Source organism: Eschrichtius robustus, chromosome 9, assembly GCF_028021215.1.
Source record: "Eschrichtius robustus isolate mEscRob2 chromosome 9, mEscRob2.pri, whole genome shotgun sequence".
Lineage (NCBI taxonomy): Eukaryota > Metazoa > Chordata > Mammalia > Artiodactyla > Eschrichtiidae > Eschrichtius > Eschrichtius robustus.
Window position 1 is genome coordinate 120,703,443 of NC_090832.1, and position 576,716 is coordinate 121,280,158.

Genomic DNA, 576,716 nt, shown 5'->3' on the forward strand with positions numbered 1-576,716 from the left:
TAGAACATGTAAAAAATTCTTAATATTTGATAGTAAACCCCCCAAGTCCAAATATTAAATGGGCAAAGACATGAACAGACATGTCTTCAGAAATAACATACACATGGCAAATAATTACATGCTAACATCACTAGCCATAAAGAAAATTCAAATTAAAACCACAATGAGATATTACTACACATCTATCAGAGTAGCTAAAAGACACAGTGGTAACACCAAACGCTGACACTCGTACGTTGTGGTGGGGACGTGAAATGGTATATCCATTCTGGAAAATAGTTTGGCAGTTTCTCATAAACCTAAACATGCATATGTCACTTCACCTAGCACTTTTACTCTTGGGTATTATCCCAGAGAAATGAAAACTTACGTTAACATAAATGTTCATAATGTTCATAAATGTTCATAGCAGCTTTACGTTTGTAATAGCCAAAAGTTAGAAACAACCCAATGTCCTTCAACAGAAGAATGGTTAAACAAACCAAGGGACATCTTTATTGTGAAAACTAGAGCAGTCAGAAGGAACTAACTGTTGATACATGCAGCCACTTGGATGAATCTGAAGGTGATAATGCTGAGTGAAAAAGCCTATCTCAAAAGGTATATATGTAAGTTTCTACGTATATAACATTTTCAAAATGAAATTTTAAAGATGGAGAACAGATTAATGATTGCCAGATTTCACTAATTTTACACAAATACATGTAAAACTGGTGAAATCTAAATATGCCCTGTAGATTGTACCAATGTCAATTTCCTGGCTTTAATATTGTGTTAAAGCTATGCAACATGTTACCACTGCGTAAACTGGATGAATGGTACAAGGGACCGTCCTATACATTTTTTTGCTACTTTCAGCGCATCGATAATCATTTATATATTTTTATATGAATACAAATATATTTCATATATTATTTTATATATATTTATCAAAATCGTTTCAAAATGGCAATGTGAAGAATTATGTGTATAATATGCTATTGTTTTGTGGAAAAGGAGAGAGGGGAAATAACATATATTTGTTTTTGCTTACGTATCCATAAAGGAAATCGAAAAGTATACTAATTACAGTCATTACCTGAATGTTTGTAGGTTGGGGGAACCGCAGCAAATAGGAGACAGATGTAGAAAGACATATTTTGTATTTTTTTACATTTTGAACCATGTTAATCTATTTCTTATTTTAAAAAGTAAATAATTATTATTCTAGGCATAAAAATAATTATAATGACCATCATTCATAAAAGAACACAACACCAAAAAATTTGAATGACATAACCTTGGATTTAGGTCAGGTATTCAAATTTAATTACTGTTACTTTATTAAAATTTTACTTCATTGTTATTTCTCTTATTTCTGTGGATTTAAGAAAACCTGACCATTGGTCAGGGCTGATCTTGAAAATAACACTCAGAAAACACTGCATTCATTCACACCAATGTTACCCAGGTGCCAAAATGAATCTCTTTTTGATTTGCAGTACTGTGGCTTCAGCATATGCAAAGCATTGTTCTTTTGGACTTTAGAAACGGGAAAAACAAAGAGATCCTTTAAATAACCTCCACAAATTGAAATAGAATATGCCTCTCTGTGCTTTAGTGTTCCTTGGGAAATAGACTTATGTGGTACTAGTTGTACATTTCCCAGAAAAGAAAACAAAGAACAAGAGAAAAGCAAATTTCAAAACTCAAAAGAATTTTTGGGAACAGTCAAGAGCAAATGAGGGGCCTCAATAAAAATTGCACAGGCAGCCTCTAAGCACAATTTATTAATGCAGCATATAAAAGTAAAATGCCAGCCACCTCAGATACTAATGGAAATCAATAAATGTCAATGTGCATTGTGCTGCTATGATGGAAATCTCTGCTTTTTTATTTATCTGCTACAACAGAGAAAAGTGAAAGTTGGTAACTTAGGCCAATAAAATATTAAAGATACTCTGAGGTTATTCACATTCAAAACTGCAATTACCTGCTAAGTTAAAGGGCCATTTTTCTAGGTATCTAAGCTTTATGTATCAAAGCTAATTTTATTTATTTATTTATTTAGCCACACCACAGGGCTTGTGGGGTCTTAGCTCCCTGACGAGGGATTGAACCCACGCCCTCCGCAGTGAAAGCACAGAGTCTTAACCACTGGACCGCCAGGGAGTTCCCAAAGCTAATTTTAATATTAGCTGTCTATGCATTTACTTTTCTCATTGCTTCTTTCAATATATGTACAAAGCAGTGATCAGTTTAGCCGATATTTATAGGAGAAAGGAACAGACTTTAAGAAACTATGAAAGCAAATTTAAGAGCTCTAAATTCATGTGTTTTTTTTTTAAGTACACATGGGAACACACAAATGTGTTAGCAATTGGACAGTCTGTCATTATTGGGGAAAGGCAAATGTCTTGAATTTCAATGGCAGCAACCCAGTGAGGCCAGAGGGTCTACAGGAAGGGTTCTCTGAAGAGGGAACATGTCTGGGAACAGAGTCTCTCTCTGTACATCCTTTCTTCCATTGAGACCACTGTCATCACTAACATGTCTTCCAAGTTTGGGGACATTCAAAGCAAGTATTCAAAGAATGATAATAGCTGACCTCTCTGGCCTGGTCAATTTTCACCCATACCAGTTTGGCCCACGCCCTCACTCCTCTACCCTTTCTGCTCAAATGTCCCCTTATTAAAGAGGGCTTCCTTGGTACTCCTCACTAAAAGAGCACACCACTATATATCACTCACAGTTTTCTTCCCAGAACTATCACCACTGCCTATTTTATATTTACTTGGATATTGTCTCAATCCCCCTCAGGAAGGTCAGCTCCATAAGGGCAGGGATTGGACAGTTTGCTTCAATTCTATGTACCCAGTATCTGGAAAAGCAATAACTCAGTAAGTCCTGCTACTTAAACCTGACAATGATTCTGTAAGTAAACGGATGCTAAAAATATCTGGGCTCCCCAAAGTTACCCATTTGATCAGGAGGAAATTTTGTGACTCAAAGCCATATTTCTGAGTTCTAAATTCTATGTTTTTTCCAGCATATCACACAGCTTCTCATTTTGATATTGGGAGTTACTTTAAATCTGGAAATTCTCATCAAGTCTTTGTGGAAATGGGGCATTGTGAAGAGTAAGTGTCCACCTAAAAAGAGCATGTACTTTTTTTATTAGTTTGTTATATAATTCCTCCTTCATGGGCACAAGCAAAAACCTTTCTTTTTCCAAAAACACAGAAAAATATTTAAGTATACTTATAATTAAGAATAATACGGAAACAAAAAAAAAGCGTCACTTTTCAGGATAAATTTAGATGCTAATGCAAGGACATTAATAAATCAATGAAATTAACTGCAACCATTTAACAATTTACTAAACATTTATAGAGTATCTTTTATAGGTCAGAACCTCTGCTAAGGCCATGGAGTTATAAAGATAAATAAATAATAATCCACGTCCTTAAAAGTGTCAAATCCACTTCAAGATATAGACATACAAGCACAAATACAATATAATGGAATCAGAGGCTTTTGTAAGTTGTTAGGAGAGCAAAGGGAATCAGTAACCAGTTCTGCCTAGGAGCATCAAACGGAAGAATTGCAGTTTGAGCTGCATCTTGGACGATAAGTAGACATTCCCAGGTCCAATAGCAAGAGGGAGTAGCAAATATATGGAGCTGGGGAATGGTATGTGTACTTCAAGGACTAGGACGTTTAATATGTCTGGGTATCAGGTACATTGAGGAGGTACAGCTGGAGATGGGACTGTCAAAGAGCATAGCAATACCATCTAAATGTTCTTAAGAAGATTCAGTGAGATGATGCATGTAAAACCATCAGCATAGTGCCTCACTATGTACTGAATAAATGCTGGCACTTGGAATGGAATGGAAGAATCGAGATTTTTATATATCCACGATTCCGAAAGAAAAAAATGTCTCTTGGTACAAAAATAAGTCCATTGTTTATCAAATAAAATTCCTTATCGGGGTCCCCATGTGTTTAGAAATGGCATGCATATTATTTACACAGAGCAGTATTCGAAACCAGGGAATCCAGATAGCAATCTCACCTGATGTTTTCAGCAAGAACCGATATACGTGACAGGGAGTTGAAGAAGTAATGAAGCAATCCTGTATTTAGAACCAGCCGTGATACGGACTTCACTTGCTTGAATAGCAGGCTGATTTTACAGAGAAGAGGGTGTGAGTTTGATTTCTTTTTTCATTACTCATGACTTCAATCCTTAGGGAAATGACAAGATAATTTAATTCTCAAACACTCATTTGGGAGTGTCAATGATAAATGATTGGAAATATTGCTGCTCCCATCACACTGCTTTTCTTATTGGTTCTTGCCTCTGTACTTCCTTCTTCTTCTCTTCGCTCAGCCCCAAGGAGCGAACTTGATATTGGAGTGATAAAGCTTGTCACAATAAACGTAATCTTCTGTCACAATCTTTCTCTTTTTCCCCTTTTCTATTGTTTCCCCCTAAAAAAATCTTCAGTTTGATCCTTGCAATGGCAACTTCATACTTCTGTATGACTGAGGGACAACAGGAATTAATTCCACTGTTTGTGCCAGTCAGCACAAGAAAATTGTAATTTTCCTTGTCACTGCATCTTACAATCTCCTAATGAGCAGCTCTAATGCTGGGCTATTGAATTACACAATAAACAAAAATTTCCCATCATTTAACATTTGTTCAAAGACTCTGCTGTGCGTCCACCAGAGGAGAAAGAAGAGAAATGTGCACTTATCCAGTGAATTCAATCAATGCAAACCGCAAATTTAATTATTCAGGCTATCAAAATCTGTTGCTGTTATTGTTACTGTATTAATGCCTAAATTATTTGAAAAAAATTATCCTAACCTTACATGAAAGCTTGGCCTTTGTTGACATAAATGTGCCTAACAAAAAAAATGATTTTGTATTCTAATTGAAGAAATGTTTATTTTGCAAATGAGTAAAGGCAGATACTTGGGCTAGTTATGTTTGTCTGAAAGGATGTAAGGGCTTTATTACATAGAACAGGGATCAGAAACCTCTATATTTTGGGCCAGAGTGAGGTATTATGCCCATAAAAGTCTACTGTCTCTACCTCTGGACCTATGAACTGCCAACCCACATGGCTGCAGCCAGGATTCCCACCAGGCTCTTCCTCATCACAATTCCCACTGACTATCAGGGACTCAGGGGGAAGGACAGAACAGCCAAGAGCCAGAACAATGCCTCCCTTCTGGGGGGCATGGCCTTCCCACCCTAGCTCCTGCCAAGCCTCCCTCCTGCTTTAGGCTTCCCTCCGTAAGACTCATTTAGTTCATCATAACCTCATCCCTTCAGAAAAATCTTCCTTCACCATCCTGTGCAAAAGTACAGTAGGCATTTCTAGAAGGAAAATGTGATCCCACGAAGGACCAGTGTATGGAAATTTGTATTTAAAACATTAATGACGATGGAAGTACAATTGTGCGGAAAGCATAGAAAATGAGGTTGTCCATTTAACTTTGCTTTCTGGTGCTGAGAGGTATTTGGCTCTTAAAGTACCATGACCTTTAATTGTGAACTTTCCTGTTGAAAATCTTCTTAGAATGTATTAGTGCACTTTTCATCCTGAGGAAGTAATATCACTTAGCCTTTTTTGATGATTCAGCATCTTGCAGTAATTTGTTAAGAACAGATAGGCAGTTTCTCTTTTAAGGTAACACATTTTTCTTTCACTTGTATGCTTTTAACTAAAAGACTTTTAGGAAACTATGAGGTTGCAAAATATTTTACTAAGCGTTATCCTGCAAGGTGAAACATTCATTCATTCATTCTTCATGCATTCATTTACTGAGCACTTAAGTAGTTCCCACAAAGTGCAAAGCACTGTGCCAGGCTCTGGAATGCAGTGGTGAAGAACACTAAAACCTCTAAGAAAGGAAGAACGTGCACGCCAAGTTCACCTTATATTCTCTTAAGATACTGTTGAACACTCCCGAAAACCCATTTGTAGACCTGCAGCATTACCATCCACACGGCATGTGGTAGAAAGACTGCAAACACAGCATAAATGCAAGACAAATACCCCCATCTGGAAGAATCCAAAAAGATTCTCGAAGGTGACCAGGACTTAAAGGATGAGGAAGAGGAGGGGTTTGGCATTTAAACCACATTTTTCAATAACCCTACATTTTCTTGCTCTCTGTTAACAATTATTCTTAACTTTCTGGGGAGCCCCGTAAAGAATCTAATAAAAAATGTTAATATATTTGTATATCCATATACCTATACACGCACACACACACGCACACACACAACCTCTTCTTTATCAATGGACACAGGTTGCTTCCATATCTTGACTGTTGTAAATAATGCTGCAATGAACATAACGGTGAATATATCTTCTCAAATTAGTGTTTTTGTTTCCTTCAGAAAGATACCCAAAAGTGGAATTGCTGGATTGTATGGTAGTTTTACTTTTACTTTTTTCAGTAACCTCCATACTGTTTTCCACTGTGGCTGTACCAATTTATATTTCGATTAACGGTGCACAAGGGTACCCTTTTCTCCACACCTCTACCAATACTTGTTATTTCTTATCCTTTTGTTGTTAACCATCTGATGTCTTTTTGTGAGGTTGTAGTTCATTGTGACTTTGATTTGCATTTCCTTGATGATAAGTACTGTTGAGCATCTTTTCATGTGCCTGTTGGCCATCTGTATGTCTTCTTAGTAAGAATGTCTCTTCGGGTCCTCAGCCCGTTTCTTAATGGGGTTGTTTGATTTTTTGATATTGAGTTGTAAGTGTTCTTTGTATATTTTGGATATTAATCCCTTATCAGATATATCACGTGTTAATATCTTCTTCCATTCAGTCAGTGGCCTTGTTTTGTTGATAATTTCCTTTGCTGTGCAAATGTTTTTTAGTTTGGTGAAAACTATTTATGTATTTTTGTTTTTGTTTCCCTTACCAGAAGAGACATATCCAAAAAACTATTGCTAAGATAAATATCAAAGAGCATACTGCCAATGTTTTCTTCTAGGAGTTTTATGGATTTAGGTCTTACATTTTAGTTGTTAGTCCATTTATAGTTTATTTTTGTGTATAGTGTGAGAAAGTAGTCCAGTTTGATTCATTGGCATGTAGCTGCCTAGTTTTCCCAACACCATTTACATAAGAGCCTGTATTTTCCCCATTGTGTATTCTTGCATTCTTTGCCATAGATTAATTGCCCATGTATGTGTGGGTTCATTTCTGGTCTCTTTAATATGTTCCATTGATTTATGTGTTTGTTTTGTGCCAGCACCATACTGTTTTAATTACTGTAGCTTTGGAGTATTGTTTGAAATCAGGGAGCAGAGTACCTCTAGCTTTGTTCTTCTTTCTCAAGATTGTTTTGGCCATTCAGGATCTTCTGTGTTCCCATACAAATTTTAGAATTATTTGCTCTAGTTCTTTGAGAAAAGTCATTGGTATTATGATAGGGATTGTACTGAATCTGTAGATTGCCTATGCTCCTTTTAATAATATTAATTCTTCCAATTCATGAGCATGGTATATGTTTCCATATGTTTGTGTCAATTTCAATTTGTTTTGACAACATCTTATGGTTTTCAAAGCACAGGTCTCTCACCTCCTTGGTTAAATTTACCCTTAGGTATTTTATTCTTTTGATGCAATTATAAATGGGATTGTTTTCTTAATTTCTCTTTCTGCTAATTCACTGTTAGTGTAAAGAAATACAACCAATTTCTGTATAGTAATTTTGTATCCTGCAACTTTACTGAAATATTTATTGTTTCTAATAGTTTTTTGTTGGTGTCTTTAAGATTTTCTATATATAGTATCATGTCATCTGCAAACAGTGACATTTTATGTATTCCTTTCCAATTTGGATTTCTTACGTTTTTTTTTCTTGTTTGATTACTGTGGCTAGAATAGCCAGTACTATGTTGAAAACAAGTGGTGAGAATGGGCAGCCTTTTCTTATTCCTGATCTTAGAGAAAGTGCTTTCAGCTTTTCGCTATTGAGCATGATGTTGGCTGTGGGTTAGTCATATGTGGCCTTTACTATATTGAGGTATGTTCCCTTATTACCCACTTTTTTGAGATTTTTATTATAAATGGATGTTGAATTCTGCCAAAAGCTTTTTCTGCATCTATTGAGATGATCATGCGATTTTTATCCTTCCTTTTGTTAATGTGGTGTACTGAATTGATTGATTTGTGGATATTGAATTATCCTTGGCTTTCTGAGATAAATCTCACTTGACCATGGCGTATGAGTTTTACCATAGAGTAGAGTAGAGTTAAACAAGACTTACTCTTTTAACTAATTATCTATAATATGCCAATATTTTCTTATAACTGTCTATACCATTTATACTGCATTTGTAAAAGAATGTGAATATGAAACATACCACTTCATAAGGTAAAAATAAAAAGGCTTCAGCGATTTGAGTAACCTAGTCAAGTTTTTGTTTTTCTCAGATGGAATTGACTGGGTCTATTAAGCACTAAGGAAAAGAGGGAGATATCAGTAAAAATTGTTAGTGACCCAATATTCTAAAAGAAGTACAATAAATAAATATTTTTCAAGCCTCCAGCTATTTAAAGAAGCAAAAATATTTCTTAAATGTGTATTATTTGTGAGAATTTCTAATTAATAACCTTAACAATGGACTTCTTTCTAAGCTTCATGTTAACTTGATATAGCATTGAGGAAAGTATTTTTTCTTGGCCATAGCCTGTTGCAGTAGCAAGGCCTCCTTAAGTAGTAAAATTTTAAGATAAAATTTTCTCATTTAAAGTGGTTTATAGGGTTGGAGTGTGGGAAAATGCTATACTAATAAATCTGTACTGTTTTGTGTGTGTGTGTGTGTGTGTGTGTGTGTGTGTGTGTGTATGTGTGTATTTAGTACCAGAATAGATGAGATTGAAAGATGGACTGGTCATGACTGATGGATAGGATTAGGCTGTTCAGTAAAGCATCAGGGGTTGGTTCCTATAACAAAAGTAACATTGAAAAAGGCTAAAGAGAAGAAATGGCTTGAATTTTTTATCTTAGTTTTGACTGGGCTCTAATCATATAGACACAGCTTCTAATAGATTGCAACTATAAGCAAAAACTTAATCTAGTTAAAAACCTGGTTTTCCTTGACAAAGAGATTTTTAAAATCTGATGCAAAACGTACAACAGGAGAATTCAGGGATGTGAGATTTATCTGAATGGCAAATATATGATACACCATATGGATTTTTTTTACCATTTGTACTTACATAATGAAAACAATTCATTTTATATATCAAATTATTATTTTATAAGTTGTAAGAATGAGCAATTGTAGTTTTCAATATGAACTTCTCCCAATAAAACAAGTGTTCTAATCTTGAAAATAAATAAATAAAGTCTATTTTGTCTGATATAAGTATCACTACCTCAGATTTCTTTTCATTTCTGTTTGCATGGAATACCTTTTCCATCCTCTCACTTTCAGTCTGTGTGTGTCTCTAGATCTGCAGTGAGCCTCTTGTAGGCAGCATATATATATTAGTCTTGATTTTTTATCCACTCAGCCACTCCATGTCTTTTGATTGGAGCATTAGTTCATTTACATTTAAGGTAATTATTGATAGGTACGTACTTATTGCCATTTTGTTCATTGTTTTCTGCTTGATTTTGTAGTTATTTTTTGTTCCTTTCTTCTTCTTTTGCTCTCTTCCCTGCTCGCTCCCCTTGTGATTTGATGACTATAGTTAGTCTTACGTTTGGATTCCTTTCTTTTTGTTGTGTTGTTGTTATATAGATTCGTTATATAGCTTTGGTTGGTGGTTACCATGAGGTTCATATATAATAACCTGTGTATATATGTGATTATTTTAAGTTAATGGTCCCTTAAGTTCAAAAACATTCTAACTACCCTTCATACTACTCTCCCCATGTTCAATGTTTTCAACATCATATTTTACATTTTTTGTTTGGTGTATCCCTTTACTTATTGTGGATATAGATGATTTTACTATTTTTGTCTTATAACCTCCCTATTAGCTTTATGAGTTGTTGATCTACTACATTTACTGTATGTTTGCCTTTACCTATGAGATTTTTTTTTTGTAATTTTTGTATTTCTAGTTGTGTTTTTTTCTTTTCAGCTTAGAGAAATTCTTTGAACATGCTTATCTCCACTTTGCTTAGTTCTTCTGAAGTTTTGTCGTGTTCTTTTGTTTGGAACATATTCTTCTCCCACCTCATTTTGTGTAATTCTCTGTGTTTATTTCTATGTATTTGGTAGATAGGTTACATTTCCTAATCTTGGAGAAGTGACCTTATGTAGGAGATGTCCTATGCACCCAGCAGCTCACTTCCCTCTGGCCACTAGAGTTACATGCTCTAGGGGTGCCCTCTATGTGGGCTGTATGCACTTTTCTATAGTGGCAGAGCCAACTACTATGCATGTGCTGGTAGGTGGGGCTGGCCCTTGGCTAGTTGGCTGCCAGGCCCCGCCTCATTCAGTGGCTGCTGACCCACTAGTAGGTGGGCCTGTGTCCTGGCATGGCTGGTAAAGGGCCTGGGGTTGGAGGGCGAGGGCTGGGGCTGCTGTCAGCCCACTGGTAGGCAGGACTGCGTCTTGGGGCAGCTTCCTGAGGGACTGCTGGGTCCTGGGGCTGGTGCCAGCCTGCCGGAGGATGGGTCCAGGTTCTGGCATGACTGGCTGCTTGGCCCAGGGGTCCCAGGACTGTTGCTGGCTTGCTGGTAGGAAGGTAACCCCCTGGTACTAACCAGCTAGAGAAAGGACACTGAAATGGAGTGTCCTTGTGGTAGAATGAGCACCCTAAAAATTGCTGCTGTCAGCATCTATGTCTCCAGGGGGTATCCCAGTGGCTTCCTTCCTCTCCAAGATCAACAGAGGTATCTGACCCAGGCTTCTTTCAAATTGCTGCCTCTGCACTGGAACTCAGAACATGTGAGATTTTGTGTTTGCCCTTTAAAAGTGGAGTCTCTGTGTCCTACAGACTTCTGGATCTCCCATATGCAAGCCCTGCTGGCTTTCAAAGCCAGACATTCTGGGGTTTTGTCTTCCTGGTGCAGGACCCCTGGGCTGGGGACCCTGATGTGGGGCTCATACCCCTGACTCTTTGGGGAGAATCTCTGCAATTGTGATTATCCTCTTGTTTGTGGAAGTGGGAATCTTGGTTATACCTTGTCTTTGCCCCTCCTACCTGTCTTGTTTCGGTTCCTTCTTTTGATCTAAAATAGGTCATAGATATTATTTCTTAAAGGTAGGGGAGGGAACTCCTTCGTGAATGAAAATAATCTGGGCAGTCCATCCGCCCTGCTGTGTTAGCCTGCGGCAGTTGCTATAGCAAATATCTATGTTTTATGAATATCACCAAGTAACACAAGGAGTCAAAGATGAAAACAGACTTGATTAAATGCAGACTAAGTGACCTTTAAAATTATTTCATTGCTTCTGGACAGTGGTTTGGGTTATTGTGGACAAATAGCTACTCAGTAGATACTCGTGGTACTTGGGGCTGCATCTACATGAGGCCAGGAAAGCCCCCTCCATGTGTCTGCCAGAGTCTTTCCTCTTAGAAATACACACCAGCCAGCCACCTTTAATATGGAGAAACCCACAGTGAGCATTAAGAAGCACAGCAAGACAGCTTATATGTGCTCAGTTCTATTTTTCTAGCTGAATACAGTGATATATTTACCATCCCAAATTATTTTTTCTTCTGGCAAACTTGAACGCTCATGGTATCTAAAATAATCAAAAATCTTACAGAAATATACAGTGCAAAATGCAACCATACTGTTAACTAAAACTATAAAGAAGGTAAGTTTTGTTTTCAATAATCTCTTAAATTTCACTCTTCCCCTGGGGCCCTCACATGACTGCTTGTGACATGCTGCTACTCTTTTTTGTCTATCTAGAAGTATTTGAGTTATAGCTCAAAACTAGTCCTTTCTTATCCCCTAATATTCAAAAATCAGATTATTTTAATGTTCTGGGCTCCAACAATCTACAGCACTCAGAAACTCATTTACGTTAAGGTGTAAAGGACTGATGGCTAATGGAATGTGATAAAACTTCATGAAGTATTTATATTTTAAAACAAAGGAAATGAATCCTTAATTAATAAACATCAGGCAGGAAACAGGGTAAGTTTTCTAGAATCTCTTAAATCCCAGCATATAATTGATTTGCGATAGTGTCAATAAAACTGGTTCCAAATTATAAGTCTGTACAGTTCTCACTTTCAACAATAAAAGGGATCACAATGATGAATGGTCCAAAGCATTCACGGTTTCCAGCAGAACTACAGATGTTGGCAACTTCCTTCCTTGGATGTCTGAGTGACCCGAGATCTTACACGTAACTTATACGTGCTGTTGTATGTCTAGTGTCTATTAGATTGATTGCATCAGGCTTAAAGAGTCTTCCATTTGAAGAACGTGTAATAAAATATTTTTTCCTCCTCAGGAAAAAGAAAAACAATAAAAGGGATTTTACCAACACGGAAGCATAGCATATAATATCAGACCCTCGCTCCTAAAGACAGGAAAGGAAGCTGACAGAATAGAATACTAAGTTCTACTGAGCAATCACATTGCTCCAAGAACTGTCTCAGATGTCTGCACTTATTATATAATGCAATCTTAAAATCTTTTCAAGAGGGACATATTAGCCCTATTTTAGGTATAAGAAAACTGACATTTACAGAGATTAAATAGCATGTTCCAAATTGCAATACTAATAAGGAGAAAAAACAGAAGTTTAAACAGTTTTTCTGACTCAAAATTCCATGGTCTCTGGATAGACACCTGGCTCATTCTGTCTGAACAGAGGGAATCCAGTCAACAACTACCATGTTTTAAGCACTGCCACATGGCAGCTTGTTTAATCCTCATCACAAATCTGTGGACAAGACACTATTTGGCCCACATTAACACCTGAAGAAATGAATGCTCAGTGAGGTTAAGGTCACAGAACCGGCAAGTGGTAAATCTGGGATTTGAGCCAAGGTTAGCCTGGGTCTAGATTCTAATTCCAAATTTACCAAAGTTTCTATGTTGTGTATTTTTTGTTTCAACTAAAAATGGGTGGTGATACTCAAAGACATAGGGCAAAAAGTATTTGGGGCAGAATTTTCTCCAATTTATATATCTTTTTTATCCAAAACAGAGGAGATTCCACAGCCCATACTCACTACTGTAATGTTTGCTCCTTGATGAAAGCAAATTTTTTCTTTTATGTCTAGTCTAAGTGTTTTGGTTTTATGTCAGTTTTGTGAATACTGATAAGTTTTTGTCTCCAGGGTTTACTGCTTTTGTTGTTAGTGGTAGTGTTTTAGAATTCTGGGGAGAGATACAGAGGGGAGAGGAAAATAACGAAAGGGAAAGCTCTTGGCGAAGAGGGGCTGTGATAATAATACACACAATTTAAAAACAGAGAAAAAATACCATTAATTTAAAAGTTTTATCTATATAATGAGAAAACAACCCTAATACCTGAAAATATCCTGTTACTTGCCTGAATTTACTTTTCACTCAGAAATTTGACTCCATGTAAAAATAGGCATATGTCTCAAGTACCCAAGTTTTTGACATATGTATATAGCTCAGTAACTTTCCATAAAAGGGAAATACCTCCTGCCATGCATTACTCATCACAGCAAAAGCATTTATATTTAATACTGCCAAATCCAGCAGTTTAAATGTACCTTTTTATCCATACCAACTCCCTTGGAAGAGGTCAGGGGCCATGATGTGTTCCCTGGCTGGTCAAGGTTGTAGTCAGACAGGGAGGGACAGGAGTTTGGGAGGAGACCAAGAAGGAAACCTGTGTTCCCTAGACACAACACTGAACTTACAAATAAACCCTTAAAGTTCTATTCTACTTTACTGTTTCAGATTAGCATTTAGAAAATGCTCTTCTCAAAGACTAACTGAAACAGACCTGATAATACATCTCCTTTCCAAGTATAATGATACAAATTATTCAACTGGGGCTGCTGCCATAATTCTCTAAATCACAGAACTGGATGAAATTGTTGTAATACCTTGTTCAGGATAATGACTGTGATGATGATAACATAAAAAAATAATACCCAATTCATGATAGTGTTATAAGGGCTAACAGGGGAGGGCGGTTATTTAAAGTATGTGGCACAGATTAAGTCCTCAATAATGCTACTTCCCTCCCCAATCTCTTTTAAAGTGAAGCAGTTAAATTCCCAGCAACATGTCTGGAATCCAGCGCTAAGCATCAGGGTTACACATGGAAGAGATGAAAGACTTTGAACTATGTTTTGTAATGTAGAATGAAAACCTAGTTGGATACTGACACTATTCGTTTCATTTTAAACACTCAAGCAATAAATAAATAAATAAATAAATAGATAGATAGATAGATAGATAGATAGAAGATAGGATCCTCTGTGGAGTATCCTTTGATTCTTGTTCCCAACCTAGGCTTAGGAAACTCAACAGTGTCTCCTGTTGAATGGGTGGGTGCCAAAAAATTGACAAACATTTCTCACAAATAGTTTAAATTACTGTCACTGAAAAAAAAAAATCACAAAATATTTTGGGAATAAAAAATGGGGAAGGGTTTTCCCTGGAATCAAAAGGCTGCTAGATCACTGCTCTAGGATATTAAGTCCCTAAACTATAATAAGAATAAAATATAATAGATGGAAAGCACAGAGTTTTCACCTTTGATTATATAGTTACTTGTGTTTACAAAAGATGAACTCTATATAATATGTAAGTGTGTACGTGTCTGTGTGTGTTAACAGACGGAATCCAACTGGGCTTACTAAGTGAAATAGATTACAAGGAAATCGTGCCATTTGCCATATGCTCACAATTGTTATTTCTTTAGTTTATTTGTTGTTTTATCCTTTGTTTTGTATTTTTAATTAACTCTTTTTTTTTTTTTTTTTAACAGAAGACAAAGCCCTTATTTGGAAGTAATGTAAAAACAAAGGACTGAATCTGAGAGTCACGCTTTGCTGATCAAGATCCAGAAGTAAGCTGTTTGTTTTAGGGTAGACAGGATTTGAAGCATCTGGGAGAAAGCATGTAAGGGGAAGCATTCAACATCTTCTGAAGCTGAGACATGAATACCATGTAAACAAGTCAGAAAACAATGTATTGTACAATAAAAAGCACATTTTCTCATCTGCAAGTTTTATGTTGCTTTTGTTTTGGAGATATGTATATATATCTCCTTAGGAAATGACAGATACTCTATAACTAAGCTGTTATACTCAAAGTGTGGTCCATGGATGAGCGTCATTGGTGTGTCCTGAGAGCCTGTCAGAAATGCATAATCTCAGGCCCCACCATAGACCTACTGAATCAGAATCTGCATTTTAACCCAGGTGACTCATGCTCATTAAATTTCAAGAAGCACAACTGTGAAAAACCAATTCCGCTTGACTTTCTATATCATGCAGGGACCCCTTTCACACCCAAGGATCCTGCATGTGCCAAGCATTGTTCGAAGAGTTTTATATAATTATTCTCAGCGTATCTCACCCTGGTCACACATTAGAATTACCCAGAGAGAATTTTTTAAACAAGATTATCAGGCCCTACTCCAGATAACATAATTTAATTAGTCTGAGACAGGGTCTGAGCAAAGGTCTTTTTAAAGCTCTCCGGATAAATCAAATATGCAGTCAAGGTTGAAACCAATTGCATTATCCCATTTAATTTTTACCTGCAAACATAAAGGTGCGTATGATTACATTTGCAGAGGAGCTTGCTCGTGGTTGCAAAACATGCATTTAAACTCATCTTTCTGGGCTTCCCTGGTGGCGCAGTGGTTGAGAATCTGCCTGCCAATGCCGGGGACACGGGTTCGAGCCCTGGTCTGGGAAGATCCCACATGCCGCGGAGCAGCTGGGCCCGTGAGCCACAATTACTGAGCCTACGCGTCTGGAGCCCGAGCTCCGCAACAAGAGAGGCCGCGATAGTGAGAGGCCCGCGCACCGCGATGAAGAGTGGCCCCCGCTTGCCACAACTAGAGAAAGCCCTCGCACAGAAACGAAGACCCAACACAGCCAAAAATAAATAAAAATAAATAATAAATTGCCATATCTTCAAAAAAAAAAAACCAAAACTCGTCTTTCTGATTTCGAACACTCGCTCTTGCATTTTAAATCTACCATAGTGTTGGGGACCTTCATGCCATCCGATAACAAGCTCCCCATGTGTGATTATCCCAACATGCTGTACTCTGTTGGAAAGCCTCTGAGAGAAAGGGGAAAAGAGAGTGGACTCTGGGACCTTAAGGTTGGGCAAGACTAGGATGGAAAGATGAAGAACTATACAACTGCTTCTCCACAAAAACAGACCAGCCCAGTGCTGAACCCATTGAGAGTATTCAACAAACCAAGAATGGGCTGGTGAATCACAGGGGGGAGGTGTGGATCTACACGCACTATCCCAAATTCGATTAGCACATGAGTTTACAAGAGACAACCAGGTGTGTTTACAAAAGTACCCTGGCAAACACATGAAAGAATGCTCAACATCATTAATCATTAGAGAAATGTAAATCTAAACTACAATGAGATATCATCTCACACCCGTCAGAATGGCCATCATCAAAAAATCTACAAACAATAAATGCTGGAGAGGGTGTGGAGAAAAGGGAACCCTCTTGCACTGTTGGTGGGGGTGTAAATTGATACAGTCACTATGGAAAAAGGTATGGAGGTTCCTTAAAAAACCAAAAATAGAACTACCATACGACCCAGGAATCCCAGTACTGGGCATATATCCTGAGAAAACCATAATTCAAAAATAGTCATGTACCACAATGTTCACTGCAGCACTATTTACAATAGCCAGGACATGGAAGCAACCTAAGTGTCCATTGACAAGATGAATGGATAAAGAAGATGTGGCACATATATACAATGGAATATTACTCAGCCATAAAGAGAAACGAAATTGAGTCATTTGTAGTGAGGTGGATGGACCTAGAGTCTGTTATACAGAGTGAAGTAAGTCAGAAAGAGAAAAACAAATACCGTATGCTAACACATATATATGGAATCTAAAAAGAAAAAAAATGGTCATGAAGAACCTTTTTGTATAAAGGAATAAAGATGCAGACCTACTAGAGAATGGACTTGAGTACATGGGGAGGGGGAAGGGTAAGCTGGGACGAAGTGAGAGAGTAGCATGGACATATATACACTACCAAACGTAAAATAGCTAGCTAGTGGGAAGCAGCCGCATAGCACAGGGAGATCAGCTTGGTGCTTTGTGACCACCTAGAGGGGTGGGATAAGGAGGGTGGGAGGGAGGCTCAAGAGGGAGGGGATATGGGGATATATGTATATGTATAGCTGATTCACTTTGTTATAAAGCAGAAACTAACACAACATTGTAAAGCAATTATACTCCAATAAAGATGTTAAGAAAAAAAAAAAGTACCCTGGGCACAGCCTCTGGACCAAGTAACCTACCCTTTGTGGGCTGCTCTATCACCACACTTGTGAGTAAAAGATAGCCTGAAATTTCAACTGGTTATACCAACATGGATGACCAGTCAGAGGCTAATGTGTGGAATGTTCCTACAGAGTCAGGGAGGATGTGAGTCATGACTTCATGCATCATTTAAACAAGCCATGTGTAGATTCTTTTAAGCATTTGCCATAAATGGCTCCTTATATCACCATCTGTTCGCTTTAGGTACAAGAAATATTATAAGATCATTCTTGTTATATGGATTTCCAGTTTGCAGTTTTGAAAAGCGTTTCTCCTATCTTTTGAAAAATGTGCAAATAAGTAAGAAGAAATGGGCATTTTCTTTTACAAACTATACTTGCAGTGGTGTTAAGACAATCTCTCTGTCAGCTGGCCCAACTCCAGGCACTGGGTCTCTCTCAGGGGGCACTGGAAATCCTAGTATAATCCTAAGATATGGACGTTGACTTTGAAAGTCTAATTTAACTGACAGATGTGTGAAATGGCACATAGAAAACTCCCCATTGAGGACAGTAAAAATGCTAGGGAGTGACAGTTAAGGAGAATGGCAATGATATAACCTCACTCATTTTCTCATTATATATGATCCTTTCCTAACACAGAAATTTATTTTTGTGATACATAAGATTGTACTCACATTTATAAACACCTGTTTTTAAAGTAAATGCCAAAATTACACAGATTGGAAAGTCTGCCTTCTGGGAAAAACTGACATATAACACACATTACTTCTGTGGGAAAAAAAAAAACAAAAAACAAACAACCCTCTCTTTAAATGGTAGACGGCAGTGTTCTACCTTTGAACTATGGATATATTAACTTCAAGCAAATGAAATTTTGAAAAGAAAACACAGTGATGAGAAAAATCATAATGATGAAAAAGTTTAAGTAAATAATTTGTTCTCTCGATTTTGCATATAAATTCTGTGTATTCTAATCTCTGACTTCACCCAATGTCACATTAATCAAAGGTCACAATGTTGTAAAGCACTAAGATTTTAGCATTACTTCAGAATAAGAGAAGAATAAGAAAATAACTAAGTTTGCAAATATGAAGAAAAACTTTAGTTTTATTTTAGGGATCCTCTGCCTGACTCTGCAGTTCTGAAAAAGCTGCTATTTTAAATAAATGATAAACCCCCTATCCCTTGGCTCATGGATCTTCATGTTCACTGAGTCTAGAGAAGTTAATACCACTTGCAGGGTCCGGGAAGAGGGAGTCAGGTTGTGAGCCGTGAGCACCTGCGTCCTCTGCGCAATTCAGAGGCGCTCTGCCCCCTGGTGGACTGTTCAAGCATAGGCTTTGAGAAAGGGTTTGGAAGCTTCACTTCCCGCCCCCTTCTCCTACTGGCCTCTTCTCATCTGAAAACTCCAGTAAAAGCCCCAAGTTGAAAGCTTTTGCCCATTCGTTTAGGTCAAAAATTTCCTTTGATATAATATAAAAACCCTCGGCTACCTAATCAGCCCTGCACAGCTAAAATAAGAACCATATGAGATCAACACGTTATCGCTGGTTATCATGGCTTTCCATAGGTAAGAAAAAAGCAGAGAAGGGGAAAATGAGACACTGAGGAGAGACGTGGAAGTGGTGAGGGCCTTTGGAGTCTGGGAAACAACTGGAAATCTCTAGACAGTAATGAGAAAAGAGAGTTTAAAAATGACAGAGGATGCTACAGGAAATGAAATATTCGGCAGTTTCCTCTGGGCCACCAGAGCCACAGTAAACCATCTCCCCTGCTCCCTTTTGGCCTCTTGGCTGTGTGTCGCCAGCCCAGGGGGTAAGTCTGAAAGGCTCCAAGCCTCAGTTGCTTCTAGCTTAGCCATGTTTCTCCCATTTGGGCTAGTTTGGTCTTCCCCAGTGCAACCTTTCTCAAATAGCCCTCGAGGTTTTCTCTGCTACAGGTGCCCTGCATCCACAAAGAAGGCAGTGACAAAATCATGGCTAAAGAGGAAGTATCATCTGCTGAGAGATCAAAAAGTGTTAGGAATCTTGATAAGTGCTTTACGTGTATAGGCTCTAAGCCTTTGCAACAAATCGCGAACCACACAGCGATAACAAGTTCTATGTGCAATTCAAACCTAGAACTTTCCGATTCCAAAAGCTATTTTTTCTGTCTACTTCTCCAGTGTTCAGATAGGTTGGTCTCCTCCTCTTAGGTCTCCCCCAGGCCTGCTTCTAACTCAGCTCCTCCTTTTCCTTTTTCTGTATTTCAAGCACCATGTGGTGCCTTGGAATCTTATTCCCCAGCCTGGAGACTAAATATTCCTTCTAAGAATGCTGATCTGGAAAACCCCTGGGATAGTGGAACTGACTTGCCCTCTTTGCAGACTGTGTGTAATTCCTTTTAAATTCTTCCTCTGGATATTAACTAAATCCCCCAAATTGTGGCAGTACTTGCACCACAGTATCATTTATCATCAACTTTTCTCTCTTGAAGGCTCAAGCTCCTAATTGCAACCCAGAATCCAGTGAACCAGTCTTTCCATAATAATAGAATTACCACCCAATGCTTTTTAGAACACAAGAAAGGACTTTTATTTCATTATTTTCCTAAACTTCATTTTCAATTACACATTTTTTGAAAGGTGGAAAAGGCAATTTGCAGTCACATTAACTCCATCAAATACACATAATCTGAGCTTTTGCTGCTTGAGTGAATTACGGTCCACTCAGGGTTTCCTGACGCAAGAAGATAATACTAAGATAATAGAGAGGAAGAATGAAGAAGATTGGTCTGTAGAAAATTTGTTGAAGTCAATAACTGTTGATTCATAGGTGCAGTGTCCATTCTTAAAAAGGAAACTCTAAAATTCCTAGAAACACAAGACAATATTCGTATTTGGGGATGAATATACATTCATATATTTATGTGAAAATTTGTGCAGTTCAACAGTATGGAAAATGTTATTTGTTACCACAGCCAATGAAAATATATTTTCATTTCTATGCCGGTTAAATATTTCCGTCTCCCATATAATGTTCTGCAAAAAAGCCATACTATGCTATAGGCAGCAGTAACTGAAAAGGCGCTTAACAGTCTTAACTACATACCCCTAGGATGAAAAATACACTTTGCATAATCATGTGCAATGGTGGATGAGAAGTCTGGATCTCTTATAACTACAAGGGTTTACAAGCTTCTGCTTCATACAGTATGCCCCCAATCCAGTCAATTCAGCCAAATAGTCAAGCAAAAATTTAGGTAGGTCATCTATAAGTGGCAAACAACCCGTTTGACTAAATTGACCATGTTTTGTTAATATGAGGACACAATCATTGCAGGTGCCCTATAAAGAAATCACTTGTAAATGGCTATTGGTTTCAATCAATTTTGCCCTCTTAGGCTCCTAGAAGTTGGCTTAATTGCTTCTCAGGCCCAAGAAAAAGCCTTAACAAAAAGACAAACATATTAATAACATAAAAATAAATATCATGCTCTGTGCACAGTCTTCTCGGTAGTAAGCTAGATTTCTCCATAGGAGAAATGTCACAAAAAAATGAACAGAGAGACACGGGGATACAGCAGAAATATAGGATTATCTAATGCCTACAATTTTCTCTTACTCCAGTGACAGGTGTCAATGTTGATCAAAATTTTCTTTTGTACTTAGTTTACGTGTGAATCTTTGAATAGGATATTTTCAAGAGTCATTATGCCAGAGTAAAGGGCTGCACAGCAGGGAAGCAGTGTACTTCAGCTCAATACATCTATTGTCTGACAGTCTGGACTGGGGAGCTTCAAGCAGGGAGTGAATCCATTTTACAAAGACAACTTCTTACTGCAGACAAAAGGTATCAACTGCAGAAAGCTCTCTAAAGAACGGAGTGTGAATCTTCTTTGGCATAATAAATGTTCCACAGATACATTCATTTTCCATGCAGGTAATCCTTAGGGGCTACTCCATTTTATTTAGATCATGCATATTTCATCTATTAGTGTGTGATCTTGCCCTGTGTCGGGCGGGGAGTCCTCAGAGTGAATTTGAGATAACAACTAAGTATTTTTGGAATTTGAAAAAAAAAAAGAGATAAATTTAAAGTACTACTGATAGTATATTCATTGAAGTGTCAGGTCAATGACAAATTTCTGAGGTTCAAAAGCTTGTTAGTTCCCTGGTTGCCCAGTAAGTCTGAGGTGTGGTTCCATGAGTTACAGGAAAACAGGCTCCATTTTAGCTTCTCTAAGCTTTTTGAAAGTCCTTGAATGTCATTTTCTAATAATCTCTGTTCCTACTCAAACTTCAATAGCAAGGGAAAAGAAACAGGTTTTTATCTTTAACATGGTTTTTAGGGGTTTTACTATTTTGAAGATTTTTGGAAAAAGGAGCTAGTTCTCTTGGTTACTTTATGTTAGCACGCAAAGGAATTACAGATGGGAAGGAGAGTGCAAATGACTGTCAGAAAAAAGTCTCATGCATTTAAGATTTTTTACAAGTCAAAATATATATCCGCCTATTGCCACCCATTCCTGAATTGTATAAGAACCATTCCTATCTCATCTGTCTCCTTCACAGCTCACTCAAATGGGATTAAAAATACTTTTCTTGCAAAGGAACTTATATATCTTATACCCATCAGTTTCATCAGTGGCGTTAATAAGAAATATAGCAGCAGCTTGGGTTGAGTCACCCATCATATCCCCCATTTCTGGGGATCTAATCGTGTAAAATGACAGGTACATGAAATTAGGAGGAAAAAGCAATCTGCAGACTTTGGCACTAGCACACGTAACATTTTGTTTGAGTTGTTAAGGAATGAGGTTTGACAATCACTACACAGGAATTAAAAAATTACAGATCTGCAGAAAACAATCACAGGTGTTGGTTTTCAGTTTAATGCTCCCCATCCACCCCCCACCCCATATAGTTTCAATTATAATAAAAATAGAGATCTTAACATCAGGACTTTGCTGTTAACTCTTCAAGCCACACATAGGGTTTGAAGCACCAAATCCACAAGTTTCTCCAACCAAGTTTAAATGAACAAAAACTGAATGAAGACTGAAGGATGCCAAAGTAACTGTCCTTAAACGGAGCTGTAACACAAAGTACTCCCCCAAACACAGGGTATTAGTGTCTAGTTCAAGTACTACCAGGCTGTATGTAGATCATGTCTCAGACAGGCTCCAGACAAGAACCACAAGTACTTCTGGTTCTAGAGGGCACCATCCATGATACCAAAGCAGGGCAGGGATCCCTTTTCCACCATCGATTTTCTAAAAGTTGCAACCCCCCTTGTGATGGGCTGCGGCAGGGTCGGTGCTGAAACTGGGCTTTGAGGGGAGAAAGTGAGCCCCCTCCTCAGCTGTTTGAACAGTCCTCCTTTAGAGCTCTCGCAGGGCTGTCCTGGCTTCTCAGGATCCGTTGCCCTTGCTCAGAAGAGAGCGCCTCACTCCGACCCGGTAACAGTCAAAGAGTCGACCTACCTGTGGAACCAGACACAGCATGGTCCCCCAAAGGCCGCTTAGGCGACCCCACTGCAATTGACAAGTCAACTTGTGCACTTAAGGCGTATCAGTTTATGGAACGCCTGTTTGAAGTCCTCGTTGGACATGGTATAGATGATGGGGTTGATGAGGGAGTTGAGATAGCCCAGCCACGTGAAGAAGTCAAAGATGGCCAGGTGGAACCAGCAGGCATCCTTGCAGATAGGCATCACCAGGGAGATGATGAAGAAGGGCAGCCAACACACAATGAACGCTCCCAAAATGATCCCCAGGGTCTTGGTGGCTTTGCGCTCCCTAGCGGCCATGAGTTTCTTCTTCTCCAGCAGGGCGTCGGAGACTCGCACTTTGACTTGGTTCACGTACACAGGAGACCCCGATTCGCTGGGTAAGTCTGGAGCCCTCGAATTAATGGAGGTGACCGAAGACGTGGACCCGGGGGAGTCAGTAACCAGCTGGGCTCGGGTCAGACGCTTGCCGGTTCTGTTGGGCGTCTGTTTCAAAATCCGGGAGCGGGCTTCCACATAGATGCGGCCATAGAGGGCGATGAGGAGCAGGGTGGGGAAGTAGAAGGCGCCCACCGTGGAGTAGACAGTGTAGAGGATGTGATCCGTGTTCACCACGCAGTCCGACACCTCCTCCTCGGCTTTGGCCTGACGCCAGAAGAAGGGCGGCAGCGAGATGGAGATGGAGAAGACCCACACGAGCGCGATCATGACCGCCGCCCTCCTGGGAGTCCTTTTAGCCGAGTACTCCACGGCGTCCGTGATCGCCCAGTAGCGGTCCAGGGCGATGACACAGAGGTGCAAGATGGAAGCGGTGCAACAGGTGATGTCCGATGACAGCCAGAAGTCGCACACCGCCTGGCCCAGCGTCCAGCGGCCCGTGACCGTGTACATGGTGCTGATGGGCATCACCAGGATGGATACCAGCAGGTCGGTGACCGCCAGGGAGGCGATCAGGTAGTTGGCGGGGGTACGCAGCTTCCGCGTCCGGTACACAGTGGCGATCACAAACGCGTTGGAGAGCGTGGTGGCCAAGGTGAAGAGCGCCAGCAGCATGACCAGTACTACCTTCCAGGGCAGGGCTACGGAGTCCTGGTAAATGTAGCCCTCGGCGCTGCAGTTGTGGGAGGGAGCGGCAGAGAGGTTGGATGGAGGGAGCCCGGTCTGGGAGCTCACGGACAGCGGCGGGGCGCACTGAGCGCCCGCTTCCTCCATGTCTCTCCAAGCGCAGCTCTCCGGCATGGAGCGGACGAGGAAGGGACCAGAGTCTTGTCCCCTGGTGGCTAGTCGGTTCCGTGGGTTCCTCAGTTACTGCTCCACTCAGGTTCCCTGGTGAAACTAGAGGTCAAGGGCGAGGCGGACGAGGCCGGCGGGCGCGTGCCCTGCACTTCGGTGCGCCCGTCGCTGCCGCCGCGCCTCTGGCTGCTCCCCTCTACGCCCCGTCTTAGCCCCGGGTGGCTAAGGGCTGGTCCACAGAGCCCCGCCGCGCTCCGGCTCCCACCGGGGCGTCTGCAGCAGGAGGCTGCTGTTCTGTTTGAGGAGGGACCTTCGGCCAGGTGGGAGGTCTTACCCCAGTTGCTCGGGGCTAAGCGTCTCCTAACCCGGGCGCTCCGGGATCTGCAGACTCGGCCCGCACGAGTTGCCTAGCTGTCGAGACCAAATCTTGCAGGCCAGCGAGGGGTCCTGATCTTGCATTCCCGCCCTCTTCCCCTGGCTGGGGCAGATTTCCTGCGGCGGCCGCGGTCGCCAGAGCTGGGCGGGGTGAAATCTGGGAGCCGCGCTGCGCCGCGCCGCGCGCCGGAGCTCTGCACGCCCTTCTTTTCACGCGCTGGCCACTCCGGCGAGCTGCCCCGCGGAGAAGGGGCCGCCAGAGGTGGGACTCGGGGGCTGGGGCTGCGGCTGCTCGCGCCGCGCCGCCGCCGCCACCTCGGTCCCACGGGCGCCGCTCGGAGCCATGCCGCTGGGCGCACGAGTCTGCGGGACCTGGCGCGGCGGTCGGGGAAGGGGCAGGTGTCTGGGGGAGCTGGAGGGACGCGGCATACGCCGGTCCGGGAGGAGCGTGTGAGTGGCGGAGCGGTCGGGCTCCTTTTATAGAGTCCCGGTCCGGTCCGCCGGAGCCGTGCAACTCCTGCCGCGCGGCGAGTGCCGACGCCCGCTCCCCATCACCTTCCCTTTTTCTCTCTCCCTCCCTCCGATCCTCCCGCCCGGTTCCCTTCCCCGCCAAGGAAGCTCCCGCCGGGTCCTATCGCCGTCTGCTCCAGGTCCCATCCCCTGGCCCCTCTCCCAATCCGAACACCCGGGAGCCGCGGTTCTGGCCGGAATGGGGATGAGGGCGTCCTATGCATGCTTCTGTCTTCTTCCGAGCTTGCTGCACGCCCCTCCAGTTAGACTCGCCCTCAGCCGCGGGCACGCGCACAGCCTTACTAGGCTCCTTACTAGCTCCCTTACTAGGCTCCTAAGTACCGTCCCCCCGCCCCCCACCCCGACCCCAGCAGGCCCGGCCAGCGCTAGGTGGAGCCAGCCGCAGTCTCTGACCTCTCCACTCTGGAATTTTATCCAGCCCTGCGGGCCACACCCAAGTTAGAAGGAGGCGCCAGTAATATCGCCTTAGAAGGAAATGGCCAATACTGCATTTTATACTTCATAAACTCTCGGTACAATACAAACTAGTTTTTCATATCTGATTTTAGGAATCTGTGCTTTCCATTTAATCCCTCCCCTTTAACTGTGAGTCAACAGGAAAGATGAGAAAGAAAGAAAAAAACTGCAAAAATGTACAAGTATCAGAAACACAAGCACACTGTGAAATTAAACTGTCCGCTCCACCCTCCCACTCCAGCCGCTCAGCAGTTCAGTGTCTCAGGAAAACAGTTTGCAGTGAGCACGCTCGCTCCCACAGCCCGTCTGGAAAGGAGGTCATCAGAATTCAAGAAACAAACGGGCTCTGGGACCACGACCACCAGCATCATCCGTGTGTCTCCTTCGGCTTCAACAAATACATCGGGGTATCAGCCATACGCGGCTCCAAGCAATACCACTACCTAGGACCCATGACCCCGGAGCAGGTGCTCTGTACGCCGTTCCTCCTCCATCCCTAACAGAAACACATGTAGAGTAGAAGTACAAGTCAGAGAACATTTAAAGAAAAGTACCAGGAAAGGACACCGTATTTTCAGCCGTGAGAGCTAAGTGATCCCAACTGCGAGTTCCAAGCGTCTAGCTCCGTGTTTGGCAGCTAGAGTGCATTCAATAAAAACGACCTTATAATTGCACTTATCAGGATAAGTGCAAGCACATTTTAAAGAGAATTATTCAGTTTGGAGCCGGAGATTATCTGGCCCGTGCAGTTTAGAAGAGTCATTGAGATCCTTTGAAAGAAGAGCTTTTTACCCAAGGTGACACAACCCTAACCCCAGTTCCCTTGATTCCCGAGTCTCTAAGCCAACCAGACGGGCAACAAATCTAGTGCCTGCTCTATGCTGGGAATTCTTCTAGGCGTCTGGGTTGTAAAGGCCAATGGGGTAGACCCAGACCCAGTTTTCAAGCAGTTTACATTCTAGAAGAGGCAGGCATGCAATAATAACATGAACAAGTAAATAATTAGCATACTTTCATATAGTGTTAAGTGTTATGAAGAAAATAAAACACATTCATGTCTTGAGAGTGAGGGTACTTCTTTAGGTGGAAACTCTCCAAAGACGTCCTCTGGCTGCAGTCTGGGCTGCAGCAGCCAAGCTGGGTATAAAGGCACCACCTTCTCTTGCCTCTCCTGCCTTCCCTAGCGCCCAGCATCGCTCCGGTAAATTTAAGCGTCATTTGCACCGCATTTTAAGGGGTCCTGCCCATCCTTCCACCCCACCCACCTACATCAGGCCCCTAGCCTGATGTTACTTATTTTGCGAACTGCAGAGCTCTCTTAGAAACCGCAGCAAAGGAAAGCGAAGGAGGCGAGCCTAAACCACTAGGTGGAGGCGTTGGTCAGGACGGAGCAAAAGTGTGTGTGGTTGCTGGGGGCCGGCGGGGTGAGGGGTGGGGCAGGAAACTGTTTTCCTGCTACTTTAGGGGAGCGGGGCAAGGTTAGAGAGAACTGCTTGAAGGGATGCGGAGAGGAAGAAGGCAAAGAGGAATGTTAGAGGCTGCGAGCAGCCTTTCCTTTTGCAATTTAATTGCTCCTCCTCGGGCTTGGCTTTAGCGAGGTGGGGGACCTGTGGCTTTCTCCAGCCACGCCTTCGCTGCTTCGCGGGTCCCGGACCCTGAGTGCAATCTGTCACCACTGGGAGGAGTTTGATTTCTCCTCCTTTGGTTAAGAATCTGCGTGAACACACCCAGCCATCACACGGATGGGATTTTGGCAGAATTTAGTGGAGAACCGTCCTTCATTAACTTGGCTCCCTTGTTTCACTCACTTTTTTTTTTTTTTGCACTTAAAAACATATAAAATATAGATATTTGCACATGAGTGCATGTTTGTGAAACACTCAAGAGACCAGGAAATCTTTACAGTCGCTTCTGCCAGGGTCGCCCCTGCGGAGGAGGGTCCCTTGGCCGCTCTGCAGTCCGCAGCCGCGCTGGGCAACGTCCCTTCAAGTCTGCAGGAAATTCAGCCGACACAGGCTCAGCTGGAGGGGGCAAGAGGGAACCGAGCTGGGGTACTGAGCTTCTGCTTGACTACCGGGCACTGAAACTGCGAATGCACGTGCTCCCCTCCTCAACTCCAAGCAAGCGGGGTGGCCTTTCAGCAGAAGCTGGGGCGGTGGAGGGTAACGCCGCAACCGCAGAGGCGCCTGTGATTAGACACGCAGCCTGAGAAGGTGGTGAGCTGCGGAGCGACCACAGAAGAGTCGCCCCTCCAAGAGACCGAGTCTATGCTAGAAGGAAACGCTGCCGCTGCTGCCGCCGGGAAACACGAGGCGCGGTCCTCCGGGGCTGCAGCGCAGCGCTAAGGAGACCCGACGCACTGAAGACAAGCCCCCTCCACCTCCACGCAGCCCCCACAGACGCCCGGTAGAACTTGCTGCAGCTCAGCTCTGGCTTGGCTGGAAGCCAGCCAGCCCTCTGGTCTGTGCGCTGGCAGCATCCCTAGACTCTTTCCTGCGTTTCCCAGAAAGAGACTTTAACTCCAGGGCACAGGAGAAAAGAACTTCCTTGTGAATTTTATCTTTGCTTTGCAGAAAAACAAAACAAAACAAAACAAAAACCTGGAGCACTCACGCTCTCGTCGCTTTGCTCCTATGATAAAGCAAAGTGCAACTTCACACGCTCCATCCCCACCAGTTGAAAAATCCACAAGCAGTCCCTAACCACGAAGTGTGAGGACCTGGCAAGCTACTTCTTGCAAATCCTGCTTCCTCTATCTATGGTCATGTTCTTTATTGTTTGCTTGCCTTTTTTTTTTTTTTTTTTTAAACTTCCACCCAGGAAATGGGCAGCAGGAGACGACCATGAGCTCTGTACATCCTCATGCATGGTGGTAGCCCGTTTCTAGGTTTACTCTTAAATTTCTTCCAGTAACTATTCCTTAAGAAGAATACTGGTAGTAATGGAAGCTACCTCTTACTTATGTCTTGCTTGAAACTATGGAGATGTTCCGATAAATGGACATTTACATACATACAGATGTATACATACAATTATTGCAGACAACCAGACCTTCTGAGGCTCACATCCCTCTCCATATTATTGACCCAACATTGGGCTTTTGACTTGGTGCCCGTGTCATTGCACTTATGTGTTGTATGCTCCTTAAGGGGTCTTTAAGCCAAATAATAAAACTGGGTGCTTTATTCTCTAAGTGCCAGGCTGGCATAAATTAATGCCTGAGAATTAGTAACTCTGCTATGTGTTTGTGTATGAATACAAATATTGTATAAGCTATATCTGCATTTAAAGAAGAATGCAGACAGAAATTAGAGCACGTATATAGAACTTAGACATGTTCTAATGCCTGTGTCTGTAGTAACAGCCACTTTGCTACTTCCAACAGATACCCACAACAGGTAGGTTACTGCTGGTTCAAAGCTAGCCCAGTTCCAACTAGTAAAAGAGTCAGCTCCCAACTTAGATTTCAGTCACGTATTACCAGACTGAAGACCTAGGTCTTAGAAGATAATTTCTAACCTAAAGCTTATAGTAACATAAGCAAGGTTGCATGGGGGAGAAGAGCGTTTTTTTTTTTGTTTTTTTTTTTTTTGGACAAAGCAATAATAAGAAATCATTGAATGGAAAACAATGCCAGTGAATCCACCAAATTTGAGAACTTGGTGCCACCAGTAGGCAGTTCTGTGCAGGATGAAGTCTCTCCTAAAAAATGAAATCCAAGAATTTAATAGTGAAACTGTCCACTGGCTTAAGGAAAGAAGCAATAGAAGTGGGGTTTTGCCTTATTTTCAGACCAGGAAAAACTGCATCACTGTGTGATTCTTTCCAGTTTTGCAAAAAACCAAGCCAAGCTATTTTATTGCTTCTTCATCTGTAAATAACGAATAATAAGCATTGTCTTTTCTTGAGGGCTGTATGCTAACTAAACCTTATACTGCATGCTCCACATACATTCTCTCACTTAATTCCTATAACAGCACTAGCAGTTGTCATTGTCATCTTCATTTTCTGGATGAGGAAGCTGAAGCTTAGAGAATTTAAGTAAGTCTGCCAATGCCAGCCAGCTGGAGAATGATAGAACTGGCCTCTCTGATTTCAAGGTCCTCCTCTTTACCAATAGTCTACACCCAGTCAGCCAGGCAACTCAGCACTGGCAGCCCTTTTAACCGTCCTGCCTGTGGCTTTATTTCATCTCACTTGTGAAGTGGCATCCATGTTGATAGCTATTTAAATCCCCAGAATAGTCTTTGGTTAGGTGCCTATACACTTTTTCTGGGGGTGGTGGTGGTGGTAACAGTAAGAATCAGGTAGACAATTGTGCACCGTGATTATGTTTAGCCAGTTAACCATCACCTCCTAAGTAGTACTGTTAGGTGATCACATACCACATACCACATATTCTGAAGTCCACAGCCCAAACAGTTTGACTGCCTTTCCTGGTCCCATTCAGTTACCTTCAGGGTTCGCTTTTTTTTCTTTTCTATCTCATCTACCTTTTTTTTTTTTCTCCTCTTCATTATCCTTCCCTGTCTTCTCATCCTTAATCACTTCCCCCTAAGCCTGACACACATATGCATTAAATAAAAAACAAAACAATAAATTAAAGCTTTTAAAATTTGTTTGGAAGAAATACGTTAAATACAGTGACATTCCCTGTTCTCCATTTTTAACCATGTTAATGTAAATATCAGTTAAAAAAAAAACCTAAAAAAATTGAATTGCTAAGTCTATTGAATGTAATTGACTTTTTTCCCACCGGTGGGTCAGTCAGTGACTTAACCAAAAAAAAAAAAAAAAAAAAAAAAGAAGGCTTTTCCTTGAAAGAAAATTATTCAGATAAAAGTTCTTTAAAGGACATCTTATCAACCAGATATCAGCAGTCTGGCAAGTTCATCTACTAAGAACTTGCCAAAACCAGGAATATAAACAAAATGAATCTAGATTCCTATGTACTAAAATTTTTGCCCTTTATGCATGAAAGAGCTCCTCCCAGCCCCACTCAGATCTTATTTCTTTTTAAAAAATTTTTTTTATTTTTAAAATTTTTATTGGAATATAGTTGATTTACAATGTTGTGTTAGTAATGTACAATGTGTACAGCAAAATGAATCAGTTATACATATATCCATTCTTTTCCAGATTCTCTTCCCATATAGGTTATTACAGAGTATTGAGTAGAGTTCCCTGTGCTCTACAGTAGGTCCTCATTAGTTATCTATTTTATATATAGTAGTGTGTGTATATGTCAATCCCAATCTCCCAAATTATCCCTCCCTGCCTTCACCCCCCCGGTAACCATAAGTTTGTTTTCTACATCAGATCTTACTTCTTCTTGCTTTACATACACTTCTAACATGTTTGGCTATGTGATTTCCAAGGTCCCTGAAAATTAGAAGCATCACGTTAGAAACGGATGAGAAATTATGTCAGGTAAACATATTGAATGCATTACAATGCCACAGCTGTTATCATTATTGCAAAATAGTTGGGGGAATCCAGGGTAAACTTTAAAAAATAAAAACCTAAAATAATGACAATAATATTATTATTTGTATTAACACATTTGTTGTTTTAAAGTCTTTATTGAATTTGTTACAATATTGCTTCTGTTTTATGTTTGGTTTTTTGTCCCCAAGGCATGTGGGATCTTAGCTTCCCAACCAGCGGATCAAAACCCACTCCCCCTGCATTGGAAGGCAAAGTCTTATCCACTGGACCACCAGGGAAGTCCTTAATGCATTTAATAGTATGAAGTATAGTATTAACTCAGACATTTATTACAAGTGATGGAAAACCAATTTAATCATACCTAAAAACAAAAGAGAATTTGTTTCAAGGAGAGCTGGACCCCTCAAAATCAAGAGAGGAATTGAGCCACCAGCCACCTTGGACCAGGAAGGAATGCAGCCAAGCCTTAGGAACAATCCTCACTCCGGACACCATCACGACTCTCCTTTTTCTGTTGGTTCTTGTCTGTGTGTTGACTTTTTTCATCTATTTCACTGCAGACAGGCTTTCTCCACATTGTTGAAAACACAATCACGAATACCTTTTGAGGATTCCATTTTAAAGCTTCAATCATCTTGTAGAAACTAATTTGAATCCGCTCCAAGTTCGGAAATTCTGAGAAATGGGTTCCGCTTCTTAATAAAATGTAGACCGTGACAGGTCAACATTCTGAAAGTAACAACTAGAAAGGCTGAAATACTGTGGAAGCAAGAAATACTGTGGAAGCAAGACAAACTAAAATCCCAGAGAAGGAAATGTATTTCCTTGAGGAGCTGATGATTGCTGCCTGTTTCATTTCCTTGAGGCATTTGCTGTTGACAGAGATACTAACGTGATTGTGCTCCTGGTATCTCTTCTGTGATAAGAGGCAGCTGCTCTATGGCCATGCCATCCAGCGGGCAATGGTTTCTTTATATTTTTTGTTATTATTCTTCATATCTCAATTTACATGAATTTAAAATCAATTTGGCTGCCAAAAACTGAACTTGGACACATATTCCTTTTTTATGCAATTACTCCATGTGCTTAGGGAAAACACAGTAGTCATAAGAAAAGCTAAGTCATATTTTCTTTAATGCCAGGTACCTTACAGCCGTGATTTGCTTCATGGATTTGCCAATGCCCAAATTAACTGCTCTCTTCATCAAGTCTGAGGATAAAGCTGGGTTTTATCAGCTTTTCATACAACTTTTCCAGATTCCTTCTGTGGATTTATAAAGGCTGATTTCTGACACCAGGGTTATGGAAACAGCTAAACAATTTTTTTTATCAGTACTTCCTACATAGTAAAGATTATTTGATTGGATCAGTCCCTCTGAAATGTTCTTTTTCTCAATTTTGAATGGGAAATTCTAGATTAAAGTGTTGATTTCTCTTACTGGAAAATTTTACTTTCTTACCAAATTTGTGTTCTATACTCAATTTCCTATTCTTATTAGACTATACTTTCATCACATCTCGGTCTCTTTGTGTCCCAATGGAAGGACATTTTTTTCCTGGATGTTTTTGCAGGGTGTTTTTGTTATTGTTGTTGTAGTATTTGCCTTTGTGTGCAAATGTGTGTATTAAATTTTTTGTTTCACTGAATAAGGACTTACAGATTAAGAATTCCTTAGTACCTCAAATCCCTTATGCAAACTTCTTTTTGAAGGGATGTTTCATTGAGCTTATGTTAAGTTTAAGCTATTGAGTTTAAAACAGAATACCTAAATGAATTTTCATTTCATTTGAAATATTTGGGGGAGAACAATGTGTTATTATTTTTGTAACTAGTTTCAGTGCTTAATAAGTTTCAGGGTCTCTGCTGCCACATAGCCACCTGAAGGCTGAAGAATCACTCCTTCATACAGCTAAAACCCTTTCACAGCACGCTTTTTGGAAAGCTCTGATTTTGTATCCCCAACTAGCAGTTACTTTTCAAACATCACGGATGTTAGACATTTCAATGTTCCTTGTCAAAAGTCTCAGGTTCATACACAGGAGCAAATGGCTTCAACTAGTCAGAAAAGGCAATCATGCTAGAGCAGGGTTTTGGGGGCCCACTGCTGCGCTGTGGAAAGATCTGAGCTGAGAGGTCTGAGTAGCTGTGGTAGGAAAGAAGACCTCGCTAAGTGGGCTTAGATGAGAACTACCAACCAATGTGGAAGTATACTACACTTCATCCAATCTAAGAAGTCATCAATGGTAAAAAGAACCATTATTTTATGTATCATTAAAAAAATAAATAAATAAATGCCACCAATTAAATTCACAGAGCTTCCTTATTATTTAGAATTTTATGTTACCTCATTGAAAGAGATCTCTAGACATGTGGAAATTTAGATTTTTAACTTATATGTCACTTCTTTGCATACATAAAAAAATGAAATTAATTGGTTGAGGCATACTCATGAATTTATATTAAGAATGTCAGTCTTCTGATTCACTTCCAACATGCCATCAATTTTCATATTTTCTCACACTTCATCATCTGTGTCACCCAGAGCATGAGTAATACAACATTTTCATGAGAGTACCGCACTGTTATCTCTGCTATTTTTCTCCAAGGCAATATTCTGCTAGCTTTTTTTCAAGATGTGTAAAAACAAGTAGTGAGTGACAACCACATCACGACTCTCCCCAGTAATTATACAATACAACCTATTTCAGAGATGCTCAAATACGGAAAAAAATGTTCTTCTTAGACTTGATAAAATACAGTAAATTCAATATGTTCAACAGCTTGCATGACTATACTGGTCTGATGATTATCAGCCTTTCCTGTATATTCATTATAATTGGTATTTACATAGTCTGTTTTGTGTGAGAAAATCAAAATATTTCTCAAGTATTAATAGCACATATTCTAATTATAAATATTTAAAACCTATAAGTGATATTATGTCCAACTCAGAAGTTAAACTGCCAAGAGCTAGAATGAATATTACAAATCAAGAGAAGTGAATTTTAATTTGTTAATTTGTGAATTAACTTTGTGAGTCTAACTTTGGTAATCTGAATTTTCATGAGTAAACTGGGGAAAATCCAAATTGAATACAATTTTTAAAACTATGATGAGAAAAAAATACTGTCCATCTAAAAACTAACAAAATAGCACAGAGAAGGATTTTTTAAAAGAAAAAGGAAATTTGAGAATTGCTAGATACATCCAAAAAGATGTGTAAGAGCATGAAACTAAGGGAGATCGATGGGAGTGATCGTTTAATGTGAAGCCAGAGTTCCAAGAGACTTTTAAATGAGACAAGAATGCAAGAAAGCCTTAAAATATCAATACACAAGTCCATTCTAGAATTAATTAAGAAAAAGCAGTAATGCCACAGAATACTGAATCAGTAATAGAAAGCACAGAATTAAGAATATCTTAGAATATAGAGAAAGAGAAGCAAGAGATGAAAAGGAAAGAAAGATGAGAGAGATCTATGGGGATTCTGGAGAGAGAAACCAGAAGACATGCAATAATCAATGATACAAATGAAGAAAACTTTACTGCACTGAAGAAAATGTTTACTCATTGAAAAGTCTACTTATTGAAAGCACTTAGAAATTGTAGGCCAAATAATGAGAAAAGACATACATATAAATATAGCCCATCATGTTTGTTTGTTTGTTTTATTTCCAGGATATACTTTTTTTAAATCCTGAAAGAACTGATGCAGAGAAAAATAAAACAGATTACCTTCAACAAGGGGATCAGTAGGGGATGTTTCTTTCATCAGTACTTCATCACCTTCCAGTGATGATGAAATGTCTGCAGAGTTCTGAGAGAATAAATTTTGCAAAAACAGATTTCTATATCCAGCCAAATTGCTTTTCAATATTGCTATATTGACAGATGAATGGATAAAGAAGATGTGGTACACATATACAATGAAATATTACTCAGCCATAAAAAGGAACGAAATTGGGTCATTTGTAGAGATGTGGATGGACCTAGAGCCTCACACAGAGTGAAGTAAGTCAGAAAGAGAAAAACAAATATCGTATATTAACACATATATGTGGGATCTAGAAAAATGGTACAGATGGACCTATTTGCAGGGCAGGAATAGAGATGCAGACATAGAGAATGGATGTGTGGACACAGAGGGGGAGGGGAGGGTGGGATGAATTGGGAGATTAGGCTTGACATAAATACACTACCATGTGTAAAATAGATAGCTAGTGGGAACTGTGGTATAGCACAGGGAGTTCAGCTCAGTGCTCTGTGATGACCTAGATGGGTGGGATGGGAAGGACAGAAGGAGGTCCAAGAGGGAAGGGGATATATGTATACATATAGCTGATTCACTTTGTTGTACAGCAGAAACTAACACAACATTGTAAAGCAATTATACTCCAATAAAAAAAAAAAAAAAAGGAACATGAAGACTGTCTTAGATATGCAAGAAATTATATACTTAAAAAAAATCAAAGCTATATTTAACTGAAAAGTTTGGAATGTTATGTACCAGAATGTTAACCATTGATATTCTTTGGGTAGAAGGATTACAAATGATTTTCACTTCCTTATTCTCTTTTGAATTGTTATTTGCATTTGAAATTAAGTATGAATTGCTATTATTTCCAAAAATAAAACTAATTTTATTTTTAGAAGATATTCATTAAGCACCTTATAGCAATGTAGAAATTATATTGCTACACTATCCTAACCCTTAGAAGTTATTTAATATTATGTAATATGCATATTATGCACAAGTGAAACAAATTAGTTCAATTTTAACAGGTATTGAAATTACACGCTATCTCTTAAAAATAAAACTTACCCAAGGTAAAATCTGCATGTGAAACATAACTAAAACCCTTTTTAAGTAAAGAGAGCTTATGTATAGATTATGTGCAAGTACCTGATTTGTAAACATATGTGCATCTATTGTTTTGTGATACCTTTAAAAATTATATTTAGTAATTGTAACTTATCATCGATATATTACAACCTAGAAAATCTGCAGCCTAGAATATGTTTCCAGAAAGAATGGACTGATTTAAACACTACAAAATTTCACTGTAATTTCATGTTCATATTGACTACAAATTTGAGAAAAATGTTTTACATCTCACATTAAAGGTGAATGTCTCAGGAATAAGATGTCAGCTTACCATGAATTTCTAATTTTCTAAATACTGTATTCAAAATCATAACAACATTTTATCTGTATTTGAATGTCATATCTCAATAAAAGTATTTTATATCTGTTCAGTCTCAGATCATTTTTATATAAAGCCTTTTCCTCCAGGGAGCACTTAATAGGTTCTTGACAATTTATTGTTTTTATAAAGTAGTTTAAACATCAGCAAAACTTCATTAATAGTCAAATGTTAATATTTACTAACAAAATAGAGCAGAAATTCTAATGCTCTATGGCTGTGTAAGGATAGGGGTCATGATTGTCCACATGGATTCAGAACCAAGTAGGATGCTGGGATCGCAGAAGGAAATTCAGTAAATATTTGTATCATGAAACAAAAATAGCTATTCCAAAATGGAGCCAGGGGCATAAAGTTTATAATTGCTAGTATGGAGATCTTTATGAAGGTGTTTTAAAATTTAATATTTCTCATCTATCATTACAAAAATAACTAGATTATCTTTTCTTTATCAGACTGATTAGGAGCTTTGAATCAGAAATTAAACTGATTAGTAAGAAGAAAGATAGAGTTTTGCTCATGTTGAGCACTTCCTATAAAATGGATACTTATGTTAGTTTCCTGTTACTGCTCTGCTAAATTCCTGCCACTTAGTGGCTTTGAACATTACAAATTTATACTTTTATGATGTTGGAGGTCAGAAGTCCAAAACGGCTCTCATGGACTAAAATCCAGGTGTGGGCAGGATTGTATTCCTTCTGGAGGCTTTAGAGCAGCGGTCCCCAACCTTTTTGGCCCCAGGGACCGGTTTCGTGGAAGACAATTTTTCCATGGACCAGAGAGTTGGGGATGGTTTTGGGATGATTCAGGCACATTACATTTCCTTGATAAAGTAAGTAAATTTTAATGATAATTTTACAAGTTATCTAGTAAGTAAAATGTTTTTCTGAGCTTTATGAGCTGCTCTAGCAAATTAAATCCAAGGAGGGAGTCATGGGAACCTCCAGAGCTTTTCAGTCAGAAGCACAGGTAACAACCCGAACCTGTGATTGGCATCTGAGTGGAGGGAGGTAGTCTTGTAGCACTGAGCCCTATCCCTGGGGGATCGACGCTCTCTCCAGGTGGATAGTGTCCAAACTGAGATAAACTTGTGGGACACTGAGCTGGTGTCACAGAAATGCTTGGTGTAGGAAAAAACCCACACATTCAGTGACCAGAAGTGAAATAATGCTGTTAGCATAGTGTGAGAGGAAAGGAGAAACACAGAAATGTTTTTCCCTTTAAACAGACATAAAAGAATGCCATTCTAACCTGTGTCTATGAGTTTATGCCTAAGCCTGTCACTAGAAAGTGTGGCCTAGAGTGGAGAACTGTTTACACGGTATGGGGTATGGCCTTCAAATGTGACCCTACAGCAAACATTCAACAAGTTTGAAAGGACTTGATAATCTCAAAAACATTCACATCTCAGATTCTCAGCTGAAATGTTTTTTCATAGTTCTCTCTGCATCCCAAGGACAGATTCCAATTACACTTTAATTTTAATGTTATAAGTTGTCATCCTAGCGTGTATTCTGATATACTCCCAAAGTTTATACCTCTAAATTGTTTTCCAATAACCTATAAGAATAACTCTTCTCACTCTGTGGACCTCTTTAGGCCTTATCCTTCTCACCCATCCCATCCAAACCCAACACACACAACTACGAAAATTACTATTGTGAAGAAATTATTCTTCTATTAAAATGAATTTTATAGTCTCTTTATTTTCAAATATTTTATTAAGCAAAAGGTTATCTCGATTGGTAATGAGGCTGATTCTCTTAGATGGCATATATAACCACAAATTTAGTAAGTCAATTCCATATTTGGTATAGTAATACAAAAAAAAATTATCTTAAAGAAAATAAGGGGCTTCAACAACAGCAAATAAATCATTATAAGATTAGACCTAGGCCAGACAAAAATATATATATGTATGTGTGTGTGTGTGTATGTATATATATATATATATATATATATATATATATATGTAACAAAGCAAAAATAAAAAAATCACTAATGTTTGGAAAAAGATCCAGCACATTAACTGCTTTGTGAGCTTGAAATACATTATAATAAATACACCTAAATTTATTGGCGATGACCTTTTCAACATAGACTAGAGTGGGGGAAAATCAACCAGACTTAGTCATGCCTTCTTTGACAGGAAGAGTTGTGAAAACACATTTTGTATTATCAGTTCATATATGTTCTTTCTTTTTTCCTTGGCACAGAGGAGAAAAACACTAATTAGTACTACCATACTTTCCTGGGAGACTTATGCTGAGGTCAATGATTAATTACATTTGAGAACAAATGGCCAAACACTTCAATGCTTTCATTTGTATCAAAGAGTGAATATTGAAAAGACTGTGAATCAATGTCCATTTTCAAACTACTAAATATCCAGGAAAGAATGCTATGTGAAAGAGGTGAGTAAAGCTATTGATTCCTCTCAAAACCACAATGAATTAGGCTAAAATAGAGAAGACAATAGAATGTATATAATGCTACAGCTAATTTTATTCAGATGAGAAATTGATAATGCCCAGTGAAACTCCATATCTCAGATAATTGCTCTGAGATTCCCTCGTATCAACCACAGCTCTGCTTTCTGGGCAAGTCAATTACACTCTTGGATATAAATGCATTGACTTGCACATTATTTACCTGAAAACTTTAAAGGAATATTTAGGATCTTAGTGGCCCCCAAGAATTTGCTTCTCTCACTCTCAAAGCTGCTCTGTTTGGGAGTACACAAAGAACCTCTACCGTGCTTGATGTAAAGAGTGATCATTTATTTCTTAAAGTCCCTTATGTCTCTTTCGTCCTGTTTATTGAAACCGAGACCTGACAGCTGCCTACCCAACACCCACCCACATTTAAATGCTCAAACTCCCAACACGTCACATCCAGCTTACAGATTGTGACTGGATTTGAAAAGTAGCATCGGCAATCGGAAGCACAGGAAGGAGAAGGGGGTGGGTAGGATCAACCTGCTCTGTAGGGAAGAGCATTTTACCATCGACGTTACTGAGAATTGCTGGTGCGTAGTAGTCTTGAAAAACGCTTTGACTTTTTGTCTGACTTATTACTGTTTCTGTAGTCTCTGCAGACCCTGCAGCCCACGATCGCCTGTGTCCTTGGTAGACTCCTCTCATTGTTCCACTCCTACCCTCTGCTTCATCTGATGCATTTCTTTTTCTTTTTTTCTTCTTTTTTTAAAATGTATTATTTGTAGTAGCAGTAGTAGTAGTAGTAATAGTTACAGAGCGGCCATCGTTGTCCATGCAGCTAAAACCAGACTTGGGCTAAGGAGATGTGCTATAAAGCACCACTTATCAAAAAGGACTCTGCTTTGGCAATATTCACCATGCCTTATGGTTTTATAGTGCTTTCTTACATATATTGGGTTGGCCAAAAAGTTCATTCAGGTTTTTCCGTAACGTCTTATGGCAAACTGGAATGAACTTTTTGGCCAGCCCAACACATACATTTAATTCTCACGATAATACTATGGCATTGGTATTTTTATTATTATCATTATCATCATTCCTGTTTTAGACATTAGGACTGCTTGCCCTAAATCAACACAACTAACAGTCTGCAGAGCAAAGACTTAAACCCACGTGCAGTGCTCTCTCTTACATTATTTGTTATTTCTTCTTTAAAAGGAAGACATATAATCATAATACATCCACCCTTGCTTGATACTTCCAACATCTATATGCATACTGTCTGCATACTCAAAAACACTGATGGTTGTAAGGCTATGTCAATTTCTGGGCATTAACTGTAATAATAAAAATAGAGGCAGATAAAATATTCATGCGCATAGAAACTTCAACCATGACTAAACTTCAACTGATTTGAATCGCCATGGTCCTTACAGCCCTCTGAGGAGCAACTTGGTAGCCAGCCTCCAAGACCGGCCTCCAAGATTTTTTGTGTCCTGGTTATTTAATGCTCCCCTCCCTAACTGAGCAGGCTGATCTGTTTAGCAGACAGAAATGGCAGAGTGTGACTTCTGAGGCTGTGTCATTGCTCGTTCTCTTAGATTACTTACTCTATAGCCTGTCACATGCCATGTGGTGCGGCTGTGCATGCAACCCTATAGAGAAATTCTCATGGCAAGGAACTGAGGCCTCTGGCCAATAGCTAGCACTCACTTGACAGGAATATGAGTGAGCCAGCTTGGAAACAAAGCCCTCCAGGCCCAGTCAAGCCTTCAGACCACTGCAACTTCATGAGGGATCAAGACCAGAACCACCGAGCAAAGCCACTCCTGGATTCTGACCCACAGAAACTGTGTGGGAGAATCAATACTTGTTATTCTTTTACGCTGCTAAGTTTTGAGGAAATTTGTAATGCAACAATGAATAACTAAATCAGGGAAGAATCTGGAAATACTAGTTCTTCACTGGTTTTTATTACTTTGAGAATACCCAACTGTGCTGCATTCTTAGATCTGACAAACAGAATTAGATTCATAATACATTCCATTTTCTAAGGTACATACTGTGAAATTCTTTCAGATGAAGCTTCCTAATAAGAAAGTACATTGGATACTATAATAATTAACACACCTTTCCGGTAGTACAAAATGAATCTGCTTTATACAAGCCCCAATCTAGAAAGTTCTACCCTATAACAAATAGTGTTAGCACAGTGTTCCAATGATCTACATTTCCTTGGCTCCCCATATCACCCCAGCTCATACAGAGCATTTCAATCAGAATCTGTGGGTCCCAGGCTTGCAGCTGACATAGTTTCAAGGTGACCATCAGCTAATCAAAATGATGAGATTTAACAATCTGAAATAATTCACCTGCAGATGTATAGCTATAGTATATACCATGAAATGACTGGGGTGGGGACTGGGGTTTATTATATTTTGTGGAAGGGATGGATCCATATGAAAAAATGCCAAGTAAGTTAAGCAATAGATAAAGCATTTTTAATAAGCAATTTTAAGAACATTGAATAAAAAAATAAATGGTCTCTAATAAATAAGAAGCTAAGGAATCCATAAAGATAGTTTCAACACAACACCATAAACAACTATGCTATAACAGTTTAGGGAAGAAAATAATAGAGAATAATACTAATACCTAGTATCTATGGAGTATTTTATGTGTTGCGCTAAGTGATTTACATACATTAACAGAGTGAACTCTCAGAACTAAATCTTAAATTTTCCCCGCACTTCTTTTTTTTATATATAAATTTATTTATTTTATTTATTTATTTTTGGCTGCTTTGGGTCTTCATTCCTGCGCGCGGGCTTTCTCTAGTTGCGGTGTGCAGGCTCTAGGTGTGCGGGCTTCAGTAGTTGTAGCACATGGGCTCAGCAGTTGTGGCTCACAGGCTCTAGAGGGCAGGCTCAGTAGTTGTGGCCCACGGGCTTAGTTGCTCCGCGGCATGTGGGATCTTCCCAGACCAGGGCTCGAACCTTTGTCCCCTACATTGACAGGCGGATTCTTAACCACTGTGCCACCAGGGAAGCCCATTTCCCCCCACTTCTAAATTATTCTCAGCAGCATACTAATATTCTTTAATTTCTCTCATTTAAAAGCAAACAAAAGAACCTCTTTTGACCATAGATCCCTCTAGCTACTGCTTTATGTCTCAGCTTAACCTGATATCAAATTTCTAGAAAATTATTTATAGCTACTTGTTGATTCCAACACTTTGGTTCTCTCTCTTTTTCTCTGAGGGGTAGGGGTAGGGGTAAAACATTTGACAAAGTCTTTCACCTCTACCACTCCACCCAAACCGCTCCTGTCAAGTCACCAGTGCCTCCTTGTCACCAAAACCCTTTAGTCGATTCTCAATGATCATCTCACTTGTCCTATCAACACTTCATACGATGATCTCTCCCTCCTTGAGACACTCAGCTCACTTGGTTCCACAGCATTCTCTCTTTCCTGTCTACACTCACTCTCTTGGTGATTTCAGCTAGTCTCCTATATGTAAACACCATCCATACACTGAGGACTCCCAATTTTTCATACCTGCAGCACAGACCTCAACTGTGACCTCCAGATCCCTATATCCAACCCTCACTTAATGTTTTCTCCTAAATGCCTAATGAGCATCTCAATCTCAGCTTGTCCAAAACCGAGCCCACGATGCCCCCAAATGTTAGCCTCCCCCAACTCAGTTGATAGCAACTCATCCTTTTAAACGCTTAAGCCCAGGAACCTTGGAGCCATCACTGACTCCTTTCTTTCTCTCATACCCCTCATCCAATACATCAGTGTATCCTGTTGATGCTACCTTGGAAATACATGCAGAATTTATCACTTTCCACCTCTGGTGCCACCACGCTCGGCCATGCCGCTACCTTCTCTCAAGTAGATGATTACAACAACCTCTTAGCCTTGTACCTTTTTCTATCTTTGCTAACCCTACAGTTTATCCCAACAGAGTAGCTTGTTTTTCTCTCAGATAGGAAAGATCACCTAGCTCCTCTGCTCAGAACACTCCAGTGTCCTCACTCACGGTCCAACTAAATTTGGGAAGTGGTCTACAAGACTGACAAGATCTCTCATGCCCTCTCTGCCTCATCCCCTACTTCTCTCTCTCTTGCCTACAGCACTGCAGCCATATCACCCTACTTGTTCTTGGGACACGCCTGCCTTAAGGCTTTGCCCTTTCTAAGGTCTCTGCCTGGACACCCCTTCCTTCAAATATCTGCCAGGCTCACTCTCCCATCCCTATCTGGTCTTTGCTCAAATGTCTCTTTCTTGGAGAGGAATTTCCTGACGACGATACTTTAAAGCGGAGATCACACCTGCACTGCTTAGCACTCTCCTACCTTACCCAGCTCTAATGCTCTCCATGATGCTTCTCATTATCTGATATACTGTTTCCTCATCACTTTCCGGTGAATATATGTTCTATGAAGTTCTATGAAAGCCACACACACACACACACACACACACACACACACAATGGAATATTACTCAGCCATTAAAAATAATGAAATAATGCCATTTGCAGCAACATGGATAGACCTAGAGATTATCATACTAAGTGAAGTAAGTCAGACAGAGAAAGACAAATATCATATGATATCACTTATATGTGGAATCTAAAAAAAATGATATAAATGAACTCATTTACAAAACAGAAACGGACTCACGGACATAGAAAACAAACTTATGGTTTCCAAAGGGGAAAGGGTGGGCGGAAGGACAAATTAGGAGTTTGGAATTAACAGATGCACACTACTATATAAAAAATAGATAAACAAAAAGGTCCTATTGTATTGCACAGTACCTTGTAATAACCTATAATGGAGGAGAATTCTAATAACTGAGTCACTTTGCTGTACACCAGAAACTAACACAACATTGTAAATCAATGATACTTCAAAAAAAAAAAAAACACTTCTTAAGTGCTTTCAATATGCAACACATAATGTTGGTTTCTAAAAAAAAAAAGAAAATTTTGAGTTTTAATTTTGTCATTCACTGTACTATCTCTGCTACTAAGGCTGATGTCACCAATGAGTGGGTTAAGTGTCCAACTTCTTCATTTGAATTCCGGATAGAAATCATCGAGCAGGATAGCTGAAAATAGAGCTCTGTGGCAGGCTACTAAGAACCACTCTTTGACATCAGTCTTTTCAGTGCAGTCATTCTATTACGAATCAATGAAGTTGTAATATTATAATTTGTATTTTTTTTTTTTTTTTGGTCGTCAGGAGAGATCTTGTCAACAACATTGCTAAGATTCTGACGCAGAATTTTCCTGCCAAACTCTTGACACTGAACTTAATGTCCCTCCCCCTCCTCAATATTTTCCTTGCTGGTTTCCTCAAGCCCTTTCATCTATGCTTTGAACCAGGAAATGAGCTTACAGCTACTACAGATAGAATTAATTATTGCTTTAACCAGGAAAACAGCTCAAACCCCACACGTCACTGGAAAATTCTCCTTACTTCCACACCTGTTTGATTGCCGTGGTAACTGTAGACTCTGAAAACCTTTTTTAGAGCCAGGTGTGTGGTCTCCCTGCAAGCTCCTGAAAAGAGGCAGCGGTCCACATCCTTCCCCGCCCCGGAGTGGCTTTACACACTTCCGTGTGGCTCTCAGACGATGGTCCCTGTGTCAGTGACACGGACCACGGACCTTTCAAGCTCTAGGCTCACATCACAAACTGCCTACTAAATCTTTCCACAAGGATGTCCTATACGAGCATTAGAATGATCATGTCCCAATCCACTACACCACACACTCTCTCCCTCACCACCAGCGCGATCTGCTTTCCCCTGTCGATACCACCACCAATCCTCCAGCTTAGTCCGATTCAGTCCGGAAGTGTACAAATAGTTCTTGGGTACTGATTGTCCAGGAACTATTCTAAGCATTAAATATACAAACCCACAACAAGGCACGTGGTCTGGGGGGGATTAACAAATAGAAAATGACTATTCCAACAAAAATGATGTAAATCATGGCTTAAAGAAAGAAAAATAAGTAATCCTGTGTGCAGAAGAGGAATAGCAAAAGTATTGTCCTTTCAAATGTACCTGGTCTGCCCAGTTCTATAAAGCAGGCCAAGAAAACTCAGTGCACGGAGATATTTTTCAGCATTTTCCATAGAGGAAACATCTCCAGGAGGCTTTAATCACCACACCACACCTGTGCTTGAACAACTTCATAAAACAAAAGAGATATACAACGTGTCTTGGGGATGAGAAGAACAAGAGCATGTCATCAATCAAGGTGGATGCGAGGAGGAGCTAAGACGAAGAGTCAAAGCCTTTGACCATCTCAGTGAGCAGATTCAACCCATTGCTGGGTGCCTAGAGGCTGAAAATGTTGAAAAGTGTATAGCTTTCTCACAGACGGCTTTTCAGACTCATCAACATCACCATGAAATGTCTCAAAATATCTTCTGCAGTTTGCACTCAGTGGAGAATTTGGTTTCCATTATGTCATAACTAGTGTTAGTTAACGCACATATCCCTAGCTTTGTGCTCTGGTGAAGGTCATCATATATGTATGGATAGTACCTTAGTGCCCAGCTCTGGACCACAGCCTCTGGGGAGACAATCGTGAGATTATAATCTTCTTTTAAAAACGACCCATTCATTCACAAAATTTTTAAACTACGATGCAATTTGCTATATTATGATGTGTTTGCATATATGCAAGGAATAAAGTAGTAAGACCACTAAGAGAGAAAGTGCAAAGTGTAAGTAAAATACAATTCTTAGTGGGCTATAGGCTTTTAGAGCTGATCTGGAAGTTTAACGTGATGAGATCTATTAAGTGCTTTTTAAAAGCAAAGAAACCCTGCAAACGCAAGGTCACGGCAGTGGTGACAATAGCATATTTCTCTTAATCCCATGTCCTTGATATCGCCTTCAACATTTCTCTTATAATTCGCATTTTTTATTTCTAACTTTTCTCTGCTACCACAGATCTGGTATAAGTTAAATGGAGAAATGAGGGTGTAAGAAACAGGGAAGCTAAGAAAGGGAAACCAACGATAACAGTGAGATGCAGAAATGTGGGCATGAGGCCGTTTAGCAGAAAGCAGTAGTGGTATGAAAAGCTCCATGTAGGGCTGTGGCTTCCCCACACACATTCTTTAGCTGCCCGTCCACAAAGCTCCTCTCCTCTGACCAAGAGGAGAAAGTCAATGACTCTGAAGACCCCAAATAGATAAGAAAGTCTTTGAAATTTTCTTAGATAACACTCTGGTAGAGGCTGCCTTTCTCTCCATCAGGCCCAGGTTCAACGAGATGTCCACTGACAGTGTGCTGAGCTACCGGCCTCTACACAGAGAATGAAATTTTGGGCAGTAAAAGAAAATGGAGGCAGGAAGAGCCCTAGGTGGTTTCCAGGCCAAGAAACTGGCCTAAAACAAGCTAAACTATATTATTTGCAATACTGAGCACGTGTTAAAAGGCATAGGGCTTTTAATTCAAGTACTTAGAACTATCAGGAGAGTACTTTTTAAAAATTTTTATTGGAGTATAGTTGGTTTACAATGTTGTGTTAGTTTCAGGTGTACAGCAAAGTGAATCAGTTATACCTATACATATATCCACTCTTTTTTAGATTCTTTTCCCATATAGGCCATTACAGAGTACTGAGTAGAGTTCCCTGTGCTATACAGTAGGTCCTTATTAGTTATCTATTTTATATATAGGAGAGTACTTTAACAACATCAGTAACTGCAAGATTGGTTTTGTCGATCCCCAAGACCTCACTTACTTCCTAAACAATAGGACTTCTGAAATGAGGGACTGGCTGAAGAGAGTGAAAATAAAATTTTGACAGAGGGTTTGTACTGGTCCAGTTGCCGGACTCTTGTGACAGCCACTCTTGCAAAGAAGCGCAATGAACCCTCAGAAAAGATGTGGCAGCAGGTGGTTTCACTTTCCTCTGGAACCTCATCAGTGAGTGATAAACGAGATCCCATTGAGCCTCTGCTGGTCTCATCTGCTTCCCTGTTTGGGGCTGTATTTCCCATATCTATTGTTTCTGACCGAAGATGATCTTGATCTCTTCATCTGCCTTTTAAATAAACCTGAAACTGCAGGTTGTATTGGGGGGAGGGGGGCTGGGGAATTCCGTGCCACTGCAGCTGTCATTCACAGCATCCTTATCCGAAGAAATTAGATAACAGAAGTGTCGTACTTCCTGCTCCACGTGGTTTTTCTTCAGAGGTCTCTCTCCAAATTACCAGAGTATTTTTAGAAATTTGAGCTTAAATCAAATTTAGAAAGTCTTTTAATTGTCACAATATCCTGCTAATCAGAGGCCATGTACTAATTAGTCATGTGTTCACGTCATCGCCCTTGTCCATTTTTCCCATAATCGTTTCCCTTCTTCTCTCCAATGACATCCGTCATCGACTTATTACTTACGCTTTATTTCCAGTTTATGCTTAATATTTCAAAATATTTCATAACAAAGGCATCAGAAACATCATTAACCACTGAATACTACAGTAATAAGCCATTTTTTCTATCTGATATGGACAGTTCCTTTAGTGTGGTTATTTCTGTTGAGGATTTTGGACAAACTTCAAGGCCTTCTGCACTTGTCAGTCTGACTTGAAATTTGCATGAGCCTCACCTGGAAAGTCTCCACGTGAAAACACAGTGCTGACCGCCATCACTGCTTTGTCGCACAAGTGTTACAATGGAACTCAAACCCATTCTTACTTTCTCCCTAGAAAAACTGCCGTAAGACTTCACAGACATCTGTGGTCCTAACTTATCTCAGGAAAGAAGTGCCAGCAGCACTGGGATGGAAGTGGGAAGATGAAACCAGAGCCAGGGAGAGCCAGAGTACAGGGGGCCCTCAAAGTTTAACCTGGGAAGCCCACAGAGCCAGAGCCCAGGTGCAATGTCTGTCACCCAGATCTGAGCAGGATAAGAGTCTCAGAGCAGTTTGGAAGCAAAATCCAAGAGCCAAGGTATCATGAAGGTGAGGATAGAGTTGGAACCTTCTGGAAAACCGGTATAAATGACTGGGCTACCTTTGAAGAGCAAAGGTATCTCACATACTCACATACCAGGGTTGCGTTCATCCTCCCTTTACATGCTTGATCCACTGCAGTCCAGCATCTGACCCTCCCCACTAGTGGAAGAGCTTTCATTATGCCCTTAAGACTATGGTTTTCTTTTCATAAGTTCCTATGACCCCTTTCACTAATCCAGTCAACAGACATTTGGTGAGGATCCCCTATGTGCCAGGCCAATGCTTGAGCTGAAGGCAAAAGTGGAAGGGAAGCAGACATGATCCATGCAGGCATGGAGCTTTGAATCTTTGTGGGAGACAGATATTCTTTAAAAATTCAAGTGAACAAAAATGTAAAATGCAACCACTGGAACCACTGCTGCCAATGAGAGGTACATCATAACATAAGAGCCATTCTCTGTTATAATGTAATATCATAAGGGGATTTGATCTTGTTAAAGAAGACAGAGGAGGCACCCCTGGGGAATGGTTGCTTTAGCAAAGATGTGCCAAAAGGATAGGGATTAATTTAGGGCAGAGAAGACAAATGCATGTGTCCTTCGGTGGTGAAAGCTGGACCAGGGTTATTAACTAAAAGAAGTACCAATGTGTTTGGAGCAGAGAAGTAATGCGGATGTTGGGGGAAGATGAAGCTGGAGGGAAGCCAGATCCAGAAAGGGCTCTTCACTGGCCCTGCTTAGGAATTTCCTCTTTTTCCCCTAACAATGGGGAACCACCAAAAGGTAGAGCAAACATGAATTCAGGTGCAAAACCGAGTTGTAAAGAAACATGTTATTACCATAGTTTTCAACATTTCACCTTAATTTCTATTTCAAGCCCATTCCACCAGATAGTAAATACATACTCGTCTTCCCTTCCTACTTGATTCCGTGTGGATCTTTGTTGGTTGTACTAGAGTCTTTCCGCCAGTTTCCGGTTAGCGAGGATTGTTCCACATGTAGATGCATTTTTATGTGTTTGTGGGGGGGATGGTGAGTTCTGCATCCACCTACTCCACCATCTTGATCTCGATCCCCCAGATGGAAAACACTTAATCACTATCAATTCACGGTAAATTTTATCAATTTAAGGTTCCTCAGTCAATATAACACTTTCTTACAACCCATCCTGAGAGTTGCATCTATTTCTTAGGGGTCCTCTCTCGTCAACTGCATCCAGGGAAATGAATCCTGCTCTATCTTTCTTCGTCATTAACCCACACATGCCACCATCACCTGTGTACCCCGCCTAGAGACATCAAGTTATGAATGTCCCAAATGATCCAAAAAGGTCAAGGACCAAGCGGTAGAATGCAGAATATGAAAATATTATCCTGTAACAAATGATTTTTAAATGTGGATGGTGATATGATCAGATTTTTCCTAACAAAATAAACCACTCTGTGTGCTCTGTAGTGGAAGGGTTGGAGAGATACAAAGTGGAGGTCAAAAGACCACATAGAATATTACAAATAATTTTAGGTTTGTGGATGATAGTAGTTTGCGATAGGGTGGTGAGGATGAGACAGAGATAAGGATATGGCTTCACAGGATATTTATAAGATAAAAATCACTGAATTTGATGAAAAAGTTGGATATTGGGTTGAAGGAGAGGTAGCCCTTGGGTTTCTTATGCAACTTATGCAACTGGATAGTGGCATTTACTGAGTGAGAGAATGCTAGAGGAAGATCTTATTGTAATATCCTAAGTTGATTTTGACATGTTGAGTTTGAAATGCCTTTGAGATATTCAAGAAGATATGTATTAAGTAGCTGGGCCAGTGTAATGGATGGATGCTAAGGGAAGAAATCTGAGCTAGAAATATAAATGAATGAGACCTCTGCTTGTGGATTCTATATGAAACTATGGGTATAAGTGAAGAGTTTTGGGAGGAAGAGTCTACAATGGGGAAATAGTGCAGAACTGAGCCCCAACTCATTTACATTACACAAGTTTCCTTTGGGCTGATTCAAATAAAAATAAGACCAAATGTCTTCCTCTGTATTAAACATCAGCCAGTGGCCCAACACAGAACATATCAATAGAAATATCAACATTTCTAACTTCAGGGTAAGCTGTCTACCCACCCAGACTCCTCACCTCTGTGCTAATGAGAGTGTTTGTTTTCTTTTGTCTCATGGTTTGAGATTTTTAATCCCGGGGTTTTTGACAGTGAGCATCATAGCCTACTTTATGTCTTTGTCCTTGTGCAGTGACAATGTCTGTAGCCTATTCTGGGTCACCAGGATTCCCAAGTTAAAGGTTCAGAATTAATATCCCCATTATAGAAAGAAAGCGTGATTCTAATCGGCTCTATTAAATAAAACAGGGGAAACAAAACCCAAAAGAGTCAAAAAATGTACTAAGGATTTAAAAAAAAAGGAAGTTTGTTCAACTATAAATAGTAGGTAATAGGTTTTAAATCTCTGCTCCCCAAGTCCAAAGTTCAATTCATCTATCATATTCTATCCTAAAAAAATATATGCACACACATTCCCAAAATAAACACAACTTTTTTCTCTGCAAATAAATTTGTGTCAAAAGTCTCAGAATTTCTGATGGAGTAGGAAGTATGGACTCTTAGGAAGGAGGTAATAGTTATCTAATAATTAATCAAACAACAAGACCTAAAAAAAAGTGTTACATAAATAGTGAAATTTTTATAATTTTCCGATGTTTTCTTTTGACTATTCATTGAACAAAAGGGAAAAAGCAATAACTTCAGGTTTAATAAAAACAACATGCTAAACACAGTTTTGGGTTTTTAAAATAAATTTATTTATATTTTTTTGGCTGCGTTGGGTCTGCATGGCTGTGTGCGGGCTGTAGCAAGCGGGGTCTACTCTTTGTTGTGATGCACGGGCTTCTCATTGCAGTGGCTTTTCTTGTTGCAGAGCATGGGCTTTAGGTGAACAGGCTTCAGTAGTTGAGGCACACGGGCTCAGCAGTTGTGGTGCATAGGCTTAGTTGCTCGGCGGCATGTGGGATTTTCCCGGACCAGGGCTCGAACCTGTGTCCCATGCATTGGCAGGTGGATTCTTAACCACTGCGCCACCAGGGAAGTCCTAAACATAATTTTAAAATGGGAGCTAAAGCCATGAAAAGAAGAAACAATGACTTTAGCACTGGATGTCATTTAAAAATATATTTATGGGGCTTCCCTGGTGGCGCAGTGGTTGAGAATCTGCCTGCCAATGCAGGGAACACGGGTTCGAGCCCTGGTCTGGGAAGAACCCACATGCCGCAGAGCAACTAGGCCCGTGAGCCACAACTACTGAGCCTGCACGTCTGGAGCCTGTGCTCCGCAACAAGAGAGGCCGCGATAGTGAGAGGCCCGCGCACCGCGATGAAGAGTGGCCCCCGCTTGCCGCAACTGGAGAAAGCCCTCGCACAGAAACGAAGACCAAACACAGCCAAAAATAATAATAATAATAAAATAAATAAATTAATTAAAAAAGTATATATATATTTATGTTGATTTATTTCAAAGGTTTAAATATTTACATTAATTATACCTAAAATTAATTAAACCTGTGGAATACTGTGCTTCTACTTTCTAGAGATATAAGGGTAGGATCTTTGTATAGTGAATCTGAGGGTGTTCTCCTCTTAGTTCTTTGATCTTCATGGAACATTGAGGTGATAATGATTCCCGGTGTTATTGTGCTCATAAATGAGGGGAAGCCATGTGTCCTTGCACTTCTATCACTTAACCAGCTGTATTTATAGAGCACTTTTGAGGGGTTGCCAAGAATCATAGGGGAGAAAGCATGGTCAGTGACACCTAGAACCTAAAAGAAGATATGTAAATGTGACCCAAAGCCAAAAGTCATGGTGTGCACCATAAAACCTGGGCGGGAAGAGAAGTCAATGGTGGCTAAAGTTTTCAGCGGGGGCCTCACAGAAGAAGTGAGTGCTCTGAAAACTTCAGTGCAAAAAGAATGGAGAGTGTTTCAACTGAGAGGAACTGCTTGAGGCAAGAATGACAACAATGGTATTTGTGACTCAATTACAAATCAAAAACAACAAAAACCCAGCCCTATTGAAATAGAAATTAACTTGAATCAATTATTAGGGGTTCAATTAGGAGTAGGCTGGAGCAAATTTAACTTCTTTTAATACCAACAGACTGTTAAAGGCAAAGATAAATTTCATGACTATAAATATATATTTTTTTATTTTGATGCCAACCAAATTTAATCTTCTCTCTTACAGGCAACAGATATATCTTTGGACACATCGCCGTATTTAATTATTCAAAATGTTGACATCCAAACAGAGCAGAGACACCTATCAGGTACCTGAGGAAAGAGGTGGACTGCACCCAGACCTGCAATACCAAACCCTTGCGCTTGGCAGTCCCCGAATGAGCTACTCAGAATGTAAAGCCAGTGTCACTTTCACAAGTGTACTCAAGCAGCTAGGATTTTGTATCTACCACGTAAGTACATTACAGCTCCTCTCCATCTGTGGAAGAGAGGAGGGCCTTTGTATCTAAAGTAAAAGGACTAAGAGTATTGTAGGTAATGGGAATTTTAGATATTCAGAAGTAAGCTTTAATCAATTCTTTGGATGAACTAAGATTTGGTATAAAGGATGATACACAAAATAATTCCATCTAAAGAAGATAACAAGTCTTCTAATCAGAAAGAAGAGTCAGTAACTGTGACGCAAGTCACTCTCATGATTTGTTTTTTATTTCCTTTTTTATGTACAGATTGAACATTTGAGACGTGGGTAGGAAAGGCTCTGCTACATCTAATATTTAATCTTTCTTTGAATTTAGTTTAAAAATGGAAAGCTCCCAGTTGTTATGGCTCCCAGGAATTTGCGATTTAAGTGAAAAACACTGAAAACAAGGACCTCTTAAATCGAGACTGTAGTTACACCTATTTAATTGCACTTTTTCTCATGCTCCTCTACTCTAAACTATTACATTTAGCAAAAAGCTTACTAGCATAATTATAGTCCTATAAAAGATTTTTTTCCCTTTTCTTAAGCTAACGTCTTCATCTGGTACATTTCAAGACACATCAATAAAGTACGCAAACTGACAACTATTAGGGTTTTTGATATACTTCACAAAATCAAGAAAAAATATGCATCATTTTCAGAGTATACTATTTTAAGTTTCCTAGTACCTGAAGGCAATATCTCCAAAATCTCTGAAGATGTCAAAATTATTTTGTAAAATCAGTTTTTTATAGACAATCATGAATTATAGATATAACATTATATACAGTATATAATATTATATATTATATTATGTACTACATATCTAACACAGAATTACTAAAATTATAAATGTTGTTTTCTGATAAAAATCAGAAATATCAACCTAACTCCAAATATATATCTGGTTTCTTTGTATATAAAACTACAACCCAGTATATCCTCCCCTACTCCTGAAAAATCACTAGATAATGACTTTTTAATATTATTACTATTTGTATTCTTCTATAGCATGTGCTCTCTCCTTCTTGGGGGCTTTTCCCTACTGCTGCTAACAAATGAGTTTATCCCAAGCTACATTTTATTGTTGTTAAATCTTTAAAAAATTGTTTTATCCCAAAATCTAGCCAACTAAGTCTGCCTTCTTTGTACCACGTATTATATCATTTTTCTCTACCAAACACAACATAGAATCCTTCTATAGGGGACTTCCCTGGGGGCGCAATGGTTAAGAATCTGCCTGCCAATACAGAGGACACAGGTTCGAGCCCTGGTCCGGGAAGATCGCACAGAGCAACTAACCCCGTGTACCACAACTACTGAGCCTGCACTCTAGACCCCGCGAGCCACAACTGCTAAGCCCGAGCGCCACAACTACTGAAGCCTGCCCGCCTAGAGCCTATGCTCCACAACAAGAGAAACCATCGCAATGAGACGCCTGAGCACTGCAACGAAGAGTAGTCCCCGCTCTCCGCAACTAGAGAAAGCTTGCGTGCAGCAATGAAGACCCAACACAGCCAAAAATAAATTAATTAATTAATTAATTTTAAAAATAAAGAATCCTTCCATAGTCTCCAGTCATCTTTTTACTCTTCTACCCAAATGTTTCAGATTGAACTATGTCTTTTTCCTCAAACATAAAAGCTTCAAAAGTAATTCTACAAGATAATTTGTCTTCAATGGGATTTTGAGTTACATCTAACTTAGTATCTCCTTAGTCCACCAGCAAATTTTAACATTCAGGGATCCAAAGAAACTATTATTTTAAAAATACTGTGAAATACCTCATTGTCAAAATGAGAAAAATATATGGCCATAAACAAAATTAAGTAAAGAATTATGCAACGGTCCCAATAAAATGACCTTGTAAATGTCTAAATAGTTGTGTGTGTTTGTTGTTTGTTTTCCTCTTTAATATTTATTAAACCAACAATAGTGTTTTGGGTAAATCCTATTAATGTAATACACAAAGTTCTGGGCAAATGAAATTTTAATTTATTTACATCAGATGTGCTTTCAATCCACTTTTTTATTAAAAGTTCAGGAAGTACGCAGTTAAGAGGCTTGGAAACAGCATTTTATTTTGAATATTGTGTATTATTTTTTCTATCATTTAAGACAAAGCTTTTTTATTGTTTGATTCCATTTTTTTTCATTGTGGCATAATTGACATATAACATTATATTAGTTTCAGTTGTACAAAATAATAAATAATTGTAAAGTAAATAAGAATTAATCCTAGAATTCTTTGAACTTAAATTGATACATTCAACAGTTGATGTGTTTCATACAACCAGAGTAAGCAAAATTTAATAGTTTTGGATTTATTATTTACAGAGGTTAGCTCTAAAGCAGCTGTGCTACTATATATATTAAATATTCGGTACAGAACAAGCTTATCAAGATACTAATATGTCTGGGCAAATAAAAAGCTGTTGTTAAAATGAAAATGCACTTTCTTCATGGCAATGATTTACTGAATCAAACAAATGGCTCAAAACATATCTCACTTTAGATAAGATTCCCAGTCTATCTATGAACTTGGTCAACAAGTTAAACATTTAAACAGGGCTCTGGTGTCACAGAGACCAATTATTTTTTATCATGAAATATGTCTTTGCTCCTACAGGGATTAGTTTTAAAAATTAATTGAGTTTTATCAGCTAAGTACAGTAGTTAACACAGCAGAGAATTGTTTTTGCAACATTGTTTGAAAGAAACAATGATTTTTTTTCTTACCCTTAGCTGATAATCTTGGATCCATCAGAAAGGTTCCTGACATCCAATAGAAAGTTCTTTGTGGACATGAAAATGGTTCATGTCCAGTCTTCTTTGTTCCTTTCTTCTCAGACATAGCATTCTAAACCGACAGAATCATTTCCTCTAGCTAATGTCATTTTAGCTGGGCATTGTTCTCATTTCCGCAATTCCTATCCTCCTTGTTGCTGTCCTCAGCTTAAATATATACTTCGGAACGCCGTCCTCAAACTCATCCACTGGCTGGCCCAGGATAAAACACATGTATGCATCTTTTCTTGCCTCTGAATTTCAGGTCAAAATTCACACTTTGCAGAAGCATTTTACTGATGAATTTTCGTTATTTTCAAACTACAGGTATAATCCGTGCTACTCCATTTAACTCAATTTATATAATTTTGTGACTCATATATCTGTTTCTTTTCTTCCTTGTTAATAAATTCCTTAAGAAATGGTGTCAAGGGCTTCTCTGATGGCGCAGTGGTTGAGAATCTGCCTGCCAATGCAGGGGACACGGGTTCGAGCCCTGGTCTGGGAAGATCCCACGTGCCGCGGAGCAACTAGGCCCGTGAGCCACAACTACTGAGCCTGCGCGTCTGGAGCCTGTGCTCTGCAACAAGAGAGGCCGCGATAGTGAGAGGCCCGCGCACCGCGATGAAGAGTGGCCCCCGCTCGCCGCAACTAGAGAAAGCCCTCTCACAGAAACGAAGACTCAACACAGACAAAAAAAATAAAAATAAAAATAATAAATAAATAATAAATAAAAATTAAAAAAAAAAAATAAAAAGGCAAGGCTCATGCCAGCTACGCCTGCTCTTAAAAAAAAAAAAAAAAGAAATGGTGTCAAGTATTCCTTAAATATATATTCCAAAACGTGTAACTCTTAAATGAGCATCATGTTACTTGTTGGACATCACTGAGGAAGAAGCTTATAATAACCAAAATGAAACATGGATTTCATGCTGTTAAGCCTGGAAATTTACTAGAAACCAGGAGCAAATGGTTGAAATTGGTTTCCTAGAACACCAGTACTTAAGAGCAGTGAAGATTATGGTAACATTTAATGGCCTATGTTAATACATGATAAAGTCCCTAAATTGTAATTTACAATCAAAACAGCTGGTGGCACCTTTGTTTTTTGTTTTTGACCGTACATATGTTGCCTGCAAATTCTTAGGCAATTAAATTAAAATACAAAGTCTTCATAATTACACTAGTTTAGACATATTTTCTGATGTTCAGATAATCCTATTTTAATATAACTTCTGTTGATTATACACTATGAAAGAAAAAAAATAACAGCAACTGTGCCCCGAAATAATAGTACTTATTAGCCAAATATTTTGGCAAAAGTTTTAGCCTGATAAAAATTTTACTTCTCTTAAAAGCAAATCAGGAGTCCCTTGGAAATAGCATTTCTTACCCAGATAAAAAATCAGTCAATAAAGTAGATACACCAGTGGGAAGGGTTGAGGAGACTTATTAACAACTTCTTAAATGCCCCTAACCCTCTTCGATCCTCTTTTCCTTTAGACTGTTAAACATGGCTTAAATTTCCTACCAGCGAAGGTCATTCTTTGAGTTAAAAATATTAAGAACTCAGCGTAATCTCTTTAAAAGTTAAACATCCTTGAGACATTTGTAATGCATTGAGGCATACACATCGTTAGCACCAAAAAAGATTAGGTAGAATAAGTCAGTGATGACATAAATAGACATTTGTGTAAGGTTTTTATAGTTTTTGTTGGGGCTGGTGAGGGATAATTAAATCGCACTTCTTTCCTGAATTTGGAACCACATAAGAAATAGATTCACACTGATGAAGAACCAATTCTACAAAATTGGGTTGAGGATGCAGCTTTGACCAGCAGCCAAATGTACTTCTGAGTACTTTACCCCAGGATTCTACCTACCCACTCCCGAACTGCTCTGGAGTTCCAACAAGGAAGAGTGGAGGGGATGTCCTGTTCTCTTGGACAGTATGGTACCCAAGAGAAACAAAGCCAGACACTGAAATGTTAAGGACAGATAGCAATCAGTAACATACTGTTGCAATCGGGAAGAGGGTCCAGCGTGAACTAAACTCAACTTGGATTTGTTTAGAGGTGACTGGCATTTTAAAGAAGAGTGAAGGAGTAAGGAGGGGGACTGGCACAAGCTTGAGCAGAGTCAGGGAAATGAAAAATTACTGAGGGTCGGTCAGCGTAAATGCCAATTGAGCCAGCTGTGTCTTTCAGCTGATGACTAATGGAAGTTAGACTATCCTCCCCAGGACCCTGGGAGACAGAGGCTCTGTGCTTCTGGATGATTCCATCTCAAAGAAATGGCTTTTGGGTTCTTGAAAAAGACACTCCTGAGTTGTAGGAGCTGCATATACAGAAAAACGATTCACAGTTGTAAGCCCTTTTCATAAATGCTCTAAGGAAAGGAGAACAGGGGTCTAGCTCAGGTGTTAGCTAGAACAGTCAATTCTTCTATCAGCCCTACACTTGTCCAGACAAAAACTCAAAAGGGGGCTGGCTGGGTTGCCCTAGGGATGCAACCGTAAGCTATCAGAAGCCCTGTTAAAGTTTGGTCAAGTCTCTTGGAGCAGGGGGCTTGAATGGAATATTCTGCTGAGAGTTTTCAGTAACCCAAGAAGAAAATGCTCAGAAGGGCCTGGGTTTGAGCATGCTCTGTTCCCCTGCTCAATCTCTGAGGAGGGCTGAAGGAAGGTAAGAGTTAGCTCGTCAAAAAACCAGGAGGGCAAACGTTCTATACTTTAAAGCCAGGCAGGGGTACTAGGAGGGTGGTAAGAATGGATCCTCTTAGAGCAATGGTTCTCAACAGGGATAATTTTGCCCCAAGGGAACATCTGGCAATGTCTAGAGACATTTTTGTTTTTCACACGTGAAGGAGGTGGGTACTGCTAATGACATCCAGCGGGTAGAGGCTGGGAATGCTGCTGTAGAGGAGGAGGAATAATGGGCCCCACACCCTCTGAGCTCCTGGATGAGACCCCTGTAATAAAAGATGGACTAACAAGAGAAAAGCCACCAGAAGCTGATTAACACATATACATGGGAGATACCTAGAGAAACGACTAATGCAAAAAGTAGTTTTTGAATCCAGGAATAAACACAATCTTAACCGGGAAAGGGGAGGTGGGTTTTGGCCTCTTAGGGGAGAGTAAGTGATTCTTAGGACGGATAAATGAGCCCTTTCAAGAAAAGATGGGAGTTATGTTAGTTTATGGCAAACTGCGTCTGGGTGTGGTATCAACTTCTAGTCTCCCCTACTGTGATGAGTCAATCTTCCCTGGTCCATGAAACTCCCCGGAAGCGAATTTATGATAATTGAGGTCCTTTTGGAGAATCTGTCTTTAGGCAGATAAAGGGAGTTCCAAGAAAGCCTCTCCCTGCATTTGCTGTTTTGCAAGAGCCTACAGCTCAAAATGATCATGGTACCCAAGTGGCATGTTTTGGGGTGGCATGTCCCAAACTCCGACAGTCATTTTGGGGTGGCATGTTCTGCTCCCTTTCACTGCTAAACATCCTATAATGCACAAGAATTATCCAGCCAATAGTGACAAGATTGAGAAACCCTGCCTAAGAGTTTCCAAAGCACTTTAAGATCCATTACTGGTATTATTCTCCCAATTGCCACATGAGAAAGGGGTGAGAGACACCATCACTGAACACTAGAGAGAGCTGAGTCTCAAAAAGCTGAGAGATTTTTCCAGCATTACCCTCTTGAACCCAGACTTCTGATTATAAAGAGCATGACACTCCCTTTTGAAGAGGGGTAGAAAATCAAGTGAAGTCCCACGACTCCCTGAAATAACAGGTTTAAAAGAAGGACCAAGGTGGAGAGGCTTTCCTCATCACGGAAGCAATGGGAGGACTCATACTAAAGCAGGAAAAGTGTCTATGAGAAGAAAACGAGTAAGAATGTTAGTAAGAATCTTCACTAACCTCTCAGTTAACGGGAGTTTGACCTGCCAGAAAAATACAGTAGAAAACAGACACTTTCCTACACTAACCATATTTGAGACATGCTATTTGATGGAGAACATTGACATTTATGAATTGATACGGAAAATTGAAATAGATATTGAAAATTGATAATTATAAATTGGTGGGATTTCCTCTTCTTCCTATAAATTGTTGGTGTCTTTTTTTTATTGGAGTATAACTTCTTTACAATGTTGTGTTAGTTTCTGCTGTACAATGAAGTGAATCAGCTATATGTATACATATACGAGTCCCTCCTTCTTGGACCTCCTTCTGCCCCCTCATCCCACCCATCTAGGTCATCACAGAGCACCGAGCTGAACTCCCTGTGCTACACCACAGGTTCCCACTACCTATCTATTTTACACATGGTGGTATATTTATGTCAAACCTAATCTTCCAATTCATCCCACCCTCCCCTTCCCCTCCTGTGTCCACACGTCCGTTCTCTATGCTTGTTTTTCTATTCCTGCCCTGCAAATAGGTTCATCTGTACCATTTTTCTAGATTCCACATATATGCATTAATATACGATAATTGTTTTTCTCTTTCTGACATATTTCACTCTGTATGACAGACTCTAGGTCCATCCACGTCTCTACAAATGACCCAATTTCATTTCTTTTTATGGCTGAGTAATATTATATATATGTGCCACATCTTCTTCATCCATTCATCTGTTGATGGACATTTACGCTGTTTCCAAGTCCTGGCTATTGTAAATAGTGCTGCAATGAATATTGGGGTACATGCGACGTTTTGAATTTTGGTTGTCTCAGGGTATATATGCCCAGTAGCGGGATTGCTGGGTCATATGGTAGTTCTATTTTGGTGGGTTTTAATCTTAGATGAGTTCACGTTAATTTTGAATAACAATTTCCTCCCAGTGAAGGTCAGATTCTCTCTGCTGGTTCCGGTGCTGCTGCATAGCTTCAGGGATGCCTCACAGATAAGGTATTGGTGACCTTATGCAAAATCTGTGAGATGTAGTTAAAGGCAGACAATGGCAGGGACTGTTAGAGAAGAGGATTTCTTGAACTGGGAAAATGGTACAATTTTGTGAACACTGATCAGAAACTGAAAAGAAAACATGACTAACTTGTTGCTGTATATGAATTATATCATACACCTTCATCATCACAGCAGAGGCCTGAGCTAGAATTTAGAAGACAAGCAAGTGATACAGTAAAAAGTGTCCCCTGCATAGCCAGTCAGTGTTCCAGGTAATTTTGCTAAAATTAGCAAAATTAAGTTCCAGTGGACTCCACAGGGGACAGAGTAATGCAGGGAGAGAGACATATAAACAATTGACTACAATACAACATGACAAGAGCTATAATATAAATATAATAAAGTAATATGAAAGATGGAAGGAAGAAAGGAATAAGAGGTGGAATATAAAGGTGTATTAGTCAGGGTTCTCCACAGAAACAGAATATATATATGTATATATACATAAAGATAAAGAGAGGACTTCCCTGGCGGTCCAGTGGTTAAGACTCTGCGCTTCCAATGTGGAGGGCACGTGGGTTCGATCTGCATCCTTTGTTCTACATATAGTTCTTTAATTCTTTTTGAATTTATTTCAATATGTGATGTAAGGAATAGTGTTAACCTAATATTTTACTAATGAATAATAGTCAGTTATCACAACAACATGTGTTGAATGCATTATACATGGATTTGAAAGAACACTATTATTATACATTTCCTTGTATCTCTTTCTCTTTAAGAAATTATTCCCTTTTGTTAATTTGACTATTGGTGTGCAAATATTGTATTTATTACTTTAAACGTATTTTATATTTTGATGAGAGCAGATCGGTACCCATTCTCTTCCTGCCAAAAAAAAAAAAAAAATGCTGTTTATGAGCATTTTCTTTTACTCATGAACTTAAGAATATGACAGTTCCATGAAAATAATATTTGGGGGGTCTTATTTATATGAGTGTATTAATTAGCTAACAATTCTGTTTTGTTCTTCTAAGAAAATTGTGGATTCATTCAGTGTTTATTTATTCCTGTTTTACTTTACATGCTTCAATATAATTTTATTGTTTTCTCTAGATATGCCTTGCACATGTAACATTAGCTTTCTTCATACATGTTTTGTGGCTATTGTGAATGGATTCCTTTTACCACAATATTTTTTGATTGGTTATTTTTGATGCATAGAAAATATTAGTTTAAGTAGCTTTTTAAGTATGATATATTACAGAAGGTACACAAATTATAAATGTTCCACTTAATGAGTTTTCTAAGTGAACATACCTATATACCACCTGATCAAGAAATAGAATTGTAGTATCCCAACCTGAAGTCTCCTTCATAACCCTTCCCAATCATTATTCTTGCCATGCTCCTCTGTGTGAACTACCACCCAGACTTTTACCTCCATTGATTAGTTTTGCTGATTTTTGAAATTTATATAAATGGAATCATAAAATCTGTCTAAAAGAAAAATCTGGCTATTTCTGTGCAACATTATGCTTGCAGGATTCATCCATGCTGCGACATAGAGCAACGTTTTGTTCCTTTACTGCTAATAGGCATTTAAGTTTTTATCAGTTTTTAGCTATAATGAATAAATAATACATGCTTTTGGTGCACATACATGCATTTATGTTGCCTTTATATCTAGAAGTGGAGTTTATGTCATTATCAAAGTGTATATAACCAAAGTTTTCCAAACTTCACCCATTTTCTCAGCCATCAGTAATGTATAAGAGTTCTGATTGTTTCACATTCTCAGCAACCCTTAGTAGTCTTTTTTTTTAAGCCATCCTGGCAAGAAAGTAGCTGTACCCCACCATGGAATTAATTTACATTCCCCTGATGGTTAATAGATCCAAGTGTATTTTCACATGTTTATTGGCCATTTAGAAATCTTCACTGTGAAATTCCTATTCAAGTGTTTTATTTTTCATCTTATTGACTTATAGAATTTACTTCTATATTGTAGATATATGCCCTTCATCAGATAAATGTACTGTCAATATCTTTTATTCAAAGGCTTGCATTATTGCATATTATAGGGCCTCTCATACAATATTCATTCAAATTATGATAAAAGTCATCATTCTCTTGTTCCTGATCTCAGGAAGAAATATTTCAATATATCATCTTTTAATACGGTGTATTCTGAAGATTTCTGTTGATACCTTTTATAAGAATGAGGAAGGTCTCTTCTATTCTTAATCTACAATGAGTTTCTATCATAAATAGGTGTTTAAATTTAGTAAATGATTTTATTTAAACATCTAAGCAATTATTTTCTTTTCCTTTTTTTTATTTGTTAATATCATGAATGGCATTGATTAACTTTTGAAAGTTAAATTGTAATTCTGGAGAAAACTCCACTTGATACTGACTTGTTATTCTTTTTTGTATGTCAGTAAATGTGTTTGGAATTAATCTATGTTTATGAGAGATATTGGCCTGTAATTTCCTTTTCTTGTAATGTACATGTCAGGTTACAATAACGAGAATATCTTAGCCTGATTTTTAAAAATGAAAGCAGTTTTTAATCTTACGGAAAATTTTGTGTAATATTAATATTATTTCTTCAAATATATATTTATTTTTATTTATATTTATTTATTTTTAAACATTTTTTATTATCAGTGAAGCCACTAGTGAAGTCTGAATTTTGCCCTATAATAGTTTTTAATTATAGATTTAATTTTTTATTGGTTAACAAGTCATGATATTTGCTGTTTCTTATTATATCAGGTTTAATAAGACATTTTATATCTTTCAAAGCTATTTTTTATCTAAATTTTCAAGTTTATTTCATAAAATTTTTCATTATGTTCTCTTTTTATTCTTTGAATACCTGTATCCCTTTGCACTTTTGATCTTGATAACACGTGTCTTCTTCTGGTCAGTAACATGTGGTAACACGTGTTTTCTTGATCAGTCTTTGAGAGAAATTTATTTTCTTCTTTTTTTTTTGGTATGATTCCATTTATATGAAATATCCAGAACAGGTAAATCCATAGAGACATAAAGCAGATTGGGGCTTGCCAGAGTGTAGAGGGAGGTGAGAATAGGGAACAACAGCTTAATGGGTACAGGGTTGCCTTTTGGGGGCATGAAAACGTTTTGGAACTAGATAAAGGAGGTGGTTGCCCAACATCGTGAATATCCTACAGCTGAATTGTTCACTTTAAAATGGTAGAAGTTCACTTTCTATTTTAGTCATATTGATTCTTATCGTAATTATTCTCTTCCTTTTACATTCTTTGGATTTAATTAGCTGTTATAGTTCTAGCCTATAGAAATGGATTGTTAATCTTTGACTAATACATTTTTTCTCTAACATATGAGTTGAAGGCTATAAATTTCTTTCTAACCAATAATTTGACTTCATCCCACAAGTTTTGCTATACTACATTGCATTTTCATTTAGTTCAAAATATTGTTTCAAATTTTCATTCTGATTTCTTCTTTGACTCATAGATTACAAAATAAATGTATTGTGATTAGAGAATTTCTTTTTGAGAAAATTGAGATTTTTCTTTGTGACCTAATGTATGATCAAATTTGGTGACTATTTCAAGGGCTTTAAAAAATAATGTATATGCTCCATGTACTAGAAACAGAAGTCTACAGATATTTACCATTTAGATCAACTTTAATTGTGCCAATTGTTTTTAAGAAAAGTATTCTGAAATTTTTGAGGACTTATCAACATTTTCTGTATTTCTTAAAGCTTCTAGTGTATATTTCCAACTTATGTCTTAGCTGCATCAAGCTTCAAAATTGTTTTAATCTCATATAATTTTGACATTTTTGATATGAAATATCTCCTTTTGTTTTATCTAACACTTTTGTCCTTAAATCCCATTTTGACTTAGATGATATAATAGTACTATTTTCTCCACTGTTTGGATGATTCATCATTATTTTTAAATGTCTGCTAAATGAGCATCTATACTTTTTAAAAAAATTCTCTGTTAACAGTTTATAGGTGGATTCTTTTAGTTCACAATCTAAGATTTGAGACATTTAATAATAGAATAAATATGTTAATTTAGTTTGAGTTGGTTTTTTGTCCTTATTTCTTCTACCTTATTTTTTATTTTCTGTTTTCCATTTCTTCTTGTTTTCTTCATTGAATTGTCTTAGATTGATCATATCTTATTTGCTAGGTTATTTTTCCTTTAGTAGTATATAAAGTATAAAACAAATTTAAAATATTTTTATATGTATTTCCTCATTCAACTGATGAGTCCTATGTTTAATAAGCATATTTAAACTATTATTTTCTATGCATGGCTAGAACCAGTTGATGTCTATGTACTTGTTCTTTGACTCTTTTTCTTTTTTTTCATTTTGCTAGAGCATATCTTTTCATCAGTTCTTCAAAAAAGGTAATAAATGTTCTCAGTTCTTACTTAAAGATAAATATCATTGTGATTTGGTTCTACATTCAAATTTATTTTTTCTCAGAATATTGAAGATATTACTCAAATTGTCTTGCACCACATAATGTTGCTAAAATAGTAATGTGATCCTAATTCCTTTTTAGTTAACTTTTTCCTTCTGATTTTTGTCTTCTTTATAATCATAGTGCTCTAAAATGTGAAACATACACCATGATGCATCTATATACATTATCTTAAAAATTTATCTTATTCATCCCTTGGAATCTTTTTAATCCAAGGTTGTAGGATCACTTTACCCCAGGATGTTGTCTTCTCTTTTTCCTTTACTTCCAATTGTAAGTTTGTTCCTTTCAGCACTTTGAAAATATCATGCCACTAACGTCAGGCTTGCAAAATTTCTGCTGAAAGGTCAGCTGATTTTCTTATGGAGTGTTCCCTTGTACCTAATGAGTAGCTTTCCTATTGCTGCTTTTGCAATTCTCTGTTTACCTTTAATGTTTGCTATTTTAATTGCAATATATCTTGCTGTGGACCTCTTTGGTTTCATCTTGCTTGGGACTCTGTGCTTCCTGGACCTATATGTCTGTTCTCTTTCCTAGTTTAGGGAAGTTTTCAGCTATTATTATTTCAACTAAGTTTTTTGCACTACTCTGTCTCCCAGTCACTGATCCATTCCTCTACATCATCTAATCTGCTGTTGATTCCTTGTAGTGTTTTTTCACTTTAGTGATTGTATTCTTCAGTTGTTTTGTTCTTCTATATTTTCTAACTCTTTGTTAAAATTCTCACTGTGTTCATCCATTCTCCTCCCAAGTTTATTGAGTATTTTTGGATCATTACCTTGAACTCTTTATCAGGTAGATTTCTTATCTCCACTCCCCTTAGTTCTTCTTCTGGGGTTCTAACTTGTTCCTTCAATGGAACATATTGCTCTGTCACCTCATTTTGCCTAATACTGTGTTTTTATTTCCACATATTAGGTAAGTCAGTTACATTTTCTGATCTTGGAGAAGTAGCTTTATGTTGGAGATGTCTTATGTGGCCCAGCAGCACACTCCTCTCTGGTCATCAGAACTATATACAGTAGGGATACCCCCTATGTGGGCTGCATGGGTCCTTTTGTAGTAATGGGCTGACTACTCTGAGTGTCTTGCTACGTGGGCCTGGCCCCTGTCAGGCCCCACCTTGTATGGAGGCTGGTGGCCCACTGGTGGGCAGGACTGGATTCTGTCAGAGTTGGCTGCTAAGCATGGGAGTCCCAGGACTACTGCTGACCTGCTGGGGAGAAAAGCTTGGTCCTAGGGTGGCTGCTCGGGGGCCCCAGATGTCCCAGGCCTGGTGCAGCCTGTTGGTGAGCAGAGATTGGTCCTGACGTGACTGGCTGTGGGGCATTTGTGTGCTAGAGCTGTTGCTGGTCTGTTGGTGAGTGGGTTTGGGTCTTGCACCCACTAGTAGGCAGAGCTAGGTCCCCGTGCAGCTGGCTGCTAGTCTTAAAGCGTTCTGGCACTATTGCAGATAGGCAGGTGGGCGAATAAAACCCTAGGCACAAATAGGCTGGAGAGAAGAGTCCAAAATGGCTCTTGCTAACACCAGAGTCCTCGTGATAGAATGTGCTCCCCAAAATGACTGACACCAGAGTATATGTCCCCACAGAGAATCCTAGATTCCTCCTGCCTCTCTGGGAGGTTTTCCAAGATCAGCAAATGGGTCTGATCCAGGCTCCTTTCAAATTACTGCCTCTGCCTGTGTCTTGGAGCATATGAGATTTTGTGCACACCGTTTAAGAGTGGAGTCTGTTTCCTACAGCCTTCTGACTCTCCAGTATGCAAGTCCTGCTGGCCTTGAACTCCAGACATTCTGGTTTCTTATCTTCCTGGTGCAGCACCCCCAGGCTGGGGAGCCCAATGTGGGGCTCAACCCCTCACTCCTTGGGGAGAACCTCTGCAACTGTAATTATTCTCCCATTTGTGGGTCACTCACCCAGGGGTATGGGTCATGGCTATACCATGTCTTTGCTCCGCCCGTGCACCTCATTATGGTTCCTTCTTTATTTCTTCAGTTGTGCCAATCTTTAGGTTGTTCTCATCAACTGTTCTCTGTAAATAGATGTTATTTTTGTGTACCCATGGGAGGAGGTGAGCTCAAGGTCTTCCTACTCTCCATCTTGGCCACATCTCCCCTCTTCTCATCTTTGTATTTCATTAGTCCTATTTGTCTGTCTGTGGATGTAAATTAAGAGTGCCAGATCTGTTTTCTTTGAAAGCAGCAGTGGTATAGTACGTGTAAAGAAAAATACGCAATTAACTTGTTTTCTTGTTTTGCAGGTTCTATTTGCCTCCTGAAGGTTGTTCATTTCCTTTGGCCACAGCTCTGCATTTCTAGTTCTAGCTCCCCCTTCTCTGGTTTTCATGGAGCCAAATTTCTACTGCCTGCCGCTTGGCAAAAGAGAGTGAAGATGCAGCATGGAAGAATCAAATCCTGCTTGTTGTTTCATATTTAATCTGTCAAAATTTGCCCCGACTTCTTCCCACTCATCACTTCTATTATCTCTGACTTTGAAGTAAACTCAGAGATTGTCTGCTCCCTACATCATATGTATCTTTGGGGAATTTAATCTTTAACTTGTTTTTCCATCTAACCAATCCCATTTATTTTCTTTTTGTCAAGAAGTGCTCTCATATTTTGTCTTTCAGTGTGTTTATAGTTGTTCATAATACTGTTTCTGTAATTTCAAGTGATTGAGGTGAGTAGAGGTATAGAATATGTGTTTGGTGGGTGATCCTCATTAAAGCCATAGTCAAAAAGGGATAAAGTTGAGACTCAAACCCAGTTCTCTGACACAAAAACAATTCTCATCCTGCTATACTGTGTAGTCACATTTAAAAGGCATGATCAACATATAAAATTGGTAACCATAAAGTAATTTAGTCCTCCTGTTCTCACAGGATTAATCAACTTTTATAAATCTATTCCTTGGTATATGATAGGAGAATTTTTTCTTTTAATCCCAAAGGCAAGAGCTCCTTATGTAAAATCAGATCAATTATGAATTCATTTGATGCTTATAAAATTCCCTGGAGGCAAGAAAGCTTACTTGCTAGCTTCGCTTTTTAATGTAAATAATAGGACCAATCAGCAATTTTCTTGTTGAACATAGACAAAAATTTATAGACTCTTTGTTCACTATACAGAAGGTGTGCTGGATGTAAAATGGGGTGCCTTTTATTTATTTGGTGATTGAATTATTACTTCCATTAGCAAAGCAGAATTTCTATGCTATCAAAGCTATTTTTTAAAAGAATACAGCATATCTGGTTTCAACCTGAAATAGTTTATACTGTTAAGTTTTATTATTAGAATTATTGATTATGTGAAAATTAAAACTCAAAATTTTCTGTTCTCATTTTCTTCCCTCTCCTTGCTTCTCTTTACCATCTTCTAAGATTTACTAACAGCCAAGTAAAACCAGTGTTCAAAAACACAACAGTTCAGGTACCAGGCTTTGTGACATTTGATTTTTAGCTAATGAGAGAAAGGTGTTTATGTATATTTCTCCTTGTGTAGACTCACACAGTCAACACTTAACAAGCCTCTTTCAGAGAACAGTCTGAGTCATTAGTATTCATATGGACCAGGATGTCGTGTTATCTCCAGCAGTTTTTCTTTCCCTTTGGAATATGACTATGAAAATATTTTCCCCTCAAATTAGTACTAGGCCACCCCTAGAGATGCCACCTCTTCCCCAAAATTGCTTATAGCATTTATGCTTTCTTCTCTGATTTTTGGGCTACTTTTGGAAGTCAGTCTGATAACAATGGTCCAAGAGTGATTTTTTTCTGGGGAAAAACTGAAGTCAAATTTGCCTTGTAACATTTATACTCAACAAAATAAAACATCAAATCTAGATTCTTTGTGGGCTCTACTATGGTGCTCTGGCCAAATACTGAAGTCATTAAAAGTATTTTCCCCAGAAGCTTTTCAAAACAGGATTAATAAGTTCATTTACATCATTTTTAAGTTAGATTCCACATATGAGTGATATCATATGATACTGTCTTTCTCTGTGTGACTTACTTTGCTGTACACCTGAAACTAACACAACACTGTAATTCAACTATACTCCAATAGAATAAAATAAAAAAAAAACAGGATTAAGATATCCTCAAGAATTGGATAGTCGTGCCACTTTCAGCTTTCCAAGGGAAGCAGGTTATCTTTCAAAAACTTTGTCAAGATTTGGCATCAAGGAAATGTGCTCTATAATTATTACTCAGGGTATATATAGTCCTGCTTTAAGCAGAATAAGTTGGAGGAAAGCCCATCAAAATAAATCTAGCTTTGCCTAGGTGTGTGCCATGATCTTGGTAAGAACTCTCTGATACTCTTGTTCTTGAAAAGATTACATAGGTGATGTCACATTAATCCCCTAACCCTTGAGGTGTCCAAGGTTGGTTCCTGGGATTGGAGATGCTATGAATTTGACCTCTGGCCATGACATTATCATACCCCATCATACCACACAAGTTGTGGGAAAAGACTGGGAAGCACTGGTCTAGATAACTACTAAATGGCTGAAATCAACTCAGCCTATATAATGTTAATGGTGGGAATTTTGTCCATTTCTAAAGTAAATCAGGAAAAGGGGGTTGATGTCGATTGTCCAATTTCCCACTGCTTAATCAGAAAGAGAGAGCTTAAGTATACAAAAATGTCAGTGACTCTATACTTTATTATTTCAGCTTTCAGAAAATAATCTCTTCACTTCTCAGTGGCAAAAATCATCACTGATCTGGACTCAGAGGCACATTATGCTCAGGTGGTGATATTGTCTTACAGTAAAACAATACACGTATTACTAAGAAAACTAGATATATTTTATCTGCCACTTGTCAAATTAAAACCATAAACACACTAACAGTGACTCAAGTGAAAATACCTTTGAAAGCAAACATTACTTTTTAAATGGTTTAATACAATCTGCCCCTTTCTTACTAATACCTAACTTTTTAATTATCAGTTTTTTAAAAATATAGTCTTACACACATATCCCCATTAGCATATTCCTTTATTACTTAATCTACATGTTGTAAATTGAATTGAAAATTTATTCCCATTAGTTTGCCTTTTATCTTCTGTTTTGCTCAACATTAAAAGCCTCCATTACATTTTGCTTGTCTGCCAAGGCTGGGTAAGGGAGCAAACGACACTGCTCGCCAGAACACAATAGGAACTCAATGAATGGGTTAACTCACTTAGTGACTTTAGTTTCTTTATTCTTGCACTCCTTAACAGCCCTGAAGACTCATTTTTCTTCTCTTCAGCACAGAAAGGTAATAAGCAAAGAAGTAAAAAAGCAAAAAAAAAAACAAAACAAAAACAGAGAATTGGCACTAAATAGATAATTCCCTTCTAGTTCACCATCCTCCTTAGGATACATTTTTTTCCCAACAAGAAAAAGATTTCTTTTTCAGTTAGTTCTTTGTTGCCCCATCCTTCTTATCAAGCAACAACCGCTGGTTTAATTTTATACAACAAGAAGATTGCTTGTCTATCAACTTGCCATTGCTAACAATGGATTCAAATGAAAACTGCCCGAATGCGTCTCTAACAACATAGTCGAATATTTTTGAACTGTAAATTGGTGTAGGGTTTTCAATGATTTCACCACAAACTTCAGCACTGAGGCATCTTCTCAGTCAAGCCAGGCCATGTCTGGGCTCTGAGAAGTTGGAACATGGAATTATGGAAGAGTGAAAGGACTAGGATGTAATTCAGTGGATGTCCATTCTAAGGTAAATTACAAAACATTAAGTGGGTCTCGAGCAATCTCAAGTGTTAAGAATTTTAAGCATAATTCAAAAATTAAAGCAAATACTTTGGACAAGAGTACCAAGGACAACACAACCTGTAATTAACAGGTTCAAATATGAAATGATAATTAACCACGATGAATCACTTAGCATTTTAAGATAATAACAAATTATTATTATGTGCCTAAGCTGACCTCTTGTTTTCCTCAATATCCTACCAAATGGAAGCATGTAGATCTTATTGGACCACTAGTTCCTATTACAACATTCCAGGGAAAGAACAGTGCAGTCATTCGTTAATCTAATTAAGTGTCCTTAGAGCCTAAAAGAAAAGAAATGGCGTCACCTAAGTTAAGAACCAACATCTGCAGTGATATTAAGGTGAGAGAAAGGATGAAGAGACCGTCTTCTAAACGTATGAGGGAGAACACCCAGGTATAGCTACCTCTGCACATGCTGGTAAAGCTGATGGAGGGAGGGATGATATAAATTCCCTCTTCCTTTGTACTTTGGCTAAACTACCAAAAAAAAAAAAAAAAGGAAAGGAGAGTACCCAGCAAACCACAGAGCCAGGACATCACATGGTGAAGGAAGTCTGATCACACAAGCACCACAGGGTCATTAATCCCCAATGTGAGAACTAGACTGAGCCCTCTCACTGCCCTTGGGTGCCCTACTGCTTTATTACTTAATCTACATGCTTGGTCAGTGCTTGGTGTCAGGGAGAGGAAGGGCTACATTGGCTGCAGCTCTCCAGGTGCACATGCATCTGAGAAGCGTGGCTCTCCTAACAGGACAGGAGTCAGACAGGATGTGAGTTTTTTTTAATCCCCATAGTGTAGAAGCAGCGCAGCCTGTAAATCAAAAGCCTGAACTAGAGGAACTCTTAAGGACTGTTTTCAGTCCTTCTGCTTTTTTCTGCTAAGTAAACACGGAAAAAGACAAAATTTGTCATTTAAAAAAAGAAAAGAAAGTGTTTGAAATGTAGAAGAAAAGAGGAAAACATCCTAAGCAAACTGGGATACTGTGCCTGTAAAAAACTGTGAGGTCAATTGTGATATGAGATGTGTGGATGGAATGGTGTCAGGATCTTTTAAAAGAAGTGCCTTAAAGGGAAGTAGGCCAGTTAAAATAAAATGAGGAAGGTGAGATTAATGATGACTCAAGTAAGGAGAGAAAAAATATAAAATTTTAATAAGAAAAACAACTGTAATGATTTTAAGGCAATGGAGAACATGGAGAGATAAAAATAAAGCAACAATTTAAAAACACAGATTGAAAGCATGCAGGCTTTATCATTAAAAACGTCCAGATAGCACACATCTCACTAACAGTGTTGAGTGAATTCGTTGCAAAGTGACCTTAATCATGTGTTGCTGAAAAGAGAATGAGTGGTTTTTGAAGTTAAAAATGTGACAAATTATGCAAATATAAATAAAGCCAGGTAGCAAATATAGAGAAAAATACTTATGTAAATATTTTTTTAAATATTAAGAAACATATTTTTCAAGGTAACATAAAGGGCTCAAATGCAGCCATATTTATAGAAGAAGGTGTTAGAAATGGCTCTCAACAGAAGTAGCCCTTATGGAGCATTTTAATCTGGGGGTAAATTTTCTCAGGCCTCCCATTTTCCCCTCTTCTTTTCTAGTCTACTGTTTCTCCTTCAAAGAACTCTTGGAAAGTACTTGAGAACATCAGAATCAGGTAAACAGAGGGGAGCCACAGATACTGATAACATCTTTGGGAAAACACTCAGAAAAGTGTGTTTTGTATAATCAAACAAACAAGTATTGGGGGCTTAGATTCCTGGGATTCTGGTCCTAAAGTCATCATTACTGGATGTGTAATTTTGGACAAACCTATTCACTTCTCTGAGTTTCAAGTTTTGTGTTGTATTGTTTTCCTATCTATAAAATGGGGGAAACTAGGCAGGATACAAATGATGTCATTTGTTCTATGTTATGCATAGTAATATAATGTTTTATCAGACTTGTCACACAAACCTGTGATGAAATATTGAGTGAGGCGTTGTAAAGCATTTGCTAAATCTTTGTATGTAAAACAAAAAAAAGCTGGAAAATTAAGCTGAAGGATCACATTTACTCAACGCCGTACTTCTAAAATGGTGAAGTAAGCGCTAAAATGAATTCACTGTAGGAATGGCCACAGAATTTGTGAAGTCTTGATGAATATTTTTCATCTGTAGCTTTTAGGACAGCATGTTCGACTGAAAGAGGATTGTAAGTATTAAAATCTTATCTATCCAGAGGAGTAAGTAATTTGAAAAGAAGAAGAGAAAGATTCTAAAATAGCTATGGACCAAGCAGTTAAAATGGAGATTTATTTTTTTTATTGGTCACTATATAACTCTTAATAGGCCCCATTTCTTCAGACTGTACCCTACATAATAAGAACTGGAAAATTAGAAATGTGAACAAGTATTTCTGCGTAAAAGAGCATGTTCAAGGCTTAAACAAAAGCTTTTAGATATCTGCATAGGAGTAATTATTGAAGTCATGAGGTTGGTGAGATTTCAAAAAAAAGAGACAGAGAAACAAAGAGAATACAAGACCAATCCTGATACCTTTCTTTAGGGTATAAGAAGGTACTGTTAGGAGAAAGGAAAATCAGGGGGTTTATATCCATGGAAGCAGAAGGACTTTCAATCAGGGAAAATGCCCAAGATACTGAAGAGTGGCAAAGAGAGAAAAGGAGAAGTCATTCCTTGGTCTTTTCATGGAAATAGAGGTTTCTCCTAACACCAAACCATGCTGACAAAGTATGACCTCTTGTCTAGTGAGGGAGCGGGCAGGAAGCAGCAGTGGACACTCCATCTTCTATCACATGCACACTAAACTGTACCCACTACTCTCTCTACTTTCTCTTCACACACCCAGGGAACTGACTTCAAAGACTCAGACACATAAAGGTCACTTCTAGACAAAGTGGCGGTGGCAGAAATGGCAGTGCTGAGGAATCCAGGGAAGAGAATTCATGTAGAAACCCCAGGACACATCAGGCAGAAAGCAGTGCAGCAGGTCAAGGGTCATTTTTCAGAACCTAGACGACGGCTGAGCTGTGAAACACAGCTCACTTCTCAGACAGTCAGCAGGAGTCCTTGCTCCACTTTTGCCAGGTATTCTCCTTTTCCTTTTTTTTTTTTTTTTTGTAGGTTAGCCAAAGGATCTCTCTGTCTTGGACTCTGTTTCTCAGTCTCTCCCGCTCTCCTTCTTCCTTGTTTGTGTCTGTCTGTCTGTCTCTCTATATATCTGTCTCTCTCATTCCCATCAAGAAGAGCTTTCCCTTTTCCAGTGGAGAGTCATGGATGTCCCCTGAGCTCTTGTCCTCCTGGTATGGGTCACCAGCTCAATTAAAACGCCTACATTAAAAAAATGAATTTCACATAAAGAAAAATCCCAAACATTTTTACCTACCTCAAAGAACTACCAAAATGCTGAACATTTCAAGGGTCAAGCAAAGACTTCAATATAGCAAAAATTCACATTTAAACTTTAATTATTTTTAAATAACCACAAGGTTCATCTTCAAAGTGATGAGTGTACCAGATGGTTGTTTGCTGGTTCCAATTGTTCCCTAGGCTTTTAATGGGCTTCTGTTAGTGACTTTGACTGACAGCAACCAGTTGTGTTACAAAACATTGTGACATCAGGTCAATCACAATGAAAGTTGATAATGCCACATCAATAATGTGACATTTTATGCTTTAGTTTGGAACAAACTGCTGGAAGGAAAGGAACTGATACTTAGTAATGGATGAATATTCTAAACAAATGTTAGCGCATCACATTGTGGCCTTTGTTGATAATGCTCAAGACCAACGGCATGATATCAATGACCCTCAGAATCCATAATGATTCTTATATTGAGAAATAAATACTTCCTCCAATGCAAGAGATCACATGTCCTGCGATTTTCATGAAAACCATTGCACTATAGTGCAATATAATTCATCTAATTTCACAGCAAATCTTTAGACACATTTGGATACTTACACGTTTCACAAGAATACACAACCCCTGAAGGCTACTGCATGCCCTACAGCCAGTTATAGGATGAACAGAGTAGGAAGAAAATGGCCAGTCTTCTGTAGGGCAGATTATTCAAATAAGCGAAGCAACACATGAAGTAAAGCTGACCCATCCCCGGATCCATTAAATAAAGTCGCTGTGCTCTACTCTTCCTGCAGTGGTCATGCCAGCCTGAGCATAATGGGGGCCAAGGGTTTTAGCATAGCTGCAGAAAATTCAAGCAGAAAAACAAGTCAACAAGGTCCTAGAATGATGAAGAAACTGTCTGGTTTGCAGGAAACTTGATCCACAAGGGGTAAGATGGGGTGATGCAGCGTGTGGGTGAGAAGAGGTGGTAGCAACAGGTGGAGGTGAACTGTAGTGGGAAAGCCAGAATTGTCTATTGGGGAATTTGACTAATTCTCTGATTTGTGTGATGGGAACCCCCTTCCTCACCTCCCCTTGTAAATCTTCACTTAATTTCGTGTTTCAGTTGATGTCATGAGGCGTTGGATCTGTTTGGGGGATGGGACATCATGCTAAGAGCAGTTTTGAGGTGAACGACAGGAAGAACTAAAGCCCCTAGTGGAAATCTCATGTAACTTATGCTCCTGCTTCTTTGCAGGACCAGTTCACTTGCTGTTTTCCGAATACGCCCGTCATCCTCCTACTTTTATAACTTGATCTTTCTCTTCTCTTCCCATGAACCAAACCTAATATCCTGTCATGTTTTATCCCAAGTGCTGCATCCTTGATGAATTTTTTTCTAGTTTCCTAACTGGATTTCAGCTCTCCCTCCACAACATATACATAGAATCTTGTATATAGAATGGCATTTAAAATAATATGGCTTGCCTTCTACCCAGCATGGCATTTAGCTTGAGGTCAGGAATTGTGCTTTATTTATCTTTACAGCCACTGAGGTGGCTAACTCGCTACTCAACAAATGTTAGTTAAAATACATCGAACAAAAATGCTAGCTTGTTCATAAAAATTTTTTTAAAAATAGGTTCCTTTGCTCTATAAAAACTATCTTTAAAAGGGAGAGAGGAAATGTTTAAATGCAAAATTTAACTAAACTGAGTTCTCATACCTCTTTAGGAGATAAACTTATTTTAATAAGTCCTTCCTACTGTAGTAAGAGAGCAGATATTCCTTCAAAAGGAGAGCGTGACCTTTTGTTCTTATCTGTTGTCCTTCAGAGGGGACAGAAGGTTTTCTCTGAAAACCCTGCATAGGAAGGTACAATTGTTCATACAGTAGGCAGTATTTGTGGCTTGTATTCTGTATTAATCTTTGTTGGCACACAGGTTGTTCCTTTTCAGTAAATGATTAAAGGAATATATTCAGAGGTATATTTTCTTTGACAGGTGTTTTCTAGAAGGAGCTTTTCTTGCTCTTTTGATTTCTTTGTCTATTTTTTTTCTTTTATCTTTCCCTTTGGAAACAGTTGACTGAGGATCGCATTGAACTCACCCCAACGTCATTTATTTTGTAGTTCACTATCCTGACAGAGACACAGAAACTGTCTCATATGGTGTCCTATATAATACTCACCTATATATTACTCACATGGTGCCCTATATATTATCTAGTTTCTTTTTCAGGCTCAGACATCAGCAGGAGACAATAGTGATTGTTGGGGCCACAAAAGCCCTTGAATTTCTCTTTCACAAAATTAATCTTTTCCTTTGCATGTGTAAACCCTGTCTTATACTATATCTCTGCTACTATGTGGGGAAAAAAAAGAAAAGAAAAAAAACAAGACTAAGTAAAACACCATATGCTATGGACAAGGACATAAAAGGCTTTTGAGTTTGGGTTATTTTGAGTTTGCATTTGAGTTTGGGCTATTTGCTGTGAAAGCAGCAGAATGTAGCAGCCATTCACAGAGAAAGCACTAGCTAAAAAAGATCTTTTAAATTAAACATGCTTGGAATCTACTGCTTTTGCTTACAGATAGGATAAGGAGTATTCCTTAAATGAAAATACAATTATTTTTGTGTCTTTATTGCCATGTTACTGGTAGATATTGGGGAAATTCTGACTTCCTGTAAGTAGAATTCAGAGTACTCTGAGAGACAGAAAAAAACAGAAGGAGTGCATTGCTAAAGATATAGATTTCTTTCCTTAAAAACACTGAATTCATAGTCAGCACTGATAAATATCCAGATGTTTCACCTCAAACACAGTGTAACAAATACTGAAGTAAAACTTTATCTTTCAATCTATTGGAAATTCCTTCCTTTCATAAGGTTCATAGATTATTAGGTGATTTTGGCCTTCAGAGTTCACCATTTCAATGTACCTGGTCAAAAATGTCATCATCGTTCAATGAACACATATTTATTGAGTATCCATGAGATGTCACACAAGTGTTCTAAGCACAAAAATATAGAAAGACGCTGCCCTTCAAAGTGTTAAGAGTTTAGAGGGTGGGGAAAAAAAAGAAATAAAAGATATTATTGAGTGCAGTCATGGATTGGTAACATATATGGGATGAACCCTCCTGCCTATAACAAATACTAACTCTTGATGAGACAGAAAAGGAACTTTTGATGGCAGTGGAGGTAATCAAATTGAGGGGAGTCCACATGTGAAAGAAGAAAATCATGCTGTGTTTAAGCGAGATCTGTATTCTTTATCCTATGAGACAGATAAACTTCAGCAGACAGCAGCAGTATGATTAGCCCGAAGAAACATACGTTGAAGTGTTTGAGCTGCCAGCGGGGCTGGAAATTGAAGGGAAAAAACACAGAGAGGAGAGCCCAAAATCTGCAGATAAATTTTCTTAAATCCTTGCCTGATTCTTGAAATGTACATGAGAGAAGGAAACTAAATTGAGGCCAAGAAGAAAATACCTGGAAAGCTGAAAGAGCTTAGCAGAAATATCAATCCTGTTGACCCAACTAAGGAGATAACATTTGGAGTTCAAATTTCACATATTAGAGGGGCATGGTAAATACCTCACACTTTTTATTGTAATATAGTTAATGTACAATATTTTCATGTGTACAACATAGTGATTAGACATTTAAACACATTATGAAATGATTACCATGATAAGTTATTGGTCCCCATATGAAGGTTATTACAATAGTATTGAACATATTCCTTATGCTGTATATTACATCTCTGTGACTTATTTATTTTATGCCTGGAAGTTTGTATCTGTTAATCCCCTTTACCTATTTTATTCACCACTCCCCACCCCAGTCCCATCTGGCAACCATTCTTTTCTTCTCTGTATCTATGAGTCTGTTTTCATTTTGTTTCCTTGTTCCTTTTTTTTTTTCCAGCTTCCACATATAGTGAGATAATATGCTATTTGTCTTCTCTGTCTGATTTATTTTGCTTAGCATGATACATTCTGGATCTATCCATGTTGTAGCAAATGGCAAGGTGCCATTCTTTTTTATGACTGAGTAATATTCCATTATATATACAGTATAAATACATATATACCACTTATTTATCCATTCATCTGTCCATGAACCCTTAAGTAGCTTCCATATCTTGACTATTGTAAATAATGCTGCAACAAACATAGGAGTGCATATAGCTTTTCAAATTAGTTTTTGTTTGTTTGTTTGTTTTCTCTGGGTAAATACTCAGAAGAAAAATTGCTGGATTGTATGGTAGTTCTATTTTTAATTTATCGAGGAATCTCCACAATGTTTTCCAGTGGCTGCAATAATCTGTAATTCCACCAACAGTGCACAAAGATTCCTTTATCTCCTCATCTTTACCAACACTTGTTATTTCTTTTCTTTTTGATGATAGCCATTCAGACAGGTGTGAGATGATATCTCATTGTTTTGATTTGTATTTCCCTGATGATTAGTAATATTGAGCATCCTTTCATGTGTCTGCTGGTCATCTATTTCTTCTTTGGAAAAATGTCTATTCAAGTCTTCTGCCCATTTTTCAATCAGATTGTTTATTTTTTTGATATTGAGTTTTATGAGCTGTTTATATATTTTGGATATTAACCCTTTATCAGTCATATCATTTACAAATATTTCTCCCATTCAGTAGTATATCTTTTCTTTTGTTGATGGTTTCCTTTGCTGTGCAACAGCTTTTAGGCTTAATTAGGTCCCATTTGTCTATTTTTACTTTTGTTTCCTTTGCCTGAGGAGACAGGTCAAAAATATATTGCTAAGACTGTTGTCAAAGTGTGCACTAGCCTATGTTTTCTTTTAGGAGTTCTATGGTTTCAGATTTTATATTTGTCTTTAATCCATTTTGAGTTTATTTTTGTACATAGTGTGAGAAAGTAGTCCAGTTTGTTTTGCATGTAACTGTCCAGTTTTCTCAACACCATTTATTGAAGAAGCTGTCTTTCGCCCATTGAATATTTTTGCCTCCTTTTTCATAGATTAATTGACCATATAGATGTGGGTTTATTTCTGGGCTCTCTATTCTGTTCATTGATCTATGTGTTTGATTTTGTGCCAATAACATACTATACTGATTACTGTAGCTTTGTAGTATATTTTAAATCAGGGAGCATGACACCTCCAACTTTGTTCTTCTTTCTCAAGACTGCTTTGGCTAATTGGGGTCTTTTGTCATTCCATACAAATTTTAGTATTATTTGTTCTAGTTCTGTGAAAAATGTCATTGGTATTTTGATAGTGATTGCATTGAATCTGTAGATTGCCTTGGTAGTATAGTCATTTTATGAATGTTAATTCTTCCAGTCAATGAGCACAATATATCTTTACATTTGTTTGTGTTGTCTTCAATTTCTCTCATCAATATCTTATAGTTTTCAGAATACAAGTCTTTCACCTCCTTGGTTAGATTTATTCCTAGGTATTTTATCTTTTTGATGAAATTATAAATGCTATTGTTTTCTTAATTTCTCTTTTCTATAGTTTGTTATTACTGTATAGAAACACAACAGATTTCTGTATGTTAACTTTGTATCCTGAAACTTTACTGAAATCATTTATTGTAATAGTTTTTTGGTGGAGGCTTTAGGTTTTCTAAGTATAATATCATGTCATTTGCAAATGGTGATAGTTACGCTCCTTCCTTCCCAGTTTTGATTCCTTTTATTTTTTCTTGTCTGATTGCTCTGGACAGGATTTCAATACTATGTTGAATGAAAGACACAATAATGAACATTCTTTACTTGTTCCTGATCTTAGAGGAAATGCTTGCAGCTTATCACCATTGAATATGATATTGGCTATGCATGGTCATGTATGGCCTTTATTATGTTGAGGTATATTCCTTCTGTTTCCACTTTGTTGAGAACTTTGATCATAAATGGATTTTGAATTCTGTCAAAAGATTTTTCTGCCTCTATTGAGGTGATCACAAGGTTTTTAATTCTTCATTTCATTAAGTTGGTGATTCTTGTTGATTTAATTGCAGATATTGAACCATTCTTGCATTCCGAGTATAAATCCCACTTGGTCATGGTGTATGAATCTTTTAATGTATTGTTGAATTCAGTGTGCTAGTATTTCATTGAAGATTTTTGCATATGTTCATCAGTGATATTGGCCTGGAATTTTCTTTTTTTGTGGTGTCTTTGTCTGGTTTGGGGATCAGGGTAATGCTGGCCTCACAGAATGAGTTATGAGGCATTCTTTCCTCTTCAATTTTTTGGTTAGTTTGAGAAGAACAGTTGTTAACTCTTCTTTAAATATTTGGTAGAATTCACCAGTGAAGCCATCCGGTCATGGACTTTTGCTTGTTGGGAGTTTTTTTTGATTACTGACTCAATTTCTCTAATCAATTCATGATCAGTTTATATTTTCTGTTTCTTCCTGATTCAGTCTTGGCATATTGTTAATTTGTAGGCGTTTACTTGTTGGCATACAGTTGTTCACAGTAATCACTTTGATACTTTGTATTTCTGTGATTTTGCTTGTAACTCCTCCTCTTTCATTTCTGATTTTTTTTTGGGGGGGTGGGGCGGGCCGTGTTGTGCAGCTTGTGGGATCATAGTCCCCTGACCAGGGATTGAACCTGGGCCCCTGGCAGTGAGAGCACCAAGTCCTAACCACTGGACTACCAGGGAATTCCTCATTTCTGATTTTATTGATTTGGGCCCTCTCTTCTTTTCTTAATGAGTCTGGTTAAAGGTTTATCAATTTTGTTTATTTCTTTTCAGAGAAACAGCTCTTAGTTTCCTTAACCTCTTCTTTTCTTTTTTTTAGTTTATATTTCATTTATTTCTGTTCTGATCTTTATTATTTGTTTCCTTGTACTAACTTTGGTTTTGTTTGTTCTTTTTTTAGTTCCTTTAGGTATAAGGTTAGATCGTTTATTCGACATTTTTCTTGTTTTCTGAGGTACGCTGTATTGCTACAAACTTCCCTCTTAGAGCTGCTTTTGCTGAATCATATAAATATTGGCATGTTGTGTTTCCATTTTCATTTGTATTCAGGTTTTTAAAAAATTTTCCTTTTATTTCTTCAATGATCCATTGATTATTTAGTTGCATATTGTTTAGACTCCATGTGTTTGTATTTTTTGCAGTTTCTTGTTGTAGTCTTACACCTTTTTGATCAGAAAATATGTTGGTATAATTTCAATCTTCTTAAAATGATTGAGACTTCTTTTGTGGCCTAGCATGTGCTCTATCCTGGAGATTGTTGCACATGCACTTAGAAGGTAGCTATGCTCACCATTATACTACCAACACTGCACTATATGCACTTGAAAAGAAGGTGTATTCTGCTCTTTGAATGTTAGGTCAATCTACTCTAGTGTGTCATTTAAGCCAGTTTTTCCTTATTGATTTTCTGTCTGGGTAATCTGTCCATCGAAATAAGTGAGGTGTTAAATTCCTTTTATTATTGTTTTACTGTCAATTTCTCCATTTATGTTGGTTAATATTTGCCTTGTGTATATAGGTATTTCTATGTTGCGTGCATATATATTTATAAGTGTTATATCTTGCTGTTGGATTGATTCCTTTATCATTATGTATTGCCCTTTTTTGTACAGTCTTTGATTTTAAACAAAGTTATGTCTGATATAAGTATTTCTTCCCCAGGTTTCTTTCTATTTTCATTTGCATGGAATACCTTTTTATATACCCTCACTTTCAGGCTGTTTGTCTTTAGATCTGAAGTGAGTCTCTTGTAGGCAGCATATATATGGGTCATTTTTTACCCATTCAGCCACTTTGTCTTTTGGTTGGAAAATTTATTCCGTTTACATTTAAAGTAATTATTGATAGGTATGTACTTATTGTCATTTTTAAACTGTTTTCTGCTTGTTTTTGTACTTCTTCTCTGTTCCTTTCTTCTCTTGTTGTCTTCCCTTATGATTTGATGACTATCTTTTGTGTTATGTTTGGATCCCTTTCACTTTATTTTTTCTGTGTTCACTATAGGTTATTGTAGGTTATTGGTTTGTAGTTACCATGAGCTTCACAGATAAAAGCATATATATATATATACATACATACATATATATATATATATATATATATATATATACACATATATATATATGTTGTTTATTTTAATTTGATGATTTCTAAAGTTCAAACACATTTTAATGGCCTTACATTTTTAGTCCCTACACTAGGTTTTATGTTTTCAATGTTGTATTTTACATCTTTTTGTGTGTGTGTGTATCTCTTAACTACTTATTGTGGATAGAGATGGTTTTACTATTTTTGTCTTTTAACTATCCTGATAGATTTATAGGTGGCTTATCTACTACTTTTATTGTATGTTTGCCTTTACCTATGAGACTTTTCTTCCATAATTTTCATATTTCTAGTTATATTTTCTTTTCTGCTTAGAGAAGTCCTTTTAACATTTCTTGTATAGCTGGACTAGCCGTGCTGAACTCTTTTAGTTTTTGCTTCTGTACAAAACTCTTCCTGAACTTAGATAAGTAGCCTTATGAAGGAGATGTCCTATTGGGCCGAGCAAAACTCTCCCCTTTGGCCAGTAGAGCCTGATACCCCAGGGGTGTCCCCTATGTGGGCTGCATGCACCCTTCTGCTGTGGCAGAGCCAACCAGTGTGGGTGTGCTGGTAGGCAAGCCTGCCCTCTGGCATGGCTGCTGTGAGGCCCTGCATTTGATGTGGGCCTGTCAGTAAGTGGGGAATGCCTCCAGCACTAACAGGCTAAAAGGAGGATATCAAAATGGCTCATGCCTGCTCTGGGATTAGTATGGTAGAATGAGACCCCAAAATGACTGCTACCAGTGCCTCTACCCTTAGAAGGAGTCCCCGATGCCTCCTGCCTCTCGGGGAGGCTGTCCAAATCAGCAAAAGACACTTTTTAAACTTATTCATCTGTGCTGGGACTTGTAGCATGTGAGATTTTTCATTCACCCTTTAAATGCATAGTCTGTGTTTCCTATTTCCCTCCTGCTCTCCCAAAGTTAAGCCCCATGGTTTTCAAAGCCAAACATTCTGGGAGCTCATCTTTTCAGTGCAGGACCCACAGGCTAGGGGACTTGAACTACAAGAAATATTAAAACATGTTCTTCAGGCAGAAGGAAAATAATACCAGATATATATTTGGACATACACAAAGAAATGAAGAGGCTTGAAAATAGTAAATATGTTTTTATACATAAAAGATTTTTTTCTTATTATTTGTAGCTCTTTTAAGCAAATATAATAGCAATGTAGTGTGGAATTTACAGCATATGCAGAAGTTAAATGCATGACAAGAACAGAACAAAGACCAGAAGGTTAGTAAAAGAAGTATATTGTCTTAAGTTTTTTACATATTAAGTATAATGGTATAATATTACTTGGAGATATATGGTGATAAATTAAACGTGTTTGCTATAAACCTGAAAGTAACATTTAAATGGTAATAAATCAACAAGAGTTAAAATGGAATCACAAAAACATTCAATTAATCCAAAAGAAGGCTAAAATAGAGAAAACACATATCAAAGGAGAGATTAAAAAAAAAAGAAACTAAATACTAAAATGGCAGATTTCTGTCCTTACCTATTAATAATCAAATTAATGGTAAACTATCTAAATTTTTCAATTAAAATGCAGAACTTATCAGACTGTAGAGGGGAAAAGTCAATTATAGGTTTCCCAGAATACATGCACTCTACATATCAAGGCACACATAAGTTAAAAGTAAAAGAACAGAAAAAGATTGACAATGTTAACACTGATAAAATGATAGAGACATTTCATCATGGAAAAAGACGTGCAAATCAAATACAAAGTCAGCAAAATAATGGAAATGATAAAGATTAGAGGGGAAATTTTTTTTTAAAAATAGAGGAAATTGGTGAAACTAAAAGCTGTTTTTTTGAGGAGTTCAGTGCAGTTGACTGACCTTTAACCAGATTGATCAGGAGAGAAAGAGAGGGAGAGAGAGAGGAGAGACACAAATGTAACTAATCAGAAAAATGACAGTGTTATTTAAAAAATGATACAAATGAATTTATTTACAAAACAGAAACAGACTTACAGATATAGAAAACAAATTTATGGTTACCAAAGGGGAAACATGGTGAGGAGGGATAAATCAGGAGCTTGGGACTGACATAAACACACTACTATACATAAAATAGGTAACCAACAAGGACTTACAGTATAGCACAGGGAACACTATCCAATATTCTGTGATAACCTATATGAGAAAAGAATCTAAAAAAAAATGACTATATGTATATGTATAACTGAATCACTTTGCTGTATACCTGAAACTAACACAACACTGTAAATCAACTATACCCCGTAAATTTTTTTTAAAAAAGGTAAAAGAAACATGACAATGCAGAATCTGTTTTTGTTAAAAATATAACAATGGAATTTTATGAAATGCTTTATGTCAATAAATTAGAAAACTTAAATGAAATGTACTAATTCCTTGAAGGATACAGAGCTAACTCATAAAGAAACAGATAAGTCAAAAGTCCTGTATCTTTAAAGAAATTAAATTAGCAGTAGGAACCTTACTTGGAAGAAAATTCCAGACCCATTTGGTTTCACTAGTGAATTCTACCAATCATTTAAGGGAAAATTACTAATTCTCCAAAAACTCTTCAAAAAATTGAACAAGAACTGTTCTATTTAACTCATTCTATGATGCCAACATAACACTAACATCAAATTAAACAAAGACATTTCAAGAAAACTATAGACCATATTCACTGATCAAAAACCCAACTACACAAATTCTTAACAAAATGTTCATAAATCAATTACAGAAACATATTAAAAGGACAATATTACAAGTGGGGTTTGACTCAAAAATGCAAGTTTAGTTTATCACTCAAAACCCAATCAATGTAATTCACCACATTAGCAGAAAAATATTAGCATCTAAGTTTATGAGGGAAAAGCATTTGATAATATCCAACACTCATCCATAAAATCTCTCAGCAAACTAGAAATAAAAAGGAACTCCCTTAGTCTGGTAAAGGGTATCTACCAGAAACCCACAGATAATATCATAACGTAGAAACTCACTATTTTCCACCTAAGATTAGGAACAAGGCAAGAATGTCTGCTCTCATTTGTATTCAAAATTGTATGGCACTGTTAGCCAGTGAAGGAAGGTAGGAAGGAAGGAAGGAAGGGAGGGAGGCACAGAAAGACAGAATGGAAGGAATGAAGGAAGATAGGAAGGAAGGAGGGAAGAAGGAGGGAGGGAAGGGGAGAGAACAAAAGGAAGGATGGAAGGGAGGAAGAGAGGAAAGAAAGAAAAAGTATGCATTATATCTAACTCTGTTTATAGATGACATGATGGAAAATACTAGAGAATCTCCAAAAACCTCAAATTTCAAGATTTAAGGATATAAGATCAATTGCCTCTCAAAATTAAAAGATACAAAGTTCAAAAATCAGTTGTATCAAGAGAATCAGAAAACAAATTACAGACTGACTAGGAGAAAATGTTTGCAAAAGACACATCCTATAAAAGACCTAAAATATAAGATTTCTTAAAACTCAACTGTAAGAAAACAATCTGATTTTCAAATGAGCAAAAGAACTGAACTTACACCTCACCGAAGAAGGTATAAAGATGGCAAACAATCTTGTGAAAGATGCTCTATATCATGCTATTAGGAAAATGCAAATTAAAACAACAGTGAGTTACTGCTACACACTATGTCCAAAATCCAGAACATTGACAACACCAAATGCTGGTGAGTATCTGGGGTAACAGGAACTCTCATTCATTATTGGGTGGGAATGCAAAATAGTACAGCCACTTGGAAGACAATTTGGCAGTTTCTTACAAAACTAAACAAATTCTTACCATATGATGCAGCAATCACAATTCTTAATATTTACCCAAATGAACTGAAAACATCTACACAAAAACCTACACATGAATGTTTATAAATAGCTTTATTCATAATTGCCAAAACTCAGAAGCAACCAAGATGTCCTTCAGTAGGTGAACTGGTAAATAAACTGTGGTACATGCAGACAATGGAATATTTTTCAGCACTAATAAGAAATGAGATATCAAGCCATGAAAAGACCTGGAGGAAACTTAAATGCATACCACTAATGAAAGAAGCCAATCTTAAAAGTTTATATATTATATGACTCCAACTGTATGACATTCTGGAAAAGGCAAAACAATGGAAACAGTAAAAAGGCTGGTGATTACCTGGGCTTGGTGGGGGGTGGGAGGGATGAATATGCAGAGCACAGAGGATTTTTAATGCAGTGAAAATATTCTGTAAGATACTATTATATAATGGTAGATACCTTTTACTATGCATTTTCTAAAACCCAAAGAATGTGCAACACCAAGATTGAACAGTAATGTAAACTATGGACTTTATGTAATAATAATGTGTCAGTAGAGGTTCACTGATTATAACAAGTGTAGTCCTCTGGTGTGAGATGTTGATGGTGGGAGGACTGTCATGTTTGAGACAGGGAGTGTATGGGAACTCTTGTATTTTCTGCCCAATTTTCCTATGAATTTAAAACTGCTCTAAAAAATAAAATCTACTTAAAATGAGAAAAAAAATCATTGCATATTTATAGCCTAATAACAACTAACTGGTAAATGAACCTAAAGAAAGATACCATTTACAGTAGCATCAAAAAACATGAAAAACTTAGGGGAAGGTATGACAAAAAACGGCAGGAAATTTATACTTAAAATTAAAAGTTTTGCTGAGAGAAATGTAAAGACCTACATAAATGGATAAACACACACAAGCACACACATGCACACGTACACTATGTTCACAGTGGAAAGACTCAATTTGGTTCAGATGTCAATTGCTCCCAAATTGATGAATACATTCAACAAAATCTCAGTTAAAATATAAGCAGGCTTCTTGTAGACATTGCCAAGCCAGTTGTAAATTCACATAGAAATGCAGACAATCTTCAGTAGCCAAAGCAATTGTGCAGAAGAACAAAGTTGAAGGATTTAAACTACGTGAATTTAAGATTTATATTAAAACTACAGTAATTAAGAAAATGTGGTACTAACCTAAAGATGGGCGAATAGATCAGTGGACTATAACAGAGTATCCAGAAATAGACGCAAATCTTATGTGGTCAATGGATTTTTGAAAAAGATGCTTACGGGAATGCAAAATGGGGCAACTGCTTTGGAAGGTAGGGAAATGTTATTAAAAATTTAGATATAAAGCACCATATGGAAGAATCTCTCCTCTTGAGGGTGTGCCTTCAAGGTGGCGGAGGAGAAAGATGTGGAGATCACCTTCCTCCCCACAAATACATCAAAAATACAACTACATGTGGAACAACTCTTACAGAACACCTACTGAACGCTGGCAGAAGACCTCGGACTTCCCAAAAGGCAAGAAACTCCCCACGTACCTGGGTAGAGCAAAAGAAAAAAGAAAAAAACAGAGACAAAAGATAGGGGACGGGACCTGCACCTCTGGGAGGGAGCTGTGAACGAAGAAAAGTTTCCACACACTAGGAAGCCCCTTCACTGGTGGAGATGGGGGGTGGGGGGGGGGAGTTTTGGAGCCACGGAGGAGAGCGCAGCAACAGGGGTGCGGAGGGCAAAGCGGAGAGATTCCCGCACAGAGGATCAGTGCCGACCAGCACTCACCAGCCTGAGAGGCTTGTCTGCTCACCCACCGGGGCGGGCGGGGGCTGGGAGCTGAGGCTCAGGCTTCAGAGGTCGGAGGTCGGATCCCAGGGAGAGGACTGAGGTTGGCTGCGTGAACACAGCCTAAAGGGTGCTAGTGCGCCACAGCTACCCAGGAGGGAGTAGGGGAAAAAGTCTGGAAATACCTAAGAGGCAAGAGACAATTGTTTCAGGGTGTGCAAGGAGAGGGGATTCAGAGCACTGCCTAAACGAGCCCCAGAGACGGGCGCGAGCCGCGGCTATCAGCGTGGACACCAGAGACGGGCATGAGACGCTAAGGCTACTGCTGCAGCCACCAAGAAGCCTGTGTGCAAGCACAGGTCACTATCCACACCTCCCCTCCAGGGAGCCTGTGCAGCCCGCCACTGTCAGTATCCTGTGATCCAGGGACAACTTCCCCGGGAGAACACACGGCATGCCTCAGGCTGGTGCAACGTCAAGCCGGCCTCTGCTGCTGCAGGCTCGCCCCGCGTTCTGTACCCCTCCCTTCCCCCAGCCTGAGTGAGCCAGAGCCCCCGAATCAGCTGCTACTTTAATCCCGTCCTGTCTGAGCGGGGAACAGATGCCCTCAGGCAAACTACAGGCAGAGGCAGGGCCAAAACCAAAGCTGAATCCCAGGAGCTGTGCAAACAAAAAAGAGAAAGGGAAATCTCTCCCAGCAGCCTCAGGAGCAGCGGATTAAATCTCCACAATCAACTTGATGTACCCTGCATCTCTGGAATACCTGAATAGACAACAAATCATCCCAAAACTGAGGCGGTGGACTGTGGGAGCAACTGTAGACTTCGGGTTTGCTTTCTGCATCTAATTTTTTCTGGTTATATGTTTAGCTTAGTTTAGTATTTAGAGCTTATTACCATTGGTAGATTTGTTTATTGATTTGGTTGCTTTCTTCCTTTTTCTTTTAATGTATATATATATTTTTTTCCTTTTTCTCTTTTTGTGAATCTGTATGTGTATGCTTCTTTGTGTGATTTTGTCTGTATAGCTTTGCTCTTACCATTTGTCCTAGGGTTCTATCTCTCCGGGTTTTTTTGGGTTTTTTTCTTTGTTTCTTTTTGGTTTGTTTGTTTTTTTAGTAGAGTTTTTAGCACTTCTTATCACTGGTGGAATTGTTTTTTGGTTTGGTTGCTCTCTTCTTTCTTTTTTTATTACTCTTTTGAATTTTTAATAATTCTTTTATTTTAATAACTTTATTTTATTTTTTCTTTCCTTACTCCCTTTTCTTCTGAGCCGTGTGGCTGACAGGGTCTTGGTGCTCCGGCTGGGTGTCAGGCCTGAGCTTCTGAGGTGGGAGAGCCGAGTTCAGGATACTGGTCCACCAGAGACCTCCCAGACCCACGTAACATTAAATGACGAAAGCTGTCCAAGAGATCTCTATCTCAACGCTAAGACCCAGCTCCACTCAACGACCAGCAAGCTACAGTGCTGGACACCCTATGCCAAACAACTAGCAAGACAGAAACACAACCCCACCCATTAGCAGAGAGGTTGCAAAAAATCATAATAAGTTCACAGACATCCCAAAACACACCACCAGATGTGGTCCTCCCTACCAGAAAGACAAGATCCAGCCTCATCCACCAGAACACAGGCACCAGCCCCCTCCACCAGGAGGCCTACACAACCCACTAAACCAACCTTACCCAATGGGGGCAGAAACCAACAACAACGGGAACTATGAACCTGCAGCCTGTGAAAAGGAGAACCCAAACACAGTAAGTTAAGTAAAATGAGAAGACAGAGAATAACACAGCAGATTAAGGAGCAAGGTAAAAACCCACCAGACCAAACAAATAAAGAGGAAATAGGCGGTCTACCTGAAAAAGAATTCAGAGTAATGATAGTAAAGATGAGCCAAAATCTTGGAAATAGACTGGAGAAAATCCAAGAAATGTTTAACAAGGACCTAGAAGAACTAAAGAGCAAACAAACAATGATGAACAATACAATAAATGAAATTTAAAATTCTCTGCAAGGAATCAATAGCAGAATAACTGAGGCAGAAGAAGGGAAAAGTGACCTGGAAGATAAAAGAGTGGAAATAACTACAGCAGAGCAGAATAAAGAAAAAAGAATGACAAGAATTGAGGACAACCTCAGAGACCTCTGGGACAACAATAAACACACCAACATTAGAATTATAGGGGTCCCAGAAGAAGAAGAGAAAAAAAAGGGACTGAGAAAATATTTGAAGAGATTATAGTTGAAAACTTCCCTAATATGGGTAAGGAAATATTCAGTCAAATCCAGGAAGCATAGCGAGTCCCATACAGGATAAATCCAAGGAGAAACACACCAAGAAACATATTAATCAAACTATCAAAAATTAAATACAAAGAAAAAAATATTAAAAGCGGCAAGGGAAAAGCAACAAGTAACATACAAGGGAATCCCCATAAGGTTAACAGCTGATCTTTCAGCAGAAACTCTGCAAGCCAGAAGGGAGTGACAGGACAAATTTAAAGTGATGTAAGGAAAAAGCTAAAACCAAGATTACTCTACCCAGCAAGGATCTCATTCAGATTCAATGGAGAAATTAAAACCTTTACAGACAAGCAAAAGCTAAGAGAATTCAGCACCACCAAAACAGCTTTACAACAAATGCTAATGGAACTTCTTTAGGCAGAAAACACAAGAGAAGGAAAAGACCTACAATAACAAACCCAAAACAACTAAGAAAATGGTAATAGGAACACACATATCGATAACTACCTTAAATGTAAATGGATTAAATGCTCCAACCAAAAGACAAAGACTGGCTGAATTGATACAAAAACAAGACACGTATTTATGAGGACTACAAGAGACCACTTCAGACCTAGGGACACATGCAGACTGAAAGTGAGGGGATGGAAAAAGATATTCCATGAAAATGGAAATCAAAAGAAACCTGAACTAACAATTCTCATGTCAGACAAAATAGACTTTAAAATAAAGACTATTACAAGAGACAAAGAAGGACACTACAGAATGATCAAGGGATCAATCCAAGAGGAAGGTATAACAATTGTAAATATTTATGCACACAACATAGGAGAACCTCAATACATAAGGCAAATGTTAACAGCCATAAAAGGGGAAATTGTCAGTAACACAATAATAGTAGGGGATTTTAACACCCCACTTTCACCAATGGACAGATCATCCAAAATGAAAATAAACAAGGAAACACAAGCTTTAAATGACACATTAGACAAGATGGACTTAGTTGATATTTACAGGACATTCCATCCAAAACCAACAGAATACACTTACTTCTCAAGTGCTCATGGAACACTCTCCAGGATAGATAGTATCTTGGGTCACAAATCAAGCCTTGGTAAATTTAAGAAAATTGAAATCATATAAAGTATCTTTCCCAAACACAACGCTATAAGACTAGATATCAATTACAGGAAAAATCTTTAAAAATTCAAACACATGGACCTTAAACAATACACTACTAAATAACCTAGAGATCACTGAAGAAATCAAAGAGGAAATCAAAAAATACCTAGAAACAAATGACAATGAAAACACCATGACCCAAAACCTATGGGATGCAGCAAAAGCAGTTCTAAAAGGAAAATTATAGCAATACAATCCTACCTCAAGAAACACCAAACATCTCAAATAAACAACCTAACCTTATACCTAAAGCAATGAGAGAAAGAAGAACAGAAAAAAAAAAACCCCCAAAAGTTAGAAGAAGGAAAGAAATCATAAAGATCAGATCAGAAATAAATGAAAAAGAAATGAAGGAAATGATAGCAAAGATCAAGAAAACCAAAGGCTGGTTCTTTTAGAAGGTAAACAAAATTGATAAACCATTAGCCAGACTCATGAAGAAAAAAAGGGAGAAGACGCAAGTCAATAGAATCAGAAATGAAAAAGGAGAAGTAACAACTGACACTGCAGAAATACAAAGGATCATGAGAGATTACTACAAGCAACTATATGCCCAAAAAATGGACAACCTGGAAGAAATGGACAAATTCTTAGAAAAGCACAACCTTCTGAGACTGAACCAGGAAGAAATAGAAAATATAAACAGACCGTTTACAAGCACTGAATTTGAAACTGTGATTAAAAATCTTTCAACAAACAAAAGCCCAGGACCAAACGGCCTCACAGGCGAATTCTATCAAACACTTAGAGAAGAGCTAACACCTATCCTTCTCAAACTCTTCCAAAGTACAGCACAGGGAGGAACACTCCCAAACTCATTCTATGAGGCCACCATCACCCTGATACCAAAACCAGACAAAGATGTCACAAACAAAGAAAACTACAGGCCAATATGACTGATGAACATAGATGCAAAAATCCTCAACAACATACTAGCAAACAGAATCCAACAGCACATTAAAGGATCATACACCATGATCGAGTGTGGTTTATGCCACGAATGCAAGGATTCTTCAATATACGTAAATCAATCAATGTGATAAACCATATTAACAAATTGAAGGAGAAAAACCATATGAGCATCTCAATAGATGCAGAAAGAGCTTTCAACAAAATTCAACACTCATTTATGATAAAAACCCTCCAGAAAGTAGGCATAGAGGGAAATTACCTCAATGTAATAAAAGCCATTTATGACAAACTCACAGCCAACATCTTTCTCAATGGTGAAAACCTGAAACCATTTCCTCTAAGATCAGGAACAAGACAAGGTTGCCCACTCTCACCAGTATTATTCAACATAGTTTTGGAAGTTTTAACCTCAGCAATCAGAGAAGAAAAAGAAATAAAAGAATCCAAACTGGAAAAGAAGATGTAAAACTGTCACTGTTTGCAGATGACATGATACTATACATAGAGAATCCTAAAGATGCTACCAGAAAACTACTACAGCTAATCAATGAATTTGGTAAAGCAGCAGGATACAAAATTAATGTACAGAAATCTCTTTCATTCCTATACACTAATGATGAAAAATCTGAAAGACAAATTAAGGAAACAATCTCATTCACCACTGCAACAAAAAGAATAAAATACCTAGGAATAAACCTACCTAAGGAGACAAAAGACCTGTATGCAGAAAACTATAAGACATTGATGAAAGAAATTAAAGATGTTACAAACAGATGGAGAGATATACCATGTTCCTGGATTGGAAGAATCAACATTGTGAAAATGACTCTACTACCCAAAGCAATCTACAGATTCAGTGCAATCCCTATCAAACTACCAATGGCATTTTTCACAGAACTAGAACAAAAGATTTCACAATTTGTATGGAAACACAAAAGACCCCGAATAGCCAAAGCAATCTTGAGAAAGAAAAATGGAGCTAGAGGAATCAGGCTCCTGGACTTCAGACTATACTACAAAGCTACAGTAATCAAGACAGTATGGTACTGGCACAGAAACAGAAATATAGATCAATAGAACCGGATAGAAAGCCCAGAGATAAATCCACGTACATATGGTCACTTTATCTTTGATAAAGGAGGCAAGAATATACAATGGTGAAAAGACAGCCTCTTCTATAAGTGGTGCTGGGAAAACTGGACAGCCACATTAAAAGAATGAAATTAGAACACTCCCTAACACCATACACAAAAATAAACTCAAAATGGATTAAAGACCTAAATGTAAGGCCAGACACCATCAAACTCTTAGAGGAAAACATAGGCAGAACACTCTATGACATAAATCACAGCAAGATCCTTTTTGACCCACCTCCTAGAGAAATGGAAATTAAAACAAAAATAAACAAATGGGACCTAATGAAACTTAAAAGCTTTTGCACAGCAAAGGAAACCATAAACAAGATGAAAAGACAACCCTCAGAATGGGAGAAAATATTTGCAAATGAAGCAACTGACAAAGGACTAATCTCCAAAATTTACAAGCAGCTCAGGCTGCTCAATATCAAAAAAACAATCAACCCAATCCAAAAATGGGCAGAAGATCTAAACAGACATTTCTCCAAAGAAGATATACAGATTGCCAACAAACAGATGAAAGGATGCTCAACATCACTAATCATTAGAGAAATGCAAATTAAAACTACAGTGAGGTATCACCTCGTACCGGTCAAAATGGCCACTATCAAAAAATCTACAAACAATAAATACTGGAGAGGGTGTTTAGAAAAGTGAACACTCTTGCACTGTTGGTAGGAATGTAAATTGATACAGCCACTATGGAGAACCGTATGGAGGTTCCTTAAAAAACTAAAAATAGAACTACCATGTGACCCAGCAATCCCACTACTGGGCATATATGCTGAGAAAACCATAATTCAAAAACAGTCATGTACCACAATGTTCACTGCAGCTCTATTTACAATAGCCCAGGACATGGAAGCAACCTAAGTGTCCATCGACAGATGAATTGATAAAGAAGATGTGGCATATATATACAATAGAATATTACTCAGCCATAAAAAGAAAAGAAATTGAGTTATTTGTAGTGAGGTGGATTGACCTAGAGACTGTCATACAGAGTGAAGTAAGTCAGAAAGAGAAAAACAAATACTGTATGGTAACACATATATATGGAATCTGAAAAAAAAAATGGTTCTGAAGAACCTAGGGGCAGGACTGGAATAAAGACGCAGACGTAGAGAATGGACTTGCGGACACGGTGAGGGGGACGAAGTGAGAGAGTGGCATGAACATATATAGAGTACCAAATGTAAAATAGCTAGCGGGAAGCAGCTGCGTAGCACAGGGAGATCAGCTCGGTGCTTTGTGTCCACCTAGGGGGTGGGATAGGGAAGGTGGGAGGGAGACACATGAGGGAGGACATATGGGGATATATGTATATGTATAGCTGAGTCACTTTGTTATACAGCAGAAACTAACACAACATTGTAAAGCAATTATACTCCAATAAAGATGTTAAAAAAAAAAAAGCACTATATGACTCGGCCATTCCACTTCCACATATTTACACAGAAGAAAATAAAATATGCAACCATAGGAAGAATTATACATGAATGCTCATTCTAGCTTCATTTATAAGGGCCAATTCCTGGAAATAATCAAAGTGTATAACAACAGGTGAATGGATATACAAAGGTATTTTATATGTAGTATATACAATGGAATACTTCTCATCAAGAAAAAGGAAGAAAATATTGATACAAGTAATCACTTAGACAAATCTCAGCATAATTATGTTGAGTGAACAATCCAGACCAAAAAAAATACTTACTGTACGATTCTATTATACAAAATCCTACAAAATGCAAACCAAAGCTTAGTGACAGAATGCAGATCAATAATTTCAAGGGCAGTGGAGGGGAAGGAGAGGGGCAGGATGGGATTACAAAAGGGCACAAGGAAACTCTGAGGGATGAAGAATATGCTCATTATCTTGATTGTGGTGATAATTTCATAGTTCACATATGTCAAAACATCAATTTTACACTTTATATGCAATTTTAAAATATGTATAAAATGACAGTTCTAAGTGTTGACAAGGATATGGCATAAGCAGGCCTCTCATAGATTTTTGGGTAGGAGTGTAAAACGGTTTGGAAAACAATTGGACCTTATTTATAAAATTCAACATACACCTGCCCTTTGACTCAGCATGTCCACTACTAGTTATTTACTCAATACCAGTGAAAACATGCGTCTACAAAAAGTCCTGTACAAGAATGTTCATAGCAGCATTACACACAGTATCCAAACACTATAAAAGCAACTCAAATACTCAAGAGAAGTGAATGGACAAATAGATTATGGTATACGTATTCAATGGAATAATTCTGATAATAAAAAAGAAATGAACTACTGGTAAACACAACCATGGGTAAGAATCTTTAATATACCGAAGAAGCCAGGCATGAAGCAGTACATGTTCTAATGGTTCCATGTCTATGAAGTTTTAAAAAAGGCAAAACCATAGTATGGTGATAGAAATCAGAAAAGCCCTTCAGTTGTAGGGGAGGAAGGGCTGTCTGGAAAAGGGGAACTTTGAGGAATAATAGACATGTTTTAAATCATGATACAAGTGGTGGTTAAGCAAGTATATACATTTGTCATCAAGATTCATTAAACTCTGCGTATAAGATCTGTGGATTTTATTGTATTTACATATCTCAATATCTCAATAATAAAGTAGTTATAACAATAATTTATCATGATATAATGAATATATTATATCCAAAGATGAAAAGAGGGTCTCACTGGGCCTGAGGAAGAGTGGGGCAGAAAATGCTTCATAGAAAAAACAACACCTGAGCTGAAGGTTGAATTTGCTAATAATGTAATTTAAGGAAGAAAATTACCAAACTATGCAAAAGCATGCAGCCATGGTAGGTTGTGGTCTGTTTGGGAAGCATATCTGTGCTGCAAAGAAAACAGCATGGTCAGAGAGGCGATGAGGCTAGAGTGTGGACAGGGCTTAAGCTGTGATAGGTCCTAGGCACCAAAGAAATTTTAACTTTGTATCATCAGTCTCGGAAGGTGAGTAAATGATTAAGTCGCAAATGAACTTTAGAAATCTTTTAGCTTAAAAGCATCATTTTATAGTCTCTGATTCTCATTTGCCCCTGAAAATCATGACATACTCTATTCAGAGGGTTCTTTTTAGACTGTTTGCTCTGTCAATTTGGCCGTTTGTAGCTATGATCTTGCAGGAGGATGGAAGTTGTACAGACATAAGAACAGCTCATAAGATAAAGTCTAATCTGAAGACCATCATAGAAGCAAAGATTTGACAAGTCTGCAATTGGGGCGTACTTTCAGGAAGTGATTTGGAGAGTAAGTTTTTGTTTGTTTGTTTGTTTGTTGTTATTGTTTGCCATGAGGCTAGCATAGTAGGTCAAGTTCAGTAATACTAGCTGAAATTGGAAACTGTCTCTTGGAGAGGAAGAGGTAGTCGAAGGAGAAGTTCTAAGAATCGAAAGGAAGATATTCAAGAGAGGAATAACATTTACACTCTGAAAAGTAGCCAGAAAACCTGGGTAGGATTCTAACAGCTCAGAAGCCTATGGTAAGAGAAGCACACAGTTGAGTACTAGGTGATAATGGAGAAATCTAATAGAAAAGCACTTGAGTTTTTCCCTAAATCTGAGGATTGTTCATAAACCTTCAGAATATTTTTTCTTCTTTTGATTTTATCACCTCTGCTGGGTTTTTTTCCCCCTTACAGTTCAGGAGTCCTGTTATCGTTTACAAGGTGCTGTTTAACAACCTCTTAGGGAGAGGGGGTGTAGCTCAGTGGTAGAGCATGTGCTTAGCATGCACAAGGCCCTGGGTTCAATTCCCAGCACCTCCATCTGGGGTTTTCTCTCACCTCCCTCACAGCTAAAATCTTTCAACCTGACAATGCCCTTGAAAGCTAAGCCGCCGGGCAAGTATTATCCTCATTTTATAATGAAGAAACAAACCTAGACCCTTTCCCTTCAGTCCAGACCCTGTTATCTACAACAGACTTCCAAATTGTTTCTCTTGACAGTACTGTAAAAAGCAAAGAAGAGCAAACAGCTACCACAGCAGATCTTTATGATATGCTGCCAGATTCCACTGTACTTAAACCGGAATGTTACCATAAATATCATTCTCGATAGCACAACCATATTTGTTATAATATTAACCTTTTAAACTTTTTACACCTAACACTTCACCCCACCAGATTTTGAGTAAATCGATGCCCCAGCAAGATGCAATACACTTATTCTTTTACTTCCAGGTCAAATGGCACATTGATGCCAATGCCAAAGAGGGAACTGTGGACCCACGGAATCAAGTGCTCACATGCCCTTGTGCACTGACTCTTGATTATCTGCCCAGCCTCATCGACGGCCACACTCCCACTGCAATTCACACTCCCACGATACAGGATTCAGTACTACTCGTATGATCTTAACGTCTAGAAACTGATAAACTCCAAATTAATCTCAGAGATAAATGTTGAATATTTCTAAAACTGATTTTCTTACAGCACTACTGTGAAATTATCATCTATGCTTTCAGGCAGAATCAAGAGATAAGAAAAGAAATAGAAATAGTTCAATTCCTCATTAAAAAAAGTTTCTGATTGAAAGTCAACATCATAAATTGAATATGTGATTAAAACAATACTACAGGGGTTTCTATTATAAAAAACTCTCTTAGAACACTATTTCATGATTTTATTTTGATTTCATCTTCTTCCTCCTACCCCTTCCCCCTCTTTTTTTAAAAAAGATTTTTAAATGGTTATTGATTTCCTAACATAAACATCTGTTTGGATGAAAAACTTGGCATCATTTTTATGTTGGTTGTCAGGATTCAAATAGATTTGAAATTCCATTTTCCAGATTTCTTATCTGTTCTTTTCTGAGAGTGTATATTTCTATCAAATTTATATTTATTTGAATAATCTTCCATAATTCTTGCCATTGAGGTCACCGTAAGGGCACCTAGAAAATGTTCTTCACAAACATCTTTCCACAAGATCTCTCATGGGAGAGAAAACTGAAAACTACTTTACATTAGTGAAGTAGTCTCAATTTTCCAAATTTGCCCAGGAAAGGAGTTTAAAAGTGCTATAAGGGCATGCTTCAAGGTTGAAATAGAAAGCTCAAGCCTTTGACCAGGGCTGCAATCCTACTCTGTCAGGGGAAAACTTTTGGCAAGCCCTAACGCCCCTTAGTATAAAGACAATCTGCCACCAGAATTTATGGCTGAGTCTCCACTGACACCCGTAAGTTAAGAGTTATCTACTTTTTACCATCCATACGTTCTCCAGTTTCTCAGGGCTACCCACTTAAAAGCAAAGGGTCCTTAATGACTGCTTTCTCTAGCACAAAACTCCCCCCATTGTATTTATTTTTGTTTAAACAATTATCTTTTAAAGAGGTTTGAACAATAATTTTAACGCCTTAAAATATTTACACTTGGAAACACCATTTTCAGAGCTACTTATTCCTTTGTGCAGATCTGTATTTCCATGGGTCACCATTTTCCTTTTGCCTGAAGGACGATATTTAAACATTTCTTGCAGTGCACTGTTATCTGTAATCATTCCAGGTGGTTCTTTCTCTAGCCTTAGATAGTTCCCTCATGCATATGAGCTGATCAGTATTCAGCTGAATACTCCAGGGGGCCATCTGCAGATTTCTGGGTTCTTCTCTCTGTCCAGCTCTTTTCTCTTAGATACTCTGTCCCTAACCACCCTTGCTTCCCCAGACTCTCAGGTCCATCCCGTGTTGCACAGATATCCATCCTCATGTGAATTTCCCCTCCCATGTCTGCCTACAGGCCTTCTCCTCACAGAGCTCAGAAGCAAATCCAAGAGCTAAGCTACAGGGCCAATATCTAAGACTGAAAACAGGTATCTTCCCATCCCTAACAAAACATACCCTTTCCTTTTTGCCTGTTACGGGTTGAATTGTGTCCCCCAAAAGATACGTCAAAATACCTCAGAGTATGACCTTATTTAGAGATAGGGTTGTTGCAGATAAAATTCATTAAGATGAGATCATACCGGAATAGGATGAGCCTTTAATCCAAAATGATTGGTGTCCTTCTAAGAGACAATGTGAAGACCCAGGAGAAGACTGCTTTGTGAAGAGACAGATGCATGCAGGGAGCAGGCCACGTAATGACAGAGGCAGAGACAGGAGGGATGAGGCTACAAGCCAAGGAATGCTAAGGATTGTCGACTACCCCCAGAGCTGGGAAGGAAGAATTTTATCCGGAGTCCCAGAGGGAGTGTGGCTCTGAGGACACCCTGATTTTGAACTTCTAGCCCTCAAACTGTGACAGAATACATTTCTGTTGTTCCGACCCACCCAGTCTGCAGTACTTTAATGCAGCCCTAGGAAACTAATACACAGCATGAAATGCTTAATCAAACCTGCTCTTCTATCTGCTCCCAAAACTTTACCAAATACTTTCTGATATGTCTAAACTCCATTTGAGCCCAATATGAATTCATGAACAGGAAGGAAAAGTATCTAACTCTATGTAGATGAAAACTATTGCCTGCCATATCAGTACCCTATGTACCCTAAGAGGATTCGGGATGGAGAAAAGCAGGGTAATGGCCCTAGATAGTTAAGGTGCATATCAAAGGAATTATTTCAGTGAGCCCAGACCCTTGCATCTTCTCATACATAAAAAAGCACTCAATTCATTAACCTGAAATGTCTGGTTTTCTTTAATTAGCAGTAATCTTTTGATGCTCTGACTACCTGATTTTTATTGCAGAACTCCTATATATCCTGGCTCCTCCCTTACCTCTTGGAAGAAGTCCCTCAGAGCCATCTGATAGACTATCTTCTGGGCTTAAGTCCTCAGTTTTGTCCATCAAATAAAACATAATTCTCAACTTTTAGGTCGTGCATTGTTTTTCAGTCAACAACTAGCAGATGTTAAGAAAACTTCATGGAGGAATTTATTTTTAATCTGCACCTTACGTTTTGGTCAGATTTTGCCATCTATGGGTTCCTAGAAAGGGATTCCAGGAAGAGGGAATACCGTGTATATTCTTTTCTCATCTTTAATTCTGACGGTGATTCAGTTTAAAGGACCAAACCTATCAGCACTTTATTTATTATTATTAATTTTTTTTCTCTTTTGCTTTCATAGAGTAAATTTAACTTCTCTGTCTTTCATTTGGAATTGGAAGCTGACTTTTTTCTCGCCTAAATACAACTGATCGGTTGGGTAATCACAGTTTAGATAATGGAACATCAGAAACTGTAATTATCCATGTAAAAACACAGATTGCTCATGCCTCTATCAAACAAACAGAAGCCTGCAGTGAAAGCCAAGTGGTGGTCAATTCCATGCATTTGAATTATATACATAACTCTAGACTAATAAAAATTCAAAATACTGTCCTCATTTACAAACAGAGATTATTTTTTGTTTTATTTTCTCGGTTTTCAGGGCAAGTACATTACTAGTATATTTCAATGTCATTTTTTAAGCATTCAATACTAATGTCACACATCGAATCATACAAAAAATCTGCTAACAATTTAATTTGTCTATTGTAATCAATAGGCCCCTCCTGCCCTTGGGATAAGATTATTGTTTTTATCTCAATTGTTTCTGTTATACTGTGAAAATAAACTGAGTAGAGTTTTCCTTCCATGCAGAGATCTTATAATACAGCTACAGGACCGGAGGTTTATTGTAGGTGAATTGATAAAGGTTTCCTGTGGAAGTTCTAAGGCCACACTAACTTTGGGGATCTTAGAAAGGTCACTGTTAGTGTCCAAATTTCTGTAGTATCTAACTTTGCCAGTTACTCCCATTATCTTTCTTAAAATAAGTATATTCTACCTGCTAATGGACTGACTTCCTATATTTTAATAGTTCAGGGATTGTTACCACCTTTAAATTACATACTGAATAGGAGCACATCGGTGTAGATGTAGACATTTACACGGCTTAGCATTTTTAAATGAAAATGCTTTGAGGTTTCACCTAGACCTGTTTGTAAACCATATTCCATGCTGCTCTGGATTCCTCAGAGGATCTGAAATGGCTAAAAGAGCTCTAAAAGAGCTCCTGGACCCAATTTCAATGTGTGTGTGTGTGTGTGTGTGTGTGTGTGTGTGTGTGTGTACACCAGCAGGGAGTCCCAGAATCCACTCAATTCTGACACTACCTACCCTGAGATAGAGTCAGATTCCACAGGTAAAAGGCTTGCTCCCACAAGACCTTCCTCCGCTTCAGGTGCTGGTCCCAAGCCCAGGTTGTTACCTGTGCTTCTGATAGACTGGCTATACATCAGAGGTTCCCATGATCCCTTCCTTGGGTTTGATTAATTTTCTAGAACAGCTCAGAGAAGTCAGGAAAACTCATTTACTCACTAGATTATCAATTTATTATAAAAAGATATAACTCAGGAGCAGCCAAATAGAAGAGATGCATGGGGCAGGGTATGGGGGAAGGGGTAGAGCTTCCATGCTTTCTCCAGACGTCACTCTTCCAGCACCTCCCCATGTTCACCAACCTGGGAGCTCTCAGAACCCTGTCCTTTCAGGTTTTTGTGGAGGTTTCACTACACAGGCATGTTTAGAATTTGCTTTTTAATAACATTCATTGGCTATACTGAAGCAAGAGGCTGCTAAGGCTATTTGAAATAAAACAGAACAACAAAAATTTCTCTTTTTTTGTGATACAGAAATGTCAGTAACTAGGTATCTTCGAACAATTACATGGTCATAGTAGCTGGCATATTGCTGATATTTTAGCACAATAACTAAACTGAATCTGGTAATGGAGGGCTTGAAATGTTTTTGTGTTACAACTGGAGGTACAATGTCAGCAATGAAATTGAAAGTTAAATATGAGACTCAATAGGCAAAACTAAATAAATGTTTAATACTTGGGCAGATTATCTGCCAGAGTCAGGCACTGAGGGAGCTGAGGTTTTTAATGGTCACATTAAACATCCTTATAACAGCAGAAGATCTTTTATTAGTTTCTGCCAAACAGTAAATATTTAAACTTGCAGAGGAATAAGTCATTATCACCTTCCAGATTAAAGTCTGACCCACTGAGGGATTCACCAGATAGATCAATTAGTGATTCAAGTTTGAAACAATACTTTCCTTATATCCCTTAAACTCTCTGGCCCCCCCTCCAAGTTTCCTCACCAGTGTAATTAGGGACTTTGTTGTAGTTGTTAGTTTTTGTAGCCACTAGCTAGATGAAACAGGATTTTCTTGGTATGATGCTTTCAAAACAAATATACATATATTAACTCACACCCTCATACAAGTAGCATCTAAATATTCAGGCTAGTATAAATCTTCAAATATATAATTTGAAGAATTAGATTTTGCAAGGGTGTTCTTACTGATCCGTAGGTAAGTTTTACACATTCAGACTTATAACGTACACTTATAATTATTAAAAACTGTAAATGATAGATGATGATAATGATAAAGATAGAGAGTTAGAGAGAGGGAGAGATGATAAATAGATAATATATAGGGAGATGCAGGACATAGTCAACTTCAGAAGAATAGCATTATTTATTATTTAGCCACTGCTTACTCTGGTCCAGCAAAGATTGCACTCCAGCCTTCCCAGGAAGATGATTATTCCATGCCCTTTCCTTAAAGGGCTTCAGAAGAGCAAACGTCTGGCAAATAAATCCTAATTATTCCCAAATCAAAATCCAAAAGTTTCTAACATCTACCCTACATTTATCTTACTTGTTCTTTTGGTCTATACCATTTGGCCCAACCTTTCATCGAGCTAAAAACCACTGTCATTGAATAGACTTCAGAATGAAATTATATCACTTCTCTAAGCTTTATCTTCTTAAGGCTAGACAAAGTAAAGCTCTTTAAATTTCAATTATAAGGGTTATTTTACAGTAAATAGTTCTACAGTGAATAAGGGAAATAAAAACCTTTTGTCATCAATGAACTTTCCCAGCTCAGACCTGAGAATTAGACAAAAGCCTACCATCCCCACACCTGGCCTGATTAGGAGAGGGAAGCATGATGGCCTGTTACCTTTATAAATACAATAAAAGGGAAGGGATTACAGATTATTCTTGGTCTGCCCTATACAGGAAAGAACAGAAAGTAAGGACTGAACATTGTGTTAGACTTAATGTTTCCAGACCCATTATCTTACCAAGTCTGGATTTACCAGGTATGTTCTTCAATTGAATCCCAAGAACATATAACTTCATCTCTTGGGGTTACCTCTAAATCCTCTTTAGAGCTTCTTCAAAGAATTTTCTCTTAATCACCTTTAAGAAACTCAAGAGCTCTAAGTCTCTAAGGTAATACAGCACCATAAAGATTTCTAGTCTCTTTTGTATGCAAATATTGGAGAAAAAAATTCATTTTAAAACCTTTTTATGAATATAGCTGCTTTCACAGAAATCAGGTGCAGTCATCTTGTCTCAGGTTCAAGTTCAGTTTTTTGCTCAGCTGTTAACTCAAGACTATTATAGTTTCAAGGTGCTTATTGCACACAAACTTCTTCTTTCTTACTGTTTGAACTCTTAAGTGATTCTTTGGTCCTTTATACTTTATTTTGTATTCCCTTAAATGGCTTTGATCAAGTCAATTAAAAGCCAGAGGTTTTAGCTGTGTACTAATGCTTTCACTAACATTGCAGCAGACTTTCAAATTTCTGAGTAAAGATGATTCCTCATTTTGTATAATTATAATTTGTATACCGATGCAGTGAGTTGCACTAAATCACTCCTAAGCCATTTACATTTCTTGGTTGAAAACTCTCATCTATAATCTAAGAACACATTGGTATTTCTTATAACTCAACAACGAAAGAAAAAAACAAAACAACTTAAAAATGGGCGAAAGTTTCAAACAGATATTTCACCAAAAAAGTATATAAGTAGCAAATAATCATATGAAAAAACGCTCGACATCATCAGTCACTATGAAAATTAGGGAATGCAAATTAAAACTACGATGAAATAAACTACCATACGATCTAACAATTCTGTTCCTGAAGAAAATTAAAACACTAATTAGAAAAGATATATGCACCCCTATGTTCATTGCAGCATCATTTACAATAGCTAAGATATAACAGCAACCTGCATGTCCACCAATGGATAAATGCATAAAGAAGATGCAGCATAAATAGTTAAGCACACACCTAGCATAGATTCAGCCATTTCATTCGAGGATAAAAGGAAATACATGTACTTACAAAGACTTTACAGGAATGTTCAGAGCAGCTTCATTTGCAAGGACCAAAACCTGGAAACAATCAAAATGTCAGCCAACAGGTAAATGGATAAAATAAATTGTGGTGTATCCTTATAATGGAATACTAGTCAGCAAAAAATGGAATAAACAACATGGATGATCTCAAAATAATTATTCCAAGTGAAAGTAGACCAAAAAAAAAAAAAAAGAGTCATACTGCATGATTTCATTTATATCAAAAGGCAAATTAATATATAGCAATAAAAAGCAGATCTGTGGTGACTTAGGAATGTGGGGACATGGCGCAGAAGGAGATGAACCGGAGGAATTACAAACGGACAGAAGGAAAATTTGGGAGTGATGAATATGTTCTCTGTCTCCATTATGGTGATGGTTTCATAGGTGTATGCATATGGCAAAACTTATCAGATTTTACACTTAAAATATATGCAGTCTATTGTATGTAAATTTTGCCTCCGTAGCACAGAATAAAATTTTGTTTTCCCTGTTTTTTTGAACTTTATATAGATAAAATTATATTGTAAGAATTCTTCCATTTCATACCATTTTTTTGACATTCATTCTGTTGCCTGATTAGTTATAGTTTATTTTCACTGTAGTATGGTGTTATTGTGTATAAATGTATCACAATATATCAATTTTGCTGTTACAAAAAATTCAGGCTCCTTCTACTTTTTGGCCATTGTGGGCAATGCTGTTTTATACATTTATGTCCTTGTCTCCTGGTGCACATTTGGAAGCATTTCCTTGGAGTAGATTTCTAGGAGTAAAACGTAGGATATTTGCATGTTTAAATTTTCTAGGGAATAGCACACTATTTCCCCCCACTAGCAGTGGATGAGAGTTCTTTCAATCCACAAATTGGTTAATACACACGATACGATCTGATTTTTTAATAGCTGCCAATCTGCCGTACGATATAATTTCATCCATACTTTTGCCTCTGCTGCCATAACAAAATACCATATACTGGGTGGCTCTATGGTCAGGCTGCTCAAGATGGCTGTTCTCTTGCTCTCTGTACGTCCCCTGCTGGACAAGTGCCTGCTTCACCTACACCCTACTCACATGACTGACCTTTCTACATACTTGCCCCTGCCCCAGCTAGTGACTGTTCTAACACTAGATCAGAACTCTCCACTCTGCTTATCAAAGGGGCCATGAGAGGCGTGCCCCTCTGCTGGTTTCCCTCATAACCAATGAACCAACAGTTGCCATGTCCTGCCTGTCTCCTGTCTGCCAAGTCTTCAGTCTTGAAGCTGGGCAGGTACAGGCCTTGTAGGCCTGCAGGGTGCAGCCCAAGAGCAGCTTAAAACAGAAATTTATTTTTCACAGTCATGAAGTCTGGGGATCAGTGTGCTGGCATGGTCAGATTCTGGTGAGAGTTCTACCTGGTGGCCACCTTCTCACTATGTACTCACATTGCAAGCTAGGGGATCTCTCTCTCTCTTCCTTTTCTTATAAGGCCACTAATGCCATCATAAGGGCCCCACCCTCATAAGCTAATGTAACCTTAATTACCTCCCAAAGCTTTCTTCTCCAAATACTGTCACATTGAAGGTTAGGGCTTCAACATATGAATTTGAGGGGGAACAAAATACTAAGATCATAGCAGCTATAGTTTTAATTACTAAATTACCTAATTACTAAATAAGCTGAACATCTTTTTTGTATGATTAAGCACCATTTTTTGCCTCTGCTATAAAATGTCTGACCATATCTTTTGCTCATTTTCTATTGTAATGTTTGTATTTTTCTTGTTAACTCATAGGCGTTATACTGAATATATATATATCTAAATTTATTCCTTTGTTAGCTATCTGTATTATAAATATCTTTTAGTTTGTGGCTTATAGCTTTACAGTAATTTTATTAATAGAGTATTTTAATTCTTTTTAATGATGTATAGTTGATTTACAATATTGTGTTCACTTCAGGTGTACAGCAAAATGATTCAGTTATACATATACATTTTTCAGATTATTTTCCATTATAGGTTATTACAAGATATTGAACATAGACTATTTTAATTTTAATGTAGTTACATTAATATTTTTATGATTTTTAAAAATTTGTGTGACATCTTAAAGAGTTCCTTCCTTCCCTAGGATAAGATCATAAAAGTATTAGCATCATTATTTTTCACAAAGTTGTAAATTGGCATTTAATCCACTGGGAATCGGGGATTTGTGTTTGTTTGTTTAAATTAATTACTGATCAACACGGTCTTTGACCAACAGTAATGGCCACTGGCATAGTATTAGAAAAATAAGAAGATCCTTAAGCCTTGATGATGTCATTGAGCCCCTAAATAAACCCCAGAACCACCTATTTCCAGACTTCTTACTATATAAGATAATAATGTCCTTACTGCCTGAGCCACTCTATCTGAATACTCTGTTACTTGCAGCTAAACTCTTGCTATTTGTTAAAAGATGCTACAATTACCCGGGCACCTTTTCCTAAGTGTGATTGGGAAACAGCAGAAAAGTCAAAACAAACTAGCACAACCCTGATCCAACTGGTTCTTATCTAGTTGCTGGAGTTTACATCATGCATTGATTGTTACTTAATTGGACCAGTTACCTTCTTTTCGTTGAAGATCCTTCTCTGATTATAAGACATTAGGGTCCAAAACAGAAAAGGAAGCTGTAGGCTTTTGTTGCAAAACAAGACACAGTTTTAGTACTGAACGCAGCCCTCACCTTTGACTCCTTGTTATCGATACTGAGAATCAGCAACCTCTTCAAACAGCTCCCCTGAAATAGCCTTGATCATGGAGGCTGGCGGGACCTAAGAGAGATTTAATGCACCATTAGTGGTACACATGGTGCCGTTCTGAGAACAATGCACTTGGTAGAACATTATTGCAACCAGCGGGCTGTATTAATGTCTTATGAGGCTGTAAACTTGTTGAAAATGCACCTGAATTCTCAGAGGTGAGGAAATGAAGATGTAAGTAATCCTGGGCTGAGTGTTTAGCTTTGCAGTTTATTTTCTGCTTGACAATAATGGGAGAAGGAGCGGCAAACTCCTGTTACTTGTGATTCATGCAGCAATCCTCTTACACCTCAGGTGGACAACTTTGAGAAGATGCAGCTGTTTGCATCTTTATACCCAAGAGAATGATCCTCCCCATCTGGACTGTGAAGATTGGACAGTGTGAGGCACCAGACCAAACTCATTATGTGCAATTTGTTCCAATTAATATGAAAGCCTACCATTTCTCCAAAAGCACCTCCTAAGGTAAACAGTGAATATTTTACAGATTCTGTTGATTAGGTTAACCAGAGCATAAGGCATTATGACCATCAGTCCCCAATTACGATGCTTAATGGGTATAACAAAGCCTCTCATTTTCCAGGAAAACAGCCTCTTTGGCCTGACCTTTCAAATCCCAAATCCTTTTATTACTTTTCAGTTCCTTTTGTAGGATATGACCTCCAAAGAGAATGTATTAGTTAGCAAAGTTTGACGATAAAACCCTATACAAAACAGGTACCCCTTTTAGAAGTGGAGAAGCTGAGCAGAGCACAGGCTACATTGAGAAGTCAGGAGACCTGGGACCTGAGTCCGATCATGCCTCCATGCACTGGGTGAATTGAAGTAGATTATCCCCTCTGCCTTGTTTTTCTCATCTGTTTCCTAATAGGAGAAGCTGAACTAGATTTCATCTATAAAATTCTTTGTGTTCACCTCCTCAACTCTGAATTCTAGGAATCCATCATTTTATGCTGCTTTTGTTGGTATTCAAGACACTCCCTGTCTCATCCCCTTTAGCGAATTCCATTAAACAACTAACAAAATCTCATCTCTTTTAGAAAATGTTTCTTAGTTTTCAGAGAAACGTAGGAACTCATAATTTTGTTACTTCTAAAAGTCTTCATTTGTGTATGTGTGGTTTTGCTTAGATCACGAAGAAAAAGCTATACTCTATGGACTGACATTTAAGGGGAGAGAATCACTCAGAAGCACGTGTACATGTTACTCCACACCCGTGTATGTAACGTTGCGTCGGAGGCCAACAGGGTAGGAAAGAAGTGTGAGGAAGGGTCCTGTGGAGGTTCTACAGCAATAGAAGCAAGGGGTCCATGCCCACCTGGCATGACAACCTGGCGATGTGCCCTTGTGTCTCCCTCCCTGACACAACCAGCTGGGAGCATCGGGCACAGTGGGGGCACCGAAGCTGGGTAATTCCTGCCCAACGTAGCACGTCTTTACTGGGAAGTCTTTGCTTTGGGGCTTCTGATAGGCCTGGCTGAGACTTTCTCAGAGCTTCCCTGCAGTATGAAGTCCTTTCTATCCAACGCCTTCCCTTTCACAGATGTCAGGCCTGCACCAATTGTGATTGAAAGCTTTCCCTGCCTTCTCCTACCCTCTCTCTCCTTTAGCCTTCATGGGCATTCCCCTTAGTAAAGCTTTTGCATGTCTCGTTCCACCTTGGTGTTTGCTTCTCAAAGGACCCACCAAAACATATAGGACTACGTGGAATAAGCAATCTTCCAGACTCTCTGGCATCCAGGTGTGACCACGTGTAACTATGTGGTTATAGGTGGATATGATATGTAATAGCCTTGAAGGGATCTAACGGAAGGAGTCTTGGCCTTCTCTTCCCATGGTCTCCACCGCACTACCTAGAATAGCGGCATAATGGTTAGATCCACAGCAGCTAACTCAGATCAGAAAGTGGAAGCAGTATACTTAGGTTACAGATCCCTGATGATAGAGAAACTGTCATATCAGCCTGGATGATACATGTTTCCATGAGAAAGAAAAATGGTCAGTGCATTTTTGCTTTCCTATCAAACAGTATAACATCATCTTAACTTATACAGGTCCCTACCTTCCAGGGAGGCGGGGGAGGGGCAAATAAAACACTTATTAAACAGGAACCAGTGCTGACAGCATGGAAAACTGTCTCTCTCTCTGTCTCTCTCTCTCTCTCTCTCTCACACACACACACACACACACACACACACACAATTCAGAGAAGGGGACATCATTGTCAACTGGAATATCTGGGGAAGGAATTAACCTAGACTTGGAAAGATGATTAGAATGTAGAAAGGAAGACTGTAGACTGGGAAAACAACCTGAACATACTGTTACTTTTGGATTAAGAAAGAGACTACCCTGAACACAACAGAGATGATTTGGTGGCCAACAGTGCAAAATAAAATTAGGAGGGGGGAAACCCTGAAAACTCTGCTTAGGCAACATCCTAAAGAAACCTGTGCTGGTTATTTGCCTACTGGCCCTGAGGTCTATCCCCTGCCCTTCTCTATTTTGCTGTGTATTACAAGGGCCTGATCCCTCAAGCCACACTTACAGGCTCCTCTGAGTAAGTCTTCTTATGTGGGTTTGGCCAATGGAAAGTACTGGCAAGATACTGGAGAACACAAGGATGGATGATACCAGAGTAACATTTCCTCTTATTCTTCTACAGTCAAGGTCTCTAGTAGCTGCTATGTTTCCTCAGTGGTTCCAACTTCTGCGACACAGCCCTGGCTCCTGGGCTCAGACACTCTTCCCTGTGTTCCTCTAGTCGAGGGGTTAAAGTGACTTCTTGTAGTGGCTAAATTTTATATCACCTCGCCTTTTCCTGTTTGTCCTTTTGGCAATTCTGACAAATTAGTATTCAGTTTCCTGTGTTAAATTCCTTCTGTTGAATTACCTGGTTTAGCAGATGGTGTTGCTACCCTGTGCCTATGCCTGTGACATTCATTTACACACAGTGGAGAATGCTTAATGTAAATATCTGCACTTATTGATCTAAAGGTTTTATTTAACCACAGGAGTACGTTCAGTCATGCATAAGGAAAGCCAGAAGCAGACAATGATGGGCAGGAGGTTGATGGATTAAAAACCAGGTTCCTCACCCTGGAGCAGAGGGACGAGGGTAACTCCAAGTTGTGTATCACTTTCTCTCCTAGTTCCCTGGAAGGATTGAGTCCCAGCTGCCTATGATGGTACCCGGTTTGATCATACACATTTTATATTGGCTTCCTTCTCTTACCTGTCTTAACTCCCTGCTCATTACCAGTGTTCCAGATAAATTACTTGCACTTGAATCCTTGTCTCAGGATCAACGTCTAGGGAAACTGAAACCATGACAACTGGACTGAGTTTGATATCCTAGGCAAGACACTAAAGAATGTAGAACCTTTTCTTGAACCTCCATGCCCATCAATCTCCCACAGCTTCCTGTGAAAACATCTTTATCATAATAGCACTTAATTCATGAAGCTGAAATTATCTGTTTACATTTCTCTCTTTTCCAAGAAATTGTCATTCCTCCCACTTAGTGCTTTTCCTGGCACAAAATAGCAATCCATTAAATATTTGTTGAATGAAATAATGAATGACAAAACAAGAAGAAAGCAAGTCTGGGGGAGGAGAGAATCTCACCACTGTACTCAGTACAGTGCCTAACAGGTCAGAAGACACTCAATAAATATCAATTAATGGGATTAATAACTGAATGAATTTGGTGATAACTAGCTTAGAGGTTAGAGTTGAAGACTTGGGACTGGATGAATTCTTTGAGGAACTGCATAAACAGAAAAGAAAATACTGGTATTAAATGAGATAATTTTGTGGCAAGAGGACTATAGTTGAAAAATTTGAATGGAAAAAATACAAAATATAAATTCTGATGACATAATTTCCTATGATTTCCTTGAAAATGACATGAGTCAATAATAAAGGAGATGTCTAAAGAAACCAATATGCAATAATTAGTATTTCAGAGTTACATCAAAATCAAGCATTTGGACAAAGGTGACTAGGTTCATATATAATGCTTGGAAAATTCACTACAGAGAGCTTCATGAATGATATACTGAACTTAGAATTATTTAAAATTGTGTTTTAAAATTAGTTTTACTATAGTTGTTGCTTACAAATCACAGGTTTTTTTCAAAAAGTAAGTGCTATGAAGTTTTTAAGAGGTCATACTTGTATAGTCATAAACTTTTCTTTTAGTTTTAAAAAAAAGGCTTAGAAGAATTATACAAGTCCCTCCACTTCTTTCATTAATTAGCCCAAAGTATAATATTAACTTTGGGCTAGTATTAATTAGCCCAAGTATAAACTTTATGATATTCTTATGTATTTACAGAATCAGGTCCTTTAAAAACTTACATTCAGATAAATAAACTATGGGCAGATATAACTTAATGCCTGGTGCTACATTATAGCCATCATATGATAAGAATACACATTAAATACTTTCTATTTTCAACAAATATTTCTTAAGATAAAGATTTCATGACATGAATCCTGGGGAAAGCCAGATGTCAGTGACACAGACTCTTTTTAAATTTTTAAAAAATAATTTTGGCCTTCCCTTTTTCTTTATTTTTTAAAATACATTTATTTATTTGTTTGTTTGTTTATTTATTTATTTTTGGGCTGCGTTGGGTTTTCGCTGCTGCGCGCGGGCCCCCTCTAGCTGCGGCAAAGAGGGGCCACTCCTCGTTGCCGTGCGTGGCCTCTTCTGTTGCAGAGCATGGGCTCCAGGCACACAGGCCTCAGCAGCCGTGGCACGCGGGCTCACGGGTTCTAGAGCACAAGCTTAGCAGCTGTGGCGGATAGGCCCAGCCGCTCCGTGGCATGTGGGATCTTCCCGGACCAGGGCTCGAACCCGCGTCCTCTGCGTTGGCAGGCGGACTCTGCGCCACCAAGGAAGTCCCATTGGCACAGACTCTTGATAAGGGAATAAAAAAATCAATCTGAAAAGACTGCTTACTGTTTAAGCTACTTGTCTGCCTAATTCAGACTCCACGGTAAATATTTGTTTTTGTCCAAGAATTCTAATTCCCAATGAAAACCCTGGATAATTGTATATTTGGGTAAGTAACAATAGCATCCTATCCCATGACAATCCTCAATAACGTGAGCTATGTGTTATAGTGTTTTACATGTGCTAATTCTCAAGAGAGCTTGGCACAGAGGGAAACTAAATATCACTGGTATTCATTTTATTGCATCAAATACATTGTTTTATGAAATTATACAATTTTACTGGAAGCTATTATAATAAAATGTAAGTAATAGATCTAAGACATATCACTATTAAAAATATAGGTAATAAATTTAATATCAATTAGAAACGTGAAATTCTATGATAAATTTTTCAGAAAAGAAAGTCAGTCTTCCTACCTCAGTCTATGTCAATCTAACCTTCTTCCTGCTCTTCACAACCTAAATTCAAATACATTATAGAAGACAAAGATAAAAAATGCATCATCCAGGCTTCCCTGGTGGCACAGTGGTTGAGAATCTGTCTGCCAGTGCAGGTGACATGGGTTCGAGCCCTGGTCCAGGAAGATCCCACATGCCACTGAGCAGCTAAGCCCATGCACCACAACTACTGAGTCTGCACTCTAGAGCCCGTGAGTCACAACTACTGAGCCCACGTGCCACAACTACTGAAGCCCACGTGCCTAGAGCCCGTGCACCACAACGAAGAGTAGACCCCGCAATGAGAAGCCTGCACACCGCAACGAAGAGCAGCCCCCGCTCGCCGCAACTAGAGAAAGGCCGCGCGCAGCAACGAAGACCCAACACAGCCAAAAATAAATAAATAAATACATTTATTTTTAAAAAAATGCATCATCTTATTGTGTTCCCTACTTTCCCATCGCCTAGCTCTTTTTTATTTTCTGATAAAGCCTCATCTGGTGGAAACAGTTTTTCCTGTTTATAACAGTGTAAGTTCATAGCATTGTTTGTATTATTGCCTGCCCATCCACCACTGTCATCCCACTCTGAGACATTAGTAAATTTTGAATATGAGAAAATGACCAGCAACTGATGGAATTAGTCTAAAATTTAATCAAATTAGGTTTTACATAACTCCAATGAGATACCATTCCTTTTAAACAATCACACAGATTTAATACACTGAAAGAGAGTGTGGAAATCTCTTTTAATACCTCTAATTCACAGAAGAGAAAACTGAGGTTCAGAAAGTTTAAAATGACCAAAGGTCCTATTATTGCAAGTTAATGGCAAAGCACTGGGAGCCTAAGTTGTCTGCCTCCCATCTTTGGAAATTTTTTTCATTATAGAATCATCTCGAGGTTTTCAGCTTCTTTTACATTGTGTTGTATGTTTTGGCTTCCATGACTAATAGTATTTCCTGAAAAAAATCATTCTAAGTAATATTTCATTGATAAAAATTTCCTTGGATACAAACAAACATAATTATTCCACTAATTGGTGAACAACTTTTAATTGAGCAATTACTGTATACCAATCACTATTATAAATTCTGAGAATATGGAAGTCAAAAAACCAAATAAAAATCCTTGCCCTCACTGGAACATATAATCTAAGTTACACATTATAGTTTATAATTGTCATATTCCATCTTGGTCAATGAAATTGTGTCTTTGGTTAGAATTGTTTTAGACGGGGAGTTTATGTCATTTCTTTTTTTTTGAATCTTTATTTTATATTGGAGTATAGTTGATTTACAATGTTGTGTTAGTTTCAGTTGTACAGCAAAGTGATTCAGTTATACACATACATATATCAATTATTTTTCAAATTCTTTTCCCATTTAGGTTATTACAGAGTATTGAGCAGAGTACCCTGTGCTATACAGCAGGGCCTTGTTAGTTATCTATTATAAATATAGTAGTGTATGTCAATCCCACATATGTTATGCTATTTCTAAAAAGACTCTCTGAATGACAAGATCAGCAGTAGTTATAAGTTTCAAAACCGGAATAATTGATAAAGCAATATAGCAAGCAACCTAAAGGATAAAGAAAGGTACAGCTTTCACAGTGCCAGGCTTGTGGGGAGAGAGTACTCTGGCTGACTTATGTAAGAGCAGACAAATACAACTGAATGCAACAAACATGTATCCAGTTACCATGTGACACGTTAGCCCTGCTACCTAGCTTGCTATTGAATTATAAGCACCTAGAACTGTGTGCGCCACACCACAAGTGCTCAATAAAAATCCTGAGAATGAAAGAATGGATTATGTAAACCAGATATTATACTAGATTCCAGAGATACAAAGATGAATAAGATATGGTCCCATCTTGTAAGAAACCCATAATCTCATAAAGGATCATAATATTCATTAAATGTCTTCTATTGACAAAACACTATCCTTGGCACTGCACTGAGGATAAATAAAACAAATGAAACACAAGTTTTCTATCAGGAAGCTTATTTTATAATAAATATCTTGAAAAACAAGACTGTGGACAGGTTTCATTTTTACTGGTAACGATCAGAAAAATTTTCATAAAAGCAGTGATATTTGATTTGGGTCCATGACTTCAGCTGGACTATTACTACCTCTCTGTTTTCATTCCCTGTAAGAAACATCAAGATTTTAAGGCGGCATGGTCAAATAAGAATCAGACTAACCAAAGCCCTTAAAAAGAGAGATAATGAAATACCTAGATAATGTTTAAAGTCATCTTTGGTCTCTTGTACAATGATCCCCCCATCTTAGCAGAATCATTCAAAATGAGGTGCAATTCCCAAAATATACATTGTTTCCTTCTGAGTCTTCTTGTCTCTGACCCAATGCTGTTCCCTCTGCCAAAGATGACCTCCCAGAATATATCCTGTCCTGTGTCTCTCCAATACTACCCTTAGGTTGATTTGCTGGGAAGAGTCACAGAACTCAGAATATAGTCATACTCATGGTTGTGATTTATTACAGCTGAAGGTTAGGATATACATACAGCTTGCTGATATACTATCAGCAAAGGGAAAAGGTACATGGAGTGAGGTCTGGAGGAAACCAGGTGCAAGCTTCCAAGAGTCTTCTCCCAGTGGAGTCACATAGGATGCACTTAATCCCCCAGCAAAAAGTTGTGACAATACATGTGAAATATTGTCTATTCGGGAAGCTCATTAAAAACTCAGTCCCAGAATTTTTAATGGGGGCTTGGTACATCGGCACCCCTTACCTAGCACCTTAGCATGTATCAAATTTCTAGACTCCTAGAAGGAAACCAGAAGGTCAGCAAAAGTGTATTGTTTGTATAAACAGTTTAGGCATTTTTATCAGGGAATGGAAGAAACAGTGCTGAAATCTGAGTTCTCTAGACACTCAAATAAAACTGATCACTCTCTCCTTTCCAGCACTACCATAATGGGTACACAACTTCAGTGTTGCACTCATCACATTATACTGTTATTATTGGTTTCTCTGCGTCTGATCCATAACTGCAAGCTCCCCGAGGGAATGAGTCTTAAGCATCTTTGTATTCCCAGTACTGATTGCAAGGGCTGAGACATGACAGGCTCTCAATAAGTGCATGATGAATAAATGGACAAACTAATAAATTATATAAACCAGTTTAACATTCTAGTACATCTCTATATACAGACAGGCTCATTCATAACATAAGAATCCATACAAGTTATATTGTTATAAAGATGTTCTTTTGACTGTCAAAATGACTGAGGGTGGTATTATTGGAATTTAGTAGGATCAGGAAGCTAAACAGCCTGCCATTCCTGAACAGTCTTACACAATGATGGATTATACTGTTCAAAATACTAACAGCATCTGCATTGAGAAACCGTGGCATATACCAATCTAGGCACACTCTGGAGATCAGCGGTAGGGTCAAGCCCATCCAAACCACGCAGCAACTTTACAGAAATATATGTTAGGGAGATGCTCCAAATATTCACTACATTGACAGAAAAAAATTTGAGAAATACAGGAAAGCACAAACAGAAAATAAAATCATCACTAAGCATTTCTCCTTTTTGAAATATGTTCTTTCATGACATCATAATCTCTTGTTTGTTCTCCTATTTGCCTAGGATGCTCCTTTTGAAATTTTGTAGCTCTTCTCCTTCTGGGTCTTTAATGAAACCCCCCTTCCTCTGCTTCTCTTTTCTTCTATATAGTCTTCCAAGGTGATCTCATCTAGTTCCATGGCTATAAATAGAATCTACACATTAACAACTCCAAAATACTTATCTACAGCACTGAGATCTCCCAGTCTTCCCAGAACTCCAGACTTGAAAACAAAGGCCTATAATACATCTCTAGTTGGATGCTTAATTGGCATCACAAATTAAATGGTACCAAACAGAAACACTGATTTCCTTCCCCACCCTCAACGTACTGTGCCTTAATTTTCCCCATCTCAAAAAGTGATACAACCCATCCTCTCCCCTCTATTCCAGCTCAAGCCTAATACCTAGGATTTATTCTTGGTTACTCCCTTTTCCTAGATCCATATCTAATCTCTAATCAAATCCTGTCATGTCAATCTCCAAAATATTTCCTGATAATCTCCATCTCACTCTTTCTCCAGTACAATCATCATGATCCAAGTCTCCATAACCTATACTCTAGACCACTGCAACAATCTCCATGCCTCCCATAGTCTACTTCACAATATCAGAGGAATCTTTAAAAAACAATAGTCTAATCATATCAGTCACACACCATTCTTAAAAGTAAAAATTCCATTTGAAATTAAAATCTAAACTCATTATCCTGGCTTTCAAAACAGTCTAGAGGATGCCCATCTCCTAACCTTATCAGGCCTCATCAATGCAGCCTTCTTTTATTTCCTTGAATATGTCACACTCAGAATCCAAGTAGCCTCTTTGCAATAGCGGTTGTTTCTATAGCCAGCAATGTTCTTTAAAAAAATCTTGGGATGGCTTATCATAACTCACCTCAGATGACACCCGCTCAGAGAGAACTTTCCTGACCACACAGTCTAGAGCACTTAAGAAGCCGTTCTTTATTATATTATACCATTTTAATTCTTATCATAGTACTTAGTCTATCTTACAAGTCTTCTTTCTTTATCCCCTCCCCATTTTTTCTTTTTTGTGTGTGTGTCTCCGTTTACTTTAATGTAAGTTGTATGAGTGTAGAGACTTAGTCCGACTTTCTCTCTCCGTATGCCTAGAACCAGAACTGTGCCGGGAACAGAGTCAGCACCCCACAAATATTTGTTGAATAACGAATAAATCAGTTCTGCCCCTTGTGAAAATTATAACAAACATTTTACTGTACATTCTTTTAGTCTTGTTTATGCATACTGTGGTAATTAAAAATATTGAATCTACTGTTTTAACTTCATTAATTCAGCTGGTATCTCAAAATCCACTAATTAGATTAGCCTGGAACCTTGGGAGATATGATTCTACATTCTTTCAAAGAGCTTAATATTTAACAGAGTAAGGAGACACACCACACATCACAATCTAAAAGTTAATGAAAAATATATCATTATAGCAAATGAGTTGTCATAAGTCAGTGTCTAATCAAGTCCCAAAGGAGAACAAACCACAAGTTTTATAGGAGTTTAGAGAAGAGAGAGTTCTTAACCAACCGGATGAAAAATACGGCATTTTTATGATGTTGGGGCAGATAGAGAGAAGGGGTATAGGATGACAAGAGAACAGAATAGTAAGGTGAGAGAAGTAGCAGAAGGCTGTATCATAGAAGATACTGGATGCCAGACTGAGCTGCTTGGACTTAACAGAGTTGGCAGTAAGGAAAGCTTTCAAGTAGGAGGTGACATACTGAGAGAAGTCATAAAGAAAATTGATCTGACAATACTCTACAGAAGGAAATGGAAGAGTAGATATTGGAGGCAGGAGGACGAGTTGGGAAAGTCTCTGTAAAGAGTGAAACACGAGATAATTAGGGCTTAGCCTAGGATAGTGCTAATGCCAACCATGGTGGGAGGAAAAATGCTAACTATGTGAGGTGATGGATGTGTTAATTAACCTGAATGTGGTAATCATTTCACAAAGTGTACTCGAAATTTACGACACTTTACGTTATTAATGTTATCTGATTTATAAAGTTTGCGACAATTTTACAAAGGTTATGGATAGCATTCTGATTTTTTTCATATCACTATGACAATCAAAAACCTTTAAATGCAGCAATAATTGAAAGGCAAATTTAACATGAGTAACACAATTACTGAAAAACAAATTGCAACCTTTGTTCTCCTGACCAGTCTCCACAAAAAATATTCATGTTTTCAAATAGTACAGGTAATAGAAAGCTAAATATCACAGTTTACCCCTTGTTCCTTGCATTATCTAAAATAAGTGGGGAAAGCAGTCACAAAATCAAATAATTTGCAATGTATCAAATTTACCTCAAATAGATTCCAAAAGTTACTAATGACTAATATATGAAATCTGTAAATTTTGTGTTTATGTCCTGCCTAGAAATATAGCTTAGTATGTAATTGAGCCCTGGAGAAACTGAATAAAAGGTATAGAATCAGTCTTAAATCAACTAACTGTGTAGCAACTGTCCATAATAGTTGCTTTGCAGCAGAACGTGGTAAAGTCTAGAAAAATTATTAGTGTCACTCTTACTCTATAAGGTCTTTAGTCCTGTGAGGTTTCTATGGATAAATTATCATTTGACTTTAGCTTTCCTTAGAAGGAATCAACATAGCCTAGAGTATGAGTCAATGAGAGCCATTTTCTTTCTCACCTTGATTTTTCTCACATATTTTATCCATTTAGAGATAAATTGACACCAACAATGCTAAATCACATAAATTGTCTTTATTAGTTGTGCTATGATTTTGCCTTACATGAACCTATGGAGATGTTTGAGAAATAAGGTTTCATCTTATATGGGAACACAGAAAAGGTCACTTTGTTGCAGGGAAGTCCTAGGGATTGTCAGTCTAGGTTTGATCGGTCCTTAGGAAAGGGGGAAGTCTCTTGAATTTTGTATATGGTTCAGAACTATTCCATAAAAAATCTTAAAAAAAAAAAAAAAACCCAAAAAAAAAAACCTTGGCTGAAACTCTGAAAGATGAAGAATGCCATTATTTCTCCAGACATTAGTTTGGTTTCAGCTGCATCTGAGAACTCAAACTATATTCATAAATAATATAGTTTAAATTTTTAGATACCAAGATGAGGGGCAGAGATGCCAAGCGTGAAATTTGTCTACAAGCTACTAAATTGATAGTTGTTCCCTCCTGCAGGGAGCAAATTCAAGATGATGAAAGTTACCAGAAGTTCAGGAGAAACTTTTCTCATTTTACACACTTACTTTGTTTTTGTTTTTAAACATGATATACTATATCTATCTGATCAGAACTATTAAAATCCCATTCTGTCTAGTGGCAGATTAAACAAGAGACATTCTCATTTTTAGGAAATTAGAATTTTAGAGTTCAGAGATCCACAGAAATGATACAATCCAAGTCTCTCATGGGAAAATGAGGCCCTAGAAGTTCAGTGGCTTGGCCAGGTCATACAGCTGGTAGAATCAGACTAAATACTTTGATCATACACAAACTATTTATTATGTCAGCAAATTTCTTCTTTTAAAAAAATCACTATCAACTAGGAGTATTTACACAAGGTAATAACTTAGCTTCTCCCTCCCATTAAATATGCATATATAAAAGTTTTCAACTTTTAAATGATCTTATACTCAAATTTGATATGTATCTGAGTTACCACTAGAATTTTTGGACTCAGAACTTTGTTGATTATAAAAATAATTAACCTCTATAAAAAGCCTGTCATAAATGTTATATGTATACCACATATGGTACAAATATTTGATTTTGTTTCCAAAGTACTATGCAAATGCTGTTAAAATGTAATTATAAAATATTTCTTGTTGCTCTCCACACATATTCCATAATGAAACAGGATGCTGATAGTATATTAAGAAAAATGCATTGTTATTTTCCTTTTATGGCTTGTCTAGAATTTCAGGGCAGTGTAGTTGAAAATCTCCCTAGTCTGGGAGGCTGAGTTTCTGGCCTTGATAGAACTGTCCATTCTCTTCTCATTGTAATATTCTCTACCAAATTAGAGTACTTGGTATGTATGTGAGAGAGCTACACAGACACGTATAGACTAGTAAAGCAGTGGGATTCAGGTTCAGAAAAAATTTTTTTTAAGTTTTTAAATACAACATGAAAGTTTAAGACAGGCTGGCATGTGGCTGCAAGTAGCCTAAAGCAAAGGTGTTTATAAAATCCGTTTAGTCAGCCTGCAGGAGACAGATACATGGCCCTAATCACTCAATTACACAACCAATGAAATGTGTTTACTTCCTACATGATTCTGTTTTACTCTTCCAGCAGATGCCTGTTATTCTTCTGGATTATGTGTACAAAAGTGTAATATAGGATCTGCCCAAGAAAATCAGGCTAGCTTCTCATCACATTATAGGAGACATAGAGATGAAGATTGCTTTATAATTATACTAAACTGTACAAAAAACTATGGAACTCCTCTCTGGACCATAAAACTCCATGTTTAAAAAGCGATAAAAAGCCATCATCCATGTAATCTGGAAAGTGTGAGTTTGCAGGAAGCTCAAATAATTTAGCTAACAGCCATTTCCACTCCTGAAGTCCTGGCAATCATTGTTAAAAGTGAGATCCACATTTAATTCAACATTGACTGTATGGAATGGAAGTTAGTTCCTCTGGGAACTTCACTCCCATGCTCCTTGTTTCTGAGCTGATTAAGCCTGCTTTTGAAACAGAGTTCCATTGCCAAGTTTAGGATTAACCTCTCCATACAAAATTGTATTCCCATTTTTGTTCCAAACCTGTTCCCCTCAAGACTGAGGAATATCAAAGAAAAAGGGGGATTGAACCCTTGAAACCACATACCAGCCCCTGTGTTCCTGTCCTTTGAAGTAAAAGGCTTTTGCTTTAGTCTCCCAGGCCTCCCCTGAGGGTCAAAAGCTGGTTCAAGAGTTAATGATTAGGAAACATGAAGATGTAGAAACAAAGAATAGCTGTTGGATCAGGACACTGGTGACAATTTAGACTATAAACCAGCCACATAGCCAGGACACCAAATTCCCTGAAAGATGTAGACAAAGGTCTGACACACATTCCTAAGTTGTTTTATAGGAAGCAGACCTCCACCAGATGAAAACTGCTGACCACAAGCAGGTAGACCCCAGACCGGTGGAAACCAGAAGACTGGTGATGCTCGAAAATTCACCTTGATGCCAACCAATCCCAGAACTGTCACGAGCTGCTCGCGCACCCCTCACTCTGCCTCTAAAGCCCATTGCCTGTGCCGAGATGTTAAGATGGTTTTTAAGGACGCTAGTCCATCTTCTCGGTTAGCCGGCTTTCGAGAATAAAGTCACTTTCCTTGCCCCAACACCTTGTCACTTGACTTACTGACATGTTTTGCCAAACTGGGTTTCAGAACTATTTTCTCTGACAACTCCCACCCATTGTGCTAGGAGGTTGAGGTTTTCTCTCTCATCATTTTTTTTTTTTTCTACTCTCTAACTCTTTTTCCATCATCTGCTCTTTCTAAGCCCTGAGAGTGAGATGAGCGTGGCCAACTGGTGGTTTTCACCTGCCCACCCTCCCTGTGTCTACAGGGGACACTTGGATCTTCCTTTGAAAACTGCCCCTTCCCCACACTCAGTCCATATCATTTAGGTTGGCCTGACCCTATGCCCCATTCTTTCCATCCCCCCTTTTCCAGCCTCCACTCCAGGAATGGACATGTGACCAAGTTGAACAATCATCATATTCCATCTTTCTGGAAACAATCTATGTGTCAGAGATACATATTTGACTTGACTCTGCTGAAATCATTGAGGAAAGAGATCTCTCACTTTGTTGGCAGGGCAAGGGCATAGTTATGAGAATATCAGCATGGAGTTGCTCGTGGACATGTCACTATAAGAAAAAGCTTTTCTGAGAGTAGAGCCACATGCAAGAAGTCAAAATTAAGAGTTTGGGATTAACATATACACACTACTATATATAAAATAGATAACTAATAAGGATCTACTGTGTAGTATACTCAGTATTTTGTAATAACCTATAAGGGAAAAGAATCTGAAAAAGAATAGATATATATATGTATGTATAACTGAATCAATTTGCTGTACACCTGAAACTAACACAATATTGTGAATTAACTATACTTGAATTTTTAAAAATGACAATAGATATGAAAGCTGGAAAAAAAAATTAAGAGAGAGGAGAGGAGATCTGGTGATGAGCACCTGGAACTCTGGATTTTTTAGTTGTGTCAGCAAGTAGATTTTGGTTTTGCTTTAACTTGTTTGAGTTGGGTCTCTGTTATTTGCCAAAGAATGAATCCTGAGAAATACACTTTCCTTCTCTGGACTCCCCCTTCAGTGCATAATAGCAAATTCAGAGCCATGTCACAGCTGATACTCCAACAGCAATGAACTCGTCAAGTGCTTCTAGCTAGAAATATCTCTTAATCTAAACAGTCTTTTGAAGTCTACAGTGTTTTGTGCCGACGTATTCTTGAAAAGAATATGTCTAATCACTGAGTGGTGAATAATACTTTATTAATAGTTCCATTAATCACTAAATCTGTTACTTCATTATTTGGTCCATATGTTGATACCATCTGAAAATGAAACCACAGAAATCAACTACCTAACAGAACTCCAATTTAAATTAAGAATTTGAAGGGCATTGTAAATCAGATATTATAAATGATTTATTCATTGCCATAGTTAATGCTAAGAGAAGATTTTGTGAATTGTAAAGAACTGAGCAAAATTTCTGCCCTAGACAATTGTGCTTAATAAAGGACACAAAGAGAAGGTTGAATATATCCAGTATGTAAATATATAGTCATTTCATGTTTGCTTGGAAGAAAACAATAACCAAAATCACTCATGCAAAAGAAATTTAAATTCTAATTAATTTGTTTTCTATCTCTGAAAATGAAAAATTTAACTTTTTTATGATTTATTTACACGAGAAATTTTATAGAAGATATATTTAAGAGTAATGTTATACATAGCACATCTAGAAAAAAATAAGCCTTTTTTTTTGGTGAGAGATGTCAAAGATGTTGTTTATCTTCTCTAGACACCAGCTTTTTTAGTATCTGTAATGATGTCTGTAGGATTCAGGATTCTCTACCAGTTTAAAAGAGGTGGGGTTTTTATGTTTTATTTTTTGGTTTTGTTTTTCTCTGTAACGCCAATAGGATTTTCAAGATCTCATTAAATACTAGAAACAATTAGTGAATTTCTTGGTAAAGATGTATTTTATGTGATAACATGTGTATAACATATAGACTATTTTTGATACAATACTTTTATAAATATGGTTCAGCTCATTTATGATATGAGAGTATCACATTTTCTCATTTCTGTTATTTCAATAGTCTTCAGTTTGGTTTGGAACATTATTCTTACTGCAGTTAAAGTTAACCTCTTTCCTTATCATAGAGCAATAACTCAGGTCTTTTTTTTTTTTTTTTTTTTTTCCTAACTGTAGTTTTTACTTTAGGGTCTACTCAAAACCTTTGATTCTTCATTTACTGGTGTTTCTGGCTCAAAATAACTTCTGGCCTTTTTATTTATCTTACAGCTAAACTTATTGTAAATCATTGCAAGCATTTACCTACTTCATTCTGTCTTTTAGGATAGTCAAGACTGTGAATTTGCATGGTGAAAAATATCTTATTATAAGTATATTTCATTTTATGTTTACTTATGGTACAGTTACAACATCATATTGACTTTTATCACTTGTTTTGGTAGGTTATATTGTCTACTGTTAAATTTTAGGAAGGAAATATGGAAGTATTAACATATACTTGTTACAAAATGCAGCACAGCATTTGCTAGATATAAGGACACCTGACCTAGGGAATAGGTTGCTATATTAGTCAGGGTTCCTCAGAGAAACAGAGTCAATAACGTGTGTATCTACAGAGAGAGAAAGATTTACTTAAGGAACTGCCTCATGCAATTATGGAGACTGCCAAGTCCAAAATCTGTAGGGTAGACCAGCAGGCTGGAAACCAGAGAAGAGCCCATAATTCAGTTCAAGTATGAAAGCTGTCTACTGCAGAATTTCCCCTTGCTCAGAAGAGGTGTACCTTTTGTTCACGTCAGGCTTTCAACTGATTGGATGAGGCCCACCCACATCATGGAGGGCAATCTGTTTTACTCAAAGTCCACCAGTTTAAATGTAGATCTCATCAAAAAACACCCTCACAGTAACATACAAAATAATTTTTACTATGCTTTTCCTGCTATAGCACTCATTATTCTTTATTTTAATACTGTTTGTTAACTATTTCCTTCACAGATTGTAAACTCCATGGGAAGCAGGGATTATGTCTGCCTTCTTCTTTACTCTCAGCACTTCACATAGTACCTGGCACATAGTGGGCACTCTACGTGCCACTGTGAATTACCATATTTCACTGAGCAAAATACCTTTGATATTGGTATTTCTTGAAGAATTTTATATAACAAGGTAATGACTTCTAATTAGCTGACCACGATCATAAAATACCATTTAAATTTAAAGATGCTAAAATATTTTCTAATATGCATCTTAGAATTGATAAAATCTGGTAGTTAATCAGTCAATCTCACAGAATCCAGCTATGAACTTCCTATGCAGGGTATAAAGCACAAAAGTGTCGACTAATAATTATTTGAATATTTCAATATTTTTCCTTCTGACTTTTGAAATTAAAGACATACTACAAATATCAAATTCTACCCTCTTCAGCTTCCCTTAGGAAGCAGAATACCTTATTGTGAATGGCTCTTCATACTGCTGACTCTCAGAAAGTCAGCCCAAAGACACCACTGCCACAAAAAAAGGAGGCAATAAAAGAAAGCATTAAGGGCTAATGAAGACAACATAAAACACCCACTAGTCCTAGGTTTTGAAATTCTCCTCACACCTTCTGACCATGAATACACAATCTTTTACTAGCATCCTATTGGGAAAACAATTCCCCTTACCTTTTATAATTGTGGTAGCCTCATATTTGGGGAAAAAAGTGGCATATATTCAAAATAACATCTTGGCATGAAATACTGAGCAAAATATCAGGAGTCATAGCATCTCTATTTTATTAATCTTTTCAAGTTCAGCTTGAACCATATGTATAAAAAACAACTTTGAGATGTAGAAGCTATTATCTTTTTCTCATGGCAATACTCCATAACAAATTCTAATCTCTTGCAGCTTTTCCACCCTCTCCCTGCAAAAGGATTTCTAGGGTGGACGTAGATGGTAGGAGGTCATTACCCAGAAAGACAAAAATACATTAAAGTTTTAAATTATAGCCCCTGTTACACACATATATATACATATATACATATATATGTGTGTGTGTGTGTGTGTGTGTGTGTATGTGTATGTGTGTGTGTGTGTATGGTGCAGGGCAACCACTCCAGTGACACTGGGAATTTTACCTGTACATCACCAAGCTAGTGGAATAACCTGGCCTCAAGTAGTGTCTACTTCCTCTTGCATCTTTGTGTACTGGCTTCATCCCCACCTCCTCATGCCAGCAGCTCCTTTAATTATAGTATCAGGCAAAGTCAGGTGTAGGTCTTTCCAACTTTTTCATGAGTATAAGAATGTCATATAACTCTTTTCAGAAAGTGAGACTGACTTAGGTCCTCAGCCTTACATGGTGAGATTTTTTTTTTTCTAAAAGTTAGGTATAACGTATATAATAAAGTACACATATGTAGACACCCTGTAACTACCATACAGATCAAGATGGACCTCATTTCCAGCCCTAGGAATTTCCCTAGTGCCCCTTCCCAGTCAATGTCCCCCACAAAGGTAAACATTGTTCTGATTTTTATGACCATAGACTAGTTTTATATGAAGTTATACTTCACATAAATGGTAGTACAATCCTACAGTATGTACTCTTTGGCTCCTTTAACTCAGTATTATGTCTGAAATCTATTCATGCTGTTGTGTTGTAGCTGTGTTGTATTCCATTATATGAAAGTACCACCATTTACTTATCCATTGCAGTGTTGATAGATATTTTGGTTGTTTCCAGTTTTGGACTGGGAACTTTTTTTGTATGGTAAAATACACATAGCATAAAATGTACCATTTTAACCATTTGTATGTGTACTGTTCAGTGACATTAGGATATTCACATTGCAGTGTAATTATCACCACCATCCATCACCAGAACTTTTTCATCTTTCCAAACTAAAACCCTGTACCCATTAGACAATAACTCCCTATTCCCTCCTTCCCCTTGCCCCAGACATCCACCATTCTACTTTCTGCCTCAGTGAATTTGACTATTCTAGGTAACTCATACAAGTGGAATCATATAATATTTTTCCTTTTGTAATGTCTTATTTCAAGACTTAGTATAAGCCTTCAAGGTTCATCCATGTTGAAGCATATATTAGAATTTCCTTCCTTTTTAAGGTTAAATAATATTCCATTGTATGTATATACTACGTTTTGTTTATCCATTCATCTGTTGATGGGCGCTTAGGTTGCTTCCATCTTTTGACTATTGTGAATAATGCTGCTATGAACATGGATTTACGACCACCCAAGTCTCTGCTTTCAATTTTGGAGCCTATAAACCCAGAAGGTGAATTGCTGCATCATATGGTAATTCTATGTTTATTTTTTTTCAGGAACCATCATACTGTTTTCCACAGTGGCTGCACCATTTTACACTCTCACCATTCCACATTTCAATTTTACATTCCACATTTCACATTCCCAATGCACAAGGGTTACAATTCCTCCACATCCTTGCCAACATTTGTTATTTTCTGTTTTTATTTTTATAATAGCCATCCTAATAGGTGTGAGATGATATCTAATTATAGTTTTAATTTGAATTTTCCTAAAGACTAATGTTGATGAGCATCTTTTTATGTGCTTATTGGTCACCTGTGTAATGTCTTTGGAGAAATGTTTATTCAAGTCCTTTGCTCATTTTTTTTTTTTCAGCATGCTTTTTTGTTATTGTTGGGGCTGAACACTTTTTAATCTTTTTTTTCTGCAAGGCTAGAATTTTTCTTCAACTCCGCTTATTTCTGTACTGGTAAGAAAGGAGCCCACTTATCTCTGTATGATTCCTCTCATTTCTGATCTATGAAGGTATTAATTTTATTTTAAACACAGTAATGAATTTTTAGTGTTTTTTTACATGTTACCCATTATTGTTATATGTTTGGAACAAAAGAAGAGCCACAGATTATAAACTGAAAATATCTGAATTAGAATTAATTTTTTTCCACATATAGTTTTTGAGGGGTTTGAAAAACATATTTATTATGGTCACTTTAAAAAAATATTTGTAAAAATAAATACTAAAAAATAAACATCCAATACACGAATGCGAATACTTTTAAGTGAGACTCATCCTATTGTCCCAGAGAGATGAGGAAAGAACAGCACTTCCGGCAGAGATGTCCAGGTGGGGAGGTGAGGAGTGGTCAGAGATAAAGCGCACCTGCCTCACAAATATTCAATATTCAACACCAATATTCAAAGTATTGTTGTATTTTACAGAACACCAAAAATCTTTAGGGCAGGGTTTCTGACACTTGGCATTACCGATATTTTAGATCAGATAATTCTTTGTTGTAAGAAACTGTCCTGTACACTGCGGGATATTCAGCAGCGTTCCTGGTTTTCACCCACTAGTTTCCAGAAGCACCCCCCTAAAGATATTGCCAAGCGTGCTCTGGGAGGCAAAATTTTCCCTGGTTAGAGCCACTCCTTTAGGTCTCTGAGTGTTACTTTAAGATGTAAAGTATTCTTAGAGTGATCCCTCATGATACCTCAGTAGTGAGGTTCCCATGGCCTCATCATATCACCCTGCAGTCCCAGTGATGTGTAGGGTGACAATATTCAAACCACACAGACCTTTGTTTCAGTGCTGGATGACTTGTAACTTTACACAACCAGGTTGCCTTCCAGGTTTTTTTCCCTTTAATTAGTAAAAAAGAGGGATAGTTATGCTGTGTAACCATTCTATATACACATGCTAACAGCAGGCTCAGATTAATGGAAAGATCTAATTAGAGAAAACACTGGGCTCATCAAATAGAATCTTCTCATCTAAAAGATACAGAAGGAAGCAGTATGGTGAAGATACCTGGCAGGAATACATCATCCAAGGCAGAGGGAGAGGCTTCACCCTGGAGGTAGGATGAGAAACCACATGGTGCTGGTGCAGCTGGTAGGATGCATATACGGGGTGGATAACGCAGTGAGGGAATGAAGTAACATCAGAACCTCCAGAGGTTGAGTGTTCAGTGTTTTCCTACAGATGTGATCTTACATATATAAGACTGGGGTCATCCTACAAATAGCCTTGCCTGGAGACATGCTGAAAACCTTGTTACCTGAGCCAGATACCCCTCATCAATCCCAGAATTATTGTATGTGTGATATAGAGTCAGTCTTGAATGAACTTCCCATCGTTTATTACCAGCCTTCCTAGGCTAACAGAGTCTGGTCCAAGCAGATGCAAGAATTCCCAGGTATGGAACTAGAATGATGAACGTTTACCCAGAAGTCTCTGAGAGTTGTGCTACCAGGCCTATTCTGCCACTGAATCCCAGAAAGGTTTGCTTTGAGGATTAAGTAGAATTAAATGAAACAGTGCAAGGAAAGTTCTTGATTCACAGGTGCTCAATGAAAAGTAAAATCATTATCTTTATGACTGCTATAATTTTGTGGTCCTTAAGGTAACAGAGTGCAAAAACTTGATATTGAGGTCACTGGTGGAAATGGGAACCCACACTGACTACTTCTGGCCTAGCTGGTAGCAATGGCCTTATAAAAGATCAGAAATTAGGTCTCATGGTTGCCTCTAGAAGAGAATATTTAAAGGATGATTTCTACTTAACAGTCTTTGAACATGTATCCAGGAAAGAAATAATTGGAGCATAAAAATATCTGAATTGATTTAAGGAACAGAGCAAGATAAGACTAAAAGATATAGAAATATTCTTTAGGCCTCTGCAAAAGACTTTCAGAAATCTGTCTCTGGTCAAGTTAGTGATTTTTAGCATGTTCCTATGACCACTAAATTTTGTAAAGTGGATTTCTGAAAATCTTTTGGTTGGAACTAGTTTGAGAAACTGAGAGAAGAGGATTCAGGATTTCTTTACTCAGCATTTTAGTATGGAAAACTCAAAGGATGAAATGCTATATAGTCACACTTCATTTCTAAACTATTACAGCTACAGTTCAGAGTACTATGTGTTTACTTTGTATAAACCAGGCTAATTAACAGGATGTGACTTGTTCTGTAGTTAAGAGTACTGTATATTTACTTGTGTAAACTGAGCTAATTAACAGTAAGTTATTCATAAGTTTTTCTCTAGAAGTTGCTGATACATGTTAAGGAAAACAATTGAAGTTAATCTTCATATATCACCTGTAAATTTTAAGATTATCTTTATTACCTTTCTTCTCATTAAATGGTCACAAACTGAAAATAACAAACCATTGTAAAATTAGGGGAAAACTAAGAAATTATGACATTTCTTAATCATGCTAATGATATATTCCAAGAATGTGGAAAAGAAAATTGAGATTGCCATGTGAGAATTATTACGGATCTGCCCATAACGGAATAAAGTAGAGACAGTCAAAGCCACTTGGTGTTACATAAGGGGTCCCAGGCCAAAGTAAAAAAAATGTGTCATTTGGAAGGAGGTGAACAAGCTAGGAAAGCTGAAAATGAGGTGAGGTGGCAAGCCCCCACTGGCTGTGCATAAGTCATTGCTGCCCAAAGACAGTATCCTGGCCCAACTTTTCTGGTATCTCTGGCCTTATGACAAAAGCGTACCTGTTGTCAAGGCTATTATACCACCTCTCCAACTTCCTTAAAACATCTACATGGTATGTTAGTAGGCTAGGTCACACCAATATATTTAAAAACATGCATGTTGATATTACCCTGAAATCATAATTACCAACTGCAATTTGACCCCAATACTGCCAGATACTCTTCCATGCTTCTCTAATCAGTTTACTCTTCCAATCTCTAAGGAAACTCTCTCCCATCTTCTTCAGTCCCCGCAAGCATCATGCCCCACCCCTTATCAATCACTTTCAGTGGATGACCTTCCCTCACACTCCCCAACAAAAAGAGAAGACATCAGAAATTTTCTCATCTTCCCATCACTTGATCCACAAATTTATCTGAACCTGTAACTATTTCAGGGGAAGGTGTCTTCTATCTCAATCTTACAGGTGCAGGTCTTTCAGCCAGGGGTCAAATTTGTCATATATTTTTGGATTCCACCCTAATCTGCATTCTTAGGATTTTCGTTCCATCAAGTATCCTGCTTCCTTTAAATCATTCTCTGATGGCTCTACTGGGCCTTTCCTATCAACATTCAAATATGCTTTCTTTCAAATTAAAAACAATAAAAACAAATAAACAACAAATATATCCTTACACCAAACCTCCTAGCAAGCCATCACCCTATCTTTCAACTTGCCTTCATAGCCAAACTTCTTAGATGCCATCTGTCTCCACTTCCTTGTTCTCCATTTATGCCTCAACATATTTTATCCCAACATCTCCATTAAAAGCCCACCTTTTAAAGTAAACACTGACTTCCACATTGTTCCATTTAAAGAAAATTTTAAAAAATGTTTTCATTGTAAGGAATGTTGCACCATTTAAAACAGCTGATGAATCTCTTCTTAAGACACCTTTCCCTTCACTCCTGTGACTCTCCACTCTCTTACCTCTCTGGTCTCTGTGTTTAGGCTCCTTGGGGTTTCTTCTTCTCCACTAAGACTTAGAAACAAACCAGGAGAAATGGGGTTAAAGTCTGAACTAAGTGAGACCAATTCCTACCACCAGCAACTGAGTGGAAGCCACTCCTGAGATGGAAAACATTAAAGGAGGAAACCTCTTAGGAATGAGAGGTAGAGCCCTTCAGGATGAATTCTGAACATGCTCGTTTTGAGTGCCTGTGAGACACCGAACAGAGATGCTCGGTAGGCAGGTGGGAAAAGGAATCGTGGTTCAGAAACCAGACTGGAGATGGATAAGTTGAGAAGTTTTTGCTAGTAGATAATGTCTGAAAGCCTGAAATTAATAACATTATCTAGGGAATGAGTGCATAGTAGTGCATAGTTAGATGGTCTGATATGCAGTCCTAAGCAGTTCCAAATTACAAGGTTTTGTAAATGCTATTTAGAGCCTAGAAATGGGATAAGATCATCTAGGGAAAAATCTAAGGATTCTAAAGGTAAAGAAGCTAAGAATCAAGTGCTGGACTCACCAAATTTTGAGAGCTGACCAGAAAAGGAGGCTCTAGCAAGGAGACTGAGAGAAAGCAGTCAACGAGGTATGAATACATCTGGGAGATCGTAGGTTCAAGGATGACAAGAGAGGAAAGTGTTTAATTTGTGTGAAGAAGGGAGGGAGGGAGGGAGAAAGGAAGGAAGGAAGGAAAGAAGAAAGGATGGAAGGAAGGAAGGAAGGAAAGGGAAAGACAGAAGGACAGAAAAGAGAGAAGGAGTACGGTTTTGATTTGTGTCCCCAGGAAAGATATGTTGAAGTCATAGTTCCTGGTATCCATCAATGTGACCTTATTGGGCAATAATAGGTCTTTGCAGATGTAATCAAGTTTAGATGACGTGGATTATCGTGGGTACATAGCAGGGAAAATTTTGGACACAGACAGACACAGAGAGAAGACAGCCACATGAATAAAAAGAGGCAGAAATTGGAGTGATAAAGCTGTAAACCAGTGAACTTCAAGGATTGCCTCAAGAATTGCTGGCAACCACCAAAAACTGGGGAAAGGCAAGGCAGGATCTCCCCCAGAGCCTTAAGAAGGAGCATGGCACTGCAGACAACTAGATTTCAATATTCCAGCCTCCAGGACCTTGAAAAAAAAAAATTTCTGTTGTTTTAAGTCACTAAGCATGTGGTAATTTGTTAGGCAACATCAAGAAACTAATATAGCAATGAAAGAATGTCAAGTTGACATTTACAATGCATCCACATTAATATAAAATGTATCTTTGCAGGGAGGAATAAAAGTTTTTACTCAATTACTTGTATGCAATCTTGTATCATTTTTTCTAGTAATTGATTTTCTTCCGAAAACTTCAAAATCTCTTATGCTTTATGTGAACTTTAAAATGAAATTCCTTCTTTCAGTCCTTGTAACGAAACATATTGTAAACTAAACTATGTAAGTAACTCAGGTAGGAAAGCATGAACTCTCTATTCTCTCAATGCTAAACACATATTTTTCCTTTTGTACATCATTCATACCATGTTTCACAGACTTTATGGAGACCCATGTTTTTTGAAAGTGCTCAAGAAGTATTAAAGTATGAAATGATCTTATCAAAAATAACAATAATTATGGCTTTCTTTGATATTGCCTCTCATTTTCTGCATTCAGAAGGAACTAAAATTATGTGTAGTCACAGAAATGACTGGTTCTGAATACGAGTGCTAGCAGAAAAAAACTGATTTACTTTTTAAAAGTTTATATCAAGAGCAATAGTCATTTTTTAAAAGTAGTGTGTTTCTGATTATAAATGAAATGCATACCCATTCAATGCAATTTGGAAATCCGGATAAGGACAGAGAAGAAAGTGATGAACATTTACAATTCTTACCACTCAGAAAAAACTACTATTTTCATTAGCGTGTTTCTAGTATTTTATTCTATGCACATAATTTTTACAATGGTTTAGGTCATGTTGTATATTTCCTTTGGAGCCCTTGTTTTCATTTCCAATATTGCAATCTAAGAATTTTTCCATATCACAAAAAGATTTTGAAATCATTTTTAATGGTGCAATAATATTCTATGTCTTAGGGCTCTTGGATTTATTTAACCATTCTCGAGTGTAACACACTTAGGATTTTTTGCATTGTTCAACATGCTATGATGAGGGTACAAAAATACTTCAGTGCCCACGTATTTGATTATTTATTTAGATGTGGAATTACTGCGTCAGTAATAATATGTTGAATGACAATTATATTAAAATTAAAATACATTTCAATTAAATATGATAAGAAAATATGAAATAATATAACTATTATTTTGAGAAGCAAAGCAAATATGTATGTCCTACTGTTTTCCAGAATCAATGTTAGCCATTAGCTCTGATTAAAGAAGAATTTCTGTACAAAGGGCTAAGATATTCCCCTACCCCATCTCAGAATGGCAAGACAGAATATTCTGGAATTGACAGGCACTAACTGATGAAATATTGTCACCTTCCATTAATTTAGGAAATATCATTACACATGGAATTTTTCAGGAGAATGCCATTAAAATTACAGTTGAAACTGGCTTTCCCTTCTCTTGCTACCAGAGTAGGCCGCTCTGGTGAGATGCCTAAATTATTTGTGCAGGAGGAAATATGGATAGATGTATATAATTAAACTATGGACTTTCATATCCATTGAGGAGTGTTTTTAATTATAACCCCTGAGTGATCACTTTGCAAACAACATAAGTTGTTTAATTTGAAGATGTATGAATGACCTTGGACAAATCACTTGACACTTTGGTTTCCTATGTGTAAAACAAGTAAGATAATGATTTGTGGGAGGCAAATGGGAAAAATGTGAAAGCATAAACTTGTTTTTAAAGTTATCATTATTACCATTATAAACAAGTAACTGATTACCATCATTTGAATATTTAGGGTTGCCAGTTTTTGCAAATTTTATCTACTGTAATATTACATTCTAATTTGTGTCTTTTGATTTTTCCCTCAAATTCTTACATTAGAGGAAAGAAAGTGCCAATGACATATCAGTTTTACTTCGAAGTTCATAAAGTTTTTATGTGAAAAAAAATCACTGAAGCAGTACTTCAGGGATATTACATTCTGGGTTGCTGTTAATAACTTGTGTGGAGTATTGGAATATTCAACTAATATAGTATATTAAATCCATAATCACTGCCAGAGGGGTTGTCAGAGAGTTTTTTTCCCCATCAATCTAATAAAGTTAACCAAAAAGGGCTAAATTCATAAAACACCACAGATTGAACTTTCTAGTCCCCTGTAAAAATATTTTTAAACAATTTAGTAGTTTGCTTTCAATCTGAAATAATAGAATATTTACCTGCTCTTTGGAAATTTTATTTAAGATGACAAGATTTAACATAAACTAGAATCCATAAATTAAGAAATATCTTCTGCAGAAAACTTTGATAACTGTGATCTGATCGATATAAACATAAAAAGAGTCTATTATACTGGAAAACAAACAATTATAATGTTTTTTTTCCAAAGAAAATTTTATCAGACAAGAAAGAAGTTATTGGTTTTTAATGGCAACTGTTATAGTGATAGAAACTTTTAAATAGGTGTTCTGTTGTTATAAAAAGATCATTAGTAACAAGTTTAACAAATAGTGATCCCAACTATTCTGATTTCTAATATTGTGACTTCAATTGTGACACAATTTTAAAACTCTTTCCCACAATCTTTGCCTTTCCTTTTTCTTTAATTTCTCTTGTTTAGTCATCTCTGCTATTCTTTCCATTATTTAATCTGGATGTTTATTTTGTGACAGCTGATCTTCTAAACTGAAATTTTTAAATGGAATCTTTTAAACTGAAGCTTACAATTTTCTATCATTTGATTTGTTTTAATTACAATTGTACAGGGCCCACATTAATTCTACACTTCTAGATTTGACTTCTCCTTTCAGCTGTCAGATGAACAAGGTTGTATTTCTGACTGTCCATAAAGAAAAAAAAAAAAAAATTCTACTTAGTTTCTCTTCTCATCTTTCCCACCCATTATTGTTACTGCCTTTAAGCAAGCAAATCAGGGGCAACCTTTAATCATTTTTCTTTCATCTCACTTGGCTAAATTTACTTTTCTCTTAGGGAAACTTCTGAAATCTATCCTTTCTCCATGAAGCAATTGCTGGGAAAACGTCACACATATTTTAATGTTACCATTTTGGTTCTTGAAAATTTCTCCTTCATGCCATATATGCTATCAAACTTCAGGGTGGCTAAAATACCTATGTAAAAATAATGTTTCCCATTAAAGTAATCATTAATTCATTGCCAGTCAGTCTTTCAGGTTGCATAACTATTGCATTCTTTTTCATTCTTACCTTGTTTTTAATTGTACTCTCACGATTCAATTTTTGTAATTAGTTTCTTTGTTTTGTTTTTCACAAAATTTTTTTTTTTTGTAGTATCTTTCTCTGGTTTTGGTATCAGGGTGATGGTAGCCTCCCAGAACGAATTCGGGAGTGTTTTTCCCTCTGCAATTTTTTGGAAGAATTTGAGAAGGATGGGTGTTAGCTCTTCTCTAAATGTTTGATGGAGTTCACTTGTGAAGCCATCTGGTACTGGATTTTTGTTTGTTGGAAGATTTTTAATCACAGTTTCAACTTCATTACTTGTGATTGGACTGTTCATATTTTCTATTTCTTCCTGGTTCAGTCTTGGAAGGTTATACCTTTCTAAGAATTTGTCCATTTCTTCCAGGTTGTCAATTTTACTGGCATAGAGTTGCTTGTAGTACTCTCTTAGGATGCTTTGTATTTCTGCGGTGTCTGTTGTAACTTCTCCTTTTTCATTTCTAATTTTATTGATTTGAGTCCTCTCCCTCTTTTTCTTGATGAGTCTGGCTAATGGTTTATCAATTTTGTTTATCTTCTCAAAGAATCAGCTTTTAGATTTATTGATCTTTGCTATTGCTTTCTTTGTTTCTATTTCATTTATTTCTGCTCTGATCTTTAAGATTTCTTTCCTTCTACTAACTTTGGGTTTTGTTTGCTCTTCTTTCTCTAGCTCCTTTAGGTGTAAGTTTATATTATTTATTTGAGATTTTTCTTGTTTCTTGAGGTAGGCTTGTATTGCTATAAACTTCCCTCTTAGAACTGCTTTTGCTGCATCCCACAGGTTTTGGATCGTCGTGTTTCCATTGTCGTTTGTCTATATCAGATATTTTTTGATTTCCTCTTTGATTTCTTCAGTGATCTCTTTGTTATTTAGTAACATAATGTTTAGCTTCCATGTGTTTGTGTTTTTTACATTTTTCCCCCTGTAACTGACTTCTAATCTCATAACATTGTGGTTAGAAAAGATACTTGATATGATTTCAATTTTCTTAAATTTACTGAGGCTTGATTTGTGACCCAAGATGTGATCTATCCTGGAGAATGTTCCATGTGCACTTGAGAAGAAAGTGTAATCTGATATTTTTGGATGGGATCTCCTATAAATATCAATTAAATCTATCTGGTCTATTGTGTCATTTAAAGCTTGTGTTTCCTTATTAATTTTCTGTTTGGATGATCTGTCCATTGGTGTAAGTGAGGTGTTAAAGTTCCCCACTATTATTGTGTTACTGTTAATTTCTTCTTTTATAGCTGTTAGCAGTTGCCTTATGTACTGAGGTGCTCCTATGTTGGATGCATATATATTTATAACTGTTATATCTTCTTCTTGGATTGATCCCTTGATCATTATGTACTGTCCTTCCTTGTCTCTTGTAACATTCTTTATTTTAAAGTCTATTTTATCTGATATGAGTATTGCTACTGCAGCTTTCTTTTGATTTCCATTTGCATGGAATATCTTTTTCCACCCCCTCACTTTCAGTCTGTATGTGTCCCTAGGTCTAAAGTGGGTCTCTTGTAGACAGCATATATATGGGTCTTGTTTTTGTATCCATTTAGCAAGCTTGTGTCTTCTGGTTGGACCATTTAATCCATTCACATTACGGTAATTATCGCTATGTATGTTCCTATTACCATTTTCTTAATTGTTTGCGGTTTGTTTTTGTAGGTCCTTTTCTTCTCTTGTGGTCCCACTTAGAGAAGTTCCTTTAGCATTTGTTGTAGAGTTAGTTTGGTGGTGCTGAATTCTCTTAGCTTTTGCTTGTCTGTAAAGCTTTTGATTTCTCCTTCGACTCTGAATGAGTTCCTTGCCAGGTAGAGTAATCTTGGTTGTAGGTTCTTCCCTTTCATCACTTTAAAAATGTCATGCCACTCCCTTCTGGCTTGTAGAGTTTCTGCTGAAAAATCAGCATTAACCTTATGGGAGTTCCCTTGTATGTTATTTGTCGTTTTTCCCTTGTTGCTTTTAATAATTATTTTTGTCTTTAATTTTTGTCATTTTGATTACTATGCGCCTCAGCATGTGTCGCCTTGGGTTTATCCTGTCTGGGACTCTCTGCGCTTCCTGGACTTTGGTGGCTATTTCCTTTCCCATGTTGGGGATGTTTTCAACTATAATCTCTTCAAATATTTTCTCAGGTCCTTTCTCTCTCTCTTCTCCTTCTGGGACCCCTATAATGCGAATGTTGTTGCGTTTAATGTTGTCCCAGAGGTCTCTTAGGCTGTCTTCATTTCTTTTCATTCCTTTTTCTTTAATCTATTCTGCAGCAGTGAATTCCACCATTCTGTCTTCCAGGTCACTTATCCGTTCTTCTGCCTTTTATTCTGCTATTGATTCCTTCTACTGTATTTTTCATTTCAGTTATTATATTGTTCATCTCTGTTTGTTTGTTCTTTAATTCTTCTAGATCTTTGTTAAACATTTCTTGCATCTTCTCAATCTTTGCCTCCATTCTTTTTCCGAGGTCCTGGATCGTCTTCACTATCATTATTCTGAATTCTTTTTCTGGATGGTTGCCTATCTGCACTTCATTTAGTTGTTTTTCTGGGGTTTTACCTTGTTACTTCATCTGGTACATAGCCCTCTGCCTTTTTACGTCGTTTATCTTTCTGGTTTTTGTTCCACAGGCTGCAGGATTGTAGTTCTTCTTGCTTCTGCTGTCTGCCCTCTGGTGGTGAGGCTATCTAAGAGCTATCATTAATTTTGAAATAGCAGTATTTTTACTGATGGAAAATAAGCTTCAGTGACAGACTGGTAACATAGATTAAAAAGTGTTTATAATTATGTGCTTAGATGGTTAAAAACCTCGTCAATATATTAATTACATGTCAAAATTCCAAAAAAATACACATTGGGTTGCAGTTTGCCATTTTGCAGGTCGTTAAGAGATTGTAAGTAAGGAATACTGATTGCTTTTGAGAGACATTTTCCACACACAAAATAAGGGTGTTGTTTGGAAAAGCAATGAATTTCAATGCATGAACATGGGATATGAAAATACAGGGCAGAGATAATGTCTGGAAGGGTTTGTGGTATTGAGTGATCAACTCTTTGAAGGAATAAATCTTTCTTTTTTTTTAACCCAGTATATCTAACATAATGCCACATATTAAGCTTATAATTTGTTGAATCAATGAATAAAGAGGATTATAAAGTGAAGATCAAAAGCGCCAAATGACTTGTGAGGCAATAGAACTAGCAGGAAAAAAAAAAAAGAAGAAAGAAAAAAAAAGAAAGTGGGGAAAAAAACGAAAAAAAAAAAACCTACCTGATTTTCAGACTCCAGTTAAGACATCTATTAGAACAAAATACCCAAGCGTGTCTTTTATAAAAAGATAATAGACATAGGCACTGAAAGTTCTGAAAAATCAGATATATTTCTATTATAAGGAGACAGGAAAAACTTGCCAGCAGAAAAATCTTTTGATTTAATTCAAACTATAATATTTTTCTTTTCACTTTCAAATTTCTCCTCATATGCAACTGTTCAAAAGTAGTCAGACTCCCTGAAAGTGTGCAGCATTTTTGTAACTGTATTCAAAGCCTTTGCTGCACTGAGGAAAAGTGACTCTCCCTTATTTTTTCTGGAGCTGAGCCAGTGAATAGTATATTCTATTCTGAAAAGAAAAGAAATTTTAAAAATTCACATAAAATCATTATTTAAAGCATTTATTATTGAAAATTGAGGAGCATTAAATTATCTCAGCAATTTTTAAAAATTTCTACTAGAAAATGAATTCTGAGATTAAATCTTTCTGAATTATTTTTCCCTTGTATCTTTGGATTTCTTTTCTGCATGTAATGAATCATTTTGTGTGAGCCTTTTCACTTTTACTGTAACAAGGCAGCCAAATAGCCAAAGAGAATTGATTCAAACAGAAATGCATTCTTCTGCTCATATTCCTATTTTGAAGACAGAATACTGAGTGAAGAAAGTGCATTTTTCTATTAATACTTGTTTTGATAAGCCAGTATGAATATATGTTGGGAATGGAAACCTGTATTATATCAAAAAAGCAGCATATCTGCTGTTTGATTATTAAATTTGTTAGAATTTGTAATGTGCTTATGACAATGTCTGGCCACAAAGCATGTGCTCTGTATGGATATGAAAATTAAAAATACGGACACACTAGCAAAGTCATGAATGGTGGGTAATATGAGGCCTGAATTTTAAGGAATAACCACAAACTTCTAATCCTGTAATATACTAATCACACAAGAAAATATTATTTTTCATTACTTTTTACTTGATTCGGGAAGCAGTAAACAATAGTTTACTATATACTATCATTTATTTTTACTTCCATTTATAGAGGTATTTTTATTATTTTATTTTTTAATTTTTAGCAAAGCATTAGGTCTCTGAATTCTGTTCCAAGAGGAAAGGATGTCTTTGTACCTTTCCTCACTCCGTCATTAACAGAAACTCTGAGGACCAGTGACTCTCAGAGCTGATTCTGCCTAAGAACCACATGGGGGGCTTCATAAATTGTAGCTCCCCAGGACCAGCCTGAGATTTCAATTCAAGAGGCCTGATACAGGCCCTGGGTTGTGCTTGTTGACAAACTCCATCAGGTACCCCTGATTCAGGGGGTTCACAACAGCACAGAACATTATTGCCATCCCCCTTTAAAGATGAGGCAATATGGCCAACAAACACATGAAAGAATGCTCAACATCATTAATCATTAGAGAAATGCAAATCAAAACTACAATGCGATATCATCTCACACTGGTCAGAATGGCCATCATCAAAAAATCTACAAACAATAAATGCTGGAGAGGGTGTGGAGAAAAGGGAACCCTCATACACTGTTGGTGGGAATGTAAATTGATACAGCCACTATGCAGAACAGTATGGAGGTTCCTTAAAAAAGTAAAAATAGAACTACCATACGACCCAGCAATCTCACTACTGGGCATATACCCTGAGAAAACCATAATTCAAAAAGAGTCATGTACCACAATGTTCACTGCAGCTCTATTTACAATAGCCAGGACATGGAAGCAACCTGAGTGTCCATCGACAGATGAATGGATAAAGAAGATGTGGCATATATATACAATGGAATATTACTCAGCCATAAAAAGAAACGAAAGTGAGTTATTTGTAGTGAGGTGGATGGACCTAGAGTCTGCCATACAGAGTGAAGTCAGAAAGAGAAAAAGAGCAAATACCGTATGCTAACACATATATATGGAATCTAAAAAAAAAAAAAAAATTGGTCATGAAGAACCTAGGGGCAGGACAGGAACAAAGATGCAGACCTGCTAGAGAATGGACTTGAGGGCACGGGGAGGGGGAAGGGTAAGCTGGGACAAAGTGAGAGAGTGGTAGTGTATATATGGACATATATACACTACCAAATGTAAAATAGATAGCTAGTGGGAAGCAGTCACATAGCACAGGGAGATCAGCTCAGTGCTTTGTGACCACCTAGAAGGGCGGGATAGGGAGGGTGGGAGGGAGGGAGAGGCAAGAGGGAAGAGATATGGGGATATATGTATATGTATAAATGATTCACTTTGTTATAAAGTAGAAACTAACACACCATTGTAAAGCAGTTATACTCCAATAAAAATGTGAAAAAAAAAACCAAACAAAAAAATTCAACTGACAGAGATCATACTGTACTTGACTTTTCTGTTCTTTGCTACATTTATTTGTTGAGACAAACGTCTGTTCTTAGCCTTTTTATAATGGCTCTGTTAAAATATGACTGACACACAGTAAACTGCACATACTTAAAGAACACAATTTAAGTTCTGAAATATGCATATACCCATGGAACTGCCAACACAATCAAGAAAAGGATCATATCCATCACTTGCAAGTGTTTTTATGCCTCATTCATAAAGCCCCCTTTTTTTCCCCACATTCCACCCCTCCACATCCCCAGGTGACCAATGATATGCTTTCTATCGTTATAGATGTGTTTGCATTTTTCTAGAAATTTATATAAATGGATTCACACAGTGAGGACTCTTTTGTTTGGCTTCTTTCACTCAATGTAATTGTTTTGAGAGTAATTCATATTTTTGTGGGTATCAATAGTTTATTAGTTTGTTTTGCTGAGTAGTGTTTCACTGTATGAGTATACCACAGTATGTTTATTCATTCGCCGGTTGATGGGTGCTCGAGGTTGTTACAATTCTGTCTATTAAAAATAAACATGCTATGATGATCCATGTAAAAAAAAATAATAATAAAGATGAGGCAATATGGAAACCTGGACTGGTTAAAACGCATGATTAAAAGTAACACAGTTACTTGTTGAGAAGTTAAAATAATACATGCTGAATGCAGCTGGCTTTCTTTGCAAAATTAGAAATTTAATTGGAATTTCAGTGCTCTCCACAGGACCAAGGTTATGGGTCCAGTTCTAAAATTTCCCCAAACAGGCTCTTACCCTTAAATCTTTGTTCTTGACTTTGCTCTTCAATCTACTCTGGTTACTCTGAACCTCATTTTGTGTATCTCAGTTCAATTTAGCAAATATTTACTAACCACCTACAATGTGCAGGACACCACCCTAAAGCATATACTTATTTTGTCTTTGCTTTTTACGTTTTAATGGAAACGTTTTTCTTTGACTATTTATATTTTGTCTTAATTTACAAATGAGGGAATTATAGCTTACCAATTTTGATATTAAAAATGACTAGTTATATAATCATATTTCACCTTTAACAATCTCTGTATTTTAGATTGATTAAGTAAATTAATTAGCTACTTAGGTGATATATAACCTTAATGTGTTATGAATATTTAATACAGCAATTTTTCTGTTCGTAGTTGTAATATGCCTCTGGCGATAATTTCTGAAGTACAGAACATTTGTACCTAATTTCTCTTCTGTTGTTCTGTTCTAAATTTAGAAATAATATTTCAAATCCAGATTTCTACAACAAGTTGGGCTTGTGGACATAATAAACAAAAATCACAATCAAATGTGTTGCCCAGAAAACTTAAGTTGAATATCATAGATGGCCTGAAAATAGGGATGATATTACCTACCATCTCCGCTGGTTCACATACATTCACCCTGACACATACTCACGTGCCACTGATGGCTCTAATGAACAAGCACCATAATCACTCTGTAGGCAATCTTGAGCATAGTAAAGACATTAACATGCCTTATTTATCTGTTTATAATAGTTAACATTATAACTATAAAATGTCCAAATATTGGACATTTTCTGTGTGCCAGACTCTTTGCTATGTGCTTCAAGTGAATTAAGTATTTTTTAATTTTCACAATAAACCTATTATCATCTTCATTTTATAGATAGAAAACTGAGAGTTGGAAAAGTTAAGTTTTTAAGGTGACACAGCCAGTAAGTAGAAAAGCTGGCATTGGAGTTGAAGTTGTCTGACTCTAGAATTTGCACTTTTAACCACAGTGCTGAAAAGCTCCAGTACTTTTGAAACCCTTAACTCATTTAGGGGGATGAACACTTAATTGGATAGATCTATGTGCCTCAAGCTTAAAGCAGGATTGAATTTCAAGAAGGATTTTCTATATTTCCCTTACTGTTCTCTTAAAGCATTTCTCTCCTATTAATCATATCTTAAATATATTTGGATGAGAATTAACATAATGAACACAGAATAAAAGAGTTGTTGGGCTTCCCTGGTGGCGTAGTGGTTGAGAATCTGCCTGCCAATGCAGGGGACACGGGTTCGAGCCCTGGTCTGGGAAGATCCCACATGCCGCGGAGCAACTTGGCCCGTGAGCCACAACTACTGAGCCTGCGCGTCTGGAGCCTGTGCTCCGCAACAAGAGAGGCCGCGATAGTGAGAGGCCCGCGCACCGCGATGAAGAGTGGGCCCCGCTTGCCGCAACTAGAGAAAGCCCTCGCACAGAAACGAAGACCCAACACAAGCCATAAATAAATAAACAAATAAATAAAAATTTAAAAAAAAAATTGTTAAAAAAAAAAAAGAGTTGTTAATATCATAACTTTCTCTTACCATCCTCTTCAACCTCCACTGCCATTTCCTCTTATTTTTTATTAAAAAACCTGAGGGACTTTATTACTTTATATTGGGAATCACTCCATTTTACTTCATCAGAATATTTTGAATGGAAATTAGGCATTTTTGAAAGACAGAACTCTTACTTGAAGCAGCACACTGACATATTAATATTCCCACAGATTTGATTTTAAAAGTAGTTTCCAGAATATTCTTACTCCTTCTTAATTCTAAGACACACGCATAAAGATTTCAATGAACATTTTTGTATGGTTTACCCCTCTCACCTCTAGAGACGCTGGAGTAAAGATGTAAAACAGGGATCACAGCCAAGGCTCGTTCGTATCCCACGTCACTCAGAACTGGAAGAGACCATTATGGATGGCAGAGGCTTCTTTTCCTAATGAACAAAGACATGGAGACTCTATGAAGTGTTAGCACAGAACAATTTATAATGAAGTTTTAGCTCTTCCAAATACATTTTCACACTGTTGCTGCATCTGTCCCATCAAACCAAGAGACAAACAAAAGGAGAGGATTTGCTTGAGGATGGATTTAAGCTAGAGTAAGAAAAGGATGGAGACAATAAGCCTCTTATGAGTCTACCATGAAGGCAAACACTCACCTCCAGCTGGGATTTTAAAATTTGTTTATCTGGATGAGGCATTAGACAGTATAGAAAGCAATCCTCAATAGCATAGCATTTCTAAAAGATAATCAAGTAGTGAAATCATTGCGGACAAAGAGCTTTAGTTATCTCAAGATACAGTATCAGATCTTCAGTTTTAACTCTTAAAATGAATTATTATTTGTGAACAAAAGCTACTGATTTGCAGCCTGAGGAGTACAACTTGAAAGGACAGGTAAGAATTAGAATAAATAAAAATACTATAATTTCTGAAGAGCATACAAAAGGCCAAAGGTCTTTTCACAATAAACAACTGGAGACAGCTTTTCCAGCAGGGAGTTAAGCAGTATATAGGTAAAAAAAGGAATATTCAGTTGTTGTTAATCTACCAGCACAGCTCAGTTTACTTTGATAATGTATATCAGGGATATTAACTGGAAAGTGTTTTTGTTTGTTTTAAAGAGGTAGCAATTAAAAATTACCAGTAGATCTACTTTGATACACATCCTGGTACACCAGACCCCATTAGTCCTGGGATCTGAGACCAGGCACTTTTTTCCCAAAACACTGTTTATCCTCCCTTGTCATAACTTTACTCATCTTATCAGAATTCACCTTTGACATTACGTCTTCTAAAAAGCCACTCCTAACTCCCTCCCCTAAGTAAGTCTGGTGTCTGTTCCCATATTTCCCATAGCATCCAGTGTTGGCCATCATTAAAACACGCGCTGCCCTGTGATGTCTGTTAAATGTCTGTGTCCCCGAGACGCTGTGAGGTCCTTAATGGCAATTTCTACATTCTTTGCCCAGTGTTTTGCATGGCACCTCATAGGAGTCTAGCCAGCATGGGCCACCAAGAAATGATACAGGGTTTTCAGTCTCTCTAAGGCTCCCTGGCAAGTTATATATTCGAGGAGCAGCTAAGGCAGCCTGATTCTTGTAAGCGATATACCAAACACTTGAAGATTAGTAACCAATTGAACGTACTTAAATTCTATACACAATCCGTATTATACATTTATCCATTTTTCTTAATAAGGTCATATGTGACATTTTTTTAAACAGGGAGTGCAGAAATACTTTTTCTTTTTTCTAGAAAAATGGCGGGAAATGTGGAGGTTATGCAGAAGGATAAATGACAATTTCAGAAATTGAAAATTAATAATATGGTCTGGGCACAATTACAATTTCAGGGCTGAGAGGAATTTCTGAGGTCATCTTGCCCAAATCCTTCCTTTTACAGAGAGGTAAAGAGATTTTCCCAGGGTCACAGTGCAATAAATGGCAGAATACAGATGAAATCCCAGGTGCTCTGACTCTAAATCCACTGTCTGTTTCAGGATGTCACAGATCCCATCAACAGTGAAAGTAGAAACTGCATGTTTCTGGCTCCAAGTTAGCAATAGGAATAACAGATGTTTATTGCTTTAAGTAGAAAATGTCTGTCGCCATTTGTGACACAAATTCCTTCTGCTGTAATAAGGCAATACCATTAGACTCAAATGAATAACCCTTTATACAAGATCATTTGCTGGCTAACTAGTAGAATACAAAGGAATATGATTTTAGGGTACAGTTAGTCTCACAGTTTGTCAGGAGATACAACTGTGGTTCACTTGGCACTGAAGGTGCGTCATCAGAAAGTCTGGCCTGAACTAAGTCTTTGAACATAGACAAAAGTCAACAAATCTCAGTGTGTGTGTTATATGTGTGTGTGGTACAGGGAGGGGCGTGGGGAGCTAGAGGGCTATTTGCTTCAGCTGGAAGGAATAAACCTGAGGCTGAAAGTGACTACTCAGAGGGTAAAGGAGTGTCTGAAATGGGTTGGAGCCTTGGTTTTGCTACTTAAAATGCTTGGGTGACTTTGTGAATGTTCCTCACCTTCTGTGATTTGTTAATGGAGGGAAAAGAAAATAGGAATACTTATCTCCTAGAGTTGTGGTGAGCTTTACATGAGAAGAGGCGTGCAAAGACCTCAGCAAAGAGTGAGGCATCAATAAACAATAGATATTGTGGTTACTTGTCATTGTGTGCACATTTCAGATGTGCAGCTTAAACAGCCTTGGCTGAGGTCTGTACCCAAATAAACACTCAACAAACAGAAGTCGAAGCAGAAACTAATGTATAAAATTTGTCTTCAACACATCATAACCGTGTAGATTCTTCCTCTTCTCTTGGGCTGCATGTCATATAAAAAATTTGATACTCTTGGTTATGTAAACTTCTCTTTGAATAAAAACTGGATTTTGGATAATCTTTACACAGCTCTTTAAAATTTACATTTTGAGGACACTATTGATAAATGGAATATTGCCTGCCTTATCAGTAAACAAAGGATGTCACAGTCATCAGCGATTGCAGCCCTCCAACGTAAGCCAGTGAGCCCTGAGGAAACTCAGGAAGGAAACAAAGAATACCTGCCATCTAGCAGCCATCAGACTGCAGCCACGCCCTATGGTGCGCCCTGAGGAAACTCAAGATGTGAACACACAGGATACTGGCCCCAGATAGCTGAGGTGCCTATCAAAGGAACAATTTCAGTGAGCCCAGACTCTTGCATCTTCCCAAACAGAGAAAAGCGCTAAATTCCTTAACTTGACATACCAGGTTTTTTTTAAATTAACAATAATCTCCTGACGTTCGGAAGACCTGCCCTTTGTTGCAAAACTTCTTTATAACCTGGCTCCCCCTCACCTCCTCGGAGCAGCTCTCTCAGGGTTACTTGAGATGCTGCCTCCTGGGCTCGAAGTCCTAAAAACTTCCGCCAAATAAAACATAACTCTCAGCTCTTAGGTTGTGAATAATTTTTTAGTTGACACTACGGAGAAGGTTATTTTGGCTGGTTGGAATATCTTTTCAAATTCTATCGCACCTTTCTATAATAAACCTTATTTTAAAAGATGTGCTCAAAGGCAGTGGTTTTCTATGTGATTTTGGGAGGCTCAGTGCACAGGAAAGTGTTTGGAAAAAAGTTTATTGGAAAATGTGTGTTCTGTTAGGAGACCCAAATTTACTTATGAATTCTCGTTACTGAGGATAAACGCAGTTGAGGGTTTTCTTATGGATAGTAGTTGCTATAATCCTTTGCTAATGGTCAGAGAAACACAGCAATATGAACTACAGTAATCTATTTACTTTTATATTTGAGTTGCTAAAAAAAATCAGTATGCAAGGGAGATCAGAATTCAGGTAGTAATATTAGCTAATACTTAAGTAAAACTTCGTGTGTGCGAAAGACTTGTGAATGAAAAATATCGCCTGCTATATCCATAAGCAAAGGATGTTGCAGCCATCAAGCCTGACGATGAGCCCTGAGGGAACTCAGGGTGGAGGCAGGATGCCCCCCCCCATCTAGCAGTCAGCAGCTGCAGGCACCCCGATGGTGCACCCTGAGGAGACTCAGGATGAGAAAGCACAGGATACTGGCCCCAGATAGCTGAGATGCATATCAAAGGAATGATTTCAGACAGCCCAGACTCTTGCATCTTCCCATACACAGAAAAGTGCTAAATTCCATAACTTGAGATTTCTGTCTCTCCTTAATTAGCAGTAATTTTAGATGTTCCGACTACCTGGTCTTTGTTGGAAAAACTCCTACGTATCCTGGCTCCCCCTTCACCCGACACCTGCCTCTTCAGAGCCGTCCCTCAGAGCTACCTGAGATGCTGTGTCCCGGGCTTAAGTCCTCAGTTTTGTCCATGGAATAACACATAACTCTCAGCTTTTAGGTTGTGCATTTTTTTCACTCGACAGACTGAACTGTTATGTATAAATTATATCATTTAATATGAGTGCAACTGTCATCATCTCCATTTTATAGGTTAGGGAATTGAAATCTTAAAAGTCAAGCAATTTATCCTGTGTCACTTGCTACTAAGAGGTAAAACTAGGAGCTGAAAACAAGCAGTCTTAGTTCAGAGCCATGCCCATAATCACTACACTCTATGCCTCCTATCAATGTTAAAAGAAAAAAAAAAAAAAAGACAAATTCATCTCAGTTAAGGATAAAACAGATGTATTGTTAGATAAAACAATATGAGATGGGCTTTTCTCTATTCCTTAGTATTTTTAATACCTATCTTTCTGACTCAGGTGGTTTTCATTTCTTACTGTGGCATCTCCATGGTCAGATCCACACTCTTCCCACTAGTAGATTTGCCACTGCTGTGCATTTTTTCTTCCCTGAATATGACTTTTTTCAGATAATCTTAATGTTCCTTTCTTTAACATAATATTTTATCCAGGCTGTTTGACACAGATGAATACTTCTGTTATTAAATAAGACCAAAATATTGTCACTTTAAAATGTTACCATTACTAAATTAATTTTGTTTGCATTTTTAATGGTTGACCTTACCAGAATTCATTCTGAGTGTTTCTTGATATTTCTGCCTAATTCCTATATTTCTTTTATATAAAATTAAGCTTTGAAAGTACAGTACATTTTTTTCATAGCACCTATTTTGCCTTAACGTTCTTTGTTAGCATTTGTTAGTCTTTCAGAAAATCACAATGAATCTGCAGCAACTGAGCAGTCTGCACTTCTGCAAGCTCTCTTTCATCTCCCCAGAACGCTTTCTATATATAGTGCCTCTAAAACCCCTTTTCCAAACTGTTAACATACCTAAGTGATTTCCAAGATGAGCCCAAGCTTCGTTTTAACTTGAATACTTAATAGAGTACCTTTGTTTCCTAACAGACCTAAAATGCCTTCTGTCCTGTTTAGAATTCTGGTGGATTAGTCTAATTTATTTTGTGTATCTTTTCATTAATTAAAGTGATAAAACTGTGAAACTTTTCATCTTAAAAAAAGCACAAAAATTCACTAATGTGCTGCTCTGAGAAGATAAAATATGCTAAAAATTGAGTTTACAATCACATAAATTAGGAAATAGTTTTCATATGAAAAAAAATTATTCACTTTACAAATAGATTTTTGTTTTTTGGTATGTTTCTTTTAAAACCGAAGATTCTCTATAAATCCTAAATAAAAATCTCTTAAAAAATACTTTATAAATTCTTCTCAAATATAAGTAGTTAGGTAAGGTAGCATACTTTAATTTGGGGAATAATTATTTTTACAGTACGTCATTTCAGGTAGATTGAAAAGAGATGTAACTCATAGATACAAAAGCTTCCTTTCCTCAGCCTTGTTCTCAGTTTTTCCTCTTTTCTAGAATTCTAAACTTTGAGATTCAAAATTAAGTGCTTTTAAAAAACATACTTTTTATTTTTTCATGCATTTGATGTAGTTTAATGGTGCTAAACACTTGGAAACTTTTATGGATTTTACTCTTCTTAAAGCAAAGATAACAACCATATTGACAAAGGTGGGGGAAAAGTTGCAAGATGCCATCTGGACTATACTAATAATTATATACACCACAGAATAAATTACTAATTTTGTGTTAAGAGTAATTGAACTATTAAAGATAATGCTATGTAGGATTCTGTGGAATATTAATTCTAATGATTATGAGATCATGATCTGCTGAAAATTATGTTATGCTGTTAGATCAACTTGAAGAAAATGTGGGCGATGGAAGAGTGAGTGTTGACAAATATGGATATGAAATTAAAGCAGGTGTGAAGGTGATCAGGCAGAAGCCTAACCAAGAGATTTAGGTCCAAGAAGTCTGATGAACGGTTAAAAGCATTGTAGAGCTTGCTGCCTCAGATACCACTGAGAATATTAAGATACTAGCGGATGGAACACTCTGTATAGGGACTGAAATGAAAGGGCAGCAGCTAAAGAGAGTGCATCTGACTTCCTGGATGTGCTAGAGTGAAGGGATTAAGTTCATGCACTTTGGAGTAAGATGGAGTGAGGTGGGAGTCTAGCTCCACCATCTATTAACTGAATGTCCTTGGATGAGTTAACCAATCTAAATTTTAGTTTCAGTTTCCTCCTTGTAAAATAAGACTGGAAAACAGTACTTGACCTCTAAAAATTTTGTGAGGATTAAGTAAATGAGACAATCCATGATTAACTGGCACAGTGTGTTCAGTGTTTGCTAGTCATTATCTTGACTGTAAAATCTGGCTCCCTTACTACATGGTGAGATCATTGAGAACAAGGACTTTCTTATTTATACTTAGGACCTAACATAATAAATGTTTCTTGAACTACTGAATTGAATCCAGAGCTAATAATTTTCTCCTGTGTAAATAGGTGTTGGCCTAGGAATTACTGATGAAGTTTCTCTGTTTCTTGATAGAACAGTTTACTACCATTTTCACAGTTTTATTTTTTAAAATAATGCAAATCTTTTTTTAAACAAATAACATTTTTAACTTTTAAAAATATAATTTACATTCTCCTTTGACATTTTATCAGATATTCTACTCTCTGCTCTTTGAGGTTAAAACAGCCATTTTAAAATTAGTGTTGTTCCTTGATTACATTTTTTGCACTTATTTTATCCATTTAACTTCTTTTAGATTTATATTAAACTGTCTAATAATAACTTAGTATTCTTCTCCATCTAAGGTTTTATATTTTGCACAGAGGTAAACCATTTTTCCTTTGCGCTTTTATTTGGACCCTGAAAATTTGTGGGTGCCATTAACAATTTCCTCTTCTATAAACAGATTGGCAATCAATGAAATTGCTGTCTTGAAACCTTACATGAGAGAAGCATGATTTTCTAAGACATTCTACTCTGCCTGTCTACTCAAGCCCCCTTCAAATATTCTGCATTTAAGTGCAATGAACAAGAAGAAGACCGAGAAGCCCCTAGGTGCATCTTTGCACATTTTCACCTTCCTTTGGTCTTTATAAACTCCTTTGGCAAAGTTGTTTGGGCCCTGGTACACACAGCCAGATCACAATATTTTTAGAAAAGTAGTCTCTAAAAGGCACAAATTAAATATTTTAAGATACTGGGAATCCACTTATTTCTTTATTCACCAAACATTTAATGATGACTTATTATACATTTCCACTAGGGATGACCAAGACAAAAACTAGTATGAAAACTTGTACAGTTTTCATGGAAGTTATTTTCCACTATACATTTTCATAAAATCCATAACCACTCCATCTTCAGAAGCTAAAAAAAACTGTAAATGTTTCTCAGGTTAATAGATATTTTACCCACGGTTTGATGAGAAAGGATAAGACTTTAAAACTGACTCTGGTGGCGCAGTGGTTGAGAATCTGCCTGCCAATGCAGGGGACACGGGTTCGAGCCCTGGTCTGGGAAGATCCCACATGCCGCGGACCAACTAGGCCCGTGAGCCACAACTGCTGAGCCTGCGCGTCTGGAGCCTGCGCTCCGCAACAAAAGAGGCCGCGACAGTGAGAGCCCCGCGCACCGCGATGAAGAGTGGCCCCCGCTTGCCGCAACTAGAGAAAGCCCTCGCACAGAAACGAAGACCCAACACAGGCAAAAATAAATAAATAAATTTATAAAAAAAAAAAACAAAAAAAAACTGACTCTGCAGTTTTCCAACAGGGTTTCAGTGCTTGCACTATATTTTGATAGTTTGTTTACCCATTTGTTTTAATTACCAGACTGTGCAGCTGTAAAGGGCAATAATTATGCCTCAGTGCCTGGCACATAATAGTTCAATGCAATTTGCATAATGAATGAATGAGTGGAATTGAAATGCCTTTCGCACACGCATCAACACTGACAAGTTTGCAACATTTCCCCTATGTGACCCTAGATTATGTCTGCGATCAATGCACTACGATTGGATTCACATTTCTGCAAAAGAACAGCAAATACATATTCGAAGTTCGAAATCCCCCCTTCCCCACTGGAATCATTACAGTAAACCATTAATCTAGTATTCATTAATTTGTAGTTCAAGATAATTCTGTCTTGGCTTACCTGAAATTTATCTCTTCAGGATTAATGAAGAATGCTATAGTAAACAAATTACAATGAACTTAAAATCACTGATTCTCTTTAATGGGCAGATGGCTAGAGCAATGATGCTTAACATTTTAAAGAAATTTACAATAATGTATCGGATGCAAATGGATGTCTTAATAAAGAAGGTTCATCCATTTAGTAAAATAAGCCAAACAGATCTTCACGTAGACATGCTGTGTATTTTATTCTATAACTATATGCGGAGACTTCCACCCAAGAGCAACCAAGTGTGTGACACTAACGAAACCTACTGAGAATCTCTCCTCAGGAGAAGAATTTTTGAACGACGAAAGGCAAGAAAAAAAAAAAAAAAAAAAAGACAATATAGATAAAAAATACGATGTGAAAGGTGAAAAGTGAGCAAAATCACTCTATAATAATCACATTTTGGGGGGAAGAAACCCAAGTTTAATTTCACTTCTGGAAAAAGAAAAGTCGTTTTAGAATTCATGCCGTCTTTAGTCGTCGAAGTTCCCCCGCCCCCAGTGGAATCACTGCACCTCTTTCCAGAAGTCTCGAAGAGGACTTTTCCCTTCTTTTTCCGGCCTTCCTTGGAGGCTCCGAGTTCCCCTTCCGGCTATAAAGCCGAGGGGGCGCCCTCCTCGGGAAAACGCCTGGCTTCTCCTCCTCCCTGGCCTTCGCAGCGCGGGCCCTCGGCCGGGCGGGCCTGCTCCCACCCCGGCAGGAGGCGCGCTCTCCGCCGCGAGCCGGCCCCTCGGAGCCGCAGCCCCGGCGCCGACGGGCGAGCGCGCCGCGGGGCCTTGTGGGGCGCGTGGCCAAGCCCTCCCCGCCTGCGGCCAGAGGGCGGAAGCGGGCGCCGGGCGGCGTTCTTACTCCGGCCGGGGAGCCGCCGCCCGGGAATGGCGCACAGCTCTCGCCCCCGCGCCCCTGTCCCCGCCTGCACCGGCTCCCCGCCGGGGGTGCCCTCCCTCCTCTGCCGGAGCCCAGAAGGTAGGTGGCGAGGCGCCCCCTCACCCCTGGCGCGTGGCGTGGGCTCCCACCCGAGTTCGCGCTGTTCACAGAGCCGCGCGGAGCTCCGCACACACCGTGGGCGTCTCTCTCTACCTAATCAAGTCGATCGCCTGTGCGCTGGAGCTCCTGGAGTTAGACTCAGGCCTGGGCCCCCAAGGTGGTGGGTTTCTGGGGTGTGTTCCAGCTTCCGGGCGGGTTCGAGCCTGGCTTGACCACCAAGATGGCTCCTTCCTGGGGAAGGAGAGGCTTGTGCATGGAGACCATTGGTGGGTCGTTTAAGGAGCCCCCATTGCATTGGAGGAACGGTGTAAAGTGCCGGAGGTGTCAAAGATGGGACGCTCACGGCCTCTTCGCTCAAGGACCTCGCAGGCCTGGGCTAGAGATGGATGTAGAGATAGGAGACATTCGCGCACCGGGTGGGATTGCAGTAGGAGGTTCAGATAAAATGCTGTGGGACAGAGAGGCTTCCTGGAGACGATGGCACCTTAACGGAAGCCTCAGTACCAGGTATTCGGGAAATAGGGGCAGAAGTGGGGACTCTATTACAGATGAAACGGAGGGTTAAGAGTAAAGGCAAGAAGCATGGAGAAAACAATGTTTTAGTGTAACTACAATGTCGAAAGTGGCGGGAAATAAGGTGGGAACGTGGTTTGTACCGAATTATGAAAGGCTTTTTATTATGGAAGTGCAGAAACACATTTTGGACTTGCGTTCCATCAGGATCCGTAGTTTATAAAGACACCGTTGTTTAATATTCACAAAATGCTCATCATGTAGAAAAAACCCAGGATAACATAGACTGTGTTCATGAGCGGGATGTATCTTTCAAGAGCAATATTTGTGTCTAATTACACACACATTGATGACTTTCTTGGGATTCTTTGCATTGCCTTTTTTCTACTTAAAATCGAGAGATTTACAGTGTATCATGCGGTTGCAATGAGACGCAGTCACTTGGCAGAGAATTGTGTGTTGTTATCTACCATTCTACTTGTTTTTATTTGTGAAGACTTACTGCTTTAGAAGGGTTTTAGATCACGTGCAATAAAGAGCCTTTGTAATTTGGAACATGCATAATCCGGATGACTTTCAGAGCAGGGAAATAGACCACAGATGACAAAATTCAGAGATAAAATTTGGGAATGAAGGTCAGGAGCACAAATTGATGACTCTGAGTAAGGGTTTTTTTCTTTTTTTCTTGGGTGATGATGGGAATACCAGTATTTGGAACCAGCTTTCCAAAACCGGTATTTTGGAGGCCTTGTTAAGATTTAGAAAACGTTACCTTAAATATGTTTTGACGTATGTAAAGATGTTACAAGCCCACTGGATATTGTGGTGAAGATCAGACTGAATACTTTAGCTCTTTCATGGGGCCTGTGTATGTCATATGTACATTAAACTCTGCTGTCCAAAGGCACTTGAAGCTGAGGGTCAGAGTCACAACTTAATAGAACCACTTAAATTACTTTGGAGCATTATTGAGGTGAACATATGACTTCACTGTGCAGAATGGATTGGAGGGAGCTGAGAGGTCTGGCAGCAGCCTGATGCGGTCATAAAGACAAGAGGTGTTAATGGCTTGAGGGAAAAAGTAGACACGATTTTAGGTATATCGGGTTATAGAATTGACAAGGTTTGCTATAGAAGGAGAATCAGGGGAATAGTGGCACTAAAGTCAGAGAGCAAAGCGTTTTAAAAATAGAGGCGTGGTCTTAGGGTCAGGTCTGCAGAGAAGTGGAATGAGAATTTATAAGTAGGCATCAGGTTTGGCCACTGTGATGATGTCATTTTCAGCCTTAGTAACAACAGCTCGGTGGGGTGGGGGTGATGGGATAGCTTTTCTTTTTTTTTTTTTTTCCCTTCTTTTTTACAGCTGGGAGCAATCTGAGCATGATTATATATTGAGAGATAGAAGTCAGGACAGAAGAAGAGATTGAAAGAGCAGAGAAGAGATGGTGGAGGGTGAAGATACCAGGAGCTGGTGTGCAATTCGCACATATCCCTAGAGCCTAGCTCAGGGTCTGTAAGGACAGGAGACATTGGCCGTTAGTCTTGAGGAGCATGTCACAGGACGACCAGGCGTTCTTATATGCTAGCAGAGTGCCTAGGATCCAGCTTGCTTACCCATCCATTCATTCGTCAGGTCAGCCAGCTAATGTTTTTTTCAGCGCTCATCATGTGTTCATGGTAGCGATTTCTGCTCTGCACAGGCAGGTCATGAGCTCAGCGGAACTCACTTGCCCCTGAGGGCCATTGACATCAAAAGACCAATGAAGTGAGGAATTACGCAGCTGCAATTGCGATGCAAGAGTATGAAATGTAAAGAGCATACATATTAAAGGGAACTGATGTGGTCTAAGGTTATCAAGGAAGCCGTTTTGAAGGTAGAATGCTTAAGCTGGTACCTAGCAGAAACCCCCCTGGTTACCAGATCAGCCATGCCTTCCCCATGCTGCCTCCTGTAATCATCTTATTCCCGGTTCTTGGTTCACTGGTGGGCTCAGTCTCCCTTCTCTTGACACTTGAAATGTACGTTATCAGTGGGTTAGCAGGTGGGAAAACTTCCAGGAACCAAGGCTTGGCAAGGATCTTTCTCAAACCAGCTATTGCTTCGTTATAGTGACTAAAATGTGAACTAAATGGCCATTTAATTTTATTCATGCTACATTGATTCCCATTAGGGGATGAAAAGGGTTTTGGGACTGAGCCTCTTAACATCCTTTGGAGGGACCACAACAAGAGCAGATCCTGTCACTTCTTAGGAATTTTTGGTAACAGCCAATGAAAGCTAGTTTTTTTGTTTTTTGTTTTTCCTTACATCTACAATTTTAATGCTCTCTGGGTCAAGTGATTGGGGAATAAGCATCCACTCATGTTTCTCTCTGCAAGGAAGTGAAGGTACTATTGCTGCTGTGATCTTGCCTTTATATAGCACTTGAGTGTTGGCTAAGTGCTTTTACAATCAATTTTATTGTTCAATTTAAAAGAGAGCCTAAAATCACCCCTGTTAAATTTTGTTTGGTGTGATGCAGGGGAAAGGATCTTTGTAAAACTGGGCCTTCCATGATGTGGAAGAACTCTGATCAATCAAAAGACTAGATGTAACGTAAGAGAACGTGAGCATTATCTGAAGAAGGCTAGCTGTTAATAGAAGACAGCCACGTGACACTTTTTTGTCATCTGCCTTTATTATGAAAGAAGAAAAAATAAAAGAAACAAAACTTACAACAATAGAAATGCAACCCTGCAGGAAGCCAAACCCCCTCATGATGGCTTGGTTTGTAACTAGGGCCCCCAGGGATGTTTTATGAGTGACAGTATGTATCCTTTAATATGTTTGTCCTTAAAACATTAGGTTTTATTTAAAGCAAGTGTTGGCAAACTTTTTTTGTACAGGACCAGTTAGTAATATATCAGGCTTTGCAATCTACCTGTAGCAACTCTGAGGTTGTAGCACTAAAGCAGCAATAGACAACACATAGGCTGATGGACATGGCTCTTTCAATAAAACATGATTGATGGAAGCAAGGCCACCCAGATTTGACCTGTGGGCCATAGTTTGCCAACGTCTGATCCACAGCACTTACGAGATTCCTTTACTGAACAGAGGGTGTTGTAGATTGGAATGATTGATAGTCAGGTGAAAGCTCTAAGAAGGCAATGATGGACTTTTCTGGTTGACTGTTGTGTCCCCAGGTCTAGCACAGCACCTGACAGGTAGGAGATCATTAAACATATGTGTTGAATAAAGGAATGAGTAGCAAGGATATCAGATGGAAAACTACCCGACTAAGGTAGGCTAGATGGTTCTATATTCAGATTTTCAGGTCCTATAACATGTATTCTATGGCACTGCCAATTTTGCGTAGAGCAAATATATTGCAGTGGAGTGCTTAGTTCAGAAAACAAATACACGGGGGTTGGGGGGTGCCTGAAGAATGAAAAAGAGCCAGCGCTATAAAAGGATGGTAAAGAACACAGGTCTGTGACTCCCCACCAGTAAAAATGCATGTTGTTCTCTTTGGAAGGGACCTGAGAGAGAAGGCAGTCCAGCCTCTTCCCCAGTCCAGGGCTTTCATGTCTGCTCTGTTTCCTGTGGCTTTGCTGGCATTTGTGCTGGATACCTTCTGTTTGGCCTTCCAGATCTCCTCCCCGCCCCTCCACCCTGCAGGTTCACACCAGCCCCTGATCCCTCTACTGTCATGAGGATGGTCCTAGGATGGAAGGTCACAGCTCCTGCCAGGTGGTCCTGCCCTCACTGTGCTGTCTCTCCCCGTTCTGGTAACTGCTCCCTCCTCCCTCTCTTCCCTTCAGGCCCTGGGGAAGTGAAGGATACCCCTAGCCCACTGCTGTTATTTCTGGCCCTTAACATATTGGGTTACCCCCTTAGGTTGCCCACGCCTTTAGAAATTGTCTCTTTTATTAGCCTTTCATCATATTACCCAAATTGAGGTACCATTAGCTTTCTGCCTGGACCCTGTTGGGTATAGCGTCCTTAACACTTTTTTCAAAGGCACCTATTGTATGTCACTGTCACTGAATGACTTTTAAGTCCCCCAAGGTCAGTGGCTGTGGCTTCTATTTCTTATAATCACAAGATCTCAGGGTGAAAGTTGCCCTGGAAGGTGATCCATTTAACTTTTCTGTTCAGAGTTTGGGTGCGTTCTGCCTGATCCCTGTCATCTCTCTCTGTGCTTGAATACCTTCCACAACAGGGAACTCACTCCTCCTAAAGCTCTCTCACACATCTTTAGACACATCTGACTAATAGAATATGTATACACAACTTCCAGCCCCTGCCCTTGTCCTGTTCCTTGGGCTTTCATGGATCGAGTCCAATTTACATTTCACTCCTCTGTTCTTCAGACAGCAGGTTTCGAGTTCCTTTTCCAGCTCTATCTGTGTAAAAGCAGGGTTCCTAGAACAGAATCTCTTTTCTCGTGTGTCGTCTGATCATGCTGAGTGAGTATGAACATGATAATTTATCTGGAAGGCTTACTACCTCCAGTGATTATGAGAAGATCTACATTTCCTCATTCTTTGCTTGGAAATATAAGGGGAGCAGATCCGACCCCCCTCTACATGCCCCACGTCTGCTGATTTAAGTATCACATGTCATATGAACTTTGATGTCTTTGATGAAGGTTTAATTTTGTCCCTATTATTAGATTTATCTATACTTACACGTTATCCATCAAGGGAGTAAAGTTGTTTATAAATTATAGATTTTAGAGGGCTGCGTCTACTATTCCGTTTTCTTTTGCTTTTCCTCAGATGTCGAATGTACCTTAATTATCCTTTAGTTGCTTTGGAGGCAGTATTTAAAGTATTTTGCCTAACTTTTTATTTAGGTTTCAAATCTGAACAGCAGATATCAGCAGACTCATAGATTTTTTTAGTATTTTGTTCCTTTTACTGTCTGGACATTTACTGTGTATATGCCCATTACTGTGCCCCTTACATTTTGGAAATATACCAAAATATATTGAAATGCAGTATCTTGGGGTCGATAATCAAATTGACTTTAAGGAAATGTTCTGAAGTAGGTTCTTAAGTGTATCATTCATTTAAGTCAATTTTTATAATGAAAGTCCAGTTTATTTTTTAACTGGCCTCCAAAATATCTGTCAGCTTCTTTAATTCTTCCTTCTGATTTATTCAGTGAGCTCATTCCCCATTTCATTTTTGATTAGGTGGCTTTCACCCTGGCAGAACTCTGGAAAATAAATCCTTTTGTATTTAATGTATACTTTGGTTTAATTTGGATGAATAAAAGAATGAAAACAACCCACTAGAAAGTGATTTTAATTGTTGGACAGAGAGATGTGACTTTCTTAATCTTTAATAATTTCTAGGAAATATATTTCAGAGGCTGCTTGCTGATGGCCCCTTTTCCCACGCCTTCCTTCTACTTTCATGAATAGCTTTTTCTTGCAAGATTAAAAAGCAAAACAAAACATACTTATGATTCTTTACAAACCCCCCCCCAATGGGTTTGTAATTGCTGATTGTTTATGACCCATTTATTTTTATCTCTTGCAACAATGGTAAGAGAAACCTACTTTCTTTCTCTTCTGAACTGTTTTATACTTTATCCAAAGTTGTTATGCATTAGTTGGTATTTTACTTATTTTCTTATTTATTGGCCTGCCCCAGAAAAAAAGCTCCTGAGGGAAGGGACATCCTTATTTCCAGTGCCTGGCATAACCGATAAATGGTGTTATATGTCAGTTGGCAGAACGTAAGTTTCTCATGCCAATCTGCCTTTTTATGACAGTGCACAAAACGCTTATGTAGTTCTCAAAAGGTCGCTGCTTTCTAAAAAATTACTTTTTTAATAAATATGGCTCCTAAAGCATCCACTCTTATAAGATTGTCTTGTCTTTTAACTAAAAAAAATTTATCCACCATCCATCATTCATCTATTTATTTGACAGTTACTAAGCACTATTTCATCTATATAATGAACAGATTTTTAAAATTGCATATATTACCAACAAACTCTTCATCAAAACCAGTTTCCCCAAACCAAAATTGTAGTGATTTAAAAAGTGCTGCATGCACACAGGCAAGTAATTACAGCATCATTGCGGATAGCAAATGAAGCAGTGTTTCAGCTCAAAGACCCTGAAGGTACATTTCATACTAGGTTGCTGATGTAAAAATCTTTAGTGATAAATAATAGACAATTTCCCAGTTTCCCAACATGTGACTACTGCATAAGATCACTGAGAAAGGCACTGATTCAAACTACTTGGCAGGAAGCTGGCTTCTTTAATTATTAATGTGCTTACCTCCTTTTCATCACTCATTGTTAAAAAGTGAAGGCTCAGTAAAGAATTAAGGAAACAGCTTCCGAGAATAGTTCCAGTGGTCTGAGTAAATATTTTATCAACGTTATTTTGTATGTTTTCTACTTTCCAGTAATTTTAGTATGAGTTTCTGATTGAAGTCCATCACATTGCTGGCCTAACATTGGAGTCATATTCAAGTATCCCCTCGCTTTGTCTCCCTCTTTCCAATCTGGCAGTAAGCCCTACCATGTCACAAACATCTTTCAGGGCGTGTCGTATTCTGTGTGCACACTTTAGTGTCCTGGCCTGCATCTCCTTCCATCCCTTCTTCCCTGCGGGGCGTCAACAGTCCCTAAGTCCTTCCTACCCAGCAAAATTATCTTCTGGAAACATCACTGGGACCATTGCACTCATCCACTCAGAAGACCATGCCTGTTTCCAGCCGTCCACGGCAGTAAGTTCAGACTCCTCTAACTCCCCTGCAAGATCCCAGCTTCCCTATTCTATATTATTTCCTTTTCTTCCCTAAGATACCTTATTCTTTAGTCAAAGAGATCCGTGCACTCTCCCGCAAATATGCATGCCATTATCTGCTGGCTGGTTGTACTGTTCACCCCCTCTGGGGTGCTCTTTTGCCTCCTCTTTGCCTTTCTGAGTCCTACTCATCCTTCGGATCTTCCACGCTGGCTCCAGAGGTCTGTTCTTCTCCTGTTCACATCAGCCCACACGTGTCTCTTTCCTTGAGCTCTTACTAGATTTACGCTGTGCAGAGGCACAGGCTTTGGAGACAGTGGGCCTGGGATTGACTCATGGCCACATACTAGTCTCAGGTGGACCAAGCATTGAATTGAGTGTTTCCTGTGTGCCCAACAGAGTTCATAGGGGTCATTTGCCTTAACTCATTTCATCTCCTAAGTAACTGTAAGTTGAGTACTCTTTTGAGTCCCCTTTTACTGATGCGCAAACTGAGGCACAGAGAGGTTGAGTAACCTATCTGAGGTCACACAGCTAGTACAGGACAGAGCTAGGAAGCCTGGCTCCTGAACCTGCTCTCCTATTCCCTATGTTATCCTTGCCTCTCGAAGACATACTTGAAATTATTTCTGATGGGGTGTTTTAGAGTTGATTAATATGCCGTGTTGCTCTTTCCTGTCTCACTGGGCTGTCTTTGGGGGTAAAAATCCCTTATCTAGCAGTGCTTGTGGAGTTAGTGGGCCTATCAGTGTGTGTGTGTGTGTGTGTGTGTGTGTGTGTGTGTGTGTGTGTGTGTGTGTGTGTGTGTATGTGCTGCTGTGGTGATAAGCTAAGATGCATGTGAAGGTAGACGCAAGAACACAGGGCAGTTCAGGGAGGCCCAGTCCTATCCAGAACTGTGTTGTAGAAAGAATGCATGCCGAGAGAGAAATATTAAAAAGTCCAGTTCTACCATTTGTTAACCGGATATCCTTGGGAAAGCTACCCTCTGAACTTCAGTTTCCTTAGCTCCAAAAAGTGATACTAAATTCTACATCACAGAATTATTGTTTTAAATTTTATTGAAGTATAGTTGATTTACAATGTTGTGTTAATTTCTGCTGTACAGCAAAGCGATTCAGTTATACATATATTCTTTTCCATTATGGTTTATCAGAGGATATTGAATATAGTTCCCTGTGCTCTACAGTAGGACCTTGTTTTTTATGCAGTCACAGAATTATTAACTGAGGTCGTTACACGAGGTACTGGCTGTAAAGTGAATGTGTGGTGTCTGGTGTGCAGGTGTCCAAGAGGTGCTTATATTTCCCTCTGAGGCTTCACGCTCCAGCCTTCATGCTTCATGCTTCCTTCATGCTTCATGCTTCCGCATGCTTCATGCTTCATGCTTCTGCATGCTTCATGCTTCCGCATGCTTCATGCTTCCTTCATGCTTCATGCTCCAGCCTTCATGCTTCCGCATGCTTCATGCTTCATGCTTCCGCATGCTTCATGCTTCCTTCACGCTTCACGCTCCAGGCTCAAGGCTTTCTCCCCTCGGCTGACATCTTTTCCTTTGTCCATATATCCAAGCAGGCCCTCAATTCCGTGTAGCTATGTCTCCTGAACTTCTCCTGTCTTAGCTCTCCTTTCTGTGAACTGTTCCACTTCTGACCCTTTCTGTAGTTATTCATGTACAGCGTGGCTTGATTTTCCCCCCGAGCCCAGCGCTGGAAATAATAGATGAGGGCAGAGTCCACATGTCTGATGAGCTCACTCTCTGTTCTAGTAGGGGAGCGGGACCCCCAGGTGGCTACTGATCCTACCCTGTGGTAAGAACAAGTTTCTGTGTTTCCAGAGTGCTGTGGAAATGCAGGTAAAGGAGCACAGGGTAGCCCAGGGTGAGGAAGGAAGGAGAGGTGAATCCAGAGGACTTCAGACCAGGCAGCTGAAAAAGGCAGTGAAGGGTGAGCGGAGAGTCTGCAGCCGGCGGCTTGGGGATGGGCGTTTCTGTCCGAGAGTGAACATCATGGATCACGGCAGAGGCTCGCAGTCATGAGAATGGTGTGTTGCTCTGTGGCTAGATTGCCCACGGGCATTGGAGATAAGTCAAGTTTTTGGTTCTCAGCAGAATCAGTTGTGCAACTAGAGATCTAGCTTAAAAGCAACTTTGGAAAAAAGATTTTAATTGTTTTTCCATTATGTCCATCTGAGCCATCCCCGAGACCTGACAGTTCAACAACTTAATACCATCTTGGGTGACATTAAGAGAAAGGTTCAAGGGTTGTAACTGATTACGTTCATCGCGGAATTGGAGGTTTAGTGCTGGGTGTCACTGAAGAAGGATTTTGACAAATCAAAGAACAGGCAGAAGAGGCTGCCAGAATGAAAAGAGGCTAAATGTCATGAAGTTATGAGAGAGGGTCCGGGGGATTTTATAAGGGGAGACAGTGATTGCTCACTTCAGATCCTTGAAGGGTGATTTGGGAAAGTGGACTTTATATTATTTTGCTTTAAGGGTGGACCTGGGATTAATATAAGCAGACATTATAGAGTGTCTGGCAGGAATTTCTAAGAACTGATGGTTAGGTAACCACATTTGCAATATGGTATTGTCCGTGGAGACTGGGTTGGATTCCTGATGCTGTCACTGGGTGACAGACTGCATCATCCCTTCTGACACCAAGCTCTTAAGAGTCCAGGGCATAGATTCAACAGAGTTTGGGTGCTAAATGCATTTATTAATATAGATTATCTGTGCCCAAATATGCTAATTTAATGTCCCCACATGGCAGACAATACAGAAAGATGAAAGGTTTTAGAGTCAGATTGTATCTTCATTTCGTCCTGTGTGGCTTTGAGCAAGTTACTCCCTGAGCCCCTGTTTGCATACTGATAGAGCAGGAATAACAGCAGTTATGTCAGAGGGAGGATCAGTATGACGGTGGATATACATCCATACATATACTGTTGTATCATACACATACTATCATTGGAAGCATTCTTTTTCTTTCTGTAATGTATCATGCTATGACTTTCTAAAAGCATCGAGTACCCTAGTGAAGAAATAAAACATGGCCTGAGTTTTTCTAAAGTGGAGGCTTCCTTTTATCAATCAGGTCCATTCTTGAATGTTTTTTCAATGAATAGTAAATGTGAGTTTATCCGGAATGACAAAAGAGTGATGGCAAATTAATCTAAAATTACAACTCCCTCTCTGCCATCTGGAAGCATCTCTAGATTCTAAGCATATAGATGCAACATTCTAGGGTTATTTCTTCTTCATTTTCTATTAATAAAGACACATATGCCTAAAATACTTGACCCTGATAAGAAATATCTGGAATCACTTTGCTTATTAAGAAGTAATTTAAAAGTAACTGTGGGCTTGCTAGTTTATAATTTCAAAATAGAAAGCATGTGTAAGAGTGTGTGTGTGCGTATCTGTGTGTACACACACACTGATACACTTACGTATTTGCATATAAATGCATATTAAATACAGGTGCAGGTTGTTAGATATTCTTTCTTATGCTAAAATACCGAATTTTTTATACTTGTTTCAATTGAGAAAATGTTGATGTTTTCTTTCATAAGTTTTAAATTGGCACCTCAGATGTTTAAAAGATGAATGTTTCTGCATATTTCCTGGTATTTAAAAGAGGTCTAATATGAAATGATTATGCTAAGAAGCTGACTGTTTAAATGTTTATTATAACTATTATGGTTAGTATCATGCTGTCATTTAATGTGCTGTAACAATTCAGCTTTGGACATTGAACTCTTCTTGCCACTGAATATGAGTAAAAACAGAAATAGAAAAACAACTGTATACACATTATATACATATTTATTTATTTTTTGTACACATGCTCCCAAATATACATGTCTTTATAAGCTAAACTTTACTGACCTTTGATTGTGTGCCAGGCCCTGTGTTAAGTCCTTTACATGGATTATCTCATTTAATTCTCACAACAACCGCTATGAAGTAGCTTCTATTATTTGCTTCCTTTTTCAGATAAGCAAACAGAGGCTTATAGAGGTTATGTGTACAAAGCTTACAAGTGGTGGAGACTGGATTTTAACCAAGCTGTCTGACTTCACAGCTAGAACTTCTCATTGCCACACTGTACTGCGCAGGTGCTTGTATAATCACAGACTCAGAATTGGAAAAGCCATCGGTCATTAGCCTTCACATCAGTGCTAGATAGAACCTGTCTACATCTCAGGCAGGTGGCCGTTCAGCCTCTGCTTGAGTAGCTCCTGTAATTGGAGCTTCATAACTTCACAAGCCAACCCATTCCATCGTTGGACAGCTCCTACCACTAGATCTCTTATTCATCTAATTATTGGAAATTTGTCTTACTGTAATTTCCAGGTATTGGGTCTAGTTCTGCCTTCTGGGGAGGTGCTGAACACCTCTCCCTCCTCTTCTGTCTGGCAGCCCTTCCGTTCCTGTGTTCTCCGAGGCGTCTTTCTTCAGTTCCACTTGCTGTTCCCTGGAGCCCTCACCACGACAGTCGCTCTTTCTGACATTCTAGTTTAATCGGTCATTTCTGACAAGTTGTAGTAACGGAATTGGACGCAGTGGAAAAACTGTGAGCAGTGGAAAAGCTTCTGCCCTGAGCTGTAACCCCTGGGTTAAGGTGTCAGCACTGCTGCTTCCTGTGTGCCCTCGGGCAGGTGGTGACACAGCCAGCCTCAGACCCTGATGTAACACCGGCATGATAACGGCCCTAAAATACAGCGTTATTATGGGGGTCAAATAAGCTGGAGCTGGGGAGAGTGCTCTGTGTACCCAGCCCCTGCCTCTCCTCGGCCCCCCTCTTTCACGCTCTCTGCTCTCTGTGTCAGCATGACTTGCTCCCTCACTAGTCATCTGCTAATTGAGGACTTTCTTAACGGCTGTGTTTTAAATGGCAACTAATCCCTTACCTTCTCTCTCCATCTTGCCTGCATTAGTTTTCTCAGCTGTGTTTATGACAATTCAATGTACATCTGTTTTACATGTATTTATTTTGTGACTCCCCCAACCAGAATGTAAAACATGTGAGCTCAAGAATGCATCTGTTTTCATCACTGTTGTATATTCTCTGGACAGAGCAGGTCATAAAAAATACTTGGTGAATAAATGAATGAATTACCATCATCTTCATGTTTCTCATGTGGTCTTACCATCAAAAAGCCCAGTGAGGTGCTTCTCAGTTTTTTTTTTTTAACAGAAAAAAAGTACAGCTGGCAAATTTATTAATTGCTCTTCTAATATTTCAGTTTCATAAATTAATTTGTCAGTTGATTTCCTTGTGCTTCGAGGGTATTTCCTCACAGAACAGTTATCTGAGCTGGACTCCTGGAGTGAAATATTAAAATTCTCAACTTAAAACATGTTACTGAAAATGAAGAAAATGTAGTTAATCACTGGCTTCAGTTTCTAATGACTCAAGGTCACAGTTTGATGGGTAAATGCATACAAATTTTTATTTTAAAGTAACAACAGATCATTCAGTTTTCTGTCTATATGTTCACTGTAGCTACTCATCATCCCAGTTTCTGACTGACAGTGTATCTTACAGCTGCCACTTGTTGGCTGTTTCTGTGTTAATATGGATTTTGGAGTTACTGGATGCAGGGGAATTAACAGGGCAAGGGAGGCAGAAATGCAAACGCATTTAGATCCTACAAATGGGAGATTAAGTGGGACCAGAAGGGTGCTGAGGTCTTAGCTTGCCTTCCTGCATGAACAGAGTCTAGAAACATGTTTTCCGCCTAGATAGAGTTTTCGGGGTTGGGTCGGGAAAACTTCATTCATCTACGTGAAGGAGGTGGTGGGCTTATGGTAACTGGGAGTGCAAGGAGTGCCCCATTTCCAGACTGATGGCTGTCTTTGGTGGTTTAGAGACTTGCACATTGAACTGGCTGGCTGCCTGGTTGTCCTGGACGGAACGTCTGATTGTAGCAGGTGATCTGACTCCTGGCAGACTGAAGGGGGAAGAAATAACGCACAGAAAAAAAAAAAAAAAAAAAAAAGTCTTGGGGTACAGGGAAACAAAAATAAAAAGATCCACTTTCCTTTCCCCAGAGAGTTGACTCTAGAGCTGTGAATTATTGACACACGCTTTTTTGTTGTTGAACGTTTGCATGTCTATCCAGATCAAATAATGCTGTCAGCAGTTAGTGTTGGGTCAAACTGTCCTGAATTTAAAGCTGCAGAATAATGTTTGGTCAGACTGCCTGAAAAATCCCACAGCTGCTTATTTAAACTAATTTTTAATTTGCTCTATAGTGTATTTTAATCACTGAGGAGCTTTCAGCAGAATGCTATAAATCTATCATTGCTAAGTACCAAACGTTGCAAATATACTTGGCATGGGAGAATAATGACCAAATGAACAAGTTGTTTATTTACATTCTGTTTTAAATGGGAAGGGGGGTGTGTTATAGAAGAATCTGTATTGTACTAAATGCATGAAAATGTCTTTATGATTTTATAAAGGATATTGAAATTAAACAAAATTAATATATCATGGATACAAGGTCAGTATAAACTTATATTAATAGCAGCAATCATGGTAGAAGCTTTTGTTACGTAAATGAATACCCCTGTCTAGGGAAGTGAACTTTTGGTCACAGAATTGAATAATTGTTTTTCTAGTTACGCCAGAACTGCATTTGGATTCATGCTTATTAATTGGGTGTCAAGGAAGACGTTGATCAATGTAATGGTTAAACTGATAAAATTGGGTAGGAGAGCACAACATTAGGAATTATGTGGTTCCAAGACTCATTTCTTTCCTCCATATAAATAGTGGTGTAGTAGCATAGCTGTAATAATAGTACTAGTACTAGTAGTGATAAAAATAACTAACAACTCTTTGGGTCCTACCATGCCATGAGTGCCAGATACTACTGTATGTGCTTTTCAACCATGATTTACTTTAGTCTTTAAAACAGTCTTATGAGAATGTTACTAATATATATTTCATTTTATGGATGAAGCAAGATGTAGAAATTACTCTGTCATTCAGCTGGCAAAGGGCAAATGCAAATCCTCTGTTTTGACATCTGGCTCTTAGTCCCTCTGCTGTATGATTCATCTGAGAAAATGTGTACCTACTTATTTGGACCCTCTTGCCGGTGTTGGTGGAGGAGTGAAGAAAGGGAAGGAGACATAGCCCGTGATCCCCAAGGAACTTAATCCTACCAGAGAGAAAAGACAAGCAGATGGTTATTGATTAAGAGCCAGAATCAGTGGTTCAGGTGATGAGTGCTCCAACAACTGTTAAGAAAAGAAAAAATGACTATGGGCTGAATTGATTAGGGAAGGCTTCCTGGAAGAGGTGGACTTTGGCTTATCCCTTAAGTGCTGAATAAGCTTTTTGCCACAGCATATTGTATCCTTTAGTTTTCAGATTCTGATAAGAATTTTATGAACTGTACCCTAACAAATTATAGCCCTATTTATCTTTAAACGGGTTTTGGACACTTTCAAAAAATAGCTCAAATATGTGTATACTTTCGATGTAGTTCATTTCTGAAAATTGATATAACTTATTGCTTGTGCCTTCTAAAAGTGGAAGCAGACAATATTAGCTTATTAATGGTGTCTTCTGTATAGATGTGGAGGAAACAAAGTTCACAGAGGTGTTTAGGAAGAACTGAAAGGTAGTATTCTGCTGCAAGAGGGAACGGTGCTTTACGAAGACAACTTTCCATGTTTTGTGGTGACACCCACAGCAGATGCTTCCTTCTTTTAGCAGTTGTGTTGGTCTTGACTATGTTAACTACATGAATTCTTTTTTCAGATCTCACCTTTGAACCATTGTTTTTAACTCACATATAAGATCATTCAATCATTCCAACAGAAAATAATCTTTAAAATACACATGTGCTATAACATTTTAAGACATACAAAAAAACATAAAGAATAATACAACAAATACCAGTGTACTCAACTTCCAGCTTACAAAAGTAGATCTTTGCAAGGCAGAAAAAAACCCTTCCTCTTTCTGATTTCACCTTCCCCTGCAGGAGTAATCATAGTTCTAAATTGGAATGTATCACCCCATGCATTTCTTTGTATTTTTCCTACATATGGTTATATTTCTAAGCAATATATAGTACTCTTTATATTAAATAATTATATTAAGTTATATGCATTTTTAATTCTTGTTTTTTCTTTTAACTATGAAATCATTCATTTTGATGTGTATAGCTTTAGTTCATTTGTTTTTTATCGCCTAATAGTATTTGATTGCATTAGTATATCACAATTTATATAGCTATTTTTCTATTAGCAGATATTTAGTTTGTAATTTTTATTACAAGCAATGAAGTTATAAACAGTTTTGAACATGTCTCTTTGTGTATATATGTTCAAGTCTTTCATATGTTTACAGACCATTTTCTTACCTTTTCTGTGACTTGCTTGTTCATCTCTTTTGCTCATTTTTTCTAATGGATGATCTTTTCTTTATTGATTTATAGACTTTTTTATATGTTATGAATATTTACCCTTTATTGACTATATGTGTTGAAAATATCTTTGCCTAGACTGTGGGCTACCCCTTTGCTTTTTTTTTATGAACAGACTTACTTTTGGTGTAGTAAAATTTGTCATTTTCTCTTTTATCACTTATACCATATGTGTCTAGTTTAAGAATTCTTTCATACTGAGGGAAGAAAATTTAATTTAAAAGTAATCCTTAAATGTAAAGATGAAGAGCATGATTTTTTTAAAAAGTCGAAAGTCAAAATTGGCTCAGTGCAGTTTGACATATCTTTTATCAATACCAGTTTACTCAAAACAGAGCCTACCATTGTACCATAACTACTGTATATATAAATTTTCTGTCCAAACTCAATAATTCATTTTATAAAATGAGAGCTTAGGGAGGGGAAACCATGGTAAAACCTCAATATTTACAGAATAATCAGTCTATTTATTAATAAAACATTTTTCATTTATAGTAAAGTGTTTATTCACACATGTGCACATTCCTTCCTGTACAGAAAGCTCATAGTAACCATAAGTAATTCAGATGGGCCATTGCTAGCTGTAATGAAGGAAGAAGAAGAGGCTTTGGATATAATTTCGGTGGAGTGACCCTGAAGTGTTTCATTCTTCTGGCTGTTCTCGTAGCCTTCTCAAGCTTTTCTACTTACTTGTCATCATCTTTTTTGATAAGTTTGATCTTAGTTACACAATGATTTAATGCTCAGTGTCCAGAACTCCTGAAATCTTGTCTTTCGTGAAACTGTTCACAAGTGTGAAGTCTTGTAAGGAGAGATGCTCATAAAAGCCACTGGTGTGTCTCTTGATGTGTCTGAATTTATCTATCATGTTTCAGTTATTTGTTTTATCTCTTTTTTTTTTATCATCAGTCATAAAGTATAGCTACAGTTTACTATGAAATGGTTGTAATTGTTGTAATGATTTACCATTAACAGTAAAAGTTAAACTACTACTGGATTTCAGAAAAGGATGAAAAACCCCAGTGAAGCCCTCAGTAAGATTCCCAAATGATCTTGTCGGGCTTTGCCGTAAAGCAGTGATGTAGTTGGATGTTGGCTTCAGTATTCCAGGCATTCTTTTTAGAGACCCACTGAGTATGCGTTTAAGAGCTTTTGGATCGGAGCCAGAGGTTATGATGACCTCATGGATATCATCTTTTGTGCTCTGACTCTGATTAAGTCTCTTATCAGATTGAATTATGCTTTTCTCTCTCTCCCTGACCCCTTCCCCCCAAGAAAACAGACGTTATTGTGAACTTTTAAAAAACAGAGAATATATATAATTCATCTTTGGTCAAATTCTAATACAGTTTTGGCCTTGAGTGTTATACACACTCACAATATGTTTGTCGAACTGAATTGCTGTCACCAAGTTGCCCTATACCACACAGAATGGTTACTAGAACACTGACCACATGTTTAGTCTTTGTGGGTAAAAATATAAGATTCATGGCCTATGGAATGGCAAATTGTTTGGACTATGGTTAAGACCTTTGCATTACTTTAAACCACTTACCCTAGAAAATTTTATGAGAAATATTACGAGGTTTATCTTGAGATAACAGTTGATTCTGGCGATGTAATGTACAACATGGTGACTGTGGTTAAAATTACTGTAGTGTATATTTGAAAGTTGCTAAGAGACACATAGGAAATACTCATTAAATGTTGGCTGTTATCATTTCTTGGGGTGGGAGGAGTAAAGGTCTGCCTAAAGTAAGTTTTTAGGAAGTTGTGTTTTGTGAGATGCGACAGAATCTCACCTACCATTCTCAGTAGTTTAGTCAAGTATGTATTGTTCCAATACAAAGTGGAATTTGGACTTTTTCATGTAACAGAGTACTAGGTACAGCCTCAATGTGGGTGGATATCAACAGCCAAAGCCCCCATAAGAGGCTTGGCACTTGGGGATTTCAGAGGGTGACAGCATGACATATAGAAAAGAGCATGTGCTTTGATATCAGATGGGCTGTGAGATTAAGGATGGGTGCTTAAAAACATCTCTGAATTCCAGATTCCTAATCTGTTAAAAAAAAAATATGGTAGAGAGGAGTGGAAGGTAGAAATATTTTCAGGGTTATTGTGAGATGAACTATGAAACTACCTAAAATATGAGTGCTTTTTATTGTTTGTTTTATTCTTGTTTTGGGGCTGAAAGTCATAACTGTTTTGGAATGGACCATTGCTTAGAGAAAGTATTCATAGACTTTTGAAAGTGGTATTATTCCAGGAATGGAGTTCGGTAGTGATGCTATAAGTGTAGTCCTCAGACCAGCGACATCACTATTACCTGGGGACTTGTAAGAAATACAGATTATCAGGCCAACTCCAGACCTATTAAATCAGAAGCTCTGGTTGTGGACCCGAGGGATCTGTGTTTTACAAGGCTTCCAGGTGATTCCAAGGCAGCTTCAAGTGTAAGAATTACTGACATAGGGTAAAGGAGAAGGAAGCACCAATTCTGTTATTTTTTGGACTGCTTTGTGTTCGTGGCATTTCCATGGGCTGCCTTTTCTTGACCTTCCTTTATCAGATGTTTTGCCCACAGTGACGGCCACGCATGGTCAAAGTGGAGTGCTGCAGGTGGTTGTCATTTTTGTCTAACCTTTCTTCATATTCTTCTTTCGAAGGATTTGCCTTTGTTACTTACCATTAAGTGGAAACACATTGGAACCACTGGACTTTGGATAGTTTGCTTTCACACATGCACAAATAAGTAGCTAACATTTTGAGGGACTCCTTCTGCAGATTTCCAGAGCTTTCTCTCTGTGCAGTTCCCTCCTCTGTGGGACTCTGCCCTGACAGTTCCTGTATCTCTGGCTTCTGAATTCCGACCTCAGTCTGCTCATTTCTCTGAGATATTCAGGCTCTGTTTGGGTTCCAACTCCTTGCATTGTGGCCTGGAAACTGCCTTCAAGCAAGAAGCTGGTGCAGTGTGGGGTTCACCTTGGTTTTCTTCTCTAGGAAATTAGAGCCCTGCCTGCTTTCTGTCCAGTTTTGTTTTGCTGTCTAGTTGTTTAAGGTGGAGTGTAAATCTGGTCCTTTTAAACTCCATCTTTGCTAGAAACCCCCTGTTTTATGGGGGTAAAATTTAAATGGAAAGGATTAAGTGTACCATTGGTGGCTCTGATAAATCAACACATCCGTGTATATCAGCGCCGTGAGATATAGAACATTACTGTCACCCTGGAAAATCTCTTCATTATTCTTCCCAGTTAATCCCTTTCCCCATCTCATAGAGAAAACATTATTGTTATTTTTTCCACCATTGATAAGAGTGTTCTAGAACTTCATTTAAATGGAAACTTAGAGTATGTATACTTCTATGTATGTTTTCATTATTCACACAGTATAATGTTTTGACATTCATTCGTGATATTGAGTGTATCTGTAGTTCATTACTTTTTATTGCTGAATAGTATTTCATTGTACGGATATGCCAGACTTTGTTTTATTCCATCCTGTTACTGATGACACCTGGGCCATTTCCAGTTTTTGGTTATTACAAATAAGGTTGCTATGAACATTCTTGTATAAGTCTTTTGTGACATATATTTATATTATCTCTTGGGTAAATAAATGAGTGGATTTCCTGGGCTATAGGGAGATTATATGTTCAGTTTTCTTAGAAACTGTGAAACCTTTTCCACAAATGGTTAAGCCATTTTACATTTCCACCAGCCATGTATGAGAGCCTCAATTTCTTCATACACTTCTTAATTTTAGCTCCTGTGGATGTGAAGTGGTATCTTGCTGTGATTTTAATTTGTGTTTCTCTAATAACTAATAACTTTGAATACCTTTTCATGTGGTTATTGACTATTTTTCTAGCTTCTTTTATGATATATGTTTATGTCTTTTGGCCATTTTTTAGTTGGGTTGCTTGTCTTTTTCCTTAAGGATTTTTAGCAGTTCTTTATAGAGTTGTATCCAAGTCTTTTGTCAGGTAAACATATAGTGAATATTTCCTCCTAGTTTGTGGTTTTGCTTTTTCTTTTCTTAATGATGCCTTTTGTTGAGTAGCAGACTTAATTTTGATGATGTCTAATTTATCAGTGTTTCTTCAATGATCAGTGTTTTTTATGACTTTTTTCAATAATCTTTCTCATTCCCTAATTCATTCTGTTTTCTTCTTGTTTTAGTTTTTATGTTTAGACCTGTGATTTAATTAGATGTGATTTTTGTGTAAGATCTGAATAGATGGCAGTGTCCCTTTTTTCCATATATTTAACTAATTGTTCTAGCACTGTGTGTTGAAAAGACTTTACTTTCCCAATTGCCATTGTCAAAAATGAATTGACTCTAAAAATGTGGATCTAGTTCTAAACTCGCTATTTTGTTCCATCGATATATTTGTCTATAATTGTTCTAATACCACATTGTCTTGATTGCTTTGTCTGTATATTGTGTCACAGTTAAGCCACCATTTGATTTCTCCGGCTTTGTTCTTTTTCAAGATTATTTTGGCTATTCTAGTTTTTTTTTTAAATTTCAGTGCGAAATTTAGAATTAATTTATCAAGTTCTACAATGTAGTTGATTAGAATTTTAATTTAGGATTGTTTATATGGGTCAATTTGAGGAGAATTAAGATCTTAGTAATGTTAAGTTTTCTAGTCAATGAGCATTGTACATCTCTTGATTTATTAAGGTCTTCAATTTTACTGGACAATGTTTTATAGATTTCAAGGTAGAAGTCTTTCACATCTGCTGTTAAATTTATTCATCATCATCATCATTGTTATTATTCTGACTTAAATGGATTTTTGCATATTGACCTTGTGTCCTGAGACCTAGCTAAATTCATTCATAAATTCTAATAATTGTTTGTTCTCAGCTTCCTGAGGGTTTTCTGTAGACATTCATGCTCATTCATTCATTCATTCTACTTATTAATAAGTAGAATTTTACTTCTTTATTTCCAATCTATATATCTTCTTACTTTTTTCTGTATTCTACTCCCTGTTATATCCAGTAAAGTATTTAATAGAGTTGAGAAGAGTGGGTATCCTTGTTGTATTTCCAGTCTTAGTGGTAAGGCATTCAGTGTTTCATCATTAAGTATAATATTTCCTCTGCACTTTTGTAGAACTTTATCACAGTGAGTAAGTTCTGTTCTATTCTTTTGTTTTTTGTTTTTGTTTGTTTATGAAGAAGTTTTTTTTTATCACGAATCAGTTTGAATTTTTTAAATGTTTCTTATGAAACTATTAAGATGATCATAAGTTGCTTTTAAAATAATTTATTTTGTTAATATGTTGAATTACAGTGATTGATTTTTGAATGTTAAAGTAATCTTGCATTCTTGGAAAAACTCTCCTTGGTGATGATGATTACTCTTTTTATAAATTGCTGTTTGATTTGCTAGTATTGTGTGAAGGATTTTTGAATCTTTGTTCGTTACATATATTGGTTTGTAGTGTTTATTTTTTCCCCTGTAATATTTTTGTAATATTAGTATCAGGGTTATACCAGTATACATATCAAATTATAAAGCAATGTATGGTGTTTTCTCTTTCTTCTGTTTTTCACAGAAAGAGTTTATGAAGTTTGTTCTACCCTCCTTCCATTAGTTTTTTGTTTTGTTTTGTTTTGTGTGTGTGTGTGTTTTGGCCACACTACATGGTTTGCGGGATCTTAGTTACCTGACCTGGGATTGAACCCGTGTTTCCTGCAGTGGAAGTGCAGAGTCCTAACCACTGAACCTCCAGGGAATTCCCATAGTTTTTGAAAGATATAAACTTAGTACAATTTATTCTTTCATTGTTAACTAGAATCTAGTAGTGAAACCATATGGGAATGGAATTTTTGTATGAGTGTGGGTGAGGTTTTTAATAAACATTGAATTTCTTTAATAGGTATAGGGCTCCCCAAAGTTCTTTGTCTTCTTTTATCAGTGTTGATCAGTATATTTTTTTTCAAGAGGTGTATTTATTTCATCATAACTTCTCAAATTTATTAAAATAATTTGTTCATAATTTTGCTTTTTTAATGGTTGAAGGGATATATAGTGAAATCATATCTGTTCCTCCTGATCATGATATGATTGGTGTTATTTCTCTTTTTTCTTGATAATTCCTTCTACACATTTATCAATTTTATTAATCTTTAAAAATAACTTTTGCCTTTTAAAAATTGTTTATTTTCTGTTTAACTGCATTCTGATTATATCTTTATGACATCCTTCCTTCTATTTCCTCTGGTTTTAATTTGCTATTTTTCTGATTTTCTAAGGTGGAAATGTAGGTCATTGAATTTAAACTCCTTTTCTTTTATAAAGATAAGTATTTATTTAAAATAAAATTTCCTTTACAGGCTCTTTTAGCTTCCTCCTTCAAATTTTGATATGCTGTGTTTTCATTATTATTCAGTTTGAAATATGCTTTCAAAGTACTCTAATTACACTTACAATTTTTTCTTTGTCCCCTATTTTATTTAGAAATGTATTGTTTATTTTCCAAATAGTCGAGAGATTTTCTAGAAAATTTCTAATTGTTTTTCTTATGGTTAGAGAACATATTGTATAAGATTTCTGTCTTGAAATTTAAGGAGAATTATTTTGTCTTAGCATATTTGTCTTGTTGAACGTACCATGTGAACTTGCAAAGAGTATGCATACATCTGCATTTATAAGTCATAATGTTCTATAAATACCAGTGAGTTCAAGACGGTTGGTAGTATTTTTCAAATCTTATATAGTCATCATTTTATTCGAGGTCTAGTTATTCTACCGATTACTGAAAGAAGTGTGTTAAAATCTTCGCATATGATTGTGGATTTGTCCTTCTCTTCCTTAAGTACTTTCAATTTTTGCTTCATATATTTGGAAGTTCTGTTATTGCTTTTATGTGCATGCAGATTTAGGATTGTTAATCTTCATGATTAATTGACCTTTTGAAATTATTATGAAATGTTCCTCTACATCTCTGGTAATATTTTCTTGTCATGAAGTTTCTTTTGTCTGACATTAACATACCTGTTGCAGATTTCTTATGTTTACTGTTTGCATTTTCAGTTACTTTCAGCCCATATTTGTTTGAAAATAGTTAATTGTTTTAACCTACGCATTTTCAGTTTAGCCCTTCGGACACAAATCAAATAACTTAGGTAGAGCATCCAGGTAAAAGTTTTACTTTGAGATAAATTGCCAAATATATGTGTAAGTTAATGATCCTCCTTTATTTTCTTTATTTCAGAAAAATTAGTAAGGGAGTAAAACCCAAATCTTACAAATTTCTTATAGTAATTGAAAGGACAAATAGATACAGAAACGATGATGAGTTAAAGATCTGAATTTCTTTTACAGCCTGAGTTACTTTGGGAAATTCCTATGGTTTTAAACAAATGACTTTACTTGATTACCCTGGAGTAAAATTGAACCCCTGCTACAGCTAAGTCTAGTTTTTGTTGGAGTATACCATTTAGAAGATGAAGTAGATTGATATTATTTTCAATAAGAGGCCTCTTTCATGGCCATAGCATAGCATAATAAAAGAGGTTCTCGAAATTCTTAATACAAATGATATTACTAAAAGAAAAAAAAGATGCCTATGCAGCTGCTGTTCTGCCTATATTTTCCATGGGCACCAAGGTTCAGACCTGGCCATGGTGTCATCATGAGACCAGTTCTTAGCTCTCATGACTTTGTTTGGGTTGGTAATCTCAGGTTGGTCAGGTCTAAATTTTAAGGAGGAAGGCAAGTTCTGATGGTAGAAGAAATAGGGAGTTTGGAAAGTGTGGTATAGTTGCCTGGGAAAATTAGACAGCAGTTGTTAGGCCACAGGATTGCTGATGCCTTTGACCTTGAAAGGTTCCTGTTACATGGGTAGAGGTAGGTGTTGGTTACAATGATGGGAGGAAAGCCGGGAACCGATTCCTGCCCCATTCCCTCACCTGGTACCCAGAGACGTGTGCCTTATTCTGTCTTTTGTTCCCCTAGAGGGTTGCATGCTGATCTTTTGGAATAACCTGCTCCTCCTTCTGATATTCCTTAGTTGGTTAAGGGTTATAGTAGTACTCAGAGGGGAAGAGGGGAAGTAGTATGGATCCTGTGAATTGACGCGTTCTTGGTAGAGAAGAGCATTATATTGATATAGATATTTGTCACTGTCTGATTTTGGAGGAACAGTAGGACTAGGTTGAGAGTCTGGGCAGAAGCAGGTAGAAATGCACACTGTAGAGGAAAGCATGAGGACCAGTCCAGAGTGATGGCGTCCCTACAGCAAGGGCTACATTGCCTCTGTCTTTGTTGTCTGCAGCAAGTTGAGGGGCTGAGTTTAAAGGGACAAAAGGACAAAGAACATCAAGTGCTAGAGGATGTGTAGCATCAAAGTGCTCAATATCTGTGAAAGGATCTCCCTTCTTTGTGGGCTATTCTAAGGCAAGTAAAAAAGTAGAACTCTGATCTATCAACATTTTAAATGCAAATCTAAGTAGAAAGTAAAAGAACTTTCTACTTAATAAAGACTTACTTGTGAAATGAGGCCCTGTGAGAGGCCATGAAGCGTTGTCAGTTGCTCTGGGAAATTTGTGGTGGTCTCCTTGGTGAGACTTACATGAGTGAGATAGATGGGAATTGGGGCACTTCTTCAGAGTTAAGATGAGCCTTAAAGAAAATGTTTCTGTGCTGCTGCTTGTGCTTCCTTGAGTTCACATTTCAAGTGCACAAGTGAAGTCTACGATGGCGTGGTGAAAACACATCTTATTTCCTAATGTGTCATTTACAAAAGGGGACTTCTTTGGATAGGGCCTTTTACCTTTTGCAGGGTACTCTGTGCTCACCGTCTTCCCTCTTTAGTCTTCTGTTTTCCTTGAAGCTCAGGCCCTGGCTCAGTGGTCCCAGCTGCTCCTCTCTCTCTCCTGGGATTGGCTGATCCTCTCTCAGTTGCCTCTTCTGGTGGTTTCTGGCTTCATTCTACAGTCTTCCTCATTTTCTGACTAACAAAGATTCCAAATTTGTGCAGTTTGTGAATTTGAGTTATATAGAGTATCAGACTTTTTAATAGAACAATATGATTGTTTTTGTGATAAGGATTATGTCTTTATCAATGTGTGAAGTAGCTAGGAACTAGGAAATACCTATAATTCTTCCAATTTATTTTCTAATTATGTGTTAATAGTACATATCAGATTCCCGTTCCTTCTGTGGATTTGCATAGTGGAAGATGATTACTGATTGTGCTGAATATACATGACTCTACATTTCTGAATCAGTGTACTTTTTGCTGACTTATGAAATGTGTGTGATGCACTTTTCCTGTGTGAAATTCTGCAGTATTTCTTGCCAGAATCCAGAGAAAATCATTTCTATGACAAAAAAGAGGCATTGAGGAATCAAAAGGTGAGAGTTGGGGGGTTGCATGAAAAGAAAACCATGTTAAGAGACTCTGTAGACAATTTAAATTATGTTTAATTAATTCTTTCAACAAGAGGAAGATTACAGGTAATTGGCCTGTTATGATGGGAATGAAACAGAAAGGAAAAAAGCAAGTATCCTTTTATCTTTCTAAGCCTCTTGTTATGCACAGACTCTTTGCTGAGAAGGCTTTAAAGACCCCCTTAATAACTAAAGTGGAGGGATTTGAAATCTTGAGGAACTCCTGATTCTTTTATGTAAAATTTCACATGATGTTAATCTGCAGAACAATTCACAGTACAGTATGTGCTGAAACTGTAACAGTAATTAGAGAATTTGTCAGGTGGATCTGATCTAAAAAGTGCATGTTAGACCTTGTCCAAACTTTGCTGAACCTATTGAAAAAGTCTTGTAATGTCTTACAGTTCTGGCATTGCCATCGCTCAGCTGTCCCCAGACTGGTATTTGATAAATGCATATGGCGTTATGGTCCTTGGGATCTCCTCCAACATCCAGGCTTGTCTTATCGTAGTCAGCTCAGTCATTTAGGGAATGTTCAGCCAATGTTCTTCAGTTTCTTGTTTTACTGGGAAAGCAAGTATTTATCATAGGGTTCACATGAGATAAAATCTGGTTTTCTTCCTTATAGTCTACCCTCTGACCTAAACCTGTGTATGAACTAGATTTTGTCTTGTATTTTCTTTACTCAGGCATTATACTGGTGAAAGTGTAAGGGTATACTCTAGAAAGGCATAAGTTTAGAGGGAGTAGACTCATTGGAGGTAGTCAAGAAAGGATGCTTTGTAAAGTGAAGAGAGAGATGTGACAGAAGAGACAGATGTGACCTTCAGGTTAACTAATTAAATTCCCCTCCTAATCCATTCTCCCTGCAGTGCCATTCTCCCTAGTATGTAGTTAACAAAGACTAGCTGAGCGCCGGGGATAAGAGCTGGCCAAGCAGCCCTCTGCGACTGCCTGACCCGCACCGATATATTCACTCACTCATTCAGTCCATCAAGTACTCAGTAGAATGCCTGCTATGAGCCAGTCAGCTATCATGGCACTGGGGATACAGTGGCTCGTAGCTTGCTGCTTAGTCACACTGGAAAGTTTTTCTGCCCCCACTACCACCAAAATCCACTGTGTATTTTGAATTAGAAGGAACACAAAACACATCTAACGAGGACATGCATCTCCTATGGACATGGAAAGATCTGAAGTCCACAGGCTAAGTGTTATGGAACCGAACTTGGGTCCACTCACCCGATGTGCAGCAAAGCCAGTCTACTGACCCCAGGTTGTGAAGGAAAGCACAGCATTTATTGCAGGGCACCAGGCAAGGGAATGGGAGACAAGACTCAGATCCGCTTTAGCTTGGTCTTTGAGTTAGGGATGTTTTAAAGGCAAAGAACAAAGGTGCAGGGATTAATCATTGTTTTGTGACATTTCTGTGATATTTCTTAGTCCTTAATCATAGTTTCAGGGGTCAGGATGACTCTGGTTTATTATTCTCCGGCCAGGTGGTCCATGGCTTAGGGGCCTGTTAGGAGAAACAACCTGAGTTTTTACGTTAATGATGATGCCTGTTAGAGCAATTTTAGGACATTAACGCTGTTACTGGCAGCAGCAATCTTAGTCATCTGACTCTGGTTGATTAGTGTTCAGTTAGCACAGGATGGAGGTCAGAGGGGACAAGAAAGGGAATAAAGATTTGGATAGAGAGATTAGTAATAAACTCGGTAAGGGAACTCCGTTTTAGGGGGACTTGGTTTCATTAGTAGAATTTGGTGAAGGCTGATCAGGAAGGGAGACTAGAAAACCTAGGAGGCAGAATTCTCATTCCGTTGGTTGTGTTTCCTCAATTCTGAAAGCACTTGGACAGTTAAACATTTCTGAGCATGTTTAATGTGTGGTTATTTCATTTTTTTTTTCTGATTTTATTGCATTTACTTTTTTTTTTTAACTTTTAAAAAATTTATTTATTTTTATACAGTTTCTAAACATTACACTCCATTTACAGTTACTACAAAATATTGGCTCTATTCCCTGTGTTGTACAATACATCCTTGAGCCGATCTTACACCCAATAGTTTGTACCTCCCACTCTCCTACCCTTATACTGCCCCTCCCCCCAACTGGTAACCAGTAGTTTGTTCTCTATATCTGTGAATCTACTTGTTTTTTGTTATATTTACTAGTTTGTTGTCTTTTTTTAGATTACACATATGAGTGATGTCTTGCAGTATTTGTCTTTCTCTGTCTGACTTAACTTCACTTAGCACAATATCCTCCAAGTCCATCCATATTGCTGCAAATGGCAAAATTTCATTCTTTTTTATGGCTGAGTAGTATTCCATTGTATATATATGTACCACATCTTCATTATCCATTCATCTGTTGATGGACACGTAGGTCGCTTTCCATATATCTTGGCTATTGTAAACAATGCTGCTATAAACATTGGGGTGCATGTATCTTTTTGAATTATTGTTTTTGTTTTTGTTTTTGGATATATACCCAAGAGTGGAATTGCTGGGTCATACGATAGTTCTATTTTTAGTTTTTCGAGAAACCTCCATACTGTTCCATAGTGGCTGCACCAATTTACAGTTCCACCAACAGTGTACAAGGATTCCCTTTTTTCCACATCCCTGCCAACATTTGTTGTGTTCTTTTTCATGATAGATGTTCTGGCAGGTGTGAGATGTTATCTCATTGTGGTTTTGCATTTAGTAGTTAACATTTGCATCGTAGTTAACATCATGTGGGAAATATTTTCCCATACTTTTAAATGTTTTCAAAAACATTTTCAATTAAATTGTATAATATGTGACAATTTAATTAATACATTTCGATTGTTAGATGTTCAGGCTGGTGACAGGTTTTGTTTTGTTTTGTTTTTGTTTTTTTTCGGTAGTTATAAATAATCCTGTAAGACCATCTATGGGCATAAAGTTTTGTTGTAGCTCTGGTCATTTCTTTAAGATAAAATCTTAGGACTTGTATTGCTGGGCCAGAGGGGGATAAATGTTTTGAAGATGCTTGGCACATATTAGGAAAATATTCTCCTGAATGGTTATCTAATTTAAACTTCCATTACTCTTACATATGAGTGATCTGGGGCTCTTCATAGAATTTTCGTCAATGATCTTGGAGATGAACTAGCTTCATAATTCAGGATTATAATTTAAAACAGTTTTGACAGTATAGAGAATTGGTTAGTTGATAACAAATTTAAGTTCAGTAGGGGAAAATAAGGGTAGCAGAAATAGGGTAGATAAAAATTGCTAAAATACTGTTTGCTGAGTAGCTGTTTCTGCACGCATGCCTGAAGGAGAGTAGAGGACAGAGGGAATATGACTAGATTTTTCCGTAGCCCAGTGGGGGACTTTGTTATGGTGAGGACTGTTCCCAAATTCAAGAAAAAGAAAGCCCATTTGATCAAATGCACTATTCTAAAAAGACTGTTAAAATTTTATATTTTAAGCTATTAAGAATTCAAAGACACTAGATACCTTATTGGAGAACATTAAATGTTCATTTTAATTATTTAGTATAATTATTTGAGCATAAATTGAATTTACAAAAGTCTTTCTGAAAGTTACTACTGCTTTTTTTTCTCAGTTAAACAGAGGATATATCTAGGAAGCTCATCTTTTTCTCCATGAAATTTTAGGGGAAATAGAATTATCTTCACCTTGCAAATGGCACTTTGAGGATAGGAATGCTATCCTAAAATAAAGAAGACATATATTTATAATACACACATACAAAAACAAAAACAAAAACATGAGGTAGGAGTTTAAAAGCTTGCTCTGTTTGGGTGTAGGTTGTAGTTCTGTGTGTGTTTTGAGTGTGATTTATACCATAGAAGTCTGTACCAAAGATGTCTATTAGTGGTCGTATTCTGCTTATTTACGATACATTTCTTTCTGATTCATGTTCAGAAAAGTGACCCTGGGATATTTATGATCCAGAAGGACTTTATAATTCGATCTTTTTTCCATTCACTGATACTCAGCATGGTTTTAAGACTATTGACAAATCACATATGATGACTTAAAAATCGGAACATTTAATTAATCAGCTTGCTTGAATCAATTAATTAAATATTTCCGCAAAATGACAGGGAGTTTGCTGTGTTTTATTATCAGAGAAGTTTGTCCTCTTACGCTAATAAACTGTTTTCTTTCTTTTTTTTTTTTTAGCCAAGATTCCCACCATTCATAATTGAATGTCAGATTCTTTTCTAACAGAAACATTTTAAATAGGTCACTTGTTATTATTATTACTATTACCGTTGTTATCTTCTGTCAGTACTGCTGTATATAAGTGTTAACCTTCCTTAGGGAGAGGCATCCATTCCTGTGTGCTTTCTGCACAGCGTGCCTTTGTGGAGCGCTGAGAGGTGGATTCTCCTGCTCCCTGTCGCCGACACGACAGATGGAGGATGGACCAGCCAAGTGAAACAGTTGCTGCGAAAGCTAAAATAAGTGGAGCTGTAACTCTTATTAGTTTGTCCATCTTAACAGTATCTAGCCCTTGGGGTATTCTCCAGCTGCGAAAGTTTGGAAAACGGCAGCTGTATTTTGCTTTTAGAAATCCATTTTTTATAAATTTTTTTCTGATTATAGTAGATATATATTCAAAGCAGAAAATCAGGAAAATTTAGAGAAATATGAGAAAAAATCAGTAATAATTCTACAGTAGAGGGAAGTCCTACTTAATTTTTGTACATAATTGGGTTTTACATATAATTTCATGAACTCACTGTTTTTCCCCTCAGCACATCATTAACACTTTCCCATGCTAATAAAAATATCTCTGAAAATTCAGTATTTGATGGATATGTAATTATCATTTGTATGGTATATGATTATTTACTTAACTGGTTGTTGGTCCTAGTTTTAAATATTATAAATAATCGTGTAATGAACATATTGTACACGCATTCTTGTGTTCATCTCTGATTATAATAAAACAGCATTATGCTACCTGTTAGATTGTATATTTTCAGTGAAAATTTATAGGATATCAGATAGGTACTCATTGTAGAGGGTGGGAATACATCTGGTAAGACTGGGTATGGAGCCTTTCAAGCTGTTCTTTGAAAGGCATACACAGGGCCTTGGCAGCTGTAAGACTGTCAGGGCGTCATAATTGGGGAAAATTCACGAGCAGAGAAGTGAATGGGAATGACATTGGGCTGTGTTCATCTATTTGTATGACTGTGATCCAAACATGGTGGAGAATAGCCTTGAGAAACTGAGGGAAATGAAGTTGGAAGTGTGGAATTTGAAATTATGTTAGTAGGTAGATGTGGCAACTCAAAGCCCTGAATTTTCTGCACCATTGTACTTTTTAACCATTCATTAAAAATGTTTATGTAGCATGTTTTATGTGCAAAGCCCTTAAATTCAGTAAAGCATGGTGGAGGTCCACAGGGGCTTATACTTCATTTGTATTAAACCAATGAGTATTCATTGGTATTAAACCAATGAACGTAGTGTCATGTTGTCCTCATAATTGTCAGACTGTGGTACAGTGTTGGTTTGGAAAAGTATCCTCACGGTGGCAGTTGGAAAGCTTTGGAGGTGTGGAGTCAGAGAAGAGTGACAGCTAAAATGATGCAGATATTTGAAAGATTGTTCTACGTATAGATTAGAGGGGCTTGGTGAGAAGCAGGAAGAGTGGGTAAAGGTTCACTAGGGAATTCAGGATTGGGGGGCACTGACTTCAAGACTTAGAGTGGATTAGAGGAGTAGAAGGGCTTACATTTAAATGAAGGATATAATTTAGTGATTCTGATTACACAGTGAACTCTCTGTAAGATATAAAAGCCTCAGTCCTACCCCAGATTTGCCGAATCAGAATTTTGGAGGGATGAGACCAGGTATATATATTAAAAAGCTCCCTCAGAGATTTCAATGTGTGTCTCTGGTTAGAAACCACTAAATGAATTCATTTGTGTTTTTTGCATTCCAAGAAATTGTCAGATTATCCGCACCTACTGTTTTGAATCTTAATACACTTAATGTGCATGTGTTTGCATTTCTCTTCTGCATGTTTTTTTCAAACTGTCTTCAGTTCCTGAGAAATTTTTCTGCTACTTGGTTTCAAGTTGTAAACTTATTAATTAGTGTTATTCTGCAAAATCAATTTTGAGCAAATGAAATGTACTGCAAGGAATTTCTGTAACTTTTTTTTCTAATTACATGATAGGGACAAAAGCCAGGATGGATGATCAAGCATGGTATTTGAGAACTTCAAAGCTGGCTCTGGCCTTGGCAATTATCCGCTCAAAACCAGCAGACAAAAGCAGCAGAGAATACACAGAGCATCTTGCAAGGATGGTGTCTGGGCAGGAATCAAAGTGGAGAGAAAAAGTCAAAGCCTGGGAAGCTGAAGTTCTGCAATTACGTCAGAAACTTCTTCTGAGCAGGATTTGTTCAGGATCGTTTGAGAGTGGTGAGTGGATGAAACCTGGGGATGTATCAATCTGTTTTATTTCAGCTTCACTGTTATTTAGAAATTTATTACCAAGACACTGTTGTTTAGTTTCCTAAAATTAGACTTCTTCTTCTTACCCTATAAAGATTTTTTACTTCTAATCATTCATGGAAAGCTTATTGTCACTTTCTAATGGATGGGGCTGCATTGCACATGGGGATGAAGTTGGAGAATAAATTGTCTAGATGCAAAGGCAATAATACTTTAAGTTTACTGGAGAAATTAATTTAAAAATCTCACTCATCCATATTATTTTACTCTGTATTTTATGTTGCTTTTATATTACATAATTTATCCAGTAGCCCTGTATCAAGTACCAGCTCTGGACCAGGCATGCAGTGGGTGGTGAGGACCCAAAAACACATAGAGAGAGGTGCTGCCCTTACCGTGAAGTACCTACCATTCTAGCAGGGAAAACAGACCTATAGATAATTAACCCAGTTGTGATGAACGTTATCATAGAGACAGTGACAAAGTGCAGAGCAGGAAGCCATTCATTCTGCCTGGTTTGTGGAAAGGCTTCTCAGGTTTGGCCCTCGCGGGTCTGTCCCTAATAGTGAGGTGGTCAGAGCCTGCAGCAAGAGGCAGGAGCATGAGCTGGGCAGCAGGGAGAATATATGCCCCATTCACCATGGCCAGCGGGACATCCCAGAGCCCAGAACACCGTAAGGTAGAGATCGGACAGGTAGAGGCAGAGAGGTGAGTGGGGACCAGGTTCAGAAGGGCTTTGGATGTCAGCCTGAGGAATGTTCCTTATCAATGAGTTGGCCAAACAATGTGTGATCTCCATAGAACCCGTGAGAGAGAGTGAAAGGGGGACGGTAATAATGACACGAGGACAGCAGGGAAGACCAGGACCCGCTAGGACAAACCAGAGCACGTGGGCACCTCCTTCGTCAGGAGCCATTCACCTTTTTGACTCAGAGGACTGACCCTCACATTGTGATTATGAAACGTAATTCTGCCGATTATTTGAAAATGGAAATCAGATCGTGTTACTCTTTTGCCTAAAACCTTTCCCTGACTTCCCGTTGTGCCTCGCACTAGATTCCCCCTTGTGGCCGTGGCTCTTGACGCCGTGGTGATTTCACCTCTGCTCCCCTGCGCGCATATACCCTCCCCGCTGTGCACACAGCTCCAGCCTCCCTGGGCGTCCTTCCAGCCTGCGCAGGCTCTTCTTGCCTCGGATCTGTGCTATGCTCGTCTCTGACATGTAGCTGCCTCTTCCCTTCCTAGAGATCTTATTCTAAGTGACCCCTGCTCAGTGATCACTACATGTATAGCACCACTCACAGTTATTTTTTACCCAAACACCCCCCTGTGGGTTATGCATCTGTTTGCTTACTTGGTTGCTGCCTGATCTCTTTGACTTGAGTCTGGGTTTGCTGAGGAGAGGGTCTTTGATTTGCTCACCACTCTCTCCTCAATACCCACCCCAAAGCCTGACTCACAGAAAGTGCTCAATCCATATTTGTCAGATGAAGTGGAGCATAGAGGGTGCTTTGGCTGTGGCAGCGTTTGGAGGCAAGGAGGCAGGTTCTAACAGGGTTTACCAAGGCCACGTGAAGAGTGATGCATTGAACTAGATCTGTGACAGGGAGAACCAAAATGCACAGTTCCAGAGTAGAAACTTCAGAAGTTTGTGAATGAGTTAAGAGGGGGTTTTAAGGGAGCTGGAGGCGTGTAGGATAATCGAGGTTTCTAGTCCTTGTTCATTAAATTGATTGCGATGCTTTGAATCCAGATCGTGAACACAGAAAAAAGCTTATAGGATAACGGGGTGAGTCCAGGTCTGTCCGAGAGTGTTTTGAACATATCCCTGAGTATATAGGCATTACCTAGAAGGAAGGTAGAAGTATGGTCCTGAGTCTCAAAGGGGATGAGCAGACTGGAAATATAGACTGACAGTGAGGATTTCTTGGTATTGAAGTGACAGTGAAGTTATCACTGTGGATGAGGCTACAGGGAGGGTGCAGCTTTGCCGGGGAGGCTGCAGGTTCCAACACTGAAGGGTGGGCAGAGGGAAAGGAGCCATTGGAAAGAGTGTGACTGTCGTTTTAGGATGTGCAGGTGTAGTGGGCTGGTGCCTGCCATGGGTGGTAGTAGGGCACTTGCTAGGTTCAGGAAAACCCTGCTAACCCAATGCCCGTGGTGTTACTAAGTCTCATCACTGTGTGAGCAGAAACAGTGTTACATGATTTAGAGCCACCTTTTAGTCTCTCTCGTCTTTCTAGGCAATGGCCTCTGTGAGAATATCTGTGAATGGCAAACATAATTATTTTTAACTTTTTTTGTGCAGTCATATGACTGATACAATGGCACACACGTAAAAATTCCCAGTTATATTGAACTGTGAATATCATAAACATCCCTGGTATCAGAACTGTTGTTTACCATCAAGGGTCTGTTTACAACACCGATATGGTGGGGTGTGTGGTTTGTTTGGGACGTGAGTGGACCTAACGGTGAGAGAGCCTCCACAATGACTTCTTTTTACACTGAAATCTTTCACCTACAGTGCCTGTGAGAGGAATTTTCAAATATCACCTAATTAAAATCTCTTTTACTCACAGAGAGAGTTGCAGGTAAAGCGTTTCAGTGCAGATGTTTGGAAGTAGTCTGACTCTCCATCTGTTAGCTTGAACTTGAAAAATGAGGAATAAATGGATAGATTCAGATGCATAGAGTCAGTATTAAAGGGGGAAAGGCAAAAAAACCTAAGAAAGAGAGGGTATTAGATTGATAGGAAAATAAAGGAGGAACATAGTTGGTTTTTAAAGATGTATGATTTGAAAGACTGACATGCCTTGCTCTAAGAAAACTCCATCGCTGAAAATCAAACTATTTTATAGGTGTATTTATATTTTGTGTATTTATATTATGTGTTTCTTTACACATGCATGTTCTCCAGTGTTCAGAGACCACAGGCCCTCAAAAAATGGTGAATGGAATCCTTCCTGACGGATTGAGAGGCTGGGGAACTTAACCTACAGCATCAGCTATCCATTGAAGCAACCGAACAACCCAGAATTAGATAAAGCAGAGCTGAAATGGCAAAGTAAACACATAAGGAAGTATGATATGGTTTATATAGCATTTCAGGAACTAAGCTATTTCTTTATTCTGATTTATTTTTCTATAGCTTCTTAAAGGGAAATATTCTTCTTTATTGTATTTATTAAGGGGCTAGACTATATAGAGAAGGGATAAATAGAACTTGCTCTTGGAATTATGCCACATTTTAATTTTACCTAAATGCTTCTTATTGGAGGAAGGATGGAAGGAAGGAAGGAAGGGAGGAAGGGGAGGAAGGAAGGAAGGAGGGAGGGAGGATGGATCGAAGAAGCCCAGACATCCGGTGTCACATTTCTTAAAACCTTCTAGGTGATGTGTGACAGACAGGTTAGCTGTCTACTCAATAGCCAGCTTCCTTCTTCTTTACTAAAACACTCCAATTTTGTTTTGACAGACATGTGGCCATGCCTAGTGGGTTAATCTATGAAAGGCTTAGACTTGTTTTGCCAGTATTGTTCTATGGTTGGGCAGTGGAAGCTAAAGAGGAATCTTTAGAGCTTTTGGTAAAGATTCACCTCATTGTATAAAGAGATTGAGGCCCGTGAAAGATAGCAATTTTAAAATGCTTTTACCTCAACCACTTGCTTCCTGTATGGGCACTGCCTCATGAAGATGTGATGCCTGGAACTGCGGTAGCTGTTTTACGACCATGTGGCGATATTGAAAAATTAATGTCAACATGGTGAGGATGGTAAGCAGGAGGATAAGAGCCTTGGCCCTTCTTGTCATTGCCGACCAGCCAAAGCAAGTCTAGGATTACTTTATTAGGAATTTTTTTTTAAAAGATAAATAATGGTTTAAGCCACTGTTATCCACATAATTCTCTTCCTTGTAACTGAACGCATCCTAACTTAAAGAGTGGGGGGGGCTTCCCTGGTGGCGCAGTGGTTGAGAATCTGCCTGCCAATGCAGGGGACATGGGTTCGAGCCCTGGTCAGGGAAGATCCCACATGCCGCGGAGCAACTGGGCCCGTGAGCCACAACTACTGAGCCTGCTCGTCTGGAGCCTGTGCTCCGCAACAAGAGAGGCCGCAATAATGAGAGGCCCGCGCACCGCGATGAAGAGTGGCCCCCGCTTGCCGCAACTAGAGAAAGCCCTCGCACAGAAACGAAGACCCGACACAGCCATAAATAAATAAAAATAAATAAATAAAAATTTTAAGAAGATAAAAAAAAAAAAAAAGAGTGGGGAAGTGGTGGGGATAATGAATAAATTAGAGAGCTGTTTTTTTCCCCAAGGATCTTCTTGATTTATAGGGGAGAAAATGAGAGAGAGAGAAAAAAGTGTTCTTTTATCTAGAACAGCTTCCTGTTAAATGATGGCCTTATAATGTTGCGAGGATTTAGGTGGGGTCTGAGTAGGTAGTTGAGGGAGACACAGAGCATAGAGATTGTCCAGGAAGACATTAGTGGTTCTTAAATGTTGACCAGGGTTTGAAAGGGATGTGACGCCAGGCACGGGGCCTTGTTAGTGGGAAGACTGGCCTAGGACTTCGGTGAGCAGATTTAGATCTAAGCTTTGAGTGTGTGTGTGAATGTGCTGGTGGGATCTGGACGGTTGCTGTGATACTTGCACAGTGCTTTGGCATTTACAGGAGGGACAGAGATGGATGTCCTGTCAGGCATATGCTTTTTCCCCTACAACATAGGCACTCAGTATCTTCATAAATGATACATAGGTTACTGGATGAGCAACTAGCGAAAGTAAAAAAGTACAAGAAAATCAAACCAAATTAACTCATTGATTTGTTTGTTTATTTAGTAAATACTCATTGAATCTGGGGCTCAGGTGTCACGGGCTTGGGGCTGGGGAGCGTGGTGGGCAGGGCAGCACCGTCAGTTTAGGTTGAACTTAGCTCTTCTCAGTTTGGGGTCCTGGGGAGCAACCAGCCCAACCAGATGGCTGTGGAAGCTTCCCTGCCCTTCTTGCTGACACTGTTCAAGTTTGTCCACCCTCCCCTGCTGTTCCCGTTACTGCAGCACCGCCTACCCCAGACCCCACTTCTCATTTCCTGTAAGTCTGCGTTCAGGCAAAGGCTCTTAGCTGACTGGTGCTGGTGAGGTGTCGGAGCAGGGGCTGGATATCACCACCGCCCTGCGCGGAGCTTGTCTTGGCTCCCGGCTGCCACTCTTCTGGTCCCGCCTACTCAGCCTCTGTCCCTTGCCTTCCTTCTCACCCTGTTCCAGACCACATAATGGGGAGACACCACAGATAACAGACTCACAGACACGGTTGTGGAGCTCAGCATTTATATGTTGGCGTCTTCCCTGTTTTACAGATGCTGGAAGAGCATGGGCTATGAATGCATAGCATTTCCTTCTTCACCTGAGCTCCTGTAATATAAATTGTCAAATACAATAATAATGGGAATTTGCCTAAAATTGCAGTTGATTTAAAGCACACATGCATAATGTACATAAACATCAGAGAATACGCCCTTAATTTAATATGGACTCTAATGAAAGTCTGTAAAATAATTTAAAGTAAATTTATAATTATACATTAGAAATGCTTTACTCATTATATATAAAAACTGAATTAAACTTTTGATATTAGAGACCACCGTCAACATGCAAAGAAATTAAAGTGAAGGCTGAAAAAGCTCAGAGTAGCAAATGGCTTTAACAGTAACAGCGATAATTTAGAAATGTGAACACCTTCCTTATCATCATAGGCACTGGCTCTGGTGGGAATGGTGGAGATAGGGAATCAGGAGGGCCGAACAAGTCCTGGCACATGGACGAAGCCTGAGGGAGCCCCAGAGGCTGGGCCTGGGCAAGGCAGCCTGGCGTCTCACATGTGGAGTGTTCCAGGTGGAGGCCATCCGTCCTCCCGTGCTCTTCCTGTTCTGGGCTCCGAATGTCACTGTGTGATGCAGCCTAAGCTGGGTTTCAGGTAGGTATCTGGCGTGTCCAGGTGATGCCCTAGCTGGGGTGCATCTCTGGATTCCCCCCACTTCTCTGCATTCCCAGTACCACTGTCTTGGTCTTGTCTGAAAAATCCCACCTGGACTCCATGTCTGTGGTTGTAGCCTTGCTGTGTTCAAGTCCATATGGCAGCCTAGTCTCAGGTCCCCTCACTCACTTTAGGATGAAGTCCCCAACCCATAAAACGGGCTCCAGGCCTCTCCACAGCGTGGTACTTGCTTCCCTCTCCAGCCCAGCCTCTCACCACTGTGTCCTCCACATTCTGCTCAGCAACATGCAAAATCTCTTCCACTTACTTGAATCCACCTTGTTCTCTCTCAGCTCCAGGCTTTTACACACGTGGTTTCTCTTTGGAGGATGTGTTCTCCCTCTCCTTTTGGCCTAGTTGTGCACTGCAGTATTCTTTTCTGCTGATGTAGTTTTAAAATCTCTTCTGCCTTCCTTGACTGCCTGCCTAGACTAGATCAGATTCCCCTGCTAGGGGTCCCCATAACATTCTGTACTGTTTACAGCATTTTTGAGCTAAATTACAATGGTTTAATCAGCCTGTCTTCCCCGCAGGGCCTACACTCCATGCTTGCAGGGAGTGTGTCTTTTCTCATTACCGCTGTACTCCCAGGTTAGCACAGTACCTGGCATGGAAGGGCTCCTTGGTGACATTTTTGAATGAATATGTGTAGAAAAGGTTTATGTGGGTGTTATTACCTCGAACAAAGTGGCCTTGCTGATCTGTCGTTTCTGGAGATGTACCAAACCCTTGTAACTATGGAGGGGAATCAGAGAGCGAGGTCCAGCATCCTGGGAAAGGGAACCCTCTCAGGTAGGGTGAGTATCAGGGCTCCTCCTCTGAGGGAGCTGTGCAGGCACACAGTCATGTAATCAGAACAGAATAAACAGAGTGACAATGTTGAGGGCCCCTCTGCGGAACAAAAGCTAAAACTGCTCAAAGTACTTGTGTATTCATGGGTGTTTGCTCATTGTGATTTTTTTTGGAATAGTTTAACCTGTAGCAAATTTTAATCTGGTCGTTTCATTTAGGATTATATTTAATTTTTTGCAGGTTTTATTTGTGTTTTTTGAACGCCGTGCTGTTGGTTTTCAAATTTCAAGATTCTGTTAGAAATATGAAAGTACCTTGAGGATTTTGGATTCAGTACTTGGATCCTAAACATCCTAAAATTTGTTTTTTTAGATAAGTTCAGTGTGCAGTGAAGAGCATCCAGGTAGGTAGCTGTGGACTACAGTTTGGAGTGGGAAAATTAATGGAATGATATCAATTCCATTATCAAAGCCAGGAGATAAGATGATGAGGGTAAATGGGAGTAGGCTTGAGATTGCACATTTCTGATAAGCTCCCAGGTGACATCGACCACAGTGTGAGGAGCCGCGGGGCTGGGGAATCTCTGGTGGGGCGTTTGTCTGTGAAGGAAGGAGAAGTGATAGGTTGGCAGTTGGGGGTGGGGCGTGCAAGGTGGAGGGAAAGTTTTCTCTTTAGGATGGAAAAGACATTAGCCCACTGGTACTTTGGTGGGAAGGAATTAGCAGAGAGAGGAAAGGGGAAGATACAAAAGGAAGATAATAAAGGAATCCCAGGTGGCTTGGGGCCCTAAACCTAGAAGAATTACAGAGCACACACCGGAGAGATGGGCCCTGGGCCCCAAAAGGAGCGCCCTCTCTGCTGAAGGAGGGAGTCGCTGCCCCTTGATCTGTGTTTCTCTGAGTCATTCCTGGCAGCTCTTCACGGAGTTCCTTCCCTTTAAAGCTCTCCCGTCCCACCCAGCGCCCCTGCTTCCTAATGTCTTCTGGTTGTGTTGTTTCTTTTTTCAAACTGCCTTTGGATTCTCATTCTCACGTTTCTTTCCCTGCTGTTTCAGCTCTGGTCTGGGCCCTCCCTACCTCTTGCTTTGGTTGTATAGATAAAGGAATGAGGAAAGCAAGTTAGCTAACTTGCCTGAGGTTAAACGGATGGTAAATGGAGTGGGAGTCCTGTAGGATCCTTGAACCATGCCTTTCTAGTACTTGAAGGTGTTTTCTTAAACAGGTATTTCTCAAACTGTGGTCCCCAGACCAGCTGTGTCAGCATCAGGTGGAGATGTGACACATTTACAGACCTCACCCCTGACCTGAATCAGAAACCTTGGCGGGAGAGCCAGCACCTGTGGCTTAACTAGCCCCCCAGTGATCTGATGAAAACTGAAGTTTGAGAACCACTGAAACCACTGAATTAAACACATAAACGTGAAATATATGTTCAGGGAGCGTAACGAGACGTCTCCAGAAAAGGGGTCAAACCATCCGAATGTCACACATCAAGGGATTTGTTGGCAAGACTCTGAGAGATTCCTTAATACCAGCTGGTACCCTCAGTCACCAAAGAACTGAGAAAATGTTCATTTAGAGCCTGATTGAGCTGAGGCAGGTAGTAGAACTTAGAGAAAATGAATAAAAATATAAAATAGTAACATTAACATGACTCTAACAACCGTGTTTAATACTATTCCATACCGTTGAGTGAAATATGTACGTAAGCATGATAGGAATACAAGGAATGAGTATTGTATGTTCTTGTTTTAGGAGAACTTCTCTCTTCCCTCTTTACCCCCCTCTCCTCTCCTCCTCCCTCCATCCTACTTCCCTCGTCTCTTGCTCATAAGCATCCTGTGTGCAATCCTGAATATATGCCATGTTTTCTGTATATAAGATGTACCATTGTATAAGACAGCTCCCATTTTTGCAGGGGAAAATATTTCTTATATCTATTTCAAGTAATTTTGGAGACATATTGTAGGGGAAAATATTGCACAGGAGAAGCAATATACTGTATCCTAAAAACTAGTAGAAAACCTTAAATTCTGATAATATTTTACCAAATCCTTCAAAAAGAATATAATGTAACATACCTAAAAAGAAATATATTGCCAACAATGAATGCTAGCATGGTGCAGGCAACAAGACAAAAAACACTGAGTCATAAATAAAGTCTGTCACACATGTACAACTATAAACACAGGTACTTGCATTGTATTCTGGGTGATTCTAAGGGCTGAACCAGGTGACCTGGTTATCAAGTGAATTTGCATGAATTCCTAAATGGAATATGGAGATACAGCCCTCATTCAGGAGGAAGGGCATCATTACATGTTTCTCATACTGCACCTAAATTGTGGTCTTTTCAACTGAATCTCCTGTTTTAGAGACCTCATTTCTGTGATTTTTAAAAATTAAATTTCTTGTAAGCCTTTCTTAGAGTTAGTGTGAAAATTAAATCCATGGGCGAGCGCCTGGCTGGGGTGTGCGCTGTGAAGGGGACACCGAGGCTGGGAGCTGCTCTCAGCCGCCAGCAGATCCGTCCTATCACATCGTCAGTTATTTCATGGTAAGCGTGTGATGATTTTTCTTGTTTTCGGTCTCTCCCATTTCTCTCAGAGTCAGAGAGAAATAATGCCTGTGTGTTCTTAATTCATTCAGACCACATCTGCCAAGTTTTGTGCTTTGACGTAAACAAGAAAAAGATTGCTGCCAGAGCAAGCTACTTATGCTTTCAAAGCCCAGCTCTAAACATTCCTCCTTACTCTTTTAATTAGTAACTCACACGAAGAACAAAGACTAAGTTGCCTTTGTGTCCTCCCTTGGTGCTTCATTCAGTACCATCTTACACACAGTCGATTTTCAAAGACGTTCCTTGGCTTGATTTTTAAATTATTGACTCTGATTAAGCTTGTAAATATTTGTAGCAGAAATAATTTTCCAGCTAAGGTGGGATTTTCTGTGTAAAATGTAATGTAATACAGACAAAATGTTAACATTTTGTATCAATTTGAAAAGTAACCACTTGGTGAAAAAAAAACTAGTAAAAATGTAAGTAATGCCTCTGATCCTTCTACTTCTACATACTTTAATTGTATTTGGAGTTTTTCTAACTTGTTAATAAAACAGAATATGCAGAATTTAAGCATCTTTCCTCCCTCCCTTGTTATTCTAGTAACAGATTATATCTAGAACTTCCCCTGGAATTTAGTATAATTTGTCCATTCTTTTTTTTTTTTTTTTTTAGAGATATTTTCTTTTTTTGTTGTTGTTGTTGTTATTGAATTTTTGAATTTTATTTTCTTTATTTTTTTATACAGCAGGTCCTTATTAGTTTTCCATTTTATACATATTAGTGTATACATGTCAAACCCAGTCTCCCAATTCATCCCACCACCACACCCCCGCCGCTTTCCCCCCTTGGTGTCCATACGTTTGTTCTCTACATCTGTGTCTCAAGTTCTACCCTGCAAACCAGTTCATCTGTACCATTTTTCTAGGTTCCACATATATGCATTAATGTACGATATTTGTTTTTCTCTTTCTGACATACTTCACCCTGTGTGACAGTCTCTAGATCCATACACGTCTCTAAAAATGACCCAATTTCGTTCCTTTTTATGGCTGAGTAATATTCCATTGTGTATATGTACCACATCTTCTTTATCCATTCGTCTGTCGATAGGCATTTAGGTTGCTTCCATGTCCTGGCTATTGTAAATAGTGCTGCAATGAACATTGGGGTGCATGTGCCTTTTTGAATTATGGTTTTCTCTGGGTATATGTGCAGTAGTGAGATTGCTGAGTCATATGGTAATTCTATTTTTGGTTTTCTAAGGAACCGCCATACTGTTCTCCGTAGTGGCTGTATCAATTTACATTCCCACTAACAGTGCAAGAGGGTTCCCTTTTCTCCACACCCTCTCCAGCATTTGTTGTTTGTAGATTTTCTGATGATGCCCATTCTAACTGGTGTGAGGTGATACCTCATTGTAGTTTTCATTTGCATTTCTCTAATAATTAGTGATGTTGAGCAGCTTTTCATGTGCTTCTTGGCCGTCTGTATGTCTTCTTTGGAGAAATGTCTATTTAGGTCTTCTGCCCATGTTTGGATTGGGTTGTTTTTTTTTTTTAATATTGAGCCGCATAAGCTGTTTATATATTTTGGAGATTAATCCTTTGTCCGTTGATTCATTTGCAAATATTTTCTCCCTTTTTGAGGGTTGTCTTTTTGTCTTAAAGCTTTTAAGTTTCATTAGGTCCCATTTGTTTATTTTTGGTTTTACTTCCATTACTCTAGGAGGTGGATCAAAAAAGATCTTGCTGTGATTTATGTCAGAGAGTGTTCTTCCTATGTTTTCCTCTAAGAGTTTTATAGTGTCTGGTCTTACATTTAGGTCTCTAATCCATTTTGAGTTTATTTTTGTGTATGGTGTTAGGGTGTGTTCTAATTTCATTCTTTTATATGTATTTGTCCAGTTTTCCCAGCACCACTTATTAAAGAGGCTGTCTTTTCTCCATTGTGTATTCTTGCCTCCTTTGTCATACATTAGTTGACCATAGGTGTGTGGGTTTATTTCTGGGCTTAATATCCTGTTCCATTGATCTGTATTTCTGTTTTTGTGCCAGTACCATATTGTCTTGATTACTGTAGCTTTGTAGTATAGCCTGAAGTCAGGGAGTCTGATTCCTCCAGCTCCATTTTTTTCCCTCCAGACTGCTTTGGCTATTCGGAATCTTTTGTGTCTCCATACAAATTTTAAGATTGTTTGTTCTAGTTCTGTAAAAAAATGCCATTGGTAATTTGATAGGGATTGCATTGAACCTGTAGGTTGCTTTGGATAGGATAGGCATTTTCACAATAGTGATTTTTCCAATCCAAGAACATGGTATATCTCTCCATCTGTTTCTATCATCTTTAATTTCTTTCATCAGTGTCTTAATAGTTTGCTGCATACAAATCTTTTGTCTCCCTAGGTAGGTTTATTCCTAGGTATTTTATTCTTTTTCTTGCAGTGATAAATGGGAGTGTTTCCTTAATTTCTCTTTCAGATTTTTCACCATTAGTGTATAGGAATGCAAGCGATTTCGGTGCATTAATTTTGTATCCTGCAACTTTACCATATTCACTGATTAGCTCTAGTAGTTTTCTGGTGGCATCTTTGGGATTCTCTATGTATAGTATGTCATCTGCAAACAGTGACAATCTTACTTCTTCTTTTCCAATTTGTATTCCTTTTATTTCTTTTTCTTCTCTGATTGCCGTGGCTAGGACTTCCACAACTATGTTGAATAATAGTGGTGAGAGTGGACATCCTTGTCTTGGGCCTGATCTTAGAGGAAATGCTTTCAGTTATTCATCATTGAGAATGATGTTTGCCGAGGGCTTGTCATATATGGCCTTTATTATGTTGAGGTAAGTTCCCTCTGTGTCCACTTTCTGGAGAGTTTTTATCATAAATGGGTGTTGAATTTTGTCAAAAGCTTTTTCTGCATCTTTTAAGATGATCATATGGTTTTTATTCTTCAATTTGTTAATATGGTGTATCACATTGATTGATTTGCGTATATTGAAGAATCCTTGCATCCCTGGGATAAATCCCACTTGATCATGGTGTATGGTCCTTTTAATGTGTTGTTGGATTCTGTTTGCTAGTATTTTGTTGAGGATTTTTGCATCTATATTCGTCAGTGAAATTGGTCTGCAATTTTCTTTTTTTGTAGTATCTTTGTCTGGTTTTGGTATCAGGGTGATGGTGGTCTCATAAAATGAGTTTGGGAATATTCCTTCTTCTGCAATTTTTTGGAAGAGTTTGAGAAGGATGAGTGTTAGTTCTTCTCTAAATGTTTGATAGAATTCACCTGTGAAGCCATCTGGTCCTGGACCTTTGTTTGTTGGAAGATTTTTAATCACAGTTTCAATTTCATTACTTGTGCTTGGTCTGTTCATATTTTCTATTTCTTCCTGGTTCAGTGTTGGAAGGTTATACCTTTCTAAGAATTTGTCCATTTCTTCCAGGTTGTCCATTTTATTGGCATAGAGTTGCTTGTTGCAGTCTCTTAGGATGCTTTGTATTTCTGCGGTGTCTGTTGTAACTTCTCCTTTTTCATTTCTAATTTTATTGATTGGAGCCCTCTCCCTCTTTTTCTTGATGAGTCTGGCTAATGGTTTATCAATTTTGTTTATCTTCTCAACGAACCAGCTTTTAGTTTTATTGATCTTTGGTATTGTTTTCTTTGTTTCTATTTCATTTATTTCTGCTCTGATCTTTATGATTTCTTTCCTTCTACTAACTTTGGCATTTGTTTGTTCTTCCTTCTCTAGTTCCTTTAGGTGTAAGGTTAGATTGTTTATTTGAGATGTTTGTTGTTTCTTGAGGTAGGATTGTATTGCTATAAACTTCCCTCTTACAACTGCTTTTGTTGCATCCCATAGGTTTTGGATCGTTGTGTTTTCATTGTTATTTGTCTCTAGGTATTTTTTGATTTCCTCTGATTTCTTCAGTGATCTATTGGTTATTTAGTAACGTAATGTTTAGCCTCCATGTGTTTGTCTTTTTTACGTTTTTTTCCCCCTGTAATTGATTTCTAATCTAATAACGTTGTGGACAGAAAAGATGCTTGATATGATTTCAATTTTCTTGAATTTACTGAGGCTTGATTTGTGGCCCAAGATGTGATCTATCCTGGAGAATGTTCCGTGCGCACTTGAGAAGAAAGTGCAATCTGCTGTTTTTGGGTGGAATGTCCTATAAATATCAATTAAATCTATCTGGTCTGTTGTGTCATTTAAAGCTTGTGTTTCCTTATTAATTTTCTGTTTGGATGATCTGTCCATTGGTGTAAGTGAGGTGTTAAAGTCCCCCACTATTATTGTGTTACTGTCGATTTCCTCCTTTATAGCTTTTAGCATTTGCCTTATGTATTGAGGTGCCTCTATGTTGGGTGCATGTATATTTATAATTGTTATATCTTCTTCTTGGACTGATCCCTTAATCTTTACGTAGTGTCCTTCTGTGTCTCTTGTAACATTCTTTATTTTAAAGTCTATTCTATCTGATATGAGTATTGCTACTGCAGCTTTCTTTTGATTTCCATTTGCATGGAATATCTTTTTCCTTCCCCTCACTTTCAGTCTGTGTGTTTCCCTAGGTCTGAAGTGGGTCTCTTGTAGACAGCATATATATGGGTCTTGTTATTGTATCCATTCAGCAAGCCTGTGTCTTTTGGTTGGAGCATTTAATCCATTCACATTTAAGGTAATTATCAATATGTATGTTTCTGTTACCATTTTCTTAATTGTTTTGGGTTTGTTTTTGTAGGTCCTTTTCTTCTCTTGTGTTTCCCACTTAGAGAAGTTCCTTTAGCATTTGTTGTAGAGCTGGTTTGGTGGTGCTGAATTCTCTTAGTTTTTGCTTGTCTGTAAAGCTTTTGATGTCTCCATCAAATCTGAATGAGATCCTTGCCGGGTAGAGTGATCTTGGTTGTAGGTTCTTCCCTTTCATCACTTTAAATATGTCATGCCACTCCCTTCTGGCTTGTAGAGTTTCTGCTGAGAAATCAGTTGTTAACCTTATGGGAGTTCCCTTGTATGTTATTTGTCGTTTTTCTCTTGCTGCTTTCAATAATTTTTCTTTGTCTTTAATTTTTGCCACTTTGATTACTATGTGTCTCGGCGTGTTTCTCCTTGGGTTTATCCTTTCTGGAACTCTCTGCGCTTCCTGGACTTGGGTGGTTATTTCCTTTCCCATGTTAGGGAAGTTTTTGACTATAATCTCTTCAAATATTTTCTCGGGTCCTTTCTCTCTGTCTTCTTCTGGGACCCCTATAATGCAAATGTTGTTGCATTTAATGTTGTCCCAGAGGTCTCTTAGGCTGTCTTCATTTCGTTTCATTTTTTCTTTATTCTGTTCCGCAGCAGTGAATTCCACCATTCTGTCTTCCAAGTCACTTATCCGCCGTTCTTCTGCCTCAGTTATTCTGCTATTGATTCCTTCTAGTGTAGTTTTCATTTCAGTTATTGTATTGTTCATCTCTGTTTGTTTGTTCTTTAATTCTTCTACGTCTTTGTTAAACATTTCTTGCATCTTCTCGATCTTTGCCTCCATTCTTTTTCTGAGGTCCTGGATCATCTTCACTATCATTATTCTGAATTCTTTTTCTGGAAGGTTGCCTATCTCCACTTCATTTAGTTGTTTTTCTGGGGTTTTATCTTGTTCCTTCATCTGGTACATAGCCCTCTGCCTTTTCATCTTGTCTGTCTTTCTGTGAATGTGGTTTTTGTTCCACAGGCTGCAGGATTTTAATTCTTCTTGCTTCTGCTGTCTGCCCTCTGGTGGATGAGCCTAACTAAGAAGCTTGTGCAGGTTTCCTGATGGGAGGGACTGGTGGTGGGTAGAGCTGACTGTTGCTCTGGTGGGCAGAGCTCAGTAAAACTTTAATCTGCTTGACTGCTGATGAGTGGGGTTGGGTTCCCTCCCTGTTGGTTGTTTGGCCTGAGGCAACCCAACACTGGAGCCCACTTGGGCTCTTTGGTAGGGCTAATGACAGACTCTGGGAGGGCTCACGCCAAGGAGTACTTCCCAGAACTTCTGCTGCCAGTGTCCGTGTCCCCACGGTGAGCCACAGCCACCCCCTGCCTCTGCAGGAGACCCTCCAACACTAGCAGGTAGGTCTGGTTCAGTCTCTCTTGGGGTCACTGCTCCTTCCCTTGGGTCCTGATGCGCACACTACTTTGTGTGTGCCCACCAAGAGTGGAGTCTCTGTTTCCCCCAGTCCTGTCGTAGTTCTGCAATCAAATCCTGCTAGCCTGCAGAGTCTGAATCTCTGGGAATTCCTCCTCCCGTTGCCGGACACCCAGGTTGGGAAGCCTGACGTGGGGCTCAGAACCTTCACTCCAGTGGGTGGACTTCTGTGGTATAAGTGTTCTCCAGTTTGTGAGTCACCCACCCAGCAGTTATGGGATTTGATTTTATTGTGATTGTGCCCCTCCTACCGTCTCATTGTGGCTTCTCCTTTGTCTTTGGATGTGGGGTATCTTTTTTGGTGAGTTCCAGTGTCTTCCCGTAGATGATTGTTCAGCAATTAGTTGTGATTCTGGTGCTCTCGCAACAGGGAGTAATTTATCCATTCTTTATCTAAAATAATATTTTTTTTAGAATGACCTTATTCTTCAACCCAGGTCATACAAATAAGATGGCATTTTGGATATTTAAAACCTAATTTTGTTGGTCATTATGCCTTTAATAACTCTGCAGTTATTTCTCACTGTGTATTTTATGAAGTGTTTATCCTCATCTGATTAGTTTTTCCCCTGTGAACCACAGAGTGTGTCCTCATATCTGTAATTTCCAAGCAGGAGTTGGTCCAAAGTAGGCCAAGTCCATGCTGGTGGCTGTTCTGTGTGGTCACGCAGCTGTCTTATGTCTGATGGGGTGAGGGAGACAGAGGAGGTGGCCCGGAGGGCTCTGGGCCTCAGTGAGCTGTACTTTTCCAGGCTTTCCGAAGCTTCTCTTTAAAGAAGCACTTAGTCCGTGCACAGGCATCTGTGACGGTGAACACAGTGATGACAAACTTAGCTGCTCACTTCCCTTATAGACAGCAAATGCCACATGCACCTAGGCCTTTTGTACCCACAGGTCTGTGTAAAAAAGAAAAGTATGTTTAATCAGATGTGCAATGTACAGTTTTAAAATTTGTTTTTATTTTTAAGTGACTTTCTGAAAGGCTTTTCCTCTTCAGAGCTGGTAGACATCAGGCCAGAGTTCCTGGTACTGGCTTAAATTCTGCCCCTGCATTCAAATCCCCTGAGAGCTGTGAAAATATCTTGATGCCTGGGTTGCACCCCAGATGGATGATGTCAGAATCTCTAGGGGTTGGAGTGAGGTATCCTTATTCTTTCACTATCCCTGTTATTCTAAAGTACAGCCAAGATTGAGAAACACTGCTTTAAGGCCAACTTTTATTTTCTGTATTCAACCTAAATGCCCTTATTTCCAGTTTTCATTACTAATCCCATGTAGTTTTAATGCCCCTGTTTTCTTGGCATATTCTCTGTGGAATGCTGCAGTTATTGACTAGAAAGAGTAGAACACACTGATATTGGCCCTTTGGGGGAGTTACCTGGTGATAGATTTAGTCCACACTAATTTACTGTAATTATGAGATTTGGGAGCATGGGTGGTACCAGTGGAGGGGATGGTGGGTGTGTGGGCAGCTGGGTGAAGGGCTGTCCAGTTGCCTGTGTGCGTGTTTGGATGTGCTGGTGACCTGACTAGGATTGGAGTTGGGCCCTTGGTGGGGTTCGCAAGCTCTTTGGTGTGGGTGGTGAGCAACTATTAAATGAAATGGCATTTTTTTTCAATCTTCTCTTCCTTTATTCTGTAAAGGCAGAGAGTAGTAGTAGTAGACAGCTTCTTCTAGCTCCAAAAGCAATATCACAGGCATATCATTTTTAAAATTAGGGAATACTTGTATTTCTGCTCTTTCTCCAGTATTATTTGTTCACTTTAATATACGGCTTATTGAACAATCTGTGGTATGCTTTTAAAATGCTTCTTCCTAGGTTATTGCTGTAATTACTGTACTGTTCAGGGTCCTTGAATTAGCAGTAATACTCTGCAGTTCATGATGAGTTAAGATACCTCTTAGGAAAGAATCAAGTATTATTCCTCCCTTTGACTAACATTTGGAGATGAAATCTTAGCAGTACTGTGGTATATTACTGAGAAACCCTATGCCAGTTGGTGCAGAGATTTTTTTCTATTGTATGATTCATAAATAACTATTTAATTAATAGAGTACTTAATATATATATGCACACAACTACATAATGCTTTAGTTAAAATTGCACTAAAAACGTTGTGGCAGCATGGTCTTAATTCATATATTCTGCTTTTAATGCCGTGAACAATTTTACCAAGAATTCTCAGCTACGAAAATTAATTAATTAGGATTTTATCTTCCAGATAGTTCTGAAGTAAATGCTTTTTCCCCCCAACTAGCTAAAATCTTCAACATTTACTGGAAGGTAGTAGACACTGACTTTTTGTGGCTTGAATATCATGGATTTATGTTTACCAGAAGGCATCTTGCAAGCAAGTGGAAATGATGTGATTTTAACATCCATTCTGACATGTTTGAATAAGGAAAAGGGCAATGCCTAGAACACCATGCTTAGTATAAGACACCTGAATACACTAATGAGTGGTCATCATGCAAGTCTAGTACCCAGTAGGTGCTCAGTGATTAATTTAAGAATGAACATACATAAATGAATGAAAAAAGAACCAGCACAGGAAGAGGAGGTATTATTGATGGGGGGAAGGTTGCTGAGGACAAATTGTGGAGGTGGAGAGCTTACTGGAAAGAGCATGGATTTGGGAATTAGAGGAATCTGGGTTGAATCTCAGTTCTACCGACATTGGCAAAGTTCCTTTAGACAACTCATTTTCCTTCTATGAGTCTCACTTTCCTCCTCTGTAAAATGAGGAGAAGGAAGAGGATAATGATGGGCAGTGGTGAGGCTTAATGGGGAATGCTTGGCCCCAAGCTTCTTGACACACAGACAGAAAATAAATACTGGTTTTCTTCCTCGGCTTGATAGTCTGATGGGAATTGTCATTGATTCCTTAACAGCAGAAGAACTTAAGTTTCTTGCTTTTTTGTATTTTGTTTTTTGACTTGAGAATTTTGTTGTTTAATTCTGTCTTGCAAAGACCTGAATCTAGCTTTTTAGCAGGTTATTCCGGTGGGAAAGGAAAGAACAAAGGTTTAAGGGTGTGTGTAAGTTTTCTTTTTTCCGGTAGTAAAATTAAATGATTGGCATCTTTGCCATGTTTTCAGTTTGGTCCGGTAGCAAAAGTGGGAGCTCCTTGGTGTGCTGCAGGCCTGGAAGTCTGATTCTCTTAGGAGTAAGTAAACTCTTTAGAACATTCTGTAGGAATTTAGCTGTTACCCTGTTTCATTATTTTGGGAGTTACATTAATGGAACTGGATTTTCATTCTCTGCCCTGTCTCTATATCGTTATTAAAAATCCTAATCTCGTTTCTATTCTTTTGTTCTCATTTCTCAATCATATAATTTTCAGTGTACTCCTTCCACAAGGAGCCCTGTGAGTTCTGTCTTTTCTGTAAAACATTATCTCTCCTTGAACATTGTAGGAGCACCCTGTAGGTCATCTACCACCCATTTTACCTCTGCAGTTTTTCCTAAGGCAGAGTTAAGATCAGTTTTTAAGCAGTGATAGCGTTCCATTGTGTAGGAACAGATGTAATTCAGGTCCTTTCCTGTCGTGAACCCAGAATTTCTTCTCAGCCCCGTACGCTCGTCTCTACGTGCCTCTTCGTTCCCTCTGCTCTGGCTCTACCTTCACAGAGCCCTTGACCACGCACCTGCCTCTGTGCCCTTCCTCCATGCTCCTTCCTCCTGCAAAAGACTCCCTGGGGAAAGCTCTGTGATCCCTTGACGCTCGTACCACATTGAAGTCTTTCTGGCTTCTCCCTAGTCAGAACTGATTCCTGCTCGTTCCTGTAGCACCACATGGACCTCAGTTTGACAGTGATGCATTTTTGCCTGTGGTAGAGCTTGTTCTTGGCCTGCCTTTTTCTCATTCCCTGATGGTAGGAGGCCTTGCCTTCTTTACCCTTTGAGTCCTCTCACCCCTTATTCTAGTGCCTTTACACTGTGGCACCCAACACATATCTGATGAATTAAATTGAATACAGTATAAGCTCTGTGAAATCCTCTGATCTGGCAAGGCAGGATATACTTAGTTTGGTTTATTTTCTCCCCGAAAAGTGTGTGTTCATTTCATTTTTTTTAATGGTAAGAGATTATGCTGCACTTTTGGTCAAGTTTATTTAATTTCCTAGACCACTGATTTTTACAATGAGTGATGGACGGATGAACTGTAATACTAAAGCTGTGCTGTACTGCTTTATAACTCAGCCTTGCAAGTTACGGAAACCAGCACTCCTGAGAGTGGTCTTTGTTTTCAGGAATATCACAATAGTAAAGAGCAGTGGAAATGAGCTCTGCTTGGTTAGCAATAAGGTGTCTGCAGAAAAGTGACTTTGAGCTTTCCTTTTTACCAAAGAATATATTTTAATCATAATTGACAGTGTAATAATTGACTATTTGAGCTCTCTCTGGTTATGCCTCTTTTATCAGAATTTAGACTGTTTTTACTTTGTCTCCTTATACTAGGGAACAGACTTTACAGAATTAAGTATGTGACTTTTGGCCATATCCATATGTTCTTACAGAGTTGTCATTTGGGACTTTACTGGCAGATAGACTGTACTTAAAAAAAAGAATGTTAGCTCTGAAAATGCATATGTCTCCAGACAGTGGCATGTGAATGACTCTTGGTCTTTGTAACAAGCCTGTAATTAGTTCACATACTTAAGGCATATGATGAGCTATTATGTCAGCCTTCAAATGTTTTATTCCACAGTGAAATGAAATTCAAAATTGGCCAATTACAGTGTTTTTCTATTTCTGGATTGTCCGTCCGTCTAGGGCTGTTATTCATATTTTCAGATAGTCTTGTGAGTTTTTAAAGAAAAGAGTAATTTATGTGATTCTATGATGAAACAATCTTTTCACCTCTGAGCTTTCCTAACCCTTTTCTTGTAGTGCTGTTATAATATCCATTTAGCAAGGACCTCTGACCACCCACCTTGTGCCTGCCACTGTGTTGAGTGCTTAGGATATAGTGTAAGACTGATGTTTGGAGTTTACAGTCACAAAGAGAAGACAGTTTATGTGTAATAACAGGTCCTATGGAGCCCATTTCAGAGGAATCTGATCTGATCCAAGCATCAGAGAAGGCATTTAAACTAAAATCTGAAGATTGAATAGTAGTCAGGATAGGTGGGTTTATAAGGGGTAGGAGAATGTTCTAGATAAAAACAAAACAAAACACAGAGGTGTGGAGGTGAATATAGTTAGAGGAGTGGTTTCCAAACTTGGATGCACATTAGAATCACCTGAAGAGTTTGAAAAAAGTCACTGCTTAGATCCCATTCTGAGAGACACTGTTGGATACTTGGAAAACCATTATTGAGGTATTTTCAGCAGGTGGGTGACACAGTATGAATGTGGGTGAAGATCACTGGGCTTCAGCCTGAGACAGATTGCAGAGGGCTGGGGCTGGGTGGGCACAGACCCACTGAGAGGCACTGCAGTGAACTGGGCAACAGAGGGGAACAGCTTAGCGTCAGCTGGGATGAAGAACAATGGTGAGAGTAAAAGTTGGCGTCTTAGACTTTTCAGGCTGTTATAACAAAAATACCACAGGCTGGGTGGCTCGTAAACAGCGGGCATTGATTTCTGACACTTCTGGGGGCTCAGAAGTCCCAAATCAAGGCACCAGCAGATTTGGTGTCTGGTGTGGGCTTGCTGCCTGGTTTATAGGCAGCACCTTCTCGCTGTGTCCTCACGTGGTGGAAGGGGTGAGGGACCTCTCCAGGGCCTCTCTGTAAGGGCACTGATCCCACTCATGAGGGCTACACCCACATGACCTAATCACCTCCCAAAGGTCCCACTTCCTAAACCAGCACACTGGGGCTTAGGATTTCAACCTATGCATTTTGGAGGAGACATGAACATTCAAACCACAGCAGTTGGCAAATAGAAAAAAGAGGCTAATTAGTTTTGAGAAAATCCGAAGTTAATATCACATAAACCAAATGAAGAGAGTAATTTGAGAATGAGGAAATGTATAAGGTGAGAGGTCAAGCAAGGTGGAAACTGATGACTGTCCATTTATTCAAGTGACCAGGAGGTCCTTTGTTCAGTAGCATCTTTGCCTAGAGAAGTAGAATATATATGAAAAACCCATCCACATGCAGTAGGCAATGAGTTTCGTGAATAATAATAGAAAAGTAACTGGTATAATGTGATTAGGAAACACTTAAGGGAAGAGAGAGCATGTGAGTGAGCCTTGAAGGACACGTAGAACATGGGAATACACAACCCAGGAAGAAAAGAACATCCCGAGGTGTGGGTGTGGTGTGTCCAGGACCAGAAATATATGATTGCTTTTATGAAGTTCCAGCTTTATTTTCCAATAATGAGGAGACATTAAGAGTTATGCACTAGGACTGGTGTTAATCCAGCAGCAGGGTATTGATTGCAGGAGAGGGGGAGGAACTATACTGAAGGCAGGGAACCCTGATAGGAGAAGATGGTAGTGTTCTAAGCATGAAATGAGAAGAGCATGGCCTAGGATGCTGGAAGAGGGAATGAAAAGGGGCAAAGTGATGCATTTTGAAACAAACAAAAATAATACAGCTTATCAAATAACTGGCTGTAGGGAGAGAAGAAAAAGAGAGTGCTCAAAGTTGGATTCAACGTTTTGAAATTTGGTGGTTTGAAGAAAGAACTTTTTATTTAACAGTGATACATGTATGTGCTATTTATTGATTTAGTTGATTATGAGGTCAAAAATATTTCGCATTTTGAGAGGGAAAGGAAACATGTATTTAATGAACCGACATTTAAAAATGTCTTTTTGGTACCAGCAAGATCCATTGTCAGAGTCCTGGTGGAGTGACGTCTCCATGTGAAAGGGAGAGAGCATGTCTCGGATGTGAGTGCTGATTTCTGAGCCCTGCAGGGTCCGTGAGGGTCTTGGAGCAGAGTCCCCCCCACCTGGGTCAACAGAATTTATGGGGACTCCCAGAACCTGGGGGACGATAAGTACATACATCAAGGCTCTGAAAGGCACTAGTAGGAGGACCGGGGTGTTTTATGGCTCATATTATAATCATCTGCCCTAGGGAGAAACGTTATCTTTAGTCATCAGAACTGAAGATTAAAGGGGATTTTATGAATGTTTTGTGTATCCTAGGACTATGAGATTATTTCCTTGGAGAAGCCTGAGTTATTTGAAGATACGTGTTTAGCAGTTATCTGGGGAAAGATTGAACTGTTATTGATTCTGAAGTAAATAAGAAGGGGGCATTGGAAGGTAGTATTGCCCATTATGGGCATAGATAAAATTATATTTTAAGTGATCCTAGCAAAATTGCCTGAATTTTGTGGGGTTTTTTTCCCTTCTGTTTCATCAAAAGCAGTTTCCTTAGTATCTGAGATTGTCAGCAAAGTTTTAGGGAAAAGAAATGATTATCTTCTTGCCCAATAAGTTTTTGATTGCTTCTTAATAAAGTCTAGATTTCACAGACTGGTTTTGATATGTCAGATGGAAACTAACAAATACAATAAAATCTTGAAACCAGAACCCATAGCCTATCTGAGGCAGGCTTTCAGAGATATCCTAGTCAGAGGAAGGCCTTATCTCCATAGATGCAGCTCGGACTTGGAGCATACCTGTAACAGTTTCCTGGCTGAGGTCTCTGTCTGTTTGATCTGAACACGTGCACGTCAGTTAGACAGAAATGTGCTTGGCTCTATATCAGGCAGATCAACGGCCTCATCCAGGCAAAGCCTGCAATTGCAGACTCAGAAGTTGTTCAGCACCTAATAAGATGGATGTAATTTAGAGAGTGGGGTTGAAGGTGGCAACATTGGAAGATGAATTAAAATAAGAGACTTTTTGCTGTGCTTGTTCAGATGTCATACAGTAAACATAACAATTCAGGTACATGTTTAGGGGTTGGAGGACTACAGGTAACTGAAAGTTGGTTTAAAAAAACACTTTTTTTTTTCTTAAACATCTTTATTGGAGTGTAACTGCTTTACAATGGTTAGTTTCTGCTGTATAACAAAGTGAATCAGCTATACATATACATATATCCCCATATCTCCTCCCTCTTGTGTCTCCCTCCCTCCCACCCTTTCCTATCCCACCCCTCTAGGTGGACACAAAGCACCGAGCTGATCTCCCTGTGCTATGCAGCTGCTTCCCACTAGCTAGCTATTTTACATTTGGTAGTGTATATATGTCCATGCCACTCTCTCACTTCATCCCAGCTTCCCTTTCCCCCTCCTCATGTCCTCAAGTCTGTTCTCTACGTCTCTGTCTTTATTCCTGACCTGCCCCTAGGTGCTTCAGAACCTTTTTTTTTTTTTTTTTAGATTCCATATATATATTAGCATACAGTATTTGTTTTTCTCTTTCTGACTTACTTCACTCTGTATGACAGTCTCTAGGTCCATCCACCTCACTACAAATAACTCACTTTCGTTTCTTTTTATGGCTGAGTAATATTCCATTGTATATATGTGCCACATCTTCTTTATCCATTCATCTGTTGATGGACACTTAGGTTGCTTCCATGTCCTGGCTATTGTAAATAGAGCTGCAATGAACATTGTGGTACATGACTCTTTTTGAATTATGGTTTTCTCAGGGTATATGCCCAGTAGTGGGATTGCTGGGTTGTATGGTAGTTCTATTTTTAGTTTTTTAAGGAACCTCCATACTGTTCTCCATAGTGGCCATATCAATTTACATTCCCACCAAGCATGCAAGAGGGTACTCTTTTCTCCACACCCTCTCCAGCATTTGTTGTTTGTAGATTTTCTGATGATGCCCATTCTAACTGGTGTGAAGTGATACCTCATTGTAGTTTTGCTTTGCATTTCTCTAGTAATTAGTGATGTTGAGCAACTTTTCATGTGCTTCTTGGCCATCTGTATGTGTTCTTTGGAGAAATGTCTATTTAGGTCTTCTGCCCATTTTTGGATTGGGTTGTTTGTTTTTTTAATATTGAGCTACATAAACTGTTTTTATATTTTGGAGATTAATCCTTTATCCCTTGATTCGTTTGCAAATATTTTCTCCCATTCTGAGAGTTGTCTTTTGTTCCCTTTGCTGTGCAAAAGCTTTTAAGTTTCATTAGGTCCCATTTGTTTTTTTTTGTTTGTTTTGTTTTTATTTCCATTTCTCTAGGAGCTGGGTCAAACCGAATCTTGCTGTGATTTATGTCATAGAGTGTTCTGCCTATGTTTTCCTCTAAGCATTTTATGGTGTCTGTCCTTACATTGAAGTCTTTAATCCATTTTGAGTTTATTTTTGTGTATGGTGTTAGGGAGTGTTCTAATTTCATTCTTTTACATGTAGCTGTCCAGTTTTCCCAGCACCACTTATACAAGAGGCTGTCTTTTCAACATTATATATTCTTGCCTCCTTTATCAAAGATAAGGTGACCATATGTGCGTGGATTTATCTCTGGGCTTTCTATCCTGTTCCATTGATCTATATTTCTGTTTTTGTGCCAGTACCATACTGTCTTGATTACTGTAGCTTTGTAGTATAGTCTGAAGTCCAGGAGCTTGTTCCTGTAGCTCCATTTTTCTTTCTCTAGATTGCTTTGCCTATTCGGAGTCTTTTGTGTTTCCATACAAATTGTGAAATCTTTTGTTCTAGTTCTGTGAAAAATGCCATTGGTAGTTGGATAGGGATTGCATTGAATCTGTAGATTGCTTTGGGTAGTATACTAATTTTCACAATGTTGATTCTTCCAATCCAAGAACATGGTTTATCTCTCCATCTGCTTACCAGCATCTTTAATTTCTTTCATCAGTGTCTTATAGTTTTCTGCATACAGGTCTTTTATCTCCTTAGGTAGGTTTATTCCTAGGTATTTTATTCTTTTTGTTGCAGTGGTAAATGGTATTTGTTCCTTATTTTCTCTTTCAGATTTTTCATCATTAGTGTATAGAAATACAAGAGATTTCTGTGTATTAATTTTGTACCCTGCTACTTTCCAAATTCATTGATTAGCTGCAGTAGTTTTCTGGTAGCATCTTTAGGATTCTCTATGTATAGTATCATGTCATCTGCAAACAGTGACAGCTTTACTTCTTCTTTACCTATTCGGAATCCCTTAATTTCTTTTTCTTTGATTGCTGTGGCTAAAACTTCCAAAACTATGTTGAATAATAGTGATGAGAGTGGACAACCTTGTCTTGTTCCTGATCTTAGCGGAAATGATTTCGGTTTTTCACCATTGAGAGCGATGTTGGCTGTGGGTTTGTCATATATGGCCTTCATTATGTTGAGGTAAGTTCTCTCTATGCCTACTTTCTGGAAGGTTTTTATCATAAATGAGTGTTGAATTTTGTCAAAAGCTTTTTCTGCATCTCTTGAGATGATCATATGATTTTTCTCCTTCAATTTGTTAATATGGTTTATCACATTGATTGATTTGCGTATGTTGAAGAATCCTTGCATTCCTGGGATAAACCCCACTTGATCGTGGTGTATGATCCTTTTCATGTGCTGTTGGATTCTGTTTGCTAGTATTTTGTTGAAGATTTTTGCATCTATGTTCATCAGTGATATTGGCCTGTAGTTTCCTTTCTTTGTGACATGTTTGTCTGGTTTTGGTATCAGGGTGATGGTGGCCTCATAGAATGAGTGTGGGAGTGTTCCTTCCTCTGCTATATTTTGGAAGACTTTGAGAAGGATAGATGTTAGCTCTTCTTTAAATGTTTGATAGAATTCGCCTGTGAAGCCATCTGGTCCTGGGCTTTAGTTTGTTGGAAGGTTTTTAATCACAGTTTCAATTTCAGTACTTGTGATTGGTCTGTTTATATTTTCTTTTTCTTCCTGGTTCAGTCTCAGAAGGTTGTGCTTTTCTAAGAATTTGTCCATTTCTTCCAGGTTGTCCATTTTATTGGCATATAGTTGCTTGTAGTAATCGCTCATGATCCTTTGTGTTTCTGCAGGGTCAGTTGTTACTACTCCTTTTTCATTTCTAATTCTGTTGATTTGCATCTTCTCCCTCTTTTTGTTGATGAGTCTGACTAATGGTTTATCAATTTTGTTTATCTTCTCAAAGAACCAGCTTTTAGTTTTATTGATCTTTGCTATCGTTTCCTTCATTTCTTTTTTATTTATTTCTGCTCTGATCTTTATGGTTTCTTTCCTTCTGCTAACTTTGGGGTTTTTTTGTTCTTTTTACTCTAACTGCTTTAGGTGTAATGTTAGGTTGTTTATTTGAGATGTTTCTTGAGGTAGGATTGTATTGCTATAAACTTCCCTCATAGAACTGCCTTTGCTGCATCCCATAGGTTTTGGGTTGTTGTGTTTTCAGAGCCATTTGTTTCTAGGTATTTTTTTATTTTTTCTTTGATTTCTTCAGTGATCTCTTGGTTATTTAGTAGTGTATTGTTTAGCCTCCATGTGTTTGTATTTTTTACAGATTTTTTCCTGTAACTGATATCTAGTCTCAGAGCGTTGTGGTCAGAAAAGATACTTGATACGATTTCAATTTTTCTAAAATTTACTGAGGCTTGATTTGTGACCCAAGATATGACCTAACCTGGAGAATGTTCCATGAGCACTTGAGAAGAAAGTGTAATCTGCTGAACAACACATACCTTTTTGAGTACACTACAGAGGATCTTCTAAAATAGCAACAAATATCAACTTGTACATACTAAACATGATATTTGCTCAGTTCAGTGCTTGACTTTCAAGGCTGGAAAAGGAGAAGAGGTTTCCTTGGTGCCATTATGAGTTTATGGTATGACTAGAGAGGCAAGAGCTCTTGAGATAGTCACTTGTAAAGATACCGCATGTGATGTATACAAATTTGTTTTACGTTATATTTATTCATGTTTATTCATTCGTTGATCAATTCATAAATTTCTTTATTCCCCAGAAAGTTAATTTCTCGAGTGGTGATGAAACCAGCAGAAGAAATAGAATTGATATTCCTATGGAGTGGGGGTGGACAGACAATAACAAGTAAACCTATAAGCAAGAAAAATTCTGAGAGTGTTAAAAGCTGTGGAGACGCTAAACCAGGGTGAAGTGATGTAGTGTCTGGGGATGGGGCAGGGCTGCCGACTTAGACTGTGTGGTCAGTGAGACCTCGTGGGAAGGAGAGGCGATGGAGCTGACTCCTGAGGGAGCAGGGTCGTCCAGGTGGCCCCGAGGCAGGAAGTGGCCTGTGTGCTCAGTGAGCAGAAAGTGGACGGCATGGCTGGGGAGCAGAGTGAGGAATAGAGGGCGGGGGAGGAGGCCTGCGGCAGGGCAGGAGCACAGGTTATGTCGGGCTTGTTCCAGTGGGTAGGACTTTAAGTAGAGTGGAATCCTTCGGTAGGTATTGAGCAGGAGTTTTAAGCTTCTTGCCCTGGCTGCTGTGTGAAGAACATACATGGGAGGAGAGGCAGGGCTGCTGGGTAGAATCCAAGGCTGCGGTCCATAAGGCAGGTGCCACTGTCTTAGGATAAGGCAGGAAGCAGACAGCTAGGCTGTATGAGGCTCTCCATGTACAAAAGAGAAAATTCTGTGGCAAAGGTGAACCCTGAAAAGGGAGTGGCATCCCAGCTGAACTCTGAAAGGTTCAACGTGAATTAAACATGAATGTGTAGAGAGGAAGGAGAAAGGCCTTTCTAGGAGGTTGGAAGGCAGGGGTGGTGACGGCACGAAGCGGGCACAGCCCACTCCCCTGCTCTCCTAAGAAAGCAGAACAAACATGAATTGATCTAAGGTCATGTTCCTGACACTGGAATCACTTGGGGAGTTTTAAAAAATATTAATATCTGGTCCCCAGCCCTGGAGATTCTGATGAACTTGGCATGGGGTGTGGTCTCGTATGCACGTCACTGTAATGTGCAGCAAGGTTGAAAACCACTGCTGTAAGATAGTTCAGTGTAACTTCTTAGACCCAGGCAGCAGGCTTTGAGCCTAGCAAAAAACTAGCGAAGCGGGCTGAGTGCATGATTTGGGAGCAAAGCAAAGCAGTGCTTTTGAAGCTTTCTCAATTATGGGACTCCTCTGAGATGTTCATGTAAAACCCAGGTTCCTAGAGTCCTCCCATGGAAACTCTGATTACCGTACCTAGGAAGGCCTATGTTTAGTGTGTTCCCTTTATGGTTGTGGAAACGTTGAACTGGGTAAAAGATCTCAGTGCTTTTGTTTTCTGATAAAGAGAGTGAAGAGGACACATCTGGTGGAAATGAATGTCAATTTCACTTGTCTAGCAGGAAGGCTAGGGGACCAAGCCAGCTTCAAGGTGCCATCTCAGCAGTGTACTCTGAGAGCAGGGGGAACCCTGAAGCCAACAGCTGAAGTCAAAGCAGTGCTTTCAGCGGTTTGGTGGAAGACAAATTCAGGCAAATTCTCTTGGAAGAGGCTTGGTCAAGGAGAGATTGAAGGTATGTGGGATCTCAACAGGAAAGGTAACAGGGGCGAGCTGGTAGAGAGCTGTGTGGCTTGGCATCCACAGTATTAGGAGGCCAGTGACTGTGGTATATTGCTGACTTCAGTCATTTTATTATTTTTGCCAGTTCCCCATGGTGTTCATAACACCCACACACTGATGAGTGGAAGTTATGCCAGTGGAGTCATCAGTTCACTTGATAGTGAGTTGTCTTTTCATAGTTTTCATGTTATTCTATAGGGCTGTGATACTGGCATCAGTAGAAGTATCCACCATCTCTCAGCCTCACACTTCCCATTTGTTAGGAATTAGGACTCTACATTTTCCCTACACTGCACGTCTCTGACCCCTAAATGGTTGCGTCCAAAGAGAAGGCACTTCTTCTTATCAGCTCCTAATTTTATCCCAGTAATTCTTTTTCTTTAGAGAAATTCTCTTGTTCATTTAATTGGCCCCTTTTTATTCACTAGCTGTCAGTTACAAACAAAGTGAAGATTACAGAGAGGGATAAGGTCTGAGCCCTGCTCAGTCTATTGGGAACAAAATCGTATCACTTATTGTACCCAGTGAGACTCTGTGGTCCAGAGATTGATAACTGATGTTCAGAGGAGAGAGAAAGTGATTTTTTTTGCCTTAGAGAACTAGGACTCTTAAATGTCTTTTTGGAGGAAGTTGCTGACCTTGAAGGATGGGTAGGATTTAGAAAGCTATGGATACTAGAGTATTTCAGGCAAGAAGGAACAGTGTAAATTAGGGACACAAGAATCTACTACTGGCAAATGGTTTAATTTGACTAGGACATGTGGAGCATGAAGAGGTATTCTGGAAAATAAGTTGAAAAACTAGGTTGGAGCCTATTAAGAAGAGGTGTGACAGCCAGTGGAAAGCGTACTTTATTCTGTAGGCAGTAAGGGGCCTTTGGAGATTTTCCAGCAGGAGAATAGAAGAGAAACCAACATTTATTGGATGTGTGCTCTGCACGTGCCAAGCAGTATTCTTTCCGAAAGTGATTCCTGTAGGTGACCTGAGGGATAAGATTATTCAGGCAACGTAATTGGGCAGCCATGTTTAGAATCATTTGGGGAGGGAAGAGATTGGAGATGGGAACATCATTGTCATAGCCCACGTCTGACATGTAATTATTTTGGCATAGAAATAAAGAGGTGATATAAAAAGATTTTTATTTACTGAGTAATATTTATTGAACTCTTACTCAGTATTCCAGGCTCTGGGATATGGCAGTAAACCAGGCACTCTGAGACTCTCATAGAGCCCACATTCTAGTGGCTGAGACAGATTTTACCAGCAGGAAATGATCAGGCAGTGACAAGGAGATTCAGAGAATTAAAACAGGGAGATGTGACAGAGGCTGATCTGGTGAGACATCTTTAGATTGAGTGGTCAGGGAAGGCCTGCCTGAAGAAGTGACCTTAAACAGACACTTGAATGATAAGGAGGAACCAGCCTTGAGAAAATTAGGGATGGGTTGTGGGGAGAGCAACCGAGGCAGAGCGAATGTTTAACACAAAGGCCCTAAAAGGGGAACCAACTTAGTGATTCCGAGGAGCGGAAGGGTGAGGCAGGGTCATGTTATTTGTCAGTGGAATGTAAAGGGGGGGGGTCAAGGAAGAAGTCAGAGTTGACTCTTGGGGTTCAAACATTGGAGACTGGATAGTCGTAGCACCATTGTTTGGAAGCTGGACCAAGTGTAGGTGAAGGTGATGATTTGTTTTGGACATTTGTGGTTTAATGTTCAGAGGTCAAGTCACATCAAGATACCTAGGGGCTTGAGCTTGGGAGAGGAGTAGGATTGGAGATAGAGATTTGAGAATCATCTGCCCAAAGGAATTCCTTGAGGCTGTAGGAAAGGTGGGGATGTCCAGGAAGTTAGAACAGAGGGGGAAAGCCAAAGGCACAGCCATGAGGATGGTTTACTTTGGGAACTAGAGGGTGACTTGGGAGAAAGAGTATGGGGATAACCAGGAAAGTCCAGAGTTTGAGCATCCGAAGGCAGGAGGAATCCTGAACCAGCCATATAGTCCTGAACCAGCCAGACACACAAATATACTATTTTGTTTTGTGAATCTCATGCAGTGAAGACAGTCCAGCTAAGACAATTATTTCATTAGGTTATAATTTCATGCATTTGATATTACTGCCTGTCTTGGTGTATTCAAATTTAGAATTGTAATGCAGGCTTCGAGAGAGGGATTAAACAAAACTGCAGGCTTTTCTTGGTCAGAATTTCTTAAACATGCTTTGTCATATGCTAAAATATATCCTTCCAGAGGTAGAAGTCAAACAATTGCTTTAAACTGAAAATTGTCTATTAGAAGATGAAATCATTTTAAAATAACATTTCCAAATTGGCCACCAGGTGGTGTAAATATTACTTTTAAGTTGTTCAGTGTACAAGTGAGTGATTATTATTAAACTTAGAGATTGGTTCAAGATGGCGGAGTAGAAGGACGTGTGCTCACTCCCTCTTGCAAGAACACCAACATCACAGCTAACTGCTGAACAGTCATCAACAGGAAGACACTGGAACTCACCAGAAAAGATACCCCACATCCAAAGACAAAAGAGAAGCTGCAGTGAAACGGTAGGAGGGGCGCAATCACAATAAAATTAAATCTGATAACCGCTGGGTGGGTGACTCACAAACTGGAGAATACTTATACCACAGAAGTCCACCCACTGGAGTGAAGGTTCTGAGCCCCATGTCAGGCTTCCCAACCTGGGGGTCCAGCAACAGGAGGAGGAATTCCCAGAGATTCAGACTCTGAAGGCTAGCAGGATTTGATTGCAGAACTACGACAGGACTGGGGGAAATGGAGACTCCTGTCTTGGAGGGCACACACAAAGTAGTGTGTGCATCAGGACCCAAGGGGAAGGAGCAGTGACCCCATAGGAGACTGAATCAGACCTACCTGCTAGTGTTGGAGGGTCTCCTGCAGAGGTGGGGGGTGGCTGTGGCTCACTGCAGGGACAAGGACACTGGCAGCAGAAGTTCTGGGAAGTACTCCCTCCTGGAGTCTGCCACTAGCCCCACCAAAGAGCCTGTAGGCTCCAGTGCAGGGTTGCCTCAGGCCAAACAACCAACAGGGAGGGAACTCAGCCCCACTCATCAGCAGACAAGCCGATTAAAGTTTTACTGAACTCTGCCTACCAGAGCAACACCCAGCTCTACCCACCACCAGTCCCTCCCATCAGGAAGCTCGCACAAGCCTCTTGGATAGCCTCATCCACCAGAGGGCCGACAGCAGAAGCAAGAAGAACTACAGTCCTGCAGCCTGCGGAAGGAAAACCACATTCATAGAAAGATAGACAAAATGAAAAGGCAGAGGGCTATGTACCAGATGAAGGAACAGGATAAAACCCCAGAAAAACAACTAAATGAAGTGGAGATAGGCAACCTTCCAGAAAAAGAATTCAGAATAATGATAGTGAAGATGATCCAGGACCTCAGAAAAAGAATGGAGGCAAAGATCGACAAGATGCAAGGACGTTTAACAAAGACGTAGAAGAATTAAAGAACAAACAAACAGAGATGAACAATACAATAACTGAAATGAAAACTACACTAGAAGGATTCAATAGCAGAATAACTGAGGCAGAAGAACGGATAAGTGACCTGGAAGACAGAATGGTGGAAATACTGCTGCAGACAGAATAAAGAAAAAAGAATGAAAAGAAATGAAGACAGCCTAAGAGAGCTCTGGGACAACATTAAACGCAACAACATTCGCATTATAGGGGTCCCAGAAGGAGAAGAGAGAGAGAAAGGAACCGAGAAAATATTTGAAGGGATTATAGTCGAAAACTTCCCTAACATGGGAAAGGAAATAACCACCCAAGTCCAGGAAGCGCAGAGAGTCCCAGAAAGGATAAACCCAAGGAGAAACACGCCGAAACACATAGTAAACAAACTGGCAAAAATTAAAGACAAAGAAAAATTATTGAAAGCAGCAAGAGAAGAATGACAAATAACATACAAGGGAACTCCCATAAGGTTAACAACTGATTTCTCAGCAGAAACTCTACAAGCCAGAAGGGAGTGGCATGACATATTTAAAGTGATGAAAGGGAAGAACCTACAACCAAGATTACTCTACCTGGCAAGGAACTCATTCAGAGTCGAAGGAGAAATCAAAAGCTTTACAGACAAGCAAAAGCTAAGAGAATTCAGCACCACCAAACCAGCTCTACAACAAATGCTAAAGGAACTTCTCTAAGTGGGAAACACAAGAGAAGAAAAGGACCTACAAAAACAAACCCAAAACAATTAAGAAAATGGTAATAGGAACATACATATCGATAATTACCTTAAATGTGAGTGGATTAAATGCTCCAACCTAAAGACATAGGCTCGCAAAATGGATACAAAAACAAGACCCGTATGTATGCTGTCTACAAGAGACCCACTTCGGACCTAGGTATACATACAGACTGAAAGTGAGGGGACAGAAAAAGATATTCCATGCAAATTCAAATCGAAAGAAAGCTGGAGTAGCAATACTCATATCAGATAAAGTAGACTTTAAAATAAAGAATGTTATAAGAGACAAGGAAGGACACTACACAATGATCAAGGGATCAATCCAAGAAGAAGATATAACAATTATAAATAAATATGCACCCAACATAGGAGCACTTCCATGCATAAGGCAAATGCTAACAGCTATAAAAGAGGAAATCGCCAGTAATACAGTAATAGTAGGGGACTTTAACACCACACTTACACCAATGGACAGATTACCCAGACAAAAAATTAATAAGGAAACACAAGCTTTACATGACATGATAGACCAGAAAGATTTAATTGATATTTATAGGACATTCCATCCAAAAACAGCAGATTACACTTTCTTCTCAAGTGCACATGGAACATTCTCCAGCATAGATCACATCTTGGGTCACATATCAAGCCTCGGTAAATTTAAGATAATTGAAATCATATCAAGCACCTTTTCCGACCACAAAGCTATGAGATTAGAAATCAATTACAGGGAAAAAACCGTAAAAAACACAAACACATAGAGGGTAAACAGTACATTACTAACTAACCAAGGGATCACTGAAGAAATCAAACAGGAAATCAAAAAATACCTAGAGACAAATGATAATGAAAACACGACGGTCCAAAACCTATGGGATGCAACAAAAGCAGTCCTAAGAGTGTAGTTTATAGCAATACAATCCTACATCAAGAAACAAGAAAAATCTCAAATAAACAATCTAACCTAACACCTAAATGAGCTAGAGAGAGAAGAGCAAACAAAGCCCAAAGTTAGTAGAAGGAAAGAAATCATAAAGATCAGAGCAGAAATAAGTGAAATAGAAACAAAGAAAACAATAGCAAAAATCAATAAAACAAAAGCTGTTTCTTTGAGAAGATAAACAAAATTGATAAACCATTAGCCAGACTCATCAAGAAAAAGAGGGAGAGGACTCAAATCAATAAAATTAGAAATGAAAAAGGAGAAGTTACAACAGACACCGCAGAAATACAAAGCATCCTAAGAGAGTACTACAAGCAACTCTATGCCAGTAAAATGGACAACCTGGAAGAAATGGACAAATTCTTAGTAAGGTATAACCTTCTAACACTGAAGCGGGAAGCAATAGAAAATATGAACAGACCAGTCACAAGTAATGATGTTGAAACTGTGAATAAAATCTTCCAACAAACAAAAGTCCAGGACCAGATGGCTTCACAGGTGAATTCTATCAAACATTTAGAGAAGAACTAACACCCATCCTTCTCAAACTCTTCCAAAAAATTGCAGAGGAAGGAACACTCCCAAACTCATTCTAGGAGGCCACCATCACCCTGATACCAAAACCAGACAAAGATACTACAAAAAAAGAAAATTACAGACCAATATCACTGATGAATATAGATGCGAAAATTCTCAACAAAATACTAGCAAACAGAATCCAACAGCACATTAAAAGGATCATACACCATGATCAAGTGAGGTTTATCCCAGGAATGCAAGGATTCTTCAATATATGCAAATCAGTCAATGTGATACATACACCATATTAACAAATTGAAGAATAAAAACCATACGATCATCTCAATAGATGCAGAAAAAGCTTTTGACAAAATTCAGCACCCATTTATGATAAGAAACTCTCCAGAAATTGGGCATAGAGGGAACCTACTTCAACATAATAAAGGCCATATATGACAAACCCACAGCAAACATCATTCTCAATGATGAAAAACTGAAACCATTTCCTCTAAGATCAGAAAGAAGACATGGATGCCCACTCTCACTGCTATTATTCAACATAATTTTGGAAGTTCCAGCCACAGCAATCAGAGAAGAAAAGAAATAAAAGGAATACAAATTGGAAAAGAAGAAGTAAAACTGTCACTGTTTGCAGATGACATGATACTCTACATAGAGAATCCTAAAGATGCTACCAGAAAACTACTAGAGCTAATCAATGAATTTGGTGAAGTAACAGGATACAAAATTAATGCACAGAAATCTCTTGCATTCCTATACACTAATGATGAAAAATCTGAAAGAGAAATTAAGGAAACAATCCCATTCACCATCGCAACAAAGAGAATTAAATACCTAAGAATAAACCTACCTAATGAGGTAAAAGACCTGTACTCAGAAAACTATAAGACACTGATGAAAGAAATCAAAGATGACAGAAACAGATGGAGCGAAATACCATGTTCTTGGATTGGAAGAATCAATATTGTGAAAATGCCTATACTACCAAAAGCAATCTACAGATTCAATGCAATCCCTATCAAGTTGCCAATGGAATTTTTTACAGAACTAGAACGAAAAATCTTAAAATTTGTATGGAGACACAAAAGACCCTGAATAGCCAAAGCAGTGTTGAGGGAAAAAAATGGAGCTGGAGGAATCAGACTCCCTGACTTCAGACTATATTACAAAGCTACAGTAATCAAGACAATATGGTACTGGCGCAAAAACAGAAGTATAGATCAATGGAACAGGATATTAAGCCCAGAGATAAACCCACGCACCCATGGTCAACTAATCTATGACAAAGGAGGCAAGGATATACAATGGAGAAAAGACTGTCTCTTCAATTAGTCGTGCTGGGAAAACTGGGCAGCTTACATGTAAAAGAATGAAATTAGAACACTCGCTAACACCATACACAAAAATAAACTCAAAACGGATTAAAGACCTAAGTGTAAGACTGGACACTATAGAACTCTTAGAGGAAAACATAGCCAGAACACTCTATGACATAAATCACAGCAAGATCCTTTTTTACCCACCTCCTAGAGAAATGAAAATAAAAATCAATATAAACAAATGGGACCTAATGAAACTTAAGAGCTTTTGCACAGCAAAGGAAACTATAAACAAGAAGAAAAGACAACCCTCAGAATGGGAGAAAATATTTGCAAACAAATCAACGGGCAAAGGATTAATCTCCAAAATATATAAACAACTCATGCAGTTCAATATTAAAAAAAAAAAAAAAAACGCAATCAAAAAATGGGCGGAAGACCTAAATAGATGTTTCTCCAAAGAAGACGTACAGATGGCCAAGAAGCACATGAAAAGCTGCTCAATGTCACTAATTATTAGAGAATGCAAATCAAAAGTACAATGAGGTATCACCTCACACCAGTTAGAATGGGCATCTTCAGAAAATCTACAAACAAGAAATGCTGGAGAGGGTGTGGAGAAAAGGGAACCCTCTTGCACTGTTGGTGGGAATGTAAATTGATATAGCCACTATGGAGAACAGTATGGAGGTTCCTTAAAAAACTAAAAATAGAATTACCATATGACCCAGCAATCCCACTACTAGGCATATACCCAGAGACAACCATAATTCAAAAATACACATGCACCCCAATGTTCATTGCAGCACTATTTACAATAGCCAGGTCATGGAAGCAACCTAAATGCCCATCGACAGATGAATGGATAAAGAAGTTGTGGTACATATATACAATGGAATATTACTCAGCCATAAAAAGGAACAAAATTGGGTCATTTGCAGAGAACGTGGATGGATTTAGAGACTGTCATACAGAGTGAAGTAAGTTAGAAAGAGAAAAACAAAAAGCATATATTAACGCATATATGTGGAATCTAGAAAAATGGCCCAGATGAACCAGTTTGCAAGGCAGAAATAGAGACACAGATGTAGAGAACAAATGTATGGACACCAAGGGGGGAGGTGTAGGGGGCGTGCTGGTGAGATGAATTGGGAGATTGGGACGGACATATATACACTAATATGTATAAAATAGATAGCTAATTAAATAAATAAACTTAAGGAATCATACTAGGGACAAACCATATCTACCTGTGATGACATTTTAGTGTACTTGAAGAGACGCTATTTGATTTTACTTTTTCTTAGTATATATATGCAACAAGTTTTCAAACTATTTCTAACTATATGGGAGGGCGGGCATCAGTCAACAGAAATACCTAGATTAGTAAACTCTGCGTCTACCCTCAAGAATCTCTCCCTTTCATTAGTGAGTCACTAATAAATTAAAAATGGTTTGATGAGTAGTAATAGAAGCAAAGTGTGAGATAGCCCAGAATGGGGGTGATTTCCCATCCCTGGGGAGAGCAGCAAAGGGTTCACAGAGGATTTTGAAGCAGGGTTTGCAGAATCAGTCCGTCTCTGGGTTATAGTAGAAGCACACACCAGATGGTGGGAACACCCTGTGCAAATGCATGGTTGCCTGAATTAGTTTGGTGTGTTTTGGTAAACCATAAGTGGTTTAATATTGCTTGCATGTAAATACGAGTGAGGATGGAGGTGCAACTGGAATAGTGGCAGGGATGTTTTGCAGGCCACGCTGAGGAACTGAGAGGACTCTATCACGTAAAGTAAGGGAAACCTTTGGAAGGTGTTATGGTTGTGATCAAACTAGTATTTTAGTGGGATGATTCTCATGAGGGCCGGTCAGAATATGGTCTAGAACAGGACGGAACTAGAGACAGGTAGATCAGTTAGGCAAGCCTATTGCATTCATCAGTGCAAGAGGTGGTTATGGTGGAAGGAACTAAAGAAGGACAGACTCAGAGCTGGCGCCTAGATATTTGGTCAAGTACTATTCTGGATGCATCTGTCCGGGTGTTTATAGCTGAGATTAACATTTGAATCAGCAGACTGAGCAAAGTGTGTTGCCCTCCCTGGTGTGGATAGGCCTCGTCCAGTCTCTTGACCTCCTGAGTAGAACAGAAATGCTGCCTGAGAGAGAAGTCCTCCTGTCTGACTGGTTCTGAGCTGGGATGTCTGTATTTTCCTGCCTTTGGACTGAAACTGAACTGAAACCTTGGCTCTTCTTGGGTCTGGAACCTGCTGAATTTCAGACGGGAACTCACACCATCAGCTCTCCTGGGGCTCCAGCTTGCTGACTGCAGATCTAGGAATTTCTCAGTTTCCATAATCACGTGGGCCAGTTCCTCATAATAAATTTACTTCCTTGTCTCTCTTTCTACCCTATTGGTTCTGTTTCTCTGGATTGTCCTGACGTACACACGTGCAGAAGGTAGAACCAACATAATGTGGCATTGCAGTGTGTGTGTAGGATAGGAAAAAGAGGGGGGTGAGGATGGTCCCTCTCCCCAGGCCTGGTGACTGGAGGAATAGTCCTGCTGTCAGCTGACATAGATAGTACGTAGGAGAAACATAAATTGTGTTGTTTGTGTGTGCAGAGTGTGAAGATGACTTGTTCAGTTTTACAAACATAGAGTTCATGGGGTTTGCAAGGTGTAAAGATGCATTTTAAACAGCTGGTTCTTTTATAAATGAAGTAGGAACTGTGGAAATGGATGAGAAAAGGCATGAAAAATTGATGTGGGTGTGAATATTTTGGGGGGGCAGCAGAATATATATTTACTGTTCAAGGGTGAGCATTTCTAGGGCAGGATGTGTGGCAAGAGGGCACTGGCTCTGTTTTGTTAAGTATGCTTGCGATCCACTCTGAAATGGTGAGTGGATTAAAGTGGAAGTTAACAACTACAAGAAAATGGAAGAGTTAAGGGTCCAGTAAAGTGGAATAGAAGGTCTGTGGGATCCCGTGTATGGGAGAGACTATAGAATATTTTAGGCAGAATCCGTAGTTTTAATTGCTATCTTATTTCATGTACTTTTGTATATGGTTTCACACTTCAGCATAATTTAGATTCTTGATATCTATAATCATTTAACAATAATAGATAATTAATTATTTGCATTTCATATGTACTGGACTGTTCTTGATCAGTTTGTGTGTGTGTGTAGTTTATTATCTCTTTTAAATCTAATAACACACGTGTTAATTAGATCATATCCAGTGACTTGGAGGGAAATTACAGTCCTCAGTCCCTTCAGCCCAATAAGAAGTTAAGAAAGAAGCATCATTTGACTTCTGCTTTACCTTAATCCCTCCTGGAACGACAGGAATTACAAAAAGTTGCAGGAGCATGGCTTCATTTTCTCTCCTCTCCTTTGGGTATGATGCTTTGTTAGCCATGCTTTGCGATTTATGTTGAGAAAAGTCATCCAAGCAAATGAGTGAAATCTGATTGTGGTTATTATGTAAGATTCATTTAAAGAGACAGGGATCTTCTGTTTCCATGCTCTGTGTTACCGAAATAAGGGTGGATATTTAAAAATCTAGTTTTATAAATAAATATTTCATTTATGACTATTGCAAGATTATAACCTGTTAATATATTCAGTATCACTGAAAATGTTTAATCCTCTCTAGGAAAGCTTTTTCCCCCTGTTTGTCTTTTCCATTTTATAAGAATATATACAATAGGAACATTTGCCCACTATTATTTACTTTATTTAGTAGGCAGTGAGGGGTTTCCAACCTGAAAGTGTTGGTTTCCAGTGCTAATGCTGTTTGCATTCTACACAGTTTCATCACTGAGGACAAACAGAAGAGGAAATTAATTGGTTATTGGTTACCAGAAGTAGTAGATACTATAAAAAGTAAATTATTGGCTTTTTGTTAGCAAGTACTCTGAGACATTATCAGTTATTATTGGAATAACCATATTCTTTCTGTCTGCCTTTCTATCTATTCTGTTTGATTTCTCTTATCTGTGTATGTAATTGTCGCGGTTTGGTGTAAGATCGTGGTGCACCGTGAATATTGAGGGATGAGAGGAGGTCTGTCTCAGCCAGCAGCAGGTTGTTGCCCTAAGCGTTTCCCCTGGTAAGGTGTCTTCTACAGATGATAACGTTACTCAGTGAGGGGACCACAAAGATGACAAGAGACAGGACTTCTGCCATTCAGGAGCTCAGAAACAAGTGGATAACATATAGAAATTGATGGGGGCTTCCCTGGTGGCACAGTGGTTAAGAATCCGCCTGCCAATGCAGGGGACACGGGTTCGAGCCCTGGTCCAGGAAGATCCCACATGCCGTGGAGCAACTAAGCCTGTGCGCCACAACTACTGAGCCTGTGTTCTAGAGCCTGCGAGCCACAACTACTGAGCCCGTGTGCCACAACTACTGAAGCCCGCGTGCCCAGAGCCTGTGCTCCACAACAAGAGAAGCCACCGCAATGAGAAGCCCGCGCACCACAACGAAGAGTAGCCCCCGCTCACCACAACTAGAGAAAGCCCACATGCAGCAACGAAGGAAGACCCAATGCAGCCAAAAATACATAAATAAATAAATTTATAAAAAAAGAAATTGATGTATGCCATAGTGGAAATGTACAGAAGCTGGTATGGAAACACACAGGCCTCTTTGCCGTGGTTGGAAGGCCTTGAAACAGAAGGCTTAGTTTTCCTTGCTCACTGTGTGGCTTTTCTCAGACCTCTTCATCAAGTTGAGCCTGTGTTTATGTCCTTTTTGGTAAATTAGGGATAACAGCATACTTTCCAGGTTTCCTCTGAACAACTGAATTATTCCCTGGAGCTACTTTGTAAGGTGAAATGTGAATATAGATTCTTTTCTTCGATTTGGTAGCATGACTTTGATACTGTGAGCCTCGTTGTGTAACACCTCCTTGTGGTCCTCTCCTGTGGAGCCCTGAGCTCCTTTAGGGCGCTGAGAGGCTGCTCTGCATGTGGTCTCTACATTGTCATCCTCAGCATATGGCCTTATCACTCGTTTCTGAGGACACAGAAACAAACCAGAGAGGAAGAATGGTACTTGGTTTTGTGTATTCCTATCACCAGAGCCCATGCGTGGTTAGAACTACTGCCTTCAAATTTGCACCTGTGAGCACCTGGAGATGAGATGGCATGATTATTACTTGCCCAAAGGCACACCAGTGAGGAGTGAGTGAGAAGCGGAAACAAGAAAGCAGCTTTTGCTTCCCAACTTAGTTGTTGGGAGAATTCATTTTATGAGACTTCCCTGAAATCATCACCTGTGAAGTTCAGCTTACTTTGCTGGAAAATTGAGTAGGTTAATAAAATATTTAAACTTATGTTCACTTTCTTAGTGGAGAACCTTTTTGAATTTTGTGAAAGAAATATGTAATCTACCTGAATAATTACTGTAGTACCCCCTGTTTTACTTGTGTGCAGAGTGAGATGGATGTCTTGAGAAGTTATTTCAAATGTTTTTCCTTGCTCCTAAGAAAAAGAAAGTGTCTCTTGGCTTACAATGAACATGTTGTCTGCCTGTTTTAATATAGAAATAGCCACATGTCGTTAAACATGTTGCTGACGGTCCACTGCTCTGGGTACCACCGCATTTGGGAATTTGCTGCATCACCTCCCTAACTTGGAGTACAGATACTGTAGTGATAATTCCCAAGCACACATGTGCACATTTGTAGTGGTCATAGTAGACACTTGTTAAATGAATGCACGCTAAATTAAAGCTTAATCCTCTGATTCTGCCTCATCAGCTTCTCATTTTACTGAAGGAAAAAAGAGCAGTAAATTAGATTTCCAATTTATGGTGGGGCAGGGAGAGGATGTTGCTTTTGCCATTGTTCTTATGTCCTGTTCAACTAGTATCCCCCATCTCCAACTTAAAAACAATTTTAAAAAGACTGTTGGGTGATATCTCCTTTAACTTCCTATGTGCCAGGGGTATTTTTACATCCCTGTACATTCTCATCCTATTTCCTTCAGCCTGGGGGGGAAAAAACTCATCAGTAAGTGCAACCCATCCACTGGTCCTCGACTCTGTCTCCTTCCGCCTGCTCCTGAGTCATGCCCCACCTATTTTCTCTCCTGCCTCCAGCTTTTGCTTCTCCAGCTTTTTTCTTCATAATCTATAATTGCTCGTGTTTCTCCCAGTGTGTCCGGCCATGTTTGCCTGCAGTTGCTCTCTGTGTTAAGCTGTCCCGATCCAGGTCCTCAGAAGCCTTCGCCACTCTTCGCTGTCTTTGTGACTTTCCCCATCACTCTTCGGTCCGCTCACTGTGGCTTCTGCCCACCACCCCGACTGACCGAAGCTGCTTTGGACATGATCGCTGGTGATTTTCTAGCTGGTAATTCCGACATGTTTTTTTAGCTCTTTATTTTATTGGACTTCCCTCCTGTGTGTAATTCTCCTTGAAACTATTCCCTAGCCTTTCATGACACTGTTGTTTTTATTCTTCTTGTACCTCTTTAATTGTTCCTTCTCTGTCTCCCTGATGATTGTCTTTTCATTTCTCTCATCACTTGATATCAGGACTGATAGAGGTGACTCTGAACTGATCTTTCAGTGTCTCATTGGGTCCTTCTCCAGTGTGCCCTTCACAAAGCCCATAGAGTGACCTGTGAAATGAAAATATGACCACTTCAGTTTCCTACGTTATACTGTTTATTGTCCTATTCCTGCTTCCACTGCTGACATCAGTATTTCTCAAACGTGGTTGCATAGATATATGCATGTGCTGTAGAACATTCAGTGAGAATGTTGTGTGTACGTTTTACTGATAATCATTTTACAAACAACGGCCTTTTTGTGTTTACGATGGCATCTCTGTCACAGAATGATCTAAAGTTACTAAGTTAAGCCTGAACTGCAGTATGTCTCAGCTGATGTCAGAAAATTCTGGTGGTTATATTTATAGTTTCAAGGATCTGTGACATACACACACACACACACACACACACACACACACATATACATAGATATAGATAGATATACTTGAATAATTATAAATAAGTACGCATACATATATACATTGTTTATATATTTATTTTTGTAGATTAGGTATATGTGTGGGTATATAGATAACTTTTCCAAATTACACTCACTCTACACTCTACATATAAATTCTGAGGTCCTTAATATCTCTTTTAAGATCTTTTGTGACCGGCCTCTACGTATTTCTCCAACTTAATATCTTGCCTTATATTTTCTGTAAAAGGAACATGAAACTACTGGTGGGTCCTTAAATATACAGTACTCTTCTTTTCCTTCTTAAGTTGTGCTTTTGTGCGTACCCTTTGGTAGATGGAATTCTCTTCTCTTCCTCCATTCCCCCAACTTTTAAACTTGGAATTCTTGCTTATGTGTTATAAATTAGTTCTACCATCACTTCTTCCAGGAGACACTGATCTAACTGGGGTGGGCTGTTCAGTGTTCCTCCTGTTTTCATAGTGCCCTGAGCATATCTCTATCTTACATACACCTGTTGTTTTGCAGGTACCTGTTGGAATCTATACCAGACAGTGACCTCCTTCAGGTTTCGTGGTCTCTCCTCTGTATCTTTCAAGCATGGCCTTGACTGGGAGATAGTGACTTGACAAAACATGGGTGAATCATCTGTGCTTTCTACCAGATAAAGACCTTGTCTGCAGTCAGTCTAAGCAATTTCATTCACAGTTTCTCCTCTATCAATTTTTATACTACTGCTTTTCAAATGTTTAATGCATATTTCATGCTTCATTTAGTATTTTAAGTTAGAAAAATCAATGTCTTTTATATGAAGAAATGTTAGGGATTTCCCTGGTGGCCCAACGGTTAAGACTGTGCTTCCAAAGCAGGGGACGCAGGTTCGATCCCTGGTCGGGGAACTAAGATCCCACATGCTGTGCGGTGCAGCAAAAAAAAAAAAAAAAGAAAAAAGAAATATTAGATACAGAAAGATAACACTTCTGTTCCTTTCTCTTTCAGGAGGTCCATCTTCCCAGTTGCAGGCTCAGGAACCTAGAAGTTCTGAAAACACTTTGACTCTGCTGGAAGATTCTGGGTGCGGTTTATCAAATGAGCAGAGAACTGAACCTTCAGAGATGACCGAGCATTCTGGGGAGAGCTGCATCTCCACCCTCTTCCCACCACTGCCCATTGTGAACAGACCTTGTGCTCCTCTGGAAAAGCCTCTGTCTTCTCACATGCAGTTCTTGCAACATCTGCTTGGGCTGAAGACCTTGACCGAGTCAGAGAGTCTGAAAACTGACTTAAGCCACTTTGAAAACGCCTCTTCCACAGTATCTGATTCTGTTTTTCAGTTGCTGGATGGCTTGATCACTTTTTACCGAGAACCCAAACTTCCTTGTTCAAGCTTTTGGATCAAAGCTGTGGATACTTTAGCTAGACTGATCAGTGATTGTAACTTATCTAATCATATTCTTAAAAAGTGTTCCAAGAAGTTGGAAGAATTTGAGAAGACCCTGCTACAGGTTATTTTAAGGAACAGCCATATCAATCGGGTAAGTAATGCATCTTTTCTATGTATGAAATACCATGTCAGTAGTTTGGGTGAGTACGCCCACTGGGTAGTGCCTGTTGTGGTCCCTTGGCTTCATGGCTCAGTCTCCAGTTGAACCTTGTTTTGCAGCCATCTGGAGTTCTGACCCAGCAACATCTGCTTGGGTCCTCACGATCCAGCTGTGGCCTCTGATGCCACAGCTTTTGTTCTCTCCATAGATGCCTATGCTTTCAAGCTTATGCTTCTCCACTTTGAGTTACCTTCCCTGTTTCTTTTATTGGTATCTTTGGATACTTCTCTTTTTAAAAAAAAAAAATATATTTATTTATTTATCCTTGGCTGTGTTGGGTCTTCGTTGCTGCACGTGGGCTTTCTCTAGTTGCGGCAAGTGGGGGCTACTCTTCGTTGCAGTGCGCGGGCTTCTCATTCCCGTGTCTTCTCTCATTGTGGAGCACGGGCTGTAGGCATGTGGGCTTCAGTAGTTTTGGCACGCGGGCTCAGTAGTTGTGGCTCACGGGCTCTAGAGTGCAAGCTCAGTAGTTGTGGCTCATGGGCTCTAGAGCGCAGGCTCAGTAGTTGTGGCACACGGGCTTAGTTGCTCCGTGGCATGTGGGATCTTCCCGGACCAGGGATCGAACCCGTGTCCCCTGCATTGGCCGGCGGATTCTCAACCACTGCGCCACCAAGGAAGCCCTGGATACTTCTCTTTTGTTTTCCCCTGCCTACATTTACTTCCTATTGCTCAAAAAGTCTCAATGCTTTTCAAAACACCACTTATACTTATGGTTTTCCAATCTGTAATGTCTATGACCATTAAATTCCTCAGGATGGATTACCTGTACTTTATTGAGTTTGTTCTTTTTCTGGCATTGACTAGCAGATGCCTGGAGGTCAGAGACCGTTTTTCTCTTCTGTTAGAATTTCCCTTGTAAGTGGTGTAATACCCCATGGACCCACTGCAGATGTGGGTTAATTGAATACGTTGGCTGAGGAACAGATACTATATGGCATTGTTTTGGTTTTTGTTTTTCTTATTTACTTAACATGGCTTAGAAAAGTTGACTCGGGGATTCTTTTCTTACAGGTGACATTGAAGTAACCTGAAGTTGTTTTGTTGTTTGGCTCTTGAGACATAATGGAGAGTTTCTTTTTGGTATTACTTTCTATATTCTTCACTATCTGATCCTTTGGGATGGTTGTAAATGCCTTCATATTTTAATCTTTTTTAATTGACTACTAAAAATATCAGAGGAGACTAAAAGGTCCATTTAACTTATTTACTACATTTCATTGGGTAAAGGTTCACAAGGTTGTTGGACCTTGTTTTTTCTGATACCTCTCTGTCTCGTGTTTGTTCCCAGTGTCATTATCTAATGCTCAGAGTTTTTGTACAATATCGGCTTTACCTGAATTTTCAAAACTCTGACAAAATTGAAGTAATAAGCTAATTTGTTGCCTATCCATCTGTTCTTCCCTTCTCTATTAAGGTATGATTTGATCAGTATTATGGAAAACTTTACAATTAAGCTTTCGGCATTTTGAAAGATAACTGAATTTTCTGTCTAGGAAACTGAATTTTTTTTCTACCTAATATGGTCAATCAGGAATTAAATATCAGATTTTCCATGGTATCTATCTGAGATATATAATCAGCTTCTCAGCCATCAATAAATACCTCAAATACTTAATATTCCTAAATCTGTTTTTTTGCATATGTTTGCTTTCTTCTTTTAAAACTACTTTAAACAGGTTTTGTGTGACTTGGAGCCTTCCAGATACTAGCATTCATATTCCTTATCAGTTACCAGATGATGCAAATATTTTTTCAGTCTAGTCTTGCTCTCACTGAAGGATTGGCCTACGCAAGAGTAGAGTTGGGAACTGTATGTATAGAAGAAACTTGTGATGGTACAGGTGGGTCTGAAGTGTATTTTCATACCATTTATCATGGTACAAGCCATTGTTGAATAGTTGGTCAGCAGTGGAAGAACGAGTGAATGAGCGGCTTTGTTGTTTAGCCAATATCTAATTGTTATCTTAGTCCTGTGTCTGTCTGGGAAGGTTAAGCTGTCCTCTGCTTGCAGTTACCTCTACTTTTCTTGGAGAGGTCATTGTTGCCATTTAGAGAAAGTAACATCATAAAATTGCTCACTGCGTTCACAGTTAGGATGAGGGTTCATAAATAAGTTTTAATGACTTTATCTCTGGGGATTTTTCTTCTCCCCAGCAAAAGCATCTTAGACTAAATCATTCAAACTTTTGTCGTTATTACTACCGTCATTATTATTATTACCATTGTCATCTTGTTCCAGATATGTTCACAAAACTTCTTTAGTAGAAAAATTGACTAACAATTACTCTTTATAAATGCTTTTCTGTGTTTTTTTAGCTTTCCTTGAATAATAAAATCTCAAGAAAGAATATATTCTGACATGAAATATAGGATAGCTCCTACTATTATATTTTTTATTGATACTATTCTTGATTTATTAAAACAAAATATCCAGTTTAGGGGAAAAAAGTACTTCTTTTGAAAAACCTTGTTTCCAGAGATTGGAAGTGTTTAATTAAATTATACTAGTTAAAACCGTGAGCCCTGCTATTGATGTCATTAAAGTGAACCTATGTTTGTGCAATGTGATAGGAAAAGGTGTGGTATGGATACTTTAATATTCTGACTGAGGGATTTCATGTATCTATAATTCATGTACAGTCAGGTTTTAAATAAAATATAAATATTCAACAACATGTTTTGAACACATTCAGTAATAAAATTATTCTGACCATAACTTAGTCTTTCTTTAATGATACCAGTAAGAACTTGGTATCTTTCAAAATCTTGAGGTCATCATGGTGAATGTCAGTTATATTAGAGTTGTGTGTGTGTGTATATATATATATATATATATATACACACATACATATATGTTCAAGAAATAGGAGATTGAAATGAGATATCTTAGAAATTATTTTGAGTAATTCTCTGATACTAGCTTGGTTGAAATTATTAATAAGTTTAGGGGAAAATATATGATTTGTGATTTTTTTAGATTTGGATAAATCCTATTTATTTTTGTGCTTTTTTTTTTAAGGAACTTTATATTATGTTTATATAATAACAAATTTTTTAGGAATTGTTATCTTAGTTCCATGTCTGTATTATATTTTTAGGATTACCATTAGGTAGGACTTGAAGGTATAATCTATAGTGTGACATTTGACAGGCATGGAGGATATATGTCTTGAAACCAGATGGCTTCCAGGGGTCTGCACTGGGCCTGTTCTAGGGGTCCTGGGATACAATGGTGACTTAACTTGGGTTGAACTGTCTTCTACTTACAGGCTCCAGTATGGCACCTTCCTCATTCCTCTGGATACTTGCTTGGGGTCAGGAAGGTTTCCCTTTGAGTTATTTAATGCCCTTTGTTTGTCTGACAAACTGACCTTTCCTATACTTCCAGACTTCAAAATGTGTTTATTTCTATGATTAGAAGCAGCGTGAGCTAATCCTAGCATTGTATGGCCACCTATTTCTACTATCATGGAAGTTTAACACTAGAATGCTTATAGTTCTATTTAGATTTTGCAGTGGTATCTTTGTCTTAAATTTTCATTTGTTTTAAAGAGATGGGAATGATTATAGTAAGTTAAATATCAAAACCTATAGTTATCATTGAGCTTTTTAGATATTTAGCATACAGTGCTAAATCTTAGAGACATAATAATGAGTTACTTAGAACACATATTCTTCAGATTTCTTATTTTTTTAAACCATAAAACAACTCTTGGACATATTAGTTGTGAAATTGAAAAAAAAATACTGATTATCAAACAGACCTTAAATTAGAATCTTTTGTATGTATGGTAAGCAGAATAATGGTCCCCCAGAGATGTCCACATCCTAATCCCTGGAGCTTGTGAATATGTCACCTTATGTGACAGCAGGTGGGTGGCATTTCAGGTTGCTTATCAGCTGACCTTGGGATGTGGTTTTCCTGGATTACCCACCTGGGCCCAGTACCCACAAGGGTGATTGTAAGTGGAACGGGGTTGCAGGAGAGTCAGTGTCCAAATCAGAGAGAGTTTTGAAGATGCTATGCTTCTTGCTGTAGAGATGCAGGAAGGGGCCGAGAGCCAAGAAGTGTAGGCTGGAGAAGGCAGGGAAGTGGGCTCCGCGAGGATCGCAGGCCTGCCAGCCCCTTCCCTTTGGCCCAGTGAGACCCCTTCAGACTAATGACCCCCAGAACTGTAACGGAATAAATGTATGTTCTTTTAAGCCACTAAGTTTGTGGTGGTTTGATACAGCAGCAACAGGATGTAATGAGCTGTGCTTCCCATTTTTATATGGTAACTCTGTGAGATACGTGTGGTTGCCATTCTTGTTTCCATTTGAGAGATAGGAAAGCTGAGGCTGAGAAAACTAGTGAGCGGTGCTGTGCGCACTAGCCCCTCGAACGCGCATGGCACGTGGCTGTGCTTGCTCGCTCCCTTCTCTCTCCTCACGGTCCTCAGATCCGGAAGACTGACCCAGATGTCTGCAGGTGTCACCTACAGAGTCCTCTTCCCACCTGCTGCCGGCTCCCTGATGCTCATCCCTTCCTGCCAGCGTCCTGACTCGTCCGACCCTCGTCTGATCCCCCCGCCTCACGGCTGGGAATCCGGCGGTGGCCCCGCTGGATCCGTGAGGAGGCACATTCCTCATCGCGGCCCGTGGGGCTCTTTCCTACGGCCTCATCCAGCCTCTTTGGCCTTACCTGTCTCCATTCCATCCTAAACCTTCTTCACCCGGTCAGGCGGACGTGTCTGTGGTTGTCCGAGGGCTTGCTGTTCTGTCCCCGCCCTCTGTGCTGCAGGACCTGCCAGGCCCTTTTGCTCTCCAGCCAGTTCCACCTGGCTTTCCAGACGGGGCTTGAGGATCAGCTCCCTGGAGAAGCTTCCCTCGTCCCCTGCCTCCGTCTCCCTTTCCTTTGGCTGATTAAATGCGCTTCCCATGAATTCACCGCAGCACACGTTTCACCGTGCAGGGGCTCCTGACTCCAATTTATCCTCCATCAGAATCCAGTCTCCGGGCCAGTGCCAGGCTGTCCTCGCTCCGTGTCCTCAGGGCTCCATGCGGTGCTTGGTGGGGTGGGTTTGGGGGTCTCAGTGTAGCTGGTGCAGGTGGGGTCTAGGCTCCTCACGTGGCCTTTGCTCCCATAGGGGGCTGGGCCACAGTCTTTTCCTGTGGGGTTTGGCAGCTTTAGGGAGGTTATCTGTAAAAGCTCTCCATCTTGCTAGGCTGCCCCTTTTCTGTCCTTTGGTTAGGAGAGCAGACTTTTATTGTTGTTGTTGTTGTTTTTGTCCGTACCCATTGGCATTTCTGGGTTGTTGGCTTTTTTCGTTCCAAATGTGAGATAAACGAGACAAAAAGGAAACCAGATCTATTTTTTTGTTTTTTGAGGAACCTCCGTACTGTTTTCCATAGTGGCTGCACCAATTTACATTCCCGCTTTTCTCCACACCCTCTCAGTCCCACTCCTGGGCATATATCTGGAGAAAACCATAACGCGAAAAGATACGTGCACCCCAGTATTCATAGCAGCTCTGCTTACAATAGCCAAGACATGAAAACAACCTAAATGACCATTGGCAGATGAATGGATAAAGAAGATGTGGTATATATACACAATGGAAATTACTCAGCCATAAAAAAGAATGAAATAATGCCATTTGCAGCAACATGGATAGACCTAGAGATTATCATACTAAATGAAGTAAGTCAGACAGAGAAAGACAAATATCATATGATATCACTTATATGTGGAATCTAAAAAAAATGGTGCAAATGAACTTATTTACAAAACAGAAACAGACCCACAAACATGGAAAGAAAGCTTATGGTTACCAAAGGGGAAAGGTGGGGAGGGATAAATTAGGAGTTTGGGATTGACATATACACATTACTGTATATAAAATAACCGATAAGGAACTACTGTACAGCACAGGGAGCTATACTCATTATTTTGTAATAACCTACAAGGGAAAAGAATCTGAGAAGGAATATATATATATGTATATGTACATGTATATATATGTATAACTGAATCACTTTTGTACACTTGAAACTAACACAACATTGTAAATGAACTATACTTCAATTAAAAAAAAAACAAAACAAACAAAAAAAAACTAAGTAATTACAGAAAAAAAGGAAAAGAAAACCGGAGAACTCACCACCTAGTCCTTCCTTTGGTCGTAAGGTTCATAGCCTGTCCACCTGTCAGTCTTCTTGGGTGTGTTTTAAATATAATGCCTAGGGTTTTTAGTACTTAGTGAGAGGATGAGAGGTACACAAGTCCACTTTCCAGAAGTGGAAACCTGTGAATGTATTTTTAAAATACGTACTATTCCATATTATAATGACAAAGAGCTAGCCCTCTGTCCCACCCGAGACCACCGTGGCCAGGTGTGTACTCCTGTTCTGCCCCCACTTACACCTGTGCTTTTAAACAAAAGGCTTATGCTGCTATAGCTCAGGTTATTTTCTTTTTCATCTGTTCACTTTTTATCATAGAAGACAAAAATTTATGTCTTATGTGGCTGCTCTCTTCCAATCATACTCCTCAGTCATAGTTTTGTCATAAGTTTTGGTTAAATAAATATTACATATTTATATTATTATAAATATGTCATGATGTATTTTTATTATTATAAACATGCCATGACGTATTTATATTATTATAAACATGCCATGACGCATTTGTATTGTTATAAACATGCCAAGATGTATTTGTATTATTATAAACATGCCATGACGCATTTGTATTATTATATGTTACTGCATATTTATATTATTATAAATATGTTACTGCATATTTATATTATTATAAATATGTAATTTTTAACACCAACACATCTAATATACAATGGTTTCATTTCCTTTTTTTTACAGCTTTTTTTTTCCTTAGGATTTTTTTTTCCACTTGCTTAGTTTTCTGCATACCTATAATTGATGCTTCCTTCAGATACTTTGACAGGGTTGTAAACATCCTCGCAGTATGGCCAAACAAATGAAGTCATTTATCAGTTCCATCTTTTATTTATTTTAAGATACACCTTCTGGAGCCCTTTATCTTCCTGTTCTCATCTGGGCTGAGCTTCCTGTGTCTCTGATCAGATTTACTCCATGGACTTCTTTTAATCACCACCCTGGGAATTCCCTTTGCTGCTTTTTTGTGCTGTGTCTCTGAGTCCCTAGATCTCATATATTCCTTTCCTTAGTTTATAACTTCATTTAGGTGATGCACATTGTTTACGAGCTCACTTAGAATGGATTCCTGGGATGTAAACTTTAAAAATATTTGTTTGCTTAAAATATTTTATTCCAACTTTAAACTTTATTGGTGGATTAGGATAGATTTTCTGGTTGGAAATCATTTTTTCCGTATAATTTAAAACATTTTTCTACTAACTTCTGGATTCCACTGTTTCTAATCAGATTTCCAGTGTAATTCTGATTGTAATTCCTTCAGCGTGATCTATCCCTCAACCTCGCACACCCGCAGAAGCACTTAGGCTCTCTCCTGTTTCCATTGTTTCGTAATTACAGGATGGTGTACCTCAGCGTGGGTCTTTTTCTTGAGTCCTTGGTGGGTCTTTGAATTTGGGATTTCATCTTTCAGTTCTGAAAAATTTTTGAATAGTTTTTCTCATATATTTCTGCCTTTTATCTTCTCTGTATCCTTTTTCTAGAACAGTTCTTGGTCTGATCCTCTAGATTTCTTATCTTTTTTTCTTGTACTGGTTATTCTTTTTCTTTTTCTTTTTCCTGGGAGATTTCCTCAACTTTTTCTTTTAGCCATTCTATTGAATTTTTATTTCTGCTGAAATATTTTTCATTTCTATGAGTTCCTGTTCTCTTGATTGTTCCTTTTCATAGCCCCCAGTTCTTGTTTTATATACAATAATGTGTAAAACTTTTATATTTTCCTTGTTCCCTGCTTTGCCTCTATTTTCTTCTGGTCTTGATTTCCCCATCTCAGTTGATCACTGTTTTTCATATTTGAGGCTTTCCAGTACCTTGAACTAACCTGGAAAGATGGGCAAGATTTAGGAGGGCCCTCTGAAAGATAACTTGGGGGAGGTGTGCCAGCTGCTTGACGAGAGGCACTGAGGCAGGGGGAAGCTTGGAGAGCCCTGGAACTGCTGCAGTCTGGGGGATTCGGTTGGAAAGGAGTGGAGCTTTGGAAGACATGTGCCTAACGTGATGAGAAGGTCCAGGTAGTGAAGGTTCTTGTATTGTTTTGTTAAATACTTGAGTTTCTTCTGCAGCCCTGAGGTATAAGGTGTACAATTTAAAATCGCGTGCACAGTTTTGTGTGTAGGAGCATGTGCTTTTTTTCCTAGGAGGGCGCTCATCCTTTTCATGTCATTCTGAAACGATGCTGTGATCCCCAAAGTAAACAACATCTGGGAAACCATTGAGACTGACTTGCACACCCCAAATCTTACTTCACTCATAAATTCTTTCTTATCAATTTGATCCTGAAATGGGCTCCTCTTCTGAACTTCTGTAGTGATTGTTGTCTACATAATTCACTTTTCAGTTTGCCATATGCTGTATTATTTCAGCTTATCTAGTATGGCTTGAATTTTTTTAATGTTTTATTAAACCTGTCAAATGTTTTTATCACAGAGATTAACAGCTTAGGTTAGCATGCCCAAAATTTATTTACTAGCGCTGGCCTTAGGTAACTGATACCGAGTTCCACATCTATAAAATGGAGACAGTAAATGTGATTACCTCATAGGGCTGTTGGGAATATTCAATGAGTAGATGCAAATGAAGTGCTTATTAGCATAATATCAGGTATCGTATGCTGTCCTGAGGAAAGGCCATATCCTATTTTCTCTACTATTCCTGATATAATGCTGAGCTCATTCCAGGAGCAAAATGAAGTATTTTCTGAATTGAAAATAAGAGAATGAAAGTAAATGACAAGTTATACTTTATATACCCCTATATGCTTAAATACCATCTTCTGTCTTTTGATCAAATTTTTCTGTGTATAAAACCTTCCCAAGCAGCAGCTCTCTCTTACTGACACTGTAATGATATTCCTGAAGCACCCCCATGTACTAGGCAGCAGGGCCTCATTTTGTGGTGTCACTAACTGCCCTTCCAATGGCCACGGCTTCCTGCTGACCGATGAGCTTATTAGCAGGTATCATGGATTTTTCTTCCTATTTTAATTATAGAAAATCCATTGTAGGGACTTCCCTGGTGGTCTAGTGGTTAAGACTTTGCCTTCCAATGCAGGGGGTGCAGGTTCAATCCCCGATCGGGGAGCTAAGATCCCACATGCCTTGCAGCCAAAAATATGAAACATAAAACAGAAGCACTGTTGTAACAAATTCAATAAAGACTTTAAAAACGGTCCACATAGCAGGGAACTTCAAGGTGGCGGAGGAGTAAGATGTGGAGATCACCTTCCTCCCCACAAATACATCAGAAATACATCTACATGTGGAACAACTCCTACAGAACATCTACTGAACACTGGCAGAAGACCTCAGACTTCCCAAAAGGCAAGAAACTCCCCACGTACCTGGGTAGGCAAAAGAAAAAAGAAAAAACAGAGACAAAAGAATAGGGGCTGCACCTGCACCAGTGGGAGGGAGCTGTGAAGGAGGAAACGTTTCCACACACTAGGAAGCCCCTTCACTGGTGGAAAAGGGGGGTGGGTGGGGGGGAAGCTTCGGAGCCACGGAGGAGAGCACAGCCACAGGGGTGCAGAGGGCAAAGTGGAGAGATTCCTGCACAGAGGATTGGTGCCGACCAGCACTCACCAGCCTGAGAGGCTGTCTGCTCACCCGCTGGGGCAGGTGGGGGCTGGGAGCTGAGTCTCAGGCTTCGGAGGTCAGACCCCATGGAGAGGACTGGGGTTGGCTGTGTGAACACAGCCTGAAGGGGGCTAATGCACCACAGCTAGCCGGGAGGGAGTCCAGGAAAAAGTCTGGAGCTGCCTAAGAGGAAAGAGACCATTGCTTCGGGGTGCGTGAGGAGAGGGGATTCAGAGCACCACTTAAACAAGCTCCAGAGAGAGGCTTGAGCCACGGCAATCAGCACAGACACCAGAGACCAGCATGATGTGCTAAGGCTGCTGCTGCAGTCACCAGGAATCCTGTGTGAAAGCACAGGTCACTATCCACACCTCACCCCACCCCATGAGCCTGTGCAGCCCGCCACTGCCAGGGTCCCGTGATCCAGGGACAACTTCCCCAGGAGAACGCACGGCGCGCCTCAGGCTGCTGCAACATCACACCAGCCTTTGCCACCGCAGGCTCACCCTGCATTCTGTACCCCTCCCTCCCCTGGCCTGAGTGAGCCAGAGCCCCCGAATCAGCAGCTCCTTTAACCCTGTCCTGTCTGAGTGAAGAACAGACGCCCTCAGGCACCCTACACGCAGAGGCGGGGCCAAATCCAAAGCTGAACCCCGGGAGCTGTGCAAACAAAGGAGAGAAAGGGAAATCTCTCCCAGCAGCCTCAGGAGCAGCGGATTAAATCTCCACAATCAACCTGATGTACCCTGCACCTGTGGAACACCTGAATAGACAATGATTCATCCCAAAATTGAGGCAGTAGACTTTGGGAGCAACTGTAGACATGGGGTTTGCTTTCTGCACCTAATTTGTTTCTGGTTTTGTTTATCTTAGTTTAGTAATTACAGTTTATTATCATTGATAGATTTGTTTATTGATTTGGTTGCTCTCTTCCTTTTTTCTTAACATATATATATTTTTTTTCCTTTTTCTCTTTTTTGTGAGTGTGTATGTATATGCTTCTTTGTGTGATTTTGTCTATATAGCTTTGCTTTTACCATTTGTCCTAGGGTTCTTTCTGTCCATTTTTTTTCTTTTTTTAGTATGGTTTTTAGTGCTTGTTATCATTGGTAGATTTATTTATTGGTTTGGTTGCTCTATTCTTTCATTCTTTTTTGTTTATTACTTTTTAAATTTTATTTTTAATATATTGTTTTTATTTTCTATTTTAATAACTTTATTTTATTTATTTATTTATTTTTCTTTCATTCTTTTTTTGTCCTCCCTTTTCTTCTGAGATGTGTGGCTGACAAGGTCTTGGTGCTCTGGCCGGGTGTCAAGCCTGAGCCTCTGAGGTGGGAGAGCCAAGTCCAGGATATTGGTCCACCAGAGACCTCCCGGCCCCACATAATATCAAATGGCGAAAGCTCTCCCAGAGATCTCCATCTCAATGCTAAGACCCAGCTCCACTCAACGACCTGCAAGCTACAGTGCTGGACACCCCATACCAAACAACTAGCAAAACAGGAAAACAACCCCACCCATTCGCTGAGAGGATGCCAGGAATCATAATAAGTTCACAGAAATCCCAAAGCACACCACCGGATGCGGCCCTACCCACCAGAAAGGCAAGATCCAGCCTCATCCACCAGAACACAGGCACCAGTCCCCTCCACCAAGAAGCCTACATAACCCACTGACTGACCTTACGTGCTGGGGGCAGACACCAAAAACAATGGGAACTACGAACCTGCAGCTGGTGAAAAGGAGACCCCCAAATGCAGTAAGTTAAGCAAAATGAGAAGACAGAGAAATACACAGAAGATGAAGGAGCAAAGTAAAAACCCACCAGACCAAACAAATGAAGAGGAAATAGGCAGTCCACCTGAAAAAGAATTCAGAGTAATGATAGTAAAGATGATCCAAAATCTTGGAACTAGAATGGAGAAAATACAAGAAACGTTTAACTAGGACATAGAAGAACTGAAGAGCAAATAAACAATGATGAACAACATAATAAATGAAATTAAAAATACTCTAGAAGGGATCAATAGCAGAATAACTTAAGCAGAAGAACGGATAAGTGACCTGGAAGATAAAAGAGTGGAAATAACTACCACAGAGGAGAATAAAGAAAAAAGAATGAAAAGAATTGAGGACAGTCTCAGAGACCTCTGGGACAACATTAAACACACCAACATTCGAATTATAGGGGTCCCAGAAGAAAAAGAGGAAAAGAAAGGGACTGAGAAAATATTTGAAGAGCTTATAGTTCAAAACTTCCCTTATATGGGAAAGGGAATAGTCAATCAAGTCCAGGAAGCTCAGAGAGACCCATACAGGATAAATCCAAGGAGAAACACGCCAAGACGCATATTACTCAAACTATCAAAAATTAAATACAAAGAAAAAATATTAAAAGCAGCCAGGGAAAAGCAACAAATAACATACAGGGTAATCCCCATAAGGTTAACAGCTGATCTTTCAGCAGAAACTCTGCAAGCCAGAAAGGAGTGGCAGGATATATTTAATGTGATGAAGGAGAAAAACCTACAACCAAGAATACTCTACTCAGTAAGGATCTCATTCAGATTCAGCGGAGAAATTAAAACCTTCCCAGACAAGCAAAAGCTAAGAGAATTCATCACCACCAAACCAGCTTTACAACAAATGCTAAAGGAACTTCTCTAGGCGGGAAACACAAGAGAAGGGAAAGAGCTACAATAACAAACCCAAAACAATTAAGAAAATGTTAATAGGAACATACAGATCGATAATTACCCTAAATGTAAATGGATTAAATGCTCCAACCAAAAGACAGAGACTGGCTGAATGGATACAAAATTAAGACTCGTATATATGCTGTCTACAAGAGACCCACTTCACACCTAGGGACACATACAGACTGAAAGTGAGGGGATGGAAAAAGATATTCCATGCAAATGGAAATCAAAAGAAAGCTGAAGTAGCAATTGTCATATCACACATATGGTCACCTTATTTTTGATAAAGGAGGCAAGAATCTACATTGGAGAAAAGACAGCACTTCAGTAAGTGGTGCTGGGAAAACTGGACAGCTACATGTCAAAGAATGAAATTAGAACACTCCCTAACACTATACACAAAAATAAACTCATAATGGATTAAAGACTTAAATGTAAGGCCAGACACTATAAAACTCTTAGAGGAAAACATAGGCAGAACACTCAGTGACGTAAATCACAGCAAGATCCTTTTGACCCACCTCCTAGAGAAATGGAAATAAAAACAAAAATAAACAAATGGGACCTAATGAAGCTTAAAAGCTTTTGCACAGCAAAGGAAACCGTAAACAAGACAAAAAGACAACCCTCAGAATGGGAGAAAATATTTGCAAACGAATCAACGGACAAAGGATTAATCTTCAAAATATACAAGCAGATCATGCAGCTCAATATCAAAAAACAAACAACCCAATCCACTAATTGGCAAAGACATAAATAGACATTTCTCCAAAGAAGGTATACAGATTGCCAACAAACACATGAAAGGATGCTCATCATCACTAATCATTAGAGAAATGCAAATCAAAACTACAATGAGGTATCACCTCACACCAGTCAGAATGGCCATCATTAAAAAATCTACAAACTAAATGCTGGAGAGGGTGTGGAGAAAATGGGACCCTCTTGCACTGTTGGTGGGAATGTAAATTGATACAGCCACTATGGAGAACAGTATGGAAGGTCGTTATAAAAGTAAAAATAGAACTACCATATGACCCAGCAATCCCACTACTGGGTGTATACCCTGAGAAAACTATAATTCAAAAGGAGTCATGTACCACAATGTTCATTGCAGATCTATTTTCAATAGCCAGGACATGGAAGCAATCTAAGTGTCCATCGACAGATGAATGGATAAAGAAGATGTGGCCCATATATGCAATGGAATATTACTCTGCCTTAAAAAGAAAAGAAATTGAATTATTTGTAGTGAGGTGGATTGACCTAGAGACTGTCATACAGAGTGAAGTAAGTCAGAAAGAGAAACAAATACCATATGCTAACACATATGTATGCAATCAAAAAAAACAAAAAGGGTTCTGAAGAACCTAGGGGCAGGACAGGAATAAAGACGCAGACCTAGAGAATGGACTTGAGGACACGGGGAGGGGGAAGGGTAAGCTGGGACGAAGTGAGAGAGTGGCATGGACATATATACACTACCAAATATAAAATAGATAGCTGGTGGAAGCAGTCGCATAGCACAGGGAGATCAGCTCGGTGCTTTGTGTCCACCTAGAGGGGTACGATAGGCAGGTTGGGAGGGAGACATAAGAGGGAGGAGATATGGGGATAAATGTATACGTATATATGATTCACTTTGTTATACAGCAGAAAGTAACACACCATTGTAAAGCAATTATATTCCAAGAGAGAGATTTTTTTAAAAAGTGGTCCACATAAAAAAAAATCTTAAAAGAAAATCCATTGTCAATTAACTATTTGAGTGTCATGGTTTCACTTACTCTTTGCACCCATCCCTTCCTTTCTGGGTTATGTTTCTGCTCTCAGATTTGCTAGGTGTTGATTCCCCTCAGACTGTCCTTTTTGCTTAGATCACCAATGCTGTGGCCTTCAGGCAGTTTTTAGGTAAATTTGAAGATACGGTTCATGAAATCAGATGTCTTTTTTCACCAATGTGGGTTTCCTAGTTTTATCTAAAACTCAATCATGCCACAATCATATCAACCAATAAAACCTATCAACTTTTTATTGTAGTTCTGTCTATGTTGCTAGCAGCATTTGTTTTACCTTTTTTTGCTGTGAGTTAGGGCATCATTGTAGTAATGACATAGGCTTTTGCTCCTTTGCTGACTTATCCTCTGTTTCTGTTTTTGTCATAGGTGTTCGTCAGTTTCTTAAAGTTTGCCTCCCGGATTTTTTAAGGCTACTCACAGTCTGCTTTTTTTTGGGACAGTCCTGGGGGCACAGAAGTTGTGTCTAAGGTTAAGCCTCCGTGCCCCTTTGCATCTTTTTGCAGAGCTGTGTTTAAAAAAAAAACTGGGCTAATGTTCCTGCGGTTGTAGTTTAATTTAATAAGCCTTTACTGAAACAAGTTGTGTCATAAACTAAAATCTTAATACTCATTTGACCACTGCATAAATCAGACATTCCTTGGATTTTCTAAGTAGTGTTTAACTTGCAGCACTCATTCAGAGGAAACAGGAATAGACAGAGCAGAACTTGGTTCAATTTACTTTCAAGGTATAGTTTATCTCTTCCTAAGATAATTAACAGCAGTCTATCTTCATATTATACCTCATAGCTTGTGAAGCCGTTTCACATGTAGTTTATTATCTCTTCTGTCAGCAACTCTGTGTCGTGGTTATTACCATCTTCAGTTTATAGCGGAAAAGATTGAGGATAGGTAGGTTAAAGGACTCAGTGAAGTTACCTAATTAACCAGTCATGGAACACCTGTGTCTCAAACCTATAGCATTCTATAGGTTCTTCCCCTTTTTCTACTATATCTTATTTCCATCACTAATCTTAAAAATTATCCATACGTTTTTGTCCTAAATGCAAAAGAAGTAAACTGACTTCAGTTTATGGGATAAAAAAATATTCATTGGAAATCAAAGACCTTAGCAATATTTCTCTCAATTTTATAAGAAGAATATTTATAGTTTGCTTGGGTAAGTTGCTGCATTTTATTCTGTACAAAGGTTTATGTTTATAGAAAGCAAAAAAGGAAAAAAGAACTGCTCTGCATTATAATATAGGGTCACTTGTTCCTTTTTTTTCTTTATTGGCTATAAATAACAGTCTGTTGGAGACTTTATGATTGTATATCGAGTCGTATAGCACTAGTTTCTAATTGAGTATATAAACTATGTGGTTTTGCTTGTGTCTGCATAAAAATTGAAATATCTTCCTTCCTGTTTTAATAAGTTTTGTGAAATACATTTAAATTTTGCTCTTTATAAATTTATAAATAGGAATTTGAAGCTATCACTTTGTTTTTAGTTTATTTTCCCACTGTGTTCAGAATCTGCTTAAAGTACCCACCCCACTTAGTTATCAGTACTCACAAGGGTTGGAAAAGCTTAAATCATAGCTATCAAATGTGAGACCTGGAAAAATCAAGGAATTCTGAGAACATTAAATTGCTTCTCCTTTATTTATAGGCAATGATGACTTTGAAGCAGAACATTTTGCTTTGAGCATATAATTAACCATTAACTCATTTATTTGTTTTTCCCATGGTATGTTTCAAGTGTGAGGTCTCTAATGTGAAACACGGGACCCCTCTAATGGGCTGGACTCTGTCAGAGATACTGGATACACTGTGGTTGACTAATGAGACGCAGTCCCTGACTTAGGGAGCTAATAATCGAGATAGCCATAAACTGTAAACTAATGTAACAGGTATGCAGAACAGAAATGAGCAGGGTGCGATGGGAGAGAATGAAAGAAAAGATCCAATTTAAATTGGTGGGACATGCAAGGCCTCATGGAGGAAGTAGCTTTTAAGTAGAATGAGAGGGAGTTTGGAGTAAGGACTGTTGAGACAGTGGTCGCAGCATGTGCCCCTGAGACAGGATGGGTGAGTGATTGCAAGGAGGCACGTGCTCAAGTTGAGAGAGGGAAGGGCGGAGAGCTGCGTGATGAGTCTGGGAAAGTACGGACTGTAATGGATTGGTAGGTTGCCTACTGTATTCATTGCCTGGGGCTGCTGAAACAAATTGCCATAATCTTGAAGGCGTAACAACAGAAATTTATTCTCTCACAGTTCTGGTGGCCAGAAATCTGAAATAAAGGTGTTTTTGTCTGGAGATGCTGGGGGAGAGTCTGCTCTTTGCCTCTGACAGCTCCTGGTGGCTTCTGGCATTGCTGGGTTCTGGCTGCATCCTGCTCTCTGTCTTCTTCACGTTGCCTTCTTCACTGTGTGTCCAAGCTCCCTGTGCCTCTTACTTATGAGGATACTGGTGATGGTATTTAGGGACTTCCTGAACGATCCAGGATTCTCTCTTCAGTTCAAGATCCTTTACTTAATCACCTCCACAAGGACCCTTTTTCTAAATAAGATAGTGACATTCGCAGGTTACAGGGACTTGATGTAGATATCCTTTGAAGGCCATGTTCTAGCCTACTGCACCTACCCACTATTCGTTTCCACGCTTATTACCCTTTGATTTTATTAAAATGTCTATCCCTATCTATGTGCCATGCATGTGTTTCTCTGGGCTTCTGGGGAAGTTGCTTCTCATTCTCTGAGAGAGTCCTAGAAGCAATTCTCCATCTCTTCCTCTGGCTACTGTCTTGTGAAGATGTAAAGCTGGGACTCACAATCATCCTGCTGTCATCTGAAGGGCAGAGGAGCTACATAAAGGAGGGTCAAGTCCAGAAGAATCACAGGAAATCCAACCAGAGCCGGTCAGCAGCCAGAGCAGCCTCCCCCGTCTCTGGATTTCCACTCACGGGAGTCAGTGCATTTCGTTAGCCTTTAAAGCGGTTTGAGTTGGGTTTTCTGCAACTTGCAGCCCGCAGCATCTTTTGGATAGGCTGCTGCAAGGAGTTTGGATTTTATTTGCTGTGTAATGGAAGTCATCGCTTTAGGTTTCGAAACCTCACTCTGAATACCACCGAGGTCATTGATTAGAAGGGGGGCAAGAGGAGGAGGTAGAGAAACCTTTAGGCCCTGCTGCAGTCCAGGTGAGAGTGGATGACGGCTTACACTAGGTTGGTGGAGGTAGAAATGAAAAGAGTTATACAGATTTAAAATATATACTGGGGGCAAAAGTATGTACTGGAAGATTTCTCCTTAAAGTTGGTAGAGTGAGGACAGACATCTAACTTGGCTTCTACCCTGATTAAAACAATAGTAAAGGACTTTTTAAAGGCATAAGCATATGGGGGAAATGGGAAACCAGACAATAGCAACAAACTGTTAGAAGCTGGAGAAGACTCGGACAATTGGTAAATGCCTTAGTGGATCCAAGAAAACAGAATTGTAAAGGAGCATTTGAGAAAGCTATTATCCAAACTAGTTTACACAGTAGACTTGCCAAAGACTCAGAAATTAGCTCTGCTAGTTACCTTTGGAAGAGGAAATGGAGACCAGGTGACGGTAGGTAAAATAAGGAGGTTTGGTCAGAGGTGTGCTTTGGAAGCATTAGAGCCCTGGATCCCCTCCCCTACCACACATGGCAGGGATGTGCCACTCCCACCAGCGGAAAAAGCCTGGGGATTTATTCTCTGGAAATAGTAGTAGTAATAATAATGATAAGGCATCTTATTCTGGAAATTAGACAGAGTTGAGGGTAAAGGTGCTCTTTTTAAACAGGGATTAAATAAACCTACGTGTATACGGTTGCTGATACTTCCCCAAGCTTCTTCTCCCATTTGGCTCCAGAACACCGGCAACAAGACCTTTACCTCTCAGACAGCAAATGAGAAATCTTTTCTGGGGAAATTGAACATCCCAAGAGGAAAAGCACGAACGCACTGAAATCAAAGTTTCCCTAAAGGAAACAGCAGTAGATCCTGTACTAAAGCTTATAATGCACTAGCCCCACCCACAAATGGGAGCTTCTGGTCAGCTTTCAGTCATGGCTCTTATGAAGCAGAATTAGCAGATTTCTGAGGAAAGTGTCTAATATGAAAGTCAGTTCCTGAAAACAATTTGGTGGATTCAGAGAGCAGGAAGAGAGGCAAAAGTTAAATTTAAAAATAAAATATATATGTATATATGTGTGTGTACGCACACATACACACACAAATATATGTATTTTATATATATATATATATATATATATTTAATGGTCTCAGAAAGGTAAAAGCATGTTTGGTAACGATGAAAAAGAAAATGGTGCTTTAAAATAAAATTTTCAGGGTATAAATAAGACTTTTAAAATTAAAATTACTAAAGGTTTGGAAGTTTAGGTAGGGAAATCTTCCAGAGAGTAAAGGAAGAAAGAAAATAGAAAATAATGGAGCAATAGAAAGAAAACTGGAGGGCCAATTTTTGGAATCGAACATTTGAATTACAGAGTTCCGGAAAGAGGGAATAAGAAAATAAGAGGAAATCATTGAAGATACAATTTAAGAAATTTCCTACCAGTGAAAAACCTGTATTTTTAGGTTGTCAGCCTACCAAGTACCCTGTACTTGGATGAAAATAGACTTAAACTAAGGCCATCACTGTGAAATTTCTAAATACTATCTCAAAGAAAAAAGCTGCTTCCAGAGAGAAGAGGAAACACATTTACAGTTTTATGAGCCAAATACCAGGAATACACATATTTCAGATTTTTCAAAAGCAAAAACAGTGGAAGAATTGAAGACAGTGAAATCTTACCGAATATTTTCCAGGAAATTGATTTCCAACTCAGCATTTGGTACCTGATCAAACTATCAACCAAGTATAAGAGTAAATGGAGACATTTTCAGGCATATTAGGTCTCGGATTATACCTCCCATGTATGTATTTTCCCTCAGGACACTATTGATGCTATTCTCTCACAAAATGAGCTAGTGAACCAGGAGTAGAAGGCAGGAAATACAGGAAACTGAAGAACAGCACATGATGGAAGATTATGCTGAAGGAAATCTTAGGGTGACAGCGTGGCACAAGGCCTAGAGAGCGACCTTGTGGAGTCGGTCAGAGCTTCCAGGCACGAGCCTTTAAGAAAATAAGACTGACAGAATATGGAGTATGTAGGAACATCTTCAGAGCAGATTAAGACAATTGAAGAAGAGTTTGGGGGTGAATTTTTATTACATGCATAAAAAATTAGCCAATGAATAAAACTAGACAATTATTAATTACAGGGGAAAATGTGCAGAAAAGGAAAAATGTATAGTAATCTACATGGTTTGGCTGTGCATAGCATTTATGTAGTTACAATAATATAAACATAGAGTGGATATCTATTCAAAATCATGGATGAAAAGGGGATGTGTGTGTGAATGTGTGTGTGTGTGTGTGTGTGAGAGAGAGGAGTGGGGAGAGAGAGAGAGAGAGAGAGAGAGAGAGTGAGAGGAAGGAGGAGAATGGAGATGAGTGCAGGGCAAAGAAAGATAGTCCCTTCCATAGTGGAAAATCAGTGTTTTTTAAGGAAGTATGTTATTTATAATCATGAAGATAAATACCAAAAGAATCAACTAGAATAGTGTCAAATGAGAATGGTGGTGGAGAGGGGTAGGGTACCACTGTCTTTGGGATAAATGCTGTTCAACTATTGGACAGTATCTGCTTGCAACACTTTAAAAAAATTAAAAACTGAAAAAAAAGTATGTTAGAGGGAGAATCCACTGGATTTGGCTATGGACAACGTGGAGGATGAGGGAGAAGTAGGCATTCAGCAGTATTCCTTGGTTTCTGGTCACTAACAACCAGGTGAACAGAGGTGCCATTTACAGAGTCAAGGAGGACAGCCAGGAGGAGGGACAGGACAGGCTGAGACTGGGGGGTAGGAGTGGGGATGGGCAGACCAAGCGCCCTTTGGGACATACCGAGTTGTATGATGACTGTAAGGTGATATGCTTAGCAAGGCAGTGGGCTTTATCAGCCTGGATCCCACAGGAGAGAACTGGCCTGGAGATTATTGAGTCTTCATCAGCGTATAGAGGTTATTTAAAGCTGTGGGAGGCAGATCACAAGCAGCAATTGAGCAGGGCCTAGGATGAGCCCTAGAAACGAGGAAGGACCCTGAAAAGGAGGTAAAGAATTAGAGCACTGAGCAGGAGAAAAGTTAGCGAGTGTTGTCATGGAAGTGAAGAGAAGAGCATCTTTCAAAGAGAAGGGGTTGGTTGTCTTGCTGCATGACACTCAGAGCTTTCGGATGGGGAAGCTGAAAGGTGTCCATCATAAGCTCATGTTGTTCGTATGTAACTGTGGTACTTGATAACTTCGTGCTGTGTCCATGCATTTCCTGAGGATGCTCTCAAATCTTAATGTACTGGTGGTCACTTTATTACTTGTGCACAAACACCTTAATTTTTGAGTTAATGCCGGGGAAACATACTATAGATAATTCAAAACAATAATTTAAAATTATGTATTCTTTTAAAATATGTTGTTACATTTGGATTTAACTTTTGGTGGGCTTTTGATTGGAACCTGCTGATTGCTCTTTCTGTGACTAGTGTGTAAGGAAAGATGTTATGACATTTACCACAGCTGTCTTTTTGTTGGTCACAGTTTGCCGCTTTCCTGGGCTTCTATCTCTCAGTTCTCTCTGTCAAATGCTATTTTCACCCCCCCCCCCCTTACTTCCACACTTTAATTCTTTAGTTCTACACTTTTATTCAGAAACTCTTAGAAACAAACAACAGAAGAACATGGCATTGAGTTGGCTATAGTTGTTCATGTTCATAGGAAGAATTCTTAACACTTTCAAACAAGAAGTATTATGTCTTAATGAAGAAACACCTATGACCATTTTGGAATGGCATGATAGCTATTTGAAGTTATATGGGAACATCTGGGAGTTAGAGTTTTAGGTAGTAGTCACCTTACAGGGATGTGTCCTGGAAAGTAACAGGCATTCTCGGGGGGTTGCAAGGAACGGAGACTCCTTAAGCTCAACCTCAACCCCTTCAGCTCAAAGCAAGGTGCTTTCTGTGACCCTCTCACGGTTGCTCTTTTCAGGCTGTATAGGTGTAAATCTGCTCATCTGCTTCTCTAGCTCAATTGTAATTTTGCCTTACTGTTCATCTCTTCTCTATATATCATGACCTTTCAGTTCTGTGCTTGAAACTAAGTTGAGGGCTAAGCACAGTCCCTGGCATATTATAGTCTAATTGAATTAAATAGTTCTAATTCTAATATAGTCTTATTGAACTGAATAATTAATGAGTGAGTAGCTCATGTTCCTTCTGTTAAAAGTATATGTCAAGACCATCATGACAGAATCACCAAATGTGCTCAAATAATCATCACATATGAAGATTAATATTTATATGCAGAATGTACTCTTAAGGTAAACCATGGTAAAAATATACTGATATTGTGTTGTGTGATAATTCGAGATTGTTTTTATAGAGCTGGACAGACATTTCCTTCCCTTTTCTGTGTTATTTTCCTCATGCCTTTGATCTGTTCACATCAGTGCAGTTAGATTTTCCAAATACTGTGTGCTATTCTCCCCCATAGCACATGAATGCTTGCTCCTAAATACATTAAAGCCTTACTCCTCAAAGTGTGGTCCAGGGACCAGCCATGCTGACATCATCTGGGAGCTTGTTAGAAATGCAAACTCTCAACCCCGCTCCCAGATCTACAGAATCTGATTCTGCACGTTCACAAGATCCCCAGGTAATTCATATACATATTAAAGTGTGAGGTGCACTGAATTAAAAAATAAATTTTGATTCTAACTCCCCAGTAATGAAGTCCTGTATTTATTGAATTCTTGCTAAGTTCTTTGCATAGATCATTTCACGTAATCCTTATAACAACCCAGGAAAGGTATTTTTATTATCCTTATTTTACAGATGGAGAAACTGAGGCATAAAGCAGTATCAGAACTTTTCCATAGACAGAGCTAGGCAGACCCTGGATCCGACCCAGGCGGTCCTACTCAGCAGGCTCTGTTCTTCATCAAGACAGTGGCTGCCTTCCCAAAGCTGTGGTTTGCTTATGCCCAGCTCCTAGCAACCTGTGCTCCACTGGTGCGGTGTCTGTCCTCTACGCTCAGAGAGTCTCTTTCCTCCCCATACCCTAGGCGCAGAATGTTTGAGAAGAATGTTCACCTTCTGTCTGCCCTGGTTCCTGAGGGTTTGGGAGCCACATGCATGGATTGTGCACCTGCTGTGTGCTAACCCTCAGGAGGCAGACGGAACGGAGGGGGAGGAATGCTATGAATACGGTCTGGATTCTGGCATTTATAATCCCCTTAGGGAGTTGTTGGTTAGGCTTAAGGGAAAGATGAGAAACGAGGAGAGAGTCTGAGTCCCTTTTGGTCTAGATACCCTAAAACCATGGAAGTAGATGAATCTTCATTATCAGCCTAAGACGCGATTTTACAGTAAGGGAAAGGATTTCCATCTCAGAAAAATATCTTCATCTACTTAGGTTTTTAAAACAGCTTTACTGAGTTGTAAAGTAAACTACACATGCTTAAAATACCCAATTTGATAAACTTTCATCTCTTCGGTTTTGTCTCCAGTTCTTTTCACAGGAGGCAAACACTCTTATACCACAAAATATAAAACTAGAATTATGTGGGAAAGTTTATACCACGGTAGTTGAGATCTTGGCCAAATGATATTGAATCTTTTTGTTTTGATGAGGGAAGAGGTCTAGAGCAGAGAAGTCACAGGCTGACTTCAAGGGGTAAGGAACAAAGTGCACCTGAAATTGGAATAAAGGAAGATTGGGGCCAGTTCTCTAATTTGACAGTTTTAGCCCATTTATTATCATGTGTATAAACAAAAGGGTTGTTGTATGTAGCTGTGGCTGAACGAGAAGCATGACCATTGCTCATCCATTGCTTTGCACGTAAAAGTAACAGATTAATTATGAGTTTTGAATGAGTAACTTACTGAACATATGTAAAATTGCTTACTGTTTTTCACCAACAGGCCTTTTGTTTTTCGCCAAAGGCCTAGCAGCTTCACATTCGTATCAGTCTATTGCTGAGTCAGTATAGCACATATAGTAGCAAGCCTTCATCTTAGTTGACTTTATTTCTCCTTAGGGCATTTACCTGAAACTCAGAAGGAGTCATTATATTTCTTTGTAAATCTGTTGTTTTCTTGCACTCCTGTGTTGCTGTCCATTGCAGCTTTGCACTTTCAAGGGAAACCATGGGATGTATTTGTCTGGGAAACAGAAGACTTGAGCTTTCATGTACATTCCTGGGATCCCTGTCTGAAAGATGGGGGCTTTCTTCCAACCTATTTCCTAGCAATCACAGAACAATGAATTTAGGCTCATCTAAGAGAAGGAGTTAGTTGGATGAATTAGAGTACAGGTGAGCATATATGTAATAATATATACTTAGTCTGTGATAGGTATATACCTAAGGGTATAAAAGGGGAAAATGACAAAATAATTTTTTTAAAAAACCCATGCCTTCCTTCATGGTAAACAGCTTGGTTTACTTTTCAAATGCATTCAGCTTTTTCCATGAGTCTTAATAAAAGCCATGAAAAAATCTGATGAAGCTGATCTCTCAACATAATTTCAGATGCTAAGGCAAACAGGAAATATAACAATAATATGTATTCAGATAATTGAAACCAGAAAAGGCTTAGAAAGGTCTCCTGATTTCCTTCACCAGGAGCTTTACCTTGTACTGTGGAAGAGAGTTATTCAGAAATAGGACATAAATTTTTATCCAAAGTATTATTTTCTTTTCTTTTAGCCATTTTCATGAATATTTCTGTTATTTTATGCAAAGCAATTTTTTTTGAGAAAGAACACAAAACTGAGGAAAATACTAGAAAGTAAATATCATCAGTCTGATCTTCTTTTCATTGCTTCAGAGTAACATCAAATAATAAAATAAGAACACTTAAACACTAATACATGCTACATTTAAATGCAGATTTATACATAGTTACTTATAAATATGTTTACTAATGCTTAGTTTCAGTCTTTTGCTAAGAGATGAGTTCCCTAGAAACAGTACTGAAACATCCTTTTTATAGCAAACTAATCTTAAATAATTGACGTGAGAGAAATCAAGTTGGACAGAATTATAGAGAACTTGAGTGTAGAATTCATCCTCAAATAATTTCTACTAACTGACATGAAATTAACAATGGTCCTTAACCTGTTTTTTAAAAAAATACTGGTGCTTGAATCCCATGCCAGACCCATTGAAATGGAATTTTGGGCATCTGATGTCTTTAAAAGTTTCACAGATGATCCTAACACTCAGTATGATGGAGAACCATTGGGCTAGAGGGGTGGTCTATTTAAAAAACAAAATGCAGGCACGCGTGCACAAACATACACACATACACACACCATTTAGTAACTGATCAGATACATTTTTTTTTTTAGATGATGTGCTGTGGGTCCTGAAGTTTTCAGATGCTGAAATGAACACTAATCTTTCAATGCTGTGTTTGTGTGTCGGCTACTTAAAGCTGTTACTAAGCAGCCACTGTGAGCTGTCTCATGCTGGTTGGTTCTGGCAGCTATTGCGTTGACAAAACCTGAGTTAGCAACCAGGAGAGATTTTCTGTTCATGGACACATGCTATTTAAAAATAGATTAATGTATGCCCTTGATGCATTTCAAGTTTATGAACATGAGGCTTCATTCTCCATGAATTAATTAAATACCAAGGGAATTAATGCTGAAGAAACACTGTACATTCTTAGGTGCAAGAGTGTCAGTTAAAGCTGGCAGAACAACAATTCAATCACAGGGGTTATTAAGAAGCTCTTTTAAAATTTGCAATCTGGTAAGTTACAGCAAACGACTGGATGCCGAGCGTTGTTAAATGTAAATGTTGAGTTAAATTGACTTGCCCTAGGTTGTTTTTTCAGAGTACCATATTTATATGCATTATTTCTCCCTTTATACCCCATGATAAATAGAAGAGGAGATACAACCCACCATCTGGGTTCTGTTAAGTTTTCATTCTAGGCAACTCATAACTCCTACTTCTTCCTCTTACTTTCTATTGGGCTAATCATCCAGAATTTCCAAGAAATCAGTGGCAAGGCACATTGCTGACTCAGGATTGAGGCATATCAGAAATTGTCCATACTTTTTCCTTCTCTCCCAGTTACCTTTAGGAATAACGTACTGGCTCTACAGTTTCTCCAACAGATAAACATTTGGGTTAAGCTAGTATAGAATACAGGAAGTCACTAGGGATTTGGAGTGGGAAGTGAGAGAGTTTTTCACGTCTGAGAAAGTCATGTAACCTCTGTGCCATTGCATTTTATCGTTTGAAAATGGATTAGAGAAGGATAAAATGGTGTTTGTAGAGGCACTTCGCAAATTTTTGAAGTTTTACGCAAATTCTATTGTTTTATTATTAATGCAGCTGTCTCTGGAGTGAGACATGATACATAAAAGCCAATTCATCGTTAAAATCCTTGTGAGGATTTGTTTCAATGCAAATCACAACTACGGATCATAGCTTGGGGATAATAGTCCTAAGTTGCTATCCAGAGGTATCAGACTTCACATATTTGCAGTAAACTCTAAGGAATGAGGGAAGGCATAGCAAGTAGAATAAGAGGTCATTGAGAAGGAAAATGGTAGGACACAGACTGGAAATGTCTCACATTTCACTATCCCTTCCTTCATTCTTATCAGACTCTGCTACATGATTCTATAAAGGGGTTAGGTAGAATGGACAAGCAAAAGCAAGACACTGTGTCAGAGATTGTGTATGCATGTACCACTCACTGGACATCTGCTAGCTTATTTTTATGAGAATGTGGGAGAAATTACTAGTTTTGTATTTTGGGGGCAGGAAAGGTGAGTAGACTTTCCAGTTTCCTTTATAAGGAAGACCTTTGGCCCTAGGGTAAGAATAACCTAGCAAATGTAGCTTGGAGGAAATGGATTAGGAGAAAGTGGAGAAATAAGCAGCTAGATAGAAAGCAGGAAATTGAGCAAGGAGCTGTCATTCTTCCTGAAGTTGATGTAAGTCATCATCAGCTGTATTGGTTTGCCCAGAGATCCCCAGTTCTCACTAAACCTCAGAATCGCCCTCATAGTTCCCATCAGATATACAGTTTTAGGATCTTAGTACCTGTGGCATATTTACTTTTGAATGACAGGCACAAAAACATCTGATGCACAGCCAGTATTTCATCCTGTTTCTGCCTTTGATCTCTCTTACTCAGCAAACCGAAATGGCTCTTCAAGTATCCACTATTTCTGTTTCAAAGTAGAAAAAACAAACAAACAAAAAATGTACAGCTTGGGAACTATTTAGTTAAACTGTTTACTTAATTTTTTTTTAAGTTGGAACTGTGGGAGACAATTCACTAAAGGGAGAAATAGTGGAGAGAAGATTTTTTTATGAGGAATATGTAAATTAACCAAATTTTAAGTGACTGTCATGGTGACAACTGACAGTGAGTTCATGCATGATTACTTAATTATCAACAAACTCTCATTAAGAGAAAATTGTAATAATGGTAAGCTTGATTGTAGAATATACAGAATAATATATGTTCAATAAATTATCAGCGTCTTTCTTAAGAGGCAATCTTAATAAATCTTAACACATTATTTTTTTAACATCTTTATTGGAGTATAATTGCTTTACAATGTTGTTTTAGTTTCTGCTGTATAACAGAGTGAGTCAGTTATAGGTACACATATATCCCCTCCCTCTTGCATCTCCCTCCATCCTCCCTATCCCACTCCTCTACGTGGTCACAGACCACTGAACTGCTCTCCCTATGCTATGCAGCTGCTTCCCACTAGCTATCTACTTCACATTTGGTAGTGTATATATGTCCATGCCACTCTCTCACTGCGTCCCAGCTTACCCTTCCCCCTCCCCGTGTCCTCAAGTCCATTCTCTACGTCTGCGTCTTTATTCCTGTCCTGCCCCTAGGTTCATCACAACCTTTTTTTTTTCTTTTTTTTTAGATTCCATATATATGTGTTAGCATATGGTATTTGTTTTTCTCTTTCTGACTTACTTCACTCTGTATGACAGTCTCTAGGTCCACCCACCTCACTACAAATACTCAGTTTCATTTCTTTTTATGGCCAAGTAATATTCCGTTGTATATATGTGCCACATCTTCTTTATCCACTCATTTGTCGATGGACACTTAGGTTGCTTCCACGTCCTGGCTATTGTAAATAGAGCTGCAGTGAACATTATGGTGCATGTCTCTTTTTGAATGACAGTTTTCTCAGGGTATATGCCCAGTAGTGGGATTGCTGGGTCGTATGGTAGTTCTATCTTTAGTTTTTTAAGGAACCTCTATACTGTTCTCCATAGTGGCTGTATCAATTTACATTCCCACCAACAGTGCAAGAGGGCTCCCTTTTCTCCACACCCTCTCCTGCATTTATTGTTTGTAGATCTTTTGATGATGGCCACGCTGACTGGCGTGAGGTGATAATTCATTGTGGTTTTGATTTGCATTTATCTAGTGATTAGTGATGTTGAGCATCCTTTCATGTGTTTGTTGGCAATCTGTATATCTTCTTTGGAGAAATGTCTATTTAGGTCTTCTGCCCATGTTTGGATTGGGTTGTTTGTTTTTTTATATTGAGCTTCATGAGCTGCTTGTAATTTTGGAGATTAATCCTTTGTCAGTTGCTTCGTTAGCAAATATTTTATCCCATTCTGAGGGCTGTCTTTTCGTCTTGTTTATGTTTTCGTTTACTGTGCAAAAGCTTTTAAGTTTCATTAGGTCCCATTTGTTTATTTTTGTTTTTATTTCCATTTTTCTAGGAGGTGGGTCAAGAAGGATCTTGCTGTGATTTTTGTCATAGAGTGTTCTGCCTGTACTTTCCTCTAAGATTTTTATAGTGTCTGGCCTTACATTTAGGTCTTTAATCCATTTTTAGTTTATTTTTGTGTTATGGTGTTAGGAAGTGTTCTAATTTCATTCTTTTACATGTAGCTGTCCAGTTTTCCCAGCACCACTTATAGAAGAGGCTGTCTTTTCTCCATTGTATATTTTTGCCTTTGTCAAAGATAAGGTGACCATATGTGTGTGTGTTTATCTCTGGGCTTTCTATCCTGTTCCATTGATCTATATTTTTGCTTTTTGCCAGTACCATATGGTCTTGATTACTGTAGCTGTGTAGTATACTCTGAAGTAAGGGAGCCTGATTCCTCCAGCTATGTTTTTCTTTCTCAAGATTGCTTTGGTGGCTATTCAGGGTCATTAGTGTTTCCATATAAACTGAAATTTTTTGTTTTAGTTCTGTGAAAATTGCATTTGATATCTTGATAGGGATTGCACTGAATCTGTAGATTGCTTTGGATAGGATAGTCATTTTCACAGTGTTGATTCTTCCAAATCAAGAACATGGTATATCTCTCCATCTGTTAGTATCACCTTTAATTTCTTTCATCAGTGTCTTATAGTTTTCTGCATACAGGTCTTTTGTCTCCTTAGGAAAGTTTATTCCTAGCTATTTTATTCTTTTTGTTGCAGTGGTAAATGGGATTGTTTCCTTAATTTCTCTTTCAGATTTTTCATCAGTAGTGTGCAGGAATGCAAGAGATTTCTGTGCATTAATTTTGTATCCTGCTACTTTACCAAATTCATTGATTAGCTCTAGTAGTTTTCTGGTAGCATCTTTAGGATTCTGTATCCATAGTATCATGTCATCTGCGAACAGTGACAGTTTTACTTCTTCGTTTCCAATTCCTTTTATTTCCTTTTATTCCTTTTATTTCTTTTTCTTCTCTGATTGCTGTGGCTAAAACTTCCAAAACTGTGTTTAATAATAGCAGTGAGAGTGGGCAACCTTGTCTTGTTCCTGATCTTAGAGGAGATGGTTTCAGTTTCCCACCATTGAGAAAGATGTTGGCTGTGGGTTTGTCATATATGGCCTTTATTATGTTGAGGTAAGTTCCCTCTATTCCTACTTTTTGGAGGGTGTTTATCATAAATCAGTGTTGAATTTTGTCAGAAGATTTTTCTGCATCTATTGAGATGATCATATGGTTTTTCTCCTTCAGTTTGTTTGATTTGCATATATAGAAGAAACCTTGCATTCCTGGGATAAACCCCCTTGATCCTGGTGTATGATCCTTTTAATGTGCTGTTTGCTATGATTTTGTTGAGGATTTTTGCATCTATGTACATCAGTGATATTGGCCTGTAATTTTCTTTTTTTGTGACATCTTTGTCTGGTTTTGGTATCATGGTGATGGTGGCCTTGTAAAATGAGTTTGGGAGTGTTCCTCCCTCTGCTATATTTTGGAAGAGTTTGAGAGGGATAGGTGTTAGCTCTTCTCTAAATGTTTGATAGAATTCACCTGTAAAGCCATCTGGTCCTGGGCTTTTGTTTGTTAGAAGATTTTAAATCAGAGTTTCAATTTCAGTGCTTGTGATTGGTCTGTTTATATTTTCTATTTCTTCCTGGTTCAGTCTCAGAAGGTTGTACCTTTCTAGCATTTGTCCGTTTCTTGCAGGTTGTCCGTTTTATTGGCATAGAGTTGCTTGTAGTAGTCTCTCATGATCCTTTGTATTTCTGCAGTGTCAGTTGTTACTTCTCCTTTTTCATTTCTAATTCTGTTGATTTGAGTCTTCTCCCTTTTTTTCCTGATGAATCTGGCTAATGGTTTATCAATTTTATCTTCTCAAAGAACCAGCTTTTAGTTTTATTGATCTTTTCTATCATTTCCTTCATTTGTTTTTCATTTATTTCTGATATGCTATTTATGCTCTTTCCTTCTGCTTTGTGGGGGTTTTTGGTTTTCTTTCTCTAATTGCTTTTGGTGTAAGGTTAGGTTGTTTATTTGAGATTTTTCTTGTTTCTTGAGGTAGGATTGTATTGCTATAAACTTTCCTCTTAGAACTGCATTTGCTGCATCCGATAGGTTTTGGGTCATCGTGGTTTCATTGTCATTTGTTTCTAGGTTTTTTTAAATTTCCTCTTTGATTTCTTCAGTGATCTCTTGGTTATTTAGTAGTGTATTGTTTAACCTCCATGTGTTTGCAGTTTTTACAGATTTTCTCCTGTAATTGATATCTAGTCTCATAGGGTTGTGGTCGGAAAAGATACTTGATGCGATTTCAATTTTCTTAAATTTACCAAGCCTTGATTTGTGACCCAAGATATGATCTATCCTGGAGAATGTTTTATGAGCACTTGAGAAGAAAGTGTATTCTGTTGTTTTTGGATGGAATGTCCTATAAATATCAATTAAGTCCATCTTGTGTAATGTATCATTTAAAGCTTGTGTTTCCTTATTTATTTCCATTGGAGATGATCTGTCCATTGGTGAAAGTGGGGTGTTAAAGTCCCCTACTATTATTGTGTTACTGTCGATTTCCCCTTTTATGGCTGTTAGCCTTTGCCTTATGTATTGAGGTGCTCCTATGTTGGGTGCGTATATATTTACAATTGCTATATCTTCTTCTTGGATTGATCCCTTGATCATTCTGTAGTGTCCTTCTTTGTCTCTTGTAATAGTCTTTATTTTAAAGTCTATTTTGTCTGGTATGAGTATTGCTATTCCAGCTTTGTTTTGATTTCCATTTGCATGGAATTTCTTTTTCCATTCCTTCACTTTCAGTCTGTAAGTGGCCCTAGGTCTGAATTGGGTCTCTTGTAGACAGCGTATATACGGGTCTTGTGTTTGTATCCATTTAGACAGTCTTTGTCTTTTGTTTGGAGCATTTAATCCATTTACATTTAAGGTAATTATCAATATGGATGTTCCTATTACCATTTTCTTAAGTGTTTTGGGTTTGTTTTTGTAGGTCTTTTCCTTCTCTTGTGTTTCCTGCCTAGAGAAGTTCCTTTAGAATTTGTTGTAAAGTTGGTTTGGTGGTGATGAATTCTCTTAGCTTTTGCTTGTCTGTGAAGGTTTTAATGTCTCCATCAAATCTGAATGAGATCCTTTGTGGGTAGAGTAATTTTGGTTGTAGGTTTTTCCGTTTCATCACTTTAAATATGTTCTGCCACTCCCTTCTGGCTTGCAGAGTTTCTGCTGAAAGATCAGCTGTTAACCTTTTGTGGTTTCCCTTGTATGTTATTTGTTGCATTTCCCTTGCTGCTTTTAATACTTTTTCTTTGAATTTAAGTTTTGATAGTTTGATTAATATGTGTCTTGGTGTGTTTCTTCTCCTGTATGTGTCTCTCTGTGCTTCCTGGACTTGATTCGCTTTTTCCTTTCCCATGTTAGGAAGTTCTCATCTATAATCTCTTCAAATATTTTCTCAGACCCTTTCTTTTTACCTTCTTCTTCTGGGACCGCTATAATTCGAATGTTGGTGTGTTTAATGTTGTCCCAGAGGTTTCTGAGACTGTCCTCAATTCTTTTCATTCTTTTTTCTTTATTCTGCTCTGTGGCAGTTATTTCCACTATTTTATCTTCTAGGTTACTTATCCGTTCTTCTGCCTCAGTTATTCTGCTATCAATTCCTTCTAGAGCATTTTTAATTTCATTTATTTTGTTGTTCTTCATTTTTTGTTTGCTCTTTAGTTCTTCTAGGTCCTTGTTAAATGTTTCTTGTATTTTCTGCATTCTGTGTCCTTGATTTTTGATCATCTTTGCTATTATTACTCTGAATTGTTTTTCAGGTAGACTGCCTGTTTCCTCTTCATTTTTTTGTTCTGGTGGGTTTTTATATTGCTCCTTCCTCTGCTGCATAATTCTCTGTTTTCTCATTTTGTTTAATTTACTGTGTTTAGGATCACCTTTTTGCAGGCTGCAGGTTCATAGTTCCCATTATTTTTGATGTCTGCCCCCAGTGGATGAGGTTCATTCAGTGGCTTGTGTAGACTTCCTTGTAGAGGGGACTGGTGCCTGTGTTCTGGTGGGTGGGCTGGATGTTGTCTTTCTGGTGGGCAGTTCTGCGTCCGGTGGTATGTTTTGGTGTGTCTGTGAACTTAGTATGACTTTAGCCAGCCTCTCTGCTAATGGGTGGGGTTGTTTTCCTGTCTTGCTAGTTGTTTGGCATGGGGCATCCAGCACTGGAGCTTGCTGGCCTTTGGGTGGAGTTGGGTCTGTGTTGAGACGAAGATCTCTGGGAGAGCTCTAGCTGATTGATATTACGTGGGGCAGGGAGGTTTCTGGTGGTCCAGTGTCCAGGACTCGGCCCTCCCACCTCGAAGGCTCAAGCCCGTCACCCAGCCAGAGTACAAAGACCCTGCCAGCCACAAGGCTCAGAAGAAAAGGAAGAAAGAAAGAAAAAAAAAAAACAACAAGAAGAGAAACAAAACAACGGACAGACAGAACCCTAGGACAAATGATAAAAGCAAACGTATACAGGCAAAATCACACAAAGAAACATACTCGTACACACTCACAAAAAGAGAAAAAGGAGAAAAAGATATATATTTATATAAAAAAAAGAAAAAAACGGGAAGAGAGCAATGAAACCAATAAACAAATCCACCAGTGATATTAAGCACTAAATACTAAACTAAGATAAACATAAAACCAGAAACAAGTTAGACACAGAAAGTAAACCCCAAGTCTACAGTTGCTCCCAAAGTCCACTACCTCAATTTGGGAACCTTCGTTGTCTATTCAGGTACTCTTCAGATTCAGGGTTTATCATGTTGATTGTCGGGATTTAAACTGCTGCTCCTGAGGCTGCACGGAGAAATTTCCCTTTCTTTTCTTTGTTTGCACAGCTCCTGGGGCTCAGCTTTGGTTTTGGCCCCGCCTCTGCATATGGGCCGCCCTCCGGAGTCTGTTACCCGCCCAGAGAGGAGGGGGTTAAAGCAGCATCTTATTACGGCTCTCTTAGTCACTCAGGCCATTGGGGGGAAGTGGTACTGCAGTCATAATTGGAATGTGGGGTGAGCCTGAGGCAGCAGAGGCCAGCGTGACGTTGCACCAGCCTGAGGCACCCGTGTGTTCTCCCAGGCAAGTTGTCTCTGGATCTCAGGACCCTGGCAGGGGCATGATGCACAGGCTCCCACGGGGGTGTGGATAGTGACCTGCGCTTGCACACAGGATTCTTGGTGGCAGCGGCAGTAGCGTTAGTTTTTCATGCCCATCTCTGGTGTCCGTGCTGATAGCCGCAGCTCATGCCTGTCTCTGGAGCTCGCTTAGGTGGTGCTGTGCCTTCTGTGCTCACACTGGGAAGGAATCCCCTCTCCTCACGCACCCGGAAACAAAGGTCTCTTGCCTCTCTGACAGGTCCAGACTTTTTCCTGGACTCCCTGCTGGCTAGCTGTGGTGCACTAGCCCCCTTCAGGCTGTGTTCACACAGCCAATCCCATTCCCCTCCCTGGCGTCTGACCTCTGAAGCCCGAGCCTCAGCTTCCAGCCCGCACCCTCCCTGGTGGGTGAGCAGACAAGCCTCTCAGGTTGGTGAGTGCTGGTTGACACTGATCCTCTGTTCAGGAATCTCTCCACTTTGCCCTCTGCACCTCTGTTGCTGTGCTCTCCTTCATGGCTCCGAAGCTTCCCTCCCAACCCCCCGTCTCTGCCAGTGAAGGGGCTTCCTAGTGTGTGGAAACTTTTCTCTTTTTTTTTTTTTGAATTTTATTGTATTTATTTTTTTATACAGCAGGTTTTTTATTAGTTATCCATTTTATACATATTAGTGTATATATGTCAATCCCAATCTCCCAATTCATCACACCACCACCCCCCGCCACTTTCCCCCCTTGGTGTCCATACGCTTGTTCTCTACATCTGTGTCTCTATTTCTGCCCTGCAAACCGGTTCATCTGTACCATTTTTCTAGCTTCCACATATATGCGTTTGGAAACTTTTCTTCCTTCACAGCTCCCTCCCACAGGTGTGGGTCCCATCCCTCTTCTTTTGTCTTTGTTTTCCCTTTTTTCTTTTGCCCTACCCAGGTATGTGGGGATTGTCTTGCCTTTTGGGAAGTCTCAGGTCTTCTGCCAACGTTCAGTAGGTGTTCTGTAGGAGTTGTTCCACATGTAGATGTCTTTTTGATGTATTTGTGGGGAGGAAGGTGATCTCCATGTCTCACTCCTCCGGCATCTTGAAGGTCTCCCTTAACACGTTATCGACTGGGGGATTTTTGCAGAAACTAATGCCTATGGCTGTAGTATGTCTCCAGTCAAAAATTTGTTAATAAATCTATATTAATAAACACTCTAACATTGCTCTAAGAGAAGTGTTTGATAATCAATTTTAAACATGCCTGTTTTAAAATAAGAAATAGTATCACTCCTTCTATACAGCATTATAGTGGAGATGCTAAGTAATGTAGTAAGACAAGAAAAGGAAATACGTATTAAGGATTAGAAGGGAAGAGGTAAAACTGTCCATATTTGTAGTTAATATGATTAATCTATGTAGTAAATACGAGAGAATCTACAGATTAGAAATACTAGAATTTAACAAGGTTTTCAGATGTAAAGTCAGAATTTAAGAAGGTTCTTAGATGTAAAGTCATTATTCAGATTCAAAGGTTTTTATACCAGTAATGATTAATTAACAAATTGGATAGGAAAAAAGTCGACTTGCAATAGCAACAAAAAACAAACAGGAAAAACACAGAAGATTTATGTAAGATCTCTGTGGAAAGAAGGTTAACATTAACAAGGGAAGTAAAATAAATGGACAGCTATACCATATTCATGAATAATAAAACTCAATATGGTAAGGATGTCAATTCTCTCCAGTTGATTTGTAATTATGTGTGTTTGTTCAAGATTTATGTTCTGGTTACTAGATCCATCAATTCATAAATGATTCCAGTTAAAATTTTGGGAACCACTTCTTACTTCTGCTAATGGAGGCTTTCTGTAGGAAACAAATATAAATTTGATGAAAAAAACATTACCTTGCAGATTGAAGAAGCTCACTGAATGTCAAATAGGATAAATATAAATAAAAACACACATAGACCCAATATAGTCAAACTACTGTCAGCAAAGTCAAAGAGAAAAATATTTAAAGCAGCAAGAGAAGAAAGACACAATGACATGATGAACATCTGGCTTTTCATCAAAAATAAGAGGCAGGAAGGCAATGGAATGACATAGTCAAAGTGTTGAATGAAAAAAGCTGACAACAAAAATTCTATATCTAGGAGATAACAGAATTTTAAAAACGAGAGTAAAATAAAGATGTTTACAGATGAAGCAAAATGGAGAGAATTTGTTTTTAGCATACTTGCACTGCAAGAATTACTGAATGGACCAAAAAGCTTTTGCACAGCATAGGAAACCTCCACGAAAACAATAAGACAACCTACAGAATCGGAAAATGTATTTGCAAATGATGCAGCTGACAAGGGGTTAATATCCAAAATATGCAAACAGCTCATCCAATTCACTATTGAAAAAAGAACCCAATCAAAAAATGGGCAGAAGATCTAAATAGACATTTTTCCAAAGAACACATACAGATGGCCAACGGGCACATGAAAAGGAGCTCAACACCACTAATTATTAGAGAAATGCAAATCAAAATCACAGTGAGGTATCACCTTACACTTGTCAGAATGACTGGAGAGATTGTGGAAAAGAAAGAGTGCATTTACACTGTTGGTGGGAATGTAATTTGGTGCAGCCACTATTGGGAGACAGTATGGAAGTTCATTAAAAAACTAAAAATAGAGCTATTATATGATCCAGCAATTCCACTCCTGGGTATATATACAGAAAAAACAAAAACTATAAACAACCCAAGTGCCCATCAACAGACAGTTGGCTTAAGAAGATGTGGTATATATATATATACAATGGAATATTACTCAGCCATTAAAAATAATGAAATATTGCCATTTGCAGCAGCATGGATGGACCTAGAGAATATTATGCTTAGTGAAGTAAGTTATACAGAGAAAGACAAATACTATATCATATCACTTATATGTGGAATCTAAAAATATAATACAAGTGAGTCTATATACAAGACAGAAAAAGACTCACAGACACAGAAAACAAACTTATGGTTACCAAAGGTAGGGCATAGCGAGAGATAAATTAGAATATAGGATTAACAGATACAAACAATAGCTAAGCAGCAAGGATTTACTGTATATACAGAAATTATATTTAATATCTTATAATAACCTATAATGGAACATAAATTGAAGAAATAACCGAATCACTATGCCTATACCTGAAACTAACATAATATTATAAATCAACTGTATTTCAATTAAAAAAAAAAAGAATCACTAAAGGAAATTCTTCAGGCTGAAAGGACGTGACTACAGATGTAACTGGGATCCCCGGAGGAATTAAGAGTACTGGAAGGATCAAATGTGTGAGGAAATATATTTGTATTTTTCTTCTGTTAATTTCTTCTGTTAATGACTCAGTAAAGTAAAAATTTTAAACACACACTTATGTACAAAATACTATAAATGTGTTTCTAATATAAATAAATATGTATATTTTAACAATAGTACAAGAAAGGGAAAATGGAGCTAAACTGGAGGAAGCTTACTGTATTGTACTGGAAATGTCAGTAGTAACTTGAAGGAGATCATGGTGAGTTATAGATGCATATTATAATTTTCAGTATAACACTAAAAACAAACACATAAATGCCACTAAAAAATTGACAGGTAAATAAAAAACTATACATTTGACACAAAGAAGGCAATAAAGAAGGAATAGTAGAACAAAAAAAGAGATGAGACAAATATAAATCAAAAAGCAAGATGACAGTACTAAATCCCAACATCTGAATAGTTAATTAAATAATAATTTATATATTTAATATCATTTAACTATTATATTAAACATTGAACATAAATTTATTAAATATTATTAGTAAATAACCTTAAATACATTAAATGTGAAAGACTAAACATTCTAATTAAGAGATTATCAGACTAGACAATAATGTAAGATTCAACTATATGCTATCTATAATGTAAGTGAGGCACTTTAAATTCAAAGGCATAAATAGTTTGTAAGTAAAGATTAAAAAAGATACACTATGCTAACTGTAAGCATAAAAGACCTGGAGTGGGTACATTAATGTCAGACAAAATAGACTTTAAGGGAAGAATAATACTAGAGAGAAGAGGGACATTTAGTAATGATAAAAGTGTCAGTACATCAGGAAGATATAACGTTTATAAATGTATACTCACCAAATAACAGAACCACAAAACTTTCAGAACTAAAAGGAGTAAGACAAGTTAATACTCCTCCTGCAGTAAATGATAGAACAAGTAGGTAGAAAATCAGTAAGCGTATCAAACACCAACCCCAACTGACTTATATAGAAAACTCCGTCCAACAACAGCAGACTCCACATTCTTTTTAAGTACACCTGATACATTCATGAGCATAGGCTATATGCTAGACCATAATAGTGCTTGCTTGTGAATTTTCATAACAACACCCAAATGGACACAGCACAGATGTACATTTGCTTGTGAGTGAACAAACAAATTGTGGTATATCCACACAATGAAATACTGTTAAACAATAAAAAGGTACAAACTACTTGTCTGTTACAACATAGATAAATCTTAAAAACATCATGTTAAGTGAAAGATTCCATACAAAACAAGACTACATATTGTATGATTCCACTTATATGAAATTTCTAGAAAAGGCAAAACTATAGTGACAGAAAGAAGACCAGTGGTTACCTGCGGATGGTGGTGAGGGAGTGTGGATTGAATACTTTATGTCTTTAACAGAACTGTTTGGGATAAAAATGATTATTTTGATACTAAGACAGTTATGAATTTTATAAAATTGTCCTTAATAGTCATCACTTGCAGGTTCAAATCAATGAGACTAGTCTTACTGATTTGCTCCAACCCCTCTCCTCAGTTTTAGATCAGCTTTTAAAAATTGTCTATGATTAACTTAGCATATGTATGCCTTTTCATTTAGTATCAGTTTTGTACGAATACTTCTTTACTGTTTTAGTAGTAGTATTTTGTTTTTATTTCTGACATGGTTAATGGTGTTACCAAATTCAAAATAGGAAGATATCACTCACATTGGTAAAAAAAAAATTCAGCTCAAAATATACTTCTTATATGTTTTAGAAGAAATTGCTTTAACAATGAGTAACCAAATTCACTTACCTCTTAAGTAGTTTCTTTTTACCTTTCAGAATATACAGGTTATGTGTTATCTTTTTCCATAATTTAAATTATTCACTAGGGATCTATAGATTTTTGACACTTTTATTCAGAGTGATCCCATTTACCTATTATTGATGAAATCAAGTTGGCAAGTTTCTGAACATTTTTCTGGATATAAGAAGGGGGAGGGGTAAAATATAGGTAAGGGATTAAGAGATACAGATTACTGTGTATAAAGTAAATAAGTTGCAAGGATATATTGTACAGCACAAGGAATATAGCCAATATTTTATAATAAATTTAAGTGGAGTGTAATCTATAAAAATACTAAATCACTATGTTGTACAGCTGAAACTAATGTAATACTGTAAAGCAACTATACTTCAATAATTAAAAAAAGAAATATGTAGGTGGTAAAACTTCCATGCAATATTTCCAAGCTACAAACCAACTTGAAAGTGGGACATTAGCATCTGTTATATATTACATTTGAGATATGTAAAAAGAAAACTTCTGGTTTTTAGTGTAGACTTAGAATAGAATGACATTTGCATTCTAGTTGCAGAAAGGTAACCATGACTTGTGATACTTTGGGAAGAATATATGGTGAGTATTGAAAAGACTGTTAAATAATATGACTGCTTATTTCCTAGCTGTTATTTTAGATGTTGTGTTTTTGCTTAAAGCTTTCTTTAAAAATGTTTTTATTTAAAGCTTCCAAACACGAGGAAGCTATAGTTTTTTAGGAAACAATTTAAACCAAGATATGAGATGGTCAGGTTGGTCACCTGTTCTATCAGAAACAGTGCTGATGAATTGGACAGTTTTTTGGGCAAAGCTCTCAGGATATCCACACACAAAAAATCAGGAGTTGATCATATCTGGGCCAAGCATTTGAAACATTTTGTATTTTCATTATGTTCTGGTACAGTAACCAAAACTAAAATTGAAGAAAATAATTGTGGATACCTACGTACAGCATAGAAAACCTACAATACAGTAAAATACTGATGCCTGGATAATAGAACAGGATTCCAGCACTGTCCAATAGAACTTTCTGCAATGATGGAAATATTCTGTTATCTGTGCTGTCAGTGTGACTACTTGAGCATTAGTTCACCTGGTGTACCAAAATTACAGCCATTCAGGTTTCATTCCAGCTTTATTGGACTAGATTTTATGCCGTTAGTAGGAGTGTAATAACTGAGAATATAAGCAGAAGAAATAAAAGCCAAAGAATCAAGCTAGAGAAAGTTGACCCTTGGGAATGCTGAACTACGGATGGACCAGTTGGGAACATTGCAGTTTGAGCTTGCAAAATTCAAGGTGATCATACATATTGTGCACTCTATGAGTTTTAGAGTCAGCCATAAATAGCAAAGTTTGGCAAAGTGGACAAACCTATTCAGGCTAAACCTGAATATATATATATAATATACTATATTATATATATATATATATATATATAATATACAATAATACGTTATACATAATATATATAATAATAAAATATATAATAATGTATATAATAATATATTCAGAATGGAAAACAGTCCTTAGATTCTAGTTCATCTGTCTAACATCATTTAAGAAAATCTTCCCCTATCCACAGGTCATGGTGATGGATAGGTGTAGGTGGCAATGTTCGTACCTGCTTCCTCCTTGGTTACAACTAATAAGTTGACCAGGAGAGGATGCTTAATTCAAGTGAGTAAAGACAGGTTTGCTCTCCAGGAATTTAGAACTGGAACAAGATACTGAAGTCAGCTGATGGTGAACACTAGAACTTTGGGGTTATACAATCCAAGGGTTGATCAGAATGTTGAGTTGTGGGAAAATGGTAGCATCCAGATTTTACAGAGGAGAATGGAGTAAACAGAAAAGTAGAAACAATAAAGGCAGTGGTTCCCAGCAGAGACAGAGAAACTAGCCATTGACAACTTCATTTCTCATTGGCCTGTCTATTCAATTCAGCACAACTGCCCCTTTCTACCAGACCATTTCTTTCTCTTTTTTTTTTCTTTCTCTCCTTCTTTCCTTCCTTTCTTTTTCCATTTTTTAATATAGTGCTTTCTCTGTTGTGTAGCTCCATCAGTGGTTCACATCCCTTGCTGTGTATTAGAATTATTTGGCCAATTTTTAAACATATTGATGTCCAGGATGCATCTCAGACAAATCAAAATATCTGGGTGATGTGGTTCAGGTATCAACCTACTTTTAATAGCTTCCCGAGTGATTCTGAAGTATATCCAGGCTTGAGAGGCACTGATCTACACATGATAGTTTTCTAGTCTTCTACGATAAGAATCATCTGTCCATTTTATTGCATAGAGATCCTATAAGATCCTATAGATCTTAATATTGGTATAATATGCCAACCAAATATATTTCACGGGTCATCGATCAGCTGGCTTTATCTGTACTTTCAGCATCACTATTAGGTATATGACATTTTAATGATAAAACACTTTGAAATCCTGTTAAGCAGTGTGTTATTTGTAACTTTTGTTATTATACAGTAAAGTCGAATAAAATAATAGAAGATATTTTGATCTTGGATGAGAAAGATAAAGAAAATGTCTTCAGGTTGGAAAAGTAAAGTATAAGTAGTGAAGAATGATAAGACTTAGACACAAATAAGAATTCCTTCCCTCTGTCATCCCTTTAGTTTTCTGATTAACTCAAACAATGGTGTCTTGAATATGAATGAAATAGTATTCTTCAAACTATCTCATTACCGCTATATGTTTTTCTTATTCAAGGTGAATCGTTATAACTTCATGTGCTTTCAAACCTCCTACTTTAGATAATGCCATGTTCATTTATTTTCAGTTAGATACTATTATATAAAAATGGATATTTGAAGAATCTTCTCAAGTTAAAAAAAAAACTTTGCTGGGGGAACGTTATTGCTCAGGGGCTAAGCAAAAGATAGGAGGTGAATTTTAAATTCTAATTTTTACAATTTCTCTTAAATAATAATTAGAACTTTACAGTCTGATGAATAATTCTTACTTTTATAAAATGTAGGGAAAGAAAGCCAGTATAAGCTGTTACTTGGTACTAGTACGTTAGACAAGGAAAATAAATATTTGGAATTAAGTTTCAAATACCTTGCAGTTTGGAACTAGGATTATTGCTTCAAGAAATGAAAAACTCTATAAGGATGAGGGCAGATAGGTTAAGGATAATTTCATACAGGTTTTAAACATATTCAGGTCTCTTACACGGGTAATATAAGCTGTTTTCCATTTCCCCCAAGAACAGAGCAAGAAAAAATCATTTTATTCTGTAGCATAAGGGATTTACGAAGATTGTTTTCTGACAGCAAAATTTGTTAAGCATTAGAACAGATTACCAGAAGAGGTTGTAAAATCGCTTTCTCTTGAGATCCCTAAAAATAGAATGATTTCTCCTTTTCCTGGTATGTTAGGAATGCTTCTTCCTAAGAGAAGAGGGATGAATAACCTGACCTCTAACTGTCCGTTTCATCTGGCCTGTTTCAGCTTACTGAGTGTGAGGAAAAAAACATGGTCAGAAACCTCATTAGGGTCTTGGCAAAAAAAAAAGAGGACTAAAGGAATGATTTTGTACATAAAGTGCCCATGAGTCATGCTGTTAATTTCCATGAAGTCCTATTTCTGCATATATGTTGCTTTGGACTTTAAGAAAGAGAAATAAAGTTCAATTTTATCAGTACTGTTTGGTTGTCTTTTCCTAGAAGAAGTGCAGTATACTCTGAGAGGCTGAAGTGGTACTGTCCATGATTCCATATTTATTGATGTTTTAAAACACCCAGAAATTCCCTTCAGAGACCCTATGATTACAGATTAAGCAGGTCAGTGATGGTGGAGATAAGAACTTAGAGAATCTGTAATATGTAATAAGTACTTTCACGGCATTTTATATATACATTTATGGGGTGCTGTTAACTCTACCAAAATTCAAGGAATGTTTAAAATATGGGGCAGGATTCACCTACAGAGTTATATTTGTTCTGGGTATTGGAGTATTAATATGCGCTCAACCAAAGAGTTACCCAAGTCTGTGGCAACATAAAAAATGTGAGCTTCCAGACATGGGGTAGTAGTAGGAAATACAACTATAAGTGTGGTTTGGGGTAGTCATGAAGTACCTTAGATTACTATTTTAAAGAAATGTGGTTGTTTAATACAGGTCAGGGTTAGAAAACTATGCTAGTGGGTCAGATTCAGCCTGTCACCTTGTTTTATTGAAACACATCAACGCATTTGTTTATATATTATCTATGGCTGCTTTTGCATTATAATGGCAGAACTGGGTAGTTGCAAGAGAGCTCTTATGGCCCACAAAGCCTAATATATTTATTATCTGACCCTTTACTGTAAAGGTTTGCCCACCTCTTTCACAGATGATAGTTTTGTTTTCTTTTCCCTGGGAAATGGCTTCATCGGATTTATGACTTATCACGTTGGCAGCATTAAGAAGGTAGTAGCTTCTTGTCATACCCTAGTTCTTTGCAAATAGATATGCTGCTTCATAGAGGCATTTTGAAGAATGAATGAGAAAATGAATGACTATATTCATTATGGGATATTAGAGTGAGTTAAAAAGTAAATCCAGATTTCAGGTGAGAGTTAATAAAAGCCTTAAATAAGGATAGTGGAAAGAGAGGTAGTAAAGAGAGGGTCTAAATTAAGGTTATTTGAGAAATAGAAATAGCTGGACTTCGCTTGTTCATTTTAGTAAATCAGTCATTTGTTTGTTTTTACCAATGGATCTTATTTTTTAAGCATTTAGTTATCAAAAGTTTTAAGTATATGCAAAAGTACAGTAAGTCCCCTATATAAGAAGGAGTTTTGTTCCAAGAGCGTGTTCATAAGTCTAGTTTGTAAGTCCAACAAAGTTAGCCTAGGTACCCAACTAACACAATCGGCGATATAGTACTGTACTGTAAGAGGTTTATAATACTTTTCACACAAATAATACATAAAATACAAACAAAAAAACAAAACATTTTAATCTTACAGTACAGTACCTTGAAAAGTACAGTGGTACCAGCTACATCACCGCTGGTTTTACACTTGCTTCCGAACATCCTGGGCTTGAAATAAAGATACTGTACTACTGTACTCTATACAGTACTGTGCAGTAAAGTACACAAAAGCGCAACCACTTGTAGAGGATGCACACACGTGACAATATACACCAGACACGTGAACTAACATATGTGATTGGACATGCGAACACACGTTCGCATCTTTGAAAGCTCGCAACTGGAAGGTTCATATGTAGGGGACTTACTGTAAGGGTGGGCAGCCATGTAATGAGCCCCTGGTTTCAACAGTAATCAACGTTTGCCCATCATGTTTTATCTCTCTTCACTCCTAAAAAAATACTATTATTGCTGGAGTATTCTAAAGCAAAACCAAGCACTAGTCTAAGTGTAATCAGTACTGCTAAGTCTAGTAATACTCTCACTGCAGATAAGGGTGCACAATCAATTTTAGTGTATTTGCCTTTTAACTTAAAAAGTGGCTGAAGCAGTCATAGAGTTGTGCAATGGTTCTCACCCTGGAAAGGTTTTCCAAAATGCACATGCCTGGCCCTATCCCCAGACATTTTGATTTTGTGGTTCTGGAAAGATCCTACGGTCATACATTTTGAAAATGTCCCAGCAGTGACGCTAAAGAACACCAAAGGCTGTGAAGCACCAGCTTAGTTTTAAACACCATGTCTCCATGAGACATCTTATCTTTATGGTTTCACGCACAAAATATGTGTAGCTGCTGCATTTGGGACCTAAATCAGTACTAAGAGCTGTGAACGTTAGGACACTAAAACTAGCTGTAGGCATTCTCTAACTTCAGAAAGTTTGAAAACAATGTAGTGGACATCTTACACGTGGACTGAACATACGTCTCTGATTGCCTGGGCTTGTTCCGCTTATTGTCTGTTGTCTTGGAGTAATTGTTCATAGCACTCTGTGTCACTCTCTAAAGCATCCCAGTTTGGGTAATTATGAATCTGATTGAATATGAAGAGCACATGTTCACTGATATGAAAAGTATTCAGCTTCCTTTTAGGTCATGGAAAATAATTTGAATTTTTATCTGAAAATACAATGGAAAGCTACTGAAGTAGAAGAATAATGTGGTTTGATTTGTTTTTCAAAGATCAGTGGTTGGCATGTGAAGAATTAATTGAAAGGCAGCAAGGGTGTCCCCGCTTCCAGATGACGGTCCCAAATGGGGATGCCATTCAGATGAAGTGTACAAATGTGAAATTCAGAAGAGCAGTGTGGATTAGAGATCAGTGTGGGAACCCTTAACATCAAGAAATATAGAAATGGTTGCGATCAACTAAAGAGAGGATGTAAAACAGTTTTAAAAAAAAATAAAAAGCAAGAGAACCAGGAGGACTGGCTCTGGTAATTCTAGCACCTTAATGTTTGTAAGAGGGGAAAAGAGAACTGGCAAAAGATGAAAATCTTGGGAAGAGGTTGTTTCTAAGAGGGAGTTGCATCTCTGTTAGAAGCTATTGTGAGACTATCGCAGGTTGAATTCTCTGGGAGGCAAATTCTGAGAAGAAGTGTAATGTGCAGGATGTTTATCCAGGAGGAATTTGGGATCAGAATCAGTGGGAGAGAAGGTTAGGAAGGAGGGGTAGCAGGAGAAGTGGAGCCACTGTGTTGGCCCAACAGCAACCTTGGCTGAGCCCTCAGTGGAGCTCTGGAGCTAGGATGGTCCTTCAGAGCTCTCCCAGGTTGGGCCAGAAGGCCAGGTCATTGTATGCACACTGGAGTGTGGGCACCCAGAGAAGGGGTGATACTTTGGGTGAGGTGGCTCCCAGTAGCTGAGGCAGTGTCTGAAGACACTGTCAGTTGAAGGCTATCTGCCAAGAGCATTCCTAACAGCTGGGGCAACAGCTGTTGTCATTGGCTGGGGATCTGGGGACCCATCTTAGTGTCGACTACAGAGGACAAGCTAGATGAGGACCAATTAGTGACCTTTGTTTACTTACTTAACACATTTATTGAACATCTCTAGTGTGCCACGCAGGGCGCTTAGTGCGGGTGGATAAATACGTAAAACAATTTCACACATTGTAATAAGCTGTAGTGAACGAAGTGAACAGAGGTAAGTAATGGAGACTACCGGGTTGGGATTTACTTAGCTTATTTAAGGAGGCCTTTGTGACCTTTAAAATAGTAGTTTGATGGCATGGTTTGGAGAGAAACAGACTGAAGTAGATTGAGCAATTAATGTGATAGTTTTATTTTCAAACAAGTAAGTTATGAATTGTTTCTACGTGGAAAGATAATATGTCAACTATTCTTATTAAAAACATACTGATTAATAATGACTCATAGATAAGGTTGTCTTATATTCAATTTTTAGAATTCTTTCACTTCTGTTCATTTAGTTGATTTTCTGCCCTGTAAGACAGACAGGAAAAGCATCATTCAGCCTATTTTATAAGTAAGACTGGAGTTCACAGAGGGAGGGGATAAACTGAGAGTTAGCATATGGGAGGAGGTGGAATGAGGCTGAGAAACCCATCTTTTGACATATTGTCCACTAGTCTTTCTGTTAAATCAAGCTGACCTACTAACCAGGGCTTAAATATCTTTTATCAAAATCAGATAATCATGTTGCATGTAGAGTTACCAAATGAAATGCAATATTTGGGACATGCTGATACTAAAAAACTATTCCTTGTTTACCTGAAATTCAAAATAACCGGGTTTCCTCTATTAATTTGCTAAGTCTGGCAGCTCTGGTTGTATGGCACGATGGTATTTGCTGCCTTTACAGTCTGTGCAAAAAAAAAAAAGAGGGAGGGAGGGAGGAAGGAAGGAAGGGAGGGAGGAACAGAGGAAGGAAGGAAGGGAGGAAGGAAGGAAGGAATTCCCTCATAGCATATGCAATTGCAATTGGTGACATTAGAAATGTCACACCTGCCAAGTAGAAGAGCCATGTTCCTGGGCATGCATAAATGAATGTAAGTTAGAGTGAGCTAAATAAATCAGTGCATGCTGAGCGAGTCCAGCTTGTGTATGTTGCCTGCGATCAGGTGTGGAATCTCATTACTGTCCACCGAATCTTCCCAGGCGAGGAGAGACATGACAAAATAGTCTTCATGAGTGTGGAGGTGTACCTGGCAGATGGTCTAGCATTTTTAGTGCCAAGGAGCGAAACTCTGTGGTTAACACTTGAGTGGATCTCCAGATCTTCCTTCAGGCCACCTGTTCGGGACTCTGGCAGCCTTGTTTTGACGTCAGAACGGTAACTGTTCTGGAAAGAAGGGAATAGGAGCAGTGTGTCTCAGTACACCATGATTGGACACTGATCTCTAGGCCAGCTGCTGCCAGGGAAGGCATCTTGAGGCGTATGATCATAGGAATACAGCTGTTTATGAGCTTGGCAAGAGGTAAAGAAGGCATTTGCCTAGTGCCGGGGAATAAAAGGTAAAGGCAAGTTAGTCAATACATTTCGCAAGCATTTGTTTCAACATCATTGTTAATGTAAAGCTTATACGAAGCTACTAGGCTCTTATTTTTATAATGTAAAAAGTAATTAAAACTCAGATTTTGGGGGGCCTTTTTAGTTTTGGCCCCATTAGTAGAGTCTTACTGCTATCAAAGGGAAAATACAAGTCATAGACACCCTGAATTCTTAATAATCAAAGGTCAATACATAAATAGGTCACAAAATATAGAAGGAAGGGTCCAGAAATGAAATACATTTTTTTTCTAGTACACAAGCAGCAGAATCTATACTTGTTTGTACTTTGGATGTTACAAATGGTTTCCTTTTATATCGTAACAATCCATGATCTGTCTCCAAATTAATGCATTTGAATATATCTTCTTGATTAGATCTCTTGCTGTGAGCAGGAAGAGAAGGGAAAAAAATCTATTTACTTAAAATCAGAACTGCTTATGTTGAAATTGATTGCATGATTGGATATTCAAGAGTGTTTAATTAAAGCTCAGTTGTACTCTAATTTTCTTTTAACAATTGATTAAAGCTGTGTAAATAGGTATCAGAGACATCATTCCATTGTTTATAGATGCATCTCCAGTATTGGAAAACAAATTTGTTCAAGCAAACATATGTATTTGGTAGGTTGGCATGTAGTTAAGAAAAGAGACTCTTGTATCAGACGTCAGAGGGTCTGGGTTTGAATCCTGGCTTCACCGTTTGTTTACTGTGTGACCTTGGGAAAGTCACTTCACCCCTCTGAACTTCAATTCCTTAATCTTGTAAAAGAGGGCAGATCATCATATCTACTTCATAAGGTTGCTGTGAGGATTGAATGAGTTAATCTACAGAGGATACTCAAAATGCTATCTAGCATAATGAATTCTATACAGTGTATTTATTTTGATGCTATTGTTTATGATAAGCTTATTGCTTTAGAGATGATGAAGTAATTTCAAAATAGTCTATAGAAGGGCATTTAAATTATGTCACCTTAGGAGTAAATCTTAATTATTTTAGCAGTGTGAAGATATATTTGGTAAAAATGCCTATGTAATATCTTTAAAATAGTACTTATGTATGCAAGTAAGGATATGCAACAATTTTTGCTACTTTTGGACATTCACAATAACTATTTAATGTGTGTACTTGATTTCTCAGATCTTCTTTTGCAGGCAGTTAATAAACTCTTACACTCTATGAAATTGTGCATTTTAGAATCCTGAGAGGTGTGTATGGAAATATATCTCATTCTTGTTCAAAAGAGGGTATTACATAATGATAACAAACAATCTTTTTCTGTGAAGTTAGAGCTAAAACATATTACTTATAGTTTTCTTTTCTTTTCTTTATGTTTTCCCTGAGTAGTTGCTTTTCAGTTTTTGGTTAATATTTATGAATGATTTGGAAAGCACAACAATAGAATATATAACAGCTGCTGTTAACCCATACAATAACTATTCTTTGGGGTATCCACAAAGAAACATTTCCTATATTCCTTATTTATCAAAAGTTTAAATATGCAAGGTACTAAGTATTATTTTGATTATATAATTCATGATGATCACTGATTATTAATTAATTTGGGTGAGAAAAAAATGTAAGCAGATAGAACTTTTGAAGGAGAAAATAAAAAGATATATTAAACAATGTGCCTGAGGTTTACACTCTTAGTAACTTTCAAATATGCAATACAGTATTAACTGTAGTTGCCATGCTGTACATTGCATCCCTATAATTTATTTATTTTATAACTGAACGTTTGTACCTTTTGAATCCCTACACCCATTTCCCCCACCCCCCACCCTTCACCTCTGGCAACCACCAGTATGTTCTTTGTATCTGAGCTTGGGTTTTATTTTATTTTATTTTCAGATGCCACATATGAGTGAGATTATACAGTATTTGTCTTTCTCTATCTGACTTACTTCAAACTTAGCGCCCTTAAGTTTCACCCATGTTGTTATAAGTGGCAGGATTTCCTTTTTTAATAGCTGAATAATATTCCTGTGTGTGTGTGTGTGTGTGTGTGTGTGTATCACATTTTCTTTATCCATTCACTTAGGTTGTTTCCATAAATTGGCTATTGTAAATAATGCTGCAGTGAGCGTAGAGGTGCATATATCTTCTTGAGTTAGTGTTTTTGTTTCTTTGGATAAATACCCAAAACTGGAATTGCTGGATCATACGGTATTTAAAATTTTTTGAGGAAACTCCATACTCTTTTTCATAGAGGCTATACCAATTTACATTCCCACCTACAGTGCGCAATAGTTCCCTTTTCTCCACATTCTCACCAACACCTGTCATTTCTTGTTTTTTTGATGATAGCTTTTCTGACTAGGTGTGAGGTGATATATCAGTGTGGTTTTGCTCTGCATTTCTCTGATGATTAGTGATATTGAGCATCTTTTCATGTACCTGCTGGCCTTCAGTATGTCTTATTTGGAATAATTTCTGTTAAAATCCTCTGCCTATTTTTCAATTGATTTTTTTTTTTTTTTGGTGTTGAGGTGTATGAGTTCTTAATATATTTTGGATATTAACCTCTAATACATAATTTGCAAATGTCTTCTCCCATTCAATAAGTTGCCTTTTCATTTTTTTTGATAGTTTCCTTTTTTGTGCAGAAGCTTTTTAGTTTGATGTAATCCGCTTGTTGATTTTTGCCTTTGCTTTTGATGTCAGATTAAAAAAAAATCATCTAAAGGACCAATGTCAAGGAGCTTATCAATTATGTTTCCTTGTAGGAATTTCATGATTTCAGATCTTACATTTAAATGTTTAATCCATTTTGAGTCAAATTTTATGTACAGTGTAAGACAGTAGTCCAGTTCTATTCTTTTGCATGTGGCTGTACAGTTTTTCCAACACATTTATTGAAGAGACTGTCCTTTTCCCATTATATATAGTCTTAGCTTCTTTGTCATGAATTAATTGACAACATATGCATGAGTTTATTTCTGGGCTCTCTCTTCTGTTTCATTGATCTGTGTGTTTGGTTTTATGCCAGTACCATACTGTTTTGATTACTATAGCTTTGCAATATAGGTTGAAATCAGAGAGTGTGATACCTCCAGCTTTCTTCTTCTTTATCATGATCACGTCGGCTATTCATGGTCTTTTCTGTCCATACAAATTTTAGGACTGTTTGTTTATTTCTGTGTAAAATGCCATTGGAATTTTGATAAGGATTACATTGAATCTGTAGATTGCTTTGGGTAGTATGGACATTTTAACAGTATTAATTCTTCTAATCCATGAGCATGGACTGTCTTTCCATTTATTTGTGTCATCTTCAATTTCTTTTATCAATGTCTTACAGTTTTTAGTGTTCAGTTTTTTTCACCCTCCTTGGTCAAATTTATTCCTAGGTATTTTATTCTTTTTGATACAAGTGTAAATGGGATTGTCTTCTTAATTTCTCTTTCTGGTAGTTTGTTATTAGTGTATAAAAACACAAAAGATTTTTAAATATTGATTTCGTGCCCTGGAACTTTACCTAATTCATTTATTAGTTCCAACGGTTTTTTTTGTAGATTCATTAGGGTTTTCTATATATAATATCATGTCATCCACAAATAGTGGCAGTTTTACTTATTTTTTTCCAGTTTAGATGTCTTTTATTTATTTTTTTGCTCGGACTAGGAATTCCAATACTACGTTGAATGAAAGTGCCAAGAGTGGTCATCCTTGTCTTGTTTCTGATCTTTGAGGAAAAGCTTTCAGCTTTTAACTGTTGAATATAATGTTAGCTGTGGGCTTGTCAAATGGCCTTTATTATGTTGAGGTACATTCCATTATACCAACTTTGCTGATAGTTATTATGATAAATGGATGTTGAATTTTGTCAAATGCTTTTTTTTGCATCTATTGAGAGGATCATGACTTTTTTAAAAAATTCTTTTTGAATTTTATTTAATTTATTTTTTTATACAGCAGGTTCTTACTAGTTATCCATTTTATACATATTAGTGTATACATGTCAATCCCAATCTCCCAATTCATCACACACACACACCCCGCCACTTTCCCCCCTTGGTGTCCATACATTTGATCATATGACTTTTATCCTTCATTTTGTTAATGTGATGTATCCCATTGAATTGTATATTTTGAACCATCCTTGCATCCCTGGAATAAATCCCACTTGGTCATGGTGTATGATCCTTTTAATATATCATTGAATTCAGTTCACTAGTATTTTTTGGAGGAATTTTACATTTATGTTCATCAGGAGTATTGGCCTGTAATTTTCTTTTCTGGTGGGTGTCCTTGTCTGGTTTTGGTAATGGGGTAATACTAGCCTCATAAAATGAGTTTGGAAGTATTCCCTTCCCTAATGCTTTTTAGAAGAATTTGAGAAGGATTTGTATTAATTCTTCTTTGAATGTTTGGTAGAATTTGAAGCCATCTGGTCCTGGACTTTTGTTTGTTGGGAGAGTGTTAATTACTGATTCAGTTTCCTTACTAACAATCAGTCTGTTCAGATTTTCTACTTCATCATGATTTAGTCTTGGAAGATTGTCTATTTCTAGGAATTTTTTCATTTTCTAGGTTGTCCAGTTTGTTGGTATATAATTGTTTATACTGTCTTACCATTGTTGATACCAAAGTACCATCTTATGATCCTTTGTATTTGTGTGGTATCAGTGTAATGTCTCATCATTTGTTTCTGATTTTATTTATTTGAGTCCTCTCTCTTTTCTTCTTGGTGAATCTAGCTAAGTGTTTGTCAATTTTATCTTTTCAAAGAACCAACTCTTGTTTTCAGTGATCTTTTCTATTTTTCTTTCAGTCTTTATTTTTGTTCTAATTTTTGTTATTCTCTTCCTTCTGCTAACATTGTGCTTTGCTTGTTCTTCTTCCAGTTCCTTGAGGTGTAAAGTTAGGTTGTTCATTTGAGATTTTTCTTGTTTCTTGAGGTAAGCATTTATGACTATGAATGTCCCTCCTAGGATTGCTTTTGCTGCATCCCATAAGTTTTTGTGTATTGTATTTCAATTTTTATTTGTCTCAGATTTTTTAAATTTTGATTTTGGTTTCTTTGTTGATCCATTGATTGTTCAGTAGAATGTTTTTTAATCTCTGCATATCTATGAATTTTCCAGTTTTTTTCTTCTAATTGATTTCTAGTTTCATACCATCTTTACCACAATGGTAAAGATGCTTGATATGATTTCATTCTTTTTAAATTTGTTAAGACTTGTATTTTGGACTATCATATGATCTATCCTAAAGAATGTTCCAGTGCACTTGAGAAGAATTTGTATTCTGTTGCTTTCGGATGGAATTTTCTGTATATACGTGTTAAGTTAATCTGTTCTAATGTGTTATTTATTATGTGATGTTTCCTTGTTGATTTAATGTCTTGATGATCTATTCATTGATGTAAGTGGGGTGTTAAAGTCCCCTACTATTATTGTATCGCTATTTATTTCTCCCTTAGATTTGTTAATATTTGCTTTGTGTATTTAGGTGCTCCTGTATGGGATGCATAAATATTTACAAATGTTACATTCTCTAGTTGGACTGACCCCTTTGTTATTATGTAATGCCATTCTTTGTTATTACAGTCTTTGTTTTGAAGTCTGTTTTATCTGATATTAGTGTAGCTATCCCAGCTTTCCTTTGGTTTGCATTTGCATGGAATATCTTTTTCCATTCCTTTATTTTCAGTCTGTGTGTGTTCTTACATATGAAGTAAGTCTCTTATAGGCAGCATATAGATGGGTCTTGTTTTTTTATCCATTCTGCCACTCTGTGTCTTTTGTTTGGAGAATTTAGTCCATTTACATTTAAAGTAATTACTGATAGGTATGTACTTATTGCCATTTTGTTCATTGTTTTCTGTCTGTTTGTTTTGTAGTTTCTCTGTTCCTTCTTCTCTTGTTTTCTTTGTGGTTTGATGACTTTCTTTAGTGGTATGCTTAGATTTCTTTCTCATTGTCTCTTATTTATCCATTGTTTTACCTTTGCGGTTAATGTGAGGCTTCTATATGAAAACTTATATTTATAACAGTCTATTTTAAGTTCATAAAAAACTTAAATTTGAACACATTCTAAAGTTCTACATTTTTACTCTCCCCCCAACCATGTTTTATATTTTTTTAATAAATCTTTATTGGAATATAATTGCTTCACAATACTGTGTTAGTTTCTGTTGTACAACAAAGTAAATCAGCCATATTCATACATATATCCTCATATACCCTCCCTCTTAAGCCTCCCTCCCGCACTCCCTATCCTACGCCTCTAGGTCATCACAAAGCACCAAGCTGATCTCCCTGTGCTATGCTGCTGCTTCCCACTAGCTAACTATTTTACATTTGGTAGTGTATATTTGTCAATGCTACTCTCACTTTGCCCCTTTCACCTTGTATATCCCTTAACTAAGTGTGTAATTACAGTTACTTTTAACTAATTTTGTCTTTTAACCTTCGTACTAGCCTTATAAGTGATTAATACACTATATATACTATATATTTAACATTATCAGTGAGATTTACACTTTATATTTTTTCTTGTTACTTATTAGCTAGTCACCTTAAAGTAATCCCTTTAACATTCCTTGTAAGGCTGGCTTGGTGGTGATGAACTCCTTTAGCTTTTGCTTGTCTGGAAAACTCTTATCTTTGCTGGGTAGAATATTCTTGGTTGGAATTCTTTTCTTTTAGCACTTTGAATATATTGTGTCACTCCCTTCTGGCCTGCAAAGTTTCTCTTGAGAAATCTGCCCATAGTTTTATGAGCGTTCCCTTGTATGTAACAAGATGTTTTTCTCCTTTCTGCTTTTAAGGTTCTCTTCTTGTCCTTAGATTTTGACTTTTTCATTATAATGTGTCTTGTTGTGGGCCTCCTTGGATTTATTTTATTTGGAACTTGCTGAGCTTACTGGATCTGGATGTCTTTTTCTTTCTCCAGGTTATGGGAGTTTTCAGCCATTATTCCTTCAAATAAGTTTTCTGCCCCTTTCTCTCTTCACCTTAAGGGACTCCTGTAATTGGACAGTTAGTCCTCTTGATGTTGTTCCATAAGTCCCTTAGGCTGCCTTCACTTTTTTTCTTCCTCCCCCCCTTCTCTCTTCCTCCCTTCCTTCCTTCCTTTTCTTTCTTTCCTTTCCTTCTCCCTCCCTCCCTTCCTCCTTCTCTCTCTTTCTTTCTTTCTTTGCTCTGATTGGGTGAGTTCCTCTGCCTTCATGATCCTTTCCTGGTTCATATAGTCTGCTGTTCATATAATCTACTGGTTCATATACTCCTCTAGTGTATTTTTCAATTCAGTTATTGTATTCTTCAGGTCTGTGACTTCTGTTATGAACTTTCTCATATTTTCTCCTTGTTGAAGTTCTTAGTGATTTACAACAATTCTGTACCCATATAACCATTCTGTTTTTCACTTTCAGTAGAGTATTCAATAAACTATATGAGATATTCAACACTGTATTGTAAAACAGGCTTTGTGTTAAATTATTTTGCCCAACTGTAAACTAATGCAAATGTTCTGTGCACGTTTGAGGTGGGCTAGCATAAGCTATGATGTTTGGTTGGTTTGGTGTACTAAATGCATGTTCGACTTAACGATATTTTCAACTACAATGGATTTATTGGGATGTAACCCCATTATAAGTCAAGGAAGATCTGTAATAATGCACAGAATTATAATGGTGCCTGGGAGTTTACGTTGAATAACAAAGTTAATGTTTATTTTTTATGCTCTGTAGTCTCTAACCAGGTAATAAGTAGAGTCCTTGATTTTTTGTGAAAAAGAGCTGTTATATGAATTATAGCCTGAAGGAGTAAGCAAATATAGTCTTTAAAAGATAAATATGATGATGACAGTATTCAGATGATGGTGAGAATTTCATTAGGACAAGTTGGAATTGAACATTAAACACTAGAGTATTCCAAGCATTGGTATTCACAACTGCAATAAGTTTACAACTCAAAACATCACTTAGGGAATACACTGTTTAAATGCTTACTTGAAGTCATGTTAGAGTACTTGTATTGACAATCCATCTTTGGCTCTTATTTGATGTAAAGCTTTGATTTAGTATTCTAAATAACAAAATCAAATTGGATTGGATTGAATTGGATATGGGTTATTTAATTCTGAAATGATAAATTTTAGGCTCAAAATTTGCCAACAGTAGTTTAAATATTTACTATTAATAATTTAAAATATCTACTTACAAGAGAATGAATAAGAAGCCAAAGTCAGGTTGACAATGTATTAAAACATCTAGGCAGGGTAGTATTTTAGCTTAATTCAGCTACGTGTATTATTTAGGAAGTTAATTGTATTTACAGTTAAGTGCCTACAGAAGGGAGAATAACAACGCACATTGCTATGTATGGGTAAGGAGGAAACAATAAAACTGAAGCTACCTAATGAAGACAGCAAGATAGTATACAGACATTTTGAGAATGGAAAGGAGTAAGTGATGAGTTGCTACACTAGAATAAATGGAAATCAAGAACAAAGCAAAGCAAACTTTTATAAATAAGAAAGAGAATTTCATAGTCTAAAATATCACTAAGAAAAAGAAGCAGTAACACTTTTTGTTAATAAAAATGTCTTGGTCATAAAATATTAGCTCCATACTTAAAGTGTTCAAAGACGTGACCTAAAAGGTATTATGGAGACACCCTATAGGGCTCTGAGCAGTCCTGTACATAGTGAGGGCGCATGTGGATATTAGTTTTGGCCTCTGATGGACAATGATTCTCCCTCAGCTCGGTAGAAATCAGCCCACAGACCAAATTAAAGTGGAGACCCAGATGAGGAGAAACAAAATCATTTCAAGCCCCAGGAGTCAGAGGAAATCATCCCAGGCATTCCCATGCCCCTCTCCTGACACAACCTCCCAGACTGTTACTGCTATTACCTTTGACCCCAAACTCTGACTTTGCTGCATCCTGGATACATAAAAGAAGTTATCAGTACCTTAGAGAAGCCAACATTGCTTCCATTTCTTATAAGCACTATCAATTTATCTTTTGTTTTCTCATCTATAGAAGAACAAGGGACCAATTACAAGGAATGCTGATGAAAAGGTGGGTGGAGTCTTAAAAAGATCTAGATCCTATTCCAGCTGTAAACAAATTCCTAGTTGCTCCCTTTCCCTGTGGGGCGGCGAAGGGGCAGTGGAGTGGCTAAGTGAAACAACACCATGTCGGCCAAAAGTCTAGATTCAGACCATGGGCAAAATCTGTCAGAAGTATCCAAAAGAGTGTACACCCAAACATCAAATCTGTACATGCTTTTCCCATATGGTTTTCTAGTTGAGTTTACTAGACAGGACTCCTATTTTATTCTCCTCATTAAAACGGTGCTCAGTGTCATCTCACAAGAAGACTCACTGTCGAATGTGCTAAGGGCCTGGGTCTTCTACCAAGCTTCTTAGTGGATGGCCCTTTATACTGACCTACACATTCCTGGGCTCAGTTTCTGTCATGTTCTCTTGCATTTGCAAGAGTATGATTATGGCATTATTAAATTTCAGGCCTCTTCTTTCCAAATAACTTATATACAGAAAAGTGCTTTGTTGCACACACACACACACACACACACACACACACACACACACACATTCACATTTTAACAGATGGTTAGAAAATGAACACCCGTGTAACCACCACCCCAGGTCAAGAAATAAAATTTGACTGGCACCCCCTCCCCACCAGACATAAACACTTTTCTGACTTTTACACCAATAACTTTCTTTTTTGAAATAGTTATATTACCTATGCACGTGTTTCTAAAGAATATAGTTTAGCTTTGTCTGTTTTTGAACTTTTTGCAAATAAAATACCACAAATATTCTTTAATGTGTTGAGAAAAATGTTATGTCTGTAAGATCCGATCATGTTATTGAGTGAAGCTGTGATTCATCCTGTATTTGTTGCTGGATGACACTGGTGTGTGTGTGTGTGTGTGTGTGTGTGTGTTTGCTTGTTTATTTGTTTTTACTTTTTAAAATATTCCTGCTTTCCAGCATTTTATCTGTAGCTCAGTTTTATTATTACTATATGTACATTATCCTTGGTATAACTCAGGTACTGAAAAAAATACAGGCAATAAAGGCAACACTTTCTCGCACCCTGTGGGTTAAGTTGTCCTTCTTGACGGTCTCCTGCATCCTTCTGAAAGATGTCTCCCTTTGTGAGGATTGAATGCTAAAGTTCCCTGAGGGGCGAGGCGCATCCTTGAGCTTAGGACCCCTAGATTTCGATTCTTACATCCAGGGCAACCTTAGCCGCCTGAACCCGAATCCTCATCAGAGTTGTCTTTCTGTTTACACCTCTGCAGACCTGAGTTCTGATTGTCATTAATGGCCAGTTGGGTTGTCTCTGGACTTGGCCTGCTCTCTGCTCATTCCCCATGAATCTGTACCATCTTGAAGGAAGTTTGCCATGTGCCATATTCAAAGCAATCATTAGCTTGGCCTCTGTAGGCTCTACAACCTCTTCTTATATCTCTAGTCTTACTCTTAACTACTCTGACAATGTTTTGATTCTTCTTGAAAAACGATTTTACTTTTTCGCTCTTTTTCTTCTCTTTTCCTCCCTGAAATAGGCCAGAATAATGCAAGCAGACTGGCTTTTAGGGCTCAGAGCTCAGGTAGCATGGGAAGAGATCTCACGTATCCCGTGGCTTACCACGTTCTTACGGGCTGCACTAGGCAGTGCCCCTGCCCCTCCCTCGGGCAGTGCCTTCTTCCCGGTGCTCACTGGCCTTGTCGTCTTGACAGTGACTTGAACCTTATTGCTCATGGGCTGCAGAGCCCTTAGCCAGTGTGTAAGAACCTGATCATCACAATGTGTAAACCAAGTCATTGAAGCCAACAGAGCAAGGCTTTTTCAAAGTTTTATTAAATTGGAGCTTGTCTTGTTTTTTTTTTTAATACGATTTCTGCCACCTACCCACTAGTCTGGAAAATTTACTTTGCTGCATAGCCTATGTTTCAGGACTTTCATTATGTTTTGGTACTTTGTGTATTTACTGCCTTAAGTTTTCATTTGAAACTGGTGTTTATAATCAGTGTCCCTGGAAAAGTTTATTTTATATCTAATTTTCCTGTATATCCTATTTGGAAAGCATTAGAGGATCTGTCAAAATAGGAGTCTTACCTTTCATATCTTTTCATAAGGTAAAAATTTATATGTCTCAGGTGTATAGCAGTATATGAGTTACATTTATATCAATCTGATTGGTTTCTTCAATTCATGATTTCTTGAGCTTTTAAACAGAAATGTCAACATCAATACAACTCTCAAATTACACTGAATTAATTTTCACAATCCTTCTTCTTTAGAAACTTAAAATTTCCTTCCTGGTCATTGTTAGTATACACACATTTTAGAAATTTATTTTTAAAACCATCAGTTAGTTTTTTACACCATTATTTTTTATACTTTTCTGCTATGTATTATAAGTATTCTGTGTTATGCTATAATTTTAATATTTATGGTACTTATTTAGCGGATACAACCTAATCTTACTGTTCCTACATTGTTGGGTATTTAGCTGTTTAAAAAACACAGTTTCAGTGTAAATATACAGTATTTTCATTCATTCACGTTACTTAAATATTATATTCCAATTTAATGACTGTGATACCTTGTTTTAATTTAAATTTGGTTATTTTGAGGTGTAGAACTTTTTTTTATATATATTTACTGTATTCACTATTTCTGTTTACTTCTTTTTTTAATATTTTTATTGGCATATAGTTGATTTACAATGTTGTGTTAGTTTGAAGTGTACAGCAAAGTGAATCAGCTATACGTATACATATATCCACTCTTTTAGATTCTTTTCCCATATAGGCCATTACAGAGTACTAAGTAGAGTTCCCTGTGCTATACAGTAGGTCCTTATTAGTTATCTATTTTATATATAGTAGGGTGTATTATCTCTGTTTACTTCTGTATGAATTATCTATTAATATTTTGCTGTTAATCATTGGGTACTCAATACTGTTTTAACCGGTTTAAGTACTTTTTGACTAGCACCATTAACTCTTTTGTCATATTTAGTAGATTTTTTTTTCTCACAATTTTTTTTCACTTTTAGTTTACTTAAAGTTGTGGTACTGTAGTTTAAACATTTTATATAGGTGATTTTTTTGTCTTAATCATATTACTGCTCAAAACTTAGAAAAATTATTACCTGATCAGAACTCTAATGAATATTAGTATTACATTCTGGTATTATTCCTAGGATTAACAAATTAACTCCTTAATCTACTCTTAATTCAATGTGATGTGGGTATTATGATTAACCTTTTTTTTTTTTTTTTGATAATGGCACTTTTATTTTTTTTTACTTTATTTTTTAAACTTTTTATTATTTTTAACATCTTTATTGGAGCATAGTCACCTTACAATGTTGTGTTAGCCTCTGCTGTAAAACAAGTGAATCAGCTATATGTATATATATATATCCCCATATCCCCTCCCTTCTGTGCCTCCCTCCCACCCTCCCTATCCCACCCCTCTAGGTGGTCACAGAGCACCGAGCTGATCTACCTGTTCTATGCGGCTGCTTCCCACTAGCTATCTATTTTACATTTAGTAGTGTATATATGTCAGTGCTACTCTTTCACTTCGTCCCACTTTACCCTTCCCCCTCCCCGTGTCCTCAAGTCCATTCTCTACCTCTGCATATTTATTCCTGTCCTGCCCCTCGGTTCATTAAAACCATTTTTTTTTTTTTTTTTTAGAATACATATGTGTTAGCATATGGTATTTGTTTTTCTCTTTCAGACTTACTTCACTCTGTGTGACAGACTCTAGGTCCATCCACGTCACTACAAATAACTCAATTTCATTTCTTTCTATGCCTGAGTAATATTCCACTGTATATATGCGCCACATCTTCTTTACCCATTCAGCTGTCGATGGACATTTAGGTTGCTTGCATGTCCTGGCTACTGTAAATAGTGCTGCAATGAGCAATGTGGTACATGACTCGTTTTGAATTATGGTTTTCTCAGAGTATATGCCCAGTAGTGGGATTGCTGAGTCGTATGGTAGTTCTCTTTTTAGTTTTTTAAGGAACCTCCATACTGTTCTCCATAGTGGCTGTATCAATTTACATTCCCACCGACAGTGCAAGAGGGTTCCCTTTTCTCCACACCCTCTCCAGCATTTATTGTTTGTAGATTTTTTGATGATGGCCATGCTGACTGGTGTGAGATGATATCTCATTGTAGTTTTTATTTGCATTTCTCTAATGATTAATGATGTTGAACATTCTTTCTTGTGTTTGTTGGCAATCTGTATATCTTCTTTGGAGAAATGTCTGTTTAGGTCTTCTTCCCATTTTTGGATTGGGCTGTTTGTTTTTTTGATATTGAGCTGCATGAGCTGTTTGTATATTTTGGAGATTAATCCACTGTCCATTGATTCATTTGCGGATATTTTCTCCCATTCTGAGGGTTGTCTTTTGGTCTTGTTTATGGTTTCCTTTGCTGTGCAAAAGCTTTTAAGATTCATTAGGTCCCATTCATTTATTTCTGTTTTTATTTCCATTTCTCTAGGAAGTGGGTGAAAAAGGATCTTGTTATGATTTATGTCATAGTGTTTTGGCTATGTTTTCCTCTAAGAGTTTCATAGTTTCTGACCTTACATTTAGGTCTTTAATCCTTTTCAGGTTTTTTTGTGTGTGTATGGTGTTAGGAAGTGTTCTAATTACATTCGTTTACATGTAACTGTCCAGTTTTCCAAGCACCACTTATTGAAGAGGCTGTCTCTTCTCCCTTGTATATTCTTGCTTCTTTTATCAAAGATAAGGTGACCACATGTGTGTGGGTTTAGCTCTGAGCTTTCTATCCTATTCCATTGATCTATATTTCTGTTTTTGTGCCAGTACCGTACTGTCTTGATTACTGTAGCTTTGTGGTATAGTTTGAAGTGAGGGAGCCTGATTCCTCCTGCTCTGTTTTTCTTTCTCAAGATTGCTTTGGCTATTCGGGGTCTTTTGTGTTTCCACACAAATTGTGAAATTTTTTGTTCTAGTTCTCTGAAAAATGCCATTGGTAGTTTGATAGGGATTGCATTGAATCTGTAGATTGCTTTGGGTAGTATAGTCACTTTCATAATGTTAATTATTCTAAACCAAGAACATGGTGTATCTCTCCATCTGTTTGTATTGTCTTTAATTTCTTTCATCAGTGTCTTACAGTTTTCTGCATACAGGTTTCTTGTCTCCTTAGGTAGGTTTATTCCTAGGTATTTTATTCTTTTTGTTACAGTGGTGAATGGGATTGTTTCCTTAATTTCTCTTTCTGATCTTTCGTTGTTAGTGTATAGGAACGCAAGAGATTTCTGTGCATTAATTTTGAATCCTGCAACTTTACCAAATTAATTAATTAGCTCTAGTAGTTTTCTGGTGGCATCTTTAGGATTCTCTATGTATAGTATCATGTCATCTGCAAACAGTGACAGTTTTACTTCTTCTTTTGCAATCTGTATTACTTTTATTTCATTTTCTTCTCTGATTGCCATGGGTAGGACTCCAAAACTGTGTTGAATAATAACAGTGAGAGCGGACATCCTTGTCTTTTTCCTGATCTTAGTGGAAATGGTTTTAGTTTTTCACCATTGAGAAAGATGTTTGCTGTGGGTCTGTCGTATATGGCCTTTAATATGTTGAGGTAGGTTCCCTCTAGGCCAACTTTCTAGAGAGTTTTTATCATGAATGGGTGTTGAATTTTGTCAAAAGGTTTTCCTGCATCTATTGAGATGATCGTATGGTTTTTATTCTTCAGTTTGTTAATATGGTGTATCACATTGATTGATTTGCGTATATTGGAGAATTCTTGCATCCCTGGGATAAACCCCACTTGATCATGGTGTATGGTCCTTTTAATGCGCTGTTGGATTCTGTTTGCTAGTATTTTGTTGAGGATTTTTGCCTCTATATTCATGAGTGATACTGGTCTGTAATTTTCTTTTTTTGTAGTATCTTTGTCTGGTTTTGGTATCAGGGTGATTGTGGCCTCATAGAATGCGTTTGGGAGTGTTCCTTACTCTGCAATTGTTTGGAAGAGTTTGAGAAGGATGGGTGTTAGCTCTTCTCTAAATGTTTGATAGAATTCACCTGTGAAGCCATCTGGTCCTGGACTTTTGTTTGTTGGAAGATTTTTAGTCACACTTTCAATTTCATTACTTGCGATTGGTCTGTTCATATTTTCTATTTCTTCCTGGTTCAGTCTTGGAAGGTTATACCTTTCTAAGAATTTGTTCATTTCTTTCAGGTTGTCCATTTTATTGGCATAGAGTTGCCTGTAGTAGTCTCTTAGGATGCTTTGTATTTCTGCGGTGTCTGTTTGACTTCTTTTTCATTTCTAATTTTATTGATTTGAGTCCTCTCCCTCTTTTTCTTGATGAGTCTGGCTAAGGTTTTATCAAATTTGTTTGTTTTCTCAAAGAACCAGCTTTTAGTTTTATTGATCTTTGCTATTGTTTTCTTTGTTTCTATTTCATTTATTTCTGCTCTGATCTTTATGATTTCTTTCCGTCTACTAACTTTGGGTTTTGTTTGTTCTTCTTTCTGTAGTGTCTTTAGGTGTAAGGTTAGATATTTTATTTGATTTTTATTTTTTATTTGATAAGGTTAGATTTAGTTTATTTGCTCTAAACTTCCCTCTTAGAACTGCTTTTGCTGCATCCCATAGGTTTTGGATCGTCGTGTTTTCATTGTAATTTATCTCTTGGTATTTTTTGATTTCCTCTTTGATTTCTTCAATGATCTCTTGATTTTTTAGTAGTGTATTGTTTAGCCTCCATGTTTTTGTGTTTTTTTATGTTTTTTTCCCTGTAATTGATTTCTAATCTCATAGCATTGTGGTTAGAAAAGATGCTTGATATAATTTCAATTTTCTTAAGTTTACCAAGGCTTGATTTGTGACCCAAGATGTTATCAATCCTGGCGAATGTTTCATGTGCACTTGAGAAGACAGTGTAATCAGCTGTTTTTGGATGGATTGTCCTATAAATATCAATTAATTCTATCTGGTCTATTGTGTCATTTAATGCTTGTGTTTCCTTATTAATTTTCTGTCTGGCTGATATGTCCATTGGTGAAAGTGGGGTGTTAAACTCCCCCACTATTATTGTGTTACTGTCAATTTCCTCTTTTATAGCTGTTAGCATTTGCCTTATGTATTGAGGTGCTCCTATGTTGGGTGCATAAATATTTACAGTTGTTATATCTTCTTCATGGATTGATCCCTTGATCATTATATAGTGTCCTCCTTTTTCTCTTGTAACATTCTTTATTTTAAATTCTGTTTTGTCTGGTATGCGTATTGCTACTCCAGCTTTCTTTTGATTTCCATTTGCATGGAATATCTTGTTCCATCCCCTCACTTTCAGTCTGTGTGTGTCCCTAGGTTTGAAGTGGGTCTCTTGTAGACTGCATATATACTGCTCTTGTTTTTGTATCCATTCAGCCAGTCTATGTCTTTTGGTTGGAGCATTTAATCCATTTACATATAAGGTAATTATCGATATGTATATTCCTATTACCATTTTCTTAATTGTTTTAGGTTTGTTATTGTAGGTCTTTTCCTTCTGTGGTGTTTCCTGCCTAGAGAAGTTCCTTGAGCATTTGTTGTAAAGCTGGTTTGGTGGTGATGAATTCTCTTAACTTTTGCTTGTCTGTAAAGGTTTTAATTTCTCCGTCGAATCTGAACGAGATGCTTTCTGGGTATCTTAATCAAGTAATCTTTTTTTTTTTTTTTTTTAAACATCTTTATTGAAGTATAATTGCCTTACAATGGTGTGTTAGCTTCTGCTTTATAACAAAGTGAATCAGTTATACATATACAATATGTCCCCATTTCTCTTCCCTCTTGCATCTCCCTCCCTCCCACCCTCCCCATCCCACCCCTCTAGGTGGTCACAAAGCACCGAGCTGATCGCCCTGTGCTATGCGGCTGCTTCCCACTAGTTATCTATTTTACATTTGGTAGTGTATATATGTCCATGACACTCTCTTACCCTGTCACATCTCACCCCACCCCCTCCCCATATCCTCAAGTCCATTCTCTAGTAGGTCTGTGTCTTTATTCCCGTCTTGCCACTAGGTTCTTCATGGCCTTTTTTTTTTTCCCTTAGATTCCGTATATATGTGTTAGCATACTGTATTTGTTTTTCTCTTTCTGACTTACTTCACTCTGTATGACAGACTCTAACTCCATCCACCTCATTACAAATACCTCCATTTCATTTCTTTTTATGGCTGAGTAATATTCCATTGTATATATGTGCCACATCTTCTTTATCCATTCATCTGTCGATGGACATTTAGGTTGCTTCCATGTCCTGGCTATTGTAAATAGAGCTGCAGTGAACATTTTGGTACATGACTCTTTTTGACCTATGGTTTTCTCAGGGTATATGCCCAGTAGTGGGATTGCTGGGTCGTATGGTAGTTCTATTTGTAGTTTTTTCAGGAACCTCCATACTGTTCTCCATAGTGGCTGTATCAATTTACATTCCCACCAACAGTGCAAGGGTGTTCCCTTTCCTCCACACCCTCTCCAGCATTTATTGTTTCTAGATTTTTTGATGATGGCCATTCTGACCGGTGTGAGATGATATCTCATTGTAGTTTTGATTTGCATTTCTCTAATGATTAATGATGTTGAGCATTCTTTCATGTGTCTGTAGCCCATCTGTATATCTTCTTTGGAGAAATGTCTATTTAGGTCTTCTGCCCATTTTTGGATTGGGTTGTTGGTTTTTTTGTTATTGAGCTGCATGAGCTGCTTGTAAATCTTGGAGATTAATCCTTTGTCAGTTGCTTCATTTGCAAATATTTTCTCCCATTCTGAGGGTTGTCTTTTGGTCTTGTTTATGGTTTCCTTTGCTGTGCAAAAGCTTTTAAGTTTCATTAGGTCCCATTTGTTTATTTGTGTTCTTATTTCCATTTCTCTGGGAGCTGGGTCAAAAAGAATCTTGCTGTGCTGTATGTCATAGAGTGTTCTGCCTATGTTTTCCTCTAAGAGTTTGATAGTGTCTGGCCTTACACTTAGGTCTTTATTCCATTTTGAGTTTATTTTTGTGCATGGTGTCAGGGAGTGTTCTAATATCATACTTTTACATGTACCTGTCCAATTTTCCCAGCACCACTTATTGAAGAGGCTGTCTTTTCTCCACTGTATATGCTTGCCTCCTTTATCAAAGATAAGGTGACCATATGTGTGTGGGTTTATCTCTGGGCTTTCTATCCTGTTCCATTGATCTATATTTCTGTTTTTGTGCCAGTACCACACTGTCTTGATTACTGAAGCTTTGTAATATAGTCTGAAGTCAGGGAGCCTGATTCCCCCAGCTCCATTTTTCGTTCTCAAGATTGCTTTGGCTATTCGGGGTCTTTTGTGTTTCCATACAAATTGTGAAATTTTTTGTTCTAGTTCTGTGAAAAATGCCAGTGGTAGTTTGATAGGGATTGCATTGAATCTGTAGATTGCTTTGGGTAGTAGAGTCATTTTCACAATGTTGATTCTTCCAATCCAGGAACATGGTATATCTCTCCATCTATTTGTATCACCTTTAATTTCTTTCATCAGTGTCTTATAATTTTCTGCATACAGGTCTTTTGCCTCCTTAGGTAGGTTTATTCCTAGATATTTTATTCTTTTTGTTGCAGTGGTAAATGGGAGTGTTTTCTTAATTTCACTTTCAGATTTTTCGTCATTAGTGTATAGAAATGCAAGAGATTTCTCTGCATTTATTTTGTATCCTGCTACTTTACCAAATTCATTGATTAGCTCTAGGAGTTTTCTGGTAGCATCTTTAGGATTCTCTATGTATAGTATCATGTCATCTGCAAATAGTGACAGCTTTACTTCTTCTTTTCCGATTTGGATTCCTTTTATTTCTTTGTCTTCTCTGATTGCTGTGGCTAACACTTCCAAAACTATGTTGAATAATAGTGGTGAGAGTGGGCAACCTTGTCTTGTTCCTGATCTTAGTGGAAATGGTTTCAGTTTTTCACCATTGAGGACAATGTTGGCTGTGGGTTTGTCATATATGGCCTTTATTATGTTGGGGAAAGTTCCCTCTATGCCTACTTTCTGCAGGGCTTTTATCATAAATGGGTGTTGAATTTTGTCGAAAGCTTTCTCTGCATCTATTGAGATGATCATATGGTTTTTCTCCTTCAGTTTGTTAATATGGTGTATCACATTGATTGATTTGCGTATATTGAAGAATCCTTGCACTCCTGGGATAAACCCCACTTGATCATGGTGTATGATCCTTTTAATGTGCTCTTGGATTCTGTTTGCTAGTATTTTGTTGAGGATTTTTGTATCTATGTTCATCAGTGATATTGGCCTGTAGTTTTCTTTCTTTGTGACATCTTTGTCTGGTTTTGGTATCAGGGTGATGGTGGCCTCGTAGAATGAGTTTGGGAGTGTTCCTCCCTCTGCAATATTTTGGAAGAGTTTGAGAAGGATAGGTGTTAGCTCTTCTCTAAATGTTTCATAGAATTCACCTGTGAAGCCATCTGGTCCTGGGCTTTTGTTTGTTGGAAGGTTTTTAATCACAGTTTCAATTTCAGTGCTTGTGATTGGTCTGTTCATATTTTCTATTTCTTCCTGGTTCAGTCTCGGCAGGTTGTGCATTTCTAAGAATCTGTCCATTTCTTCCAGGTTGTCCATTTTATTGGCGTAGAGTTGCTTGTAGTAATCTCTCATGATCTTTTGTATTTCTGCAGTGTCAGTGGTTACTTCTCCTTTTTCATTTCTAATTCTATTGATCTGAGTCTTCTCCCTTTTTCTCTTGATGAGTCTGGCTAATGGTTTATCAATTTTGTTTATCTTCTCAAAGAACCAGCTTTTAGTTTCATTGATTTTTGCTATTGTTTCCTTCATTTCTTTTTCATTTATTTCTGACCTGATCTTTATAATTTCTTTCCTTCTGCTGGCTTTGGGGTTTTTTTGTTCTTCTTTCTCTAATTGCTTCAGGTGCAAGGTTAGGTTGTTTATTCGAGATGTTTCCTGTTTCTTGAGGTAGGCTTGTATTGCTATAAACTTCCCTCTTAGCACTGCTTTTGCTGCATCCCATAGGTTTTGGGTCGTCGTATCTCCATTGTCATTTGTTTCTAGGTATTTTTTGATTTCCCCTTTGATTTCTTCAGTGATCACTTCGTTATTAAGTAGTGTATTGTGTAGCCTCCATGTGTTTGTAGTTTTTACAGATCTTTTCCTGTAATTGATATCTAGTCTCATAGCGTTGTGGTCGGAAAAGATACTTGATACAATTTCAATTTTCTTAAATTTACCAAGGCTTGATTTGTGACCCAAGATATGATCTATCCTGGAGAATGTTCCATGAGCACTTGAGAAAAATGTGTATTCTGTTGTTTTTGGGTGGAATGTCCTATAAATATCAATTAAGTCCATCTTGTTTAATGTATCATTTAAAGCTTGTGTTTCCTTATTTATTTTCATTTTGGATGATCTGTCCGTTGGTGAAAGTGGGGTGTTAAAGTCCCCTAGTATGATTGTGTTGCTGTCGATTTCCCCTTTTATGGCTGTTAGTATTTGCCTTATGTATTGAGGTGCTCCTATGTTGGGTGCATAAATATTTACAATTGTTATAGCTTCCTCTTGGATCGATCCCTTGATCATTATATAGTGTCCTTCTTTGTCTCTTGTAATAGTCTTTATTTTAAAGTCTATTTTGTCTGATATGAGAATTGCTACTCCAGCTTTCTTTTGATTTCCATTTGCATGGAATATCTTTTTCCATCCCCTCACTTTCAGTCTGTCTGTGTCTCTAGGTCTGAAGTGGGTCTCTTGTAGACAGCATATATATGGGTCTTGTTTTTGTATCCATTCAGCCAGCCTGTGTCTTTTGGTGGGAGCATTTAATCCATTTACATTCAAGGTAATTATCGATATGTATGTTCCTATTCCCATTTTCTTAAATGTTTTGGGTTTGTTAGTGTAGGTGTTTTCCTTCTCTTGTGTTTCTTGCCTAGAGAAGTTCCTTTAGCGTTTGTTGTAAAGCTGGTTTGGTGGTGCTGAACTCTCTCAGCTTTTGCTTGTCTGTAAAGGTTTTAATTTCTCCATCGAATCTGAATGAGATCCTTGCTGGGTAGAGTAATCTTGGTTGTAGGTTTTTCTCCTTCATCACTTTAAGTATATCCTGCCACTCCCTTCTGGCTTGCAGAGTTTCTGCTGAAAGATCAGATGTTAACCTTATGGGGATTCCCTTGTGTGTTATTTGTTTTTTTTCCCTTGCTGCCGTTAATATGTTTTCCTTATGTTTAATTATTGACAGTTTGATTAATATGTGTCTTGGCGTGTTTCTCCTTGGGTTTATCCTGTATGGGACTCTCTGTGCTTCCAGGACTTGATTAACTATTTCCTTTCCCATATTAGGGAAGTTTTCAACTATAATCTCTTCAAATATTTTCTCAGTCCCTTTCTTTTTCTCTTCTTCTTCTGGGACCCCTATAATTCGAATGTTGGTGCGTTTAATGTTGTCCCAGAGGTCTCTGAGACTGTCCTCAGTTCTTTTCATTCTTTTTTCTTTATCCTGCTCTGTAGTAGTTATTTCCACCATTTTATCTTCCAGGTCACTTATCCTTTCTTCTGCCTTAGTTATTCTGCTATTGATCCCATGTAGAGTATTTTTAATTTCATTTATTGTGTTTTTCATCATTGCTTGGTTTCCTCTTTAGTTCTTCTACGTCCTTGTTAAATGTTTCTTGCATTTTGTCTATTCTATTTCCCAGATTTTGGATCATCCTTACTATCATTATTCTGAATTCTTTTTCAGGTAGACTACCTATTTCCTCTTCATTTGTTAAGTCTGGTGTGTTTTGACCCTGCTCCTTCATCTGCTGTGTGTTTTTCTGTCGTCTCATTTTGCTTATCTTACTGTGTTTGGGGTCTCCTGTTCACAGGCTGCAGGTTCGTAGTTCCCGTTGTTTTTGGTATCTGTCCCCAGTGGCTAAGGTTGGTTCAGTGGGTTGTGTAGGCTTCCTGGTGTAGGGAACTAGTGCCTGAGCTCTGGTGGATGAGACTGGATCTTGTCTTTCTGGTGGGCACATCCACGTCTGGTGGTGTATTTTGGGGTGTCTGTGGCCTTATTATGATTTTAGGCAGCCTCTCTGCTAATGGATGGGGCTGTGTTCCTGTCTTGCTAGTTGTTTGGCATAGGGTGTTCAGCACTGTAGCTTGCTGGTCATTGAGTGATGCTGGGTCTTGATGTTGAGATGGAGATCTCTGAGAGATTTTTACCGTTTGGTATTACGTGGAGCTGGGAGGTCTCTTGTGGACCAGTGTCCTGAAGTTGGCTCTCCCACCTCAGAGGCACGGCCCTGATGCCTGGCTGGAGCACCAAGAGCCTTTTGTCCACACGGCTCAGAGTAAAAGGGAGAAAAAATAGAAAGAAAGAAAGAAAGAAAGAGGCTATAATATAGTGAAGTAAAATAAAGCTATTGTAAAGCAAAGCTATACAGACAAAATCTCACCCAGAAGCATATACATATACACTCACAAAAAAAAAGGAACAGGGGAAAAATTAATATATCCTGCTCCCAAAGTCCACCTCCTGAATTTGGGATGATTCGTTGTCTATTCAGGTATTCAACAGATGCAGGCACATCAAGTTGTTTGTGGAGTTTTAATCCGCTGCTTCTGAGGCTGCTGGGAGAGATTTCCCCTTCTCTTCCCTGTTCGCACAGCTCCTGGGGTTCAGCTTTGGATTTGGACCTGCCTCTGCGTGTAGGTCGCCTGAGGGCATCTATTCCCCGCCCAGACAGAACGGGGTTAAAGGACCAGCTGCTTCGGGGGCGCTGGCTCACTCAGGCCGCGGGGAGGGAGGGGTACGGAGGAGGCGGGGCGTGCCTGCGGCAGCAGAGGCCGGCGTGACGTTGCACCAGCCTGAGGCGCGCAGTGCGTTCTCCCGGGGAATTTGTCCGGGGATCACGGGACCCTGGCAGTGGCGGGCTGCACCGGCTCCCGGGAGGGGCGGTGTGGAGAGTGACCTGTGCTCACACACAGGCTTTTTGGAGGCGGCAGCAGAAGCCCCAGCGTCTCACGCCCGTCTCTGGGGTCCGCGCTGATCGCCGCGGCTCGCGCCCTTCTCTGGAGTTCGTTTAGGCGGCGCTCTGAATCCCCTCTCCTTGCGCGCAGCGAAACAAAGAGGCAAGAAAAAGTCTCTTGCCTCTTCAGCAGCTTCAGACCTTTTCCCGGTATCCCTCCCAGCCAGCTGTGGTGCGCTAACCCCTTCAGGCTGTGTTCACGCCGCCAGCCCCAGTCCTCTCCCTGCGATCCGACCGAAGCCGAGCCTCAGCTCCCAGACCTGCCCGCCCCAAGTAATCTTGATTGTAGGGTTTTCCCTTTCATCACTTTAAATTTGCCCTGCCCCTCCCTTCTGGCTTACAGAGTTTCTGCTGCAAGATCAGCTGTTATCCTTATGGGGTTTCCCTAGTGTGTTGTTTGTTGCTTTTCCCTTGCAGCTTTTAATATTTTTTCCTTGAATTTAAATTTTGATAGTTTGATTAATATGTGTCTTGGCCTGTTTCTCCTTGGGTTTATCCAGTATGGGACTCTCTGTGCTTCTTGGACTTGATTGACTATTTCTTTTCCCCTATTAGGGAAGTTTTCAACTATAATCTCTTCAAATATTTTCTCAGATCCTTTCTTTTTCTCTTCTTTTTCTGGGACCCCCTATACTTTGAATGTTGGTGCATTTAATGTTGTCCCAGAGGTCTCTGAGACTGTCCTAAATTCTTTTCATTCTTTTTTCTTTATTTTACTCTGTGGCAGTTATTTCCACTATTTTATCTTCCAGGTCACTTCTCCGTTCTTCTGCCTCAGTTATTCTGCTATTGATTTCTTCTCGAGTATTTTTAATTTCACTTATTGTGGTGTTCATCATTGTTTGTTTGCTCTTTAGTTCTTCTAGGTCCTTGTTAAACGTTTCTTGTAGTTTCTCCATTCTGTTTCCGAGGTTTTGGATCATCCTTATTATCATTGCTCTGAATTCTTTTTCAGGTAGACTTACTATTTCCTCTTCATTTGTTTGTTCTATTGGGTTTTTACCTTGCTCCTTCATCTGCTGCATATATATCTGTCTTCTCATTTTGTTTAACTTACTGTTTTGGTGTCTCCTTTTGGTAGGCTGTAAGTTCGTAGTTCCCGTTATTTTTGGTGTCTGCCCCCAGTGGGTTTGTGCCTGTGTTCTGCTGGGTGGGCTTTATCTTGTTCTTCTGGTGGTCAGGGCCATGTCCGGTGATGTGTTTTGGAGTTTCTTTGAACTTAGTATGACTTTAGGCAGCCTGTCTGCTAATGGGTGTGGTTGTGTTCCTGTACTGTTAGTTGTTTTGCATGGGGCGTTCATCACTGGAGCTTGCTGGCCCTTGGGTGCAGCTGGGTCTTTGTGTTTAGGTGAAGATCTCTGGGAGAGCTCTCACCAATTGATATTACATGGGGCTGAGAGGTTTCTGGTGGTCCAGGGTCCTGGATGTGACCCTCCCACCTCGAAGTCTCAGGCCCGACACCTGGCTGGAGCACCAGGACCCTGCCAGCTACACTGCTCCGAAGAAAAGGAAGAGAGGAAAGAAACAAACAAACAGACAAACAAAAAGGACAGAACCCTAGGACAACCTTAGGTTTGTAAAAGCAAACCTGTACAGACAAAATCACACAAAGAAGCTTACACATACATACTCAGAAAAAGAGAAAAAGCAAATACACTCTCTCTATATTTATATATGGAAGAGAGCAACCAAATCAATAAACAAATCCACCAATGATAATAAGCACTAAATACTATACTAAGATAAATATAAAGCCAGAAACAGATCAGATGCAGAAGGCAAACCCCAACTCTACAGTTGCTCCCAAAGTCCACCGCCTCAATTTTGGGAACATTCGTTGTCTATTCAGGTATTCTTCAGGTGCAGGGTTTATCAAATTGATTGTGGGGATTTAATCTGCTGCTCCTGAGTCTGCACGGAGGCTGCATAGAGAAATTTACCTTTCTCTTCTTTGTTCGCACAGTTCCTGGGGTTCAGCTTTGGATTTGGCCCCACCTCTGTGTGTAGGCTGCTCGCAGGAGTCTTACCTGCCCAGACAGTAGGAGGTTAAATCAGCAGCTGATTAGGGGGCTGTTGCTCACTCAGGCCAGGGAGAGGGAGGGGTACAGTAGTCAAATTGAACTGTGGGGCAAGCGTGAGGCAGCAGAGGCCGGAGTGACGTTGCAGTAGCCTGAGGTGCGCTGTGTGTTCTCCCAGGGAGGTTGTCCCTGGATCCTAGGACCCTTGCAGTGGTGGGCTGCACAGGCTCCTGGGGTGTTGTGGATATTGACCTGTGCTTGCATACAGGATTCTTGGTGGCAGCGGCAGCAGCCTTAGCATTTCATGCCCATCTCTGGGGTCTGAGCTGATAGCCGCGGCTCGCACCCATCTCTGGAGCTCGCTTAGTCAGTGCTCTACTTCTGTGGACACACTGGGAAGGAATCCCCTGTCCTCATGCACCCCCAAAACAAAGGTCTTTTGCTTCTCCACAGGTCCAGACTTTTTCCCGGACACACTCCCGGCTAGCTGTGGCGCACTAGCCCCCTTCAGGCTGTGTTCACACAGCCAACCCCAGTTCTCTCCCTGGGATCTGACCTCCGAAGCCCAAACCTCAGCTCCCACCCTCCACCTGCCCCGGCGGGTGAGCAGACAAGCCTCTCAGGCTGGTGAGTGCTGGTCGGCACCAATCCTTTGTGCAGGAATCTCTCCACTTTGCCCTCTGCACCCCTGTGGCTGCGTTTCCTTCGTGGCTCCGAAGCTTCCCCTCATCCCGCCAGTGAAGGGGCTTCCTAGTGTGTGGAAACTTTTCCTCCTTCACAGCTCCCTCCCAGAGGTGCAAGTCCCATCCCTATTCTTTTCTCTCTGTTTTTTCCTTTCTCCCTGCCCAGGTACGTGGGGATTTTCTTGCCTTTTGGGAAGTCTGAGGTCTTCTGCCAGTGTTCAGTAGGTGTTTTGTAGGAGTTGTTCCACATGTAGATGTGTCTTTGATGTATTTATGGGGAGCAAGGTGATGTCTACATCTTACTCCTCCGCCATCTTGAAGGTCTCTCCCCTATAATGGCTCTTTTAAAGAGCTAGTGAAGACTAAAGCCAAAAACAAGTGCTTTTCGTGCTCATACTTGTTAAGAGATCTTCTCAGAAGGGAAAAAAAAACTTGAGAAAAACAAATGCAGTGGTCTAATGGGATCCTCTTAAGTTGGTCCTTCTGTCTGGTGTCGCTTGCGTCAGTAGAATGAGACCAAGTTCGGTTCAGAAGCAAAGGAAAGCTTTACTCATGGATCAAATAATGAAGAGGTGCGAGCCCCTGCTCTAGAGTCTAGGCTCTTCCCCAAAAGGCTGTCTGTGATTAACCATTGATCACCCCAAGTTCTTTCCATCCAAAGTTTTCTTCACTTTGCCCTTGTCTTCCCCCTATGAATACATTAACCTGTGATGTGGGAAATACTTTTAAATGATGCTCGAGAACTGGAAATTGGCTGGTAGCTTTCCTCCATTAAAGAGATCCAGCAACTGCCTTAGGAAGGAAATAATAAGGGTCTTTCTTTTTAACTGGGATTTAATATTTCCTACATATATCTTGGTGTTGGTGTTAGTGTATCGATTTTGTTTGGAAGAAGAGGTCCTTCGGTTTCCTATATCTCATCTTTTGTTTTTTCTAGGAAGATTTATTTACTTTGAGCTTTGAGAATTTATTCTGATTCATTTGTTCTATTTTCTTCTTCAAGAAAGTCTGATTTTCACAATATCTAACCTTTATATGTACTTGCTTTTCTTATTTTTTTTTCTTCATTTATTTCCTCCATGTATTATTTAAGTTTGGGTTTGCTTTTTATTGAGCTTTCTGAGAGCATAAACCTTATTTATTTTTTTACCATATTATCCCTTTCCTCACTATGCAGTGTGTGGCTTTACTTAACACATCCAACAAATAAGCTTTCTTTTGATGTAGGTTAAAATGAATATAAAAATGTGTCTAAAAAATACTTTAAAATAAATAGACATAAGAAAAGGGAAACAGACCTCTTCAGAATACTAAACAAAAAGAGACTACTGGGACCATTTTCCTTTTTCTTTAAGTCCAACCTTCAGAGGTCCCTTCAGTACAGTTAAGTGTTGAAATCATGTTTTAGTCATTAAAAATGTCTTATTTTCTCTTTGTTCTTGAAGAATAGTTCTGCTAGGTACACAATTATTTCTAGGTATTTTGAAGATAATATACCAAAGACTTACGGCTTTAATTGTTGCTATTGAAGAATTATGTTGTCAGTCTGTTCTTTTCTGTTAGTATGCATTATGCTTCCGTTATCTATAAATTCTTGTTGTTCCTTATGCCTGGAAAACTTTCTTGCTTTATATTTTCCTATATTGTTTCCTGTCCAGATTTCTCTTTAAAAAAAAAAAAAAGCAAAACTCTATAAACATATATCTTGTCATTCTATTCTCTATGTCTCTTAATCTCTATTCATATATTAAACATCCTTTCTTGGGAATACCCTGGTGGTCCACTGGTTAGGACTCAGTTCTTTCACTGCTGTGGCCCAGGTTAAATCCCTGCTTGGGCAAATAAGATCCCACAAGCCATGTGTCATGGCCAAACAAAATCTTCTCTTTTCTATATTTCTATATTCTGGATGATTTCTTTATATCCATTTCTAACTTACTACCTTTCCCTTTAACTGTGACTAAACTGCTATTTCTCTCATTAACTGTTTATAATTTTAATATTTTATATTTTTCAGCTTCAATTACTTTTATTTTTTCAAATCTCATCATTTCATTCATAGTTATTTTATAGCCTGTATTTCATAAACCTAGTTATGTCTGAAGTCTTCAGAGATCCAAATTTGTTATGTTGTTATTGCTGTTTAATGGATGATGGCTTATTTTCAAGTTTATTTGGTCAGTTTTTATTATAAGCCCATATTTGAATTTAATCTGTGTGTATCCTGAAGAACTAAGTTGGGAATGTTTTCCTCAAGAGTGGTTTTGTAGTAGTTTCTCTGGTGAATTCTACCAAATGTTTAAGGAATTAATGCCAATCTGTCTCAAAGTCTTCCAAATAATTGAAGAGGCTGGAATACTCCCAAACGTATTTTACAATAAAATACTTTGGAGACTTCCCTGGTGGCACAGTGGTTAAGAATCTGCCTGCCAATGTTGGGGACACAGGTTTGAGCCCTGGTCTGGGAAGATCCCACCTGCCACGGAGCAACTGAGCCCGTGCGCCACGACTACTGAGCCTGTGCTCTAGAGCCTGCAAGCCACAACTACTGAAGCCTGTGTGCCTAGAGACCATGCTCCACAATGAGAGAATCCACCACAATGAGAAGCCCGTGCACAACAATGAAGAGTAGCCCCTGCTCGCCACAACTAGAGAAAGCCCATGCACAGCAATGAAGACCCAACACAGCCAGAAATAAATTAAACAAAAAAATAGTTTGGAATAAGTATAACCAAGGAAGTGAAAAATCTGTACACTGAAAACTTAAGATGTTGGAGAAAGAAATTAAAGATACAAATAAATAGAAAAATATTCTATATTCATGGGCCAGAAAAAATTAATGTTGTTAAAATGTCCATACTATCCAAAAGCATCTATAGATTGAATGGCATCCCTATTAAAATTCAAATGGCATTTTTCACAGAAATAGAAACCCCAATCCTAAAATTCTTATGGAACCACAAAAGACCCCAAATAACCAAAACAATCCTAAGAAAGAAATACAAAGCTGGAGGCATCACACATTTCCAAACCATGCTACAAAGCTATAGTAATTAAAACAGTATGGTTCTGACATAAAAATAGACACATAGACCAATGGAACAGAATACAGAGCTGAAATAAATCCTCCACATATATGGTCAACTAACATTTGACAAGGGAGGCAAGAACACTCAATGGGGAAAGGATAGTCTCTTCAACAAATTGTGTTGGGAAAACTGGATAACCACATGCAGAAAAATGAAATCAGACCCCTGGTCCTATCTTATACCACTCACAAATATTAATTTGAAATGGATTAAAGGTTTAAACATAAGAGCTAACACTATAAAATTCCTGGGAGAAAACAGGGAAGAAGCTCTTTAACATTGGTCTTGGCAGTGATTTTTTTGGATATGACACCAAAGCACATGCAACGAAAGCAAAATTCAACAAGTGGGACTACATCAAACTACAAAGCTTCTGCACAGCAAAAGAAAGAATCACCAAAATGAAAAGGCAAACCTACAGAATGGGAGAAAATAAAGAACCTGTACAACTGAATACCAAAAAAACATACAATCTGTTTAAAAATGGGCAGAGGAACTGAACAGGCATTTTTCCAAAGAAGGCATAAACATGACCAACACGTACATGAAAGAATGCTCAACATCACAAATCAACAGGCAAATGCAAAACAAAACCACAAGGAGCTATCACCTTACACCTGTTAGAACAGCTGTCTTAAAAAAGGCAAGAGATGAATGTTGATGAGGATGTAGAGAAAAGGGGCCCTGGTGCACTGTTGGTGGGAATGTAAAATGTAGAGCCAGTAGGGAAAATAGTATGGAGGTTCCTCAAAAAATTAAAATCAGAACTACCATATGATCCAGCAATTCCACTTCTGGTTATATATACAAAGGAAATGAAATCAGGATCTCGAAGAGATATCCTTATTCCTATGTTCATTGTAGCATTATTCATAATGGCCAAGATAAGGAAGGAAACAACGTAAGTGTCTGTCTATAGATGAATGGGTAAAGATGACGTGGCATATATATGTATAATGGAATATTATCCAGTCACAAGAAAGAAGGAAATCCTGCCATTTTTGACAACGTGGGTGGAGCTTGAGGGCATTATGCAAAGTGAAATAAGTCAGACAGAGAAAGACAAGTGCCACATGATATCACTTATAAGTGAATTCTAAAAAAGCTGAACTCAGAGAAACAGAGAGTAGAATGGTGTTTATGAAGGGCTGTTGGGTGGGGGACACTGGGAGATGTTGGTCAAGGGGTACAGACTTTCAGCTATAAGATGAACAAGTTCTAGGGATCTAATGTACAGCATGGTGATTATAGTTAATCATATTGTATTATATACTTGAAAGATGCTAAGAGAGTAGATCTTAAATTTTTACTACAAAAAAAGAAACGGTGATTATGTGAGGTGATGGAGATGTTCACTAACCCTACAGTGGTAATCATTTCACAATATGTAAGTGCATCAAATCATCAAGTTATATATCTGAAACGTACACAAGATTATATATCAATTATATCTCAGTAAAGCTAGAAAAAAAGTGTTTTTATATTTGCATCTTCCAGTTGCCAGAAGAAATTAGCTGACTTTCTTAGCTTGGGGTCCTGGAATACTCAGTAGAATAAATTTGAATTGCAGACCCCATGTAGACATAGCTGACTTTGCACGTCCTTAGAGGTGACTATTACTAGTTCTTCCACTGGTATTATTCTTACTAATTTGGAAGTTTCGTTTGCTAGTAGATGTTTCAGGCCGCCTTTCATTAGTACTTTAGCCCTTTAGACTTAATCTAGGGAATCTTAGGCTTTCCCTTGCATCAGAAGTGACCAGTCATTAGTTGGGAATTCTGTGCTATTAGTACTTGTTTACTGACAAGGCATCCCCAGCTTATCCATTTCTAAAAGTTAATTGTCTGATTTCATCTTTTTTCTCTTTATTTTCTCTTTGTCTTTTGGCCTCTGAGGATCCCTCTTTCTTTCTTAAGAATTCAACAGTGCATTAAAATATACTGCTTTATCTAGTGTTAAGATACATTATCAAGAGCTAGAAATAAGGCAAGAGGTTGGCTGATAATCCTCTTAGTGACATACTAGGGCCTTATCTAATAGGCTAACCCAAGGAGTATTGAAATGTCTGGGAATGTACTTCATCAGAGCCCTGACTCTGTAAAGTTCCATGTTAACACATTGATTCCTGTCTAGTATAGATGCAAATGATTCTGTACAGTTGAAAAGATAGCCCTACTAGGCACAGCCATTTGTGTTAATGCATAAATGCATAAACTCTCTCAAACCTTATAAAAAGAAAAGAAAAAGATTAGCCTGGAGGTTACGTTAGGGGTTTATTCTGTAAGATATTAACCAGTTTTGTATCTAACCTAGCAGTCTTATTACAGTATTCTTTCTTTAAAGCCAATGCTCAATTCCTCAAATGTTCTTTACCCTTATTAATGATACAAATACACCACTGATGTGTTCACTCCAAATTTGTAGGAGTCACGTTTTAAACTTTTTGAAAAGAATCCTTTCACATCAGGATCAAATCGGATTGCATTTTGAAAGCTTTTTAAATTATCTTGCCCACCATAGGCAGAAGTAACCACTGAAGCAAAAGTAATCTTATCTTATTTTTTATTGAATTCTAAGTGACAGCGGGGACTAGCTCAGTCATTTGCACAAGGTCTACACTCAGTCAAAGTTTGCTGTAAAGAATGAATGAATGTGTGACCATTTACTTTTTACTATTATAGCTTTAATTTTGTTGTGTCCTATTCTTTAGAATCATGGCATTTTCATGAATAATCTCCTACCTCATAGGAAATCTTAACACATGCAATTGTTTAAAAAAAATCATTTTGTGTAATTAATTACAGCAGTAACTTTTACTCTAAACTGTACAACACATTTACTTTTGTAGTATATATTTTTTCATATGAGTGAGAGCCTTGAAAATTGTTTACTGTGATTTACTTTCGATTGAGTTTGGATTGCTTACCTTCACTTTTGTTGCGCTGAAGTTCTAAGATCTTTGTAAAACAGTTTCTCTTCCACAGATCGGCACTGCCCAGATCCTGGAGGGCTAGGGCAGTGGCAGGGCCCTTCATATGGTTTGTGTAAAGCCTTGGTTAGTTCCAGAGGTCAATTCTCTGGACATTTCTACCTCTAAATTGCTTGACTACTGTGGTCACCTCCATTCTGATAATCCAGATTTATATTAATAGCTACAGTTTATATTGCTGAATATTTTGGTTATTTCAGAAGTTTCATAGGTGTGCTTGTAACATTTATGGGAAGAGGGTTTTCATACCTGTTTATTTCCCCAGCTTTCCTGGAGTAACATTCCCTAGAATATATATATTTTGTTCTACATAGACTTTGGTTTTCTTGTTTTATACAATTAATGCATGTTAACTATAGAATACTAGGGAAATAAAGGGGTGAAATATAATGTTAGATGCTTCAGGAAGTAGGAGACAATTATCAGTGCATTGTCCACCCAGATTTAGGGCTGATACCATCTGTACCTGTGTATTTGAGGCTCTTTTCCCTTACAGTTCAGCTTGTTTCCAGTGTTGGTCTAGTAACAGAAATCGATACTTTATAGTCCAGCAATTGTATCTTTAATTCAAAGTGGTAATAACATTCTTATCAAAATATGGCAAGTGGTTATGGCAATATGGCAACATTCTCCATGAATGCTCTTGGGGGCTTTCGGATTAATTATGCCTCCATGAGAGACTGGGATATGATAGCTTTAGGTATGCAATGGTTAAGAGCACAAGAGGATTCTGATTCTAATGTGTATTTGATCTAACTTTGCACAGATTACTCTCTCTCAACTGAATTCCTATTATTTAGATTGAGATTATACCTCCTCCTAGGATTGTTTCGAGGATTAAATGATATAATATATAGACACTAAGCATTGTGCATAATGCAACATAAAAGCTTAATAAATTGCAGTGTATTTTTACTGATTATTTTCTGCTACTCTGTTGCCATGTTATCCTGTAAGTTTTACTTTACTGGCAACAGAGATAATAGACATTCAAGTTGAAAAAAAAAAATCTGAATCTAGTACTAGACTCTGCCACTCGCCATGTCACCTTAACATTTTTTAGTCTTAATTGCCTCATTTTTCAAATTCTTTTAAAATGGGGAATGCCATTATCAGTGTTGTCGGGATACTAAATGGAGTATCCCAACTCTTTTGCCTAAATTCTTAGGCAGAAGAAACTAGCATAGTTCTTGTTGTTCTAATAGACATTTTTAGTTGGTTTAACTTAGTTTCCTTCATTAGTAGAGTTATACAAATAGATAGCATAGAAATGGAAGGCGTGCTTCAGCATCCTGATGCATATCCAAGGCAGTCCTTCCATGTAACTAATCTCTACTACTTGTTTGGTTATTCAGTGATAATTATGTACCTTTGATCTCAAACTGTTTACTTCAGATTTGTTTCCCAGAATTCAGTGTGAACTTGCTAGCGCTCACATGTTTGCTGTTATCCTTTTGTGAAGTGTGATATGATATATCTCTTACTAGCATGTACATCTTTAAACACATGTCAGTGACTCAAGGATAGGAACCATCTGAATAAATGACAAAGCATAGAATTTCTACAACCCCCTCAGATCCTTTTGAGCGTATAAAATGCCATGTTATTATTATTATTTACTTTTGACTTCCATTCAAATGTCACACAGTCCCCAGTGATAAGGAAATGAAATTTTGTTCAGTTAATCTGCTGCGTTTGACGAGTTGGTCATACATAAGCAAGATCCGCTCTGCATATAGGCAGATGGCTGTTTTAAAGTTTATTGGATAGGGCCCCAGACCTTTCCAGATTCTCAGTCACATTGGCTTGAACAAAATGACAAAGTCTAACAGAAATCACTGCCTATCCCGTGTCTGAGCCTACGTGAGAAATCTTATAGGAAATATGCAGACCTTTATGAAGGTACCACTGTTCCCTTTTGGGACCTTTTGGATTCTTCTGAATGTTAATTGTCCTTAGCACCAACCTGAGTAAGTACTTAGCAGATTAAAAAAAGATATTTTCAATATCTATAGTCACAATTCTTGTTTGCAGCAGTTATAGGAATTTAAATAAACATAACTTTTCACATATCCCTATTAAATTTCACTTAATTAGGGCTAGTTATTGTAGCTTAAGGAGTTCATTTGAATCTTGATTTTGCTACCACAGCACTAGCTGTCTCTTCCAGTATTGCATAGTTTAAATTTTGATCTGCAAGATTTTGTTCAAATTATTCATTAAAAATATGACCAAACGACCAAATACTGTGGCTTGGTGTTAGAGGAGCCCCTGCAGTTACAATCCACACATGCAATTCATATGCAGTTCATTCAACCAGCCTGAACCTCATACGGCCCCTATTATATCCACAAGAAATCCTAAAGGCTTGCTCAGAGCCTTTGTTGAAATCAATACATTCTACGTCTGGGACTTCTTTTGATTGAGTATAGCAACTCTGTCATAACAGGACAGGAATTAATGTTAGTGTGCCTGACATTTATTAATTGATGCACGTTTCTCCTAGACTCTGTATGCTTCTCTTAGTTGTCAAAATTTTTCTGCATAGTAATGTCTAGAATTGTCCCAGTATCCACATATGTATTATTCTATGAATCAAGACATCTACTCTCATATTTTTTTTAAATCCATGTGTCACTTGCCCATTTCTATTCCTTAGGGCCTTTTTTCTGATTTCTCAACAGTTATCATGAATATATTATCAGTCACATCTACAAGTACCTTGTGTGCTTTAGGATAAAATTCTTTAAACTTTGAGCTCAGTTCAAGTAGTTCAGTTCTCACAGTATGTCTTTTTTTTTTCATCACATCTGCAGCTTTACAAAGCACTTACATCTGCTCTACCCAGTAATCACTGAATTTGAACTTCTAATTCTGCATTATCTTATCTTCTATTTATACTATTTTTTTATTATCTCCAGATTGAAGATCATCCCTTTGAATGGGAAAAATGGGAAGTAAATGCACAGGGTTTTTTTTGGTCATCTGTTAGCCCTGTACCACCATTTTTTACAGTGAGACTGCCCCTTCTTTGTCCTCCGTTCCCTAAACTTAATCAAACGTTTGCCTACCTTTTGCTTTTTTTTAAAGCCTTGCTTTATTTTGGAGCTCCATGATACATGAAGTATTTGAGTGTCTTCACATAGTGGGACTTTGCCCCTTCTACCTATTTCCCCAGCAGTCAGTTGACCCATATCTGTGTGCTTAACTCTTCCTCGAGCCCTGGATAATTTCATCTCAAATCAGTAGTGCTTCTAGAACTGCAGACCTCACATTCTAAGCCCAGTAAGCATATTTTGTGCTTTGCCCCTGTCTGGCAGGCGTGGGAACTGAGTTCCTGTCTTATTTCTCTCTGCTTGGTTCCCTGCATTGTCAGCCTTCCCAATTTCTTACTTTATCCTCAAAACTGAGATCCTGCAGTGTACAGCTGATCACGGATTTTCAAACATGACCTCTTCTCAGACCCTTCTTTCTTGTATTGAACTTGATTGCCAGGGTGCCTGTCACTTCTTGCTGTTCTTCTGACAGGGTCTGAACTTGTCTACTATTACTGTCTTTCTAAACACACTTCGTTGGAGTTATCCCTCCCGCCGACCAGTGTTATCCAACACTAGGTCTCTCCTTTGGAAACGTGCTAAGCTCTAGTTTGTAGATTTCTCCCTAGTGGCGCCTCTGAGGAGAAGATTTCCAGAATTCTGCCCACAGACCTATGCACTGTCTTTAGAGCAAAAGCCCTACTATAATGAAGGCCTACCTGTAACGTTGCTTTAAAGAACTGGGATGTACCTGTGTCAGGCATATGTGCTTATCTCTGGCCAACAATAGTGCTTGATCTAGGCATTCTTGGCCATACCTTGTTTCTCCTAATTGTCACCCTTTTTCCCTTCTTTTTTTTTAAACTGGGATGTACTCTTGGTCAGGAGATGGGCACCCTCTAAGAGTCTTTTATCACTGCAGTCACAAAGAGATGATGTTCCCTGAGAGCGAAAGCCAGAGGCACAGATCCTGTTATTTCTTTACCCAACCTGTTCCTTCTTTGGCACTTCAGTCCAGAACCCAATCATTCCTGCACCTCTCCTTCTTGAGAGAAGCAATAGGGTAGAGGAGATGTAAGCGCTTCATAAAGCTGCAGGTGGGATGAAAAAAAGACATTTCCATACTTCCATTTTGCTATCTTCTTTTCTTGGAGTTGAAAATAGCTGACATTTACTGGGCATTTCTATGTGCCCAGCACTGTTACAAGTAACCTACCTGTATTAACTCATCTATTTTTCAAAACAAGCCTATGAAATTTTAACTCTTCTTATCCCCCTTTTACAAGTGAGAAAACTGAGGTGAAGAGAAGTGTGGTAACTTCCCAATGGTCACATAGGGAGTACTTTGCAGAGTCAAGTTTTGAACAGGCATCTGGCTTCAGAGTCTGAACTCCTAGTGACCAGATTATCTCACCTCTCAGAGGTGGGGATAGTAGTAGTAATAGTTGTAAGTATCCTAGTAGTAGCTATAGCAGCAGCAGAGGGATAGGCAAGTTACACCCCAAGTTATGGGAGCCTCCTGAGAGGTTATGTGATGGACGTTTTAGGGAATATAGAGATGATTACAGAATCCATAGTATTGTATATCACAAATATTCATGAAAATGCTACACAGCAGTACCACTTTGATGATATAATTCTGTTACAAATTTCATTTCCCATCTTAATGGCTGAGGGTAATTTTTTTGAAGCAAAAAGGGAACCGAAGGAGATGCTGTATGTAATTTTTTTTTTTTTTGCTTCCCACCCACAATTCTTAGGTTTATTGATTTATCTTATATACTATAGGAAGAATGTATTGATAATTTAGTTGTTTCTAACCCAAGTTTCTTGCACATGTTTAAGAAAAATATATATTAAGGGAAGTTATATATAAAATACATATTCAAAAAGTGATTTGATTCTAAAATGAAATTAAGATAATTCTGTTTATATTAGCATGAAAGTAACAAAATGCTAAGGAATAAATTATCAAGAGAAGTACAAGATATCCTTGCTAAAAACTACAAGACATTGTTGAAAGAAATCAAAGAGAAAAATATTTCATGTTCAGGGATTATATTATTAAGATGGTAATATTCCCCAAATTGATCTAGAGATTCCACACAATCCATATTAAAATCCCAGCCACGTTTTTTTGCAGAAATTGACAAGCTGACACTAAAGTTCACATGGAAATGAAAAGGACCCAGAATAATCAAAATAATCTTCAAAAAGGAGAACAAAGTTGTAGGATTCACATGTCCTAAATACAAAACTTGCTACAAATCTATAGCAAAGAGTAAGGGTTAAGGATACGTATATATATTAATGTAATAGAATTGAGGATCTGTCAGTAAACCCTTAAATTTGTAGACAGTTGATTTCAACAAGGGTACTAAAACAATTCAGTGTGGTAAAAATAGTTTTTTCAACAAATGGTCCTGGAACAACTGGATATCCACATGCAAATGGACCCTATACCAAAACTAACTCAAAATGGATCATAGGTTAAAGAACTAAAACTGTAAATTCTGAGAAGCAGACATAGGAGTAATTGTTTCTGACCTAGGGCTAGGCATTTGTTTCTTAGATGTGAAACCAAACACAGAGATGCCAAAAGAAAAATAAATAAATAAACTTTTGTGCTATTAGTGATAACAGGAAAATAGACAGACATCCCACAGAATGGGAGAAAATTTTTGCAAGTCATATATCTGATATGGGACCTATATCCAGACTATATAAGGAACTCTTAAAACTCAATAATTAAAAAAAAGATAAATAAACCAATAAAAATAGGCAAATGAGTTGAGTAGATATTTCTGCAAAGGAAATACACAGATGGCTAATAAACAACATGAAAAGATACTCAGAAGCATTAGTCCTTAGGGGAAGTACAAACCAAAAGCACAATGAGATACTACTTCGCATCCAGTAGGATGGCTAAAATAAAAAAGGTAGCAGGTGTTGATGAGGATGTAACAAAGATGTGGAGAAACTCATCATTGTACGTTGCTGGTGGGAATATAAAATGGTGTAGTCACTTCGGAAAACAGTTTGGCATTTCCTCAAAAAGTTAAATATAGAGTTATCATGTTACTGAGCAGTTCCACTCCTAGGTATGTGTTCAAGAGAGTTGAAACATGTATCTATCTAAAAACATGTACATGAATGTTCATAGCAGCAATATTCCTAATACCCAAAAAATGGAAACAACCCAAATGTCCGTCAGTTGATGGGTGGATAAACAAAAATGGTATATTCATTAATACAATGGACTATTATTTGGCTATTAAAAAGAATGGCAGGGGCTTCCCTGGTGGCGCAGTGGTTGGGAGTCTGCCTGCCAGTGCAGGGGACATGGGTTCGAGCCCCGGTCTGGGAGGATCCCATATGCCGCGGAGCGACTGGGCCCGTGAGCCACAGTTGCTGAGCCTGCGCGTCTGGAGCCTGTGCTCCGCAACAAGAGAGGCCGCGATGATGAGAGGCCTGCGCACCGCGATGAAGAGTGGCCCCCGCTTGCCGCAACTGGAGAAAGCCCTTGCACAGAAACGAAAACCCAACACACCCATAAAAATAATAAATAAATAAATTTAAAAAAAAAAAAAAAAAGAATGGCATACTGATACACGCTACAGAATTTATGAACTTCGAAAAAATATTCTAAATGGCACAAGTCAGACGCGAACACCACATGTAGTATCATTCTATTACATGAAATACCCAGATAGGTAAATCCATAGAGACAGAGTAGAGACAGAATGTAGGTTAGTGGTTGCCAGGGGCTGGTGGGGGAGGGTGGCAAATGGAGAGCTGTTATCCAAAAAAAAAAAAAAAAAAAGATCAAATTGCAAAAGTCATTGTTGGCTGATGGGGGGTGGGCAGTATAATCTCTAAGGCCCTCAAAGGCAGCTTAGCTTCTGCTTTCCAGATGAATGAAGGTAAGAAATAGTGAATGATCAGTTATTTTGATTTAGGCTTTTCTTCCCATGCTTCCCCCCTAAATTTGCCTCCAAGAGCATCTTCAGCTGTATTACACAAGTGTCGATATGTTGTATTTTCATGCAGCAGGATTCAGGTGGTCAGCAATTAGTGGAGTGAGTGTACACAGGGAGTGGGGGCTCAGAGGAAACCCTCCAGGTCACAGGAAAGCCACAGAGGAAGGGTCAGCTTGGCAGGAACCTTCTGGGCTGCAGGCGAGCCACCCTGATGCCTGCAGAAGGCATCCAGGGCAGGAGGTTTCTGTGGAGAGAGGGTTATGGGAGGATTATCGCCAGGCTAGGGTGAGCTTGCAAGGTCTTCAGGGGACCTGATGTTCTGGATGGGCAGCTGGGGCTGAGCTCCACCAGATGTCCTCCCATCCACGCCGCCGGCCCGCTGTGCAGCAGCCAGAAACAGCAGGAAACCTTCTTTCTCCTGCAGTTAATCCTTTCTCAGCATGCTCTACTGAGAAACCTACTGTGTTGCTCATGTAAAGGAGAGATATTTAAAAGAATGGTGTCTGTTATCGCTGATCATATATTGAAGGGTGAATTTGGAGCTGAGAGGCGATAAATTGATCATTGGCTCATGCCCTTATTTCTTATGCTATAGTTGTCACATATATTACGTCCACATCCAAGACAATATTGTATATATTTTTACTTGTATTTTGAAGAAATTAAGGGGAAAATAAACTTCTATATTTATCCAAATAGTTACCATTTTTGATGCCCTTCATTTCTTCCTGAAAATTCAAATTTTCCACTAGTATCATTTCTACTAAGCATAAAAATAATTTATCTTAGCATTTCTTATACTGTGGCTCTGTTGGTTACCTATTTTCTTACTTTACTTTTTATCTGAAAATATCTATTTTACCTGAAAATATCTATTTTACCTTCATTCTTGAAGGATTTTTTGCTGGATATAGAATACTAGGTTGACATTTCTTTTTTTTTCCAGCAATTTAAAGATAATAATCTAGTCTTTTCTAACCACCATAGTTTCTGATGGGACGTCCACAGTTATTTGTATTATGTTCCCTGTAAAGTGGCATTTTTCTCTGATTGCTCTCAACTTTGTCTCTTTATCCACAGTTTTAAGGATTTGGCTCTGATATGCCTAGGCTTTATTTTTTCTTTTTATATTTATTGCTTGGGTTCAAGGAGATTCGTTCATGAATGTCTTTGGCCAAATTCAGGGAGTTTTCAGCCATTATTTGTTCAAACGTTTTCTGCCTGTTCTGACCCATTTCTCCTTCTGGATCCCAATTACACTTGATAGACCTGTGTATATTGTCCCATGCGCCCCTGAGATTCTGTGCATTCCTCAGGCTGCATGAATTCTACTGACCTGTATTCAAGTACATAGACTCTCTCCTCAGTCATCTTCATTCTGCTTCTGGGCTCATCTGCCTTGAGTTTTTATTTCACATGTTCTTGAATCGCTGCTTGGTTCTTTTTACTCTTTTCTCTTTCTGTACTGAATTTGTATCTTTGGGATCAGTACTCACATTAAGCACAGTTCTGAAATTTGTCTTAAAATCTCTTCTTGTAAACCACACCACAGGATCAGGGTTGCTGCTGCTTCTGCCGTGATCGAGGCAGCACAGAGATAGAAGTTTCCAAAGCTGCCAGTCCCAGATCGATAGCACTTCTGTCATCATCAGGAATCTCCTGAATCAGGAAGACGTCTGCCATCTGTTCCAGAATCCTGCTGCATCTTCTAGGAACCGTATCATCATTCAAAAGGGGTGCCCTGCAACCTGCCTTTCACCTCAAGTAATTCTGACTATGTCTTACATCAGATCGACTTACTACAAACATTTACATTATATCCAGAACCCTCTCTAAAAGAGAGTTTTAGCCTCTTTAGCACTGGAAACATGCTTGAAGAATATTTGAGTGGTGATCCCTGTCTACCTGCTGTGGACTGCTCCTCTAATTATTCAATGTTCATATACTCCCTTTTTCCCATATTCAAACTTCCACCAAATCTCAACAAGCAACAGCAATGTGCTGTGAAAACATAATGCACCAGTGCTCTATAGAAACAAAAATCTATAGACCTCTTATCAAAAGGAAGGATTCGGTCTCGATCTTCTCGTGTGCTATAGTGTGATGTGATGATCATCCCTATGCTAGTTCAGTCACAATTCTAGTTTGATACTTTGTAATTCATGGACTAAATTATAAAATACACAAACACACACACATACCCACAAAGAAGGAATAAAGTAACCCATCATGGCCTTCGGTTCTATAACTGGTTATAAGTCCATAATTTGTATTGGTTTTCTTCCTCCACTGCCAATTACATTCTCCCTTTGTCCTCAGCCAGAACCTCACTTAGTTGATTTACCCAGAGTTTCATCCCTGAAGGATCTGACCTTTTGGTCATCTTGCCTCATGAGGTTGCTGTAGTATTCTATTTATTTCTGCCACTTGGACATGTCAGAAATAGAGGGCAATCCCTGGCTTCCAGATGTAATCTTCCCTGCTGACATGGCACTGTAAATGCCTGTTTTCCTCCACCATAGAGGTCAGTTGCACCAGCCAACACAGGAGCTTCTTTTTTGCCATTGGTACAGTGGCATGAAGAAATCCAGGTAGCCAGGTGGAAATCTCAGCTTCCAGTTTACAAAGCCATTGTTCGGTCCTTTGGTTGGAACCATTTTCACTTGGTTATGTAGACCTCTAAGACAAGATCCAATGCCACAAGGATGGGAATAACACTTTTCCAATAAATCATTAGATGTAATATTGAGAGTTCCCAGCCTTACTTTCATACCTTGGCTCCTGAACCTGTGTATTCTGGATGTGGGAGAAAGAGCATCGGATATTGGTCACTGGTTTAGAACATAAGTTTCCTATCACTCAGTCTTATAAGAAGTAGTATTCTAGCTGGAACTAATTGTTCAAGGAAAATTTACTTCTGTTTTTAGTTCCCGCTTGATCCCAATTTTGTATCTAGTACAACTACTTGATGATGGAGTATTGCTGTGTATACCTAACCTTAGGTAACACCCAGTTCAGATGAGCAGCTCTGGGCGTATAGTCACTTGGTGTCCCACTATCAGGCACTCATTCAGTCATTACTGGGGCCAAATAGCATAAGCAAGGAGTTTTTCTTTTTTCTATAAAGGGTAATATTTACTTGTCAAGAAAGTTATGACTTTCTTCCCAAACCTAAGTGTCCCCCCGCCTTGTGATTGTCTCATTAGGGTCAGCTACAGGTGTACTGATTAGCTCCAGGAATATTGGCTCTTATTGGTCATAAGGTCCATGTGGCAAAGCCTCTGGTTCCCCAATGTAGACCAGCTAGAGATCTTAATATGCTCCTCTGGGCCCTTCTCAAAGTTCACAGCCTTGTGGTTTCTCAATATATGCATCTGAGTAGAAAACCAAAGAAATATATGTTGCCTCAAATATCCAGAGACCCATCAAGCATTGTATCTGTTTGTTAGTGATAGTAAGTACATCTAAAGCAACATGTTTTTCACTTTAGGGGTGTATTCCCACATGCCTAAGACCCAGAAACTGCCCGAGTGTTTCAGGCACCTGAATTCTGGGGTTCCCTCTCTGGAATGCATGTGATTTACCAGGGCCCTCAAAACCCCTGCCATATCAGCATGATGTCATCAGTACAGTGCACTGGCACGATGTCCTGTGGAACGTTTCAATGATCAGAATCCTATGAACTATTAAATAATGGCCCGGAGCCAGCAAGTTGACATAGCCTTAATAGGACAGGAAAAGTGCCCTGCTGTCTCCTAGGTGAATGCAAACCCCCAGATCAAGACCTGTCTAACATGTATCAGGCAGGGAACTACATCTGGAGCAGTAATTAGCACTGTGTAATTACAAACACCACCCGATTAATTTTGTGATAATTCACTGTTACTCTCCAAGATCCTTCAATGTCCTGCACAGGTCAAATAGGCAAATTTATTGGGCATGTGGTAGGAATTTCCACCCCTGAATATTTCAAGACTTCAACGTGGCACTGAGCTCTGTGAATCTTCCAGGTGGATATATAGATCCAAGCACCTTTGGGAAGACTGAGTTTACAGCAATGACTCCCTAAACCAGTGGGTCACCAAGATAGCATCCCGCTGCATCTACTAGGATTAAGAACCTGGAAACGCAGGAAGCCTCTGAACCAGCTGCAGAATAAGCCGGAACTGTGCCGCCTCTGCTACAGTCCGCGCCCGCAAAACGCATGCCCTGAGCCCGCTTCTCTTCTTCCGTAATGCACTGCTAAATCCGGTTCTCAAATGAGCGCTCAGATTGGCAGAACTCAAACCTCATCCAAAATCCTAACTGCAGAAGAATCTGGGGAAATTTATTTCTAGCTCCTCTGTCCCTGAAATGCAGAAAGATGTGCTAGAGTAGAAAACGATGGCGTGGGTGTTGGCAGGTCCTTCCGTGGTTTCCGCTGCAGTTGCCTCATGCGTAATGTGAGCCCAGGCCTCCACGTCAGTCTCTCTCAAAGTTCCACTGCATTTACAAAAGGGCAAGTGACAGTTAAAATGTAAGGAAGAAGAGAGGCCATTTTATAATAATATTCACAGAATTTTAAATCACCTTAATGGCTCTGTACTTAGTCTTTGCTCTCGTTTGAACCTCAGTCATATTGGGGAGACAGTCACGGTTCATAGCTGTATTGTGGAAAAGCTCTTTGTGGTGAACTTTCCTTCTCAGCAATGTCCTCTAAAAGGACTGTGTTAACTCTAGACAAGTGGATTTTATTTCTAGTATTTAACTTCTTAAGGGTCAATGAATTACACGCATAACCTTCAATGCTTTTACATTATTATCCTACATTATAACATTTAACACTTATTGGGCACTTGCTAGGGGCTGGACACTATGTTAATCAGTTTTGCTGTCTAACTTAATATGCACAATTCTATGTAGTGGGTGCTGTCCCAGTCACTGTTTTGCAGATGTGTAAGCTGAGACATAAAAGGTTAAGTAAGTTGTTAGTACAAGTTAGTAAGCATGGAGTTGGGATTTGACTCAGGCAGTGTTGGGCTCCAGAGTCTGCAGCCTACCCTGTCACACTTTCATTTCATCCCCATTCTGTAAAGTCCCTTTCAGTTTATGGTGAAATTTGTCTTCTCTTTAAGTTATCTCCTAAAGATTAAATACTGAGGAAAAAAGATAAATAAACAATTAAAGCATCAGTGAAATACTCAACCGAAGTTTTTTAGAGCTTAGGTAAAAGTACTCTTTTTTCAGGTACACATTAAAATGTTGTAAAACATGTGACATCTAATAAGTCATACTGGAGAGTTACAAAAGATGGGAGTCTTAGCTAATTACACTGTTAGGAAATAACAATGATAAATAACTATGATTTTCTATGATAATAAATCGATGTGGTTTTAGTTTTAACTTTGATAAGTTGATTTCAAAAATTATTATTAACAGCTAGTTATGCATGTCCAGATTTATAATAGAAATTTCTTTTGAAGTCTATAATCCATTCACTTCCTTAGTGTCACTGATTAACTTTTAAAGTTAAAGTATATTATTAAAATATCAGTTTGAGAAATATCTATATTAAGTATACATCATAAAGGACACAGATGGCATTTCCTAGTTTCATATGGCATTAGTTATTTAAGCATTGTCATTTAAACATTTTACATATAAAAACAGTGTCTCCTTAATAGGATTTTAAGCCCATAGAGAACAATGGCAAGGCAGATGCTGTTTCTGTGTTTTGAGATACTCCATGAAGCCTCCTTTCTCCCAGATATATTAAAGGAGAGATTTAATGAAATTCCAGATATGAGTTATACGCAACTTAATGTGAATTATAATCAAATGGCCTTTCTCCTACTAACTATAGGGGATATAGTTTATTGTCTCCCACGATCCTTTGAAATTTATTTAATGACGAGTTCTTTTGCTGCCTCTAGATGAAAATTCAGAGTCCCACATTTCTTTCTCCTCACTCTAAAACATTGTGACTTTAGACTTTTGACTAGTGGAGAATAAACACCCACGCCCACACCCACACCTGTCCCTCTGCAACGTGGAGGTGGGACTCTCCCCCAAAAACGTCTTCAAACTTTTTCCTCTTACCCTGTTTATCCACCTCTACCTCTATATCTCCATATCTGTTGGGTGGGCCAAAAGGTTCGTTTGATTTTTTTCCGTAAGATGGCTTTAGTAGCACTTAGTTGTCTTTAACTTCATTCGAAACAATTTTGTTAAGACTGTATGTGACGGCTGTCATGTCAACGTGCTTTTAAAAAAAAGACATGAAAATTGGTGAAATTCTGTGTAGCCGTTCTAATATTGAAGATGGAAGAAAAAAAAGCAACAGTTTGGCATATTATGCTTTATTATTTCAAGAAAGGTAAAAATGCAACAGAAACACACAAAAAGATTTGTGCAGTGTGTGGAGAAGGTGCCGTGACTGACCGAACGTGTCTAAAGTGGTTTGCGAAGTTTCGTGCTGGAGATTTCTCGCTGGACGATGCTCCACGGTCGGGTAGACCAGTTGACGCTGATAGCGATCAAATCGAGACGTTAATTGAGACGTTATACCACACGGGAGATAGCCGACATACTCCAAATATCCAAATCAAGTGCTGAAAATCATTTGCACCAGCTTGGTTATGTGAATCGCTTTGAGGTTTGGGTTCCACATAAGTTAAGTGAACGAAACCTTCTTGACCATATTTCCACATGCGATTCTCTACTGAAATGTAATGAAAACGTTCCACTTTAAAAACAAATTGTGACGGGCAATGAAAAGTGGATACTGTACAACTATGTGGCACAGAAGAGATCGTGGGGCAAGTGACATGAATCACCACCAACTCTACCAAAGGCAGGTCTTCATCCAGAGAAGGTGATGTTGTGTATATGGTGGGATTGGAAGGCAGTCCTCTATTATGAGCTTCTTCCAGAAAACCAAACGATTAATTCCAGCAAATACTGCTCCCAGTTAGACCAACTGAAAGCGGCACTCAATGAAAAGTGTCCAGAATTAGTCAACAGAAAACGCATAATCTTCCATCAGGATAACGCAAGACTACACGTTTCTTTGATGACCAGGCAAAAATTGTTACAGCTTGGCTGGGAAGTTCTGATTCATCCGCCCTATTCACCAGACATTGCACCTTCAGCTTTCCATTGATTTAGGTCTTTACAAAATTCTCTTAATGGAAAAAATTTCCATTCCCTGGAAGACTGTAAAAGGTACCTGGAACAGTTCTTTGCTCAAAAAAATAAAAAGTTTTGGATAGATGGAATTATGAAGTTGCCTGAAAAATGGCAGAAGGTAGTGGAGCAAAAGGGTGAATACGTTGTTCAATAAAGTTCTTGGTGAAAATGAAAGCTGCGTCTTTTATTTTTACTTAAGAAAACAAAGGCACTTTTTGCCCCACCCAATAGATTTAGTGGGTAAGGGCTTGAGAGTCTTGTTTTATCATCTTGATTCATTCTGTATGTACTCTGTCTAAATGATATGATCTTTTGGTTCTTCAGCTAAAACTTCCATTTTAGCACCTTGTCACACATTTCAAAATATTAACTGCTACAAAATTTCATTACTTCTATTATGATAATCTGTTTCACAGTTTTGCTTGAGACTGACCCAGAATTATGTTGACACTTTTTGTACTCCCTGCAGCATGGAACTCAGCAGTAAATTTTAGAAAATGCCCATTAAATATATTTTGAGCTACCTTGATAGAAAATAGAAACCTACTCATTTTGATCTTTAGTTTCAGGTGCAGCATTATGTCTCTGAGAGTCTGGTAACCCTGGGAAGTTGCAGCTTGTTGAGAAAATCTATAATATCTCTGCTTCTGTCAGAAGTAAACAGCTTCGCTGATGATCTGGGCGCCATTAATCAGGTACATATAACTTGACACTGTAACTTTCATTTATCGTTGATACAGCTGTAGACTTTTCTTTCCCTTTCTCCTCCCCTCTCTTTTTGCCAGGCTGATATTTTAGTCGTTACCTTATTTCTAATATACATAAATACTGTTGCTGCCTGCTGAAATTACAGAAAGATATTTTCAGAAAATAGTTTTCAAAATAATGCCATTTTATCATCCTTACTGGTATATATGTGCCAAAGGTGTCACTAGTGATGGCAAAGGAATAGCCTTAAACCTCTCCAAGAAGGCAGTGTGTTCCTAAAGCAAAACAGTGAGAGGAAAGTGAACAGGAGAGGATGATAAATGGAGAACAGCCTCTGACCAGTGGTTCTTATTCCTAATTGCTCATGACACTCATGTGGCTAACTTTAAATATTCCATTGCCAAGCCATATGCCAATCGAGTTAAATGGAGGTCTCTGGGGTTAAGACGCAGGTATTGGTATTGTTAAAGTTCTCCAGATGATTCCAGTGTGCAACCAAGGTTGAAAACAATGCTCTTTTATCTGTGCGGAATCTTATGTCACTGCTGACAAATGTGTCTAAGAAACAGAAGTCATTCCCATGTTTTTTTTTTTTTTAAGCTAGTGTATTTTTTTAAATTTATTTATTTTTTAATTTATTTATGGCTGTGTTGGGTCTTCGTTTCTGTGCGAGGGCTTCCTCTAGTTGTGGCAAGCGGGGGCCACTCTTCATCGCGGTGCGCGGGCCTCTCACTATCGCGGCCTCTCTTGTTGCGGAGCACAGGCTCCAGACGCGCAGGCTCAGTAGTTGTGGCTCACGGGCCTAGTTGCTCCGCGGCATGTGGGATCTTCCCAGACCAGGGCTCGAACCCGTGTCCCCTGCATTGGCAGGCAGATTCTCAACCACTGCGCCACCAGGGAAGCCCCATTCCCATGTTTTAATGTTGACAGTGGCATATTACGTGTTCACTTTCTCAGTTCACTTAATATTATTATTGTTTCTGTGGTTAGAAATAAGCACAAATAAAGGAAATCAGAGACAGAAATGTTTTGGTAAAGAGAAAAATTAATAAGAGAAATATATATATATTTATATAATATTAAATGCTTTTAACCAAGTTCTTACGTCTAAGTTCTCTACATTTAATAACATATTCCAAAATATTATATAATCTACTTGAATTCAATCAGTGTCATGGTAAATCATCTAGTCAGCAGTTTTTCAAGTGACTGTTAAATGGTGAACCCTTGTAAGAGCTCTGTTAGATATATTTTTAAAAAGTAGTTGTTAGTGATCCCAAGGAGCTAAAAATCCATTTGAGAAAGAAATAAGGCACATTTACTAGTGGAAAAAAAACAGTGAAGAGTTAAAATGCATGGTGCAATTTGTAGGAGCTCCAAGATCAAGGAAGTGATCAAGGTAGGTTGCAAGTCCCTCAAAAGATTTCATGAAAAAGGAACAGCTTGAAAAATGGATTTGAATTGAAAAGGAGAGAATACATAATGTTGAGGCACTGGGTGTTAGTTTTAAAAAGTGTGCCCAGAATACTGAGGAAACGAGGTGAGGTCATGGCATTAAAAATAGGAAGCAATGTGGGAAATTAGTTTGATGGAATCAGATTTGTGTGGAGAATAACAAAACACAGAAAAGAAAATTTTATTTACATATTCTCATTTAATTTTTAGCAAAATACCTGAAGTAGTTATATTATTTACCTAGTTTATAGATAAAGAAGTCAAGCCTTAGAGCAGTTAAGCAACTTGACCAAGGTTGCAGAAAGAACATATGCTAAGAGCCATAATTCAAACCCAGGCATTCTGATTGTTAAGCCACTTTAGAATAAGAGTAACAATAACACAACAACAAGAACTAGTTTTTGGCGGGTAATATGTGTTATGCTTTACCCGAATTATCCCATTCAATCCTGTTAGTAACCCTTCAAGATATTAGTATCGTTGTTTAAAGACAAGGAAACTATTCATCAGCATTCTTAACAATGGATAACAGAATTCACTCCAGCCAATTTAAGCAGAAAAGGATACATGAATAGCTATGGAATTGTTGAAGAAGAGACTAGGCCGTACTTTCATGAATGACCCCCGCAACTACCCAGCTGAATAGGAATAGGCTCCAAAGGAATTGCTGCCTTTGCCGTCATGACCAGGAAGCTGCCTGCTGACTCAAGGAGCTACTACTACAGACACAGGGTCCATAAAACAATCCTGCTGCGATGTACAACAGCCAGATATATGCCCTGTGTTGTCCTGTCTCACTATGTGATTCACTTTCAACTAATTCAGTTTTTGTGAGTGCGTTTATTTCTAAGCCAACAACATATTCAGAACCCTAGCATCAAGGAAGTATAGAAAATGTAGTTTTATGCTTTTTCAGCTTCTTTACTCTAAAAGGGTGATAGAATGACTAATGATGTAGTCAGTCCAAGGTGTCTATCACATGTAAGGCTCAGAAATTCAGTTAACATGGTGGTAAGAGATGGCGTCAGAATAGGAGGGAATACAGGGCAAAGGGCGTGAATGCAGGGAAGCCATTTATTCGGGACTCTCAATGTAATTAGTCTTCCACAAGCAGGAGTAGAAATAACCACTTGTATATAAGAAGTGTTATCCAAAGGACTCAAGAAAAGATTTAATGTGAAGGAGAGAGAAGAATCAGTGCAAAAATTAATATTATAATAAAACTAAGAGATAGGAAAAATATCACTAAGAAGAATTAGGTAAATGGGAAGCAATGCTTCTTTGTGAGCAGAAAAAATTGAGTTTGTAAATATTGAATATGAGGAAATACTGAAATAATCTAAATATAGGCGGATGGAAATATGAAATTCAAACTTGAGGGAAAGGAAGGGACACACATAAAAATTAGGGGAATATCACTATATGGCAATCATGAAATCATAGTCAGAAAGAGAACAGGGACTCAGGGAGAAGTACTGTGGAATGGGAGAGGCAGATGTACAAACAAGGAAAGAAGACAAGCTTTATTTTAATATTAGATGTTAGCTGACTATTATAAATGTCAGGCTTAAATTATTTAATTTTTCATCAGCTATAAACAGTAATATATATTATATATAATATGGATTATGCAAAAAAATCTATAAATAAAAATATAAATATTAAAGTCATACTACATATTTTTTGACTTTCCAGTTTTATTTATGTCTCTTAGACATAGTCTTATTGTTGGACATATAGGTCATTGCTGTATACATTTTGACCTCTGATATAAAACTTAACATTAACTATTTTCCGAAGTTGATTCATGGAGATACATTTCAGAAGTTGACTTTATTGCATTAACTGCATTCAAGTCTTATTGATTTGCATCTCAAACTTGCATATTAAGATGATTTTTTGGAAAAAGCATAATAAAGTGTCTAATTATTTTTAAAAAATAAAATTTCTTGGAACTTATTAAAAAGTATTTAAAAAGTCATAAAGTTCATTGTTAACAGAATAGCCTTCCCAATGTAAACAGCTAAAACTCTGGACAAATATATGACTTAGTGAATTTCAGACAATAGGCAGTACAAAATTGCAATTCCTGAAATAAAGGAAGCAAACTATGTGAGCCCCATGATTGCCTTGACTTTTGGCGTGGAGGCCCTTTCTGGACTGTGGTACAGGTGAAGCCCAGCCAAGTCCCAGCAGTCTCACTGAACTGATGGGGCAGAGACTGGAGTTCCAGAGAACTGATGCAGAGAATTTCTGGGTCGGGGTCATGGAGAGAAGAAAACCCTGAAAAGAAGAGCTCAAGAAATTTGAACAGAGGTTTTCTGGATTATTTGTTGAATACTAAGCTGCACATGTGTAGGAGGACAATTCACAAGGCAAAGAAAAACTACTCAGGAAAGAAATATTACAAAGAAATTGTGAGCTGCATAATGGCCAGACCTCACACGGTGCTTGGGACCATCCAAATTCTATCCAGATATTAAAAACAAGACCTTACTTAATAAGGCATTCAGTAGAGACCTTAAAATGTTACAGCTTAGCAGTATAGTACTTTATAGTCCTAAGAAAAGGCTATGCTGGAGGGATTCTAACAGAGCTTGGAAACACACCTTGAAGATTTCTTGCTGATTCACAGCTAGATTAGCTGCCTGCCGGAACAACATAATACAGAAGCTCAACAATATGATATCATTAATGTCTACGTTCATTCAGACATCACAGCATGTGAAAAAGAAAGGATGTGTAACTCATAGCCATGAGAAAAAGCATCAGTTAATAGAAATAGAACCAGAAATGACAGAAATAATGGAATCAGCATATAAGGACAAAGACAGCTATTTATATATATATACATACATACACACACAAACACATATATATGTGTATGTTAAAAGAAAAATGAAAAAAAACCCCACAGAATGGGAGAAACTATTTGCAAATGATATGACTAATAAGGGGTTAATATCCAACATATATAAACAGCTCATAAAAGTCAACATCAAAAAAACCAAACAACTGGAATAAAAATATGGGCAGAAGAACTGAATAGACATTTTTCCAAAGAGGAAATGCAGATGGTCAACAGGCACATGAAAAGATGCTCAACATAGCTAATCATCAGGGAAATTCAAATCAAAACCACAATGAGATATTATCTCACACCTGTCAGACAGGCCATCATCAAAAAGACAACAAATAACTAATGTTGGCGAGGATGTGGAGGAAAGAGAACCCTTGTACACGGTTGGTGGGAATGTAAATTGATACAGCCGCTATGGAAAACACTATGGAGGTTTCTTAAAAAACTAAAACTAAAACTACCATATGACCCCCCTGGGTATATATCTGAAAAACAATAATTAGAAAAGATACATGCACCCCAATGCTCATAACAGTATTATTTATAATTGCTGAGTTATGGAAGCAACCTAAGTGTTCATCAAGAGATGAATGGATAAAGATGTGATCCCATACACACACACACACACACACACACGCACACACACACTAGAATACCATTCAGCAATAAACAAAGAATAAAATTTTGCCGTTTGCAGCAACATGAATGGACTTGGAGAGGATTATGTTCAGTGAAATAAGACAGAGAAAGACATATGATATCACTTAATCTAAAAAATACAACAGGGAGGGAGCTTCAAGATGGCAGAGGAGTAAGACATGGAGATCACCTTCCTTCCCACAAATACATCAGAAATACATCCACATGTGGAACAGCTCCTACAGAACACCTACTGAATGCTGGCAGAAGACCTCAGACTTCCCAAAAGGCAAGAAACTCCCCACGTACCTGGGTAGGGAAAAAGAAAAATGAAAAAACAGAGACAAAAGAATAGGGACGGGACCTGCACCTCTGGGAGGGAGCTGTGAAGGAGGAAAAGGTTCCACACACTAGGAAGCCCCTTCACTGGCAGAGACAGGGGATGGGCATGGGGAAAGTTCGGAGCCACGGAGGAGAGCGCAGCCACAGGGGTGCAGAGGGCAAAGCAGACAGATTCCCGCACAGAGGATCCGTGCTGACCAGCACTCACCAGCCCGAGAGGCTTGTCTGCTCACCCACTGGGGCAGGCGGGGGCTGGGAGCTGAGGCTCGGGCTTCGGATGTCAGACCCCAGGGAGATGACTGGGGTTGGCTGCGTGAACACAGCCTGAAGGGGGCTAGTGCGCCACGGCTAGCCAGGAGGGAGTCCAGGAAAAAGTCTGGACCTGCCTAAGAGGCAAGAGACCATTGTTTCAGGGTGCACGAGGAGAAGGGATTCCTTCCCTGTCTGCCCACAGAAGGCAGAGCACTGCCTAAATGAGCTCCAGAGACGGTCGCGAGCTGCGGCCATCAGCTCAAACCCCAGAGACAGGCATGAAACGCTAACTCTGCTGCTGCCGCCACCAAGAAGCCTGTGCACAAGCACAGGTCACTGTCCACATGCCCCCCCCACCGGGAGACTGTGCAGCCCGCCACTGCCAGGGTCCCGTGATCCAGGGACAACTTCCCCTGGAGAACACACAGTGCGCCTCAGGCTGTTGAAAGTCATTCTGGCCTCTGCCGCCACAGGCTAGCCCTGCATTCCGTACCCCTCCCTGCCCCCGGCCTGAGTGAGTCAGAACCCCCTAATCAGCTGCTGCTTTAACCCCATCCTGTCTGGGTGGGAACGGAAGCCTGAGGGCAACCTACACGCAGAGGCAGGGCCAAAACGAAAGCTGAACCCCAGGAGCTGTGCAAACAAAGAAGAGAAAGGGAAATCTCTCCCAGCAGCCTCAGGAGCAGCAGATGAAATCCCCAGTCAACTTGAAGTACCCTGCATATGTGGAATACCTGAATAGACAACGAATCAACCCAAAATGGAGGCAGTAGACTTTGGGAGCAACTGTAGACTTGAGGTTTGCTGTCAGCAACTGATGTGTATCTGATTTTTATTTTATTTTTATTTTTAAACTATCTTAATATAGTTTTTAGCACTTGTTATCATTGGTGGATTTGTTTATTGGTTTGGTTGCTCTCTTCTTTTTTTTTAATTATTTTTTTCTTTTAATAATTTTTAAATTTTAATAATTTTATTTTATTTATCTTTTTAATTTTTTTTTATTATTCCTATTTTTTCTTTCATTTTTTTCTCCCTATTCTTCTGAGCCGTGTGGCTGACAGGGTCTTGGTGCTCCAGCCTGGTGTCAGGCCTGAGCCTCTGAGGTGAGAAAACCAAGTTCAGGACATTGAACCACCAGAGACCTCCCAGCCCCACATAATATCAGTCAGTGAGAGGTCTCCCAGAGATCTCTGTCTCAATGCTAAGACTCAGCTCCACCCAACAGCCAGCAAGTTCCAGTGCTGGAAGCCCCATGCCAAACAACTAGCACGACAGGAACCCATACATTAGCAGAGAGGCTGCCTAAAATCATACTAAGTTCACAGACACCACAAAACACAGCAATGGACCCAGCCCTGCCCACCAGAAATACAAGGTCCAGCCCCACCCACTGGAACACAGACACCAGTCTCCTCCACCAGGAAGCCTACACAAGCCACTGAACCAACCTTACCCACTGGAGGCAGACACCAAAAACAACGGGAACTATGAACCGGCAGCCTGCGAAAAGGAGAACCCAAACAGTAAGTTAAGCAAAATGAAAAGACAGAGAAATATGCAGTACGTGAAGGAGCAGTGTAAAAACCCACCAGACCAAACAAATGAAGAGGAAATAGGCAGTCTAACTGAAAAAGAATTCAGAGTAATGATAGTAAAGATGATGCAAAATCTTGGAACTAGAATGAAGAAAATACAAGAAACGTTTAACAAGGACCTAGAAGAACTAAAGAGTAAGCAAACAATGATGAACAACACAATAAATGAAGTTAAAAATTCTCTAGAAGGAATCAATAGCAGAATAACTGAGGCAGAAGAATGGATAAGTGACCTGGAATATAAAATAGTGGGTATAACTACCACAGAGCAGAATAAAGAAAAAAGAATGAAAAGAATTGAGGACAATCTCAGAGACCTCTGGAACAACATTAAACATACCAACATTCAAATTATAGGGGTCCCAGAAGAAGAAGAGAAAAAGAAAGGGTCTGAGAAAATATTTGAAGAGATTATAGTTCAAAACTTCCCTAAAATGGGAAAGGAAATAGTCAGTCAACTACAGGAAGTGCAGAAAGTCCCATGTAGGATATATCCAAGGAGAACCACTCCAAGACACATATTAATCAAAGTATCAAAAATTAAATACAAGGAAAAATACTAAAAGCAGCAAGGGAAAAGCAACAAATAACATACAAGGGAATCCCCATAAGGTTAACAGCTGCTCTTTCAGCAAAAACTCTGCAAGCCAGAAGGGAGTGGCAGGACATATTTAAAATGATGAAAGGGAAAAACCTACAACCAAGTTTATTCTACCCAGCAAGAATCTCATTTAGATTTGACGGAGAAATTAAAATCTTTACAGACAAGCAAAAGCTAAGAGAATTCAGCAGCACCAAACCAGCTTTACAACAAATGCTAAAGGAACTTCTCTAGGCAGGAAACACAAAAGAGGGAAAATACCTATAAAAATAAACCCAAAACAATTAAGAAAATAGTAATAAGAACATACATGTTGATAATTACCTTAAATGTAAATAGATTAAATGCTCCAACCAAAAGACATAGACTGGCTGAATGGATACAAAAGCAAGACCCATATATATAGTGTCTATGGGAGACCCCCTTCAGACCTAGGGACACATACAGACTGAAATTGAGGGTATGGAAAAAGATATTCCATGCAAATGGAAATCAAAAGAAACCTGGAGTAGCAATTCTCATATCAGACAAAATAGACTTTAAAGTAAAGACTATTACAAGAGATGAAGAAGGACACTACATAATGATCAAGGGATCAATCCAAGAAGAAGGTATAACAATTGTAAATATTTATGCACCCATCATAGGAGCACTTCAATACATAAGGCAAATGCTAACAGCCATAAAAGTGGAAATTGACAGTAACACAGTAATAGTAGGGGACTTTAGCAACCCACTTTCACCAATGGACGGATCATCCAAAATGAAAGTACACAAGGAAACACAAGCTTTAAATGACACATTAAACAAGATGGAGTTAATTGATATTTATAGTACATTCCATCCAAAAACAACAGAATACACTTTCTTCTCAAGTGCTCATGGAACATTCTCCAGGATAGATCATATCTTGGGTCACAAATGAAGCCTCAGTAAATTTAAGAAATTTGAAATCGTATCAAGTATCTTTTCCGACCACAACACTATGAGACTAGATATCAATTACAGGAAAATATGTGTAAAAAATACAAACACATGGAGGCTAAAGAATACACTACTAAATAACCAAGAGATCCCTGAAGAAATCAAAGAGGAAATCAAAAAATACCTAGAAACAAATGACAATGAAAGCACAGTGACCCAAAACCCATGGGATGCAGCAAAAGCAGTTCTAATAGGGAAGTTCATAGCAATACAATCCTACCTCAAGAAACAAGAAAAATCTCAAATAAACAACAGAACCTTACACCAAAAGCAGCTAGAGAAGGAAGAACAAAAAACCCCAAAAGTTAGCAGAAGGAAATAAATCATAAAGATAAGATCGAAAACAAATGAAAAAGAAATGAAGAAAACAATAGCAAAGATCAATAAAACTGAAGCTGGTTCTTTGAGAAGATAAACAAAATTGATAAACCCTTAGCTAGACTCACCAAGAAAAAAAAGGGAGAAGACTGAAATCCACAGAATTAGAAATGAAAAAGGAGAAGTAACAACTGACACTGCAGAAATACAAAGAATCATGAGGGATTACTACAAGCAACTATATGCCAATAAAATGGACAACCTGGATAAAATAGACAAATTCTTAGAAAAGTACAACCTTCTGGACTGAACCAAGAAGAAATAGAAAATATAAAAAGACCAATCACAAGCACTGAAATTAGGACTGTGATTAAAAGTCTTCCAGCAAACGAAAGCCCAGGACCAGATGGCTTCACAGGTGAATTGTATCAAACATTTAGCAAAGAGCTAACACCTGTCCTTCTCAAACTCTTCCAAAATATAGCAGAGGGAGGAACTCATTCTACTAGTTCCTCTAGCAAAACACTAGTAGAACAGGATCCAACAGCACGTTAAAAGGTTCATACACCATGATCAAGTGGGGTTTATCCCAGGAATGCAAGGATTCTTCAACATACGCAAATCAATCAATGTGATACACCATATTAACAAACTGAAGGATAAAAGCCATATGATAATCTCAATAGATGCAGAAAAAGCTTTCAACAAAATTCAACATCCATTTATGATAAAAACTCTCCAGGAAGTTGGCATAGAGGGAACTTACCTCAACATAATAATGGCCATATAGGACAAACCCATAGCCAACATCGTTTTCAATGGTGAAAAACTGAAAGCATTTCCTCTAAAATCAGGAACAAGACAAGTATGCCCACTTTCACCACTGTTATTCCACATCCTTTTGGAAGTTTTAGCCACAGCAATCAGAGAAGAAAAAGAAATAAAAGGAATCCAAATTAGGAAAGAAGAAGTAAAACTGTCACTTTTTGCAGTGACATGATACTATACATAGAGAATACTAAAGATGCTACCAGAAAACTACGACAGTAATCAATGAATTTGGTAAAGTAGCAGGATACAAAATTAATGCACAGAAGCCTCTTGCATTCCTATACGCTAACGATGAAAAATCTGAAAGAGAAATTAAGCAGACACTCCCATTTACCACTGCAACAAAAAGAATAAAATACGTAGGAATAAAGCTACCTAAGGAGACAAAAGACCTTTATGCAAAAACCTGTAAGACAGTGATGAAAGAAATTAAAGACAATACAAACAGATGGAGAGATATACCATGTTCCTGGATTGGAAGAATCAACATTGTGAAAATGACTATAGTACCCAAAGCAATCTACGGATACAGATTCAGTGCAATCCGTATCAAACTACCAGTGGCATTTTTCCCAGAACTAGAACAAAACATTTCACAATTTGTATGGAAACACAAAAGACCCCGAATAGCCAAAGCAATCTTGAGAAAGAAAAACGGAGCTGGAGGAATCAGACTCCCTGACTTCAAATTATACTACAAAGCTACAGTAATCAAGACAGTATGGTACTGACACAAAAACAGAAATATAGATCAATGGAACAAGATAGAAAGCCCAGAGATAAGCCCACACACATGTGGTCACCTTATCTTTCATAAAGGAGGCAAGAATATACAGTGGAGAAAAGACAGCCTCTTCAATAAGTGTTACTGGGAAAAGTGGACGGGTACATGTAAAAGACTGAAATTAGAACACTCACTAACACCATAGTCAAAACTAAACTCAGAATGGGTTAAAGACCTAAATGTAAGGCCAGACACTATCAAACTCTTAGAGGAAAACATAGGCAGAACACTCTATGACATAAATCACAGCAAGATCCTTTTTGACCCACCTCCTAGAGAAATGGAAATAAAAACATAAGTAAACAAATGGGACCCAATGAAACTTAAAAGCTTTTTTTGCACAGCAAAGGAAAACATAAACAAGATGTAAAGACAACCCTCAAAATGGGAGAAAATGTTTGCAAATGAAGCAACTGACAAAGGATTAATCTCCAAGATTTACAAGCAGCTCATGCAGCTCAATGTCAATAAAACAACCCAATCCAAAAATGTGCAGAAGGTCTAAATAGACATTTCTCCAAAGAAGATATACAGATTGCCCACAAACACATGAAAGGATGCTCAACATCACTAATCAGAGAAATGCATATTAAAACTACAATGAGGTATCACCTCACACCAGTCAGAATAGCCATCATCAAAAAACCTACAAACAATAAATGCTGGAGAGGGTGTGGAGAAAAGGGAACCCTCTTGCACTTTTGGTGGGAATTTAAATTGATACAGCCACTATGGAGAACAGTATGGAGTTTCCTTAAAACACTAAAAATAGAACTACCATATGATCTAGCAATCCCACTACTGGGCATATACCCTGAGAAAACCATAATTCAAAACAAGTCATGTACCACAATGTTCATTGCAGCACTGTTTACAATAGCCAGGACATGGAAGCAACCTAAGTGTCCATCGACAGATGAATGGATAAAGAAGATGTGGCACATACATACAATGGAATATTACTCAGCCATAAAAAGAAACGAAATTGAGTTATTTATAGTGAGGTGGATGGACCTAGAGACTGTCATACTGAGTGAAGTAAGTCAGAAAGCGAAAAACAAATACCGTATGCTAACACGTATATGTGGAATCTAAAAAAAAAAAGAAAAAAGTGGTTCCTAAGAACCTAGGGGCAGGCCAGGAATAAAGACACAGACGTAGGGAATGGACTTGAGGACACAGGGAAGGGCAAGGGTAAGCTGGGACGAAGTGAGAGAGTAGCATTGACATATATACTCTACCAAATGTAAAATAGATAGCTAGTGGGAAGCGGCTGCATCGCACAGGGAGAGCAGCTCGGTGCTTTGTGACCACCTAGAGGGGTGGGATAGGGAGAGTGGGAGGGAGACTCAAGAGGGAAGGGATATGAGGATATATGTATATATATAGCTGATTCACTTTGTTATACAGAAATAACCCAACATTGTAAAGCAATTATACTCCAATAAAGATGTTAAAAAAAAAAAAGAACCAAAAAAAAACTAATGAATAAAACAAAAAAGAAGCAGACTTACAGATACAGAGAACAAACTAGTGGTTACCAATGGGGAGAAGGAAGGGGTAAGGGCAGTATAGGGGTAGGAGGAAAGAAAGGGTTATTATGGGATTACATAAAATCATGTGTATGAAACTTTTGAAAATTGTAAAGCATTATAGAATTTAAGGAACCTTTCATTCAATTAAAAAAAGGAAAATATGAATAATAAGGAGAAAATAGGAAATTTCAGCATAAATATAAAAGCACTGTATACCAATAAAGCTGTTAAAAATATAATAGATAAATATAAATATGAAAAAATTTTGACAGTAATCTCAACAATTTAGATTAAACACACACATTCCTTGAAATTTGAGAATTACGAAAACTGACTCAAGAAGAAATAGAAAACCTAAATTACCCTATGCTGATTAAATAAAGTGTATTTAAATTTATAAACTTCTCTACAAAGGCCAGTCCAGGACCAAATGATCATGCATTTAAGGAAGAAATAATAGCACTCTTACACAAACTCTGTTTAGAGAATGGAAGAATAGGGAACATTTCTAACTCATTTCATGAGACCATAAGTACTTCAGTATCAAAACCAGAGTGACATTACAAGGAAAAACAAAAAACAAAAACAAACTCAGAATATCTCAGATGAACACAGAAGTAAAATCCTTACTGCATATTAATAGATAGAATCCAGCAGCATACAAAAAAATACTACATGATCATCAGGTGGTATTTATCCCAGGAATGCAATGTTGTTTTCTCATTCATAAACAGTCAATATAATTCATAATATTAACAGAAAACCCATATTATATACCGAGTATATGCAGAAAAATCAGTTGCCAAAATTCACCACCCATTCATGATTTTTTAGAAAAAATACAAAAGTAAGAATAGAAGGAAACTTTCTCAACTTAAGAAATTTTGTTTTTTATGAAAACCCTACAGATATACCAACGGTGAAAAACTAAATACTTTACCCCCAAGATGAGAAACAAGGGAGGGATGTCCTCTCTTATCTCTTCTAGTTATCATTGTACTGGACCTCCTTGCCATTGCAATAAGGCTGCTGTACTTTGAGAAAGGAAGAAGTAAAACTATATTTAGAATCAACATGACCAGGAACAGAGAAAATCCTAGAGTTTACCAAAAAGCTACCAAGTAGATAATCCTGCAATAGAGCACACACATACGGCCAGTTGGTTGTAGACATATCTTAAGGTAATTCGATCAGGAAAGAATGGATCAACAATTCAATAAAAAAATGAGCAAAAGATTTAAACACATGAAAAGATATATACTAATGGATAGTAAATACATGAATAATGTGCAGTTTGATTAGTCAGAAGAGAAATACAATGGACGGTTACAAGAATGGCTAAAATTTAAAAGGCTAACAATACCAAATTCTACTGGGGTTGTAGGAAGTCATAAATTGCTAGTGAGCATATAAAACAGACTGGCAGTTCCTCAGAAAGTCAATCGTACACTTACACATGGCCTAGCAATTCAGCAGCTACGTTGACAAGAACAATTGTCTGTGAATGTTCATTGTATCCTTAATCTTGAGTATTGATCTGAAAATAACTCATTTCCACTGACAGGAGGATCAATGAGTAAATTATCTTAAACACACTTAGTAGAATATTATTCAGCCATAAAATGTATTGAGTCAATGATACACACGACAGCGTGAATGAACCTAAAACATACTAGGCTAAGAACAATAAACCAGACCCAAAAGAACATGTATGGTTTGACTAAATTTCTAGTAAGTTCTGGAACAGGCAAAATTAATGTATGGCAGAAGATACCACAGTAGTGGTTGATTCGAAGGTGGGCCTGGGATTGACTAAAAACGAGCAGGAAGGACTGGCGTGGGCTTACAGAGCGCCTGCAAGTGTCACAACTCATCAAAATAGGCACCGAAGTTCTGGGCATTCCACCGTGTGTAAACTATACCTCAATTAAAAGACATTATTTGAAATTTAAGAGTTTTTTCTGAATCCAAAATAACTATAATCATATAATTTTCTCAGTGCTTTTATAAAGTGAGTGCTTTAGCTCACTTTAAAGACTTTATTTCTTTGTTGATATCATAACGAATGCAAAGATGTCACCAAGGACTTTATGAAAAACAATTTTAGTTTTTAGTGATAGAAAGTTTTCCAAGTGGTCATTAAGTCAAAAAGTATAAATATATATAATTCAGTGTGTATGAATCTGATTCAATTTCCAATGTATTTGTATATCAGAAGCAGGAGAGATCCTGTTTTATATAATTAGTGGAAATTCAATAATAATTACTATTGTAGATATTTACTGAGCCTTACTGTATATCAAACACTATTCTAAACATTTCATACTCCTCCAGGGCTTTTACATATATTTTTTGTTTAAAATAGCTATTACAATGGAATATTACTTGGCCGTAAAAAGAAATCTTGCCATTTAGGATAACATGGATGGATCTAGAAGGTGTTATGCTAAGTGAAATAAGTCAAATACCTGATGATCTCACTTATATATAGAATCTAAAAAACAAACAAACAATATAATACAAAAGTAGACTTATAGATACAGAGAACAAATGGGTGGTTGCCAGGGCAGCTGGGAAATAGGTGAACGAGATTAAGAGGTACAAACCTCCAGTTATAAAATAAATAAGTCACTGACTGCCCACCTTAGTTCTTTGTATTTCACTGACACAGTTTTTATTTTAACTTGTCTTCATCTGATATGCATATTGTCTCACCTATTTTTATAGAGGATATATTATAGTAGATAATATATTTGTGTCAATTTTAATATATCCTTCATATGTAATCTGTGAACCAGATTTATGACAAAGTGGGCTTGTATCCTCTTATTTTGTTATCCTTTTCTATAGCTGTGCTTATTTGAATGCTGTTTTCTTAGGTCTTGAAAAAGTTGTTTACATGATACTGAGCATAAAACTGTCCTAATATCTTGACAAATTATGTTTTTTGTATTCTGCTGTTGGAGTCTTTTCTTTATCAATTGATTAAAATTAAGAATTTGTGTCTGTCATTCATTTTTGGAGTGACAGAATCTTCTCACCACAGTTATTGTATATTCACCACCTTGTGACATAATCACCTTGATTTTCTATTTGTTTTTGAAATAACTTTGAAAAGGTGGCTCCCATAGGATTCCTTAGACTGCTGACATATTGATTTTCTAAGGGCCTGCATTGTTTGGCTGTTCAAAACAGAGAACAAAATCAAGACATTGATTTTAATTTTTTTATCCTTATGCCATTGGGACTTTGTGTTGGAAAATTTCGTAACTCCTTCTTTGAATGGCTTTCTTCCTCTTTTCAGATAGAATTCAAGCAGCTGCCATCTAGGAAAAGCCAGCCAGTACACAAATAGTTCCAGAGAATGCACGGGGTGGATATCTCTATAAAAAACAATATACATGTTTTTAGTAAGTTTTCTGTTTTGTTTATTAGAATTTTATTAATAAGTTTATAGGTTTGTCTAGATATCTAGATGGTACCTGATTTTCACAGAATCATCCTTTTGATCAGGCATTATAAAAATATTATACTACTGAAAGCTGGTTTATCAGTATATTTTATTTTTAAATTTTAACAAAAGTGGAGTGTTCTGTTAATGCAGAAAGGCAACATGGAAAAAGAGGCATAACTGTTTAGTTTATACTTTATATGAATGTTGAAGAATCCTAACTCCAATCCTGGCTCCAATTTGGGCCTCATTAACAAACCAGTTGCCTTGAGGCGAGAATAAGTAGGAAGGTGGCAAAGATAGTATTTTTTGAAGAAACTGAAATCAATAGAAAGACCATTTCTATGTTGTTTCAAGTAAAATCGGATAGGGAGAAATAGAGAGTCCAGAAACAAGGCAGAAAGTAGACAATACAGAGGTTCAGTGAGGGTCAGGCTTATCCAGGCAAAATCGCTGCCCATACCTAACGTGTGAGCACACTCATGATTGGATTGTCAGATTGAATCCTATGAATCAGAGAGACCTTATTCAATACCAGCTTAACTACTTATTTCAAAGAGATAGAAAATCACAGGGCAAAGGTGAATCAGAGCGAGATGTGGGACATTCTCTGTGTTTCCCAGGGTCCTTGTTGGGAGATGTGTCTCTCTATCCTCGAACAGTAGGTGAGGTCCCCAAGTGAGATTTTGTGGGGTTTCTCACACAGAGGAAGCTTCAAGTTGTTAAACATCTCCATTTTATAACCCGGAGAATTTTACAGCCTGTATGACCATCTTCAAGGAGCTATGTCTCATAGATGCTGGGTCCATTTAAATAAGTAATTCTTTTGCTCGGATTGTCCCACTAAGGATGTTCCATAGATAAAATTTCCTCCTACTAGCAAATACCAGGAGGTCCACGTGAGGAGGGGATAGGCCTAATCACCAGCTTCTTGTCTTTCTCCCGGGGGGCATATCCCCAGTAAGCCCCAGCAGCTGTGTCTTCTTCCTCCCAACTGGCTGTCAAGTTCCCAAGGCCTCGGTGTGCTAGAATTGTTTATGGAACCAAGACAGCTGAGAAAGAAAATGTTTTTATAAAGGTGTATTTCAGTTGTTCATGGTAAATAGGGTTATGGTATTTCCCTCAAAAAATCTGTAAAATTTATCATTATAATTATATAATATTATATATTGTACAATGAACTGCATACCAATAAGAAGAGATAAACAATCCAATAGAAAAGTGAGGTAACAATATGAAAAGGCACTTTAATAGAAGGGAAAACACAGAAGGAAAATTAACCTGAATGATGATCAACCTCAGCAGTTCCAGGAAATGCAAGTCTAGAAAACAATGAGATGTTTCATACCGATTCTATTGATATTAACTTAAAAAAAAAAAAGATAACTTGGCAACAATATCAGGTGTTAGTGATTGTGTGGGGAAATGGAGTTTATCACCGGGTAAGGTTAAAGATATATATGCTCTAAGATACTTTGTATACTGTACAAAGGACACCTGTACAGGGATGTGCATGATAACGTTTCTGAAGTAGCTAAAACTTGGAAATAACATTGTCCCTTTTCAAAAGATGGCTGGATGTGGTATGGCAAAAATGAATATTCTGTAGCAGTTAAAATGAATAAATTAGGTCTTCGTGTGTCAACAGTGATAAATTTTGAAAGCATAAATGTTGACTTATAGGGAAGAAGGAAGTATCCAAGGAGGAGAGATACTCAAATAAACCAGTTTTGAAAATTATATACACAAAACAACTTTAACAAACACACACACACACGAAACAGTTCTCCAGTATATTCATACTTCTAAAGTTTATTTTAAAAATACGGAATCTGAAGGGAATATAAGAAAAATATCAATGAGTGTTACAAATATATAGTTTGTGTACTCAAGAACTATGCTTTTTATATTGTGAAATATTTTTATGTTGAAAAAATATTTCAGAATTAAAAATACAAAATAGATTCTAAAAGAAAAAGTCTCTGAGCATCAGAACTATATTCATTTAAAACGAAACTTCAGTTTTTAATGGCTTTTTTACAGAAATATTTTCTCCTTAGGTACAGTTCACACCTCTCAGCATGTTTTGGGGTGTAGTAGCCAAGCTATTAGAAATGGCAATGCTTTTGGAATATTGATAAGGTTGGGGTGAAGTCTGAATTTAGAGTATTATATGCCTACTCATATTAAATACTTTATAAACCTAATGTTTACAAAGTAAATGAAATTTCTACATGAAAACAGATTTTTTTTAATTGGAAGTAAAGCATATTAGCAAAAGAAAGCTAAAAAACTCACCTGCTTACATCAGGAAGCATTTTTACTTTTCAAATGTCTGTTTAACTTGTTAAATAAAATAAAAGCTAAGCAACTCATCTATAAAAATAGAACGTGCGAATTAAGGATTCTGAATCTGGAATGAGTTTATGCATACTTTCTCCAAAGCAAACTAATTTTTTACATCAGGGCAAAATGTGGCAACAAAATAATCATTTTTAGTAAGATAAAGAGAAAAGTAATTATAGCTCAGAGCAAGAAACAGCTGACCTATTTCAGTTGAGAGAGAAACCATATTGTTTTCTCAAATGATGCATATTTTGATCATCTCTAAGATCTGGGAAGCCTGGTGCAGTCAGCAGTCAATCCATCAGGGAGAATAGAGTTTGCATCAAACTGTGCTCAAGTGGACAGTATAGGGATTAGGGGTCCTCAGCATGGCTTTTCCCTTTTTATTTTGAATTTTTTAACAAGGACTTAGAAATTCCCAATAATGAGCTCTATTTTAGATTAGCACAATTTTTCCTTTACCAGTGTTTTTGATGCAAATAATAATTTATTAGGTAAGGATGAAATAAGGCTTAAAATTTGTCAAAATATACTATTGGCCTAAACGTTTCCACATCACTGAATGCCTTTTCGTAGCTACTTCTTATTAAGAAAAAACTTCTATCTATCAGCTCAACTGGCAACAAAGATGAACGTTATCTGGGGCATTTGCCACATGGAGGCTGGATCTTTTTAAGAGATGGCTCCAAGGGTAAGTGAAATTATTTTGGCTAAGAGCACGAGCTTTGGAATCAGATGCCTGGTTAAAATGCCACGTGACTTCTGAAGTAGTCTGTCTTGTCGACACATCAAACTTGAAGGCTCTAGAATGAGTTACAAACTTACAGGCAATGCAGAGGAACATGTTAAATTAACCATGAGGAAACCTTTGGTAAAATCCAGCCTGTATAGGAAAAACAACTTATTTTCCCAACAAATAGATTGTATTATAGAGAGAAGAAGTGGAAGGGGGAGAAAGAGGAGGAATAAGGAGGCTATATTTTAAGACAGTGTCTGCCCAAAAGCTTGGGCAGAAACATCTCTGGCAAGCAGACTGGGAGCAGGGCCTTGATGAGCTGGAAAGTGTGGCAGGAATCCTATAGATGTTTGGTTTTGTATCTGCTTTCTCTCCAGTGCCTTCTGTAATGGTCACGGTCATGTCAATGTGCACCAGTAGCATGAATGGTTAAAACTGAGAGACACCTAGTGTCTCTGGCAAAAAGCAGTGAGAAATGAAAGCGGGGGAGGATAGGGGGGAGATGGGAGGAGCCAAACATAAATTCTGATTGTCTTTGAGAGACATTAGGTAGCATGTGTTTTGTTTTTGTTTTTGTTTTTTTCTATTTCCAAGATTGGTTTCACAGGTTTGACTATTATAAGTTTCTGTGGTGGTGGGATGTAAAAATAATTAGCCTTTTAGAAACCTGCTAAAGTTTTGGACACTGTGCTTACTTCAAATAAATGCTTTATGGTAGAATGGCATGCAGGTGGTGAGTATTTAAAATAAAACACCATTACAGTATTTCTATGGAGTATGGCTTCCACTTAGATAATATTACTGAGAAGTTAACACTGGATAAATAAGTGGATGTTTTATTTTTGTCTAAAAGTAAAATTTCTTTAGATCTATTTAAGATGCCTTATTTTGCAAAATCTTCTCTATTACCATAATATCCTCATTAAATGTTTGGTAACTTTAATTACCCATTTTTTCTGTTTAAATTCAAAGCCATAGGCCTGTTGAGAAAAAACAACCAAGGAGAAAGCTATAAAAACATAGGCAGACTTTTTTATTTAAAAAAATCTATTAAAGAACAAGTAGTTCAAAATAACCCTTTGAATCCCTGTCTAGTTCACGCTAGAGGGCATAATCAATTTGTAAGAAAGACAAAGGCCAGGGTGATTTATCACTAAAGGCCATACATTGCTACGTACTTGTGAGTATTTTGATGGCCTCTATGTTCTAATTTCAGAAGCCATATCTGAAGAGGCTGTGACAAGGCAACTCAAAGTATGAAAATGAGTTATTCTTAAAAATGACATTTTCAAGTAATTATTAATTTACTCATGATTTGATCATAATGAAGACGGAGATGTAATAGAATTGGGGAAATGTGGGGACATAGAGCCGAGTGCCAGCTGGGAGCCCTGGGTTCTGGTCTGGCTCCATCATTAACTAGTTTAGTGGCTTTGGAAAATCCACTCCTCTGAGCTTAATTCTAAAATCAGATGCAGTTGCTGTTTGGTGAGAAGTATGGTTTTTGTGCTCAGGCAGTTGAATCAAAGACTTAGAGTGGCAGCCAATCCAACATGTGGTTTACGGGTATTCTTCAGACAGATTGCATCATGGTCACTCCACTTTTCTGGCCATTTTACCATTTTAGTTTGGAGAACATCTCAAGGGTTGTATAGAGCAGATGCCCACACAAAGCATAGCGACGTTACTGATGCTTGTTAGAATGGATCATGAATCTGTTTCTGTTCGTTTTTCTCTTGACACAATGATTGTTCATAACTTTTTGAATCATGATATGAATAATTCTTTTAAGAGTAGAGTTCGTGATCACAAAGCCATGTCCTAAAATTTAAATGTGGAATTTCTGAGTATTTTCACACCTGCAAACCAAATCTCTCTGTCTACCTTGAAAGGTCTCAGTCTTTCAAACCCTGAAAACCTAACAGAAGCCTTCTAGCAATACATGAACACATTGGGGTTAATTTCCTCTGTCTTGAAGATCTAGGCTAGTCATTTCTCCATGATTGATCAAGCTTTCTCAGCTCTCTAAATTTTTGCTTATTCATTCAGAAGTGTGTATTGTAAATTGAAATCTTTATGTTAAAGAATGATGGGACAAATACAAAACACTAAATAATTAAACAGAAATCAGTAATTTGGTAAATTTCTTGATGCAAAAATTTAAAATATGCAGTGAATATATCAGAGTATATTTATTGTTATATTTACAACACTTACCATGCCTGGATCCATCCCCCACTCCTTGCCACACGTTGAGGAGGGAAGTTAAAGGCAATGGTTTTATATTTTATTATATAGATTTATATTATGTGGGTTTAATATAATCCATAAATATATTTATATTATATGTATAGTAAAAAATGAAAGGGAAGCCAAGATCTCCACACCCTTTCCTAGACTCCTGGACAAAGCAATACATGCAAGTGGCTTTAGGACCTATGACACCTTAACCTTCAAGGAATAAGACAGTCCATATAAATGTTAAAATAGATGCGAACTTCGTCTCCAACCTGGGTGAGGGTTGGTTTACAACTCCGAATTTTCAGAAATTCTCTTTCCTTTTGTCTTATCCACTGGGAACCAAGTGAAGCAGAGAAGATTTCACACTCTCCTTCTGTTTTTTTTCCCCTAGTTCACCTACTTACGGTGACTTTTGATGGCTTCAGCCTCGTGTGGTTGCCTCAGTTCCAAAATCTCACCCTGTACAGGCAGCAGCCTTTGTCTTCCATCCTGTGTGGAGGTAGCCAGGTAAAACCCAAAATGTTTGTCAGCAAGGAGTTGGTAAATTCCCTGGTAGCACAGCTTCAGCAGTGTCAGGCAGAGCAGCTCTTAGTGTTTGCTCTTTCTTGTTATTTCCCACTCCCACAGCTGATCCTTATTTTCTAGACAGTTCAGCCCCTCTCCTCCTCTTGTTAATTCTAGCTTTGTGTGTCTGTATGGGTCTGTGAGGGGGAATGTATTTATTTAATACTCTTAGGTATTCTGTAGCATGAGGGTTAATTTGGTAGCCTGGTTCATCATATTGCTAAAAATTGATTCATCTCATATCTTAGTTTTCTACCTTTATTTAATATATTTGGAAAATATATTGATGCATAGAGTGAACTGAGACTCTAAGTGGAAAAAGAATTCAACTTCCCAGTTATTTGTTGAATCACTCTAACGCCTTTCCTTTGGTTTGTGATGCTTCCTTTAGTTTATACTTTGTTTTCACATACAGCGTTTGTTTATTAATCTAACCTGTAGGTTCCTACGCTACCACCACATTAACTTAGATACCTTAGCTTTATTAGATATTTTAATACCCAATTGTTATAACTACTTTTTGTTAGGTGTTCTTCCTGTTCATACTTCTAAATGGCCTTGAGAATAATTTTTTTCAAGTTCAAAAATAAAACTGTATAGATTTTCATTGAGAATTTTTTCAAGGAAACCTTTTTAAAAATTATGTCTTCAAAAAGACCAGTCAGGGCTTCCCTGGTGGCGCAGTGGTTGAGAATCTGCCTGCCAATGCAGGGGACATGGGTTCGAGCCCTGGTCTGGGAAGATCCCACATGCCACGGAGCAACTGGGCCCGTGAGCCACAATTACTGAGCCTGCACGTCTGGAGCCTGTGCTCCGCAACAAGAGAGGCCGCGATGGTGAGAGGCCCGCGCACCGCGATGAAGAGTAGTCCCCACTTGCCGCAACTAGAGAAAGCCCTCGCACAGAAACGAAGACTCAACACAGTCATAAATAAATAAATAAAAGAACGTGAATTTCTTTTAAAAAAAAAAAAAAGACCAGTCATTGTAGTTTATAGTTGACATTCTCTATATGTATCATATTTTCTTATTATTTTAATTTCTTTGTCCTTACCCATTATATATCAAGTAGAACTTTCCAAGTTCTTCCTTCATTGTTTATTTGATTTTCTGTAGTATTGCTTCTTCAGTTTATTATCTTCAATGGTGGATTTCAGTTTTCCTTTTGGAATTTTAGTTCTCATAAATTTTCATAATTTCACCACATTCCATTCCATTATTTCAGTTTTTATATGCTTTCCATAATTAAATATGTTTGCCTTTTTATCTTCTCTTGGCTTCCCCCTCTCATAATGGTACACATCCTTGCCTACCACCAAGCTTACCACATCCGCTTCCCTCTGTTTACTCCGGCCTCCTTAGTAAGTCTTTTCCGTCGTGCTCTTCCTCCTTGTATTTAGGATGCTATCCCTTTTCTTGTGTCACCTCAGTGTGTCTCATGGGATCTATATTTTCGTTTGTTTAATTGCCTTTTTCCTTTTCCCTTATCTTCTAATGAGAAAATTATCATTGGATCTGACCAGAATTTTCCCACAATTGCCTGTGTCCTTTGTCCCTGGTCAGTGCACTCGATGACAGGAGAAACACCCCTCCCACTCCTGTCCTGGAGAGCAGATTGTGGCACCTGTGGTCAGTGCTTTTCTGTTGACCCGACACGGACTCCGGTAGCCTTGACCGTAGCGTTTTGATGAGTTTACCAGAAACAGTAGGACTAGAGTGCCGAGCGCCGACGGTTTCCAGAGCTTCTGCCACATCTGCCATGTACATGGCACCAGTGCCCCCTGATGCCCCAGCCTGTTGTTTGGCAAGTACGGGAGAATTTAGGGGGAGGGTATGGGTTATGTTTCTCTGTTCTGCTCAGTCAGCTTCTGGCTTAGAGTTTCTTTTGCCATCACAGATTCTTTAGTGCGAAACTGGAGGACTCTTGGGGAAGTCATTTTTAACAAGAATTCCTATCACCTTTAAAGGTTCTGTGCCCTTATAAGGAGTTGAAAGGAGCGAGGGAACATTTCCTTATTCATTTATTTTGGAAAGTTAATAAAAAAATTTAAATGTGCTTAAATAAAAGAATCAGTGGGGCTCTTTCTACAAGTTTCGAGGCGGTACATGTAGTCATTCGTTATATACAGGAGCAAAAAGTTGTGGGGGGACCAGGTGAACAGTGGCTGTCACAACAATTCTGTGCCTTACAGTACAATTAATATAAGAGAAGTTTTGAGTAAGTACAGAAAATAAAGCCAGTTATTTCCACTGTACTTGGCTAGGCTAGCAATAAAATGTCAGTTAAATATAATCAATTCTTTCTTTTTTCCACAAGCGGGAGAATGTATTGCTGCAGTTTTAACGGCTGTCAGATTGCGATCTATCAGTACTGAAAAGAAATTATCAGAGTCACTTCAGTGTCATGAGAAAATCCAAATGTATTTCAATAGTGTATCCTTTCCTGATTGTTTTGCTTTTGCTCCCTGTGGCAAGTAAAATTATATTTGTTCTGAACAATTTTCTGATGCAATTGAAACCTAATGCCTTCTTGGAAGTCTTCTCTAATCACCAAGGGCAAGAGCACCCAAATCCTTCCCACTCCTGTCTCTGTATGATAGATATGAACACATTTTATTGGAAATAATTAGAATCCAGTGTCATTTACATGCTTTTTTTTAATGTACTGAGGTTAGCGAAAATGTCTTATCCATTGTTCTCTTTCTGTAACTCACCTATGAAAGAAATAAATGCGTTGATCAAATCAGGATTTTTCACTTTAGGTAGAAAGGAATCAACCCATAATCAGCAACTCTCACAGACCCTGAAACAGACACCACTTGTTTTCTAAGCTGTGATTTACTCAAAATTAAAAAGGAAAAAAAGAAAGAAAAGGATGTTGGAATCTAAATCTCCTCACCATGTTCACTTTGTGCAGAAATCCTTTGAGGACCTAAAAAGAATGGTTTCAGGTAAAAGGCTGATCTGTGGCTCTCTGTATTTTTCTGAGAAGGTACATATTTGGTACTTTAAAGAGTACTTATTGAAGAAATAGAAAGAAATGAATTTGACACCAAAAGCAAAGGCAACAAAATTAAAAATAAACTGGGACTACACCAAACTAAAAAGCTTCCTGCATAGGAAACATCAACAAAACGAAAAGGCAACCTATGGAATGGGAGAAAATACTTGTGAATCATATTCCTGATAAAGGATTAATATCCAAAATACATAAAGAATTCATGCAATGCAACAGCAAAAAAAAAAAATCTGATTTGAAAAATGGGCAGAGGATCTGAATAGACATTCTTCCAAAGACGACGTACAGATGGCCAATGCATACATGAAAAGGTGCTCAACATCACTAATCATCATAGAAATGGAAAACAAAACTGCAATGAGACATCACCTCACACCTCTTAGAATGGCCATCATCCAAAGACAGGAGGTAACAAGTGCTGGCAAGGACGTGGAGAAAATGTATGCTGTTGGTGGGAATGTAAATCAGTGCAGCCACTATGGAGAACAGTATGGAGGGTCCTGAAAAAACTAAAAATAGAGCTACCATATGATCCAGCAATCCCACTTCTGGTATATATTCAAAGAAAATGAAATCAGGATCTCGAACGGGAACCTGCATTCCTATGTTTTTTACAGCATTATTCACAATAGCCAAGACATGGAAACAAGGTGTCTATCCGTGGATGAGTGGATAAAGAAAACGAGGTATAGATATATATAGATATAGTGTACATATACATATAATACACAATGTAATATTATTCAGCCATTAAAAAAGAATGAAATCTTGCCATTTTTGACAACATGGTTGCATCTTGAGGGCATTATACCAAGTGAAATAAGTCAGAGAACGACAAATGCCATACTGTCACATAGGGGCTGGGGGGAATAGGAGAGATGACCAAAAGATGCAGACTTCCAGTTACAGGATAAATAAGTTCTAGGATGTAATATACAATATGATGACTATAGTTAACAATACTCTATTGTATATTTGAAAGTTGCTAGGAGAGTAGACCTTAAAAGTTCTTATCATAAAAAGAAAAACTGGGACTTCCCTGGTGGCGCACTGGTTAAGAATCTGCCTGCCAGTGCAGGGGACACGGGTTCGATCCCTGGTCCGGGAAGATCCCACATGCCGCGGAGCAGCTAAGCCCGTGCGCCACAACTACTGAGCCTGTGCTCTAGGGCCCACGAGCCACAACTACTGAGCCCATGTGTCACGACTACTGAAACCCACGCGCCTAGAGCCCGTGCTCCGCAACAAGAGAAGCCACCGCAGTGAGAAGCCCGTGCACCACAACGAAGAGTAGTTCCTGCTCGCCGCAGCTAGAGAAAGCCCATGCACAGCAACGAAGACCCAATGCAGCCATAAATAAATATATATATAAAAAAAGAAGAAGAAAAAACACTTTCTAACTGTGTGACGTGGTGGTTGTTAACTAAACTTACTGTGGTCATCATTTCACAATAAAAATATATATCGAATCATTAGGCAAAACACCTAAACTAACACAAAGTTGTAAGTCAATTATATCACGGTAAAACAGGGAAAAAACAAAAGCAACTAAAAGGTGCAGTGATAAAGAGAGGTGTTTTGGATGGCCTGGGGTGTCAAGTGTCAAGTCTAGTGAATAAAAGAAAGAAACAAAAAGAAGGAAAGCTGTGTCCTGCGTGTGGAAGTTTAGAGTTTAAGATTTTAGAATTGGGGCACCCACTTGTAGCTTTCGGGTTATGGAGAAGGTGGTGAAGTTTATCACAATTGACTAGGCCAAGAAATTATTCGAGGTATGGTTCATTATTCTTAGATGGTTCATTCAGTGGGCATAGGAATCAGTCAAATGACAGTAAAGCAGAAGGAAAGGGGCCTGAGAGACAGGTGCCTGACTCTTTGATCAGTGCCTGCAAGAGCGCTGGGTACATCTAAGCTCAAAAAATGAATGAAAGAATGAAAAATCTTTGGATGAGAAGTAGAGAAGAGAGGGTGGTGAGGGCGCATTATGAAGGTCGCTGCTGTGGGCGTTGGGCTGAGCTCTGCTAGGATGTCAGGGAAGGTGAGCTTGGTGGCCCTGACACAGCACATCCGGATCTGCTATGTTATCCCACCCCCTTCTCTTTGTCTAAGCTCCTCTCTCAAGGAAACTCTGGAGGTGCCACTGTTAGTTCAGAGCCAGGTTTCTTTGGGGTCACAGAGGAGGAGGTACATATATTCCTTGACTTACAGTGGGTTGTCATAAGTTGAAAGTGTTGTATGTCGAAAATGCATTTCAGGCACCTACCGTACGGAGCCTCAGAGCTTAGACCAGCCCACCTGAAATGTGCTCAGAACACTTAAACTAGCCTACAGTTGGCAGAATCATCTAACACAAAGCCTGTTTTATAATATACTGTTGAATGTCTCATGTATAATTTGTTGAATACTGTACTGAAAGTGAAAAACAAAATGGTCATATGGGCACAGAATGGTTTTAAGTGTACTGATTGTTTTCCCTTGTGATGGTGTGGCCAGCTGAATGGGGGTAGCAGCCACTGCCCAGCATCATGAGGGTGTTGTAGCACGTACCCCTACCCGGGAAAAAGTCGAAGTTCACAATTCAAAGTACGTGCAAAGCAAATATATGTAACAATTTGGTATGGTTTGATTCCTTTCTGAATCAAGATGCGATACAAATAAATGCAAAAACTTTCACAGAAAGACAGCAACTAGGTAATTTAAAAGTCTTCACGTTTAAACTATGGACCAGGAGCAAGTGAATTTTTCATTGCACTAGAACCAGTCAAGCAAGCGTTCAAAGGGCTTGGTCTTCCTGAGCGGTGAAGTGTATGCCAACATATATTAACATACAGACATAGACATAGAACTCAGAGGCTTCAAGTGATCGCTGCCCAAGATGTGGAGTAAGAGACCACAGGATTGGGCTGCCATGGGAGGTTCCCAGGTAGAGAGTGTGCAGGAAGCATGTCTGTCCTCCAGGGAGAACGTGTATTACATGCACCTCTGAATCCCCAATTCCTTATAGGAAATGGGCAATAAGTACTTGTTTTTCTTGAGTGAGGTGAGATTTGAAAGATTTGGCTTGTTGTGTATTTGTGTTATAATTTAACACAAATTAATACATACTTCTTTAGCGCTTCCTATATGCAAGATTTGATAGACCGTAAAGAATGAGAATATAGAGACACAGTGAAAAATGGGAGGGAATTGTAGGAATGGGGAAGCACACAAGAAAAAGGATGAGAAACACCAGACGTGTTTGTTCTGGGCATCAACTGATTTGAAATCACAGCAGTGAAATTTTCATACTGTGTTATCTTCAAATCCTTTGGTCTAGCTTGCACTTTGAATGGACCTTTTACCCGTGCATTAATTATTTGGAAAATATTGGTTCACTGAGTTACATAAACTTTCTAAATGTTGACACATTTCATTATACAATACTAAAAAAATTATATCTGTTAATATTACCATTGATCTCATCAGAAAAGTCTCTAAATATTAGAAAACTTTCCAGCCCATTGTGGTGGATACAAATCTTTCAAACGTCTAATTTTTGCTTGAAAGCTAGAATTTAGCGTCAGCAGCAAATACTGTAATTTGTTTTCTTTGAAATGGTGGTTTCACGTCATTCATAGTTTTCTAATAGCTATTTTTCCAAGTAAAAATGTTGTTCCATCTAAAAAGAAGTTAGTTCAGCTTGCAACTCAGACAATCACCAAAGTCATTTTTCTTGTGAAAACCATCATACTTAGGCATGCAGCAGAAGTGCTTTATGCATGCTTCCAATTTTGTCATATAGATGATTAAAAAGACGTGCACTCAAGAATGGCTATTTAATAAAATGAATAATTTTTACTGCTCCATGAAGGACATTCTTGAATCTAGCATTTGTTGTTGTTGTTTTGGTTTGTTTTTTACTTTTGTTTGTACTGCTAGATGATGAAGAAAACAATACCTGCTTAGATAGTTTGGTACCACTGCTTTGGTTTGGTGCTAAGGTGCTCACAATTTGACCCATTATCGCTTTTGTATAAGCTTAACAGGTATTAACACAGTGAAAAAGATAATTTCTTACTTTTATTCTGATAGTTTTAACTCACAGACACTATGAAGGGGTCCTCAGCCCCCAGGAGTGTGTGAACCACACTTTGAGAGGAAAAGGGATCAATAAAGTCAGTAAGAAAGGTTAATTCCAGCAAAATAAGGTTTCGTACTACCTAACTGTTAGGGCCCGAGAGCATTGTGCTCTAGAGGATGATAGCTCATAGAATCATACTGCTGGGTGGGAAAGAAAAGGTCATCTAGCCTGACCCCTGCATTTTACTAGTGAAAGAAGAACTCCACGGAGATTCTGTGACATGCCCAAGGTTGCTCATTTTCACAGTAGGAAAAACAGGAATGCTGTGCTAACTCTGCTATTTCAGTGTTTTGTGCCCATGGGAAAAAAGCCATTTAATATCTCTGAATCTGTGTCTTTGTGTAAGTGAAAGATAACAATATCTTCACTACATAACTTAAATGGCTGTGAAAAGTACATGAGACAGTGTGTATCTGGGTGCTTTGAAAACTGTACTGAAACTCTGTGACAGATCAAGGTCTGCAGAATTCTTATTCTCTGTCAAAGTGCTAAAGCTCAGTCTCTTCCAGAAGAGTTAAATCCGAAGGTTGGCCTGAATCCTTGAATGTATGTCTCAGGAATTTTCTATTTCAGGGTCTAAATTAGGTTCTGTTAGGGAATTCCCTAGTGGTCCAGTGGTTAGGACTCCTGCTTCCACTGCGGGGGGGGCATGGGTTCAATCCCTGGTCAGGGAGCTAAGATCCCGCAAGCTGCACGGCACACAGACAAACATAAACAAACAGGTTCTGTTAGAAGACTAGCAAATGAAATAATGAGAGTCTTAGAAAGTACAATCTAAAAGGTCGCTATGTTAAAGAAGATGCATTTTTGATGACTCTCATTCTTCAAAGACTATGTAATATTTTATTGGAATATCCAAGTAATGGGCTATTCTGGTTCATTGGATTTTATGTTTAACTACGAATCAATTCAACATAAATATTTTCTAGATAATCTTGAAGAGTGTGATGCTGGTGGATATCACTTGTCCTTGGACTTCAGCTGAACTAAAGAGACTGCATTAATAGTGATTCTTTGCGACCATGAACTTCCTCTTAAAAAATAAATCATGTGTTCTTTTCTTATTCTTATTTTAATATTTCTCCTAAAAGCACAGCATGGAGTCAGGGGGGGAACAAGTGAAATGAGGCTTCAAAATCCTTTGGATTCTAGTTAAGGTTTTTATTTGAGAATTTGCTGTATTAAAGACATGCTATTAAATTTACCCTTTAAATCTAAACGAGAGATGGTATCACTCACCCCAACTGTTTGCTTCAGTGTTTGAGATGAAAGCCTTGGCCATCGTGCTCAATATAAGACTTTTGTCTAGAAGTAATCGTTTTTTAAAAAAAGAAAGAAACAGAAACAAATGTAAAAATGAGTGATAATGTACAATACAGTGTTAATGTCAGCAGTAATTGTAGAGTGATGGATTATGAATGATTTTTATTTATTCTTTGTTAATCTACATTCTCTAAATTTCCATTATACTATACATGCCTTTTTTTAATATACTTTATTTTTAGAGCAGTTATACATTCACTGCAAAATTGAGATGAAGGTACAGAGATTTCCCATATACCCCCTTGTTTCCACTCATGCACAGTCTCCCCCATTATCAATGCCCCCACCAGAGTAGTACATTGGTTACAATTGATGAACCTACACTAGCACATCTTTATTACCCAGAGTCCATAGTTTACATTAGGATTTCCTCTTGGTGCTGTGCGTTCTGTGGGTTTAGGCAAATGTATAATGACATGTACCCACCATTGTAGCATCATACATTGTAGTTTCATGTTCTAAAAATTTTCTGTGCTCTGCCTCCTCATCTCTTCCCCTTCCCCAAACCACTGATCTTTTTACTGTCTCCATAGCTTTGCCTTGTCCAGAATGTCATATACTTGGAATTATACAGTATGTAGCCTTTTCAGATTGACTTCTTTCACTTAGTAATGTGCATTTAGGTTCCTCCATGTCTTTTCGTAGCTTGATAGCTAATTTCTTTTTAGGGCTGAATAACATTCCATGTTCTGGATGTTCCACAGTTTATTTATCCATTCACTCACTAAAGGACACCTTGGTTGCTTTCAAGTTTTGGCATTTATGAATAAAGCTGCAATAAACATCTGTGTACAGGTTTTTGTGTAGACATGTTTTTAACTCCGTTGGTTAAATGCCAAGGAGCACAATTGCTGGATCATGTGATAAGGATATGTTTAGTTTTGTAAGAAACCACCAAACTGTCTTTCAAAGTAGCTGTACCACTGTGCACTCCCACCAGCAGTGAATGAGAATTCCTTCCTCATCAGCACTTAGTGTTGTCAGCGTTCTGGATTTTAACCATTTTAGTAGGTGCATGACGATCTCTTGTTGTTTTAATTTGCATTTCCCTGATGATATATGATGTTGAGCATCTTTTCATGGGCTTATTTGCCATCTGTGTGTCTTCTTTTGTGAGGTGTCTATTAAGATCTTTGACCCATTTTTTAATTGGGTTGTTTTCTACTTGTTGAGTTTTAGGAGTTCTCTGTGTACTTTGGATAACAGTCCTTTATCAGATGTGTCTGTTGTAAATATTTTCTCCCAGCCTCTGGCTTGCCGTCTTTTCTTGACATTGTCTTTCATAGAGCAGAGGTTTTAATTTTTTTTTTTTTAAAGAAACTCACGTTCTTTTATTTATTTATTTATTTATTTATTTATTTATGGCTGTGTTGGGTCTTCGTTTCTGTGCGAGGGCTTTCTCCAGTTGCGGCAAGCGGGGGCCACTCTTCATCGCAGTGCACGGGCCTCTCACCATCGCAGCCTCTCTTGTTGCGGAGCACAGGCTCCAGACGCGCAGGCTCAGTAATTGTGGCTCACGGGCCCAGTTGCTCCGTGGCATGTGGGATCTTCCCAGACCAGGGCTCGAACCCGTGTCCCCTGCATTGGCAGGCAGATTCTCAACCACTGCGCCACCAGGGAAGCCCCAGAGGTTTTAATTTTAATAATCTCCAGCTCACCAATTATTTCTTTCATGGATCATGTGGTATGTCTTTTTTAATAAGGAAAAAAAGTATTATTTTTCTTTAAAGACTAAAACACATGGTTATAAACAAAGATAAGGAGGAAAGAAAGGAAGTAATTTTGTCCAAAATATATGTTTGCCCCAGTAATAGCCATATTTCAGTAGCTTATGTAAAGATGTTTGTGTCTGGCCTGTTATACTCATGACTGAGCCGAGAAGAGGTTACTAATGACAGGGGTAGTGGTAGTGGTGGTGAACATGGTAGTGTAAACATGCCCTGACTGCTTGCTGTGTGCCAGCCCAGAGATGCGCTTGACTTACCTTGTCTCATTTAATCCTCAAAACAACCCTCTGGTGTAGGTATAATTTTTTTTCCAATTTGCAGATGAGATGATAAATAACTTTTGAGATCAGAAACTTGGTGTCTGAGCTGGAACTCAAACCTTACTAATTTCAAAGCCTCATGATTTTAGATATCAACCTATGCTACCTCAATAATAATAATAATAATAATAGCTGCTATTATTTTTTGAGCCCTTCCTATGTATGGGACTTGTGCTAAGTACTTAAGAAAATTACTGCATTTAAACATTACAAGACCCCTAATATATACATATTATTTTTGCATTACTGCTCAGGACCTGAGGTTCAGAGAGGGTGGATAAACTGCTTTAGGTCATATGGTTAGTTAAGGCTCAGGTCTATCTGACTGCAAACTCAGGGCCCTTAACTAGTAAGCTTTCTTCTTGAGAGGGGTCAAAGCAGATAAATTTTAAAAGCCTTTCTGTTTTGCTAAGATAAATTGGAGAAAAACTCTGCGATCACTAAAAAGGTAGTTTCAAAAAAGTCTCCCCACTCTCCCTTTGGAAAGAAATCACACTGTCAAGGAAACATAACTGTAATGGTTTACTCATCTCAGTAGAATCAGGAGTTGGTAATTGAGACAGCTGGCTTAACTATAACTTTAACAAAGAATTAGAATTCAAAATAGGCACTTTGTATTCTTGGGAGAAGAAGTTGCTTTTTCTCTCCTAATAGGATTTCCTTACTCTCATAATTTTACCCTGGGCATCAGTTCTTCACCCAGCTCCCACAGGGCTCTGTTAACAGCGCTCCTCTTGCACCGGCATCCATTCCCCGGCACCTCATTAGTCCCATGGTTAAACCCAAGCTCCCTCGCACGATAGACAAGCCGCTGTGTGAACTGGCCTTTCCAGCCAGTCTGGCACAGTGTGTACTGACAGGCGGTGCTCTCTTTCTTACATCCTTGCCTTGGTTACGCCCTCGCTGCTAGAAAGTCCTTCCCTAACCCCAGCCTTCCTTCTCTTTGCTGACTCCTCATCCTTCAAATTCAACTCAGGCGCCTCCCTGACTCTCCCCAGACGCTGTTGGGTATCCCTGTCTTATGTTCCCACGAAACCCCATCTATTTATGCCCTTGTACACATGAAGGGTTACCCAGATGTATCAGGAAGGACAGGCTTCATGAAATTAACATTGGTAACTATTTGAGAGATGGAGACATGGAGAAGGGAAACAGACTAATGATAACCCATTTAGAGACAGAGCCCAGGAGCATGTCATGTGGTTTGGGGAATGCCCTTTGATCTCCAACCGTAAATCAAGGTCTTCTGCACTGGCCGGTCGGCCCGTCAGGGCTTCAGAGTGTGGGGTGCAAGAGCGAGGCTTAGACCTGTGTCACTCACAGCTGCATAGATTTGGGCAAACGAAACTTTGGGGCTGTTTGTTTATTTATCAAGTAGGATAATATTATGCACCTATTGCATGCAGATGCTAAAATCAGGTATGTGAAAGGACATTGGACACCCTACAGTAAGATTCAAATGAAGGTCGTTAGGTGTAAAGGAGAAAATATCTGGCAAATAATGAAAATTCAAGAAATTAATAGACACGTTACTTAATCAGGTTATATAGAATTCAAAGAGAGTACTAATTTTGATATTTTTAGAATATTTAAAAATTTTAAATTTTACAACCAATTGGTAAGTTACTATTATTGCTTTTATAGAGGGAAGAAAGGGTGTCTCAAACTGAATCCGAAATGGTGTGTGGCCTTTTGAATACAGCTCATTTGCCATGTTTCTGATGGACAGCATGAGGCTTTGTAGCACTCTGCTGTTATGTGAATATGGTTCTTTTTTTTTTTAATTTCACTTATCTATTTACTGATAAGTTTAATTTTCTCTTCCTAGTGAACTTTACAGCCAGCTTGGTGAGGTCATTAAAGTATACTCTTAGGATTTTCACTGGTACTGCGGTGATTCTTTAGTTTGATATAAGGATAAGTCATTCTTACAGTATTGTCTTTTCTTCCAGCTACACGCTGTGTATCTTTATTTCCAAGTGGTTTGAATTGCTCATGGGCATTGTTGCTATCCTTTGCTTTTTAAATTCCAATTTAATTGTATTATGGTTTAGCAAGACCTTTATGACTTACACTTTTTGGTGTGTTTTGGAATTTCTTTGTAACCTAATACATGACTTAAAAAAAAACCACAAAACTGTTCCAGGGTTATTTCAAAAGAATACACAGTCATCCCTCAATATCTGTGGGGGACTGGTTCCAGGACCCCTCTCCCCCTCCCCAGATACTAATATCTGAGGATGCTCAAGTCCCTCATAGAAAAAGATGTAGTACAGTCGGCCGTCCACATCTGCCAGTTTTGCATCCAGCAGATTCAACCAACAGCTGGTTGAATCCACAGATGTGGAACCCACGGATATGGAGGGCTCACTGTATTCTCTTTGTCTGGTAACAAGCTCTGTGTTGTAATTATCTGGTCATATTATTTATAGGCTTACTTATGTTTTGTCTTCTTCATCTATCACAACCTTAGAAATGTTAAATCATTCTGATTGTAGGCACATCTGTTGCACAACCTGTTTTTGACAGGTTTTTATTGCTTGTTCATTTTTTGCAGCTATATTGATAAATGACCAATATACCTTTGTGGTGAATTATAATTTTTCTCAATACAAAATAAACCTTTTTTTGTCTTATTCAGTACTTTTCATCTTGACTCTGTTTTGTCTATTATATGTCCATGCTTGCTTGATTTTTATTAGCATTTTCCTGTTGTATCTGTGTTCCAACCAATTATTTTGTACTTTTCTTTGTTAGTTTTATTTAATATTTGTCTGATGTAAACAGCATATAGCACTGTGCAAGTTACTAAGAATATATTAGTGAATACAAAGGTGATAGTCCCTTCCCTTGTGATGCTTACATTCTAGCGGAACAGGGAGACCCTGACCAAGAAAGAATAAAATAATTACACATTTTGATAAGCCTTATTAAGAAAGCAGTTGGGGACCTAAATGGAGGTCAGGTTAAATAAGGTAAACAGTGATGTGCTATTTTGTGTCTTACCGTTGGGGACAGGCAGACCTCAGAGATACTGCGGGTTCAGTTCCAGACAACTGCAGTAAAGCCAGGCACACAATTTTTTTGATTTCCCAGTGCATATAGAAGTTATGTTTACACTATACTGTAGTCTATTAAGTGTGTAATTGCATTATGTCTAAAAAACAATGTACATACCTTAATTTAAAATACTTTATTGCTGAAAAATACTAACCGTCATTGGAGGCTTCCTCAGTGTGTATTCCATTTTTATAGCCACATTTTTTTTTAGAACCCTTTTTTCATTTGCTGAAGCACATCCTCAAGCAATTCTTTTACAGAAGGTTCATGAGCAGAAATTTCAGATTATGCTGTGATCATTTGGAACATCTCTATATCTCAAAATTATAACACAGTGAGTCATCTTCAGGACAGAATTTCTCATTTTGGTAATCACAGACTTCTTAAAAGACCTATTTTTAAAATATGGATACATTTTAGTTTTGGTTGCTATTCAGCAAACAGTTGGAAGAAAAGGATAGGAAGTCGTTACTGATGAATTGATTAGAGAAAGCATTGTTCAGAGGAGTGGGACACTGACTTCGTCGCAGAAGAATGATCCCTGTTGGTTTGATACAGATTCTCCAATTACACAGACAATAATTTGAAGGCTCTCCTAATGATTCCTTACAACTGACAATTTCAAAGATCCTGTGGCACGGTGGGTTGCCTATTTTTTTCCATTCCGCTGACCCCAACATTCTGGTCAGTGTACTTTACTAGAAGATCTGTTCACACTCAGAGAGGTGTTAACAGGGATCATCATGATGGATTGAAATGCTATAGAATGATTTTATTTCATAAAGAAGCATCTTTTCATTCATAAACCACGTCTCTCAGTCTAAGCTCAGAGTTTCTTTTATTACATTTCATATCATTATATCAAACCACTTATAGAAGAATATTTTTTTGGCATTTCATTATGCCTCCCTGACCATATTAAGAGTAAAATAGATATACGTGTGTGTATATATACATATACAATATATATAACATACTACACATGTATATTGAATGTCAGCATTTCCAAAATACAATTCACAACTTTCCCATCGCACCATCTCCCCCGTCACCACCATCTGTCACTTGGATGACTGAAACTGCCTCTCCAGAATGATCTCATCCCCTTCTCCCTCTTCACTGTTAATATTTTTGTTCTGTCCTTTTTTCTATTTCTTGTTCATGTTCCTTACATTCCTCCCTCAGGGTGTTTTTCCTTGTTATTCTCTATGTTATTCCTTTGAATGCCGCTTTCTGCCTATCTTGTCACGTCCAGCCGCTTCTTGCCTGTCCCATCATTGCTCCGATAACAATATCACTTACTCGGAGGGGGCTGTACTGGCAGTAGCATCTGAAGCAGAATTCCTCTCAACCCCATCACCTTCATAGAACTTATCTAAAGTTACTTCACTGTAACGGTTACTTTATTGTCTGCCTCACCCTCTGTAATGCCATCTTCATTTGTCTGTCTTGTTCCCTAGTGCCCTTTTGATGGGTTGCAAAGATTTACATAGTAATGGAATTATCTGCCTCTTAAAGCTTGATAAAATTTACATATAAAACGATCTAGGCCTGGTTCTTTTATTGAAAGGTTTTTGTTTTGTTTTATTGTAAAACAGCAGCTCCCATTTTTTTATGGTTATGCATTTTTAAACTCCTTCTTACATCAGCTTGAGTCAATACCATTTTCCTGGTAAAAATCAGTCATTTAATAGAGATTTTGACTTCTGTGCCACAAAATTTTTTTTTCCTAGTGTTCTCTAATAAATTTTAATATTCTTCACTTACTTTGTTACATGTACTTTCTTGTTCTTAATTTTAGATATTTGTTTTCTCTGAGTAGCTACGTGTATAATCATACGAGATTGGGTTCTGGAATGAAAAGGACATGAGTTCAAAACCTGATGCAGGCACTTAGTAATTGGGTGAACTTAAGCAAGTTAATTAACTTCTCTGAGACTCAGTTTCCTCATCTGTAAAATGAGTTTTTTTAGAGTATTTATCATAAAGGTTTATTGTGAGGATTAATTGATGTAGTACAAATTGAAGCACTTAGCTCAGTGCCTGGCACATAGTAAATTCTGCATAACACTTGGCTCTCATATTGTCATTACTCTTACTAGTAGAAGCAATATTGCTAATTATTTTTTCTATAATTAGAGTATGTGGTCGTTTGTTATTATTGTGCACATCTCAGAAAAAACCATGCTGAATCTTTAGTATGTATATTGGTTTTCAGTCTTTAGTTCATTAACTTCTGCTTTTGACTTTATTTTTTCTTCTCTCTTGAATTGCATTTCTTTTGTTTTAAAAAAAAAAAACTATTTTAACTTAAAGTTTCATTCTGAGAAAGAAAGTTTCATTTCCAAGAGTTTGAGAGGCAGTGTAGAATAGTGGTTAAACTGAAAGTTTTGACATAAGACTTCCTGAATTTCAGTGCTGTCTTCACCTCTAATTAGCTGGGCAAGTCATTCATCTTTTTTAAGCTTCATCTGTAAAATGCAGACAATAGTAATAAATACTTCAAGGGGTGTGTGGTAGCATTAAATTAACAAAAACATATAAAATGCCCAAAGCAGTATTTGTAGTATTTAGTTAATCTTAACTATTGTTTTCGGTTATTTATATTTTTATTATTAATTGCTATTTCTGTTGTGTTCTGGTTAGATCATGCGGCCTATGTATTTCTTTTTGTGTTTACTTTATATATTGAATCATATATAATATATATGATCACCTTTTGTGAATATTTGATAGACAATTGAATAAATACTATATTTTCTATGAGGTTGACATTTTACAATGATGAAAACAGCCACAAAGTTTTATAATATTCGTATTCTCTATAGCTTTCTTTGGTTTAGACCCTTTGGTACTGGGTCCTGCAGCCTGCCATACCATCTACTGGCCTGACCTCTCCAGGCCTTCCACAGTCTCTCTATACCATGCTACTCATTCACTGTTCACCTAGAAGTGCATTTGGGCGAAGTTTTGAGCTATGTACATGTTTTTGTGTTGCCATATTGGCATCCCAAGATGTTTGCTTTAAGAAAGACTAAGCATATGCCTAGGGTATGCTAACAGCTGTACTTTGTAGGTGAAACTTCTCTTTATAGTTGGTGTGTTTGGTGGCTACACATAGAACAGAAAGGGGAGAAATTCCGTGATGAATTCCCAGGAAGTACGTGTCAGCCATAAGGTTTTTTTTTTCCGTGAACACTTAATGAGTTTTCATTCCATATCAGGCATTAGACTAAATGATTCTTAACCATTACCTCATTTGTCTTATCTTCATCCCCATTTTACGGATATTAAAGCTGAGGCTTAAGGAGAATAAATAACTCATCCAAAAGTAAACAGCTGTATGTATTAGGTCGGAATTAGAAACCAAGGCTGTTTGATTCCAACCTCATGCCCCTACCCTGGGTACCAGACAGCCCTTAGAGAAAGGTTCTGACAAAAAGGGTCACATTTGAGATAATACTGTCCTGCTCTCTTTCCTTATCAGAGAGCTCTGTTCCGGCTGCTGCCACTCTTCCCCTTGACCAGCTTGGAAAGCAAGGGCTCCAGTGTCTACCACAAACGTTTTGTTTGCTCCCTATTTATTCTCGCACCAAATGTTTCTTGGAGAGCTTCTGCGTGCCAGGGATTCTCAGGGTTAAACATCATTCTGTAATCATAGACATCTTTTGTTTTCCTTTAAAGTAATATCTCTGAAATATAAATCTGATCATGTTTCATACTTTTCACAATCTTTCAATAGCTTTCAAAGTTTCCAAGGCATCCAACAGCGGTTTCAACTCTGGCTGCATATTAAGTCACCTGTGAAGTTTAAAAAACAAAACAAAAAAACAGGCCCTACTCCAGACGGTGATATAACGTGCTTTTGGCAGTCAGACTGCAGAGCCTCTGTGAACAGTGCAGCGATACAGATACTTAAAAGCAAAGGAAAAACTTGGGTATGTTAGGCCATTATATACCAACAATAATATACATGTAAATAAAACAAATCTTCCATGCCAAAAAAGCTACATAGAACCTTATTTTTTTAACTTTGCAAAATTAAACAAACCATTAAAGACAAAATCTAGAGCATTATGCAGTAGACTCTCCTCTCGGTGCCCCCTGAATTGATGCCGGGTGCATGAATAAGCATTTCTTAAAAGCTCCAGGTAATGCAAAAGCGGAGTCTAGGTTGAGAACCTCTGGTTTAGAGGATAAATTCGATATGCCTAACATGCAGAGCCCTCTGTGATCACATTAATTCTTAACCTCTCCATCATTCTCCTTCGCAGCCCACCTCCCTACTTTCTCGCTGGGTTCTAGAGAGGGCAGGGAAATCTGCAGATTCCTATAGGTGAAGCTACTTTTGCACATAATGTGTCATGTGCACCAAATAACCCTCCCCTCCCCCAGTTACTCCTCTACACACACACGCAGTCCTGTGTCCCCTTTTATCTAGATCACTTCCCTAATTCATCCTTGCTCAGCTGTCAGCTTAGCTTGGGTTCCACGTTCCTCCACATCCCCAGTACTCCTCAAGGGTAATCCGTCTGTTGATCTTACATCGTGGGAGCCAAGCACAGAGCCTGGCACACAGTAGATGTGGGGAAAATAATTATTGGAAGGAAGGGCAGAGAGGGTGGAGGAAGGAACTCAGGGTAATCCCCCAGCAGAATGTTTGCAAAGGGCTCTAAGTGATGGGTAGTGTCATGGCAGATGCAAAGACTTGGGGGAAGGAAAGAAGGGGAAGGATAACAGAAAGAAGAGTATGATCCAAAAGGCTTGGAAACTAGCAGTTCCCAAATCAGTGCCCCACAGATCATTGTCTCACTAGATCTTGTTGTTCTGTGAATAAGGCATTCAAAATAAAAGTATAGGAAACATTGGTTTAAAGAAAGTTATTCATATGTATTTGCTGAAGAACTTATCGGAGCCTTTACTATGAATATTGCCAAGCTTATTGACCGTGAAATCTTTTTATTTTCTTGGGATGAAGCATCTTTTAATCAAACACAGTTTGGGGAACACTACTCTAGGACATGTTTGGTGGCCAGTGAGTTTCAGAAGCCTAGGCACACGTGCAGGGAAAATTTAAAAAGAAGAGTTGCCAATAGCAGGAAAGATACGCATTTGACGAGTAGAAGTAGCAGTTTTTCTGGTTACAAATATTATACTAATTTCATTAATTATGCAAGTACAGTAGTTTTAATTTTTTAGATTATATAAGAAAACTCAGGATACAGAACATTTATCAGTTTGCCTTGCTTTCCCTAGTAGCAGTCTATGTTCAGACACTGATATTATGTGCTTTTGGCAATCAGACTGCCGGGCCTCTGTGAACAGATCAGCGCTACACATACTTGAAGAAAAGGAAAACTTGGGGAGGTTAAACCATTACACACCAGCAGTAATATACATGTAAATAAAGCCTTCCATGTCCATACGCGTGTGTGTGTATATATTTAAAACTATATTTTTTTACTCTGCAAAATTAAACAAACAAGCTATTAAAGGCGCAGTCTAGAGCACTGTGCAATAAACTCTCCTCTCAGTGCCCCCTTGTTTCTCCAAAAGAACAGTTGTGTGAGTTCTACTCAAAGGTGGAAAAAGTATAGATGTTGAAGGTAATGAGAAAGAAAGGAAGGTGAGAACCCACCTCTGAAGTTCTTGTCCCCTGTCTTTTAAGTCAGAGGACAGAGCTCTTGAGCAGACTCTCTAGAGAGAGAGTCTAAGACCGGATTGACATCTAGGCTACGTATGAAGTAGGTGTTCACATCGGCCCTGGGCCCTGCTTCCGGGCTCATCCCAAGGTCCCCACCGGCAGTGCGCAGGTGAAGCGGAGAGTGGCCCCCGGCGGGGAAAAGCAGGGGCTGGCAGCTGAAGAGGGGCCCTGTGCTCGGGGCAGACCCCGTCCTTGTTTGGGTTCTGCGCCCCTGCTGTCGGGGTGCCGCCTCCTCTCGGCTGCGTCTCCCGCTCGGCCCGGTCCAGTGTCTTAGGCCAGCGGTTCCCAGCCTTTTCTGCAGCAGGGACTGGCTGTGTGGAAGGTAACTTTTCCAGGGACAGGGGCCGGTGCGGGGACTGGGATATGGCTCAGGCGGTAACGTAAGCGATGCGGAGCCGCAGATGAAGCTCCGGTCCTCGCCCGCCCCCCACCTCCTGCTGTGCGGCCCGGTGCCCAACGGGCCACAGCCCGGAGGTTGGGGACCCCTGCCTTAGGCAGAGGAGGTCCTCGGAAAAGTCACTCCCCCATTCAGCTTTTATATTCCGGATGGCGACTCCGCACTGGAGACCAGTTTACGTGGTGGGAATACTGTGCAGTGAGCCAAAAGTATTTCCTGGACCTTACATGAAAAAAAAGCTACGTATAAATAACGTCCCATAGTAAGCGCTCTGAAGAAAAGTAAGTTGCAGTGAGGAGATGGAACGGAATGGGGCCCTGCCACGAGGAAGGGTGGACCTCCCTGCAGAGGTGACACTGGAACACCAGCCTGGATGAAGCAAGGGAAAGGACTCTTGTGACTCTTCAGTGAGGGGACTATCAGGGAGGGGGGGGGGCAGCGAGCCCAGAAGTCCTGAGGCTGCAGAGTGCTGGGGGTGGATACTCGGTGAGCACGTGAACGGCTGAGTGGATGGGGGGGCATGGGATGCAGTGGGTACCTGTGGAATCGGGCCTATGGGGCTGGTGGAGCCCCCGCTCTCCCCCGCGGCCGGACACGCCACCTGGTGAGGGCTGCGGGGGTCAGGCTGGGCGCAATGTGGAAGTGCTCCGCGGGGGGGGGGGCTTCCGAGGGCCACCCCGCCGTGCCCTGGAGAGGAAGCGGGCAGGGGCTGCAGGCAGAACAGATGGGGTGAGGAGAGACAGAAGGGGCATGGGTAAATTGGTTCCCTTCGAATGTAAACATTGTAATGATGCGTGTTAAACCCACGTTTTCAATGCCAAGGGGGATGAACAAAAGAATCGTCAATTAAGTGTAGAGTGACTTATGCAATACTGCTGACTATCACTTTACTTGCTAAAGCCATGTGCCCAAACTGTAAAGTTAAATGGGTGTCGCTTTAATTTGACTGTCTTTAATTTTGGAACGACTTTTTTTCTTTTGACATTAACAGAGAGGTTCAGGGAGAGTTTTAGGAGAAAACAGATAATTACATGCCATTCAAACAGTTTACAAACATGAATGTTACAGAGCCAGCAAAACTATAATTACACTGAGCGAAGCCGTGATATGCTGGTTTTCATCAGGTAGTTGCATTATTAAAAGTTCTTTCGTACAGCAGGGAAGTGTAGTTTCTAAAACGTGTCCTGAATTTGTAGTGAATATCTGGTTAGCGTAATGCTTTCTGATAATAAATTATTGAAACTAGTTCTTCCTTTTAAATTAACTACTGAAATACCATCGTTTTAGATTAGGTTCAAATCTGTAGGTTTCCTCTGAGGGAGATTTCATCAGTTAATTAAGCATTTTTTTGGCAAATGCCTCTGAATTGTGTTTAAAGAAGACTTCTATAGTAACAATAACACACCTCCTACACATATTTTCATGTGTGTAGACTTACCACCATGAGTTGGATTCATCAACATTCAGACACAGCCTTACCTCGTTTTTGATCATCATAGAATGTACAGCTGGAGATGGCTTAAAGTACTTACATACCTCACAGCCAATCCCTCTTTTTACAAATGAAGAGACAAAACTCAAGGGAGAGAAAGGACTTTTTCGAGCAAGTGGCAAAGTCAGAGCTAGGATTGGAAGCTTTTGACATCTGGTGCTCTTTTGTCCTATTAGAAAAAAAAAAAAAAAAGACCAGAAAGAACCCTAAGTCCATTGAAAAAAGAACTTGAGAAATTATAATCATGCTGTAGAATATACTCATTTTAATTTCAATTGAATTTTGTAGATTTAGATACAGATGTTACACCATAACATAAAAAGTTACGTTCAGGAGAAATGTTTACACAGGAAGGCAAAATTGTCTTCTGTGAGCCCTGAAGGAGGCAGGGAGGTAGAAGGTCTTGCCTGTGATCAATTTGGTTCCTTTAAAAGCAGAAGGGTCATGGCTAAAGGATGGGCTTCAGCTTGTCCAGGTGTGTACACGGACCCAGGTACCCAGCCCAGTTCACGTTACTGGCGTGCTCTGCCCACGTCCTTCACAAAGGTGACCCCTCCATTGGCTTCCCCTCCGCTGCTGGGCCCACCATGGGTAGCTCCCCATCTCCTAAGCCGACCTGTCACAGCGTTCCATTTGTTTTCTTCATGGTGCTCATCTGTGTGTGTGTGTGTGTGTGTGTGTGTGTGTGTGCGCGCGCGCGCGCATGCGCGCGCGCACGTGTTTAGTTGTTTCTTTTCTTTCTCCTTTACTAGACTGTGAACTCCACGAGGCACATTCTACGTCTTTTTGGTTCACTACTACATAGAAGGCCCTGAATTTTCTGTGGCCCATAGGCAGTTGGGAAATGTTATGTGAATGAATGACTCCTTGAATAACTGACTGTGTGATAAGTATGAACAAACTGTAGTTTAACAAGAGCTTTAGTTTTTTGCTCTATTTGGCATGACTGCAAAAGATCTAGGAGCCTTTAAACCACATTATACATCTCTGAAATTGTGAAACAAGCTTTGCAAATGGTCCGCAAACTGGACAAAGAGTAGTTTTAACCATTGTCAGTGATTTTTAGGGCTTCAAAAGTTCAGAAATTCAGAATCTTGGAAAGGGATTTCTATACTAAATGACAAGCACTGGATTCATACTGATCCATATAGTTTTATACTAAATGAATGCTGTAATACTGATCTGTGGCAACAGAATTTAACAGATCTTAAGACTGCTCAAAGAATTAAGAGTTGCGTTGAATTATGTATTTCATGATAAAATGCCAATCATACAGCATAAGAGATGCATGTACCACTTAATCTGGGCACTTTCGGGGTCACTGGTCCATATGGAAGTTATCAAACCACAGTATTCAAGGGATAAGTTGAATGGAAATCCTCATTTTTTGACAAAGAAACTGTAATCCAGAGAGATTAGGTAATTTATCTACTTCAAATCCTCTTTCTGCAATGTGATGATGTAAATCAAGGTCTCACCACTAGATACTGGAGTTTAGGATATAAAAGAACACAGGTTTCAGAGCCATAGAGACCTGGAGAGGATCACAGCTATATCATGACCCCAGGTCAGTCGCACTGTTTCTTGATCTATAAAATAACAATGATAATACTAACTGCCTAACCCAGTGTGGTTTAAATAAGAATTCGTATGTCAGGTCCCTAGCCTGACAATAAATATTAGTTTCCTCTGCATTCTCCTGAATATTACCTCTCCTCGTACCATGTCCAGTAATAGCAACCCCACAATGTTGCTGCCAAGACAATCTGTTTACTGATCAGTTAAAGCCATTAAAAATATAAAACGTAACGACTTAGCAAAATATGAGACAAAATACCATGACAACTTCAATGACAAAATGTCTCAGGCAGTGCTCCTCAAATTAGAAAGAGAAATAGAAAAAGTGTGAAATAGAGGGAGGAAGAGGAGAGAAAGCAGATAGAAAAGAAAAAGGAAATGCACAGTGAAACTTTCAAATGTTAGGGTCATGCCCATTAGTACAAGGACTCTATCAATCTTTTGTAGAATGGATACTACTTATGAAGCAGCACTGATTTAAGGCTTAGGATGGAATGTGGAACATTTAAGAAAAAACGGAGTTTTAAAGTACATTCCGATGGAAATCCTAGAAATACCCACTTCGCTTTTAACTGCTTATGTATTCATGTCGTTCATATATATTATATATTCATATATATAATATATAAGTAATTTTAAATATATATATGTACTTATTTTTTGTCTGAAGCAAATAAAATGGAATCACACTTAACTCTTGGTGTTACTAGCTACAAACAGAAGATATATATATCTTTCCTTCTAAGTTTCTGATGATTCTTCCAGGTTGTATTGATAAGAGCCCATTAGCAGATGGCGTTGCTCAGATTTCCTTGGCCAAATATTTAGGAAGATAATCTTTTGACGGTTGAAATGCCAGTATTCAAAAGGAAAGAAATTATGCCGTTTTCCCTGAGTGTCATACAGTTGATGGCTGACAAGGGAAGATTTCCTCACACGCTTAGGTTTGCTAACCTTTTTAATTCACATACATACTCAAGTTGATGGCTTATAGTTCAGGACGTGAATAACCATCTTAAACATTGATTATCAGAAATGGCAAATCTAGTCATTTGAAAAATGAGTGTTTTGAAAATATCAGTTGCTGTGACTGAGGGAAGCATTGACTCAATCTGTCCCCGTGCTGGTTTTGATTTGGAGAGCTGAAAATGCTGTGCTCCAGAAACCGAGTAGTCAACCCCCTTTTCTGGAAAACTCACTGGGTAAGGAGCATTGGAAAAGGCACTGGAAAATGTGAGAATGATTCTCCCTCCTCTCAAAAACCTCTTATTCTTATTGAAACACCATTTAAAAAAAAAAAAAAAAAAAAGATGTGAGAATCAGAAGATTGCTTGGAAAAGATAATCCATGGTATGACTTTTTTGAAAACCGCATTACTGCTTTCACCGTGAAATAGAGGTGAAGTCATAATATGTTGAACCTGATGCAAGTAAGTGGAAAGAGAGCATTTAATGATACTGTCTTTAATAATTAAAATTTAATATAGCAAATTAGCAATAAAATGCATCAAACAATTAATTCCTTTGCTGTGACCACTTCTGAAAGACTGCTTTGCACCGGGCCCTGAGCGGTCGTCATGGGCGGCACTAAGGTGTCACTGGGTGGAGAAGAGCTGATTCCAAGGGCTTCTGCCTGTGTTTTGTCATTTATAGCTCTCTTGCTCACGCGTGCTCTCTCTCCCCACCCCCAACACAGACGTACACACACACACACACACACACACACACACACACAGATGCACACACCCAGAGACGCACACACACACACCCTGCTACGATAAATAAATAACCCCCTGATTCGAAAGCCTGACTACCTGTAGGTGACAAAGAAAAAGGAATTAATTAGTAAATTAAGTACCATTGATTGTCAATATTCCAAACTTGAAGTGTTCAACAATAAATAATCATCATAGGACTTTTCCTAATGAATACTGGAAATGATTTGAAATAGATTTCTAAAATGCACAATTAATAGATAGGAGATGAGCATAGAAGTCTTCAGAAAAGGTAAGCATAGTAATACATTGTAAAGGGACATGGTGAAATCTTTAGATGGCAATCTTTTTAAAAGTTAGTTTCATGCAATTAATTGTTGACCATTAGCTAGCTAAGTCAGAAATAGTCACTTTATAGCAGATGTTTTAATTTCAGATGACCTACAGATATTTGATCAGAGGCTTGTTATTTTATTTGTTCTATTTCATTTTTTATTGAAGTATAGTTGATTTACAATGTTGTTTTAATTTCTGCTGTACAGCAAAGTGATTCAGTTATACATATATATGTACTTTTTCATGTTCTTTTTTGTTATGGTTTATCAGAGGATATTGAATATAGTTCCCTGTGCTATACAGTAGGACCTTGTTGTTTATCCATTCTGTATATAATAGTTTGCATCTGTTAATCCCAAACTCCCAATCCATCCCTCCCCCACCCCCTCCCCCTCGGCTACCACAAGTGTGTTCTCTATGTCTGTCAGTCTGTTTCTGTTTCATAGACATGTTCATTTGTTTCATATTTTAGATTCCACATGTAAGTGATATCATATGGCATTTGTTTTTCTTTTTCTGACTTCTCTTAGTATGATAATCTCTAGGTCCATCCATGTTGCTGCAAATGGCATTATTTCTTTTTTATGGCTGAGTAATATTCCATTGTATATACATACCATTTCTTCCTTGTCCATTCATGTGTCAGTGGACATTCAGGTTGTTTCCATGTCTTGGCTATTGTAAACAGTGCTGCTATGAACATAGGGGTGCATGCATTTTTTCGAATTGTAGTTTTGTCTGGATGTACGCCCAGGAGTGGGATTGCTGAATCATACGGCAACTCTATTTTTACTTTTTGAGGAACCTCCATACTGTTTTCCATAGTGGCTGTACCGATTTACATTCCCACCAACAGTGTAGGAGTGTTCTCTTTTCTCCACACCTTCTTGAGCATTTGTAATTTGTAGACTTTTTAATAATGGCCATTCTGACCAGTGTGAGTTGATACCTCATTGTAGTTTTGATTTGCATTTCTCTAATAATTAGTGATGTTGAGCATCTTTTTATGTGCCTATAGACCATCTGTATATCTTTTTTGGAGAAATGTCTATTTAGGTCTTCTGCTTATTTTTCAGTTGGGTTGTTTGTTTTTTTTTTTGATATTGACCTGTATGAGCTATTTGTATATTTTGGAAATTAAGCCCTTATCAGCCGCATCATTTGCAAATATTTTCTCCCAGTCCGTAGGTTGTCTTTTCGTTTTGTTTTCATTTTGTTCTTAATCAAATGAACCATTAAAGTAAATTTTGTTTACTGGTATAGGGATACATACATATAGTATTACATTGAACCATATAAAGCTGCTGTTTTTGTAGGTCACAACTGTCAAATATAGAAAATTTGATATGGCTTAACCTAATACAACAAGGATATAGGTCTAGGTCTGGACCTCCTAAAGGTTAGGCTACACTCCAGGTTTTTGTGTAAGAATCTGTATGATGTGGCAACATATAGACATTTAAGGTGGAAAACATCTGAAATCTCATGAGGATCCCACAGTCAGTGACCTAAATATCTGTTCTACAATTGTCAACATTTAAAAACAATCAGAATCCAAATTTATTCAGTGATAACTGAAGATAGAGTTTTTCAGGATACCAGATATTCCTTTGGCATGACAAGGCTATAATGTCTCTTTAAACATGAGTAACCTGGGAAAACAAATTAACCAAAACAAATAAATACACAAAACATTTTATTTCTTTTGGATTCAAAATAAAATATGTATATAATATTTCCTCATATTAAGTAAATGTATTAAACAAAATGTGATGCTGTTTTATATTTATAGGCTATCAAATTTTTAAAGTTTCAATATCAACTGCCTGTTTTTGTGTCTCTAAAACTGAGTCAAACATTTAGAATTAGAAAATGATGACATGAAAAGTACACGTAGGGATTGTCTTGTATTAAGTAGAGAAACCACCATGTACATCAACGACCCTTAAAACACCAAATCACAGGGCTTAAATTCAACCAAACTAGAAATTAATCATAAGTGTTTTATTCCCCCTTTGAATCGAGCTTCTGCGTATTCTCTGAAACTGTGCCAAGGCTGAATTTAGAACACATAGGCCATGCAAACTTACAGCTTTGATTTCACAGCATCCTTTCATTGCATCCTCACAGCATTTCACAGTAAACAGCATCCTTGTCTCATATAAAGGTTGAGAAGTCCCTCTCTACATGCTGCAGCTGCCCCATTAGTGGTTGAGGAGAGAAGAACGCCCTCCTACCAGTGACCTTTGTAGCCATCTTCAGTGTAGACTTGTGCTGCTGCTTTAGAAGTTGTCTTGGATTCGATCTGTACAACAAGGACATGCCATGCTAGGAATGATCTGTGGAAGTTCATGAGAACAAGGGCCTCAGGGTCTGTTTTAAGGGATGCTCTTCCCTGAGTAGTTGAGCCTTCACATGCGATCCCCCAGAATCCATATTTGGACCCTGGAAGTGTCTAGAGCAAACCCAGAGCAAAGAGAACAGACACTGTTTGATGTACTTCCGCCACCCCAGAAAAGCTATTCTGGTGGGGCAGCTGTGCCTTAGAATGACATAGATTTTATTATTGATGAAAAACAGAAAAGCTCCAGAGAAGCAGAACAACAAGAAGACATAAATATTGTGGGAATAAGTGGAGGTCTTTCTGCTTTCAGAGAACTACATTTTTCCATCGCAACACTTAACACAATTGGAATGATAACTTATTTAGGTAATCACTCATTTAACGTCTATGTATACTTTGCAAGAGTATAATGGCTATCGTGGCAAGAACTTTGTGTGTTTCTCTTGGTAGTAGTGTTGTGGATATTTTAAAAATTATTTATACATTTTTATACTTATGCCATTTTTCATAAAGAATGTGTTTTAATAATTGTAACTTTGGGGGAAAAATTAATAGGGGCAACATTCCACCTTTCCCAAAGATTTATGTTAAACATAAAAGTATGAATAAAAAGAAAAGAAGTCCACTGTTCTTTTTGCTTATTCTGAAAGAATCTGCAAAGAACTTAGCAAAGTGTTCTTGACCTTCTGGGTGACACTACGTATGAAAGAAGACATCACCCATCCTTCTCTGCACACTTCAGAAACAAGCTGGCTTTGGGGGAATGTAAATGTCTTTTTGAAACACAAGGAAAATGCTTGAAAGCTTACAAATGGATTTCTCTTAAAAAAAAAAAAAAAAAAACAATTCCAGGGAAATGGATAGAAATTTTCCTTTCTGAGTTGTTCACCTTAGTGAAGTGGTCCTTTAGCTCTGCACTAGAAAATACAAATTCTACACTTAGAAAATCAAATCGATTTTATATGAAATTTTCCATTAAAATTAAATATGCAGCCCATGGACATGATTTCTCAATTTTTGGAATAAATATATTTACTGATATCAGACAAGTATGATCCCATATTTGTCTTTAACATTTGAAAATAGCTAGATATCTTTTCCTGTGATTCCATTACTGTCTTTTAAAGCCTGTCAGATATTTATTGTCATCTATTAATGTCAACAATATGTTCTGCAGAATGCTAATTCTCCATGAATACATTAAAAAGTGTTATATGTTCAAAATGCTGTATTAATCTGATTAATTTGCTGAAGCTTTCTAAAAATTTCAATATGAATTAGGAGAGGAGAGTTGTAGTATGCACTGTTTTCCAAATTCTCCAATAACAGAACTCTTTCTTCTGGAAGAAACTCCTAGGTCTAGTGTTTAGCAAAAAACACTAGACAAAGTACACTAATTTAAAAAATTTATTGTCTAAAATCATGGCAAATGGAAATTAAAATTTTTCTTTCTAATGACTTCTGTCTGACTCGTATATGTTGAATAATAGCTTAGATCAAATTTGTAGAAACACATAACTAATTTGATTTCTCCACATTGGGGGCTTTTTGCCGCTGCTTTTACACCTTGGTTTCATTAGGAAAAGCAAGTAAATCTATTTGAGTGTGGTCTTGATCTTCTGGTTTTGTCTCTCCGTTCACATTCAATCCCCCAGAATCCATATTTGGACCCTGAAAGTGTCTAGAGCAAACCCAGAGCAAAGAGAACAGACACTGTTCGATGTACTTCCACTATCCCAGAAAAGCTATTCTGGTGAGGCAGCTGTGCCTTAGAATGACACAGATTTTTTTATTGATGAAAAACAGAAAAGCTCCAGAGAAGCAGAACAACAAGCAGACATAAATATTGTGGGAATATTTACCTTTGTTAGTTATAAATATTTACCTTTTGGACTGCTTATGCCATGTTTTGATCTAATTGAAAGATTTTGAGCTGGAGGAAGAGACATCTAAGTGATGGTGTGAAAGGGTTTTAAACAGCAAGGGGCACCTAATTAAACAGTACTATGTGAGGTCACTAGAATATGAAATATGAGGTGAAAATTTTGCAAAATTTGTTTGTATTCTTGTCACTTAGTTAGCGCAATATCAGGCCGGTATCCCTGATGAACACTGATGCAGAAATTCTCGACAAAATATTAGCAAACTGAATCCAACAGTACATTAAAAGGCTCATACAACATGATCAGGTGGAATTTACTCCAGAGATACAAGGATGGTTCAACATCTGCAAAGCAATCATCATGATCCATCAGATTAACAAAATGAAGAGTAAAAATCATCTCATTAGATGCAGAAAAAGCACATGATAAAATTCAACATCCATTTATCATAACAACTGTCAACAAACTGGGTATAGAGGGAATGTACCTCAACAAAATAAAGACCATATCTGAAAAACCAATAGCTAACATCATACTCAAAGGTGAAAGGCTGAAAGCTTTTCCTCTAAGATCAGAAACAAGACAAGGATGCCCACTCTCATCACTTTTGTTCAATATGGTTTTGGAAGTCTTAGCGACACTAATTATGTAAGAAAAAGAATTAACTGTCATCCAAATCAGAAAGGAAGAAGTAAAACTGCCACTATTTGTAGGTGACATGATACTACGTATAGAAAACCCTGAAGACTCCACCAAAACATCTGTTAGAACTAATAAATGAATTCAGGAAAGTCACAGGATATGAAATCAATGTACAGAAACCATGTTGTTTCTATATACTAATAATGAACTATCAGAATGGGAAATTAAGAAAATCTCATTTATAATGGCATCAAATAGAATAAAATACCTAGAAATAAATTTAACCAAGGAGGTGAAAGAACTGTATCCTGAAAATGATAAGATAACTAATGAAAGAAAGCAAAGAAGACACAAGTGGATGGAAAGGTATTCCACGTTCTTGGATTAGAAGAATTAATATTGTTAAAATGTTGCCCATACTACCTAAAGCAATCTACAGATTCAGTGCAATCCCTATCAAAATTCCAATGGCATATTTCACAGAACTAGTGCAAATAATCCTAAAGTTCATATGGAACCACAAAAGACCCTGAATAGGCGAAACAGTTTGAGAAAAAAGAACAAAGCTGGAGATATAATACTCCGTGTTTTTCAAACTGTAATACAAAGCTACGGTAATAAAAACAGCATTGTACCGGTGCAACAAAAAAGACACACAGATCAATGGAACAGAATAGAGAGCCCAGAAATAAACCCACACATGTATGGCAATTAATTTACGACAAAAGAGCAAAGAACATGCAGTGGAGAAAGGACAATCTCATCAGTAAATGGTGTTGGGAAAACTAGACAGCCACATGTGAAAGAATGAAACTAGACCACTATCTTACACTATACACAAAAATTAAAATGGATTAAAGACTTGAATGTAAGACCAGAAACCATAAGATTTCTAGAAGAAAACATAGGCAGAAGCTCATTTACATTGGTCTTAGCAATGCTGTGAATCTAGCTCCAAAAGTAAGGGAAATAAAAGCAAAAATAAACATGCGATTCCATTAAACTAAAAAGCTTCTGCACAGTGAAGGAAACCATGATTAAAATTAAAAGGCCACCAACTGAATCAAATATTTTCAAATCATATTCGTTAAGGGGTTAATATCCAAAATATATAGAATTTATACAACACAGCAACAGCAAAAAAAACAATCTGATTAAAAATGGGCAAAGGATCTGAGTAGACTTTTTTTTCAAAGAAGATATACACACGGCCAACAGGTGCATGAAAAAAAATGCCCAACATCACCAATTATTAGGGAAATGCAAATCAAAACTACAATGAGATCACCTCACATTTGTTAGAATGACTATTATCAAAAAGACAAGAAATTACAAATGTTGGTAGGCTGTGGAGCAAAAGGAATGCTTGTACATTTTGGAAGGACTGTAAATTGGTACAGCCACAAGGGAAAACAGTATGGCGATTCCTCGAAAAATAAAGAATGACCCAGTTATTCCACTTCTGGGTGTTTATCCAAAGAACACAAAACACTAATTCAAAGAGATACGTGCATGCCAATGTTCATTGTGGCATTATTCATGAGAGCCAAGATATGGAAACAACCTAGGTGTTCGCTGATGGATGATGAATGGATAAAGATGTGGTATATGAATACAATGGAATACTACTCAGCCATTAAAAAGAATGAAGCCCTGCCATATTCCACAACGTGGATGGACCTTGAAGGTATTATATTAAGTGAAATGTGTTGATTTCACTCATATGTGGAATCTAAAAGAACAAAACAAACAAAAAAAACAAACTCATAGATACAGAGATCAGATTAGTGGTTATCAGAGGGGAAGGGGGTTAGGAGTGGGCAAAATGGGTGAAGGGGGTCAACTGTATGGTGATGGATGGTAACAAAATAAGCAAACCGAAAAAAGCAAGCTCATAGATACAACAGGCCAGGGGGGTGGGGATGGGTGAAATTGGTTAAGGTGGTCAAAAGGTACAGACTTCTAGTTATAAAATACATGTCATGAGGATGTAATGTACAGCATGGGAACTGTGGTTAATAATACTGTACTGCATATTTGAAAATTGCTAAGACAGTAAATCTTAAAAGTCCTCATCAGAAGAAAAAAAACATTTGTAACTGTATGGTGGCGATGGATGTTAGCTAGACTTATTGTGGCGACCAATTCACATATATACAGATGTCGAATTATTCTGTTGTCCACCTGAAACTAATATAGCATTATATGTTACACCTCAGTAAAAACAAGTGTGAAGGATGAGGAAGAAATCTTGGGAAATTTATTTTACATTCTTGTGACTTCTTAGGTCTTTTGAACACCTTCGTGTAACTTGCGTCAACTTCAAGACAGACTGGTGTATTCCAGATCAGTTCAGTTCTGATGCTAGCCACCTGGACTTAGTGCAGACCTCACAGGGTAAAGACACAGTCCCCAACAAGACTGCCCTCATTTCAGATGCCAGCCACTGGCTCAGGGGTCTGCACTTCTGACCAACTGGCTACAAATGTGGGGGAGTTCCTACTCCCCCCTTGGGCTTGATAATTTAACAGAATGACTCACAGGACTCAGGAAAGTATTATACAGGATCAGCCAAATGAAGAGACACACAGTGTGAGGTGTGGGAGGGCCCTAAGCACAGAACTTATGTGCCCTCCCCTCCTGGAATCAGGGTGCCGCGCCCTCCAGGTATATCAGGGTGTTCACCAACCAGGAAGTTCCACTCAGCATCATTTTCCAGAGTTTTTATTGGACTTGCTTATGTAGCTGTGATTGATTGAATGATTGGCCACATGATTGAACTCAGTCTCAACCCCCCCCCACCCCCCCCCCCACCCCCCCCCGCTCCCCAGAGGTCAGGCCGGCTCAAAGCCTCAATCTTTTGATTACATGGTTGGTAATGCAGGTGACCAACCCCTATACTGACTCATCTCATTAGCATAATGTCAAGTAGGAGCCAAGGGCCCACCATGAATAACAAAGACACTCCTTTCACTCAGGATGTTCCAAGGACAAAGACCAGACAAATGCTTCATTATACAATATGTGCTTACCGAACTTTTTTTCCTACACTTATATGAAAAATAATATACCTTTAAACCAAAGTTCTTATTTAATGGAAGCCTATGCAGGTTTTTCCTTCAAGGTAATTGCTCGAAGACTATGTATATAAAACATTATTGCTGCAAAGATATTATATACATACTCATGAATCATTAAAATAAGTAATTATGTCCATATTCATTATATGCAATTGTATACACACATATAAACATATGTGTGTATGTGTAATACACGCACAATTTTTCTAAAATAAGTTGTGTATATAGTTTGGGTACTCTTTCTCTGAGGTTCTTTTTTTTTTTTATACATCTTTATTGGAGTATAATTGCTTTACAATGTTGTGTTAGTTTCTGCTTTATAGCAAAGTGAATCAGTTATACATATACGTATGTTCCCATATCTCTTCCCTCTTGCATCTCCCTCCCTCCCACCTTCCCTATCCCACCCCTGTAGGTGGTCACAAACCACCAAGCTGATCTCCCTGTGCTATGCGGCTGCTTCCCACTAGCTATCTATTTTACGTTTGGTAGTGTGTATATGTCCATGCCACTCTCTCACTTCGTCACAGCTTACCCTTCCCCCTCCCCATATCCTCAAGTCCATTCTCTAGTAGGTCTGCGTCTTTATTCCCATCTTGTCCCTAGGTTCTTCGTGACCTTTTTTTTTTTTTTTTTTTTTTTAGATTCCATATATATGTGTTAGCATATGGTATCTGAGTTTTCTTAAAACACAATGTATCTTTGAAAAGACACTGCTACTAAACTTTCTAGCATACTTGCCAAGAATAACTATTTTGTAGTAATTTTCTGTGGATAACGCTCAGGAACATATTAGTTAGGCTAAAATAAGTAACGTTATTTGATGGTACATCACGTCATCTAAAATCATTACAAATATTAACTATTCTGCGTAAGAAGATTTCCCACATGAGTAAGATACTTTTTAAACTTTAACATTTTAGTGGAATGCTATAGTAAATTCAGTTTATTAAACTGAATGAATCAAGCATCATTTATACATTTGTCACACCCATCATCTGCTTTTGAATTGTGCAGTGTTAGTTCTGTCCTTGGAGGCACATTCAAGCATACAGAGCTCCTTTTCCATTCTAGAAGACCCAGTGTGAGTTTTATCGTTTTTCCTTTGCTGTCAGTTCTCACTTCCTTTCCTCTAGCAGGACTTCCTCCTCTGTCCTTGTTACCTTCAGAATGAGCCCCTGAAGTGAGTTGAGAGGATCTGAGTGAGGACCCGGAGACCCTCCTGCAGCGTCACATGCGCCGTCCACCAGGAACTGTCTCCTGGTGGACATTTCACTGCCTCAGGGTCCGCAAATTCCAAGATACTTGATGTCTGGAAGTTAGACATCCAGAGAAGTTGGCTTCTCATTCCCCCAAAGTGGAACATTTTACAAGAAACTGCTGTATTTCCTTACATTATAAATGAGAGTATGAAAAAGGTTTTGAATGAAATATTCATTTTTCATTGCTGAAGCCACTTTCTTGAAGTATTTGGAGAGTTTTTTGGTTGTATTAGTGAAATATGTCATCTTAAAGTTTTAATGTCATTTTTATATCAGATCCAGATACTACATTTTGGGGTTAAGTTTGAATAAAGAATCAATCACTTTTCTAATGTTAGCAGCATAGTTTAGTTTCTAAAAAAGGTAAAATTTATTGTAATTTCAGACTAAAATTCAGAAACAAATACAGTTACATTTAAAATGTGGTGTTTATTTTAAACATTTCTTTGAAATTAACCAATGATAGTCAACTTACTTGGGAACGTTTTCTTTCTCCTGAAAATAATTGCTTATAAAGCATATAACCAAGTCTATACAGTGCTGCCTAAGCAAACTAACTGATCTGTCTTATAAATGTGGGTACTCCTCAGCATGCTTGATTTTCCTTTTGCAACATGTATCTAAAAAAGATGAGAAACACTTTTATAACCTGTGTATTAATATACGTTTATTGAGTTGCTCTCCCACTTATTTTCAGTGCATTTAAGTTAACTTAATTCCCCATAACGTATTTAATTTTCCTTGTAAGCCACTGCTAGTTTAAAACACAGGCATTTAGCGTTAGTCTCCATTGAGATTATGTGCTGAGCGCATTCTTCATGTTTTTGAGTCTGACTCCTCCAGGAGCAATGCAAATACAATAACACTCTTACAATATACATCCCACTGTATTCTGCTTATTCACATATGTAATTCTACCTTGAACCGTGATGCCTAAAGGATATGAAGCCATACTTCTAGTCATCTTTGTATAATTTCCATGTCAGCATGCGGTTGGCTGTAGCTACTGAAGAGGTGTTCTTTGAAGGAGACACGGAAGGTTAGGTCCTCTGGTTCTATATTCCTTTCTTTACGTTTGTCATCAGGTAGCGACTTTGACCAGCACTAACACACCAAAGCTTTCTGTAGGACCACTTAGCACTTTCGTAACAGATAAATTTCCCCAGCAGCCTCTTAGCACAAAGGTAACGAAAATAGTCAAACCAGATAACTATCTCATAGTTTGAAGTCTAGTGCCTTCTCCTAAACTTTCTGCATTACACATGGATCTTTTCTTTTACAAAAATTCTCTAGATTATCTTCAAGTAACAAATTATAGTTATTATCATCATGGTTATAGAAGTATTTCATATAGTAGTAAAAAAAAAACACTCAATGTTTTATATATATTTTAATAAAAAATCAACCAGAAGGTAGCAAAACATTTAAAATGTTGTTAAACAATATCACATGACTATAGCACGATTGCTTTTTCTTTTATTCAAAGATTATTTCTATTGTGACATTTGTTCTTAAAAGTAACTTATCAAATTCATGATAGCAAACACTTAAAAAGGGTAAATTTTACTGTATGTCAATTATATCTCAAAAAATCCGATTTTTAAAAAAAGAGAAATGGTGGTCAGTTGATTTTTAAAAAAGAACAAAAGAACGAGAAATGCAGTACTCACTTTGCTATAGACACAGCCTCTATGTCAGTAAATGTTCATGAGAACACGTTCAGTTTTTTCTCTTTTGTGTTTCCAGACTTTCCTGGCTGTTGTGCAGTTTCACTTAGCCTTTGAAAGCAAGTTCTGATCAAATGATTTCATTGAATCCGTGGCGACACATGTTTAAAATAGGAAGAAAAAGGGACAAATGTGTTGGCTTTTAATTTCTGTAAATACAACCCCGTTCAGTTGTGCTTTGGGAGATAATTAGTAGATTTAGCCTGAGGCCAAAGTTAGCTTTCAGTTTCCAAACAAAAGTATTGGAAAGGATCTGGTCACTTATGACTCCAGCCCCTTGTTGTCACTAATCTTGGGCTTTGGATCCAGTGCTCTTAAAAATGTATCTACACTTCTTGCTTACTTTGGCACACTTATCAAAGCTTAGCTAAGCAGCCTCTAGGAGATTCTTTTTTAGTCTGGGTGGCCATGGATCCTACTTCAGCAAATCTGGTTCCTGCCTTCTGGCTGGTCGGGCAGGTTTTGATGTTGTCTTGGATAGTCTTTATTTAGAGTCCTAAAGAAGAAAGTTTCTTGTTGATCTTATCCCCACTGGCTATTTGGACACGTGTTTGCCGTAAATAATGGCCATCTGGATCTCTGTTTCTAATATATATCAGACATTTCACCAGCTCTGATTTCTTCTACTCACGCGGTGTCTGAACTGCATGGCGGGGGTGGCTTAACTTAGTGAAGCAGTGCATTCTCTCCCAAGAATTATACTTTCGCCATTTCTCTTGTTCTCCGTGCCTTCCTTCGGGAAGATAAGTGTCAGGCATGTAAGTGACTACTAGACCTCATGGAACCAAACACAGTCTTTAAGATTTTCTTAACATATAGACCTGACTTGGCCTTTGACTGCATGCACCAGTCAGATGGGTCTGGTTCCACTGCCTTAAAGAAGGCTGGGGGGTGGGGGGGGGGGGGTCTGTGCCGAGTGAGCTGTTGCAGAGAATGCTGACGCCCCCCAACTCCCCCTTTAAGCTCTCTGCTGCTCCCTTGCCTCAGTGCACACTGACCGACCAGAGACTGAGAGCCCTGTGGTAGAAGCCAAACAGGTGTTGTCCTGTGCTGACAATAACTTTCAAGTCATCTCTCCAAAAGAATCCTGCCATCGCATCCAGAAGGAGGTGAGCCTACGGGGTGATCATTCATGACCACCTCATTTCCTGCCCTTCAGTGTCTTCTCACACATGTGACTCAACTATCTTTAGAGTTCCTCTATAGCCCTTATAGCATGCACGCGCTCTGCACTGCCATTATTTTCTACTTCTTTGTCTCCCTAGGCACACGAGGAGCTCTCCTACAGGTAGGGGTCCTGTCCTATTCACCTCTGCGTTCTGAGCACTCACCGTGGGGTCTGACATGTGAAGGTACCCAGTCAGTGCTTGTAACAGGACTGAAGCAAGAGAGGAGGCGCGTGAGGCAGGCAGAAACATAACGTCATAAAGTGCTAAGTATTCGCAGCTAAATTCATCCTTAATGAATTCAGCTACTTCTATTCCAGTCTGTGAGCCCTGTTCTTTCACTTAATAGACTCTCATAATAATAACAAAGGCATCCGGTTTGTACTGCTTTGTCAAGAACTACTGTGGTAGAAGTCCAGACAAATAAATGATCTGTTTGCTTCTCAAAATGCTTGAAAGGCATTTCCAGCCTGAGACTAAGTTTAATATTGTGGTATAAACTAGTGAAAAAGTTTCTCCGAGTGGGGTTGATGGCCCCGTAATTAAGGGCGCAGACCCTAAGAAAGCAGTGGGGATGCAGGGTAAAGCTACTTCAGGTTGACTCAGGGGATCTCATAGAACAAAGAAATGCTTTGTGCCTGTATCGGGAACTCTCTGCTCTTTACATGAAGAGATTTGAGAATTAAAATTGATGTGGGATCTATCTTATTATTATGTCCAACAATCTGCTCTTCTGATGACCAAGAAAGGGATGAATAGGAGTCAAACCACAGGAGACTTCCCCAGAGAAATGTGCAAATATAAAATTTAAAGCACTTAGGGTTTAATCTGTGATGTTATTGAGTTGTTTGTTAGTCACCAAAAGGGCATACTGCTTAGAAGGTCATTTTTACCAACCTACCACTAGAACAGATGAACAAGTTGATGCATCTCACACTAGTCAAATACCTGGACCTCTTTCTATTTCCTATAAGACGCCGTGTTTAACCCACGCCTACGCCTACTTCAGGGCCTTCTAATATCAGAAAGACTTTAAAATAATCGTCTCACATTTAGGTTCCTTGTTACCACCCTTCTATGCAAAAAGGAATTGTCTGCTAGATGACTGCTAATTCATGAAGGATTTTCTTGGCAGAGGAAAGTAGATGAAGGGGTGTCATCAGGTTCTCACACATCTCTACAGGAACAGTTCACAGTGAACGTGAAACGCCCCCAACAGTTGACCATAGTACAGTACTTGAATAATACCAGTAGCTTTCCTCTAGGTTCAATGTACCTTATGGATAGGGATGATATCTTTTTCACTTTGGGTAAAAACATAACAATGATGATGATAAATGATAATAGATGATAATACTTATTTGAAAATTTGTGATCCTGTGCTGTGTTTTTAATATTCAGCCTCAAAAAACAGATTTGAGAAAAGTAGGTAAAATTGGTTAATGAGAAAACCATCATCTTTAAACAAGGCTAATTATGACAGATTTTTTTTAAAATTCTGTTATGTCTATTCCTTTCATTGATATTTTTATGTATAAATCTTCCAGATTTATACTGAAAGATTAAACTACTTCCCACTGGAAACATGGCAAAATATCAAGATCCTAAATGCTAGTAATTTTAATAGTTTAGAACTTTTCATCTAAGTTACCTCCAAATTAGACATAAGCCCCTTAGAACCCGTCTCTAGGATGCAACATTTTAGGCAGATAACTATACCATTATCTGTTAAAGCAAAATGGATTAATATCCATTGAATCCTTTTTATTCTTTTTGACCTGACACTTTGGTCAAAAGGTGATTCACCAGTCTCTACCCCTCACTCCCTTTGGGCCTTGGCTCACAATTCTTCTCTAGGAAATCTTCCCTAATTAACTAACTAACACTCTGCTCTGATCAGCCTTTTGCCTTTTACTCCCTCGGTATGGGTCCGGCACCCAGGTTGCCAGGGTTCTATTGTAACCATAAGTTCATCGATTGTGTGTGTGCGTGTGTGTGCGTGTGATTTATATGTTATATGGATGATGTATAATATGCATGCGGTTCTCCTACCCTGTTCTCAGGCTCTGTTGCTAGCCTGGCCACGTGCAGTATTGCACTGGGCTCTTTCAGTACCTTCTCGTGTGCTTCAGAAGCTGCAAGCTGCTTAGTAAACAGCTGCTAGAGAGTTAACTTTCATCCTCCTCAGCTCCTTGACTGAAATCTACTGCCTTCTAGTAGATAAAAAAGGCTAAGTTATTATTAAAACTTAGGGGTAAGTTTTTCACTTAATTATCAATGTAGACAACTGACCTTTTCCTTTAAAGAAGTATTGTGTTGAATTCATTCTTTTAGAAACTGCTTGTTTTAATTGTATCTTACTTATTGCTTCTGTCTAATAAAATCTGGCATGTGGGATACTGAGCCAATGGCATATTACAGTCTGAACATTTAATTTAACATTTAGGCCACGCACCTATACTCTTTGACTTGGTTTTCTGCCCTTTAATGATCCAGTTTTCTCCTTCATCTCTTACATTTGGAGCAATAAGAAAAATGTCGTGTTGTGTTTTTACCCTTTCCATAGCAGCATGCTTATTTCTGAAAGAGTCAGACTGCACTTCTGCATGCCCTTGGTTAGCACACTTAAATTGTCAAAGTGTTGAATTTAGTGAACTATTTACATTTTCATATTTTTCAGCATTAGATATAAGCATCCAAACTGCAAGCCCCACCTTAAGTGTACAGTACCTTTTGCTACATGATCAGCTGCCAAGGAGCGTGACTGTTTTTGTCCCTTTAGCCATCTCTGTCCTTTCTGTGTCAGAGACAGCAGCAAGCAGCACCTTTTCAAGACAAAGGAAACTTACTTAAGAGTTTCCTTCCTGCCTCGACTAAGTCTCAAGCTTCCGATTTTAAAAGACCAAAATGGAAGAAGGGAGCCCCAGCACAGTGCAGGAAGGTACAGCCATCCTGCGTGGGTATATTGAGCTGCACAATGCCATCCGGAATCTGGCCCTTTCTACTTATCCATGGGCAGCCTTCATCCTCAGGCTCACAACAAGGCTGCTGGACCTCCAAGCATTACATCTGTATTTCCAAGCAGGACCAATGGTGAAGAGAGAAGGCAAAAGTGCATTCCACCAGATTTTCCCTGCTATTAAAGCACTTACCCAGAAGCCCCACCCAGTTACTTATATTTCCATTTCTTTGACCAGAATTAGCCTTAAGAGAGACTGGAAAATATACATTTTTTGTTGATCCGTTGTCATTCTGAACAAAACTGGGGTTCTGCTGATGAAAAATGAGGGAGAAGTGGGTATGGAGTAAGCAAGTAGATATGTCTGCTTCAAGGATAATAAGTCTTTATAAAAATATCAAGTTAACCTTGACTGAATTTCAACTGAAACAACAATTAGGAAAGTGGCACCATTTGTCTATAGCCTTAATTTCATAATCTAAGTTTTGAAGTAAAATTTTGCAGCATGTAAAGAAATATTATTTTTTTTTTTACTATTTAAATAAATATTTGGATACTTTGACTTTCTCAAGCCCAACTCAGAAATAGAAAAATAATCATAAGAAATATTTAATTCTAAAAGTGACCTACAAAAATACATGGTGATTTTCCTGCCAGGAAAGTATTTCCTCTTCTGAAGGTCCCCTGCTGTATAAAATGGGATTAGGTATAAGAAGTAGTGATGGGACTACTGAAGCTGCCTCTAAGGGGTCCTTCAGTTCAGAAAGACCCAGTTCAGTTCAGAAAGACCCAGACAGAGAAAGACCCAGTTAGAGAGACAAACTGATGATAGCCTTCCATTGGATGTACAGAGCCGTCATGCTTGTGTACTGGGCTTCACTCAGTCTTCCTGGTAGGTGTTCAGGCAAAACACGTGGGCATTTTCCAGGTGAGTACGTTTCATCTGTGTTGGGGATTTTCCAGCGCTGGTGTGGTTCAGTCTAATTTGACAGTGAGAATGTAAAAATTACACCAAAATATAGTAGAAGGGTATCAGCTGTCATCTTAATTCCATTTATTTTAGTTTTTATTCAGCTTATGCACTATTTCGGAAAGTGTCTGAACATATGATTAGGCAGAGCAGGCAGCTGCCAGTGTGATAAAATTTGGGAACTACAGGAAAGACCTCCCCCACAGACATGCCAGCTGAGTCACGTTGAGCGGGAGGGCTGCTAAGGGGTGTAAGTTAAATGTATACTGTTTCTAAATGGAGGAGTTAGTTTCAAGTTAATGTTCTATGAGATGTAAATACCTTGGAGCAAAAGAGTTTATCCAATTCATATTATGAGAATAGGCATTTGGGATAAAGGTGGAACCCAAGACAGATAAATTCTGGTAAAAGCAAAGTCCCAAACAAATGTAGAGAAATGGGACACTACAGGGAACCCCAGCTCACCTGGAAGCAGAGCTAAACATGCCCAAAGTGAGATTCTCCAAGCAAATGGAAAGGGACCAAGACATACTCTGCCTGCTTTATGCCCATAAAACTGCTGGAAGAGGGGCTTCCCTGGTGGCGCAGTGGTTGAGAATCTGCCTGCCAATGAAGGGGACACGGGTTCGAGCCCTGGTCTGGGAGGGTCCCGCATGCCGCGTAGCGACTAGGCCCGTGAGCCACAACTACTGAGCCCGCGCGTCTGGAGGCTGTGCTCCGCAACGGGAGAGGCCGCGATAGTGAGAGGCCCGCGCACCGCGATGAAGAGTGGCCCCCGCTTGCCACAACTAGAGAAAGCCCTCGCACAGAAACGAAGACCCAACACAGCCATAAATAAATAAATAAAAATTTTAAAAAATTTTTTTAAAAAGAGGGGTATAGATAACAAGCAGTAAATACATTTTTTAAAAAAAACTCCTGGAAGAAACATAGGCAGTGAGTGCCTTGACATTGGTCTTGGCAATTATTTTTTGGATTGACACCAAAAGCAAAAATCAACCTGGGGCTACTTCAAACTTTTAAAAAGCTTCAGCAAAGCAAAGAAAGTCAACAAAATGAAAAGGCAACCTACTGAATGGGAGAAAATGTTAGCAAATCATATACCTGTTAAGAGGTTAATATCCAAAATATATAAAAAGAACTCATATATCTCAATAGCAAAAAAACCATCCAATTAAAAAATGGGCAGAGGAGCTGAATAGACATTTTCCAAAGAAGATGTACACATGGCCAATAGGTACATGAAAAGATTCCCAACATCACTAGTCATCAGGGAAATGCAAATTAAAACCACAATGAGATATCACCTTACACCTGTTGTTAGGATGGTTATTATCAAAAAGACAAGAAATAAAAAATGATGGTGAAGATGTAGAGAAAAAGGGAACGAACCCTTGTGCACCTGCTGGTGGGAATGAAAACTGGTGCAGCCACTATGGAAGACAGTATGGAGATCCCTCAAAAAATTAAAAATAGAACTACTGTATGATCCAACAATTCCACTTCTGAGTATTAGTGTTAACTAATTTGAAACACTAATTAGAAAAGATATATGCACCCCTGTGTCCACTGCAGCATTATTTATAACAGCCAAACAGCCAAGACATGGAAACAACCTAAATGTCGTCGATGGATGAATAGAGAAAAGGTGGGGTATACATACACATGCACATATACATATATATATACACACACACATATATATATATATGTATGTAAAATGGACTGTTATTCAGCTGTAAAAAAGAATGGAGTCATTCCATTTGCAACACATGGACGGACCTTGAGGTGTTATGCTAAGTGAGGTAAGTGAAATAGTAAAAGATAATCACTGTGTGATCTCTCTTATATGTGAAACCAAAAAACAAACAACTGAGCTCCTGGATATGGAAAACAGATTGGGGGTTGCCTGAGGTGAGGGTAGGGGGCAAAATGGGTGAAGGGAGTCACAAGGTGCAGGTTTCATTATAAAATTAATAAGTCATGGGGATGTAACGTACAACATGATGACTATAGTTAATAATACTGTATTGCATGTTTGAAAGTGGCTAGGAGAGTCCATCTTAAAATATCACAAGAAAAAAATTTTGTAACTATGTAGGCTGATGGATTTTAAATGGACTTATTGTGATGATCATTTTGCAGCATATACAAATATTGAATCATTACATTGTACACATGAAACTAATATAATGTGATGTCAATTATACCTCAGTCAAGAAAAAGAAAGTATCAGTTATCTGTATATGTTTGATTCTTTTATCAGACAACCTTGTTGAAGATAATTCCTCTGGGCTCTAAAAGAATGTTTCTTCATTTATGTATTATTACAGTGGATAAATTTGTTGGAATGTTTCCAACGTATTTCTTAATAAGCAAATGATAAAGCCAGTTTATATCTTTACATGCTTCCTGTATCCCCTCATGTTCTGCTTTCCATTGTGCACTTTTTAGGCCTTCCTTTGATTTATCTCACTTTCAGCCATCTAGGCCAAATAATTTCTACAAGAAACATCTACATTTTTTCTCATGACCGTGTATCTGATTCCACACAATCTAATCTTCCTCCTCCTCAATTTGTGTAGTCTCAGGATGAGATCACATCTAGTCGCTTACAGGTCATAACCCTAACTGCTTTAGGACTGAGTTATACTTAGAAACATGTTCCTAAAATCCTACCACCAAAGATCCTTTTGTTATCATTGACAGGAGTATCAGGCATTGGAAGTCTTTGGTGAAACGTTGAATTCAACACACAAGATTTGTTGTGTGTTAGACTCTCTGCCGAGTATTCGCAGATTCACCTCAGTAACGAATTATAGCAGCACTGTAGAGAAAGGATTCAGAACTTTGTAAACCGTAAGGAGAAAAAGTCATTCACCAAGATTGGAAGAGGAAATGTTCTCTTTTGTTCTCTCTCCCCCGACTCCAATCAAAGGAACGGGAAGATAGAAGGTGTTAAATAAGTATTTTACTTTTTGTTCAAAAATTTGATCTCTTTATTTGGCTCTTGCTGATCTGAGCTACAACCAGTATTTTTTTAAAAGAGCTTTTTTTTTTTTTTTTTTGAATTGGAGTACAGTTGCTTTACAATATTGTGCGACATTGTGTTAGTTTATACTGTAAAGCAAAGTGAATCAGCTATACATATACATATATCCCCTCTTTTTTGGATTTCCTTCTCATTTAGGTCACTGCAGAGCACTGAGTAGAGTTCCCTGTGCTATACAGTAGGTTCTCATTCGTTTGTTGTTTATCTGTAGGTGCAAGCCAGTTACGATGTGACACGCTACGAAAATATTTTCTCTGTGTTCTGGGTTCTGGAACAACTTCTTCGGAAGGAAACCGAAGAAGGCAACGCTTCAAGAATAGGGCATGAGGACCAAGAAATCAAGAAATTTCTTCAGAAGCATGATGAAACTATTTTGCAACTCTCTGATGCATTTCCTTTATTTACTTTTTATATATGGAGACTGGGCACTCTCTTGAACTCAGTAGAGATAGGAACTGTTGAAAATAACTCACTTCCTTAGCAATTTACCAAATATCAGAAGCATACTAAAGTTGAATGTATGAAGATCTTGTGCGTAACAGATTTTTCAAGAATATTTTTAAATGAGCATTTTAAATGCATCTCTAAATATAATCATTAATTCAATTTAATAGTCTTAAATTGTGTGTAAAAGATTATGAGTCATATTTCTATACTAAAATCAGCCAGTTTCAGTTGAGAATGCCCTCCTTATTCTTATGGAACGATATCTTACAATATGTTACTCAGTAGAGTCTAGCTCTGTTATTCTCTAAAATGGACCATTAATTGTCTTCTATTAAAAAATTACATTTTAAAAGATTTTCATGTAATAGATGCTAAAAGGTAACAAGAGATCTTATGTTTTGTTACTTTATCAACATAGCATTTAAAATAAGTGGTTATAAATAAGATTTTTTTTAACTTTTCTTTCTTAAATAGTTTCACATATAATTTTCTATTGTCTTAGAGGGGACTCATGTAGAAGGAGAAAAGTTTTTAACATTTGTAAACCTAATGGCCTTTAATTTCATATAACCAACATATTTGTCAAGTCCTTTTGAAAGTACTAATTAGTTGTTAAAAATGTTCTGTTTGTTTTTCAACAAATTGTCTTTGATTCTGTTGATTATATAAAATATTCCTGTTGTTAAAATGTAGTTGTTATGTGTAATTAAGTCTAACATCTGTCTAGAAATATACTTTATATTTATTAAAAGTATATTTATACTTATGAACGTATTGGTTGAATTTTCCAGTCACACAATTTCATTGACTTTCATTCAATTATTAAAATCATAACCAACTAACTTAATGAGAACACATTATTTACTTTCCTATAGTGCAATTTAGGGCACAAATACAAATTTGCTTTATTAATTGTATGTAATATTGTTTATAAGTTAATTACCATTCCTGAATGTCATTGGTATTAAAAAGCAACTTATATAAAATCGTATCATTATCTGACACACATTAGTGGAGTTATTTCTAGCTTTCTATCACTAAAAAAGATAAAGCCTTTTTTATAATACTGAAACAAAATGTATCAGTCAGCTATTGTTATGTAACAAAGAACCACAAAATCTTAGCGGTATACAGCAATAAGTGTTTCTTTCTCAGATGTCTGAGGGTCAGTTCACCTGGGCTCTGCTGGAAAACTCTCCTCCGTTGGCAGCTCCCACTGGGCAAGGTTCCTCTTTATAGATTGGGCTTTGTTCTCTTCCACATGTGCTTACCCTGGGCAAGAGCAAAAGGGCTAGGCTGAGAAATCACACACAGTTACTCCTGCCCACATGCCTGGGCCGAGTACTTCAAAGGGACAGGGAAGTACCCTCCACCTTGAGTGGGAAGACTTGCAAAGTTACATGTCAAAGGGTATGGATACATGAGAGGCTAAAGAGTTGGGGCAGATAATTTGCTCCACCGCACTTCCTAGTTGAACACACGAAGGATTTTCCCAATCCTGAATTAGAAGGAATTTTTTCTATTATTTGATTCCTGGGAACACCTCTGAAGATTTGTACAAATTCACTACCCACAACATCACCCCATCATCTCTCTTCTGTAATGATTAGACAAGGTGGATGAATATACAAGCAACAGCAGTGGCCCTTTTTCCACTGCAGTCAGACAATGTAGTGACCCTAAGAATAATTCCAGTAATCTTCAAAGCTTCATGGTCTGAAAATTAGCCTAGAAAATGTATTTTTTACAGAAGAAGAGACAAGATGTTGGGGTCATCATTAATGTACAATATGGAGATACATTTTATTTCTATTTGGTATTATGTTTATGTAAACACTTAACTTCAGTCATTTCTACAATACCTAACCCTTCATTATCCTGTGTTTAGGTCTATAACACTGTTAACTGTGAAGTGTATGTATTGGGCTGGCTGAAAAGTTGGCCCAGCTAATTTCTTGGTGAACCCAATAGTATTGAGGTCTAAATTGCCTGCTGGTGAAAAAGATCAAATGAGACATTTGTATCTCTGTGTTTCAGTAAAATGGTGAAAGATAGAGATGAATGAATGAATGATTTAAGCTAGAATTAACAATATCTAAGAATGGTGTAGCAATTAAGACTTGGGGGATAATGATAATGGAGATGTTAGCATTTAGGCAGCGATGAAATTGGATACAGGATAGGATGGGAAATAATGAGGACCATAGAACACTCCTAAAAATGGAGGAAATAATAAAAATGTCAAGTGCTTACACTCATATAGTATTCATTATATGTAATATATATGTAATAAATAGATGCACTGATCTAAGCATTTTACATTTATTTACTCATTCGATTCCCCCAACAACCCTATGTGATAGGTAACATTGTTACCTCTGTTTTAGAGATGAGGAACTCAGGCAAACCAGGAAGGGAAGACTTGGGTTTCACCCCCAGGAATTCTGTCTTTGCAGTTGACTCTCCTAATCAGCTGTCCTGGCACTTCATGAAACTTTCACAAATACCACTTCTTTGCGATTGTCATCGAAGCTTTATAAGCCCTCAACTACGACTCTTATGGCGTGGCGGTTCATTATTAGCTTATTTTGGATTCTTCAACCCATGCTGAGCAGCTGTCCTTTTCTGGATTGTAGCATTTTACCATAGTCGAGACTCTTTAGATATGTTATAGAGCATCTTCCAACAATAATGTTCTAAAAAGTGCAAAGCTGTCTTTAAAGGTGGGGTAGGTGGACTGTCAGGGTGCAGTGCTCAGCCCAGTGGTGGGAGGAAATAAATCTGATTATTTTGTTCTTGGATCTATAAATAGATGCAATTCCTTCACAACCTGTTGTACTGATTAATCATGTCTGTTGTCATCCTATAAATAAGGGCAGGATATTCCTAAAGAGGCAAGCAAAAAAGCCTTTCATGTTTCCATATTTTTATGTACATTTGTAGATTTTTTTAAAATACTGATGGCTTTGGTTTGTGATAATGTGGTTTCATTTATTCATCAACTACTAAGCACCAACTTTGTGCAAATGCATTATTTGTACATATGAAAAATAAGCATACTAAACTTTATCTTTTATCATGTTTATAAAACAGAAATTTCTTTAAACAGTCAATATAACAACCAAATAAAAAATCAGTTTGTATTTGCTGAAGGAGATTATTAGGGTGATGATATTTACCTAATATTGAAAAAAAAAAAGATATAGGACTTTTATTATTTTTGAAAGTCAATTTATTCTCGTAAAATTATTTATAGAATTGGACAGCACTAAATTTATCTGGCCAAAGAATGGGCTACTCTTTTAAGAATTGTCTAAATATTATAGAATATGACCGACACATAGGAAATGACGTTGGCCTCTTTGTCTTTCATTTAATATGAAAGTGCTCTAAGTTGTTTTAAGAATCAACTACTAATAGGAAGTAAAGCTTGTAAAAAGAAAATATGAATCTAACATTCAAGACATCAAACTCCATTTTCTAATTCATAGGTGTACATTCTGAGTTTGTAATATTTTCTTTTGATACTTTAATCTAATTTCTCTTGTAGCTGCTTAACTGGTTGGTGAACTTCTGTTGTATTTTAGTCCGTAGTTGTTAAGTGTTCCATAGCCAATCCATTTGAGCATCCAGATTTAGTGATAACATCAACCTCAATTGTCTCTGATGTAAAGCAGTGGTTCTCAAATGTGGGCCCCAGGCCATCAGCATCAGCAACTCTTAGGAAGCTGTTAGAAATACATGTTCTATCTAGATGGGATCAATAGCAGAATAACTGAGGCAGAAGAAAGGATAAGTGACCTGGAAGATAAAATGGTGGAAATAACTACTGCAGAGCAGGATAAAGAAAAAAGAATGAAAAGAACTGAGGACAGTCTCAGAGACCACTGGGACAACATTAAACGCACCAACATTCGAATTATAGGGGTCCCAGAAGAAGAAGAGAAAAAGAAAGGGACTGAGAAAATATTTGAAGAGATTATAGTTGAAAACTTCCCTAATATGGGAAAGGAAATAGTTAATCAAGTCCTGGAAGCACAGAGAGTCCCATACAGGATAAACCCAAGGAGAAACACGCCAAGACACATATTAATCAAACTGTCAAAAATTAAATATAAGGAAAACATATTAAAGGCAGCAAGGGAAAAACAACAAATAACACACAAGGGAATCCCCATAAGGTTAACATCTGATCTTTCAGCAGAAACTCTGCAAGCCAGAAGGGAGTGGCAGGATATACTTAAAGTGATGAAGGAGAAAAACCTACAACCAAGATTACTCTACCCAGCAAGGATCTCATTCAGATTCGATGGAGAAATTAAAACCTCTACAGACAAGCAAAAGCTGAGAGAGTTCAGCACCACCAAACCAGCTTTACAACAAACGCTAAAGGAACTTCTCTAGGCAAGAAACACAAGAGAAGGAAAACACCTACAATAACAAACCCAAAACATTTAAGAAAATGGGAATAGGAACATACATATCGACAATTACCTTGAATGTAAATGGATTAAATGCTCCCACCAAAAGACACAGGCTGGCTGAATGGATACAAAAACAAGACCCATATATATGCTGTCTACAAGAGACCCACTTCAGACCTAGAGACACAGACAGACTGAAAGTGAGGGGATGGAAAAAGATATTCCACGCAAATGGAAATCAAAAGAAAGCTGGAGTAGCAATTCTCATATCAGACAAAATAGACTTTAAAATAAAGACTATTACAAGAGACAAAGAAGGACACTATATAATGATCAAGGGATCGATCCAAGAGGAAGGTATAACAATTGTAAATATTTATGCACCCAACATAGGAGCACCTCAATACGTAAGGCAAATACTAACAGCCATAAAAGGGGAAATCGACAGCAACACAATCATAGTAGGGGACTTTAACACCCCACTTTCACCAATGGACAGACCATCCAAAATGAAAATAAATAAGGAAACACAAGCTTTAAATGATACATTAAACAAGATGGACTTAATTGATATTTATAGGACATTCCACCCAAAAACAACAGAATACACATTTTTCTCAAGTGCTCATGGAATATTCTCCAGGATAGATCATATCTTGGGTCACAAATCAAGCCTTGGTAAATTTAAGAAAATTGAAATCGTATCAAGTATCTTTTCCGACCACAACGCTATGAGACTAGATATCAATTACAGGAAAAGATCTGTAAAAAATACAAACACATGGAGGCTACACAATACACTACTTAATAACGAAGTGATTACTGAAGAAATCAAAGGGGAAATCAAAAAATACCTAGAAACAAATGACAATGGAGATACGACGACCCAAAACCTATGGGACGCAGCAAAAGCAGTGCTAAGAGGGAAGTTTATAGCAATACAAGCCTACCTCAAGAAACAGGAAACATCTCGAATAAACAACCTAACCTTGCACCTGAAGCAATTAGAGAAAGAAGAACAAAAAAACCCCAAAGCCAGCAGAAGGAAAGAAATTATAAAGATCAGGTCAGAAATAAATGAAAAAGAAATGAAGGAAACAATAGCAAAAATCAATGAAACTAAAAGCTGGTTCTTTGAGAAGATAAACAAAATTGATAAACCATTAGCCAGACTCATCAAGAGAAAAAGGGAGAAGACTCAGATCAATAGAATTAGAAATGAAAAAGGAGAAGTAACCACTGACACTGCAGAAATACAAAAGATCATGAGAGATTACTACAAGCAACTCTACGCCAATAAAATGGACAACCTGGAAGAAATGGGCAGATTCTTAGAAATGCACAAACTGCCAAGACTGAACCAGGAAGAAATAGAAAATATGAACAGACCAATCACAAGCACTGAAATTGCAACTGTGATTAAAAACCTTCCAACAAACAAAAGCCCAGGACCAGATGGCTTCACAGGCGAATTCTATCAAACATTTAGAGACGAGCTAACACCTATCCTTCTCAAACTCTTCCAAAATATTGCAGAGGAAGGAACACTCCCAAACTCATTCTACGAGGCCACCATCACCCTGATACCCAAACCAGACAAAGATGTCACAAAGAAAGAAAACTACAGGCCAATATCACTGATGAACATTGATGCAAAAATCCTCAACAAAATACTAGCAAACAGAATCCAACAGCACATTAAAAGGATCATACACCATGATCAAGTGGGGTTTATCCCAGGAGTGCAAGGATTCTTCAATATACGCAAATCAATCAATGTGATACACCATATTAACAAACTGAAGGAGAAAAACCATATGATCATCTCAATAGATGCAGAGAAAGCTTTCGACAAAATTCAACACCCATTTATGATAAAAGCCCTGCAGAAAGTAGGCATAGGGGGAACTTTCCTCAACATAATAAAGGCCATATATGACAAACCCACAGCCAACATTGTCCTCAATGGTGAAAAACTGAAACCATTTCCACTAAGATCAGGAACAAGACAAGGTTGCCCACTCTCACCACTAGTATTCAGCATAGTTTTGGAAGTGTTAGCCACAGCAATCAGAGAAGACAAAGAAATAAAAGGAATCCAAATCGGAAAAGAAGAAGTAAAGCTGTCACTATTTGCAGATGACATGATACTATACATAGAGAATCCTAAAGATGCTACCAGAAAACTCCTAGAGCTAATCAATGAATTTGGTAAAGTAGCAGGATACAAAATAAATGCACAGAAATCTCTTGCATTTCTATACACTAATGACGAAAAATCTGAAAGTGAAATTAAGAAAACACTCCCATTTACCACTGCAACAAAAAGAATAAAATATCTAGGAATAAACCTACCTAAGGAGACAAAAGACCTGTATGCAGAAAATTATAAGACACTGATGAAAGAAATTAAAGATGATACAAATAGATGGAGAGATGTACCATGTTCCTGGATTGGAAGAATCAACATTGTGAAAATGACTCTACTACCCAAAGCAATCTACAGATTCAATGCAATCCCTATCAAACTACCACTGGCATTTTTCACAGAACTAGAACAAAAAATTTCACAATTTGTATGGAAACACAAAAGACCCCGAATAGCCAAAGCAATCTTGAGAACGAAAAATGGAGCTGGGGGAATCAGGCTCCCTGACTTCAGACTATATTACAAAGCTTCAGTAATCAAGACAGTTTGGTACTGGCACAAAAACAGAAATGTAGATCAATGGAACAGGATAGAAAGCCCAGAGATAAACCCACACACATATGGTCACCTTATCTTTGATAAAGGAGGCAAGCATATACAGTGGAGAAAAGACAGCCTCTTCAATAAGTGGTGCTGGGAAAATTGGACAGGTACATGTAAAAGTATGAAATTAGAACACTCCCTGACACCATGCACAAAAATAAACTCAAAATGGATTAAAGACCTAAGTGTAAGGGCAGACACTATCAAACTCTTAGAGGAAAACATAGGCAGAACACTCTATGACATACATCACAGCAAGACTCTTTTTGACCCAGCTCCCAGAGAAATGGAAATAAGAACACAAATAAACAAATGGGACCTAATGAAACTTAAAAGCTTTTGCACAGCAAAGGAAACCATAAACAAGACCAAAAGACAACCCTCAGAATGGGAGAAAATATTTGCAAATGAAGCAACTGACAAAGGATTAATCTCCAAGATTTACAAGCAGCTCATGCAGCTCAATAACAAAAAAACCAACAACCCAATCCAAAAATGGGCAGAAGACCTAAATAGACATTTCTCCAAAGAAGATATACAGATGGGCTACAGACACATGAAAGAATGCTCAACATCATTAATCATTAGAGAAATGCAAATCAAAACTACAATGAGATATCATCTCACACCGGTCAGAATGGCCATCATCAAAAAATCTAGAAACAATAAATGCTGGAGAGGGTGTGGAGGAAAGGGAACACCCTTGCACTGTTGGTGGGAATGTAAATTGATACAGCCACTATGGAGAACAGTATGGAGGTTCCTGAAAAAACTACAAATAGAACTACCATACGACCCAGCAATCCCACTACTGGGCATATACCCTGAGAAAACCATAGGTCAAAAAGAGTCATGTACCAAAATGTTCACTGCAGCTCTATTTACAATAGCCAGGACATGGAAGCAACCTAAATGTCCATCGACAGATGAACGGATAAAGAAGATGTGGCACATATATACAATGGAATATTACTCAGCCATAAAAAGAAATGAAATGGAGGTATTTGTAATGAGGTGGATGGAGTTAGAGTCTGTCATACAGAGTGAAGTAAGTCAGAAAGAGAAAAACAAATACAGTATGCTAACACATATATACGGAATCTAAGGGAAAAAAAAAAAAAAAGGCCATGAAGAACCTAGTGGCAAGACGGGAATAAAGACACAGACCTACTAGAGAATGGACTTGAGGATATGGGGAGGGGGTGGGGTGAGATGTGACAGGGTAAGAGAGTGTCATGGACATATATACACTACCAAATGTAAAATAGATAACTAGTGGGAAGCAGCCGCATAGCACAGGGCGATCAGCTCGGTGCTTTGTGACCACCTAGAGGGGTGGGATGGGGAGGGTGGGAGGGAGGGAGATGCAAGAGGGAAGAGAAATGGGAACATATTGTATATGTATAACTGATTCACTTTGTTATAAAGCAGAAGCTAACACACCATTGTAAGGCAATTATACTTCAATAAAGATGTTTAAAAAAAAAAAAAAAGAAAGAGAGAGTACTAAAATATGAGTTAATTAAAAGGTTATGGACATGGTAAAGGAAAAAAAAAACAAAAAGAAATACATGTTCTAGGGTCCCACACCACACCGACTTTAGAATCAGAAAGGCTGGGGTAGAGCCCAGAAATCTGTGTTGGATCAAGCCCTCCACCAATGTTTAAGAACCACTGCCATGTATACGTATAACTGATTCACTTTGCTCTACAGCAGAAACTAACACAACATTGTAAAGCAACTATACTCCAATAAAAATTTAAAAATAAGAAGAACCACTGCCATAATCATTGTTTTTTACTGAACAGGAGGGCTTGCCACATATAATATCATTCAGAAAGTAGAAATTCAGTCATCCCAAATTACTTTACTGAATTTTTAAACTTCCCCAGTGAGTACCTTAAAATTCCAAAGGAGGATTTGCGGAACCTAAATTATTCATGATTTACTTAAAATGAGTAGCAAATTTATAAACATATCAACCTTAATAGCACTTTAAAAATGAGCATCTTTACACTTAGCTTTTAGTTCCTTCACTAAAATAATTACTCTCTGTTGGCGGTATTTTAAAAAATTATTATAATCTGAGTTTAAGAGATATAAACTAATTACAGCTTTCTGCATTAGTCCTAGTATGGAGCACGCAGAGAGATGCAGACAGGATGTTACTTTTAAGTCGAGATATTGGGCATCCCAAATAGTATCAGAATATTTCTCTTATTCCAGGAGTTCTGTTTTTATACATACAGTAAATATAGTTTAGTTATAAATATATGATTCTATTTCTCAATCCTAGAGACGAAATTCTATCTTCTTTCAATCCTGGAATATGGTGAGATGTAAATAAATAAATAATAAACAATGGCCTGTTCTTAACTCTCGTGCTTAATTTATTTTCAGCACTTTGAGAATTTACCATGTTACTGTAATCTCCAGAGTGACCTAAGGACAGCACCCCCGATGTGATGGGGGAACAGAACCATCACTCCTTTTAGCTTTAACGACTTGCTAAGACATTTTCATGAATGATTAATCATTTCAGGAACACTAGAAACACGAGACACTCCACCAGCACGGAAAAGGGTGCATTTGTTCTTCTTTCTCTTTCAAACTCACACTCGACCTCAACATTCATTTTGTAAAAAGAGATCCAAACCTCTTGAAACTAAGTCTATTGTTTGGAAAAACAAAATATCCTTTCTTATATTTTACCTCGTGGTCCTGAAGTGTTGATAGCTAACTTGCATTGAGGACGGGGTGCAGGTCCTGGAACTACCCTGACGTGATCTTCCCCTCTGCGAGGACTCCAGAGCCAGGGCACTCTCCTGGGAGGAGTGACCACGGTCCATTAAAATGTGTGGTTTGTCCCCTTCCACGGTGGCTCGTGACCAAGAAGTGTAGCTCGCCACAGCTGGCGAGGCATCTCACCTCACAACTTGATAAAATCTAGGAGAGAGTTCCAGAGACTGGGCTGAGAAAATACAGCAACTCCGATCATACAACCAACAAACAAAAAAACAGAGCTAGAAGTTACTATAGAAATGTGAGGATGGAATCTCCGACTCCAAATGAATATACTGATATTATTTCCACGTGACAAGTTACAGATAATTTCTAAGGCTAGTATGAGCTTGGCTCATGACATACTTTCCTTCTAATTAGAGCCTCTATCCATACATACTATCTAATCCATGTGCCTTTGCACCAGCACTTTATTAAGGCAGGTTGTAATACCCAGCATTTAGTGACCCCCTGGCATGTGCTAGGCACTCCACTCAATTCTTGACATTTATTATTTTGCTTAATCCTTCTAACAACCTTATGAGGTAAGTATATTATCATCCCCAGTTGGATGAGGAAGCAAGCACAGAGCATGTAAGTAATTAGCTCATAATCACAAGGCTGGGGGGGAAAAAAAAAAATCAGAGCCAAGATTCAAAGAGGCAACAAGCCACTGAGTCAAGAGGCTGCTTTCTGAGCGCTCAGCTGCCCTCAGCTGCCATGTGCTCTGCAAACGTGGAAACCGAGTGTACAGAATAAAGTCACCCTGACAGTAAAACTCCAGTGGGCACTCTTTTTAGGAGTTCATTTGAGACATAACACAGCATGTGCTTGTGATAATTACAGTGGTGGGCAATTTACACTCCATTAAGTAAAACTGGGATGATTGAAACATTCCTTTCTATTTGCAAGAATAAAAGAAGTTCAGAAAGACACCAGAGATATCCAGTTGGTGACATTTATTTCAGTGAAATAGATATAGATTCTGCTCTAGTATCTGATTGTTTTGTAAGCCAGTATGAGTAACACTTTCCGAGGATAAAGGAGGTTAAATCTTTCAGAATGCAAGGATCAAGATCAGACAACTGTATATGGATTACAGTTAATTCCTAAGTCTTAGACATGGAAATAAATAATACACGTGAAGCACAGTTTCTCTATATCGGCTCCAAAATCATCCTCTTCTGTTGTAAGTGTAAAGAAAAACATCTCTATTTCATGATTGAAATTGCTGAGTAGGAGCCTGTTGACGGTATTTGACATTTCTAAACAATCCTATGAAGTAGAAAGAAAATGTCTTTATAACTCTATACATCACAGGAGAAAGATGTATAAATAACTAAATAATTTAAAGCATCTCAGTGACATGTTCCCCCAAAACGTTTAGGCGGTTCTAGTGGACTCATTTTCCTTCAATCTGGGAAAAGAGATATGGGGACTTGGCTGGCGCTCTGCCTTGTCAATCAGCTCTCTCTGCACCCAGTTTCATCTGAGAGCTTTTCTCTTTTTCCCACAGGGAGACAACAGTGAAGCCCAGAAAGGAACAGGTTGTGGAAGGCACAGATGTGGGAGAATGTGTTGTGGAGGGGATGGGAGAATGTGTTGTGGAGGGGATGGAAGAACAGAGAACAGAGGGCCATCACCGGCCCAGCCATCGTGTGACTTAGGACAAGTAATTTAATACTCTCAGTTTCCCCTTGTAATATAGAGCATCTGTGTTTCAGTTTTCAAGTGGAAAGAACAAAGAGTATCTGTATTTCTGCTTGGAAAATGTGTTTCTCTGAATGTATGCATAAATGATTACACTAAAATTGTTCAAGGTACCTACCCCTTATTACTAAATGTGACTGCCCAGCATTGGAAGTTTTGTCTCTTTTCTGTCCTCGTGGAAGTCTTCCCTCGATATGTATTTTTACACATGTAACAGGATCTAGTACTTGGAGTTAGAAGATGAGGGTATCATTCTATCCCTGTCATATAAATAAAAACTCCATTTCTTCATTGTTAATTTTTTTTTTTACAAGGACAATCTCACCGCAGGACTGTGTGAATGAAATGGAATGATATCTGTGAAAACTACTTTGTGGACTCTACAGTTAAAATAACCATACTAAGAAGTGGATGAGCGAACACTTAGTGTTTATTACGCACCAGGCACTTTACATGTACTTCCTCGTTCAACCCCCGTAACAACTCTCTAACATAGGCCAGTACTATTATTTCTATTAGCCCCATTTTACAGATGAGGAAACAGGCACAGAGAGTTTAAGAACTTTCCAGGGTCACACAGAATGTGACAGAGATCGTATTAAGCAAGTTTTCTTTATTCCTATCTATCTCCTTTTATTCCAAATGTTCTACACGAATTCTAAGTGGACTCATAGCTGAGCCGTAATGAAACTCCATCTCTGGCTGAATCTTTCCCATTATATTTATGATAATCAATAAATGTCAGCCATAATTTATGTGTGCTAGAAACTGCAACATGCTTTATTATATTCTGTAATTTAATTTGCTGATCTGCCGTAGACAAACCAGTCGTTCAGAAGTCTAGAACCAGTGACATTCTGAAACAGCGGTAAATTTAGGAGACCTCTTCCTGCCAGCCAGGGACTCTCTGGCTTTCACATGCCTGCAGCCTAGACTGACAATTTTTTGTGTGTGGTTCACATGCCAGGCTTCCTGCACTGTCTCCTGATTGTCATTCTGATTTCCTATTGAATTTAGATCCTGATCCTAAATGCGACCGGGAGAGGGGATGTTAGTCCCTCATCTTTTGGAAAGAACATCTTAATTTTCTTTTGTGAATTTCCTCGTCCCATTGTGTACAGTCTTTTTTAACACTAAAAAAAATCAAGATGCCTTTTTTTCTAGCTGAAAGGTGTTCGCACGACACAAGCTGAACCACTTGGAAACTCCCTCTCTAACATTTGAATCCTGTGCAGAATCACTGAAACCAGCTGTAGCTCATTCCTCACAGCCACAGCGCACTGATGAGATGGTTGGACACTTGAATAAATGAACAAATATGACAGGATTTTGCTTAGTATTTTCTATTGCTTTTGTAATGTTTTCATCATTTGATAATTCCTATTGCTTTTGGTGGTGCGAAAGAAGGACCAGGCGGCCAGTGCATTCCAGCACAGGTTGCTGCATTATTCTACACTTTTGAAACTGCATGAGGGTCCTCCACTAGGACCTCTACTTCTTGCCAGCTCAAGAGAATGAAGAAGGGTTTTACCAAAATGGGGACAAAAATAAGGAGTATGAAAGAAGGGCTTAGTTTACTTTTGCTTCACTTCTTACAATCACTGTTTACTTTGGCTGCTTTAAACCTTTAATCATTCAAAGAACAGATAATTCCTTTCTTGCTCCTGGATACTTCTGCTGATAGTACAAAGGGTAATTCATAGCTAATGTTAATGTGCATTCAAAGAGATTACATGGAAAAATATTTTATCTCTATTTTCTTCTCAAAATGGGGCAAGGGAAACATAGCAGTAAATGCGACCAATTATGGCAGAATGATGGCAGGATTTATTAACAGTCTGAAGGACTCTCATCAAGTCATGCTGCTACTCAGAGGGACTATGGAAAATCCATTAGAATGTCAAAAAGCATCTATTATAAAGACGGTGTTTACAAGTAGAGTACACTTCTGAACAGGCAATTACATAGCAAGAACTAGCTTTGATCCCCACTGGAAGAATATTGAACACGATTTGAATTTCACCAGATTCATTTTTGGATATAAAATTACTGGCATTCTGGCAATTGTGAAAATGATTAAGTGGGTAGAGATACTGATATACTCATCACTAACCTAGCACTAGAAAGTAAAATCTTAGCACGTGTTGAGAAACACAGTTTTGTTTGTTCATTTGTTTGTTTTGTTTGCAATCATCTAAGGTTAAATGCTGGTTGATGGGTTTGTTATGCAGTGGGTCACTATTGTCCGCCTGGAGCTTTATAGGCACGGTGAAATGTCATTTATTGATACTAGCTACACACCTGAATGTAGCAGTAACGTCTTGTGTAAGTTGGCCTAGACTCTCCAGTTGGTCCCAGTATCAACGACAAGATGGCAATACAAGATTACTAAATCACTGGAATTGGATGTGCAATTAATATTTATTTTGTGAGAAATATTTATGAACTATTTCCCTACATTACTCAGAGTGCACAAAGAGTCGATTATCAAAACCAAGACATTCTCAAGATTTTAGAAGAACCTAGGGGTAAGACGGGAATAAAGACACAGACCTACTAGAGAATGGACTTGAGGATATGGGGAGGGGGAAGGGTAAACTGTGACAAAGTGAGAGAGTGGCATGGACATATATACACTACCAAACGTAAAACAGATAGCTAGTGGGAAGCAGCCGCATAGCACAGGGAGATCAGCTCGGTGCTTTGTGACCCCCTAGAGGGGTGGGATAGGGAGGGTGGGAGGGAGGGAGACGCAAGAGGGAAGAGATATGGGCACATATGTATATGTATAGCTGATTCACTTTGTTATAAAGCAGAAGGTAACACACCATTGTAAGGCAATTCTACTCCAATAAAGATGTTAAAAAAATAAATTAATTAAAAAAAAAAAATACCAAGACATTTTCACACAGGTTTACCTTTGCCCTGGGCACACTCCTCACGTCACACATCGCCCGTCCTCAAGTCTTCCAAGCACCCAGTCGGGGGGCACCTTATCTGTGAGGTGGTCCCCCAGTGGGGTTGATCGCTTCCTGCTCTGTGCCACGACTATGGCCCGTACTGAGTTTTATCATAGGGTGTGCATATCTCTGTCCTACTGACAGAGGCGGCGGCGGGTATGTTACGCCTGCATTTCTCCAACTCTGGATGAGGGCCGTGACCCGTCTTCTGGGCCCTATACCCACCTGCTGAGTGTCCCTGGAGGAGATCACACGGGAAGACCTAGCCGTGCTGCTTTATGCCCATTGTTACCAATTTCCGCGTAGCTGCACACTGAACCCCTTCTTTCTTTGTCACTTTGTACTCTACTCTCATCCTCAAGAACTTTCTCAAAGCGCCTCTTCTTTCCTCAGAATTTTGACCAGATTCTCCCCATTTGCCCTCATTCTCAGCAAACAACTTTATCTTGTACTTTACACAGAAATTAGAAAAAGAAAGAAACACAGGAATTCTCTTAAATCCCTGCTATCACACATAAGCCTGTCCATCTACAACCATCTTCTTCTCTTTATCAATTTTATAATAATAAAGTTATGTGGGCCTCCCCCTATCAAAGGGGATGAGGTTACTTACATTCTGTACCACGTTCTCTCTACGTCATTCTCTCTCTGTCCTCTCTCCACTGTCTTTAAATTTTTCCAACTTTCCACACCGCAAACAAACAAACAGCCTCCCAGTGTGCCACATCTTCCTCTGGCTCACACTCTATTTCTCACTAACTTAAACAGTTTTCTGTGTATCTACTATCGTTTCCCTGTCATCCTCATTCTCCTCAGTTCACGGCAGGAAGTACTACCTCTCTGATCGGGCTCTTGTGATGATGAAACGTGGTCGTCAGGTAAACGGCACAATAAAAGATTCTTATTATTCCCCACTGCTCCTTCAGGACAACCAGTTGAACAAGGATGGCCGCTCCCCGCTGGAAACACTCTCCTTCCTGGACACAATGATGCATGCTCTTTGCGTGGTGTCCCCACCCCGCTGACACCTCGGTATCCTTCTCCCTCGATGGCTTCTCTTCCCCCACCTGAGGAGTCACCGTGAAGGCCCGCAGGATTCCACTCTCAGGCCTTCTTTTCGCTTCATACAGTCTCTCTCTCCAGGAGCAATATTTGTCCCCATGGTTTCAGTGACCATAATTTCGCCCTAGGGGTCAGAGTGCCTAGTTGGAAACACCTGCATATCAACTAGCTTAAGCAGAAAAGGAATTTATTCGTATTAGAATGCTCACAAAAGCTGGAGGAGGGTGAGAGAGACAGTCTGTAAAGCTAATCCCAGAAATACTACCCACGCTAGGAAGCTGTGTTAGTGAAAACGCTAGTGATGCCTCCGAAGAATGGGGGAGCTCTGCCGCGACGCTTCCCCCTACACGGCAAGCTCCTCACGTTTCTCACGTATGCATCCAAGTCTCTCAAAATCGTGTCTGATTAGGGGATCCTAGGTCACACGTCTGCATCTGTCCTCACTCAGACAGCAAAGAGTCAACAAATGTGAGTTTTCTGATTCCTAGCTGGACAGGATTCATAATACAGAGATTACAAAAACCAGGGAGAGTATTCTAAGACATTAGGTGACCAAAAATGGCAAAGACCCACGGCAGTCCACTCTCACTGACCCGACATTAATATCCTTCTTTCAAAATTAATCTTCCAAATAGCCACATGCCACCACCCATCCCATTGCAACTACCTATAAACAAATATACCATCACCTTCTCGAGAAGGAGCAAGCGTTTCGTCAATCATAGTATCCATAGGACCAGTGATTTTCATGACAGTTGGCCCACTGATTTGTTTCTTTTACTGAAAAATGAGCTCTCAAAAAGGCAGAACTGTCGTGTGCAAAGTCTTAACACTAAATGTGATATTCCATAACGTCTGTGAATGGCGGTGCTGGAGGAAGGAGAAGGAGCACGCATGCAAAAATAAATCCAAATTAAGCATTTATCCTACTAAGGACAAATTTCTATTCCATACTGGAAGCAGCCTTACATAATTAATTTACCACCCCAAACTGGATAGCTTCCCTGGGGTATAGAACCCTACTGGGGGCTTAGGATTGTTTCCTGATGCAGAAAAATCAGGTAATCAGCAGCTGTGGTGTCCAGGTCAGCCTTGTTGTGGGGAAATCCATCAAAATCCACCTTCCTTGACACCATGGTCCCTTTATTCCTGAGTGTACTGGGCAGATTCTGGGGTGACTGGGAAGGGATCAGACTTTCATCCATCAGGAAGGTCATTTTGTCCAACCGATTACTGAGAGCCTCTTCCACAGTGGGAACCTTTTACAGAGCATTCGCTTGGGATACATTTGAGAAATAAGTCCATAAATCTAACCCCAAACTTCCTTTTCACCAACACTTCAAGTTTCTTCCATCAAGTGCCAGACCAACTAGTCAAACTGTTGCTTATTACTCATGAGTCAGCACAGAGCCAGCCTTCAGCCATATCTCTCTCTAAGCAGAACACAAAATATGCCACTTGGACTTCTGTATTTTGAGAGGATATTCCTTTTCTACTGTCTTTATGGCCACCTCTGAATAGGTTTAATGTGACAGCTGTCCAGTTCTGATTTGTGCCACCATGTGGTGCCAAGTGAACTAGTCTCAGATTATTTCCTTCTCAATCTGTTTGTTATAGGACCTCCTCATGAGTTATGAAAGTAAGTTGATGGGGAATGACAGTAGAAAACCAGCGGGACACTGGGATTATGACATTACAAAAGTTCTCTCCTTGACCAAACTCTAGTCAGTCTCCTCTGATCCCTCTCTTTGACAAAGCCTCAACTTTGGCCAAAAGGACTGCAGACTCTGAGCGCAAATTATTTAGTTCATCACCTACACACACACACACACACACACACACACACATACACACACCCCACATTAAAAGACTTGAACAGCACTAGCATAATTTCTAACCGCTCAGGGCTGCATCCCTAAGATGACCCTAACCCCCTAGGATGAAAGAAAACTCAAGGCTGCTCAAAGAATATACTGTGTGTTCTAGCCAATACCTCATCAGGTAGGCCTCTGACTTTCTTAGAGCATTTGCTAAAAAGAGCTTACAACTGTGAATCCTTCCCCCACTCCTTTGAGATATACAGGTATCTCCTTCAACTCAGGAATGTCTTCTCAAGGTCCTGAAAGTTCATTCCTTTGAAATGTAATCATCATTAGGAAGGACAGTGCCTCTCTCTCCAGCTCTCTGTGGTAGGAAAGAATCCTAACTTCAATAATTGCCAGCTGACAGACACAGCTGGCCTCAATGCATTTATATTGACCAACGCTTTGTAATTTTTTCACTTCCCTGGCTCTGCTCAAGCCTCCTCCAGGCCCCTACCTCGCTCCCTCATTCTGCTCTTCTGCCCAGTCACGTTTGTAAAAATTGAAGTTGAGTTTAATTTACCCTGAACCCCCTTCCCTATTGCAATAATTACGCTGTATTATATAGTATATTGATTAAAAACTGTCTTTATCACTTTATTGTCCAGTTTTGTTTATTTTTTATTTGTCTTTTTGTGGCTACATTTGATGCCTTTTTTAAAATAAAAGAATAACTGACAATTTTTTTTTCTAGTTCTGTGAAAAATGCCATTGGTATTTTGATAGGGATTGCTCTCCAGTATGCAAGTCCCTCTGGCCTTCAAAGCCAGACATTCTGGGGACTTGTCTTCCTGGTGCAGGCCCCCCATGCTGGGGAGCTCAAACCCCTCACTCCTTGGGGAGAACCTCTGCAATTGTGATTATCTTACCATTATCCTTCCCTCGGGGCGTGGGTCTTGATTATATCGCATCTCCACCTCTCCTACTCATCTTGTTGTGGTTCCTTCTTTGTATCTTTAGCAGTGGAAAAACTTTTCTGCTAGTCTCCAGGTCATTCTCATAGATAGTTGCTCTGTAAACAGTTGTAATTTTGGTGTGCCCATGGGAGGGGGTAAGGTCAGGGACCCCCTACTCTGCCATCTTGGCCACACTTCAATTTCCAGCTTCTTTTATTTTTGATTGACGAATCTGTTTATGCAACTTATTTGTCCTTCAGGACCTGCTTGAGGTCAGACATGTATACATGATTTCTAATTGATGGCTTATTGCTGGGCATAATCAGTTCTAGAGCTTGGACTGTTAGGTAACACCAAGTTTATGAATGTAAGATCAGGTCATTTGGTGCTCTACTGCTAGTTGTTTAGTGCCTATCATGATCTTGTTTCTACCAGAAAACCAGAAACTGTTAATCAAAAGGAAAGAGTTACTGGCAAAGAGGTTGCGATTTTGCTTCAAAACCTTGGGTACCTATACTATGATTCTCCCATTAAGACTTGACACAGGCTTTATACAACGCACCTCCTCTGCCACAGATACTTTGGGCACAATCGGATTGGTTGTCATAGGGCCCATTGGAGGGTTGCTTTCATGGCGTGTGGTCCAACTAAAAAGCCTTCTCTTGCTGAGACTCCCTTAAAAAATGGCATCCTTGGGGGCGTCCCTGGTGGCGCAGTGGTTGAGAATCTGCCTGCCAGTGCAGGGGACACGGGCTCGAGCCCTGGTCTGGGAAGACCCCACATGCCGCGGAGCAACTGGGCCCGTGAGCCACAGCTACTGAGCCTGCGCGTCTGGAGCCTGTGCCCCGCAACAAGAGAGGCCACGACGGTGAGAGGCCCGCGCACCGCGATGAAGAGTGGCCCCCGCTCGCCGCAACTGGAGAAAGCCCTCGCGCAGAAACGAAGACCCAACACAGCCAAAAATAAAATATAAGTAAATAAATAAATTTTTTTTAAAAATGGCATCCTTGGAGTCCCTTGGCAAATCAGTCAAGCAGCCAACACAAATGTGGTGATAATTTTCTCCAATATCCACAGAAATTCACTGTACTTCTTTTTTAGAGAATTATGGGGCAAGGTACAGCAACTTGCCTCTCACTTCAAATAGTATGTCGTACCATGTCCTATACCACAGGATAATCAGGAACTTTTCTAAGGTGGCAGACCTCTGTATTTCCATGGTATTTATTACCCAAACTTTAGCATGCATACAAAACTTGTCCACCCAAAATCTAGAGTACTTGCTTTCAAATTACTTTCCTTATGATGTTGTCAATATAGTGAACTTGGTTGATGCTCCCTGACATTGTGAGAAGATCAGGGTCCCCCTAGAATAAATTATGGTACAGAGGCATAGATGTAATGCAGTTCTGAAGACAAGATAGCAAAGATGTACTGCTGTTTGTACCAGGTGAAAGCAAACTGTTACTGTTGTTCTCTAGTTATGAGGATAGGAAAAGGTATTTACCATATCGATAGCTGCATTCCAAGTGCTATTCCAAGCCTGTTTTTTAAAATTTTCCTCATGAAATAAGACTGAGTCTAAAACAGTAGTTGAAATTAGAATTAATACCTAATTAAATGTAGGAAAGCCTAGTGTCAACTACTACTCTGGTGGGAATATAAATCCCTATAATTCCACCTGAGATATGATAACACTTTGGTTTTTAATTTTAAAATTTAAATTTAAGGGCAAAGAATAGGTCCAGGAGCTTCTACTTCGCCAGCCATAATAGAGTTTGCTCCATGAGTTATGAATCCAATCTGCAAATCATTCCAGTTACTGATTACATTTATTCCAACTATCACAAGGAACTAGGGAAATAGCAACAGGATGTTTGCAAACCCACAGGGCCTACTTTGAAATATGTTCGTGCCAAACCTCCCTTGCTATGGACTGAATGTTTGTGTCCCTCCCCAAATTACTATGTTGGAGCCCTAAACCCCAATGGGACAGTATTGGGAGGTGGAGCCGGTGGGAGGTAATTACGTTTAGATGAGTCTTGAAAGTGGGCTGACTCTATTAGCATCTTGGTCTTGAATATCCCAGCCTCCAGAACTGTGAGAAAAAAATCTGTTGTTTAAGCCACCCAGCTGTGGTATTTTGTTATAGTAGACCAAGCTGACTGAGACATCCGTTAATCACCTGACCCCCAATAAACCCAGCATGTTTAGTGAATTACAGAAGTGGCTCAGCCAGTAGTATAAACTCAGAGTTGGTGTCCAAAACTCAACAAAACGTCTGGGTATTTCTCTTCCGTTAGGGTTCTCCCAAATGCCTTCTTTTTGATCCTAGTGTCCGAATCTTTTCCATTCACCATGCTATTACTAAGGAGTCTGACAAAGAGGTGAATTCAAGCTAATCTGAATTTCAGCAACCCAGAGCATCAGGCCTGATGTTTTATTCTTAACTATGTCAATCTTGCTGTTGCAACAAATACTTTTGACAGACACAGCAAGTCCCTGATTCTCTTACATCTGCCTTGAGCCAAGAATTTAAAACTTTGATCTTATCATTTTCTGTCCCTAAGCTCCCCAAGTACAGCTAGAAGCAGCCAGTCTTCCCTCTCTTCCTTGTAATCCTTAGTCCTCCCTACTCATTCTTTATCAACAGCTACATGTTTTTCCAAAGTCTTGTCTTCAATAGCCATTTCATTGTAGAGGATGATTTAAGTAACTTTTTTACTTGCTCTGCCATTAACCACCAGAGTTCCCAGTTCTGGACTAACTAGATCTTCAATGCCCGAAAGCTCAACCAGGTTAAATAACCCACTCACTGATTTCCATTTCTTTGAGGGCTTGTCGCCTTTCCTGGAATCAAATACCATATTGGTCAGGCTTGTAATTGCAAATATTGTAAAATATTCTGATTTATTTAAAGAGAAAATGGATTTTTAAAGGGAACTTATGAGCTAATGTAAATTAGGGAAGAGTCAGAGGATCAGATTCTGAAGCTACCCATCCAGGAGCAATGACTCTGCACCAAAGGGGCGCCTCTGGGAAAGATACCACGGGGCCGTGCCACTTGGGACTGATTGCCCTCAGGATTGGAGGCCTGACGCTCCACGCCCTTCCTTTCCTCCACACCCAGAAAGAACCAAAGTCTCTGTCATCACATGTGCTAGAGTGTGTATTCTTCCTTTCATGGTCACCTCTTCACAATTCTAACTTTCTAATGCAAATCTCAAGTGGGTTCAAATGACTGGAAAAATCTAAGTCGCATGCCTGCATATAAAACTGCAAGAGGGTCTGGAATATAAATATTCTGTCCTCTGTCTCGTGAAGAGAGATTAATAATATGAGGAGTTAGCAAAATTGAGGGAAAATATTGGGGCATCACACATGATAAGTATGCACTACATGGGCCATATGTTAAGATCACCCAAAATGACATCATCAATTCTGTGGTAGCCATTACCAGCACTCACAAAAAAATTTATGGATTTCTTCCTCTTCCTAGAAAATGATTGGAAACTGCAGCAGAGGTCATATAACTTGCCTTGGCTGATGTGACGTAAATGGAAGTGACAAGTGTCATGTCAGGACAGGACATATTTGAGCTGATATGCCTTCTATGTGCTCTCTTGCCTTGCCACGATCAACGCTGAAGCCCCCAAGAGAGGTGGCAGCGTCATAACAAAGTAAGGCTTCGATCAGCCTGGGTGTCTAAATGATCTGAAAAAGCTCCCTTCTTGATCTACAATGGACATGTAGCCAAAGCAAGAAATAAAACTTGTTCTAATTTCCTGAAATGTTGCTGTGACATGATCCAGCCCATGCTGACTGACAGAAGCCCAGACCTCTCTTCTGACTGCACCTTTTATACTATACATAGCTAACAGCTTGCAAGTCATGACACAGGGCTATCGTCTAACACTTCAAATTCAACATGTCCAAAACAGAACTCATGAACTCTTCCATAAATTATTCTTCCTCCAGTGTTTCCTACCTCAATAAATCCTCCAACAACTGTATGTTTGCTCAGTTTAAAAACTTAAGAATCTTTCCTGATTCTCCCTATTTCCTATTACTCACATGCTGTCAATGTCCAGGTGCTATGGTTTTTCACTTCCTCTATGTTTCTCTCGTCCTGGACCCTACTTCCAATAGTCTAGTCCGAAAAAACCCCCACATCTCTTACATAATTTAATGAAATAGCCTCATACCTAGTTACACACCATTTATCACTGCCTTACAAGCCAGCCTCCATGCTACAGCCAACATGGTTCTTTTGGTGATTTGTTTAGTTTTAAGTATAGATTTAAAAACCCACCAATGGCCTCTCATTTCTCTTAGTGTAAGTTGAAATTCCTGACTGAGAGCTTTAAGGTTCTACATGGTCTAGCCTTTTACTCATCAGATCTTCATACTGGTCTCTGGAAGTGCTGACTGGCATTCAATTCTTAAGACCTGCTATCCTTTTCCTCACCTCAGAGCTTCTGTTCTGCTGTTGTGTCCTTTATCCGTAGCCACTTCCCCAGCCACCCAGTACATCCACTGCTACCACCACCACCTCTATCTTATGACATCACTCAGTCTCTAATGCCAGTGCATCCTCTACATCTCTGTTTAATGCTGTTGCCTCAGGAAACAAGTCTTCATCCTTGGTCCTCTGGACCAGTTATATGCTCCCAAAGTAGTTCATACTTAATGTTCACTCATGCCGTCCTTTTGTTATAACTTATCTTTGTTTTCTCAAAATAGGCTTTACATTCCATGATGAAGAAAACATTGGCTAGTTTGCCATTGTTTCTTCAATGTCTAACACGACAAAGGCCATCAATAGTATTGTTCTGAATGAGGGTTTGTCGTTGAATAAATGAATGACACTTAGAAGATGCTTTTACAGCTTTAGCATCTTCCAGTTTTTCAGGTGTTCTACCTACTTAAGTCTATGTCCCGCTATTTTTTTTAAAAGGAAGGAAATTCTTTTTTTTTTTAAATAAATGCATTTATTTATTTATTTTTGGCTGCATTGGGTCTTCATCACTGCACGCGGTCGTTCTCTAGTTGCGGGGAGCGGGGGCTACTCTTTGTTGCGGTGCGCGGGCTTCTCATTGCGGTGGCTTCTCTTGTTGCGGAGCACGGGCTCTAGGCATGCAGGCTTCAGTAGTTGTGGCATGCGTGCTCTAGAGTGCAGGCTCAGTAGTTGTGGCTCACGGGCTTAGCTGCTCCGCGGCATGTGGGATCTTCCCGGACCAGGGATGGAACCTGTGTCCCCTGCATTGGCAGGCGGACTCCTAACCACTGTGCCACCAGGGAAGCCCATATCCAGCTATTTTTTAACTTCATAGTTTTAAAAATTACCGTTGTTTGTTGTTTACATGATGTTGTTTGCCCATCTGTTCTTTATTTTGTTTTATTTTTCTACTTATGTCCAGCTTACTGCTAGCATGGAATCATTTTAGTTTCAATTTTCTAAACTATTTGGAAACCAGGGGCTGGCTTCTTTAATTCTCACAGCTCATGCACAGAATTTTGACAATTTTTTGGATTCAAGCTTTTGCAGAAACCATTAAATGTCCTTCATATCTGGGGATGTAGAGAAAATTCTGATACTTTGATTTTTTTTTCTCCTCCAAATTAAAGAAAGCCTATTTCAGAATAAAAATAGCCATAGCTTGATCCGTGTGAATGCCCTAACCCCTACATCCAGAAAGCATTTTAGCCAATCACTCAAATGTTAAAACCTAGATTTGAAATAACATCTCTCTGAAAATCGTTTTTAGAATTTAATAGGACTGATAATATCTTGTTAACAAGAACTCTGTTGTTTAAATATATTCCAGCTACATAATCTTTTTATATAACAATCTAAGTAATGAGATAGGAAGAATGGATAAATTTTCACATAGATTAAGTCAGTTGCAAATGTATCTGAAGCATAATCCATTGGTGGGATGTAGGAGGGATGTTTAAAAGCCCATTTAAAGAGTAATTTACGAGTCTTCCAGGATATTTAGTCTCTAATCAATAAATCGTGAGCCAGTGGGGCTTCTTAATGAGCATCGTGTCTGTGATAGCTAGCAGCAATTTGGCAGGTCCTGCAGCTGATTTTTTCAAGTGAATCCAAATCTTCCACAGACCTCTCTTACTTTCCAACACAGTGTTTCTCTAGGGGTGCATGGCAGCTGTCATAATGTTTTCCTCCATACCATGTTAAAGAATGGAGAAAACTGCTATACAAATGCCAATTTAGGGGCCTTTTAATGGATTTTCTCTTGAAGCTGCCTGGATATTGTTCAGATAAATAAAGAAATAACAAGCTTCTCAGCAAACATCAAGGGGGAGGAGTTAAAATGCAGTTGCAGTGTGTGGTCTTTTGCCACATTTTTACAGAACACTTTAGTGTAATTGAAGTATTATCTGCAACGATTTTTTCTATATGAAGAGATTTTTAGAGGACACATAACTTTTAGGTGCAAGTATGAGTTAGAAACTACTTAGACTTCTACTGTGGACAAGACTATTTGTCTACCATCATGAGTAGGTCAAAGATCCTTTTAAGGATTTTATTCCAAGTAGAGAGGTTTACAGCCTGGCAGGTTCCAAAATAGTATAATTATAATCTGAAACCTCTGAAAAATCTCTCTTGTAGTGAAATTTAGAGGAAATTTAAAACCTCCATGCTATCACTGCAAGGGACCCGGGTTCGATCCCTGGTTGGGGAACTGAGATCCCACAAGCCACGCGGTACAGCCAAAAATAAATAAATAAAACCTCATCAGTACATCTGCTTTGCTTATCATGGTTCACACTCAGGGAAGATCCACTTTATGGTTTCTTCTGTTGAGAGTTCTCGGATGTGTGTCATTATGCCCAGGAGACATGAAATCTTCTGAAGTCAGGACATACGCATCAATGTCTATATTTACCATGTCTCTGAATCTTTGACATATGTACCTTTGCTGATCCTGGAGAGACTGTCCCTGCCAGGGCTAGCCAATTCCTAAAGGTAGGGAACTACTGGGCTGAGAGCACAGCATTCATATGCAAACCATCCAATCCAAAGCCTGTACCCCAACTCTCCTGTAGGGGCTTTCACAGACCTCTTACATTCTGGGTACCCTCCACCTGCCCTAATCACTCCAGGGCCAGGTGCCAGATAACTAGGGACAGTCCCTAGACCCCAGAGCCTGCTGAAATCATCCAAATTAACCAATCCTGAACATGCTTGCACTTGCCCATACTATGGAAACCACAGGAAAGGCTATCGCCCTTGTGTTCCCTGCTCCCTCAGCCTCCTACCTAACCCCGCAGCTTCCACATGTGGTCCCTCATGGGACGGCACGCCCCTCTCCTCTTGGCATCTGTGACTTTAATGATCTGTCTTTTCAAGAACAATCATCCTCTGATCTGTTGGCCTCCTCATACCTGAATAATAACAAACCCTACATTTTAAAATAATATCCTAGGTTGCACAGTATTCCCGGGGATGCTAATGGTCATTCATTTGGTCCAAGTGGGTGTCTCCTTTCTAGGTGATTTGAAAGGTGTCAACAAGTTTTCTAAATCAAAACTACCTGTGACCAACCTGCTCAAATATATACTAGTCATTTTAACTAGGTTAAGGAATGACATTGTTTGAGAGTGGTAATGTAGTCATTTTCCTTTAGCCGTATCTCATGAGAAAATGATCTTAACTCTTAGGCACCTAGCAGAGCACAAGATGTAAATAGGGGGCTGTAATGTGTGGATTTACATAAGAGAGAGGAAGGTGGAGATATCCAGGCACGCGAGCCCTGAGCAGCCAGGAGACTAGCTGCAGAAGGGGTGAGCACGAAAAAAGAGGCAGCAGGAGCTCCAGGTAAATGTCGACAGTTTCACAATTTTAGATAAGGCCCAACCTTGGCATTAGGTTATCTTCAGACACTTCTTCATTCACAATTGGATATTTTCCTAAAATCGTTGTTTTTTTTTTAATAACACAACCATCTGTTTTTCTTAGGAGAGATAATGTACCATTAGTACATTTTAATTTGCTAATCCAATGTGCCTTGCCCACACTCAAAGGAAACAAATGTAAAGTAGAAAATGTCTTAGATGTTTGCAGCCAATTAAGTTGACTGCACTCTTTTCCCCATGAGGGCCCGGTGCGCAATGTCTGCAAACGGCAGCCTCCTGGGTATAGTGTACGCAGCCTGTTGCCTGTATGGGTTGCCCTAAGGGACCTTGGAGACAGCCCTTTCCAGTGGACATTAATGACCGGCATGCTGTCCCCAGTCTAGGCTCCAGACAGGTATGCGTGGTGCCTTTGGAAAGCCCAGGGCACAGTGGCCAGGGTCCACATGGGCCAAGTCATAATGTCCATCCGCATCAAGCTGCAGAACAAGGAGCATGTGATTGAGGCCCTCCGCAGGGCCAAGTTCAAGTTCCCTGGCCGCCAGAAGATCCACATCTCCAAGAAGTGGGGATTTACTAAGTTTAATGCAGACGAATTTGAAAACATGGTGGGAGAAAAGCGGCTCATCCAGGATGGCCGTGGGGTCAAATACATCCCTAATCGTGGCCCTCTGGACACATGGCGGGCCCTGCGCTCGTGAGAGCCTTGGTGTTGTCCCCTCCTTACTCATGCCCACCAATAAATCCTACTTTCCCATCAAAAAAAAAAATAAAAGGTGTCTTAGACGTATGAGGTAAAACTTGCCAGAATTCAGCTTTCAGGAGAGAAAGCTCAGGATAGGTTAGAGGTTCTGGCGATTTGAAAGGGCAGGCAGCTCAGTGTCCAGAGATTACAGTTAAGAGAGTTCTGGAACTCAGGAGCCCATAACGAAGCCTGCTCACGTGCACAAGCCGTCTCCCATCTCTGGTGGAGATCTGGCTTGATCAGCATCCCATGAGCACTTACTATGCTCAGTCCTGCCTCACCCACCTACACCTGATCCTCAACGCAGAAGTCAGAGTAATCCTGTAAGTCAAGCAACGTCACTCCTCTGCTCAAAAGCCTCCGGTGACCCAGACAGACTCTAATAAGAGCCAGAGTCCTTGCGTCACCCGCAAGATGCTCTACTCTCTGAACACCCATTGTCTCTCTGACCTACTTCCTTTCCTTCTCCTCCTCACTTCTTCTGCTGCAGCCCTCCTTATTGTTCAAGAACATTCCAGGCACAACCTCACCTCAAGTCTTCTCTACTTGTTGCTTTCCATATCTGGAGATTTCTCTTCCTAAGTATCCATCTGTACCCAGGCAACTGAAAATGGCTAAAGATAAACATACAACCTCACATTCTTGAGGTCTGTTCACAAATGCTGTCTTCTCTCTGAGGTCGCTCAGACCATCCTATGTTAACTTGCAAGCTTCCTCCTGACCACATCACCAACTTTCTTCCCTGCTTTAGTGTTCTTAACATTTATCGACTTCTCACACACCACATGTTATTTATTTATTTTTTATTTCCTACCTATTCCCATTAGAATATAAGACACTGGAGGTAAGGGGTTTTGTTTTTTTGTTCACTGTCTTATGCCCCATATAAAACACAGTAAACAGTGCCTAACTTATACAGACCTCAGAAATATGTGTTAATTGAATAAATGAAAGACATTCCGTTAGATTCTTGACACAGAGTTAAGAATGAATAACTATTCCCATCCCTGGGGAACGCCATATACAGGTGGGTGGCAGAACCAATATTTACAACACAAACTTGTAAATCTAAGTTGTTAGGAAAAGGTGGGGTGACTTGTACCAAAGTAGTGGTGCTGAGGACTCCTAAAGCTCTTGAGAACAGAATGGCCCTCTCAGAGGAGATGGCCCCTCTCCTGGCCACTAAAGGATGGCAATGACACAAAGCCATTGCAAACATGATGAACAGACATTCTGACCAGTCAGAAACAGCCCCATTTTAAATACTCAGGGCAATTGATAATTCAGACGGATAAATGAAGATGGTTATTGCTTTTACAAAAATGCCGTAGAGATGCTCAAAATAGTGCTCCTGATTCATTTAAAATATTTATATTTGAAGTAAAAAATTTTAAACTTCTGCTCCAGTCATTATCTACTGAGCTCCTAACCATGTGTCAGGCACTGTGATTGGAGCTAGGAGGGAAGGAAAGATAAAGAGGATGTAATTTCAAGTCTGTAGGAACAGAGAGTACACCTGTCTGCTTACAGATAATTTTAATAATAAAATGGCAGAAGGCTTATTCCTTAAAACCACTAATTACCATAAACTCATTAGAGATGAATGCAAATTCTTCATGGAGATACTTGTCATCAATGAGAAGGTTAGGGGAAAGGACAGATTGTTTTAAAGTAAGGCATTATCTGGAGTTAGAATCTCTCTTGGTTTTCCCTGATGCTTAACCTCAAAGAAACTCCACTGTTCTAAGTCACTTCTCTAACAGTAATGAATGCCATATCTGTATCTTCTGGATACACAATTTCCCCCAAGCACACCATGCTCTGAGTTAATTTAATTCATCACATTATTGGGTACCTGCTTTGTATGCATATATTGTTCATGACATTCCCTTTCTTTCCTTCCCCATCAATCAAATCTCTGCTCATCTTTTATACCCTATTCACATGCTACTTCAGTGAATTATCCCCTGATTTCCCTAGCTTGCCACTCAATCCACTTACCCATCTGTGCTTCCATAACTTGTGACACCACTTAACTAGTATTAGTTGAGTACTTCCTCTTTGTCAGGCCTATCTCTAAAGTATGGGAATGTAAATATAAACAAAACAGAAAGAAAATTCCTTCCTGCATGACACTTAAAACCTGGAAAATGGTTTATGCCATAAAGAAATAAATATGTTGTCAAGTGGTGATAAATGGTATTTAAAATAAAGTGGTGTAACATCATTAGAGTCCTTCCCTGATTTCCTTGTTATATACAAAGGAATGGGATAATCAAGAAAGGATGCTGAGGAGATGGCATTTGAGCAGATACTTGAAGGGATACTTTGCATGCAGAAACACATGCAAAGGCCCTGAGGCAGGAACATGTTTGGGAGCTCTAAGAAGAGTAAGTAGGTCAATGTGTCCTGAGCACCATGATGGTGGGGGAGGCATTCAGAGAGATGGTTGAGCCAAGTCATACTGTGACCTTACCAAGGACTTCAGAATTTAAGTGTGATGAGAGGCCATAGGAAGTTTTTGGACATGAGAATTACACCATCTAAAAGATTCCTCTGGCCGCTATGTAGAGAAGACACAGGAGGGGGACAGGAGTGGAAGCAGCAAGTTCAGAGGGAGATTATCCCTGCTGAGAAATACTGGTGTCACTTATTTTGTATTTAGTTGCTTATGGTTTTTTACTGTAAATTGCTTAAAGGTAGACCTTGATTTATTCATTTTTTATTGTCAGTATCCAGCAAATGCCTGGCACTTAGTAGATGTTTAATAAGTGCTTACGGAAGGAAGGAGGGAAGGATCGAGTAAATAATTAATGAATATGATGAGTCTTGAATCTAGTTAAAAGAAACTCAGATGGGAAAGTGTTGCTCTTTCCAAACAACAATACAAAAAGAAAAGTCTTCCTTATTTTTTCAGTGAAAGGAACAACTTTGGTTTTTTGTTAGAAAATTGGAAAAGTTGGGTCCTACTCGTGTTCCAACACCAAAAATGAATGTACAGCCATGAAGATGGCTTCATTCTGCAAAAACTGACGAATTGGTTTTAAGAGTTATTGGAAAGAGAAAGAAAGAATGGCTCACATTTATTGGAAGTGGGCAATGTTTCTAAACAAGAGAGAAATATTTCTTCCTTCTCTCTTAATGGGTGGTACTGTGCTCTTTTGGGCTTACAGAAAGCCAAGGCCATTGAGCAGATGGGCCACTATTGGGGTAGAGGAAAACAAATCTCTCATCTGAAATCAGTTTAATTTGGGAAGAAAATTTTCACTTTCACAGATGTACTTGAAGTTGGCACAAAAATGAGAACATGTTGAATTTAAATCAATTTCTCTGATTCCTTATGTTTTCTGTTATCTATTAGTCAAATGCTTTTCTGCTATATTTGGCAAAATAACAATAAAGAATAAACTTTCATCCTAAATACAATGATTAATCACCCAAGAAGCACTTGTAACAAGACTGTGCTTAGGACTTCATTTAAAAATTCCAATTCAATCCTGGCCACAAGAAATTTAACATTCGAACAATCAGTTTCACTCATAAACCAAGCCTTTGGATAGGAAAATCAGGAAAAAATGGGCAGTGTCACTGTGTCTGAGTCACAAGCATGCAATTCACCTTGTCTGGAAAGTTGGTTAAGGATGTCCTGATGAGTAATTGCAGATGGTTATAATGTCTCTGAGAATTTGGGGTAAAAACATACTCACATTCAGACACAGGTTTACAGTACACACTCAATGATGTCTGAGCACATGATAGACACTAAAGAAACTCCTTCTTGGAATATCCTTAATCCCTGGCACCCTACATCACAGTCTTATTTTTACATTTTACATTGCCTATGGAATCTGTTTCAATCTTTGGGGATTTGTTGGTAAATGGCCATTCTATTTTTGAGTTGTTTGGGTGGGAACACTGGAGGTCTCCTTAACTCCTCTTTGTCTCGCATACTCTGCATCTAATTCACCAATAAATCCTGTCAGCTCCATCTTTCAAACACACCCAGAATCTTCCTACTTCTCACCGCTCTGCTGCCATCATTATCTTTCTTCCGGAATATTGCAAGTTCCCTAGCTTGTCTCCCTGCTTCTGACTTCATCAGCCACAGGGAGGCAGGTAAAAATACATCTCTGCTCTCCTCAGTCCCCACAATGGTTTTGCATCAGGGCAAAAAACAAAGTCACTGGAATATAAGGCGTTATGTGACCCTGTGTCTCCTAGACTCCTTTACCTTTCTAACCTCATCTCCTATGATTTTCCCCTTTATTCACTCTGCACCAGCCATGTCTCTGGCAAAAATCAGATATGGTGTTGCCTCAGGGCCTTTGCATATGCTGTTCTCTCTTTCTGGTTTGCTTGTCTCCAGGTATTTGCATAGCTCGTTACTTTATTTCTTTGAGGATTTATTGAAAAGTCATCTTCTAAGTGAGGCCACCCTCTCTAAAATTACCATACCACACCACATGTGCCTATCTCCCTTCCTGCTGTATTTTACTTCCTGGTATTCACTCCAATGTAGTAGACTGTATATTTTATATACATTTCGTAATTGTCTTTTCCTCTACTAGAATAGAAACTCCAAGAGGACAGAGATTTATCTATATTCACCACTGTACCCCTAGACACTAGAATAGTGCCTGGCACATGCTAAAGATGTAATAAATAATTTTGAATTAATTGATTAGTTCATAATTTTGAATTCTCCCTATCCAAATACATTTTATTTACAAATAATAATCTATGAGACTTAATTTTGGTTTTTTTCTAGGTAGAGTGTTTGTGAAAATCCTTGGTTCTTTTGTCATAAAGTCATAAAGTGAAAGTAATTAAAAAAATTAAGAAATATGAAAAGTGAGAAGTTTAGCATGAGGAGAAGGAAACATAATATGTGGACCAAGAGGCTGTGCTGTGTTCCATAAGTCTTTGTTGTAACCTGGGTAAACCACAGGAACTAGAATGGAACACTCAGCAAAAGTAAGAACCAAGCTCTCATCCCTCATCTCTACTTCTTGTAGATGTTAGAATTAACTCAAAAACTTAAAGTCAGTTTCTTCATATGCAATGAAGGAGCTGAACTAGCTGACTCCTTGAAGCCTTTCCTAAGCTCTAATGTCATGATTGCTTACTTAGTAAAGAATTTCTTTTTTAAATAATAGATACAGCATGAGAAATCTCCACTATTAAAAGGAAATTTATGGTAAGAAAAAATTTTTAAATATTGAAGAAGCAACTCTTAAGAAAGGATGAAACTGGATGTAGGGCTTGTAGCATCAAGTTTGTGGGTCTTTCCCTAGAGCACTGCCATTAAGGGGACTCAGCATCCAAGGCCCAGGCTCTGTCCCTCGGTTCACATTCCTGAGGTAATATGACTAACCAAAGTGAGTCAGGGCCAATCTGATGTTGCCAGAGAACCAGGGTGATGTTAGAGAACTATGGTCCCTGTGGACCAACCATTATGGATGGGAGACTGTTCTCAGGAAAAAGGACCAAGAATAACTTCTCCAGAGTGTCTACTGAAACTTTCCATCCCAGGGTATCTAAAACAGTAGGTCTGATATCAGCACCAGTTTGACATCACACAATGGAGAGCATTCTTGGTAGATGATACTTTTTTGACTCTTTAATCACCAATATTAAGATCAACAATTTTTTTTTAAATTCAAATGGCAGGTTACTGACATGATAATTAATCTTAGATGACCCTCAAAATACTATCTGTTCAGTCAATACTGATCTCAGTAACTTTTACAACTTAATTTTATAGGTCATAAAAATCAGTTTGTATGCTTTCCCCCATGCAACCCAGACCCCACATTAAATAAAATCCTCTTCCAGTTCAATCTGCCTCAAAGGGCCCAACTCAAATTTCCTCGACAGAAATAGATATGAACTAATTCAAAACTTTTTCTTATTATGTGCTCAATAACGTTTCTTTGTAATTAGTTATTTTAAAATTAACTGTGAAAAATATTACTGTGATTCTTCGATCCACTTTGTCTCACCACCCAGTCTTTGAAAGTTCGATTTTAGGGCTGATCTAAAAAATAAACCAAATTTATTTCTAAGTGTATAGTGGGCATGCTCACAGGTAGGAATTCTTATTTGATCTCTTGCCTAAAACCTAACGTATAGTAAGTTTTAACTGTCATTTATGTGGCGTCTTAAAATATCATCCACTCTTTATTTTAGGATAAGTCTCTTTACCCCTTCATAGTACAGGGCTTGTCCAGTTTACATAGTGCTATGCTGATTTGGGAGCAGATTTTGAATTCCCAAAAGAGCTATGTGTCCTTGCCAATCTTCTGTCAGATTAAGTTTAATTTGTAAATAAAGGCCAAAAATTCAATCAAGGCTGTATTGAGAAGATTTCTTTTCTGATTTCCCTGAACCAGAATTTTTGGAGTCTCTGAAGGCTGAGTGTATATTCTGGTTTCTAAGTTTCTTCTATTGGTATTTTTTCCCCTCAGATTACATTGGTAGAAATTAAATGGTTCATTGCTTTGGGGGAAATTTTACTCTTTGCTCAATAGCTGAAATTTAAGATACTTTTCCCGCCTACCTTTTACTTCCATTTGACAAGCTTCAGGCAGAATTTAAAGCAGGAATCCAGTACACCTAAATGTTGCTATAATAAGACAGAAATGGACTTTCCATAGAATCTTTCCTTGAGACTCATTGCTCAACAATGCCTTCTCTTATCGCCCCAAATTTAATGAAATGTATAAGCCGTCTCTTCTCAACAGAAGGCTTCAAAATACTAGGAAAATCTCTAACGTAAGTTTTGGGAAAAACTGAATTATATCAGACACAAATAGACAATAACTACTTCAAAAATAGAAACTATTGATACACTCTAAGAATGTTTTGACCAGGGAATAATGGTGTGAATTGGTAATAAATTTTACCACTATAATTACAGTAAAGCCTATTTTTTCCCTAAACTTTTGTCTTTTGCCTTCCAAGAGATTTAAAGTTACAAGAATTCCTCATGAGACTTACAAAAGTAACGAAAAGGATAGAAAGGCTTCTAAGACGTGAGGTGAAGGCACTAGGTTGATTTAGCTCAGGGACGTGCCTGAGGGGTGGATTTACTTTCAAACATTTGGAGAACTGTTCTAGGATGCCAGTGGCCAGATGTCCTTCATTGACACAAAGGGCAAACCAAGAGACAATGGGCTAAAATTCCGGTAGAAACATGGGAACACATTTCTAAGTGTGTAAGGCAGTAGTTTACAACCCTAGGTGTATATTGATTTAACTGGGAGCTTTAAAAAATTACCATTGTCTTACGGTTACCAAGGGGGAAAGGGAGAGTGGGATGAATTGGGAGATTGGGATTGACATATATACACTAATATGAATAAAATAGATAGCTGGTGAGAACCTACTGTATAGCACAGGGAACTCTACTCAATGCTCTGTGGTGACCTAAATGGGAAGGAAATCTAAAAACGAGGGGATATATGTGTACATATGACTGATTCACTTTGCTGTACAGCAAGAAACTAACATAATATTGTAAAGCAACTATACTCCAATAAAAATTAATTTTAAAAAATTACCAATGCCTCAGAAAAATTAAATCAGCTTAAGCACTGATATTTTTTAAAAGTCTCTCAGGATATGCTAATATACAGGTAAGTCTGAGAGCAAGTGTGAGACAAGAATGTTCTATGAAATGATGTCATTGAAGCATATTAAGAATTGAGCAAATAAGTTAGAGACAAAGAAAACATGCCCATCGTTCTCTAAAGATGTTTGTTTTCAAGTCTCAACCCTAGAGGAAGCTCTCAAATTTTTTCCATATCTGTGATTTCAGAAGGATACAAGTGCCATTTGCAGATCCAGAATTTAGACATGGAGTTGAGGTAATGTTCCTGCTTCCCGTAGGGGATTACTCATTATAAAACCAAACACAGTCTCCTAAAACTACCAGAAACAGAATAATCTTTAGGTTACTAAGTAGCTCTGACTCTGCCACCCTGAGATTCACCTGCTCCTTAGAGTTGTATCATTTTTTACTATAATGCCAACACCACCTGTCTGGGACATAGAAGGACGCTGCCCTGATCCCATTTCCAGCACTTTGGCTCAAATCTGTGTCCTTTCTCTTTGGAAGGAAGCTGGAACTCCCAGAGTGAATAACAATAAGTCAGTAAGATCTAAAGAGTGTAATCCCAGACATGTTGACAAACTTCAAAAATCTATTTATGCATTGTCAGCTTATTTGCCAAGCCTGTTCCAATCCACCCGCTGCCTTGAGACAGCTACACTCCTGCCCTCCAACCCAGGCACAAGTTGTAAATATCTGGCTAAGTTCTTTCATTTGCTTTTACTCTACCTATCCCCTATATAGTAACTGCGTAGTCTGGCCACATGGGATCTCTTTCTATTCTACACAATATCTCTCTAGTTAAATCCCGGATAAGAAGATTCAGTGCTTTAGGTTACAGGAGAAGAAAGAACAGGAGGACAAGGAAAAGAAGGAGCAGGAAGAGAAAAAAGGGGGAAGGGGAAGGAGGAGGAGAAGGAGAAGCATAAGAAAAGAGGAGGAGAAGAGGAGGCGAGGGAAGAGATGAAGAGGAAGAAGGAGAGAAAGAGGAAGAATTGAATGAAGAGGCGGGGGGAAGAGAAACCTACATTTTTTTAATCAATACTATATGTCAGCTGCTTTATTTCCAGTATGTCTATATAGTATTATGATCTTCAAAATAAACATGGGTATTGAGTATTATTTTCCAGACAATGAGACACAGTTTTCAGAGGTGAAATAACTCTCCCAAGGATACACAGATATAAGAATCAGGCTGAGATGAAATGGGAGCCTATCCTACTAGACAGCTCATGATCTCTCCACTCTCTTTGTTTTTCTTCCTCAGTCCTATTTCTGGGAAAAATGAGTCATATCTCCCCAGATTTGCCACAAGTCCAGGACACGTCAATCCCATAGCATTTTGCATGAGTGACACCTGCAAGAATTGTACAATGTAGTTTCCATAAATCCATCTCTCCTCAAGTATTTATTCTACAAATGACCTACTCTTCAATGAGTACTCTTCAATGAGAGACTCTATATTCCTTCCTTCAGTTCTGATAATTACATTTAGGTATGTCATATTCAAACCACAGGAAATTAAAAAAGAAGAAAAATCATAAAAAGAAAAGGGGGAAAAAACATTTACTTAAGAGGAACAAGGATAAGAACTATAGTGGACCTCTCATCAGAGAACAGGAAATCAAGAAGAGAGTGAGTTAGTGTTGAAAAAAACCAAAAAAACCCCCAAAAACCTAAAATTCTGTATCTATCAAAATTATCCTCTGAAAGTGAATTAGAAATTTACAAAAAACCAAAAAACTGGAATTCACCACCAGCCAACCTACTCTGCAGGAAATATTAAGAGAATTTCTTCAGAGAGAAGGAAAATGATAAAGGTCAGAAACTTGGATCTACATAAAGAAAGGAAAGCATTGAAGAAGGAACATATAAAGGTAAAATAAAATCTTTTTTTTCTAATTCTTATTTGATCTAAAAGATACTTTTAAGAACAATAATAATAACAATGTATTAGGTGATTATAAATGAGTGAAATGAGTGACAGCAATGTCACAGGGGAAGCAGGGAGAAATTGAGAATAATTTTTTATAAGTAACTAAACTACTTGGTAAGAGTAAAGTATTATTTGTTTTTGTTTTTCTTTGTTTATTTTTTTAATTAATTTTTATTGGAGTATAGCTGCTTTTTTTAAAATTAAATTTTATTGAAGTATACTTGCTTTGAGCATAGTATTATTGGAAATTGGACTTAAAGTAGATAAAAATGTAAATTGTAAATTGTAGGGCAATCAGTGAATTTTTAATATAATCAATATGCTAAAATAGGAGATAAAATGATATAAATTGATCAATTAAAACTAGAGAAGTCAGAGAGAAAGGGGGAAAATAAGTGCAATGAATAAAAAAGAATTTCAAATATGGTAGGTATTAATCCAATTAAAATTCACATAAAATGTGCAGTCTAAATAAACCAATTGAAAAACAGAGGTTGTTAGTGTTTTTTGTGGTTTTTTTTACATCTTTATTGGAGTATAATTGCTTTACAATGTTGTGTTAGTTTCTGCTGTATAACAAAGTGAATCAGCTATATGCATACATATATCCCCACATCCCTTCCCTCTTGCGTCTCCCTCCCACCCTCCCTATCCCACCCCTCTAGGTGGTCACAAAGCACCAAGCTGATCTCCCTGTGCTATGCAGCTGCTTCCCACTGTCTATCTATTTTGCATTTGGTAGTGTATATATGTCAATGCTACTCTCTTACTTCATCCCTGTTAGAGTGGTTTTAAAAGTAAAAATGACCCACTCCATGTTGTCTGTAAAAGCCTACTTTATTATTTTTTAATTTTTATTTTATACTGGAGTATAGTTGATTAACAATGTTGTGTTAGTTTCTGGTGTAGAGCAAAGTGATTCAGTTATAGATATACATGTATCTATTCTTTTTCAAATTCTTTTCCCATTTAGGTTAAGCCTACTTAAAATACAAATATTTTAATAGTTTAAGAGTAAAGGAATAGAAAAAGCTACATCATACTAATACTAACAAAAAGAAAGCAATATTGATTTCAGACAAAAAGGACTTCAGGACAAGGAAAAGATTCAGAGATAAATAGAAGCATTACATGATGATAAAGAGTCAATTCTCTAAGAAGACATAGTAATCCTAATTGTGTATGCACCTAACAAAAGAGCATGAAAATACACGAGGCAAAAACTGATAGAACTAAATGGGGAAATAGACAAATCCATTCTTAATGGCGATTTCAACACCCCTTTCACTATTTGATAGATCAAGCAGGCAGCAAATCACTAAGGAAACAGATGACTTAAACAGCATTATCAATCAACTTGATCTAATTGACATGTATGGAATACTTCATTCAATAGCAGAATATACATTTTTCTCAAGATTACATGCAATATTAACCAAAATATACCAAATTCCAGGCCATTAAAACACATCTTAGCAAATTTGAAAGAACATACAAAGCATGTTCTCAAACCACAGTGGAAATAAATTATAGAGAGATAGCTGGAAATCCACAAATATTTGGAAATTAAATAACATACTTCTAAAGAACCTATGAGTCAAAAATGAAGTCCCCCCAAAATTTTTTAAATATTTTGAACCAAATATAAATGAAAACACAACATGAACATTAGAGAGATGCAGCAAAAGTAGTGTATAAAAGGAAGTTTATAGCATTAAATGCTTATATTAGAAATTAAGAAAGATCTGAAATGAACAACCTAGGAAAATTAGAGAAAGAATAGCAATTTAAGCTTTAGGTAGCAGGAAAAAGCAAGAAGTAATGCAAATTAGAGTAGAAATCAATGAAATTGAAAAAAGGAAACCAACAGAGAACATTGCTTTTAAAAATATGGTTCTTTGAAAAAATCAACAAAGTTGATAAACTTCTAATCAAGCCAACCAAGAAAAAAATGAGGGAAGACAGAAATTACCAATACCAGAAATGAAAAAGGGAACAACACTAATGATAATAAGGAAATATTACAAAAATCTCTATTTGTACAAATTTGATAATGTAGAAAAAATGAACCAGTTCCTTGAAAGATACAAACTACTAAAATTCATACAAAGAGAAATAGATAACCTGAATAACTCTATGCTTATTAAAATTGAAATAATATTTTAAAACCTAAAAATAGTTACCAGACCCAGATGTTTTCACTGATGATTCCACCAAGTATTTAAGGAAGAAACAATACCTACTCTCTGTAATCTCTTCCAAAAAGATACAAGCAGAGGGAATACTTCTTAATTTATTTTCTGAAAACAGAATTACCTTAACATGTAAAGCAGATAATATTACAAGGAAAGAAAAAAAACCAGATCAGCATCTTCCATGAACATAGATGCAAAAACTTCAACAAAACATCAGTAAATAGAATCTAACAACGTATAAAAAGAATTATACACTAGGAACAAGTGGGATTTATTCCAGGTATCTAAAGCTAGTATAACATTTGAAAAATCTACCTGTGTAAGCCAACACATAAGTGGGCAAAAGAAGAAAAAGAAGATGCTGAAAAGCATTTGACACAATCCAACATCCATTCATGATAAAAACTCTCAATACCCTGGAATAGAGGGGAACTTCCTCAACTTGTTAAAGGATATCTACACAAAACCTACACCTAACATGGTAGCTCATGATAGGAGACTGGATACTTCCCCACTAAGACTGGGAAAAAGGCAGAGATTCTCTTACCACTTCTGTTCAGCAACACACTGAAAGTTCTAGCTAGTGCAATAAAACAAGAAAAGATTGGAAAGGAAGAAATAAAACTCTTTGATGATGACATGACTGTACAGAAATCTCCACTGAATCTGCAGAAAAACACTCCTGGAACTAATAAGCAATACAGCAAGATCACAACATACACATCAATACAAAACTCAATTGCTTTCCTGTATACCAGCAATGAATAATTGAAATTTGAAATTAGAAAATATTTACAATAGCACCAAAAATGAAGTACTTAGGTGTAAATGTAACAGCATGTACAAAATTATATGCAGAAATCTAAAACATTGATGGAAGAAATCAAATATCTAAATTAATGGAGAAATATTCCATGTTCCTGCACTGAAAGACTCAATAGTCTTATGATGAAACTTCTTCCCAAATTTATCTGTTTATTCAACCCAATCACTATCAAAATCTGATATCAGGATAGTGTCTAAAATTTATATAGAAAGCCAAAGGATCTAGAAGGCTCAACAAAATATTGAAGAACCACAACACATTCTCTGATTTCAAGACTTCTTTAAGAAGTTACAGTCATCAAGAGAGTATAAAGGATGGCAGATGTTAGGGGCCAGGTTTCTTACTGTTGGAGGGGGAGTTACGGACAAGGAGGGGGAGTTACGGACAAGCAAGGGGAGAAGTCTAGAATGACCCATGTGGTACGAGATTAGAGTTGAGCGTGTTAGCGTGAACTCAGGTTTAGCTTAATATAAATACTTATAGATACGTGGTATACGGTATCACTACACACACATATATTTCCTTGCTCTGTCAGCTGAGAGGGCCTAGTGGTACTGACACTCCAGTCGCAATGAGCACAACTGGGACACAGATCTTGGATTCTAATACAATTCTCAGTAAAAGGAAGTAGGGACCCTTAGAGAAATGGCTTCCTGGAGGACTGGGTCAGTGGATATATAAGATACACTTGGAGCATCTTGTAGTGCTAAAAAACCCCTAAAAAACAAAACCAGTCAAACAAACCAAAAACCCCCAACGATGTTATGTCAAAGGGATACAGGAATTAACTGAAAGAGCTCCCAATGGCCAAAGCTAGAACACTTGAACAACAAATAAACTTGAATTGGATAATAGTCCAAAATGTGAAATAAATATCCATGAGTCCACATTGATATACACTAATGATTGAATAAATAAATCAGTAGAACAGATACGTCCCCCATCCAGAAGAATTCCAATAATTTATATAATACCATTCACGGAGGTGGAACATAATTCCCCATTCCTTAGTGTGAGCTGCATATCGTCACTTCCTTCCAAAGAGTATAGCGTGGAAAAGGGGGAAAAAAAGAGTATGTAACAATGGAGAAACATGACAAATGCTACCTCAGCCAGGAGTTCAAGGTTAACATCAAGAGTGATAGTCATATTGATAGGATATTACCTTAATATGCTGTGATGAGAATGGTGCTTTAACTCTATGGTTTTCTTACCGGAAGGCAAGCAAGACAAGGTGACAGTCTTGGTTCTGGAGGGGAAGGGGAAATTAGCAGTTAGAGGGGAACTGATGTCAGGTGGGCTCATTAGTTACCAGGGAAACTAGCAGAGGGGCACACCCTCACCAGCCCCTTGGATAAGAACAATCACCAGCTGGGGCCTGGGACAAGTGGGTAGGAAGGTCAGTCATGTGCATAGGGTATCAGTGAAGCAGGCATTGGTCGGGCAGGGGGTGTACAGAGAGCAAGAGAACCGCCATCTTGAGTGGTCTGACCATGAACTCCACCCCTACACACCCTGCGTGACCCACCCTTACGGTCTTGGTCCACCCCTCTTCCGCAATATCCCTGGGGTCAGGTATGTAGGGGACACTGCAACCAGACACCACAAATACACTACAGACACCAGCAGCCAAAGAGCATCGTGAATAAGACACCTAGTACGCTCTGAACAGTCATTTGCCAGGATGTGGGCAAATTTTGGAGCCAAGTGCTTACCGGGTCAATGGAAAGGGAGTCAATAGCAGCAGTGCCCCGTCCAGTTATAAGGAAGGCAAGGCCACCCCTGGTTTTCACAAACGCAGAGCCACCTGCATGGGGAGGGGAAGGCGCAGCTTTAAAAGAAACATTCTGGTGGCCTAGGCAGGAGTCAACAGTCACAGTACAGGTCTGCCACCCCACGTTATGTTGAGTGCCATGAGGGGTGGACCCAGTAGGTCCTTCCAAACAAAACACAGTTAATCCCACTAGTTGGACTTGTGTGTCCAGCAGCCAGCCTATACCACCCACATAGCACAGCCCAGGGGGCTCATGGGCGGTCAGCTGTACAGTAATGTTTACCAACGGGGGTCCTTCTGATATACTGACATGTGGGCCAGCAAGATGGTGAGTCTTTCTCCCCCACGGTCAGTAGTCCCCACATAGTCACAGTAGCCAGGTCAATTTTTCGTGGAAGTCCAGAGGAGGACAATGGCATCTGGCTGTAGACCCAGCAATTCGACTCATTTTGCAGTGAGGTCTGTGTTACTGCTCAGTCTTCAAATAGATTTCCTCCTCTTGGGCTGGGGATGAAATGTGGGACATCTAACAGGTACAGCACAGGGGAGATCATGACAGTTAAGCAAAACACAAGCAGTAACTGCATTCAGAGATAATGCCACACCCGCCTGAGGTTTTTGTCCTGGTGTGCAATACAGTTCACAACACTCAAGTTTTCAGTAATACAATAACATGTCCAAAACCACGTATACAATGGCCACCTAGTTTTACGTTGGATGTCTGAACCACAGTGACTCCATTTTGACTTTCAAATGCATTCGCCTCCTCAATGGCCAAAGCAGATGCACAATGCCTGTCTGAACGATCACAAAACAGGCTGATCTGATCAGTAAAATTTAAGTTAAACCATGTATTGAACATAAGCCAGAATGACTTCCCCATACCTCAATGTGTACAGATTTCTCCATCATTTCCCTTTTTGACTGTAAAACTTTCAATAGAAAGTACTGATGATCAAAATATCCATCCCTCAATGCTGGGGTGCTGGCTCCTACCGCAGGTTCAGATCATGTCCCTTGGTGCTAGGCCTCCTTTATATTTGCCTAGGCATTCACGTTGGGGGAAAACTAATCAGATCTCCTGAACAGGCTCAAGGTATGTTAATGGGGAAACACTTTATAGGCTATACATTTTATCACTTATACCCAACTGTCACACAAGCATTGTACATGTGTTTTTAGCAGCAGACTTAAAGCAAGCAGTGTCCCATTTCATGAGTAGTTATATTTCAGGAAAAGTGACCCCTTCCAGGGCCCGAGAGTGAGCTCTTGTCTAACATTCGAAAATGAATTGCCCAAGGAGACACACGTGCTGACAAAGCAAGAGACTGTATTGGGAAGGGGCACCCGGGTGGAGAGCAGGAGGGTAAGGGAACCCAGGAGAACTACTCTGCCACATCACTCGCAGTCTCAGGTTTTATGAGAATTGGGTTAGTTTCCAGATTGTCTCTGGCCAATCATTCTGATTCAGGGTCCTTCCTGGTCGCGTGCACATCACTCAGCTAAGATGGATTCCAGCGAGAGGATTCTGGGATGTTGGTAGGACATCCGGACTGACATCTCCTCTCTCCTTTTAACCTTTCCCGAATTCTTCCAGTTGGTGGTAGCTTGTTAGTTCCACATTCCTAATGAGGACCTCCTGTTGTGAGTTAACTTAATCAAGTGGTTACTATCGGGCCTGGCCAGGGCAGGCAGTTTCGGACACTGGTTCCCCTAACAGTTATACTCTGTGACAATGTCACTAGATAATTTTCTTTCCATCCAGAGCATCAGGGCAAAAGTATGGCTAACACAATAACTTTCATAAATACAGACCTCAATTAACAGAAGTAGAATTTAACATCCACTGAAACATAATAAAATTACCCTCATCTCCACCAAACACAGCCAAATCAAAACTAATTTGTTTGCAAAATAAGTCTTGTCAATTGACCGCATAGGATCCTCCAAACTGGCTGAGGGGGAACACCTCAGGAGTCTCAGACTGAATTCCCAAAAGGCCTCTCCAGGCCAGGAAGGACATGCCAAAGGCCTGCTATCAGGTTCTGCCTTGGTGGATTTTTCTCTTCTAGACGTCCCCAAAGTATTGAGATTCCTGAGTTAATGAATTTTCTTTATTTAACTTAGCTTAGTTTCAAGTTACCAAAGTCCAGAGAGACTAATTTAGACAGACATTCCCAAAGCATAATTATTTCTACAGAGTTTACCTAAAAGCTCTTTTTTCTCCTTTCCACTTAAGATTAAAGTTCCAGAGAACCCAGGTAGATCATTTACATCTCAAAGGCACAAGAGAAATACCAATTCCCTCTATAAATAGAAAGCTAGCTTAACGGATTACAAACGTCTCACTTGGATACAGTATCTGAGCCATTAAGGCCACTGATCTCCAGACCTCTTGCAGCTCGCATTCATCCAGGACAGGACCACGAGGCCGCACGTACTAGTGGACAGCCCCCCCAGGACTTCCCCCGCAACTCTCGGGATCGCCCCTGGAATTTTTGGGCCCCCTGTGTTAGTGGACAGCCTCTGCAACTTTCCATTCCCCGTCCTGTATTTCCCAACATTTCCGTGCTCACGGGAGTTTCCTTGGTCTCCTGGCTGCTCTGCCAATTGTTGGGCTGCCCCCCCGCCCCCGCGAAAGGCCTACAAGGCCTGTGCTTACCCAGCTTCAAGAACAAAGAAAGAGTCAGCAACACACTTTTATTGACTCGCTGGTGAGTCAGCGACAGAGACCTCAATGGTTTAATGGATGGGGGGAGATTACCTGTCTGAGGCAAGGTCCTAGAGCGACACCCCACCGTTTGCAGCAGACAGGACATGGCAGCCGGCTTAACTCCGGGGAGGAAGGTGGGATTATAGGGGAATTGATGTCAGGTGGGCTCATCAGTTACCAGGGAAACCAGTAGAGTGGCATGCCCTTCACAGCCCCTTTGATAAGATTAACACCAGCTGGGACATGGGGTAAGTACGTAGGAAGGTCAGTCGTGTGCATAGGGTGTAGGTGAAGCAGGCACTGGTTGGGCAGGGGATGGACAGAGAGCAAGAGAACAGCCATCTTGAGTGGCCTGACCATACACCTCCCCAAAACCCATCACTGCAGTCCAATTCTGAGAGGAAAAGTGAGAAACTTAGCACGGCAAAAAGGAGGTGTGGAGACATCACAATTAAATGTAAGGTGGTAGCCTGAATGGGATCCTGGAATAGAAAAAGGAAATCTGAAAAATGTGTGGACTCTAGTTAATAATAATGTAATGATATCAGTTCATTAGTTGTGACAAATAACTAACTACAGTAATATGAGATGTTAACAACAGCGAAACCCAGGTGTAGGGTATATGGGAACCCCCTGTACTCTCTTCACAAGCTTTCTGTAAATCTAAAAGTATTCTAGGGCTTCCCTGGTGGCGCAGTGGTTGGGAATCTGCCCGCCAATGCAGGGGACACGGGTTCGAGCCCTGGTCTGGGAAGATCCCACATGCCGCGGAGCGACTAGGCCCGTGAGCCACGACTACTGAGCCTGCACGTTTGGAGCCTGTGCTCCGCAACAAGAGAGGCCGCGATAGTGAGAGGCCCGCGCACCGCGATGAAGAGTGGCCCCCGCTTGCCGCGACTAGAGAAGGCCCTCGCACAGAAATGAAGACCCGACACAACCATAAATAAATAAATAAATAAATAAATAAATAAAATTTAAAAGTATTCTAAAATAAAAAGTCGATTTTGAATAAACACTGGGAAAGCATTTTCTGCAATCCCTATTTTCCCCTTTAACCTCTCTTCTTCTGTATTTGTGTTATTTATTGATGTTTTACTGAATTAAGTCTTCAGTTTTATGACTGAAAAAGAATTCAATTTAAAATGGCATAAGTCATAAGATCGAACACATACATGTAGGGACTGGGTCTAATAATGCTTATATTTATTTCTGCGTATATAAATGCTCAACGCCTTGAGAAAATAGTTTGATTAAATAGCAAGGAACAAAGTTACAGATGAACAAAGGGCAGTGTGAACAGGACTCTAGAGGATTTTATCTACTAAGAAGACTCTGGCCAAGTTGTTGGAATAACTGATAACACCACAGCTCTCAAAACCAATGAAATGATCATGTCAAGAATAAATGAAAAATTATGAGCATCAACTTGACAACATTTAGGCTGCTTCCATGTCTTGGCTATTGTAAACTGTGCTGCAATGAACATTGCGGTGCATGTATCCTTTCAAATCATGTTTTTCTCCAGATATATGCCCAGGAGTGGGATTGCTGGATCATATGGTAATTCTACTTTTAGTTTTTTGAGGAAACTCCATACTGTTTTCCATAGTGGCTGCACCAATTTACATTCCCATCAGCAGTGTAGGAGGGTTCGCTTTCCTCCACACCCTCTCCAGCATTTGTTATTTGTGGACTTTTTAATGATGGCCATTCTGACTGGTGTGAGGTGGTACCTCACTGTAGTTTTGATTTGCCTTTCTCTAATAATTAGTGATGTTGAACATCTTTTCATGTGCCTGTTGGGCATCTGTATGTCTTCTTTGGAGAATGTCTGTTTAGAACAGACTTATGGTTATCAAGGGAGAAGGGGTGTGGAGGGGGGGAATGGATTGGGAGTTTTGGATTAACAGATGCAAACTATTATATATAGAATAGATGAACAATAAGGTCCTACTGTAGAGCATAGGGAACTATATTCAATACCCTGTAATAAACCATAATGGAAAAGAATATGAAAAAGAATATATATATATATATATATATATGACTGAATCACTTTACTGTACCCCAGAAACTATACAACGTTGTAAATCAACTATACTTCAAAGAAAAATACATTTAAAAATAAATAAATGGGGCTTCCCTGGTGGCGCAGTGGTTGAGAATCTGCCTGCCAATGCAGGGGACACGGGTTCAAGCCCTGGTCTGGGAAGATCCCACATGCCACGGAGCAACTGGGCCCGTGAGCCATAATTACTGAGCCTGCGCGTCTGCAGCCTGTGCTCCGCAACAAGAGAGGCCGCGATAGTGAGAGGCCCACGCACCGCGATGAAGAGTGGCCCCCGCTCACCGCAACTGGAGAAAGCCCTCGCACAGAAACGAAGACCCAACACAGCCATAAATAAATAAATTAATAAAAATAAATAAATGAATAGAAAGAATTTCTATTTATTTCTGCCCTATTCTGCCTCTCCTCTCTCTGTTTTGTCCCTAGAAAATTTCTCATATTTCTCTACTGCATAGAAGTAGAACTGCCTTGCTTTTCATTAGTGCAAGCCATTTACATGAGAAAGCAGAATTCTATAAACAGAAAAGATACGCACTGACCACAAATCTACTTCCAAAGGGAAAGTATCCTGTGGAAGCAAATGGAAAAACAGCACATGCCAGAATTTTAAATGGAAAAAGAAGCACATGTAGAATTTTAAAAATGCATAACTTAACAGATCTAATCTCACTTAGTGATAATATTTATGGGGAATACTAATGAACTACTTCCACTGAAACAGGGTTTTTCTCTCAACTGGGATTTGAGGCTATATGTTTCCTTGCCTTTTTCCTTGAAATAGCTTAGCCTTTAACCATATTTGTATGGGAAAGCAGCATAAAATACCTTTTTAAAGTCAATTTAGGCAACACAATCCTTTTTCTCATGTGAGTTCTATAAAGATAATATAATAACCAAGCAGGAAGTGAAAATACAAGATGGCCCTGCCCCCCAAAGAAAACCTGATCAAAATGGAAAGGTTAAATTTACTTATGATATCAAATGTTTTCATCGTGGGAATGGAAGTGCAAATAAATGAAAGCTGTACAAATAACTTCACTTTACATAACTAACATTTACTGAGGATTTCTCATGTATCTCCTTGACCTTAGCATATATTATGGTATGAATTATTTTTATGAATTGTTCAACAACTTGAATTATTTTTGAATGAGCTGAATGTAATATTTGGCTACAATAAATGTACAGATTATTTTCAGTCTTTAAAAAATTCCTTTAAAATAACACTGCTCATTCTTTTAAATCATATCTCATTGCATTTAGAGCCATCTCTGACAGAGAGAGCAGGGTGGGCAATCAAGGCAGAGTGTGGAATTTTCGAGCTGGGTGAAACCTGCCTCTTTCCAAGTCTCAGTGAGCAGTGAGGTGGAAATTCCGAAGAAGGCTAGATAAGGTGTCTGGCCTACTTTAACCACCACATACCCTTTTTCTATTCATACTTGAAATTTTCTCTGTCCTTTCAAGTTTGCATGCAATAAAATTGAGGGATGGATAACAAAACGTCAGAGGATTTTGATAATGAATTTGGGACTGAATAAAGTGGCTTATGAAGAATGAGAGCAAAGGAAGATTCCTTGACATGACTTTCACATGTGAAAAAACATTTTGAGAACAGATGTTTATTTTCTCTACAAAGTAGATACTGCATATCAAAATCTGTTTTAAAAAACCAAACCACCCAACTTTCTTTCTTTGGAAAGAAATTTTCATTCTGAACGATCATTTCATTGGTGTTCATTCATCCACAGTTCAATAAACTGCTAAACATCTGTCCATGCACTAGCCCATAGCATGTGCCTTGTCAAGAACACACCATCTGCCTGGTAATAGAATACATCCAGACAGAAGCAACTAGAGGGTCGACACCCAGGTTGTGGAGATCCTATCCACAATACACACAAACATACATGTATACATTTGTGAGTATACACACAAGGTCATACACACACACATACACACAGAGAACTCATTATGAGGAAGAAATATGGCATAGAAAAGAAATAGATTTTTGAGGAAAGTGCTTTAATTTAGATAGTAAGTTGTGAAAGAGCAAAAATCAACCCTGGTGCATTGAACTTTATGTTTTTTAAACCTTTATGAAGCCAAGTGCGGAGGTTTAGAGCATACTTTTTGGACGGGAAAGTTGGACTTCTCATACCAGCCCTATGTTTCATTTCCTATGAAACCATAGGAAAATCGTGTAATCTCTGTCCTTTATCTTCTTGTCTATGACCTGAAGAGTGTGCATGGCAAATGACAAAAGCTTTAAAAAGTTTAATAACCATTATGTCTCTATTTCCATAGGCGGAAATGCTCTTTCCTTTACTTCTCCACCTGTTTTTATTGTTCTAATCCTTCAAGGCCCACTTCAAATACAAGAGTAATAATCATAATAGAATTTAGAAATTCCCCTGAGTTCTCCAACTCCACTCTGCACAGAACTAATTGCCCCCTCTTCTCTGCTCCCAGAACACCTTGGAAACACCATCAATTGGTTACAAGTAGGTGAGAATCCTGGCAAGTTTGGAGTATACTGGAAGGACCCAGGTCTTGGAAAACTTTTTCAGGAAGACCACTCCAAATTTTGATACATCCTTAGATTGAGGTGAGAAAGGAGAAAATCCAAGCTTCTGGATATTTTGATACAAATCCCCAGAAAGATTTATAAGGCCTCCTCCTCCCAGACTTCTCCAACCCCCAACAATTCCCCCAACATATTACATTGTTTTAGAAGAAAGAACAATGACTTAACCATCTGCTGTCCCTAGCTCTAACCTCAGGACCTAAAAACATTACAAGTGTTCAATAAATGCTTCTTGACTAACTAAATGAAAAATAGTGCTTGTTGTTCCTCTCCAGAGTATATTTCTAACTTAAAATGGATTTATAGGATGTAGGTAAGGAGACCTTCTCTTTTTAGGTTCCAAAACCAATATTGCTGTTAGCCTCGCTCAACACTCAAAAGTCTGGTTTACTATAGTAATATATATGTATTTTATTATGGAAAATATATATGTGTTTTATTATAAAATATATATATATATCTGTGGCACATTGAAACTTTCTATTTTGTGATGAATCAACTTTTGTGAAAATGTTATGTAAAAATTAAACAATTTAAGAATCTACAGCATAAGTTCCAAATTAATACATTAGTTCAATAATGTAAATGTATTTAATTAACACTAATTTCTCCTTTGCAACGTTTCGTCTAGTTGAACATTCCCATGAAGAGGACATGTAATATCTAACATCCATTGGACAATTTGATAAGTAGAATTTCAGAGTGTAGGAAAAATGAAAAACTGTTTAATTACAATTTGATTAAAAAATAGAATTTGGTATTTGAGGGTGCCCACTATGTGGCCTAGGAATAAGAGTAAAAAGAAAGAAAGAAAGGATGAGGAATGAAGAAAGATGGGAAGTGAGTCAGGAGAAAGCAAGGAATAGAAAGTGTGGGAAGGAAAGGAAGATTTGTTTTTTCCATCTGCTTCTTTAAATCTATTTACTTGTAGTATGTCAGTATCATTAAACAGGTTTTCAGAAAGTGTTAAGAGAATTAAAAATCATGAAGATAACAAAAAGTAGTTCAGGCTAAAGATTTTTAATAACCAAGTGAAAACACTAATCCCTGGCATTTTTGTCAATCCTTACAAAGGCAGCCATTAGAGCAAGACCACCAGGAACCACATTTTTAATTATTCAAGATAAAGCACATGTTTTGAGATTCAAGAATGTAAAACATGATCTTGCTTTGTTGAATACATTAGAGAGTAAATTAGGATGAGGCTGACAATTAAAGCATGTTTCTAAATGTAAGGCACACTACGAGACTGCTGACTGGTAGTTTAGTAATTAAATTCCTCATAGAAACACTTTTATCATCTGTACAATTAGGACACTTTCATTTGCAAGTGTCAGAAAGCCAACTCTAACTTAAGAAATGGAATTTAATGACTTATGTAATTGAGAAATCCCATAGGTGATGCTGGCTTAAGGCACAGATAGTTTCGGGAGCTTAATGATAAATATTTCTTCTCTCTTTCTTCCCTCTTCCTTCTGCCCTTCTGCTATCATCCCCTTTCTTTCTTTCACTTCCCTCTTCCCTTCTCCTCCTTCTCTTTTGTCTAGCCCATTGCTCCTTCCTCATCTCTTGGCTTTAATTTCTTCTGTGTTGGCTTCATTCCTAGGCGGGCTCTCCCTTTATAATGAAATGTTGGCCATCAGGATTACGGAACTCAATTTTGAAAGAAGAGCAACCTTAATAGAAAGAGAGCTGCTATTGAGAGCCTTGGCAAAGCTTTCCTGGGAGATGCTGATTTGCATGGGCTGGGTGGCCTAAGCATCTCTGAATCGAGCAAGAAGTTCTTACAATTGTGATGCTCTGATTGGCCAAGGCTGGGTCACATGCCATCTTTGTGGTGTCAGGAAAAAACATGATCAACTCTACCCAAAACCAAGGAGCTCTTTAGGTATAGGTGAGTAGTGGTATAGCAGCAGCAGTGCATCTCAAACTTTAATGTATATTTAATCAAACTGAGGACCTTTTTAAAAATGTGGATACTCATTTAACAAGTCAGGGTGAGACCAGAAATTCTGAACTTATAACAAGATAACAGGTGGTGTTGATATTGCTGGTTTGTGAACCACTTTGAAAACCACTGTTATTTGGTCAAAGATACAGAACAGGCAAAGGCAACAGACAGACACCAATCAAACTACCCAAACAGGTTTAGACACATTCCATTATTATGGTTTTAGAAACACATTCTTGAAAAAAATACAAATTTTGAATTAAAACAGGAGCAGTCCTTCACAAGTCCACATATAACAAGAGAAATTTTAAAAGAATTATAGAAAACTTGGCATGAGAGGGAGCTTCAAGATGGCAGAAGAGTAAGACGTGGAGATCACCTTCCCACAAATACATCAGAAATCCAACTACATGTGGAACAACTCTTACAGAACACCTACCGAACGCTGGCAGAAGACCTCAGACTTCCCAAAAGGCAAGAAACTCCCCACGTACCTGGGTCGGGAAAAAGAAAAGAGAAAAACAGACAAAAGAATAGTGACAGGACCTGCACCAGTGGGAGGGAGCTGTGAAGGAGGAAAGGTTTCCACACACTAGGAAGCCCCTTCGCGGGCAGAGACTGCGGGTGGCAGAGGGGGGAGCTTCGGAGCCACAGAGGAGAGCACAGCCACAGGGGTGCGGAGGGCAAAGCGGAGAGATTCCCGCACAGAGGATCGGTGCCGAGCAGCACTCACCAGCCCGAGAGGCTTGTCTGCTCACCCGCCGGGGCGGGCGGGGCTGGGAGCTGAGGCTTGGGCTTCGGTCGGATCGCAGGGAGAGGACTGGGGTTGGCGGTGTGAACACTGCCTGAAGGGGGCTAGTGCGCCACGGCTAGCCGGGAGGGAGTCCGGGAAGAATTCTGGAGCTGCCAAAGAGGCAAGAGACCATTGTTTCGGGGTGCGCGCAGAGAGGGGATTCAGAGCGCCGCCTAAACGAGCTCCAGAGACGGGCGCGAGCCACGGCCATCAGCGTGGACCCCAGAGATGGGCATGAGACGCTAAGGCTGCTGCTGCCGCCACCAAGAAGCCTGTGTGCGAGCACAGGTCACTATCCACACTGTCCCTCCCGGGAGCCCGTGCAGCCCGCCACTGCCAGGGTCCCGTGATCCAGGGACAACTTCCCTGGGAGAATGCACAGCGCGCCTTGGGCTGGTGCAACGTCACGCCGGCCTCTGCCACCGCAGGCTCGCCCCGCATCCGTACTCCTCCTTACCCCACAGCCTGAGTGAGCCAGAGCCCCTGAAGCAGCTGCTCCTTTAACCCCGTCCTGTCTGAGCAAAGGACAGACGCCCTCAGGGGACCTACACGCAGAGGCGGGGCCACATTCAAAGCTGAACCCCGGCAGCTGTGCGAACAAAGAAGAGAAAGGGAAATCTCTCCCAGCAGCCTCAGAAGCAGCGGATTAAATCCCCACAGTCAACTTGATGTACCTGCATCTGTGGAATACCTGAATAGACAACGAATCATCCCACATTGAGGAGGTGGACTTCGGGAGCAGGATATATATATTTTTTTTCCCTTCTCCTCTTTTTGGGAGTGTATATGTGTATGCTTCTGTATAGCTTTCCTTTTACCATTTGTCCTAGGGTTCAGTCTGTCCGTTTTTTGTTTTTGTTTTTTCTAGTATACTTTTTAGCACTTGTTATCATTGGTGGATTTGTTTTTTGGATTGGTTGCTCTCTTCTTTCTTTTTTTTAAAATTTTTTATTACTTAAAATTTTTTTTTAATAATTATTTTTTATTTTAATAACTTTATTTTATTTTACTTTATTTTATTTTATCTCCTTCTTTCTTTCTTTCTTTTTTTTCTCCCTTTTATTCTGAGCCGTGTGGATGACAGGCTCTTAGTGCTCCAGCCAGGCATCAGGGCTGTGCCTCTGAGGTGGGAGAGCCAAGTTCAGGACACTGGTCCACAAGAGACCTCCCAGCTTCACGTAATATCAAACGGTGAAAATCTCCCAGAGATCTCCATCTCAACACCAAGACCCAGCTCCACTCAATAACCAGCAAGCTACAGTGCTGGACACCCTATGCCAAACAACTAGCAAGACAGGAACACAGCCCCATCCATTAGCAGAGAGGCCGCCTAAAATCATAATAAGGCCACAGACACACCAAAGCACACCACCACATGTGGACGTGCCCACCAGAAAGACAAGATCCAGCCTCATCCACCAGAACACAGGCACTAGTCCCCTCCACCAGGAAGCCTACACAACCCACTGAACCAACCGTAGCCACTGGGGGCAGACAACAAAAACAACAGGAATTACGAACCTGCAGCCTGCAAAAAGGAGACCCCAAACACAGTAAGTTAAGCAAAATGAGAAGACAGAGAAACACACAGCAGATGAAGGAGCAAGGCAAAAACCCACCAGACCTAACAAATGAAGAGGAAATAGGCAGTCTATCTGAAAAAGAATTCAGAATAATGATGGTAAAGATGATCCAAAATCTTGGAAATAGAATGGAGAAAATACAAGAAACATTTAACAAGAACTAGAAGAATTAAAGAGCAAACAAAGAGTGATGAACACCATAATAAATGAAATTAAAAATTCTCTAGAAGGGATCAATAGCAGAAAAACTGAGGCAGAAGAACGGATAAGTGACCTGGAAGATAAAATAGTGGAAATAAATACTGCAGAGCAGAATAAAGAAAAAAGAATGAAAAGAATTGAGGACAGTCTCAGAGACCTCTGGAACAACATTAAATGCACCAACATTTGAATTATAGGGGTCCCAGAAGAAGAAGAGAAAAAGAAAGGGACTGGGAAAATATTTGAAGAGATTATATTTGAAAACTTCCCTAATATGGGAAAAGAAATTGTTAATCAAGTCCAGGAAGCACAGAGAGTCCCATACAGGATAAATCCAAGGAGAAACACACCAAGACACATATTAATCAAACTATCAAAAATTAAATACAAAGAAAAAATATTAAAAGAAGCAAGGGAAAAACAGGAAATAACACACAAGGGAATCCCCATAAGGTTAACAGCTGATCTTTCAGCAGAAACTCTGCAAGCCAGAAGGGAGTGGCAGGACATATTTAAAGTGATGAAGGAGAAAAACCTACAACCAAGATTGCTCTACCCAGCAAGGATCTCATTCAGATTTGATGGAGAAATTAAAACATTTACAGACAAGCAAAAGCTAAGAGAATTCAGCACCAACAAACCAGCTTTACAACAAATGCTAAAGGAACTTCGCTAGGCAGGAAAAACAAGAGAAGGAAAAGACCTACAAAAACAAACTGAAAACAACGAAGAAAATGGTAATAGGAACATACATATCATTAATTACCTTAAATGTAAATGGATTAAATGCTCCAACCAAAAGACATAGACTGGCTGAATGGATACAAAAACAAGACCCGTATATATGCTGTCTACAAGAGACCCACCTCAGACCTAGGGACACATACAGACTGAAAGTGAGGAGATGGAAAAAGATATTCCATGCAAATGGAAATCAAAAGAAAGCTGGAGTAGCAATTCTCATATCAGACAAAATAGACTTTAAAACAAAGACTATTACAAGAAACAAAGAAAGACACTACATAATGATCAAGGGATCAATCCAAGAGGAAGATATAACAATTGTAAATATTTATGCACCCAACATAGGAGCACCTCAATACATAAGGCAAATACTAACAGCCATAAAAGGGGAAATCGACAGCAACACAATCATAGTAGGGGACTTTAACACCCCACTTTCACCAATGGACAGATCATCCAAAATGAAAATAAATAAGGAAACACAAGTTTTAAATGACACATTAAACAAGATGGACTTAATTGATATTTATAGGACATTCCATCCAAAAACAACAGAATACACATTATTCTCAAGTGCTTATGGAATATTCTCCAGGATAGATCATATCTTGGGTCACAAATCAAGCCTTGGTAAATTTAAGAAAATTGAAATCTTATAAACTATGTTTTCCGACCACAATGCTATGAGACTAGATATCAATTACAGGAAAAAATGTGTAAAAAATACAAACATATGGAGGCTAAACAATACACTACTTAATAACCAAGAGATCACTGAAGAAATCAAAGAGGAAATCAAAAAATACCTGGAAACAAATGACAGTGAAACCACGATGACCCAAAACCTATGGGATGCAGGAAAAGCAGTTCTAAGAGGGAAGTTTAGAGCAATACAAAATTACCTTAAGAAACAAGAAACATCTCAAATAAACAACGTACCTTATACCTAAAGCAATTAGAGAAAGAAGAACAAAAATCCCCAAAGTTAGCAGAAGGAAAGAAATCATAAAGATCAGAGCAGAAATAAATGAAAAAGAAATGAAAGAAACGATAGCAAAGATCAATAAAACTAAAAGCTGGTTCTTTGAGAAGATAAACAAAATTGATAAACCATTAGCCAGACTTATCAAGATAAAAAGGGAGAAGACTCAAATCAATAGAATTAGAAATGAAAAAGGAGAAGTAACAATTGACACTGAAGAAATGCAAAGGATCATGAGAGATTACTACAAGCAACTCTATGCCAATAAAATGGACAACCTGGAAGAAATGGACAGATTCTTAGAAATGCACAACCTCCAAGACTGAACCAGGAAGAAATAGAAAATATGAACAGAGCAATCACAAGCACTGAAATTGAAACTGTGATTAAAAATCTTCCAACAAACAAAAGCCCAGGACCAGATGGCTTCACAGGCGAATTCTATCAAACATTTAGAGAAGAGATAACACCTATCCTTCTCAAACTCTTCCAAAATATAGCAGAGGGAGGAACACTCCCCAACTCATTCTACGAGGCCACCATCACCCTGATACCAAAACCAGACAAAGATGTCACAAAGAAAGAAAACTACAGGCCAATATCACTGATGAACATAGATGTAAAAATCCTCAACAAAATAGTAGCAAACAGAATCCAACAGCACATTAAAAGGATCATACACCATGATCAAGTGGGGTTTATCCCAGGAATGCAAGGATTCTTCAATATACCCGAATCAATCAATGTGATACACCATATTAACAAATTAAAGGAGAAAAACCATATGATCATCTCAATAGATGCAGAGAAAGCTTTCAACAAAATTCAACACCCAGTTATGAAAAAAACCCTCCAGGAAGTAGGCATAGGGGGAACTTTCCTCAACATAATAAAGGCCATATATGACAAACCCACAGCAAACATCGTCCTCAATGGTGAAAAACTGAAACCATTTCCACTAAGATCAGGAACAAGACAAGGTTGCCCACTCTCACCACTATTATTCAACATAGTTTTGGAAGTTTTAGCCACAGCAATCAGAGAAGAAAAAGAAATAAAAGGAATCCAAATCAGAAAAGAAGAAATAAAGCTGTCACTGTTTGCAGATGACATGATACTATACATAGAGAATCCTAAAGATGCTACCAGAAAACTAGTAGAGCTAATCAATGAATTTGGTAAAGTAGCAGGATACAAAATGAATGCACAGAAATCTCTTGCATTCCTATACACTAATGATGAAAAATCTGAAAGTGAAATTAAGAAAACACTCCTATTTACCATTTCAACAAAAAGAATAAAATATGTAGGAATAAACCTACCTAAGGAGACAAAAGACCTGTATGCAGAAAATCATAAGACACTGATGAAAGAAATTAAAGATGATACAAATAGTTGGAGAGATAAACCATGTTCTTGCATTGGAAGAATCAACATTGTGAAAATGACTATACTACCCAAAGCAATCTATAGATTCAATGCAATCCCTATCAAAGTACCAATGGCATTTTTCACAGAACTAGAACAAAAAATTTCACAATTTGTATGGAAACACAAAAGACCCCGAATAGCCAAAGCAATCTTGAGAAAGAAAAATGGAGCTGGAGGAATCAAGCGCCCTGACTTCAGACTATACTACAAAGCTACAGTAATCAAGACAATATGGTACTGGCACAAAAACAGAAATATAGATCAATGGAACAGGATAGAAAGCCCAGAGATAAACCCACACACATATGATCACCTTATCTTTGATAAAGGAGGCAAGGATATACAATGTTGAAAAGACAGCCTCTTGTATAAGTGGTGCTGGGAAAACTGGACAGCTACATGTAAAAGAATGAAATTAGAACACTCCATAACACCATACACAAAAATAAACTCAAAATGGATTAAAGACCTAAATGTAAGGCCAGACACTATAAAACTCTTAGAGGAAAACATAGGAAGAACACCCCATGACATAAATCACAGCAAGATCCTTTTTGACCCACCTCCTAGAGAAATGGAAATAAAAACAAAAATAATCAAATGGGGCCTAATGAAACTTAAGACCTTTTGCACAGCAAAGGAAACCATAAACAAGACAAAAAGACAACCCTCAGAATGGGAGAAAATATTTGCAAATGATGCAACTGACAAAGGATTAATCTCCAAAACATACAAGCAACTCATGCAGCTCAATATCACAAAAACAAACAATGCAATCCAAAAATGGGCAGAAGACTTAAACAGACATTTCTCCAAAGAAGATATACAGATTGCCAACAAACACATGAAAGAATGCTCAACATCATTAATCATTAGAGAAATGCAAATCAAAACTACAATGAGATATCATCTCAAACCCGTCAGAATGGCCATCATCAAAAAATCTACAAACAATAAATGCTGGTGTGGAGAAAAGGGAACCCTCTTGCTCTGTTGGTCGGAATGTAAATTGATACAGCCACTATGGAGATCAGTATGGAGGCTCCTTAAAAAACTAAAAATAGAACTACCATATGACCCAGCAATCCCACTACTGGGCATATACCCTGAGAAAACCATAATTCAAAAAGAGTCATGTACCACAATGTTCATTGCAGCTCTATTTACAATAGCCAGGACATGGAAGCAACCTATGTGTCCATCAACAGATGAATGGATAAAGAAGATGTGGCACATATATACAATGGAATATTACTCAGCTATAAAAGAAACGAAATTGAGTTATTTGTAGTGAGGTGGATGGACCTAGAGTCTGTCATACGGAGTGAAGTAGGTCAGAAGGAGAAAAACAAATACCGTATGCTTACACATATATATGGAATCTTAAAAAAAAAAAAAAAAAAAAGGTCATGAAGAACCTAGGGGCAAGACGGGAATAAAGACATAGACCTACTAGGGAATGGACTTGGACTGAGGATACGGGGAGGGGGAAGGGTAAGCTGGGACAAAGTGTGAGAGTGACATGGACATATATACACTACCAAATGTAAAATAGATAGCTAGTGGGAAGCAGCCGCATAGCACAGGGAGATCAGGTCGGGGTTGTTTGTGACCACCTAGAGAGTTGGGATATGGAGGGTGCGAGGGTGGGAGACGCAAGAGGGAAGAGATATGGGGACATATGTATATGTATAACTGATTCACTTTGTTATAGAGCAGAAACTAACACACCGTTGTAAAGCAATTATACTCCAATAAAGATGTTTTAAAAAACAAATCAAACAAAGAAAAAAAAGAATTATAAAAAGAGACCAGCATGATTCAGATCTGGGTGTGTATCAAAGAATGTTTTGTGTACAACTACTATAGCTTATGAAATGTCCTACATTATGCTATAAGATGAACTCTACTGTGGTTGCAAATATATATTCATAAGGAAAAATATAGCCTTAGTTTTTCTACATATACTCTTACATGTCACTAGATAATACTGATCCTATATCCATAGTTTAGTTTGTGCTGAAATAATTCCATACCACATGATACCAATGTACAACAAAAATTTCCTAGGTCACAACTGATTCTCCTATTATTTTAAATCATAATTCATAAAAATATTCCTATACACACACAAAAAAATTAGATCGCCTAATACCAAATGATATGATTCGACTTAAGAAAGTCTACTAAGATTTGTGCAGTGTCAGAGCACCCTCCTGTGGCTCCTTTTGCCAGAGTTGTTTGCATCGACTGGGTTACTTGTTAGTTAATGAACCCATTGCTTACACCCACATGACCCAGATACAATAAATTTCTTGGTCATTGCTAAAACTGTAGAAGAACTACAATCAAGAACCTCTGTTGTAAGCCATGTGTAAAATTTTATGTCTATTGTTATTTCTCCTGCCTCCAAACAACCCGAAAGCTCAACTAACGTTGGAATGCAATTGTCTTGTCTACATTCGGCTTACTACCTTTATAAGAAAGAGATAAATCATAAACAAATGAGTTGATATAAAGATTTTGTTTTTAGAAATATGTAGACTATGACTTATTAGGGACTGGAGGAATTCAACCAAACTGTACATCTTTTGTCTAGATCATTGATTGTTGATTTGATACTATATAAACAAATAAATATATTTACATTGCAAGTCACTATATTTATCTGGTAATTAAGTGTACCAAGAAGTAAATACATTATATACATTACATTATATCTTATCTGTATATCCTTTTCCTTTTTTGCTTATACGTATTTCTTTTTTTTTTTAATTGAAGTATAGTTGATGTACAATATTATATGCTTCAGATGTACAATATTCAAAAATTTTAAAGGTTATATGCCATTTATAGTTATTACAAAATATTGGCTATATTCCCTGTGTTGTACTGTATATCCTTGCAGCTTATCTATTTTATGCACAGTGGTTTGTATCTCTTAATCCATACCCCTATCTTGCCCTTCCCCCCTTCCTTCTCCCCACTAGTAACCACTAGTTTGTTTTCTGTATCTGTGAGTCTGTTTCTGTTTTACTATATACATTCATTTATTTTTTAGATTCCACATGTAAGTAATATCATACAGTATTTGTCTTTCTCTGTCTGACTTATACTGTATAGCACAGGGAATTATAGCCTTTACCTTGTAATAAATTTTAATGGAGTAAATGTGTAAAAATACAGAATCACTATACTGTACTCCTGAGACTAATATAATATTGTAAATCAACCATACTTCAATAAAAAAGGAGAAGTAAATGCATGCTTATAAATGTTCAGAAAATTTTATAAGAAATGACGAACAAGTGTTCTTCTGGGGGATTCACTTGGGTGATAGGAGCCTGGTAGGAAGTACGTTATACTTCTCTGTGTTGCTTGAATTTTACCATTAGCCTGTATTAATTTATTTAAATACTTTTAATGAGTTTCAGTACCTTGTCCATCAATTCATTTAACAGGTATTATTAATTGCCAACATAATGAGGAAGAAACTTGTGCCAGAGGCAGAGATGTTGATGACTAACACTGACTTGGGTGCTGTCCTCATGCAGCTTACAGTCTATCTGGGCATGCAGATAATAGACAAATAATTACAAGTATAATATCAAGAACTAATGTAAGTAGGAAATAAAGGTGCTGGCCAAAGGGAGTTATTCTCAAGACCATAATAACAATTCTTAGTTTTCCAAAAATTGAATTTTGACAGGTGTCATTTTCATGTTGTATCTTTATTTTACTCTAAATCCTTTTTAAAACTTAACTTTTGAAATTGTGTTGTGCTTTCGGGAAAGCTCTCTTATGCGAATGAACATATTAATTGAACCTCATTTCTACCTCCTTAAACAGGTTTATTCTAAAAATTATCTTATATCTTTGTATTACCACATATGTGCAATCAAAGGGTACCTTCTAAAACACAACCTTTTCAATGTTTCAGGTACTTTAGCGGTCAATTCAAGCCTCAGCACCAAAAATTTAATTGCATGTACAACAATCGGTCATTGCTCCAATATGCCTAAAATCTCCCACGAATAGTACCACATACCAGATTAGCTGCATGTTCTCCTCTGAAATTCATGAGAATAAAGTAGGAGTGTGGGAAAGGGAGCGGCCTGGAACGAGACATTCCTCAATATGAATGCCAACTCTGTCCCTTATTTTCTCAGTTACTTATATTCTCATCTGTAAAATAGGTAATATGTGCTGACAGTATGTATTGCAAAGGATTATTTGATGATCCCTTGAGATAACATTATGTAAAGCACCTACTACTGGAATGGAAACCTTTGCTATTGTATTAGTTTGCATATGGCAATGACTATCTGGAATATTTTTTTCTCTTCTCTTGTGAGTTTGACACTCTTCATTTTTTAATAGATTTTGTTGAATAGCAAGAAAAGAGAGAACAATAAAAACACTTCCTACAAAAATCCATTATTATTTTTAATCCTCATAGCCAATGGCACTCTAATTCATTGTAGCCTACAATACAGAGACTCAGAGGTAGCCATAGAACAAACCTGAGGGCTCCACCGCAGCGGCTCTAGACAGCCTTAAGCTGCCTAAGATGTCAGCTGTATTCAGAGGAAGCACAGGGCTGGAAGAGCTAATTCTCAGATCTTATTTTACCCATAGGTGGCATGATCATGGGCAACAGCTTGAATCTCTAGCTTTTGGTTTCCCCATCTGTAAAACACAATGGATTCATTCAGTAGTTAATAACTATATACCATGAGAACTAAATTGTGTTTTTCTATGAATGAATATACTCTACTGATTTCCCTTTCCTTTCTTGAAAATGTACATTAGCTTATTGTTCTGAAAAAACAGATTGATAACTAGAAAGTGTGGTGGCCCCCAAGCTGTACGCTTATTCAGCTTTCTGCTTTCCGGAGAACTGCTCGTCTCTTTCTTGGTATGCACTCCTGACGCTGCGGTATTGAGCGTAAAAAAGGAAAATGGCTTGCGGCCAGTTTCGTTCCAGGTGCCTGCTCTGGATCTAAGAGCCCCTGGTTGTTCCCCAGAAGAAGGACGTGCTGCCCTGAGGGGGAAGTCTGTATCTCCAAAGAATGGCCCATAAGGCATGCTGACGCATAGATAGTGGCGCATAGATAGTGGCGACAGAATTATGTGGAAATACAGGGTTTACTGATTTATTGTCTAATATTCGTTCCATACTAAACCTATATATACATTCATGCTCCTTGAATAAACTTGCCTTGCAACCATCAGTTGTCTTGGCCCTTCTGACCCCATACTGGTGCTTTTCAGTTCCTTACCCCTCACCGCCAGGAACTTCTAGCTTTCTGCAGCCGGTCTGCGGCAAGAAAGGATATTTTTTAGAATTATTTTTTAGAGAAGGATATATTATATAAACAAGGTTAGCAATACATATTTACTTTATGGACTTCAAATCATGCTTACAACAGGCAAGGGTACATGAAAGTAGTATCGTATATCATGCTATTTTGTGCAGATTGCTCCATTGTGACTGCATTGATCATAACCTGTGTAAGCCTGTGTAAGTTTATACTTTGTCTGTAGTATAATGAATCAGTGTTTCTACAGAATGATTTTCACAATATTTCATAAGAATAAAATGAATACATTATTAAAGTATTGAGAGGTGTCTAAAGGTGGCTTGAGAAGTAATTGCTAAGAGTGGGGAATGAGGCAGGGACAACTCTTCCATCAAATAGTCATCAAATAGTCATAAACCACTTCAGTAGTTTGAAGTTATTTTTGAGAAGTGACTGCCCCATCATGGATTCTACTCACCAGTCACCCTTACACATCACTAGGGCCTTGCAATTAACTCCTGCCAATGGAATTTGAGTATATGACACTTTGGGGTCAAGGTAGTTTTGAAGTGAGAATAGTTTTTGTATTTTTGCTTTCCCTGTCTGCCAGCTGAATATCAACCCGGGATGATCTTAGAAGATGTGTGTTGATGATTGTACAATCTCCAATACGCTGGGTCCCTGAATGACTGTATGGAGGAGAATTCTCTACCCCACCAACTGAAAGCACCTGCATAGGACTTTATATCAATGAAAAATAAATATTTATTGTTTTAGGGCACTGAAATGTGGATGTTGGTTTGTTAGAACAACAGACATTATCCTACCTATGTTACCTTTGCTAACAGAGCAAAGACACATTTTACCCAAACCTCCAGAAAAAGATGAGACTTTTCACAAGTCAATGATAATCTGAGTGTGCAGAGGGTACAGAAAACCTGAGCACTGGCCTTTAATTAAAACAGTTAAATCAACCCATGCAGACAAACCCAAAACAAACCAGTTGTCTCAGGTCTAAATAAAAAACATGAAAGTTACTATAGAATTTTCCTAAATGTTTTAAAGGTCTGTTTCCTACAGCTAGATAGACTTATGTATATTTACCATTATCTTTAAATATTGTTATCACCCTTAAAAATCATAGTGATGTTTTGGTGCAAGTAAAATAATCTTTACATGATCATGGAAGGCACCTGTTATTATAGTTACAAACCTAAAAAAAGCAATTGCTGTTAGAAGTATCATTTTTCTAATACATCTAGGATTATGAAAGACAGGGTTTAAGAAGGAGATCAGTTTCATTAGCCATAAAAAAAGAGTGGCATTTATTACTTGGTTTCCAGGGAACTGCTATGGTTCAACAAAATAGCTCTTTTAAAGAGCTGTTTTTCTATCACCATATTAGATCCATGCTGGCAGCTTATGCTTAATGGGGGAAATATTCAGGGCCTTATTAGAGAAGGAAGGCGGGATAGATGAGCTTTTTAGGGGGAGATGGGTCTTGTTAGCAGATTAGTCAGTCCTAAATGCTCCCAGAGCTTGTAATACAGAGTAAGACACACGAACCAGAGTCACAGAGTCTGTGTGTCTCTGCTAGACCAAGATGTCATTTCTTGAGCCCTTTGTTTGTTATATGCCCCTCTTATGTTCCCCTCTATTTGCCCTTTCCACTGTTTGGCAGGGACTAAAAAATAGTGATAAAAGTATCAGTAAGTGAATTTTGCTACTTTTGGAACCTTGAGAAAGATCAGAAAGGAGGCACAATATATCTGTGTATCAGAAAGCAGGAAAGAACCTATGAAGGGTCTGAGGGTTTACCTCATTTGTAAGCTTATAAATCAGCCTCTTACAGTTTTATTGATGCTGGCAAAAGACACAAGACACCTGGGTCAGAGACAACGGGACTTATTTGTACCAATATCAGTAGTGAGAGTATCAGCATGATACTTAATTTCCACAATGATGTGAAGAGACTGAGGTAATACTGGCACACACAACGGACTGCCTTCCAGGAGAGGAACCCTGAGCTTAGCGAATACGAATCTTTCATAAAGGAGAGCATGCTAGTCCTTTGCTCTGGAGGATAACACTATCTTTATCTTCCAAGGCTGTAAGCCAGCCTACCTTTGGTCCAGACAAAGACACTATTTCTACCATCAAAGGCTGTTTACTATACAGACATCCTTGAAAAGAAAAGAGTTCAGAATAAAAGGGGCAAACTTGCAAGATGTGTAAAATGCAAGACAGTCGTGGACATGAGAATTCTCTCCCTCTCCTTAGTATGTATATATAAATATTTATATATATCTTTATATATTCTCTACTTAGTGTGTGTGTGTGTATGTGTATACACACACACACACAAAGGCACAGCAAGGTTATTTAACTATGTAGAATACAGTTTAATAAATACTAATTTTTCATTGATTGAATTAACTATTTAGCAACTAGAGGTCTAATTAAATAGAGAGAAATATATAAGATAATATGTAAGTATATATTAAGATATAATATATAAATATATAAAACATAAGTAATATATAATGTAAATGTACACTTAAAATAGAATATAAATATATAAGTACATGCTTAAATAAACCTGTTCGGTAAAGAGTTAATTCGATCAATCAAAAACAAGTATTTTTTAAACCCTATTCTACATAATTAGTTAACTTTTCTGTGTCTTGTTCCCTCACCTGTAAGACTAAGATAATAAAAATAATCCACTAATTGCATTATTTTGAAGTTTAAATGAAACTAAGCATATAAAGCCCCCAAAATTGTAGTTGGTTTATATGTATCAGTTCAAAAATGTTAGCTCTTATTCTTTTATTATTATATAATGTTTATATTTTATCATGTTTTCAAAATCAACTGTTGGTTATAACTTACTTTACTAGGTAATTATTAATAGCTACCTATCTATACAGATATATGTTTGCATATATGTATATATAACGCTTTGCACATTATAAATATATTCTAGCTATAATTTTATTCACCTTTCAAAGAACTTAACTGGAATGATATCCTTCAGAATGTAGAAAAGTCTGTTTATTTTATTATTGTTGATTCAAGGAGACTCAAGTTGAAGTGTAGAATCAAGTTAAAATAGAAGAAAGATACTAGTTTATGACATTCTTGCCCCCTCCAGAAACAGGTCCTGAAGTAGCCTTATAATTCTCTCATCCTTTGTAGACAGAATCCTTTTAATAAACTGTGATCCATCAGGCAATAGGAAAAGCAATAGATGCAGTTTGGGAAGGAAACTGAAAGGACTTTTATTAAAAGCACTATGATTTTCTCTTTAAAAAGTATTCATAGAGAGCCTGTTAAAAGGGAGTGATCTTCCATTCTTGTGAGAGAACACATCAGGAGAAAGATTCTTTTTTTGTTAAGACTTGCATCTACCAAGAACCTCCTTTTCAATAGCAGGACCAGGTCATGCTACAAAACATATGCTCCTATTTATGGCGCTTTCCTTGTTTCTCAGTGGTCTCTGATCATCTTTCACTTCCTAGGAAATGAAAGCTTAAAGGGAAAGGGAAGCTCAGGTTATAAAGAGCTGGAGCTATCAGTAGTTTGTGTATAGGGTGGAGGCAGGGGCGACGCAGGAGTAAATTAGAAATGGGGATAGCAATAGGATAACGTTTGTTGGTTTTATTCTTTTGTTAAATATTCTGTATGAAAATTTTCTCTCCTTGATCTTTAAAATCACCCTCAGTATTCTGACCTCAACTGAAATTAAACAGTAAAACTAACTTGCTGAATTGAGGTAGGCAAAGTCAAAAAGGCTACTAATTTCCCCAGGTTATTTACCCTGTCTTTCTGCAAAAAGCACTAGACAACCAGAATAAATGAACGCGCACCTGCCTGTTTATAATGAAGAGCACGGCACCACTAGTGCCTACTAATTACCAGCCCAGGAGCTTAATTAAGATCTAATTATTCATTTTAGTACCATATTGCCTTTATTCTCCTGCAAAAGAGGTCAATCCATAGATACAGTCAGTAGTGGGTCAGTCATCCACCTGGCAGGGGATTGTAGCTTTTGAAGGACTTTCAGAGCACACATGATGGATTTACTGATTTTCTTTTTATCTTTCAGAAATAACATTTTTTGTTGGAATAAGAAGTCCTCATGTCTCCAGAAGCTTCCATTCAATTCTCATTTAAATGAATAAAATACTTTTTTAGAATGACATTTATTTGTACAATTTGAAGGCATGGAAATGTGCATATAAATATAGTTAGCTGTTGAATTTTTTATTTAATTCATGGCTTAGTCTAAAAGGCTTGAGATGGTTACTGTTTCCTGACATTCACAGCAAAAAGAAAATCGTGCAACAGACGTTAACTTCTGGGATTATAATACAAGTATATATCGTTCCAGTCCTTGTAATACGTCATCAGTAGAAAAGAAGATGCTGGGGGCTCTAGAAGAATTCTAGAAGCAAAGGGATAGTCTCCTCCCACACCTCACCCTGATTCCCGTTCATAATGTCTACACGAAGCAGCAGGGGATGCCCTTTAAAATTGGCACCTGCCTATTTGATAATATAACTTCTTGAAAACAGTGTTAAATTGTGTATATGATAATTTAACAGTATTATAAGGGTGTATAAGAGTGAGGGACTTCCATTACTTATAGGACAGACTGTTCTTCTTCCTGCTTGGGAGAATTTAGTCTGAGATATATATTCATCTAACCAAGAGATCTTGGAAGGAAAAGTATATACAGCTCTGACCTACTTATCTTTAACCAGTGGAGGTTACCAATATTTACTAAGAGAGCCTGTATAACAAGTAGTTATCATTGCTTTGAGGCACACGTGCAGTTTAATGCCCAAAAGACCTTAGGGTTGCAAGTTATTTTGGTAAATATAAGTAATCTTCACTGGTTAGAAGTGGGTAGGTGTGGGTCATATGTCCCTTTTCTATCCAGATATCTAACGGGTGATGTTTCAATGCAGATACAAAAATTTATTAAGGAAGGGGCTCAGTCACTTAAATGGCCCACAGGGTTTAGGAACAATGACCATAGTCTATAATTCTCATATAATCCCATGAAAAAGGAGAATGATTTTTTATGGTTAGGTCAGGGCTTTGGTGATTTTCCCAAATCCATCCTATTAGGTTCATCAAAGTTAAAAAAACTTTTATGTGAGTTTAAATTTTGGTTGTGCTAAAAATACCACCCAGCCATGCCAGATTATGAAGTTTACTATATAGTATTTATAAATATCCAGAAGAAAATATTGATATCAAGAAATTTATGATTTCTATTCTATCCCAGACAACTTTTAAAAAGTGGTGGAAAATCACTTAACTTAATGAGGGTTAAGTAAAGTATAAGAGGAATTTGCAATCACAGACCTTCCTGTTAGTAAAATTGAATATAATTATTACTAATATAACCATGCCCAGAATCACAAGAATATTTTTCTTTTTAACAGTAACTAAAATATCAAAAAGCATCAAAGAGAGTGCAGTTTTTAAAAAGCAAATTTATCTAATGGCTGCCTACTTTGTAGCTTTCGATTTTGATTCACATCTATTAAGGGCTAACTTCAGCAAATCCCAAACAGCTTAGAAATATTAGACATATTAAGATAGGTTTATACTGTGGCTATACTCCATCCCCAAATCTTGATGACTTGAAATATAAAGTTTATTTTTCACTCATGTAAAATATACTGTAGGGCATTAGAACTCTGCAGGGTACAAACTAAATGTGGTGACTCAGAAATCCAGGCTGTTTAAAACTTGTAGCTCTGCTATTAATAACACGTGACTTTTCTTCTTACCCTCAAGGTATAAGAACAGAACTGGGGAAACATGAGGGCTTTTTTTCCTGCCTCGGATAAGAAATGACACTTATTGCTTCAGCTCACATCTCATTGACCAGGACTAGTTGCATGGTCCCTTCTCATTGCAGGGGGCTGGAAAATGGGGGTGCAGATAAAATGTTAGTTGAGCATCTGTGTCTTTGTTAAATTAGATTATTAGACACTTTAAGAGCCAGCTCTGAGAAAGTGCACAAGGTTCCCAATATTCTCCTTCCCAAAGGTTAATTCCTAGAGTTTACATGCAAAAAGTTCTATGAGATAGGGTAAGATTTTGATTATGTGGAACTTATTGGTGGAGAAAGAATCAAAAAGGAGGGTAGTCAGACTTACAAACAAATGACGCTCACCAGTTCTGTGTTCTAGTCTTTACTGCCTTCTTCCCTTTTAGCTAGTTTTCCTTCTTGGGGAGGAGAAACACAAGTATTTCCTACTAGGCTACAAGAGGAGCAGCAAACATAACATTGCTGAATGTGACAGAAAGCATTCTCCCCCATTCCCTGCCCCATCTCTCTGCTCTCTTTCTGTCTTTCTGTCTCTCTCTCTCTCTTTCTACCTCCATACTTTTCCCTCTTTCTTTCCCCCTCCTCTTACTCTTTTGCACTTGAAGACTCTATGCTCTCTTAAAGACAAAAATAACACATGCAATAATTTTCTCCTTTCTGTTACTCTTTTATTTAAAATTTTCTTCTGCCTCATCACATTAGGAATGAGATGTCTTCCTTTTATTCATAAGTTGATAATTTTTGTTTAGGTTTCCTATTTGGAAAATATAAAAAAGAATCCTCAAATTGAAGGGAACCATTTTTTCTCTTCAATTTCCTTTTTATATTATAGAAAATTTCCACTTATTTTAAAATTCCCTTGTTGTATTTCATATTCACAGGTCACTGATCTCACAATTGACTGAACCCAAATGAGAACAATGTAAAAACATTTAATAATAACAATAATAACAATATAGCTATGACCCAGTATGAAAACATTAAACTAAATTCTTTTATAAAAATACCTCTGACATTTTCTGACTTTGCTTTTATTTTTAGGGTACAAGATTATCCCCTCAATATCCCAGTATAAGAAACAGATTTTCACAATTCTGAAGTATCCATTTTCTCTAAAACAAAATTTGTTTCATGCTAATAAAATTGTATTTACTTATACTGTGACTAGGAATCGACTCAAGATGTAAATGTCTCCTTTCGTTAAATATCATGGGTTGATAAGTTTTTATGCTTTTAATTATGATATTGAAAGAGTACAGTATAATTTTTCTCACTAATAGACTTTTAAGTATATGAAAAAACATTTCTTACTTATCTATAGATCAGCTTCCATAATGGGTTATGGAAGATAAGTCACCCACAACCTCCCAGTATGACTTTATTTGTAGATATAATTAAATTAAGAATCTGGAGATAAGATCATCCTAGATCTTAATCCAATGACAAGTGTCTTTATAGGAAGAAAGGACACAGAGACACACACACAGAAAAAGAGAATGTGAAGATGGAGGCAGAAATTGAAGTGATGCTGTCACAAGTCAAGGAATGCTTGGGCCACCAGAAGCTGGAAGAGGTGAGGAAAGATTCTCCCCTAGAGCCTTCAGAGGGAGTGCAGCCTACTAACACTTTAGTTTCACATTTTTGGCTTCCAGAACTGTGAGAGAATAAATTTCTGTTGTCTTAAGCCATAAAGTACATGGTAATATGTTATGGCAGCCCTAGGAAACTAATAGAGTCTCCTAGAGGTTCTGCCCTTCAGGACAAATCTTTAAAACTAAATATGTGAGAAAAGCCATCCTGTGTTAGAATCACATATTTTGAGAGGCTCAACCAGACTCCAGTAATTAAAGACACCAGCTCCCAGCCTGGACACTTACCCACTAGATGATTTTAAATATTTTTTTCTGTCATGTATTTTTAATTAAAATAGTGAAGACGATTTTAAAATTCTACGCTAAAATACCTTCTTTTTTTCTTACTGAACAAATGAATCCTCTTTGGGAAAGTGAAAAAATAAAGTTCCATCACAACTATGGCTTGAAAATGAATTTAACTTATAAATAAGAAGATTTTAAACTGCAACAGTGTGTATGTGCAGAAAGAAGAGGATATGGCCAAGAATCACTTTCCTCATGATATGAGGTCCACTTTATGGGAGACTACAGAGAAGATTCTTCACATTATGGCAAAATATCATTGCATCACATTTTTATCTCTCTGAATATCTTTAAAGCCTTTTAAAAAATATGAGACAGGGCTTCCCTGGTGGCTCAGTGGTTGAGAGTCTGCCTGCCAGTGCAGGGGACACGGGTTCGAGCCCTGGTCTGGGAAGATCCCACATGCCGCGGAGCAACTGGGCCCGTGAGCCACAACCACTGAGCCTGCGCGTCTGGAGCCTGTGCTCCGCAACGAGAGAGGCCGCGATGGTGAGAGGCCCGCGCACCGCGATGAAGAGTGGCCCCCACTCGCCGCAACTGGAGAAAGCCCTCGCACGGAAACGAAGGCCCAACACAGCCATAAATAAATAAATTAAAATTAAAAAAAAAATATGAGACAAACTATGGAATTTTTTAAAAAGAAGTTTCTTTTTCTACTTTTTGAAAAATAAAAGCCACCCAAATATGACCTATATTTATATAGTTAGAAAAAATTGACATTTTTCCATGTTCTCAAACTCAGATCAGCTAAGTAGAATGGATTTTCTGGTACAGCCTAGACTCCACATCCCCTGGTTTTTGAAGGAGCACATGTACTGCAATTTCTTGACACCCCTACCATGAAGGTAGAGAGTAGCTTCATGCTTAATATTCAGGATGAGACCCACCACTGACATTTGCAAGGCCCAGGGCAATAATCCAAATGGGAGCTCACAGATCTTGTGTTTAATTATTTTAGAGATATAAATCAAGCTAACAAACTCAACTTGAATTCTCCTCCCAGTAGTTTCTCTTCAGTATAGAACTGTGAATTGCAAGTAGCTCCATTTGGCTAGTTCTGTGAGTTGGAAGGGTCCAGACCCACCAACATCATTAGGACTTCCTGCAGACCCTTTCCCCTCACTTTAGAATTGGAGCCTGCAAAGTCCCCTCCCAGTTTCCACCTCTGTTCGTAGATTGTCCAATCTAAATTGGACAATCATGTTGGGTCATGGTTTTTTTTTTTGTTTTTTTTTTTTTGCTGCATTCCAATGCACAGTCTCTAGTATCATATGGATCCAGTTGCTAATAGTAGTTGGTCCTCTCCCATTCATATTTCAGGTTCATGAGAATTTCTTATTATAATATTTTGTAGTAGATGTTGTCCATGGATGTTTTACTTATTTGTTTGTCTATATAGCTGCTCTATCCATTTTTGAGGGAGGATTCATAAAGAAAAAAAGACTTCACACAGAATTCTTGCTTATATGAGAATGACCTATCCAAGCCTCATTTAATTCATCTATAAAATAGGGGTAATGATAGTATCTATCTTATAGGATTGAGATAAGAATCAGATAACATGAGACATGTGCAGTTTTAAACACTGGCCCAAAAGTAGACCTTGAAAATATTAGCTCTTATTTTTAGCCATTAGGATCAAGCATGTTCAGAAACTTCTAGATTCTTTTTACCATGAAATTCCAAAGAAGCTTTTCTTACGTGTTTTTGGAACACAGACCAGATAAGAAACAGAAAACTACAGGTGGTAGGAGGTGCCATTACTGACAATTGCAATTACACCAGAATGGTTCTTGACAGCCTGCTATTTGAGGGAGAACACAGAAGTAAAAAGCGATAAAGAACTATTCCTCTCCAGTACAATAATGGATCCTTACAGTTTTCACATAGAGATTATAGTGTTGTTAGGTAATAGCTTGAAAAACATTTAAAGTATCTTTAAATAAAACCTCAGAAGTTAACTCCATTAAAAGTTTCAAACAAAACTTGAGCATAAAACATATTTTATTAAGAACATAGTAAACTTGTCTTCCTTCCTTTGCTTAAATAAATGGCTATAGGGCATATATATATATATACCAAGAGATTCAGTAAAGTTCAACTCTAAAATCTATTTTTTTTCTACTCTATGACATTATGACATATTGGTGCTGTAATAATCTCTCAGTGTAATCTTGGGATTTTTTGTCTTTGACCTCTTTTTTTTTTTTCTTTTTAACCTCTCTTTTAATTTCCTTAGAGTATAAATAACTGAATGGTTGAGGTTGACATCTGAGCCACTAAGTCTTGAGGTCGTTTGCTATGCAGCAATAGATAAGTTGAACAGAATGAGAGTGAAAAGGGTAGAAAAATTCAAGTGGAAAATTTATTTTACAGTAATCAAATAAGGAAAAAACAGAGTCCCATATCTAAATAATAAAAAATCATCACTTTTTGGAAGATGACTCATTCATTTATTTCAACAAACATACTCTTTTCTTAGTAACAAACATATTTTCAACTCTCTGTTAGACACCTCTGGATATCCTGTTGGATTTTTTTAACCTAACCTGTCCAAAATGAACGCATCCCCTTTCCCTGAAATTGGCTCCTTCTCCTAAATTAATAATCCTGTTAATGTCAGGGCAAGCCTAACTCATATTCAAACTCTCAATAGGTACATTCATAAAATAGATATAAAGTCATATACATTCTGGCTTTCAGCTAGTCATCCAATCATTCATTCCTTCAAAACATAATCAGTCCCTGCTAAGTTCCAGACACAAAACTCAAGGCTGAATTACAGAGATGACCAACCAGCACTTCTTCCTGCCGTCATGGGACTTCCTACAACGTTCTAGCTGCAGCCTTTGCCATTTCATTTCCATTATCTCTGCTCTCTTTCTAGGCATTATTTCTTCTCACTTGAACTAATGGACAGTTTCTTTACTAAGAGAACTGGTTTTTCTGCCTCCTGTTTTCACTGGTCTGGCTTAACCATGCTGCTAGATTGATACTTCTATGCTGATTACTGGATTCCTTGGCAAAAGTGATTCATTGATTTGGTACTAATCTGCTTCCTTTTCTCAGAACTTTAATTCAGCATTTAATGAAACGTTCACATAGCACCATCCCTCCTTATTGAATCCTACTCATCTTCAAGGCACATCTCAAATGCCACCTCTTCCATGAAATCTTTCCTGTGTGTGAGATACCTTTTTGTTCATTTCAAAACCAGTTTATTGAGGGAAGGGGCACCATATAGTCTAACATGTATTATAGTTATATAAGGTGAATAACTGTCCTCTCCAAACCATGGATTTAATCATCTTCTACCTGGAATAGCCTTTCTCTCAATTGTTTAACTTTTTTGACCCTAATTCACCATAGTCCATTTTCGTAGTTTATTTTCAATTTAGTAGGCTTTACAACTGGATAATGCATTTCATCAATGTTCAAGTTCTGTCTCTGCAAGGTAATACACTTACCATTGCAGCAGCTATGAATAGAGAAATGAAAAGGATCAGATGTCTCAGAAATTTCTATGTGAGTTTATATTAATGATTCTGAAAATCGATAAAGAAGATAAAAGCTAAATCAAATATCCTTTTTCAATTTGTCCTAGAAGAAAGATGACAAAGCTAAAGAACATAGTCTTTTACGGCCTCACAGACATGCAGAAGAATATATCAGACTTAAAAAAAAAAAAAGTAAGCCTCTTATTGCTCTGGAAACTTTTTCTTTAAATGTTTCCCACAAAATCAGTTTAATGAACTACTGTTTAGTTACAACATTTTCTGCAATATTTTTTTTTCTAACAGTTAAAGCTGTTCTTAACTGTTCTAACAGTTAAAGCTGCAGTATTCATTCTTACTTTCAGAATATTTTTTTGTTTAAACCCTTGTATATAATTCTGTCTTAGAAAAAGAAACTCCTGAGTATTTGACTGAATTTTCAGCCACACTAATCTTTTCCAGTACTGTCTTTCTAACATTAAAAGCTGTACATATTTTCAACTGGAAGTCTTTTTTACAGAATTTTTGTTTAAACCTTTGTACGCAATGATGCCTTAAAAACATAATTGCCCATGATTTGACTGATTTTTTTTCAACCACACACACCTAGTAAATGCACCTGAGGAAGTCAGTTGGTGAAGCAAAGCCCACTTGCCTTAAAGACATCCAGAAGATGTGGTACCCCAAAACAAACAGACAAGAAAAAAGATTCTCTCCATCCTAAGAAATCTGCATTTAATGTTTCCATAGCTTGAAGAGCAGAAGCAATCTTTGAAAACATATCTTTACCTTAGTTCTAAGCAACCATAATTCTTTATAAAATATGAGTATTTAGATGTCATTAAGTGTGTAGTAAGAGGCAGCCTGACACAGGGGTATGGATGTAGGGCTTATAAGAGGGGCATCTACACTCCACTACAGACATCGGGAACCTGGGGGCAGATGACTTCACCACTGTGAGGCTGCCTCAGCTTCTCCTCCCCAACCTGCAAAATGGGAATAATAGCCCGTCACCTTCAGGATTCAGATAAGAATTAACCAATATAATCAATGGAGGGGCAGCTGATCTTGGTATAGCAGTCGCAGCAATAGTAACAGAACAAAAGATTCCTGCTGCAGGAAGGGGTAGGGTGCCATTAGTCATGGGAAGTGGATGTCGTCTTAGTTAGAAAAGATTGTATTCTATTGATATTTTCTTACTCAGAAGCGCATCAGGAAAGGGAACCATACTTGTGTGTCTTAAAGCTGTAAGGAATGTGAGGCCTGCGAAGGAAACACAACAGAACTGCTGCATACCCACACCAAAGAATCCTATTCCTTGAAGCCATGCCTTTCAGTTTATCCTGATGGGTCATGGCTTCACTGACTGTGTCCCTCTCCAGATTGCGCATCAACAGGGTTGAACTAAATTATCTCCCCTGGTATCGTCTGGTTGCTCAGCTGAGTAGGAACATGGCGAAAGACTTGCTTTCCAGAGCACGGTTAGAGACGTCTATTAGCTAACTTGTATGCTGTGCTTTCCACCTTTCTAACTTTACTCTGATGGAGGTCTGCAGTGGTCCTAATGTGCAAATTGGTCTTCTGACTTGGGTAAATGGAGGGTGCCCGGATAACTGAAAGCCATCCCCTCAGATAACTGTGCTCTGGAAACCAAGTGGGAATGCGAGTGGTAACTAAAACTGAAATGTTTCTACTTGATATATTATTCTGGTCTAGTGGTTTCAGCTTAACTTTCTTTTTGATGAAATGGAGCCACTAAGTCCCCAAATACCCACTTCACTTGGTATTTTGTGGGCAGGGAATGTGTTGATGTAAGAACTGTAGAGATGGTGTTGCACTAATGTGAAAAGTCCCTGCCACCCCCCGGCCTGGAGTCTGTAAGCCATGTGTCTCAGAGCTGCCACTTTTAGATTATGAGCATCCAGACATGTACCAAGAAAGACTGACTGTTCCCTGGAATTTGGGGTTTTGGAAGGGACACAGCACCTGGAGCCACAGGTCAAGAATCTATAGGAGAGGCAGCTGCCACTGTGGTGCTGGAATTGTGTCAGGGGCTTTTAGAGAATTTCCTTACAGTTAAGAAAACAGAATTCTTCTGGATGGGGAGGAATTAGCATGTATAAAAAGCTGCCTGGCTTTTGTTATTTCCATAAATTATAGTAATGACCAAATTTTGGAGTGTGACAGGCTTGTTACTTGATAAGAAGATGAGGAGGACGTATTAGAGCAGGAATGAATATGGTGTTGATGGTAATGACACCATCATTATCATTATACTTGCCTGTATTAGTAAATAGTTGTGGTCAAATTCTAAGAAAAACATGTATACATCTTGTGGAGGTAGAGAGGGAGGGAGCAATTAGGGGACATTTCGTAAAGGAGGTGGCAGCTGACCCACGATGCAAGGAAGCAAAGCCGCTATAATTTTGATCAATCCTAAAATAAATGTTCTTGTTCCCTGCTCTTTACATCCCCAGCCAGGCCGGTGTAAAAGCCCACTTGTTCTTTTCACAAGCGTTTATATCTCTCTCATTTCCTCTCCAGCCTTAAGGCAGTAATTACTAGCAGCAGGATCAGCTAGTAACTAAATCATTTTGCTGCCTCTCTGCACCTCTTCCTACTTCAGGCACTATTTCTGCTAACTGGACTTTGGTAAACGGCACTTTGATAAATAGTAAGCCCCTGCCTTTCCCCTTTCTTCTCTCTGCATATCCCTAAAATTCTAACACACTTCTTACATCAAGTTGGAAGAGTGCGCTGAAACACCCCTTTTCCAAGTGCCTCCCTCCTATTATACTGCAAACACCCAGAGGGCACAGAGTTGCCCACTGTAGATGGTACATCCACATTAAAAGAAACAAACTGAAATTCCAAATGGAAAAGCTGATGCTTCCTTCCCTTCTATTCACCCCTGTTAGAAATATTTAATCTTTAGCTATCACTTAGTCTCCTCCTTCCAAATATTCTCAGAATTCCACTTATGTTCTGAATGACACTTCATTTTTTCCAGATATCCTTTAGATTTTCAAGATACTATCCTCCTAACTTTCAGCAATTTTATGGAATTTCCCTGGGTTTTTATTCTTCTCATTTGTACCAGCCTGGTCAGATCCATACGTATTTACAATTATTTCCTCTTAAATCTGAATTTAGATTCAGAATATGTGAGTCCAAATGGAAGCACTTCCTTTTACTAGATTGGATACATTGGGCAAGATGGTTTGCTTCTCCAAACCTCAGTCCTCTTTTTGGTAAAATTTGAGTGTTTATATCTGTTGGGCCTACAGAGCTGTCATAAGGACCAAATGAAAGAGAGTTTGTACAATGCTAGGGACATGACAACGTACTATAAACAGGTTAGCTATTATTGTACTGAGACTAAATATATCAACCACATATAACAATAAAATTCCGACCCACAACCTGTGCAGCAACCAGCCAAGGAAGCCAAACCACAAGCTCTGTAGCAACTGGCTCCAAAGGGTTAGAACTTGGTCAACAATTCTTAGCTTCCCCAATTTTTGTAATCCTTCTCCCCCACTTCCAATTCAGAACTAGCCAGAGAAAGCCAAATAGGATTCCTCCTTTCTAGTTATCCCACCTTCAACTTCCCTTGCCAGCAACCTCCAATAAAAGCATTTCTAAAAACTTCTCTCATTTTTTCCACTATACAACTTTTCAATTCTGTTACCTGCCTGACTTTGAATCTCTGCCAAATGAAGTAATAGTGACTTTGCTAAAGCAAATCTGCATAAATAACCTCTGTTCTCATTTGGGTGGTCTTTGTGTATTTTTATAATACTATAGTGTATATTTAAATTTATTCCTATAAAACTTGACAATATTATATATATTTTTTTCTCTCAGAGAAATCCATTCATTGGCTTAATGTTGATATTTATTAAACATCTCCTACATAATAATACTGTGATGGCTCCTCCAGGGTTTCATAGAAGACTAAATTATGTAGAGCCGTAAGTTATGTGGAACCCTGTGAAACACACGGCTTTGCTTGGAAGATATGATACAAAATATGAAAAAGTAAAGTCAGAAATTCAAGACAGGCTAAAAATAATATGTTTATAAGGTAAAATCAGTGATATAGGCAATAAATGTGCTGATTCCAAAAAGTAGATATCACATATGCTTACCCAGGATCTAGGAAGGCTTCAAGCAGGAAATGTGATTTGAACTGAGATTTGTAGGAGAGTTCTAAACTGAGGGTGGCAGCAGAAAGTGAAGATAATCCAGACAGGGAAACATCTATTAGTAATGTCCAAAGCAGGAATGTGCAAAAACCTGATAGGATAGCAGGTAGTAATTGCAGCAGCAATCTGTGGGGAGATAAATGGGATACAAGAAAGTAGTGGCAATTAAGACTATAAAATCATTCACCAAAATGTGAACTTTGTCCTGAGAAGCTCCTGAATGTTTGTGATCAAGAGCATAATACGTGTAGATATAACTTCAAATTTAGAAATCTTCCCTCCAGATGTTAACTTCTCAGCATGTGTTGGGAAATACTTCCCCCTACTTGGTTCTACTTAGAATAATTTAAGAATAAAAGTATTGCTTTTGACATAACTAACTTTAAAATATTTTAAATTATCAAAGAATTTCTAAATACTGAAATCATGGTCTCTGTTTAACTAACTTTCCCGGGAAAACTCCTTTTAATGCCTGTTTAGTTAAAAAAGCATGCAGAGAGAAAGACTTTGGAGAACATAGAGACATTATGAATATTCATTTCTTATCCATTTTTTATTGGAGTATAGTTAATTTACAATGTTTTGCTAGCTTCAGGTGTACAGCAAAGTGATCCAGTTACACACACACACACACACACACACATATTCTTTTTCAGATTCTTTTCATTATAGGTTATTACAAGACATTGAGTATAGTTGCCTGTGCTATACAGTAGGTTGTTTTTCTATTTTATACATAGTAGTATGTATATGTTAATCCCAAACTCCTAATTTATCCCTCTCACCCTTTCCCCTCTGGTAACCATAAGTTGGTTTTCTATGTCTGTGGGTCTATTTCTGTTTTGTAAATAAGTTCATTTTTATCAGTTTTTTAAGATTCCACACATAAGTGATATCATATATTTGTCTTTGTCTGAGTTACTTCACTTAGTATGATAATCTCTAGATCCATCCATGTTGCTGCAAATGGCATTATTTCATTCTTTTTTATTGCTGAGTAATAGTCCATTGTGTATATATACCACATCTTCCTTATCCATTCATCTGTTGGTGGCCATTTAGGTTGCTTCCATGTCTTGGCTATTGTAAATAGTGCTGCAATGAATATTGGGGTGCATGTATCTTTTTGAATTAGAGTTTTCTCTGAATATATGCCCAGGGGTGGGATTGCAGGATCATATGGTAGCTCTATTTTTATTTTTCTAAGGAACAGCCATACTGTTCTCCGTAGTGGCTGTACCAATTTACATCCCCACCAACCATGTAGGAGGGAGGGTTCCTTTTTCTCCACAGAATTTATTGTTTGTAGACTTTTTGATGTTGGCCATTCTGACTGGTGTGAGATGATACCTCATTGTAGTTTAGATTTGCATTTCTCCAATAATTAGCAATATTGAACATCTTTTCATGTGCCTGTTTGGCCATCTGCATGTCTTCTTTGGAGAAAAGCCTATTTAGGTATTCTCCCCATTTTTTTGATTGGGTTTTTTTTTTATATTAAACTGTATGAGCTGTTTGTATATTTTGAAAATTAATCCCTTTTGGTAACATCATTTGCAAATATTTTCTCCCAGTCCCTAGGTTGTCTTTTCTTTTTGTTTATGGTTTCCTTTGCTGTACAAAAGTTTTTAACTTTAATTAGGTCCCATTTGTTTATTTTTGTTTTTATTTCCATTACTCTAGGAGACAGATCTAAAAAAATATTGCTGCAATGTATGTCAAAGAGTGTTCTGCCTATGTTTTCCTCTAGGACTTTTATAGTATCTGCTCTTACATTTAGGTCTTTAATCCATTTTGGGTTTATCTTTCTATATGTAGTTAGAGAATGTTCTAATGTTATTCTTTTACATGTAGCTGTCCGGTTTTCCCAGCAACACTTATTGAAGAGGCTGTCTTTTCTCCATTGTATAGTCTTGCCTCCTTTGTCATAGATTAATTGACCATATGTGCCCATATAGTATAGTCTGAAGTCAGGGAACCTGATTCCTCCAGCTCCGTTTTTCTTTCTCAAGACTGTTTTAGCTTTTTTGGGTCTTTTGTGTTTCCATACAAATTAAAAAATTTTCTTGTGTTAGTTCTGTGAAAAATGCCAGACATTATGCATATTCATTTTATTATCAAGTCCTCACTGGGCTTTATTTGTAGGTCCATATTCAGCAAAACTTCCATTAAGAATTTTGCCGTGCTGAGGATTATAAACTAATATGCTGTAAAGTTCTCTGTTGGATAATGGATAATGATCACAAACAACAACTCTAAACAAACAAAAATGATATAGCATGAAAGCTTACAAACAAGCTGAGGTAGAGTTTTGGTTTATAGTGTTTGTTATTTTTCTGAAGTAGAAATGCCACCTTTCCAATAACTTTGAAGGTAAATCTTAACTTGCTGGTAAGTACACTATGATAAATACTTTCAAGGAAGAAATATTCAGAGGCAAGAAGGAAAAGGGCATCTTTTGGGGATGTTCACTAGCCCACCAACCTCTGAGCCCTGAGGTGAATCCCTTCATGGCCATCATCCTTCCTCATCACCTGCTCTCCACCGTCACAGCCAGGTATGTCTCCCAGCCTTACTCTATGAGATGTTAGAATCTTTATTTTGATGCATTTTATCTGTTAAAACTTCTAACATTGATTTTAAAGGTAATCTCATTATATGTTCAAGGTTTGATTTTAGTGGAATATCAAGTGCATGTATCAAACTGCTCTCCAGATATTTAATTTGAGGACTGTAGATAATCATAATGTATTATTGCTGTGTCGAACCTATTTTGTTTCCTTTCTCACCTCCCTTTCTGTCTTTCTGAGGCCCAAGCACATACTGAAAATACTCAACTCATTTAATATTTCAAAGCAACATTGGGAGAATGATTCTTTCTGCGTCTAATAAGGAGATGTGTCAAGAAGTAAATGTTGTTTTGGTGTTGCATCAAACTACTGACAACCTCTATATCTAGAACAACCAGAGTTCATAAGTCTTTGGTGTCCTGGAGAAAGGAATCCCTAAAAAAAGGAAACGTTTTCCTTATTGACCACAAGGATGTATCCTGAGAGTCTAAAACGTTGACCCTAGGTCTGCTCAGGAGATCAGCACAAATTATTTAAACTTGAAAAGTCACTTTGGACGCCCCATGCAACACCCGTCCCACAAACACCTTATGGCTTGAAGCATATGAGTCGAACAAATATATGAATCATTGTACATTCTTCTGGAATCTCCATATGTTCGACTGGCCAAGAGTAAGATTGTCTTCCACTGGATTGTACCATCTTTCCTTGAATGATTATGCTTGAATTATTAGAGCAAAGCTATAGAGTTTTGCAGTATATCTTTTCTAATAGTTCTTAAATATCAGTGAGTTGAATATCTCTTCTCCATGGAAAGAAAGCTTGGTAGTAGTGAAAAACATACAGAAAAAGCATGGTTGGGGACATAAACTAGCCACATGTCTCAGATACAATAAAATATTTTACATTAAAAAATAATATTTCATAATTAAAACACATTTTTGGTAAAATGATAACAAGTACACAGATCATATAGAAAAATGTTTTTTAAAGTGGAATAAATGAATAAAACTTAAAGATAGTAAGAAAAGAAGAGATTTAAAAGTTGAAAACATTGAACTACATATTCCCTCAGGTGATCTATAATGAAAAGAGAATAGATGGCATTGCTAATGAGAGGGGAAAGGTCTCAGAGCGGAGTGTCAATCACAGCTTAGTCAACGAGAAGTTCAGAAGTAAAACTTGGCAAATCAGAGAAGGTAAATAGTTCCAGAAAGATAAGGCTTTAGAATGAGACACCAGAGGAGAAAAAGATAAAAGTTGCAGAAAAAACAAGCAGGGATATTTACAGATAGAAAATTAGGTATGTATAGAAGGGAGAGTTGAGGAGGAACTTTGAAAACTGGAAGTGATTTTACCTGCAGGTTAACAGGAATTCAGCAGCCCAGTAAACTGGTCCTTTTATTATAAATTTCCCTCACATCTGAGGTGTTCATCATATGGTGAAGATAAAAACCAGAATAATATAAATTTAACATCAATGTGCTGACCTGGAAACCAGAGGAAGTCATATTTTCGACTATGAAAAAATGGGAAGTATATGGGACCACAGAATCCTAGGGTTGAAGGCGTCCGACGGGTGTCAGTTGCTTGAGTCTCATTTACAAATTATTTTCCAAAAGCTCATTACTTCTAAGGCAGTCCATTCTGGTCAGAATATTCTGTCATATATGTCTACCTTGTATTGAGTTGGAGTCTCTCCCTGTGCATCCATGACTCATTGGCCTTAACTGTAGGACCACATAAAAAGACTCAAGTCTTCTACATCAGATCCAGCTACTGTGCTCTGCATCAGGTGGTCTATTTCAGGGTAACATAAAGACGAATCTTCTAACCAGTGTCCATAAGGTATGATTTTAAAACTCTGCTATCAGCATTAGTGTTCTTCTTTGAGTGTACTCCACTTAATCTAAAATTCTTAGTATAATCTGATTAGCCTCCTGGCCACTATTATTTTATGAAGGTGATGTCAATCATTGAGTTTTGCAATGAGCCATATCATACTGTTGACACTTATTGAACTGATTCAAGTTAAACACATGCTGCTACTAAGCCATCTTTACTTGATCCTGGATATATATGAGTAATTTTGTTTTCTTTCAAGTTTGGGACCTTACGTTTACATCAGATGATACATTATTTTATTAGTCTGTTGTTCTGTTTGTCAGGACATTTTTGGCTCTTTGTTCAGTCACTAGATCACATATCTTGCTCAGTACAGTGTCTGAGCCACCATGTCATTTAATAACTTGATATGTCATTGATATAAAAGTGATTGAAACAGGGCAGAAGACAGAGCACACCATCAAAGATGTCACTCAGGTTTGGGATTCAAACATTCCTAGGTGTATGATCAACTCAAACACATTTCTTCAGCTTGTCCTCAATGATAACCTGAGAAAATGTCAAATATTTTGCTGCCCCATTTCTCTCATCTGCAAGATTAGTAAGCCTGTATAAAAGTTAAATTAGATAACAAAATATCTTCTTACTGAAATTTTGCATGATCCTAGTGATCATGGCTTTCTTATTTTTTCTCCTCATGTCCTAGGTTATCTTCTTTTAACTATGTGTTTAAAAAATAATGATAAAAGTAATATGTTCTCATGATAAAATTTAAAGTCACACAACTATAAAACATAAAAGACTTTCATTCTCTCCAGTGCCCGTACACAACAACTCCCTAGAAGTAACACAGTTAATAGTTTGGCATACATACTCTCAAACATATTTCATGTTATATTCATATTCAAATATACAGATAGAGGAATGGTTATACCCTGTATCTGTGAGCTTGGATATAGATAGAACATATATATGTTTATACCATCCATCTATCATACGTCTACTGTTTATGAATGCACCCACCTAACTACCCAATGCTTTCATCCTGTTCAGCTAATGGCGTTTTTTACTCTAAATACACTGATTTATTTTAATGGAATAATTCAAGTTACACTGTAACTTACATCAAGTGTAGATATCTTCTATTTGCTTTTCCAGATTTATTTGCCACCCTTCTTCACCTTCTTCTGTGTCCTGGGAGGCTGGCATGCATGGACCACATCAACAGGCTCCCTTACCCTTTGACTTTCAGTTTGGTTGAACCACAAGAAAGCACCAGCAACACATTGGAGAGAAGGGGAAGAGTCACCCGTCCCTCTCTTAAGGTTTGTCTTGCACTGGCTACCTCCCTTGACCAAAGGTCCTAGCTCCTGTGAAGGTGGCCCTCTCTTCTTGTCTTCTGGGGACCCTCTGTCTCTTTCCCCTTTAGGCACAGAGGTGATAACTGTTCCTGTTGTTTCTAGCACCATTTCCCCTATACCTTGCTAACACCTTGCCAACACATATTTAAATTGTTCCTTCATCAAATTGAATGGGCGATCTGTTTCTGACAAGAATTCTGATAGATATATTTATTGATGATTTTTAGATTCTTTACAATATTTTACTACTTCAAAAAATTTCAATGAGCTACGTTTTACACATATCTGTGCACAATTTAGTTAGTGTAGGAAATGTTCTAAAAGAGATATTTATGAGCCTCTATTTTTTTTACCATTTCCAGATATTTCCAAATTTACCATAAAAAAGGTATACATTTGGACTTACAATGATACCATGTGAGAGTCTGTGGGAGTGTAAACTGAGTTCCCTGTACAGTATGCAATCCATCTGAAGTATTTAATAATTCATTCTAGAATTTTCCCTTAGTTTGAAGTAAAAATCACTGATTACTGTTTTCAGAAACCATTTCTGATGTTTTAGGAAAAAACTGGAAAACTCTATTTCTCAGCACTCATTTCCATTCTCTCTCCTCTTCCCAGGATCCTTCCACAATATCTGATAGTAGGTTTGACTTCATGCCTGAATCTCTTAGTCCAGGGCTGGAACCCACCTGCAGCATTAATGAAAAACCTGGAGTGTTTACCAAACCTCTTTAACTTGGAGAGATTAAACTTCAAACTCAGTCTTTCTTTCACTAGGAAGCTGTTAATATCCTTGTTCAAGACTTTCAATTCTAGTTATTGTTTTCCCTCTGGGCTCCTTGGAGTCTCCCAGCCCATAAGTCCATCAAGGATGGGTGGAGAGTTTGAATGAAGATTTTTTGGGTTTTCTGTCTGTGGCCCTGCCTTCTGAGATACTGCCTTCCTAGTTTTCCAGGCTTGGTGAGAGTCCTGAAATCCAATAAGTTATGACTTTGTACTTGAGTATTATCTTTGGCTTGCTGTGGGGACTGGGGAGTGCCCCAAGGGAAAATCAATATGGATCCTTCAAGGGTCATATGCTCTCTAGCTCCTGCAAACATTAAGTTCTTTAAACAGTTCCTTTTAAATATTTTGTTCAGAGTTTATTAGTAGTAGTAGTAGTATAGTAAGCCACTCTACCATTACCAGAAACCAGAACTTGGTATATGACCTTTTAACTTTTAGGAGTCAAGTAAAAGCCTGGGTGTTTATATGCAACTATTTTTGCTAAATTTTAATAAGTGAGGAAACCAATGATACTCAAGAGTTAAAACTTTGAGATAAGAGGGTTCCTATTTTATCATCTGTGACAATAATGGAAATTCAAGGCTTAAAACCCAGAACATTCTGTTACTAAGTGTATATATTAGTCTTAGAATTACAATATACTTTAAATTTTATTTTATCATTCCAGTTTCTCTCCGAAATTCTTACATAAAACAAAAAAATACTGTAATAGCTTTATAGAAGTTAATTGAATGGTTTCAGAAATGACTCAAACCTTACACTCTGGTCTTGCGTATTTTGGGGCGAATTCTGGCCTTGAGTTCAGAGTCATGTGAGGTTCTCTACACTCAGGACATTAATCGCTGAAAGTGATTAATATGAGAAAGGCTGTACTTTTCCATTAACTCAAATTCCTCATTTACCTTTAATGTTATCTAAGAAGAAAAGCTTTATTAAAATAAATTGGGTAGTTTAAAGAATATTAGAGAAGGTACTTAATTTAATGAAGAGAGAAACTGCTTTTAAGCACACTTTTGCAGTTTGGAAGCACACATTTAAAACCAAGCAGTTGAAAGACTAATTAGAATTCATTCTTATCTTTTTACTAAAGCATGAACCATCACCTAAGCATGGTTCAGGATCTTATTGGCTTATTTCTAGCTTTGGCTTTTAGCATTTTCAAGTTGCTTTTCCTCCTGTGCACCTCCATTGTTGCTACTAACAAACATCACAGCTTGTGATTATTAGTTTACACATCTGTACCCTCTGATTGCCTCTGTTTTACTCAGCTTCATGGTCGCTGTACCCAGCATGGTGCCTTAGATGTGGTAGGTACAGAATAAAATTTAATTGTAAGTGTATTTATTTTGAATGACTACATAAATAGAAAGAGTATAGTGTTAAAACTTTATGATCAAGATTTTTTTTGTTTCATACTGGTATTCTACAATTATTCTGACCGATAGTTATTTTTCTGAATATTTTAAAAGCAATTTATTAACTAAATTTAATTATACCAAAAGTTTGGAGAAATTTGACATTATAAGAAGTTTTGTAAATTTCATGGGAGGTCAGAAGTGAAGTTAGGATTTTACCTGAAACTTACTCTCCATCCCGCTTTCATGGCTCTCCATTAGCTTAGTGATTCTGTCAAGTTCAGGAGTGTAGTACTAGGCCCTGCCACCTCAGAAAACTGATTTGCTGGCTCAATTCGGGCACAAGGACTAAACTTACATTCTGTAAAACGTCAGAATGCCAGTGTACAAGATCTAAACTCCCACAGAAACTAACTACTCTTCCCAACTTCTGTTTTATGCATTCTTTTTGCATTATGGTATATCAAATTAGGTTCTGAAATCTATTTTCTGGGAATCAAATGTAAAAAGGAGTTAACATCAACTACAACAATGATAATAATGCTAATAAGTATAAAATAATAAATAACAACTACCATTTATAGAGCAGGTACCATAGACCAACCTCTTTTCTATATGCCATGGTTCAATGTTTTACATTAATCTAAGATTCCCGAACATATTTATTTATACATTAAGAATATACAAATTATCAGAACAAGACAAATTCAGATCCTTGTACTAAGATCTATTGGATCTCTTTGTAACAGCACTGTGACTCAGAAATCTTATTTTAGTTATACTCACACACATTGAAATACACATGAAATTCACAAGTAAAGCTCTACTACTGAAAAATATGCCAGACCCAGATTATTTTATAGAAGAGTTCTAACAACCTGTATTTTTAAACTACATAGAGTACAGAAAAATATAGAACATTTTGTTTATTTGATATATTTTAAGATAAGTTATTTTAACATTCAGAAATTATAGGAATATAACGGACAACCAATATTCACCACTCAGATTAGACAAATATAAAACAGGTTGCTTTATTTGTTTCTGATCTTTAAGAAATAAACCTTTATAGCTTTCTTTTACCCCTTCATATCTCATGTCTTTCTTTCCTTTTCCCTACATGTTTATGTAGTGTTACTTCACATGAGTGCAACAATATACAATAAAGAAATTAAAAAATTTTTTCAACAGCAGAATCATTCATGTATTATTCTACATCTTGCCTTTCATTCATTTAACATTCTGACTTTGATTTTCATTCATGTGATAGATGTAGATCCAACATACTTATTTCAAATGCTACATAAAGTAACCTACAATTATCTTGTGATATATGCCAGATATATGTCACATTAACTGTATATAATCTTACAATAATCCAGTGAGGTCTGTATTACTATTATAATTACCATTGTTTTTTCCATGAAGAAAATGAGAGAGAGAGATTAAGTGAATTCTTCAAGGTTATTCAGTCAGTCAGATGGAGACCAGGATTTGAATCCAGCCATCTGGTTCCATTTTCTGTGCTCATAGCCACTTTGCAACACCATCGCTCACTGCTACATTTTCCATTGTTTCTCTGTAATGTAACATTTCCTTGAGCTTTTTACTTTTTAACATAAAAAGCATAATTTTTAGATTTAATAGTTACATTTATCATATATACATACATATGTATACATGTGTGTACATACACATCCTCATATATACACACATTCACCATACATATACCATATAGCATATTAATTGTGTACCATGCAGTATGTTAAGTGCTATGCCTATATTAACTCACTTAATCCTCATAAAAATACCATAGCATACATTATCCTCATTTTATAGATGAGCAATATAGAATCAGAAATGTTAAGTAAATTGCCCGAGCTTACATAGCTAATAATTAGCCGAACCCAGATTCATACCCAGCAATCCAGCTAGAGAATATCTGCTCCTAACCACATCCCATTCATTTTCTCTGGTTTTATGTATCTCTAGATGGTCAACTATTACTCTCTGCTCTTATTCTTGAATGTATCTTCAGCTGAATATATTACAGGTGATAGTTATTTTCTCTCAGCACTTAGAATATTTTATTCTAAGTTCTGGAATATAGCGATGCAAATGAAATACCATTGTCCATCTAATTGTCCTTCATTTTTAGGTAATCTCTTTTCTCTATGCTAGCTTTTTTTTTTTTAAAGGAACTCCTTTATTTATTTATTTATTTATTTTTGGCTGTGTTGGGTCTTCGTCTCTGCGCGAGGGCTTTCTCCAGCTGCGGCAAGCGGGGACCACTCTTCATCGCGGCGCGCGGGCCTCTCACTATCGCGGCCTCTCTTGTTGCCGAGCACAGGCTCCAGACGCGCAGGCTCAGTAGTTGTGGCACACGGGCCTAGCTGCTCCACGGCATGTGGGATCCTCCCAGACCGGGGCTCGAACCGGTGTCCCCTGCATTGGCAGGCAGATTCTCAACCACTGCGCCACGAGGGAAGCCCTATGCTAGCTTTTAAGATTATTTTTCCTTGGCTTTCATGTCTTTTAGTTTTAATATGAAGTATCCAAGATGTGTGGGTTTGATATTCTTGAATTTTTAGTTCTGGAGAATTCATATATAGTATATATTTGAAAATAGTTTCTCTGCCATTATTATACATATAATATATAAGAAATACATGACATTGTTACACTATATAATATTATATATACTATAGTATACATTATTCCATATGTATATATCATGTGACATGCATATATTGTATACATATGTATTACAAAGATTACATTTTATATTTATACATATACTTTAGCTTATCTTTAAAATATTTTTGAACATATTTATCCTTTATAGGATTTTTAAATAAGTTCCTTTCATATCTTAACAGCTGCTGTTGCATTGATTCCTGTATTTCTATTTATATATATTTAAAGATATTCTTTCCTTCATTTTTTTTTTATTTTGTTTTGGGAAAAGGAAGAAATCCTAAATGAAAAAAGTTGTTTTTAAATTGATCTAAGGTTTTAATCCTATCTAGAGTGATAATACATTGTTCACTCTTTCTTTGTATTTGTTTTTCGAAGGCATTTTGGAGTTTTTCTTGGCAGATTCACCTGGAATGTGGGGTCCTGCATGGGCTCCCAATAAGGAATATTAGGATGAAATAAGGTAGTAAGTGTACGTAACTAAAGGCAGTTCTGGACATATGAGCTTTTAATAAGCATTGGAACTTCCTATTATATCTGCTGTTTAGCATTTCTTTGTTGCCTTCATCTGGCCCCTATGGATCTCATTCTAGACCCTCTTGTTATACTGGTGAGTTGATGTAGGCGCTGGCTGTAAGGCGGTTAATTATGTCTCCCTTGGAATGCACCTTTACAGACGCCTGAGACCCAGGCAACAAACACCCCCAGCTCTTTTCAGCCTCTTTCTATTTGCATCGTAGCCCTGGTTTCAAATAGTGAGTACATCTCATTCCCTGCCTCATGTGGTCACTTTTAGTCTTTTACTTCATAGAGTTAAACTCTCTTCTCCCTGACCCTATTTCCAGACTCATAGCTCAGCAGGCCCACAGTTTTTGCAGGACTTTCTGCTTTGTCTTCCATTTACACTTTGGGTACACTGAGATGCTTACCTCATTAACTTTCTCCATCCTTGTCATGTGATTGGAACTGAGAGATCAGGGGACAACCCAAGCATGAACTTTCAATACAATATTGATTAAAATCTTATCAATTTGACAAGTTCTACTTGTAAACTTTATTTTACAAGTTCTACTTGCTTTTATTTATTTATTTGTTTGTTTGTTTATTTTTGGCTGCATTGGGTCTTCATTGCTGCACACGGGTTTTCTCTAGTTGAAGGTGAGCGGGGACTACTCTTCATTGCAGTGCGTGGACTTCTCATCACTGTGGCTTCTCTTGTTGCGGAGCACGGGCTCTAGGCGCGTGGGCTTCAGTAGTTGTGGCTCGCGGGCTCTAGAGTGCAGGCTCAGTAGCTGTGGCGCACCGGCTTAGTTGCTCCGCCGCATGTGGGATATTGCCGGACCAGGGCTCAAACCCGCGTCCTCTGCATCGGCAGGCGGATTCTTAACCACTGTGCAACCAGGGAAGTCCACTACTTACTTTAAAAACATAGCCTTCTATTCCATTCCACTGAAAATAGTTTCCAATATCTTGGTATTCAGTCTTAGGTAGATCGTTTAAATAAAAACATGTACTTTGAATTAATTCACTGTATTTGAATCTAGAATCCATTAGGCAACATGGTGTTAAATTTCCTGTTTATAAGAATGATAGCTCTATTTGCATTCTTATTTTATTGAGCTTTTCTCTAGTAAATGATATCTTAGCACTAATTTCAAGGCTATATATTTGCCATTTTTAAAACAAGGCCACTAAATATCTTCATTTTATATCTGAGGAAAGTTTGATTTGAATCCACAAATGCCTCCTTAATTATTATGAAAACATTTCATGACAATGAAATTCTGAAAATAGTTTTATTGAAATGCAGTATCTCAGAGGGAAATATGTATTAATTATCAAAATAAAGTATTTTATCTTTTTGTTTATTTATGTAATTATGACAGGGGAGATAGACAAGAAGAGGGCATTTTCCTTCTATTGTGTAGCATTCCTATAGATTTTACACTTGTCATTTGGTAATTCCAACATCTGACTCACATGAGCAGCTTTCTGATTAGGATGTTTCTGGAGCTGGAATATTTTTACTATAAAAGAAAATCTGTTTATATTTCAAGTAAAACTACATATGACCTTTATTCAGTGCAAATATTGCCTCATTCTTTAAAAATCCTAACCCACACAGAAGTCTAGATCACTTGTAGGCTCTGCAAGGAAGTGGAAAACACACCTTTTTTGGCTTGAGATTGTCATCAACTTGGTTTCCACCAGGCATTAGAGGGATCTACAATAGTAAAGTATATCCTTACGTCTAGTGTACTGCTCTGCACCTCATGGACACCAGTAAATACATGTAACTGGAATGACTACATGTGATTTCCAATAGTCCCTACAGAGAGGAATGGAATTTTTTCTATTTCATTCTTTATCATTGGTATGGTCAGGAAGTATTTTGTTCCCAAGGCTAATCATTTTTTTCCTGGTGACTTTAGCAAAACATCATCCAGTCCAATTAAAAAGCTGTTCTTTTCCTGTTAGTTTAAGAAGTCAGCACCCACGCTTCACTGTGGTATTCAGCCCTCCATTATTAACAGCTCTCTTGGCATCTTATTAAATTGGAGAGGCTTTCAGACCAAGATTAAATGGCATGTACGAATCTCTTTATATTACTTGAAATATATATTCTCTCCACATAAACTACTATTTCTATTATCTTAATTTTGTATAGCACAATGAATTATATGAATTATTTTTCCAGGCCCTCAGAGGGTGTCATTTTCCACAAAGGAAGTAGCCACATAATAAAAAGGTCAAAGCAAAATCACAAAAGAAAAAGTCTCTAATCATAAAAAAAACATGTTTTTGGTGGAAGATGAAACAGATCAGTCATCAGCTATTTTTTATCACAATCTAAGACATGTGCAGTAATAAATAAATATATTCTCAATTTTACATGATAGATTCTCTCCACCCAGGAGTATGACTGTAGTACCCATATTTAGAAAGGGATTATTATTTTCTTTTTTTAAAAAAAAAAAAAACTTTATTGAAGTATAATTTACATATAATAAAATGCATATTGATGAGTTTTGACAAATACATACATGCGCGCACACACACACTGATGTGACAGTAATATAGAGAATGTTTTTATCACCCTCAAATATTCCTTCAGATCAATACAGGAAGCCCCTAGTCTCCATCCTTGACTCCAGGCGATTGCTAATACGCTTACTCTCTATCACTAGAGGTTGGAACAATGTTTCCTCTACTTTCACACAAATGGGTCTATATGGTATGTATTCTTTTATGTCGGGCTTGTTTCGCATTTTAAAAACTTTTAAAAAAATAAACGTTTTATTTTAGGATAATTTTAGATTTACAGAAAAATTGCAAAGATGGTACAGAGAGTTTTTCCTATCCTTAAAATCTTGTATTAATACATAACTAATGTAACTAACGTGCTGCATTTGTCACAACCAATGAACCGATATTGGTACATTAGTATTCACTAAAATCATGGTTTATGCCAATTTCCTTCCTTTGTAAACTAACGTCCTTTTTCCTGTCCCAGGATCCCATCCAGGATATCGCATTACATTGCGTCATTGCGTTTAGTTGTCATGTCTCCTTAGCTCCTCATGGCTGTGCCAGTTTCTCAGATTGTCCTTGTTTCTGATGACCTTGAAGGATTTGAAGAGTACTCCTCAGCTCTGTTGTAGAATGTTTTTTAATTGGGATTTGAGTGATGCTTTTTCTTATGATTACACTGTGGTTAAGGGTTTTAGGAGGACGACCACAGAGGTAAGTGTCAGTCACATCACATTCAATCAACATGACCTTCACTATTGACATTCACTTTAATCACCTGGCGGAGGTAGTGGATGGTCAGGTTTCTCCATTGTAAAGTGACTCCCCCCACCCCACTTCCAAGCTGCCCTCTTTGGGAGGAAGTCACCATCTGTAAGCCACACTTAGAGTGGGGAGTCATGCACCACTTCCTTAAGTGCGGACTACCACCGTAAGTTATTTGTCTACTCTCCCCCATTTATTTCTTTAATAAGTCATTTACTTATATCAGTATGAACTCATGCAAATTTATTTTAAAATTTGTGTTACATTACAATACTATGTGTATTAATTTTATTCCAGCTTTGGCCATTCAGAGCTCTTTCAATTGGCTCCTTTCCCTTTGATATACTCTCATTATTGTGGGCTTTTCTGTTTTAGTTTGGTTCAGTTAGGGTTTTTTTTTTTTTTTTTTTTTTTAGCATAACCTTACTTTCTGGCAGTACAAAATTCTCCAGTCTTATATATTCTCTGCTACGGTTTTGGATCTGCCTTTTTACCAGTAAATGCATACGTACCCTTGATAGAATGTGATGGGAATGACACGTTACCCCTGTAGTTTCCTCCCCAAACCCATAACCACAATCTAATCCTCAGAAAAACTGGAGAATGGTATTAGAAACCAAGAGCTAGGTATGCTCATTGTTACTGAGGTATCATCACTTCCAGGCCTTCCAAGTCGAAGAACAAAGTTGTTACCAACCCTTATATATATTCATATATATGTAAATATTTCTATATTGTCTATCCATCTCTGTATTGAACTGTATATAGATTCATAAGATGTCTCCAACTCTAATCCATTACCACATGGATAATTCTAGTCATCTCCCCTTGTTCATCTGTAAACTCCCACTCCAGCAGTGAGAATATTAATTGATCAATTCCAGTATGCATATATACTGAAGTGTCTCAGAATTGTTATCTTGCGGTCCTGGGAAAACAATATTATCACCCAGAGTAAGTTGTTATGTATAGTTTTCCTTTAGCCTTGAAAGTATCCACTGACTTCCAAACTTACTTAGGTCAGCACCTTTGTCCCTTACCTCCTTCAGTGAAGTTGTTCATACATTTGTAATACAGAGTTTGAGTTACTGGTATGTGTGAAGTACCATTAAGTGAGACTGGAAAAATCTAGGGGAGGAGAAGGGTTTTCTGGCAAATCAAGTGTTACAATTTTATGTATAAGTTGAAAATACTTGTTAGAGATCAAGGGGAAATGTCAAGTAGACTGTCAAAAATTGATCTCAACCATTTGTCTGGTATATGAATTTAAAATATTTTCCCTGAATTAAGGTCCATCATTTGAATTTGATTATGATATGATTAATTACATATTTACATTTTATAATTAAATATATATTAATATATATTACACATTTTATATGGAAATGAAAATATATTTTCTTTATATCTATTCCTTCTAGTTGACATTTCAAAATTAAGATGTGCTCTGGGTGCTTTAAAACCTCATAGCAGAAAATTCTTGAATGCCACTTGCACTGCAATCATTGTGCTTTCTATCGCTGATGAAATTATGCTTCAAGTAGTTAAGATCCAGTATGTCCATATGCAAAAGTGGGGGGGGGGGCTAAACTGGAAGATTGAGATTGACATATACACACTACTATATGTAAAATAGATAACGAATAAGGACCTGCTGTATAGCATAGGGAACTCTACTCAATACTCTATAATGACCTATATGGGAATAGAATCTAAAAAAGAGTGGATATGTGTATGTGGATAACTGAATCACTTTGCTTCACAGCAGAAACTAACACAACATTGTAAATCAACTATACTCCAATAAAAATTAATTAAAAAAAAATGAAGTTCAAGAACAGCCTGAAAGGACAAAATTGTCCCTACTCCAATCACCATTTGAATGGAAGGATCCTTGATCAGGTGCTTCTATTTAAATATATCCTCAATTATCTAAAGTGAAGAAGAAAATGATCATTTTTTTTTTAACATCTTTATTGGAGTACAATTGCTTTACAATGGTGTGTTAGTTTCTGCTTTATAACAAAGTGAATCAGTTATACATATACATATGTCGCCATATCTCTTCCCTATTGCGTCTCCCTCCCTCCCACCCTCCTTATCCCACCCTTCTAGGTGGTCACAAAGCACCGAGCTGATCTCCCTGTGCTATGCGGCTGCTTCCCACTAGCTATTTTACATTTGGTAGTGTATATATGTCCATGCCACTCTCTCATTTTGTCCCAGCTTACCCTTCCCCCTCCCCGTGTCCTCAAGTCCATTCTCTAGTAGGTCTGCGTCTTTATTCCCATCTTGCGCCTAGGTTTTTCAAGACCCTAGCCTTCAAGTAAACTCCAATGGGTATTTTTCCAACAGACATGATAGGTAGGCAAAGTTAAGCTTCTCTATTAAGTATGCATACTTTCAAATCAATGTGAATATGCTTAATTTATCAAGAGTTGCTCTTGTTACTGTCAGCAAGTACAAAGTTAGCTAAATTAATACTGTACTAATTTTCTTTTGTGCTTTATCTATTACACTTATTTTTCTTCTCATAATTTCAAACTACATCATCATGGATTATATTTTGTTTCAAGGAACTGCAGAATCTCAGCTAAAACAGGCATAAAATAAGGGTATTACAGGTAAACATTACATGTATTTCTTAGGGGTTCGGTCCAATTTTCCTAATAGCTATAAGTAAGGATTTTATGAAGATTATACCTTTTGGGGGGGAGGGAAATCACAATATATATACTATAAACAAGAAGAAAAGGCTTTATTTTCACCTATTTCTAAAGGTTTAAACTTGGGCTCTTCCACAAGAAACTCAGAGTGTGAATCAATCTCACAGAACTCAATGTCATTTAAAAAATACTGAAAGGAGAAAATTGCCAATATGATTTTCCCCTAAATATCCTCATCCCACTTACAAATACACACACATAAACAGCACACATATTTTGCACATGCGTAGACCTGACCACGAGAGACCATCTGATGCTAAATGCGGTGACTGAGCTTTCATATTAAAGAGACACAAGGATCTTTTTCATCAGAACAGTGGCTGCTTCATCTGAGGATATGGTTTACCAATGAGTTGAAGCTATCAATTAATATTTGTGAAAAGAAAATAATTATATTGCTTATTATAAATGATAAAATTAAGGGTTTTAATGCCAGAAAGGTTATCAAGATAAATACATTAAAGTTGAATTTCTTTACATGGTTCACCATGGGGGAACTATTAAAAAAATTGGGGCTTCCCTGGTGGCGCAGTGGTTGAGAATCTGCCTGCCAATGCAGGGGACACAGGTTCGAGCCCTGGTCTGGGAAGATCCCACGTGCCGCGGAGCAACTAGGCCCGTGAGCCACAACTACTGAGCCTGCGCGTCTGGAGCCTGTGCTCCGCAACAAGAGAGGCCGCGATAGTGAGAGCCCCGCGCACCGCGATGAAGAGTGGCCCCCGCTTGCCGCAACTGGAGAAAGCCCTCGCACAGAAACGAAGACCCAACACAGCCAAAAATAAATAAATCAATTTATTAAAAAAAAAAAAAATTGTAAGACACTTTTTATCCAGTCCAAGAAAGTGATGGCTATAAAAACTGCTGAAATGCTCATAATAAGATGCTAAATTAAAACACCGTTTTCGCTTAGATCTCAATTCCGTGAAATTATAAGTGTTTTAAAAAGACTAAAATGCTGAGTAGTTGTCTCTGGGAGCCGAGGTTACAGGTGATTTGCACTTTCTCTTTATACTTCCCTGAGTTTATCAAGCCTTGTAAAAGTCAGACAGTAATGTTTTAATAATCAGTGAACCACATTCATTTTATTATTTTAATTGCTTTATCAAACGAAATTCTCTTGCTCACACATTATGCTGGCTCAGATAAGTATGTCCTAAAAGTGAGTCCCGTGGAGGTCCTGACAACCACAGAGAAATTCTGCTCATAGTTTAAAAATAACCCCAGGAAATTACCTCCAACTTATAAACAACACAGTCTCATGTTCTCTTTGCTCTAACTGATAAAGCAAATCTTCTTGCCTGGGACTCAACAGGCTATTTTAATTAATACTGTTTTCATTCTGGCAATAGTCCCTGCTTCTGTTAAATTCAGAGCAGCTCCTATGTTCAAAAACTGAAGAGGAAGGTAGATGTGAGTTTTTTGGCCCCAAAGAGGATTTTTGTTTCCTCGGCATCGGGCCTGCTGTCATTCTATAGCCCAAATCATAGTGATGAATGTTGTGTCCTTGGGATCAAGGGCAGAGTTAAGCTGTGTTGGAAGAGAAATCAACCCTGACAAAAATACAGCCCCATGAAGGAAAAGTGCTGTACAGAACTAGACCCGTCTTTGAATTGGAGCTATCATAAGATATACCTTTACACCTTTTCTTCTTTATCCAATCATTTGTTGATGGATGCTTAGGCTCCCTCCGTATCTTGGCAATTGTAAATAATGCTGCTATGAATATTGGTGTGCATGTGTCTTTTCAAATTAGTGTACTCATTTTCTTCAGACATATACCCAGGTATCTGTGCTGGATAATATGGTAGTTCTATTTTTTCGTTTTCTGAGGCACCTCCATACTGTTTTCCATAGCAGTTGCATCAATTTATATTCCTACCAACACTGTACTAGGGCTGCCTTTTCTCCACATCCTCACCAACATTTATTTGTGAGCTTTTTGATGATACGTGACAAAAAGGTACGTGATGATATCTCGTTGTGGTTTGTATTTGCATTTCTCTGATGATTAACTATGTTGGGCATCTTTTCATGTACTTGTTTGCCATCTGCTTGTCTTCCTTAGGAAAAATGTCTTTTCAGGTCTTCTGCCCATTTTGTATCGGTTTTTTTGTTGTTGTTGTTTGTTTGTTTTTGGACATTGAGTTTTATGAGTTGTTTACATACTTTGGATATTAACCCCTTATCAGTCATATCATTTGCAAATATTTTCTCCAATTCATAGGTTGTCTTTTCATTTTGTTGATGGTTTCTTTTGCTGTGCAAAAACGTGTTTAATTAGATCTGATTTGTTTATTTTTCCTTTTTTCTCCCTTTGCCTTTGCAGACAGATTCCCCCAAAATATTGCTATGATTTATGTCAAAGAGTGGCCTGTGTACCTGGGCTGTGGCCTTCATTTTGTGTCCTTAGCTTTTTTTTTTTTTCCTCTCTTTATGGGGTACAGGAAGGTTAGAGCTGGATTTGACTAACTGTCCTTCCCCCAGGTAGATAAGGTTCTGGTAAAATTGTTTCCCTTGGAGAGAAGTCCTTTGTCATGCTCTGGACATATTTCAATATGGTTACTTTTCCACTACCCCTGCCGGAAGCATAAGGGGATTTGTCTCTGATCTTCACCATGAGTACCGAGTAGCTCCCCTGGAGATAAAACCCATGAAAATGCGGGGGAGCCATGACTGTAGCCTCCAGAAGTTTCTCACTCTCCTGCTAGTTAGTGCAAAATAAGCTTCCAGCAATTTGTCAAAATAATTTAAATATTCCAGCCACTTTATGGCTTCAATGTCTCTGCTCTAGGTAAGAGGATCTTCTCTATATTTACCTTTCTCTCCAGATTTCAGGTGATGATTTGTCCTGGGGCCCTAATTCTCATGGGAGAGGTGACTTCCACACAGCTTCCCTAGCACTGATTGTTTTGGATTGAAGTTGAAGGGAAACCCATCATTTCCACATTTCTTAATTCTCTCTACCTTACACCATGGGATTATTGATGAAATTTTTTTCAGTATCTTTAATTCTTAGAATTTTATTATTCTCTTCCTGGGGACATCTTACAACTGCGTATTTCAAAATATAATCAAAATATTTTTGTAAGCAGAGATTACAGTTAAAAATGTAAATATTAAAATACGGTTTGTCATGTTTTGAAATTTCAGGATGGAATTTAAAGCAAGAGGAATATATAATCAAATTGGGGCTGTCCTTAATTCTCAGGTTTTATTGCTTATCTAAATTTTATGGACTATTTAGAAGATAAATACTATTGATTGGTGACACAGAAGCAATAAGTAGTCACAGAAATTGATTAATAAATACGGATTTTTTTTTCAGCACTTCATCTATATAAACTGTTTATTTGCAGCAAATGATAAAGTTAAAAAGAGTGCTGTTTTTGTGGTATGGATCATAATGCAGACAACAAAATTCTAATTTTTCCTTGTAAAAGATGGACATGTGCAACTTTTCTTTCTTCTCATGGAGGCAATATGTTAACTTCTATGTGCCATTGTCCCTGTGAGTAATGTATCCCTATTTACTTCAGCCTATGGAATTTTACCTTTAACTTTTCTATAGGTAATACATTCATGTATCAAAAAAATTAACATAGAGAGTGAAATGTCTCCCCCATCCATATCTCCATCCTCTCAGTTCCAGCTCCTATGTATACACTGTAATTAGTATTTAAGCACAAATTTAAAAATCCAATATTTGCTTGCCGATTGAACATTAGGTTTTTGGCCTCAGCAATTAAAGAGTTGAATTCCAGAGAAAGACAAATATCATATGATATTGCTTGTATGTGGACTCTAAAAAAAAAAAATGATACAAATGAACTTATTTACAAAACAGAAACAGACTCACAGACTTAGAGAATGAACTTATGGTTACCACGGGGGAAGGGTTAGGGGGAGCGATAGGTTGGGAATTTGGGATTGACATGTACACACTGCTGTATTTAAAATAAAATGCCTTTCCATGAAAAATAAATAAATACAGGGTTGAATTCCCATTAATTGTAATGGGTAAGACTTCAAGTAGAGCAGATGTGTGGGAAAAGCTCAGAAATTCCATTTTTGGTTTTTGTGCTTCAGATACCTTCAACATATCCAAGAAGATAGATTGAGTAGACAGTTGGACATGTGTCTGAGTTCATCATAGAAAGTCAGGCTGGGGACATACTGTCAGAATCATCAGTGATTAGACGGTATTTAAAGCCGTGAGACTGGATGAGGTCACCAAGAACAAGCATGTCTATGACAAAGGGAACGCAGCACTGAGCCATAGGCACTGCAATACTAAACATTCAGGAAGGAGAGGGGTAAGCTGTCAAGGAGACTGAGGTGGAAACAAGTTGTAGGAAGAATAGTAGGAGGGTGTGATTTCCCAGAAGGCAAGTAAAGAAATAATTTAAGAAGAAGGGACTAATCAACTGAATCAAATGCTGCTAATAGGGTTAGCAGTTCACTTTAGGTGATGCACTAGCCAGATTAAAGTGGTGAGTGAGCTGATCTTGGGTAGACACTACTTCCTCTTTGGTTTGCGTCTACTCTCTCTTTAGAGAAATTCCTGCACCTAAGAGCTGTTTTCCATAACTAGCCTGCTCCTCAGTGTCTCCATGTCTCTTAAGAAACTGGCTCAGCAGACAGTCCAGTATTTCCTGATCTCTTAGTATTGCCTCTACTATTGCTTTCAGGGATATGGAACTTCTTCCTCCACAAAAGATGATGTTTCTCCTCAGAAGCTTATTTTTAGTAATATCTGCATCATATCTAGAAGTTACTTGACATAGGACACATAATAATGTCATTCTCTATCTAGTGTCTGAGACCGATGTAAATTTTTCCATTAGTTTCAGTAATTTTTTGGTCATTTAGGTTTAATTTGCAGGAGGAAGGTAAGGGTGGGATGATTATTTACATTCACACCACATTTCCTGTAAGTTTGGCTCTGTTAAATTGTATTCCAGCTACTGACCAGCTGGCTGACCTCAGGCAAGTTACTAAACTTCTCTAGGACTCAGTTACCCTATCCATAAAGCGAGGAATGAAGCATAAATGGTTACTGTGAGAACTGCACTGCTCGCCACAACTTAAACACTATTTAAGTTTCTGCCATTTTGAAAGCACACAAAGATCTTTAAGATATATGAGCATCTGTGCTTGTCTGTTATTGGCAACCTTAAAGGCACCTTTAAACACTGGGAGTAGACAGGTTGATTGAACATATAATGCAAAGAAAAAATTTCTTTTTCTCATTTCAGTGAAGCATTGGGAAAAGGTATGAAGAGGTGCATATTATTACCAAGATTAAAAGAAAATAATTCTGGAAAAATCTGCGGAACTTTTCTACAAACAGGACACATTATAGAATCATGTTATGAAGATTAAAAATATGATAGCAGAAACATACTGCTCTTGGATTCTGTGATTAAAGGAAACATTATTGTGTAGCTCCTAAAATTAATTTAGAGTACTTTTAATGCCCTTAGGCATATGACAGAATAATGTAAGGTCACAAGCTTTAATGATAGAAATCATCACTGAATTCAATTTCTTCATGCTGGCTGCAATTTATTTGTTTTTCTTTTAAGAGCTGTTTTAATTCAAGGAATTAATAAGCAAAGCTTAGTATTTAAAACTTCCTGCCTACAAATTATACTGCAGCTTTGTGGTGAATGTAGAATAGGGGCAAGATCTTTTTTCAAAAAAAATTAGAGAATTTTAGAAAAATAAAAACTTATGTTCTGTATCGTATTTTTAAATTTTAAATCATTAAATGATTAAAAGAGATCTGATTCAATCTATTGATTCATTTTCTAACATATTTAGGAAAACAATTTTGTTTTCAACATCAATAATATCAATAGTATTAAAATCAAAGCAAAAATATATGTTTTCTCTTGCAATTTTTATAAATGTTAGCACACAATGGGGTTATGAGATTCTGATTTTTAAAAAATAATTTGACTTTTAAAGTTTCAAAATACTTAAATGTGAAAAGGTTAGGAAAAAAGGAAAAGTGGGGAGAGAATGGAGATTTATTCTTTAATTTATTCAACAAACATTTATTGAACGGCTAATCTTTGCAAGTCCCTATACTATACAAAAGAACCTACTACCTTATGGAAAGGCCAGAAAGTAAACTGACAATAAAACTACTTAAAAATGGTTATTACAGAGGAAGTGCTTGGAGCACAGAGGAGAAGGCTGAGACCCAGACAAGGGAAGGAGGATACTTGTGGGTGCACAGAGATAGTTTTCAGAGATCTGGGCTGCGTGTTAAATGTGAAGGATGTGGGAAGGACATTACAGTAAGGAGTAGCATTTGCAAAAACTTAGAGACTTGAGAAAATTGGATATGGTTGGAATAAAAGGTAAGAGGTAGGGAATGGTGAGAGTTAAGGCTGTATGGATAGAACCGTGATCAAGAAAAATGTCTTGTGGCAAAGAGACTTTGCTGAATCCTTAACGGGTAAAGGTTAACTTGTCAGTGTACTGTTACTGAGAGAGCTGCTTCTCAGAGTGATAATGGCCTTCTTAGGGCAAACTAGCCTGATAATTGCTGATAGGTCAAGATAACGACCAAAAAGTGATCAGATACTTCAGCAACATTACATCATTAGTGACCTTGGCAGGATTTAGAGTAGATGCTGGAAACAAAGTCAGATGGAGTTGACCAATGAACCTAGAAGAATCTCTAGACTGTACTGAGGGCTTACCTGTGGCTGATAACCCTGAAAATAAAAGCTGTATAAAGGTGTACACTGCAGATAGAGGGTAAAAAATATCCTTGCATGATAGTAATCCAAATCCTTACTATTAAAAACTCTTTTCCAAGGGGTTTAACTGGGGGTTTGTACAGATGAGCTCTAATCTGGGCATAGTGAGTTTCATCCTCAGAATTCAGGAGCAAGGTCAGAAAATATTACCCTATGACACTGAAAGTAATCACCATCTTCATAAAACATATGTGTTTATCCACCTCCAGAGGTAAGCCACAGGAAGAAATGATTTGTGGAAGCTCTGCTGAGAACACTAATGTGATCATAATTACTATCAAGTGACTCATCTCTCTCCCAAAACTCATCAAGTAATTAATGTAAGGTAAGTTGGGTAATAATGAGTTGTAATATGTCTGAAAAATTAGTACCAGGACACTAAGATGGCACCTTAAATGCATAAGATGTTAGAGGTGAATGTATGTTAAATAGAAGTCTTCAAAGTAGTGTGTATACATGTTAAAGGGTCCACAAAATGGTCAACAGATCTATGCGAATGTTAAACAAAATATTCCTGCGTCTAAAGATACATGGATGTGTGTATACAGACACATACACATATATATGTGCATATATATATATATGTATAGACATGCATTTATAGGTTTGTTTTTATCTGAAAAGAATAATTAATCTTCCCCACTATTTAGTGCAGAGGTTAACACGGTCATCCTCCTCTAGGAAGAGGGTGATGCACCCAAGTGTGAACATGTTGGCAGTGGGACCCCTATCTCCTTCTCCTTCATCATACTGCACACATTTTTGTTTGTGCATGAAGAGTCATTCAGGGCAGAAGACAAATACACTGGTCAAAGATTGGGCTACATGAATGAGAGAATGCATTCAGGAAGCTCTGAACCATCTGATGTTACAGGAATGCAGGCGGAGTGGATGAGTGAGGAGATGAAGTGGGAATCCAACTGTAACTGTTGTGTTCTTGATCTTAAGTCATAATTCTCCCCGCCTCCCCTTACTTGTCTCTCCATTCAAGAAGCTAGTGAGCTCTGTGCTCATTGTTTTGGGAGAGAGATGTGTTAGAGATGCTAATAGGACAAGACTTACAAGTCCTTATCACTTTAATTTCCAGAATCTAGATTCATCAAATAGGGAGAGGATTCCTGGTATAAACAATATGTGTTGAGAGAACCAGAGGGGAGCAGGAGGCTCCCGTTTATAGGCCCCTAGATTCAAAAGAGATCCCTTGAACTGTGGAGAGAAGGGAAGGTAGAGAAAGATAGATAGAGACAGGGAGGGAGGGGAAAAGTAAGAAAGATAGATGGAGAAAGAGAGAGATGTGTTGGTGAGTCTTGTATCCTGTGAACAGGACAGCCACCTAGCACCTCACAAGGTATCCAGCATGTCCCCAGAGAGAAGCGTGTGGTGTGTCTAGGAAGATGAAGCCTTGGACACGTTCTCCAAAGTAGTTTGTGTTCCACGTGGCACAGAATAGTGTCTAGTCACTGGTAGCCAAACCAACTGGGTAATGTATATCACACTGTCAAATTATTGGAGCAAAGACAAGGACCACATTGTCCTCCTTCCCTCAATTCGTTCCTTGACACAACTTAAGACCTGAGTACTATAAGAAATCCCTGGGAGGTATATGGTGTATGTGGGGAGTGGGTACTACATTAAATGGTAGTAAAAGTTAATATTATTTTTCAGATAAAAACAAATATATAGATGACCCTAGAAGAGACTGAAGATTTCATCCACAATGATAAAATAGAAACAGAAGTTAAATTGAATTATAAAAAATTAAGTTGATTTTGAGATTGGATATTTAATAATAATTGTATAACTATAAGAATTTTAGACTTAATCTGCAAAATAATAGGGAACCATTATAGGAGTTTAAGTGCAGGAGTTTAACATGACAGTCCTTAATAGAAGATTATTATGGAGGAGATATTAGAGGTTAAATATAGAGAAGCATGTTTCCTGACGAGTGGAAAGATACATTCTATATTACAATAAAGGTACATTAACAAATTGTGCCTTTACTCTAAAAAATCAATATGTTCTTGAGGCTGTTTATTATTTTAATTAAATAATTTTAAGATGTAGAATCATCAACACTGAGAAGCAAACCCTTACCCAGGGAGACTCTACTAAGAATTAGGTCTTGCAGTAAACTCAACCTGACCAGCTGGTCTAATTCTCTCTTAGTAGCTAAGAGTTTTGAGAGAGGATGATACTGAATTCATATAATTTCTAAGAATAGAACTCTTTCTAACAGTTATACAGGGTTTGATGGGATAGGGATTTGAGATCAAATTAAGTTGTAAGGGCAGCATAAGTGGGAGAAAGAGGATGCAGTGTTTTTATATCTGTCCCTGGAATTTTATATTCAAGCTAGGGTCCTATCTTCTATCTTAACCAAGTTCTAAGAGCTGACAAATATGCAACGAAGTTTCAAAAAGAAGGCTAAGAAAATAAACACTCTAATAACTACCACATAGATGATTGATTCTTAATAATATATAATTCTTAATATTATGGAATTGAAATTAGTTTCATTCTTTCCTCCTTCCCTCCCTTCCGTCTTAAATATTTAGGTGCCAGACGTTTTTCTAGGTACCAAGAAAACAAAAATCTCTATTCTCACAAGGCTTGTGTTAAACTAAGCTAAACAGATGATAAATACATGCATATATCAATATATGTTACATCAGATGTTAAGAAGGGTTCTGGAGAAAAGTAAAGCAAGGAGAAAGATAGAGTGATGGAGTGGTACAGGGGTAGAGTTGAAATTTGAAATAGGATGGCCAGGGGACTAGTGATGATGAGAGAGTGAGCCATGACATTTGCAAAAGAGTGTTCAGACAAAATAAATACAACTCTGAACATTCTGAGGCAGTAGCATGTGTGTCATATTGAAGGGACAGCAAGGGGCACAGTGTGGATAGAGTAGAGAGCAGTAGGAGATGAGCTCAGGGAGGTAACTGAGAGATTAGACCAGGTAAGGCCTTATAGGTCATTGTGAGGCCATTGGCTTTCACATTATACGGGTCAGGAAGCTACCAGTGTATTGCGTACAAAGTTGTAATATCTTACATTTGTAAAGCATCACTCTGTGAGACAGAGAATGACAAATCAAGGTTAATTCCCATGTGCCACCTTCACCCTTCATTCCCTGGCAAATGAAAGGGTGACACAGACGTTGACATTGACAGAGATGGTGAAGACCCTGAAGTTGCAGGTTTGGAATGAAAATCAGGAGTCTGGGTTTGGGCATGTTATGCTCGAGATTTCCATTAGACAGCCAAATGGAAATGTCTGGTAAGTAGTTGGATAAATACTCTGAATTCAGGGGAGAAATGTGAACTGGAGATAAAAATTAGGGCATTGGTTTCATCTAGATGGTATTTAATACCATTAAACTGAATGAGGGAGTAAGTTCAATTATGGAAGAAAGAGAATTGAAGCTCCAGTCACACTAACTAAGGGATAGAAAGATGGAAAGAAACAGTAAAGGATGCTGAGAAAGATGGGTCAGTTATTTAAGAGGAAAATTAAATAGTTTTGAGCTCTTTAAGCCATGTGAAGAAAGTGTGGGAAATACTGCTTATACCAAATGCTGCTGACAAGTCAAATAAATTGCATACTTAGAATTGGATTTAAAGTTTATCTGTGGCCTAGAAAAGAACAGTTTTGGTAGGTGGGAGCTAAAGCCTAAATTGAGGAAGTTTAAAAGAGGATGGGAAGAGAGAACTTACAAACACTTTCTCAAGACTTGCTAAAAAGGGGAACAGAAATCAATTTCAGTATCTGGAAGGGGATTTGGAATTAAGAGAGGGCTGCTGTTGTTGTTGTTGTTGTTATTAATGATTCTTAAATGGGAGTACCTACAAAATGTTGCAGGATGATGGGACTGATTGAGCAGAGTAGTGAAAATTGGTAACACAAGGTAGAAGCGAGGAGAGTTTCTACTGCTGTGTTCTTGAGTAAAACGGGGGGAGAATAGTTTCTGGGACACAGTGGAAGGGCTGCCTGAGACCTAGGAACAGCTAGCTTATCAACAACAATGGTTGGGAAAGCAGAGTATAAAGTCTCAGATGCAGGTGGTTAGATGGTGGAAGCTGGTGGAGATTTTATTCGGTTGCTTCTATTTTCTCTGTAGAATAGGAAATGATGTCATCTGCTGAAAAATGAGTGTGGCTAAGGAGGTGTGGGGCATTTAAGGCAAACAAAGGGATGAAATGGTGTTCTAGGACTTGAAGTCAGCCGACAGGGAGTGAAGTGAGTCAGTTTGCTCTGTGTTTTTCTGTAACCAAAGCATTGAAGAGGCTGATTATCTGGATTTGGGGCTTGGGCACAAGAGGGGCAAATGAGCTGAAGATATTTGTAAAGGTATTATTTTAATGATGAATCACAGAACTCACTTGGTAAGGAGGGTACTGTCAAGGAAAAATGGCACCAGACATAGTTGAACAGACAAGGTTGACTTTATTCAAGACTATTGCAAAGGAGGAGAGAGACTGAATTCAACTCCACTGAAACAAAAGGCAGGAGGGATTGTAAGAGCTGGGGTGAGTTAGTGGAAAAGTACTAGAGGACATTGGAAGGTGGGGTTGGTCAATGGGCTGTGTCTAGCACAGTGAAAATCACTCCTGAGTTTTCAGATGCTTTCTTTTGTGATTAAGCCATCTGTGTTTGCCAATGGCTACTTATTGAGCTAGGTTGCTACCCACCCACCCCCCCCCTCCCCCGCCCCACTGGGAGATAGGGGTACTGTCTTTCTTGATTACATTTCAAAGAGATGGCATCCAGGTCCTTGAAAAAGACATCCCTGGGTTGTAAAACTGGTAAGAGGCTGGGAGAAGATTTGTCTACATTTCAAAGAGGCAGAGAAAAAATTTGCAATTACAGGTTTTCTAAAATAAATCCTCTAAGAAAAGAAAGGTCAGGGGCCTATAGTCAGAAAGAAACTTGTTTAAAGTTTAGTCTAGCTAAGGGGAATGTTAAGTTTGTCTTGGTCAGAAGTAGTAGAGAAGATGGTAAGAGACATGAACATAACATTAGGATAAATGGATTATGGGTCCCTATTTGGTCAAATAAGTTTAGGTATTGGCATACTGGTAGAGGTTAGTAGGAAATACAGGTCTCATTAGTGACATCTTTCTTTTTTTTTTTAATTCCGTGGGAGTAAGATTTTCTGCTCCAGGAAGGAAAACAGTTGGCATGTTAGAAGCAAAAATGGGTTGCATGTTAATACAATCTGATATTTGTTCTCAGAGTTCCTCCTGGCCCTTTTTATACTTGAGCGAATCCTTTGAGGCAAGTAAACTGATTTTGCAAATTGTGCCATAATAAGTAAATATCAAGAAAAAAGGAAGAAAATAAACATTTAGTGTACATACACCATGTATCAATAGATGCTAGATATTTTCTAATGGATTATCACATTTAATCTCTACAGTCTTAGAATTAAGTAAGAATTAGTTCATATTTACGGATGAAGAAAGTACATCTGATGTACTTAGTGGCATGGACATATATACACTACCAAATGTAAAACCGATAGCTAGTGGGAAGCAGCCGCATAGCCCAGGGAGATCAGCTCGGTGCTTTGTGACCACCTAGAGAAGTGGGATAGGGAGGGTGGGAGGGAGGGAGACGCAAGAGGGAAGAGATATGGGCATATATGTATATGTATAGCTGATTCACTTTGTTATAAAGCAGAAACTAACACACCATTGTAAAGCAATTATACTCCAATAAAGATGTTAAAAAAAAAAAGAAAAAAATAAAATACAGGAAAAAAAAAAGTTATTTAACGTTTTAATCCAACTTAGCGTTCTTTGGTATTAATTAAGACCTCTTCATTGTCATTGTCTCTATGAAATATGGACCTGTGACTGCGAGGCCAAATGCCTTTAAAAATAGCAGATCAACCCTGGTTATTGACGACTTTCTTTTCTCTGGTGTAATCACTTCCATATTAAATTTTTCCAAATATACATTTTCTTAATAAGTATTTTATGGCAAACACAACCATTGTATAGGTTATTTTTACTCCAGGGAGGGTCACTGCCAATGTACTGTAGAGGCATTTTTTTAATACTAGCATAACGAATAGTGATTTCCAACTGTTTCAATTGTTAATCAAAGAATATACCAGTAAGAACCTAACTAGCAGGTTTGCTGAAATACCTTTTTACTTGAAACTCCACATTTTAGTAAAATTGTTTATTTCGATGTGCAATTTACCTCCTCTTAAAGCATTTTCCCATCCATCTCTAAAGATAATATATAGAGGTTTTTTTCATTTTAATGACACAGTCTAAATCCACTTGATAGCTGTAGAGGAAAAAAATACATTTAGCCTGACCTTAAGGTAGTAATTCTCTTGAAGCAAACACTCTATTTCTCCACTTCAATTCCATTGGTATGAATATTATCTTACAGGATTCTGGTCATATTAGATTTGGAAATATAAAAATGTCTGTTTTAACTACAAATCAGCTTCAAGACTTTGTCTTCAATATCAAATATCTCTCCAATTCAAATCACTTTGTTTTATTTAGAGGTACTGTCTAAATACAACAGATGAACCGTGTTAAAAAAAAATCAAGGGACTTCCTGGTGGTCCAGTGGGTAAGACTCTGCGCTCCCAATGCAGGGAGCCTGGATTTGATCCCTGGTCGGGGAACTAGATCCCGCATGCATGCCACAACTAAGAAGTCCGCATGCTGCAACTAGAGATCCTACATGCTGCAACGGAGATCCCTCAAGCTGCAATGAAGACCCGGCGCAGCCAAAATAATTAATTAATTAATTAAATACTAAAAAAAAAATCAAATTGGTTGACTCTGGCTATTGATTACTAGAGAATGGAAACAATATCTGGGCTCCAGAGAATTACTGAAATAAAGTGAATATGTATTGAAACATCCTAAAATCGCATTTATTAAATCATGCACAGCCCACTCTTTCAGTTTGAAGTGTGTAATGAATTATTTTCATGCTATGAAGATTGCCAGAGTTTTGCATGTGGTTGCCAGTCCTTGACATTCTCTGGAGAAATGATCTGAATTGTAGGGATCTATTCCATGCACTTAGGGAATAAGTGTACATACTATGCTTGCAGATCAGCTGACGCCATTCCCTGATATCTGTTCTGACTTCCTGCAGCAGAGAACCTTGTCCTTACTGCATAGACTAGTGAATAGAGGAGTCATCACGCTAGCATCTTCCGGGGGTTCACCCCACCACGAATGTTGCACAAGCCACTACATTTCTCCTCACTTCGTTTATCTTTTTCAGAAAAGTGAGAGCAAAAGCTCTGGCAAATTGCCACTACTCTGGGGATTTCATAAGAATTTGAAATGATATATGCAAAGTGCAAAGCATTAGGTAAGTAAGCAGAGCAACTTGCAGAATCACCAAAAGGAGACTAAAAAGGGATTTTATGACTGTATAGCTTTGCACTTACTGACTTTGATTTTAACATCATTTCAAAAGTAATTATTTTTGCTTATGACCTTATTTTGAAATAACATGTTATAAATAGGAAATCTAGATACCACATAGCATAGATAAAAGTGAAATTGCGTGTACTCCAAAAGCCCTCATGGGAGAGTTTGAATTTTGTCAGCTTGGCTAGTCTGGGACTACATGTCTCAGAATCCTCTTCCCTGTATGGTCCCAGCTTGGAGTTGCCCACAAGAGAATTTGCATGAGATTTGGACCAGTGAAGCAGTAGCTGTCACTCCCTGAATGTCATCATGGTTTGAGGCAGAGAAAGACAGATGTGGAGGTGCTGACGGGTCCCAGTGTACCTCACTCTTCTTCCCTACTCTGAATACTGCTCTTCTTCTTGTTCCTTGACCCCCCCTGAACCACAGCCTCCCAGGCCCACTACATGCTTGGCTGTGAACCCGCAGAGGCAGTAACCGAAGAGTTCCTTCTACACCAACACCCACTGCAGCCCACTCCAGCAGCTGGGTGGTCCTTGTTTCCAGGTCTCCTGTAAGCTTTAACATGGGCCCCTGTGCCAGTGCTTCAGGAGAGTGCCTAATGATGTATAATGACTGCTAAATAAACTTCCATCTCCCCTTTGTGAACCCTTACTTTCCCAATTTCTCCTACAATTGCACAATGTCTAATTCCTGTAATAAATTCTTGATTGCATCATACCCATAGTGGTTCTGTTTCCTTGATTAAAGCCTGGCTGATCTACTGAGAATATGTTCATTGGTATTCACTTGTACACTTCTTTTCTATTATTATTTTTCATCAGTTAATTCAGTCAACATTTGACAGTTATTTAACCCTTTTGTCCTCCTGTCTCTTCTTCCTTGCTTTCTTTCTTGTCTTTTTTAGACAAGTAAGCACTTAGAAAGTAAGCCCTAGGAGAGCAGGGACTTATCAACAGTATGTCTTATTTCTCCAAAATGCCTCCTGCACCTATAACGTATCACCATTGTTTCTGGTACAATGATAAATTATTGTCAAATGACTTGAATAAATTTTATTTAAAATGGAGTGATTTAATAATGTAATTCTTAAGCTCTTTTGCTAATGAACATTCTGATTAATGATTTGAATCTGAGTTCTCACCCACTTTCATTAGTCTCCCTATAACTAAATGTAACCCAGTGTTGTGTGAGCATAATGCAATTTGCCTTCATTTACACAATTGTTCATTGCCTTCTTAGAATAATCAATGTGATTTTGTAAATAATCCTAATTCTGAATATCATATATAAAAGACCAAGTTTAAATTAAGCTGTCACTATAGTTACAAATCATATTTGCTCTGTTTTCTTAATACAATATTTGGCTTTCTTAAAATCCTTATACTTTAGGTAATGTAGTAACCAGAAATAGTATATTAACTCACTTTTAAGAAACTTTAAATCAGGAAAAGCATTTAATCTGGATGTTGTATTTATTAAATGAAAAAAATGGGTAACATTCTTTACTTTTATCTTAAAATGTTATTCTGCGTAAGTCCAAATGGTTTCTTTTTTCCAATGGGAATTTGTTATTCTTCAGAGTAGTTAACTCTGTCTTCAAGAAAGCAGTATTACCTTTTCATTTGAGGCCAGGGATAGTGGCATGAGAATTAGTAAAAACACTAGTTGAAATGGGCTACTATGGAAAGAATCCTAAAATTCTCAGAATGGAGTATTTTATCAATACTTCTTATTTGTTGATGGTTATTATGGTGAATCAGAGAATCCTAATCAGGACTTTTTAAAAATGATGCAAGGATTTGGACACGATTCCTAATTCTGAAACATGAGCATGGTAGCTATATGACATTGGCTCATTTGCTGTAAATCTCTCTAAGTTTGTTTACTCATATATTTACAATGTTTAATATTAGTTCCATTTATGCTTGTTGAGATATTATAGATGTAAAAGATGTTATAAGTAGTAGTAGTATGAATGTTAATATAGTTATTACTAATAATTATTGATTCTATTGACCCCGTAAACATTTTCTCAGGTGTCAGCCCAGTTCTACCATTTACTTTTAATTCTGTCATATGTGGATTAGCTTCAAATTATCTCCTGTTACCTCCCACATCTTACTCAAAACCTTCTGTTCAAATGAGAAATTTTTCAGAAAGAATTACCTGGTTGTATGTCATAAAATCAGCATGGACCCATGATCATAGGCACTAGCACTCACTGACCTTATTTACTGGGATCCCAAAAGATCCCTTCCTTTTCCAGAAGGAAAATATTGTAAGTGTGAGCATGTTTAAACTCTGTATTATAATCAACCTCTAAATGTAGACCCTCTCCACTTAAAAGAAGACCTGTTTGCCTTCCCTTCATCTTGAATTTAATTTTATGTCAAGATCATCCTGTACTATTTAGTTAACCTTGTACAAGAGAATAACATTTCAGCATTTTTGTCCATGTATTTTTTATACTATTTTAAATTTTGCTCTTTGCTCTGCAGCCCTTCCATTATTAAAACTTAAAGAAAATGAGGTTAAAGTGTTTTGCTCCTGTGGAAATAATGCACAAAAAATTTTATATTTGTTTCAGATTCTTAGCTCTGAATTCCAAAATATACTCTTAACCTTTACAACATAAATAATATCCTTGAAAAAAATTTGAGAGTGATAAGGATTTATGTAATCTGAAGAATCAAAGGACTAGAGAACTTGCAGTGTGGTTTATGTTATGAACTCTAGAGTAGGATCAGTGGAGGATGTATTAGTGTGGGTGATACCAGCTGCTGGAAAGAACATATCCAAAGTGTATAAAGACCTAAACACAATAGAAGGATATTTCTAGCTCACATAACTATCCAGTGCAGGTGTTCCTGATTGCTCAGAGGTCTCCTCCACGTGGACATCCAGTGACCCAGGCTCCCTCCTTATTGTGGCTCAGCCAACTCCTAGCACTTCCTCACTATCCGCAACTCAGTGTCCAACTGACTGAAGGGGAAATTGTGTGCGGAGGAAATTCACCTGCTCCTAAAAATCTTTGTTCCGACATCACGTGCATTCTTATTCTGTGAGAACATTTACATGAGGACACTATGCTATGGTGTGAATCATATCGGGTTTTGAGTGGTAATAATGTTTTTCTATTATGGTAAATGAAAGCACTAAATTATCCCATGTAGAATTATCTTTCAATGTCTAATTGGCTCCTGGAGAAAATTCCCTTATCACCAGCTAGAATGACTCCAAAGGAAGCAACTGAAAGGAATAGAAGATCTGCCTCCAAGATAAGACAGTTGATAATGCTGAGGTGATCTACCATGACTCATTAAATCACTTACGGAAAAGTGTTTTAACACTCTTTGTCAGTACACTATACACTATTTGTTCTTTTCAATCCTTGCATTAAAGATTTCAGTACATGCTTGTTCTTTCCATTTGAACATAGCCCATGCTTATTATCCCTTGTGCATTACATACATAAGATTTTGAGAATAAGTGAAGTTTTTTTTCTTTCTTAAATTGTGTCTAAACTTTGCTCACCATCTAGTATTCACATGTGAGATGAAAAGGTGGCTGTGTGTGTTCGAACCTTCAGTTATTGTGGCCTTCAATTGTATTTGGGAAAAATAGGCAGCTGTTTCCATATTTCTGGTTTTATATACCCCTCCTGAGTAATCTGATCTTTAAAGCCTAGAAATATAGAAGTAAGACTAAAAGTACACTTTTTTTGAGACTGTACACCTAGTTTAGGAATAATTCTAAAAATGTTCTCCCGATATTCCTGTCCCATGTTTATTCAGTCAAACGCTAGTCTAGTTACTTCCGTGAAGGGACTGCGTGATTATGATTCAACTGACCTTAAGATAGGAAGCTTATCCTGGTGAACCTAATATAATCACATGGCCCCTTAAAAGAAGAGGAAAGAAGAAATATCAGTCAAAAGATGTGGTGGAAGACATCGGAGGAGCCATGAGGCAAAAAGGGAGATCAGAGACATTTAAAGCTAAGAATGACTCAGCCCATCACTGCTGTCTTTGAAGGTGGAGGAAGGGGACCATAAGCCAAGGAAGTCAGGTGGCCTCTAGAAGCCATGGACAGCCCCCAGTCAACAGCTAGCAAAGAAACAGGAACTTCAGTTCTACAGCCACAAGGAACTGAATTCTGCCAGCATCCTAAATAAGCGTGGAAGTAAATTCACCTCCGGAGTCTCCAGAAAGGAATGCAGTTCTGCCAATAACTTTGGTCTTTTGAAATCAGAAGCAGAGAACCAGCTGAGCCATGTGCCTGGACTTCTGACTTAACTGTGAGATAATAAATGGGTATTATTTCAAGCTGCTATATTTGTGGTAATTTGTTACATCAGCAATGGAAAATTAATATTATACATGACTTCATGGCCAAGAAAACCAGTGTCTTAATATTAGGTAGCATAAACTAGTGGAGTGGAAATGACCCAGTGGTGCTTCCTGAATTTTCAAAAATAACTTTACCAGATGATGTTTTTAAAATGTTCACTAGAAAGTTTATAGTTAATTATCAGAGTCCAGTAACACAGCTTCACACTCATCTAGGACTTAGGGGAAATCAAGAAGAATATATAACACTGAATGAATTTTAACCTTATGTTCAGTACCTGCAGAAACCTCATTATTTCATAGGGATACAGTAGCTAATTCTCAACAATCTTGGATGGGATTGAAGATGGAGGCTTTCAGCTTTTGTAGACTAATGACTTTGGTGTGTATTTTCACCCTCTCAGATTTTCAATTCTTTTTTTATTTTTTACATGAAATCTTCATATCCCTTATGTGGAATTACACGGACAAAACTGCCTCCAGTTCTCAGTGGTGATCCATTTGGAGACAACACTATACTCACTTTAGAAAACACTTTCTGAAGAGACATCTGATGTATAAAAATGTTTTAAAAATCAATGAACTTTTAGAAATGGTGACAAAAATGATTAAGCAGCAAACTTCAAAATCTCAATGAAGATTTTCTTTTATATCAACAAACATTTATGAAGAATCTACTGTGTATCTACTGCTAGGATATAACAGAAAAAATCAATTTGGAGCCAGACAGAATTTGGTTTGAATCAAATATTCAACCACTTACCACATGTACCTTTGGGTAAGTCACCCATCTCTTGGATTTCAATGGTCTCGCCTATAAATTTGAACAGCAGAAACTACTTCACAGACCAGCTGTGAAGACTGAGTAGATTCACACACAGGAACATGTCTAGTTGATATTTGTAACAGGCTGTATAATGGCCCCAAAAATATAAAATTCTAATCTCTGGAAACTTTAAATGTTACCTTTTACGGAAAAAGGATCTTTGTAGCTTGATTGAGACTCTTGATATGGGAAGATTATTTATCTGGGTGTATCCAAAATGCAACCACAAATGCCCTTATTTAAAAAAAAAAAAAAAGCAAAGGAAAGAGAAAAAATCCCCAGAAAAACAGAAGAGGACACGGCAATGAAACCATAGAGGCAGAGATTGGAGGGATGCAGGGGACACGGGTTCGAGCCCTGGTCGGGGAAGATCCCACATGCCGTGGAGTAACTAAGCCCGTGCACCACAACTACTGAGCCTGCGCTCTAGGGCCCGCGAACCACAACTACTGAGCCTGCATGCCACAACTGCTGAAGCCCGTGTGCCTAGAGCCCGTGCTCTGCAACAGGAGAAGCCACAGCAATGAGAAGCCCGCGCACCACAACGAAGAGTAGCCTCGCTCACCACAACTAGAGAAAGACCATGTGCAGCAACGACGACATAAATTAAAAAAAATTTTTAAAAAGGGATGTGGCCATAATCCAAGGACTGTCAGCAACCATCAGAAAGAAACTGGAAGAGGCAAGGAATGACTCCTCCTCAAGAAATTCCTAAGGGAGTGCTGCCCTGCCGATACCTTGATGTAAGCCCAGTGAAACTGTTTCTGGAATTCTGGTGTCCAGAGCTGTGAAACAGTAAATGTTTGTTGTTTTAAGGCTACCAAGTTTGTTGTAATTTGTTATAGAAGCCACAGGAAAATAAAATAACATAATGCTCAATGATTGTTAGTTTGCTTTCTCATCTTTGGATAGGTTTTTGTCTAACTAGTATTACCTCACTGGGACTTTCATTCGGTTTTCATCACTGGAAACCAGATATCATAACCCTTGTAATGTAACTCTGATACAACTTTTTCATCTAGTTGCCATTTTACTCAACAAATTTATTTGGTTAAAATATTCCTACACATATTTATTAACAACCAACTACCTGCAAGGCATTGTACTAGGGGATATTCAGGATGACAAGATGGACAAAGTCCCTGGCCTAAAAGAATTTGTAATCTGCTTTAGTAGTCACAGTTGTGAAAGGCAATTTGCGCTAAATAGGTTTTAAAAAACCAGAAAATTAAAGGAGGGAAAGATTCATTCCTACTAGAAAATCAGGAAAGTCTTTATGGAACAATTCACCTTTGATCTAAGTCTTCGAGAGAGCTATACTTTCTGCAGTTGGAGACATGGGGCAGGAAAGAACAGTAAACAGCAAACATTGGAGAAACTATGAGTGAGCTTGATAAATGGGGCCATAATATGCCTAGCAAAGTGTGAGAGGAAAGGCTATTTAACCAGAGGACTAGAGAGACATATACTCAGTCAAACAGAGCCTCTGGATATTGCCCAATCACCATTCTAAAATCAAGTCCAATCCCTGATTTTTGAAGATTGCATATGTTTAATTTTTAAACACTGGAGACTCTATCAGGGCTATGAAAGGCTTTTGGGGGTTTTTGTTTTGTTGTGTTGTGTTTTTTTTGCTTCTGTCAGTGCTTATTTTATTCCATTTATAGAGAAATTCCATCTCCAGTAGTTCCATAGTCAGCAATTAGATAATCTTATATTAACTACACACATATTTGTGACAACTGTCTTACATGTATTAAGCCTATCTTCTGACAACACAGTATAAAATTAAAAACTGCATATAGAGAATATTAATGCTGCTATGAAATGGTAGCTCAATGTTGCAAAAAGTCATCAATAATTTTGTTCATAACTATGAAAGGCTTTTGAAAGGCTTTTGGCAACTAGGATATGGTCGACTAGCAAAAATGTCTTTAAGAATCCTTAGCTAGATTAAGTGAGGGAACAACTAGATTTTTCTATTGTTGTCTGGATATTTCAAATTATCCTCTTTTAACTGTCAAATTCTTATATTCATTTGATAGTGAATGAAGGCAGAGGAGAATACCAAAGTGTTCCAGTTTGCCTGCATAGTTTTTCCCTATGCGTTTTAATATAAAGTCCCTATAACTTTAAAATGTTTGCATTGTTATTCTCCTCTTTTCAGGAAAGTATGTAGAGTCCAAAGCATAAAGCCACAGTATGATTTCAGTTTAAAAGTCTGTGAAAGAAAACAGCATTCAAACAGCTGAAGACATGGTCCCATCAAAATACAACTTGCTGTTGTTTTCAGTGTAACTATTAGATTTTCTTACACTCGAATGTTCTTTAAGTCGATCCACTGCGGTAGGTGTTTTGGGGCTAAACTGGAAGATCGATGTTCATTATCCTCTGTGTAGATCATCTCTTGTTTTATTCTGATATAGAATCAGTCCGAAGAGGGAAGGAAGGACAGCAAAAACACCCAGGCAGGTACAGGGGAGAGAAATTGATGAGCCATGAAGCAGGGAAGGGACATTAGACACATTTGCTCCTGGAGCTCATGGGTATCAACAATGGAGGAAAAAAATGTGAAAGTGAGAAGATGGAGGGAGAACTACAGACAAATCCAGGCTCTACTTAAATAATTAAGTTTCACTACTACGTTGGTTGGAAACGTAAGTTTCCTTTCCTTGATAAGTAAGGAAAATGGACCCTTATGTACTCAAAAATAACTGGATATTCTGATATTTACTTTAAAAAAATGTTTCTTTGGCACATGGCTGTGGAATATCAGTTGCAGAATCTCACTGTAGTTTTAACCATTTTGAAGATAATTGATTAAATGAATACAGCAGGCCTTCACAGCTGTATAAGATTTTATAACTTATATTCAATAAATATAATCACACTTGACTTTCATAATGATATAGGTATGGCAGTTATTAGGTCCACTTCCTAGGCAGGAAACTATAGATGGTGGCCTTCCAAGGTCGCCTAACCTCTTATTTGCAGATCTAGGACTCAAACTTAGGTCCAGATTGTTACCCATCCAACTGCTAACTGACTGTTGTACACAAAAACTGATGCAGCAATTGTTTGAGGAAAAGCATTGGTAAGTGTCAGGCAGTATCTAATAATAACAGTTACTATTTTAAGTGCTTACTGTGTTCCGGGTACCATTCTATGTGCTTTATCCGCACAACCTCCATCTGAGGTAAGAGTTAATAGTATCACACCATTTTATGGATGGACAAACTGAGGCAGGAAGAGCTTACGGAGTGCCTAAGATCTATAGCTAATGTGAAGCCAGGATTTGAATCCAGGGAGTGCAGCTTCAGATCTCATGCTCCTAACTAGGTATATTGCTTCAAATTCAGATATGTAAGAAACAAAATTATTTTAGGTCTAGTTCCTACTAACAAATTAATAAACAGTCACTCCTTAAATGCTGTACCGGATTTAATTTGGGCATGTTTACATTTTGTTCCTCACCAACCCATGGCTGGAAATGTTCAGCCAAATTAGACTAGAAAGTAACACTGTTGTGTTACTGCAGACACCCAATTTAGACAATTAAGACTCCCCTATTTCATTTTGCTTTGGATGTGCAAGACCTAGCATTTGCAGAATATATAAGTTACTTTGAAAGGACTTGGGAAATATTTCTCTTAATCAAAAGCTAAAGTCAATAGTGAGAGATAAAAATGTTCATATGCATTATTAATATTGTCTTTATCACTTCTAGCATCTTACCTGATCCCAAGTGGATCTGCTAGGCAAATGTTCAACTTTCTCCTTCACTTACCTGAAATGAATTTCCCAATGTCAATCATTTACATTCCAATAGCAGAGAAGAGTGCTATAATGTAGATTCAGATGTCATTTATCCCTTAAGATTAAAAAAGCAGGTCCCCTGGTGTTGTGTGGGCCCATAAAGCTCGTCCTGGCCAATGAGATATAAGCCTTCATCTTTCAGTAGTCATGCAGGTCTCCCTGGGGAAACTTAAAGGAAGGGAAGGACAGACTGAGTGGCTGAGACTGGTCCTGTTCTACACCTTAACAGGAAAAAGTACAAGTGGGTTGTAGGTTTCTGCCTTCTTCAGACAACTAAGAAAACCAGAGAGGAATTTGCATTGGAGGTTTTACTCAGTCAGGGTTCTCCAGAGAAACAGAACCACTAGGATATACATATAGAAAGAGTGAGAGATTTGTTAATTGGTCCATGGTTTGGTGGCAAGTCTGAAATTTGTGGGGGAGGCCAGCAGGCTGGCAACTCAGGCAAGACTTCTATCTTGAGGCAGAACTCCTTCTTCTCTGGGAAACCTTAGTTTTTGTTTTTAAGACCTTCAACTGATTGGATGACGTCTGCCCATATTATTGAGGTTAATCCCCTTAAAGTCTGATGATTATATTAACCACATCTACATAATGTCTTCAAAGCAATATATAAACTAGTATTTGACCAAACAACCTGGTACCATAGCTTAACCTAGTTGACACATAAAATTAACTCATGTCTCCCTGTACTTTTTCTCTATTACATATCACATATCTATAGATCATGTGCTTGAACAAATAAAGTTAGCTAAAGATACAGTAATTGTCCCAAACTCTCCTTATCTTTTTCTGACCTGCCCTAATAATATCTTCAGGTCACCCTGAAGTATTTCTGGTTACTCAACATCCTGATGCCCGTCTTTCCTCTGACCATCTGGACTTGAGGTTTGTTCCTCTTCTCTCTGGATATTCCCTGTAAGGGATCATACAGCACTGACCACATGGCCAGTACCCAACTTGAATAATCCAGGGAGTGGATGAGATTCTGACCCTAAAATGAAGTGTGAAATTTCCTGTCATTTTTCTTGTAATTTTTACTAGGAACTTAAAATCATGAGGACTTAAGACATGATTTCACATAAGCTGGCTAAAATCTTACATCTATCCCTTTCTGTGGATGGTTGTTTACAGCAGCTTTATTCATAATTTCCCAAACCTGGAAGCAACTAACATGTCCTTCAGTAGGTGAAAGAATCAATAAACTGTGGCACATCCAGACAGTGGAATATTATTCAGCACTAAAAGAGAAATAAACTAAATCAATCCATTAAAAGACATGGGAAAACTTAGATACACATTACTACGTGAAAGAAGCCAATATGAAAAGGGTACATACTGTATATGATATTCTGGACATCCTGGAAAAGGCAAAACTATGGAAATAGTTAAAAGATCAGTGGTTTCCAGGGGTTGGCATTGGGGGCAGGATAAGTAGGCAGAGCATACATTATTTTTAGTTTAGCAAAAATACTCTATATGATACCGTAATGATGGATCCATGTCATTATATATTTGTCCAAACCTAGAGAATGTACAACAACAAGGTGAATCCCAAGGCAAACTATGGACTTGGTGATTATGATGTGTCAATGTAGGTTCATCAGTTGTACCAAATATACCACTCTGGTTGGGGATGTTGGTAATGGGGGTGGCTATGGATATGTGGGAACAACATGTGGGGACAGGTGATATCTGGGAAATATCTGTACCTTCCCCTCAAGTTTTCTGTGAACCTGAGATTGCTCTAAAAAAAAAAAGTCTTTTTAAAAAAACTGCACAATTAGATCACTGTCTGCCTCTCCATCACTCTCCCCCCATCCACATTGCTTTCCCTCTGTGTTTGAAACCTTCCCTTTGTTTCTCAATCACACTAAGATCATTTCTTCTTCGTGCAAATACACCTGGCAAGATTCCATTCTTGAAGAGCAGGAATATGGTATTGGCCACTCCTGAATGGGGGATGAGTAGAGTGTATCACAAATGGCCAACATTTTCCACTGAATGTGGAGGATCTTTGAGGTATCATTGAAAATAATCACTTCTGTGCCTTGTTTTAATTTAATTAAATACAGATCTTTGTAGGCCGTGGGTTTATATTGTTGGTAATTTAATAACTTTCTGTACAACTCTGTTAGAACCTGGACAGCCAGGACAAAGGCTACAGAAAAGATTGAGGTGGGCAAAATATGCATTATTTGCCTTTTATTCCTCTTTCTGTGCCATTTTCTTATCTTTCTATAGCCACTTATCTTTTATTTCCAGGTCCCCTATCTTTTATTGTTACTGTTCTTTTTATCAGTAGAAAACTGATCTCATAAATTCTTATCTCTACTCTTGACTTTAGAATGTTACTCCTTGCAGGACAGTGGGAAATTGATCCCCTTGGAGCATTATATGTTTACTTTTGTTTTATACAACCAAAAGTTAAGTTTTAATTAGGTATTGTAAAATTGTTACTTATAAGATCTCTTCTCTATCTATGTGCTATTATATGTCATAGTGAAGACTTCAGATATTATTCAAAGACCACTGGAAGCTCTTACTGAAAAATTTAAAGTTGACCAGTTGGGAGTTTATTGCAATTGTCCAGTTGAGCAAAGGGATGGCAATGAAGATAGAAAATAATTAGTAGGTACATGGAAAATACTTGGTAATTGACTGGGACCAAAGAGATGAGTCAATTATTCTGGTTGATAAAATCATAAAGAAATGAAAATTTAAAAGGAGGAAAGTCATGGAATATATGCACTTAAATATTCATAATATCCATAATTTATGAGTATTTATTAAAAGTTCAAAAGTTCAAAATCCAGCAACATTGAATACATGTAGCTATTCTTAATATTTGCTTATTAATTAAACATGTGTAAGCTGGTGTGGATATTATCTTGTTATGATGTTTTTGCTGCTTTATTTCAGTATACCAAAATATTCAAAAATGTGTTTGCATGCTTGGTTTCCAAGTTTCTTTTACCATAAAGTTTTCTTTGCTTCTACCAATCTTCCTACCATGAGGGTTTTCAGAAAGAGACTTTTTGTGGTTGAATTTGGAATGATTGTACTTTATAAATCCTACTGTTTGCTATGGTACATAATTCTCCTTGCCTATTTCTATATTTCTTTGAAAATATATTGTTCTAATATTAATTATTAAAATAACAGCCTGGAAAAAAATGTTACTTAAGTGGGAAGAAAAGGTAAATGGTTTCTTATGACATTTGGATTGGACATTTGACTGAACTAGGCTTTAAAACTAAGGGACCCCAAATGAATTCAGTAAAGTTGCAGGATACAAGATTAATATACAGAAATCTGTTGCTTTTCTATACACTAATAATGAGCTATCAGAAAGAGAAAGCAAGAAACAATTCTGTTTGAAATTGCATCAAACATAATAAAATACCTAGGAATAAACTTAACAAAGGAGACAAAAGACCTATACTCTAAAAACAAGAAAATATTGATAAAGGAAATTGAAGATGATACAAAGAATTGGAAACATATCTTGTTTTCATGGATTGGAAGAGTTAATGTTGTTAAAATGTCTATACTACCCAAAGCAATCCAGAGGTTTAATGCAATTACTATCAAAATACTCATGGTATTTCTCACAGAACTAGAACAAACAATCCTAAAATTTATATGGAAGCACAGAAGACCCTGAATGGTCAAAGCAATCTTGAGAAAAAAGAACAAAGCTGGAGGTATCATGCGCCCTGACTTCAGACTATACTGCAAAGCTGCGGTAATCAAAAGAGTAAGGTATTTGCACAAAAACAGACACATAGATCAATGGAACAGAATAGAAAACCCAGGAATAAACCCACACACTTATGGCCAATTAATCTACAACAAAGGTGGCAAGAATATAAGATGAAGAAAAGACAGTCTCTTCAACAAGCAGTGCTGGGAAAACTGGACAGCTACATGTAAAAGAATGACATTAGAACATTCTCTCACACCATATACATAAACAAACTCAAAATGTATTAAAGACCTAAATGTAAAGCCTGAAACCATAAAACTCCTAGAAGAAAATACAGGCAGAACACTCTTTGACATAAATCGTAGCAATAAATTTTTTGGGTCTGTCTCTTAAGGCAAAAAAACAAAAGCAAAAATAAACAAATGGCACCTAATTAAACTCAACAGCTTTTGCACAGTAAAGGAAACCATGGACAAAATGAAAGACTGAATGGGAGAAAATATTTGCAAATGATATGAACAATAAGGGGTTAATATCCAAAATATATAAACAGTTCATACAACTCAATATCAAAAAAACAAACAACCCAAATAAAAATGGGCAGAAGACCTGAAAAGACCTTTTTTCAAAGAAGATATACAGATAGCCAACAGGCACATGAAAAGATGCTCAACATTGCTAATCATCAGGGAAATGAAAGTCAAAACCACAATGAGCTATCACATTACATCTGTCCGAATGGCTATCACCAAAATGACAAAAACAAATGTTAGTGAGGATACGGAGAAAAAGGAACCCAGAACCTGGTGGGAATGTAATTTGGTGTAGCCACTATGGGAAACAGTATGGAGATTCCATACAAAACTGAAACTAGAATTACCATATGATCCAGCAATTTCACTTCTGAGTATATATTTGAAGAAAATAAAAACGCTAATTCAAAAAGATACATACACCCCAATGTTCCTTGCAGCATTATTCACTATAGCCAAGATACGGAAGCAAACTAAGTGTCCATCAACAGATGAATGAATAAAGATGTGGCATATATGTACAATGGATGTGATTCAGCCATAAAAAATTTGCCATTTGCAACACTGTGGAGTGTATTATGCTTAGTGAAATAAGTCAGACAGAGAAAGAGAAATACTATGTGTTATCACTTATATGTGGAATCTAAAAAATAAAACACATGAATAAATATAACAAAACCAAGTCACAGATATAGAGAACAAATTATCAGTTACCAGTGGGGAGAGGGACATGCGGAGGGGCAAGATAGGGGTAGGCGATGAAGAGGTACGAACTACTGTGTATAAAATAAGTAAGCTATAAGGATATATAGTACAGCATAAGGAATATGACCAATATTTTATAATAAATTTAAGTGAAGTATAAGCTATAAAAATATTGAAGCACTATGTTGTACACCTGAAACTAATATAGTATTGTAAATCAACTATACTTCAATAATAAATAAATAAATAAACAAACAAACAAATAAATAAATAAATAAAACCAAGGGACCAAAATGATGGTATCAGAGAAAATAAAAATGAAGAACACAAGAGGCGAGTGGTATTCAGAGAAAATGGCAGGAAACTCTTGTGCTACCATCTCTTTCTCTAACCTTCCTTTCTTTTTTTAAAATCTGAAACAGGAGTGTTAGGTGTTAGTGTAATAAGATAGTCAGTCACCTCTTACACATGTCTACAGAGTTGCACATTTGCATTTTGAAAGAGAATTTCACAGAGAAGAACCCAAAGAAAAAAAGTCCTTGGCAATACTACTATAGCAGTTACAGCACCTCATTTTTGAACAGCATTTTGACAAATCATTTACATTTAAAGTTGTAATCCATCTTAAGCTCAATGTGGATCAGTTGTTACCAACCTTGGGCAGCATTTTACAAGTGTGACCATAGGCTCTCATTCCCCAACTAGGAATCTATAAGTTTAAAATGCAGTCCAAGTGATTCTAATAATCAGCGAGGCTTGGAAACCACTGCACTAGGCAAATGTTCACATTTTAGAGGTTAAAACAGAACAACAACTAAGATTCAGAGGAGTTATCTAATTTAGTAAGAGAATATAAATGGTAACATCAGATCAGAGAATTAAATATTAGACTTAGACTTTGATTCTAAAAGAGTGGAACATATAATGTAGATTATTAGTTGAGAAGTATATAGATTGGGAGATCTGTTCCACCTTCCAAGAAAGGTTTATCTTGTGCTCCTTCCAAGAAAGTATACTCAGTGAAGCATCCGGCTCACAGTAGTAGGATTGGTTTGACCTAAAGAGGAACTTCATGATCCAGCCCTCTGGAATAGGTGTGGGACAGCAGTTTTGTGCTAGATTTCAAGGTCAATTATGTTCTGATAAATTTCAAGGTCTTCCACTTTCTGAAAACTACATGAATTAGTATGAATGAAATTTAACCTTTTCCATCTGTGCTCTTTGCCTTCGTGCTGTATCAACATATAGGTTCAAAAGTTACAATGCCTTTTACCCTCAAATTATTTTCAAAGACAGACATCAATGGGAAACGTGGGATTCTTTGTGCCAATACATCTTGACAATCAAATGGCTTGGTTTCTGTCCTGTGCTGTTCAATCTAGAACAGAAAAATTGAGCAATCAAACTCAACATCAGTTCTTTTCACTTGGTTGGTTGATAACACCGCTAAGGCTGAAGTTAGGGACCAGTCTGTCACTGAATAATTCTTCTTGGAGGGTCAGTGCTATAATCTGAACTACTGCAAACAACACAGCAGTGTACCCAATCAGTGCTGCACACACACTCTTTATTTCTTATGGTCTATATATTTTACTGGCTGAGTCCATTCTGAGTTTTCATTAACTTTTGCAAAGATATTCCTATTGAATCTTAGATAATAAGAATGATTAAATAGAGTGCAATAGATATAGCCTAAAATAGCTTCAAGGATTTCAGAGAAAAAGAAATATAGACCTTCCCAGCCTATGTTTCACTGTTTACCTGGAAAGATGTTGAAGCAGTCTCTATGTATTCTTTAAAAATACACTTAAGCATAATTTATGAGAATGCTATAACTTTCTCATTAAAAAGTAATATATATATATTAGTGAGCAGGCAGGCAGTTTAAGCCTGGGAACTATCAGAGGAGGGGAGTTTAACCGGCTATAGGAACATCAGGGAAGTCTTCCTGGAGGTGGGAGGACAAAAGAAAAAAGTCATCGAGGATGGGAGAGCCACAAGATGCATTAGTTCTATGAAACCTGGGCAAAGAAGGCCCAGGACCTTCAAGATCAGGAGGGAGACACACTCACATTTATTCATTCAACAGATATTTATTGAGTGCCTACTACATGCATGATGCTGGGGACACAGTAATGACCAAGGCAGATACAATCCCTGCCCTCCTGGAGCCAATCAAGTGGTGGAATATAAAAATAAATGTATAAATTAATAAAAAATGAGCAAGTAAAAAGACAAAAATTAAGTTTATCTGTAATTCTGTTACGCAGAGGTAAGTATGATTAACATGTTTATTAATATATGTCAATTTTAGCCTATGATTAAGATCTCTGTTTTTAATGATTAAAATTGTTTTAGTAATTTTTAAAAGTCATGTTTATCTCCCATCATCAGTATACATTCTTCAATAGCATTTTAAAGATGCTTCTATTGAAATACGACATGCATATAAAAAAGTTCACGAATCTTAAGTTTAACAACTTGAAGGACTGTCACACTACCCCAGTCAAGAAATATTAATGCAATATTACCAGCACCCCAAAAGCCTTTATTTTACCCCCTCCAAAGCATTTCACCTCTCTCCTCTCCAAATGTAACTACAATTGTGAGTTCTAACAAAAGAGATTCGTTTTGATTGTTTTCTCCTTTTGTATAAATAGAAAGTACAGTATTCATCCTTTGCTGTCCGGGTTTCTTTCACTAAACTCTGGGTTTGTGAGATGCATCAATGTTGTTTGGATATAACTGAAGTTTGTTCATTTTTCATTGTTATGTACCATTCCATTTCATGAATAAACCAGAATTTATTCATCCATATTAAGACTACTGGATATTTGGATTGTTTCAACTTAATGACAGTTATGAATAAAGCTTCTATGAATGTTTCTGCACATTTATTTTGATGCACATGTGTGTGCATTTCTGGTGGGTATGTAAAAAAGGAAAGAAAATGGCTAAGCCATTGGGTATCTAGATCGAGGCAATTTTAGTGGCTGCACTACATAGATACATCCTCAAGTTGTCCACAAACCGCACATTTAGATTGCTTTCAATTTGGGAGAAGGGGTAAAGTAAATAGCAATTTTATAATTTGCAAAAATTTAGCAATCTCCAAAAAGGGCTTAGGCAATTACGGTAGTTTGTATGCTTTGATAAACAATGAGCTCTACTTTTTTTTTTTTTTTTTGATATAAAGAGCTTACTCTAGGAACAGAGAAAAATTCAATGAGAGTTGCCTTTTTTGTTTTAATGACCAGGACTTAATTTGTTAACCGACCAAGCTCTGCTCTCAATTTTGCTGGCATAATAAGTCCTTGGTGAAGATGTGGCAGGCACTCTGAGCATGAAATTAGGTGAAATAGCGTCTAATTTTACCAATGCCACAGATTATTAATATAGTCTTTTTTTTGGCCGCACCGTGGCTTGTGGAATCTTAGTTCCCTGCCCAGGGGTTGAACCGGGGCCCTCAGCCGTGATAGCGCGGAGTACTAACCGCTGGACCGCTGGCGAATTCCCTGTTAATATAGTCTTTTACTTATTTTTGAAATCTCTTTGGGACTTGATTTACTCATGACTGAGAAGATTAGACTGTATTATTGCTAAGTTCATTTCTACTCTAAACTCTAATATGATATTTTAATATAACATTCATATTCCCTCACTAATCTTACTTGTAGGCTGCATTGAATTTTACAGGACTTAGTAAGTAGTAAGTATCTGCAACCCCACTGAATATAACAAATTATCTGGTATGTTATTAGAGTAGCCCAAAATTGCTTCTGATAATTTTCCAGCATGAATAATTATTCTTCATTTAGAGAAGAGATTTTTATCTGTGCATTCATCCTCTAATTCCATTATTGTCATCTTCATAAATTAGATTTGGAGCATTGCAATTTCTATTTTAAGGCTTTCAATTAGAGGAATGACATATTGAGAACAATCACAAATCTGTGATTAGAAAACATTATGCTCTCTGAAGATACCAGTTTTTAGTTGTTTTCTATGAAAAAGAACTCTGAGAATTTCAAAATGTACTGTGACTGCACGGAGTGGAAGTAGAGACAACATTAAAATGCTACACTAGATTCGAGAACTAGTTCACCCACGGTGTCTGCTATTGCTTATGTGCTTTTGGAAAGCAATATCACTTTCATTATTTTTGCTTTGCTATGGGTTTGGCATCAGCTTTTGGATGCTGAATATACTCTTCAGATATAAGACAATAAAATAAAGTCTAGAAAAAGTTAATGTGCTTTAGAATAAAGAAAATACATATTTTATATCCTCAGATCTTCTTAAAGGGGTAATGATTAAACAGATTCCTAGATGACTGAATACCAAACTTCTGAATGAGTCTGTTCCTTGAAGTTGGATAAAGGATTTTCAGTTAGTTTTGTTTTTATTTTTTAATCTGAGGAAAATTAAAAGTCTAGTTTAATGCATAACTACCATACTGTATTGTTACCAGCACATGCACACATTTGTATATATACATATATATATTCTATTAAAATATGAGGCACAAAACTTTATTTTAGAGGCAGAATTTGTAAAAGAGAAAAACTACAAGAAATATTTCATTGCTTTAATGCACATTAATGAATGAACAACCATCTTCCCTTCACAAAGCTCTTTAAATGAGTCTTTTTGATTCTCCAAATATGCAGTGAGAATGACACTCTATTTTAATAATGATTATGACAGTGTTTTGTGTTTTTTTTTTTCAACTTCAGCTATCCATATTTCTTAAAGCCCTGGCTGCCTTCAGACTGCAAATTCACAGTTTATCATGTTTCTAGGACATAAATGGCCAGAAGAAATTTCGAGAGTAATGGTAGAGGAAAAGCAGGCAGAAGCAGTATCTCCTTAATGGGCATGACAAGAAGTGTCTTAGAAGACAGTGAAAAACTATGTAACTTGAGGTTTGTGCATTTGAGAAGCAGGTCATCTTATTTTCAGTGGGTTTCCATGAGAGCCTGACACTGCAGGACTGGCCATTTCATGGTTTTAAGGCTTCTTACAGCCCTGTGAATGCAAAGTACACCAAAGAGCTCCATTTGGCTCAGATTTTACTACAAGGCAACAGTAGCTCACAAACACAAAACTAAACAAAGACTGAGTGACCAAAAACAATTTTTTTTTTGATAGAAAGAAGTGTTATACATGAAAGGGAAGCATTTCAAAGCAAATTGAAAGTTACTTAAAAAGCATTAGGAAAGCAAATAGTAATGTCCAAGGAGAAAAATGCAAAAGTAAAACCAAGACCAAAAAGGCTTTTGAAATTCTTTGTATGTTCCTAAATGGATACAGAAAGATAAGGCTAGAACAGGGAAATAGAAACTGAACAATGGACAGAATTAGAAGGAAAAATAGTCCATTAATGAAGAAGGTAGTATGTTATCAGTGAGATCATAAGTTGAGATGTCACCGAAAATACATGTGGAAAAGATTCATAGGTATTATATATATATATGAAATTAGGATTAAATTTAGTATGAAAAGAGGATCTCTTGCCTTCTATGTACTGCATTCCTAAAATGACATTTAGGGTTAAGAATCGAATAAGATTCCCAAATGATTTGCAGTGAGAGAAAGCATATATAGTGCTGCATTACTCATGACAAATGGAAATAGATTATTATGCCCTATTCTAGAAGCAAAACATTAATCTCATGGAAAGATTATATTGGTGATAGTGCAGAGATAGGTTTTCCTTGAGATATTCTATTTCCAAGAGTCCTCTGAAATTCTGGGTCTAGATAGAATTTGTATTAATTCCTTAATAAAGTCTCCCTTAAACATCCAAGACAGTCGGTTCTCTCTGCTGATAAAATGAGAAATCTTTAAAGTCCTTTATAAAGCCTTCCCTGAAAGCCCCAGTGTGACCTGACCACCTCTCAAGGTAAAGAACTTAACAGTCTTCAACTAATCATACTCTCTTAGGAGTAAATCCAATTCTTGTTGGGCTAAAAGCTTATACGTTTAAGAGAGAGCACTTTAAAGGAAAGAATACAAAATGATAGATACAAAATGAGACACAGGACCTTGGAGGGAAATAAAGTGTCCTGAACCTTATGCTTCATTAATCTTTGGGACAAATCAGCCCCCATAATGTAGCTTAAGAAAGCTAGATCCTTTTTCCACTTACATTTACTAGAACAGGACATGGAATGGCACAATCTGTGTTATCCCAGAATTGTAGCTAAACCCTCAAAGCTAAATAAAGGTGATGGATGATACAGAGTTCCTAGATACACCCATGGGGATTGACCAAGACGTGGCCTAGGTGGTCTTTGACCACTTTCTCTCACACCCGTAACTAGCCTTTGTGGGACAAGGCTAGAGATTTATCTTGAAGGTTTTTAAATGAAATTTATAGGGCTAGAGAGTTCTGTCTGCTTTCTCACCAATCAATCCAAGTTGGAGGGGGACCCAGAAGCTTGGAGAGACAGGTGTCTTCTATCCTGGCTGGATGGTTGCTAACCTGTAAGGTATTCAAATGTCTGGCCTATCCTCCTACTGGAGTTGGGCATGAAAGACTTCTGAGGAGGAGCCACCTATGCTCTCAAGAATTGGAGGCGTAAATGCAGAAAGAGGTTACTTGGAGTAGTCTACAATGTCAGCAGTTGAAGAAGTTACACCGTCACTGTTTTGCAGGGCAAAGATATATGAGTTTTGCTGGCTCAAATAGACTAGACTTTTTAATACCTGAAAATAAAAGCGTTCAGTTTCTCCAAATGTGAGAAAAAGTGATCCAACAGCATGTTTGAATGTCATAGTGGGAGAAAGATAAAGTTCTTTCTTGTTTATGCTTCTATGGAGTTCATGCCATTCAATAAAAGAGTTACACTTACTTAGAAGTCATGTATTTATAAGTTATAATAAGTTTGTAATCTCCTAGGAGGGAATTAGGTTTATGCTTGTTTATATTTCCTGGACCACTTGATACAATGCTTCAGTATTGCATTTGTTCCATAAATTGAGTGATCGATTACTTACCTGTACCCTATTCCTTGTCACTTGGACATGAAGGGGCAATTTTCAGAAAACTGCCTCAACACAGCTAATTTCTTGCATGTTGTATTACTTTGCTCAAATGAAGATTCTTTCACAATTCTGAAAAGTCAGCATTTGCTCCATTCCTGCCAGGCATTTTGACAGTTGTATAGCACAATTACTGTCCGTGAACTTTCCAAAAGAACAGGAAAATGCAAAATTTCACTGGAATTTTCCTTCCTCTGACTCCTAGACATTGGTCTTGGATTGCTGATGATCATGTAGTTGTGTCTCAGCTTTGAAATGTCAACTATCAATTTTTCTACATCACCTTTTGAAATGTGACAGTATCTCTCATGTGAACCAACTACTTTCTCCTCTATCATCATTTCCTCTGATGGCAGTTCAGCATTGTTTTGAAATATTTGGCACATGTTTTAAAGGAAAATTTCATAGTCTTTATAAAATCATTAAGTTTAAATCACAAGAAGTCCTTAGCACATCAAAAGAGCGAGCTCAAATAAGATCTGCAAAAATGACTCCAGGACATATTATTTAATGAAGCCTGAGAGTTCATCTGTGCCTGGCCATTGTTACCTAACCCTCTAATGCAAACACTGCAGTTTCCACCATTGTGGCTACGTATCTTTTATAATGCTAATATATTGTACTTTTCAAGAGATATACAACCAACATTGGAAATAGAATGTTAAAATTCAAGAAATAATCATTACATTAAATCTTACATAATTATTGATATTGTACTCTGATGTTTCTGTGGAGATTGATTAAGTCAGGCTATCAGTGATCACACAAACTGAACTGTGAAGAGGATGGTCACCTGAGGTCTTTAGACAATTGCACTTGAATGAGTGTATCATGTGTGATATTCAAAATTTAAGAATCATAACTTCTTAAAACTGAAGTTTATAATAATTCAAAAACATGTGTAGATCACTGTTTCTATATTTGAGTCTCATTATATTCTTCCCATTGAACTCTTTGCTGTAGGTTGTGTTCTGCAGCACAATAGAATTAAGTCCTCCTGGCCCTTCAGATACTGGGGTTCTATGTTTGTGATGTGTTTAGTCCAAGTACGATCCTGGCCAAGGTAGACACATCATTTAAGAAGTGTATTTTCTTTCATATGCAAAAGGAACTTGCCTTCTGGTGGTGATTGATATTGTCATCTTACTTGGTGGACAAACTGGGAAAGAGTCCCTCCTACACTGTTGGTAGGAATGTACATTGGTGCAGCTATTATGGAGAACAGTATGGAAGTTTCTTAAAAAACTAAAAATAGAGCTGCCTTATGAACCAGTGATCTCACTCCTGGGCATATATCCGGAGAAAACCATAATTCAAAAAATACATGCACCCTAGTGTTCATAGCAGCACTATTCACAATAGCCAGGACATGAAAGCAACCTAAATGTCCATTAACAGAGGAATGGATAAAGAAGGTGTGGTACATATATACAATGGAATATTACTCAACCATAAAAACTAATGAAATAATGCCTTTTGCAGCAACATGGATGGACCTAGAGATTATCATACTAAGTGAAGTAAGTCAGACAGAGAAAAACAAATATCATATGACATTCCCTATATGTGGAATCCAAAAAAATGATACAAATGAACTTATTTACAAAACAGAAATAGACTCACAAACATAGAAAGCAAACTTATGGTTACCAAAGGGGAAGGGGGGGGAGGGATAAATTAGGAGTTTGGGATTTAAATATACACACTACTATATATAAAGTAGATAAACAACAAGAACCTACTGTAAAGCACAGGGAATTATACGCAATATCTTATAATAACCTATAATGGAAGAGAAGGTAAAATAGAAGAGGAACAAAAGTTTAATGGGACAGTGATGTGAAAGGAAGATCAGGATGTAGTCGGTATTAACAAGAGACTCTAAAATGCAGCCGGGAGGCCATTGAGGAAGTGGGACATGCACATCTCAGCTCAGATAGAGTCTGAACTTTGACCACTTAATGTCTTAACGCAGGCATCCAGAACATCTGCCCAATGTTCCAGAAATTCAAGATACTTACTGGAACCCTACCCTAAATAACTTGTGATACCCTATCCCTTAAGGACAAATATTTTCTTTCAATTATAATTCTTGCTGGACAACTTTAACATCCTCATGGCTTTTGCCTTTATAAGCCCCTGACTCTTTCTCTTTCCCAAAACACTCTCAGTTTTACCCAAATCTGTGTCTCCTGAGTTGCAATTCCTGAGACCCCAAATAAACTCTTTTCTTATTTGCAGGCTTCTGCATTGCTTGGTCAACATGGATGATCAACTGTAAAGCAGTAATATAAATCATAATAATACAATAATACAAAGTGCATTAATTCAAATTTGGGTATAGTATGATTGGTGAATGACTCCAATCCGTGCCCAGCTCCCTTCTCAAGTGGTGCTGAGATGATGCCCTGCCCTTTTTTGTGTGAGTTCACAGGGAAAAGCTACAAAGGAATTGCCTTGTGATTCCGACTGTGCAGAGGGTCAACACTGACCCTCTGCACAGTCCGAAATCCACATATGGCTTAAAGTCAGACTTTCATACCCAAGGTTCATTTGTATCTGCCGTTCTGCAACCGAGGAATCAACCAACAGCAGATGGTGTAGTTCTGTAATATTTACTATTGAAAAAATCTGCATGTAAGTGACCCCTTGCACTTCAAAACTTGTGTTGTTCAAGGGCTCACTGTATAGATCAACCAAAAATATTTTTTTAAATTATTCTCTTAATAATACTACTCCACACTTTCCATGATTTAAAACCTGACATAATTACAATGAACCCAAAAGTTTCTAAATTTGTTTTGAAGAGTCTTCAAAAAATGAGAGATTGTGATTTAGGAAGCATGGCTTGCCTCCATGATGTGATATAAAATCCTTAGAGGGCATTTATATCAACAAAAAGATGCTTTCCAAACACAAGATTCCTTTTCAATATTATATGGGTATGTGTGTGTGTGTGTGTGCGTAGCCATTCTTTATGACACACTGTTCTGTCAGATATATCATTTAAATTATCCTGATATTAAATTAACTTATAGTTGAAAATCATGCATGAACCTTTGTTTTAAGGAAGAAATAGCAAGCAATACATCAGTAACCACGTGAGACACTAAGTATTAACACATTAATTCTCATAATAATGCTATGAGATAAGGGCTATTAATATGTCCATTTTACAGATGAGAAAACTGAGGCAGGATGAATGGGAGATGGAGTCACAATCTGAGACCAGGTTTGAATCTGGCGTTAAAGTCCATGTGCTTAACTACCAAAATAAAGAAATTCATTCCATTTTAAAATACTTTTAGAATCAAAAAAAAAAGAATGTCTATATGTGTATAACTGAGTCACTTTGCTCTACAGCAAAGATGGCACAACGTTGTAAATCAACTATACTTCAATAAAAAGATTAAAAAAATAAAATACCTTTACACATGTCTAGAAGAACCAATATAAAATGGGTCAAAGCCCTGGATAAATTTACAGGTAATCTGACACATCTCTAAGGATATATCATTTACTAGATTTAAAAAGAATAGAGATGCCAATCACCCCCAACTGACTAGAATAATCACATGAAAAAGCTGTTTGCAAAGTGAAGGAACAAGGGATGCTAAATGTAATTAAGATAAAGTTTCACTGCCTCTACTTTATATATAAGATTTTACAGAGACCAAAAGGTAAGTATCTGTTCATTCCTTTTTTTTCATTTGCAGAAGAATTCTGTGTGTATATTCATATTCATCACTGCATATTTTTTTGATACCAGATCTGTTCTTCACAGAAGGGGTAGGATTTACTGCCCATTAAATTCTGGAATAATCAAATATATATTTGAAAATTTAATGCTTTTATTTTTTTTATTTTAAGCTGCTCTGACAAAGACTAAGTAAATGATATAATAAAAGTAAGAAATATTGTATCAGACTGCATATTTACATTAAATTTAAAGATTGTGCAAATTTGCAAACACTTAATAACAAGATTAACTTTTACCTAGAAATATTTTTTAACCTTGATAACTGAATATCAAAGGCAATGATAAATTGATGAATTTGGTTTCTAAACTGTAAATGCACATTCTTTCTTACTAAAACCAAACACTGAAAAAATAATGTGTATGGCAAAAAAAAAAAATTCTGATTTTAACATTAACACTGATCAGATGACTTTGTAAAACACTATTTCTTAATTTCAGGTTTTTAGTATGAGAAGGGGAGTGAAAATTCTCTCAGCAGGAAATGCAGGAAATAGAACATTGTATTTAATGTACTGAAAACCCTGTTTTATAGAATGAATACATGCTTTATACTAAAGTTACCCAAGTTCAACATCCCCTGCTTACCCATCTTGTTTATTTGACTTTTGCTCTTTCTAGTTATAGAAAAATGGTGATATTTCAATTACCGTAAATATGCAGATATGAACCATTAAAATATACACTCACTGCCTGAGTTAACGCTGCAGAATGTAAATTTTGGGTTGAGTAGATAATTGAATAAATGAAAAAATAAATTTAGAGACTGTTTTACAATTATTGCTATTGGACAGGAATGTTCAAAGGTAAATAAAATGATACTTAATTTCCTTTGTGCAAAATAGAGGAAAGAGAGAATTTTTTTTCATGTCAGTTACTGTACATTTCATCTCCAGAATTTCTATGTTTGATTCTGTTTTCATAATTTCTTTCTTTTTATTAATATTCTCTATTTTGAGACACCGGCATCATCCCTTCCTTTTCCTTCTTTCAGCATAGTTTTCTTTAGTTTTTAAAACATGTTTGTAATAGCTACTTTGATATCTGTCAGGTATATTTGACATTTTGGTCTTCTCAAAGGCTTGCTGTTTCCCCTGTGTATGGGCTACAATTTCCTGTTTATTTGCATGTCTCAATTTTTTGTTTGCTGAAAACTGGACATTTTAGACAAAATAGTGTAGCAGCTCTGGATAATGACTTCCCCTCCCCACTTCCTCTTTGGGACATGCTTGCTTGTTTGTTTAGTGACTTGGCTGCAGTATTTTATAGAAGTCTATTTCCTTTTCAGTTGCAGCCTCTGCTGTTGCCCCTCAAGTTCATGGTCACCTTGGTTCTAGCAGTGCTCCCTTTGTCTCTTTCCCTGATCTCTGTCAAGCTGGCTGTCTGTGTAGGTACCACACCAGCTATTAGCCTCCCCTATCTGCTGGTTGATTTCTCTGTTGTTTTCAACAATGATCTGGGGCATAAACCACTCTACAGTCCTATCCAGTCTAATTAGGGTTCCATTGCTTGAGGCCAGTCTTTGAATCTTCCTCCAACCCCAAGGGGCTCTTCTTTCCCCGATTTTCTCTGGTGAACTTGTGGCTGGTCTACAGTTTAGCTTGTTACTCTCAGCTTCCTCTTAATTATTTATCACCAGAATTGCTTTGCTTTCAAGGGTGCCCTTAGGCTTGACCTTCCTCACACTGTTTGAGGTAAAGTCAAGGAAAGCTGAAACCAAGCAGGACCCTGTGGGGCTCCAGGGCATGGACACCTTTTTTGTGCCCTGTTTCTTGTAGACAAGACTCCAGCCTCCATGACCTTTCCTGAGCTCCAAAGGGCAGATTCGAACAGTTGCTAATCAAGGGAGGGGCAGCCAAGAAATCACCTGAGTCCTGAGGCTAAAGGAACCAGAGAAGCTCCTCAAGAAGATTACCTGAGAGATGTCAAAGGAGCATGGGAAGGGGGGGCGTCTGTACACACCCTAATCTCATCAGCAACGCCCCCTCCCTCCCCCACTACTGTTGCCATAAAGCTCCTCACCAAACTCCCCTGTGTTGGGACACATAGTTTTTCGAGGCAGGAGCCTGCTATGTCCCCATTTGCCTGGCAAAGCAATAAAGCTGTCCTTTTCTACTTCACCCAAACTCTGTCTTGGAGATGCGATTTGGCACTGGTGTAGAGAGAAGCTGAGGTTTTGGCAGCAGAGCTTCAGAGCTCTGTTTGATGGCCTGCCTCTGGCCCTGGGTGACAGAAACCTCTGTGCCACTTAAGAACGAGGGAGATAAAGACAGTGGCCCACCTCTCTCAGTGTGACAGCCTTGCCTTAGGGGGAGGGTGACAGGTGGGGGCTGTGCTGCTGGTCTCCTCTGTGTGTGTCTCCCAGGCTGTAATCTCTGCCCTACAAGACAGCTGGAGTGAGTGACTGGGGCCTGGTATTACTTGACTCTAATTTGGACTAAGCTTTCCACTCCACATTAGACCTCTCAGCTTCTCTTGCCTGGACTGGGTCTTCTGCAAAATGCAGCTTGTGGGGGATGAGAAGTCTTGGTGGTCTCCCCATTCTGCATGGATATTGTATGCCTTGAGCGGGAACTGAGGAGAGAGGGGGTCCCATCTTCTTGGACCCTCCCCTTCCGAGTGGAGCTTCCATCACACTGAGCTGGGCTGTGGCTCAAATGCCACAAACTCTCACTGTCCTCACTGAGATCTAGTAGATATTCTTGAATAACTGTGTCATTGTTTGCTGTGTTTCCTAAGGGCAATTTCCAGATATCTAGATAGATTGATAGACATTTTTACCGCCTATGGTTGTTTCACTGGAGAGAGAACCCATGGAACTCCTCACCTTGTTATTTTGTAATTATTTTATATTTTAATATTTACATTGTTGGGGGTTTAAAGCACAAATGGAGCCTTAATTTTATTTTCAAGAACAGTGTGCAAAATTAAGAAAGCATTTAATAAATATATATCATGATGGGAAATGAGCTAAAGCAGTCCTTTGTTATTGAAGAATTGCAGCTTAATAATACTATAAAAGACCCCTTCATAATGATAACATAATTTGATGAGTTTCAGGAGATTAAATTAGCATTAATTAATTTATAATAAAATAATAAGCAAAATTGACTAAATAATTTGGTTTTGTTTTACAAAGTTTTAAGATCAGAAAGCATGAACTCTATTTATGGTAACTCTCTAATTACCTCTGACAAAAATATATCCAATCACAACTAAAATCCAGCTTTCCTGAGAACCAGTCAGCACCAGCATTTCAGAATGGGCCATCCGTAACTAAGCATGGGTTGAATGATTTGAAGAGAAAAACAAAAGACAAAGAAAATATCTATTCATTTTTTCAGGTCAGATCTAAGGAAATAGAAAAAGACTCTCTCTTAACAGTAATATATCTAAGTCTTCTCTGTCAATATATTCCACAGAAGTTCAGAGATAGACAAATTGCCAAAAATTAAACAAAACACATTCTCTAAGATATTTAAAAGCAAATGCATAATAGCTGAGATTTTAAATAAAAGGCTCTGTTTGCAACATAGTGTGGTAAATTGTGGGTACTTTGCATGTTTTGCTTCTCAAGTATTACATTTTCAAGCTGTGTTAATTTTTGAAGCTCCAGTTTATGGCCAGTGGAGGAACTGGTACAGGTATAGGCGCACGCGCGCGCGCACACACACACACACACACACACACACACACACACATTTGAGACAGAGGCATGAACTGCCTAATATATTTATTTGCTTTCTCTAAGATTTTCTTTGTGTGTGTGTGTTTTGCATTTTCACTACAATTTGTCTGTATGTCTAGCAGGGACTTCTCTGTACTCATTATGCTTCAGATGTTTCTTCAAAGTCTTTTGTTAAAATTCTGGAAAATTCTTATCCATTCTTTCTCATTTCCCCATTCCTCTCTAATTGCATTCCTTCTTAAGTTGAACATTTTGATTCTAGTATCTGTATCTCTTGTTTCTGTATTTTGTATCCTTTTTCCATTCCATGCTTCATTTTGAGTGATTTTTTTCTCAGGTCTATATTCTAGTTCATTTATACTTTTTCATCTGAGATTAATTTGCTCTTTAACTCACCACTGAACTGTTAATTTTAAGAATTTTATTTTTCATTTCCAGTTGTATTGAGTTATTTTTCAAATCTGCCATTTCTTTCTCATCTACCTTACTGATGGTCATTATTCTCACTTTTTTCTCTCATCATATCTCAAGCTATGAATTCTCCTGTTATTACATCTCTTGGTTCTAAAATTCATCAGATTGTTGTTTAGGATTTGGGGGCTTGTATTTCAGTTTACCAAGACTGTAAATGCAAATATTTCAATCATTAAGAACTTAAAAACAAACAAACAATAAAACAACAACAAAATCCCATGTCTGTTAAGGAACTGGTTAGCAGAAAGTGGAAAAGATAGTCTTTCCCTGAACTCTATGTCATTAATGGCTCCAACATACTGGATCTTAGTTCAGAAAGCCTTTGAAAATGTGGTGAAAGCAAAAGGTTTTTTCTGTGCAGATATAAAACCTTAAATAAGATTTCAGGAGATTTTAGGAACTTCTAGGGGACCCATGACTATGGATGAAGAAACATTAATTCAGTACATTTTGTCTAATGTACCTCAATGTCTGTGGTTAAGGAAGTCGCTTCTCAGGGAGAATTGCACTATTTATGACTTAAATGTTTCATAATACACTCAAAAAGAGGAACAATTTTCAAAAGATTTATAATTTGCTAAGACATAAAACTAAACTAAGGCATAAAACTAAGGCATAGAATTTAAAGATGACATCAAATATCTGCTTCTCTGGTCAGAAGCAGAGATGCCAGAACTTATTTTTAAATCCCAAACCTGGCTTGAGTTACAAAATTTATCCTCAATTTGTATTAATGATATACCTTGGAGCTATCATGGTAAAAAATAAATAATAAAATGAAGAGACATTTTCTAGACACTTTGTCCTATACCATTCCACATCTATTTGTCCTTTCACATACTATGAATATTTTTCAGCTACTGTTCTTATGTGGATGGCATTAAATAACAAATCATAAAGATTCTCTGCTAAGATGTGTACAGTACATAGAAAGGGGGAGAGACCTTCAAGATGGGGGAGGAGTAAGACTTGGAGATCACCTTTCTCCCCACAAATACATCAGAAATACACCTACATGTGGAACAACTCCGACAGAACACCTACTGAATGCAGGCAGAAGACCTCAGACTTCCCAAAAGGCAAGAAACTCCCCATGTACCTGGGTAGGGCAAAAGAAAAAAGAAAAAAAGAGAGACAAAAGAATAGGGACAGGACCTGCACCTCTGGAAGGGAGCTGTGAAGGAGGAAAAGTTTCCACTCACTAGGAGCCCCTTCACTGGCGGAGACAGGGGGTGGCGGAGGGAAGCTTCGGAGCCACGGAGGAGAGCACAGCCACAGGGGTGCAGAAGGCAAAGTGGAGAGATTCCTGCACAGAGGATCAGTGCCAACCAGCACTCACCAGCACGAGAGGCTTGTCTGCTCACCCGCCGGGGCGGGCGGGGGCTGGGAGCTGAGGCTCGGGCTTCAGTCGGATCGCAGGGAGAGGACTGGGGTTGGTGGCGTGAACACAGCCTGAAGGGGGCTAGTGCGCCACAGCTAGCTGGGAGGGAGTCTGGTAAAAAGCCTGGAGCTGCCTAAGAGGCAAGAGACCATTGTTTCGGGGTGCACAAGGAGAGGGGATTCAGAGTGGCACCTAAATGAACTCCAGAGATGGGTGTGAGCCGCAGCTATCAGCGTGAACACCAGAGACGGGCATGAGACGCTAAGGCTGCTGCTGCCGCCACCAAGAAGCCTGTGTGCAAGCACAGGTCACTATCCACACCTCCCCTCCCGGGAGCCGGTGCAGCCCGCCACTGCCAGGGTCCCGTGATCCAGGGACAACTTCCCTGGGGGGACACACGGCGCGCCTCAGGCTGTTGCAACGTCACGCCAGCCTCTGCTGCCGCAGGCTCGCCCCGCATCCGTACCCCTCCCTCCCCCTCCCAGCCTGAGTGAGCCAGAGCCCCCGAAGCAGCTGCTTCTTTAACCCCGTCCTGTGTGAGCGAAGAACAGATGCCCTCAGGCAACCTATACGCAGAGGCGAGGCCAAATCCAAAGCTGAATCCCAGGAGCTGTGCGAACAAAGAGGAGAAAGGGAAATTTCTCCCAGCAGCCTCAGAAGCAGCGGATTATACCTCCACAATCAACTTGATGTACGTTGCATCTCCAGAATACCTGAATACACAACGAATCATCCCAAAATTGAGACGGAGGACTTTGTGTAATTTTGTCGGTATAGCTTTGCTTTTACCATTTGTCCTAGGGTTCGGTCTGTACATTTTTTTTTTTTTTTTCTTGGTATAGTTTTTAGCACTTGTTATCATTGGTGGGGGTTTTGTTTTGTGGTTTTTTTTTTTTTTGGTTTGGTTGTTCTCTCTTTTTTTTAACTACGTTTTAATTTTTTTTATTTTTAAGAATTTTAAAAATTTTTTATTTTAATTATTTTATTTTTTTCTATCTTTTTTTCACCCTTTTCTTCTGAGCCGTGTGGCTGACAGAAGCTCTGTGCTCTGGCCGTGTGTCAGGCCTATGACTCTGAGGTGGGAGAACCAAGTTCAGGACATTGGTCCACCAGAGACCTCCTGGCTCCACATGATATCAAATGGTGAAAGCTCTCCCAGAGATCTCCATCTCAACATGAAGACCCAGTTTCACTCAACAATCAGCAAGCTACAGTGCTGGACACCCTATGCCAAACAACTAGCAAGACAGGAACACAACCCCACCCATTAGCAGAGAGGCTGCCGAAAATCATACTAAGCTCACAGACACCCTAAAACACACCACCGGACACGGTCCTGCCCACCAGAAAGACAAGATCCAGCCTCATCCACCAGAACACAGGAACCAGTCCCCTCCACCAGGAAGCCTACACAACCCACTGAACCAACTTTAGCCACTGGGGGTAGACATCAAAAACAACAGGAACAAGAAACCTGCAGCCTGAGAAAAGGAGACCCCAAACACAGTAAGTTAAGCAAAATGAGAAGACAGAAAAACACAGCAGATGAAGGAGCAAGGTAAAAACCCACCAGACCAAACAAATGAAGAGGAAATATGCAGTCTACCTGAAAAAGAATTCAGAGTAATGATAGTAAAGATGATCCACAATCTTGGAAATAGAATGGAGAAAATACAAGAAACGTTTAACAAGGACCTACAAGAACTAAAGAGCAAACAAACAATGATGAACAACACAATAAATTAAATAAAAAATTCTCTAGAAGGAATCAATAGCAGATTAACTGAAGCAGAAGAACGGATAAGTGACCTAGAAGATAAAAGAGTGGAAATAACTACCACAGAGCAGAATAAAGAAAAAAGAATGAAAAGAATTGAGGACAATCTCAGAGACCTCTGGGACAACATTAAACGCAGCAACATTCGGATTATAGGGGTCCCAGAAGAAGAAGAGAAAAAGAAAGGGACTGAGAAAATATTTGAAGAAACTGTAGTTGAAAACTTCCCTAATACAGAAAGGAAATACTCCAGGAAGTGCAGAGGGTCCCATACAGGATAAATCCAAGGAGAAACATGCCAAGACACATATTAATCAAACTATCAAAAATTAAATACAAAGAAAAAATATTGAAACCAGCAAGGGAAGAACAACAAATAACATACAAGGGAATCCCCATAAGGTTAACAGCTGATCTTTCAACAGAAACTCTGCAAGCCAGAAGGGAGTGGGAGGACATATTTAAAGTGATGAAAGGGAAAAACCTACAATCAAGATTACTCTACCTGGCAAAGATCTCATTCAGATTCAATGGAGAAATTAAAACCTTTACAGACAAGCAAAAGCTAAGAGAATTCAACACCACCAAACCAGCTTTACCACAAATGCTAAAGGAACTTCTCTAGGCAGGAAACACAAAAGAAAGAAAAGACATACAATAACAAACCCAAAACAATTAAGAAAATGGTAATAGGAACATACATATTGATAACTACCTTAAATGTAAATGGATTAAATGCTCCAACCAAAAGACATAGACTGGCTGAATGGATACAAAAACAAGACCCATATATGTATGCTGTCTACAAGAGATCCACTTCAGACCAAGGGACACATAAAGACTGAAAGTGAGGGGTTGGAAAAAGATATGCCATGCAAATGGAAATCAAAAGAAAGCTGGAGTAGCAATTCTCATATCAGACAAAATAGACTTTAACATAAAGACTATTACAAGAGACACAGAGCGACACTACATGATGATCAAGGGCTCAATCCAAGAAGAAGATATAACAGTTGTAAATATTTAGGCACCCAAATAGGAGCACCTCAATACGTAAGGCAAATACTAACAGCCATAAAAGGAGAAATATATAGTAACACAATAATAGTGGAGGACTTTAACACCCCACTTCCACCAATAGACAGATCATCCAGACAGAAAATAAATAAGGAAACACCAGCTATAAATGGCACAATAGACCAGATAGACTTAATTGATATTTTTAGGACATTCCATCTGAAAAGAGCAGATTACACTTTCTTCTCAAGTGTACATGGAACGTTCTCCAGAATAGATCACATCTTGGGTCACAAATCAAACCTTGGAAAATTTAAGAAAATTGAAATTGTATCAAGCTTCTTTTCCTACCACAACGCTATGAGATTAGAAATCAATTACAGGAGAAAAAAAAAAAAACGGTAAAAAATACAAACACATGGAGGCTAAACAATACACTACTAAATAACCAAGAGATCACTGAAAAATCAAAGAGGAAATAAAAAATACCTAGGAAGAAAGACAATAAAAACACCACAATCCACAATCTTTTGGGATGCAGCAAAACAGTTCTAAGAGGGAAGTTCATAGCAATTCCAGCTCACCTCAAGAAACAAGAAAAAGCTGAAAAAAACAATTTAACCTTACACCTAAAGCAACTAGAAAAAGAAGAACAATGAAAATCCAAATAGAAATGAAGAAATCAATAGCAAAGATCAATAAAACTAAAAGCGAGTTCTTTAGAAGATAAACAAAATTGATAAACCATTAGCCAGACACATCAAGAAAAAAAGGGAGAGGACTCAAATCAATAAAATTAGAAATGAAAAAGGAGAGATTATAACTGACACCACAGAAATACAAAAGATCATAAGAGACTAATACAAGCAACTATATGCCAATAAAAAGGACAAACCTAGAAGAAATGGACAAATTCTTTGAAAGGTAAAACTTTCCAAGATTGAACCAGGAAGAATTAGAAAATACAAACAGACCAATCACAGGTACTGAACTTGAAACTTTAATTAAAAATCTCCCAACAACAAAAGTCCAGGACCAGATGGCTTCACAGGCGATTTCTATCAAACATTTAGAGAAGAGTTAACACCTATCCTTCTCAAACTCTTCCAAACAATTGAAGAGGGAGGAACACTCTCAAACTCATTCTACGAGGCCACCATTACCCTGATACCAAAACCAGACAAAGATATCACAAAAAAAGAAAATTATAGACCAATATCACTGATGAACATAGATGCAAAAATCCTCAACAAAGTACTAGCAAACAGAATCCAACAACACATTAAAAGGATCCTACATCATGGTCAAGTGGGATTTATCCCAGGGATGCAAGGATTCTTCAATATATGCAAATCAATCAATGTGATACACCATGTTAACAAATTAAAGAATAAAAACTATATGATAATGTCAACAGATGCAGAAAAGGCTTTCAGCAAAATTCAACATCAATTTATGATAAAAAACTTTCCAGAAAGTGGGCAGAGAGAGAACCTTCCTCAACATAATAAAAGCCATATATGACAAACCCACAGCAAACAGCATTCTCAATGGTGAAAAACTGAAAGCATTTCCTCTATGATCAGGAACAAGACAAGGATGTCCACTCTCGCCATTATTATTCAACATAGTATTGGAAGTCCAAGCCACAGAAATCAGAGAAGAAAAAGAAATATAAGGAACACAAATTGGAAAAGAAGTAAAACTGTCACTGTTTGCAGATGACATGATACTAAACATAGAGAATCCTAAACATGCCACCAGAAAACTACTAGAACTAATCAGTGAATTTGGTAAGGTTTCAGGATACAAAATTAATGCACAGAAATCTCTTGCATACCTATACAGAAAGAGAAATTAAGGAAACAAACCCAATTACCATCACAACTAAAAGAATAAAATACCTAGGAATAAACCTACCTAAGGAGGTAAAAGACCTGTACTCAGAAAAAGATAAAACACTGATGAAAGAAATCAAAGATAACATAAACAGATGGAGAGATATACCATGCTCCTGGATTAGAAGAATCAATATTGTGAACATGACTATACTACCCAAAGCAATCTACAGGTTCAATGCAATCCCTATCAAATTACCAATGGCATTTTTCACAGAACTAGAACAAGAAATTTTACAATTTGTATGGAAACACAAAAGACCCTGAATAATCAAAGCAATCTTAAGAAAGAAAAACGGAGGTGGAGGAATCAGGCTCCTGGACTTCAGACTATACTACAAAGCTACAGCCATCAAGACAATATGGTACTGTCACAGAAACAGAAATATAGATCAATGGAACAGGACAGAAAGCCCAGAGATAAACCCACACACATATCGTCACCTAATCTTCAACAAAGGAAGCAAGAATATACAATGGAGAAAAGACAGCCTCTTCAATAAGTGGTACTGGGAAAACTGGACAGCTACATGTAAAAGAATGAAATTAGAACACACCCTAACACCATACACATAAATAAAACTCAAAATGGACTAAAGACCTAAAGGTAAGGCCAGACACTATCAAACTCTTAGACGAAAACATAGGCAGAACACTCTATGACATAAATCACAGCCAGATCCTTTTTGACCCACCTCCTAGAGTAAGGGAAATAAAAACAAAGAGAAACATATGGGACCTAAAGAAACTTAAAAGTTTTTGCACCGCAAAGGAAACCATAAACAAGACAAAAAGACAACCCTCAGAATGGGAGAAAGATATTTGCAAATGAAGCCACTGACAAAGGATTAATCTCCAAAATATACAAGCAGCTCATGCAGCTCAATATTAAAAAAACAAACAACCCCATCCAAAAATGGGCAGAAGACCTAAATAGACATTTCTCCAAAGAAGATATACAGATTGCCAACAAACACATGAAAGGATGCTCAACATCACTAATCATTAGAGAAATGTAAATCAAAACTACAATTAGGTATCACCTCACACCAGTCAGAATGGTCATCATCAAAATATCTACAAACAACAAATGCTGGAGAGGGTGTGGAGAAAAGGGAACCCTCTTGCACTGTTGGTGCAAGACACGCCTGGCTGGAGGGGCCTCAGTGGACAGAAGATCAGGCCCTGGATCGCAGCAGGCTCCTGGGGGCCTAAGTGGGCAAGGGAAATGCTGGTCACACTCCCTTTTGATCCTCTGCCCTCCCAATGGTCCCCCCACTTCCCCCTCTTGGTGTGGGATCCCCTCCCCTCCCCCATCCACCCCTCTGGGGCACTGGTCCCATCCCGCCTCCACTTCTCCTCCCCTTCACTCCCCCTCCACTCCCCCTCATGCCCCATATCTACCCAGTCACTGGGGGTCCCTCCCTTCCCCTTAGGTGTCCGTGGTTCCCCACCAGTGCCTGGTAGGTGCCCTAGTTGTGCAGACGCGAATTCCACATCCTCCTAGTACGCCATCTTGACTCCACCTCCCTGTATCTCTTTACTTCTCCATCTATAGCTTCTTTTTCACATGATTACACGTTTTTCCACATAAGTAATATTTACACATTTGTTCCTTAGATTGACAGAATAAAGAGCCAATTTGCTAACTTGGGATTTCAATATTTTAATAATGAAGCCTTGACAAAATGCTATAATTTATCATAATCACTAATAAAGCAATTACCATTTAGAAATTTAGAAATCTATAATTCTCTAAATTACAATAATAATACTGATAGTTTTAAGGAAGAGTCAAGGCTAAGAGAAGTGTGTGATTCTAGAAGACTGCTTTGGTCAACTTAAATGTCCCTAAAAGTTTGAATACATTGAGAACAGAAATGCTTCTGTTAGGTTTGGCAATGGTGATCTTGCCAGAGATGATTTTTGGCCTTGACAGAAGCAGTGGTAGGAGCAGGATTCAGATTTCAGAGGTTTGAATGAGTGGATTTGAAATGGCCTTACTGCTAGTGGTTATCACTTTTGAGGCGTTTGCTTATATAAAGGAAGTGGGAGAGGGATCATGCAAGGGAATTTTGAAGACAGAATTCCTAAAACATGTTTGTAGGGTAACGGACATAATAATGCCAGTGACTCAGATGAAATTCTTACTGTGCTGCAGAAAATGTTTTCTCTTTGCTCACTTATCTTTTTTTTTTTAATATAAAATTTCTTTCAGGGAGTTAATCAAAATCCTATGCAAATATTCATGAATAGTGGGGTTCAGAGCTATTATCTATAATTGCAAAAAGCTGGAAATATTTAATTACCTTTCTTATAACAAGGATTTGGTTAAGGAGATTATATTGTATTTGTATAATGGTATACCATATAACAATTAAAATTATCTCATAGAGAATATTGACATAAATATGTGTTATATTTATTAGTGATAATATTATGCATTTAAAATACAGATATATATGTATATATAAAGCATTTAAATATAGATATCCACATTTGTTTTATATGTATATGGAGAAAGAGGAATTAATACAAAAATGATAATATTTAAATGGTGAGATTATTGTTGATTTCTGTCATACTTTTTTCAATATTTTTTTGCACTGAGTACATATTACTTTTACAAAGAGAAATAATTGCTATTTTAAAAACGTAAGAGTGAATTATGATTCTTTCCCTAATTCCTAATGTTTAGGTTGCAGAGAGTTGCAGTTTTTGGAGGTATGTATAAAAAGAGATCATGACTTCTGTTTCAAAAGATTAAACCGATTACAGCCTCTCTTTTCTTTCTCAAATCCATTAAAAAAAAAAAACTTTTAAATAATATTGACTTTAAGATTCTATAAAAACGTGGGTAAACAAAAGTGGAAATCCTTGATGACCTAAAAGAAGTAAGAAATCCCTTTGGGAAGAAAATTAGTAACACCCAAATAAAGAATGCCCAACAATGGGTGAACAGATAAAAAAGATGTGGTATACATGTATACAATGGAATATTACTTAGCCATCAAAAAAAGGAAATACTGCCATTTATGACAACATGAATGGACCTTGAGGCTGCTAAGTGAAATAAGTCGGACAGAGAAAGACAAATTCTGCATGGTATCACATCTATGTGAAATCTGAGAAAGCAAACTTGTAAAAACAGAGAGTGAAATGGTGGTTGCCAGGGGCTAGGGGTTTTGGGAGTAGGAGAGATGTTGTTTAAGGGTACAAACTTGCAACTAGTAGATAAATAAGTCCTGGAGATCTAATACACAGTATAGTATATTGCGGAGCACGGGCTCTAGGCGCGCGGGCTTCCGTAGTTGCGGCTTGCGGGCTCTGGAGCTCAGGCTCAGTAGTTGTGGCGCACGGGCTTAGTTGCTCTGAGGCACGTGGGATCTTCCCGGACCAGGGCTTGAACCCGTGTCCCCTGCATTGGCAGGTGGATTCTTAACAACTGCACCACCAGGGAAGTCCTCCTCTGTGATTCTTTTTAGTGAATTATTGAACCTGAGGGTAGTCTTGAGGACCTGATGAATTGCACTATGCTGTGTCGTCTTGTGAATACAATCAGACTAATCTCTCCCTCTTCTCGATTTAGAACAATCAGAATTCATCCCATACATATTCCCCAGATTTCTCTTAATATACAACTTAGCAAAATCTTTCATTTAACTTCCAGCAAAGAAGAGACAATTATGAAAACGTGACTAGCTTAATAGGTAGAAGAAATGATTTAAAACTGTTAAACTGAGATAATGAAAGGCTAATGGTAAGTCCTTTTCCGATTCCCCTCTCCCTCCCCCTTTCCTATGGTGGTGTAGGGAAATGGATGGAAGCAGAAAAACAAGGATTGCCAAAACAATAAATCCCAGGGATGAAGTTCTCAAAAACAATCTAGCTAAATGTGGTTGTCGAAAAAGAAAAATATCCCATATTTACCTAAAAAAAATAATTTTTCCACTCCTTTTGGCATTTTTCAGATCTCATTAAAAGTATTATATTCAGATTATATTTTGTCATTACAATAGAAAACAGATTTTCATGTCAAAATAAAATGGAAAGCTTCATTAAGTAAAATGTTTGAAAGTTCATGAAACTGATTATGTTCAGTCTGTTAGAAACATAGTAATAAAGCATGGTTATCTAATGGTACCTAGGAGATCACTGTCAAGGAGATTTGGGTCACTTCTTCCTAGTTAATAGGAAGATAATTGTAAACTTAGGCCAGAAGAATTAAAATTAATCAGTAGGGAGTGGATGAGGTAGCTACACATAAAATTTCATCCTCTATGTTATCCAGGCTTGGTCTAGATTGTTAACATTCCCTTGTGATTTAGCCCAAATTAACCACTGACCTCAGGGCATCTATCTACTTAGGTCTAACAAGAAAAGTGTACTCCAAGTACTTTTGCAAACGTGTATAGAGAATACTTGTAGAGGTGATTCTGGAAGGAAGTTATTACTGTCATGCTCCCAGGATCCCTCTTGACTGCTTAACATTTTTGCCAATAACTTGGCTGAAGTTATCTCCATGTTATCCTGTAATTACTGATATTACTGTCTGTCTTCCCTTAAAGGATTCTAATTTCTGGAAGGCAGGGAATATGTCCTGTCAGATTTTTGCATCCTTACAGCCTAACATGGGGTCTTATACATTTTAGAAGCTCAGTAAAGGTTTAACAGAAAACAAAACCATGATAGACTATAACAATAGCCTGGGAAAATGTTTCAAAAAATAAATTTTAGAAGAATAAATGTAAGTTTCCACATATAGTTCCATAGGTCAAAATTCATGACCACATAATGCAGCATGTGCGCTGGCAAATTGCATGCATTAAATGAAGGCTGAAGAGGTTTTAGATGACAATACAACCTTAAAATTCTCAACAGTATAATGTCATTGTCTAAAAACAATATTGATTAAATTATAATACCTTGACTAAAAGTGTTTCTAATTTTTAAGGGCTGATTATGGCACACATGGAATTTGGGATTCATTTTTGTATGCCATGCTTTAAAAGTAACGAAGTGTAATGTATAATAATTGTTGAGATAAGAAAGCATAGGAGGCAAGGTACTGCCAAACTGGGGACAGATGTAGAAGAGTTGAAGGATTTGTGCTGATTATTTTTAGAGAAGAGAATGAGGAAGAAATGATAGGAATTATTTGAAGAGTTGCTATGTGGCAAAGGGATGGGAAATTTTCTCATATGGTCTTTTAGGGCAACATTAGAATTATGTATATGTAAGGGGACTTCCCTGGTGGTCCAGTGGTAAAGAATCTGCCTTCCAATGCAAGGGACGTGGGTTTGATCCCTCGTTGGGGAACTAAGATCCCACATGCCACAGGGCAACTAAGCCCACGTGCCACAAACTACAGAGCCCACACACCCTGGAGCCCGTGTGCCACAACTAGAGAGAGAAAACCCGCACACCACAGCTAAAGAGAAGCTGGCATGCCACAACTAGAGAGAAGCTCGCGCCACAATGAAACATCCCGCACGCCTCAAAGAAGATCCCACACGTCGCAACTAAGACCTGACGCGGCCAAAAAAAATAAATGAAGAAAAAGAAAATAAAAAAGAAGAATTATATATGTGTTTGTGTGTGTGTGTGTGTGTTTTCAAATCAATAGAAATACCTCTCACACTAGTCAGATGTATCACGAGAGAGACTGAGCTTAATTCCCTACCAATGGAACTGTTGTACCGAATGCACATCCACTTGGTAGCAAAAATATTGGGATTCAGGAAAGAGATGAGCCGAATGACCTTTAAAGTCACTTCAAACATTTTGAAATTCCATAATTCTATATGTTTTTCATCAGTCTAGTATTTAACCTTGAAACATCACGAGCAAAAAAAATAGAACTTGGTTCCTGTGGCTGTATTTCTTGGCGGCATTTTCTTTGTTATCTTGCAAAGCTCTTATCACACCAGATGCCTATCCGTGAGGCCATTTTTAACCAAAATGACTAACTATAAGCCTTTGGAGAGAAACTGCCACAAAGTGCTGCAATACTTATGACAATGGTTTATAATATAATAAGGAGAAAAGAACACTTAAAATTTACTTCCTTTACTCTTTCCAAAAGCAACTGTCCAGGCAATCACAGCGGGCAACGTCAGTACGAAAAGGCAGATATTTGGAAGGAGAAACCCTCTATTTAGAGTGGAATTCAGTCAGCAAACACTGACTAGGCACCTACTATGTGCCAGGCGCTGGACAGACAACTGTAACACATGACAGGAGTCTGCCTTCAAGGAATGCATCTTCCGGGGTTAGGGGCAGGCATATAATAAAACAGCTGTTAAAGTAAGTGAATGGCACTAAAACAGAGATGTATGCAGGAGGCATAAAGGGAATGGCCGGAGTGAATAAGGTGCCTTGAAGAAGTGACAGGAAAACATGTGGGGAACAGACAGGTTTGGGGACATGGGGATGGGTGTCCTTGGCAGGGATTGGATCACGAATGTCCTCAGATACAAGATCAATGATTCTGGACTTAGAGACATTTCTGACAGCTTTCTTTCGTACACCAGGTCCTCATGATCTTAAAATGGTCTTACTATGGTCTTAACATATACAACATGAGATGAGGAAACTCTGAGTCCCATAATTGAATCACAGCTCGAAAAAGTTCTGTGGTACAGAAGCCTTTTTATCATTGCTGAACCAAGGTTTTCTAAATTACTAGCCCAGAGAACCTTAAAACGATGAAATGCTTTTAAACATCTCTTAAAAAGAATCATGGAAAACAATTAGAGAGGTGCTCTCCCATAGACAACACATGAACAAATTTTTATTTGGCAAAAAGTCATCCTGAATGCTAAGTGGAGGATGGGCTAGAGGGAGGGAAAGCGGTCCCCTGGGAATAATCCAGGTAGGAAAGATCAAGCCTGCATATTCAGCTTTTACTGCCTGGAACCAAGGCTTTGATTTCTGGATGTCAGGCACCGCCTTCAAAGCACTCCATACATGGTCTCAGCTCTCAATACACATCTTCTATTTTGTTTCTGAGGTGTCTTTTGTTGCTGTTGTGTTGTCTGAGGTTTTGTAAAATGGCCTCTTGAAACTAACATGTCAACCATCTCTGTTTCATGTGAACATCTTTCATGGGGTCTATGTGTTTTCTGTTAAAACTACTCCTGGATATATATAGGTTTTTATATTCTCTCTCCTTTGTATATTTTGAGTCAGGAGACTACCTGAAGACATGACCACTTTTAGCAGATGGCGTTCCCCAGAAAAACAAACATGGAGGAGCAAACAGTTCCCCAGAGGCAGCGTGTTTCACTGGTGAAGTTCCCTTCTTGGACTCTGCTCCCATGTACCTCATTCTTTTTTTTTGTTGTTGTTAATTTTTATTTTATATTGGAGTATAGTGGATTAACAATGTTGTGTTAGTTTTAGGTATACAGCACAGTGATTCAGTTATACATATACATGTGTTTATTCTTTTTCAAATTATTTCCCCATTTATGTTATTGTAGAATATCGAGCAGAGTTCCCTGGGCTATACAGCAGGTCCTTCTTGGTTGTCTGTTTTAAATACAGCAGTGTGTACATGTCAATCCCAAACTCCCAAATCTATCCCTTCCCCCCACCCTTCCGTGTACATCATTGTTCCTTGTTTTGACCCATCTCTGGGCCCTGCCACCTCACAGGGACTTGATTTCCATTCCTTGCAGTCCTGACCTCTGACCTGACTGGCTCTGCACTCTTGCAGGGACAGTCCTTCTCCTGCTCCTGTGTGGTTTATTTCACTGGTGCTTTCCTTCTCCTTGGAACAGCTTGCTGAAACAGTCAGTATATTCCTGATCCACAGCAACTGGCTTCTCCCAAGCCAGCTGAGAATGTGTCTCTCAACCGGGAAAAAACAAGGTCGGAACAGATATCCTAACAAAGGATATCTCTAATACTTGAACAAGAAAGAGAAACCATCCCCAGTAATAACTAGGGGTCGGCATTTTTTCCAATGGAAATAGAAACTCCTTAGAAATATAATTGGCTAATAAAAAAGTTTTTTGCTTAAGTTATTTTTAGAGCTTATTTTCCAGGGATCTTAGTCTTTGGCCAGATTCAGCCAAAGCTCACAAACTTTAAAGCTTGTGGAACTAGACATGATGGCAATGCTTTAGAATATGACATTGCCATTGAGAAGGAAAGAAAAAAGAAACAACAACAAACCAGCAACTCCTGACATCTGAGAACTTGTCTGATGTTCACCGCTAGCCTATGTTTTTCTCATGTTAGAAATAAACAATCTCAAAGAACACCAGCCTCAGACAAGGTTACTCTGAGATCATCAAAAAATGAGGCAAAAACAATATCTATTTTGGACGCTACTACCAGCCAAATATAAAATATCCCCCATTTCCAGCTAATATGAGTGACTGCTGCTTTTTTATAAATTACAGCTTTATCCCAATAAATCTTACCTATAGTAAAAATAAACTTCAAAAATAAAATAAATTTAAAATCTGACAGATAAAATATATTGAGATACCCAATCACAGAATCATCACTCCAGCTTCCTGTCAACATCCAAATCCAGCCTCAAAAATAATTCACAGATAATATTGTTATAAATTTTTACTTTTTTCTAAAACATAATAATATATAAATATTAACAGATTAACAATAAAATAAATCTTATAAAAAGAAGAGTAAATCAGTTCCAAACCTCCTCCCACTAATTGAATTATAGTTTTCTTTTGCTTCCTAGCAGCCCACATCTATATTCATATAAAATTTTAATTATCTTATGCTATACAACTATATAAGTGTAAGTCAACATCTCCAAAAGAGTTGAGCATGTGGTGTTACCAATTAAAAAACAGAAATGTTACATAATAGATAAAAATCTAATCAGGGCTGGATACCTATTTATTGTAGAACCCCACTTTTAGAGATTGTTTAACTTTGTTTCTTTATAAAGACAATAAAGAAATTCATGGCCATTAAAAATGGAATGACAAATAGTATACAATTAATCCAACTTAACATGTAAAACTTTAAATGAATAATGGTGGAGTCTGATATTAATTTCCAACTCCTTCCCACTAAGGCCATAGTGAAAACCTTTGGTCAAATGAGGCAGAGAAATATCTCCATTCAGCCTCATTTCCTTTTCTGTATGCACTACATCTTGCCTTCGGGTGTGTATATAGATGCTACTTTCCTCTTTCAAAGCCTTTGTTATTTGCCGAAAATGGTCTGTCTCTAAATCTGCAATTACACAAAGATCCTTTTAAATGTAGATATTTGTTGTCAATGATATTCCTTAAGAGGTCATTATCATTGGAAAATCCCTACTCCTAGTTACTTACTACTGGGGAGGTTTCTCCTTCTTGATCCAGCACTAAACTATCCATTGTCGGATTATCTGTCTTACCTCTGTTCTTCCCTGGCTGTGGGGCAGGATGGTGTTCCCTCTGCTTCCCCGTGGGTGGGTCCAGATTGCATCTCAGGTGAAACGGAACTCCTGCACTGTTCAACAGGAACAATAAGATATATACTGTGTGACACCAGTAAGTGTAGTCTGGGCACAATATATCAGGCATTTTATTATCCAGCTTTTAAAAACCAAGTCACTCTTCTCATAGACCATAGAATTTTAGTTAAAATTTAATTTCATTTTCTTCTTTTTTTTCCTCTTAAGAGTATAACATAAAGTTTCTATGTTTCTATAAAAACTTCACAAATATCATTTTAGTAGGGTTCTTAAAATATTTCATCTAATGAATATACAATAATTTAGTAAAACAATTCTCCATATTAGATATTTAAACCTGGCTACCAAATATTTGGAAGCTTGGTTCATATTAGAAGATAAACTCATTTTCTTCTCATATGTGCTAAAACAAATAAAAAGGTAAAAACAGTCACCATAATGTCAAAATGTTTGTTTAGTTAGGTAAATTAAATAGTTAACTTTGGATATTGCAACAAAATTTAAAAGCATACTGTTTTTTTATGGCAAAGAATAGCAGGAGTTGCCATTCCTGGTCAGAAAAAGACTTGCTTCCATAAGCCTGGTAAATAATTGGTGATTCAATGACTGACTCACAGATTGAATACAAAGCAGCTACTTTACCAGAAGTTGAGAACTTTGTGGGAGGAAAGAGACAGGAGCAAGGAGAGGAAAGAATGGAGAGGGAAAGAGACAGAAAAAGATGGAGAAGAGAGAAGACAGCTGCATCTACCTTCAAGCAGTTACCCAGTTAGAAATTCTCCAAGGTTTGCTTCCTGGAGCCTTGTGTTTAAATTTCAGAACTACCTTCACAGACACATCTACAGACATTCTTTAACCTTCCTTTTTGTCATTCATGCTAACAATCCTTTTGTCACATTTATACCTTCCTTACTTATTTAAAGTTTTCTTTTCAAAATAATGTTAAAATTTCATCTAGTTTTTCAACTCCATTTAAACTCCATTACATTGAGTAAATGAATATTTGATAAAAGTCTCTAATAAACTCTCTTCTTAGAGAGCAACATGTTTTTTCCTAAACGAAAGCTATGAGCCTAACAACATCTTTGTAAGGTTCCAATAGGGTTAGATGAAATGAGCTCCTTCTTTTGGACACATTGCAAACACTTTGCTTCTGTTTATTTAGATTTGTTGTAACTCTTTCTCTTTCAATGTCATTCTTTTTACCTCTCAAATTCAAGATTGAGAAGCCCTCTTGGTGCAGGTGAGGATGACCAGGTAATTGTGTAGGACCAAGTCACAAAGTGGGGTGGTTAACACTTCCTTGCCTTCTGCACGGGGCAGCCTTTCCTCAAAGTTGTTGCCAATTAACAAGGCAGTGGCACTGTTCTCCCTTTTTTTTTTTTTTTATTAATGACATTTCTCAACTGTTCTGACAGCATAACAGAAAACTCAGTTAATGGATTTGGATACCTTTTGACATTGATTATAACTTGTGTGACTGGGACTTTCTTTTATAAGTCCCTTGTAAAGTTGGATATTAATCTTTTCAGCTAACTTGCTTTATGTTACATTGTTAGCAATCAATCAGGCTTGTAATTGACTTTTATAACAATTCTAATACTCATATGACTTTAAGGATGATTGAGCCCACTTTTGTTCTAGCTTCTTCATTGAATACCAGATAACCCAGAAAGACTATAAGTCATAATTTTAAGAAGCTTAAAGTAAAAACTTCTCTAAACTAAAACATTAAAATTGACAAAATGGGCAAAACTTTAAATCATAATAAGCACTAAAAATTGTCTTAAATATGTACTATGTCAATAAGTCAAAAATTTTTTTAAATTATATGCCTTTTATGAGTATACACACATATACAAATATATATTCTCTAATGTATCAGCAAACACATCTAATAGATATTGTCCTCAAAAACTAATATTCCTCAACAAATGCTTTGAAAGCCATTTGAGGATTAAATAGTTCTATGTGTTGTTTTTGTTAAACCAGAAACTTATTTCATAGCAACTTCTACCTCTTCCATTATTTGCAGAATACTAATAATTTTTCCAAGAGCCTTTTATGAGCAAGGAGAAGTAAATCATTTTCTCATTATTTCAAGCAAACCAAATTTCTAATTATAAAACAGGATACATACAATTAGATAACTGAAGAGTAAGATAGTTTGGGTAGAGTTGATATTTAATAAAAACTTTTTAGACTTATTTTTTATACCATTAACTATGAGTAAGTAGTAAATTTGTAGGGATGATGAGTCCAGATAAATTGGGGAGAGGAAATCTGATTGTCTGAATTTTAATTTCTCAAGGAAATGAAAAACAAAAATAAGTATTTATTTTTGGAAAAATTTTATAATAGTTGGGAAAATGAGTTAACCCCACACTTTATTCCCTAAATCGATGCACTAAAAGTGGATGCAAGAGCAGTTCATGTGTAAATTTCTTGATTCAGCCTTATATTTCCCAGTCCAAATTCAACTTATACATTCCTTTGTACATACTTACTTATATAACCATAAGGTCCTTGTACCTGAACAACAGAACATCCAGGCTTCATAAACCGAGGAAATGAGGCAAAAGTAGAGATCTACTTTAAACTTCACCCATGGATACAGATACATTTTAGCATGGCAGCTCTCTGTCAAGCTCAAAGTTTGCAGGCATATAAAATTATTTCCTCTGCCCTTTGCCAAAATGTACTTGCAGTCAGTGTGGTTGAGGAGTTTGGGGACAACAGATAGGATGGAGTATGAAACGGACAATAGAACTGTTAAGTGGAAATGTTTTTATCACTCTCTACAGGAAAAATGATCTTGGTAACTGATGTAACTTGTGAACTGTGAAACCGAAGCCACCAGACGTTTAGGGTTCTGTCTTATCTCAACTGTCCTACTGTGGACTAGATACAATGCTATGTTTTTGGATAACTTCAGTAGAATCATAGAGCTAGAGAAGACTTCCTAACTTCTTGAGATATTTCAAAGCAAAAAAATCTACTTCGAAATAATCGATTTATATTATTCTCTTAAAGATTTTTAGGGATTATCACTTTTGCCTCCATTGAATTTAAATTCTACTATTTACCCAAAATATATGTCAGAAACATATACTTTCCCTGCTTTTGTTGAATTCTTTCACCATTTTGAGTACAGGTTGGAGTAAAGAGATTATTATTTTCAAGTATACGGTTACAGCATTTCAGTCCAATTGCCATATCTGATTCTTCCTGAATTTTTTTTTTGAATTTTATTTTATTTATTTTTTTATACAGCAGGTTCTTATTAGTCATCGATTTTATACACATCAGTGTAGACATGTCAATCCCAATCGCCCAATGCATCACACCCCACCCCCCGCAACTGCTGCTGCTTTCCCCCCTTGGTGTCCATACGTTTGTTCTCTACATCTGTGTCTCAATTTCTGCCCTGCAAACCGGTTCATCTGTACCATTTTTCTAGGTTCCACATATATGTGATAATATGCGATATTTGTTTTTCTCTTTCTGACTTACTTCACTCTGTATGACAGTCTCTAGATTCATCCACGTCTCTACAAATGACCCAATTTCGTTCCTTTTTATGGCTGAGTAATATTCCATTGTATGTATGTACCACATCTTTATAAATTCGTCTGTCGATGGGGCATTTAGGTTGCTTCCATGACCTGGCTATTGTAAATAGTGCTGCAATGAACATTGGGCTGCATGTGTCTTTTTGAATTATGGTTTTCTCTGGGTATATGCCCAGGAGTGGGATTGCTGGGTCATATGGTAATTCTATTTTTAGTTTTTTAAGGAACCACCATACAGTTCTCCATAGTGGCTGTATCAGTTTATATTCCCACCAACAGTGCAAGAGGGTACCCTTTTCTCCACACCCTCTCCAGCATTTGTTGTTTGTAGATTTTCTGACGATGCCCATTCTAACTGGTGTGAGGTGATACCTCATTATAGTTTTGATTTGCATTTCTCTAATAATTAGTGATGTTGAGCAGCTTTTCATGTGTTTCTTGGCCATCTGTATGTCCTCTTTGGAGAAATGTCTATTTAGGTCTTCTGTCCATTTTTTGATTGGGTTGTTTGTTTTTTCAATATTGAGCTGCATGAGCTATATATATATTTTGGAGATTAATCCTTTGTCCATTGATTCATATGCAAATATTTTTTCCCATTCTGAGGGTTGTCTTTTCATCTTGTTTGTAGTTTCCTTTGCTTTGCAAAGGCTTTTAAGTTTCATTAGGTCCCATTTGTTTATTTTTGTTTTTATTTCCATTATTCTAGGAGATGGATCAAAAAAGATCTTGCTGTGATTTATGTCAAAGGGTGTTCTTCCTGTTTTCCTCTAAGAGTTTTATAGTGTCTGGTCTTACATTTAGGGCTCTAATCCATTTTGAGTTTATCTTTGTGTATGGTGTTAGGGAGTGTTCTAATTTCATTTTTTTACATGTAGCTGTCCAGTTTTCCCAGCACCGCTTATTGAAGGGACTATCTTTTCTCCATTGTATATCCTTGCCCCCTTTGTCATAGATTAGTTGACCATAGGTGTGTGGGTTTATCTCTGGGCTTTCTATCCTTTTCCACTGATCTATACTCCTGTTTCTGTGCGAGTACCATATTGTCTTGATGACTGTAGCTTTGTAGTATAGTCTGAAGTCAGGGAGTCTGATTCCTCCAGCTCCGTTTTTTTCCCTCAAGACTGCTCTGGATATTTGCGGTCTCTAGTGTCTCCATACAAATTTTAAGATTTTTTGTTCTAGTTCTGTAAAAAATGCCATTGGTAATTTGATAGGGATTGTGTTGAATCTGTACATTGCTTTGGGTAGTATAGTCATTTTCATAATATTGATTCTTCCATTCCAAGAACATGGTATATCTCTCCATCTGTTGGTATAATCTTTAATTTCTTTCATCAGTGTCTTATAGTTTTCTGCATACAGGTCTTTTATATCCCTAGGAAGGATTATTCCTAGGCATTTTATTCTTTTTGTTGCAATGGTAAATGGGAGTGTTTCCTTAATTTCTCTTTCAGATTTTTCATCATTAGTGTATAGGCATATAAGAGATTTCTGTGCATTAATTTTGTATCCTGCAACTTCACCAAATTCATTGATTAGCTCTAGTAGTTTTCCGGTGGCATCTTTAGGATTCTCTGTGTATAGTATCATGCCAGCTGCAAACAGTGACAGTTTTACTTCTTCTTTTCCAATTTGTATTGTTTTATTTCTTCTTCTTCTCTGATTGCCGTGGCTAGGACTTCCAAAACTATGTTAAATAATAGTGGTGAGAGTGGACATCCTTGTCTTGTTCCTGATCTTAGAGGAAATGCTTTCAGTTTTTCACCATTGAGAATGATGTTTACTGTGGGTTTGTCGTATATGGCCTATATTATGTTGAGGTATGTTCCCTCTATGCCCACTTTCTGGAGGGTTTTTATCATAAGTGGGTGTTGAATTTTGTCAAAAGCTTTTTCTGCATCTATTGAGATGATCACATGGTTTTTATTCTTCAATTTGTTAATATGGTGTATCACATTGATTCATTTGCATATATTGAAGAATCCTTGCATCGCAGGGATAAACCTCACTTGATCATGGTGTATGATCCTTTTAATGTGTTGTTGGAGTCTGTTTGCTAGTATTTTCTTGAGGATTTTTGCATCTATATTCATCAGTGATATTGGTCTGTAATTTTCTTTTTTTGTAGTATCTTTGTCTGGTTTTGGTATCAGGGTGATGTTGGCCTCATAGAATGAATTTGGGAGTGTTCCTTCCTCTGCAATTTTTTGGAAGAGATTGAGAAGGATAGGTGTCAGCTCTTCTCTAAATGTTTGATAGAATTCACCTGTGAAGCCATCTGGTCCTGGACTTTTGTTTGTTGGAAGATTTTTAATCACAGTTTCAATTTCATTTCTTGTGATTGGTCTGTTCATATTTTCTATTTCTTCCTGGTTCAGCCTTGGAAGGTTATACCTTTCTAAGAATTTGTACATTTCTTCCAGGTTGTCCATTTTATTGGCATAAAGTTGCTTGTAGTAGTCTCTTAGGATGCGTTGTATTTCTGCGGTGTCTGTTGTAACTTTTCCTTTTTCATTTCCAATTTTATTGATTTGAGTCCTCTCCCTCTTTTTCTTGATGAGTCTGGCTAATGGTTTATGAATTTTGTTTATCTTCTCAGAGAACAAGCTTTTAGTTTAATTGATCTTTGCTGTTGTTTTCTTTGTTTCTATTTCATTTATTTCTCTCTGATCTTTATGATTTCTTTCCTTCTGCTAACTTTGGGTTTTGTTTGTTCTTCTTTCTCTAGTTCCTTTAGGTATAAGGTTAGATTGTTTTTTTGAGATTTTTCTTGTTTCTTGAGGTAGTCTTGTATAGCTGTAAACTTCCCCCTTAGAACTGCTTTTGCTGCATCCCATAGGTGTTTGTTCGTCGTGTTTTCATTATCATTTGTCTCTATGTATTTTTTGATTTCCTCTTTGAGTTCTTCAGTGATCTCTTGGTTATTCAGTAACGTTTTGTTTAGCCTCCATGTGTCTGTGTTTTTTACGTTTTTTTCCATGTAATTGATTTCTAATTTCATAGTGTGGTCAGAAAAGATGGTTGATATGATTTCAATTTTCTTAAATTTATTGAGGCTTGATTTGTGACCCAAGATGTGATCTATCCTGGAGAATGTTCTGTGCACACTTGAGAAGAAAGTGTAATCTGCTGTTTTTGGATGGAATGTCATACAAATAGCAATTAAATCTATCTGGTCTACTGTGTCATTTAAAGCTTGTCTTTCCTGATTAATTTTCTGATTGGATGATCTGTCCATTGGTGTAAGTGAGGTGTTAAAGTCCCCCACTATTATTGTGTTACTGTCAATTTCCTCTTTTATAGATGTTAGCAGTTGCCTTATGTATTGAGGTGCTCCTATGTTTGGTGCATATATATTTATAATTGTTATATCTTCTTCTTGGATTGATCCTTGACCATTATGTAGTGTCCTTTCTTGTCTCTTGTAACATTCTTTATTTTAAAGTCTATTTTATCTGATATGAGTATTGCTTCTCCAGCTTTCTTTTTTGTTGACATCTTTATTCAAGTATACTTGCTTTACAATGTTGTGTTAGTTTCTGCTATATAACAAAGTGAATCAGCTATATGTATACATATATCCCCATATGCCCTCCCTCTTGTGTCTCCCTCCCACCCTCCCTATCCCACCCCTCTAGGTGGTCACAAAGCACCAAGCTGATCTCCCTGTGCTATGCAGCTGCTTCCCACTAGCTATCTATTTTACGTTTGGTAGTGTATATATGTCAATGTTACTCTCTCACTTCATCCCAGCTTACCCTTCCCCCTCCCCATGTCCTCAAGCCCATTCTCTACATCTGCGTCTTTATTCCTGTCCTGCTCCTACTTTCATCAGAACCTTTTTTTTTTTTTTTTAGATTCCATATATATGTGTGTTAGCATATGGTATTTGTTTTTCTCTTTCTGACTTACTTCACTCTGTATGACAGACTCTATGTCCATCCACTAGAGGAGAACAAACTCTACAATACATTCAGTTTGGGAGATACAGAATTTGAGATACTTGTGGTCTAATTGGGTACTTAATGCAGTATGCAGCAAGTATACAAGTTGGATAAACAGATGTGTATTACATTATGAAAGATCAGTGTTAAAATATATAGCTAACCAATAGCAAGATTCATCTAGTCAGTATTAGAAGCTAATCATACATTGAAATAGGCAAGGGAAGAACGAGTGGTGATATCATATAGAAGAATTTCAGGGGATTTCTTTTTCAAATAGTTCAACTCCCAAGTCTTTATGGCAGATGATGGCACTTGAGGTACTTTTTGCTACCCAGATGTGGTTCTGAACTTCTTGATGCTGCCACAGGAAAATAATGAAAAGGCAAGGGTACATCCTGAAAACAATCAAAGATGTTCTGGTTGGCTGTTTAAAAGAAGACTCCATGCAGAATATGTGGTAATGCTGATACTGCAGTCCCAACATGATAGATGTGTATCTATATGTATATCCATATCCATATTTATATATATATATGCATGCATATAGAGAGAGATACAGAAATGGGTAGGTGGACATATGTGAAAAAAGCACTATGATGTAGGGATGATTTTAAAAGATATTCACAGTGAAAATCTCCAGAAGGGGAATAAAAAGTAAAATCCTCATAAAAGGATAAAAATAAAAAAGATTAAGAGTCCAAGTGAAGTCACAGGGATGAACAAATCAAGGCAGAAAGCAGATTTCCTAATTGAATCTTTCCATAGGCAATCTGAATTGTTAAAAAGAGTAAGGAAAAAGGAGAAGGAATGGACACATCTGGGTATAATTGATACATAATGCTAGGGTGAAAACTTGGGTTTCTTCCACTAGTCTTGTCATTTTAAGTATTAAAAATCTCCTCTAAAGAAAAATAGAATCATTGAGCAGGTGTCCAGCACACATGGCAGCATGTTTCACTGGCTTATTGAACTATGATACAAAACCGTCATGTGGAGTTTGTGCCTTTGACACATGTGTGTGTTTTACACACACTGCTCCTGAATGCTTGTCTATAGTTTTTTTTTTTTTTACATCTTTACTGGAGTATAATTGCTTTACAATGGTGTGTTAGTTTCTGATTTATAACAAAGTGAATCAGTTATACATATACATATATCCACATATCTCTTCCCTCTTGCATCTGCCTCCCTCCCACCCTCCCTATACCACCCCTCTAGGTGGTCACAAAGCACGGAGCTGATCTCCCTGTGCTATGCGGCTGCTTCCCACTAGCTATCAGTTTTACATTTGGTAGTGTATATATGTCCATGCCACTCTCGCACTTTGTCCCAGCTTACCCTTTCCTCTCCCCATGTCCTCAAGCCCATTCTCTAGTAGGTCTGTGTCTTTATTCCCATCTTGCCCCTAGGTTCGTCAGGAACATTTTTTTTTTTTTTAGATTCCATATATATATGTTAGCATACAGTATTTGTTTTTCTCTTTCTGACTTACTTTACTCTGTATGACAGACTTTAGGTCCATCCACCTCACTACAAATGACTCAATTTCGTTTCTTTTTATGGCTGAGTAATATTCCATTGTATATAAGTGCCCTATCTCCTTTATCTATTCATCTGTTGATGGACACTTAGGTGGCTTCCATATCCTGGCTATGGTAAATAGAGCTGCAATGAACATTGTGGTACATGACTCTTTTTGAATTCTGGTTTTCTCAGGGTATATGCCCAGTAGTGGGATTGCTGGGTCGTATGGTAGTTCTATTTTTAGTTTTTTAAGGAACCTCCATACTGTACTCCATAGCGGCTGTATCAGTTTACATTCCCACCAACAGTGCAAGAGGGTTCCCTTTTCTCAACACCCTCTCCAGCATTTATTGTTTGTAGATGTTTTGATGATGGCCATTCTGACCAGTGTGAGATGATATCTCATTTTGGTTTTGATTTGCATTTCTCTAATGATAAATGATGTTGAGCATTCTTTCATGTGTTTGTTGGCAATCTGTATATCTTCTTTGGAGAAATGTCTATATAGGTGTTCTGCCCATTTTTGGATTGGGTTGTTTGTTTTTTTAATGTTGAGCTGCATAAGCTGCTTGTAAATCTTGGAGATTAATCCTTTGTCAGTTGCTTCATTTGCAAATATTTTCTCCCATTCTGAAGGTTGTCTTTTCACCTTGTTTATGGTTTCTTTTGCTGTGCAAAAGCTTTTAAGTTTCATTAGGTCCCATTTGTTTATTTTTGTTTTTATTTCCATTTCTCTAGGAGGTGGGTCAAAAAGGATCTTGCTGTGATTTATGTCATAGAGTGTTCTGCCTATGTTTTCCTCTAAGAGTTTCATAGTGTCTGCCCTTACATTTAGGTCTTTAATCCATTTTGAGTTTATTTTTGTGTATGGTGTTAGGGAGTGTTCTAATTTCATTCTTTTACATGTAGCTGTCCAGTTTTCCCAGTACCACTTATTGAAGAGGATGTCTTTTCTCCATTGTATATTCTTGCCTCCTTTATCAAAGACAAGGTGACCATATGTGCGTGGGTTTATCTCTGGGCTTTCTATCCTGTTCTATAGATCTATATTTCTGTTTTTGTGCCAGTACCATACTGTCTGGATTACTGTAGCTTTGTAGTATAGTCTGAAGACCAGGAGCCTGATTCCTCCACCTCTGTTTTTCTTTCTCAAGATTGCTTTGGCTATTCGGGGTCTTTTGTGTGTCCATACAAATTGTGAACTTTTTTGTTCTAGTTCTGTGAAAAATGCCATTGGTAATTTGATAGGGATTGCATTGAATCTGTAGATTGCTTTGGGTAGTATACTCATTTTCACAATGTTGACTCTTCCAATCTAAGAACATGGTATATCTCTCCATCTATTTGTATAATCTTTAATTTCTTTCATCAGTGTCTTATAATTTTCTGCATACAGGTCTTTTGTCTCAGGTAGGTTTATTCCTAGGTATTTTAATCTTTTTGTTGCAATGGTAAATGGGAATGTTTTCTTAATTTCACTTTCGGATTTTTCATCATTAGTGTATAGGAATGCAAGGGATTTCTGTGCATTAATTTTGTATCCTGCTACTTTACCAAATTCATTGATCAGCTCTAGTATTTTTCTGGTAGCATCTTTAGGATTCTCTATGTATAGCATCATGCCATCTGCAAACAGTGACAGCTTTACTTCTTTTCTGATTTGGATTCCTTTTATTTCTTTTTCTTCTCTGATTGCTGTGGCTAAGACTTCCAAAACTATGTTGAATAATAGTGGTGAGAGTGGGCAACGTTGTCTTGTTCCTGATCTTAGTGGAAATGGTTTCAGTTTTTCACCATTGAGGATGATGTTGGCTGTGGGTTTGTCACATATGGCTTTTATCACCTAAAGCAATTAGAGAAAGAAGAACAAAAAACCCCCAAAGTTAGCAGAAGGAAAGAAATCATAAAGATCAGATCTGAAATAAATGAAAAAGAAATTAAGAAAACAATAGCAAAGTTCAATTAAACTAAAAGTTGGTTATTTGAGAAGATAAACAAAATTGATAAACCATTAGCCAGACCCATTATGAAAAAAAGGAAGACTCAAATCAGTAGAATTAGAAATGAAAAAGGATAAGTAACAACTGACACTGCAGAAATACAAAGGATCATGAGAGATTACTACAAGCAAGTATATGCCAATAAAATGGACAACCTGGAAGAAATGGGCAAATTGTTAGAAATGCACAACCTTCCGAGACTGAACCAGAAGAAATAGAAAATATAAACAGACCAATCACAAGCACTGAAACTGAAACTGCGATTAAAAATCTTCCAGCAAACAAAAGCCCAGGACCAGATGGCTTCACAGGCAAATTCTATCAAACATTTAGAGAAGAGCTAAATTGAAGGAGAAAAACCATATGATCATCTCAGTAGATGCACAGAAAGCTTTCGACAAAATTCAACACCCATTTATGATAAAAACCCTCCAGAAAGTAGGCATAGAGGGAACTTACCTCAACATGATAAAGGCCATATATGACAAATCCAGCTTTCTTTTGATTTCCATTTTCATGGAATATCTTTTTCCATCCCCTCACTTTCAGTCTGAATGTGTCCCTAGGTCTGAAGCAGGTCTCTTGTAGACAGCATATATATGGGTCTTGTTTTTGTATCCATTCAGCAAGCCTGTGTCTTTCAGTTGGAGCATTTAATCCATTCACATTTAAGATAATTATCGATATGTATGTTCCTATTACCATTTTCTTAATTGTTTTCGGTTTGTTTTTGCAGGTCCTTTTCTTCTCTTGTGTTTCCCACTTATAGAACTTCCTTTAGCATTTGTTGTAGAGCTGGTTTGGTGGTGCTGAATTCTGTTAGCTTTTGCTTGTTTGTAAAGCTTTTGATTTCTCCATTGAATCTGAATGAGATCCTTGCCGGGTACAGTAATCTTGGTTGTACGTTCTTCCCTTTCATCACTTTAAGTATATCATGCCACTCCCTTCTGGCTTGCAGAGTTTCTGCTGAGAAATCAGCTGTTAACCTTATGGGAGTTCCCTTGTATGTTATTTGTTGTTTTTCCCTTGCTGCTTTCAATAATTTCTCTTTGTCTTTAATTTTTGCCAATTTGATTACTATGTGTCTCGGCGTGTTTCTCCTTGGGTTTATCCTGTATGGGACTCTCTGCACTTCCTGGACTTAGGTGGCTATTTACTTTCCCATGTTAGGGAAGTTTCTGACTATAATCTCTTCAAATATTATCTCGGCTTTTCTCTCTCACTTCTCCTCTTGGGACCCCTATAATGTGAATTTTGTTGTGTTTAATGTTGTTCCAGAGGTCTCTTAGGCTGCCTTCATTTCTTTTCATTCTTTCTTCTTTATTCTGTTCTGCAGCAGTGAATTCCACCATTCTGTCTTCCAGGTCACTTATCCGTTCTTCTGCCTCAGTTATTCTGCTATTGATTCCTTCTAGTGTAGTTTTCATTTCAGTTATTGTGTTGATCATCTCTGTTTGTTTGTTCTTTAATTCTTCTAGATCTTTGTTAAATATGTCTTGCATCTTCTCGATCTTTGCCTCCATTCGTTTTCCAAGGTCCTGGATTATCTTCACTACCATTATTATGAATTCTTTTTCTGGAAGGTTGCCTATCTCCACTTCATTTAGTTGTTTTTCTGGGGTTTTATCTTTTCCTTCACCTGGTACATAGCCCTCTGCTTTTTCATCTTGTCTATCTTTCTGTGAATGTGGTTTTTGTTCCACAGGCTGCAGGATTGTAGTTCTTATTACTTCTGCTGTCTGCCCTCTGGTGGATGAGGCTATCTAAGAGGCTTGTTCAAGCTTCCTGATGGGAGTGACTGGTGGTGGGTAGAGCTGGCTGTTGCTTTGGTGGGCAGAGCTCAGTAAAACTTTAATCCACTTGTCTGCTGAGGGGTGGGGCTGGATTCCCTCCCTGTTCCTTGTTTGGCCTGAGGTGACCCAACACTGGAGCCTACCCGGGCTCTTTGGTTGGGCTAATGGTGGACTCTGGGAGGGCTCACACCAAGGAGTATTTCCAGAATTTCTGCTGCCAGTGTCCTTGTCCTCACAGTGAGACACGTTACCCCCTGCCTCTGCAGAAGACCCTCCAACACTAGCAGGTAGGTCTGATTCAGTCTCCTATGGGGTCACTGCTCCCTCCTCGGGGTTCCAATGCACGCACTACTTTGTTGTGTGCCCTCCAGGTGTGGAGTCTCTGTTTCCCCCAGTCCTGTCGAAGTCCTGCAATCAAATCCCACTAGGCTTCAAAGTCTGATTCTCCAGGAATTCCTCCTCCTGTTGCCGCACCCCCAGGTTGGGAAGCCTGACGTGGGGCTCAGAACCTTCACTCCAGTGGGTGGACTTCTGTGGTATAAGTGTTCTCCAGTTTGTGAGTCACCCACCCAGCAGTTATGGGATTTGATTTTATTGTGATTGTATCCCTCCTACTGTCTCATTGTGGCTTCTCCTTTGTCTTTGGATGTGGGGTATCTTTTTTGGTGAGTTCCAGTGTCTTCCTGTCGATGAGTTCAGCAGTTAGTTGTGATTCTGGTGCTCTTGCAAGAGGGAGTGAGCAAATGTCCTTCTACTCCACCATCTTGAACCAATCTCTCCTTGATTCTTCCTGATTTGATAAAAACTTCCTGATTTGATAACTGACAAAGATTTTTGACATACAAACTTTTCTTCCTTCAAATGGATTATAATTATTTTGTTGTTAATGCACATGCAATATAAATCATTAATAAATAAATTAAATACACATTTTTGAGCTCCTATGTTCCAAGAACTGTGTTAGTCACATACTTTCCTTATATCTGATTTAGAATCTGGGAAAAAAAGCCATAAAGTTCACCAGCAATAACCAAAATAATTAAACACATGTAATGTGTTAATAAAAATAGTAAAAAACAAAAAAGAATCAAACAACAACAGTTTTAACCCTAATTGTTAGAGCTGTGCTTGTTGGGGTTGGAGGTATTTATTAATGAATTATGAGAACTAAACTCAGAGTGAAGGGCATCTAGTTATGGCAAAATCTCCCAGGCAGTAAGCAAACCAGACCTTATGCTTTATGCCCTATAGTCAGGCTGCTCTCTAAAACCTCTGCCACCACAATGTCAGAAAGTATTTGCAGGTATATTGTTTGCAGTAGGCATCACAGTGTCACACTTCCAAAGTTTTAATACTTTCCTAAAATGGAACAAAACTGCAGAAATGCAGCTGGGATATTTAAAGAGTGAACTTAACACAATTGCAAATATAGAAACTAAGTTCTTTACAATTAGTATGTTAATCCATGCTGAATGATGAAACTGGCTGCTCCAGAATAAACTGGACTGGACATGGAATTAGATAACTGCTCAAAGTGGAGTGAGCACAGTAAAGGTGGAATAGAAAATACGTGGGGCTGGGATTTCAGATATTTTTGGCAAAGGGTTTGATAAATATCCTAGAGAAGAAGAATTATGGATACAAACTATTCTGTAGTATTATGTATTATAGGTTATCAATAATCTATATATGTAAAATAAGTGTAGCAAAAGTGATCATCACCCCTCAGTAGTTGTTTTTCCTTTCTTCTATGCTAGGAGAGATTCTTGCTGCCCAGGATAAACCTTTCCTTGCAGTTAAGTGTGGCCATGTGACTAATTCTGGCCAATGGGATTTAAGCAGAAGTATCACGTGACAGCTGCTGGAAAACTTCCTTAAGATACCCCTGTCTTTGTCCCCTTTTCAGAGTTCCCTTCATCTGCTCCCTGGGGTACAGATACCACCATCTTGGACTGTGGTGTCAAGGGCCATACATTATGATGGCAGGGAGGTAAGCTGGGAGGAGCCTGGGTTTCTGGAGACTTCCCGGAATACAGCTGCAAAATCAACCCTGGGTTTTGCTTGTGTGAGTGAAAAGTTAACGTTATCTTATTTAAGCCACTGTTATGTGAGCTTTTCTCTCACTTTTAGCTGAACCTAATCCTAATTAATAAAATTTGTTCATGCATATTTACACAATTATTTGCTTATATATGTAGATCTTTCTGTAGTGAATTATTTTTAATATTTATCTTTTGTTGACAGTTTTAAATGTTAAAAGAATGAACATATTTCTACTAGGTAAACCCAACCAATATTTGTGGTCAATACTAATTTAGAGAAAATAGACTAAGTCAGCAGTACGACACTATGACTAAGAAAAAATAACCCCTGAATCCTGTGCTCTAGGGAACCCCACAGATAGACACACATACACAAATACACACACACAGTTAAAGAACACACATAAGCTTGTGCCTTGCAGTCTTCTGCACTTAATGTAGCAGACTGTACCTGAGATCCTAAATGTTCGTTCCTCTGATTAACAACTGTTCAGACTCTAAGCAAACATTTCTCCACACTCTTGCCCTCTGTCCTCAAAATAAAAGGCAACTCCTCTAAAATGTCATGAGTGTTTTTGAGTAGTGCTATTTCAGAGTGCTAGGAGGATCTAAGCCGCAGAATGTTTAGGTAAGAGGGGAAAAATACTTAGCACGAATTCAGCAGTTTCTTGCATTACAATGTTTCATGTCCCAGTTGTGGAAAGAGTCATTTTCTTGTTTCTCTTTCTGTTCCAAAGTGTAGCTCTGCAGGTCCTCACAAATGAGCATGGTATTTGCAACACTGCATATGGCACCTGGGGAACGTTGTGCTCTTTTAAAGAATTACAATTGTCTTAGATTTGTATAAGTGTCTTGACAATAATTCTTGTCTTATAACTAGATGTACGTTGAGCACTTCAATTGGAAATAATTTTATTTTATTAAAATATTTAACAAAATTTTAAATTAAATTTTACATTTATTTAAATAATTTTAAGTTCAATTTTTTTGTTTTTTTATTTATTACTCATTTATTTTATTGAAGTATAGTTGATGTACAATATTATATAAGTTACAGGTGTACAATATAAGGATTCACAATTCTTAAAGGTTATACTCCATTTATAGTTATTATAAACTATTGGTGATATTCCCCATATTGTACTTGTAGCTTATTTTAAACATAATAGTTTGTACTCACTTTCATAACATGAAGGCTGCTGTGAAAGTACAAAGGGATCATCTGGCTTGGTTAACACTTTATGCCAAACTTTAATGTTACATTTCAGGTGGAAATGGCTTCTCAGATAAGTGTGAGCCCTAAGCAGAAGCATCGGAGAATAGGATAAAGGGGAGGGGAAGTTTGATAAGGAGTTAAAGGATCACAAATGTTTAGGTCATATAATCTGCCTAAGACAGCTAAAGGCAAGATTGAAACTACTGGAATAGCTGTGGACACACAACAGGGCTGAAGGAGCAAGATGGGGAGAAAAAGGTCCAGAGGAGATATGGGCAGGGGAAAGACACTGGAATTTCCTCCACTTCACAGCTGAAAAGGATCTGAGGGATGATCTAGTTCTCTGTTTCTCATCTTTCCTGTCCCTTGTTCCTAAGGCATACTTGCCATCAGGAACAGTGGCTCATCAAGAGGGTCACTCTGAACACGTGCACCCCACATCATGCTTTGTACCTTCTCTCCACACTCAACCCACAGACAAGACATATCAGAATCTCAGGGAGGAAGTTGGGGATTCTAATGTCTGATAGGTCCCACTACTTTGAGAATCAATAAAGCTCATTTATTTTATAGATGGCAAAACCAAGGTGTAGGGACAAAAGATTTGCCAAAGCTTAGCCAAGTCATTTTTTGACGGTTGGTCTTCAAACTCAGAACTCTTGGCACTCAAGCTACTATCATTCTGCTATAATCTCTACTCTCTAGTTGATTGAATATTGTGTAGACTATCAATTATTTATTAGCTCATTATTTTCCCAACATTATGTAGTTATTCATCACAACTTTTTAAATAGGCAACAGATAGGATTTGCATTTTTAATTTATAAGGTGCTCACTTACCCTCATAACTGCCTGAACTATTGATTGTATGAACTTAAGAGAAGCTTGATGAATTCATTGTTACTACCTTACCCACTTAGTAACAAGATTAATTTATTCAAAAATGTTTATTTGACAAATAGGGTGTGATAAAAACATGAGAAGCATCCTAGGAAATACTATATATGTAAACACAGGCTCTGTCCTTAAAAGGCTTGCATTTTTAGTGGTGAGACCTATATTCATGAAAATCTTTTAAGAAATCCTCCATAATTTGCCAAGAAGAATTTTATAGAATTTCCCATAAAATCTTATTAAAAAATATATGTGTATCATATTAGAATAGTTTATTACACTGAATTTTAATGGTTTGCTGTTTGCATCTCTCACCACATTTAAAAAAAAAGGAAGAAAGCAGAGGTTAACCATTGCTTAGCATAATGAGTATGCATATTAGTCATTGAACAATTATTTGTCGATTGAATATGCATGAATACATAATCATATGCTTTCTATATATGGTATGTGATATATGTATATAAAGTATACATCTAATTTTACATAATTTTTTTGTATATTTTTATAGTTTATGCCTTACGCATAAGATCAGACTCATTAGAACATAATGTTCTTTTCCATTTTATCAGTATGGATATTTCGCTTCAACAACTAAACCAATGCTTCTAAAATGTCAAGGTGCAAAATGATGTTATCAAACTTTGAAAACTAATGTTGAATACCAAATATTTTGCCTATACATGCTATATATCTATAAACACCAATTTATTCCTCCTACAAAGAAGACATACCCTATTACAGTAAGTGCTTTGCATAAATTATTTCATTTTTATCCTCACAACAACCTTATGAGATAGGAAACAGTTATTCCTTCCATTTTACAAATGAGAAAACTAAAGTAAGTTAGCTGAGGTCACAAAGTTATTACATGGTGAAAGCAAGATATAAACAGAGAGGACAAACTCCAGAATCCATTCTTTCAGCCCTTAAGGTACACTGCTGGGATAGGTATACTATGTGCCCCTCCCAGGCCAAATCAGCAGCTGCCTGTTTTGTAAGTAAAGTTCTATTGGAACTTTAAGTATTGTCTATGGTTTCTCTAGAGCTCCAGCAGCAGAGCTGAATACTTGTAATAGAGCCCATCTAGCCCTCTTAATTTAAAACACTCACTTAATTTAATCCCACTCACTATCTGATTCTTTACAGAAAAAAATTTGTCAGTCCTCTTATAATGTATCAAATATATCATTCAACTTTACAAATTAAATGAATAGTTGTGTCCTAAATTTTGAAATGTATGTTGTAATTAATATAGTATATGAAATGCACAGGTGTACCCCCCAGTTTTTATCATCATATTTCCGATTAGTATATAGGTAAAAATTCACCATAATTTGTTACATTTTCTATCATTTTGATCAGTGATTTGTAAGACACATTAGAACTATATTGTATTAACTCTTGCTAGACATGCTAAATGTTCAGAATTTGGTTCAGGGTGCATTGGAAATGTGTGGTTATTAGGATTAACATTTTAAGATGTGCTCTTCTTAAAGAGCTTGCAATATATTTATAGTTTTGAAATCTAATGAATGTTTGGTGGTGTTCTTTCAGGATAATAACTTTTTATAGGTAATAACTTTAAATAAATTTTTAATTTTTTTTCTTATCAAGTTTAAAATTCAATGTTTATTAATATTGAATTTTTTCCATTTAATAGAAATTAATAAATTCTAGCATTATAAGAAATACAACTTTTTTGAAAGCATATATAAAATAATTTAATTTTTGGATTTTTACACATACATTAATTTACATGATTAATAAACATATTCAAAGTTTTACACTTTGAATACAATTTCATTTCCTGTTAATTAACATTTTCAGTAGAACAAAAGATGTAATGATTTTGATTATAATACAAGAATAGGGATATGCTTTCCTACTTAAGATCTTCAGGTAGTTGACGATCAGGGCTTTTTAGTTTTCTATATTTCTGTTTCCTCAAGTTCTCTTATTATGCTGTTTCTCACTGTTTACATTTAATAAATAATTCATTCTTAACTGTTCTTCTGTAATTGCATTCTCTCTCATTCATATAATGATAAGTAAATGTGAAATGATAAAATCAGAAAGATTATAGGTGAAAAAAGAGAGGCAAAATAATGGTGGAAAAAAATGAGAAAAGAATGAGGATAAAGGGGTTGGTGAGACCAGAAAGTTAAAAAATAGCTCCCCAGAACATGTTAATGAACAAAATAGAGAATAAGCAAGAAAGCTAATTGCATTATGGAATGGAGCCATGCAGAGTGAAGGCCTGGCAGGCAAGGCTTGTGCAGAGTCTTAACTGCTCTCTAGATTCTGTCGAATCACTTAACTATCTGGGCTTCTGTTCCCGACAAAATGTAAGGTTCGACTGGGTTTCAAAGGTCAGTTTTATTTCTAACATTTCACATTTGGGAGAACAGAACAGATATAAATGAGAATGACCATAGTATGTGAATTATAGTTGGTTTGCATTTATTAACCATAATTTCAGAAAACTGAGTATCTACCCAAGAATATATGAAAAGCTAGAACATATCCATTGTAATATGACTTACTAACGTTGTTTAAAGACACATGGCCCAGTCTTTACTTTTCATGTATTAGGATCAGGATTTTGTATCTAGTTAAGTGTCTCCCATTACTGGGTCCCAAATATCCTTCTTACGTTTTACAACTAAGGACATATGTAGTTATAAACAGGAACAGCTTATAACATAGTTTAAACATGAACAGTATCAGGATATCTGAACTTGAGGGTAAATTTATGATCATTGATACAGTGAAAATCATATTTCACTGCCTTTTCCCTCTCCTGTTACTGCAAGACCAAACCCTCAATTCATAGTGGGAATATCATACATACTCACAATCAGATTCACTCATCTGCCAATATGGTGTTTGGTGGTTTTGTTTTGTCTTCTTGCTCTGGTCTCCTTGGACACATGTCTCCCATTAAGGCCTCTACGGTTGATCCTCCAAACTGGATTAGTTTTCTCCATTGTATGTCTAGCCCTTGTACTTCTCTTGAGCACTTACTGAAATTAGAATGAAGTAATCATTTGTGTAATTATTTGTTTGATGCCCATCTTCTTCACTTGATCCTAACTCTTGGAGAGCTAAGGGCTGGGACCTTGTTTCTCTTGTGCTGTACCCCAGCACCTAGCACAGGACCAAGGAACATGAGTGCCTTGTTGCATTTCCAGGTCCCAGAGAAGAACACTGATTCTATTGGCTCCACTGCTGCTCATGCATTTTTCCAGGTGATGCTGTACTTGCTGATGTTCCCTTTCCGCCTGGCACTTTGCCGCCACCCTAGAGAACTCTCTACCCTGAGGCCTTCACGTGCCACATTGATCCTTTGTTCTTAGGAGTCCTCTAGACTCTGAAGCAAATTAATTTTTCATTCCTCACACAAATGGGAAGAATACCTTTCAACTCTTTTTAACTTACATTTTGCACCCTGAATGTCCTTTTAGTAAAAATAGCTCTTTCCACTCTTATTTACAACAAAGTTTTACCCAGGTCTCAGGTGAGAATTCTTTGGTAAAGAGAGAGAGTGTGTTGATTTGCATATGTGTGCATGCATGCATGTGAGTTTTCTCTAGGTAAGAGTAGTGCTGGATAAAGAACCAACTTAAGTGACAGACACAAACCTCCTTATTTAAAATTACCTCTGCACTTGGATTACGAAGTCTTTGTTTGAGGCCAGGCTTATATGTCTACCTCCTCTTACCATACAATGCTCCTCTATAAGTGGCTCTAGAAATCCCCACATGCTGAATGTGTCGTGGACACATCTTACCTTCAGACTTGGATCACACTACATGTCTGCCAAGGGCAGAGGAAAGGGCACACCCAGCATTGCTGCTGCAATTCTGTGTAGCCTGTCAGCTTCATGCTATAACGTCATCATCAATAAACATTTGTTGACTATGCCATACCTTTGGTTCATTAGCTACTATTTGAAATTGATTTGAAAACAACATCTATATTACAATTTTAAAAATATTTAGTTGGGTATTTATTTGTAAAACCTCCAGTAGCCAGGGATTAGAAAGCACAATCATCATAACCCCTATTCCAAACTACACAGCTACTCAACCCCTGTGACCCTGGACAGGCCTCAGACACTCTTCATTTTGGGTTGTTCTTGTGTTAAATGACAGTGAAGAACCATAAGTTTTCTCAGTTCCCAAGTTTTATTCTAAATCTAAAACACAAGTCTATTATTTCTAAAATTGTATTCACATTATATTATATTCATTATAGATATTTTAAAATACACAGAAGTATAAAGAAGTAAATAAAAATGTACAAAACTGTTATCATCTTGCTATTTTTCCCAGTTCCTTCCTTTCTAGGATCAATGTACATCTTTTTATTCTGCTCTTCTCACTTCATATTTGAGACTATTTTCTCATATTAATAAATATTAATCAAGATCATTGTTTTTAATGGCCACACCCAAGAATAGATGTACCACAATTTATCTGATTAATATTTTATTGTTAGATATTTGCTCATTTTTATATGAAAATCGATAGTGCCCAGGGGACCCCCTCACACATATACACACATACCCATACACATGCATTACATCTATCTATCATAGAATAGCATTAGCAATCCTACTTAACAACAGATCGTGAGATCTTCCTATGTAACAGGTTCTATGCTATGGGCTTTGTAAGTACTATCTTACCTACGCCTCACCACAATCCTTTGATATTAGTCATATTTCCATTTTGTAAATGAGAAAACCGAGGGCCAGGAATTTCAATTACATTTTACCCTTGAACAGCTTGGGGGTTAGGGGCACTGACCTTCTGCTCTTGGTCGTCCCTCGGTAGCCATGGCTCCTCCTTATCCACGGTTCCACATCCGACTCAACCAACGTAGATCGTGTAGTACTGTAGCATTTACTTTTGAAAAAAGAGCTGTGTATCAGCGGACCTGAGCAGTTCAGACTCCTTGTGTTGTCCAAAGGCCAACTGTAATAGTCACAAAGTCACAGAGTTAGTAAGCTTTGAGATGCAAGTCCAGGAGGTTACATACGAGAGACGAATCTCTTAAAAATTATGTCCTACAGTATCCCTGTAAATCCGTACATACTAATTTTTCTAGAATAAATTCTTAGAAGTTATAAAGGAAAACCTCAAGGTTTTCATACTATTTGGTAAGTGCTCTAGAAAGCAGAGTCTAGATTCATAGACACCTTAGGAAACTAAACAGCACTGTTAGACTTCAAACAGGAGTTCTATTTAAACGTTCATAGGTGAATAATGAAGGGGAAAGGGATAGGGAAATGAAAGAGGAAACAAAAAAAGAGCGAAAAGATGACTAGCATGGACACATATCCCAGAAAATGAGAATTGTCAACTAGAATATAAGAAACAAAATTTCCAAGATCAGCCTTCTAATATTCTTCTTCCCTTTTTCACCAGCAAATTTCTGTCAACACTGTGTAAGTAATTCCTCAGTTCTAGAACTCTCTTCTTGTTTAGTTGAAACCAAGGAGAAAATATAAAGATCAGTAGAAGGTAATCAAATAAGAAAATTAAGATTAGGAGATGACCAATGGATAGAAGACACCTAACAAAATAATCCCTGTCATTTTAAACAAAGGTCTTATTACTTTTTCTTTCTTTTTTTTTTTTTTTTTTGTTTAAATAATTACCTACCCACTTCAGTGATGTTTATTTTACCTCTTCATAGAAAAACTCAGGATAAATTTTTTTTTTTTTTTTTAAATCCTCTTCGGATTTCTTTTTTTTTTTTTTTTTTAATCAGTCTAACAGGAGTGAGTGATATCTCATTGTTGTTTTTTAATTTGCATTTCTCTGATTATTAATGAGGCTGAATATCTTTTTTTTTTTTAATTTATTTATTTATGGCTGTGTTGGGTCTTCGTCTTTGCGTGAGGGCTTTCTCCAGTTGCGGCAAGCGGAGGCCACTCTTCATAGCGGCGCGTGGGCCTCTCACCATCGCGGCCTCCCCCATTGCGGAGCACAGGCTCCAGACGCGCAGGCTCAGCAATTGTGGCCCACGGGCCCAGTTGCTCCGCGACATGTGGGATCCTCCCAGACCAGGGCTCGAACCCGTGTCCCCTGCATTGGCAGGCAGACTCTCAACCACTGCGCCACCAGGGAAGCCCCCAGGATAAAATTTTTAAAAAGAAGGCATTCTTAGAAAAGTGAGAAGAAAACACACTTTAAAAGCATTCCACACTGTCTAAAAGAGAGAAATTTGATAAAAACTCAAAGGTAAAATCTGTATATTGTGATTAGTGGGTGGTAGTTAATTAAGTCCAGATTGTTCTCATGAACAAGGTCCCACACAAACTTATTCCACACCTTGGGTGCAGAGACCCTTTGTGGCAACTCTGAAAAGTTTATGTTAATGTATTGAGACTTTTAGTTGAAGGAAGCCCAGTTTCTTATTAAGCATTTAAAATATTAGCAATTTAACACCAACTATTAAGCTGGTGTAATGCTATAGGATAAGTAGATTGTCATTTTGGAACCTTGAAGAACCCCTTGGGGAGGCAACAAAGCCTTGAAAGGATGTGCCTGAAGAATAGTTAGGGGGCCAGGTGCCATTGTTTGATTGCCACTGGGCATTTGTTCTCAAAGTTTAGGGAAAAAGCAGAACCAGCCAAGAGCTTCGAAAACCTTGGGTTGCGGGAGAGATAGAGAAGAAACGGGGTTACTGGCAAGGGAAAGCCACTTTCTGGGAAACAAGAGAAACCTTTAAAAGAGTTTATTTAGTTCTGCTGTGGGAGATATAAAAAGACTTCTATTCCTCATGTCCTTATGGAACCTTGAGAAAAAGAACTGCCTCTTTTGAATGCATATCAAATTGAATCTGGTTTTAGAACTGTTCTGAAGTGCAAAGCCACCTTTAAGATGGTTGTCGAGAAAAGAGAAATTGTCTACTAGGGCCGGTCACATCTGGGTTACATAAGTCTCCTACGGTTTAGTTTATCTCCATTTCAGCCATGGTGGAAACTTTAAATATGCTGACTGTGCACAGCTTGCCTGGCTGGATTTGCAATAATAGGAACTAATTAGAGGCAGCATTACAAAAATAACTTCTGTGTTTACTTTATTATAGGTAATAATTTTGATTTCTTGAATTCTTTCAGCTTTTTCAAGGCACAGGTTTTCTATAACATATTCTTTCAGCAAACCCATAATAATTTAATGTATTCCGGCCCTAATGGTTAAAATGTCAAACTATTTCCCTTTCGAGAAAAAAAGTTTAATATGTCCTAAGTTGAACTGTGGAAGATGCATTTCCCATTTTGTCCTACCTGAGACGAACTTAAATTTTTATTTTCATCCTTCTGGATAATCAGACTTTTCATGGCTCTCCAAACACAAAGATAAGAAACTTTCTAGTCATTTTACATACTCTCCATCCTAAAGTCATATTTTTGGATGCATTTTATTTGCTTCAGTAATGGAAATCAAATAGTTGTGCCTTAACTAACATAATTTCGTAGAAAAGCATTATTTCATGGTTTGACATTTTTGCAGGGATTTTCAAATGTTTTCTTTAAAGCTTTGAAACAGTCATGTTCATCATTGTTTCAAAACAATGAGTATGACACAGCAACTGAAATTTTATATATGTGCAAAAATGTCTATCTCGTTATAATTTCACTATGTAAGTTTTTCAAGGAACAGAGAGTGCTGAGGAGGCATCAAGTTAGATGAAGCCTGAGAACTGATCCCCCACTGGGTAGTGAGGAGAACACTGGGACCTTAAGAAGAGGCGTTTTACTGGAGTGGCGAGGTGATGCCTGATTGGAGAAAGTGCAAAAATCAGTAGAATGAAGCGACAGTAAGTAAAGACAACAAGGTGAGGGGTTGTGCCATAAAGAGGAGCAGAGAAGGAGTCTGGGTCTGTGAGATCAAGGGAAGGTGTTTATGAAGGTGAGTGACCTTGAAACATGCTGATTTTATGGTGGGCGAGACAGATGACATTCACCTGGATCACAGGCGGTTCCAGTTACCTCCATAATGATTCATCAGTGCTCATGCCTGACATTGAGATTATTTGAATATCAACCCCACCGATGCAAATCTAACACAGAGGGAAAGCTTAGTGACAGAGGAGACAGAGGAGTTAATTCAGCATCAAAGTCCTTGAGTGGGTGAGAGGCTAGTGAAGAAATGGAAAGGCTGGCCTTTTATGCCAGCATGGCCAGGTCCATCATTTTGGCAGCAGGGAAGACAGTGACAGGCACAGATATAGGGACATGGGAAGATGGGTGATGGGAAGATGAGAAGTTTCCCTCTGGTTGCTCTTGATCTTTAAGCAGAGAAATAAGCTAGTCCAGGTCATCAGCTGACTGTGGTGAGGGGACGAGGTGCTGGAGGTCTGAGGAGGGAGGAGAAGGTGGCAGAAGAAGCAGTATCCTCAGGAAGCACCCTGGTTTCTGTTAGAGCAGGAAGAGGGAAACGTTCAAAGAAGCAGATAAGTACATAGGAGATCTTGTGATAACAGACTGTGAGTTCCAAAAGAGCAGTAGAGGGTCTAGGGCAGTGCTGCTTTTGTTGTTGTTGTTTTAATTTTTATTTTGGGTTGACGTATAGTTGATTTACAATGCTGTGTTAGTTTCAAGTGATTCAATTATACATATACATACATCTATCTTTTTCAGATTCTTTCCAGGGCAGTGGTTTTCAACACTGGCTACCTTTTAGAATCCACTGGAGATGAAAAATACACCAGTTCCTGGGCCGCTCACTAGATATATATTGAATGTTGGGTTGAATCCAGGTATTACATTTTTTTAAGAGCTCTTTATCCTAATTCTATGTGCCATCAGAGCTGGGACCTGGCTGAGGGGCCAGCAGTGTCCTAGGAGCATGAATGGATTAGGAGAAGGCAGAGGAGGGAGGGATGGCCTGTGGAACCCAGACCTCCTGATGGGAGAGAAGTTGATGAAGGCAATGGAATGATGAGATGTAGGCGATGTAATGAGGAGATGCTCTTAATGAACTCTGCATCCAAGCTCTAGGTATTTATAGCTTTTAAAGCAAAATAGTCATAGACATTCATAGCCCCCTCCTTTCCAAACTTCCATTTTTTAAAATAAGAAAAATACGTAAGAAACCCCAACAATTATGTAATCCCTGATAAATATTTTTTCTTCCAAAATTGGTTGTCTCATTGGTAGGTACTTAATGACACATGTTTTATTCTACTCATTTTTGATATCTTTGAAAACCAAGAATACCATTTTATCCTATTAGGATAAAGAAAATAGATATGATTCATTTAAATTTGCTCCCATTTCCTCAATGTAAATGAAATGTCTATATAAAAAAGCATACTGGTTTGCAAATAAAATGTCCTATAATAATAGCTGTTTTAAAATTAGATCTGTCTTGGGAATTCCCTGGTGGTCCAGGGGTTAGGACTTGGTGCATTCACTGCCGAGGGCCTGGGTTGGATCCCTGGTCAGGGAACTAAGATCCCACAAGTCGCAAGGCACAATTAGGTCTGTCTCAAAGCTTCTCTTACAATTAGATCCTCATCAACTTCAGTGGACTCATCAGAGCTGTGAATGACGACAGAGCAGCAGTTCAAGAGTCTCCCAAACAGACAACCAAGGGAGGAAAATCAAAAGGCCGTACATGTGGACACTTGGGCTTCTCTAGCATCTGTCCTGAATTTCTAGAGGGAAATCATTTTTGTTTTTGTTGCTATTATTGAGATTTTCCTTTGCATTTTGAGAAAAGTAATCCCCTTTTATCCTTTCCTTTACTCCCCTCCCGTCCTCTCCTTCCTCCCTCCCTCCCTCCCTCCTTCCCTCTTCCTTCCTTCCTTCCTCCTTTTCTCCTTCCGCTTCCGGATGATCCATCCTAGGTGAGAGACAGGGTGACCTGCACCATGGATAGTAACGCGATTTCTTTACCCCCTCACTGTTTGATTCTTTCCGCTAGACATAATTTTTGGGAGAGCAGGGATTTCATTTTGTACCCTTCATGGATCACAGTCCTGACATACAGCACTGTCTCTCAATATAAGAAAAATTAGTTGGTTGAATGAATAAGGGAATGAATGCCCACCTCTGACCCTGATTCAGAAGCAGCCTTCAAAATAGATAGATAGTTAACGCTCTACCCTGGCCAAACCCAAGTTTTACTTGTCTCAAAAAGCCTTTAACTTTTATCTTACCTTCATTTGAACTTCTTTAAGGTGCTTTATAATAGAGAGTTGATGCTTCCAATGTGCATGGAGTTAATCCCATCCTTTCCAGAGATGCATCAGCTTTCAAGACAATGAAGCCCTATTTCAGTGAATGGCTTTGTCTACTGTGCTAGCAGCCCTCACCCTTAAAACAAATCAATGCTCCTCTAAAGAGGGAGAATACTATTTTTCACTGTTAGTCAGGTATATGCATCACTGACCTGAACATCCTCCTGACTAGAGGTTGGTTATAAATGATGACAACTCCTTACAGAAGTGCAGTGAAGCAGCAGGAGGGGAGGGGCTTGTCTCTGCAGCAGTTTTCAGCGGGACGTTTCTTCACCATGTTCCAAACTGGCCACCCCACTTCCCCAAATCCCTGCGTTTAAAACAGCTGAAAGTGAAAGTTAAAAAAGACATAAATATTTTTTTAAAATTTTCTTGAAGTACAGTTGATTTACAATGCTGTGTTAGATTCAGTTATATATATACATATATATATTCTTTTTTGTATTCTTTTCCATTATGGTTTATCACAGGACATTGAATGTGTTCCCTGTGCTGTACAGTAGGACCTTGTTGTTCATCCATCCTAGATATAATAGTTTGCATCTGCTAATCCCAAACTCCCAATCCTCCCCTCCCTCACTCCTCTCTCCCTTGGCAACCACAAGTCTGTTCTCTATGTCTGTGAGTTTGTTTCTGTTTTGTAGATATGTTCATTTGTGTCGTATTTTAGATTCCACATATAAGTGATATCATATGGTATTTGTCTTTCTCTTTCTGACTTACTTCACTTAGTATGATAATCTCTAGGTCCACCCCTGTTCCTGCAAATGGCATTATTTCATTCTAAAAAAACATAAACCTTTCTTCCCTCAAGACCGCTTGACTCTCTCGGGGTGGATGAGAGGCGAGCCCCAGCTCCAGCACAGAGATTGTGGAATAAGCCAGGAATGTGCCTGACACTGGTGTTCAGACTGAGCCCAGGTCCCTCTGGATTTGTGCTCATGGCCAAGAAGAAGTAGACAATATTCCAAGCAGATAGCTGCCTGGGAATAAAATGCCACCTGTCACAAGTTAAGCAAAAATGCATCTCTCGTCTGTCCTTGAAATACATTACTATAGCACAAAGTTAGGAAACACACAAGAGTTACTTTGATTATGAACCCAAGAGAATTTCAACAAGGCCTTTACCACAGTAATGGGATTTATTTTTCCTGAAGCAGAAGGAGTATACTGAACGAAAATATACTTTTTTGGGCAATGAGGAGAGCATTTAAGGATCAAGAATATTATAACCATATGCCTTTTGGCCAAAATTTTATAGTTGATGTGTTGGAGTGAAACCCTAAGGCTATACCAATCAATCCCCAAAGTCACAAAATAAATAAAAAGAAGCATTCTTTTATTAAACTTCTATAATTGAGAATTTTAACAAGAATGGACAAAGCTTTGAAAGCCAAGCTTCACATGATTTTTAAAACTTAATTGATGCCTATTTAGCTCTTTGTCTAATTGTAAAATATAACCAATCTATATACAAGGAAAATCTGAACAAAATCATTACCATCTGTGTTTAATGTTTAGAAGGTTGTTTTTCCCTTTATATTTAATTCAGGTTTACAACCTCAAAGATTATTCATTATGAATTTTACCTTTAATGTATTCTTCAGAATTGTGCACCTGTGATACCTAATAAATTTATGCACAATAATAACGCTTAACAATTATATGAAGCTCTTCATCTTCAAAGCATATTATGCACATTAGGAAATTCATCATCTCAACACTGTATGAGGAAGGTAAATATTGTTATCTCCATTTTACAGATAGAGAAACTTAAAGAGACAAGTCATCCATAGGCGTAATTAGAAGGGAGCTTTAACTTTGTGTATGGGGTAGGGTTATGCAATATTTATATTCTATTTCTAAATTTATAAAACTAAGAGAGCACTAAACTATTATCTTGAAATTTTTCTATACCTGAGTCCCTACCCTTGCCCCAAATGCACACACGTATTCTCCAAATATGGTGTAAAGTTTAAAAATAAATTAGAGATAATTTATCTATATACCAACTCAACTTCCTCATAGTTTTTAAGCAGGTTCTATACTGTAAAAAAAAAAAAAAAAAATTACTCACTATACTTAGTGGTAAGAGGCCTGACTTGTGCCTTGCTTCTTGCACTTAACCTATCAAATTGTTAAGAATTTTCTTCTTCACGAGTTTTTATGGAAAACTGAGGATTCTTATGTTTTAAGAGGTTGTCTATTGAGACCCATTCCCAATGCAATGATTTGTATTGAGTAACTTCAACATTCATGGCACTATGCAGCTATTTATACATTCTGTTTTAGTTTCAATATTTTTTAAAGCATGTAAATGCAGCTTCTTTCCAGGCGTGTCTGCTTATCAACATGTGTCATTCATGTTCACAATGATACTGAATCCATTGTTATGACACTAACACGAATTTACAGAAGATGCCATGACCTGTTGAAATGGTTGTGTTGAGAAACATGGCCTTGGAGCCCAAATTAACATTTAATTGCAAGAAAAGATCACCACTGTCTTAGGAACGAACTCCAGTAAAGAGATTCATGTGCAGGTTTTATCAGAGACTGTTCATCAGAGGGAAAAATACCTATGAGGGAGCAAAGGAAACAGGATTGGGTTGAGGGAGCAGCTGGAATGTAATGCAGTAACAGCAGAGACTAAGGGGTGACTTGAAGCTAGGATGGACCTTTAATATTGTTCCAATTCTGGGCAAGGACGCTGGGTCTTGTATCCCCGAATCAATCAGTCATAGGATTCTGGATGTCCCTGTGGCAGAAGCATAATCTGGGTAACGCAACTTCCTTCAGCCAGAGGGAAACTTCCAGAGAGGAAATAAATGCTGAGCTATCAGGGGCCAACAACATCCTCTACACTAATGCATTAGGTATCAAGGTAAGAAGCAACCTTTGCTCTGATTCCCTAGCCCAGAGATAAAGCCTGGGATCCAGTAACACTCTCATGATGTCAGTGCAGCCTTTAAAGTTGGCTGATAAGAGAAGGTGTGAAAAGATTGGGAGGGTGGGCACCCAGAATATATACAGCACACAGGGGAACACGCTTCTACACAAAATGATTGCTAAATCTCTCTCTTCAACACACTGGGAAGACACAGTTAATTTACTGGCCAAAGGAACCATGACCAAGACGTTGATCCCAAAGGACTGAAGCAGGAATAAGTTTTTCCACAAAGAGTTACTTTGAAAAAATATTCCCAGAAATTTAAAGCTGAGCCAAAAATAATGATCGTGTAGCATCAAACACAGGGAAAGCAAGACTAAAAATGAAGTCCGGGAGACAGGAGCAAGCAGGAGTAAATTCAGGAGCTGAATGAAATTAAAAATGAACTAGAACACTGGACAGAAAAGAATATAGCCCTGGCAAAGGGTCATGAACGGTTTCGGAGTATCTTCAGACTAGCCTTATTGGACATTGAGCATAGGCTGTGGTACAGGGTTCGGGCAGAAAGTTATGGGATAGACTTTTATGGAAGAGGACTTTTATGTGCAAAAGAAGGCCCTTACTTGCTGAGCACTCATCAACCTATAAGCTTCACCCAGGAACTACATAATGCCAACGATATGAAAAAGAAGGGCAAGTTCAAACACGTAATGAGAGAGTAGGGAGGAGAAGTGAAGTTAAGATGGAGAATCATCTTGCTGTTTTTATGAAACCGTTCTCCTCTGTCATCGAGAAATCTGTAGATGGAATCTGGGCGCCTGGATAAAATTAGGATAAACAGCTCTGTTCTTTAATCTCCTAAAGGAAGCAGAACATTCACATCTCATTGATAAGCCTTCTGTCTTTTTCAAGCAGAATACCGATCATGAGGTCAGCAGACAGATTTCTGCATTTGGTTGTCTTCAAAAATGTTAGACCTTTTAAATTGCTTTGGTAGAGTGTATGCTCTGAAGCTTAGTACAAAGAAAGCAATTGCTCAAAGAAGTCGAAATAAAGGATCTGTTACAAGGAGTGTGTAAATGAGTTTTCAGTGGTTTAAAGAGGTCATTCCGTTGGACCTGTTATAGGCTCTTACAGGGCTCAGAGAATTTACTAAAGTAGGAAAGTATTTCAAACACTAGTTCCCATTAAGTTGATACTTTATTCAGTGCATTTGACCTCTGAGCCTGACAATGATTCTTTTAAGTGGAGCTTAAAGTGCCATCCGTAGCATAAAATATAAGGTATGTGGGTGTTACAAAAGCATGCTGTCTTTGTGTGGGATGGCTCTGGGGGGAGTTAACTACCCACAGGATCTTTTATCTGTGAGTCACAGTTCCTGACAAGGGCAGTTTCAGAGTGACCTTCAATAGACATGAACAGTGAAGTCAATGTGCGCTCTTTGTTCGGAGTTTAGGGGACAAGTCGCATATGGCCAAAGTTCCCAGCACAGTTTGTCCCAGTTAGCCCTCTGTTTCTAAGCCTCAGCAAGGAAGCCCGGAACTGAAATAATTGGAGAATATTCTAGTTTGCAGGCACAGAAGAGACCACATATATTAAAAGTGAACTAAGGTAGCAGATAACACTACTCTTCAAAGATGCGGCAGGTTGGAGGAAATAGTGGATGCAAACTTAAAGCAAATATTCAGTAAGATGCATTTATGGGAATTTTGATTTCTTAGGAATAACAAGTTCTTATTATGCAGTGAAAAAATTAATCGAGTCATAAAATTTCATAGCTGGAAGAGGCTTTCAAGATGGTCTTGTTCTCTTTTTTCCTAATAAAGAAACCGAAATGCAAAGAGGTAAGTTGATTTGCCCAAGGTATCTCAGCTTGTTAAGAGGCTGGCTTGGAACTAGAAAGCAGGTTTTCTAGACCCTTCCAGTCAGGGTCTAGAACCCTGACTTGGTCCCTCACTAGAAGAACTGCCTGTAAGGCTGTAACTAATAAGGGAATCAGGTCTCCAGGTTTGCTTTATCTCAATCCCAGTCATTGATGAGAGCACGTGCATTTACTGGGATTGAATCATTACAAACTTAGTAAGAATATATAAAGTTTACAATTTCTTACCAGAGTAAGAACAGATGCTCTTATTGACATAAATTCCCTAAAGGCAGGACCCCCACTGTATCCTCATCTGTCTTGTCACTGTGGCAGATTAAAAAGTCCTGAAAATTCTCTGACATTCTTCCCATCTGAAGGCAGGGTCTATGTCTCCTTCCATGAATCCAAGCTGTGCTGTGATTGCTTTGGCCAAGAGAGTATGGCAGAATAACACTATGTCAGGTCTGAGTCCTACCTCAGACAGCTTCTCCCTTGGTCTTTAGAGCCCTGGGCCGCTTTATAAGAAGCACAACTACCCAGCTATGTTACTTTGCCAGGGCTTCTGTAACAAAGTACTACAAACTGGGTGGCTTAAACAACAGAAATTTATTGTCTTACAGTTCTGGAGGCTACAAGCCCAAAATCAAGGTTTAGGCAGTGTTGGTTCCTTTTGAAGGCTGTGAGGGAAAATCTGTCCAGGGCTCTCTCCTTGGCTTATACGTGGTCACCTTCTTCCTGTGTCTCTTCACATCATCTTCCCTGTATGCGTGTCTGTGTCTGAATTTCCCCTTTGTATAGTGGCACCAGTCATATTGGATTAGGGCCCAACCTAATGATCTCATTTTAACTTGATTACCTCTATAAAGACCCTGCCATCAAATAAGGTTACATTCTGAGATAATGGGGTAATTAGGACTTCAACATATGAATTAGGGAGGCATCAAACCTGTAACACAAAACCCATAAAAACAACTAAGGATAGATGGTATGGAGAGAGAGGAAGTCACTGAGCCCCACCTTTCACCCATTCTCACCAAGAAACCAGGCAGGCATGTGAGGGAAGACATTTTGGACTCTGCAGACCTTTCTAACAGTATATACCAACCTGCACTGATATCACAATAGGATTGTTTACTAACATCAGTTAGTATTAACACAATGCTTTTAGCACTAGGTAATCTTGTTCAACTAAAAGCTTATGTGAAAGTCATACTGATAAAAACTGAATGTTTATGGATAAAGTAGGGGCAGGTGGGGATCCTCTATATCAGCATCCTTGTCATACTATCCTGTAGAAAATACTAGAAGACTTCAAATAAACCTCTGGTTTCCACACAGCAGCATTACTAGAGTAAAGTAGATGCTCTTGTTTGAGCTTTAAGATGCTCTTTTCCTCCTCTCTAAAGGCTGGCTGACAGACATCACAGGAGAATTATATGCTAACTCCAAAAGAAAATATGGGTGACAATGATTTTGCAAGTGCCTTTATCCAGAGACTCCTGCTTTCAGATTATGGGGCACTTGCAAAATTAATCATCTCAAAGCAGGAGTCTGGATAAAAACTGGATTGGAGAATGTGACTCAGAGCTGAAAACAAAGTTGGGTACTTTTCTCCTCTTGCACTGAAGAAAAGACAGAGGGCTGTAGAGGGCAAGTTCTAAGCTGACTTATTCACTCATCATGAAGAAGGACAAGCGGGCCAGTCAGTCTGGATGCAGAAAGTAAAAGAAGAAAATGTGAAGGTTGGAGAAGAGATGGATGCCTCTGCCAGAGGAAAAGTTCCTGGCCTCCCTATTGATCCATGACATTAAGGGAAAGAGGAAGTGTGAGGTCTGGTTTCTGCCCTTGACACCATGGCTCCAGCCTCTGCTAACCTGGCCAAATGGATGTACTGATTCAGACAAGCCTGATTGGTGAGCTCTGCTTCTGGGAGAAAGACTGTATCCCCGTGTGGAGAAGGGGGCAGAAGTATACCTGCTCACACTCTTATCCTCAATGGAAACAGGAAAAATACAAAGAGGAAGGAGAAAATTTTCCCCAAGAGTTTGGCCCCAAGTAGCCTTAAAGGAGAGAATCGGTATTTGTTGAAAAGTGGGATGGATTCAGTTCTTGGTTAGAGGGGTAGGCAGGATTATGGCCCCCAAAGATGCACTTGCCTTAGTCCCAGAGCCTGTGACTATGTTATATTACATGGCAAAAGTGAAGTAAGGTTACAGATGGAATTAAAGTTGCTAATTAGTTTACTGTAAAAAAGGGAGATTATCCTGGGTTATCCAAATGGGCCCTATGTAATCACGGGAGCTCTTAAAAGCAGAAGAGGGAGGCAGAACAGAGGAGGGAGATGGAGAGATGTAACACCCAAGGCTGACTATGCCAACCTTGAATCTGGAGGAAGGGGGCTCCTAAGGGCTGAATTGCACTCCCACCAAAGTTCACTGGTTGAAGTCCTAAGCCCCAGTACCTCAGAACATGACTACATTTGGAGGTAGGACTTTTCAAGAGGTAATGAAGTTAAACTTTGGTCATGAGGATGAGCCCTAATCCAGTATGACTGGTGTCCTCATAAGAAGAGGAGATGAGGACACAGACACACACATGGAAGGCAGACCGTGTGAACACAGAGGGACAAGGAGCCCATCTACAAGCCAAGGACAGAGGCTGCTGAAGGAATCGATCCTGCCAATACCTGTTCTCAGACATCTAGCCTCCAGAACTGTGAGAAAATAAAACCGTGTTGTTTAGGCCATCCATCTACATTATTTTGTTATGGTAGCCCTGGCAGACGAATACAGGGCAATGAGCTGAGGAATAAGTGAACTCACCCCAGCCTCAAGCTGCCTCCACACCTCACCCTAGACTTATTGCTAAAGGAAGGAAAAGAGGAAGAACCGCCAGCATGCCAAAATTACCCCTTGGGGGGAATAGCTCACAGAACATCAAAATTAGCACCAAAGCTCAAAGAAGTACACAGAAGCCTCAAATCAGTGAAGTCAAGAGCATGGGTGGAGGAAGAAAACTGACATTGTTTTCTGTCATGCCTCAGTGCATGATGTGTATGGAATAAAACACTTGTACTTTCATCTTTTGACTAATATTAAGAAAAAGCTGAGCTATGGAATGGGAGTGGGGGATGTGGGATGGGGAATGCGGGAAAGAAAAAAAAGAAAAGAAATGTTTTTAAAAAGAAAAAGCTGGAGAGAACTTCAAGATGGCATAGGACTAAGACGTGGAGATCACCTTCCTTCCGACAAATACATCAGAAATACACCTACATGTGGAACAACTCCAACAGAACACTTACTGAATGCTGGCAGAAGACCTCAGACCTCCCAAAAGGCAAGAAACTCCCCACGTACCTGGGTAGGGCAAAAGAATAAAGAAAAAACAGAGATAAAAGGACAGGGACAGGACCTGCACCTCTGGGAGGGAGCTGTGAAGGAGGAAAAGTTTCCACACACTAGGAAGCCCCTTCACTGGTGGAGATAGCGGGTGGGTTGGGGGGAAGCTTTGGAGCCACTAAGGAGTGTGCAGCAACAGGGGTGCAGAGGGCAAAGCAGAGAGATTCCCGCACAGAGGATTGGTGCCGACCAGCACTGACCAGCCTGAGAGGCTTCTCTGCTAACCCGCTGGGGCGGGTGAAGGCTGGGAGCTCAGGCTCGGGCTTCGGAGGTCAGACCACAGGGAGAGGACTGGGGTTGGCTGCATGAACACAGCTGAAGGGGGCTAGTGCGCCACAGCTAGCCTGCAGGGAGTCCGGGAAAGAGTCTGGAGCTGCTGAAGAGTCAAGAGACCATTGTTTTGGGGTGTGCGAGGAGAGGGGATTCAGAGCACCGCCTAAACGAGCTCCAGAGATGGGCGTGAGCTGCAGCTATCAGCACAGACCCCAGAGACGGGCATGAAATGCTAAGGCTGCTGCTGCAGCCACCAAG

The 576,716-nt window shown here is 38.2% G+C and overlaps 2 protein-coding genes and 2 non-coding genes across 5 annotated transcripts; 3 read left to right on the plus strand and 1 right to left on the minus strand.

The window, feature by feature from the left end:
* Positions 1–19,998: 19,998 nt before the first annotated feature.
* On the minus strand, positions 19,999–24,192 carry HTR1B (5-hydroxytryptamine receptor 1B). The gene has a single exon (XM_068551651.1). It carries the CDS (start codon positions 24,176–24,178, stop codon positions 22,979–22,981), a length of 1,200 nt encoding a protein of 399 aa, XP_068407752.1. The 5' UTR covers positions 24,179–24,192; the 3' UTR covers positions 19,999–22,978.
* A 72,121-nt stretch (positions 24,193–96,313) lies between these two features.
* Positions 96,314–96,385, plus strand: TRNAA-AGC (transfer RNA alanine (anticodon AGC)). Its single transcript has one exon. It is a non-coding gene; the product is annotated as a tRNA-Ala (tRNA).
* A 55,601-nt stretch (positions 96,386–151,986) lies between these two features.
* MEI4 (meiotic double-stranded break formation protein 4) lies at positions 151,987–387,874 on the plus strand. 2 transcript variants are annotated; one of them, XM_068551117.1, is made up of 5 exons: positions 151,987–152,131; positions 183,493–183,738; positions 227,734–228,269; positions 321,760–321,891; positions 387,524–387,874. In XM_068551117.1, exons 1-5 carry the CDS (start codon positions 152,041–152,043, stop codon positions 387,791–387,793), a joined length of 1,275 nt encoding a protein of 424 aa, XP_068407218.1. In that variant the 5' UTR covers positions 151,987–152,040; the 3' UTR covers positions 387,794–387,874. The 2 variants fall into 2 exon arrangements, with proteins under 2 accessions (XP_068407218.1, XP_068407219.1); XM_068551118.1 differs by lacking the exon at positions 387,524–387,874 and adding an exon at positions 380,129–380,310.
* Positions 387,875–414,293: 26,419 nt separating this feature from the next.
* On the plus strand, positions 414,294–414,430 carry LOC137769764 (small nucleolar RNA SNORA70). The gene has a single exon (XR_011075076.1). It is a non-coding gene; the product is annotated as a small nucleolar RNA SNORA70 (small nucleolar RNA).
* Positions 414,431–576,716: the final 162,286 nt, after the last annotated feature.

Coding starts and splice junctions, on each gene's coding strand:
- MEI4 (XM_068551117.1), top strand. CDS start 152,041: ATGGCGCACAGCTCTCGCCCCCGCGCCCCTGTCCCCGCCTGCACCGGC. Junction 183,739..227,733: donor TTCAGGATCGTTTGAGAGTG/GTGAGTGGATGA, acceptor TTTCTCTTTCAG/GAGGTCCATCTTCCCAGTTG. Junction 321,892..387,523: donor ATCTGGGCGCCATTAATCAG/GTACATATAACT, acceptor GTTTATCTGTAG/GTGCAAGCCAGTTACGATGT.
- HTR1B (XM_068551651.1), bottom strand. CDS start 24,178: ATGCCGGAGAGCTGCGCTTGGAGAGACATGGAGGAAGCGGGCGCTCAG.